The sequence below is a fragment of the Oryctolagus cuniculus genome, chromosome 1 (genome assembly GCF_964237555.1).
Source record: "Oryctolagus cuniculus chromosome 1, mOryCun1.1, whole genome shotgun sequence".
In the NCBI taxonomy this organism is placed as follows: domain Eukaryota; kingdom Metazoa; phylum Chordata; class Mammalia; order Lagomorpha; family Leporidae; genus Oryctolagus; species Oryctolagus cuniculus.
This window is the reverse complement of record NC_091432.1, coordinates 60,982,104-61,558,819: the sequence shown is the minus strand read 5'-3', so window position 1 is coordinate 61,558,819 and position 576,716 is coordinate 60,982,104. Positions and strand designations below refer to the sequence as shown.

General features: G+C 39.9%; 35 protein-coding genes, 1 long non-coding RNA gene and 1 pseudogene across 63 annotated transcripts; 19 read left to right on the top strand and 18 right to left on the bottom strand.

Annotated features, from left to right (window-relative positions):
- The first annotated feature begins 5,322 nt into the window (after positions 1–5,322).
- On the top strand, positions 5,323–6,261 carry OR51B6 (olfactory receptor family 51 subfamily B member 6). The gene has a single exon (NM_001171455.1). It carries the CDS (start codon positions 5,323–5,325, stop codon positions 6,259–6,261), a length of 939 nt encoding a protein of 312 aa, NP_001164926.1.
- A 24,213-nt stretch (positions 6,262–30,474) lies between these two features.
- OR51M1 (olfactory receptor, family 51, subfamily M, member 1) lies at positions 30,475–31,461 on the top strand. The gene is given in 1 exon segment (NM_001171456.1): positions 30,475–31,461. A coding segment is annotated over 1 exon segment (987 nt).
- An 18,508-nt stretch (positions 31,462–49,969) lies between these two features.
- Positions 49,970–50,923, top strand: OLR136 (olfactory receptor Olr136). The gene is given in 1 exon segment (NM_001171457.1): positions 49,970–50,923. A coding segment is annotated over 1 exon segment (954 nt).
- Positions 50,924–68,243: 17,320 nt separating this feature from the next.
- OR51Q1 (olfactory receptor family 51 subfamily Q member 1) lies at positions 68,244–69,191 on the top strand. Its single transcript, NM_001171458.1, is given in 1 exon segment — positions 68,244–69,191. A coding segment is annotated over 1 exon segment (948 nt).
- Positions 69,192–78,242: 9,051 nt separating this feature from the next.
- OLFR639 (olfactory receptor 639) lies at positions 78,243–79,193 on the bottom strand. Its single transcript, NM_001171459.1, is given in 1 exon segment — positions 78,243–79,193. A coding segment is annotated over 1 exon segment (951 nt).
- Positions 79,194–88,013: 8,820 nt separating this feature from the next.
- Positions 88,014–88,958, bottom strand: OR51I1 (olfactory receptor, family 51, subfamily I, member 1). The gene is given in 1 exon segment (NM_001171460.1): positions 88,014–88,958. A coding segment is annotated over 1 exon segment (945 nt).
- Positions 88,959–98,068: 9,110 nt separating this feature from the next.
- On the bottom strand, positions 98,069–211,845 carry LOC100352379 (ubiquilin-1). Of its 2 annotated transcripts, XM_008265039.3 has the most exons (3): positions 210,216–211,845; positions 117,040–117,095; positions 98,069–98,446 (listed from the first exon to the last, which is right to left on the bottom strand). In XM_008265039.3, the coding sequence occupies exons 1-2, from the start codon at positions 211,614–211,616 to the stop codon at positions 117,084–117,086; spliced, it is 1,413 nt and encodes a 470-aa protein (XP_008263261.3). In that variant the 5' UTR covers positions 211,617–211,845; the 3' UTR covers positions 98,069–98,446; positions 117,040–117,083. The 2 variants fall into 2 exon arrangements, with proteins under 2 accessions (XP_008263261.3, XP_017200349.3); XM_017344860.3 differs by lacking the exons at positions 98,069–98,446; positions 117,040–117,095 and having other exon boundaries at positions 209,860–211,844.
- Positions 103,198–104,136, top strand: OR51I2 (olfactory receptor, family 51, subfamily I, member 2). The gene is given in 1 exon segment (NM_001171461.1): positions 103,198–104,136. A coding segment is annotated over 1 exon segment (939 nt).
- Positions 113,471–114,415, bottom strand: OLFR642 (olfactory receptor S85). The gene has a single exon (NM_001171462.1). It carries the CDS (start codon positions 114,413–114,415, stop codon positions 113,471–113,473), a length of 945 nt encoding a protein of 314 aa, NP_001164933.1.
- Positions 127,116–128,060, bottom strand: OLFR643_1 (olfactory receptor MOR13-2). The gene is given in 1 exon segment (NM_001171463.1): positions 127,116–128,060. A coding segment is annotated over 1 exon segment (945 nt).
- OLFR644 (olfactory receptor 644) lies at positions 149,429–150,397 on the bottom strand. Its single transcript, NM_001171464.1, is given in 1 exon segment — positions 149,429–150,397. A coding segment is annotated over 1 exon segment (969 nt).
- On the bottom strand, positions 163,540–164,487 carry OLFR645 (olfactory receptor 645). Its single transcript, NM_001171465.1, is given in 1 exon segment — positions 163,540–164,487. A coding segment is annotated over 1 exon segment (948 nt).
- On the top strand, positions 178,772–179,728 carry OR52D1_1 (olfactory receptor 52D1). Its single transcript, NM_001171466.1, is given in 1 exon segment — positions 178,772–179,728. A coding segment is annotated over 1 exon segment (957 nt).
- OR52D1_2 (olfactory receptor, family 52, subfamily D, member 1) lies at positions 196,639–197,595 on the top strand. The gene is given in 1 exon segment (NM_001171467.1): positions 196,639–197,595. A coding segment is annotated over 1 exon segment (957 nt).
- Positions 211,846–220,528: 8,683 nt separating the features above from the next.
- UBQLN3 (ubiquilin 3) lies at positions 220,529–223,268 on the bottom strand. Of its 2 annotated transcripts, XM_008258925.4 has the most exons (2): positions 223,071–223,268; positions 220,529–222,823 (listed from the first exon to the last, which is right to left on the bottom strand). In XM_008258925.4, exon 2 carries the CDS (start codon positions 222,784–222,786, stop codon positions 220,816–220,818), a length of 1,971 nt encoding a protein of 656 aa, XP_008257147.3. In that variant the 5' UTR covers positions 222,787–222,823; positions 223,071–223,268; the 3' UTR covers positions 220,529–220,815. The 2 variants fall into 2 exon arrangements, with proteins under 2 accessions (XP_008257147.3, NP_001164939.1); NM_001171468.1 differs by lacking the exon at positions 223,071–223,268 and having other exon boundaries at positions 220,816–222,786.
- Positions 223,269–230,173: 6,905 nt separating this feature from the next.
- On the bottom strand, positions 230,174–232,021 carry UBQLNL (ubiquilin like). 2 transcript variants are annotated; one of them, XM_051848723.2, is made up of 2 exons: positions 230,522–231,991; positions 230,347–230,418 (listed from the first exon to the last, which is right to left on the bottom strand). In XM_051848723.2, exons 1-2 carry the CDS (start codon positions 231,989–231,991, stop codon positions 230,347–230,349), a joined length of 1,542 nt encoding a protein of 513 aa, XP_051704683.2. The 2 variants fall into 2 exon arrangements, with proteins under 2 accessions (NP_001164940.1, XP_051704683.2); NM_001171469.1 differs by having other exon boundaries at positions 230,174–232,021.
- A 1,685-nt stretch (positions 232,022–233,706) lies between these two features.
- Positions 233,707–241,632, bottom strand: LOC100352637 (olfactomedin-4). Its single transcript, XM_008267996.4, is given in 7 exon segments — positions 233,707–234,419; positions 234,422–234,690; positions 235,954–236,113; positions 236,849–237,014; positions 237,199–237,423; positions 238,320–238,469; positions 241,564–241,632. Coding segments are annotated over 7 exon segments (1,485 nt in total). The 3' UTR covers positions 233,707–233,973.
- Positions 233,733–326,538, top strand: TRIM6 (tripartite motif containing 6). Of its 10 annotated transcripts, XR_011390066.1 has the most exons (9): positions 280,852–281,304; positions 314,331–314,810; positions 315,609–315,704; positions 316,323–316,553; positions 321,382–321,467; positions 322,482–322,592; positions 323,471–323,493; positions 324,756–324,856; positions 325,115–325,130. XR_011390066.1 is itself a non-coding variant. In XM_051848997.2 (8 exons), the coding sequence occupies exons 2-8, from the start codon at positions 314,388–314,390 to the stop codon at positions 325,922–325,924; spliced, it is 1,467 nt and encodes a 488-aa protein (XP_051704957.2). In that variant the 5' UTR covers positions 233,733–233,987; positions 314,331–314,387; the 3' UTR covers positions 325,925–326,538.
- Positions 242,913–243,923, bottom strand: LOC100352893 (olfactory receptor 52D1-like). The gene has a single exon (XM_002708560.3). It carries the CDS (start codon positions 243,921–243,923, stop codon positions 242,913–242,915), a length of 1,011 nt encoding a protein of 336 aa, XP_002708606.3.
- Positions 265,540–266,486, bottom strand: LOC100353143 (olfactory receptor 52H1-like). The gene is given in 2 exon segments (XM_008268015.3): positions 265,540–265,613; positions 265,616–266,486. Coding segments are annotated over 2 exon segments (945 nt in total).
- OLFR649 (olfactory receptor MOR31-7) lies at positions 280,897–281,844 on the bottom strand. The gene has a single exon (NM_001171470.1). It carries the CDS (start codon positions 281,842–281,844, stop codon positions 280,897–280,899), a length of 948 nt encoding a protein of 315 aa, NP_001164941.1.
- Positions 298,799–299,806, top strand: OR52B6 (olfactory receptor family 52 subfamily B member 6). The gene has a single exon (NM_001171471.1). The coding sequence runs from the start codon at positions 298,799–298,801 to the stop codon at positions 299,804–299,806; it is 1,008 nt and encodes a 335-aa protein (NP_001164942.1).
- Positions 326,539–333,261: 6,723 nt separating the features above from the next.
- TRIM5 (tripartite motif containing 5) lies at positions 333,262–353,191 on the top strand. Of its 15 annotated transcripts, XR_011388241.1 has the most exons (10): positions 333,267–333,390; positions 336,526–337,006; positions 337,594–337,689; positions 337,984–338,214; positions 346,923–347,029; positions 348,252–348,352; positions 348,613–348,639; positions 350,283–350,361; positions 350,442–350,494; positions 352,455–353,191. XR_011388241.1 is itself a non-coding variant. In XM_070072926.1 (9 exons), the coding sequence occupies exons 2-8, from the start codon at positions 336,587–336,589 to the stop codon at positions 350,357–350,359; spliced, it is 1,059 nt and encodes a 352-aa protein (XP_069929027.1). In that variant the 5' UTR covers positions 333,267–333,390; positions 336,526–336,586; the 3' UTR covers positions 350,360–350,361; positions 352,455–353,191.
- On the top strand, positions 352,472–375,550 carry OLFR651_1 (olfactory receptor 651). 2 transcript variants are annotated; one of them, XM_070076884.1, is made up of 2 exons: positions 352,472–352,559; positions 374,018–375,550. In XM_070076884.1, the coding sequence occupies exon 2, from the start codon at positions 374,054–374,056 to the stop codon at positions 374,993–374,995; it is 942 nt and encodes a 313-aa protein (XP_069932985.1). In that variant the 5' UTR covers positions 352,472–352,559; positions 374,018–374,053; the 3' UTR covers positions 374,996–375,550.
- Positions 361,082–370,092, top strand: LOC138849716 (uncharacterized). The gene is made up of 2 exons (XR_011388808.1): positions 361,082–363,777; positions 365,768–370,092. It is a non-coding gene; the product is annotated as an uncharacterized lncRNA (long non-coding RNA).
- A 4,335-nt stretch (positions 375,551–379,885) lies between the features above and the next one.
- Positions 379,886–386,238, bottom strand: LOC100353648 (olfactory receptor 52D1-like). Its single transcript, XM_002708562.4, has 2 exons — positions 384,594–386,238; positions 379,886–379,937 (listed from the first exon to the last, which is right to left on the bottom strand). The coding sequence occupies exons 1-2, from the start codon at positions 385,514–385,516 to the stop codon at positions 379,886–379,888; spliced, it is 975 nt and encodes a 324-aa protein (XP_002708608.2). The 5' UTR covers positions 385,517–386,238.
- Positions 386,239–397,742: 11,504 nt separating this feature from the next.
- Positions 397,743–398,699, bottom strand: OLR153 (olfactory receptor Olr153). The gene is given in 1 exon segment (NM_001171474.1): positions 397,743–398,699. A coding segment is annotated over 1 exon segment (957 nt).
- Positions 398,700–412,758: 14,059 nt separating this feature from the next.
- LOC100353895 (olfactory receptor 52E4-like) lies at positions 412,759–415,430 on the top strand (annotated as a pseudogene).
- A 13,100-nt stretch (positions 415,431–428,530) lies between these two features.
- On the bottom strand, positions 428,531–429,466 carry LOC100354156 (olfactory receptor 52P1-like). Its single transcript, XM_002708563.2, has one exon. The coding sequence runs from the start codon at positions 429,464–429,466 to the stop codon at positions 428,531–428,533; it is 936 nt and encodes a 311-aa protein (XP_002708609.1).
- Positions 429,467–447,185: 17,719 nt separating this feature from the next.
- On the top strand, positions 447,186–448,127 carry OLFR656 (olfactory receptor 656). Its single transcript, NM_001171475.1, has one exon. It carries the CDS (start codon positions 447,186–447,188, stop codon positions 448,125–448,127), a length of 942 nt encoding a protein of 313 aa, NP_001164946.1.
- A 10,085-nt stretch (positions 448,128–458,212) lies between these two features.
- Positions 458,213–459,134, top strand: OR52N4 (olfactory receptor, family 52, subfamily N, member 4). The gene is given in 2 exon segments (NM_001171476.1): positions 458,213–459,129; positions 459,131–459,134. Coding segments are annotated over 2 exon segments (921 nt in total).
- Positions 459,135–466,440: 7,306 nt separating this feature from the next.
- On the top strand, positions 466,441–467,400 carry OLFR658 (olfactory receptor 658). The gene has a single exon (NM_001171477.1). The coding sequence runs from the start codon at positions 466,441–466,443 to the stop codon at positions 467,398–467,400; it is 960 nt and encodes a 319-aa protein (NP_001164948.1).
- Positions 467,401–480,777: 13,377 nt separating this feature from the next.
- On the top strand, positions 480,778–481,789 carry LOC100354404 (olfactory receptor 52N4-like). Its single transcript, XM_008265062.3, has one exon. It carries the CDS (start codon positions 480,786–480,788, stop codon positions 481,743–481,745), a length of 960 nt encoding a protein of 319 aa, XP_008263284.2. The 5' UTR covers positions 480,778–480,785; the 3' UTR covers positions 481,746–481,789.
- A 29,202-nt stretch (positions 481,790–510,991) lies between these two features.
- OR56B2 (olfactory receptor family 56 subfamily B member 2) lies at positions 510,992–513,890 on the top strand. The gene is made up of 2 exons (XM_002708748.4): positions 510,992–510,999; positions 512,930–513,890. The coding sequence occupies exons 1-2, from the start codon at positions 510,992–510,994 to the stop codon at positions 513,888–513,890; spliced, it is 969 nt and encodes a 322-aa protein (XP_002708794.3).
- Positions 513,891–527,643: 13,753 nt separating this feature from the next.
- On the bottom strand, positions 527,644–539,802 carry OR52N5 (olfactory receptor family 52 subfamily N member 5). Its single transcript, XM_051823105.2, has 3 exons — positions 539,720–539,802; positions 536,115–536,167; positions 527,644–528,806 (listed from the first exon to the last, which is right to left on the bottom strand). The coding sequence occupies exon 3, from the start codon at positions 528,760–528,762 to the stop codon at positions 527,794–527,796; it is 969 nt and encodes a 322-aa protein (XP_051679065.1). The 5' UTR covers positions 528,763–528,806; positions 536,115–536,167; positions 539,720–539,802; the 3' UTR covers positions 527,644–527,793.
- Positions 539,803–545,378: 5,576 nt separating this feature from the next.
- On the bottom strand, positions 545,379–546,347 carry LOC103350505 (olfactory receptor 52N1). The gene has a single exon (XM_008266784.4). It carries the CDS (start codon positions 546,345–546,347, stop codon positions 545,379–545,381), a length of 969 nt encoding a protein of 322 aa, XP_008265006.4.
- Positions 546,348–564,965: 18,618 nt separating this feature from the next.
- Positions 564,966–565,928, top strand: LOC100351635 (olfactory receptor 52N2-like). Its single transcript, XM_008265074.3, has one exon. The coding sequence runs from the start codon at positions 564,966–564,968 to the stop codon at positions 565,926–565,928; it is 963 nt and encodes a 320-aa protein (XP_008263296.3).
- The last annotated feature ends 10,788 nt before the right edge of the window (positions 565,929–576,716 follow it).

The window sequence follows — 576,716 nt, the reverse complement described above, 5'->3', positions numbered from 1 at the left end:
TTAATAAAATAAATCTTACAAATAAGTAGATAAAATAAAATTGCATAGAACACAAATGACTGAAAGTAAAACTGGTGAAATTAGAATAGTCTCTGTGGAACACACCAATATGAATTTGCTGGCTCACATATTGTACTTCAGTTATTGGAGATTTATTTTAGAGAGATCTTCCATCCATTTGCCCTTGTCCTAAAGGGCCACAATTGCTGGAGCTGGGGCAGTCCAAATCCAGTAGCTTAATCCACGTCTCCCATGTGGGTGCAGGGGCCCAAGCATTTGGGCCATCTTCCACTGCTTTCCCAGGAGCAACAACAGGGAGCTAGATTGGAAGTGGAGCAGCTGGGACTCAAACCAGTACACACGTGGGATGCTGGTATTGCAGGCAGTGGCTTAACCCACTGCACCACAATGCCAGCCCCTGGAGATGTTATCACTAGAAAAAAAAAAACTGGGATAAACATCCACAGGACCTTTTTGTATATATTTTTGGAACTTAGGATGCATAATTATTATCATATGAAGTTAAAAAAATCATTCAAATAATTTTATGTGCATACAAAAAGTGTAGTGAAACTCTATAAGCATAAGCTCTTATGAAATTTAGGAACCATGTGCTTTTGGTAACCAGTGAAACCCTGCAGATATTATCTGAGTATAAGTTCAAATTGCCTGCTGGTCTGAAATGGTAATAACTGAAATTACATTGCAACATGAATCTAAAAGTCCTTTGGAAATGACCTCTAAATATAGGTTATTTAGAGGGAAATTGTTGCAGACATCCAGATATAAAGACCAGATTTCCCCTCAAGGAGACTTCCTGCAAAACTCTTTTGAGTGTGGTCAGCAGATAGCTTTCTCTTCTCAGATGATATGGTAACTCCCACAGCTACAGTGATTCCCTTTGCCCAAGGTCATGCCATCCTTGAGGCAGCTCACAAATGGTGACTAAGTGAGGAAGGGTTCCAGAGAGCTGGTCCTTTCGTCCTTCTTTTTCTTTTTCCAGAGGTGTTGATCTCTAATGAAAACATTTCATCCCCAAATGTGATCTAGCATCTACTTCCATAGAACGTAACCTATGGCAAGAATGTTGTCAAAAGGTGGATATGTCATCTGTGAATGCATAAATCTGGCTATTTAAAAAGAGTATAAGCATGAAAAAGATGACAATAGCTGATGTTAACTAAGTGTTTATTAAATAAATGTTGAGCATCATTTTAAGTACTTAAACCTCACAACAACTTTATGCAATGTCAATTATCACATGCATTTTAGATTAGGAACATAAAGTATAATGAGACGAAAAAAGTTTCCCAAAGTGGCACAGTTGGAGCCAGAGCTACAGTGTAAACAAAGTACTCAAGTTCCAACATATGCTGATAACCAGATGTATGCTGTGTTTCCATTTTTCTACAGAAAAGAGAGTAAGATTTAGAACCACAATATCCAGGCCCTTGGCATTATGATTCCTACCCTCTGTATTTTACCTGTAACTTGATTTAAAATGACTCCTATCCTTTTCCTATCCACAGAGGTTGTAGGTAGAAGGATAATGGAGACAAAGGACTTAGAAGGATAGCCCCTCTTTCCCGTTACTAAGTTCAAAGAGACAGCATACTGGGTTCACATTGGCTGCGGTCAGACATGAAGACTTGGGGAAAGGCAGTGGGATGAGAGAAACTCTTCTACTTCACTAAAACTGATGCCCTGCTGCCCTTTCATTTTCACCCATTCCTCGTTTTAGGGACAAGGTTTGAGAGTTTTTAAAGACAGCTGAAAAGTTTTTCCCCAAGAACTCTGTTTCAGTCTAGATCTCTACATATTCTTTTTGTGCTTCCCTATTCTGATAGATACAAATCATACTCCAAGTAACAGCTTTCAAGTAAAAGCTAAGACAGACAAGTTTTAGAGATTCCTGTGAAAACTTCCAATCCCAAGGTTGAATGTGCAAAGAAGGAAGGGAAACAAGGAAGGAGGAAAGTAAAGGGAGGGGCAGTGAGTGGCTTACATCAAAAATGTTCCCTGGGGAGGAGCTCCTAAAATAAATGTTCCTCCCAGCCGGGCTTTTGTGCAGCAAAGATACTGATATGATCAAATCCTTCACAAGGTTAAAGATCCAAGACTCATGATATGACACTAAGAATGGAAGAGAAGAAAAGTTCAGGTCAGTGAGGATATCTAATAAGTCTCCCCTATGAGTCTGTCTATGGGCACTAGGACAGAGCAAGGCAGGGAGTAGGCAGCTGGTTCTCAGCGATAGATCAGTATTAGTATTATCTGCCAAGAGGAAGTGGATCTAACAGCCATAGATCCTAAAGACTCTGTGACTTCTCTAAAACATGGATTCTTAAAGGGGTCCCTTCTCGGATTTACAGAATAAGGCCAAGAATAGACTTTTAGAACAAACAAGGCAAAGAAAAGTATGGGAGCAAATAGGAGGGTGGATTAGGGGAATTATATGTATATACTTCTTTCTCTCTTCCTGTCTGAATTTTAAACCTTCTCTGACTGACTTCCATTTTCCCTGTGGTATTGTTTCCCTAAAAGACCAGATAAGCTCCACATATAGAATCTTTTTCAGCCTTACAAGGAAGTGTAACTCTGTTATCATTGACAGTTTCAAACATTTTCTGGGGAAAGTTGACTACCTGATCATGAGATCTATAAACTAAGTCAAAAGTAATCTTGGAAGAAACCTCAGATGTGTTTATTTCTAGAACAAGACTAGTGATTCAGAAATCTCGGCACCTTGAAATTTCACAGTGCATATTAGGCACCCAATGCCCCTAAATTAAAAATAGGATAGTTTCTTCTTTCCATATCTCTTATAACAGCCCTCAGGACCTTTCCATGCACTGGGGATTCACAGATATTATTCAGAGTCAATTGGTCACTAGATATGATGTATCAATCTATCTATGTACACCAGGATCTGAGAATTTTCTGAAAGCCAGAAATTTAAGATGGTCAGAGAATCAGTTTGTGTATGTATGCAAACTAATCAGTCTATGACTTTGAAAAGGAGTACAGGTTATGAGGTAAGCACTATATAAATAATAATTGAGAGTAGGGCCTTGAATGGAGTCTTGGGAAGCCATGAAGTAAGCAGAAGGATGAATTACAAGTTTGAGCTATCCAAAAGAAGGAGTAAGGAACAACATAGAAGGAAGAAAAAATGACTTGGGATGCAGGAGACAATATTGGTAAAAATGTGGGGTAGGGCCCAAGGGAAGGTGAAAGAAGGTGTGAAAGGCTGAGTAGGCTCTCTCTGGGGTGTCTGCAAGGAGCCCTCCGTTACATGGCAGCTCTTCAGTGATGAAAACCCAAGTCCACTCTAAGACAGAAAGCGAGGTAGATGAGTGACTGCAGAGATGAGGTAAAAGTCCTAGATTTTTACCCCTCCAGAATTCACTGATAATCACACGTACCGCAAAGGCAGCTTGGAGTGAACAAAGTAAAAATAATAGCTTTTTATTTATGAAAACAGAAGAGAGGCAGAACACTAGATTGTACTCTCAATACTACAAAAATTTCACCCATACCTGAAATCTTCATAATCTATAAAGTATCAAGACGACTTAATCCTTGATTTATGGATTGCCTTAGACATTCATAACCAGTATGAATATAAAATGAGAGAAATGGGCTACTACAAAGATTCTATTAAAAACAAGATGCTCGCAGTGCCCCACTCCAAAACACAAGGAAATGAAGAATATGCAGCAATTATGTATTCCTTACATCTATCTTTCAGTCCTACTTTCCTGGTCTAGACCTCCCACTCTACTTTTTTCTTTTTCTTTTCACTCATCCATTATATGTTTAAAATAATGCATTAGATTAAAACTATGTATTACCCTCCTTCCAGATTTATTAAGATTTGCCTGTTACTAATATTGAATAAAGTTTTCTCATTCAAAAAAAAGTAACTATGTGGGGTGATAAATGAATTAGTTAATTGGTTGTAGTAATAAATTTATTATATATTCTTCTTCATGATAGCATATTATAGACCTTAAGTAAAGACACACAATTTTTTTTTGCCATTCCTACTTTTTTAACACTGAATAAACTATGCATTTTCTGAGCCACTCACTAACAGGCAGAAGTAGAAGGTAGCAGAGCTAAAACTTCAATTCTTTTGAACATGAGAGTCCAAAAAATAATTTTGGAAATTTTTTTTCCCTTGGTAAAAACAGGCTCTGTTCATCATGTATAAATTCATGCCAAGTTATTCTTTTCACAGCATGTGAGATGTGTAGAACATATTAAACATAGTAGAAGGCAATCCCATTTTTCTTTGCTGATGTCATCAATACACATTTTATTCATTCCCAGAAGTTAACTGCTAGCACCAGAGAGTATCTTAGAACTCTAATGAATCACAGAGCCTTCCCAATTTTGTTAAATTCCATTTGACTCCATATTTGTAAGAAATGTTCTCCTTGAGTTTGCTTAAATAATCAATTTTTATCTTTGCTTCTGCAAATAGGTAACACGCAACAGCAGTTTGTTATCAAAGTACTATCAAGTAGCATCATTAAAATCTTAATAAAATCCATATTTTATGGCTCATTTTTGTATCTGTAGTGTGAAATTTTGAATTCTTATAATAAGGTTTTACAATGATACCTAGCATACAAGTTTATGTGTTTTAGAGATAGACACATCACTCATATTATATTGTCATCTACCAAATTCCTCTAGACATATATTCAGACATATTGAACATAACTCAATAACTTAAGTTAACTGAGTCCATTTTATTACTCTTTTGTGCTTGTATATTCACATCTGGCTTGCTTTGCCACAGGATGATTTGCCATATCTGCTCAATTTACACTGTTTAGAATTTGGTTTCTATGATCTGCCAAGTCTCACATACTCTGGGAAACTTTCACATTTACCCTCAGTACCACCAGTCATGATGAGGAGCAGCATGAGAAACACTCTGTGAGTCCCCAAACTACCAAACTGTTCAAATATAGTCATTTCTTCTTCAATTTTGTATTCATTTTCTGAGTTGTATGATTTACATAGACATTAACAAGCTCTATTCTGAATTCATTAGTGTATCACTAGTGTATTCTCCAATAACCTTATGAATAGTAAACTTGTAATAGTGTGTGGAAGTTGCTCCTTTTACATCCTATTCTCCTCTACCTAGAAGTCAAGAAGGAATGACTAAATTATTATCCTTGCTGTCACTGAACTCAAGACTGGTAAACATCTTCTGACCGGTACCATTCTCAAGAAGCAACATCTAAATAGCTCATCCCTATTACATTACCTGAAAGGAATATTTTACTTTTTTTAAGACTGGCAATGAGGTTGAACAACACTGCCTCCCCATTCATGCTTACTGGCTTTCCTGGCATGGAGAAGGCACATCACTGGATCTCTATCCCATTGGTGGTGGCTTACATTTCCATACTCCTTGGCAATGGCACCCTTCTCTACCTCATTAGGGATGATCACACTCTCCATGAACCCATGTACTATTTTTTAGCTATGTTGGCAGCTACAGATCTTGGAGTGACTCTGATTACAATGCCAACAGTGCTGGGTGTCCTGTGGTTAAATTACAGGGAGATTGGCCATGGGGCCTGCTTCTCTCAGGCCTACTTTATCCATACACTCTCTATTGTGGAGTCAGGTGTCTTATTGGCAATGGCTTATGATCGTTTCATTGCTATCCGCAGCCCTTTAAGATACACGTCCATCCTCACTGACACTCGGGTAATGAAGATTGGAGTGGGAGTATTAACAAGAGCTGGCCTATCAATTATGCCAATCATCATTCGCCTGCACTGGTTTCCCTATTGTCGATCCCATGTACTCTCCCATGCTTTCTGTCTACATCAAGATGTCATCAAGCTAGCTTGTGCTGACATCACCTTTAATCGTCTCTATCCAGTTGTGGTTGTATTTGCAATGGTTTTATTGGATTTCCTCATCATCTTTTTCTCCTATATTTTGATTCTCAAGACTGTCATGGGCATTGCTTCTGGAGAAGAAAGAGCCAAAGCCCTCAACACATGTGTTTCCCATATCTGTTGCATCTTGGTCTTCTACATCACTGTGGTTGGTCTGACATTTATTCATAGGTTTGGAAAGCATGCTCCTCACGTGGTCCACATTACAATGAGCTACATCTACTTTCTTTTCCCCCCTTTTATGAACCCTATCATCTATAGCATTAAAACCAAGCAAATCCAGAGTGGCATACTTCGCTTATTTTCTCTGCCTTTTTCTGAAGCATGACTTTGACTCACTGCCCTCTGAGGAACAACTCAAGGAACCTGGATGAACTGACACTTTTTTGGTAAGAACAAGTAGGAAAAGACATTTCAATGGAAACCCATCAATTCCTTTTTTACTTAAAATAACATCAACACTGCCCATATTGGCACCGGTTTGAGTCCCAGATGTTCTACTTCCATTTCAACTCCCTATTAATGTGCCTTGGAAAGCAGCAGATGTCCCAAGTACTTGTGCCCCTGAAGCCCACATAGGAGACCCAGAAGAAGCTCCTGACTCCTGGTTTCAGATTGGCCCATCTGTGGCCATTTCATTTGGGGAGTGAATCAGAAGATGGAAGATCTAGCTCTGTCTATTCTTCTCTCTCTCCATAGCTCTGCTTTTCCAATAAAATAAATAAATCATTAAAAAGCAAGAGCCTATACCCATAATTTGAGTGAACCCCAAAAAAAGATTAAGTTGACCCAAAAAAGAGATTCTTAGAGCAGAATATAGGATATGAAAGATTATGACTACCATGTGATCTCCTTTCGTATCAATTTAGCCTGTCCCTGGGCTCTGTCATAACTGATACTCAATGTGTTATATGGCTATCATACCTATTCTCAGCCACATAAAAGCATGAGAACTTTCCAGAACTCCTGGAATTTATTAGTAATCAAAATGAAACAGTATCTTCACAACAGTTTTTCAGGCTAGCAAATTATCCTTATCTGATACGCCCAATGCACTCTGTTTTTTTGTTGGCAGTGGTAATGCTGTTTTGTTTTGTTTTGTTTTGTTTTTGCTTGGTTGGTTATTTTGGATATTTAAAATTTATTCTTGATTCTGTTGTATGTGAAATTTATGTTTCTCCTTTCATAGCTTCTAGTGTGTGCCCCAGGAAGGTATGGATAACATAAGGCTTTTTCCCCACTGTATTATAGAATCTGCCAGCTAGCTTATTTTTATTAAAATGCAATTTTTGATGAAAATAAATGAATGGAATTTAAAGTGACCCATATCTTTGTGTGGGTGTTGATTCTTCTGTTTGTGCCTCTGTTACTGTGCCCTAAAATGCCAATTAAGATATGGGCTTCTTAAATTATATTCTAATTTAATACCCCAAAATACAATATCATGACACTTTAAGTCAGAATTTTTTTTTTCTTTTCCTGTTGTCTTGGGCATAAACTTTGTAAATCTTCCTTAATTCTCCCTTAGGTCCTGTGATCCTGAGGTCTGCTGTAGGTATGCTGTATGAGCATAGCAGTATCTTTCATAAAGTCCATAAATGAAAACATTTGATAGATGCCTTTCAAAGTTTCTTCCTTCTTATTCTATCCTCCTTTGTGTTGGAGAGATAAGACTGAGAGATAAGAGAGAAAGTTCAAGGAAAATCAAAGACTGCTAGCTATAGTTCTCTTCATGAAGTTGAATCCTATGAAACAGAGGAGAACTCTGGGCTCACACTGGTTCTGACAGAGTATCTCCTGGGGAGTGTCAGTGTGGATAGGATGGGACAACTTTTTTGATGGATAAATGTTATGCTTTTCTCTGACTCCATTATTACATATGTGTCAATGTAGAGGAAAAGCCCTGGGAGTTCTCCAAAAAAGCTGGGGCAAAAAAAAAAAAAAAAAAAAATGTCATCTTCTCCACCTTTACCCCACATGATGCATAAAATAATCACTTTTCTACTGACAATGCTAATTCGCAATCCAGGATGCAAGAAAAGACGAGGGGGCTACTGTTCCAAACCTCCAAATTCCCAAGACTTGAAGAATAAAGAGTTAGAGAGAAAGAAGAAATGGACTTCAAGTAGGACCTTCTAGCACAAATGCTCCTTTTAGTTTGAATTTTGGGTATAATTTAAGAGATGATGTTGGAACCAAGATCTTCACCAGATTCAGAATTCTATGGTCACATCTATTGCATGAATAAACAACTGACTGAAGACAAGAACAATAAGTGGTCTCAGTGTATCTTGGACTAGAGACTCAGTAAAGGCATTATGGCATAACAAGGCAGGGTAGATAATACAGAGTTGATTTATTGGATAATATAGATAGGGATAGTTGGTGATATGTCAGTCAAGATATTACAGAGCATAGGAATGCATCCTCCCAAGATCTCCCTAAAAATCTTTAGAATTTGGCTTCTAAATAACCTCTTCTTGTGGATGTTAAAAAATGACAAAAACCCAAATTATACTTTCCCCTTCCCTACTAAAGGGATATGTTTGAGAACCAAAATTGAAAATCCAAGGTGTGTGTCAGGGATCTTTTGTGGACATTATGCTTTAAAAACTGTTTTCTAAGTTGTTCTCTTCAGTTTATGAAGCAGCTTCTATACAAAAGTTGCACTTTGTAAATTCACATTTATTAAATAAAAAAAACTATATAACAAACAAACAAAAAAAAATAACTTAATGCTTTACCCTTTTAGTATTTTTTATGTTCTACTTAAAACTATTGGTTGAACTCTGTAATTAATACACAATTACTCTTAGGTGTTTAATTAATGCTATAACTAGTACTCAAATAGTATTTTACACTTTGTGTTTCTGTGTGGGTGTGAACTGTTGAAATCTTTACTTAATATATACTAAATTGATCTTCTGTATATAAAGATAATTGAAAATTAATCTTGATGTGAATGAAATAGGAGAGGGAGTGGGAGATGGGAGGATTGTGGGTGGGAGGTAAGTTATGGGGGGGGGGAAGCTATTGTAATCCATAAGCTGTACTTTGGAAATTTATGTTCATTAAATAAAATAAAAAAAATTGAAAAAAAATATGTGTGAGCAATCATTCTGAGATGACCTCTGCCTGTCCCTCAGGTTCTGAAAGGTCTGATTCTGACTGGAGAGAGAGGTTGACAGGGGAGCTTGAAAATCATCACCAGCACTGCAGTCACACAAAAGGAAGCACTTCTAAATGCTAATTAGTGGAGTACTTAGGATCAGCCAATTGTGCTGTGGAGCAGCCAGGTCATCAGCATGTTTGTGGGCTAATTACTAATCTAAGAGTTCTTAAGGATCATACACTACTGTTCAGCTTTCTGCTAAGCACTGAGTGATCTAGCGGGAGCCCAATGGGAAAGATAAAAAAGACAAGAAGATGGAGAGTTAAAAATCAAAGGAATGGAAGGTAAGAAAAATGAGTAAATGAGTGTAAGGCACAAAGAAAAGAGGGTCCGAGGGATGGAAGCAAGGATCAATGGAGGAGCCCAAGAGGTTCCTCCTGTAAGTAGGTGTTATAGAAACAGGGGAAATTAAGGTGATCCTCTTAGACTCTGGATATCTAGGACAAAACTTTAAATTCAGAAAAATAAATTTCCATTGGTATTGACTCCTGACTATCCCCAAGTATGAGCCTCTGCATATGCTGCCTTGGGAGAGTTGAGGCCTGTCTGCTATCTGAGCCATGAGACACCAGGCCCAAACTTTCAGCCCCTCCCAGGACTGGTATCTTATCTGTTGGACACAAGTGTTATGGTCTTATCCAATTCCCTCCCAAGGCTTGCAAATACTGTCACTACTCCCTGTAGTCAAAGATAGGATAATGGCCTTTAGGAATGGGCTAGGAGACAGTTTCACAAATTTCAATATAGTTCTGAAGGAAGAAAAACTTGATGACACACGCACAACCTTACAAAGTCAATTAGGACCATTGGATTTTTGTTATTTTAATACTAATTGTATTCAAAACATTCAAAACAAAGATTTTCCGTGACTTAAAATGAAAAGCAATGTTTCTAATGTGGTTGCCTCATCAGAATGGAGACAGTGACACAATATATACATTCAAAAATACCTTGCTTTGATGATTATACACTTTACCCGTGTAGGGAATTATCACATAATCTGTACAATTAAAAATAATTTTGAATGAAGAAAGATGGGTAGAGTTATTCAGATCTCACAGTGTTACAAGCATACACATATACACATAAGCATATATATATATATACATATATATACTTTCACTACATGTATGCTTGTATCTATTTTCATTACCTAGAACCTCAAGTCAAAATACTGATCAAGGCTAAGCGGCCCTTGTTCTTATTCAGAAGTCAGTGAGGATTCAATCACTCTTAAAATTTCATTTTATCAGGATAGAGTTAGTGCTCATACAATTATAACGTATACTCCACAAATTATACAAGCTTCACTTGGTTCTTTGTTCCTACAGAGCCCGTGCTCACTCAGTGCAATTTTTCTTTATTTTTTCCACTGCCATTGAGACTTGTTGCATCTTCAACCAACCACTTAAATATTAAGTAGCATAGGTAATCCAGTCATGTCTTTGTAGTCTTTTGAAAACCCATCATTTCAGGTTTCTCTATATCAGTTTTATGCACTAATTGTAAAATCAGTCAGGTGTAGAATCTCAGCTTCCATTTATTGGCTATATACTCTTTAGCCAGTCAGTTCATCATTCTGTGTTTTGATGTGCTCAGCTTTATAGTTTTTGAAGATTTATTTTATTTATTTGAAAGGCAGAGTTACAGGGGGAGGGAGCCTATCTGTACTAGGATGAAGCCAGGAGTCTGGAGCTTCTTCCAGGGAGCTGTATAGGAAGAGGAGCAGCCAGAACTTGAACCAGTGACCACAAGGGATCCCAGCATCGTAGGCAATGGCTTAACCCATTACGCCACAATGCCAGGCCCTGATCTATTCACATTTAAAGATTTTTTTTATTTATTTACTTGAAAGTCAGAGCTCCAGAGAGGCAGAGGCAAAGGCACAGGGTGGGGGTGGGGGGGAGAGAGAGAGAGAGAAAGTCTTCCATTCACTGGTTCACTCCCCGATTGGCCGCAACAGCTGGAACTGCTCTGATCTGAAGCCAGGATCCGGGAGCTTCTTCTGGGTCTCCCACGTGAGTGTAGGGATCCAAGGACTTGAACCATTTCCACTGCTTTCCCAGGCTGTAGCAGAGAGCTGGATTGGAAGTGGAGCAGCCAGGACTCAAACCATGCTGGTACTACAGGGAGCAGCTTTACCTGCTACACTACAGCGCTGGCCCCCTGCTCAACTTTAAATGCAAATGTTAATAATACCCACATTCTTGGATTGTTAAAATGATTAAATACATTAATATATATAATACATTAAAGAACTCCTAGCCCATAGTAAGAACTATAGAAGTTTTAGCTGCTGTTATGGTAATGATGCAAATCATCATCCTCATCAACAGAAATTTTGTGAATATGAGATCATTTGTGACTTTTGGGGTAAAATGAGATCCTATCTGGCTTTGACATAGAAAGTGAAGAAGTTGTACAATAAAACACTCTCCCCAGTATGGGACTTGACAGTATGCAATATAGTTTAACATGAACACTTGCATCATGCTCATAAGCACCATGAGAGAAAGCATGACATGGCAGAGGATTTTGCTATCAAGAGAGTATTTTGAGGTTCCTCAAGTTGCTCATGATGCCATGCTTAGAAACAGAGGAACAAAAACTTCAGCACAGGCCTCCTGAAAGTAAATGTATTAAGGTAACCTAGCTTTCTTATGCAGACCAAAGTATTCTTGAAATAATGTTAGAATTTACACCCTTCTCATGAGGATTCAGGGTAGTTTGTCTTCTGAGTATGTTGATAGTCTCTATATAGAACTTTAGCTAGTGGTCTTTGGAGATTTTACTAAACCTCCTAGAAGGTAAACTATGCATCAGTCACATGGATTAGAGGCTTTGGACTTTTTCAGAGACTAAACATTCACCCACTAAGGTTTACTGAGTACCTTTGAAGTGCACTACACATGAGGATGGTTGGTGTGGCCATATGACAAGGACCTAGGCCAAGATATTTAGGAAGAATAAATTCTTTTGAAAAGGCATTCATGTATTCATTCATTCATTTGCACATATAACCTTAGTACCTACTGATTACTTTGTGCTGAATTAGGCCAGAATGATAGGAGATAGCATATGCATGCACTGAATGGGGTGCTGGCACAAAGTGATGATCTAACGAATACTACTTGTGATTATTGTTTGTAGTCAGTGGAATACTACCAGTAGTATTTTAGATGTCACTAGGTGAAAATTGTGCTGCTGTTAGGAAAGTTATATCCCTGACACCTCAGGAAAAACATGAAACAGACTTTTAAAGAATTTTTATAGCTAAAAAATAAAATATAAAAATATGAACAAGTTTTCAAGATCATATAACACACAAATACTTAAATTTCCAAAATCTTCCATGAAATGTCTTAAATGTTTCTGTGATATAAATAAAAAATATTAGCTATGCTCCTCTGTAGCTTAAATATAAAGTGAAAAGACTCCTTACCAAGCCTTCCCTGGCTCTCCTAAAGATAGTCTTTCTTATTTGTTGTATATCTCTCTGACTTTTTTGTATGTATTTACATACACACACATGGAGATACACTAGTCTTAATGGCTGATGACAAGGACTGTGAGTGGCAATGTCATTGCCATCATTCTATACTAAGCTCAGTCTGCTTACCTACAGTCTTGGGTTTTGGTGAATACAGATGAAGATCCCAAAGAAGTCAACAGTTGTTACAAGTGATGACCACATTGGCTTTGCTATAAACAATAGTGAGAAAGAGGAAAAAGTTTTTTTAGAATTTTCACCCTAGAATTTTCATTCCAGAAAATGAAGCTGCTGGGTGTGTTTGTGTTGGTGAGGGGATGGACTTTGACTTCTTGGTCAACCCGTGCTAACAAGTTCTTTCATCAAACCCCGCTCTGGATGGCTCCAATGGAGTCAATTGCTCCATAAACAATGCCTGCCATCTTGTGGCTTGTACGGTATCTACAGGTTGCTTCTGGAAAAAGCTGTCAAGAAAATGAGAGTATATTAATGCCAAGGGCTACTAAAGAATGAACTAAAAAGTAATGACAACAAGAATTATTAAGGTGGCTTTTACATACTAATCCCATAATTGCCAGTCTAATTATTTTATAGTGAATTGTAAAGTTATGAGTTTGGATTTTAAATGTTATGAAACTTAAATAGGGGAAGATGGGACCTCTTAGGCTCACTGGCCAAGGTTGTAAAAGCTGCTTTAAAGTGAGACTGAAATATTATGTACAACATCCACTAAGGCCAGCGTAGCTGGGTTGTCAGATCAGAGCCATTTATAAGGAAAGCTAAACTTAAATCCCAGATTTTGACAGATGACAATGTTTGCAATGCCTTCTGGTATATACCTTTATAAAAGAATTTGCATAAAGGTATAGTCTATTGCTATTATGCTCTGAGTTGTCTGAGGTAAACTTTTATATCTTGATATTCTTTGTATCATGCCAACTTAGAATTTAGTTCTGTGATATTGAGCTACAACAATATATGTCTAATTCAATGTCTTCAAATTACACTTCCTTCAGTTAGGCTTTTAAGTGTTTATATCACCAAATTCAGGTGACATAATAGTAACTTCATCATATTATTACTAACTATTCTTTGACTTGATGTCTTTTTCTCCATTAGACATCTAATATAGTCAATATTCTTCTTAGTTTATTCAGTGTATAATCTCTATAAGATTATCTCATAATCTCCAAGAATTATCTGGTTTTGTAGCTAATATCCTCAGCCCCTGGAATAGAATCTGGACTGTGCTTATTGACTAAAACAATGAATGGAAGAGTTAATGAGTATATGAAAAAAATACACACAAGGGCTTTTCAAAAATTTCATGAAGATGTATGTTATGAAAAAGCATATGTTTCATTTTCTTCTTTTTTTAAAAAAATTATTTATTTATTTTGAAAATCAGAGTTACAGAGAGGGAGAATGAGATATCTTCCATCTGCTGGTTCACTCTCCAGATGGCTGCAAGGGCCAGTGTTGGGCCAGTACAAAGCTAGGAATCAGAAACTTCATCCAGATCACCCACAAGGATGACAAGGGCCCAGGGACTTGAGCCATCATCCACTGCTTTTCTCAGGCCATTAGCAGGAAGTTGAATTGTATACAGGAGCAGCTAAGACACAAACTGGTGCCCATATGCCCATATGCTGGTGTCACAGATGGCTACTTTACCTGCTACACCACAACACCTATGTATATACTTCAACATCTATTTGCACTGAAGTAAAATTACATTTTAATTCTATTTGGCCACAAACCTTTTGAAGTACTCTCGTATATTCAGACACAACCACATCAAAACACAGAGGGAAGCCCACCCTCAGGGGTAACTCCACATTGTACTCATACACACATTTTTACCCCCCTCCTTTCATTCTCCATAAGAATTACAATCCCCTCCTTCAAAAAGTGACCATTGCTACAGCAATCACTTTATAGAAATATTGTGGAGATTTAAATTAGATAGCCATTGAAAACTTATTAAAGTGCTTGGTATGTCCTAGAGTATGGCCTAATAAATGCTCATATAAGGGCATATCTATACTAGTTCACAATTCACTGAAGTCAAGGTTTTACTTATTTGGCTTGAATGAAGGATTAATGGATAAAAATTTCTTTCAAATAAAAGCACAAAATTTTTCTTAGATTGCTCAAAAATATCTTTTATTTGAGCAAATCTGGAGCCAGCAGCTGGCTGAATATCCAATTAAATCAGAAAATCTTAAAAATATATGTTTGAGAAGTATTTAATTATTTTATTTCATTTAAATGAATGTAATTTATATGGTTTCTGGAATATATAGAATCCTTTTCACACTCTAGCCTCTTAATTTTTGTTATTATAATTAAATAATGTTTTAATATAATGCAAAATTTTTAGGCTAATTATAGAATTGATTAGTTTAGTACACTGATCCCTTGTCAATTTTTTTTATTTTTTATTTTTATTTTTATTTTTTTTATTTTTTGACAGGCAGAGTGGACAGTGAGAGAGACAGAGAGAAAGGTCTTCCTTTGCCGTTGGTTCACCCTCCAATGGCTGCCGTGGCCAGCGTGCTGCGGCCAGTGCACCACGCTGATCCAATGGCAGGAGCCAGGTACTTATCCTGGTCTCCCATGGGGTGCAGGGCCCAAGCACTTGGGCCATCCTCCGCTGCACTCCCTGGCCACAGCAGAGAGCTGGCCTGGAAGAGGGGCAACCAGGACAGAATCCGGTGCCCCGACCAGGACTAGAACCCAGTGTGCCGGTGCCGCAAGGCAGAGGATTAGCCTAGTGAGCCGCGGTGCCGGTTGTCAATTATTTTTATATTAGATTCTGTGTTTACATTATATTAAATCTGTATATAATACAGATTATATAATATTTACATATCATAAACAGATCATTCATTCTTTCTAAAGTTTTTCTACCTTTAACCTATAATTATATAATTTTCTTTTGTGCAGTTAGAACCCACAAGTCACAAATACGGTCGTAAACTACAAGTAACAGTAAAAGTTGTTCAACATCAATTTGTCATTTTTTGTAAACTGTCAGCACCAGTAAGCTCCAGACACATGTCATGCTTTTTCTCTTTCATTTATGTTCCTTGTTGTCTGTCTTGAATAGACTTCTCTAATATTGCATCATTGAAGCTTTCCAGTTTAAATTGCCTCAGTATAGCATAGAATATTTAGATGGTTACAATATGAATCTGAAGCAGTTTTAGAATTGTATGCTTTTCTCTTCCTTAATATTTTTCAGCTCTCATGTTTATGACTAATTTAATAGCAATCATTTTAGCAATTCATTTACACATAGGCTTTTCAAAGCACTTTATTTAAAAAAAGCGTATTCTCAATATGATATGAAAATTTAGTAAATAAAAAATATTAATATTGGAGGAAGACGCAAGATCAATTATAATTTGATCTTGATAATAAAACATTTTCCAGTGGAAACTTGAAGAGCATAGACCATGCTAGAGAGTAGTCAGCCAGCTGGGAGGGTTCAGTCTGCAGATGTCTTTTGTAATGAGGGTGGAGAGTGCTGATTAACGACCTCAGTCATCTCAATTAGAGACATCTGTCTAACCAGCCGCCTCTGTTCCATGTGTGGTGAGGATGGAGATAAGGCAGGGTATGTCTTCCCCAGGCTACAATTTGGTGTCCACTGCTAATTGTCTTTATGACTGGGGAAGACTAAATATACAGAAACAATAAATCACCTAAATATTATAAAACTCTAACTCTGAGAACCAGCCCAAGCTAATTATTTTCCTCAGTCATGAAATGTTCCGGGTGGCATTGGATGCATTACTTCCCCTTGAGCTCCGTGGACATTCCTGCTGAGGCGTCTGTAGGGGTGCACTGCTCAGATCTCCATGAGAAAACCTGCTACAAAAAGTGGAGATAACTGTTAACCTCAAGTTGCCCCATGTTCAGGATCTGTCACAGCTATCAAGCCAAGGTAATGCTTTCTCTTGTTGGCCACTGTCAATGGCTATGCCATCACAGTAGCAGAACTGGGACATTTAAAAAAAAATATCTGTTTATTTGAAAGGCAGAGTTACAGAGAGAGAAGCAGAGACACAGAGAGAGAGAGAGTGAGAGAGAGAGAGAGAAATTTCAATCCCCAAATGGATGCAATGGTCGGGGCCAGGCCAGACCAGGCACAAGCTTCTTTTGGGTATCCCATATTGGTGCAAGGGCCAGAGTACTTGAGCCACCTTTTGCTGCTTTCCCAGACACAGTAGCAAAGAACTGAATTGGAAGTGAAGCAGCCAGGACCAAGCCAGAGCCCATATGGGATGCTAGTGTTACAGTGGCTTAAGCTGCTACACCACAACATTAGCCCTGGGGCCATTGCTATGGCTCTACATCAAACCAGAGAATCCCCTTGAAATCCCACTTCTTTGAGTCTTTCCAGCATGGAAGACCCACATGGATCTCACATCACACAGTGGAGTTCATCAGAGAAGGGTTTATCTGATAGGGATCGATCTTGGATCATGGAAGAGGTGCTGTTATGGCTACTTTCCATGAGAGAGATTTCCTGAATTTGCAGACCCCAAGAACCCTGAGAGAAGGATTTCGTTCATGCTCTGATTAGAATGGGAATCCATGGCTTGGTCGATAGGACTAAGAGTAAAAGACACACAGAGATTTGTATCTGATGAGGTTACATTTTTTAAACCTGTGAAAGTAGACAAACATATTCTCTCTCATCCTTGACCTGAAGGCTCCCTCTAGTGGCTATATTGGAAAACTACAGGATGTCTATGGATCCGACTGTTCCGTTTCTCCTTGAGGACCCTTATACACAATCTGATCATGGGCTAGGTATCAATTCTGCACAGAGGATCAATTATGTATAACTTATGGTGGGCCCATGGAACGCATTCCAGGGACTTCCTCCTCTCTCACTCCTTTCCTTACTCTCTTACTCATACGTATTGAGGCACATTGTAAAAAAAAAAAAAAAAAAAACATGAAAATTATTAGCATATTTATAAATCAGCACACTGTTATATTTATAATTTTAGTAGTAACTTAGATATTTTAGGAACATTTTCTAATACATTCAGTACTGAAGTCCAAATGACCCACACCACATTGAAATTCTAGCTCCCCAACTCTCAGGCACCCACATTCACTTAACTTAACGTTCACAAGATTCCAACATTGCACAAGTTGACAGGAATGGAACCAAGGATCCTTCCTTTGTCTTGCTGAGTACCTCACCCTCTCCCCAACCTTAAGGAGCCACTCTGCCTTCCAAGTCTAGGCTAGTAACAGCATTCCATAAATTCTGTTTGAAGATCTTCTTTACTAAATAGGAGCTTGATAAGCTTCACGTCATGTTTATCTAGTGTCTGCAAGGCCCTGCTTAGAGTTATTCACAGTAGGCAGTTAACAGATGCTCATGAATGAAATTGTTAAGACTATTAAATACAATGTCAACTGACACTCAAAGAGGACTGTCTTGTAATCTGATAGAATAAAGCTAAAGAACATTTAGGAAAATAAAGCAGTGTACGTTCTAAGACTGCTCTTTTTGGTTTGATTTTTAAATGACTATTGCTTGAGCGCTAGTCCTTCAATTATATATTTAAGAGAAGTTGTGTATAAAGTTGTTATATAGATGCTAGAAAAAATAATACAAATATTATAAGAATTTAGGTGAATGGCAAGTTTTCAATGGTATTATTTATTTACATAGAAATATATTGGTTAATGATGTTTCTTTTTTTTAACTTTTATTTAATGAATATAAATTTCCAAAGTACGACTTATGGATTACAATGGCTTCCCCCCAATAACGTCCCTCCCACCCGCAACCCTCCCCTCTCCCACTCCCTCTCCCCTTCCATTCACATCAAGATTCATTTTCGATTCTCTTTATATACAGAAGATCAGTTTAGCATACATTAAGTAAAGATTTCAACAGTTTGCTCCCACACAGAAACATAAAGTGAAAAATAATAGATGATTTTTTAAATGATGATGAAATCAGATCAGACTTATTGTCATGTTTAATCCCAGTGAGAGTCAAGTTGGGAATTGATAATTTCTTCTTCTTCTTCTTCTTTTTTTTTTTTTTTTTTTTTTTACAGAAGATCAATTTAGTATACATTAAGTAAAGCTTTCAACAGTTTGCACCCCCACAGAAACATAAAGTGACATATACTGTTTGAGTACTCGTTATAGCATTAAGTCTCAATGTACAGCACATTAAGGACAGAGATCCTACATGAGGAGTAAGTGCACAGTGACTCCTGTTGTTGACTTTACAATTTGACACTCTTGTTTATGGCCTCAGTAATCTCCCCATGCTCCAGTCATGAGTTTCCAAGGCTATGGAAGCCCCTTGAGTTGTCCGACTCTTATCTTGTTTAGACAAGGTCATAGTCAAAGTGGAGGTTCTCTCCTCCCTTCAGAGAAAGGTACCTCCTTCTTTGAAGACCTGTTCTTTCCACTGGGATCTCACTCACAGAGATCTTTCATTTAGGTTTTTTTTTTTTTATTTTTTTTATTTTTTTGCCAGAGTGTCTTGGCTTTCCATGCCTGAAATACTCTCATGGGCTTTTTAGCTGGATCCACATGCCTTAAGGGCTGATTCTGAGGCCAGAGTGCTGTTTAGGACATCCGCCATTCTATGAGTCTGCTGAGTATCTCGCTTCCCATGTTGGATCGCTCTCCCCTTTATTTATTCTATCGGTTAATATTAGCAGGTACTAGACTTGTTTATGTGATCCCTTTGACTCTTAGTCCTTTCATTATGATCAATTGTGAACTGAAATTGATCACTTGGACTAGTGAGATGGCATTGGTACATGCCACCTTGATGGGATTGAATTGGAATCCCCTGGTATGTTTCTAACTCTACCATTTGGGGCAAGTCAGCCTGAGCATGTCCCAAATTGTAAATCTCTTCCCTCTCTTATTGCCACTCTTATGTTTAACAGGGATCACATTTCAGTTAAATTTCAACACTTAAGAATAACTGTGTGATAATTAGAGAATTAAAACAGTCATATTAAGTAGAGCAGACAAAAAAAACTACTAAGAGGGATAAAGTATTAAGTTGTTCATTAACAGTCAGGGCTATGCTGATCAAGTCACCATTTCTCTTAGTGTCCATTTCACTTCAACAGGTTTCCTTTTTGGTGTTCAGTCAGTTGTCACCAATCAGGGCGAACATATGGTATTTGTCCCTTTGGGACTGGCTTATTTCACTCAGCAAGATGTGTTCCAGATTCCTCCATTTTGTTGCAAATGACTGGATTCCGTTGTTTCTTACTGCGGTATAGTATTCTAAAGAGTACATATCCCATAATTTCTTTATCCAGTCTACCGTTGATGGGCATTTAGGTTGGTTCCAGGTCTTGGCTATTGTGAATTGTGCTGCAATAAACATTAGGGTGCAGACCGCTTTTTGTTTGCCAATTTAATTTCCTTTGGGTAAATTCCAAGGAGTGGGATGGCTGGGTCGAAGTTAGGGTTATCTTCAGGTTTCTGAGGAATCTCCAGACTGACTTCCATAGTGGCTTGACCAGTTTGCATTCCCACCAACAGTGGGTTAGTGTCCCTTTTTCCCCACATCCTCGCCAGCATCTGTTGTTGGTAGATTTCTGCATGTAAGCCATTCTAACCGGGATGAGGTGAAACCTCATTGTGGTTTTGATTTGCATTTCCCTGATTGCTAGTGATCTTGAACATATTTTCATGTACCTGTTGGCCATTTGGATTTCCTCTTTTGAAAAATGTCTATTGAGGTCCTTGGCCCATCTCTTAAGTGGCTTGTTTGTTTTGTTTTTGTGGAGTTTCTTGATCTCTTTGTAGATTCTGGTTATTAACCCTTTATCTGTTGCATAGTTTGCAAATATTTTTTCCCATTCTGTCGGTTGTCTTTTCACTCTCCTGACTGTTTCTTTTGCAGTACAGAAACTTCTCAATTTGATGCAATCCCAATGGTTGATTTTGGCCTTGACTGCCTGTGCCTCCCGGGTCTTTTCCAGAAATTCTTTGCCTGTGCCAATATCTTGAAGGGTTTCTCCAATGTTCTCTAGTAACTTGATGGTGTCAGGTCATAGATTTAGGTCTTTAATCCATGTTGAGTGGATTTTTGTGTAAGGTGTAAGGTAGGAGTCTTGCTTTATGCTTCTTTGTGTGTAAATCCAGCTTTCCCAGCACCATTTATTGAATAGACTGTCCTTGCTCCAGGAATTGGTTTTAGATCCTTGGTCAAATATAAGTTGGCTGTAGATGTTTGGGTTGATTTCTGGTGTTTCAATTCTGTTCCATTGGTCTATCCATCTGTTTCTGTACCAGTACCATGCTGTTTTGATTACAACTGCCCTGTAGTATGTCCTGAAATCTGGTATTGTGATGCCTCCAGCTTTGTTTTTGTTGTACAAGATTGCTTTAGCTATTCGAGGTCTCTTGTGCCTCCATATGAATTTCAGCATCATTTTTTCTAGATCTGAGAAGAATGTCTTTGGTATCTTGATTGGGATTGCATTGAATCTATAAATTGCTTTTGGGAGAATGGACATTTTGATGATGTTGATTCTTCCAATCCATGAGCATGGAAGATTTTTCCATTTCTTGGTATCCTCTTCTATTTCTTTCTTTAAGGTTTTGTAATTTTCATCGTAGAGATCTTTAACGTCCTTGGTTAAGTTTATTCCAAGGTATTTATTGTTTTTGTAGCTATTGTGAATGGGATTGATCTTAGCAGTTCTTTCTCAGCCATGGCATTGCTTGTGTATACAAAGGCTGTTGATTTTTGTGCATTGATTTTATATCCTGCCACTTTGCCAAACTCCTCTATGAGTTCCAATAGTCTCTTAGTAGAGTTCTTTGGATCCCCTAAGTAAAGAATCATATCGTCTGCAAAGAGGGATAGTTTGACTTCTTCCTTCTCAATTTGTATCCCTTTAATTTCTTTTTCTTACCTAATAGCTCTGGCTAGAACCTCCAGAACTATATTGAATAGCAGTGGTGAGAGTGGGCATCCCTGTCTGGTACCAGATCTCAGTGGAAATGCTTCCAACTTTTCCCCATTCAATAGGATGCAGGCTGTGGGCTTTTCATAAATTGCTTTGATTATATTGAGGAATGTTCCTTCTATACCCAATTTGCTTAGAGTTTTCATCATGAAAGGGTGTTGAATCCTATTAAATGCTTTCTGTGCATCTATTGAGATAATCATATGTTTTTTCTTTTGCAGTCTGTTAATGTGGTGAATCACATTGATTGATTTGCGAATGTTGAACCATCCCTGCATACCAGGGATAAATCCCACTTGGTCTGGGTGGATGATTTTCCTGATGTGTTGTTGTACTCTATTGGCCAGAATTTTATTGAGGATTTTTCCGTCTATGTTCATCAGGGATATTGGTCTATAATTTTCTTTCAGTGCTGCATCTTTTTCCAGCTTAGGGATTAAGGTGATGCTGGCTTCATAGAAAGAATCTGGGAGGATTCCATCTTTTTCGATTGTTCTGAATAGTTTGAGAAGAAATGGGATTAGTTCTTCTTTAAATGTCTGGTAGAATTCAGCAGTGAATCCATCTGGTCCTGGGCTTTTCTTTGTTGGGAGGGCCTTTATTACGGTTTCAATTTCTGTTTCAGTTATGGGTCTATTTAGGTTTTCTATGTCTTCCTGGTTTGATTTAGGTAGCTTGCATGTGTCCAGGAATCTATCCATTTCTGATTGGTTTCCCTGTTTGCTGGCATACAAGTCTTTGTAGTAATTTCTGATGATTCCTTTTATTTCTGTGGTGTCTGTTGTTATGTTTCCTTTTTCATCTCTGATTTTATTGATTTGGGTCTTTTCTTTTTTTAGTTAGTTGGGCCAATGGGGTGTCAATTTGTTTATTTTTTCAAAAAACCAGCTCTTCGCTTGGAGGATTTTTTTAGTGTTTTTTTTTTTGGATTCAATCCTGTTAATTTCTTCTCTGATTTTAATTATTTCTCTTCTCCTACTAGATTTGGGTCTGGTTTGCTGCAAAATTTCTAGGTCCTTGAGATGTGCTGAAAGCTCATTTATTTGGTGCCTTTCCAATTTCTTGATATAGGCCCCTATTGCTATAAACTTGCCTCTCAATACTGCTTTTGCCATATCCCATAAGTTTTGATATGTTGTGTTGTTATCCTCATTTACTTCCAGAAAGTTTCTGATTTCTCTTTTGATTTCTTGATGACCCAGTGTTCATTCAGGAGCATGTTGTTCAATCTCCATGTGTTTGCATACTTTCTGGGGTTTCCTGAGTTGCTAATTTCCAGCTTCATTCCACTGTGGTCTGAGAAGCTGCGTGGTATGATTCTAATTCTTTCAAATTTGCTGAGACTTGCTTTATGACCTAGTATGTGATCAATCCTAGAGAAGGTTCCATGCAGTGCTGAGAAGAATGTAAAGTCTTTAGTTGTAGGACTGAAAGTTCTGTAGATATCTGTTAAATCCATTTGGGCAATAGTGTCGATTAAATCTGCTGTTTCCTTGTTGATCTTCTGTCCGGATGATCTGTCTATTTCTGAGAGTGGAGTATTGAAGTCCCCCAGTACTATTGTATTGGAATCTAAGTCTCCCTTTAAGTCCCTTAACATATCTTTTAAATAGACCGGTGCCCTGTAATTAGGTGCATATACATTTATAATAGTTAGATCTTCCTGTTGAATTGAACCCTTAATCATTATATAGTGCTCCTCTTTGTCTCTCTTAACAGTTTTTGTATTAAAGTTTATTTTGTCTGATATTAATATGGCTACACCTGCTTTTTTTTGGTTTTTGTTGGCATGGAATATCTTTTTCCAACCTTTCACTTTCAGTCTGCATGCCTCTTTGTTAGAGAGATGTGTTTCTTGTAGGCAACAAATAGTTGGGTGTTGTTCCTTAAGCCAGTCAGCCAGTCTGTGTCTTTTAACTGGACAGTTCAGGCCATTCACGTTTAATGTGACTATTGATACATAGTGACTTTGCCCTGCCATTTTCCCGGAAATATTTTCTAGTATATGCTTTGAACTTCCCATGCTCTTTTATTGGTAGGTGTTCTTCCTTTCCCTTCTTTCATATTGATGGCCGTGTTTCTGTGTTTCTGAGTGTAGCACATCTTTAAGTATCTTTTGCAGAGCCGGACTAGTGGCCACAAAGTCTTTCAATTTCTGTTTGCTATGAAAGGTCTTTATTTCACCTTCATTCACAAATGAGAGCTTGGCAGGATATAATATTCTGGGCTGGCAATTTTTCTCTCTTAGCACCTGTGCTATGTCTCGCCATTCCCTCCTAGCCTGTAGTGTTTCTGATGAGAAGTCTGCTGTGAGTCTGATTGGAGATCCTCTGAGAGTAATCTGACGTTTCTCTCTTGCACATTTTAGGATCTTTTCTTTATGTTTCACTGTGGTAAGTTTAATCACAACGTGTCGTGGTGAGCATCTCTTTTGGTCATGTTTACTGGGGTTCTATGAGCTTCCTGTACTAGGATGTCTCTGTCCTTCTCCAAACCCGGAAAGTTCTCTGCTAGTATCTCACTAAAAAGGCCTTCTAATCCTTTCTCTCTCTCCATGCCTTCAGAAACTCCTAGAATCCGAATGTTGGGTTTTTTAATAGTATCCTGTAGATTCCCAACAATATTTTTTAGATTTCTAATTTCCTCTTCTTTTCTTTGGTTTGACTGTATCCTTTCCTGTTCTCTGTCTTCTAAGTCCGATATTCTCTCTTCTGCTTCACCCATTCTGTTTGTAAGGCTCTCTAATGTGTTTGTCATTTGATCTATTGAGCTCTTCATTTCATTTTGATTTCTCGTCACTATCACACTTTCCTGTTCTACTAGTTTCTGCGTTTCATTTTGATTCTTCCTTAAAATTTCATTTTCACAAGAGAGATTTTCAATTCTGTCCAATAAGGATTTCTGTAGTTCAAGGATTTGCTTTTGAAAACTTCTAAATGTTCTTAACATAAATTTTTGAAATCCGTATCTTGCATTTCTTCTATCTCATCATCTTCATAATCTTGGCTTGGGGTGTTTTGTTTATTTGGAGGTGTCATAGTGTCATTGTTGATCTTGTTCCCTTGATTTCTGTGTTTATTGCTTGGCATGGTTAATTCTGTTTCCCTCACTGAGAGTTTTTTTTTCTTTTTTTTTATACTATGTCCGTGTTAAGTGGACTGCCTGCTGTTGGAGGAGCCTTGGAGGCTTGAGATGGGTGCGGCCTGAGAGCTCTGCTTGGTTCTTCAGGGTTACAGGTGTGCCAAGGTGACACCCTCAGGTTATGTGTGGTAAATCTCTATTTATTTATTCATTTATTTTTATTTATTTTATTTTATTTTATTTTTTATTCAGGAGGTAAGTAATATTGCAAGGCTGAGCAGAATGGATGGTATTTAGCTTCCGATCTCTGGCTTCTACCCAAAGAGTCTGTGCAGGCTCCATTTCTCCTGCGGACTCCCACTGGGTTGCCTAGGCTACTGAATTGTAGCCTTAACTCTCCCCTTTTATTATGTATATCCCAGCTCTTTGTCTCTTGCTCGCCTTTGCAAGGTTGGTGGAGAGTGGAACTTGTCTGTACCAGTACGCCCCCACCTTTTTATTTATTTATTTATTTATTAATTTTTCCTTCTCTCCGGTAGTCAGTCTGTTGAACTTTCCCGCTTCAATGCCAGCTTCCCTCTAAAATTCTGTCCTCTGTTTCCCCGCCAGTGTCTCCGGTTACTGAGTTCACCTCCGCCTCCAGCGCTGATGTGTGGACTCGGAGCCCTGGGCGTCCCTCCTCTCCCCGCTGGTGTCTCCTTTACATATCGGTTAATGATGTTTCATCATCACCTGGTTCCACATACAAAAAAAAGCATCCCTATCCACAGCAGACTTTGACTTCTACCTGCATATTGCTAATAAAGTTCTCTAAAAAACCTACCTAACCTCTACCATCAAAACATGCATTCTCTGACATGTCATGCAAATACTGTCAGGGTCTTTTCTCTGTCTATCCCTTCCAACTCATTTTAAGGCATTACCTCTCTTCTATTCTCTAAATGTCCATCTTACCTTGTCTTCATATCTCATTTTGGTTGCCATTCCTAGTCTTCCTCTGTAGTTCAACTACACAAACACATACATGGTATTGCCATATCCAACACTTTTTTTGCACTTAGAATAGTTGTTCTCATATGCAATAGATGTCCACAAATAATAGCAATATCATGCCACCAGCACCACCCCACCCCCCACCCCCACCCCAGTCATCCACACAGCCCCTCCAGCCTACCCCACCCCACCCTCACCCCTGCAGCCCCTTCCCAAGCAGCACTGTCCCGCGGGGTCCCCCTGGGAGCTGGGCCTCAGCCCCATATCTGCTTAGTTCCTGAATTTGCCCACGAGCGGTTTCCAGGGCCAGGCACCCAGGCCCTGCTGGTCCAGGAGCAGAGACAGCTGCTGGCGAGCCTCCTGGTAGGGCCCAGCCTTGGCGGCCTCGTAGGTCTTCAGCACCAGCAGGTGGGTTTGCCCAGCGCACAGGCCACCTGGCAGAAGGCCAGGAGGAAGGTCGCCTTGCAGAGGTGGGACGGCGGCCGGAGACTGCCATCTGCCTTCACACGCCCCGTGGTTGCATCCACGACCTCCACGTCAGGGTCCCCCAGGCTCCAGTTGAGGCTCAGGTTGTGGCAGGTGTTGGAGACGGAGTTGGAGGGGGCCACGGGGGGGGGGGGGCTGAAAACAGGTGACGGGTGGTGCGAACGTAGGGAAGCGGCAGGCACGGCCCCAAGGTGCTGTCCAGGCTGGGCCACATGTGCACAGCCCTGCTCATGGTGGGTGGGTCGTGGCAGGGGTCAGCCAGGACGAGGCTGGTGGCATAATAATAGCAATATCATCACTGGCACGGTTGATGTAGCTGGTTAAGCTGCAGCCACCTGCAGCACCAGCATCCCATATAGGTGACAGTTTGAGTCCCAGCTGCTCCTTTTCCAATCCAACTCTCTGCTAAAGTGCTTTAGAAAGCTGTGAAGGATGGCCCAAGTGCTTGGGACCCTGCACCCACATAGGAGACCCAGAAGAAGTTCCTGGATCCTGGCTTTGGCCTGGCCGAACCATAGCCATCTCAACCATTTGAGAAGTGAACCAGTGGGTGGAAGATCTCTCTCTCTCTCTCTCTCTCTCTCTCTCTCCTCTCTCTCTGTCTGTCTCCACCTCTGCCTCTTTCTAACTTAATCATTCAAATAAATAAATAAACCTTTTGAAAAATTATTGTGAATCTTATAATAGCATTGCTGCTGCTATGCTATCCAGACTAGGCTCTCTGGAAAAGCTCAAATGCAGAATTTTCTCACATTTCTCTGGTAAGGATTCTGTCTCCTATAAGCCCAACTGAAGATGCTCAGCTCCACTGTTCAGCACACTAGCTAGGACCCTCTTCATAGTACTGTTTGGTAGGACATTCTGCTGTCCGTATCCTGTGCCACACCCTGATTTGCCTCTTGTCCTCTGGCCATAACCTCTACTTATCTTGTATACAGTGGTGCCACTACTTGCGTGGATGTGTTCTGATCACACTTGCATGTCATAAACTGCGTGAGTCTCTGTGCTTACTTTGAATCTATATGCCCCATTTTGGAGTTCACCCTCCCAAAATTCTTATCAACCACCCCCTATGTGAATGACATAATACCTTGTTTGGTGATGCTATCCAAGTGAGTGTGTGTGTGTGTGTGTGTGTGTGTGTAAATGTGTCTATGTGTATGACTTTCTGTGTCTGTGCTGAAAGGGGAGAGAAACATGCGCATCACTGATAACATCCATTCAGGCTCTGTGAGATGGCCTGAGAGAAGATATGCTAACTGAGCTTTTCTAAAACATGATGGTATTTGTTAACAGATCAGGAAAGAAGGTAAAAAGTTTTTTTTAATGAATAAATGAATTTATTATCTTTATTTGAAAGGCAGAGTTCACCAGGGAACACCTATAGGCCCTTCTCTGTTGTTTGAAAAGGCAAGAAGTTTTAAAAAGCCTGTTTGTTTTTGGGCTTGTTGAAGGAGTGTCCTGGGCTTTCAAAGTTGAGTAGACAGCCTTGGGAAAGCCTAAGTCTGGACATGTTTTTTGAGGTGGGATCATATATGGAAGGTTTTAACCTGGCTGACTTCTAGGCTCAGAGATAAAAACAACTGGAAGAGATGAAGAACAATTGAGTCCAAATAAATACAGATAGACATGAAAATGAGTGCAGAGTGAGAGGAGCTTTGGGAGGTTATGGTTGTTTCAAAGCAGATGAGCAATTTAGAAGGTAATGTTGGCATCACATGCATAGTCCTCTTCATATATCAAGTCCAGCCTCTCTGGAAAATTATGTATCCATTCTAATGGAAAAAGGTAAGGAGTCTAGGAAGTGACAAGTGAGAGGGATTGGTTCCTTCATAAAGCAGAAGAGATAAGGCGTGACGGAACCACTTTTTCTATAGCAGATCTCTGTTGGTGGCCAGAGCCCAAGAACTGAGCTATCTATAGTTAGGGGCTCCTCAGTTTCAGATGAATTCACAGAAGTGGCTAGAGATATTGAACGTGCCCTACCAAGAGACCTCCAGGCCTACCAAGAGACCTCCAGCCCTGGAGACTTTGTTTGTTCTTGGCCTCTCCCAGCTGGAGTTGTGGTATTTCACATGCACCCGGGAGAGGGAGGATAAATCCTTCCCTGGTAGTCACCAGCTTAGTGCCGCTCACCGATGCTGGAGCCACCCCTGCACACCATCTTCCTTCTGCAGCACAGGCTGCCTGGGCTTCACTTTTTTAAATTTAACAACTGTTGGTAAGTGTCCACTACTATCCTAAGGTGCGGTTTAAGGGGGTGGGTATTAAGAATGCATGTAAGAAAATGCAGACATCAGGGGCTGTGTAGGTGTCCCAAAGAGCAGTGAACCTTTTCCGAGTTCTAATTTTGGCATCTTTTCTAATTACTTGAGTGACCTTAGGCAAATTTATCCTCCACACTTGAGCATTGTTTTGTTTTTGCTTTTTCACTTGAAACTGAAGTCTTGAAAAATCCAGATGCCCACAGAAACCCTTATGTTCTGTTACTCTCAATCTCTGCACTGAAGCTGAAGGAGAGAAAAGATCAGAGAACAAGACCAGGGCTCCCTGGAGAAAGGGAGACAACACCGTCAGTATTCTGTTATGAAAACTGGGAGAAGGTCCTCATTGCTCTTCTTGCCCAGCACCTGTGTAGCAGGCCAGGCCTTCTCCGGATCCTGGGAGTACATGAGCTTCCCACTGGCACCAGAAGCCCCATTGTTCCCAAAGATTCCCATAGTTCCCATAGATTCCCCATAGTTCCCATAGTTCCCATGGATTCCTCCAAGCTGTCTGGTACACTCAGCCTTCTACTTTCTCTAATCAACAAACCATCATTAATTTATGCAAATGTATATTAGGTCATTTTATGAGCAGAACCAGTAAGCATAGCAGGGAAGATCTTGCTCTTAATCTGCTCCCAGGCTAACAGACTTGTTTGTCCCCAGTTCTCCCCGCTGGAGTTGAGGTGTTTCTTACACACAGAGAAGGAAGGCAAACCCCTTCCCTGGCAGCCACCAGTCTGGCTGGTACATTTACTTCAGAAAAATCCCCTGCCATGCCCAAGCTACAGTAGGTTGTGTGCATAGGAGTTAGCTACATAAGGTGTAAAGGAAAGTTCTTATAGAAAGAACTGTTCTCAATCCAGAAAAATTTAAAAATAAATGTTTAGATATGAGGAAGAATACTAGAGAACCAGAATTGTTTATTATTAATTTTAAATTTTATTAATATAAACAACAGATTTCATGGGTACAATTCTAAGATAAGCATATTTCCCTCCCTCGCTCAATCCTCTTCTGTCCTTCCTTTTTTTCCCTTAATTTTGGCAAAAGCATAATTTCAAACCACTCTATAATCACAGGATTAATGAACCACTAACCATAATAGTCAACAAGTAAGAACAAGAAAGATCACAGTTCCATAGGACTTTAAACAAAAACTAAAAGCAACAGATAGTCATGTACCCCATAAGCATGAAGGAGAAAATTGGGGTAGACTGGAATATAGGGTATAAGCAGTTGTAATTCAGGAATTTGAATGTTATTTTTAAAAACTTGTACACATTATGTCAAAGCTGGTTTTAAAGCTATCTTTTGCCATAATGTAGTGAATGAGTAGAATAGTGCAAACTATTGTTTGTTGGAATAATCTAGGAAGACATAGTAAGGCAAAATTAATAAAGATGTTGGTGAATAAACATATTCAAAGCAGATAGAAATCCCAGGATTTAGCAATTAGTTGATTTAGATTAGAAAGACATGTGATATATGGGAGTGAAACATAAAGCTTAATTTTTTACTTAGGCTACTAAGATAACAAACAGGCAAACAAGAAGGTTATTAGGGGAAGAGATGGTAAGTTAAGGTTTTGAGGTAACTAAAATGTCACAGTACAGATACTCAGTATGTTGCTAGATTTATGGGTCTGGACATCAAAAGTAAAGAAGATAAGTTCCTCAAGTTTAGATTTACCACTTATCTATTATGGATGATAAAAGAAATTATGGGGTGGATGCCACTGTCTGAGGAGAAACAATAGATCATTATCCAGAAGTGACTAAGGATAGAAACATCTTTAATTAAGGAATGAACAACGAATATAAGCCAGCAAAGAAGACAGAGAAGGAGAAGGAATAGCAATAATAGAAATATGGAGTGAAAATTGGCAAAGATGTTATCAAAGAAAGTTTCAGTAAGTGTGATGGAGTTGACAATATTGGACCAGATGATACTGAAGGTGATGGTGATTGTGTTGCTGCCTATGATTGTGTGAATGCTGGTGAATCTGAATAATTAATAACCAGAAATATCCATTTATTTTCAGCGCAGACCCTGTGGAATGCCAGCCCAATACTCTTGCCATCCTCAGGTCATGTCCCTGTCCAACATTACTCAGTTTAGCCCCATATTCTACCTCACTGGCTTTCCAGGACTGGAAACCATTGAGCACTGGATTTTCATCCCCCTTTTCTTTATGTATCTTATGGCCATCTCAGGTAATTGTTTCATTCTAATAATTATTAAGAGCAACTCTCGTCTCCACACACCCATGTACTATCTACTGTCCTTGTTAGCCCTCACTGATCTGGGACTGTCAGTGTCCACCTTGCCTACCACAATGGGGATTTTTTGGTTCAAATCCCACAGGATCCACTTTGAAGCCTGTCAAATCCAGATGTTCTGTATCCACTCCTTTTCCTTCATGGAGTCCTCCGTGCTCTTGGTCATGTCCTTTGACCGCTTTGTGGCTATCTGCCACCCACTGCGGTACTCGGTCATTATCACTGGCCAGAGAGTAATCAGGGCAGGCTTGCTTGTCATCCTCCGGGGACCTCTGGCCCTTATCCCTATTGTTCTCCTCCTGAAAGTCTTTCCCTATTGTGGGCCTCTAGTTCTCTCCCACTCATTTTGCCTACACCAGGAAGTGATACATCTGGCCTGCACAGACACCACCTTCAACAACCTGTATGGGCTGACACTGGTGGTCTTCACTGTGATGCTGGACTTGGTGCTCATAGCACTCTCCTATGGACTCATCCTACACACAGTTGCAGGACTGGCTTCCCAAGAGGAGCAGCTCCGAGCCTTCCAAACATGCACCTCACACCTCTGTGCTGTGCTCGTATTCTTTGTGCCCATGATGGGGCTCTCCCTGGTACACCGCTTTGGGAAGAATGCCCCACCTGCTGTCCATCTTCTTATGGCCAACATCTACCTTTTTGTGCCTCCCATGCTCAACCCAATTATCTACAGTATTAAGACCAAAGAGATCCGCCGTGCCATCACCAGCTTCCTTGGTCTTAGAAAGGCCAGTGCTGAGTTCTAGGGTTAAACGTGCCACTGAAAGCTTATAAAAAAGCCCTAATCAGGGCAGATACTTTTAGCCCTGTGTATTTGTTATAATACTTCATGTTCCCCAAAACATTTTTGTTTTCACCATGAATAAAGTATGGATGAATTTATTTTTTGAGTTTTGCCTCAAAATTACTCATCTTCTCTTTGAGTTGTAATGCCTCATTCTACATCTGAGATCTTACCTTTTTGGTGATATCTAAAGTTGTCAAGAATAAGTCTATAACAAGAGTCATCATTAGGGGCAAGTACTGTAGTGTAGCAGGTTAAGCTGTCCCTGCAGGGCCTGCATCCCATATGGGTGCTGGTTCGAGTCACGACTGCTCCACTTCTTATCCAGCTCCCTGCTAATGTACCTGCGAAAGCAGCAGAAGATGACCCAAGTGCTTGGGCCTCCACATTCATGTGGGAGACCTCGAAGAAGCTCCTGGCTCCTGGCTTCAGTCTGGCAAGTGGCCATTTGGAGAGTGAACTAAAGGATGGCCTTTCAAATAAATAAATATATATGTATGTTTAAATAAGGAATAAAGAGTTGTCTTTACTATGCAAACGTTGAAACCAAAATAAAACTAAACAAACTTTATGATCATTAAAGTTTGATCATCTACTGAAAGTAGATCTTTGTAAAAATTAAGATTGGGAATAGCAGAGGGAGGAGGAAGAAGGGTTGGAACATGGGTGGGAGGGAGGATAAGGTGGGGAGTATCACTATGTTCCTAAATCCATATATATGAAATACATGAAACTCGTATAACAAATAAAATTTTAAAAAACTGAAAAGGGACAATAAAGAGCAAATCCCCCTAAATAGAACCAGGCAGAGAACAAGTAAGTGTCATTTGCTCTAATTCTCCGCAAGCAATATAACTCTTTCAAGGCTCCTTGGGCTTATTGCATCTTCTCTGCCTGGCCAAGGTCCTTCTCTTCTAGCTAAGCAGTATCTTCTTGACTCCAGAGTCTCATCAGAATTCATGTGCAGTTCCCCAATTCCTGGTTAAGACAAAACTTGCTCAGCGTTTTCTGAAGGAGATTCCATCTTACTCTGTTTCCCTGGTAGAAGCGCTTCACCTTACCCTAGACGTCTCATCTCTGATTTTACTTTTCCTGAAGACTCCCAGATAACACCTCAAGTCTCATATTACTCTAAACTCTGTTCACTTCCAGGCACTTTAGTTTTTAGATATTGCATAATGACATATAATATGACAAAACCTCAACCAACAAACTACCACAGAAGTGTCTAGGTGACAATCCCATGGCTCAAGAGGACATGAATCTAATCAGCTTATCCCTATTATTGACTAAATGCAATGCCTTTTGGAATCTCAGCTTTGAGATTGCTTTCCCAGGGACATTTTCACTCATAGGCCCCTTTTCCAGTGCTGGTGTAGCTAATGCTTCATTTGTTTGCTTCCACAGAACTCTGTATTTACCATTGTAACATTTATCATACAGTAATAATGCACTGTGTGTGTAGATAATGAACCTCTACAAATAAGAGAATATAAAAGATAATCCAATAAGAAATTCAGCAAATACGTGAACAGGCAATGCACAAAAGAGTGAAACTAATGTTCCAAAACACACAAGACAACATATTCATTTTCAGTAGAGATCAGGACAAAAAAAATAAAGACAAAATAAGACATTTCGCCAATAACTAAGAAAAAATTGAAAAAATCTGATAATACCAAATATTAATTAGGATGTGTCACTGCTAATTGTCTGGGGGTCAGTGTAGGCTAGTATATGCCTCGGAGAGCTACTTGGGATTACTTATTAGATGTGAGCTATGTACCCACTCTATGATGTAGCCATTAATTATTTTTTAAAAAAAATGCTCATACCTCTCATACAAGGATATCTCTATAATATTGTTCACTGCTGCACTGTTTCTAAGTGCAAAAATTGAAAACAACCTGGTTGTTCCTCAATAGAATTGACAAGCCAATTGTAATACTGTTGCCATATAATAGCACACACCATTAAAATAAATAAACTGTAGCAATATGGCACAGTGTAAATAAATTCTAACATAATATTGATTCCAAACAAGCTTTGTTTGTATCTTTATGGGATCACTTTTCTGTAATATTTAATCATAGATTGTCATACTATCTGTGGATTATGAATCGTGAGAAAGTATGTGCATATATACCTATGTAAGTATTTCATATATAGTTTTGAAAATCAAACCAAAAATTTTCATATATGTATGAGAAGTATTATAACTATGTTGAGAATAATATATAGAAAAATATAGAAAGCAGTTAGCTCTAGAGAGAGAGGTAAGTAAACAGGATATTTGTGCAATGTAAGTATGTGTGTGAGTGCATATGTATGTGGAGTATAGGGTACTCGTGGAGCCCCTGCAGGGCTAGAGTCACAGTGGATTAGTCCTGGGAGGCCCTACATAACCTGAGCATGCCTCCAGTCTTGGACATAGGCATTCCTCAGAAATAGGTTCCATTATAAACTTAAATTCAGTCCATGTTGTTGTTAATAACTTTTTTCATTTTTATTTTCATTTTAAATAATTTTTAACAGATCCAATGTGATTTGTTGACACAAATCAAAGAACATAATAATAATGATAAACTTTAAGTATAAAAACTGTCTAAGATGGTCAGGTAGGTATTTGTACTAGTGGACCAAATTGAGTTAAGATTCCTACTCATGAGCCTTCTTGGGGCAACATGATCACAAATACCTCCACAAGATGAGTATTTACATGCTAAATTTATAATGGCTTGGTTATATTTCAGAATATAGGAGCAATCAGCCAAGCAGCTGAAAATGAGTAAATCATCCTCACAACTCTGGCCTTGAAAACCTCCCAGGGGTCTGGCACTGTGGCACAGTGGGTTAAAGCCCTAGCCTGCAGTGCCAGTATCCCATATGGGCGCTGGTTTGAGTCCTGGCTGCTCCTCTTCTTATCCAGCTCTCTGCTAGTGTTCCTGGAAGGCAGTGGAAGATGGCCCAAATCCTTGGGCCCCTGCACCCATGTGGGAGATCTGGATCAGTTCAGCTCTGGCAGTTGTGGCCAGGTGGGGGAGTGAACCAGCAGATGGAAGACCTCTCTTTCTCTATCTCTACCTCTCTCTAACTCTGTCTTTCAAGTAAGTAATATAATTCTATAAAAAAAATTGGAAACTTCCCAGATCTAGATATGGAAGAGGCTGGGGAAATGACCTGGCCATCTGTGGGAAGTGCTGTTAGGATAGAACTCAGGATGAAGGCAGAGAGGCCACTAGCTCAATCACCCGATCCAAAACAAAACATCAGTGGGCATTCTCAGGGCCAAGGATAAGAGGAACAGGAAAACGAGAGAAAAGCAATGACTAATTCAAAAGGAAACTGCAGAAATGTGACTCTGTTTGGGATAAAGTACACTCATAATATTTTGAGTGCTTCCTATGTTTGAGAGTTTTTCCACTAAATTTTTTTTCATTAGATTTTCTTTTATACCCTCTAAAGAAAGTAAAATTATTCCTGTTTCAAAGAGGAGGAAATTGGGGTCCAGGGGTCATTTATACATTCACAATTAGAAACTAGAATCAGAGAGGTAAAATAGTGAAATCAAGTGCTTTGATTTCAGTTTCAGTGGGAACTCAATCCAGGTCTATTACATGGGTTAGCAGGGACACAACTACTTGAGCCATAAGTGGCTGCCTGTCAAGGTAGACATGAGCAGGAAGCTGGAATTTAAAGGAGTTGGGACTTGAACCTAGGCTCCTAGTTTCAACCTGGCCCAGTCTTGGCCACTGTGGGCATTTGGGGAGGGAGCTAGAGGATGAGAGCTCTTTCTGCCTGTCTATACCTGCCTCTGCTTCTCAAGAAATAAAATTTTAAAAAATTTAAAAATTTTATTTTGGTCTTAAAAAATGTAAAGCTACACATAGGAAGAATCTTCAAAAATTTGTGACAAATACACACTATGAGAAAACTATATAGGTTTCAAAAAGTTTTCACCAAACAAACTTATTTTTAATTCCATATGTTCCACAAAGTTTTTTGAAGTGCCCTCAAATAAGGGCGTGAATGTACACATATTCAGTCAGTACATGTGTGTATGCATGGATATTCATCCTCATGGATTCATGTAAACTTGAAAATAAAATTCAATTTGAAGAAGAATAGTGAGGCATATACTTGTATATATATGCATGTATTGTTCTGTGCATATGTTCACGTGTACATTTACACAAACTTACACACTTGCATACCCATAAAGAAAATCACACCACATTTTCTTCTATATTCTCTCAGAATTTGTCTTATGATTCCCCAAGAGCGTGTCCTTGTGGTCCTCTATTCTTGGCCTGGTATTCCTACACACCCAGAGGCAGCATATTCTCCTAAGGCTGGTTTGCTCATTTTCCCCAGTGGGTTGGCAGGCCACAGGAGAGAGACTAGTTCTGGAGTCATGATAGGTACAAAGGCCAGCCAATCCCTGCCTCTAGCCAGTGAGCTGGGGACCAGGCCCAGGACCAGCTATAGTGAGGGACAGGTGGGCCTTCACAGAGCAGGGGTTAGGCTCACCCTGCAGGTTCTGGTCATGAGATCAGAAGGATGAAAAATCTGTTCAGGTAAGTAGGAGCTGGAGTTTTTGTTCTGAAATGCAGCTCATTCCAGGTGCACACTTCATCTCCCCTGTTTTTGCATCATGGAGGACTCCTCTCTGAGGATACAAACTTCTATGTGGCAGAATGTCTCATGCTAACAGAGGAACACTTAGGGTCTGTATTATCTGTCTCTCCTGTCTTGATTTAGGGACTGGTGCAGGGGAGTTTCTATTTGGCTTCTAAATCTGATTTTTTAATGAGGTACTAGATTCTGTTTTTTAAATTTGTCCTCTACTTGGTCTTCTCAACCAAAGGCCTTGTCCCTTCCTCCAACCCATGCATCCAGTTGCAGAACCTGTAGGATCTGCTCTCAAACCAAATGCCTGATGCCCATTGCTTTTCACTCCTTCCTCGTTTTCCTATGTGGCTGATTCAGCCGCATCACCCCCTTCACCTCTCATCTACCTCTGCTTTCCCTCCAGGCTGTCTCCTAACTTTAGTTTTGCTACAGAGTAGTTCTGTGACTTTGGCAAATCAAATAAAATGCCAATTTCCCACCCTTCCAAGTTGGAAAATTGGTGTGATTATGTAGTTTTAAGGATCTGGAGAATCAACAAAATGACAAGTCTCTCTTGCTTCAGGGAACAGAGTCAAGTTCTTTCTGAGGGATGTTTCAGATACCTGAAATTTCTCCGTTTAATAAGGCTGGGTTAAAGATGCAAACATGATATCCTCAGTCTAGACATTTGAAATAACTAAGAAGATGTTTAATTTCAAAAACTGAACACTATCCACAAGTAAGAGGAAGAAGCATCTTCAATTAAAAAGAAAAAGTGCCTATAGGAAAAAAAAATAAATGCCTGACTTGCTTTGATGATATTTAGCATTATAAGTGCAGCAATAATACATTGAAAATGTGTTATATACTAACTACTCCCTATAATCAAGTGTTAATTTGTTCAGGGCTCAAGCAAATATGCAGGGCTAGATGTTATAATGATGCCTGTTTTACAGATGAAGAAACGTTGAACTGCAGAAAGAGTGATTGATCCACAATTCCACTGAGGCATGGTGAATCAGCCTGCAGTCCTACCTCTTAAGCATACTGGTGTGAAATCCAAAAATTGAAGGTATGGAATCTGCAAATAGTAAATAAGATATATCAGTGAAATCACTAGCAGTCTAAGCAGTCAAGGAAAGTTATTAAAATATATAATATATTAAGTAATATGAAAAAGATGTACATTATTTAGAGCACTGGTATGCTAAGTTGAGGAATGAGCAAGTTAAAATGAAAAGTAGTATGTATATGCCTCCTAATTATAATTAGAAGCAATGCAAAGAGTATCAGTGGTTCTGAGTCACAGAACTCTTTTTCTCTCCTCTGAAGTTTATCTGTTGGTGAGAAAACACTGATCCATCACCAAAACTAAATGTCTCACAATGGTCCATATTACTCTCTTGTAAATTGTTGATTATTGTATAGTATATGAGGTTCTTTTGTATATTTTGTTACATTAACTCCTCTTAATTTTTATGAGTATCCCACATTGACAGATTTAAAAGATCAGGCCTTAAGATTTAGGCCACTAGAAATTAAAATCAAGAGTTGTGAAACCATGTCTGCTCTATCCCACAGTTTAGTAACCCCAGCTTCCTCATCTCCTTAACATTTCTTCCATGTCCTCTTTTTCCATTGTTTTCATCAGGGAGTCAGGTCTGTTTTATTTATGTAATGAGAGAGTTATATATGAGTTTTTTGTGTTTAAATTTTCTTTCTAAACCAGGGACTTTGATTAATTTCCCAACCTAAGATATGGAGGTTTCTTCACAGATACATCTGGTATTCAGAGGTATCGTCCTCTTTCCTTGAGAGACATACACACATACAGACTGCTTTCCTAATCAGGCATTCAGAAGGCGTAAGTGCTTCTGCCATCATGGAGCAAAGTAGCAATGTGTATTAAAATTTTGAGGCCGCCATGAAAGAAAATTTTTGACAGCATTTCTGCAGCTTCAGAAACATAGGCTGGGAGGTTTAAGTTCTTGCTTGTTGTGCCCATATGCGGATTAAATATTGGTAAGTCATGCTCTAATACATAGATTGGCTATGGAACAGAAGTTTTCCATTATGCAGAACAGCCCTTTTATTAACAGGGATTCCAGTGGGCAACATACTTCTTTCAATCTATGTAACATAGATTATTTTCTCTACCTTTCTGCCTTCCCATACTTAAAAATTGAAGTGATCATCCAGGAGACTGTGGAATGGACACAAAGAATTGTGGACATGTTAGAGTTGTTTTACTCAGGAAAAGCCAGATGATCCTCAATCTCCAATGGAGGAATTTTGGTAGTGCTTGGAGTGGTAGGAATGGGTACTTGGAGTCTATATGCTGGACAATTCTGCATGAACATTGAAGTAATTTTTCTCAACTGTGTCCCCTCAGTCACTGAAAATTCAACATGCTGTCACAAGATTTTATAGACAAATGACAAATTACAACTTTATTTATATCATCGTACTTCAAAAAATGTCTTTAAAATTTTTTGTTTATATGAAGGGAACAGGTTTCATGTATTTCTTTTTTTTTTTTTTTTGAAATTTTTTTGACAGGCAGAGTGGACAGTGAGAGAGAGAGAGACAGAGAGAAAGGTCTTCCTTTTGCCGTTGGTTCACCCTCCAATGACCGCTGTGGCGGGTGCACTGCGGCCAGCGCATCACACTGATCCAAAACCAGGAGCCAGGTGCTTCTCCTGGTCTCCCATGTGGGTGTAGGGCCCAAGGACCTGGGCCATCCTCCACTGCACTCCCGGGCCACAGCAGAGAGCTGGCCTGGAAGAGGAGCAACCGGGACAGAATCCGGCGCCCCGACTGGGACTAGAACCTCGTGCGCCCTGACCAGGACTAGAACCTCGTATGCCTGCACTACAGGCTGAGGATTAGCCTATTGAGCCGCGGCGCTGGCCTCATGTATTTCATATATACAGTTTAAAGAACTCACAATCCCTCCTCCTTCTTTTCTTATTTTTTCTTTGATTTTTTACAATGACATACTTTCAATTTACCTTATAATCACCATGTATTTTCAAACCTCTCAATGCCAGCTAAAGAAATGGGAAACTTCAAACTATCACCAGTTATATATAGTGAAATCACTATGAGAATTAGCTCAAATTGTGAATAATATTATCTTATTCTAGATATATTCCTAATTTTAAGTCATGGCTACTTTCTATATTCTCTTAAGACCAAAAAGATTGAAAGGAGAGAAATGAATTGATAGATAGTACTAGGCAGGTCACTATCATCTAAAATCAATTAATTTTATATGCCTTGCCACAGGTTACATTGCTGCCATCTGCCTGAACAAAACTTCTCAGACTACAAACACTAAAACATGTTCAACAGCAGTCAGTGCACCCCAAAGTATTTTTTGTTGACTGGTCTTCCTGGACTGGAGACAGTGTACCCCTGGTTCATCTTCCCATTCTGCTCTACATATCTTGTGGCCATCATAGGAAATAGTCTGATCCTGACCGTGATCAAGAAAAACAGTTCTCTGCACCAACCGATGTACTTGTTCCTAGCCATGCTGGCCTTTGCAGAACTTGGTGTCTCTGCCTCCACGCTGCCCACCGTGCTGGGCCTCTTCCTTTTTGGTACCAATGAGATCCTCTTTGAAGCCTGCCTTTTGCAGATGTTCTCCATACAGTCCTTGTGTACTACGTGCCAATGATCAGTGTGGCTCTAGTGCACCATTTCATGAAGCACGCGGCACCTGCTGTCCGTCTCCTCTTGGCCAATGTCTGCCTTCTGGTACCACCTGTGCTCAATCCCATCATCTACAGTGTTAAGACCAAGCAGATTTGCCAGGGGTTGATCTAACTCTTTCTTCAAAGAAAATATTAAGGCATGTAGGGCTGTTGAGACCATGTCCCTCAGGTCAGTTTCATTACCAAAGGCATTCCAGGGAAGGAGGGAGTGCACACTACCTTGTCAACGTTAGAAAGCTTGAAAGTGATACGTGTTAATGAGTGTGTGGGAACACGCGTTTTCATATAACATGCGTTTCTTAGTATAGTACAGTTTTTGTGCACATGCTCTTCAATAAAATATTCTAATTATTAACACTGCTCTAGATTTATACTCCAATCTATTCATGGTCACAGAGACTTTAATAATTTTCACCTTACCAATGTTTAAAATGGGTTAAAAACAAAATAAGTGGCCATTAATAGGTAGTTAAATGAACTCAAGTTTGTGTACATGATGTAATATATTCCTTACGAGAAGGAAGGAAGGAAGGAAAGAAGGAAGGAAGGAAGAAAGGAAAGAAGGGAGGGAGAGAGGGAGGAAGAAAGAAAGGATTCCAGATCAATAGGTGTTCATGGCTTAAGCACAAAAAATAAAATTATTGAAATATATATGTGTGTATGTACATAATTCCAAAAGATAGCACTTTTTTAAAAAAATTTAAGCTCATAAATAATTTGTTTATGAGTACAAAACCACACTAAATTGATAAAGACTCTTGAAAAATTCTGTGATGGTGAAGAAAGGAACTAAAAATACTCTTATTTTATATTGTTTGAAATTTTTCCAAAATAGTACATTGAATATTTTCTTGTCACTAAAATTTTATATTTTACTCTTAAGGTACTATATATAATACATACACACACATACATATATATATATCATATCATGTATAATTTTTTCATAATATGCATAACCATGTATAATACACAAACATATATATTCTCTCCATACATAATTTTCCTAATTTGCATTTTCATGTACTTTTTGAAGACTTCTAGTATGCATGAATTTCCAAAAATTTTAACCCAGTCAGCACTGTGGCACTGTGGTATTGTGGCCACAGCTTGAAGCATCAGCATCCCATATAGGCTCCTATTCATGTCCCAGCTGTTCCAATTCTAATCCAGTTCCCTGCTAATGCTCCTGGGAAAGCAGCAGAGGATGGCCCAAGTCTGTGAGCCCCTAAACCCATGTGGGAGATCCAGAAGAAGCTCCTATGTCCTGGCTTTGGCCTGGTCAAGCTGTAATCATTGAGGACATTTGGGGAGTGAACAGCGGATGGAAGACACCTCTCTCTCTCTCTCCCTTTCTCTCTCTCTCTCTCTCTGTAACTCTACCTTTCAAATAAATAACATAACTTTTTAAAAAATGTTTATCCCAAAATAAATTTATATTTCTTGAAAGTTTTTAAAAGATTTATTTATTTATTTATTTGAAACTCAGAGTTACAGAGAAGGAGAGACAGAGTGAGAAGGCTTTTTTTTCCCCCAAAGGTATTTCCTAGGCATATTTATTTTTTTTAACTTTTATTCAATGAATATAAATTTCCCAAGTACAGCTTATGGATTACAATGGCTTCCCCCCCATAACATCCCTCCTACCCACAACCCTCCCCTTTCCCACTCCCTCTCCCTTCCATTCATATCAAGATTCATTTTCAATTCTCTTTATATACAGAAGATCAGTTTAGCATACATTAAGTAAAGATTTCAATAGTTTGCTCCCACACAGAAACATAAAGTGAAAAATACTGTTTGAGTACTAGTTATAACATTAAATCTCAATGTACAGCACACTAAGGACAGAGATCCTACATGAGGAGTAAGTGCACAGTGACTCCTGTTGTTGACTTAACAAATTGACACTCTTGTTTATGGCATCAGTAATCACCCTAGGCTCTTGTCATGAGCTGCCAAGGCTATGGAAGCCCCCTGAGTTCACCGACTCTGATCATAATTAGACAAGGCCATGGTCAAAGTGGAAGTTCTCTCCTCCCTTCAGAGAAAGATGCCTCCTTCCTTGATGACCCGTTCTTTCCACTGGGATCTCACTCACAGAGATCTTTCATTTAGGTTCCCTCCCCCCCAGAGTGTCTTGCCTTTCCATGCCTGAAATACTCTCATGGGCTTTTCAGCCAGATCCGCATGCCTGAAGGGCTGATTCTGAGGCCAGAGTGCTGTTTAGGACATCTGCCATTCTATGGGTCTGCTGTGTATCTCACTTCCCATGTTGGATCATTCTCTCCCTTTTTTATTCTAACAGCTAGTATTTGCAGACACTATTCTTGTATATGTGATCCCTTTGTTTCTTAGTCCTATCATTATGATCAATTGTGGACAGAAATTGATCACTGGGACTAGTGAGATGGCATTGGTACATGCCACCTCGATGGGATTGAATTCGAATCCCCTGGTATGTTTCTAACTCGACCGTTTAAGGTAAGTCAGCTTGAGCATGTCCCGAATTGCACATCTCTTCCCTCTCTTATTCCCACTCTTATATTTAACAGAGATCACTTTTCAGTTAAGTTTCAGCACTTAAGAAGAATTGTGTATTGATCACAGTATTCAACCAAAAGTATTAAGTAGAACAAACAGAAAAAAATACTAAAAGGGATAACTTATTAAGTTGTTCATCAACAGTCAGGGTGAGGGCTGATCAAGTCACCGTTTCTCATAGTGTTCATTTCACTTTAACAGGTTTCTTTTTTGGTGCTCAGTTAGTTGTCACTGATCAGGGAGAACATGTGGTATTTGTCCCTTTGGGATTGGCTATTTCACTCAGCATAATGTTTTCCAAATTCCTAACAGGGATCACTTTTCAGTTAAAATTTAAACCCCTAAGAATAATTGTGCGTTAATTACAGAGTTCAACCAATGTTACTAGAACAAAAAAAATACTAAAATGGATAAAGTATTACATGTGTTGGTTCGATCCCCAGATGGCCGCAAGGGCCAACACTGGTCCAAGTCTAATTCAGCAGCCAGGAACTTCACCCAGGTCTCCCATGTGGATAGCAGGGCCCCAAACACTTGAGTCATCTTCTGATGCTTTTCCTGGGCTTGATCAGAAGTGGAGCTGCTGGGACACAAGTCTGTTTTCATATAGGATGCCAGTGTCACAGGCAGCTGCTTTACCCGCTGTGCCACCCGGGTCCCCTTTCTAGAAAATTTGTACTTATATATTTGATAGGCAGATAGACAGAGACATAGAGTCAGACAGACAGACAGAGACATATCATATGCTGGTGCACTCCCAAATGCTCAAAAAAATCCAGGACTGGGTCAAGCAAAACTGGGAGTCATGAATTCCAAGGTGGTTGACAGGGACCCAACTTGAGTCACAACTTTTTGCTTCCCAGGCTACACGTTATCAGAAAGCTGGGATCAATGGTGGAACTGTGACTCAGACCCAGGCCCTCTGATGCAGGATATGGACATCTAATGGGACATCTTAACTGCTATGCCAAATGCCTCTCCCAAATTTATCTTTTCATTCAATTTTCCCAAAAATTTTTGAAGTACAGTCATAGAAACTGAAAATCTGTTCAGGCCTTGGAACAATTAAGAGCAAAGCCCCTTATTTGAGAATATATTCATATATTGAGTATAAGCCCTGAATGAAGAGTTTTGGGAATCAGGAATTTGTATACTTCCAGAAGAAAGCTGGTTTTGGGGAATACATTAATTCTTTCTGCTGAGACGTTGTTGAAAGCACTTGGTGAACATTGTCTCTGAGATGCTAAAGTGGAGATCACAGATGGTAAATTTGCTTGTGATAGAAAAGTGTTTCAGAAGAAGCTGTGTTGAGTTGAAGTCATTCCCATATAACCACCCAAATGCTAGTTGGATAAGAGGGAAGGGACAAATTATCTGAGAGCCTTGTTTTCTTTGGATTTGCAGGGGTCTTTCTTTACCAGTGTCCTTCTCCCTCACAACAGCCTTCCTGGATAGCAAGGCTTGCTTGTCCTACTCCACCATCTTTCCATTACACGTTCTAACATCACCTTTTGATTTTTATTGCTCTTCTCATTTCACACATCATAAGTGTAGCAAAATATTATCTGTGTACTATTTCTTCTTTAAATGTCTGTCCAAGTACATTTTAAACACCATAAGGGATGACTTGTGTGTTTTGTGTTCATGGTATACCCACTGATCCTTGTAGTGTCTGGAAGATAGTAGATATTTAATAAATACTTTATGAATGAGTAAATGAATTATAAATGAATAAGTATAGATCCACAAATGTTTCTTTGACCCTTATATTTATTTTGCTCCTCATTATATGTTTTAACCCCACATGATGAAACAGTATGCATTCCTTACTTTTTCTTTCACTTTTTTTTCTGTGTTGGCAACAAGCTTTTTTCACTCTCTTTTTCTCATTCACAATCTAAAGATTTTCTCAAAATCTAAGGATATTCTCTGAGAAAACAAGGAATCCCTCAGCTTCTCAATTAAACACTGACTCTCTTGAAGCAAATTACATCCTTACTGTCAGTGCAAGTGCTTAGGTAAAACACTCCCAGTGACACCTGGGAGACTTTTGAAAGAATTCACAAGCCTGTTTTAATCTTAACCATGTATGGAAAACTTTGGTACTATATTAGGTGTAATGAGTGAGTTAGAAGGATGAGAAGAAGTTTGGAAAAAGGAAGATGTGTAAGGTTGATGTCAAAGTAATATAAAGTCCTCAATAAAATATTTTATTCAATCTTATAGCCTTATGAAATACATTGTTCACATCCTACAGAGTTTAATAAGTCATGAAAATAGATTAGAATTCATATATACATAAGATTTTTAACTCACCAGCTTTAAATGTTGTGATAATCTGCCTCAAAAAATATTGAATATAATTCAAACTCAAGATTTGAATATAGTTTCCTTTTTTCTGACAGTTGTTTAAAATTATCATTTCAACCAGATTTATCCATGTAGTTCCTTCTTTTCCCATGAGAATATCTTTATGTTGATCAGAATTCCACCGTTCTTTGTGAATGTCCCCATACTGCTTCATCATTGTCCTCTCCATTGTGTCTCTGTCCCACCCCCCAGTACCAGACTTCAGATGCAGAATATCTGGGTCAAATCTAGATCATATAAACTATCATTTAAAGCATCCTCTTACCAATTATACAAATCCTCTTTCTCTCTTGTTAAATGAATGGCACAAAAATAATATTTTCAAAATAATTTTAGAAAGTTGTGTGCATGGGAATTTTTTTTTTTACAGGCAGAGTGGACAGTGAAAGAGAGAGAGACAGAGAGAAAGGTCTTCCTTTGCCATTGGTTCACTCTCCAATGGCCACCGCGGGTGGCGCGCTGCAGCTGGCGCAACGCGCCTATCCGAAGGCAGGAGCCAGGAGCCAGGTGCTTACCCTGGTCTCCCATGGGGTGCAGGGCCCAAGCACTTGGGCCATCCTCCACTGCACTCCCTGGCCACAGCAGAGAGCTGGCCTGGAAAAGAGGCAACCGGGACAGAATCCGGTGCCCTGACCAGGACTAGAACCCGGTGTGCCGGCGCCTCTAGGCAGAGGATTAGCCTATTGATCCACATCACCGGCTGCATGGGAATTTTTTAAGACAAAGCACCTTTTTCTTTCTCTTTTCCATCAGATAATTAGCCAATGAACCAGCATTTACAACCAATCAAAACCCAGTAGTTCGACACTTTAAATCCTCCTTAATGTTGAGTTCTGGAGAGACCCACTCTCTCTAGCCACTACATGTTGGGACAGCCTGGTCTTCTTAACTTTCTAATTAATCTTCACAAATCTTCACCCTAATCCAATCCGGAACTTTTTCTCTCATTAGCATAATCCTTTGGATGTTGTCATCTCCTGTTATGGAGAACCATTGAAATTCTTTGGATATCAACAATTCCATGCCTCAGTCCTTACTTGATAAATTCATGTCCATGCAAGTGGCTGTGGTTGGTCACATTAGGTTAATGTATTATTTCTCTTGGATATCATTATACAACAATAGTTTTATTAAATAATTTCTATATTATATTTTATGTAAGGCAGAGATTTTATAATAAATGTATGAATTTTATTTACTTATCATATTAGCTAAATACTATTATTATTCTAATTTCGCAGTATCCTTTCTTATTTCCCTTAGGGATTTCTGGGTATTGAGAAAGGATAATGTAACTATGTAGTTGATTGCTCCTCCAGGTAACTAACTCCACCCTCATTGCTCTATTCCCAGAGCTTCTGAACAACTTAAAAGGAGGGAGGCATCACTGCAGACATAGGACTAGGAAGATACAAATGCAACAGCAAGGACCTGCTGAAGGGAGCATCTCCCGTCCCACTTGATGCTCAGAGGTCAGTTCCACTTTTGGTGAGCACTTCAATCCCTTTGTCTTCCAGCCCTGCTTCCTGTAGCAGCTTCCAGAAAGACTCTGACACCCACTCCACAGCTTGAAACCCCTGGATGTTTCATTAGTGGGTAATCACCTTCCTACCTTCGTGATCCTGTGTGGTAGAATGATAGGAAGCATTTCCTAAACTTGATGACAGGTGAGGGATGAAACAAAAGCATCTGATAACACTTTGAATTATAGAAATAGTTCTGCCATCACACTGTCTTGGGTTACTCAGGACAGTGTATCTTATTTAGATGCTCATCTGTTAGGTGAGGCACCCCATCTCCTTCTTTCCCTCACAGAGGTGATCTGAGTGTCAATGAGACAGTGACAAGGGAAGAGCACTCCTTATAGGAAATTGGGGTTAAATTGAATGTGATTGATTCTTCAAAGAATACGTATGGGAGGAGCTTGAAATGGACGAATTCTAACATGCAAAGGTTGGTAAAGATTCACATTTCACATTATATGCTCAGAGCCATTCTCTAAAGCAGGTATTAACATCTCTATCCTCTATCTAATAAAATAAATGTGCACAAAAGTAAAGTAAATACAGTTACAGTGAGTGTGGGATTCACTTCCAATTCTGTCTAGCTCCAGTGGTATTCACCGACCCCTATTATCTTCTTTCTGCTGATTGGTTGTCCCCTATTACACAAGGATTGTACTAGATTAAATGCTAAATGGTCCCTTTTCCCTGCACCCAACTAAAAATGCTCTTGTTGAACAAATCTTAACCTCAGGAGAATATTCTAAGATCCCTTTCAAGGAGACCTGACCCCTGTATGGCTGGAGAAACTCTGGACATTGGAGAAGGATGGATGTAAAATTCAAGAAGAATTTTAAGAAAAGAGGGGAGGCAAAGAGACAGGAAGACAGGACAGGAGAAATATTGACTTGCAGTCTGAGATATCTTCCTTTCAGTATCAGGTCATTTGGGGCATGACAAGCAAGTCAATCCAGAGGCAGGCTAATATGTGGTCCATTTAAAGAATTAAAAAAACATGAGAGGTTTTGGAGGTGAAATAGGAACACAGAGCAACAAACAGGGAAGAAAAACATTTCCAAGTCTCTCAGCTTTTAGGTGTTCTGACCTCTGTAAGCATTTCTTTGTTTCTTGTTTGTTTGTTTGTTTGTTTGTTTTCCCTAAGATTTGTTTATCTGAAAGGCAAATAAACAGAGAGAGAGAGACAGAAAGACTGAAAGAGAGAGTGAAAGAAAGAGAGAAAGAGGTTTGGTTCACACCCTAAGTGGCCACAAGAACAAGCTTGGGCCAGGATGAAGCCAGGATCCAGGAACTTCATATAGGTCTCCCACATAAATGGCAGGGGCCCAACCACCTGGCCACTGCTTCCAGGAGCATTAACAGGGAGCTGGATAGGAAGCAGAGCAGCAGGGACTCAAATCTGCTGCTGCTGGCATCGCAAGCAGAGGCTTAACACAGGCACCACAAATTCTGGACTTGTAATCATTTTCTAAGGCAAATTACGCTATCCTCAATTTTAGCACAGGCCACAGAAAATCATTTTATATTTTCCTAAGATAATTCTCTGCTGACTAACATGCATCAGGATATGGTAAGTGCTCCAGGACCCTGAATATGGGCAAGAAATGATTCTTTTTTCCATTTTTTCCTATATTTTCTAGATGTAAAAAAATCAATTATTTTAATATCCTAACTCACTTAGTTCCCATTAGTTCTCATTTTCTCTAGATTTTATTTGTTTTTGTCAAAGAGTTGTCTTAAATCTCACCCCCTTTCATGGTAATTTTTTTCCTGACCACATAATACCCATCTTTTCCATTTAGCCTGGGAAATGTCCAGTAATTTCTAGCATGTCATTTTTCAAGGAAAGCTTTTCCAGATTTGCAAGAAAAAGTTAGGTTTTCCGCTCTGAGTTCCTCTCACTCTATCCTGAACTTGTATTTTGTAGCACTTCATATAACTGTAAGTAGCTTGGAGAGAAGACTTCAGGGTGGTGAGATGCTAGAGTATTTGTGAGAGAAGATATTCTCTTTGATCTATGGTTGGAAGTTGAAAAGATGGTTTTTTGAGTAGGGCCAGGACTTTGTCGCTCAATGCTGCATGATGTTTGACACAGGGAAGTGCTGATTGGTAATAGATCTTCAGGGCACAGAAGAGCTTAGCAATAACCAGCATGGAATAGTGAGGTCCCTATTGCTGAGAAAGCTGTGTTGTAGCTGAATGGAAAGTTCATACCAGGGTCAATGCAAACAGATTTTCAGCAAGCGGGAGAAGTATGTTTGTGCATATGTGAACAAATAAGCAGGTATGTGTGTGTGTGTACATGCATGTGTATGTTTTTGCGAGGTGGGGGCCAGGTGGGTAAGTTGAAAACTTCCTTTGGAAGTCCTTCCTGCCATGCCAGTCCAGGTTTTATTGCTTTTTTCCTTTTCTTTTTAGTTTTAAATTTATTTTTGAGGAAACATTTCATATTTATATTACAGTAAAAGGTTTAGTGCTCCACTAAATAAGGAGTTCAATGAATAAAAAGTAATAATACCATAGTTCAGCAGGAATATAGGCAAGAGCTTTGAACAATAACCAAATAAATAATGCTAATTTTCCTTATATACAGTAAATTTCAAAATGATCACTGATCATTTGCCATAAATCTGATACACACAGGAATTTCCTTCTTTTTTTGATTTTTTAAAAACATTTAGCTTCCACATGTAAGGCTGGACATGTGATATTTGTCTTTCTTTGTCTGGGTCACCTCACTCAACTTGATGTTACCATTCCTGTAACCATGCTGGCCTGAACAATGCTGCGGCTCAAAACACATTCAATCTAAGCAGGTGGTTTTCTCCTCCCCTCTGCAACTTCTCTCTCTTGCCCAGGAGAACATTCCTTGAAAATCTATTCACTTTGCTATGTTGTTGCAGCAGTATGTCCGAATCAGAAGCAAATCCCAGTGGATAAGGTAAGTTCTTTTGAGAACTGTGTTGAGAGATTGCAGATATCATCACAACAGAATATTTTCATGATCCTTTGTCTGCATGCAAATCACTATTCCAGGTTCCTGCCTCCTCCTGAATCATCCAGTCCTTTGCAGATAATCTTTCTAGTTGTTTTCTAGTCCTTGAGATTCTCAGAATACCCAGGATGCTCCATGCTTTTCTAGTCTATCTCTCCTTCCACCAGACTCACACCCTGGCCACTGCCACCATTTCAATCTTGCTTTGGACCTATTATTCACATACCTCTCCTCATTCACCATGTATTTTTTCTAGCTGTTTTTTATGTACCATGTGTTCTGAGCCATGCATACATATAATTCTCTAATAGAATCTATTCACTTGTTTCCAAGATTATCCAAACCTTATTCTGAAATTAGCTACACATGTTTTTTCTCTAATAACTTTCTGGAGTCAGGCTTCTCCTCACCAATACAAGGCAGTCATTTCTCCCTAAAGTTATACAAGATGCGCTGTAATTTATGGGCATGATTGTCCATCAGCCTAAACCTTTCCTAGGATGGAGACTAGAACCTCCCTCATTCTGGAAACTTCTGGATGTTCTTTCCGTTTTCAGAAATGAGGCCTTTGGCTACCTGAACTGGTGACTGTGTTTTCTTTTTCCTTTTTCTTATTACTCAGTGACCTTTCTCCATAATAGTATTATAGCACTGTTCTTATTTTCTCCTGATTTTCAAGGTGGTATCGGTACCATGGGATGAGATTTCAACATGAAGCATTCTAATAGCACTCTGGAGTCCTTACCTACAACATTTATTTTGGCTGGCATCCCAGGGATGGAGGCAGAACACTTCTGTATATCCATCCCCTTCTGCCTGATGTACATCATCATCTTCCTTGGCAATGGCACCATTCTGCACGTCATCAGAACAGACACTGCCCTGCATCAGCCCATGTATCTCTTTCTTGCCATGTTGGCATTGGCTGAAGTTGGTGTCTCTGCATCCACCTTGCCTACAGTGCTAGGTATATTCCTTTTTGGTACCACAGAGATTAGTTTTGAAGCATGCCTTTTCCAGATGTTCTCCATCCACTCTTTCTCAATTATGGAATCAGCTGTGCTGCTCGCCATGTCTGTGGACCGTTTTGTGGCCATCTACAGCCCACTGCACTACACAAAAATCCTGACATTGCCCCGCATTTTTAGCACAGGGGCAGTCATTGGGCTGAAAAGCATTATACTCATGGCCCCATTGCCCATTCTCTTACAACAGTTGCCCTTCTGTGGTCATAATGTCCTCTCGCACTCCTATTGCCTCCACCCCAACCTCATTCATTTACCTTGTGGGGACATTTCTATCAACAATATCTATGGACTTTTCATTGTTACCTCCACATTTGGGCTGGATTCACTGCTTATTGTTGTCTCCTATGGATTCATCCTCCATACTGTACTGGGTATCGCCACTGGAGAAGGGAGGAAGAAGGCACTCAACACATGTGGTTCACATGTCTGTGCTGTGCTTGCTTACTATGTGCCAATGATTGGCCTGTCTATGGTGCATCGCTTTGGACATGATGTGTCTCCTCTGCTGCAAATCATGATGGCCAATGCTTACCTCTTCTTTCCACCTGTTGTCAACCCCATTGTCTATAGCATTAAGACCAAGGAGATCCGTCGTGGCATTGTCCGAATGCTGTCAGAGAAGAGATTCAGAGTTTAAGCAATGGCCAAATTAGGAAAAGAGACTTTGGTTGGTTTATTGGTTGATTTCCTATAATCACAGCTGGTCTTAGTTTGCAAGTTTTGTGATTGATGCTACATTAGAACATGGTGTCTAACAGGAGGTCCTTTGTAAGCAGTGAATTGGAGTGTTTTGACAAATAGGAATTATGTACTCCAGAACTGTATGTAGGATTTATGTTATATTAAACCATGCTATGTGGCATGGGTTCAATACCTTTCACACAAGAAGCAAGAATTCAGGGAAAAAATTATTTATGAAAACACAACATTCCGCAAAAGAGAAAAGCAACTGAGTTGGAAGATAACTTGAGAAATCTATGATGCGTGAAATACTTCAGACATTCAACCATTATTCAGTGGAATATAGATTTGTTTCAAACCATTACCCTGCCAAAAAACTAATAGAGAAATACTTTTAAAAGACTTCAAAGAGCATCCAAGGCAATGAAGATATGAAGACCAGGACTCCAAAATAAAGGATTCCTAAAGAAGTAAGCCTGATGTTACCATTTTTCTTTTTTAATGAATTTATTTATTCAAAAGTAATAGTTGAAAAAATGAAAAATCTCAAATGGCTGACATGCAAAGGGGATAACTGTCACAACCACAAAAATAAGTAGACCAATCTATAATGATAGTGGTAGATTTTATTACACTTTTCCTGGTAACTAACATAAGAAAATAAGAAACAAAAATAAAAGATCACAAGGATTTAAAAAATTTGAAAACATTGTTAAATATAACATTCTAATTAACAATTAAACCAAGTCAGCAATAATTGCGCATCATACCTTTTTGTCAAATGCATGGTGAACACCTTCCAAAATTGACAATTAGGATATAATAGTGTTTTCTGTCTTTATCTGGACTGAGGGAACTGAATGATTCATTTTGTGATAAATATTCAGCTCTATGTCTATAAACTGGGTACTTCTATTCATGAACATTATATGCCAATTATAATAAGTGTTAACAATAATGCAATTTTTAATTTTCAGAGTGTACTAATTACCTACTTACATGGTAGGAGTGAATCTTGCCATCTAATTCATATTTATTTTCATGGTATCTTCAATTTGGGATCCCATAGACTATCACCCTCTCTTACAGATGTCTCAAATTCATGAAACTTTCTGAGTTAGCAGAGTTGCATGGTTTCTTGCTCTGTTCTTTCTTTGTAATCAGCTAGATTCTGTTTCTATAGTTTACAAAATCAGTTGCCCAATATTCACATGATTTTATTTTTTTATTTTTACTTTTTAAACATTATTTATTTGCTGATGCTTTCTCCCACATGTATTTGTCATCATTAGTTTATATTTGTATTATTATTAATATCTGAAAATATATTTATGTATGTAAATGTGCTTAACTTATCTGATTTATATATTCTAGTTATGTGGTTTTCCCCCCTCTTTTTCTGTGTTATATAACATTTAAAATAGTTTTTTTTTATTATTTCACTTGTTTGGGGGTTACAAACTATACTTTTTAAAAATATTTACCCATTTATTAAAGGCAGAGGTTCACTCCCCAAATGGCTGCAATGGCCACAGTTGGGCTGATTCAAAGCCAAGAGCCAGAAGCTTCTTCTGGGTCTCCCATAAGGGTGCAGGGGCCCAAGCACTTGGGTCATCTTCTACTGTTTTCCCAGGCCCGAGCAAAAAATTGGATCAGAAGTGCAGCAACCAGAACTGGAACCCAAATGGGATGCTGGCACTGCAGATGGCACCATGGTGCCAGCCCCTAAACTGTATTAGTAAAATTTTACCATACGTAGTTTACAAAGTTCAAAATTATTCAAAATGTTTTCCATTTTCTTCAAATAATGCAAAAATTTAATGTGTTTGAAATTATCATCTATTTCCTTCTCTTCTATTTTTCATATCAAAAATTACTAGCTTTGTGCCCACATTTTTTTTTTTTAACAGGCAGAGTGGACAGTGAGAGAGAGAGACAGAAAGTTCTTCCTTTGCCTTTGGTTCACCCTCCAATGGCCGCCACAGCCAGCACGCTGCGGCTGGCGCACCGTGCTGATCCGATGGCAGGAGCCAGGTGCTTCTCCTTGTCTCCCATGGGGTGCAGGGCCCAAGTACTTGGGCCATCCTCCACTGCACTCCCTGGCCACAGCAGAAAGCTGGCCTGGAAGAGGGGCAACTGGGACAGAATCCGGCACCCCGACCAGGACTAGAACCCGGTGTGCCGGCACCGCAAGGCGGAGGATTAGCCTAGTAAGCCACGGCGCCGGCCAGTGCCCACATTTTAATAAAATATTATTGTAAAGGTCAGACATTCATGTGATTCAAATTTCAAAATAGTTAATGGCATATATATTGAAAATATTCACTTTTAACCCATATTTCAACCATTCTGGTTTCCTTCCCCAATGCAAAAAAATATTTTAAACTTATTGTGTTTGGTTTTAAAAAAACATTTATGTATAAACAAGTAGTCAGGTTTATCATACTTTTTCATTGAATATTGTGTGCTATCCTCTCTTTGATTTTTGACATACACAGATGTGTTTAGATCATACATAATCAGTACATCTGATCATCATTTATTTTTACACCTACATATTTTATTGCATGAATTCAGATACATTTTTTAATTATCAAAATCTATTTACCAGTTTTCATTTGATGGACATCTGGTTTGTGTCCACTTTTTACTCTTACAGATAACACTTAATAAAAATCTTATATATTTGTCAGTTTGCACACATGTAACTGCACTTCTAAACTAAATTTCTAAAGCAACGACAGACAACATACACATTTATGAGCTTGACTGTATGCCAACAAAACTATAAAAGGACACTGAATTTTGAATTTAATATAATTTTCGTATGTCAAAAATGTCATTTTCTTTTGTTTTTTTTTTAATCACTTATAAATGTAAAAACAGGGGAGGGTGTTTGGCCTAGTGGTTGTTTGATGTTTGACTCCAGACCCCAGCTTCTGGGCAATGTGGGCTCTGAGAGGCAGCAGGTAATGGTTCACGTAGTTCTTTATCTGCCACTCAATTAGCAGATTGAATTCCTAGCTCCCAGCTTCAGCCTAACCCATACTTAGGCATCGGGGTCTTGAACCAGAGGATGAGAGTTCTCTCTTTGACTCTCACCCACTCTCAAAAAACAATAAAACCGGCCGGCGCCGCGGCTCACTAGGCTAATCCTCCGCCTAGCGGCGCCGGCACACCGGGTTCTAGTCCCGGTAGGGGCGCCGGATTCTGTCCCGGTTGCCCCTCTTCCAGGCCAGCCCTCTGCTGTGGCCAGGGAGTGCAGTGGAGGATGGCCCAGGTGCTTGGGCCCTGCACCCCATGGGAGACGAGGAAAAGCACCTGGCTCCTGGCTCCTGCCATCGGATCAGCGCGGTGCGCCGGCCGCAGCGCGCCGGCCGCGGCGGCCATTGGAGGGTGAACCAACGGCAAAGGAAGACCTTTCTCTCTGTCTCTCTCTCTCACTGTCCACTCTGCCTGTCAAAAAAAAAAAAAAAAACCAATAAAACCTTTAAAAATATTTTTAAGCAGCTGATATTGTGGCCCAGTGGGTGAAACTGCAGCCTGTGATGCCAGCATCCCATCTGGGCTCCAGTTTGTGTCCCGGTTGTTCCATTTCCAATCCAACTCCCTGTTAATGCACTTGGGAAAATGGTGGGAGATGGCCCAAGCAGGAGCCTCTGCATCCACGTGGGAGACCTGGGGGAAGCTCCTAGCTCCTGGCTTCAGTCTGATCCAGCCCCTGCTATTGCAACTATCTGGGGAATGAATCAGCAGATGGAAGATTCTTTCTCTCTCTCTCTCTCTCTCTCTCTCTCTCTATCTCTGTCTCTCTGTAACTCTGACTTTCAAAATAAATAAGTCTTTAAAAAACTTTTTGACAGATATACAAAAGTATATGTATTAAGGGATATTATGTGTCACTTTGGTACATGTACACATTGTATAATGTACAATCAGGGTAAGTATATTTATCTCTTCTAACACTTATCATTTATTTATGTTGTAACCATCCAAAATCCAATCTTCTGTGTTTTTTTTTAAGAACTATACAGGTCATTAACCTCATCTATAGTCATCTCACTGCACAATAAAATGCCAGATTTCCTTACTCTCATCTAGTTAAAATCTGGTACTTGTCAATCAACATTTATTTCCCTTCCTTCCCTCCCTAGCCTCTGATAACCACTCTTCAGTTAAACCTGAATCAGTGATTTTTTTCTCAGTAATTTGAAAACAAATTTTCAGTCCTTGCCAATGCCATTTATCTAAAGGAATGCATTCAACCCTTTCTTGCAAGGCACACTTCTTGAACATTACCTTTTGCCTATGTCCCCTAGGGGAACTCATCCCTACTAGAGAGGTTCTCAGAATTGATTTTCAAGAGAACCAACTTTCTATGCAGAACCAAGGCACATTCTCTCTAGGCTTTGGATCAGGACTTTACCAGGGCTTCCTATTTCCTGTTACAACGTAGATGCCTCTCCTGAAAACTGACTGCTTTCCTGGTTCTCTCCCCAAGGGCCTCAGATCCCAGAGCACAACCTTCATGTTCCCATAAGATCCTTCTAGAGGTTCTCTTACCCCTCCCCTCCTGCACTCTAGTCTCAGTTCTTCAGGAGCATTTAATCCCACCAACCACAGAGCATGGTACAGATGTTAACGGGAGCATTGCGGGAACACAGAGAACACACAGGTGAGCCTGGAATGCTCAGTGGGTGGTCGAAGTAAGAGGAGGGTGTACCTGGTGAGTGAGAACAGGAGACCTCCCCCAGTGACAGAGGAGAAGTGTAGCAAACTCATTTCAGATACACAGAGAGGAGTGGGGACTGCGGTGAAACCTATACAGCTCTATCACTGTGCCCCTACTATGTGCAAAGAGTAGCCTTGGGTCCATTATTCACTTTTTACCAAATCTGTAGCTGTCACAGTAAAAGTGTTATTGTGCGTGCCACCAGCACAAATTTTTTAACCCTGCCCTCCCTAAAAATTAGACTTTACCAGTGGTGTTCCCTATTGTTCTTATTTTTATCTGTCTGCCTTCTTTCCCTGCAATTGACTTATTGAATGTCTCAGAAAAAAGTGAGTTCAAGGGACACGTGAAAGCGTGAGTGTAGGAACAGAACAGAAGCCAGGATGAACCTGCTAGGGGCTTGCAAATTATAAGGTTAAGGTTCTGTGAGGTTAGAAGCCAATGTGAAAGTAAATAAATAATTTTCTCAATGTTTTTCCAGTCATAATTCAGACTTTACCACCCAAGGACGTGTCTAAGAAATAAAAAAGTGGGGTTAGACGAAATATAAAAATCTAAACTACCCTGCACCACGTCCACCCAGCATAGAGTCCCTAAGAATTTTATCTATTCAGAGTCACTTGAGAGGCTAGAAAACAAATGTTGTTTGCAGCAGAGTAAAATTATTAATAACATTTTACTGATACCAAGAAATTTCCTTCTTCCTTCCTTCCCTCCTTTTCATCACATGTCTATTGGCTTTAGGTCTGTCCCTCTGAGGTCAAAAAATATCAAGTGTAACTCCTGGATTCTCTACTTTCTGGTAGACTTTGGGGTGATGTGTGTTGTGTTCTAGCTTCACCCTGACCTGGGCACATGAATGCTCATGCATTCACGCGTGGTCATAAACATACACATTCTCACATTTTTCATCTGCTTGGCTTCTCAATTCTATCTTGTTTTGTGCCTGTCACAGCCTATCTCTCCCAGACTCACTCCTTTAGATGTCTCTGCTATTACCCTCCAGAGCCCTTTTTCAGTTCTCAGCACCAGTTTTCACTATCCTTGCAATCAGGCCCAACTGTCAAAAATACAGAGGATGTTATTTCCTTCACATGTGATCTACTGTCATCAAATATGCTCATTGTCTGCCATAGCCTCTTTTCCACCCTCTCAAATTTCTACCCATTCTGCAAACAGCTGATAGTCCACTTCATCTGTCAAGACTGTCCTGGATTAAAAAAAAAATCACTCCTCCATCAGTAGTACACATCCCTCATTGTATAAAATGATAGCCATCAGTTATGCAGTTATGCAATAACTTAAATGAGTGAAAACAGCTAAACATCCAGAAACTGTGTGAGGCACAGCTTAAATTCTCTCCAAACCTTGTTGATGCAATCGTTGTTTTGTCCTCAACTTTGGCATCCACAGAAATAAGCACACCACATCATCTGTCTTGGTTTTACTCAATTAGAACACTAGAAGAGATTTTGATTGTGGCGAACAATATTGAAGCTTAAAGTAAGTGCAATTGTCCTGCCACATCCATGGAGGATTGCTTCTAGCACCCTCTGCAGACACTCTCAATCGCTTATGTAAAATGATATAGTATTTTGAGTGCACATCCTCCTATATATTTTAAATCATCTCTAGATTACTTATACTGTGTAATACAATGTAAATGCTTATATTTACTTGTACATAAATAGCTGTTATACTTTATTGATTATGGAATAATTTTCAATGAAAAAAGTCTTTATGTTCAGTGCATACCAAACTGTAAATCTAATTACACAGTAAAAATCAGCAACAATATGATTTTTCTTTTCAAAATACTTTCCTTTTAAAAAAGATTTTATTTATTTATTTGAAAATCAGAGTTACAGAGAGAGAAGGAGAGACAGAGAGAGAGAGAGAGGTCTATCATCCACTGGTTCACTCCCCAATTGGCTGCACGCCAGAGCTGCACTGATTCGAAGCCAGGAGCCAGGTGCTTCCTCTGTCTCTCACAAGGGTGCAGGGGCCCAAGGACTTGGGCCATCTTCTACTGCTTTCCCAGGCCATAACAGAGTGCTGGATCAGAAGTGGAGAAGCCGGGACTCAAACTGGCGCCCATGTGGTATGCCACAACGCAGGCCCCCCAAATTTTTCTAACTGGTTGGTTGAATCCATGAAGGTGGAACCCATACATACAGATGATCAACAATATCTGGGCATCTCACAGATAGATATATCTTGTCCCTCAAGAATTCTCTGAAAATTACAGTTTACTCTTAGCTTTGTTAGTTTGTACAGTCGATTATTTGATAATCATACACACACACACATATATCACTATTAATATATACACTAACCAAATTAAAATAAACTGAAATACAAAAACAGAGAGAAATACCACATACATGAAGAAATATGTTAGTATCTAGAAAAAATTAAGGTATATGTTCAAATTGTGTGACTATGTCAAAGCCAGAATGCAGTCAATCATTAAATGTTGACTAGTACCAACATAAGTAGGTATTTTTGTTTTTATTTTTCTAATTAAACAAAAAACTTATCATATCCCGGTTTTATGAAAAGGTTCTGACTTGCATCGAGGTTGGATGGGAATCACATAGATTTTTCCTAGGATTTTCTTTCCTTTATTTCACTTCTTCAAACAAATAACTGTCTCTGATGAACATTTTCATTATTGAGAATATTTTATAAATTTCTAATGCTTCAGGTATTTAATGAAAGACCAGTTAGCTCAGTGCTAAGAGAATTTTTTTAACTTTTATTTAATGAATATAAATTTCCAAAGTACAGAATATTGATTACAATGGCTTCCCCCCCATAACGTCCCTCCAACCCGCAACCCTCCCCTTATCCACTCCCTCTCCCGTTCCATTCATGTCAAGATTCATTTTCATTTATCTTTATATACAGAAGATCAGTTTAGCATACATTAAGTAAAGATTTCAACAGTTTGCTCCCACACAGAAACATAAAGTGAAAAATACTGTTTGAGTACTAGTTATAGCATTAAATCTTAATGTACAGCACACTAAGGACAAAGATCCTACATGAGGAGTAAGTGCACAGTGACTCCTGTTGTTGACTTAACAAATTGACACTCTTGTTTATGGCATTAGTAATCACCCTAGGCTCTTGTCATGAGCTGCCAAGGCTATGGAAGCCCCCTGAGTTCACAGACTCTGATCATTTTTAGACAAGCCCATGGTCAAAGTGGAAGTTCTCTCCTCCCTTCAGAGAAAGGTACCTCCTTCTTTGATGACCCGTTCTTTCCACTGGGATCTCACTCGTGGAGATCCTTCATTTAGGGTTTTTTTTCCCCCAGAGTGTCTTGGCTTTCCATGCCTGAAATACTCTCATGGGCATTTCAGCCGGATCTGCATGCCTTAAGGGCTGATTCTGAGGCCAGAGTGCTGTTTAGGACATCTGCCATTCTATGGGTCTGCTGTGTATCTCACTTCCCATGTTGGATCATTCTCTCCCTTTTTGATTCTATCAGCTAGTATTTGCAGACACTATTCTTGTTTATGTGATCCCTTTGGTTCTTAGTCCTATCATTATGATCAATTGTGAACAGAAATTGATCACTGGGACTAGTGAGATGGCATTGGTACATGCCACCTCGATGGGATTGAATTCGAATCCCCTGGTATGTTTCTAACTCGACCGTTTAAGGTAAGTCAGCTTGAGCATGTCCCGAATTGCACATCTCTTCCCTCTCTTATTCCCACTCTTATATTTAACTGTGATCACTTTTCAGTTAAGTTTCAGCACTTAAGAAGAATTGTGTATTGATTACAGTATTCAACCAAAAGTATTAAGTAGAACAAACAAAAAATACTAAGAGGGATAACATATTAAGCTGCTCATCAACAGTCAGGGTGAGGGCTGATCAAGTCACCGTTTCTCATAGTGTTCATTTCACTTTAACAGGTTTCCTTTTTGGTGCTCAGTTAGTTGTCACCGATCAGGTAGAACAAGTGGTATTTGTCCCTTTGGGATTGGCTTATTTCACTCAACATAATGTTTTCCAAATTCCTAACAGGGATCACTTTTCAGTTAAAATTTAAACACCTAAGAATAATTGTGTGTTAATTACAGAGTTCAACCAATGGTACTAGAACAAAAAAAATACTAAAATGGATAAAGTATTACATTGTACATCAATCGTCAGGACAAGAGCTGATCAAGTCACTGTTTCTCATAGTGTCCATTTCACTTCAACAAGTTTCCCCTTTGGTGCTCAGTTAGTAGTCGCCGATCAGGGAGAACATATGATATTTGTCCCTTTGGGACTGGCTTAATTCACTCAGCATGATGTTTTCCAAATTCCTCCATCTTGTTGCAAATGACTGGGTTTCATTGTTTTTGACTGCTGTATAGTATTCTATAGAGTACATGTCCCATAATTTCTTTATCCAGTCTACTGTTGATGGACATTTGGGTTGGTTCCAGGTCTTAACTATTGTGAATTGAGCTGCAATAAACATTAATGTGCAGACTGCTTTTTTGTTTGCCAATTTAATTTCCTTTGGGTAAATTCCAAGGAGTGGGATGGCTGGGTTGAATGGTAGGGTTATATTCAGGTTTCTGAGGAATCTCCAGACTGACTTCCATAGTGGCTTAACCAGTTTGCATTCCCACCAACAGTGGGTTAGTGTCCCTTTTTCCCCACATCCTCTCCAGCATCTGTTGTTTGTAGATTTCTGCATGTGAGCCATTCTAACCGGGGTGAGGTGAAACCTCATTGTGGTTTTGATTTGCATTTCCCTGATTGCTAATGACCTTGAACATTTTTTCATGTGCCTGTTGGCCATTTGGATTTCCTCTTTTGAAAAATGTCTATTGAGGTCCTTGGCCCATCTCTTAAGTGGGTTGTTGGTTTTGATCTTGTGGAGTTTCTTGATTTCTTTGTAGATTCTGGTTATCAACCCTTTATCAGTTGCATAGTTTGCAAATATTTTTTCCCATTCTGTCGGTTGTCTCTTCACTTTCCTGACTGTTTCTTTTGCAGTACAGAAACTCCTCCTTTTTTTTGTAGCTTAAGCCTAAAGAATGTCCCAATTCCTATCATTTATTATTTTATTGGTGATCTCTTGCTGGCCTTTAAATTTCTCCACAGTTTTGGATAATTACATTTCATTTCTAAACACTTATCTGTAGTCCTTTCTTTTTAAAAAATATTTTATTTAATTGAAAGAGTTACAGAGAGAGAGAGAGAAAGAGAGAGAGAGCTAACATCTGCTGATTCACTCCTCAGATGGCCACAATGGTCAGGGCTGGGCCAAGCCAAATCTGGGAGCCTGGAGTTTCATCTGGGTCTCCCATATGGATGGCAGGGGCCCACACATATAAGCCATCATCCGCTGTTTTCCCAGAACATTAGCAAGGAATTGGAAGGGAAGGGGAACAGACTGGACACAAACCATTGCCCATATGGGCTGCTGGAATCACAAGTGGTGACTTTACCAGCTAAGCCACAATTCTGGCCATTGTTTTTCTTAATCAAATTTGCTAGGGGATTTGAAATTACAATGGCCATTTCAAAGAAATAATACTTGAATTTTTAATTATTTTTAATTATTCTAATAAAATATATCCATTTTATATTTATTCTGTTTGTTTCCATTTCCTTTAATTTTATTTCATTTTTTTTCCAAATACTGGAATTTAATGATTTTTCTAGTGATTCTTAGTTTAGCATTATGGACCCATTAGGGAGTCTGTGGTTAGACTTCAAATACTCTGAGAATCCAATAAGTATTGTATATTTCCTGATAAGAACATTCTCAGCTATCATCATTGGAATATTCCAAAAATTAGTAAACATTCATTTAGTCATCATATTCATTATTCTATGAATAATAATCTTTTAGCACAGCAGTTAGACTATACATATGAAAAGTTATTAACAATATACTGAAAATATCTATCACAAAAAATTAGCATGCATCATATAAAAGACTCATTACCATTTTGTTAAAAAATACAAAAAAAAGAAACTCCCTTAAGAATTTCATAAGAGAAGATATAGTTTGTTAACATGCATATGGAAAAATATCCAGCTAAACTATAAGGATATTAATTTTAAATTATTCATGATCTATTTTATTACATGATAAGATTCTTTAACATGTTCTGAGTACTTAACAAACACAAAAATGTATACCTATTCTGTGGGACTCAAGGTATGTTGGCTTATTTAAAAGTATCATGGAATTTTATTATTTACAGAGTTTGTGTTATTAATTCAATTAAGGCACAGATTGTTGACTTTTTTTTAAAGATTTTTTTTGGGGGGGGGGGGTGGCCAGCACTGTGGCACAGCTGGTAAAGCTGCTGCCTGCAGTGCCGGGATTGCATATGGGCGCCAGTTTGAGTCCCAGCTGCTCCACTTCCGATGCAGTTCTCTGCTGTGGCCTGGGAAAGCAGTAGAAGATGGCCCAATTTCTTGGGCCTCTGCATCTGTGTGCAGAAGAAACTCCTAGATTCTGGCTTCAGATCAGCACAGCTCAGACCATTGCAGACAACTGGGGAGTGAGCCAGCAGATGGAAGATCTCTCTTGCTCTGCCTCTCCTTCTCTTTCTGTGTAACTCTGCCTTTCAAATAAATAAATTTTAAAAGGTTTTTTTTTGTTTATTTGAAAGGCATATGGAGAGAGAGAGAGAGAGAGGATCTTCCATTTGCTGATTTATCCTCCAAAAGGGCTCGGTGAGACCAAAGCAAGGAGCCTGGAGCTCCTTCCAGATCGCCCACTTGAGTGCTGGAGTCCAAGGACTTGTACCATCTTCCATTGCTTTCCCAGACGCGCTAGCAGGAAGTTTTATCAGAAGTGGAACAGCTGGACCTCGAACCAGTGCCCATCTGGGATTCAGGCAACACAGACAGAAGCTTAACCTAATATGCCACAATGCTGACACCAACTTTTTTGTTTAAGTAAGAAATTGTGCAGTCATGGGTTTTTATATCGTCCTGCTTGAGGAGAAGAGCTGTGTCAATAATCCACTTTTGACTTTACAAGGAAAATCAGCATGCCCTGATATCATCCAGGACACAAGAGTGTCAGGGTGACTAACCTGCTGGGGTTACTTGAGCTGAGTATTTTCTCGAGATGTGGGACTTCCTGTGCTAAAACCGTGGAAGTCTTGAGCAAACAGGAAAGAGTTTGTGCAAATATTAACCAGGAAAACAAATTCTTAAGACAATAATCACAATTATAGATGTTTTAGATGTCAGAGATTACTTCTGTAGGACATGGCAACTATTTTTGAAGTGCAGTTTTACAAGATTAATTTGTTAGTAATTGCATTTTTTAACTTTTATTTAATGAATATAATTTCCAAAGTACAGCTTTTGGATTACAATGGCTTCCCCTCCCCATAACTTCCCTCCCACCCCCTGCTCTCTCTCCCATTCATTCACATAAAGATTCATTTTCAATTCTCTTTATATACAGAAGATCAGTTTAGTATATAGTAAGTAAAGATTTCAACAGTTTGCACCCACATAGAAACACAAAGGGAAAAATACTGTTTGAGTACTAGTCATAGCATTAAATCTCAATGTACAGCACAGTAAGGACAGAGATCTTACATGAGGAGTAAGTGCACAGTGACTCCTGTTGTTGACTTAACAAACTTGTCATGAGTTGCCAAGGCTATGGAAGCCTTTTGAGTTCGCTGACTCTGATCATATTTAGACAAGGTCATAGTCAAAGTGGAAGTTCTTGCCTCCCTTCAGAGAAAGGTACCTCCTTCTTTGATGACCTGTTCTTTCCACTGGGATCTCACTCACAGAGATCTTTCATTTATGTTTTGTTTTTTTTTGTTGTTGTTGTGGTGGTGGATTTTTTTTTTTTTTTTTTTTGCCAGAGTGTCTTGGCTTCCCATGCCTGAAATACTCTCATGGGCTTTTCAGCTGGATCCAAATGCCTTAAGGGCTGATTCTGAGGCCAGAGTGCTGTTTAGGACATCTGCCATTCTATGAGTCTGCTGTGTATCCCGCTTCCCATGTTGGATCGTTCTCTCCCTTTTTTATTCTATCAGTTAGTATTAGCAGACTAGTCTTGTTTATGTGATCCCTTTGACTCTTAGTCCTATCATTATGATCAATTGTGAACTGATACTGATCATTTGGACTAGTGAGATGGCATTGGTACCTGCCACCTTGATGGAATTGAATTGGAATCCCCTGGTATGTTTCTAACTCTACCGTTTGGGGCAAGTCCAATTGAGCATGTGCCGAACTGTACATCTCCTCCCTCTCTTATTCCCACTCTTATATTTAACAGGGATCACTTTTCAGTTAAGTTTCAACACTTAAGAATAACTGTGTATTAATTACAGAATTCAACCAATAGTATTAAGTAGAACAAACAGAAAAAAATACTAAAAGGGATAAAATATTAAGTTGTTCATCAACAGTCAGGGTGAGGGCTGATCAAGTCACCGTTTCTCCTAGTGTCCATTTCACTTCAACAGGTTTTCTTTTGGTGCTCGGTTAGTTGTCACCGATTAGGGAGAACATATGATATTTGTCCCTTTGGGACTGGCTTATTTCAATCAGCATGATGTTTTCCAGATTCCTCCCTTTTGTTACAAATGGAGTAATTGCATTTTTAAGTTCAGTATTACCTCATAAAACTAAATATAGTTTTCTGTAATGATAGATGAAGAAACAATAATATTTTCTTTTTATTATTTTTATGTTTTTAGAAATTCAAATGAGCTTTAGTTCAAGATAAAGTAAACATTAGTGGAATTTCCATACTATTTTCCATAATAGCTGTACTTGTTTTCACTCCTACCTACATTGAATGAGTTTATTTATCTGGATATCTTTGCCAACATTTGTTGTTTTTGTCTTTTTTTTATAACATCTGTTCTAACTGGAGTGAAGTGATAGCTCATTATGATTTTGATTTGCATTTCCCTGATGGTTAGAAGTGGTGTTTTTTCTTTTTTCATTTTTTAAGATTTATTTATTTATCTGAAAAACAGAGTTAGAGGGAGAGACAGAGAGAGAGATAGAGGTCTTTCATTTGCTGGTTCACTCTGCAAATGGCCAAAATGGTCAGGGCTGGGCCAGGCTAAAGCCAGGAGGTTCATCTGGGTCTCCTAAGTGGGTACAGGAGTCCAGGCACTTGGCTGTCTTCTGTTTCTTTCCCAGAGGCATTAACAGTGAACTGGATTGGAAGTGGAGCAGCCAGGACTTGAACCAGTGTTCATATGGGATGCTAGCTTCACAGAAGGTAGTTTTACTGACTAAGCCACATAGCCAACCCCATAGTAAGCATTTTTCATGTATCTATTGGCCATTTGCATATCATCTTTTGGGACACGTCCACCTAGCTTTTGTCCACTTTTAAGTTGGATTATTTGTGCTTATTATTTATTTTTTGTTTTTTGCTTATTGAACTTGCTTGAGTTTCTTATACTTTCTGAATTTTTTGTTGCTTATTTTCATTTTTAATATAAAGAGAGAACATTTCATGTATTTAATAGATGCAATTTTAAGAAGATAGCCATACTTTGCTCCATCCTTTTTTCCCTCCCTCAAGTCCCTGCTTTCCTTTCTATTTTTCTCTAATTTTTGCAAAAACAGAATTTCAATTTACTTGGTAATCACAGGCTTGATGCACCACTAACCATAACACTCAACAAGTAAAAAGTAGATAGACCACTGTTCCACAGGAGTATAGACAAGGATTTAATTTTAAAAGATATTAATTTTTATATTATTACTCATCTTAGTTTTCAATCATTTTAAATTTAACGCTTAAATTTTGTCTTTTTATTTTAAAATATTTCAAATTACACAAAACTTTACAAGGAGTTCAATGAGTTCACCAGATTTGATGTTTAACATTTTACCATATTTACTTCATAGTTAAACATTATGTAAACACATGCCATTTATTTTTTTAAATAGAAGCATGTATTCATCCCATAGGGGGCAGCATAGTCAACTTTTTGTCTTAACTTCTTAGATTTAATTTGGCTTCTCTTTATCTCTCTCTCTCTCTCTCTCTCCCCTAAAAGATTTATTTATTTTTATTTATTTATTTTTATTTATTGTTTGTTTGAAAGGTACAATTACAAAGAGAGAGAGAGAGAGAGAGAGATCTTCCATTCGCTGGTTCACTCCTCAAATGGCCACAATGGCTGGAGCTGGGTTCATATGAAGCCAGAAGCCTCTTCTAGGTCTCCCACATGTGTGCAGGGACTTTCGGCTATCCTCCACTGCTTTTCCAAGCACATTAGCAGGAAACTGTATCAGAAGTGGAGCAGCCAAGGCTGATGCTCATCTGGGATGCGGGAACACAGAGAGCAGCTTTACCTGCTACACCACAGCTTCAGCCGCCACCACCACCGCCACCACCACCACCACTACCCCCACCACCACCCCGCCCAATTTGGCTTCTGTTTTCATTACTCTGTTGAAATGTCTTTCCAAAATGTTTATGTGAGCATTCATGTCACTGAACTGAATAGGTGCTTTTTAAGATCCTTTTCAGTGACTGTCAGAGCAGCATTAAGTCATGGGCCCTTTAGTCCATGATTTTGATTTTGATTTCTGCTGCTTCTCTGATTTTGACTTAGTTTTCCTCCCTACTCTCTCCATAGTACTTTACAGTAGTCACTGTATTGTCTTCCACATCTCCTGAACTGCTGAATTTTACTCTTCCTTAGAGACCTGTCTTAGGCCTCTTTCCTTTCTCATCCTGATTTTTTGCCTAAGTTATCAATCCTAGGTTCTCAACAACCATCAGTTCGTCAAAGATACACATAACTCCTAGTTGGCCTCTTTGTCCTCTTGGACCTTATAAGCATTTTCTTAATCATTATTTGTCTTAGGCAGCTCCCATGAAGGTTAAACTCAACATACACAAACCAAACCTGTGATATTTCCCCCAGTGGTTCCTTCTCTAGCACTCTGTATGAAATCAGTAGTCACTATAATGCATGTAGTTGCTCAAATAAGAAACTGAGCATCATATAATTCCCCCCCCCTTTAATACTATTTCCATTCAACAGTCAGCAGTATGTTATTTTCTGTGATGTCAAGTATAATGTGGACTAAGGTAATGCTTTGGGTTTGGTTATTAAAAGTTATTTGAAATATTAATGAAATTGGTTTCAGTAAGTAAATGCATATATCTAAGTACATATCTATATATACACATATACAAGAATCAGGGCATGTATTACAAGTGGTTTGCAAGAAACATAAAGCTAAATTGTAGTGCACAGTAGAGTTTGAAATTTGAAAACTAACAAACTGATAGAATAAAAAAGGGAGAGAACGATCCAACATGGGAAGCGGGATACACAGCAGACTCATAGAATGGCAGATGTCCTAAACAGTACTCTGGCCTCAGAATCAGCCCTTAAGGCATTTGGATCCAGCTGAAAAGCCCATGAGAGTATTTCAGGCATGGGAAGCCAAGACACTCTGGCAAAAAAAAAAAAAAAAAAATGACCTAAATGAAAGATCTCTGTGAGTGAGATCCCAGTGGAAAGAACAGGTCATCAAAGAAGGAGGTACCTTTCTCTGAAGGGAGGAGAGAACTTCCACTTTGACTATGACCTTGTCTAAATATGATCAGAATCAGCAAACTCAAAAGGCTTCCACAGCTTTGGCAACTCATGACAAGAGCCTAGGGTGATTACTGACACCATAAACAAGAGTGTCAATTTGTTAAGTCAACAACAGGGGTCACTGTGCACTTACTCCTCATGTAGGATCTTTGGCCTTAGTGTGCTGTACATTGTGATTTAATGCTATAACTAGTACTCAAACAGTATTTTTCACTTTGTGTTTCTGTGTGAGTACAAACTGTTGAAAGCTTTATTAATACATGCTAAACTGATCTTCTGTATATAAAGAGAATTGAAAATGAATCTTGATGTGAATGGAAAGGGAGAGGGAGTGGGAGAAGGGAGGGTTGCGGGTGAGAGGGAAGTTGTGGGGGGGAGGGGGAGCCATTGTAATCCATAAGCTGTACTTTGGAAATTTATATTCATTTAATAAAGTTTAAAAAAAAAGAAAGATAAACTCATAGTTACTAGGTGTCTGGCTAGTATGTTGCTCAGTGGTGTTAGGTCAACCCAAACACATTTTGTGTCCTGGACTGAGTAGATAATGACCCTGTGGCTGGCGCCGCGGCTCACTAGGCTAATCCTCCGCCTAGCGGCGCCAGCACACCGGGTTCTAGTCCCGGTCGGGGCGCCGGATTCTGTCCCGGTTGTCCCTCTTCCAGGCCAGCCCTCTGCTGTGGCCAGGGAGTGCAGTGGAGGATGGCCCAGGTGCTTGGGCCCTGCACCCCATGGGAGACGAGGAAAAGCACCTGGCTCCTGGCTCCTGCCATCGGATCAGCGCGGTGCGCCGGCCGCAGCGCGCCGGCCGCGGCGGCCATTGGAGGGTCTCTCTCTCACAATGTCCACTCTGCCTGTCAAAAAAAAAAAGATAATGACCCTGTGACAGTAGCATACTGATGAAATTCTTAATACAGAGCACACAGATTCTGGTTTGTATTCACCAGGTATGTCTGAAGTGACTAACAACACTCAAGGTCCCTTCTACTTCATTCTCATGGGCATCCCTGGATTTGAGGCCTCCCACATCTGGATCTCCATCCCCTTCTTCTGTCTCTACACTGTCTCCATCGTGGGCAACACCACCATCCTCACGGCCATCCACACACCACCAGGCCTCCACCAGCCCATGTACCTGTTTCTCTCCATGTTGGCAGTGACTGACCTGGGCCTCACCCTCACCACCCTGCCCACGGTCATGCAACTCTTCTGGTTCAACATTCAGAAAGTTAGCTTTGAAGCCTGCTTTGCCCAGTTCTTCTTCCTCCATGGATTCTCCTTCATGGAATCATCTGTCCTATTGGCCATGTCCTTTGATCGCTATGTGGCTATCTGCCGTCCCCTACATTATGCCACCATCCTCACCAATGAAGTCATTGGTAGAATTGGGCTTGCCATCACTTGCCGCTGTGTTCTGGCTGTTCTTCCCTCCCTTTTTCTACTCAAGCGCCTGCCCTTCTGCCACTCCCACCTTCTGTCTCACTCCTATTGCCTCCACCAGGATATGATCCGCCTGGTCTGTGCTGACATCCGGGTCAACAGCTGGTACGGATTTGGTCTGGTCCTGCTCATTATTGTAATGGACCCTCTGCTAATCATAATCTCCTATACACTCATCTTGAAAAATATCCTGAGCACAGCCACCTGGACTGAAAGATTCCGTGCCCTCAATAACTGTCTATCCCACATTCTGGCTGTTCTGATCCTGTATGTCCCCATGGTTGGTGTATCAATGACTCATCGTTTTGCCAAACATGCCTCTCCACTGGTCCATGTTATCATGGCCAACGTCTACCTGTTGGCACCTCCCGTGATGAACCCTATCATTTACAGTGCAAAGACTAAGCAGATCCGCCAGCGGATTACCCACCTCCTGTTCAAGGGGAAAGCACACTAAAGACTGAAATTTAGATTTGCAGCAGTAATTTTATTTAAGTAACATGAATTCATGAATACAGACTGCTACCATCATTACCAAGTAGCAAAACGGGGAAAGAAATAGGTACTGTGTGAGAAGCCTCTGGTGTAGATAAAGAGACTTCATCAGTCCTTTACTGGCAATTAGAAGTGCAAAGATTTAAAAAAAATGAACTTTTCTCTTCATTAGCAATTTGAGATTGTGAAGAAAACCATTTAGAAATATAATTCAAAACACAATTCCTGTTCTTTGTTTTTTACAGTGTTCTTAAACATGTGATAAAATCAAAGATTCTGCATTTTAAACTCAAAATTCTGTTAAAATATGAAAATACTTATTGAAATAACATCCTCATGTACTTACAGTTAACCCCTAAAGTAAATGTTAGTGCTTAATTAAGCATGGATACTCATGTCATATCAATCTGTAATGAAAGACAACCTTCACAAGCTGGGGGCAAAACTGAAGAAAATCTATTACAGGATATTGGTGCTACATGGAAAGAAAACAGAACACTAAATCTCAAAAACCAAAATGGAAGTAGCCTGGAAAACTGTAGAACTAATTTTCAAGGCAGAATTCTCTTAAACTCAGTGGTGGGAGCAAGGATTCAGAAATGAAAAATACTGCTGAAAGAAAACAGTAGATCCAGGTGGGAATTGTTAGACAGACATCTCTGGAAGACTGACATACAAAGAGAGTGAATATTAAATGTGAATGTAAGGAAACAATTGAGAATTGCTAAAATTTAGACATGTCTCCTAAGCTGGCTTAAATTGTGCCCCCATTATATGAGTACCTTTGATTATCATAATTTGTTAAAAAATGAACTGAGGGTGTTTACCTTTTTGAGGAACAGTTTCTTAATCTATAAAAAATTTGCAGTTATACCTTAATAACTTTTAATTAATATTGAATAGAAAACATTTGTTAGCTGCCTTAAATTTTAAGGAATTCTTTCTATGTAAATTATTTAAAAAAGCACTATATAGATTGCAGTTGCTCTTAAAAGGGGTTATTGTCATCCTTTCACTAATCCCATTCGGTAATATTTTCCATCTCTATCCACGTGCATGGCTCTGTGTGTGTGTGTGTGTGTGTGTGTGTGTCTTGGGATTATTCACTAACCATCTGGGATATTTGAGATACCTCCTAGGCTATAATTCTCAACTCCCACCTTTCAAACACCATAAACAAGATTTTTCACATAATTGTCAATAATAGGGATAATCTAGTAGTAAAGACATTTGAGGTATCAGAACTGAATATAGATTAAGAGCTATTCTAGGAACTTTTTTTAAAAGTTTTTTTTAATTTTATTTATTTATACAAAAAGTATAAAAGAAGAATGGGTGAGAGAGAGAGCAAGAGATCTTTCATCTGCTGGTTCACTCCCCAAATGCTCACAATAGTTGGAATCAAGTCAGTCAGAAGAACTCCATACAGGTCTCCCAAGTGAGTGGCAGGGACCCAAGCATTTGAGCCATCATCTGCTGCCTCCCGGGGAGAGCATTAGCAGGAAGCCGGATTGGAAGCAGAGATGGAGCTTGATGCCAGGCAGTACAGTATGGGATTCAGTGGCTTAACTCACTCTCACTGCACAAAAATATCACATTTCCAGAATATTTTTAAGATGTACTGTTTATTTATTTGAAAGGAAGAGGAGTCACACACACACACACACACACACACAATCTTTTATCTTCTGGTTCATTCCTCAAATGGCCACAACAGTCTTCAGCTGTCCTGTTGACCATATCCTTGACCACAATGTGGCCTTCTACTCCCCTCTGTATCATGCCTCCATGCTAACCAATGAAGTCATTAGTAGAAAAGTTTTCAGCATCATTTGTAACTGTGTACTTGCTGACCACCCGCCCCTTACAGCACACGCCCAAACACACACACATTTTTTCTGCTCCAGTGTCTTCCATCACTCCCACATTTTTTCTCCCTACTATTGCCTTCACCAGGATACGATTTTCCTGGTCTGTGCAGACATCTGGGTTAGTAGCTGGTGTGAATTTGCTCTCAGCATGATCATTAGTGTAATGGGCCCTCTGCTCACTGTACTCTCCAATGCAGTGATTCTGAGAAGTCTCCTGAGAATAGTCTCCATGGTTCAGAGTATACTGTCAGTGATTCTTTGCCCCATATTCTTTCTGTTCTGATCCTCTGTGTCCCTGTGACTCATCACTTTGCTAAGTATGCCTCTCCATTGATCCGTAGTATCTGGATCCACAGACATCTGCTAGCATCTCCTATGCTGAAGCCTGTTGTTTACAGAACAAAGAGCAGGCATATCTGCCAGGAAAACTTCTATGTCCTCTCGCCCCCAAAATATGCATTCAAAATGAGGACATGAGCTTCCTAAATTACTGACGAATAAGTCATAGACACAAGAGGAGATTATAGACAGAATTGAATGTATTTAAAGGGAATATCTGTTAACACAGAATGACATGGTCCTAGATTTTAGCAGGAAATTTTGTCTAGTAGCAAGAATTCTATACAAAAGAGATGTAAACTCTGATTTATGAGCTTCTAGCTCATTTTAACAGCTATGCCAGTGGAATGAGCTTTATTGCTTGGAAATAAGATGAAGGTTAAGCAAGATATCTGCCCTGTTCTTTGTCTCATTTCCCTTGGTAAACTTTTGGTTATTCTCTCTCTCCCTTCTCTTTTCTCTCATTCTCTTTCTGAGTGTGTCTGTGAGTGTGTGTGTGTGTGTGCAGTTTATTATTTTAAAAATGTCATAATGTGTTTAGATTTCAAAATATATCTCATTTTTAGATACTTTATTAAATTGGGAAATGTTCCCCAGAATTTTATCTGTGCTTAGAATGTAAGTAACTATATTATTCAGATTGTATTTAAGAATGTATTTTAATTCATAATATTTGGATAAGAATGTAGCATTATTTGTAGCATAATGATCTGTAAAAAAGGATATATGTCACTCCCCGTCTTCATGGAGGAACGACACAGGACCCTGCGTTGTTCTTTCGTCTGCTCGGCCCTCCCCGGGTTTGCTGCTGGTTCTTCCCGGGTTGGCTACTGTCCCTTCCACCTCCGTGGAAGGGCGGGCCCCCTGCCACATTCCCCACTTCCCCGGGGGAGCGGCACACCGCCGGCCGGCTCTCTCGGGGGCTGCACAGGTGTTCCTTCAGATAGATGTTCCTCTTAGATGTTCCTGGTGCATGTTGTCTCTCTCCTCCTTTATAGTCCTCTTCCGCCAATCCCAACTCGGCTGCCCACACGCTGAGTACGCTGCTCTCCTCCAATCAGGAGCAGGATCAGCTCCTGGAGGTCAGCACTCAAGTTGGCAAGAGGCAGCTGCGTAGAAGCCATTTTCTCCTCTCCCAGCGCCATATTGTGGGAGAGCAGATGCATAGAATAAGTCTTAATTCCAGTAACTTAGTCCAGTCCGGGTTGCTCCCTGCAGATACAGGATTGGGGTTAATTTTTAGAAGAGCTATGTGGATTTCACTAGCTCAAATAGAAGACAGCTCAGATTGCATCTTTGGAAGAATACACTGAATGCCACCCTAAAAACTAAGAATCCTTTTTGCAAATAATAAGCATCAAAAGAGGAAACTTGATTCTGTCAAGATGTCTTTTAGTAGATGACTAGACAAGCAATTGCAGTACAACTATGCAATGGAATATCAATCAGTCATTAAATAATGAACTACGAAACTACACACAGACAAGGATTAATTCTAAATGGATATTGCTAAGTGAGAGAAGCCTGTCTTAAGCGGCTTAAAAAATGCATGAATCCATTTGTATAAAATTCTGAAAAAGGTAAAACTAGAGAGAGCTCTGATCGGTGGTGGCCAAGACTTTAAGGGCGGGGGATTGGAATGTTGAAAAGGCAAAGCACAGGGGATTATTTCTAGGGCAGTGAAATCAATCTGTAAAACTGTTATTGTGCACATATGACACTATGCACTTACCAAAATCCATAGAAATGTATAGTAGTACAGAGGGTACTTTAATTTGTGAACATTTTTTAAAAAACCTTTTAAGACTTTATAAGGTCCCAAAATGGAAAGCAGAATGTGACAAAGGAATCTAACTCCATTATGCTATATGAAATAACTGCTGAAAAAACTTGGAGGAAAAGCCGCTGACCTAAGTTATTTTGGAAATGAGTAGAATCTATAAGAAAAAGGCACAAAATATAGTCAGTGCCACTATATTCTACTTTACAGTGCAGTTTTCCTGGAGATTTAGTTTGATTACCAGTTCTGCAATTGCTACACACATTGGAATTGAAAAAGTATATGTGGACTGCAGAGAGTGTGAGCCAGGTTTCTTAGAAGCTGATAGAAGATGTAAGAGGTTGCCAATAGAAGGAAAAATCTTTGAATAATCCATGGGTTAGGAGTCAGAGGCATCAGTGTGAAGTCTTTTTAGCTTAATCTCAGATACAGATAATTAAATAAAAAGATACTAAAGTACAAGGTAAATGAGACATATTACTTTGCTTGATAAGCTAAGTGTCTGGAAATGATGACAACCCAATAATAACAAGTGCAGGTATTCACTGAAAGCCAAATATTTCTGAAAATGTTTTTTATTTATCTGAAAAATAAAACAGCATAAGAGTTTGAAATGATTAGATTTTATCCAAGAAAATAAACCTAAGGCTTTCACAATTAAAATTATTCTTGTAAACATTTCATACCGAAATCTATTTTACTTCTAATATATAAAAAGAATTGTACTATATATATATATTGTTTTGATCAATTTAAACACAAAACTATTTAAAGAGAAACTCAATTGTGAATACATTTTTAAACAATACTTTATGCCATCAATTTCTAAACATCAATTTTAAATATATAAACACATTTTTGTTACAAAGAACTATGCCAGTGTGATCATTAAAATTGTTTCAGAAATAAAAACATGATACATGATCAAATATCTTTGGTGGAAGTTAAAGAAAAATCTGTTTTATGGGGGAAAGATACTGATGTAAAAATATCTTAATGTTACGAGTATGTTCACGTATTTCAAAATTCATGATGTCAAGTATTAAAGCAATATGTATTAGATTTCATTGGATATTTTGACATGTGAAATAACAATTTATTGTGAACTAATTATATCTATAATATATCTCCAAATGCATGCCCAGCAACTAAGTTAATTTAGTATAAAATTCTAGATATTAACATAAAAATAATTGAAAATGTTTATTAATATTTTATCCAATATATTAGAGAGTACACAAATAAAAATTTGATAGCTAGTCTTCTAAACAGACAAAATAATACTGAAAAATCACTGTGTAAAATTGATCCTGGTGAGCTGGATGAGTCTGGGAGAATAAGATATAAGGTGAGGTCCCCGGTTAGAATGGCTCACATACAGAAATCTACCAACAGCAGGTGCTGATGAGGATGTGGGGAAAAGGGATACTAACACACTGTTGGTGGAAATGCAAACTGGTAAAACCACTATGGAAATCAGATTTCTCAGAAACCTGAATATAACCCTACCATACAATCCAGACATTCTACTCCTTGGAATTTACCCAAAGGAAATTAAATTGTCAAATAAAAGAGCTGTCTGCACCTAAGTGCTTATTGCAGCTCAATTCACAATAACTAAGACCTTGAATCAACCTAAATGCCCATCAACAGTAGACTGGATAAAGAAATTATGGGATACGTACTCTATAGAATACTACAGAGCAGTAAAAATCAATGAAATTCGTCATTTGCAACAAAATGGAGGAATCGGGAAAACATCATGCTGAGTGAATTAAGCCAGTCCCAAAGGGACAAATATCCTATGTTCTCCCTGATCAGTGACAACTAACCGAGCACCAAAAAGGAAACTTGTTGAGGTAAAATGGACACTATGAGAAATAGTGACTTGATCAGCCCTTGTCCTGACTGTTGATGAACAACTTAATACTTTATCCGTTTTAGTATTTTTTTGTTCTACTTAATACTATTGGTTGAACTCTTTAATTAACACACAATTATTCTTAGGTATTTAAATTTAACTAAAAAGTAATCCCTGTTAAATATAACAGTGAGAATAAGAGAGGGAGGAGATGTACAGTTCGGCACATGCTCAATTGGACTTGCCCCCAAACGGTAGAGGGGATTCCAATTCAATCCCATCAAGGTGGCATGTACCAATGCCATCTCACCAGTCCAAGTGATCAATTTCAGTTCACAATTGATCATTATGAAAGGACTAAGAGTCAAAGGGAACACATAAACAAGACTAGTGTCTGCTAGTACTAACTGATATACTTAAAAAGGAGAGAATGATCCAACATAGGAAGCAGGATACACAGCAGACTCATAGAATGGCAGATGTCCTAAACAGCACTCTGGCCTCAGAATCTCTGGCCTCAGAATCAGCCCTTAAGGTATTTGGATCTGGCTGAAAAGCTCATGAGAGTATTTCAGGCATGGGAAGCCAAGACACTCTGGCAAAAAAAAAAAAAAAAAAAAAAAAAAAAAAAAAAACACCTAAATGAAAGATCTCTGTGAGTGAGATCCCAGTGGAAAGAACAGGTCATCAAAGAAGGAAGTACCTTACTCTGAAGGGAGGCGAGAACTTCCACTTTGATTATGACCTTGTCTAAATATGATCAGAGTCAGCGAACTCAAAAGGCTTCCATAGCTTTGGAAACTCATGATAAGAGCCACCAGAAAAAAGAGTGTCAATTGTTAAGTCAACAACAGGAGTCACTGTGCACTTACTCCCCATGTAGGATCTCTGTCCTTAATGTGTTGTACTATGTGAATTAATGCTATAACTAGTACTCAAACAGTATTTTTCACTTTGTGTTTCTGTGTGAGTACAAACTGTTGAAAGCTTTACTTAATATATACTAAATTGATCTTCTGTATATAAAGAGAATTGAAAATTAATCTTGATGTGAATGTGATGGGAGAGGTACCGGGAGAAGGGAGTGTTGTGGGTGGGAGGGAAGTTATGGGGGAGAGAAAGCCACTGGAATCCAAAAGCTGTACTATGGAAATTTATATTTATTAAATAAAAGTTAAAAAAAAAGATAAGGTGAGGCAAACATTCTTGTAATTTAAGGCCAGGAAGTGAGTGAGACTGAAAAGCTGGTGTGTTTCTGATCAACCAGCACAACCCTGAATCAATTTACTCTACACAAAGAACCATGCTCTTGAGGGGAAACATTTGACCAATATTTCCAGGAAATCATAGACAGAAGCAGGCAGGACCAATAGACTCATGCTTAGGGGAAAAGGCGGAAAGGAGACAGCCAGGCATGGTGATTCCAAGGAAGGCAGGTGTAAGTCATGAGTATCTGTGTCACATCAGCAAATATCCCCACAGTACTCAGTGCATGCTCCTGGGATGATTTTTTGTGGGGAAGGTGTGTTGCTCTTCAGCTTTATCTCACAAAACTGGAAATTTGATTCACTTCAATTCAAATATCTTTAGGTCTTTCAATTATTTAATGGTAACTTATTATTTATCAAGCATTTTCCAGGAGTTTTGAAAAAAAAGAGGAAAGGGAAATTCCTTTTTTTTAAGATTTATTTTATTTATTTGAAAGACAGAGTTACAGAGAGAGGTAGAGACAGAGAGAGAGGTTTTCCATCCGCTGGTTCACTCCCCAGATGGCCGCAATGGCAGGAGCTGTGCCAATCCAAAGCCAAGAGCCAGGAGCTTCCTCTGGGTCTCCCACACAGGTGCAGGGACCCAAACACTTGGGCCATCTTGTACTGCTTTCCCAGGCCATAGGGGAGAGCTGGATCTGAAGAGGAGCAGCTGGGACTAGAACTGGCGCCCATGTGGGATGCCAGAGTGTCAGGCCAGGGCTTTAACCCGCTGCACCACAGCGCCAGCCCCGGAAAGGGAAATTCATTATTTCTTTTTTGGTTTTAAAATTTAATAATTTTTAACATTTTGCCACATTCACTCCATATGCAAACACTATATATATATGTATATATATATACACACACACACACACATATATGCTATTTTTTTCTCAGAAACACATATTATCACAAAGTGTGGGATAAATGACAGTGATCATGATGTGGGAAAAGAAGGTTATATTGTCATGTACATGGTATGATCCAGTGAAAAATATTTATAACTATATACCAAATGATATGACATCCAAACTATTTATATGCTCTTTGTATAAGAACTACCACAAATAAGGAAGAATATGTGATATTTGTCTTTCTGGGTCTAACTTATTTCACTTAGCAGAATGATCTCCAGTTCCATCCATGGAAAATATCAAGATTGCATTCTTTTTTATTGCTGAGTAATATTCTGTATCTTTCCTATTGTAAATTGAGGGGCTATAAACATAGGAGTGCAAATTATCTCTTTCATACGCTGATTTCACTTCCTTTAGGTACATTCACAGGAATGGGAAAATTGGCTCATATGGTAGGTCCATTTTTAGTGGAAACACATTCTTTCTTTCTTTTTTAAAAAAATCATTTATTTTCAAGGCAGATTTTCAGAGAGGGGGAGAGAGAGAGGTCTTCATCCACTGGCTTCACTCCCCAAATGACCGCAACGGCCAGAGCTGAGCTGATCCAAAGCAAGGAGCTTCTTCTGGGTCTCCCATGTGGGTGCAGGGGCCCAAGGACTTGGGACATCTTCTACTACTTTCTCAGGCCATAGCAGAGAGCTGGATCAGAAGTGGAGGAGCTGGGACTCAAATCAGCACCCATATGGGATGGTGGCACTGCAGGAAGTGGCTTTACTCACTACATCACAGTGTTGGCCCCAGAAATGCATTATTTCTGTCTTTAAATTATCATATCTGAGTTAAAGGAAAGGTATGTACATGTATACACACAGTGAACACATACAGTGATAGAATGTGAGATGGAAAGGCATGGTTACTTGACCCAGATTCAAGTCTTTGCATTCCTTCTTTCTATTCCTCTCCAATATGTCTGGTGAAGAGCACCGCCCATTGGAGAAACAGGATCAGAGCTTATGGATTGAATGAGAGTCTCCCCTCCCCCACATTGGAGTGATTCAGAACAATTCCCTCTTGCTGGAAAACAAGGTGACAATTCCCTCTCGGATTGGCTGAGTCTTAACACTGTAGATGATGGGGTTGAGCACAGGAGGCACAAAGAGATAGATGCTAGACATGAGCGTGTGGATGATAGGTGAAGCATGTTTAGCAGCACGATGCATCACAGACACACCAATCATAGGAACGTAGTACACAAGCACTGCACAGATGTGTGACACACATGTATTGAGAGCCTTCCACCGCCCCTCCCCAGAAGAAATGCTCAGCACTGTACAAAGAATCAGCACAAATGAGACCATGATGAGCAGTGAGTCCAGCCCAAAAGTGGCCAGGACAATAGCCAACCCCAGGATGCTGTTGAGTTTAGTATCAGCACAGGGCAGCTGGATCAAGTCTGAGTGGAGGCAGTAGGAATGGGAGAGGACATTAGTGTGACAATATGGCAGTTGCCTCAAAAGGACTGGAAGTGGGGCCATGAGTGCCACGCTCTTTACTGTAATGCTCAGACCCATGGAGATGATACGGGGCAGGGTCAGGATAGCTGTATAGCGCAGTGGGTTATAGATGGCTACAAACCGATCATAACTCATGGCAAACAGGACCCCTGACTCCATGCAGGAGAAGGTGTGAATGAAGAACATCTGGGCCAGGCAGCCATCAAAATCAATCCTGCGAGCATCAAACCAAAGAATGCCCAAGACAGTAGGCAGTGTAGACAGAGAGACTCCCACCTCAGTGACAGCCAACATGGAGAGGAACAGGTACATGGGCTCATGGAGGGCAGGGTTGGACTGCACTGCTGCCATGATTAGGCTGTTGCCCACAATGGCCACAATGTACATTATGAAGAAGGGGATGGACAGCCAGCCATGTTGGTCTTCCAGTCCTGGGATGCCAGTCAGGAAGATAGATAGGAGGTCAATACTTTCATTGCTCTTAGCTTCCATGTCATTAGCAGCAGAGATCAGTTTCACCTGCCATATAAAAAAAAAAAGAAAAGAAAAATGGAATTAGTACTCAAGTACTCAGTACCTCAAGGACTGAAGAAATAAACAGGCATTTGGCCTGCCAGTTAAGATGTTTCCTGGGAAGATGTAAACCATATCATAATGCCTGGGTTTGCATCCCAACTCCACTGTCAATTCACACTTCCTTTTAATACCCACCCTGGGAGGCAGCAGGTAAGACTTAACTGCTTAGGTCCTTGCCACCTACATGGGAAACCCAGATAAAGTTTCAGGCTCCCAGTGTTGGCCTAGCCCAGCCCAGGTTATTGCAGGTATTCTGGAAATAAATCAGTGGAAAAGACTCTCTCTCTCTCTCTCTCTCTCTCTCTCCCCCATATATAGATAGATAGATATAGATATAGATATAGATATAGATATAGATATAGTAAATAACTAAACTTTTAAATAATAAAGAATAAAGAAAGAAAGAATATGAGGGAAGGGAGGTATGGGGGCAGTTGGTGTCATCTATATCATTTTGAGTGAAAATGTGGCATGCTTTCTTTTCTCTACCTGGTCTCCTCTGGTTCCTAATCCTAAATGTTACAAATAAAGAAGATATTTCAGACAGCCTCATTTTATGAGACAGAATTATTTTTTAAAGATTTATTTATTTCCTTAAAAGTGAGTTACAGAAGTGGTGTGGGGCAGAGAGAGAGAGAGAGATCATCTACCTGCTGGTTCACTCCCCAGATGGCCACAATGGCCAGGGCTAAGCCAGGCCAAAGCCAGGAGCCAGGAGCTTCATGTGGACCTCCCACCTGGGTGGCATGGGTCCAAGCACTTGAGCCATCTTCCACTTCTTGTCCTGGGCCATTAGCAGGGTGCTGAATCAGAAGTGGAACAGCTGGGACTTGAACCAGTGCACATGTGGGATGCCACCATCACAGGTGGTGGTTTACCTGCTACACCACAATGCCAGCCCTGAGAAACAGAATTCTTAAAAATCAACAGTGGAAGCTTTAGAATAAATCAGATCTGGGTCGAAATCCACATGCAACCAATTACTATATGTGTGATGTGGACCACTTATTTATATTGTGATCTAAAGTTTTATTTTGTTTGTGTTTTTTTTTTAAATTGTAAAGTGAAGATAATGCTATTCTCTGCTCAGATATAAAGGAAAAATAAGAAAATTGATATCATTCTCAGCATTTTAGAGATTTGCACATTGATTTTAGAATACTTTGATTTGAATCTCAATTGATGGTTTACTCAGGATGAGTTAGATCAAAGAAAGTAAACTTCCTAATCCTCAGTGTTTCTATTTGTAAATTGTGTATAATTATGCACCACTTTATTGTATTTTGTAAGAGTAAATATGACACCTTGTGACAAATAACACGCAGAATAAATATATTAAGACCCAACAAAGGACAGTAACACACCAGCAATTTAACAGGCAATTTCTGCAGAGCCTGGATTACAGCTTAGATCCCTAGACTCTTCTTGTATTTATGTTCTCAATTTCATTATCATTATGGAAATGGAAGTAACCTTGGTTCTATTTATGTTGGAGTCATCAACAATAATGAGTTTTCACCTATCCAGTGTGGATCTGGGAAGACAAGGACACTTAGGAAAGTGTCCAGCTCCATGGGTCCTCAGTTCAGCCCAATAGGAGAAACATTTTGAATTAGAGACTGGTTTCAGAGAGCTGGAAAATGGAGAAATAGAAATACAGGTGATGAAGAACATGGAAATTACAAGTCAAAGTGTGATAGGGCTGGTGCTGTGGCATAGCGGGTGCCGACATCCCAAATGGCCAATGGTTCGAGTCCCGGCTGTTCCACTTCCGACCCAGCTCCCTGCTATGGCCTGGGAAAGCAGTAGAAGGTGGCCCAAGTCCTTGGGCCCCTGCACCCATGTGGGAGACCTAGAAGAAGCTCCTGGCTCCTGGCTTCAGATCGGCACAGCTCCAGCTGTTACAGCCAATTGGAGAGAGTACCAGCAGATGGAAGAACTCTCTCTCTCTTTTTCTCTCTCTCCCTCTCTCTGCCTCTCCTTCTCTCTCTGTGTAACTCTTTCAAATAAATAAATAAATCTTAAAAAAATGGTATGCTATGTCTTGAATATTGCTAATAGCACTGCTTTAAAAACTCAGTGGTGCAGGTGTCTCATTTATATAATTATTTCATTTCTTTTAGATATATACCCAGTGGTGGGACTGCTGGGTCAGATGGCAGTTATATTTCTAATATTTTAAGGAACTCTCAATATTTTGAACTCTGTTTGCAATTCAGAAGTCACTTGAGAATCAACATACTGAATTCCTTTATTGAATTCTTAAATTCCTTTATCTCTTTCTCAAATAACTTGTCTTAAAATTTTGTGCCACACAAGTCCTCTTATCAGGGTAACTGATGCATAGTAAATTTAAAATTAATCATCACTCATATGAGATATAGATGTACTCACGTGGGATATTGGATGCATTATCCCAAGCAGTGTTTTAACCCTTATGCCAAATGTCCATCCCTGCATATAATACTCTAGATAGGCTTTCAACTAGCAGCACCTGTGCAAAAGGAAAGGGGGCTTATTCGTATGAAGGTCATTGAAGGAATGAATGTTGCTTTGTTTTGACAAGAGGAGATGCAGTAGCAGTGGATGAAATGGGGATGAGCGGTGGCAAGCGATAGGAGATCACAGGGTAACAGTCTGGCATTTGTGCAAGCAATATTTTCCTAAGAATCAGAGGTATGTGGTGGAATTATAAGCTTCTTAAAAATGAATTATAGGTTTTTGACCAGTGGAGATGTTCAAAGACAAGATAACCCTTTATGGGAATGCTGGAGTGAGGATCCCAGGATCTACTGGGGTGAGAATAAAGTCTTTGCAATTCTCCCACTCTCAGCCTTAAGGTGCCAGACTACCAACGTGTCTCCTATTCTGTGGCAAAATAGCACAGCTGTGGGTCTGTGTGGAACAGAACACCAGCAAGTTCTCAACCCCTGTGTTGTGATCATCTATGTGTCTCTCACTGCTGAAGCAACCCAATCTGAAAAAACCTAGGTGACCAGGTGGCCATTTGAATTAACATCGTTGTTTCCATAGAAAACCTACATAAAATGAGACTTGAGGACTTTTTCCCTTGAATGTCTCCACCATAAGCCAAATAAATTGTAACAACTATGCAAACACACAGGCATTGACAGAAATTAATTCAAATACATAGAGATGACATGAGAGACTGAGAGAACCATACAGAAGCACAAACACAGTTGTAGACAGAAATATAACCTTTTCCCAATATGTAGAAGACATAGAAGATTCAAACTCACCTGAGAAATCTTTGTAAAGTGGCAGTTATAGTGATAGAGCCAGAGCTCACAATGGCTCCAGAATGGGCCACTAGGAAGCACTAGCTAAGACAGCAGGTAGACTTTATGTCTCTCAATGAGATTCTCAAAGGCCAAGGTCTCTGGGGTGCTGCTTTGCCTGAATGAAATGCTGTGCTGGTGATGTGGAAAGGGGAAGGGAAGCTAGATGTCACCTTGGGAATAAAAAGATATGAAGAAAAATATCTTTTGTTACCTCCCTGCCTCCACAGAGTATGAGATTCCATTCCTTCCTCATGGTGAAGAAGAAGATGAAGTCAAATTTCTCCAAACACCTTTGGAACTGTGTGCCCAGAACCCAAAGTCTAGATCCCTGAATTCTGAGCTTAAACCCAAGCCCCAGGCAGGACCTAAATCTTAGAACCTACTGGGAAATTTCCAGAGCCTCCATCTCAGACAACAGAGCTTGGCCCAGAATCAATTCCAGAATTTAACTAATAGAAGCTATAACCTGGACTGCCCTAATCCATTTATTCCTACTGTTCCCTATTCAATCTCCATTCCCATCACCTACTTTTCAACTTTCCACATGTTTGACAAGTTCAAGTTCTCTTCCAGCAGAGATAGGGCGATTCAGTGCTGGCGCCTTGGCTCACTTGGTTAATCCTCCGCCTGAGGAGCCAGAATCCCATATGGGTGCCAGTTCTAGTCTGGCTGCTCCTCTTTCAATCCAGCTCTCTGCTGTGGTCCAGGAGGGCAGTGGAGGATGGCCCAAGTGCTTGGGCCCCTGCACCCACATGGGAGACTAGGAAGAGGCATCTGACTCTTGACTTCAGATCGGCGCAGCTCCAGCCGTTGCAGCCATTTAGGGGGTGAACCAACAGAAGGAAGACCTTTCTCTCTCTGTCTCTCTCCCTCTCACTGTTTGTAACTCTACCTCTCAAATAAATAAATAAAATATAAAAAAAAAAAGAACCAGGAGATTCTAACTTTACAAAATCTATCTTTAAATCCCCACTTTTCCACCTATTAACTTCATGATATTAGAAGATTGACGTTCCTTCAACATGAAACCTAACCTATACAGAGACTAGCATCTACCTGCAGGAGAGACAAATTCAAATAAGAATTGGTTGTTTAATTTTGTTTGTTTTTATTTCTTTAGATTTAGAGACAGAGAGAGCATGCTCCCAACAGCAGATACATTTCCTCAATAACCTCAGTAACAGGAGCTGGGTTAGGGTGCACCCAGGTACCAAGAACCCAATTTGGGTATTCCAGGTGGGTGTCAGGGTCCCAACTACTTTAGACATCACTTGCTGCTTCCCAGGTTGCACATAAGCGGGAGTTGGAATCATAAATTAAACTAGGCCTCAAATCCAGGTACTCTGATATGGAATGAGGACATTCCAACTGGCATCTTAACCATTATGCCAAATGCCTAAACCATGTTTGCTTTTAATTGATGATGTTGGGTCCGGCGCTGTGGCATAGCAGGTAAAGCCGCCACCTGCAGTGCCGGCATCCCTATGGAAGTTCGAGTCCCAGCAGCTCCACTTCCAATCCAGCTCTCTGCTATGGCCTGGGAAAGCAGTAGAAGATGGCTCAAGTGGTTGGGCCCCCTGCACCCACGTGGGAGACCCAAAAGAAGCTGCTGGCTCCTGACTTTGGATCAGTGCAGCTCGGGCTGTTGCAGCCAATTGGTGAGTGAACCAGCAGATGGAAGACCTCTCTCTCTTTCTCTACCTCTCTCTTCGTGTAACTCTGATTTTCAAATAAATAAAAATAAATCTTTAAAAAAATAGACTATGTCGCACATAATAATTACCTTTCTTATAAATTTTACTTCAGGTTCTAGTTTCAGATGTCTTGTATAGTTTCCCAGTACCTGGGTTTCCAATTAAATATTTTTTTTAATTTATTTGACAGATAGAGATATAGACAGTGAGAGGGAAAGACAGAGAGAAAAGTCTTCCTTCCGTTGGTTCACTCCCCAAATGGCCGCAATGGCTGGAGCTGCGCCAATTTGAAGCCAGGAGCCAGGTGCTTTTTCCAGGTCTCCCATGTGGGTGCAGGGGCCCAAGCACTTGGGCCATCCTCTACTGCTTTCCCAGGCCATAGCAGAGAGCTGGGCTGGAAGAGGAGCAACCGGGACTAGAACCCAACGCCCATTTAGGATGCTGGCACCGCAGGCGGAGGATTAACAAAGTGAGCCACAGCACCGGCCCATTAAATATTTAATTTTCCCTTTTCCTCATTTCAGTTTCAAACTGAGTGAGGATTTATTGAGGAATGGAATGGCTAGAGAGCTCCCTTCTTTTTCTATAAAGGGCTGGGATTAGTGTGGGGAAGCAAACAGAAGATGGGCATGGAGAACATTCTCCTTTTCCCTTTGCAGAGTTCTGAAATAACAGAAGGGCAATTCGAGATGAGAACCCCTTCTGTTTCCCATTATTGTTACAGGATAGCTTAGGTCATAAATAAGTTGGGAGCCAGGATATGGGTTTCAGGAGAATGCAGACAGCATGCTGGTAAGAAAGGTATCAGAATCACAGGGAAAGAAGGAGACATAAGCATAACATTTTGAAGAGCTTTAATAGGTATGGAGTGAATGGGCTCTGATTCTGTCATTAGAAGCAACAAAAGCAGAATAAGCACTAGTCTGGGAACAGTACCCTCTTTCATTCAATTAGTTGTTTGATTGTTCATTTAATTTATGTGTAGTGGATATGACAAGCTTGAGCTAGATATAGAGCTTAAGCTTTGTCTGCCCATATCCTTTTCTTCTGACTTTTGAATAGTCCTTTTGCAGGACTTGGTTTCTGTCTTCATTAAATGAAGGAATAAGAAAAGAGACACCCAAATACTCACTCACTCTGTGTGTAATAAAGCTAAACAGAACATCTGTGTAAGTCTCATCACAAAGAGTGTATTGTAAAAGTTAAAGGTCACCTGTGAGGAAAATCTGTGGTTTGTTGTATCTCACACAATGTTTAAATATAGAAACAAATGCCCTGTGCAGTTAAATGGAACTTTCCACAATGGAGTAAAGAAAATACAGGCATAATATGCAGATTAGTGTTTTGGTACACAAGAATACAACCAGATTAAATATGTTCCATATTTTCTTTTTTTAAAAGACTTATTTGTTTAGAAGAAGAGAGGGAGAGCGAGGGAGAGAGAGGGAGAGAGAGGGAGAGAGGGAGAGAGGGAGAGAGGAGAAATTCCACAACATCCAGGATAGAGACAGGCTGAGTTCAGGTGCCAAGAAATCCATCCATGTGTCCTGCATTGGGGGCAGGAACTCAAGTACTTGAGCCATCACCTACTGCTTCCCAGTCACCTTAACAGAAAGCTGGGTGAATGCAGAGCAGGCATGACTCAAATTCGCACTACGATATAAAATGTGAATGTCCCAAGCAGTGCCTTAACCTGTTGCACCACAGCACCTATCCCATATTCTCTCTTAAGAAAGAAGATAATAGACATTGCAGAAAAGAAAAAAGTTAATAAATAAACTCACAGAAAAGCAAAAACATCTCAGAAGAGGTCCTGATTAAAAGAATTATATCTGTTGAAATGCCATTTATGAAGTCCTGTTGCCTGATCCCCCATCTCATTGTGACAACCATCTGATACAATTGTTTCTCCAGGTTTAATTTTCTTAGTTGCAGACATAAAATTAGAGTTTCCTTGAATTTGGGACATGGTGGGGGAATGGGGGAAAATGAGGGGAATGGCATCCTGGGGCAGAAATTAAGGAAAAACTGAGGATAGTGTATCAAATTCTCCTGAAATGATGTCTGTTCTCTGCTAGCACCACCCATGGAAATGATAAATCTTCATTTCCCTTCAACAGCAATAACATATCTTTACTTGTTACACACACAGTTTAATCCAACTTCAAAAATCATTCAACTTCTTTTTTTTAAATTTTTTATTTAGTAAATATAAATTTTCAAAGTACAGTTAATGGATTGCAGTGGCTCCCCCCCCCCATAATTTCCCTCCCACTCACACACCTCCCATCAAGACCTTATTCTTTGTTTTAGACAAAATTGTCCTTTGTTAAAAAGAAACCTATTTGTTGGGGCCAGCGCTATGCTATCGTGGGTAAAGCCACTGCCTGCCGTGCCAGCATCCCATATGGGTGCCAGTTCAAGTCCCAGCTGCTCCACTTCCTATCCAGCTCTCTGCTGTGGCCTGGGAAAGCAGTAGAAGATGGCCCAAGTCCTTGGGCCCCTGCACCTGCATGGGAGACCCAGAAGAAGCTCCTGGCTCCTGGCTTTGGATCTGCACAGCTCTGGTTGTTGTGACCATTTAGGGAGTGAACCAGCAGGTGGAATACCTTTCTCTCTCTCTCTGCCTCTGCCTCTCTGTAACTCTGCCTTTCAAATAAATAAATAAATCTTTAAAAATATATTTGAAAATTTTCCAAATAACCTAGTCTAATATTCTAGCTTAAAGGTTCTCAACCTTGAATATATATCAGTATGACCCAGACAACTAGCTAAAACACAAGAAACTGGCTCCCACTTCCCAGAGATTCTGGATCGGGGGGTTCTGAGAAAATCCTCAGAATTTCTATACCTCATCAGTGCTAAGCAATGCTAATGATGCTGGTCTGGCAATCATAGAATGAGAATCACTTTTTCAAACTTTTGTTATCCTTGCTGTACTTGTTGCACAGCAGACTGGCAACCAACCATGCAATTCCCAAGAGAAGTTAGAAAGGAGAAATAGGGTACTTCTCAAACTTTGGTCACCAAATATTCTTATTAAAGGCAATTCTCATTTAGTACATATTGCGTAGGCTGTAAGTTTCTCTAACATGCTACCAGGTACAGCAATGCTATTGTTTATGGGACCATATTTAGAGTAGTTATTTTCTGAACTTTTCTACCTACATATTTCTTTTCAAGCAGTTATGTTCACCAAGACCATTACATTCCCTTCTCCATGCCACCCTGTATTAAGTCTCTAACTACTCTCATCCATCAACAACTTCATAACCACCCTGCATAACCTCTTCTTATTTGCACAAACCAATACCTTCTCCCTCTTGCATGAAGCACCAAGCCTTGATAGAATTTAGTCTGTCTTTACTGTATTTTACCATATTTACTGTCATTTCTCTCACTTAGGGTAGTAGTACAATTATTTGTTTTCAAAATTAATTGCCAAATATACATTTTTCAAGAAAAGTGTTGCTCTGTCTTTATATACTTCCCTGCTGTCCGTTGACTAAAAATGTCATACTCACCATTGTAACATCCTCAGCAGCCAGTAGCAAACATTTTTAAACAGTAAATATCCAGTATGTATGTAATTTTATTGAGTGAGATATTCTTTTATTAGTTTCACATTCGCGACTGCCAAACTTCTGGATCTTCTTCCTCCTTGTTTTAGTATTCCTGAAGCTGGCACACAAGTTTTGGTCCTTCTCCCAAGGGAGTTCTCTGAGCATTTGAAGGTTTCCTCAGTCCTGAGATTTATGAAATACCCTAAGAATCCCTCTGCGGATCTCCTTCGTCTTCACACTGTAGATGATGGGATTGAGCATAGGGGGTACAAATAGGTAGACATTGGACATCATGACATGAACAACAGGTGGGGCACTTTTCCAGAAGCGGTGGATCATGGAAACAGCAATTATGGGCACATAAAAGGCTAGCACTGCACAGATATGTGGCATGCAGGTGTTGAGTGCCTTGAATCTCTGCTCCTGGGATGCAATGGCCAGCACAGCTCTCAGGATCAATGCATAGGAGAGTAGGATGAAAGTTGAATCCACACCATAGGTGAAAATGACCACAAAGAGCCCATAAATGTTGTTGACATGGACGTCACCACATGCCACTTTCATGAGATCTGGGTGGAGGCAATATGAATGATGCAGAACATTGCCCTTGCAGAAGGGAAGCCGTTTCACAAGAAACGGGAAAGGGAAGAGAGTGGTGAAACTCTTGGTAAGGATACCCAGTCCCATAGCCAAGATGCGGCTGTTGGTGAGCACAGTAGCATAACGTAGTGGGTCACAAATAGCCACAAAACGATCAAAGCTCATGGCCAGCAATATACCTGATTCCATGAAAGAGAAAGTATGGATGAAGAACATCTGTACCAGGCAGGCATCAAAACCAACATGACGGTAGTTGAAGCAGAAAGTGGCAAGTACAGTGGGAAGTGTGGAGAGGGACACTCCCAGATCATTGAGAGAGAGCATAGAGAGGAAGTAGTACATAGGCTGGTGCAGAGCAGACTCCTGAATCACCAAAGCAAGGATGCTGAGGTTGCCTATGATAGATATCAGGTAGAGGATGCAGAAAATCAGGGCAACCCAGGCTTGGCCTGTCTGCACCCCAGGAATGCCTGTCAGCTGGAGCGTGTCTGGTTGAAAGGAGGTGCCGTTGAGGCCCAGCATGACAAGCTGGTGGGCCCAAGAGGAGGTGTTGGGGGAGTTCTTCACTTCCTTTTTTTTTCAGATATCCTGTCTCCAAAAAAGGTCAGAAATTAAATAGATTCGTCTGTGTTCCTGCATTCTCCCACTAGATTCTGAGTACCTGGCTTCTACTAATGTCTGTACCACCAAGGCCCACATCTGTCTGGGCCATCATAAAAACTCTGAAGGTCTGATGATCAAATGGAAGCCCATAACATGGCAAGACAATAATTTCAGATAAAACACAAACAAAGTTCTACAATATTCTTTCACTTCTCCATCTTACCCCCAAAGTCATATTCTGTCCAGACCTTTGGGACCCTTCAGTAGATAGCATAGATGGAACACCTATAGCTATAAAATTACCTTTAATTACCTTGAAAATTATCTTTGATAACATTTACTTGGATTTTACTCAGTCTCCCAATCTCAATCAAGACCTGCCCCTGAACTTGTCATCAACAAAAGCAATTCTATCTCACTCTTCCAATGACGTTCCTCATTGGAATCTTAAATCTCAAGTTTTTCACATTGACTTCTACCTTCCAACTCTCCTACTTTCTTATGCCCATACACTTGCTCTTAAATCTCCATGATTCTTCAATTTTCTTCTGGTCTATTTGTCTATTAATTCTTCCACGTTTACTTTCTCCTGACTACACCCACAAAGATTGCTCTTTACCTCTTGTTCACATTCACATGATAAATCCCAATCTTTGATAAATTCTAGAATCAACCTGGGTGTACAGCTGATTAAACCAAAGAAGAAAATATTCTGTTGAGACGAAGAAAGTCAAGAGAAAATTATTACTTACTACTATCTAAGTTTTAAACTTATTCACACTTTTATTTATTCTTACTCCCCTTTTTCTGAGAAACAGATGCCTCTCATTCTCCCCAGGAAGGTCTCTGCCTTCAAGAATCCATTTCTTTCCACTTCATGTAGAGGACCTCATCCAGAAACTCATGGTATTGCATCTTCAGTTTCTTTCTCTTCCTGTCTTTTCACATCAGGCAATAAGAACATGCCAAATTATCCCGTAATAAATATACTGTAGTCTTCCCTCAAAAACTTTTTTCTTAGGAAAATTTCTTGAGACACTGTCTCTCTAGATACTGAGGACAATGAGCTTGTGCTTTGTGTTTATGTGTGTGCTTTTCCACTTGATTCAAATATCCTCAATGTCAGGGATTCAGTCTCAGTGACCTTACCTTCTATCACTGCTCATTTCATTGTATTGTGCCTTCCACACTCTCCCCACTCCAAATTGAAACAGATTTGTCTTTAGTGTTCAGTCACTTCTTGGTCCTTAAGTCTAATGATAATCTCTCTCCTATCCATTTAGTCCCTCTGACAGATTTCTGTTTTAGAACTGACTTCTTCCTTGAAGGGTACCATTTTCCCCAAGTTTTTTTCCTACCTTGGTTTCTCTCTAAAATTATCTTTCTTTCCATGCAGGTTTAAAGTCAAAGTCTCTAAGAAGTGCTTTTTGATTCAGCCTGTCCAAATGGGTATTTTTTTTGTATTATCTCTACTCCAATATTGTCTCTGAGACCTAAAGAAATCCAAAGAATTTTGGTAGCATTTAACAGATAGTTTGAACTCTTCCAAAAAGTATTTTTGCTCTGCTATCTATAAATATACTCTGGTGGGTAAATAGAGTTTGTCCAGGAAGGCAATATTTCATATTTGCTTGAGATTTCCCTTAGCCTAGAACAAATTTTGAAAATTTCTATCCTAAGAAGAACAAATTCCAATCACTACCCAATAGCCTCCATACTTTTTATTTTTGTTTTTTTTTTTTCGCTTTGTCCATGAGGATGTCAGTTAAACGTGCCTAAATGTGACCAATTTAGTAAGAAAAGTTAAGAAGATTGAAACAGCATATGTATGAACATGCATATGCATACAGTCATTGAGAGATACTAGAAATATACTTTTTTATACTTCCACACCAATGTGCCATGGTATTCAAAGGTAGTACCTCACACACATATTTTCCAAGGAACTGTATCACATCCTTGTTTATTCACATAACAGAATTTAGGAATATTCGCATCTACTAATCAACATTATATAATATGTTTCCAATCATCCCTCATGTCTTTAACATCCAGAAGGCAATTTACAAACACACACATGGTATCACAAATGCATCATCATTAACAAACTCACAGTAATAACCCCACCAATTGTATTCCCATGATATATCAATGCTGAAAACTCAGCTAAGGTTGAAGACCACATTGTTAAATGACCAGTTCACTTAATTCTGTGATTTTTCTCCAGTTGCACACCCAAGAGCTCAGTATAAGATTCAATAAATAATTTGAATTACAGAATTTTTAAAAAGAAATACAAAATACTCTCAAGAAAAAATCTAGATCTTATGCATCAAATCCTCACTAATTGGAATGTGGTTTGGTATTAGGTTTTTGAATCAGATAACGTGGCAGCAGGGTCTGTGATCCTGGCTTTGGAAAGGGACATATTTGGCTCACATTTAGAGTTGAGATTTAAGAATCAAAATTTGCCTGGAAATGTCAGGGAAAGGCAAAATTGAGACTATAGCTAGAGAAGGAGCCTAGTTGGGAAGTCTGAAGGAAGGAGCACTCACTGGGGTGGAAGGTCCTTCTCTTCCCAGTAACTGGATGTGTTGTGCTGTGCTGCTGATCCACCAGGCAAAGTGGCATCAATTCATCTCTCTATGACTCATAAATTTATGAATACCCCAGAATCCAAAGGCTCATTTGTATGTTGTGGGAGGAGGCAATGAATATAATTGGGAGTATGGTATCAGTGAACAGTGAGCTGAGTCTTAGGACAACTGCTCCTAGGAGAATTTTATTGTTGGCCCCATCATCCCTGATGTCATCATCCACATACACTAGTATGATAATCACATCTTGATCCAAGAGCACAAAGAACTTAGACATAGACATCCTGAGACCCCCACAGATATACCATTAGGAACATAGAGCTTTAAGTTTCTAACACCCACATTTCATTTTTATTTTTTTAATTACAGGGCACCTGGCTATTTAAAAGAAATGTTAGTAGATGTAAAGGGAGATATAGATTTCAATACAGTAATAATGGGGGACTTCAATACCCTACTTTCAGCAATGGACAGATCAACCAGACATAAAATCAGCAAGGAAACAACAGATTTAATTGACACTATAAACCAAATGGACCTAACTGATATGTACAGAATTTTTCATCTTACAGTTGCAGAATGTACATTCTTCTCAGCAGTGCAAGGAACTTTCTCTAGGATAATCCACATGCTAGGCCATAAAGCAAGTCTCAGCAAATTCAAAAAAATCAAAATCATACCATGTGTCTTTTCTGACCACAATGGAATGAAGCTGGAAATTAACAACTCAAGAATTTTAGAACATATACAAACACATGGAGACTGAACAACATGATACTGAATGAACAGAGAGGCATAAAAGAAATCAAAAGGGAGCCGGCACCACAGCTCACTAGGCTAATCCTCCACCTTGCAGCACCAGCACCCTGGGTTCTAGTCCCGGTCGGGGCACCGGATTCTGTCCCGGTTGCCCCTCTTCCAGGCCAGCTTCTGCTGTGGCCAGGGAGCGCAGTGGAGGATGGCCCAGGTGCTTTGGCCCTGCACCCCATGAGAGACCAGGAGAAGCACCTGGCTCCTGCCTTCGGATAGGTGGCGGTGCGCCGGCTGCAGCGGCCATTGGAGGGTGAATCAACGGCAAAGGAAGACCTGTCTCTCTCTCTCTTACTGTACACTCTGCCTGTAAAAAAAAAATCAAAAGGGAAATAACAAAATTGCTGGGAATGAATGAAGATAATACATTATGTCAAAACTTATGGGATACAGCAAAAAGCAGTGTTAAAATGCAAGCTTATAGCAGTTGGTGCCTACATCAAGAACCTAGAAAGGCACCAAATAAATGAGCTATCAATGCATCTCAAGGACCTAGAAAAACAAACCAAACCTAAAATTAGCAGAATAAAATAATTGACATTAGAGAAGAAATAAATATTGAAACAAAAAAGATCAATGAAATGACAAGCTTGTTTTTTTTTTTTTTGAAAAAATAAACAAAATTGACACATCATTAGCCCAATTAACCAAAAAAAAAGAGGGAGAAAACCCAAATCAATAAAATTAGAGATGAAAAAGGAAATTTAACAACAGATACCACAGGAATAAAAAGAATCACCAGGAATTACTATAAAGAGCTGTATGCCAACAAATCAGGAAACCCAGAAGAAATGGATACTTCTGGACACACATAACCTACCAAACTGAGCCACAAAGACACAGAAAACCTAAACAGATCAATAACCAAGATGAAAACTGAATCAGTAATAAAGACCCTCCCAATAAAGTAAAGCCCACGACTGGACAGCTTCACATTTCCTTTTTAAAATTTATATTCAATAAACACAAATATGGGTATGATCATGCACCTGCCCAATGTTCTAGTCTCTCATGTATCTTAACACATCAAACATACTACATAACCTGTGCATTCTTTTTTAAAAAGACTTACTTGTTTATTTTTTAAAGTCAGAGCTAGAGAAAGAGAGAGAGTTTCCATCCTCTGTTTCACTCCCCAGATGGCCACTATGGCCAGCATTGGCCCAGTCTGAAGCTAGGAACTAGGAGCTTCATCTGGGTGTTCCCTGATGGTAGCAGGAGCCCAAACACTTAAGCCATCTTCCAATACTTTTTTTCAGACCATTAACAGAGACCTGGATCAGAAGTGCTGCAGCCAGGACTGAACCAGAACCAATATGAGATGCAGTTGTCACGGGCATGGGGTGGTTTATCCACTACACAATGCTGGCCCCAATATGTGCATTCTTATGTTAATTGTAAAGTCTAATTTAGATTACAGATGTAATTTTAGAAATAAATAAAGACACAGACATATTTAAAGAAGTAATCAGGCCGGTGCCGTGGCTCAATAGGCTAATCCTCCGCATTGCGGCGCCGGCACACCGGGTTCTAATCCTGGTCGGGTCACTGGATTCTGTCCCGGTTGCCCCTCTTCCAGGCCAGCTCTCTGCTATGGCCCGGGAGTGCAGTGGAGGATGGCCCAAGTGCTTGGGCCCTGTACCTGCATGGGAGACCAGGAAAAGCACCTGGCTCCTGGCTTCGGATCAGCATGATGCGCCAGCCGCGGCGGCCATTGGAGGGTGAACCAATGGCAAAAAGGAAGACCTTTCTCTCTCTCTCTCACTGTCCACTCTGCCTGTCAAAAAAAAAAAAAAAAAGTAATTAAATATGTTTGCAATACATTCCCATTTTATTTTCACTTAACCAAAAGTATATATTTCGAACACACACTCATTAACAGATCAACCAAATATACAACAAACTTATATCTTCATATCTATTCACAGACTGACACATGGAATTTGTCAATCATGCACTTTGCTGTATAGAAACCAGCATCCATATAACATGTTTCTTCTGTAAGAACTCCTTTTATTCTACTACTGTACTGTAGAGGGCCTAAAAATTACAAACAGTTCATTTCTACTAAAACTAAACAAACCAATAGAAGAAGAATATTTTTTTGAGAAATATTTATTTTTTAAGGTTTTTTTGTTATTATATAAAAGGCAAAGAGACAGACAGAGTCAAAAATAGACAGACAAGAAGATCTTCCACCCACTGTTTGACTCCCAAAATGCCCCCAAGAGCCAAGGCCAGAAATCTGGAACTTAATCTAGGACTCCCAAGAGAAATGAAATCAGCATATGAAAGAGTTATCTGTACCCACCCTGTATATTGCATCTCAATTCACAATAGCTAAGATATGGAATCAACACAAATGTCCATCACTGAAGACTGGATAAAGAAATTATGAGATATGTACACCATGGAATACTACACAGTGGTTAAAAAAATGAAATCCTATCATTTGCAGAAAAATGGATAAAACTGGAAAACTTTAAACTTAGTGTCATAAGACATTCCCAAAGGACAAATACCATATGTTCTCCCTGATCTGTGGTAACTAAAAGAACACTGAAAAGGTTACCTACACAAGTGAGATTGACACTTTAAAATGCAATGGCTTTGAACAGCCCTTGTCTCAACTGTTGAGGAACAGTTTTTTTTTTTTTTTTCATACTGTTTGTTGAACTCTTTACTTATTAATCTTATGTGTATAAAGTTAATTGAAGGGGCCGGCACTGTGGTGCAGTGGGTTAACACCCTAAACTGAAGCGCTAGCATCCCATATGGTCACCAGTTTGAGACCTGGCTACTCCACTTCTGACCCAGCTCTCTGCTGTGGCCTGGGATGGCAGTAGAAGATGGACCAAATGGTTGGGCCCCTACACCTACGTGGGAGACCCGGAAGAAGCTCCTGGCTCCTGGTTTCAGATTAGCGCAGCTCCAGCCGTTGTGGCCAATTGGGGAGTGAGCCATCAAATGGAAGACCTCTCCCTCTCTCTCTCTACCTCCCCTCTCTCTGTGTAACTCTGGTTTTCAAGTAAATAAATAAATCTTTAAAAATAATAAAGTTAGGCCGGTGCCACAGCTCACTAGGCTAATCCTTCGCCTGCAGCGCCGGCGCTCCAGATTCTAGTCCTGGTTAGGGCACGGGTTCTGTCCCGGTTGCTCCTCTTCCAGTCCAGCTCTCTGCTGTGGCCCGGGAGTGCAGTGGAGGATGGCCCTAGTGCTTGGGCCCTGCACCCACATGGGAGACCAGGAGGAAGCACCTGGCTCCTGGCTTCAGATCGGTGCAGCGTGCCGGCCATAGTAGCCATTTCGGGGGTGAACCAACAGAAGGAAGACCTTTCTCTCTCTATCTCTCTCTCTCACTAACTCTGCCTGTCAAAAAAAAAAAAAAGTTAATTGAAAATAGATCTTAGTAAAAAATAAGAAGTGGGAATAGGAGAGAGAGGAGGAAGAAGAGTGGGAGCACAAGTGGGAGGGCAGGTAGGGTGGGAAGAATCATTATATCACTATGTTATTAATTTGTATTTATGAAATGCATGAAGTTTGTATACCTTAAATAAAAGATTTCTGGGTAAAAAAAACACTGGGTGTCCCATATAGGTAGCAGGGCCCAAAAAGTATGTTAGCCATTGTTTGCTCCCTCTGAAATCAGGGGCACAGAGGAAACTTGAATCCAAACTCTCCAATAGGAGATGCAGACATCCCAAATGGCGTCTTCACTGCTGTGCCCAGTGCCCATCCCAGCAATAATTTAGATATTATTCTCAGTACAGATGATTATGTAAAATAATAAATACATCGCGGCTAATATAACAAAGAAGTTAAATAGTGAAAAACCATCCTGTCCAAAAATTCAAATATACTTCCAGAGCTTACCTCGAAGTACGTCATAAACATATTTCACAATAAAACCAACGCATTTGTGAAAAATCATTTAATGTTCATGTAAGATTGAACTTTGCATGCTTGAAACAAATCTAAGAACCGCAAAAATGTGGAACTTCAATTGATGATAAGAATGTTAAAATATTTAGAGGGAATTGTATTGATGTTGCAGAATACTTGGAAATCCATAAAAGACAAAATGGGGATGAAGTTTGATGCAGTGGTTAAGCTGCTGCTTAGGATTCCTACAGCCCAAATCATAGTGCCTGGATTCAAGTCCTGGCTCTGCTCCTGATTCCCACTTCTTGCAGATGTACACCCTCCAAGGCAGCAGATAATAGCTCTAGTATTTGGCCTGTCAATCACATGGGACACCCAGATTGAGTTTGCAGCTCTCAGTTCAGCCTTGAATGTTACAGGCATTTGGGGATTGAAAAAGCAGATAGGAAATCTATCTTATTTTCTCTCTAATTAATTAAATAAATAAATATTTTTAAAAGATTAGATAGATTTATGGATGTTTAGAGGTATGGATACATGGGTGTATATGATAAATAAAGTTTAATAAAGTGTTAGTGATATAATATCAGTGGCAGATATACTATCACTGTAAAATTCAAGTTTTCTGTGTTTGATAATTTCATTATGAGATATGAGAAAATTTGTTTAATGAAAGTAAGAAAAAAAGATGAAGTAAGAGAATATTCTTCTTAAAATATAAACAAATAGCAATGAAAATTCAGCCTAATACAAGAAATCTCAAGTTCCAATTGAAGCCAAAACTGGGTATCTTTTTTTTTTTAATCTTTTATTTAATGAATATAAATTTCCAAAGTATGACTCATGGGTTACAATGGCTTCCCCCACATACCGTCCCTCCCACCCACAACCCTCCCCTTTCCCACTCCCTCTCCCCTTCCATTCACATCAAGATTCATTTTCGATTATCTTAATATACAGAAGATCAGCTTAGTATACCTTAAGTAAGGATTTCAACAGTTTGCTCCCACACAGAAACATAAAGTGAAAAATAATAGATGATTTTTTTAAAATGATGATGAAATCAGATCAGACCTATTGTCATGTTTAATCCCAGTGAGAGTCAAGTTGGGAATTGATAATTTCTTTTCTTTTTTTTTTTTTTTTTTTACAGAAGATCAGTTTAGTGTACATTAAGTAAAGATTTCAATCGCAAAACTGGGTATCTTTTTGCTTTATCTGTGTTAGGACATGTTATGGAATAAATTTAATGTATTTGGTATAATTGATGTATTTTCATATGATTAAGGGAAGGCATCAAATTTCTCAGTTGTAGCATGTTTTGTCCAAAATCAAATAATTATGTTCAACAAATTAGCACTCCTTGTCGCATTTATGTAACATTCTAGAGACATCTGTTTCTTCTCCAAGCTATCTCTAGTAGAGGTAACAGAGCAAACACAGCTATAATTAATTGTGATCATTGCTTTCATGGCAATAATAGAAGTATCAGGAAGAAAGAGAATTAGTTCTACTTGAGTGGATAAGGAGAATTTGATCATATGCCAGTCTGAAGTATTGCCTGGTGAAATCTGTCTACCAGTTTATACAAGAGAATCTCTATTCTTGAGAAGTTGATAGGTTCAATTATGCCTATCCTTATGGACTACAGTGAGCTGACAATTTGCCCTATAGTGACTAGGTAGATGAAAGCCAATGAGAGATCATGTATTTTACAATGTTGTTAATGATGTAGGAGTAAGGCAAATCGATTGGGCTTTATTTTACCAAGGTTTGCAAATCAACTGGTCACTCTTCTGAGGATTTCCTCCATATCACAGATCTCCAATGATTACCTGAAGAATGTTCCAAACTCCCAAGACAGTTGACTTTCAGAGTGATTCATCTATTGGGAAGCATGACAGTTATAGGGTATGTCTCTCATTCCAACTCTGCTACAGTCAGAGTCTCCACCACGGATTGCATCTTTTCCATGGCTTCGGCTCCCAGTGGGCAATGTCACCTTGGTGGTAGCTCTGGCAGTGCTTATTTGACTCTGTAGTCCATGGATGGTTGTGGTCTCCACTGCAGCAAATGCATAGACTGTATTACCATCTGCTGGTCAGTTCCAAAGTTCCTCTGAAATTTAAATAAGCAATGCCCATTATTAAATGAATATGTTTTGTTGTACTGGTCAGTTTATTATTGTCTCACATTCTCAATCCCACCTTCTAATCTATATTTTTCTTTGTGCAATGGGGCTGATTCAGTGAAAACCACCTTTCTGCTTTGCTAATTAGATCCTAAGATCTAAAAGTAGAGGGCCCTAGGAAGCTGAGATGGAAAAGGAGAACTCTCAGTCTCTCCTTTTTGTTACCTCAGCAACAATTCTTCACTTACACATGAAGGGTTAATTTCAGTGGCGTAGTTGGTTCTATTTTGCAACTTTCCAACACTCCCTGAATAAATCTTTCCCTGCCCTCTTAAATACCTCAGAACAAGCCAGAGGAGCCTCCCTCCAAACTCCTGTCTCAGGAGAGTAAGTCCAAATCATAGAGGGGTTCTGCCTGAGATCTCGTGACCCAAAACCGTCTAAGCAGTGCACGCTCCTTTCAGCTTGTAGGACTTACTGATTCTAGATCCTTCTCTTTGTTCCTTCAGCTCCATGACTAGAAGTTACTTCCTGAAGTTGCTACCTCTGATGACATGTTCATATTCCCTTTTTGTCTTGTGTGCTCTCTAATGGTTGCTGAACAATTCTTTACATTATTTTTTCTCAATTAAAGGAATTTCTGTGTCTCTTATATTCTGATTGGTCTATTACTGAGCAGTAGTTTTGTTTCTTGGATTATATTGTGACAGGTAAATGTGAATTCAACAGAGTGTAAAATATGATGAAACTCCATGTCAAAATTAAATAAATAAAACCTAAATTTGATAAAATTTTCCTTTTTGTTATGACAGCAGGATAGACCAAGAGACCATTCCTGCTTTAGGGTAGGGTATTAGTTGTGATCAAGGAAGCCTGACCATTTCCTGCATCAACTACATCCTGGAGAGACCTGGACTGGTGTTGTCTTAGATGCTGATCAATTGAATGTAGGATTCTACCAGGGGGAGCTGTGTTATACATAGTAAAAACAAGCTTACAGAGTAAAAATACATTTACTGAAATCAAACGAAAAATAATTGAAAGATGATGAGTCTTCCTTGAGTAATTTATGAAAATGCTAAATGTCAGAGAGTCAGGCTTAAACATTTAATAAGCCCGGAAAACATAATAGGAGCGAAGAGCAGTAATAACGAATTATGAACTTTCAGTTCCCCATGTCTCTGTTGCCTGGAGGGGAAAACCACAACCATGGTTAGCAATTGAGACATGGGAGAAAAGGAAAAGCTGTGACTGAATGCTGACCTGTTTGACAATTATGTGAGGCTGAGCATTCCAATTCTTCACCACAGCATATTTTATTCTGTGAATGCAACTGAAAACTTTAGTGAACTGAGTTTAATTCAGTAATAAAGAAAAAACTATCCCCAACATACTTAAGGGACAAGAAAGTCAAACAGTTATTTTCTTATTGCACTTTATTTGCGCTTATATATTACACATTACACAATAGTGGTACCACTTAGAACGTAATTAGCTCTGTCTTACAGCACTTACCCAACTATCACCACATGGTATCTTGTGTTGTATGGAGAATTGATCTGGCAGACTACTGAGCTCATATTCAGTTAAAAGAGTATATACCTTATTCCCAGTCTTCATTAAGGACTTTGGGAGATTAAAATCTCCCTGAAGAATTTTCAGGCACAAAGTCAGCATCACTTTTCTCTGTCCCTGAGGCTCAGAGTGAGACATAAAAGAGCCAAACAGGAATTCACTTTAGCAGACAGAGAGAAGGTGCTGCTTTGTGGGGGTCTCTTACTGGTCGCTCTTCTGGTGAGTTCTGAAGCCCTGGAGGGGTGAGCCAGGTGATGCTCATAAAGCCTGCACCTAGAACAGGCTAGACCATGCAAGGGTCAGGGTGAGTGAGAAGTGAGAAGCTGAGTAGGGATTTCTAAAAGCAGCATCCTGGTAGAGAGAACAGAACAGGTGGAAATCTTCCTGGATTTGGGGTTCTGGTTCTGGTGCTGCCACTGATTATTTAACTCTGAGTAATTCATTGTACTTCTCTAGATCACTTGCTTGTCACAATCTATTTCCCTGAGACACCAACCTTTAAAAGATGAAATTTATATAATTCAATAACATTGCTGCAAATTCAGGGAAGGAAACAGAAATCAGAACACAGAAACTTCCTAGAAATGCAGCACTAAAGTGGTCACAATTATTATTCAGTAACTCAAATCAACAGCTGAATCACACAGGGTCTAATTTAGTGTTGTTTTACAAACTCTGAGTTGTCAAAGCAAGAAAAAGGAATAGCAGAAATGAGCTAATCATAAACTGTGTGTTAACTGGCGTTTTACTCTCCAGGAGAACAAACGAATGTCAGAAATGGGCTAAACACTTTGCATGAATCATGAACAGCTGGATTTATAGTCTTTTCCTATCCAGTATATAGATTCAAAACTATTGTCTTTAGACATGCTACTCTGTAGATCCTTCCAATCTTGTCTCTTCTTTATTTCTGCCTTCTTTCAGTACCTTAGGAACATTCATGGCAGAATAAAATAAAAGTACACCAAAACTACAATGGATCTCAGAGAATATAATTTTTAAAAGCTGTAAATAAGATACTGGTCTAAAAAAAGAAATGTATTTTTCCCAATTTACATAGGCAGGAAATACCAGAACTGGGTTAAATCTCAGGATTCCTGACACCCAGCCCAGAGTCCTTTCCCCTAAATCACTCTGGTTCCTGTTAAGTCTTTGGTAACATAAATTTTCTGGGTCTCCAGAGCAGAATAGCTTGATTTCAGTTTGGAGACAGGTATTTTTCTGCTCCATTCTATTCACATATATCTGCCTTTAGCCATTTCCTTGTTAAAGGGTAGTTGAGAAATCTCTATACAGAAATTACAAAAATGTATGCTTCTATTTTCCTTCTTGACTTTCCTTCCAACACCCTAATTGATCCCTCAAAAACATAGGTAAGGGAATGGAATCTTGCAGATCTTCATTTAACTTGTGATTTTATCATCTATTTACTATGAGTTATTAGGCAAACTAATCTCACTTGCCTCAGTTTCCACATTTCTCAAGGATTAAATGATTAAACAATTATAAAGTGTTTTACAGAGTACCTGGTACACAGCTTGTGTTTAATAAGTATCATTTTTTCTCTCTGCATTCCATTCATAGCTATCCAGACAACCTGTAATGTCAGAGGCCTCAGGTCATGGGGAAAGGTGTGATCCTGAGATTATTGGACATCTTTCCCACAAACTCTAAAACTAAGGTCCCCAGATCCACAATGACTTTGCCCATGGCATGCACAGGACCCTGACTTCAACCCATTTTCTTTCCTCTTCTCTTTCTATTTCCTTTATTTTAGCTCAGTTCTATTCTGTGTTTTCTGATTATCTGCTATAAGACTCAATGTGAATAAGGGGAATATAAAGCTGTGTGATATGAGACAAACGAGGCAGGTTAGCCCTGGCTCCCAAGGAGTCACAGTTTCATGAGGGTCACAGGCATGCACAGGCTAAGATTTCAGACTATAAAGGAGTGATCATGTAACACAGAGTGATGGTCACTGGCTTGCTCAGAATGGCAATGCATGTGAGTTAGGAACCACTTGGGAAAACCCAGACATGCTTCCTGGAGTGACAATGTTCCATTGCAAACAGTTTCATCAATTCTGTAATTTTCAGATACCTAAGGATCCTAGTTCCACTTTGTTCTCCATTCCCATCAGAAAGGGCTTTGGAGTGACCTTGTTTTTTTTGTTTTGTTTTGTTTTTGTTTTTTTATGTTGGAGATGGAGGAGAAAGGAAAAACAGAGGTATGTATTTCTGGAATTCTTCTCCTAAACGAGAATGTCCTATAATATAAATCTGAAACATGCCTGCCATGTGGAAATCCTTCTGGCCTTCCTTATCCTCAGCCATCATGAGGCAATGAACATGAAAACATGTCCATAACGTCTGAATGATGACCTGAATTATGGCTATGGGAACTAAATAACATATGAGTGCCATGTGTTGGTATAAGAAAAACTGAGTAAACAAAAAATATGAAAGTTGGGCAATCTGGAAGCATGTGAGTAGACAAGTTCTGCAAATATACAAATCCATGTGTATGCCTGAGTGTGCATATGTAAATGCTACTTCTATATACATGTGGACTGAGAGTATGAATGAGAAAGATGTGCAGTTAAAGAGTATAAATATCAAGACAGTATGTACTGCTGCACCTGCTCTTCTCCATGCAAGCACACATCATACCTCAAGCTAGCTCTAGGAAATTCTCTCATTAGTTAGTGATATGTCTGAATTTAACATTTTCAAAGAACTATTTCAATACTTCCAGGAGCTACTGATGACTCAAATCCCATATCTCCCTCTGTAATGGCTATCTATTAATTGTAGTTAACACATTTCTATTGAATAATACTTCTAAAATGCATAAAAGTTATGGATAATGTGGTTAAAATGTTTTCTTTGTAACTGATTTTTTAATGAAATTGTCAATGTTTTCCTCCATCCATAGAACAGAAGGAAATATTAACCTGTCCTGTAGCCTGATGATCACAAAATAAGAAGTTTGCCTGAATCATCTCAAAATCAGTGACTACATGAACATGTTTCAATTGTGTAAATATCATCTTCTTTAATTGTGCCTCATAACCCATAATTGCTTATCCTCCAGTAAGTACAACTCTTAGAGTTCTCCAAGTGAAAAGATCTGAGCCTGAAGAGTACCCTGGGTTCTTCCTGTAATGGGAATGTATAATGTCACTCATCCTGCTTCCTTCCTCTTGACTGGCATCCCTGGTCTGGAGAGGTCTCACCCCTGGCTGGCAGGGCCTCTCTGTATGATGTATGCTATGGCCCTTTTAGGAAACACAGTGATCCTGCAGACTGTGCGAGGGGAGCCCAGCCTCCATGCACCCATGTACTACTTCCTGTCCATGTTGTCTTTCAGTGATGTGGCCATGTCTATGGCTACACTGCCAACCGTACTCAGAACCTTCTGCCTTGATGCCCGCAATATTGCATTTGATGCCTGCCTATTCCAAATGTTTTGCATTCACTCCTTCTCCATGATGGAATCAGGAATTCTTTTGGCCATGAGTTTTGATCGCTATGTGGCCATTTGCAATCCATTGCGCTATGCCACTATGCTTACCAATGAAGTCATTGCTGGGATGGGTTTCGCTGTGACTGCTAGGAGCTTTATCACTCTTTTCCCTCTTCCTTTCCTGATCAAGAGGCTGCCTATATGCAGATCCAACGTTCTTTCCCACTCCTACTGTTTGCACCCGGATATGATGAAGCTTGCCTGTGCTGATATCACTATCAACAGCATCTATGGACTCTTTGTACTTGTATCCACCTTTGGTATGGATCTACTGTTCATCTTCCTCTCCTACATGCTCATTCTTCGTTCTGTTTTGGCCATTGCTTCCCGTGAGGAACGCCTCAAAGCTCTGAACACATGTGTGTCACATATCCTGGCTGTACTGGCATTTTATGTACCAATGATTGGGGTCTCCACAGTGCACCGCTTTGGGAAGGATGCTCCACGCTACCTACATGTCCTCATGTCCAACATCTACCTCTTTGTCCCCCCTGTGCTCAACCCTCTCATTTATAGTGCCAAGACAAAAGAGATCCGCCGAGCCATTAAACGCATGTTTCAACGCATCAAAAAGTGACTTTCATAATGTGTCTTGCGGTCACAGGCTCTCATCAGTGAAATCATCACCATCATCATCATTATCAACGTTATCTGGTATAAGGTAGACGTGTATATTGGGGGGAAGTATAAGGCTAGGAACAAAGATGGAAAACATAACACAAAAGAAGAAGTTCCAAATGAATAGTACATTTAGTAAACACCGTTGATATTCAAAGAAAGATAAATATTGAAGGCCATCAAATGATTACACAATCTTACAGAGGGCCCAGCCCTGGCTGTTGTGGGCATTGCTGGAAGATCTCTCTCTGTATATCTCTCTTTCCCACTCCCTCCATCCTCTGCCTTTCAAATAAAATTAAAATAACCAAAAATTAAATACTATCTGAACTCTTTAAAAACTGATGATTTTTAATAGCTTGCAATTTTAGTTTCAAATGAATACATAGATGCCTTAAAGATAAGACTTAAAAAAGCTACAATACAAAAGTAAAGAGAACACTCTCTGATTGCCAGCTCATAGAAAGAAAAGGAGATATCTTTTTGACCATAATAATCCTGATTTTGAAACCCATTGGTATAAGGAGAAAGGACAAGGAGCAAGGGAATATGAGCTTCCAATGAGAGTTTCAGGCTCCTTTCCACTTTACTTCCTCCTTCTTTTCTACCTCACCAATTAAAAGAGCTACTGCTTCTCAGAGACTAAAGGAAAAGACATTTTTGGGTCTCTTTTCCTCTCTGTAAAAAACCTTAGATCACTCTGCAGCTCTAATCCCATGAAGACTTAATATAAGGTTTGTTTCTGAGCTTGAGTAGAATATTTTCCAACCTTTTTATTTGATATGTTTTTCTTTGAATTCAATGTTTTCCCTACAGAAATGGTAAAATTCCCAAATTTGCCTAAAAAAAAGAAATAAAAAGAAACTTCTACTTCATTTCCAGGGCACCCTTTAGTGCTGCTTCTAGCCCAGGCAAATGAAATATCAAACAGAATTCATCTAAGCTTGTGAAGGCACTAGCTTGAGATTAATAGAAAAACATCTCCATGATAATGGTCATCTCTTTGTTTCCTCTTTTCATGTAAGAGAGCACTTTTTTATCCTCCAGGGTCAGTGCTGGGTGGAGGGGTAGAAACTAGGAAAAAGAGTTACCGTAGGACAGGATACATTCTTGATCTCTGTGCCTCATAGATAAGAATCATAAAAGGACTAAGATAACTAGAATCTAATAAAGAATGAAAAAGTACAAATTCGTATTAGTTGAAGTTCTTTGAAATTTGTTTCTTTGCCAACTCAGTGAATGGAAAAATTTCCAAAAATGAGTACGTGGTAGAAGAGGGCCATGTCCAGGCTTCTATATATGGTTACCCATCAGTCCTACTATTTGAATACTTGTCCATTGAAGAGTTATTTGGCTTGGTTTGCATACATAAATTCAGGTGGCAGGTGACAACAACTAAACAGTTGATATTTCATTAAAATTGGCATACCCCACCAACATTCTTTAAATGTAAAGGGTAATCCACAGCGAAGATGTCCAATAAATTTCTAGAAGCATGTTTCATGCACCCAAAGCCTTGACACATAGCAGGTTTATTTAAAGATTAGATGACACACAAATTGAAGTTAATAGAAATGCAAAGGGTGGACCTGAATATCAAATAATCTTGATCTGACATCATTTATTTCCAGTCATATTGCTCAGAAATTCTCCCTAAAGTGTTTCTCAGCCTTTTTTTCCTCCTACCAGAGATATTTGCCCACTGTCTTTTACTCAACCCTAAGTCTAAACCAATGAGTTGCTTTTGGGAGTGGGGAAGGGAAGTTTTGCTCTTCATTTGCTTATAAGTAACATAACAGCCCACTAATTTATTTGTGCACTCTACAATATTGATTGAGACCTACCATATACCAAACATGGTGTTAGATGTGAGGACTCAGTGATTATGAGATTTGGTCATTAAGGATTGTAAGAGAAACCTACCTGAAGAGATATGGGAGGCACATGTCAGCCTGTCCTGGGATTTGTTTACCTACTGCATATACCTTTAAATACCCATTTATACAGCTTCACTGTGCTTGGAACACCTACAGTGTGATGGAAGAGTATGACTGGTGGATCAATAGGAAATGTTGGTGTGAATCATGTGAGTGCTGAACAAAGGCTGAGACCTAGCAGGCTGCATATTTAAGCCGAATAGCTCATAATTACAACATGGGAGAAATAAGCTTTCTGGGTGACAATTTATATTTTTATGGTGAAAAGCAGATATAAACAACTGGGCATGAGAGTCAACATTTTTATTAGTCTTAAGAGCCAACTTGAATATTTCTGATTGAAATAAATTTTCTGTAATTGTTGAACAGATTATATTGTCAAGTAGCTTTACTTGTCAAGTAGATTTTTCTACATTTGACATAAGATTAAAATTATATGATTTTGACACCAAAATCTGAGCTATCCATTTAATAAATAAATTTTTGACTAAATTAAAAGATAAGTAAAATAAATCAGAAATTCCTGCTAAATATATATATATATACAAAATCTCTTGTAACTGGGTTATATGCATTAGATTAGAACTATTTCACTTATCAGTTGTTTATAAAGCATAGAACTGATGATCACATTCATCAGAATATTCCACTCAACATTTATAAGCAAAATATCTAAAAGGGAGCATTTAGTACAACAGTTGAGTATCTGCTTGGGATATTTTAATTCAACATCAGAGTGCAGGGGTTGGAGTCCTGGCTCCACTCTTCATTCTAACTTTCTAATAATGTGTACTCTGGTTCAAGTATTTGGGTCCCTGCCATCCTTGTGGAATAACAAGATGGATTACTGGTTCCTGACATTAGCTTGGCCCAAACCTGGCTGTTGCAAGCATTTGTGGAGTGAATCAGTGGCTGAAAGAGTCTCTCTATCTTTCTGTCTCTCAAATAAATTATATATATTTAAATATATGTATTTAAATATTAATTAAAATATATTTACACTTAAAAATTTAAATTTAAAAGTTAGATTTAAAAATTATATATATTTAAGTATATATTTAAAATTAATTAAATAAATTTAAATTTAAAAACTTAAATTTGAAAATTAAAGATTTAAAAATTATATATATATATATATTTAAACATATATATTTAAAATTCAAACATCTGTAATAACATATTTAGAAATAAATTTTATGTATGTAAGTGAAGAAAAGAGGTAAATAAGAGGTATAAATTCAATAAATTGACACTTTTTTAAACAGATCCAGATCTAATTTTCAAAATGATTTATTTTTCTTACTCAAATATTCATAACAACTTTCCTCTTAATAGTCTGAAACTGAAAATATGCAAATGCCCATCAACAGGTAAATAAATCATATATACACATAAAATTGAATATTAAAAAACCACTGATACATATAACAACATAAAAGCGTTCATTATATTCTTCAAAATAATTTCATAATGAACCTCTCAAACTTTAATCCATTTAAATATTTTTAAAAAGTTTATAACCTATCATGTAACAGATGTTAGTACATTAAGTAGAATATTTACATTTTCAAATTGCACAAGTACAAAAAGCCTTGTTTCCTGAGTATATCCATTAAGAAATTGGTTAATATTAATCAGGCAGCAGTAAAACAGAACATACCCTTAATGATAGGAAATATAAAAATGTCCTTCATTATTATAGAAGTGCACAACCTTCCCTTCTCCATATCCTTTTTTTTTTTTTTTTTTTTGACAGGCGGAATGGACAGTGAGAGAGAGAGAGAGACAGAGAGAAAGGTCTTTCTTTTGCCATTGGTTCACCCTCCAATGGTCGCCGCAGCCTGCGCGCTGCAGCCAGCGCACCACGTTGATCCAAAGCCAGGAGCCAGGTGCTTCTCCTGGAACCCATGCGGGTGCAGGGCCCAAAGACCTGGGCCATCCACCACTGCACTCCCAGGCCACAGCAGAGAGCTGGCCTGGAAGAGGAGCAACTGGGACAGAATCCGGCGCCCTCACCAGGACTAGAACCGGGTGTGCCGGCGCCGCAAGGCGGAGGATTAGCCTAGTGAGCCACGGCGCCGGCCCATATCTTTTTTCTTTTTTTTTTTTTCTTTTTTTTAATTTTTTGACAGGCAGAGTGGACAGTGACAGAGAGAGAGACAGAAAGAAAGGTCTTCCTTTGCTGTTGGTTCACCCTCCAATGGCCGCCATGGCCAGCGCGCTGCGGCCAGCGCACCACGCTGATCTGATGTCAGGAGCCACGTACTTATCCTGGTCTCCCATGGGGTGCAGGGCCCAAGGACTTGGGCCATCCTCCACTGCACTCCCTGGCCACAGCAGAGAGCTGGCCTAGAAGAGGGGCAACCGGGACAGAATCCGGCGCCCTCACCAGGACTAGAAACCGGTGTGCCGGCGCCGCAAGGTGGAGGATTAGCCTAGTGAGCTGCAGCGCCGGGCCCCATATCCTTTTAATAACATCCTTTTTCTATTTAACAGTTTGTAGATCAAAAATCCATGTGGGCTCAGTAGAACCAAGACTCAGCTAGTCTGGGCTCCTTCGCACAGATCCTGGTAGGACCTACTTCCAACCTCATTCTAATTGCTGACAGAATTCAGTTCCTTGCAGTTGTAGGACTGAGGTTGCCATTTTCTTGTTAGTTATCAGTTGGAGGCCTCCCCTAGCTTCTAGAGATTGCTTGAATCTGCATTATACTGCCATCTCCAAGCCTAAGCTAGCAATGGAATGCCAAATCCTGCTCACTCTTAGAATCTTTCTCACTCCTCTCCTATAACCAGCCAGAGAAAACTCCTCTCTGCTTTTAAAGAACTTATGTGGTTACATTAGACTCACCTATATAATCCATCTCAAAATCAACTGATTAGTAATCTTATTATATCTGCAAACGGTTTTTTGGCATGTACTATGGTAAACTCACATGAGTTATACCAGGAATTGGAAACCACGAGGTTCATCTTTGAATTCTGTCTACCATAATTAAATTGTTGTTATTTAGCAATTGCGGGAATAGAAATTATTCCTTTTTATAACTTCATTGTAATCTGCCTGAAGATAGAATTCTACTTTCTACTTTGCTACAATTTAGTAGTTGAGATTAAAAATGCAATTTTAAAAGCCTAAAAAATGCCGAAATCACCAACATGGTTTCTAATATTCAGATACAGTTACTGACATGTCAAGGAATTGAAAATATATCATTAAAAAAATTAAAGGAAAGATAAGAAATCAAAGAAGGAGGGTGGGAAAGATGGAGGGAAGGAGGGTAGGATAGGAAGTATTATTATGCTCTTAAAATTGTATATATGAAATACATGAAATTTGTTAATTCATATAAATAAAAATATTTTTAAAAACTAAAAAATTATTCCCATTGTTAGTGTCACTACAATGGTCGTGGATTAATATTTTTCCTTGATGGTTTTTTCTTTCATTCTTCCTTGTAATTTCTTATAGATTTAGCTAATATCCCCTTTTTGTTCATATATAAGAATATGGATTTTTTTTGGTTTTCCAGGGTGACTAGGAGGAAGAAGATTGGCTAGAGTAGGCTTTCTAGCTTCTTTTTTTTTTATAATATAAATTTTTAACTAACATTTATTTATTTTAAAATTTTATTTAAGGTATACAATTTTCATGTAATTCATATATACAGATTTAGGAACATAGTGATACTTCCCATCCTAGCCTCCCTTCTGTTCATGCTCCAACCCTTCTTCCTACTCTCTCTTCTATTCCTACTCTTAAATTTTACAAAGATATATTTTCAATTTACTTTTTACTCATCAGGTTAACCCTACATTAAGTAAACAGTTCAACAAGTAGCATGAAGAAAAAAAAAAACCACTGTTCCTCAACAGTAGAGACAAGTAAACAATCATTAAATACCAAAATTTCCATTTCACTCCAATACATTATATTTTAGGTACTCTGTTAGTTACCCCAGATCAGGGAAACATGATATGTGTCTTCTTGGGACTGACTTATTTCACTAACTATAATGGCTTCCAGTTGCATCCAATTTGTTGTAAATGATAGGATTTCATTTTTTTTTACTGCTGAGTAGTACTTCATGTTGTATATATATAATTTATTTATCTAGTCATCAGTTGATGGACATCTGGGTTGATTCCATATCTTAGCTATTATGAATTGAGCTGCGATAAACATGGGGGTACAGATGACACTTTTATATGCTGATTTCTTTTTGTTTGGGTAGGTTCCCAGGTTTGGGATGGCTGGATCATATGGTGGGTATATGTCCAGATTTCTAAATATCTATCTCTGTATTGTCTTCCACATTGGTTGCACCAGTTTACCTTCCCACCAACAGTGAATTAGGATACCTATTTCCCCACATCTTTTCCAGCATTTTTATTTGTTGATTTCTGTGTGAGAGCCATTCCAATTGGAGTCAGGTGAAATCTCATTGTGGTTTTGATTTGCATTTCCCTGATGGTTAGTAATCCTGAGCATTTTTTTCAAGTGTCTGTTGACCATTTGAATTTCCTCTCTTAAAAAAATGCTTGTTCAAGTTCTTTGCACATTTCTTAACTAGACTGTTTGTTTTGTTGTTGTTGAATTTCTTGAGCTCTTTGTGGAGTCTCAATATTAAACCTTTAGCAGTTGCATAGGTTGAAAATATTTTCTCCCATTCTGTCAATTGCCTCTTTGCTTTGCTAAGTGTTTCTTCTGCAGTGCAGATGCTTCTCAGCTCAGTGTAATCCCATTTGTCTATTTTGACTTTGATTGCCTGTGCTTATGGGGTCTTTTCCAAGAACTCTTTGCCTATGAAAATGTCTTGCCAGGTTTTCCAATTATTCTCTAGTAATTTGATGGTATTGGTTTGTAAATTTAGGTCTTTCATCCATTCTGAGTGGATTTTTTTTTGTGTAGGGTGTAAGGTAAGGTTCTAGTTTCATACTTCTGCATGCAGAGATCCAGTTTTCCCAATACCATTTGTTGAAGAAACTGTCCTTGCTCCAGGGATTGATTTTTGCTCCTTTGTCAAAGATAGGTTGGTTATAGATGCATGGATTGATTTCTGGAGATTCTATTCTGTTTCATTTGTCTACATGTCTGTTTTTGTGCTAATACTAGGCTGTTTTGATTATAATTTCTCTGTAGTATGTCTTGAAATCTGGTATTGTGATGCCTCCAGCTTTGTTTTTGTTGTTAAGCTTGCTTTAGCTATTTGGGATCAGGCTTTCTAGCTTCTTAATTATAATGCTTCCTCTGCTATTGTCCAAAGACTCAAAATAACACCTTTCTATGAGGCCACTTCTGTATGTCAGAGATAAGGCTGGTTTTACAGGATGCCTCCTTTCCTTGCTCTCCAGCCCAGAACTCCACAGGCCTTTCTTCCACCTGATACATTGTAACACTTTTTTTTTTTTTGCATTTGCTTCCTCTCTTTCTTTCCCTTGCCATCAAAACCTTCTTTCAATCTTACTTAAGTGATTTTTACACAATTAACATGATTTCCATTGTGCTAAGGTTATAGAGTTTAGGAAGAGTTCATTTGGTACACTTTTCTGAATCTTTTTCTTTTTCTTTTTTTTTATTTATTTGACAGGTAGAGTTATAGACAGTGAGAGAGACAGAGAGAAAGGTCTTCCTTCTGTTGGTTCACTCCCCAAATGGCCGCCACAGCTGGCGCTGCGCCAATGCGAAGCCAGGAGGCAGGTGCTTCCTCCTGGTCTCCCATGCGGGTGCAGGGGCCCAAACACTTGGGCCATCCTCCACTGCCCTCCCGGGCCACAGCAGAGAGCTGGACTGGAAGAGGAACAACCAGGACTAGAACCCAGCGCCCATATGGGATGCCGGCGCCTGCAGGCAGAGGACTAACAAAGTGAGCCACAGCACCGGCCCCCTGAATCTTTCAAATGCTTGGGACCATAAGAGCACTAATTGATCCTCTCATGTTCACTAGGACTTGGAGCAGGTAAGGGTTACTTTCAATTTCACACACAGATCTAAAAGTCATTTACTGTTTCTACTCAGAATAGGATCCTTCCAATTGGGGCGGGGGTAAGTATTTCTAGGACCTTTGAGAGTTTTTGTCCTTATAGTCTGGTTGAAGATGACAATGGAGACATCATCTGTAGGTTATTATTTTGTTTTTTGTTGTAGTTGCTTGTTTTGTTTTAATTTTGTCCTGGCCACTTAATTCACCATTCAGGAAGTTTTTGTGGGCAAATTCAAATCTATACTTCTGTTACGTTTATGTCAGGATCAAGTTACTTGGTCCCTATGATTGTATCTTGTAAGATTTATTTCACGATCCTACAAGAAAAAAATGTTAAGGAACATTTTCTATAGTCACCCACCCAGGTGGAGTTACAACCTGGACTTTCACTGCCTGTGCATTGCCCAGTGAAAGTCTCCAGGTCACTCTGCTTGCTTCTGTTAAGTGCCCTCCTGCCTGTGTGGTCTGCGTTGTTTTCTTGGTTTCCTTTCACTCGGTGACTGCTGTTCTCTTTGAATTTCCTGACACATGTCAGCCACCCTTCCTGTGCTGTGGCATGTGCTGCAGTCTTAGGGTTGGGCTGCTGTCTGCAGCATATTTCATATTCCAGCAAACTATGAAGCCGAGTTACCCATGCTGCTGAAGTGCACCTGCCCATCCATCAACCATCAACACCCGTTAACCTTCCACTCTCTGGAAGAAATTTTATTGTCTCTTTATTTATTCCTGATGTATGACACCATATGACTGTTTCACAAAGCATTTTTCATTATTTTAAAATTCCAAATTTCACGTTAAATGGTTTGTATTGTATGATAATATGTGGCAAGAATTTATGTTCCATTGTAGATATTATGGCAGTATTTATACTTATTTTAAAAGTGTAAACACAAACAGCTATACTTTAATTTTTAAGGTCTAACAATAAAGTTTTATTCCATTAATAATACTTGAGTTATATATATGATGTTAAACACTAAGTAACATAATCCTGAATTATAGCATGGTATGTATGTATGCATTGCTTTTTGAGGATTACTTGAAAGCATAGATACTATAGAGGGACATGTTTTTACTACTATATAGGTCTAATTTAAGATTCTCTTCCTTGTTACCTCTTAGAGAAGTCATTTGTGGCAACCTATAACTTGGGTAATTATAACTCAGGGAAGCCTGATGGTTTTTTAGTTGCATTTTATAGTCAGGCTAGTCTATATAACTGATGGCAGGGACATGATATTAGGTCCATGTATTAAAGATGATTGAAAGGCTTCAAATGGTTACCTTCTACATCCAAATATTAGTAACAATCCAAAACTTGGGATTTTGGGCCTTTGTTTTGGTATGTGGCTTTTCAAAATTTCCTCCCTGGTCAAAGTTTAAGTTCCAGCAACATCTTGCGTAACCTCTTGCGAATCTCCTTAGTCTTGATGGAATAGATGATTGGGTTAAGCATTGGGGGCACAAAGAGATAGATCAAGGACATGAACCTGTGCACATACTCAGGGGCATGTTTCCCAAATCGATGCACCATGGACACGCTAACCATAGGCACATAGAAAATGAGCACAGCACATATATGTGACACACATGTGTTCAGAGTCTTAAGCCTCCCTTCTTGGGAGGTGATAGCCAACACAGAGTGTAGAATTAACACATAGGAGAGAAGGATGAGCACTGAATCTACACCAAAGGCAGATATGACAATGAACAAGCCATACATGCTGTTGATGGTAGTATCTCCACAGGGTAAGCGGATCAGGTCTGGATGTAGGCAGTAAGAATGGGTCAGCACATTGGCCTTACAAAAGGGCAATCTCTTCAGGAGGAAGGGAAGTGGGAAGACCATGCAGAAACTGCGGATGATGATGGATGTACCTATGTGGGCCACACGAGCATCAGTGAGCACGGTGGAATAGCGCAAGGGATTACAGATGGCCACATAGCGGTCAAAACTCATGGCCAGAAGGATCCCAGACTCCGTCCAGGAAAAGAAGTGGATGAAGAACATCTGGGCCAGGCAGGCCTCAAAAGCTGTCTCTGGTATGTGAAAATACATAGCAGCCAGCACAGTGGGCATTGTAGAAAAGGACACACCCAGGTCATTGACAGACAAAAGAGATAAAAAGTAGTACATTGGCTGGTGCAAGCTCTGCTCCACCTTTACCATGAAGAGAATTAAGGTGTTGCCTAAAATGGAGATAGCATAAAGCAGCAAGAAGAGAGCAGCCAGCCAGTGCTCCAGCCCCTCCAACTCTGGGAAGCCTGTCAGCGTGAAGCTGGATGTACTCGAGGTGTTGGTCCCAAGGTCTCTCATGAGGGCTTCTCAGTGGCTTTTAGGGCAATAAAACCAGAGTGAGATGAGGTCACAAGGGGGAAATTGTGCAGATCAGGAGCTTTCGGTGCCGTATGGTAGAGCTGACAATAATGCTTAGCTTCCAATTTTGAAGATCACAGAAAGATCTAGAAGGAAGAGATTACATTTCAGGGCTTCTGCAGTCTGGCAATATCCCCAAAACTGCCATGGGCTCTGGCTTCTTCCCACAGAAGTCCATTAATTTCCTTTTGAACATTCTTCCTTATTCTTCCAGTGTGTATGTTCTTCGTATAGGTACAATTTTTTCCTGATGGAAATTAATCTTGCCCTTTCCCTCTTCCAATTCTTAGCCACCACCTTCTTCAATAAGTGAGGTACAATATGTCCTCCATGACATCTTAGTATTCTCTTCCTCCTGATTTATGCCCTCTTGTACAGGTGGGATTTTCCCTTGTATTCCAGAATGTCCCTCCTCTCTTGCCCACACTCAAACATCACTCCAGTTCATTATTCTCTGTGTTAGTTGAGTACCTTATTATTTGCCAAGCATCTAAAATCTCACTCTTCCACACCTGCTTGCTACTAGTTCTTCTCTCTTACATGATCAAGTGCTCTTTCTCTTGTTAGATCAAGGAGTATCTAATAGTTCCGTATGTTAGATTCCCTTGAATAACTAGTAACCCACTTTGGATTGCCTGGGATCAAACTCTTGGCTGTGGCTCCCAATTCCAGCTTCTTGCTAATGCAACAGTGATGGTCCAAATAGTTAGGTTCCTGCCACTCACGTAGGAAACCTGGATTGAGTTCCTGGCAGAGGCCCCTTCAGCAGATGCCCCGTCCCAGGCATTTGGGGAGTAAACTAGTTGAAGACCTCTCTCTTTTTTGCTTCCCCCACTCTCTTTCTCTCTCTCTCTCCTGCTACCTTCTCTGACCCTCAAATAATTTTATTTTAAGAAACCATTATTCAGGCCAAATCAATATCAATTAAATTTCAGTCTCTATATCCACAACTCAGAAACCGGCATTTTAAAAAAATATTTATTTATTTGTTTGAAAGATAGTGTTAAAAACAGAGACAGAGAGACAGAGACAGAGACAGAGACAGAGAGACAGAGAGACAGAGAGAGAGATGGATCTTCTGCCTGCTGGTTTACTCCCTAAACAGCCACAATAGCCAGGTCTGGACCAGGCCAAAGAAAGGAGCCTGGAGTCTCATCCAGTTCTCCCACATAGATGCAGGAGTCCAAACACTTGGGCCATCTCTACTTGCTTTCCCAGCTGCATTAGCAGGGAGCTGAATTAGAAATGAACAATCAGGACTCAACCAGCCAATATCGGAATTTCAGACGGCAGTTTAACCTTCTGTGTCACAATGCAGTTTCCAGCAATTGGCATTTTTTAACTCTCAGGCAATTCAAATAATTGGCCAAGTCTGAGAATCGGGACTTTAAGTTACTCTTATGATGAGTCAAATATGTCCCACTTCCCACTAAGTTATTCCTCATGAGAGTCAATTTCAGGAGTTACTACATATGAAAAAAAAAAAAAACAACAAATCTTTTTATTATCCCCTCATATTATGCTAGCAATTCCTTATGTCTTTTCCCTTATTCACAACTAATGTTTTCAAAATTATTTTCTATTCATAATAGAATTTTCTCAGTCCAAACTGGCTTTTCTTCCAGTGGCTGTTTCATGCATGTAGTCCCTTTTTCATCATGAATTATAATAGCTCACTGGAATCTCAAACATAACATACACAAAGCTGAACTCTTTGTCACATCATACTTGACTGTCTTTAATAATTCTCATCTCATTAGAGTCCATTAAATCTATTCACATGCTCATGCCAAAAAAAAAAAAAAAACCTACAAGGCATCACAGATCTATTAATCATTTGTCGCATTTATAATACATAAGTAACTCTGGCTTATCCTCTCCATCTTGTTTCCAATGATAGGCCACTGCTTAGCATCTTGAACTAGGATACTTTCAGAACCTTCCTTTCTGATCATCTGGCTTAGTGTCTTTTCTCTTAAGAATACATTCCCCACAAAGCAGCTAGATTACTTGTGTATAATATACACAAAAAATTATATTACACTCCCACTTAAAATCTTTCACTGGCTTTGATTACCTTTTGAAAGAATTCAAATAGTAAGTTGAATATTTACCGTGGCATATAGTAGCAGCAGCACTATCCAAAAACTTGACTTGCCATTTTCCAATTATTCTATCATTCATTATTTCTCTGTTCCTATTTGTATGTCCTTAATATACCTCTTACATATATTGATCTTCTTGGCTATTACACACTTTAGAATTATAGTGCATTATTACATCTTTGGTTGGTTATTTGTTTAGTTTCTCTGTACCCCAATAAATTATAAGCTCCCATAATTTTCTCTGTTTTTTTTTCTTGTTTTACTCTCAGTGTTTAGGCAGGTGTTTATGCATATTCAGCCCTAGTCTGGGTCTCTTTTCCTATTTTATTTGTTCAAAATATTGATTAAATAGATAAATTTCCTTAGGAATAAGGTATTATGAGCTATATTTTTTAGTTTGAAGTAAATCATGTGAGTAAAATGACTTCCCTTCCGTCTAACATCTGAGTTTTGTCTCACCTTTGCCACATAGCAGCTGTGAATTCTGTTAACTTCTTCATACCTTACTTTCTCATCTATAGAATAGAAAAAACAACACAGAGTCAAACATTTAAATGATATATTCAGGACTGTGGTACATTTCATGTACTAAATAAATAGTAACCAATAATATAATTATTAAGAGAGATATTTAGTGGCTGAGATTCCTGGGTATTGTCTCCAAACTGTCTTCTCATTTCCAGTTTCCAAATCACTGACTCTTCTTTTGTTTCAGCATTTTATCCACAGTCTAATGAAAATATCAGAATATAAATTAACCATATTGAAGTTTTATATGATGCCTTCTGAGCAAGATCTACATACCATAGAGTATAGCTCTAAGTATGAGACCAGAATAGTGGGGCATTAGGAACCAACAGTTATAAATTTTTAGATTGTGAATGAGGGGGCAGATGTAGGATACAAGGAAAAATTCTAAATCACAGAGAGGCCCCTTCCCAACTTCAAAACACTGCACACTAATCACTCTAAGATTTTTGAAGCTGTGAATAAGATTCCCAAGTTCCTCTCTGAAAGAGGAGCTGAAGCCCCCTCTTACCTGCTCAGAGTCACCCTTGTGGATGGCAGGAAAGAAATAAGTGAAGTGTCCACTAAGGGGAGAAACATCAAAGACTGCATATTCTTCACATGGTCCTACTGCCAGCCTCCACCCATGCCCTGGTGTGAGCTCTATAAATTGCTTCTGAATGGTCCTCTGGGATTGATTAAGTCCTATGGTGCCAAGAAATGGCTGTGTTGTCAGGAAGTGTGAAAAATCAATAGTGGATGATTCCTCCATGTCCTGTCATTACTCCCCACTGAGAGGTGTCAAAGAAATTAAAGTGAGAACTGGGTTGTCCTGGCATGATTATCATAGTTAGTACTTCATTCTCTAGAACTGAGTCCCAGAAAGAGTCTTTTCAGTAAGTCATCAAAAGAAATGGATATTAAACAAGACACTGATTGATTATAGTTCCAGTAACCATGTTCCAACATAGGTAACCAGCATACTGTAAAATCATTTACAGTAAGCAAATAGAGTTATGATTATTTTCCTGGATGCTGTTGGGTTTAGCACTGTAAATTCTGCATCAGTGGAAACCATTCGGTCTCTGAATAGCGGACAATTTGTCATGCTATAGGTGAATCTAAATCCAAAACCATCTCTTTCCCTGTGTACATGAGCAACAGGAACATCTACATGACAGAACTATCATGTGATCTGAATACTCTTAACTATTATGCTATATGGCTATGACTGATTAGAAAAAAAAAGTCTTTCTGCTTTATTCTCTGAGGAGTTTCTTACTGCCCACTATAGAATGTGGAGACCCTGTGAGTGTTCAGCAGATGGCCACTGAATGAATGGATCTGATTTGGTATCGTTCAGGTCTCCACCCTAAACTAAGGCCATCAGTGCTAGTGGTAGACAGCAATAAGAGGAAAAACATGAGTTGAAGAGTTTTCACGGTCGAGTCATTAACTCAGAATCATACGTCTTCAATATGGGAATCAGATCATGGAATAGCCTCTGACTCCTTCATTAGCAATTGTGTCATCTTGGAAAAGTTACTCCTTCTATTCTAGTCTTAGGGCCTCAATATCTCTAATTTTAAAACAAAATAATTTTGAAACAAAAATAATAATTTTTACTTACATTGCAGTCTTGCTGATATGAGCTATAGATTTCAAATAATAACCTTTGCATTTTACATGGCATGTAAGTCAGCAAATGAGGAGCTGTTGGTCAAAGTTTCAGTTGTTCAGGATGAATAAATCCTGGGAGTCTACTGCACAGCACAGTGTGGAGTGAACAGTATAATATTGCATGCTTAAAATTTTATTAAGAGGGTAGATATTAGATTAAGTGTTCTTATCACAAAATCAATAGACAAGAATGATGAGAAGAAATTTCTGGAGTGTCTGGGTATTTTTTATGGCACAGATTGTGGTGAGGTTTTCATAGCTATACACTTATTTCCAAACTCAAGTTCTGTACATTTACATATACACATCCTTATGTATTTCAATCACACCTCAGTAAAATATTAAAAACAAGAAGAGAGAGAGAAAATATTATTAGTATTACATTGCAGCTGGCAAAGTGAACATTAGAAATTTTCAGTGACCGGTTTAGTTAATCCACATAAATGACGAGATCAAGTGAGGTTCACAGTACAAACACCCAGCCTGCCTTAGAACAAATGTTCTGTTGCTTCATTTCAAATTAATGAGCTTATGTTATCTTTTGATTACAGAGAAAATAGTCTGGTGAGCACAGGCCTCAGGTGAAGTGGTATGTGAAGACTGAAACTATGATGCGTTTCCCAAATGCACTGAACTCCCTGAGCATCACAGAAAATGGCACTCTTGGGGCCTGAAATGAGGCCCCCATGGGGAAGGATGGTGGGCTTTCCACAACCCAAAGTCACATAAAGCCAGTTGCTCTGGGGAAACACTAATCCCCTGAGAATGGCAGAGCTGTGCATTTGGAACACTCCTCAGTATTCAACTGTCACAAATACTCATTTATTGACTTTCAATTGCGAAAGTCAGGATGCCAAGAGAAATAATGCAATTCTTCCCTTACTGCCTAACAAATGTGCCTGACAAATGTGACAACTTCTGAAACCTTTCCTTATTCCAGTCCTGCTCTTTAAAGGTAGCAGAGGGCTAAGGGAGCAGAGCCCGACTTAAAACGGCACAATTTGGGTTGACAGTAATTTGTAACAATCACACATGCCTCGTCTTGTTGAAAACAAGATTGAATAAAGAGTCGTTTATAAAGAGGTCTATAACCCCAATTTTCTATGTTTCCTGTTATTATAAATATAGCATAAAGTATCCAGAGACATCCTAAATAAACTACTTCAGTGTGTTCGCAAAAAAAAAAAGACACTTGCACTGAAAATCAGTTTCCAAAATCATAAAGAAATATTTGAAAGTCACTCAGCCAATGTTCAGACACCACCTGCCCCACTTTGGGGCTTACCTCCTTAGAGTTCTCAATTGTACTCGGTGGCCTGAATTTCTCTCTTTTTCTCTTTCTCTCTCCTAATATCTATCTCCATCTATATCATTGACTTATCTATATCTATCAATCATCTTTCTCACAAACATAATGTGTATGTGTTATAGAAAAGTAGTAACACAGATAAATAGAAAAATGCATATTCTCAAACCTCACTATCCTGAGATTACTAACAGTTTCTCCCAATTATTTTTTCTAGACAAATTTATATAAATTATTAATATTTTTTACCAAAATGTCACCATTTTCAATACTATTTTAAATTTGTGTTGTATTTTAAGATACTCTTTACAAATGCATATATATTATTTTCAGCTACCCATGCTAGAAATCTGTTGTGACAGTGTCTTCTGTTTTCATAAGTATAGCTTCTTTGATTTTTTTAATTCACATTTTAGCATCTGAGAGGATACATTTCTCTCCTCATTTTTTCACATTTTCAAAACTTTTGTGGGAAGACAATTTTGCTTACATTTTTTTCTTCATACTATTTGTTGAATTCTTTACTTACTGTAGATAGAGTAGATCTTATGAGTATAAAATTAACTGAAAATAGAAAAATAGATCTTTGTAAAAAAAATAAGATTGAGAATAGAAGAGCGATGAGGAAGAAAGGAGGGAGTGTGGGCAGAAGAGAGGGTAGGATGGGAAGAAGCACTGTGTTCCTAAATTTGTACATATGAAATGCATGAAGTTTGTATACCTTTTTATTTTTTTAATTTTTAAAGCTTTTATTTAATGAATGCAGATTTCATAGGTACACTTTAGGAACACAGTGGTTCTTCCCCCATACCCACCCTCCCATGCCACCTCTTATTCCTTCTCCCATCCCATTCTTCATTAAGATACATTTTTAGTTATCTTTATATACAGAAGACCAGCTCTATACTAGGTAAAGATTTCAACAGTTTGTACCCACACAGACATACAAAGTATAAAGTACTGTTTGAAGACAAGTTGTACCATTAATTCTCATAGTACAACTCATTAAGGACAGAGGTCCTACATGGGGAGTAAGTGCACAGTGACTCTTGTTGTTGATTTAACAACTGACACTCTTATTTATGACGTCAGTGATCACCCGAGGCTCTTACCATGAGCTGCTGCCAAGGCTATGGAAACCTTTTGTGATCAGAAGTTTGTACACTTTAAATAAAAGGTTTCTAGTTTAAAAAATAAATTAACTTTGAAATCATTGTTTGTTACCAAAAATATTCATCATTGAATTAGGAAGAGCTTACACCTTCACAGCATGTTTAATCTTTCCATTTAGGTGTATTATGCTATATCCATTCATTCAAGTTTATTTGGAAATCTATCTATAGTATTTTAAAAGGTTCTCTGTAAATTTTCTTCTAAAACACTTTTGAGATAAATTAAATTCTTAAAATTTAAAAATTGAATCATTTATTAATATTTGTTAGTATTTTCAAAATTACTGTATATGTATTATGTTATGTAATCTTTCCAATTAATCTGACACACAAATTATATCATTTATTGATAAAAATACTATGGTCACACTCATTCACTTATTTAATTAGTAAGGATTTACAGAAATTCAGCATTTAATTCATAAAAATTTAATCACTGTAAAATTGAGAGTTTCGGCTGGCGCCACGGCTCAATAGGCTAATCCTCCGCCTGTAGCGCCAGCACACCAGGTTCTAGTCCTGGTCGGGGCGCCGGATTCTGTCCCAGTTGCCCCTCTTCCAGGCAAGCTCTCTGCTGTGGCCCAGGAGTGCAGTGGAGGATGGCCCAAGTACTTGGGCCCTGCACCCCATGGGAAACCAAGAGAAGCACCTGGCTCCTGACTTTGGATCAGCACGGTACGCCGGCCACAGTGTGCCGGCCGCGGCAGACATTGGAGGGTGAACCAACAGCAAAGGAAGACCTTTCTCTCTGTCTCTCTCTCTCACTGTCCACTCTGCCTGTCAAAAAAAAAAAAAAAAAAAAAGAGTTTCCCTCATCATATACCTATATTTCAACCAACATAACAGTCATCTTACATATATTACCTCTAATATAACAAGCTTTTTTATTTTTCAGATATTCTTAGAAGACACATAAAAATTTAAATACTTACGAGTACATATGATTTTTTACTTTTTTTTAAATTTAAGTGACACCCAGACAGAGAGAGAAACATACAGAGAGAGAGTTCTTCCACCTGCTGTTTCACCCCTCAAATACCCACTATAGCCAGGGTTGGGCCAGGTCAAAGCCAGGAGTCTAGAACAAGATGTGTGGCCAGGACCCAAGTACTTGAGCAATCGTCTGCTGCTCCTCAAGGTTAGCAAGTAGCCGAATGGGAAGAGGAAGACAAACTCAGAACCCAGGTACACTGATACAGGATGCAAGCATCTCAAGTTGCAATTGAACATGTTAAGCTACAGCGTCTATCCCAGTCATATGATGCTTTCATGTACATATTCATTAAATAATGTTCAATCAAGGTAAACATATCTATACACCAAAACATTTAACTTGCCTGTTTTAAGATTTATTTATTTATTTATTTGAAAGTCAGAGTTACAGAGAAGGACAGAGATCCTCAATCTGTTGGTTCACTCCCCAAATGGTTGCAACAGCAGGGCTTGGCCAATCAGAGCAAGGAACCACATGTGGCTTTAGGAACTCACATGTGGGTAGCAAGGGCCCAAACACTTGGGCCATCTTCCACTGCTTTTTGCAGGCTATTAGCAGGAAGCTGGATCAGAAGTAGAGCAGCCAGAACATGAACTGTCACCTTTATAGGATGGCGGCATCATAGGTGGAGGCTTTACTTGGCATGCTACAATGTTGGCCCCTCTCTTTTATTACATTTTGCAAATTAATAAATTGAAACTCAAAAAGCTTATGATTTTTCCAAGGCAATGCTATACTTTTGTATTACTTCTGGTGGTCACCAATGACCCATTCCTTGAAGAGCTTACAAGTCAAATAGGGAACCAAGTATAATGAACAGAGAAGGACAAAATGGTATCTAGGTGCTATGTTACAATCCCACACAAAATATGTTAGAAACATAAAAGCATTAGAATTTCTGTTGTATCACTGTTGGATGTGGGAAGATAGGAAGGTAGAGAATAGCTAGCAGAAGTGCTAGAAATGCTTTGTAAGGTAGATAACACACTGCTGAGTCAGTGTCTGGCACATTGTATAGATCAAATAAATATGGCTTTAATAAATAATAATGATAGGCAGTTTCCAGGTGCATGAGTGTGGCAAGATGTTCTATGTAGTGACTATTATAACAAAAATCAGAGGCACAGCCTGCTGTTTCTGTTACCACGTGTAGTTCTGTATAGTTGAAGAAAATAATTTCAGGATGGGAATGATGATTAAAGATAGACACAAAGATGGCTACTTGTAGTGATGATATAATTAAGACATAGCCTTCATAGTAGGGTTTCATGCTTCATCCTTGAGTGATAATAGAGTAGAAGGCTAGGAGATGTATAATCAGATAGACTCCAGGAAGATTATTATAGCTACAGCAAAGAAAATAAAATAATGGTAAACAGTAAGATTAGTTTGGAAAATTATATCAATTTAAAGGGATAAGTGATAATGAAGACTCCATGTAAGGTAGCGACAGTGATGATGTACAGGCAGAGACTGAATTCAAGCAAAGTGTAATTAGAGTTGTTAAAATTTAGTGTTATACTGCAGACAAAGTGACCAGGGAAATAGCTCATTTCTATTTCATGTTACCCTACATTTGTCAAAGATTCTTTTAAACATTAATGATTAATAATTATGATTAAAATATAAAACTGTTTTCCTATTATTTTAACAAGAAAGCATATTAACTAACAAGAAAACAGGAAGGAAGGAAGGAAAAAAGAGGGAGGGAAGAAACAAAGTATCATATTCCTAGAACTGTACCTAGGAACTACACTGAATAAGGTCTTTTTGTATTAATATCACATTAACATGACAATTGTATTGTAGTAATTATGATTCATTTGCTGTGATCCTAAGAATCTAATGTATTAAATAATTCATTTTAAAAGGGGGGGGGGTTGCTTCATGTAACTGCAGTATGGATTTTTTGTTTTACTTCACCTTTTCTGAAATTTACATTTTTCACTCATTATAATCACTTTTATTGAGAAATTTCTGGAAATAAGTAATTTTTTAACACTATGACATATACATATATATGTTTATATTGTTTAATTTTATTCACGTTTACTACTTGTTTTAGTTTGTGTACTGTGCAGGTGTTTTTGCTGGTGTAATTATGTTCTCAATGGCTCATCAGGATTATATTTACTCTTTTGTATAGCTTTCCAACATTTTGTATAATTTAAGAAAGAGAAGAATAATAAACCATTTCTTTTTATAAAAATATTTGTTTATTTATTTGAAATTCAGAGTTCCACAGAGAGAAGGAGAGGCAGAGAGATAGAGAGAGAGAGAGAGAGGTCTTCCATCCACTGGTTCATTCCCCAGTTGGCCACAACAGCTGAAGCTGTGCTGATCCGAAGCCAGGAGCCAGAAGCTTCTTTTTGGTCTCCCACATGGGTGCAGGGTCCCAAGGACTTGGGCCATCTTCTACTGCTTTCCCAGGCCAAAGCAGAGAGCTGGATCAGAAGTGGAGCAGCCGGGACTCGTACCAGCACCCATATGGGGTGCTGGCACTGTAGACAGTGGCTTAATCCGCTATGCCACAGTGCCAGCTCCACCATTTCTTAAATTTTGAGGAAGTTGGCCTATTTTGCAAATCTTTTAGAAAGCTTTTTTTTTTAACTTTTATTTAATAAATATAAATTTCCAAAGTACAGCTTTTGGATTACAATGGCTTCCCCCCCCATAACTTCCCTCCCACCCACAACCCTCCCATCTCCCACTCCCTCTCCCATTCCATTCACATCAAGATTCATTTTCAATTCTCTTTATATACAGAAGTCAATTTAGTATATATTAAGTAAAGATTTCAACAGTTTGCTTGCACCCACACAGAAATACAAAGTGAAAAATACTGTTTGAGTACTAGTTGTAGCATTAAATCACACTGTACAGCACATTAAGGACAGAGATCCTACATGAGGAATAAGTGCACAGTGACTCCTGTTGTTGACTTAACAAATTGGCACTCTTATTTATGACGTCAGTGATCACCCGAGGCTCTTACCATGAGCTGTCAAGGCTTTGGAAACCTTCTGAGTCCACAAACATTATTTAGACGGGGCTATAAGGAAAGTATAAGTTCTCCCATCCCTTAAGAGAAAGAGATCTCCCTTCCTTGATGGATCTCACTCACAGAGATCCTTCAGATAGGTTATTTTTTGCCACAGTGTCTTGGCTTTCCATAGAAAGCCATTTCCATTTCATTTTTCCTGAAATGCTCTGAAGGGCTTTTTAGTCATATCCTAATTCCTAAAGGGCTGATTCTGAGGCCATAGTGCTGTTTAGGGTCTGCTGTGTGGCCTGCTTCCCATGTCGGATCATTCTCTCCTTTTTAATTCTATATATTGTTATTAGAAGACACTTGGTCTTATTTATGTGATCACTTATTCCTATCTATATAATCAGTTACACAATTAAAACTTTAACTAGTAAGATGACATTAGTACCACCCTGCTTAATGGGATTTGAAGTCAAATGGCAAGTTTTTAGCTTTACCCTTAGCGGTAAGTCCGTGGGAACATGTGCCAAACTGTACATCTCCTACCTCTCTTATTCCCACTCTTTTCTTTTACTGGGCTCTATTTTCAATTGGATTTAAACACCTATAAATAATTCTGTGTTAAGTAAAGAGTTTAACAAATGGTATTAAATAGAAAAATAAAATAGTTAAAAAAAAATAAAACTGTTCCTTGACAATCAAGACAAGGGCTGTCCAAGTCATCGCTTCTCATAGTGTCAATTTCACTTCTACAGGTTTCCTTTTAGGTGCTTAGTTAGTTGTCATAGATCAGGGAGAACATATGATATTTGTCCCTTCATTACTGGCTTATTTCACTAAGTATGATGTTTTCCAGATTCATTCATTTTGTTGCAAATGAATGGACTTCATTTATTTTTACTGCTATGTAATATTTCATAGAGTACATATCCCATAATTTGTTTATCCAGTCTTCCATTACAGGCACTTAGGTTGATTCAATGTCAGCTGTTGTGAAGTTGGCCTATTTTGTAAATATACATTGGATTATGCTTTGGATTATTCTTCCTCTTTCAAATTACATTTACCATTATATTTATCATTTAAGTTACATTATTTTACTTTTAACAATCTGAATAACTTTGTAACATTTTTATTCTTGTACAATGTCTTAAATTGAATGCTTAAGTAATTCACTTTTAATTGTCATAATGGTATGCTCAAAATCTTACAACACTTTAGGCAGAATCCATCATTACATTCCATGCTTTGTACATAATTTTCCTAATTTATTACTACCTTTATTGTATGCATGATATACACACAAAAATACAATTCAAATTATACGCTTTATATACACACATACATACAACTTAAATTATAAGCTCTATCAATTTTAATTAATCGACAATCACATAATTTAATAAAATTCATCCATTACTAAATTTCATTTTAAAAGATGGCATATTATGTGTGTTACATGGAATAAATGCTGGGCTGCATAGCTTTAGTGTGTGTGTTTGTGTGATTTTTAGACACAGACTTTGGTAATAAAATCTCAACCTTATTTTCACTATGTTTCTATGGTGATACTAATTTACTGTGTTGATTTATTTTAATAAAAGATGACAAATTAGTATATTGTGACAATAAGGGACTAAATTTGAGGATATATATTTTATTTAAAATGAAGTAAAGTGAGAAAATATTTTTGGCAAATGACAAACTAGTTTCCTTTGGCAACTATGGTCACACTGTCATCAAATATCTGATGAGAGCAATCATAATGATGAACCAGTAGCCAAAAGAATAATAAAAATATCTCATCAAAACAGGTCTCAAAAACTCAAATTTGCACAGTTAGTGTAAAAAATCCTAGGAACCTTGACTTTTCGACATGTATCATGCTCAGAACTTGTTCCATAGTAGTAATTTACACAGCTTCCGACGAATCTCTTTGGTTTTGATAGAATATATGACAGGATTGAGCATCGGAGGTACAAAGAGATAGATCAGAGACATGAGAGTGTGTACATACTGTGGGGCACGCCTTCCAAAGCGAACAACCATGGAAACACCAACCATGGGCACATAGAAGATCAGCACAGCACACATGTGTGACACGCACGTGTTGAGCATCTTTAGCCTCTCCTCCCGAGAAGCAATGGCCAGTACAGAGCGAACTATGAGTACATAGGAGATGAGGATAAGTACAGAATCCAAGCCAAAGGTAGAGAGGACAATGAAGAGACCAACAACGCTATTGATGGTGACATCTCCACAAGGCAGGCGAATAAGGTCTGGATGTAGGCAGTAGGCATGGGAGAGAACATTGGCTTTGCAAAAAGGTAACCTCTTCAGAAGTAAAGGCAGTGGGAAGACGACACAGAAACTGCGAATAATAACAGACATGTACATATGCACCACATGGGCATCAGTGAGCACTGTAGCATAGTGCAGAGGGTTACAGATGGCCACATAGCGGTCAAAGCTCATGACCAACAGGATCCCAGACTCCATGACAGAGAAGAAATGGATAAAGAACATTTGGGTCATGCATGAGTTGAAACTGATCTCTTTTAAGTGGAAGCAAAAAGTGGCTAGAACTGTGGGCAGTGTGGAAAAAGACACACCGAGATCATTAACTGACAGCATGGACAGGAAGTAGTACATGGGCTGGTGTAAGCTCTGCTCCTCCTTGATAATGAAAAGGATAAGGGCATTGCCCACAATGGAGACAATGTAGAGAGGACCAAGGAGCAAAATCATCCAGTGTTGGGAGGTTTCCAGCCCTGGGAGTCCAGTCAAGGTGAAAGGAGGCAGCCCTGAACTGTTGTGGGGGCTTCCTCCCATGCTGGGATTCTTGCTTTGATTCCAGGGCCACTGTCCTGTAAAGAAAATAAATAGATGCTCTGATACATGGCCCTGCCTAGTATTTTGAGAATATTTTCCAGATCCTCACCTCAGGACATTCATCAGTTTTGTTCGCCAGGTCACTCATCCTTGCTTCTCATTGTTTCTAAAACTTGTGAAATGGTCTGTTATCTCATTTTATCCAGTTGGCAAAACAAGCCACTTTGCAATTCTTGCACCTCCCATCTTTAAATTTATGAGCTTATTTCTTGTCAGTCCATGAGTATGGCTTTGCTCAAGAATGAAGGGAAACATTCTCTTCATTACCACTTAACTATTCTGATGTCTTCCTAAGCAAAGATTTACTCAGTGAATCACAATTTCTTCCTCTTCCCACCCTTTAATGTGACTTAAACCCCACAACCTATCACTTCCACTTCCCATACTGCCATGTTGTCTCCATGTCTTCCCATAATGCCATGTTTTACATGCATTCATCTAACCAAAATTTAAATGGACAGAAAGACATACATCCACAGAAATAACCTTACACACATCATCAAGTTCACAATCTAAGTAATATTACTATGTTTAAAAGGAAAATCGGAAAGCATTATATTCTGATTAGAATTCTCATTATCAAATGATCAGATCCAAACTCATTTACCCAGGCCCCCTCTAACATCGTTATTTTTATAACACTGTTATAAAACAGTGTTATTTTATAATAGTCAATATTTCTGGTCACTACCAAAATTCTCTTGCTTATACCTCAAGTTACCCACATAAGTCTACTTATTGTCACACAATCTGTACCTGCAGTTCTTGGCTCCCATTGGTTGCTCAAACTCTCTGAACATAGCCATTCTATCAATCTTCCAGGACTGAGATCAAAAGACAGCCTCTCACTTGAACACTTGGCTCATCATTTTCAGCAGAGTTAACCCTCTTGATGTCTCAAAAACCTAAACTTGCATCTCATTTAATGCTCCCTTCTCTGCTGCCCTGTGTTATACCTTTGTGGATTTTATCTTCTCTCCTCCAACACCACCTCAAGGAATTCAGCTCTGTCTCCTAAGCGTTGTTTCAGTCCATGCTACACTGAGCTTAGTGCAAGTGATGTACATACTCAGTAATTCATACCATATTTTGGAATGTTGGTACATTTATTGCAAATTGTAAATGTAAAAAAAAAACTCATGATGATGATGATGTTGTAAAAAGACAAAAGCACACAGTTAAGAAATGTTCAGGAAGGAAGATTTTGTAGGTGAGTTCCAAAGCCTGCTCTATGACCTCAATTCCAGGCTTTCGTCTTCCTTTTGTACTCAGGACCCCTCTGACCCTGTTCTCAAGATGCAAACTTTTCTCCATTTCATAAATAGGGTCCAATTTTCCCCTTCACTTAAGTTCTCCTGTGCACTTTTGTGTCTGCATGCATTATTAGAGATGGCTTAATTGAGGATCTTTTACTATTATATAAGGTCATGCAAAGTGGTATACAAAACAATGTCATCATATGTACTCCCTGATGTCATTTTTCCTGAGAAAACCATAGTTATTTATTCACACCTGATATCAATATTATAGCATGATATAATAACTCTTCTGAGAAAGTAGTGTGAGAAGTAGAAAACTTTGTGACATGTGAAAGACCAAGAGCAAAAGGTAGAAATCATACACTTGGAAAATTATGAAGAACACATACAGGGGGAAAGAACCAACGCAGAGTAGGGGCAGCCTTTCCTCCTGCAGATGGCTTTATTTGCAGCATTCAGGATTTCTGGATTGCTAATGGAGTGCCCAAATGCCTGAATATCAAGGATCGGATGTTTCAATACCTACCTGTGAATCCTATGCATAGGAACTGCAGAAAAAGGAGTAGAATACTGGGGACCTTGCAGGAGCGGCCCATGGCCCCCAGTTACCTCTGCCAACTCCCTGACCTGAATAATATATAGTTGCATGCAGAAGTCCCTGAAGCTGTTACAGGCTCAGATGCACATAGACCTCTGGGAATATGAAGCATCCACAGTGCTCCGCACCTTGCTGATTGACTATTTCATCTCTCAGGGGATTATGCTAGAGTAGGAATGATCAGAACTAGAAGGGATCTGTAAGGATTGTATCAGACTCCCTCATTTTACAGAACTAGAGACGACAAAGTGGAGGAGACACCTCAAACTTATTTAGTGTTTTAGTTAAGAATGAAATTTAATCCTAGGCCTTCTAAGTCTATTAAATCCTTTCTAATTCATTCCTTTAAAGAGTGCTTAAGTCCCTGTAAATTAATTTCAGCACTTGAATTTAGTAGGTCGTGGGAAATTCTCACTTGGATCATCCACAAAATGGACCCCACGATCACAGCGAGCATGATGAGAAGCATTAACAAGCGTTTCTATAGTGAATATATTAGCATTCACTCCCTGCATCTCAGCCACAGTGGATGGCCTCTGGACTTACTTCCAACCCACAACTAGTAGCTGGCCCTAGCTTTACTTGAAGAGACCAAATACCAAGTGCAATTAATCATATTACTCTAGAAGAATGGAACATGAAACATTAAGATTGCCTGACCTAGCCACAGGAATAGGTGAAAAAAGCCAAGACCTAATATCATATGTGTATCACAACCAGCCACCTTTCATGGAGAGAACATCACTGTAGTAACAGTTCTCATCCGCAGGATGACATTCTGAAGTGCATTTCTAGATTGGCAAATAGGCACAATAGTTAACATGTCTGTTGGAACACACACACCCCATATCAGAGTTCCCTGATTCAAACTTCATATCTGCTTCCAGTTCTAGCTTCTTGCTATTACATACTCTGAAAGGCAGCCTGTGTACCTCAAGTACTTGGATGCTTGCCACCTACCTGGGAGACTCAGCTTGAGAACTGACTGGCTCTAATCTGGATAAGCATCAAAGTTGTGGGTATTTGGAGAGTGAACCAGTGGGTGAAAGTCAACTTTGTGTGTGTGTTTGTGTGTGTGTGTCTCACTCACACTCATTCTCACTATCTCCTCTTATCTACCTAGTCTGTCTATATTATCTATCTATTTATCCATGTATCTGTCTGTCCAGGTATCTATCATCTGTATATCACCTATCTACTTATCTCTCTTCTCTGTCTATGCCATTATTAAAAACATAATGCATATGTATTACTGAAAACTGGTAAAACAGATAAATAGACAATATATATTCTTAAATCTCACTATCAAGAAATGAATAAAATTTCTCCCAAATACTTTTTTTAGACAATTGTAAATCCGTGGTTGTATGTGAAATAATCCTTTACAATGGTTTATACATTGTTCTAAACTATCCATGCTATAAATCTGTTGTGGCAACATATCTTCTATTTTCATGAGTATAACTTCTTTGATGTTTTCCTTCATATTTAACAGTTGGGAGAATACATTCTACTCCTCATTTTCTCAACGTTTCAAAATGTTTATGGAGAGTCAGACTTGCTTGCATAAGAGTTCTAAATTAGCTTTAAAATCATATTTTGGCATACCAAATAAATTCATAATTAAATATGTTGAGTTAGGAAGAACTGGCATCTTATTTTTTTTAACTTTTATTTAATGAATATAGATTTCCAAAGTACAGCTTATGGACTACATTGGCTCCCCCCCCCCATGACTTCCCTCCCACACGCAACCCTCCCCTTTCCCGCTCTCTCTCCCCTTCCATTCATATCAAGATTCATTTTCAATTTTCTATATATGCAGAAGATCAGTAGGTATACATTAAGTAAAGATTTCAACAGTTTGCACCCACATAGAAACACAAAGTGAAAAATACTGTTTGAGTACTCATATAGCATTAAATCTCAATGTACAGCACATAAATGACAGAGATCCTATATGAGGAGTAAGTGCACAGTGACTCCTGTTGTTGACTTTACAAAATGACACTCCTGTTTATGGCATCAGTAATCTCCCTATGCTCCAGTCATGAGTTTCCAAGGCTATGGAAGCCTTTTGAGTTCTCCGACTCTTTATCTTATTTAGACAAGGTCATAATCAAAGTGGAAGTTCTCTCCTCCCTTCAGAGAAAGGTACCTCCTTCTTTGATGACCTGTTCTTTCCACTGGGATCTCACTCACAGAGATCTTTTTGCCAGAGTGTCTTGGCTTTCCATGCCTGAAATACTCTCATGGGCTTTTCAGCCAGATCCAAATGCCTTTAGGGCTGATTCTGAGGGCAGAGTGCTGTTTAGGACATCTGCCATTCTATGAGACTGCTGAGTATCTCACTTCCCATGTTGGATAACTCTCCCCTTTATTTATTCCATCGGTTAGTGTTAGCAGGTACTAAACTTGTTTATGTGCTCCCTTTGACTCTTAGCCCTTTCATTATGATCAATTGTGAACTGAAATTGATCACTTGGAATAGTGAGATGGCATTGGTACATGCCACCTTGATGGGATTAAATTGGAATCCCCTGGTATGTTTCTAACTCTACCATTTGGGGCAAGTCAGCTTGAGCATGTCCCAAATTGTACATCTCTTCCCTCTCTTATTCCCACTCTTATGTTTAACAGGGATCACATTTCAGTTAATTTTCAACACTTAAGAATAACTGTGTGATAATTACAGAATTAAACCAGTCATATTAAGTAGAACAGACAAAAAAAATACTAAGAGGGATAATGTATTAAGTTGTTCATTAACAGTCAGGGCTATGCTGATCAAGTCACCATTTCTCATAGTGTCCATTTCACTTCAGGAGGTTTCCTTTTTGGTGTTCAGTCAGTTGTCACCGGTCAGGGAGAACATATATTTGTCCCTTTGGAACTGGCTTATTTCACTCAGCATGATGTGTTCCAGATTCTTCCATTTTGTTGCAAATGACTGGATTTCATTGTTTTGTTTTTTTTTTTTTATTGCGGTATAGTATTCTAAAGAATACATATCCCATAATTTCTTTATCCAGTCTACCATTGATGAGCATTTAGGTTGGTTCCAGGTCTTTGCTATTGTGAATTGTGCTGCAATAAACATTAGGGTGCAGACCGCTTTTTTGCTTGCCAATTTAAATTCCTTTGGGTAAATTCCAAGGAGTGGGATGGCTGGGTCGAACGGTAGGGTTATCTTCAGGTTTCTGAGGAATCTCCAGACTGACTTCCATAGTGGCTTGACCAGTTTGCATTCTCACCAACAGTGGGTTAGTGTCCCTTTTTCCCTACATCCTCACCAGCATCTGTTGTTGGTAGATTTCTGTATGTGAGCCATTCTAACCCGGGTGAGGTGAAACATCATTTTGGTTTTGATTTGCTTTTCCCTGATTGCTAATGACCTTGAACATTTTTTCATGTGCCTGTTGGCCATCTGGATTTCCTCTTTTGAAAAATGTCTATTGAGGTCCTTGGCCCATCTCTTAAGTGGGTTGTTTGTTTTTTTGTTGTGGAGTTTCTTGATCTCTTTGTAGATTCTGGTTATTAACCCTTTATCTGTTGCATAGTTTGCAAATATTTTTTTCCCATTCTGTCGGTTGTCTCTTCACTCTCCTGACTGTTTCTTTTGCAGTACAAAAACTTCTCAATTTGATGCAATCCCAATAGTTGATTTTGGCCTTGACTGCCTGTGCCTCCCGGGTCTTTTCCAGAAACTCTTTGCCTGTGCCAATATCTTGAAGGGTTTCTCCAATGTTCTCTAATAACTTGATGGTGTCAGGTCATAGATTTAGGTCTTTAATCCATGTTGAGTGGATTTTTGTGTAAGGTGTAAGGTAGGGGTCTTGCTTCATGCTTCTTCACGTGGAAATCCAGTTTTCCCAGCACCATTTGTTGAATAGACTGTCCTTGCTCCAGGAATTGGTTTTAGATCCTTGATCAAATATAAATTGGCTGTAGATGTTTGGGTTGATTTCTGTTCCATTGGTCTATCCATCTGTTTCTGTACCAGTACCATGCTGTTTTGATAACTACTGCCCTGTAGTATGTCCTGAAATCTGGTATTGTGATGCCTCCAGCTTTGTTTTTCTTGTACAAGATTGCTTTAGCTATTCGAGGTCTCTTGTGCCTCCATATGAATTTCAGCATCATTTTTTCTAGATCTGAGAAGAATGTCTTTGGTATCTTGATTGGGATTGCATTGAATCTGTAAATTGCTTTTGGGAGAATGGACATTTTGATGATATTGATTCTTCCAATCCATGATCATTGAAGATTTTTCCATTTTTTGGTATCCTCTTCTATTTCTTTCTTTAAGATTTTGTAATTCTCATCCTAGAGATCTTTAACATCCTTGGTTAAGTTTATTCCAAGGTATTTGATTGTTTTTGTAGCTATTGTGAATGGGATTGATCTTAGCAGTTCTTTCTCAGCCATGGCATTGCTTGTGTATACAAAGGCTGTTGATTTTTGTGCATTGATTTTATATCCTGAGAACTGGCATCTTCAAATATTTGCTTAGTCTTTCCAGCTACGTTTATAGTGCTGTATCCATTCAATAAGGCTTCTTTTTAAATCTATCAATAATGCTTTAAAATGCTCTTGTATAAAATTTCTCCTTAAAATACTTCTGAGATAAACTAATTTTTAATATTTGAAAATTGAATCATGTTAATTAAATATTTGCTTGTATTTTCAAATTACTACATTTGTATTATTATATCTTATTGATGAGCTTTTTCAGTTTTTAGCAATCTTTCTAACAGCTTTTATCTTTCTTGATCCACAAATTATATCATTTGCTGATAATGATAATATTGTCACACTTATTCATTTATCTAATCATTAATGATTTATAAAAATTTAAATCTGTGACATAGCAGGTAAAGTTGCTCACTGCAGCACTGTTATCTTAATGGGTGCCAGTTTGTATCCTGGCTGCTCCATTTCCATTCCAGCTCCTTCCTAATGCACCTGGGAAAGCAGTGGAAGATAGCTCAACTGCTAGGGTCCCTGTGGCCATGTGGAAGACTTGCATGAAGTTCCTGGCTCCTGGCTTCAGCCTGGCTCAGGTCTGAAAGTTATGGCCACTTGGGGAGTGAACCGTTAGTTGGAAGACCTCTCTTTCTCTGTGCCTCTACTTCTTCTTCACTGTAACTCTGACATTCAAATGAACAAACAATTTTTTTTAAAAAAAAGAAATTGAGTATATAATATATACAATACTAATTTCTGAAGATAAAACTTTAGTTACTGAAAAAACAAATGTTTCCTTTATTGTATACCTATATATGCCAACCAATATAATAGTCATTGTATATACATTAACTCTAACATAAAGGGAATTTTTAGTTTTGAACATTCTAAACAGACACATGAAAATGACACATTTAGGGAGCATCATGTATTTTAATTTTCTTTTTTTAATTTAAAGAAGAGAGAGAAGAAAAGAGATAGAGAGATCTTCATCCACTGTTTCACTCTCCCAAATACCCATTACAACCAAGGCTGGAGCAGACCAAAGCCAGGAGTCTGGAACTTAATTCGAGTCCCCCGTATGTGTACCAAGGACCCAAACACTTGAGCAATCATCTGCTGCTTCCCAGGGTGTTAATTAGCAAGAAGCTAAATGGAAAGTGGAAGAGAGATTTGAACCCAGGTATGATCGTATAGGATGCAGACATACCAGCAGCAACTAAACCTTCTGAGCCATAGTGTCTGAACCAATCAAAAGATGTTTTGCTATACATATTCATTAAATAATATTCAATCAACATAAATTTATCCACATACTTAAAAAATTCACATGTGTTTGCTCTTTATAATACTTTAAAGAAATGAGTAAATTGAGCCTCAGAAAGTGTGAGATTTTTTTTCAAAGCCATAGTATACTTTTTACAAATTTCATAATTTTTTGGTGGTAACAAATGACCCATCCTTTCAAGAAGTTTACAATTCAAACAGGGTATCATGTGTACTGAACAGAGAAGAACAAAATGCCATCTAGGGGCTATGTTATAATTCAACATAAAATGTTAAAAGCATAAAAGCATTAGAATATATGTTCTATCACTCATACGGGAAGACATGAAGCTAGAGGAACTGTGGTAAAAGTGCTGGAAAACAGGGAAGGTAACCCAGAGCTGAGTCAGTGCTTAGCCCATGGTATAGCTGTAGTAAATATGGTTTTGATGAGTAATGTAATGGTAGGCAATTTCCAGGCATATGAGCGTGGCGAGATAGTCTACATAGTGCCTATTAGAACAAAAATACAAAGGTTTAAGGCAGCTTATTGATTTGGTTATCACATGTAATTCAGTAAAGCTGGAGAAAATAATTTCAGATGACACAAGCAGTTAAGGATAGTAAGACATAAAGACAGATCTTGCAGTAATGGCATTACTAAGAGATAGGCAAAGCATTTCAGATTTTACCCTTGGTTGATAAGAGATTATAAGGCTATAAGACCTTGTATAATCAGATAGACACTAGAGAGATTATTACAACTGCAGAATGAAAAAATAAGGGAATGGTAAACAATAAGATCAGTTTGGAAGACAATGTCAATGGAAAAGGTGAAATGATAGAGAAGGCCCCAAATAGGGTAGCAACTATGGTAATGTAGAGGCAAAGAGTGAATTAAGGAAAAGTATAATTGGAGTTACAGGATTTAGTGTCATATTACAGACCAAGTGATGAGGGAAATAGCTAATTTAAGCCAACTGTTTCCCTTCATTGGACAGAGATTCCATTAAACATTAATGACAAATATTCATGGCTTGAGAAAAATGAATACTGTTTTCTTATTATTATAACTAAAATAAATTAAACAAATATGCTAAAACTTGCTTTATGTATATGTAAGTTGGATTTTTTGTTTTGCTTCACCTTTTCAGATATTTATAATAGATTATATATATTTTCATTATGTCATTAATTAAGAACTAATTAAGAATTATGTCATTAATTAATATAATAAATTATATTGAGAGATTTCTAAAAATTCATAATTCTTTTAATCCTAAAATAAATATTGATTATATTGTTTAAATTTATTCAAACTTTCATAATTTTTACATGTTTTCATTATTGTGTGTAGTGTATAGGAATTTTTGTTGATATAATTATTTTCTCTAAAGCTCATTAGAATGATATTTGCTTTTTTGAACAACTTTCTGGCATTTTGCAATATTCAAGAGGAAGAAGAAAATTTATTGTTTGAATATTGGCAGTCAAACTAAAAGAAACAGTAATGATTTAGATGTGTGTAAAAATATAACTCTGATAACTTCCTATTTTTTCAATTATCACTTATTACTCATGATTTTACATATCATAATTTTAGCAAAATATCTTTTCAATTGGGATTGAAATTGACATAAAACATCTGACAGTAGTTTTTACAATATCTTCAAACTCAATATACAAGATTTCTACTTGCTACTTTCCATTTGATTACACATTCCAGAGGCTGGTCCATTTTTAAAAAAAAAATATTCAAGGTATGCAAGCTTCATGCATTTCATATATACAGGTTTAGGAATATATGGGTACTTCACATCCTATTCTCTCTCCCACCCATGCATCAATCCTTTTTTCTGCTCCCTCTCCTATTTCCACTCTTAATTTTCAAAAGATCTATTTTCAGTATACTTTATATTCATAATGTTAATCCTATATTAAGTAAAGAGTTCAACAAATAGTACGATGAAAAAACCACTCTTCCTCAACAGTAGAGACAAGGGTTGTAACATTCAAAATGTCCATTTCACTCTAATACATTACATTTTAGGTACTCTATTAGTTACCCCAGGTCAGGGAAAACATATGATACCAGTCTTTTGGGGGACTTGCTTATTTCACTAAGTGTAAAGGATTCCAGTTGCATCCATTTTGTCGCAAATGACAGCATTTAATTTTTTTACAGCTGAGTAGTACTCCATAGTGTATATGTATCATAACATCTTTATCCAGTCATCAGTTGATGAACATCTGGGTTGATTCCATGTCTCAGCTGTTGTACACTGCGCTACAATGATCATGGGGGTACCGTTAACTCCTTCATAAGCTGTTTTCTTTTCATTTGGGTAAATTCCCAGAAGTGGATTGTTAAGTCCTTTGGGAGGTCTATATTCAGGTTTTTAAAGTATCTCCATTCTGTCTTCCATGGTGGCTGCACCACTTTACAGTCCCACTAAGAGTGGATTTGAGTACCTTTTTCCTCACATCATCGCCAACACTTGTTGTTTGTTGATGGCTGTATTTGAGCCATTCTAACTGGGGTGAGATGAAACCTCATGTGGTTTTGATTTGCATTTCCCTGATGGCTAGTGACCCTGAACATTTTTTAAGAGTCAGGTCGCAATTTGAATTTCCTCTATTAAAATATGCCTTTTCAAGTCCTTTGACAGTTTCTTAACAGGATTGGTTCGTTTGTTGTTGTTGAATTTCTTGAGCTCTTTATAGATTCTGGATATTGATCCTTTAATAGTTGCAGTTTGCAAATATTTTCTCCCATTTTGTTGGTTGCCTCTTCACTTTGCTGAGTGTTTCTTTGGCAGTGTAGAGATCTTGGCTTGAGGTAATCCCATTTGTCAATTTTGGATTTGATTGCCTATGCCTCTGGGGTCTTTTCCAAGAAGTCTTTGCCTCTGCCAATGTGTTGCAGGGTATCCCCAATATTCTCTAGAAATTTGATGGTATCAGGTCTTAGAGTAAGGTTTTTGATACATTTTGAGTGGATTTTTGTGAGAGGTCTAAGATAGGGGTCTTATTTCATACTTCTGCATGCAGAGATTCAGTTTTCCTAGGACCATTTGATGATGAGATGGTCCTTGTTCCAGCGATTATTTTTGCTCTTGTGTCAAAGATAAGTTGTTGTAGATGCATGAATTGATTTCTATTCTGTCCCCTTTGTCAATATGTCTGTTTGTGCCAGTACAAGCCTATTTTAATTATAACTTCCCTGTAGTATGTCTTGAAATCTGATATTGTGATGCCTAAGGCTTCATTTTTTTTATTTAAGATTAGTTTAACTATTTAGGACCTCTTGTGTGTCCATATAATTTTAGCAACTTTTATCTGAGGAGATTGTCTCTGATACTTTGATTGGGATTGTATTGAATCTGTAAATTACTTTAAGTATTATGGACATTTTGATGACATTGATTCTTCCAATCAATGAACATGGAAGATTTTTCCATTATTTTGTGTCTTCTCTTTCTTTCTTTAATGTTTTGCAATTTTCACTGTAAAGATCTTTGCCATCCTTATTTAAATTTATTCCAAGATATTTAATTTTTTGTAGCTATTGTGAATGAGACTATTCTTAGAAGTCTTTCTCAGCCATAGCATTGTCTGTGTATACAGATATTTGTGTGTTAATTTTATTTCCTGCCAATTTACCAAACTCTTCTATGAGTTTCAATAGTCTCTCAGTGGAGTGTTTTGAATCTCCTGTACACAGAATCATGTCATCCACAAACAAGGATAATCCAACTTCCTCCTTCCCAATTTGCACCCTTTTGAAATATTTTTGTTTCTTAATGGCTCTGACTAAAACTTGCAGGACTATATTGAATAGCAATTGTGAGAGTGGGCAGCCTTGTCTGTTCCAGATCTTAGGGGGAATGCTTCCAACTTATCCCCATTCAATAAGATCTTGGCTGTGGATTTGACAAAAATTACCTTGATTGTTTTGAGGAAGGTTCTTCTATACCCAATTTGCTTAAAGTTTTCATCATGAAAGAAGGTTGTATTTTTTATCAAATACTTTCTCTGCATCTATTGAGATAACCATGTGGTTTCTGTTCCTCAGATTGCTAATGTGATGTATCACATTGATTGCTGTAAACATTGATCACATTCATTGCTTTAAACTTCCTTCTTAGCACTGTTTTTGTTGTATCCCGTAAGTTTTGATATAATCTCTTGTCATCTTTATTCATTTCTAGAAATGCTTTTATTTCTTATGTGACCCACTGTTCATTCAGCAACATGCCATTCAGTCTCCATATGTTTGCGTATGTTCTAGAGATTTTTGAGTTGTGATTTCCAACTTCAATCCATTGCAGTAAGAGAAGAGGCATGATATGGTTTCAATTTTTTTAAATTTGGCGAGACTTGCTTTATGCCCAGGCATATGGTCTATCCTAGAGAAAGTTCCATGCACTGATGAGAAGAATGTGTATTCTGGATTTATGGGATGAAAAGCTCTGTTGATATTCGTTTGGTACATCTGTTCCATAGAGTGGATTAACTCTGTTTTTCTTTGTTGATTTTCTGTCTGGTTGATTTGTCCATTGGTGAAAGTGGGATGTTGAAGACCAGGGTTAATGTTGTATTGGAGTCTATGTCTCCATTTAGATCAGTTAACATTTCTTTTAAATAGTCAAGTGCTCGGTTCCGGCAAGATGGCGGAATAGGAAGGGAGCACACTGATAGTCTGGGGAGAGATAGTTTAATAAAAGTGGAGATACTGCAGGTTCAAGGAAGAGTAGGGGAGGAAACAGCAGAAGAAACTCTTCCGAAACGCGTGACTCACAGCGGACCTGCGTGGAGAGCGTGGGAGCCCACAGTTCGGGACATCAGCGGCAGACTCAACACACCAGCGCTGGAACGCGAGGTGAGCCGAACCTCAATAGCCCGAGACACCGGCAGGCAAGCGGAGAGAGGAGACTAGAGGGAACGACACCCGGGGGGGGGGAGTTCACAAGGCTAACTGGAAGAGAGAGAGAGAGAGAAAAAAAAAAAAAAGGGTGACTAGTACGGACACGGGTTTCTCTCTCTCCGCTCACCTCTCAAGGGCGAGCAAGACAAAGAGCAGGCGCCATCTTGGACATACGCCATAAGCAGAGCGACCTCAGGTCTGCACCGGCCCTGAGCCTAGCAGAAAAACCTGACTCTGGGCGGGGCAAATCAACAGGAGATTAGGACCTAGTAAATTGGTGGTGCTACTGAACTGAGACTGTGAAAAAAGAGACGGTGGGGGAGAGAACTCACGGAATTCATGTGAGCACTCTCCAGAGACGCTACAATTCCGTAACTTTAGCAACCCAGTGGGAGGCTGAAGGAGAATTTGAGCCCACTCTGAGGGCCGAACAGCTTCTCTGTGGGGATCTTGGGAAAGAGCTTCCGATCTCTGGCTCCTGTGGGTATATCATTTGCCTGCTAACTACCTCCAACTTCGTTCAGCTGTGCGGAATTACTTCCCTTTTGAATCAAAAAAAAAAAAAAAAAAAGAAAGAGAGAGAGAGAGATTTACCACGCCTAACCTGGGAGTGTCACCTTTGGCACACCAAACAGAGCTCTCAGGCCACACCCATCTCAAGCCCTAAGGCTCCATCAAAAACAGATAGTCCACTTAATCTAGAGTCATAGTATAACAAGAAAAAGCACCACAGTGAAGAAACCAAATATCTCCAATATGCCAAATAACAAACGCAAAAACCGAGGTAATAAAAACAAGGAAGTCACCATGACGCCCCCAAATGAAAAAGACACCCCAATTCAAGACTATGAAGATGATGACATAGAAGAAATGCAAGAAGCAGATCTCAAAAAATTGATAAGAACATTAAGAAGTTCTCAAAAACAAATTCTGGAACTACACAAATCCTTAATGGACAAGATAGAAAATCTCTCTCGTGAAAATGAAATATAAAGGAGGAATCAAAATGAAACGAAACAACTAGTACAACAGGAAACTGTGATAGTGACTGAAGTGAAGAATTCAATAGATCAAATGAAAAACACAATAGAGAGCCTTACAAACAGAATGGGTGAAGCAGAAGAGAGAATATCGGACTTAGAAGACAGAGAACAGGAAAGGATACAGTCAGACCAAAGAAAAGAAGAGGAAATTAGAAATCTGAAACATATTGTCGGGAATCTTCAGGATACTATTAAAAAACCCAACATTCGGGTTCTAGGAGTTCCTGAAGGCATGGAGAGGGAGAAAGGATTAGAAGGCCTTTTTAGTGAGATATTAGCAGAAAATTTCCCAGGTTTGGAGAAGGACAGAGAAATCCTAGTACAGGAAGCCCACAGAACCCCTAATAAACACGACCAAAGGAGATCCTCACCACGACACGTTGTAATTAAACTCTCCACAGTGAAACATAAAGAAAAGATCCTAAAATGTGCAAGAGAGAAACGTCAGATTACTCTCAGAGGATCTCCAATCAGACTCACAGCTGACTTCTCATCAGAAACTCTAAAAGCTAGGAGGGAATGGCGAGATATAGCCCAGGTACTAAGAGAGAACAACTGCCAGCCCAGAATATTATATCCTGCAAAGCTATCATTTGTGAATGAAGGTGAAATAAAGACTTTTCATTGCAAACAGAAATTGAAAGAATTTGTTGCCACTCGTCCAGCCCTGCAAAAGATGCTTAAAGATGTGTTACACACAGAAACATAGAAACACGGTCATCAATATGAAAGAAGGTAAAGGAAGGAAACCAAGGAAGGAAAGCTCACAGCAAAAGATCACAGGGAATTCAAAGCATATATTAGAACTTATCTTTGGCAAATGGCAGGGCAAAGTTACCACTTATCATTAGTCACTTTGAACGTGAATGGCCTGAACTGTCCAGTTAAAAGACACCGATTGGCTGATTGGGTTAAGGAACAAAACCCATCTATTTGCTGCTTACAAGAAACACATCTTTCCAACAAAGATCCATACAGACTGAAAGTGAAAGGCTGGAAAAAGATATACCATGCCAACAGAAATGAAAAAAGAGCGGGCGTAGCGATCTTAATATCGGACAACATAAACTTTACCACAAAAACTGTTAAGAGAGACAAAGAGGGACACTATATCATGATTAAGGGATCAATTCAACAGGAAGATATAACAATTATCAATGTATATGCACCTAACTACAGGGCACCAGTTTATCTAAAAGATTTATTAACGGACTTAAAGGGAGACTTAGACCCCAATACAGTAGTACTGGGGGACTTCAATACTCCACTCTCAGAAATAGACAGATCATCCGGTCAGAAGATCAACAAGGATACAGTAGATTTAAACGACACTATAGCCCAAATGGATCTAACAGACATATACAGAACTTTCAATCCTACAGCTAAAGATTTTACATTCTTCTCAGCAGTACATGGAAGCTTCTCTAGGATTGACCACATATTAGGCCATAAAGCAAGCCTCAGCAAATTCAAAAGAATTAGAATCATACCATGCAGCTTCTCAGACCATAAAGGAATGAAGTTGGAAATTAGCAACTCAGGAATCCCTAGAGCATACGCAAACACATGGAGATTGAACAACATGCTCCTGAATGAACAATGGGTCATAGAAGAAATCAAAAGAGAAATCAAAAACTTTCTGGAAGTAAATGAGGATAACAGCACAACATACCAAAACTTATGGGACACAGCAAAAGCAGTGTTAAGAGGAAAGTTTATATCAATAGGTGCCTACATCAAGAAATTGGAAAGACACCAAATAGATGAGCTTTCAATTCACCTCAAGGATCTAGAAAACCTACAGCAAATCAGACCCAAATCTAGTAGAAGAAGAGAAATAATTAAAATCAGAGAAGAAATCAACAGGATTGAATCAAGAAAAACATTACAAAAAATCAGCCAAACGAAGAGCTGGTTTTTTGAAAAAATAAACAAAATTGACACCCCATTGGCCCAACTAACTAAAAAAAGAAGAGAAAAGACCCAAATCAATAAAATCAGAGATGAAAAAGGAAATGTAACAACAGACACCACAGAAATAAAAAGAATCATCAGAAATTACTACAAGGACTTGTATGCCAGCAAACAGGGAAACCTATCAGAAATGGATAGATTTCTGGACACATGCAACCTGCCTAAATTGAACCAGGAAGACATCGAAAACCTAAACAGACCCATAACTGAGACAGAAATTGAAACAGTAATAAAGGCCCTCCCAACAAAGAAAAGCCCAGGACCAGATGGATTCACTGCTGAATTCTACCAGACGTTTAAAGAAGAACTAACTCCAATTCTTCTCAAACTATTCAGAACAATCGAAGAAGAGGGAGTCCTCCCAAATTCTTTCTATGAAGCCAGCATCACCTTAATTCCTAAGCCAGAGAAAGATGCAGCACTGAAAGAGAATTACAGACCAATATCCCTGATGAACATAGATGCAAAAATCCTCAATAAAATTCTCGCCAATAGAATGCAACAACACATCAGAAAGATCATCCACCCAGACCAAGTGGGATTTATCCCTGGTATGCAGGGATGGTTTAATGTGCGCAAGACAATCAATGTGATACACCACATTAACAGACTGCAGAAGAAAAACCATATGATTATCTCAATAGATGCCGAGAAAGCATTTGATAAAATACAACACCCGTTCATGATGAAAACTCTAAGCAAACTGGGTTTGGAAGGAACATTCCTCAATACAATCAAAGCAATCTATGAAAAACCCACAGCCAATATCCTATTGAATGGGGAAAAGTTGGAAGCATTTCCACTGAGATCTGGAACCAGACAGTGATGCCCACTCTCACCACTGCTATTCAATATAGTTCTGGAGGTTCTAGCCAGAGCTATTAGGCAAGAAAAAGAAATTAAAGGGATACAAATTGGGAAGGAAGAACTCAAACTATCCCTCTTTGCAGATGACATGATTCTTTATTTAGGGGACCCAAAGAACTCTACTAAGAGACTATTGGAACTCATAGAGGAGTTTGGCAAAGTGGCAGGGTATAAAATCAATGCACAAAAATCAACAGCCTTTGTATACACAGACAATGCCATGGCTGAGGAAGAACTTCTAAGATCAGTCCCATTCACAATAGCTACAAAAACAATCAAATACCTTGGAATAAACTTAACCAAAGACGTTAAAGATCTCTACGATGAAAATTACAAAACCTTAAAGAAAGAAATAGAAGAGGATACCAAGAAATGGAAAAATCTTCCATGCTCATGGATTGGAAGAATCAATATCATCAAAATGTCCGTTCTCCCAAAAGCAATTTACAGATTCAATGCAATACCAATCAAGATACCGAAGACCTTCTTCTCAGATCTGGAAAAAATGGTGCTGAAATTTATATGGAGGCACAAGAGACCTCGAATAGCTAAAGCAATCTTGTACAACAAAAACAAAGCCGGAGGCATCACAATACCAGATTTCAGGACATACTACAGGGCAGTTGTAATCAAAACAGCATGGTACTGGTACAGAAACAGATGGATAGACCAATGGAACAGAATTGAAACACCAGAAATCAACCCAAACATCTACAGCCAACTTATATTTGATCAAGGATCTAAAACTAATTCCTGGAGCAAGGACAGTCTATTCAACAAATGGTGCTGGGAAAATTGGATTTCCATGTGCAGAATCATGAAGCAAGACCCCTACCTTACACCTTACACAAAAATCCACTCAACATGGATTAAAGACCTAAATCTACGACCTGACACCATCAAGTTACTAGAGAACATTGGAGAAACCCTTCAAGATATTGGCACAGGCAAAGAATTTCTGGGAAAGACCCGGGAGGCACAGGCAGTCAAGGCCAAAATCAACTATTGGGATTGCATCAAATTGAGAAGTTTCTGTACTGCAAAAGAAACAGTCAGGAGAGTGAAAAGACAACTGACAGAATGGGAAAAAATATTTGCAAACTATGCAACAGATAAAGGGTTAATAACCAGAATCTACAAAGAGATCAAGAAACTCCACAAAAACAAAACCAACAACCCACTTAAGAGATGGGCCAAGGACCTCAATAGACATTTTTCAAAAGAGGAAATCCAAATGGCCAACAGGAACATGAAAAAATGTTCAAGGTCACTAGCAATCAGGGAAATGCAAATCAAAACCACAATGAGGTTTCACCTCACCCCGGTTAGAATGGCTCACATGCAGAAATCTACCAACAACAGATGCTGGCGAGGATGTGGGGAAAAAGGGACACTAACCCACTGTTGGTGGGAATGCAAACTGGTCAAGCCACTATGGAAGTCAGTCTGGAGATTCCTCAGAAACCTGAAGATAACCCTACCGTTCGACCCAGCCATCCCACTCCTTGGAATTTACCCAAAAGAATTTAAATTGGCAAATAAAAAAGAGGTCTGCACCCTAATGTTTATTGCAGCTCAATTCACAATAGCTAAGACCTGGAACCAACCTAAATGCCCATCAACGATAGACTGGATAAAGAAATTATGGGATATGTACTCTTTAGAATACTATACCGCAGTAAGAAACAACGAAATCCAGTCATTTGCAACAAAATGGAGGAATCTGGAACACATCATGCTGAGTGAAATAAGCCAGTCCCAAAGGGACAAATACCATATGTTCTCCCTGATCGGTGACGACTGACTGAACACCAAAAAGGAAACCTGGTGGAGTGAGGTGGACACTATGGGAAATGGTGGCTTGATCAGCATAGCCCTGACTGTTAATGAACAACTTAATACATTATCCCTCTTAGTAGTTTTTTTATCTGTTCTACTTAATATGACTGGTTTAGATCTGTAATTGATGCACAGTTATTCTTAAGTGTTGAAAATTAACTGAAATGTGATCCCTGTTGAACATGGTGGTGGGAATGGGAGAGGGAAGAGATGTATAATTTAGGACATGCTCAGGCTGACTTGCCCCAAGTGGTGGAGTTGGAAGCATACCAGGGGATTCCAATTCAATCCCATCGAGGTGGCATGTACCAATGCCATCTCACTGTTCCAGGTGATCTATTTTAGTTCACAGTTGGTCATGGTGAAGGGACTGGGAGTCAAAGGGAGCACTTAGACAAGTCTAGTACCTGCTAACGCTAACTGATGGAGTAAATAAAGGGGAGAGTGATCCAACATGGGAAGTGAGATACTCAGCAGTCTCATAGAATGGCAGATGTCCTAAATAGCACTCTGGCCTCAGAATCAGCCCTAAAGGCATTCGGAGCTGGCTGAAGAGCTCATGAGAGTATTTCAGGCATGGAAAGCCAAGACACTCTGGCAAAAGATCTCTGCGAGTGAGATCCCAGTGGAAAGAACAGGTCATCAAAGAAGGAGGTACCTTTCTCTGAAGGGAGGAGAGAACTTCCACTTTGACTATGACCTTGTCTAAACAAGATAAGAGTCGGAGAACTCAGAGGGCTTCCATAACCTTGGAAACTCATGACTAGAGCATAGGGAGATTACTGATGCCATAGACAGGAGTGTCAATTGGTAAAGTCAACAACAGGAGTCACTGTGCACTTACTCCTCATGTAGGATCTCTATCCTTAATGTGCTGTACATCGAGATTTAATGCTATAACGAGTACTCAAACAATATATTTCACTTTGTGTTTCTATGGGGGTGCAAACTGTTGAAATCCTTACTTAATGCATACTAAACTGATCCTCTTTAAAAAAAAAAAATTATCAATTCCCAACTTGACTCTCACTGGGATTAAACATGACAATAGGTCTGCTCTGATTTCATCATCATTTAAAAAAATCATCTATTATTTTTCACTTTATGTTTCTGTGTGGGAGCAAACTGTTGAAATCCATACTTAATGTATACTAAGCTGATCTTCTGTATATTAAGATAATCGAAAATGAATCTTGATGTGAATGGAAGGGGAGAGGGAGTGGGAAAGGGGAGGGTTGTGGGTGGGAGGGACGGTATGGGGGGGAAGCCATTGTAATCCATAAGTCGTACTTTGGAAAATTATATGCATTAAATAAAAGTTAAAAAAAAATAGTCAAGTGCTCTTTAATTAGGCACTTACTTACTTATTATAGTCAAAAAGTCAAATCTTCCTGTTGCATTGATCCCTTAATCAATACATAATGTCCTCCTTTGTTTTTGTGTTAAAGTCTATTTTGTCTTACATTCAGATGGCTATTCAGGAATCCCTTTTTTGCTTTCCATTAGCATGGAATATCTGTTTTCATCCTTTCACTTTCAGTCTGCACGTATCTTTGCTGGTGAGATGTGTTTCTTGTAGGCAGCAAATAAATGAGTCTTTTTATTTCATTTAGCCAAACTGTATCTTTTAACTGGAGAGTTTAGGCATTTACATTCAAGGTTACCATTGATAAGTAACAACTTTGCCCTGCCATTTTTCCATAAATATTCCTGTTGTTTACTTTGCTTTTCCTTTGTGTTTTTACTTGGAATTTTTCTGCCTTCATTCTTTAAAAATATTGAGTATCTCTCTGTGTTTATAGGAATAGCACATCTTTAAGCATTTTTGTAAGGCTGGATATGTGGTGACAAATTCTTTCAATTTCTGTTTCTTGTGGAAGGTCTTTATTTCACCTTCATTCATAATGAGAGCTATGCAGGCTACATTATTTTTGATTGACAGTTTGTTTCTCTTAAGAACTGGACTATGTCTCTCAATTCTCTCCTAACCTGTAGAGTTTCTGATGACAAGTGAGCTCTGAGTCGAATTAGAGATCCTCTAAAAGTCACCTGGCATTTCTCTCAGGCATGTTTTAGAATATTCTATGTATATTTCACTGTGGAAAGTTTGACTACAATGTGTCATGTTGGTCATGTACTTTAGGAGTTCTATGTGCTTCTTGTACCTGAACATCCCTTTTTCCAAATTGGGGGATTCCCTGTAATTATTTCATTAAATAAGCCCTCTAATCCATTCTCTCTTTCCATGAGAGGTTGGTCCATTTTACCAGCTTGTTAAACAATGTTATCAGCTGTTCTCACTCTCTTCTGTTTACTTAATTTATTTTTAATTTTAACTATCTGAATTATGCCTAACATTTTATTCTTTTTAAAGTCTTAATTTGAATGCTTAATTCTGTTTTTTATTTGTTTTAAAAAGATAAGCTCAAAATCTCACAAGAATTTTTTCAGATTACATTATATGTCATATTTTGTTATGTCGTTTTCCTATTTTATTACAGCCTTCATTGTTTAGTATACACACATATACAATTTAAATTATAAGCATTATCAGATTTAATATTGCTTAAATATTAGATCATTTATAAAAGTTAATTATTTTATTCATATTCACTTTAAAAGCTATGTTTAAACTGTATCAGAGATAAATATTGAAATGCACAGATTTTGTGGGTGTGTATAATTTTTTAAATATCTTTTTGACATAATCTTTGAGAATAGAATATCTTCCCCATTATGTAAATTTTTCCATAACAGTATGAAATTTCCTGGAATGTGATTAATTTTAAACAAGGACAGTATGCTATATATTTTGCTTACCAGACTAATAATGAAGATCTTTTTTATTTAAAAGAAAATACATTGAGAAAATATTCTTTCACAAATTATATACTAGTTTCTCTTGGCAAAACCTGCAGTCTAGAATCTTAACCATTATCATGTTGTCATCAAATATCTTACAGAAGATGTCGTAAATATGAACTAATACTCAAAAGAATATTAAAATATCTTGTCAAAGCAGATCTTTAAACTCAAATGCACAGTAATGGTAACTATCCACAGAACCTTCACATTTCAACATGTCTTCTGCTAAGAACTTGGTTTCCCATTAGTATTTTGCACAGTTTCCGACGAATCTCCTTGGTTTTGATAGAATATATGACAGGATTGAGCATCGGAGGCAGGAAGAGATAGATCAGAGACATGAGAGTGTGTACATACTGTGGGGCATGCCTCACATAGCGAGCAACCATGGACACACCAACCATGGGCACATAGAAGATCAGCACAGCACACATGTGTGACACGCACGTGTTGAGCGTCTTTAACCTCTCCTCCCGAGAAGCAATGGCCAGTACAGAGCGAACTATGAGTACATAGGAGATGAGGATAAGTATAGAATCCAGGCCAAAGGTAGAGATAACAATGAAGAGACCAAAAACATTACTGATAGTGATGTCTCCACAAGGCAGGTGGATGAGGTCTGGATGCAGGCAATAAGCATGGGAGAGTACATTGGCCTTACAAAAAGGTAACCTCTTCAGAAGTAAAGGCAGTGGGAGGATGACACAGAAACTGCGGATAATAACAGATATGCACATTCGCACCACATGGGCATCACTGAGCACTGTGGCATAGCGCAGAGGGTTACAGATGGCCACATAGCGGTCAAAGCTCATGATCAGCAGGACCCCAGACTCCATGAAGGAGAAGAAATGGATAAAGAACATTTGGGTCATGCATGAGTTGAAACTGATCTCTTTTAAGTGGAAGCAAAAAGTGGCTAGAACTGTGGGCAGTGTGGAAAAAGACACACCGAGATCATTAACTGACAGCATGGACAGGAAGTAGTACATGGGCTGGTGTAAGCTCTGCTCCTCCTTGATAATGAAAAGGATAAGGGCATTGCCCACAATGGAGACAATGTAGAGAGGACCAAGGAGCAAAATCATCCAGTGTTGGGAGGTTTCCAGCCCTGGGAGTCCAGTCAAGGTGAAAGGTGGCAATCCTGAGATGTTATGGGGGCTTCCTCCCATGCTGGGATTCTTGCTTTGATTCCAGGGCCACTATTCTGTAAAGAAAATAGACACTTTTGATACATGGCCTCTGCCTACTATTTTTAGAATCTTGTGTATTATCCAGATCCTCACTTTGGAGCATCAATCAATTTTGCTCACCAAATCACTCATCATTGCCTCTCCTTGATACTGAAATTTCTTTAGTTGTCTCAATTTGCTCATTTTATCAACCTGGCAAGAGAGATTGCTTTGCACTCCTTATACTTGAATCTATTGTCTCTCTTCTTTAAAATTATGAACTTACTTCTTCATCAGCCATTTATATGTTTTAGTTCAAGACTTAATAGTAAACTTTATTGATTACTACTTTCTCTACTATTCTCTTCCTAGGCAAATAACTTATTCAGTGAATCATAATGTTTTCCCTTTCTGCCTTTTCATGCAACTTAAACTTCACTACCTGACTGTAACTACCCCTTCCCATGCTCCCTCTTGTTTCTTGGTTTCTCCATTCATTCATACAATCAAAATATAAACGGACAGAAAGAAGTATATCCACTTGTATTGAGATACACAAGACTTTCTTGTGTACACCCATGTTTACGTTCTTCTATCCGTTTTGTTTGAGGCATCCCTTATCTGTTCCAACTATTTAATGAGAATAATTTCTTAATAATTTATTTCAGTACGAAACATGCATACCTCCTGAAGGTCACCAGATTAGTAACCATTGTTCCACACCACAGATTATTTCCTTTTATTTTTAAATTTCATTTATTTTTATGTTTAAGAGTCTAAGAATTATATACAGATACAGAGATAGGCAAAGGCAGAGAATAAAACCCCCAAATGCTGGTTCACTTCCAATGCCAACAAAGGTCAGGAATGGGCTGGGCCAAAACGGAGAGCAGAAAATTCAATCCAGGTCTCCCAGATGAGTAGCAGGGACCCAACCACTTGAACCAGTACCTGTTATCTCCCTGGAGGTACACTGACAAGAAGCTAGAATTGAAAGCAAAGCCAGGATTGAAACCTAGGCCCACTAAAATAAAATGTGATGTCTCAAAAAATCTCTTAACTACTAAGCCAAATGCTCCCTCCAGAATTGTTCTTAGCTGAATTCTTTATCTACTTGACCAGTATTATTATTATTATGCCCTTGAGCCTCAAAATCCAAATAGCATTTTAATTTCATTCCCTTTGCCTACCACATTGAAGAAGTTACAAGATGAAAATACTAACCCCCAGGCCGACGCCACAGCTCAATAGGCTAATCCTCCGCCTGCAGCACCAGCACACCGGGTTCTAGTCCCGGTCGCTCCTCTTCCTGTCCAGCTCTCTGCTGTGGCCCAAGAGTCCAGTGGAGGATGGCCCAAGTCCTTGGGTCCTGCACCCACATGGGAGACCAGGAGAAGCACCTGGCTCCTGGCTTCAGATCAGCGTGGTGCACCTGCCACAGTGCGCCATTCGCAGCGGCCATTGGAGGGTGAACCAATGGCAAAGGAAGACCTTTCTCTCTGTCTCTCTCTCTTACTGTCCACTCTGCCTGTCAAAAAAAAAAATCAAAAAAAAAAAAAAATACTAACCCCAAAGAGCCTGTCGGCACCTTTGTCCAATTCATTTCACCTGCAGTTTCACACCTCAGAACTAAGATATCACACCAGTACACCATAAAAACAAAACATGGTATACCACTATAACAAAATTATAGCCACTTAGAAAATTTTTGGCATGTCTCTGATCCATCCAATATTAGTAAGACTATTACTTTTCAAAAAAAATGAAAATGCAATGTTTTGATTAGAAATCTCATTACCAAATGATCAAATCCAAACTCATTAACCTAAGCCCTCTAATATCAGTATTAAATCAATAGTTATGGTATCAAATATACTTGAAATTCTCTTCTTCACACCTCAGGGTATCCAAATTGGTCTATTTATTGTTACAAACTTAATCTGCAGCTCCCATCTCTCAGAGGTTGCTCAGACTGTATGAACATACCCATTCAATCCATCTCCCAAGACTAAGATCCAAGGAATTCACCCTATTAAAACGCTTGACTGATCATTATCAGCAGAGATAACCCCTCTTCATCACTCACAGTTGTATGCTTGCATCTCCTTTAGTGTCCCCTTCTCTGCTGCCCTGAATTATAGCTTTGTGGATTTTATCCTCCCCACTTTCACACCAGCTCCAAGAACTCAGCCCTCTGTCTTATGCAGAGTTTCAGTCCCTGCTACATTTTGCTTTGTGCAAGGGTTGGACAGGTAGAGGTACTCAGTAAATGACTCACCTTTTTGGGTTTTGGTCTCTATTGTAATTGTAGACATTTTAATGAAATTGTAAAAAGCCAAAAGTGCAGAGTCAGGAAAACTCTATGATCAGAGATTTTGAAGGTGAGTTCTTCAGACTGCTCTATACCCTCATCTCCTGCCTCTCGTGCTCTATTGCATTCTGGAATCCTCTGTCCTTTCTTCTCAAGATACAATTTTTTCTTCATTCCACATTTTTAGGGCCTTCGTTTTTCCCTACCTTTAATTCTTCCAAAACATTTTATTTTGCCTTGGCATAAAATGTACAGACACTCTTAACTTGAAGTCTCTCAACAATAAGTAGGGTCCTGAAAAATGACTTAGAAAACATCCAGTTTCTTGGTACATACTCCTTGACACCATACGTTTTGCAGGGGAAAGTGTAGGGCTGATTATTCATACCAAGTCATCTACTTAAAAAATACAGTGTGATGGGGCATCTCTTCTGAGAAAGTAATGTATGAAGTAGAAACCTTGGTGACATTTCAGAGAACAAGAGCAAAAGATAGAAATCATATAACTTGGAATGTGGTGAAGGGAAAAACATGCAGGGAGAAAGAACCAGCTCAGATTAGGGATGAACTTTTCCCTTTCAGATAGCCAAATTGCAGCACTCGAGATTTCTAGCATGCTATTGGAGTGATCTAGGGCCTGAATACAGAGCACCTGATGTTTCAATTTACCACCTGAGAATTCTATGCTTAGGAGTGCAAAGAAGAATAGAATACCAAGGTCCTTGCATGACCTGCCTATACCCTCAGTTACCTCTGTCAACTGCCTGGCTTGAGAAATATATGACTGCATCCAAGAAGTTCCTTAAGGTATAAGAACCTCAGGCGCACATGGACTATGGGGAATATGAAGCATTCACAGTGCTTGACACCTCCCTGGTGATCATTTCAGCTCTCATAGGGATAGCTGGAGTAGCAATGATCAGATGTGGAAGGGACCCTCAAGGATTGCATCTAGCCTCTTCTTATTTTACACAAGAACTGGAGCCTACAAAGTAAAGCAGAAATCTCAAGCTTATGTGACTTGTAAGTGGTAGAATGATATTTAATCCTAGGTCTTCTAATTAAGCTTACTGACATTCCACTGTATAACAATGGCCATTATCCACAAGAAATCTCAAAATCATCAAAAAGTGCTTAAATCCCTTGTTTAAAAAAAAAACTTTATAAATTAATGTTCACATTTGAATTTACTAGGACATGGAAACTTTTAACCTGGATAATCCCTGGGAATTTACCCCGTGGTCACAATAAGCAGGATAAGATATACTAGCATGCTGTTGCTGACCACACATATACTCTGATTATATATCACATTATTGAAAACAGTTGCCTTGATTAAGAAAATGTTGAAGGAGTTGAACTGTGCTGATATTTTCACAAATGCTTGTTGAAAAAGTTTGGTATTTGAGGTACCTAGGTTTGAGACTAGGTTTCAAGATTTGCCTGGACAAAATATATAACCGACTTATAACTTTTATTTTTTTAACTTGAAAAGTAGGTAATAATCATACATGCATCACATAATTATTGGGATGATTAGACAAGATAGTGCAGGAAATATATTTAGCTTTTTGGGTGAAGAATAACACTTATTGGAGGCCAATGATTATCCTCAAGTGTCAAACATTAGGTCCTGAAAATAAAAATATTGGAAATTGATATTCACCTAAGCATAATTACAAATACATCCAATAGCTTGAACAACTTACTTTTATGTAAACACTAACAGATACATTTGGAATGAATTAGAATGCTTAGTAAAGGAGACTAATACTAGAAGCAAATCAGGGGAGATAGTGAGAAATTCATCTTTAGAAAGAACAGCTCCATACCTAATGTCTGTGTGAGACTAACCATTTTCATGTACTAGCTTTTCAAGTATCCAGCTCATAGTAAAATAAACCAGCGGATTTAGTGCATCATCTGATATACTGACACATCTACTGGCAAAGCACACTGATTCTCAGGCAAAAAAGACCAGGAAATGAACTGAAGCCTGAGGAATAAATACATATTTATCAGCATTTTTCATCCATTGTTTGTTTGTCCTAAGTTGTTCTCTTTAAGGTTTCCATATTAAAAAAAAAAAAAAAGAAAAACCTGTTGATTTATGTCAAGGTCACAATCCCTACACTCAAATTCTATAGTAAAAAGCATATACTAATAAAAACAACTGTAATTTTAGACGTAATTTTTTTTCTTAGGAATGTATTGGTGAATAAGTATGTCAATTCCCTTAAGGAAGTATAACAGTCCCTTGAACACTATAAGAGATACAGGAAATAATATCAATTCCCAACTTGACTCTCACTGGGATTAAACATGACAATAGGTCTGATCTGATTTCATCATCATTAAAAAAAATCATCTATTATTTTTCACTTTATGTTTCTGTGTGGGAGCAAACTGTTAAAATCTTTACTTAATGTATACTAAGCTGATCTTCTGTATATTAAGATAATTGAAAATGAATCTTGATGTGAATGGAAGGGGAGAGGGAGTGGGAAAGGGGAGGGTTGTGGGTGGGAGGGACGGTATGGGGGGGAAGCCATTGTAATCCATAAGCTGTACTTTGGAAATTTATATTCATTAAATAAAAGTTTAAAAAAAAGAGAGATACAGGAAATAGTTCAGGACAGAACAATGGAGGAAGATTTGACATATTCTAGACCAATCTGGAAAGGTTCTCAGGTCTATGTGATAGCTCTCTTGACCCTCAAAAGATGAGCAAATATTATTGAGGCAAATATGATCAAAAGATGCCAATGTTTCAAAATCATGAGTATATTATGTTTTACAGCAAAAGAAATTTGCAGATGTAATTAGCACTATACACCTTAGGATAGGGATTTTTTTTTTTCCTTTTGGGTTATCTTAGTGGATCTTATTTACTCACAAGGGTCCTCAAAATCATAGAGATTTTTTCAGACTGCAGATAAAAAGATTAAAAAAATGGTAAGAGATTTAAAGCATGGGAAGCACTCAACCACCATTACCTGAAGGAACCAAGAAAGCATAAGAATCAAGGTGGGCAACTTTTAGGAACAAAGATCAACTACCAACTAATAACTAGCAAGGAAATGAAAATGCCAGTCCTTCAATCAGGGAGAACCAAACTGAACCAATAGCCTTAAATGAGTTTCAAGATAAATTCCTTCCCCAAATTCTGACCTATAGAAACTATAATGTAAGGTCTTTTACTTTTAAGCTGATAAATATCTGACAAGTTTCATGGCAACAATAGAAAACTAATACAGTGAATCCTAAGACACAGGAAGAGGTCAGGCAAAGAATGAAGAAGTATCATTACTGGCAGATACAACAATGCAAACACAGGCATGCAGGTATGAAAGGGAATACTGGAGGAAAAGAATGGGTGGCAGAACAAGGTGTAATGGTAAACCTTGAAGAGTAAATAGAAAAATGGGTAGATATTAACTTATAAATGCTTTGAATAGTGCCCACTGTGAGCCCCAGGAATTAAGAGAAAAGATTTTTCTGCCACTGCTATAAACAGGAGAAAGAAGACTCACACAGACTTAGTGAAAGGAATTTGAATGTCCCTGTCTGAGACCATCAGTATTCTTTTGAAATAAGAGGTAAGTTCATGAGATAGGAGTAAGAATTTTCAGTAATCCATATGAAGGGGGTGACAAGAAAGAAGGAGTAAAATGAGGAATAGGGAAGGCATTATAATCAGTATCTACAAGCCATTAACAATTTGACACAATTAGTGAACCCAATTTTTTTTAACTTTTATTTAATAAATATAAATTTCCAAAGTATAGCTTATGGATTACAATGGCTTTTTCCCCCCATAACCTCCCTCTCACCTGCAACCCTCCCATCTCCTGCTCCCTCTTCCATTCTAGTCGCATCAAGATTCATTTTCAGTTATCTTTATATACAGAAGATCAATTTAGTATATATTAAGTAAAGATTTCAACAGTTTGCCCCCACACAGAAACACAAAGTATAAAGTACTGTTCGAGTACTAGTTATAGCATTAATTCACATTGAACAACACATTAAGGACAGAGATCCTACATGAGGAGTAAGTGCACAGTGACTCCTGTTATTGACTTAACAATTTGACACTCTTGTTTATGGTGTCAGTAATCACCCTAGGCTCTTGTCATGAGTTGCCAAGGATATGGAAGCTTTCTGAGTTTGCCAACTCTGAACTTATATAGAAAAGGTCATAGTCAAAGTGGAAGTTCTCTCCTCCCTTCAGAGAAAGGTACCTCCTTCTTTGATGGCCTGTTCTTCCCACTGGGATTTCACTCACAGAGCTCTTTCATTTAGCTTTTTTGTTTTTGTTTTTTTTGCCAGTGTCTTGGATTTCCATGCCTAAAATACTCTCCTGGGCTTTTCAGCCGGATCCGAATGTCTTAAGTGCTGATTCTGAGGCCAGAGTGCTGTTTAGGACATCTGCCATTCTCTGAGTCTGCTGTGTTTCCCGCTTCCCATGTTGGATCATTCTCTCCTTTTTAACTCCACCAGTTAGTATTAGCAGACACTAGTCTTGTTTATGTGATCCCTTTGACTCTTAATCCTATCATTATGATCAATTATGAACTGAAACTGATCACTTGGACTAGTGAGATGGCATTGATACATGTCACTTTGATGGGATTGAATTGGAATCCCCTGGTATGTTTCTAACTCTACCATTTGGGGCAAGTCCGATTGAGTATGTCCCAAATTGTACATCTACTCCCTCTCTTATTCCCACTCATATTTAACAGGGATCACTTTTCAGTTAAATTTAAACACCTAAGAATAATTGTGTGTTAATTAAAGAGTTCAACCATTCTTATAATTTCTTCAAATATGTCTATCCTTTAATCACATTTATTTTCATTAAAAGTTTATTAATTGTCTTGATAGACAACATCCCCCTGGAGTCACTTTTCTCTTGCTTTAGGCTGGACAAGTTGAACCCCAGGCCTGTGTGCAGCTGTCCTCAAGGGATTTGCCCAATATTTCTCCTGGATCAGAATCCTGTTTTCTGAACACACATCTGCCTTTTCCTCACATTTCCATGGTTTTTTGCTCAGTCATTCTTCCTCATACTTTATTTTAGGATGTTATCCATTTCTTTTTCTTTTGGATTAATACATACTAATTTGGCATATTTTTTTGCTTTTTTTTTTTGACAGGCAGAGTGGACAAGTGGACAGTGAGGGAGAGAGACAGAGAGAAAGGTCTTCCTGTGTCGTTGGTTCACCCTCCATTGGCCACAGCAGCCACTGAACCGAAGGCAGGAGCCACGTGCTTCTCCTGGTCTTCCATGGGGTGCAGGGTCCAAGGACTTGAGCCATCCTCCACTGCACTCCCTGGCCACAGCAGAGAGCTGGCCTGGAAGAGGGGCAACCGGGACAGAATCCGGTGCCCCGACTGGGACTAGAACCCGGTGTGCTGGCACCGCAAGGCAGAGGATTAGCCTATTGAGCCACGGCACCGGCCCTAATTTGGCATATTTAATATGTGATTCTTTGATACATGCATACTTTGTGTAATGATCGAATCAGTGTAATTAACCATCACCTTTAACATTTATAGCTTCCTTTCTAATTAGATCATTCAAAAATCCTTTCTTCTTTCTGTTTTGAAATATGCAATGACTTATTTTTTTAAGATTTATTTATTTGCCCTAAAGGCAGAACTACTGAGAGGCAGAGAGGGTGAGAGGGAGAGAGGGGGAGAGAGAGAGAGAAAGAGAGAGAGAGAGAGAGAGAGAGGTCTTCCATCCACTGGTTCACTTCCCAGGTGGCCACAATGGCTGGGGCTGAACAGATCTGAAACCAGGAGCCAGGAGCTTCTTCTAGGTCTCGCCTGGGGTTCAGGGTCCCAAGCACTAGGACCACCTTCTACTGCTTTCCCAGGCCATAGCAGAGAGCTGGATCAGAAGTGGAGCAGCCAGGACTCGAACCAGGGCCAAAATGGGATGCTGGCACTGCAAGTGGCAGCTTTACCCACTACTCCACAGTGCCATCCCCATAATGATTTATTATTAACTATGGTTACCCTACTATTTCTCTTTTTAATTGCATCATAGTACCTAGTACTCAACCTCTTCCTATCCCCTCTCCCCTATTCTTGCCTAGTCCACATTCCATACATAAATGAGATTCTGTGATATTTATCTTTATGTGGCTGTCTTATTCACTTAACATCATTTTTTCCACAATAAGTGTGCCATATTTTTCATTGCTATGTAAAGATATTTCCTTCTCCTTTCTGTAACTGTTTGTAGAAAAATTTTCCTATACCACACACTGTGGTAGGCATATTCTATGGCTACATCTTTTATTTTAGAGTCCTTAACTATATACTATGCAACAATTTTGATCCTCTTTATGTCTTGGGGTGGAAATATAGTCAAATATTTATCAAGCAACTACTTATAGACATATTCATATCTATAAAACAGAACAAGTAGTTAAGAAAGTATATGTTATCTGGATTTTTTTCTGTTACTTTCAAGTCATTAATTCAGCTTGATCCATATTTTTCCATTTTCACCATTGAATATTTTAGAAGTAAGAGAATAAGGAAGAACCCATTAATGCATACCTTTAAGCATTTCTTAATAAGGAATAGGGTGCCAGTGCAACACCATATATCCTCAAGCTATAATATAAATATAGTAGGGGGGGTTGCCATGTAGAAATTGACACATGTGAAGAACAGCAGAATAGGACCTGAATTGAGGCTTCATGACTATATACAAATGTACCCAGAAGACAAAAGATTGAAAAAACAAAAAACCTTCACATAAGATGCACTCCAGTTCAGTGATACCTCCTAAACCCTATACTCTTCTAATCTTGTGAATAAGAAAAGTTTTCCATCAATATCAACTTGTAAAATGTTTGGCTGCTGTCCAGCAGCTCAAGCAGTGAGACTGGAAAGCCTGGGCTTATGTCCAACCCATAATAAGTAGGTGATGTTAGCCTCCGTTAAAGAGACCAAACACAACTCATTATATTTCTCTAGAAGAATAGAGAATATACCATTAAGACGACCTGTGTATAAGAATAAGTTAAAGAAACCAAAACCTCATATCAAATGTGTATCATAACCAGATACCTATGGTGGTGAAAACACTAACATAGTAATAGGTCTTGTCACCAGACAAGGATAACATTCTTTTTTTTAAAAGATTCATTTTATTTATTTGAAAGTCAGATGGGGCCAGCGCTGTGGTGCAGCAGGTTAATGCCCCGGCCTGAAGCGCCAGCAGCCCATATGGGCGCCAGTTCTAGTCCCGGCTGCTCCTCTTCCAATCCAGCTCTCTGCTGTAGCCTGGGATAGCAGTGAGAAGATGGCCCAAGTCCTTGGGCCCCTGCACCCTCGTGGGAGACCCGGAAGAAGCTCCTGGCTCCTGGCTTCAGATCTGCGCAGCTCCAGCTATTACAGCCAATTGGAGAGAGAACCATCAGATGGAAGACCTCTCTCTCTCTCTCTCTCTCTGCCTTTCCTCTCTCTGTATAACTTTGACTTTCAAATAAATAAATAAATATTTAACAGGAAGGAAGGAAGGAAGGAAGGAAGGAAGGAAGAAAGGGAAAAAAAGAAAGAGTTACAGAGAGAGGTAGAGACAGAGAGAGGTCTTTCATCTGTTGGTTCACTCCTCAGATAACCGCAACTGCTGGAGCTGCGCTGATCCGGAGGCAGGAGCCAGGAGCTTCTTCTGGGTCTCCCACATGGGTGCAGGCACACAAGGACATGGGCCATCTTCTACTGCTTTCCAGGCCACAGCAAAGAGCTGGATCAGAAGTGGAGCAGCCGGGACTAGAACTGGCACCCATATGGGATGCCAGCACCTCAGACCAGGGCTTTAACCCACTGCGCCACAGTGCCGGCCCCGAGGATAACATTCTTAAGTATATTTCTAGATTGGAAAATGAAAGATCCAGGGACAGATCTAGCACATTAGTGAAGATGCCCGTTAGGACACCTGCTTCTCATACCAGAGTACCTGCATTCAAATCTCATCTCTGTTTCCAATCCCAGCTTCTGACTAACACACCCTCTGGAAGGCAGCATGTATCAGCTCAAGTACTTGAATATTTGCCACACACATGGGAGACTCAGCTTGAGATTTGGCTCCTGGCTTCAGTCTGGTTCAGCATCAGATATTGTGGACATTTGGTGAGTGTACCAATGGATTGAAGATCTCTCTCTCTCTTTGTTTCTCTCTTCTTTCCGTTGGTTCACCCCCCAAATGGCCACTACAGCTGGCATGCTGCGCCAATCCAAAGCCAGGAGCCAAGTGCCTCCTCCTGGTCTCCCATGCAGGTGCAGGGCCCAAGCACTTGGGCCATCCTCCACTGCCTTCCCAAGCCACAGCAGAGAGAGCTGGACTGGAAAAGGAGCAACTGGGACAGAATCTGGTGCCTGGACAGGGACTAGAATCCGAGGTGCCAGGGCCACAGGCAGAGGATTAGCCTAGTAAGGCGTCTCTACATTTCAAGTAAATAAAAATAAATAAATAGATAAATAAATAATTTGCTAAAAGGCAGAGTGGTGTTACTCCATTAAAACGACATAATTTCTGAACAATGTACAAGGTGCATTTGAAACATGTTTGAAAATTTCAAGTACAATTTATTTTTGTTTTGGTCATATCCATAATGCATATGCTATTTAGACTATGATCAATAACAAAATCTTCACTTAAAGTTGTTCTTTAGTAAAATTATTAGCTATTTTATTTTATCTTTTTTGATATTTAGTTTTTTGAAAGAGTGGCATAGAGACAGGGAGAGACAGATAAAGAGAGATAGAGAAAGAGATATGTCTTCCATCTACAGGTTCACCACTGAAATGGACCCAACAGCTAAATCTGGGTAATGATGAAACCAGAAGCCAAGAACTCCACCCTGATTTCTCACAGAGATGGCAGAGGATCAAGTTCCTGGGCCAACTTCAGTGAAAATCCCAGACACATTAGCAGAAGCAGAGCAGCATGGACTAGAACTAGCACTCCAATATGGAAAGCTAATATTGCAAGCAACATTTTAACCTGTTGCACCACAATGTATCTGGTATATTTTAGAGTTAAACAGTTTTTAATATGATAATCCATAGAAGTATAACAGTGTTTCTCTTTTAAAGTTTTGTTTATTTTAAAGTCAGAGTTACAGAGAAAGAGCAACAGACAGAGATCTTCCATCTGCTGGTTCACTCCTCAAGTGGCTGTAATGGCTGTGGTTGTGCCAGGTTGAGGCCAGGAACCAGGAACTTCTGGGTCTCCCACTAGCATGGCAGGAGCCCAAGCACTTGGACCATCTTCTACTACCTTCTCGGGCCATTAGCAGGGAGCTGGGTTGAAAGTGGAGCAGCCAAGACTTGAACTGGCACCCATATGGGATGCCTATGTCCCAGGCAGTAGCTTTACCTGTGACACCACAACATTGCCCTAAGGGGTTTCTTATATACAAATGTATGCAAATAAAATAATTTATTAATTTATTCTTCAATGTCTGTGGTGGGGGAATACTTCAGGCCCAGTGTTAGAGGCTAAAGAACACAAAGATAAATGAAATATGGTCTCTATACATGAGGAGACAAACTAACCAAACTGACATAGTAAAGCACACTTGAGTATGGTGGGAGCACAAAGCAATTCTACATAACATAGAGAAAAACATTAGACAAAATGTTTAGACAAAAATTAGAAAATAAATTTCTTTTATGGCTTATGCATATGTTAGTATGATGCTACAAAGAGAATTTTATATTTATCCCTGTTTAATAAAAATTATATAAGAAAATAATCTACAAGTGCATTCTTTATAATTTTTAGAACAGTTTTTCTTCAAAGCACACCTATGAGGTAGATAAATAAAATATTTATATTTCATTTTGCAGGTTAAGACCAAGAAGGCTTTGTTCCACTCACTCAGGGTACAGAAGGAGTACAAAAAGTTCATGGTATGAAACTCTGAATTGAGGAAAGCCATATTAGTTAATATTCATGTTTGTTTATTCATTATTTTTGTCTCTTATTCATTCACTTATTTACCTCTTTTTTCACTTATTCTTTCATGATTACCACCAGTAAATGCCATACAACCAGAGGGGCCTTGATAATTCAGATGTGGACAAAGTAGAGAATGATACTCTAGCTACTTTAGAGAACTCAAATTCTCTCAAGTGCAAGCAAATAGTGATTAAGAGTGATGGAAAGGTCACAGGAGACATAAGCAAAAGACTGAGTTTAATGGGGGTGAACCAAGAGGTTATGAATCTACGGGTCTCCCAACTGGGAAAAAAATCTATACCAGGAATCTCAAAATCTAATCCTGCCTACTCGAATATCCTGGCTGTTAAACATCGAAATTTCAAAAACACAGTGACAGAGGCCCTGGCTCTTGGCAGCATCTGAAATCAACCACACACACTGAACTTCACTTTGGTAATGATGAATGCCAGTCCATGACCACCCTTATCTGCATATCTGTCCTCTTCACAGTCGCACAGGCCCATAACCACAAGTTCCAGCATGCAACCACATGTCCTGCAGTTTCTCTCAAGTTCATACAGAAATAATCCCACACTGAAGTGATGCTCAAAATTCTCCTGGTTATTCTTGGAGACCATCTCTCTGCCTCTAGAGGACATTATAGTTAATTTCCCAATAAGATCCAAGGTAGCTCTGCCAGGTGGCACTCCAATACACTAGACTAAAATGATTGATCATTGATCCTAGAAAGTTGAAATGTAGTAATAGCATCCCCTCAGTTTATCCATGTCTTCTCTAGTGTCTGGTTGTCCATCAACAACCCCAGATTATCCAGTGCTCTTAGATATGTCAGAGTCAGACCTTGACTCTGAAGAGCATTTTGAGAATTCTGTGTCGTATCTCCTTTGTCTTAATGGAGTAGATAATAGGATTTAGCATGGGAGGCACAAAGAGATAGAGAATAGACATAAGGATATGGACAGCATGGGGTAGACCAGCCCCAAATCGATGGACAATGGAAACACTAACCATAGGCACATAGAAGATAAGCACAGCTGAGATGTGGGACACACATGTGTTCAGTGTCTTGAGGCGCTCCTCCTGAGAGGCAATGGCTAACACAGATTGCAGGATGAGGACATAGGAGATGAGGATCAGGGCAGAGTCCAGGCCAAAGGTGAACAAAACAATGGACAGCCCATAGTGGCTATTGAGGGAGACATCAGTACATGACAATTTAATCATGTCCACATGAAGGCAGTAGGCATGGGAGAGAATGTTTTGTGGGTGGCAGAAGGGCAGTCTGTACAGCAGCAATGGAAAGACCAGGATGAGCACAAAACTGCGGAGAATGGCACTCAAGCCCATTGCCACCACGCGGGCATTGGTGAGCACTGCAGCATAGCGCAGTGGGTTACAGATGGCCACATAGCGATCGAAGCTCATAGCCAGAAGAATGCCTGATTCTGTCCAAGAGAAGAGATGGATGAAAAACATTTGGGCCAAACAGGCATTAAAGGAGATCACTCTGGCATGAAAGCACAGGGCAGCCAACACAGTTGGCAATGTGGAGAAGGACACACCCAAGTCATTGACTGAGAGCAGGGACAAGAAGTAGTACATGGGCTGGTGCAAGCTCTGCTCCTGCTTGACAATAAGGAGTATCAGGCTGTTGCCTACAATGGAGATGGCATAGAATAGAAGAAGAGGGAGGGATAACCAGAGCTCCATGGCCTCCATCCCTGGGAAACCCGTCAGTATAAAGCTGGGAGCATTAGAGCCATTGATCCTGAAGTTGCCCATGAGAGGTCAGAGACACTTATCATCAGCCCATTGGATCTTCAGAGAAACTGCACCTTGTGTCTAAGATGACTATTCTTCCTAGGGAGAAAAAAACAAAACCAGGTTTATAAAATGCAGTTACACATAGATTTTATCCTGAAGTTCACTGGGAGAGTGACAAGGAAGTTAAGAAATGCTATCCATTGAAAGAGAAGCTTCATTCTTAGACCTCTTTCAGAATTACAAAATACAATTCTTTCATGGGGGATTGTCTAGCTCATTCAATCTCCTTGGTAGCCCTCTTGATGCCTTCCTGTCATTATCAAATATCTCCTTTATATGCTTCATATTTCTTACCATGATCCTAGCCGATGTATTACAGATGATGACACTCACTCTAATGAAGAACCATGTGTCCAAGAAATGTAACAGAATTACTCCAGGACTCTAGTTTTTGTAGTAAGGATGTTACATGGCTAGAATTCAAACTGGATCTTGGTGGGAATGTAAACTTGTACAACTACTATGGAAGACAGTATGGAGATTCCTCAGAAATCTGAAGATAGATCTACTATAGACTCAGCCATCCTACTCCTGGGAATTTACCCAAAGTAAATGAAATCAGCATATGACACAGTTATCTGTACTCCCATGTATATTGAAGCTCAGTACACAACAGCTAAGATATGGACTTAACTCAGACGTCTATCAGCTGATAACTGGATGTGTGTACTATGGAATACCACTCAGCCATAAAAAAGAATAAATCTTATCTTTTGCAACAAAATGGATGCAACTGGAAACCATTATGCTTGGTGAAATAAGCCAGTCTCAAAAAGAAAAATATCATATTTTCCCTGATATGTGGTACTTAATATAAAATACAAAAAATGGGAATGAAATGGACATCCTATGATATGATAGTCATTTAGATTATACTCTGGTGAAACTGTCATTTTCCTACTGAATATTGTGATTAGTGGAGAATTAAGCCTGTGATTAAAGAGTGGATTAAAATTATGTCTTCTCAAAAATTAATGAAAAGAAAAGAAGGGAGGAAAGGAGTGAGATTGAGGAGGGAGAAGGGGAGGGAGGGAAGTATAGCTATCTTTTTAGAACCGTACCTATGAAATACATCAAATCTGTTCCCTTTATATTAACAAAAATTTAAAAAGAATTAAAACTTTATAGTCCAATTTCCATCTCAAGGCATTTACACAGTCTAACACAGCACACTTAATACTGAAAGTTCTCCTAGGAAAGCTGGAAAATCAGTAGCTCATGAAAAACATCATAATGTAGTATAGTTATGGGTTTGAGCCCAGTACTACCCCCAAAACAGCCATGTGGTATTAGGCAAATATACTAACCTCTGTGTTCCCTTTACTTTTAAGATAAGACCAAAAGAGAGTTGCCCTATGGATACACATAGAAGGAAAGAGAGACAAAGAGAAAGGGAGAGTTTGGGTCTTAGAACAATCCTGCTGAGTAGGAAGTATTATGGATATATTGGTGATATAATTGTTGTTTTGTTTAAAAGCATATTTAGATGAGATGGCAAATTGGTTTCACAATGTTCTTTCTTTGGCAAAAACCATATCATATATTTATAGAAAACTCATATTTAATTTTCAAGAACATATCATCACTTTAAAACATTGTGTTACAGGCAAGCAAAACCAAAATCGAAAAGATCCAGACAAAGCAGAAAAAAACATTAGAATTACTCTACCTTATTTTTCTCATGAATTACTAAAGAATATCATTCTTTGATTTCCAAAGCAGATCATGGTTTTTCTGCTCACAGAAAGACAAATTTCCACAGGGATATAAGATGAGAAACACCTTACTTCAGGTGAAACAATATTGTGGGAAGAGTGATAAAGATGTTAACAGTGCATTTTACATCCTTGCCCTTGCTCTCCTGCACTGAAGAATTTCAGAAACTGATATCTGTGGAAGGAGCTGCACTCAAAAATATTTCGATAATACTTCTGGGGCTTGTCCAGGAACCTTGCAGACACTTTGATAAGTGGCTTCACCTATAATTTTCATAATTTAAATGTTATGTCCTCTTCTACCTTTCATGGATAAATCCTAAACGTGAGTGCAGTTATCCTGATTGATTAATTTATTTATATCACTGTTGTATTTTATTATTTTATACATCCTTAAGGGAAAAATTATTTTTCACTTGCATGAGCTAAGTTTTGTTTCAACAAAGAATCAGATTAGACATCAGGTAGAAATTCTCCATCAAAAGGGTAAAGTCTGAGACAAAGTTGCAAGGACCTGCAAAGGATGGATTTTCTCAGCAGCAGTACTGGATTTGAAGATGGTCAGGAGAATGAAGCACATAAGCACTGGCAAATCAAGACAGCATAATGAGTCACCATCAGTGTTTCACAAAAATTGACACTGAGGATCTTAGAGGAGATTATATCAAGGTCACCAGCCTCTGAAACAACCCACCATTAAGTCTCATACCACTGTCACATGTCTCACTGTACATGTGGATAATATACTATATATTTTTCTAACTTTTTTAAAAGCTAGAAGATACTTTGAATGTTTTACCTTAAGAAAATAATAAATGTTCGAGAGGACAGATTGTTTACCCTAATTAGACATTATATAATGTATACATATAACAATATATCATATGGTACCCCTTAATATATGTACAGTTTTTGTGTTTCAGATAAAAACATAAATACAAATGAAATAATCTTAACAAAAATCCAGTTGTAGTACCTCTTTCCTGTCCTAATTGGATACATTGAAGTTCAGCTGAGTGGCCCATGTCACTACTAGCATCTTGTCTCTTCTGTTATATTTTTCCCAGGCTCACACCAAGCAAAAACTAGGGGTAGAAGTTAAAGAAAGAAGTTATAAAGAGTCTGAGAGAGAGAGAGGAGAAGACTAGAAGGATGGGGAAAGGCAAGGATGGAGAAAGACAGAAAACGATTAAAAATATAGGGGAAATAATACAGGAAGAATGAAGACCAAAGAATTTTAGGGAGAAGGACCTGGAGCACTGAACATGGAGAAGTGTGAAGGGGACCCAGATAAGACTGACAAGACAAAGCAATGACCTCCTGTCCTAGACACGCTAGGAGAATGGGCTGTGCTTTCTCCAGGTCAGGTTAAGGCTGTAGGGCACCCCATCCTCACACCACATTTCACAGGTGCCATCTCTCTCAAGTTCTGAGCCATGGAAGCACTATTGCTAGTCACAATATTCTCCAGGTCAAACCCAGTTGAGAATAGGCTTCTCACAGAGGGATCCCAATGTTTACCTCTTGTTTTTTATTCCTTTGGGCGGTTCAGGATGTCTATGCAAAGGATAAGGCAATATCCTCTCTTCTCCCAACTGAGCAGGGTTCATCTGCTCCCATACCACCTCCTCATGGCTTATAAGATTCTGTGAGGGATGGGCCCTAGGGTCTCTGGCAAATAAGAAGTCTGAGTACCAATGTGCCTTGTATTAGTAAATGAGAAAGCAAGAATATGACTTATGTTTCCTGACCTTTAACTATAGGGCTTCTTTCCCCAAGCCAAGTCCCATACCTGAACCCTGTTCTCATGGTACCAGCAGCATCAGGCTACAGGGTTGACTGAAACTACAATTTGCTTCTGGAGTCATGATGATAGAAATGTAACATAATACTCAGTATTTTCAATGTTTCCTGATCTTTGACAAGAGCTTTGAGTACTATCTTTTTTGAACCTAACAACCAAATTCAGAGAAAGGGAATCCTTTCTCATTTCACAGATTCAGGAGGTTGAATTATGCTCAAATTATAATACTAATTAGTGGCAAAGCTGCATTCATATATAGATAGTTAATTTATTCACTTAGCATTTTCAAAGTACACAAGAATTTTTATCCCGTTAATCATTGGCATCTTTTTCTATTTGTACTATTTCTTTCCTACTTAGCAGATTATCTTTGCCTTTGCTTCTCTCTGTGTAACCTTCTTCAAAACTAGAGAAAATTGTGAAAGAAAATGATTAAAGAAGCTAAAATCAACTTCTCTCACCCTCTGCAAGCTTCTGACTTTCCCATAAGGATGGCTACTAGCTAACACCTGGCGGACAAATTTGATCTCTTCCTGTCTAGGTCCAGGGTTTGTAAATATTTTTAACAGAAACACACTGATTCTAGGAAGTTGAATTTTTAAGTCATAATGATTACATGATTTTCTCTTTTTTTATTAAGTTCTAATACACATACCACAAAATTCAATTTTTAATTTTTTTAAATTCAACGGTATTTACAATGTTAAGCAACCATCCCCTAAAAATTAACTTCATAACCAATAGCAGGTACTTCCAATTCCAAAATCCAGCCCAGTCCATGACAGTGACTAATCTTCTTTCTGTATCTTTGGATTTGCTTATTTTGAGCATTTCATATAAATGTAATAATACATTAAGCATTATTTTATGTCTGGCTTCTTTATTTAATGTTTTAAAGGTTCACTTATGCTAATATGTATATCAATACTTCATTCCTAATATAATATCCCATTGTATGGATAAAACACATTTTATTTGCCCATTAATCAGGGATATCTCTCTTTTTGGGGATTATGAATAGTGCCTCTGAATATTTTTATACAAGATTTTTTTATGAAGCATGTTTGTAGTCCTTATTGTATATACTTAGAACTGAAATTGATGGTTTATTTGGTAACTCTGTTCAAGTGTTTGAATAAAAGTCAAAAAAAAGATTTAAAAAAAATCTTGCAAAAGAAGAGCAAAGATTAAGACTCAAATTTCCTATTTCCAAACATACAACAAAACTTCCATTATCAAAACAGTGTTGTACTAGCCTAAGGATAAACATTAGCTCAAAGAAATAGCACTGGGATACCAACACATACATCTTTGGTTAACTGATTGATTTCCATAAATACCAAGCCTGAACAATGATAAAACAATGAATTCCTTTCACAAATGGATGTTGGGACAACTGGATATCTATATACAACAAAATGAAGTTGAAGTTGGGTCCTTATACTATATACAAAAATTAGCTTGAAATTGAACTAAATATAAGAACTAAAACCACTGAAATCTTTTAGTTTTCCTTTGAGAACAAGTATTACTGTTAGCTCTCATAATACAGATCTTTGAGGACAGAGGTCCTACATGGGAAGTTAGTGCACAGTGACTCCTGTTGTTAATTGAACAATTAAGACTCATGTATGATGTCAGTGATGACCTGAGGCTCTTGATATGAGCTGTCTAAGCTATGGAAGCCTTTTGAATCCACAAACTCCATCAATATTTAAACAAGGCCATAGCAAAGTGGAAGTTCTCTCCTCCCTACAGAGAAAATTGCATCCTTCTTTGATGTCCACTTCTTTCCCATGGGGTCTCATCCACAGAGGTCCTTCATGTAGGACACTTTTTGCCATAGAAACCTCCAAAGTCTTAAAAGAAAGCATAGAGGTAAATTCTCAAACCCTTGTATTTGATAAAGGATTCTGGTATGATATCAATAATGAGTGAAAAATATAATTAAAGTAGATAAATTTTCCTTGAGTAAAATTAAGTATGTTTGTGTATCCAAGGACACTATCAAGAGAGTAAAAAAATAATCCATATAAATCCTGATTCTGATCATTTTTCCAGTTCTTTCATTGATTTTGGTATATTTTTGCTCTACAATTTCCTCTGACACCACCTGTTCCTTTGTAGACACTGAAACCAGGAAATCCATTTGGGAAAAGGGGAGGAAGTGTGCTGTATTTGCTTAAACTGTTTTTGGATCAGACTTGGAGTGAAAAGAAAATCAATCACTTACCAATTAGATGACCTTAAATCATAGTAAAACCTGTTTTTTCATCTTTTAAGTAGAGATGATATGATAATAGTTTACATTCTCTTAAAAAATGTATTTATTAGAGAGAGAGAGAGAGAGATCTTCCATCCATTGGTTTATTCCCCAGTTGGCCACAAGGCAAACTCTAGGCCAGGCTGATGTCAAGGAGCCAGGAGCTTCATCAGGGTCTCCTCGTGGGTAGTGTTACAGTCTGAAAAAGCCCACCACCCGAGGAACGACTCCAAGAGACTTTTCTCTCATGCAACCAGCAAAGGGTTAAAGATTTATTGATTATCCAGCATGCTGGGGCTGTCTGATCATACATGAACAGAGCAGCCCCAAATAACCAAAGGTTAGGGTTTATAAAGGCAAAAACCGCAAAACCGGGAAGGGGGGAATACATGGTTGCTATGCACGGTTGCTATGCACGGTTGCTAAAATCAAAAGAGAGTACATAAAATCAAAAGAGAGTATATGGTTACTGGGGTCAACATAACCTAAAACCTAAGTGAAATTAATATTCATCATAATCTTGACAATACCAGTTACAATATTACAATTAGCAATTAGGACTTGACATTAATGTAAGACACAGACAAATCACATCTTTATTATTAGCCCAGGTAACCCAAGTGCAACCTTTCTACTTTTAAGCTTGAACAATCATGCTAGGGGGTTTTTGTGCTCTGCCAAGGGTGATGTAGTGCACTGCTATTGTCCGACTATTTGAGATCATAGTTGCAAACCAGAGTCTCACGGTGGGGGGGTGCTTTCCCAGAATGGAGTCTCAAGTGCTCCAAAATGGAGTCCCTACTGTCAAGGTGCTACTTCACTCTGTCTTATTTTTATAGCTGTACCAGGAAGGTTTAAACCTGTAAGCTTAAGCTTAACTTTTTACACCTGCACATATACAATTTTAACTCTTCAGTAGCAGGGGCCACTGGGCCATCTTCTGATGCTTTTTCCAGGCCATTAGCAGTGAGCTAGATCAGAAGTAGAGCATCCAGGAATCAAACCAGCATCCATATGGGATGCTGGCATCCAAGGCAGCAGCTTTACCAGCTAAGTCACAATGCTGGCCCCTACATTTACCACTTCCTTAGCCTGATACATGGCAGGAATGCTGTAAATGTTGTTTCCCTTCCTTCACCATCAGTGATGAGGTTGGTGAGCACGCTCAGCCATGGACTCTTGGGGTCAGAAATGGTCTTCTGATTTCACCAAGGAAAGGCAAGCAAAGGGCCACTGTTCTCTCCATATTTCTTATTCCATTGTCAGCTCTATTCCATTGTCAGTCTATTCCAATGTCTCCTCATCTTTATTGTCTCTCAACCTTTTATTGTCTCTCAACCCTGATGCCCAACAGTTGACATATCTTAAAGCATTGTCTCAAAAGGTTTTATCACTACACTAATACCCTATCAGCCTAAATTTAGACATTTATCATCTAATTATCAAGCAGACTCCCAATTGATCTTTGCCCCAAATCTGCCAGCATCCAGTCATCCCCTAGGTCAGTGATTTTTTTCTTAAAATGCAGATCGTCCTGCTGAACCTTTACAAAGTGAACAGATGGGCCTTTATTTAAAATCTAAGTAATGACCAAGTCAAAAACCATTCTTCAGGAGTCAGTCTTAACCCATCTCTCTACTTCTTACATCCTACCAAGTTTTTAATTGACATACCAAATCCCTCTATTCCTCAAGTCTTATTGGGAGAGGAGCCTTTTTAGTCTGTAGTGCTTCAGTGCACAATGACCTACTCATGGATATGTTAATGATCTGTCCTTTTACAACCACTGTCTCATTCTTGTTTTGCATTTACTCCATAATAGATGGAATGTAAGTAAGTTTGTTATTTGCTCTATGAGAGATGGTGGCAGGGTAGTAAAATTAATCCAGCGTGGATATCAAGACCTAACTTGATGGAGAAATAAACCCTAAACTGCCAGATAAGCCATCTCTTGTACAAAGGAGATGACAGTTCAAGTGCTTGGGCCCCTGCAATCCATGTGGGAGACCTGGATGGAGCTCCTAGATCCTGACTGTGGTCTGGCCTAGATCTGGCTACTGCAGACATGTAGGGAGTGAAACAACAGATGGAAGATCTTTTTGCATCTCTCTCTCTCTCTCTCTCTCTCTTTCTTTCCCTTCCTCCCTCCCTTCCTCCCTCTCTTCCTCCCTCCCTTCCTTCCTCCCTCCCTTCCTTCAAAATAAATAAATTTTAAATAAAAAGAAACAAAATTTCTTTTTTTAAGATTTATTTATTTATCAGAAAGGCAGAGTTGCAGAGAGGCAGAGAGAGAGAGAGTCTTCTATCCAATGGTTCACTCCCCAAATGGCCATAATGGTTGGAGCTGGGCCGATCAGATCTGATGCCAGGAGCCAGGAGCTTCTTCCAGATCTCCCACGTGGGTGCATGGGGCCAAGGACTTGGGTCATCTTCTGCTGCTTTCCTGGGCCATAACAGAGAACTGGATTGGAAATGGAGCAGCCGGGACTCGAACCAGAGGAATATGGGATGCTGGCACCACAGGTGGTGGCTTTACCTGCTGTGCCACAGCACCAGCCCAAAAAGAAAAAAAAATCCGATTTCATTCTTCTAATTATTACCTAGTACATTTCCTTCGCCCCTCAAGGCAACAAGTGAAGAGACAATTTCAATTATTGATGTAGAGTAATCTGGTTTTATTATTAATTAAGTCAACATATGCTCACAGAGGGCTTGCTTTTCTTGTCTTACAAATTTATTTTAAGAATAAGATGTGGCTTTAGACAAAAGTATTTTAGCAATGCTTTGGAGTTCAGAAAATAAATGCATTGTTAAGGTCTGCTCATAGAAAACATTCAAGGAAGACTGGGAAGCTGGAAGAAGGGATTTGCTTTCTGTTTTTATCATTCTCACCCGAGCAAGTGTTTTATCCTGCACAACATTAACTGATTCTAACGGAAGCAGTTTGGGGTAATTCTATTCTGTTCTGCCCTTTGAACCATTCTCTTCTATTAGCCTACAAATACCAACACTGGTTCTCTAGGGTTGATCCTTAGAAATCTGGCTTCCAATTTGGTGAGCACCCTATTTTAAGGTTCTGGTAACTAGAACCTCTTCCATTAGGGCAGAGGTTGATTACAATAGTACCTGTTTTATGATAGCGTCCCCTGCATGGCAAACACCTTCTACACTTTGTATAAAAACAAGTGTTCTCAGGCATTATATTTTATAAAACCTAGGAATAACTGGGAGTAAAACCTGCCTAATTCCATTAATATTGATTTTTGAATGCATAAGCTGACTGAAGAAAAATAAGAATATCTCATCAGTTCCATTAAAAAAAAAAATGTGTTTCTCCTCCTTCCCAAATTAGGTTTGCACTTAATTTATGAAGTTTAAAATATCATATTTTGCTTTTATGAATGTCATGTCCAAGGATATAAGGAGACCTGGACAGAGGACTGATATTCGCTCCCAGGGTTTGCGTGTTTTAAGGACATGAATCCTGGGCAAAAGCACAATGATTCATGTCCAGAAGATCCTTGTTCTAATATGCTGATGCCATGTTCTGGAAATTTTCAATCATTTCTTGGTGAGGTGGTAATTTCTTATGGTGGTTAAAGATATTCCTTGAAACACCCATATACTCTATGAGGGTGCCTGGGCTCCAGTCCCCTTTCTGCTGTTCATCCCAGTTTCCTGCTTAAGTGCACCCTGAAAGGCAGCAGATGATGGCTTAATCACCTGGGCTTCTGCCACTTGCATTGAAGGTCAGGATTGATTTCCTCACTCACAGCTTCAGCCCAACCAGCCCCACCCCAGCTATGGTGGGCATTTGGGGAGTAATCAGTTGATGGACGATCTCTGTCTATCTCTGCCTCTGACTCTGTCTCTTTGTCTCTCCACTTCAAAGAAATAAAAACAAATTAAAAAGTTTAAAGTAGTAATAAAAATGTTTTGAATATGCATTTTGTGAAATGAAGGAATTAAAAACTTTTGAAAGCAGAAGTCCTCTGAAACAGAAGAGTTTTATTGAACTGTTATAAATGGTAACCAGAAAAGGACCAAATGAAGCAAGTTCTGCAAACACCAGTTGAAAATATGTTCACTGCACCTAAGAGCTAAGAGCATTTTACAATGAAACTACCTCTATTGTTATTGACAAAAGAGGGCAAGATAACATAAAAGTGGATCATTTGGGGACAGAAGGACACTCCTTAAGGAGAAGTACTGGTTGCTTCTGGATTGGTTGGGGTTAATAATCTGTTAAATTTACACACAAGCAGGATGCTGGCCCTGGTAGACAGCCTCTGGGGACTTAAGTCAATGTCAAGCAATCTGTTGTTGGTTTTTGGTCCGTGGTTGTTAAGTTTGACCCTAAGAACAAAACTTAGGAGATCTCAGAACCTTTTATCAAAAACAATAAATATAAATATATATGTATGTCCATGGCTATTTTTCTTTTCTCTTAAATGGAGGAATTTTATTTTTTTTAACTTTTATTTAGTAAATATAATTTTCCAAAGTACAGTTTATGGATTACAATGGCGTTTTCCCCCCATAACCTCCCTCCCACTCACACCCCTCCCATCTCCTTCTCCCATTCCATTCACATCAAGATTCATTTTCAATTATCTTTATATACAGAAGATCAATTTAGTATATATTAAGTAAAGATTGCATCAGTTTGCACCCACACAGAAACACAAAGTGTAAAATATTGTTTCAGTACTAGTTATAGCATTACTTCACATTGGACAACACATTAAGGACAGATCCCACCTAAGAAGTAAGTATACAGTGACTCCTGTTTTTGACTTAACAATTTGACACTCTTGTTTATGGCGTCAGTAATCTCCCTAGGCTCTAGTCATGAGTTGCCAAGGCTATGGAAGCCTTTTGAGTTCGCTGACTTTGTCTTATTCCAACAGGGTCATAGTCAAAGTGGAAGTTCTCTCCTCCCTTCAGAGAAAGGTACCTCCTTCTTTGATGGCCCCGTTCTTTCCACTGGGATCTCACTCGTGGAGATCTTTCATGTAGGTCATCTTTTTTTTAATTTTAATTTTTAATAATTATTTTAAAGAATTATTAATTAATTATCTATCTATTTGAAAGGTAGAGTATCAAAGAAAGGCAACAGAGGAAAAAGAGATCTTTCATCCATTAGTTCACTCCCCAAGTAGCTGTGACAACTAGGGTTAGGCCAAGGGTCAAAGATAGGAGGTAGGAATCCATCTAGGTTTCCCACATGGGTAGCAGGGAACCCAAGCATAACTCAATGCCTTCCTAGGCACATTAGTAGGAAGTCTGATTAGCAGTAGAGCAGCTGGGACTTGAACTGGTGCTCCAAAATAGAATGCCAGTGTCAAAAGCAGCAACTAACCTGCTGCACCACAACGTTCCCAATCCATTGGTTTATAGAATTAGCAATGTCCTATGCACACAGGATGACTTGGCTCATGATGAATGGGAATTCAGTGAAGTACACAGTATTAAAGGAAAAAGAAGAGAAAAATAAGAGAGGTTACGAGAAGTTGAACATAAGAATTAGTAAACATTTATTTCCATTTTCCTTGAAAATTCCCTACAGAAAATTTTCCTTACTCATTTAGTCCTCCCACTTTCAACCCTTACTTCTAAAATAAACCCACAGATGAAATCCCCAGATAGAGTAGGCCCTCTGAGTTTTTACACATGAGTGTCAGAGTCAATAAATAGTGATATTTAGTCCTTTAATGAAGGCAGCTAGAACTGAAGTCACTTACTGGGCCTTCAAAATTGAGAAAGAATCAGGTATTTCCACCAAGATTACACACTCAGATCCCATCTATCCCCAAAAAGCACACTGATCCAACCTGCACAAAAACACAGCTTTCACTTCCCTCAGCAAATTATTGCATTCAGGTATGCATCACCTGCACAATCTGTGGTTCCACCACCCTCCCACCAGCCTCACACCCACACATGACAGCCACCACAGAGCAACAACTTGAGCATGCTCACACCTGGACTTCACTCTCATAGATAAATTCTTGAAATGAGATCTCCCCAAGAAACGGTGTCCAAAGAAAAATCTCAGGATTCAATCACTAAGGTCTTGGTAGGTATAAGAAGGAGACCTCAAAAACTCAGCTATGATAGTGATACAGAGCCAAGCCTGAGTGGGACAATTTAAGGAGAATGTCTCCACTCTAACCAGAGTGGTACTCCAGTTCTTTTTCTTTTATTTTCCCTAGAATGCAACCTTATTTACATCACATTTTTCTAGTACTCACATACGCAAATGCTCACAGAGTAACAATCTCCTTATAATAACCACTTGAAGTAATCCTTTGGGACCAAGGATAGGATAAGAAGAGAGGAGAAGAAAATACAGCAGTGAGTATGGCTCTTGAGCCTCTGGCACCCAAGATTCTCTCCCCCTAACCACTGGGATCAGCAAATTTTTTCATGCAAACAAGAATTCTCCACCTGTATCTGCATCTTTGGACCCTACATACTCTTATTAGATTGCACAATTAAGAATTGATATTAAGCAAAGTGCCTTGCAAGAAAAATGAAAATTCAAGTATTAGCCATAAAAACAGGCAATTGAAGTGAAAGCACCAAGCTTCAATCAGGAGGTCTAACTGATAATTTCAGTTCTTACAGTAACCTGCTTTGTGATCTGGATGGTCCCAGTTTAGGTGTGAAACTGGACTTTTCATTGATAAGACAGAGGTAAGATGAATGTTATATGCTGTACCACTTTCATATGCTGTTATGAGACAAAACATTTGTAAATGGGGGCAAAACTGTTTTTGTTGTTTCAACTTTGAATCTCAGATATTTACTCTTTTGTGGGCTACAAAAGTTACGTGAAATAAGAAGCTCAGTTGTCATTTTTAATTTAGAAGTGAGAAATAGTTTCACAAAGGTTGTGAGATTTATCTGATGCCAAAATTGAAGAAGCAGGAAAGCTTAGACAGGGATTCCAGCATCACTGGGTTGCTACCCAGAGAGCTGAAATATTTGTTCAAAATCACACAACAACCTTGAGACAAAAACAGGGCTAAGGTTCAGAATCCTTAGCACTTTACAAATGAGATACCCACTACATAATTGAGGGAAGATAAAAATAATATAAGCATTCTCTTTACAGAAAAAAAAAATCACTCTTTCAGGACACTGACATCTTTATTGCTAACAACATCAGAACACTCCACTCTCTCCCCATCCATCTACCTCTATCAGCCCTTGGCGTTCTGAGCTGGTTGTCACACTCAGCCATTCTGCTGGCTGGCTGGCAAAACAGTGGAATGGCATCCGCGTAGCTGGGAGTGCTGGTTCCCTAGCCAGAATACCTGCCACATCTCATGATTCTTTCCTTAGAACCAATGAACCGTGAAGCATATGAGTATGTTCAGGTTGTTTAATCACCTTCTGGCCACTTCAAGAGAGATATAAAACCAAAGCTGCTTGGTGAGTAACTGAGCAGATCCTTTACACAGAGAGGAAATTAAATAAATAGTGTTTCAGCACTAAGACAAAAACACAATGGAATATTACTAAAAATGATCAAAATTGATCTTTTTAGGCAATATTTGTCAAAATGTCTGGGTACAAACACAATCATGGACACAGTGTGTGGAAACTGAAATTTCATAAAGGCATTGTACCTATGTAATATGTATTTTCCACACACTAAACAAAACAAAAAGTGACTTTAAATTGAAACAATTTCAGGAATTCAGAGAAATCTGCATGAAATTCAAAACTAATGAGGGATGATGTGAAGAAAGATGATGTGGAATGGCATGAACTAGAAAAGGCATCAAATTTTCCATAATTGAGGAATACATTTGGTCTAACAGCTAAGATGACAGTGGGACATCTGTATCTGTTATGAGAGTGTCTGGGTTCTTGTCTTGCTCCTGAATCCAGCATATTTATAATGCAAACCAAGGGAGAGAGCAGTGATGGCTTAAGCAACTGGATTTTTGGCCCTGGAAAATATGGATTGAGTTCTTGTATCCCAGCTTCTGCCCTCACCCAACCCCAGCCATTAAGGGCTTTTGAAGAAGGAATTGCAGATGGAGCTCTTTCATTGTCCATCTGCCTGTCTCTCTCAGCTACTCATGTACATAAATACATACATAATTTTTAAAGAAATGTGGACAAAACACATGATGTTCATGAAGTAATAAGAGGAGTCTATAAGGGTTGGTTTTGGTAGATAAATAAATATTTAACTTGAGCTTTGAATACAGAACCCAAAATGTTGTTGAATATAAGAAGTTGTGGAAGATCAAAAACAAAAGGATTGTATGTGATAAAGTCTTTCCAGTTTCCTGAACAAGTAAGGAGGAATAAATCTTTTTCTCAATCTAAAAAAAGATTATTCACAGAAAGCTGGTCATTTTATATAACTCAAACACATACTTGACTTTACAGGCCAGGCATCCATCACCCCTGGGATAGAGTCCTTCCTCTGCAACAAGGATGTCTGTTTCCAACATCAGTGACAACAGTCTTCCATCTACTCTCTTCCTGACAGGGTTCCCAGGACTGGAGCCCTTCCACATTTGGATTGCCATCCCCTTTTGTGCTATGTATCTCACAGCACTGGTTGGGAATGCTGCCCTCATTCTTGTCATTGTGACAGATAGAGCTCTTCATGCACCCATGTATCTCTTCCTTTGCATTCTGTCACTCACTGACCTGGCTCTCAGCTCTACCACTGTGCCCAAGACGCTAGCCATCTTGTGGTTCCACAAAGGTGAGATTTCCTTCAGTGGGTGCCTGGCCCAGATGTTTTGTGTCCATTCTATCTATGCTCTGGAGTCCTCAGTTCTTCTTGCCATGGCCTTTGATCGATATGTGGCTATCTGCAACCCCCTGAGATACACAGCAATTCTCAACCATACCGTCATAGGAAGAATTGGGTTTGTTGGGATGTTCCGTAGTATAGCTTTTGTTTCCCCCTTCATCTTCTTGCTGAGGCGACTGCCCTACTGTAGGCACCGTGTCATGGCACACACATACTGTGAGCATATGGGCATTGCCCGACTGGCTTGTGCTAACATCACTGTCAATATTGTCTATGGATTGACCATGGCCCTTCTGGCTGTGGGTCTGGATTCCATCCTCATTGCCATCTCCTATGGTTTTATCCTCCGTACTGTCTTCTGCCTTCCTTCTCAAGATGCCAGGCACAAAGCTCTGAGTACCTGTGGTTCCCACTTGGGTGTCATCCTGGTTTTCTACATCCCTGCCTTCTTCTCCTTCCTCACCCACCGCTTTGGTCACAACAGAGTTCCCAAGCATGTGCACATCTTTCTGGCAAATCTCTATGTGCTGGTGCCTCCTGTGCTCAATCCTATTATCTATGGAGCTAGAACCAAGGAAATTCAGAGACGACTTCTGAAACTGCTTCTTTTGAGGAGGTTCTCGGGATAAATTCTGAGCAGAAATTGAGGAAAAGAAAAATAAACAGGTAGAGTAGCTGCCTAGATCAATATACATGGATGTAGATCTGTGATGTGAGAGGGAGGATATGAAAAGGCGGTGAGCAAATAAAAGGAAGAAAAGCAGTCAAATGAAATGTATTTGTCAATGATCACACAGAGCATGCTTGAGCAGTTATGGATTACACAGAGAAGGGTTACATTTTCTCTGTTATCTCAGAGGGGATTATAAATTGCCAAAGAGGAAAGCAGTTTTGGTCTATAAGACTACCTCACACATGGTAATATCATATTGGGACATCAACTGCAAAACAATGATTTTTTTTAAAAAACCATTTGAAATGAATTTGAATCTGAACTTCAAAATTCTAGGTAATGGTTAATATACAAGCTCTAAATTTAAACAGACTTCCTGGGTTTGAATCTTGGCCCCTCTGCTTAGAAGTTTTCCACTTGATCTTGTTGCTAAATCTTGCTGTGTTTAGCAAGGTCAGCCATAAAACAGAGACGGAGATGATAATAATGTCTAATTTTTGATATTGTGATACAAATGTAATAAACTTATCTCAAAAACTTAGAGGAGTGCTTGCAATGTAAAATTCTCAATAAATAAAAAGTGTAAAATTTTACAACCTCTTAAAACATTATTAGTCCAGTTTTATAACTTAGCTAGGACTTTTTGGGTATAATCACATCATAGAATTATTACAACTATAATTATTACAACTAGGTTATGAAAGCTAGACAGTACTTTATTTATGATTATTAACTAATAAAATTATATTTTCTCTCATTTCTCCTCCACTCTTAAACTTTTCATTTTCATTTCCTTTTATTTGTAAATTAATGCCTTATATACATTTGGAGGAACATTTTTAGATTTCAATTGCCTTACCGAATAGTCTCTTACTCACTTCAGTTACTACATTTAGCTTTTTATGTTTATTCTACTTCAAATTTGTTGTATTTCTTGGATGTGGACACTCTTGTTTTTCATCAAACTTGAAAATTGTTCAGATCAAATATTATTTCCTCCCCTTTGTCTCTGTTCTCCTTGCAGAACTTCCAGTATATATTCATATTTTGCTATTATTTTCAAGATTATTTATTTATTTGTTTGAAAGGCAGAGTTAAAGAGAGAGTGAGATATCTTTAATCCACTGATTCATTCTTCAACTGGTGGCATTGGCTGGGCTGCGCCAGGCTGAAGCCAGGAGCCAGGAGATTCATCCAGGTCTCCCACGTGAGGCAGGGGCCCTAACACTTGATCCATCTTCTACTGCTTTCCCAGGCACATGAGCAGGAGGCTGTATCAGAAGTGAAGCAACTGGGACTTGAACCACTGCTCATGGAGATTTCACAGGCAGCAGCCCAACCCACAATGCCACAACACTGGCCCACTGTTGACATTATTTGTCATGCTTCACAGGTCTCTGAGGTTTTGTCCGTTTCTTTTCATTCTTTTTATGCTCAGTTTCTCAGACTACATAACTTCCATTGACTTACCATGAAGTTTGTTGTTTCTTCTTACTTTCTAGTCTTCTGCCTATAGTGAATTTTTATACTAGTTATTTTACTTTTTTAAAAAATATATTTATTTATTTATTTTAAAGGTGGAGTTATAGAGAGGCAGAGGCAGAGAGAGAGAAAGTTCATCCATCCACTGGTTCACTCCCCAAAGGTCACAACAGGCAGAGCTGGGCTAATCTGAAGTCAGGAGCTTCTTCTGGGTCTCCCACCAAGGTTCATGGGCCCAAGAACTTGGGCCACCTTCTGCTGCTTTCCTAGGCCATAACAGAGAGCTGGATCAGAAGTGGAGCAGCCAAGACTCGAACCAGTGGCCATATGTGATGCTGGCACTGCAGGAAGTGACTTTACCCCCTATGCTACAACGCCAGCCTCTATTTATTGTACTTATCACCTCCATGATTTCTTGAGGTGGGTGTTGTGGCACAGCAGGTTAAGCTGTTACCTGCAATGCTGGTGTCCTGTCTGAGCACCATTCAAGTCCTGGCTGCTCCACCTCCTATAACGCTCCCTGCTAATGCTCTGGGGAAAGCAGAAGAGGATAGCTCTAGTGCTTGCTTCCCTGCACCCATGTCAGCGATCCAGATGGGTTTATGGGTTCCTGCATTTTGCCTAGTCAAGCTCTGACCATTTGTGGCCATTTGGGGAGTGAACCAGCAGATGGAAAATTTCTCTCTCACCCTCTCACTCTAATTCTGCCTTTCAAAGAAATAAATGAACAATTAAGAAAGGAAAATCCATGATTTCTATGTGTGGATACATAGATAGACAGTGGATAATAGGCAGACAGAAATAATATCTGATTATTAATATTGTACATTTGGTGAGAAAATTAGCTTATGCATTTCTTCTGTACTTTAGACACATCTTCCTTTTATTCTTTGAACGTATTATATAGCTAGTGTAAAGTCTTTGCTTAGTAAGTGCAATATTTGCTGTTCCTCAAGGACTGTTTCTACTATTTTTTTTCTTGTGTATGGGCCAGACTTCCTTGTTTCTTCACATTTCTAATAATTTTCTGTTAAATATTGTGTATTTTATATTATATAACATGCAACTGTGGAAAATAGATCATTTTCTCTCCCCTGGACTTGTTTTATCATTGTTTGATGTCGTCATTATTGTTTGCATTGTGTTTATTGATTTTCTGAATTATGGAACATCAACTTTTATTATACATAGTCACTGAGATCTCTGCTGTGTTAGCTCAGTAGTCAGTTTATAATTAGAAAAAAATTTCTTAAAAGTCTGGAAATTGTAAGCCTTTCTCCTTTTGCTAAGGACTCTGCCTATTGTAGCATAACCTCAGCACTCCAATATTCAGTTTGAAACTCTGCTTTCTCTTTCAATTTTTGCTTGAGCAGAGCCTCAAGGTGAATAGTAAGTGAGAGCTTAGGCATTTCTCAGAACTTTTCTGGGACTATGTAGCACCCTGGACATGTGTAGAATTCAGGACATGTACATGGTCTTCTATATTCCCAAGGAGATGTCTCCTTGCCCCTGTCAGAATAGCTATTTTCCAAAGGACAAGAGAATAACAAATGCTGATGATGCTATGGAAAAGGGAGGACTCTTTTACACTGTTGGGAGAAATGTAAATTAGTGTAGCCTCTGTGGAAAACACTATGTCATGAAATTTGTACTCATTAAATAAATAGATTATTTGGGGGGAAAAGTCACCAATGATTTATCCCTGGAGGAATATTTTTTAATGAACTTAATTTCTTAAATACGTACAAGCTATTCAAAAATTTTTTCTTTGCAGGGACCAGTGTTGTGTGTAGCAGGCTAAGCCTCCACCCGCAGTGCCAGCATCCCATTAGGGTACGAGTTCGGGTACTGGCTGTTTGCTCTCCCATCCAGCTGTCTGGTATGGTATGGGAAAGCAGTGGAAGATGGCCCAAGTGCTTGGGCCCCTGAATCCTCATTGGAGACCTAGAAGAAGCTCCTGGATCTTGGCTTTGGATAGGCCCAGCTCCAACCTTTGCATGCATTTGGGGAGTGAACCAGCGGTAGAAGACCATTCTCTCTGTTTCTCCCTCTGTATGTTACTTTGCCCTTCAAATAAATAAATTTTACAAAAATAAAAAAAAACACTATGGAAATTTCTTTAAAAACTAGAAGTAGACTTATCATATGATCCATCAATCCCACCACTGGGTGTTTACCAAAAATACTTGAATACAACATATCAAAGAGATATCTGCACCACCATGTTTATAACAATGCTACTCAAAATAGCCAAAATATGGAATTAATCAAGGTGTCAATCATCACATAAAGGATTAAGAAAATATGATACACACACGAAATATTATTCAGAGCTATACAAAAGAATTAAATTCCATCATTTGCATCAAAATAGTTGCAACTGGACAACAAGTTAAATGAAATAAGTTGGAGTCAGAAAGACAAATTTCTCACTTATATATGGGGCTAAATTTTTAAAAAATCAAAAACCAAAAAAGAATGCTTGTTGTATCAGTTTTGCAGCAACTATAGAATCCATCTATTGCTTCCCTGGACTGACAGAGAAATCACTCTAAAATCTAAATATTCCTGTTTATGTTCTTCAAAACATACACATTGCCCTTTGTTTAAGACCTAGTAGCAGCAGGCATTCTGGTGCAGACTAAGGCACAGCTTGATGGAATCCCACATTCCATCTCACAGTGTCTGAGATCAAGACCCTCTTCCACTTTTGATCCACTTTCCTGCTAATGAACTTCCTGAGAGGTAGCAGATGATGACTCAAGTGCTTAGGTCTCTATTATACACATGGGAGACCTAGACTGAGTTCCTGGATTCATCTTGACCCAGCCCTGTCTGTTGTGGCATTTGTTGGAGTGAACCAGCAGATGGAAGATGTCTCTGTATCTGTCTAACTGTCTCTGTCTCTCAATATTTCCAATAAAATAATAATAGATAAATAAAAGGTAAGTAAACAAATATTATTGTTTAAAATCTAAGTAATTACCCAGGAATGTATTATCCTTCAGGAATTGGTCCAAACTCATCTCTCTGCTTCCTTAATCCACTGACTTTAAAATTGGCCAAAATACTTAAATTTCTTCCACCGCTCAAGCAAGAAAAGAGGTGCATCTATCACAGTTTGGTGTTATTCACAAGATACTCAAGGACATACTCACTAGCTATCTGATTCCATTATGTCTTCCTTGTTTATCGTTCATTCCTAGATGGAGCCTCTTTTGGTCTTATCCCATCACAGAACTGCCTTCATTGTCATTATTGAACTCACTATTACTAAATGCAATGAACTCTCCATAGAGAGATTGATAATATTGTTTCTTATTTTTGCATTATTTCCCCTTTCTTCTTCAATTAGTAACATCATACATTCCTGTTCTCCTATCATTTCCATATCTACATTTCTTTAATGTCTTTTACAAATGATTCTCTCTTCTTAATACCTGAATGCTAACATTCTCCATGGCCCTTTTCTAAACCTGCTTAAATTTCACCTCTATATACTCCCTTTGATGATATGTACAAGTCAGACTTCTACTACCTGTAACACACTGATGACTCTCAAATCTGTATCTTTAATTCTAATGAGTCTCTTCTTTTCCAACAACCTGCTTGACACCTGTAACTACTCTGAATCCAAATCAGCACAACCAAAGTCCAAAATATGGATGAAAACTTGTTCTTCCTTCTAGTTTCCTTCTCTCAATGAAGGGAATGATATTTGCAGTGTACCAAACAAAAACTTTAGGAGTCACACTGCACATATTTCTTTCATTAATTACTTATATAAATTTCAGTAGCAATCAATTCCTAAATATTATTCACACTGAATTTAAAAGAGAGGAAAGCTCCAAAGGAACAATGAATATTTGAAAAGTATACTGACGATAGAGAAAATTAACTAAATCAAGGAGAGTGATCCTTGGGTAAAGCTAAGGTTTGAAGCCCTGGACTTATTTTATGCTAATTTGTGGATATTTATGATTTTCCATAGTACCTGGCTAAAGACTAAATCATGGCCTTCTACCTGAAAAACTTTTCAGATTTCAGAGCACTAAACTCCTCAGTATTTGGAGATAGACTCATTTTTGAGCAATTGACGTTAAATGAGGTCATAAAGGTTAACCCCTGGTTGAAAAAGGTTAGCATGCTTTAAAGAAGAGACATCAGAACACTCCTTCCCTACTCTCCCATAGAGAAAAGGCCATGTGAGGACAAAACAGAACTGGAAAAGCCAGGATGGCAGTCCTTGCCACCCTACCCCGCTGGGCCTTGATTTGAGATTTTCAACCTCCAGAATTATGAGAGAGCAATTTCTGTCGTTTAAGCCGCATGGTCTGTGATATTTTGTTTGGCAGCCCTACCAGAATAATATGGTGTACAATGGTACCAGTCATAGGGGTATAGAAGGTGGATAGTGAGATTTATACAGGCTGAGAATGAAAGTACTACAAAGGGGCCGGCGCCGTGGCTCAATAGGCTAATCCTCCACCTTGCGGCGCCGGCACACCGGGTTCTAGTCCCGGTCGGGGCGCCGGATTCTGTCCCGGTTGCCCCTCTTCCAGGCCAGCTCTCTGCTATGGCCAGGGAGTGCAGTGGAGGATGGCCCAGGTGCTTGGGCCCTGCACCCCATGGGAGACCAGGAAAAGCACCTGGATCCTGGCTCCTGCCATCGGATCAGCGCGGTGCGCCGGCTGCAGCGGTGGCCATTGGAGGGTGAACCAACGGCAAAGGAAGACCTTTCTCTCTCTGTCTCTCTCTCACTGTCCACTCTGCCTGTCAAAAAAAAAAAAAAAAAAAAAAAAAAAAAAGTACTACAAAGGAAGAAAAACACCTAAACTGCCAGATAACCATCTCTGGGTAGAAAGACATTTATCTGATTCTTTCTCCTTGTTATGGTTATGCTTACAAATAGCTGCAAACACCATTTATATTTCATGCACCTTGATTTTCTCATCTAGTTCATTTTCCATCTTAGGCAATGAAAAGGGGGACAACTCCAATTCTTGATTTAGAGCAAATGTATTTAATGATTAATAACATCAGTTAATACCTGTCTAGTGCTTGCTTTGTCTTTCACATAAATATTTTAATAATAATGCATAAACGACCTGAATGAAAGATCTCGGAGAATGAGATCCCAGCAGAAAGGATGGACCATCAAAGAAGGAGGCACCTTTCTCTGAAGGGAGGAGGGAACCTCCACTATGATATGGCCTTGACTAAATAAGTTCAGAGTAGGTGAACTCAAGAGGCTTCCATAACCTTGACAGCTCATGGCAAGAGCCTCGGGTGATTAATGATGTCATAAATAAGAGTGTCAATTGTTAAATCAACAACAGGAGTCACTGTGCACTTACTCCCCATGTAGGATCTCTGTCCTTAATGTGTTGTATTATGAGAATTAGCGGTAAAACTACTAGTCAAACAGTACTCTATATCTTGTGCGGTTGTGTGGGTGCAGTCTGTTGAAATCTTTGCTTAGTATATACTAAGTTGGTCTTCTGTATATAAAGATAATTGAAAATGAATCCTGATGAAGAGTGGGATGGGAGAGGGAGTGGGAGATGGCATGGCTGTGGGTGGGAGGGAGGTTATGGGGGGAAAAAAACACAACAATGCAAAAGTTGTAATTTGTAAATTTACATTTATGAAATTTAAAAAAAATAAAAATAAAAAAGAATAATGCAAGGGGTCTGCCATTGTGGTGTCCCTGCTTAAGCCACCATCTGCAATGTTATCATCCCATATAGGTGCTGGTTTGAAATCTGACAGCTCCACTTCCAATCCAGCTTCCCGCTAAAGCATCCCGTAAAGCAGTGGAAACTGGCCACAGTCCTTAGTTCCCTGCACCCACATGGGAGACATGGATGAAATTTCAGGATCCTGGCTTCAGCCTGGCTCAATCCCAGCCATTGCAGCCATTTAAGGAGTGAATCAGCAGATGGAAGATCTCTCTCTCTCTCTCTCTCTCCTCCCTCCTCAACCTTTCTTTCCATAACTCTGTGTTTCAAATAAATAAATATATCTTTAAAAAGAGATTAATGCTTTGTTTTAGGCCAGAGTATTTCAGCAGTGTCTGAAAGTTTTGAATTCAAATATATTACAAAAAAGACAGAGGAGTGGGAGCGTTTTGTTCCTCACATCCTAAATAAGTTAAAAATAAATAAGTTAAGACTATCAAAATTAAAACTAACAAAACTAAAAAATGATTGCTTTTATTCACTTTTTTAAAAGATGTATTTATTTATTTGAAAGACAGAGAAACAGAGGTCTTCCACCCACTGGTTCATTTCCCAAATGGTCACAACGGCTGGAGCTGAGCTGATCCAAAGCCAGGAGCCATGAGTCTCTCCCGAGTCTCCCACATGGGTGCAGAGGCCCAAGGACTTGGGCCATCTTCCACTGCTTTCCCAGGCACATTAGCAGGGAGCTGGATTAGAAGTGGAGCAGCTGGGACTCAAACCAGTGCCCATATATGATGCCAGCACTTAAGGCAAATGTTTTACCCACTATGCCACAATGCTGGCCCCTTTTAAGTTAAATTCACATTTAACTTAAGAAATTTTATTATTATGATATGTCATTACTATAAAAATATCTCCAAAGGGTTTAGTATCACATTTAGTAATTATGAATATAACTGAAATTTTTTTAAAGATTTATTTATTTATTTAAAACTCAGAGTTGCACAAAGAGAGAAGAGATAGAGAATGAGAGAGAAGGGTCTTCCATCTGCTGGGTCATTCCCCAGAAGACTGCAATGGCCAGAGCTGCACCAATCTGAAGCCAGGAGCCAGGAGCTTCTTCTGGGTCTCCCACGTGGATGCAGGGGCCCAAGGACTTGGGCCTTCTTCTACTACTTTCCCAGGCCATAGCAGAGAGCTGAATTGGAAGTGGAACAGCCAGGTCTTGAACTGGAACCCATATGGGATGCTGGCGCTTCAGGCCAGGGCATTAACCCACTGTACCACAGCGCCGGCGCCCTGAATTTTTTTTTAAACTATCATATCTTGGGGCTGGCATTGAGGCATAGCAGGTAAGCTGCCACCTGTAATGCGGACATCCCATATTGGTGCCTGTTCATGTCCCAGCTGCCCCACTTCCAATCCAGCTCCCTGATAATGGCCTGGGAAAAGTAGCAGAAGATGATGCAAATATTTGGTCCCTTCCACCCACTTGAGATACCTGGATAAAGTTCCTGACTCCTGGCTTCAGCCTTGCCCAGCACTGGCCATTGTGGCAATCTGAGAAGTAAACCAGCTGATGGAAGATTCTCTCTCTCTCTTTCTCTATCTCTATCTCTGTATCTCTCTGTGTAACTCAAGCTTTTAAAATAAAGAAAACTTTAGGGGCTGGTGCTGTGGCATAGCTGGTAAAACTACTGCCTGCAGTGCTGGCATCCCAGCTGCTCCACTTTCAATCCAGCTCTCTACTGTGGCCTGGGAAAGCGGTATAGAGGATGCCCCAAGTCCTTGGGCCCCTGCATTAGCGTGGGAAGACCCAGAAGAAGTTCCTGGCTTCTGGCTTCAGCTCAGTGCAGCTCTGGCCATTGCAGTCTTCTGGGGAGTGAACTAGCAGATGGAAGACCCTTCTCTCTCTCTCTTTCTCTGTGTAACTCTGACTTTCAAGTTAAATAAATAAATCTTTTTTTAAAAAAGGAAAAGAAACCTTTAAAAATTATCATAACTTTCAAAATATATCTTAGGGGAAAATGTATGTCATGCACATGTATGCATATTTATTTATTTATTTATTTATTTTCTTTTTTATGTATTTGAGAGATAGAAAGAGATGGACAAAGAGATCTCCCTTCTGCTCGCTCAGTCTCAAAATGCTCATAACAGCTGGGGCAGTGCTAGGCTGGGCTGAAACCACGTGCCAGGAGCTAAATCTAAGCTTACCAAGTACAGAGATCCAAGTACCTGAGCCAATACCTGTTGTCTCAGGGTGCACATTTAGCACAAAGTTAGAATTGGGGAGAAAGTCAGGTCTCAAATCCAGTCACACTAATATGGGACGTGACATCTTAACCACTGCACACAATGTTCGCTTTTTATGTATATTTATATAAGCTATTTTTTAAAAGAAAGATGTATATGGGGCAGGTGTTGTGACTCAACAGCTCAAGCTGCCCTTTATGCCTGCATCCCATGTCAGAATGCATGCTCAAGTACTGGCTCCTCTATTTCTGATCCAGTTTCCTGCTGATACACCCTGGGAAGCAACAGATCATGCCCCAAATAGCTGTGTTTCCACCACCAATGTGGGAATCATGGATTCATGGATGATTCCCACCAATGTGGGAATTTCTGGCTTCTGGATTCAGCTTGGTCCACCTCCAGCTGCTGTAGGTGTTTGAGGTGTGAACCAGCAGATGGAAGATCTCTCTCTCTCTCTCTCTCTCTCTCTCTCCCTCCCTCCCTTCCTCCCTCTGCCATTCTCTTGCTCCTTCAGCCTTTCAGACAAGTAAACAAACCTTTTACAAAACATATCCTTAATAAGTAAAAAATAAAAGCACATGTATATTAAAGGCAAGAACTTAGCAGTTATGATCCACTTGGGATGTCTGCATACCATGTGGATATGCTTCAGTTTTTGTCTTACTTCCACTTCCTGCCAACATGCATTGTGGGAGGTAGCAGCTGATGTCTCAAGTACTTGGGTCCTTGCCACCTATGAGGAAGAACCTCATTGAATTTTGACTTCTGGCTTCAGCCTGGCCCAGTCTTGATGATTGTTGGCATTTGGAAAGTGAACCCTCAGATGTGAGATTCATCTTTCTCTCATTCTCAGATTCTTTGCCTCTCAAATAAAATAACTAAATTTTATGAGAAAAAAATGTGCATTAGAATACACATGTATTGTTTAATTGTATTTTTGTCAAAAATATAAAATATTTTCAAATCATATTTAAATTAATAATTAATCATATCAATTGTGTCCTATTTTCTTAGCAAAATATAATTTCCCTTACATTAACTAATAAAGTAAAATTTTATGTGTGGCCTAGCAAAAGAAATCGATTTCTGATTTTTAAAGATGAATCATATTTATACAATCCCAGAATGCCAGACAGGTTATTATACACACATGTATACATATGCACTAAAGGATTACTGTGCTGAATGTTAGACTACTGCCTCTCAGCTTCAAAATCACCCTTCTATGCTCTGCTGCATGATGCCTAGGCTGGGTCTACATTTTTCCTTTGCCGGGCAGCTGTCTGTAGGAGCCATTAGAAGCAGACTAGAAAATTGAGATAGAGATAAGAGTTGTGCTTTTCCTAGTCACATTTTATTTCTGTGTCACCCAAGAACTTGGTTTCCAAAGCAACAGCAGAGTTAGTTCTAAGAGAAGTTGGTGTTAGGTTGCATTTTTTATTTGTCCCTTGTCACCAATTTCATCACATCCCTCAGAAAGACCAGCCTCCCCTGGCTGACATCCCCTAGAGGTCTGGGGCCCAACTATGTGAGTATATGCCCCTGATACTTTTATCTTTGTGCATTTTGAGAGTGCAGTCTTACAATACAATGATGCAGATACATGACCACCATCTTTACTTTTTGTACTGGTCACATAAATATTTCACCCCTAGAAGCACATAATTCAGATAGTCTCCTGATAAATGTGAATTCAATGAGACTCACAGAGGTGTGAAGGGAGAAAAAGGAGACAAGGAAAGAAAGACAATATGGGATCAGAATAGAGGATAAAACATGTATACTTAATATTTCATCATCACTTTCCTTTAAAAAAATCAATGGAAATTTTTCTTTGCTCATTTAGCAATTGCCACTGTTTATCTCCTTCCACAGACACGTCTTAAATCAATCCCTAGAGGAGGTCACTTGAGTTTTCACAGCTGAGCCACAACAGCATCGATAAATAAGCTCACTTACCACGCCCTTGACCAGAGAAGGTTGGAACGCAGTGCTGGAAGAAGACGTTCAGTGAGTCCAGAAAGCCGAGAAAGAACATTTCAACACAGATCACACACCCACATCCTCTATTCCTTCACACCACACTCACCTGGACATATAGGAAAACATATTTTTTCTATCCTAAACAAAACTTTGTATCCACATACACACTTCCTGCCTAAGTTACTGCACTCCCACACTCTTCCCCACACATCTTCAAACTCAATACAATACACCTTTACACAGAACTCCAACTTCAGCCTGTTCCACCTGCAAATGCATGTCTCCCACACAGGTAAGTTCCTTTTTTTTTTTTTAATATGCATTGACAGTTAATCACTGTCAATCTTAATTTCCATTCATGTAAAATCCAGAAGTAATAAGTGTTAGAGTTTTCAACCATGACCCAGAACGACAACCAAGACCACACTGAGCAAAGAAAGAGTTTTATTAGGGTGAAGAACTGCCAGGAGCAGCCTCAGAGTGAGAGGAGCTCGGGGCTCCTGTGTTCCATTGGGGCTTTAGAGGGAGCTTGTGTCAGGAAGGAGGGAGATAGGTGGGAGATGAGTTGGAGTAGCCAAACAAAGGGATGTGGGATGCTGGCTGGAGCAGCTGGAGAGGATAACAGATACCGTGAGACAGGGTGTCCTGATGCAGGGAGTCTCCGAGGCTGCCTGATTCATAACTGGAGCAGTGACAGGGACCGGGAGGCATAGGATGTTTCCCTGATTTGCAGCTGGAACAAATTGTGGGAACAGTGAGGCTCTCCAGGTGCATGGCACCTCGGTGTTTTTGTTTTCCTGATGCCAGGAAAGAGTGGGGGAGATGTCTCGGACCTGTGTGGATTCAGGACTTTCACAATATGTGTCAACTAAAGGGAAAATTTATATATGAAAATGGATTTTTTTGACAGGCAGAGTGGACAGTAAGAGAGAGAGAGAGACAGAGAGAAAGGTCTTCCTTTGCCGTTGGTTCACCCTCCAATGGCCGTCGCTGCCGGCGCGCTGCGGCCAGCGCACCGCGCTGATCCGATGGCAGGAGCCAGATGCTTCTCCTGGTCTCCCATGGGGTGCAGGGCCAAGGACTTGGGCCATCCTCTACTGCACTCCCTGGCCACAGCAGAGAGCTGGCCTGGAAAAGGGGCAACCGGGACAGAATTCGGCGCCCCGACCGGGACTAGAACCCGGTGTGCCACCGCCGCAAGGCGGAGGATTAGCCTAGTGAGCCGCGGCGTCGGCCCGTTTTTTAGAAAAATTAACAACTTTAATGTTTACAATATTTTCCACTTCAATATTCTTTTTTTAAAAGATTGATTTATATATTTGAAAGATAGAGTTACAGAGAGGCAGAGGCAGGGAGAGAGAGGCCTTCTATCCACTGATTAACTCCCCAAATGGCCACAACGGCCGGAGCTGGACCACCTGAAGCCAGGAGCCTGAAGCTTCTTCCAGGTCCCCCACATGGGTGCAGATGGCCCAAGGACTTGGGCAGGACATCTGCTGCTGCTTTCCCAGGCACATTAACAGTGAGTTGGATCAGAAGTGGAGCAGTCAGAATTCAAACTGGCACCTATTCGGGATGCCAGCCCCGCAGGCAGTGGCTTTACCTGCTATACCATAGCACTGGCCCCTCAATATTCTTTTAGAAAAAGCAGATATGGTGTATAGTTCAAAGATATCTGATTTATAAAATCTTATTTAGTCCTATTTTGTAAAACAAATGCAAAAATACAAATGGTGAAACAGTGGACTATTAATAACTATTAAGGGGGCCAGTGCTGTGACGTGGCAGGTGGAGCTGCCGCCTGCAGTGCTGGCATCCCATATGGGTGCCAGTTCATATCCCGGCTGCTCCACTTCCGATCTAGCTCTCTGCTATGGCCTGGGAAAGCAGTGGAGGATAGCTCAAGTCCTTGGGTCACTGCACTTGCATGAGAGACCCAGAAGAAGTTCCTGGCTCCTGGCTTCGGATTGGCTCAGCTCCAGCTATTGCAGCCATTTGGGGAAAGAACTAGTGGATGGTCTCTCTCCCTCTCTCTCTCTCTCTCTCTCTCTCTCTCTCTCTCTGCCTCTCCTCTCTCTCTGTAACTCTGACATTCAAATAAATAAATAAATAAATAGTTAGAAAGTAACTATTAATAAATCCAATGTAAAAAGTTTCCCCAAATGATCACTTGTCACAGATCCTAAAACAGCAATATTTACTGTAAAGTGTATCAAACAGCTTTCATTGAAATTTATCATTCTGGCATGCCACCAAGATCAACACTATCATATTAAAATCCAAGTAGTGTAATCTAAGTCTTCTTTTCCAAAAACTTTATCAGGTAGACAAAGGACCAGTGAACTTTTTCTTAGGGCCAGATCATTACTGTCTTAGGGTTGTAGACCTGAGGGCTTACCACTCACCTTTGCCTTCGCAGGGAGAGGGCAGTCACAGGCAACACATTGGAGAGCCTACACCTGAGGGCTGTTTTATCCAGTGCCCAGCTACAGGTGGACTTGGTCTAAGGGACAGATTACTTCAGGCATCACATTTAGGAGTAGAAGAAACAATACTCATGAATATACAAGTTAAAATTTTCAGTTATTTCCCAATTATAATTGGATGTATGTGTATATATGTCTACATGAAGCAAATTATAAAATGAGCTCTTTTAATTTTTTTTTCTTCTTGGTGTGACAATAATGCTATCAAATCAAAGTCAGATAAGCAGCAAAAAAAATAAGTTGTGAGTGACTGAGTACTCAGCAGATAATCAATAACCAGGAAATTTGCTTTTGACATCTAAGTATTTCTACACAATGAAAAAAACTAATTTATTCACTGTGTCCCTAAAGAAAATATTAGCTGTATATTTTCAGATGTCATTTTAACATTTAATTGAATGTTACAATTTGAAGATAAATGCAATCTGCTTTGTCTTATTAGGAAAAAAGCAAGGTCTAGAATCATCAGTCAATTAAGAATGACTTACAAGAACATGAGATAATGAAATAAAAATACAGGTACAAACTATATATCTGAAACAGTATGTTCAGTGAATGAACTCAGAGTTAACTTATTGAGATTCAAGTCTGAGAAAGGATCTCCTGGCAACCCAGGGATAAGACACAGACAAATTTAGAAGAGTGCCTCTGTCGTGAACCACAGTGGGGCTCCAGCGCAACATCCTTTCTCATTGTTCCCCCAAAACAAACAGCAGCAGCAGCAAAAGCCCTTCTCTTGTCCCAGACTTCCTGATGCCTCTCTCCATGCATGCTTGTAGAGTAGCAGCCATATGACGAAACTAATTTGAAATATTGCCTTGGGGCAAAAATTTATCAAGAAGAGAAGGGAAGAGAAAGCAAGAGAAGATGCAAGCTCTCCAGACTCCACCACCCAAACTTCTTTCCACTAGTGTCACAGAGCAGTGTCAAAGATTAGCACCAAACAATTGGGTGTCATCTCTGAACCCCTCACTACAAATAGGAGGGGGAGTCCCTAATTCTCTTTACCTCTTTGGACTTCAGATTATAAAAACATTATTACAGCATTAGAGATTGGCATTAAATAAAATTCCTTGGTGAAAGAGATACAAATTCAGGTATTGGCTACATGAGTGGACAATAGGGGAAGTGAAAGCACCAAACCGAATCAGGAGAAATGAAATGTCACTCAGTTCTGCAGAAAACATGCCTTGCAATCTCAATTACATGATTTCATCTTTTAGGTCTTGGTCTTCTCCTTGGTAAGAGATGTGAACAATACTTATACTCTATATTCCCCCAGAATATAGATTGTTAAGAGATACAGATCTGGTTGAATACAAAAGGAGGGGGAATTAATTTTCAATATCCAAACTTTTATTCCCATGAATATTTATCTTTGCTCAAGCACAAAATCTTGTGAAGTTAGTAGTCCAGACGATGCTGTTCCTAATATAGAGATGACGAACTGAGGTATAAAAGATTTTGGAATTTTTCCAATGCTCTGTAACAAGCATATAGAAAAATAGAAACTAAATAACAGTCACTTTTTTAAAAAAAGATTTATTTATTTATATGAAAGGCAGCATTACAGAGAGGCAGAGTCAGAGGCAGAGAGAGAGAAGTTTCCTAAGTGTCTGCAGGGGCCCAGGCACCTGGGACATCTATTGCTTTCCCAAGCCATAACAGAGAGCTAGATCGGAAGAGGAGCAAGTGGGACTTGAACCAGCACCCATATAGGATGTCGGCACAGCAGACAGCAGCTTTACCTACTATGCCACAGTGTTGGCCCCACTGTCCTTTCTAAATTGAGATCTCCCAGAGAAGTGAGAGACTGTTTTCAATATCATTCATCTGTCATATGACAGAACCAAGATTAAAATTTAGGTTTCCCAACATCTTACTCAGGATTCTTTTAAGTACACAATATGTCACTGAAAGAATATATATAATGCTAGCTTTACCTCAGCTGGCAGAACAGACACCTTTTCCAGGATGCTTAATGGTTTTGTCAACTCCAGGACACTCCAGTCTCTCCCTTCACCAAGCCAGCACATCTAGCCTTTACACTGGTGGGCTTGCAGGGCTATGAACTGGCTTTGTCAGAGCTGGGAGTGGTATCTGGTTGATATCTGAGTTGATATCTGAAGCATGTCTGATTGATCTTATCCTGTCTTCTTTTATACTCATCTGAATGCTCAAATCATTATAGAAATTCAATTATTAGCTATATAAGCATATTCAGGTTGCCTAGCCCCTAGGCATTTCAGATAAATATAAAAAGAACCTATTTGTGATATGTCTAGGAAGTTACATTAAAAACTTGGAAGAAAAAGTGAACCTATTATTATATTATGAAATTAAAAAGTAAATAGTTATGTTACTAAGGGTTATCAGAATTGAGTTTGTAGTGAAATTGAGCAAAAGGTCTAGATACAGACATAGTTATGCTTAGTGTGGAAGTTAGAGTGGCTACCAATAGGATTTTATAAGATAGAAGAAGAAAAAAGGAAAAAAAAAATTAAAGGTCACCAAAGACAAGATTAGTAGGGGAACACCTCAGTGTGGAAGGCAGAATATTTGCTGAAAATCTGAAACAAAATTAGAGAAGAAAATAAAGATTTTTCTAAGCATTGAGAAAATTAAGTATGAAAGACAAGAAATATCCCTAGATGGTAACAGACTATGTGGTAGGAGATATGTCTGTAAGGGTCGATTTCAACAATTAGCTTGGTGCTTTGAATGTAGAACCCAAAACACCATGGTTGAATACTGTAGGATATAGCAGAAGGTATTAACAATTGGTCAGAGTTTTCAAAATGTGGTAGCATCTTTGCAGATTCTCAAGGGTGAGATAAACAATGAATATTCTTCTCAGTCTAAAATAAATTATTTCACAGAAAGTTCATCATTTTTCATGAATCAACCATCTGATTTTACAAGGCAGGCATACATACCATCACCACTTGGGTAGAGTCCTTCCTCTGAAAACAAGAATGTCTGTTTCCAACATCAGTGACAACAGTCTCCCAGCTACTCTCTTCCTGACAGGGATCCCAGGACTGGAGCCCTTCCACATTTGGATTGCCATCCCCTTTTGTGCTATGTATCTCACAGCACTGGCTGGGAATGCTGCCCTCATTCTTGTCATTGTGACAGATAGAGCTCTTCATGCACCCATGTATCTCTTCCTTTGCATTCTGTCACTCACTGACCTGGCTCTCAGCTCTACCACTGTGCCCAAGATGCTGGCCATTTTATGGATGCACGCTGGTAAGATTTCCTTCAGTGGGTGCCTGGCCCAGATGTTTTGTGTCCATTCTATCTATGCTCTGGAGTCCTCAGTTCTTCTTGCCATGGCCTTTGATCGATATGTGGCTATCTGCAACCCCCTGAGATACACAGCAATTCTCAACCATACCGTCATAGGAAGAATTGGGTTTGTTGGGATATTCCGTAGTGTGGCTATTGTTTCCCCCTTCATCTTCTTGCTCAGACGACTGCCCTACTGTAGGCACCGTGTCATGGCACACACATACTGTGAGCATATGGGCATTGCCCGACTGGCTTGTGCTAACATCACTGTCAATATTGTCTATGGATTGACTGTGGCTCTGCTAGCCATGGGTCTGGATTCCATCCTCATTGCTGTCTCCTATGGTTTTATCCTCCGTGCTGTCTTTCGTCTTCCATCCCGTGATGCCCAGAACAAGGCTCTGAGTACCTGTGGTTCCCACTTGGGTGTCATCCTGGTTTTCTACATCCCTGCCTTCTTCTCCTTCCTCACCCACCGCTTTGGTCACAACAGAGTTCCCAAGCATGTGCACATCTTTCTGGCAAATCTCTATGTGCTGGTGCCTCCTGTGCTCAATCCTATTATCTATGGAGCTAGAACCAAGGAAATTCAGAGACGACTTCTGAAACTGTTTCATATGGGGAAGATCTCAATATAAACTCTTCAGTTGAAGCTGGAGATAAGGAAAGTATAGAGTATCTCTGTGGTATAGTAAGATAAGCCTCCACCTGTGGCACTGGCACCCATATGGGCACCAGTTTGTGTCCTAGCTGCTCCTCTTCTGATCCAGGTCTCTGCCATGGCCTTGGAAAACAGTGGAAGATGGCACACTCAAGTTCTTGGATCCCTGCACCCACATAGGAGACCCAGAAGAAGGTCCTGGCTCCTGCTTTGGGTCAGCTCGGCTCCAGCTGTTGTGGTCATTTGGAGAGTATACCAGCAGATGAAAGACATTTCTCTCTCTTACTCTGTCTGTAACTCTGTCTCTCAAATAAATAAATATTTTTTAAAAAAGACAATTATAGGGGTAGCAGAGCCATCTACACTGGCATGAATGGAAACCTCTAATACTAGAGGAATGGATTTACATGGTGGAAGGGAGCTTGGACTGGATACACCAGTGATGTCCTTGAACACTCTGGATAGCCTAGAAAGGTGTTAGTATTTTCACTCTTGCCTCAAAAGTGGCTACAACCCCTATGGAAAAAGTCTATTCCTAGACTTTAGTAGAGAAAGAACTTCTTGATAAGAATATTTTTCCCGTGAGTTCAAGCAAAAAAGAAAAAGAACATTTAGTTAAGTCTGAAACCCATTACTTTGGATTACAGTTAAGAGCAAAAAATGTGAGATTATAGTGCTTTGGTGTGAATCCTTACTCCTCTGCTTACTGGCTTTGTGTCCTTGAACAGGATGCTAAATGTTTCAATGCCTCAATTTGGCCAACTATTAAATGGGGATAATGATCATCTCTAACTATTAGTGTTGTGATAAACAAGAAGTTAATAAATGTTGAAAACATAAAACAATGCCTATGGCAAGCCAAGACATGTGCAAATAAAAAATGCCCAAATGAAGGATCTTGGTAAGTGAGACCCCAGGGGAAAGAAGTGGTCATCAAAGAAGGAGGTACTTTTCTCTGAAGGGAGGAGAGAACTTCCACTTTGCTATGGCTTTGTCTAAATATTGACGGTGTTTGTGGATTCAAAAGACTTCCATAAAGTAGGCCACACAGCAAATTCATAGAATGATAAACACCCTAAACAGCACTGTGGCCTCAGAATCAGTCCTTAAGGTATTTGAATCTGGCTAAAAAGCCCACGAGAGGGCGCTTGCGCTGTGGCGTAGCAGGAAAAGCCACCGCTTGCAGAGCCAACATCCAATATGGGTGCCAGTTGGACTCCCAGCTGCTCCACATCCTATCAAGCTCTCTGCGTTGGCCTGGGAAGGCAGTGGATAACCCAAGTCCTTGGACCCTACACCCTTGTGGGAGACCTGGAAGAGGATCCTGGGTCCTATCTTCAGATAGGCACAGCTCCAGCCATTGCAGCCATCTGGGGAGTGAAACAGCAGATGGAAGATCTCTTTCTCTTTGCTTCCACCTTTCTGTAACTCTGCCTTTTCAAATAAATAAATGAATCTTTAAAAAAATAAAAGAAAAATCTTGGCAGCTCATGGCAAGTGCCTTGGGTGGTAACTGACATCAAAAATAAGAGTGTTAATTGTTAAATCAACAACAGGAGTCACTGTGTACTTACTCTCCATGTAGGACCTCTGTCCTTAATGTGTTGTACTATGAGAATTAATGCTAAAACTTGTCTTCAAGCAGTACTTTATACTTTGTATGTCTGTTTGGGTACAGACTGTTGAAATCTTTACTTAGTATAGAGTTGGTCTTCTGTGTATAAAGATAATTAAAATTGAATCTTAATGAAGAATGGGATGGGAGAGAGAGTAGGAGGTGGGGTGGGAGTGAGGGTGGGAGGGTGGGTATGGGGGGGAAGAACTGCTATATTCCAAAAAAGTGTACCTATAAAATTCATATTTATTAGATAAAAATTTTCTTAAAAAATAAATAAAATAAAAAAGACTTCCATAGCCTAGGTAGCTCATGTCAAGAGCCTCGGGTGATCACTGACATCATACATAAGCGTGCTAATTAACAACAGGAGTCACTGTGTACTTACTTCCCATGCAGGACTTCTATCCTCAATGAGTTGTATTATGAGAATTAACTGTAAAGCTTGGTCTCAAACAGTTTGTGCATAGAGTTGGTCTTCTGTGTATAAAGTTAATTGAAAATAGATTTTAATGGAGAACAAGACTGGGAATGGGAGAGGGAGGAGGAAAAGAGGTGGGAATGTGGGTGGGAGGGTGGGAATTCTGGGAAGAATTACTATAATCCTAAAGTTGTATTTATGAAATTCATCAAGTTTGTATTCCATAAATAAAAAGTTTCTTTTTGGAAAAAAAATCAAGGAACTAAAGAAAAAAAAAGATAATGCCTAACATGTAAGTTTTTAATAAATATATAAGATGGGAAAGTTATGTAACTATTAGTGGTTATTTTACTTATCTAATAGTTTTTAGGTTATCTCATCTCACACAGTTATTGCCATAATTATATGACATAACTGTACAATACTTGAGATATGATTAATGCTTAATTATTTTCTCTCATTTTTCTTCTCATTCTGAAACTTCATCACAGCAACTATTTCATCTGTGTCTTGTACACAATTAATAAGCATTCAATAAACATCACAGAAAATGAGATGGAGCCTCCTTGTGTATATTATCTTCTTTGTTGAATAATGAACAAATGAATGATGTCTTCATTATGTATTTTGATGAGTAATGGCACTATACATGTAACACACAACAGAGACTGAGCAATTTGGTTCTTGTTTATTTATATCATATCGGGGCTGTTCAGAAGGAGTTACATCTACAGGGATAAGGAATTAAGGGAGAGGTTTTTTCTCAGGAAAGCAATCAAAGGAAAAATTATCACCAAGTCCACAGGTGAAACAGGCAGAGAAGAGTCAGCCTCTGGCCATGGAGAGTTCCAACTTCAGTTGCAGAGGCAAATTCATGCACAAGGAGCTGTCATGGGACAGAGTCAGTCATGTCATAGCAGAGGAGCTAAGAGGAGAAAGATCAGTGAAAGGTGGAGCTGAGATTGGAAGAGGAGGAATAGTAGGAAACTGTGCAGGAAGGAGACAGCACCGAGGGCCTCAAAATCCAGGCCAAGATCAGAATAATGTAGAGTCTTTAGAAGTTTTATGACTCACTCTATATTGATACAATAACTTAATACATTAAAAGAAAGTAAATCCGGGGCTGGCCCCATGGTTCCCTTGGTTAATCTTTTGCCTGTGGCGCCGGCATCCCATATGGGCGCCAGTTCTAGTCCCAGCTGCTCCTCTTCCAGTCCAGTTCTCTGTTGTGGCCCCGGAAGGCAGTGGAGGAGGGCCTGGGTGCCTGGGCCCCTGTACCCGCATGAGATACTAGGAGGAAGCACCTGACTCCTGGCTTCGGATCAGCGCATTTCCGGCCGTTGTGGCCATTTTGGGGGTGAACCAATGGAAGGAAGACCTTTCTCTCTGTCTCTCTCTCTCTCACTGTCTATAACTCTGTCCAATAAATTTTTTAAAAAAAGAAAGTAAACCCTTGAGAATGAGTTTAATCATTAAATAATAAAGTAACTAAGAAAACAAGTGATGGAGTTGGACACTTAGACACAGCTGAAACTTATGAGACATAAGAATATCCTCTACTTAATACACTAAAATGAAATAAATCTTTTTTTTTTTTTTTTGACAGGCAGAGTGGACAGTGAGAGAGAGAGAGAGACAGAGAGAAAGGTCTTCCTTTGCCGTTGGTTCACCCTCCAATGGCCGCCACGGCAGGCGCACCGCGCCTATCCAAAGGCAGGAGCCAGGTACTTATCCTGGTCTCCCATGGGGTGCAGGGCCCAAGCACTTGGGCCATCCTCCACTGCACTCCCTGGCCACAGCAGAGAGCTGGCCTGGAAGAGGGGCAACCGGGACAGAATCCGGTGCCCGGACCAGGACTGGAACCCGGTGTGCTGGTGCCGCAAGGCAGAGGATTAGCCTACTGAGCCGTGGCGCCAGCCATGAAATAAATCTTTGAGAACAAGTTTTATTTAAAGTTGTCAGCATCACAGTGGGCATTTCATTGAGGAGTTAAGTCACAACTTGGGATGCCTACACCCCATATCAGAGTGTCTGGTTCAAGTTTTGGCTGCTTTGTTTTTGAGTCAGCTTCCTGTTAATACACACCCTGGGAGACAGCAGATAATGGCTCAGGTATTTGGGTCACTGCCATGCATGTGGGAGACTCAGATGGAGTTCTGGACTCCTGGCTTCAGCCTGGCCCAGACCCAAATATTGAGGGCACTTGAGGAGTGAACCAGTGAATGGAAGATCTCAAACTGTCTTTTTCTGCCTTTCCCACTTTCAAAAAAAAAAAAAAAAAAAGTCAGTATCCAGATGGAGTCACTTGTGTTAAACCAAAACAAATAGAGTGAGAAAGTTAAGAAAGAAGGGCATATGCACACATGCCTACAGTAAGAACTATTAAAAGGCTCTCTGAAGGATCCTTGTGCACATATGCCTAAAATCAAAACTTTTGCCAAGGTCTTCTCGAACGGCAGCTAGTTACATGAGTTACATGAGTAGCTAGTGAAATGCACAAGAACATTTACCTAACACACTGTCTCAGCTAACAAACTTATGTCAGCTTTTGCAATAATTCCCTATAACCAATATTGTCTTTGTCCCAAACCATTTATTTATCTCTCTTCATTTTATTTTTAAAAGCCCCTATCTTCCTTTACCTCTGAATATGCCCTTACTTCACTATGAAACAGGCATTCACATTTAAGTGCTACACTAGTCTCAGTTGAACTCATTATCTTTGTAGAATCTCTAGGTTTGCTAATTAGTTTGACAATAGTGATTTGAAAAAAATTGGTAGCAATGTAAATTGGTAAAACGTGGTCAGTTTCTAGGTATAGTTTGAAATACCAGAAGGGTTTTATAACAGACTGACCGTTAAGATGGGGAGAAGTCAAAGATACCTATAAGGGTTTTGGTTAGAATAACTGCAAATGTGGATTTGCCTTTTTTTTTCCCCAAGACAAAGGAGACTGGAACAGGGACAGGTTTTTAAGAGGAAATGAGTTCATCCTCTCAGGTATTATGAGAAAGATCTTTTAAGTTTGCCTATACAAGTCAGAGATTCAGGGGAGGTGCCTAGACTAGAAATATGAATTTGAAGCTTGTCAACATGTACATGGTATAAGAAGCAATACAACCAGGTGAAAACACCAAGAAAAGAAAGCAACCAAAGACTCAGAAGTAAAGAGGTCAAGAAGATAAGGAAGAACCAGCAAAAAAAACTGAGAAGGAAAGGTCTTAAAAACTAATTTTAATGCATGGTGTCAATGCACAAGAGGAAAAGTATTTCAAGGAGGAGGGGATGATCAACTGCATCAGACAAGAATCACTCCAATTTGATGAATAGGCAATAATGATGAAGACTGAAAGTTGACAATAGGATTCAGTAATACAGAGATCTTTTGGCTACTCTGATAAAGCAGTACATTTGTTCAAGAGACCAAGAAAAGATAAACCAACATCAGTGATTAGTTAGTCACCTTTGAGGTGGAAATGAGTAACTCAGACTATGCCACTCCCAACTTAAGACCTTCAGCGGTCTCTTCTGCCCACGGAGTGCATTCGCAAGTCTCAGAGAGGGAAAGCATATCCTTGGTCATTAAATTCTAGCCATACTAACAGTACTGTTCTCCAACATACATCCAAATCTCCATGCTTTTGTGAGTACTGTTTCCTCTAGCTGGGATGTCTTTCTGACTTGTTCCCCTGTACCTTCCTACCCATCTTTTAAGACATTGCATGAACATCAACTTCTCTAAGAAACCTTTTCTGGTGCTCTCAAGTAAATTTTTTTTCATCCCTTCCTTTGCAATTTTACTATACTTGGGATTAAGGCTAGAACATAACAGGTGTTATTTGTTGATTACATTAGTGATGGCTGAGAAAAAAAATGCATGCATTTTTATGAGGATGCCAGTTTGCAAGAACATGCAGTGACAAAAGCGAAGATATTTGTCTTTTGAAGGTCTAATACTAAAGTAGTATAATGCTTTCAAGAAGAGAGAAAAATATGCTAAGAAGGTAGAGGTAGGAGCTGAGATTACTGCTCAGTGCCTTTGCATCTGCTGCTCTGCTCCTGAAATGCACCTCACGGGCTCCGTGCCTGCTCCTTTAAGATTCTGGTATTGTTTAGCCAAAAAGCCCATCTCATAACACAGCCGCTCACCAAGCATGTTTACACTACAAACTTCTTGCTATGAACCTCACATTATTTCTCTAAGAAACTGAGATTTGCGACCCAAGAAATTACTGGGAGAAGCAGAGCCAGGATGGAAGATGTGCAATATAAAATGGACCCATCTGTGTACTATATTTACCAGATCATACAGCTATAAGAAGCTTGAGGTTGGGGCCAGCACTGTGACATAGTAAGCTAAGCCTCAGCATCCCCTATGGGCACCAGTTCATACCTGTCTGCTTTTCTTCATATCTAGCTCTCTGCTGATAGTCTCAGAAAGCAGCAAAAGATGGCCCAAATGCTCGGGCCCCTGCACTGGTGTGGGAGACCTGGAAGAAGCTCCTGGCTCCTGGTTTCTGATTGGTTCAGCTACAGCTGTTGCAGCCATTTGGGGAGTAAATTAGCATATGGAAGACCTTTCTCTGTCTAGCCTTCTCTCTGTCTGTAACTCTGTGCCTTGAATAAATACATAAATCTTTAAAAAGAAAAAGCTTGAAGTACTAGCACAGAAATTTTAGTTCATGAGTAGCCAATGTTATGTCCAGTATTAGAACCCAAGTACCACAACAGTTTGTGATCTCATTATCTTCCATTACATTCACATATCTATGAATTGTCCACCATAACTTTTTTAAAAAGGTCATTTATTTATTTATTTGGAATGCAGAGTGAGAGAGAGAAGGAAGGAGAGAGAATCTTCCATCTGCTGGTTCATTCCACAAATGCCTGCATAGCCAGATATGGGCCAACCTAAAGCCTGGGGCCAAGGAACTCCATCCTGGTCTCCTACATGGGTAGCAGGGGTGCAAGTATTTGGGTCATCTTCTGATGCCTTCCTAGTCACATTAGCAGGAAGCTGGATCAGAAGCAGTAAAGCCAGGACTTGAACCATTACTTTACTAGGAGATGCCAACATTACAAGTGGCAGCTTAACCTGCTTCTCCACAATGTTGGCCCCTCAACCATAACTTTCATAATGTCCTCAGATTCTAGCTCAGAATGATGGAACATACCATTCACTTCTCCAAGTAAAGCAGTCTCAGGAGGAGGTCTATCCCCACATCCCTGTGGTTCCATTCTGATGGCAGTAGATCCAGCCTGCATAGAATTCCACCCTATGTGCAGAAGTTTAAGGCTTCCATCACCCTGTTGTACATCCACGCCTTCCCAATCAGACTGGCCCCTAGTCCCTTAACAATCACTCTGAATCCAACACACTTACAGTCTGAATGTACAATGGTGCAATGCTACAAGGAAGATTCTGGGATCAGAAGAAGACGTTAAAATTACATATGTGTGGGACACGTCACTGAACCTCTCTTAGCCTGTCTCTACATCTCAGACGAAAATAACTCTGCATAACTTGCAGGCATTTCAAAGGAATGACTATGCTATCTCAAAATGAATGGCTCCTGATTTATTTATGTATTTGAAAGTCAGAGTTACAGAGAGAGAGGGAGGAAGCCAGGGTTGGGGGGGCAGAGAATATGAATGAGAATCTCCCATCTGCTTGTTCACTCTCCAGATGGCTGCAATGGCCAGGACTAGAGCAGGCCAAAGTGAGGAACTGGGAGCTGCATCCAGATCACCTACATGCGTGGCAGGGATCCAATCACTTGGGCCATATTCTGCTTTTTTTCCTATGCCATTAGCATTTTATCAGAAGTGGATCAGAAATGGAGTAGCCAGTGGAAAGAAGGGGCCATCAAAGAAGGATGTACTTTTCTCTGAAGGGAGGCGAGAACATCTACTTTGCTTATGGCCGTGTTCAAATACTGATGGAGTCTATAGTTACAGAAGGCTTCCATAGCCTTGGCAGCCCATGGCAAGAGCCTCGGGTTATCACTGACGTCATAAATAAGAGTGTTAATTGTTAAAGGAACAACAGAAGTCACTGTGCACTTACTCCCCATGTAGGACCTCCGTCCTTAATGAGTTGTACTATGAGAATCGACTGCAAATCTTGTTCTCAAACTGTACTCTATATGTTGTGTATATGTGTGGGTGCAAACTGTTGAAATCTGTGCTTAACATGGAGTTGGTTCTCTGTATATAAAATCAAACTAAAAATGAACCATAATGAAGAAGGGGATGGGAGAGGGAGAGGGAGAGGCAGAGGCAGAGGCAGAGGCAGAGGGAGGCGGGATGGGAGTCGTGATGGATGGGTGAGTCTGGAGGAAAGAACCACTATATTCCTAAAGTTGTACCTATGAAAAATGTATTCATTAAATAAAAACTTAAAAAAAAAGAAGTGGAGCAGCTGGAATATGAACCAGTGCCCATATGGCATAATAGTGTTCCAGGTGATGGCTTTAACCACTACACCACAACTCCAGCCCCTACAAAATGATTTCTAAGAGTGTTCCTACTCCCCAGATCTCTGGTTTTCCCTCAAGTGTCCCATCTTGGAAGATATATCAAAAAGTCACTTTCTGAGTTTCTCATCTTTTTATTGTCAATAATAGCTAACACTGACATTCAAGGTTTCTAAATGTTTTATACAGCGCATACAATCAAGTATTTTAGTTTTATTTCCTATAAAAATTGTGCAATCCTTTTATGATAATTTTTTTTATTTTTCCCTTTTACATTTCTGTGTGTGAACAGATATTTGTGTCCTGACTGTAGGCCTACAGTCTACATTGCGTATGATTTTGTGTTACATATCTAACAGTAAACATTCAATAAATATTGACATCATTTAATTTTTGTAAAGATTCATTTTATCCATTTGAAAGACAGAGTTACAGAGAGAGGTGGAGACAGAGAGAGAGGTCTTCCATCTGCTGGTTCACTCCCCAGATGGCCGCAACGGCTGGAGCTGCGCCAATCCAAAGCCAGGAGCCAGGATCTTCCTCCAGGTCTCCCACGCTGGTGCAGGGGCCCAAGGACCCAGGCCGTCCCCCACTGCCATCCCAGGCCACAGCAGAAGGCTGGATTGGAAGAGGAGCAGCCAGGACCAGAACCAGCATATGGGATGCTGGCACCTCAGGCCAGGGTGTTAACCCACTGCGCCACAGCACCGGCCCCTTATTATTTATTGATTGATTGATTTTGATGGGCAGAGTGGACAGTGAGAGAAGGAGACAGAGAGAAAGGTCTTCCTTTTACGTTAGTTCACCCCGCAATGGTTGCTGCAGCCAGCGCGCTGCGCTGATCCGAAGCCAGGAGCCAGGTGCTTCCTCCTGGTCTCTCATGCAGGTGCAGGGCCCAAGGACTTGGGCCATCCTCCACTGCATTCCTGGGCCACAGCAGAGAGCTGGACTAGAAGAGCAACAACCGGGACAGAATCCAGCACCCCACCCAGGACTAGAACCCGGGGTGCCGGCGCCACAGGTGGAGGATTAGCCTATTGAGCCACGGCACCGGCCCCCTTATCATTTAATCTCTTTCTCTGATAATGTGTGCTTGTGGTAATTTATGCACATGGCTATCAAAGTTTATTTTCTACTACATTATAATTGTTTCTAGGCCTCATTGATATCCTTTATGTTGTCTAATCTTGACTTGTGTATGATTCGACTAACATTGCAAGACACATGTTTTTGATGTGGATGCTAAGTATTGTGGGATTCATATTCTTTCTGCTTTCCTAAACTATTTATTTATTTTTTGCTTTTTAAGTTTGTATCAGATTCAATATAGTTCGTAGATACAATTCTAAGAGTATAATATCCCCTTCCTTCCTTTCTTCATTCCTTCCTTCCTTACTTGAGCTATTAATACTGTTCCAGCACTGGTACTGCAGAAAAGGATTGTTTCATCAGGGACTCCTGTCTTCCCCAATTCTGGTTTTCTATGAAATCCTTACCTCCATTGATCCTTCCTAGAGAAGTAATCTGGGATGCAGGAAACACACAGTTTCTAATTTCCTGAGGGCTCTAGCTACAGCCTCTACTCTGAACTGATAGCCTCTGGGTATGACACAGGGCTGATATTCCCCATGGCTTCACATTGCTGAACAAAACCAAAGCTGGCACTCATCATTGATAACAAACTGTTAGAGTCTGCAACTCTTCCAACAAGCTCTATTCCTTACCTTCTGTTTTGGGCTCTTTTAACCTTCTAAAATTAAAATGCAGTAAGTCCTGGAGTAGTGGCAAGGGGTGATTTGAGGAGGCCTATAGGCTGTTTTCAGACCAAGTGTAGGTGAATGTGGCCCTCAGAATGAACATCAACAATAATCTCAAAGCTGTATCTTACCTTTCTCAGAATTCTGGCCAATAGGGCCTACATGAGGGAAGAGGGGAAGCATACTTGGAGGATTTCAGAATATTGCCCTTCCCATTATTCCCAGTTTACCCCAGGGACGCTCACTCCAGTCTGGGAACAAACACAGGTCTCCAATGTCAAAAATTTTGGTGCTCTGGGAAAATTAACAATAAACTGCCTATCAGGCTCATTGCAGGGAACTGAGCCCGCAGAGAAGTCTGATCCACAGTCCCTGACATACACAACCTTCAGGTCTCTCTAGGCTCATGGAATATCACAATACAATTAAGTACAAATCTCTGCTTTAGAGATGTCACTGCCTGTCCCCCTACCCTTCCCAATCCCAGGAAGAATGAGACTCAACTGATCTCTGAGGCTGGCTCTGAATTTTTATTTCTTAGCTTCCCCTTAAGTAACTATTCCAATGTGTTCCTCTCCATTTTTACATCTGTTCTTATCCTTCTGCATAGTTACATTTAGTCAGTGGAATCTGGAGCATGCATGCTGTATGTGCCTACTCTGAGTCACATAACAAACAGTTCAGAAATTTTCAGAGCAATGCCTGAGTGGGTTGGGAAAATATTGATGATTTTTAGTGAGACATACAGAACAGAGAATTTAGAGTAGGAATGGGACAGGGGAAAGATGCTGAACTATATTTCAACTTGCTGAATCAAAGGTTCTGCTAGGACACCCAAAGAGAAGGCCAGAGGATTGTAGAAAGATGTAAGAACAGTGAAAGAAGATCTAGAGCTTTGACCATGAAAATGGCCAAGCTCTCTAAGACTTAAAGAATTACCATATTGGGGCTGAAGTTATGGTACCATGGGTTAAGCTGCTGAGATACTGTCATCCTATAGGAACATTGGTTCAAGTCCCAGGTGCCCCACTTTCATTCTGGTTCCATTCTAATACATCTAAGAAGGCAACAGAAGATGTCCCAAGAGATCTGGATGGGGTTACTGGCTTCCAGTTTCAGCATGGCCCAGTCACTAGGGAAGTAAATCAGCAGACAGAAGATCAATATTTCTGTCTCCCTTTCCCCTCTCCCTGTAACTCTGACCTTTAAATTTATAAAATAAATCTTTAAAAAATGGTAAAACATAATTTCAGTTTGTACTATTCTAAAAGAAGAAAGACAAGAGAGTAAAGGATGCGGTTTTAAGAAACAGAGATCTTCAGACCAAATTTTGTAGAAACTTTCCAATATACAAGGAATGAGGAAGTTTTAAGTAAGCTTACTTGGGGTAAGCTCCTGACTGCAGAAGATAGTGAAATGTTACTTCTGCAATGGGAGAAACTCTCAAGAAATTCAGAGACAAATGGAGACACAGTAGTTTATAGGCAACAGAATTGAGCATTTGCAAAAGAAAAATCCTAAATAGTAGGAGAGAATGATGTTTCAGAGAAGTAGTGTCACAGATAAGGATCCTGGCACAGAAAAATGCTGAAAATCCATAGCTGAGAGAAAGAAATTGAGCATCTGTTCTAGAACTGGATATATAGACAAAAATTGAACTAAGTGATTTCAAGAGGTCTTTTGGAAATTCATGACTTCTTAGGGAATTCTTAAAAGTTTGGAGTTGCAATAGAAGAGACTCACAGTGTTGGTAATGATGTTAGTGGGAGACTGGATTGTTAATTGAACACAAGATTCAAATGCAAAATCCCTCAATATTTCTCTACCTCATGGTTAAAATTTTGAAAGACTCTGATGTTAGAGGCATAAGAATAGGTGAATTCTAGTCCCTAAATCATTTCACATCATCAGTCATTCTCCAAGTAGCATTTCCTTTGCTTACCCATCCCCAAAGTTACATAACACGTAAGATCCAAGCAATTTTTTAATGAAGAACAGGCTTGGACAGTGACATAGGGGCTGTCCAAATGTGCACATGATCCACGTAGGAGGAATTCCCAAAATAAGCTACTTCCCTTCCCTTCCCTTTTTCCCTTTCTTTTTCCTTCCTCTCTACGGGATGGTGTATTGTGAGCATCAGCTGGAAGGACCTAGACCTGTGGCACCCCTAGCAGCCTCTCAATCGCAGCATAGATGTCTCCATCCGTGGCTATCAGGGCCTGGAGATTAGCATCATGGTTAGCAAAACCCAGGGCCTTCAACTGCTCTAGTTCTTGCTGGTAGAGATCTGCAGTGAGCAGGGATGAAGATAGTGAGGACTGGATTACCTGGGAATAGGAATTGGCCAGTGCATGGAGGAGCTGAAGAATGACCAAGGTGGACTGCACAGGGTCTTCTCTATGACCTTGTCTTCCAGCCCCAGTTTCAAGGATGCCTATAGCACGCCGTGATCTAGCTGGGTCCCCTAGAATAGCTGGATTCCATAAGAATGGTCTCAGCCCAGGCACCTCCCTGGAGAGTATCTGTAGGCCTTGTTCTATCTGCATCAGTGCCTGCAGTGCTCGAGGGTTGGTGAGGATGGGAAGTAGTGGCATATGATGTCTCAGAGGGCTGACAGCTGCTAGCTGGTGTAACAGAGCTGGACTGTGCTCCAGGGTATTTAAGACTTGACACAAAACAGAGGGTGAGAGCTTTAGCTGACTGGTGGGAGTGACTTTCTCCATCTGCTGACTGTCCTGGGTGGGAAGATCCTGGCTTGAGTTTAAGTCCTGAGCTCCAGTCCTACACCCTGAATTGGGCTGATTTGAGGCCATCTCCCTGACCTGGGCATCCACTCTTGCACTGACCTCTCTTACCAACGTCTTGGCATGTGCAGAAGCAGTGGGCATGGTTGTGTTACTGTCAGCACTGTTCTTAGTACTGGCTTCCCCTCTGCAAGATTCTGAGCCTAGACTATGGCCCTTGGAGGCAGACAATAGGGCCAGCGTGGAGAGCATGAGTTGCTGGATGTCAGAGCAGACTGGACGCATAGCATTGTCACCCCCTGGCACTGCCTTCAAGGCCTCTAGCCTCTGCCTGTCTGCTTGTAGGAATGCTTGTTGCTGGACTGGGTTCTGCAAGGTTTCCAGAGCCTTAAAAGCAGACTCATGTTTCTGTTTGGGCTTTGAGGATTCTGGAACATGGCTGGCATTGACTGGTTTCTCACTTGCCAAGCTTTGAACTAGAGGATCTTCCAAGAACTGCACCACAGACCCAGGTGCAGCCATCAGGAGTTGAGTCAATTGACCAAATAAGTCAGCTAGATCAGGCGAACTCCGGGCCAGCTGGCCCAGCATAGCTAGTGCCCCAGTACCTTCAGAGGCTGATGGCTCAGGACGATGGATGGGACCTGTGGGACCTGTGGGACCTGACAGAGTTCTAGGGCCCGTTAATCCTTTCAAATGGGTCCTCACCACCAAGTGGACTGTAGTGCCATCAAGGATGCCACGCTGGCTCAGTATATCTTGATCACGGAGTATCTTTCCAGTGAAGATGAGTGCCAGTCGATCAATGTCACAATGAAGGCGTTTGGAGATCTCCTTCTTGAAGTGGTAGACGCTGCTATTTTCTGCCAACATAAATTCCTGGCAGTCCTGTGGGGTCTTGACAAACACTCTGATGATGCGTGATGATGGCTCCCCACCAGATACCAGCTGGCTGTCCCCTGCTTCTTCCCTAGCCCGTGCCATATTTTCTTGAGAGCAGGAAGCAGGGCCACTTGAGGACACAGTGGCTCACAGACTTGTAGAAGCCTAGATGTGGCACTGAGCACACCTGGATACAGGTACCTGTAGGTGTCCAGTGATGTCCTGTCACCCACCTCCTGTGGATGCTACCTCCCAGTGTAGCCCTGAGGCCACCTGGCTCCCATAGAAGGGAGAGCTGCTCTTCTCCTGGGCCAGTCTTGGGGGACATGATGTCAGTGATGAAGTCACAGTTGAAAGGTAGCTGGAATGCGGGGAGGGTAGGGGCCCCAACCACTTGCTTGAGATTGGACTTTCTTTATGAATTTATTTTAAAAGCAATGGGGGGGGGTGTCCCTGTCTAGAAACACTTCACAATAGCCTGTTCCATTGTTGAAAATCCTACAGTTTAAATTTGATAAACAAATATGGATGCTTGAAAAAGGCTCAAGTCTAATACATAGCTAAAGAAGTATAGATTCTGGCCAGCACTGTGGCACAACGGGTTAAAGCCCTGGCCTGAAGCACCGGCATCCCATATAGGCTCCAGTTCTAGTCCCGGCTGCTCCTCTTCCGATCCAGCTCTCTGGTATGGCCTGGGATAGCAGTGAAAGATGGCCCAAGTCCTTGGGCCCCTGCACCCATGTGGGAGACCCAGAAGAAGCTCCTAGCTCCTGGCTTCAGATCCATGCAGCTCCGGCCATTGTGGCCATCTGGGGAGTGACCTAGCAGATGGAAGACCTCTCTCTCTGTCTCTACCTCTTCCTGTAACTTTCAAATAAATAAAATAAATTTTTTTAAGAAAAGTACAGTTTCTTGTCACCTGTCCTCTGCTAAATTACTGCACACTGACTAGAGCCCACCCAAGGTCTCCAAGTTCCTGTTTGTGTACAGAAAGAATGAAGATTATATATAATTAGTCCAGCCAGTCTCACTGGGGTATACAGGCAGCATGCACTTTGGATGCCTTCCAGGCTGAGTAATTCACACACTTGGTTCTAAAAAAGACATCATCTATTCCTTAAATAGAAGGTTTCTTTGGGGGAAAAAAATACACCATCATGTATCCCCAAGAACCTATAAACAAAGTGAATATGACGGAAACTCTGACAATCAGAACTGAGACAAGATAAAGAAGTATTAGAGTCTAGCACTGTGTGACTTAACAGTAACAGATGTAAGATATCAGCATATTTGAAGATAAATGTTAAGCTGTATTTCAGCTGTAAAATCAAGTAATAGTGAGTTCCTAAGGCACTGTTTCAGCCACTACAGGCAGATGGGAGCCTAGGGTAAAGACTAACCCTACAGCAATTTCTTTTTGCTGAAAAGATGAATGCATCAGGCTATCACAGGTTTATATCATCAACTGTTGCCATTATATACTTGAATCTTCTTTCTGATTCTAGAATTTTTTGCAGTCCAAAGGACCAACATGCCTGAAATAGAGCAGATATTATTTAATTACTGAGTATTGTTTCAATACAAAAGTCACTGGCAATATTCATTGCATCCTGTGGTCAGGTCGGCATTGGAAAACAGATTACAGATAAGTCCATCAAAGATGAACAAATGTCTAGGAAGATACAGTTGGTAGAGGCAACTCCATACTTGATCTTAGCCAAAAGGCTGAGAAGCGATAGAGTCAACTCCATATGGACTTGTGGAGGAAGTACAGTATCCAGAAATATGTGTCAGAAGTAATGTCAGCAAGATGATACGAGTTTCCAGCCCTTCGTCCCCACTTCCTCCACAAAGAAACACAAACTTTGGCAGCTACTCAAGGAGAATAATGCCTTTGTGGGAGCTTTGGAAAACAGAGGAGCAAAAAACCTAGGAGTGGGTACAGTGAAGAAAGAAAGAATAGCAGTACCACTTTACTTGTGTCACCCCTTCCCCAGGACAACACAGCTTTATTCTGAAAGATCCCATCCTCGGATCATGACTTCTCCCACAAGGGAGAGAATAAGGGCAAAGTGAGGGCTCAGTTTCTCTGGCTTAGCAGGACCCTCCCCAGAAGCATACTCCTGTCTTGCCCAACCCAGAACACTGAAGGGTGACTGAATAGCGAGAGAATGGAAGGAGAGAAAGAAGAGGTGGGGGTTTCAGGTCTTAGCCTTCTTAGTTAAAAGGCCACTATCTTCCTAAATGCTCAAGCCAAAAACCCTCTACCCTGTGTGAATTCCATCAGCAAGTCCTGTCCAGAAAGCCTAAAAACAAGTTCTTTGCTCTATCACTCTCTCTGTACTGTTACTATACTAGTTTAGACAATCTGTTGCCTGGCCTTCTGCAAATTCCTGTACTAGTTAGTCAGCTTCTACTCTTAGGTCTACTTAGCTTCTACTCTTTCATCATAAACTGCCAACTTAACAGACAAGGAGATCAGTTTGTGTCATTCTGGTTAAATTCCTTTTGTGTGGGGGGTTGTAATGGCCCTAATGATAAAATATTGAAAATATAGAATATATAACCTATCATGCATAGAATTTGTTTTAATTTTGGTGAGTAGATTCTTGAATACCAATGTGGTCCCTGCCCATCCTGGTAATATTAAAAAAAAAAAAAAAAGCAATGAGTCCTCTACTCTGAGTCCCTTTGAATGAATACACTGCTTGATTTGCAAAGAATGCACTGACAAACTCATGTGTACAATATGCATGTTTGCAAAAACTATGGAGTCTACCCAATCTTCTATGCCTTTGATTTCACATATCTCTTGCCTCTTGGCTCATTCAGTGGTAAGCCTAAATTAAAGCCTCTTGAACCAGTTCTAAACCATTATACTCACTAATGCTTATCCCAGATCCCAGTACCTTATGTAGTCTGAAGCACATGGGTAAAAAAGTTTTTAACAAGTCTTTTATTCCATTGCAAGAGAATCTAATTTTCAGTTAAATTTAACTGGCTCTGTTACCTTGACAAACAGATGACTGCAAAACCTCAACCATACAATTATTGCAAGACAGCAAAATAACCAGTGGCTGGTAAACTAACTCTGAACTCAAAGAATCGTAAATATCTGCTGGGAATTCCATGCTTTGGGCTTTCCCGAATATGGACAAATTGTAGCAGGGCATGTCCTTTGCTCCATAGAAGCTTGAGGATCCTCTTAACACACAGTGTCTCTCTGACTTCCTGATGAGGACTTTGTCTCCTTCCACCCAGAGTTGTCACTGGGGAGAAAACTCCAGGATGACTATACCACAAGCATCACCTGCTGTAGAACTTCTGCTGAATGAAAAATACCTGATTCTGTCCTGCTGCTTAGCTATGCTCTCCTTGTATCAGATGAGGACATTCCAGCCAATGATGGCTTATGATAGTCTCATAGGTTTATTTCACTGAATTAGATCCCCTGGTGGGAATAGTAAAGGCTATCTCCTTACCACTTTCAGAATGAAATCTAAATTCCTTGACAAATAAAAACCTTCCATAATTGGATTCCTGCCTGGCCCTTTACTTCCTAATGGTGGTTTTCTACCTGCCTACAAAGCTTGGCCGTTCACAGCCTGTCTTCTACTCCTAGAGCACATTAAGTGCCCAACATATTCTTTAAAGCCACTGCAGTAACTTCTCCCTAAGCCTTTAATATTTTACGGTACCTAATCTTCTCAAAATTGTCCCTTTTTATCATTTGGATCACCAAGGTCTTCTCAGCCATTCACTACTTTAATTTTATGGGTAAAACACATCATCGAGTGATATTTTCTTCTTTGTTTACTAATTTTATTTTATATATCTCTTGTCTAGAATACAAACCCCCATGAAAACAGGGACCTCATCTTTGCTACTGTAACTCCATTGCCTAGTAGGTACTAAATGAATATTTACATATGTAAATTAGAATAATGGAGGCTGTACAACCACTTATGGAAGATGCATCCATTTGATTACATAAGAATCAGCAAAATAAATGGAGGTAGGCATTTAGCCTAGTGGTTGAGGCATCCATTAAGACTCCCACATACCACATTGGAGTATCTGGGGTTAGCTCCCTGACTCCAACTTTCTGATTATGTGGACCCTGGGAGGCAGAAGTGATGGCTCAACTTACTCAGTTCTTGCCATCCATGTGGGAGACCTATTTTGACTTCCTCGCTCCCGGGTTTGACCGTTTTGATAAATTGGGAAGTGAAACAGCACATAGGGACTTTCTCTGTCTCTCTATCTTTCAAATACTGTAACTGGTGGCAGCACAGTTTCATCACCGCAATATCCATTCAGAAAATACAACAATCAAAATAACAACCAAACAATTGTAATGCTTAAGCAAACTCACATACATAGGACTCATGCAAAACTACAATTCTTTTTTTTTTATTTTTTATTTTTTGACAGGCAGAGTGGACAGTGAGAGAGAGAGACAGAGAGAAAGGTCTTCCTTTACCGTTGGTTCACCCTCCAATGGCCGCTGCAGCTGGCATGCTGCGGCCGGCACACCACGCTGATCCGAAGCCAGGAGCCAGGTGTTTCTCCTGGTCTCCCATGGGGTGCAGGGCCCAAGCACTTGGGCCATCCTCCACTACACTCCCGGGCCATAGCAGAGAGCTGGCCTGGAAGAGGGGCAACCGGGACAGAATCCAGTACCCCGACCGGGACTAGAACCCTGTGTGCAGGTGCCACAGGCGGAGGATTAGCCTATTGAGCTGTGGCACCAGCCAAAACTACAATTCTTTCTAGAGAAAAAAAATGAATCTTGAATAACTGGCAACATTACCTATGATAAAAGGGAAAACTACCATAAAGTTCCCAGTTCTCCTCTAATTTTTAAGTGTAATGGAAAGTCAATCAAAACCTTGTTTGAACTTTCTGAAATTTGACATCTTCTATAAAGTACATTTGGAAATTTTAAAAGACACATTTAACCAAGGTATTTTGCAAAGAAATAATGAATGAAGCATTGTACTTTTTGTCACTAGATATTTACAAGTTAAAATAATTGAATAAATTAGTACTAGGAGATAAAACTTTAATTTTTTTTATTTTTATATTTGACAGGCAGAGTAGACAGTGAGAGAGAGACAGAGAGAAAGGTCTTCCTTTTGCCATTGGTTCACCCTCCAATGGCCGCCGTGGCCGGCGTGCTGTGGCTGGCACATTGCGCTGATCCGATGGCAGGAGCCAGGTACTTCTCCTAGTCTCCCATGCAGGTGCAGGGCCCAAGGACCTGGGCCATCCTCCACTGCATTCCCGGGCCATAGCAGAGAGCTGGCCTGGAAGAGGGGCAACCGGGACAGAATCCAGCGCCCCGACCAGGACTAGAACCTGGTGTGCCGGAGCCGCAGGCGGAGGATTAGCCTATTGAGCCATGGCGCTGGCCTAGGAAATAAAACTTTAAAAAAGAGAAATATAAATGCACATATATAGGCTATGGTAAAGAAGGTATTTCAATCCAGTGTAGATATTTGCAGGATTAAAAGCTACAACAATTTCCATTAAATAACTACAAATTCTACCCTGCCCTGCTTTTTGGGGGGTAAAGAACAAAACAGAAATTCAGTGAATTTGATTTAGCACCATGGTTAAGAGTATGGATTACGGACTTCAAATCTTGGCTATAATGTGAAGAGTTCTAACTTTAAGCTCTATTTCCCATCTGGGTACTCCTTAGCTTTCCTCATATAAAAAATAGGGATAATATTACCCACACTAAAGAACTCAAACAAGAATCAAATGTAGGAGCTTAGAACAGGGCCTTGCATTTAGTAAAGCCTCAATAATTGTTGGATATTATTAAAATTAAATGTAACTAGTGAAATCCTAAAATACCTAAAAAATATATGGCACATGACTATGATAGAGGTATTAGAATATTTAGAACAGAGATCTGTATAAACACATTTAGCTGTTTTGATAATATTCTCTTGAACTGCCATCTACCCTCCTAGGTGTTTGTGACAAAAATCAGCACTACAGACTTTATCAGTGTTTTTTGGTTTTTTTTGTTGTTGTTGTTTGTTTTACTTTTCTCACAAACTCTTGGTCTGAAGAAAGGGTACAATTTTTTTAAAAGGAATCAAATAGTAGAGCTAGAATGATCAAAGGACCATGGCTTCTTCCTTCTCTTCTCCATCCACACACCCCTTTGCCCTATCCTTCCAAGGCCTGGATGTCTGATCATGGGCGATCTGATAGCGTAAGCCTCAAAGCAAGGAAGTCTCAGGAGAATGCCCTTTCTGTAACATCAACCGGGGGGGCTCTCTTCTCCCCAAAACCCCAATGGCATACAGCATGCCATTGTGTCTTCTGTTGGGTTTTCTATCTACCCAGTCTGCCCATTCACTTTCTCATTTGGTCACTCATTTACTCAGTCCTCATTCAACAGTCATTCAATAATCTTGAGTGTGTTGTATGGCCCGGGCACTCAGTTGCTAAGTGGAAGGCAGTGAACCTCCTCATCCCATCCCAGAAACTTTTTTTTTAAATTGCATGCACCAACAGGGAGCTGAGCAAGAAGATGCGGAAGCCGGCACCGCAGCAGCGCCGGCACACCAGGTTCTAGTCCCGGTCGAGGCGCCAGATTCTCTCCCGGTTGCCCCTCTTCCAGGCCAGCTCTCTGCTGTGGCCCGGGAGTGCAGTGGAGGATGGCCCAAGTGCTTGGGCCCTGCACCCTATGGGAGACCAGGAGAAGCACCTGGCTCCTGCCGGATCAGCGTGGTGGGCCGGCCACAGTGCGCCAGCCGCGGCAGCCATTGGAGGGTGAACCAACAGCAAAAGGAAGACCTTTCTCTCTCTCTCTCGCCTCTCTCTCTCTCTCACTGTCCACTCTGCCTGTCAAAAAAAAAAAAAAAAAAAAAAAAAAGATGAATTCAGTCTCTGATGAAGCTACAGAACTAGGCTTCCAAGAACCCTGTCCCTGTGAATGGCTCTCAAAAGAATATCATAGTCCCACCCTTCTTCCTCCTCCCTCTCCTATCCCCATTCTTATTTTTATAAAGAACTATTTTCAATTAATATTATAGGGTAGGGTAGGAAGAATCACCAAGTTCCTAAATTTGTATATAAGAAATACATTTAGTTTGAATACCTTAAATTAAAAAAAAAAGATGAAAAAGATAATAAAGTTTCTAAAGCCAAAGAAAAAAATGGATATGTCAGGAGAACAAAAAGAACACTCATCTCACTAGCCGGGAGCTTTAGACTGAGCCACCAGCTGTGTGCCCTGGTGAGCTGGGCTTACCTTCATTTGAGCCTTCAGGCTTCTTCTGGGCCAGATGGCAGACAGACAAAGCAGCAACATTTCTTTCTGTGAGACTTGTATTCCCTACCTGGTCTTCCAAAAATGGAAACTATAGGTTGTATTATTTATCTTCCTTTTAGAGGGAGCCATGATGTACTCACATTATGAATTGCAGGAAAGGAGGGATACAAAGTCTTTCTTCTTCCTTTTCCTCCAGCACTACCACTAACAAGAGTTTCTTTGACCTGGACAAGAACTTCCCTGAGAGGGAGTAAAATGGAGAGTTCTTGAAGATTAGTGCTCCTCCTGGCCTGGACATTGGCCTAAATTCCTGGAATAAGATTATTCCCCAAAGCTGGTTTTCTCTTCTTTATTTTGTAAACAGGTGGTTCAAAGGTAGACGGTCAGGCCCAGGTATTCTGGGGCACAGGCAGAGGATTGGTTTCTCCTAGACTGAGTCTCTGACATTTAAATACTCATCACAGTCACTTCCACCATGGCGGTCCTCCCATCAGGGCCCTTTCCCTTCCTTGTCAGGAATGTAGCATGAAGTATTCTTGTGCTTACACTCCCATTCCGTGATAAAACTCTGACTTAACAGAGTATGTTTTGAATGTGTGCTTGTGCATGCACATGTAAGACATACCCACAGGAAGTTGTATTTAAGTGCAAGTGTATTTTGTACATTGTGTATTTATGCTCATGCCCAGTGTATTTACCAGTGTGATTCCTTGAACACGTTTATGCATTGTTCTCTTGCTGGATTTGTGAACTTTTACTCCTTTATCCTGGAAATTCATGTGCAATGGAAAGCAACCTTGCAACCTTGATTACAAACAAGAAATTAGTCTGAGGGCCTAAGTCACCTCCCAAGGGCTTGGCACTACCTAACTCGGTGCTTTTGTACACCATGACTCTTCTCCAAGAATATTCTCCTCCTGTCTCAAAGTTTTTTACCCATTTCATTCTTATCACTTTTCAAGTTTTAACTTGGAGCACACACTGATAGAAACCTTTTCTGTCTCACTGAAGAAAGTCCTGTTCATTTTATTTCACAGGTCCTCATCTTTTCTTTGTAGTCTTTATCATAGTTCGTAATTATACATAGTAAACATTCTTTGATGTACTCACGGTTTGAACAGTTGCTACTATCAGATAATAATACATATGAGTAAGATAATGTCTTTTTTACTCATATTAAATTCCTAATAACTTTAAGAATGTTGAGTACATAATAAGTACTCAATTTTTGAGTCAAAAGTTGTGAGCAATAAACTCTCTGAACCTGGCTACAAGGGACTTTTTATAAACTTGGTGAGATACAGCAATCTTAGAATTCAATCTGAATATTTGCATCTCTGTCTATCCACCCAAGAATCAGCATCAAATCCTGAAGTGACAGCCACCTATGTGATAGTTTCAGGCGCGTGCGCACACACACACACACACACACACAAGAAATGGTGCTCTCTCTTCAGTCAGGCTGGTAATAGGGAACTGAAAATGATGCAGGACAAAGAATGTGAAGGGTCTTTGGAAGGACATCAGGAAAGCCACAGGCCTCAACCTTGAAAGAGTTGCAGCAACATTCCCTCCTCTGTTCTCTGGGACTCAGAGCCCTCTAACATCAAACTGTGTGTTCCCCATCCTAGCCTTTTCATCCATGTAAGACACGATCCTGATCACCACCCATTTCCCCCTTGCTCATAAACCACAATAATCAGACTCAGACAGTGGCTGACACTGAAGAGTAGATGTAATTGCATCTCAAGATAGTCATACACAGACCCAGACTGGGGCCTTACGGGGGTACAGTGGAGGGAGTGGTTGAGTCATTCAGCATCCCCACCCTGTTTCCAGCTCTTAGTCTTCCTCGGTGACTCTGGAACAACATTGTCTCCAAGTAAAGGGCATCATAGTAAATTTGGTTTATAGTGCAGCTGTATTCAAGAATAGGAGAACTAGGGTAATAGGATATGGGGAAAAGGCACAGAGGAAAAGATATGGTCTGAATAATTAGGGCTCCTATGACTGCCTCAGCTTCTCCACTGCAGCATCCACATCACCGCCCGTAGCGATGAGAGCCTGAAGATTGGCTTCAGGATTCAGAAACCCCATAGCCCGCAGTTGTTCCAGCTGCACTCGAAAGTGAGCCTCTGGTTGCAGTTGCTGGGTATTGGCACCCACTAAGGCTTGCAATGTCTGGAGGAAGGGAGTAGAATGGAAGCCCAGCTCTTCTGTAGAGCACTGTGCTGGGGAAACCTCAGGAGCTGGGGGTGGGGGGGCATCCTCAGTCATAAGGGCACCTTCTCTAGACTCTGAACTTCCTGCTACATTGCCCAGCCCTCCTGGGCAAGGCATGAACCAAAGTAGGAGGCGAGGGGCTTCAGCAGCCAGGATCTGCAGGCCCTGCTCAATCTGCAGCAGGGCTTGCATGGCACGGGGGTTTGCCATGGCCGACTGAAGATGCAGAAGCAGTGGCAGCTGCTGGTGCGTCTCATCCTGCAACTGCGAGACCTGATTCATGCCATTTGGCCTCAGAGGTATTGGATGTGCCTGTGGTGGCAGCCAGGGAGGTTCAGGGACCCCAGGAGTGGCTGTCATGGGAGAAGATGGCGAAGGAGTAAATGGGGCCCTGTTGGCAGAATCCCCGACCCCAGAGACAAGATCAGGCAAGCTGGTGTTATGGCCAGTAGAGCCCTTCCCTGAACCATCATGGCCTCCATCTTTTCCAGTGCTGCTCCCTGGTGGGTATTTCAGAAAGGCTGGGCAGGAAGACTTTCCCTTGATTGATACTGACTCCTTGGGGAGGGCCTGACCTGATCCCAGTTCCTGGGATGAGGGTGAAGCTGGAGGAACTCTATTTCCTGGTGATGGTGGTTCCAGGTTTGTGTTGAGGGTAGATCCAGTCCCTTGCAGATAGTTTCCTAGGGAACGGGGATTCTCATGCAATTGCTGGAGGTAGTCATAGAGCCCTAAACTACCCAGAAAGTTTGGAACCCTATTTCTAATTTCTGATGCATCCTGGTCCCCAGGCCTCCTTCCTTGTCTGCCATTCGAGCTTCCATACGTGGCAGTCCAGGGGTTGGGGAGGGGATCACAATTCTCTGTCCTTGAAGGTTGGCTGCTGGTGGTGGTGGCATTAGAAGTAGTGGAAGTAGCAAAAGGATTTCCACCAAACTGCTCCTGTACAGCATTGAGCATTGGGTCCATAATATCTGTATACATGGTACGAAGCACATTGTAGCCCCCAGGGATGCTCTCCAGGTTACTGAGCGCCCGATCCTGGCTACGCATCATCTCCTGCATCATGGCGGGATTACGTAGAAACTCCAGCGTCTGCCGCATGATTTCAGGGTTGTTGAGAATATGCCCAATCTCAGGGTTATGTTGGATCAACTGCTGCATGTGGGGGTTGTCAAGAACCAGCTGGCGCACCAGACCCGTGTTAGACAGCAAACCCTGGATGAAAGGGTCGTCAATCAGCTGAGCCACAAACTCAGGCACAGATACATGCTGCCACATCAATGAGTTTGCCTGGTCAGAATAGCTCCCAGAGCTGAGGCCCAGTCCATTGAGACCTGTAAGTTCACCTAAGTTGAAAGTAGGAGGCCCATCAGCTGTGTAAATTGAGCTTGGTGATGGGAGTAATCTGGGACTTGGGCCTGGGGTAGGGACTGAAGTAGCTGAGCCCTCATTGCCCATGGTGCGGCGCTGCATCTTGATGACCAGGTGGACAGTGAGGCCATCTCGCACTCCACACTGTGCCAGTGAGTCAGGGTCCTTGAGGATTTTGCCAGCAAAAATGAGGACCAGCTGATCAGGGTGGGCCTTAAAGCGCTGAGATATCTCTTCCTTCAGCTGCTGGATGGTACATGTGTCTGTAACTGAGAAATCCTCTTTGTCCTTGGGCGTCTTCACTGTCACCTTGATGAGGTGGGGATCCTGGACTGGTGCTGGGTTGCCCTGTGGCAGGGCCTCTCCACTTTTGGCCATGGTAGGCAGCAGGAGACCCAGGTCTATGGGGACACAGCTGGGGGATGGGGATAGAATAAGATCACTTTTTCAGGCAATGGCGAAAGTCAGAAAGGTGAGCATGATAGGGTCTTGAGCTTGGGTTAGGGGACAATGGAACATTCCAGACGGAATGAGGCTTGAGGTCCCTGGGAGAGGGAGAGGTCAGGAGAGGGAAATTTTGGGCCCTGGGAAAAAGTTCTGTAGTTAGTTTACGGTTGAGGGGTGAAAGAGAGAAAGAAAGGCCCATTCTGGGGAATACACACCAATCAGCTGTGGCCCCGTCCTTCCTCTTATGCAGGGCTCCAAATCACCCTCATCTTGCTGCACAGTCACCCCTGAGGCTTTCTGGGCCGGAACCCACTTCATCGGGTCACCTCTGTGACCTCAGTACTGACATCACAACCTCACACAGTGGAATCCTGAGAATTCTCTAAGGTTCTCTGGATTCATGGGCACTCCTGCACTTCCTCTCTCCCACCCCCAGCCCACACGTACTCTTTAGCCCTTCTATTTCCTGTACCTGAATTGCCTTTCTCATAACGAGGGTCCTGGGATGACTACATCGCAAGTCAAAAGCCTTTCCATACAACCTCTTATGAGGTATGAGGATACTCAGGCTGGGCTTGGCCAATTGTGAAAAGCTCCTTAATTCTTTGTGTCCCTGTAAATACCTGAATTCATCTGCTTCCTAGTTGAGAATCTTTTTTGGGGAATCCCATTTTCCTTTCTTTTTCTGACTCAACATTAACCATAATTCTACAAGTATTTGCAAAGTATGAATTTGCTGACAGGATTTGAGTATAAGAGAGGAGTCAATTACGTCCAAAGGAACCCCCCAAAAATGAACTTACTGGAATAAAATTAAAAGACCAGGGAGTAAGCAGGGTGTTAAACACAATTAACAGATTTTTAAACAGATGTATATATGTTTGCCTATTTTACATCCAAATTGCAGATGTAGAAAAGTAGTTGAATATTATGAGTACAAACTTCTTTAGTATTTAGAGAGTATTTAAAACCTTGGAGTCATAAGATTATTTAACAAGAATAAAGAAAAAGCATAAAGATTTTTTTAAAAAAAATTCTTAGTCTTGTGGCTCTTTAAATATTTAGTAGTCAAGGAGACCAGAAAAAAAATCAGAAAGCTGAAAGGAAGTAAAACAGAAGGAACAGAGAGAAAGGAAGAAACAGAGGCAAAGACAAAGAGACAGAGAACATAAAGGAAGAGTTCCGAAACAAAGAGAGTAGGGTGGCACTTGGCACAACAATTAAGACACCAGTTGGGACTCCTGCAGAGTACCTGGGTTCAAGTCCTAACTCTGCTCCCAATTTCTGTTTTCTGTTGATGTGCACCCTTCGATGCAGCAGGTGATGGTTCAAGTTCTTGAGCCCATGCCATCCAAATGGAAGAGCTAAATAGAACTCCTAGCCCCTTGACTTCAGGCTGGTCCAGCTCCGGCTATAGTGGATATTTGGAGAGTGAACCCCCCCTCTTTTTCTCCTTCAAATAAAATACATAAATAAAAAAAAATTTTAAAAAGGTGACAGGAACCAGCTGTGTCAAATGATGTTGTTGTGTCAGTAAGATGAGGACTAAAAATTAGTCACTGGATTTGACAAAAGAATAATTGGAGATCATGATGAAGCCAACTTTGTGTGTGTTGTAGAGGCAGAAAGCCTAATTTAGAGTGTATTTAAGAGCCAACAGGGGGGCAAGTGCTGAGCGGGTTAAAGCCCCAGCCTACAGTGCTGGTATCCCATATGGGCACAGGTTCAAGTCCCGGGCGCTCTTCTTCCAGTCTAGCTCTCTGCTATGGCCCGGGAGGGCAGTGAAGGATGGCCCAGGTGCTTGGGCCCCTGCACCCGTGTGGGAGACCAGGAGGAAGCATCTGGCTCCTGGCTTTGGATCAGTGAAGTGCCGGCCGTTGCGGCCATTTGGGGAGTGAACCAGCAGAAGGAGACCTTTCGCTCTATCTCTCTCTCTGTCTGTAACTCTACCCGTCAAAAAAAAAAAAAAAAAAGGCAAATAGGTTGATAAGGAAGTGGATGTAGTAAATCCTGTAAATGAAAGCAGGGAAATGATGACTACATGGGAATATGAGGCAAAGGGTTTTTAGTTTAGATTTCAGATGAAACTAGTATCATAATTTTATTCTGTTGGAAATAATTCAATGAGAAGGAAAATGCAATACAGGAGAATCTTAAGAGTAAATCCCAATCGCTTCTCGGCCCTTTGGCTAAGATCAAGTGTAAGAATAAATCCTGGGGCCGGCGCTGTGGTGTAGAGGGTAAAAAGCCACCTCCTTGCAGTGCCAGAATCCCATATGGGTGCCGGATTGAGTCCCGGCTGCCCCACTTCTGACCCAGCTAATGTGCTAATGTGCCTGGGAAAGCAGTGGAAGATGGCCCAAGTGCTTTGGCCCCTGCACCATGTGGGAGACTTCCTGGAAGAAGCTCCTGGTTCTTGGCTTTGGATCAATGCAACTGCAGCCATTGCAGCCATTTGGGGAGTGAACCAGAGGATGGAAGACCTCACTCTCGCTCTCGCTCTCGCTCTCTCTCTTTGCCTCTGCCTCACTGTAACTCTGCCTTTCAAATAAATAAATCTTTTTTTAAAATAATGCCATGGACTGGCGCCATGGCTCAATAGACTAATATTCCGCCTGCAGCGCCGGCACACCGGGTTCTAGTCCTGGTCGGGGCGCCGGATTCTCTCCTGGTTGCCCCTTTTCCAGGCCAGCTCTCTGCTGTGGCCCGGGAGTGCAGTGGAGGATGGCCCAAGTGCTTGGGCCCTGCACCCCATGGGAGACCAAGAGAAGCACCTGGCTCCTGGCTTCGGATCAGCACGATGCGCCGGCCGCAGTGCACCAGCCGCGGCGGTCATTGGAGGGTGAACCAGTGCTAAAAGGAAGACCTTTCTCTCTGTCTCTCTCTCACTGTCCTCTCTGCCTGTCAAAAAAATTAAAAAAATAAAAAATAAAAAAATAAGAATAATGCCAGAACTAAGCAGACAGTTAGTGTACAAATTGAAATGTGTTGTGTTCTTTTGACTACCTTGGTTTAATACCCACTCTGCTGCTGACTCCAGCTTCCTGCTAAAGTAGACACTGGAGGCAGCAGTGATGGTTAAGTAATTGGGTCCCTGCTACCCACATAGGAGACTTGGCTCCTGGCTTCAGTCTGGTCCAACCTTTGTTGTTGTGGGCATTATGAGTGAACTAGTAGATAGAAATTTTCTGTCTCTCTCACTCTCTGTCTCTCAAATGAATGAAAGATTAAATAATTTAATTTTTAAGAAAAGAAATTCAGAAAGCATAAACAATTTTTTACAAAATAATTATGCCTGAATGGATGACAAAGTTGTCTTTTTTTAAAGATTTATTTATTTATTTGAATAGCAGAGCAGAATATTACTTATTTGAATAGCAGAGCAGAAAAGAGGAAGAGACAAAGAGAACTCCTCCATCCAAATTCACTCCCAAAATGGTTTCAACAGCCAGGTCTGGGCCAGGCAGAAGTCAAGATCCGGGAAATTTATCCAGGTCTCCCACACGGATGGCAAGGCTCACATACACTTGAGCCATCTTCCACTGCCTTCCCAGGTGCATTAGCAGGAAGCTGGTTCAGAAGCAGAGCAGCAAGGACTCAAACTGATGCTCCAACGTGGGATGCAAGTATAGCAAGTGGTAGCTTAACCTGCAGCTGTTTGACAATGCCCAACCCTATGGAGTGGTCTTGAAGCTAGAATACTAGCACAAGGAAGCATCAGAAAAATGCAAGGATGATACTTACCCATATCTACTTCCACAGTGAATAAAAGAAGCAGTCGCCTGTGCTGGAGAAGCACTGTTCTCAGTGGAAAAATTTCCATTATATTAAAAACTAAGAATTATTAGAAAAAAGGTTATAGATATGAGGCTTTTTTTTTTGACAGGCAGAGAGGACAGTGAGAGAGAGACAGAGAGAAAGGTCTTCTTTTGCCGTCGGTTCACCCTCCAATGGCCGCCACAGCCGGCGCGCTGCGGCTGGCGCATCGCGCTGATCCGAAGCCAGGAGCCAGGTGCTTCTCCTGGTCTCCCATGGGGTGCAGGGCCCAAGCACTTGGGCCATCCTCCACTGCACTCCCAGGCCACAGCAGAGAGCTGGCCTGGAAAAGGGGCAACCAGGAGAGAATCCGGCGCCCCAACCAGGACTAGAACCCGGTGTGCCGGCACCGCAGGAGGAGGATTAGCCTATTTGAGCCGCAGCGCCGGCCCTAGATTAGAGGGTTTTATTGTTGATAAATTTTGATTTATAAATAGTGGGATAGAAAAGTTTGCAGAATTGAAAAAAAGTCTTTTTTAAAAGACTTTTGGCCGGGAAGAGAGCCAGCGCTGTGGTGTAGTGGGTAAAGCTGCCGCCTGCAATGCTGGCATTCCATATGGGCGCTGGCTCGAGACCCAGCTGCTCCACTTCTGATCCAGCAGTAGAAGATGGCCCAAGTATTTGGACCTCTGCACCTGCATGAGAGACCCGAAGGAGGATCCTTGCTCCTGGCTTCAGATCGGCGCAGTTACAGCCGTTGTGGCCAATTGGGGAATGAGCCACCAAATGGAAGACCGCTCTTCCTCTCTCTGCCTCTCCTCTCTCTGTGTAACTCTGACTTTCAAATAAATAAATAAATCTTAAAAATTTTTTTTTTTGCTTGAAAGCAGAATGACAGCAAGAGATGTTCCATCTGCTGGCTCACTCCCCAAATGGCTGCAACAGCCAGAGCTGGGCCAGGCTAAAGTCAGGAGCCAGCAATTCATCAGGGTCTCCCATGTGGGTAGCAAGGAATATTTCAGCCATCTTCCACTGCTTTCCCAGTTGCATTAACAGGGCTCTAGATCAGAAGTTAAGCATCCAGGACTCTAACTGGTGCTCCAACATGGGCTGCAGATATTGCAAGAAGCAACTTAACCCACTGTGCCACAATGCCAGTCTCTGAGACTTTTATAATTGGTTGTGATGCTGATGTAGGGGTCTCTGGAAGAAAGCTTGCTAGAAGCACTTGGAGCTTTGGGGGTCCTTCACTCTTGCAGATGGCAATGTGAAAGCTAGGAAGGGGTGGCTGATATGGAGCGCATAATTCTTTGTGGGCCCTTTTTAGAATGCAGAATCTGACTATTAGTCACCACCACTAAGACAATACTATCTCTCATCTACCCTACAGCAAAACCTCCACCTGGCTTTGTTGCTTCCATGATTTCTGTTTACTATATTCTGTTCTCCCTTCATAATCAGACTGATAATTGCATTACTCCATTCTTTTGTTGAAAAGCCCAATGAGTTTCTTTTTATTATTTGGCATGTGCTTGATGTCCTTTTCTGTTTTAATTAAAACAGAAAAACAGCTATTTATAAAATTACTTAAGAAGTAAACTCTATAGTTACATTAAAATTTAATTCAATGAGATATTTGGAGCACAATGAAGGAAGCATATCAAAGAGAAACACAGATGGGTGTTGGGTATAACAGTTAATGTGCTGCTTGGGATACCCACATCTCATATAAGAGTGCCTCAGTTTAATTCTCACCTCTGCTTCTAATCCAGCTTCCTGCTAATGCACACTATGGGTGGCAACAGGTCAAGTAATTGGATCTTTACCACCCATGTGGGAGACCTCGATTGAGCTCTTGGCTCCAGGCTTCAGCCTGGCTCAGGCTTAGCTATAGCAGGCATTTGGAAAGTGAATCAACAGAAGGGAGATGTTTCTCTCTATGCCCGCCTCATCTTTCAAATAAATAAAATTTAATTTTTAAAAAGACACTGATTTCTATGAAGATAATGATGCAAAGGGAGAAATATCAAGCATGACTATAAAGAAAGTTCAAGGAAACAGGAAGAGAATAGAGAACTCTTGTGTTTCACTTGTAGCTTTTTGGATCTTCTAATGTATTAAAGTGTCTGCAGTGTGCCCGCCAGTGACTTTCTATTACATCCCTAATAAAATCCAAGCTACTCACCAGACCTACAAAGCTCTTCTCAGTCTGATTTCTCTGCTGCATCACCTCCTTCCTCAAACAGAGAAAGAACACCCGTACCTCAGAGTTGCCACTCTCATTCAGACTCCTGTGCCTGCATCGTCCTTCTCCAGGGGAATTGCACGTTCACCTCCTCCATTTCCTTCTAATTTCTGCTCATACAACACATATTCAGAGAGGCTTTTCCTGATTTCCTGATTTAGAATAGCTTATCCTGATTCATTTATCTTCATCACATTTATTAAAACTTAATATACTTATAAGTTAACTTGAATACTGTTTCTACAAAAGAGAGTAAATTCCACAAAAAAATGGATCCTTGCTTTGCAGTATAATTTATCCATTGTCTAAAGCATTGTTGATGTATTAAATTACATCAAGAACTTATTATTTATTTAATAACTGAACACTTGAATCCCAATTGATTGCCTATGCTACCCAGTTAGGATACTTTAGGTGAGGCAGGAAGAAAAGACAGGGCCTTAGCACCTGGGGAAAGAAGAGCTGCATAATGTATGCTGAAGAATGTGATGCCTTTTAAGGAGCTGTGTCCCATGGGTTGGTGGAATATGCAGTGAGGGTGGCTACAGCTTTCTCTGTACGCTAAAGACATAATAACAGTGACAGCTCATCGAAATCCTAATAATTGAGGCAATGGCAAATAAGAGACTCTAATGGTGAAAGTACTCACTAGGACCTGGTTGGCATGTGGATTATTTTTATTCTGGTACATCCCAGGTCATTCTTCCACTTTCTTTCAAGCTTGAACAATGTGAGCTTGAGAAATCAAGATAGTTTTTAGGACTGAATACCTGGATCTATCTATGTAGTATGTTTCCCTTTCTGTATGGCTGTGTTATAAAATTCTTCCCTTATATATATGGGTCTGTTTAGGTATCTCTAGGTCTTTGTGTATATTTGTGAATGCACATGGTTTTGTGCACATGTGGGTTGACTCTGTGTGCTTATATATGTGAATCCTTGACTATGTGAATGTCTGTTTATAAGAGCATAGTGTGTGCAACCATGATAATTCTGGTCTTGGCATTCATGTGAGCGTGTGTTGTGTCTCTGTGTGTATTCATGTATGTGTGGTAGATAACACAAGAATATCATTCAGTTACTTGCATTTTTAAAAAATAATCAAAGCCAAACCTTAGATGGGAGCAAGCAGTTGTAGCCATTTTATTGACAGATCTTCCAGCAATGGCCAATGATTCGTTACTCAGCAGTGAAAGCACTGGTTGAGTTCTTCTACTCCAGGACTTTTCCTGAATGGAAGCAGGAGAGGCAGAAACGCAGGTGAAGTGACCAAATGTGTCAGTGGCAGTTATGAAGCAGACAGGTAGGCATGGTGGGTTACAATCCCCGGGATCTCTTGAGCTTGCGGATAGCAGCATTGGTATCCCCCTCAGTAGCAATGAGTGCCTGTAGGTTGGCATGGTGATTCCCAAATCCCATGGCCTGGAGAGATTCCATCTGCTTGCTAAATCTAATCTCAGGGGCTTGAAGAGGGTGGGAAAGGTCTCCAGCTAGGGACTGTAGCCTCTGTAGGACTGCTCCAGATTTGTGACAGCACTCAGGTGCTTTGGGATCAGCCATTTCTGGAACATTTCCATTCCAGGGAACTGTGTCAGGGTAATTGCAGTTGGGGGCAGGAAGCCAACCCAGGCCCCATAGGTAGGGTGCAACCCAAGGCAGAAGAACAGGAGCTTCTGTAGCCAACAGCTGGAGACCCTGCTCAATCTGCAATATTGCTTGTGATGCTTTAGGGTTGGCTAGGGCTAGAAGTAGGTCAGAAACCTGAGTCTGCTGCAGGAATGTGGGTAGCTGTTGCCTCCACTGTTCACTCAGCTGGGGCATACTCATGAACAACATCATCTGAGCTGCCAGGCATGGGTTGCTCATAAGCAACTGCATCATGCCTCCTGTGATCTGGGAGTTAGTCTGCTCCTCTGACAGCTGGAGGTCATCCTCTAATCTCTGGTCAGAACTATCTAGTGAGATGGTGCCATCCCTGTCTTCTTCCTGAGGCTGCTGGTTGAGCTCTATACTAGGTAAAGCTGGTATTCCTACTGCCTGTTGAATGGTACAGATATGGCTCCGGTCCTTGGTGGAGATTGTGGCAGTACTTTCCCTGGAAGTATAGTTGACCCCATTGATGGTGGCATTGGCTGAAGTGACTGAGGATAAGCCACAGGAACTAGTATAGATGACCCGAGTTGTGGAGAGCTGTGGAAGCTGTTCTTGCCATTCCTGGGAAGGTGGTGGAGGTGGGGATGAAGGTTGATCTTGTCCTTCTTCTGGCACTTGCCCTGCCAGGAGGGCTGTGAAAGGGTTGCCCCCAAAAGGGTCTTGCAAACTGTTGATTTGGTCAATAGAATCAGCATAGCTCTGACCCACTGCATTGCTCCCACCTGGAACTGTCTCTAAGCCCAGGTAGTGTGGTGGGTTTTGTGGATGCTCAAGGTTCTGTGCAGGTTGCTGCATCTGCATTACCTCTTGGATCATGGCAAGGCTTCTGGCAAGCTCTAAAGTTTGCCATAGAATCTCAGAATTGTCAAGGAGATGAGAGACTTCTGGGTTCTGCTGCATCAATTGTTGCATGTCTGGGTGTTCTGAGATGAACTGCCGCATGAACTCTGTGTTGCACAGAAGTCGCTGGATATTAGGATTCTCTAGCATCTGTGCTATGCGTTCTGAATGACCTATGTCCAGATCCTGGGTATGCACCTTGGGCACAGCAGACTCCACCAAATGGGCTGGTTCCACTGGGGTTTGACTCATACCAGCAGGCTGGTATACCCCACTGCTGTTTTCTTTGGTGTTCCTGTCCTGGAGACAGGACTCATTTGTTGGCAGTTTCCTAGAGGAATGGGCTAGGGATCTGGAGCCATGCTTGGACTTGATGACCAGATGGATGGTGTGTCCATCCACTATGCCCCACTGGCTCAGTGTGTCATGGTCTTTGAGAAGGCGGCCCATGAAGACCAGCACTAGTTGGTCCATTTGGCATTTGAAATGAGCTGATAGCTTCTGCTTGAACTGCCTTACCGAGGTATCATCACCTACAACAAAGTCTTTCTGGTTGCCTGGTGTCTTCACTATTACTCGAGTGACCCTGGAGGAGATTTTTCTGTCTTCAGGGAGATCTGAAGGATGCCTGCTGTGGGACATCCTAGGTGTTCGAGAGACGACATGTGGCATGGACCTCAGTGTGTAGGCAGATGTGAGCAGGTAGAAGTAGGGGCAGAAGGGGTGAGGGCAGGAAAATGCTTCTGTTGTCCTTCGTCTCAGATGTTTTTTTCTCAGGCCACAGGCTGGCTTCGTTGTTGCCCAAAAAGTGAAGAGTGACTAGTCGAGGGCCAGTATTTTGTGATGTTACACCCTCACCCCAGTTCTCCAGATGTGGCCCAGCTGAGGTCTGTTGTGGCTACTGTTTCATACTTGGCACAAGGTGGACTAAATCCTCTTGGGGCTGCCTTCCTCCTGCCCCACCCACCAAGGACATGACCTCTTCAGCAGAGGGATATTATGATGTCAATTTTAGCCTCATACACTACCAAGACCAGGCAGGAAATATGGACATATTTGGGAGTCCAATTCTCTATAATAAAATTTTACAGAAAACTGAGAACAAAGCTCCTTGATGAACAATGTGTTCTTCACAGTGCTATGTGTAGTTCCCTTAAAGGGAAGTCAAGCTTTTTATATGAAACATTGAGTTTAGTGAAGCACATTTCTGTGAGTAAAAATAGCATCTTCCCTAAAGGAAGGACTTTAATAATTTTTCTAGTGAGCTGGATAAGGTGGGCCTTAAGCATGAAAATGGAACAAGTTGAAGGTCTTAGGTGGAAAAGGAGGCCATGTTTTTTTCTGGCATCTAGATTTTGAAATTCTAAACTTAATTGAATGTGTTCTCATATGATAGGGAAAAAAAATCTCCTCTCCTTTAGGCAAACATAGGGGTACCCAAGAATGTTTCCTTTAAATGTTTATTTATTTGAAAGGGAGGGAAGGAGGAAAGGGGGCGGGGGGAGAGAGAGATACAGAGGCAGAGACAGAGACAGAGAGACAGAGATTCTATCTTCTAGTTCTCTCCACAAATGCCTACAACAGCCGACGCTTGGCCAGGCAAAAGCCAGGAGGAGCTGGGAACTCATTCTGTGTTTCCTTCATGGATTTCAGAGGTGCAAGTACTTAAACCATCATCTTCAGCCTCTCAGAGTGTGCATTTATAGGAAACTATATCAAAGCAGATCTGGGATTTGAAACCGGAGACCTCTATATGGGATTCAGTCATCCCAAGTGACATCTTAACTCTTTTACCAAATATCTATCATTTATGTCTATGCTGATATTTGGATGTAGATGGAAGTATTGTACATGTGAGTGTAAATGTATATATTTATTGAATGTATATTTGAGACGATATGTATGAGTGTGAGAGTGTATGCATCCTTTGGTGACAGGAAAGATTTTGGAGTTTGAATCCTTATGCATTCCATATGCTTACCTGGAGAGGGAGGAGTATCATGCAGACAGATAAGGGGCATGCAGAGAATTCAAACCCAAGTCCAATCCATGTCAGGTCATCTTGATGCTGTTATCATTTGTAAACTCCACAGAGCTGGACTCAAGACTAACTCATCCTCTCCCTCTCTAAATTTACTCAAAAATTATATTGACACAGGTCTGTGAAAATTGTTTTTCAGACCAAGACCCTATGTCTTGTCTCTCTAGGGACCCCATAGGAGGATTCCGGTAGAAGGAGAATGTCTATATTCAGTTCCCCTGTATCTTCTGCCTTGGTACCAGATGCTCTCAACCTAAGACTGACAATTCTGAGTCACAGAAGCCTAGAATTTTAGGACCTGGATTCACAGTTTTTGAATATGGAATATGAGATGCCAAAACATCAGGAAGAAGGATTAACACTTTCCTAGATAATACTTTATTTTGTTTCCCAATCAAGCTCACCTAGATCATTTTAAAAGGCATCTTTTGTGTTTTGATTTTGATACTAATTACACGAAGAACTAATTATATATCCTCAATGTCTCCCAATATTTAGATTGAATAATCATTATGGTGATTGGTCCTCCTGGTAGTAAGAAAGAAGACACACATCTACCAATGCCCTACCCAACCCTGGGATGTCAGAGTATGGAAGGTATGTTGGGCTTGACAAGTTTTGGTGGAGCACAAGTCCCAGAGGGTCTTTTGGCTAGTGGGCTTAGTAGCTTGCATTTCAGGAAGGTGAGGTCATAATTAATAAGGTAACCATCATTGAAAACATAAAGCTTTCAGTCCAAGGGACAGTAATTGATGCCATGCAGTGTTTCAAGCATCTTGTCCAGTATGATGCTGAGGTTCTGTTCCTGACCAGTGGTGGTATCAAAAGCATAGAAGATCTCCTCTTGGCAGGTGCTCAGTGAGCGTAAAGTGTAAAGCACCCCACAGGCCATGAAGGCCCCTGACAGGGCTGGCTTGTACTGGCTGGTCTGCCAAGTTTTCTCCACTTCTAGGGTACTGGCATTGAGACGACTTACAACCAGGTTGCCCTTGCTTCCCTCAGTGGCATAGAGCACCCACAGCCCCTTTCATCACCAGCAAAATCTAAGTCCTTCCAGGGCACACCAGCATAAGAGAAGCGGTTATTATAGGTGGCACCAGACAATGGGTGCCGCAAAACTAGGGTGTTGGAGGCAAGATCCACCTTGGCCATCTCATTTGAGCCATAGTAGTTAAAGTACATGAAGTTCTTGTATACAGTATTTCCATTGCCATCCCCATAGCCCATCTTCTGCTCCTCATAGTTCTTCAGCAGCACCAGGTCATCATAGGACTTGTACAGCTGATAGTAGTCAAAGTACCTAGGCCAAACCCCCCACATCATGATCATTAGTAGAAGTAATAAGCAAAGTGGAAAAAAGGACTATAAAATAAGCAAGTTAGTGTGTTAATTAACAGTAGGGACTTTGGAATCAAGCAGAATCTATTTATAATCCAATATCACTTACTTAAAACCTATGATGAAATAAATAATTACAAAAAAACTGTAAGAGTAATAATAAAAGCATCAACACAGGTCATGCCTATTGGGCACTGTATTTGCATGAGTTCATTTAATTCTAATAAAACATGTTCACTAGGTTTTATCCTATAGATTAGGAGGCTAGGCATTAGAAATATTAATTGATCTGATCAAGATCATACAGTTTATAAGTAAAATCTGTGAGAGGAATAACACAATAATGTACTTGGTTAATTGTCAGAATTGACTAATATAAGGCAAAGAAAACAATTATACAATAATTTTATCAAAGTAAACAATTCAAAATGATAGTTATTAGTTTTTCATTTTTGTGGACTACTGTTCTGCACCTAGACTCCACTACCTTCCACCTGCCCTTAAGATACAGATGTCCTGTAGCAAGATATCATACTGGAGCTGCATTTGGGATATTAATCCTCATGAGTTTTGGAAAGTCCCTTAAATGAGTACTCTTATCTATTGATATTGGGAATAAATCCTGACTTAACTACAAGGATTGTGAGAGAATTCCAAAAACATAATCATATAAATGTATCTCATATGCTGCAAAACATCTGTAAGGATTGGAGAGCATGGTTAATTGATAATACTAATCTTTCTTAGATGAATTTCAACTGGGGCTCTTCAGTGACTGGATCAATGCATATTCATCCCTCCCTCTCAGGACCTTCTACTCCCTTGTGTCTATAAAATACTTTCATAGGTATTGACTTTAAACACTCTGTGAGTTGTGTCTACTTTCCTAGTCTAGCTGATGATCTAATGAAAGCTTATTCATCTAGTCATTGATTCATTTAGCCACTCCTTTGTCTATTAACTATTTAACAACACCTGATATATTGTCTATACCTTTATGTAATCACATGTAATCATCTTAAATATTTAATTACCCTCATTTTACAGATGGTTAAGAATGGGCTTGAAATGTTAATTCATTTATCCAGTGTCACTGAACTTAAGTGATAGTATTGAGCTTCACAATCAGATCACCTTGACTTCAAGTTTCAAGCTCAGCTAGAGCTTAATCTAAGCAGGAAGTTAGAATTCTGAGTCCCAGGTGTAGAAGTCACTCAGGACTTACCTGCCATTTGCACGCAAAGGGGCCACCCAGTAGAGGGAAGAGGTCAGATTTGGTGCTGAGTCTCGGCCCCAAGCACCTGCTTTGTATGAGAATCCTCTCCAATTGAGCTGTACCACAAAGGGTCTGCTGACTTTCTGGAGGATTCCACCAGTGCAAGAACCTAGAGAAAAGAGCAGACAAAGTAAGAGCCAGGTTTAAGGCATACAACCCACAGAAAATGTGTGTGTGTTATAATAACTATATGTGTATTTCATTGTATGTCCATGCACTGAGTGCATATGCAAGTATATGAGTACATGAGCAGGTTAATTTTTGCCGCAATAGAGAGTGTGTGTGTGTGTGTGTGTGTGTGGTCTGTATATGGGTATGCCCATATATGAGAATTTACTACTCTTGTACTGCATCCCTAAGTAACACACAAATCAAAAGTTTGGAAAGAGGGGCCAGCGCTGTGGCGCAATGGGTTAAGCTTCCGCCTGTGGTGCCAGCATCCCATATGGGCACTGGTTCTAGTCCAAGCTGCTCCTCTTCCAATCCAGCTCTCTGCTTATGGCCTGAGAAAGCAGTAGAAGATGACCCAGGCACTTGGGCCCCTGCACCTATGTGGGAGACCCAGAGGAAGCTCCTGGGTCCTGGCTTCGGATCAGCACAGCTCCAGCCATTGCAGACATTTGGGGAGTGAACCAGCGTATAGAATACCTTTCTCTCTGTCTCTCCCTCTCACTGTCTATAATTCTACCTCTCAAATAAATAAATAAAATCTTAAAAAAAAATGAGTGATTAAATATCCCTCAAGATTTTTACTTACCTCCCCACAGTACATCATAGCCAATTTTGCACTCATAACCCAGTTCTGGGGAAAGAAGATCTTAGGAAATTCAGTCTGTGAACTCACCAGGGGGCAAAGATGGTCCAGGCTGTCTGGAGGCCTCATCTCGCCCTCTTTCCCTTTCACACTTACTTATCTGGGCCTCAAGGACATCCACCTGCTGTTGGAGAGCACGATTGTTGCTCTGGTCAGTGTCAACGAGAAGTCTGAGCATGAGACTGGCATTGTTCACCTGAGGAGATGAGATGCCAGGGATGTGAGCCATAGAATGTTCTTAGGAGCTGAGCTCCAGCTCTTGTATTTCTTAGCTCTGTTCTTCCCCAGAAAGAACTGATTTTGGAAATTGCCAAATACATGAGGACAGACAAGATATAAAACTGTGAAGAGGAAAAGGGTTCTTTAATCCATCCACTTACCTGGCCCTGGAGTTGGTGGAGGAGATCCCCAGCCCCACTAACTTCTCCATTGACTTTAAGCTGGGTCACTGACTTCTGCACCCTCTGCAGCTCCAGCTGCAGCTTGTTGAAGGATGGGGCCTCAGAGGGGAGAGTGAAGGCACTGGGATTCTTGGACTTCAGTGTGTAGCTCATTTCCAGGACCTGATTTTCTTGGTCGTCGATGGCAGGTGCATATTCACTGACCTGGGCATAAGGGGTGAGAGAAGCATTTCTCCCAAACACCAACCCCTGTGGCTCTTCTCATCCATTCACATCTTCAGAGGACCACTTAGCCTATCAAGCACTCCTATATCTGCCATTTTGTTTGCTTCTATTATCAGTCCTTGATGTGGGCATCAGTGTTATCCCCCTCATACAACTGAGGACAGGAATAGCCTTTCTGCTTCAAGAAAAAAATCTTACCCCCACAATCCTGTTTTTTTTTCTCCTTTTCTGATTAGAGCCATCCCATGAGTGGCTTGGTAAGTGCCTGAATGAACGGGCAGATCCCTGGCTTCCATACTGGCCACATCTCAACAAATTTCCCCAGGAGATCCACAAGTTTGATTATTCTAAGCCACTAACCACATCACATTTCTGATGCAGCACTTCTAGCCACTCGTCCTTACTTACAGGATAATTCTAAATTTTCCAGACTTCTTCACAAGCCCCTCTCCACACTGCCCCTATTTTAACTCTTCCGTTTAAACTTTCACTTAAACTCTTCCGCTTAAACTCTTCCATTTAAACTTGTTCATGCTTCTGTGCACTGATCACTCAATTTCCAAGACTTCAATTATTCTACGCCTATGTCCAAATTTTCTTCCTCATCTTGTAGTGGATTCATACCTATTAATTCACCCATTAATGTAGGAAACACTTCCTACATAAGCCTCTCTAAATTCTGTTATTATCACTGAGGATCCAAAGAATCAGTGCCTAATTTCCCCTTCATGTACATTATTCATCTTAAAGATGAGATTATTCTTCTTTCATCAACTTCTTTGACAGTACTCATCCTCATGCTAGGTCCAGTAGAGGCTGAACTTGGATAATACCCAACCCCAGCCATAGCCTCAGCCCACAGCTTCAGCACTCACCCTGGACAGCGCCTGCTCACACTTGTTAATGAGCTCTTGTGTTGTACTTTGTAGCGGTTCTAGCTGCTGCAGCAGAATGGATTTGGGCAAGTGAAACACACAACTGCATGTTTCACCCTTATCAACAGATCTTGAAACATTTCTCACCATCTGCAAAAGCATGGCCACAGGCATATTAAACATAATTACGCATATCCAGGCATGACAGGCTATTTGCTAACAAGAGACAAGAGAAGAAACTGATCCAACTCTAGAGTGATAGAGAATTTTTTTTTCTACATGGGAGTTCTCCTTGATTGCCTGGGCATCATTTTGTCAGGATTTTGAGTCACCCTTCCCTTAATTTCCCACAACTGAGGCTGCAGTCCCCTTATAGCACCTATGATGAGTCCAACCTCACCCTACCTCATTCATTGGCTTCTCTGTCTGGAGTTCACATAGCTGGAAGCTAAGTGTTCCTTAAGGTTCTGTGAAGGGAAGCAAAACTTGTCTAAGTTGTGTTTGGCTACAGGCTTGGAGAGTTTCAGTTCCCTACAATATCTCCCATTCTAGATATATGGCAGATTCCCACAATTTCCCTTGTCTTAAAGCATGGGGAGGGAGGGCAGTGCTATGGTGTAGCGGATAAAGTCACTGACTGCAGTTCTGACATTCCATATGAGTGCAGGTTCGATCCCAGCTGCTCCACTTCCAATCCATCTCTCTACTATGGCCGTGGGAAGCAGTAGAAGATACGCACTCAAGTGCTTGGGTCCCTGCACCCATGTGTGAGACCCAGAAGAAGCTCCTGGCTCCTGGTTTGGGATCTACCCAGTTCTGGCCATTATGGCCATCTGGGGAGTGAGCCAGCAGATGGAAGACCTCTCTCTCTGTTTCTTCCTCTCTGTAACTCCGCCTTTCAAATAAATCTTTCAAAAAAAAAAAAATCAGGGACAGGGGCCAGTGCTGTGGTGTAGTAGGCTAAGCCTTTGGCTGCAGCGTTGGCATCCCATAAGGGCTCCAGTTCCTATCCTGGCTGCCCCTCTTCTGATCCAACTCTCTTCTATGGCCTGGGAAAGCAGTAGAAAGATGGCTCAAGGGCTTGGTCTCCTGCACCCACTTGTTCTGGATATCCAGAACAAGATCCTGGCTCCTCTTTTCAGATTAGTTCAGCTCTGGCCATGGCAGCCATTTGGGGGAGTGAACCAGCAGACAGAAGACCTTTTTCTCTCTCCCTCTCTCTGTCTATAACTCTACCTCTCAAATTAAATAAATAAATAAATAAATCTTTTTTAAAAATCAGGGACAGAGGTCGGCACCGCGGCTCACTAGGCTAATTCTCCACCTGCGGCGCCGGTACCCGGGGTTCTAATCCTGGTTGGGGCACCGAATTCTGTCCCGGTTGCTCCTCTTCCAGTCCAGCTCTCTGCTGTGGCCTAGGAGAGCAGTGGAGGATGGCCCAAGTCCTTGGGCTGTGCACCCGCATGGGAGACCATGAGGAAGCACCTGGCTCCTGGCTTTGGATCGGCCCAGCACACCGGCTGTAGAGGCCATTTGGGGGGTGAACCAACAGAAGGAAGACCTTTCTCTCTGTCTCTCTCTCTCTTTCACTGTCTAACTAAGCCTGTCAAAAAAAAAATTCAAGGACAGAGATTTCTAAATCATTAAACAATAAAAATTAACAATAAGAATACCATGAGGCAACAGAATTTGGGCTGATATTTTGCATTAACGAAAACAATGCAAAGGATGAAATGTAATAAATATTTTATCATTAAAAAAAAAAAAACAGGGCCAGTGCTGTGGCATAGTGAGTAAAGCCGCTGCCTGCAGTGCCAGCATCCCATACGGGCACCGGTTTGAGTCCTGGCTCCCCACTTCTGATCCAGCTCTGTACTATGGCCTGTGAAAGCAGTAGAAGATGGCCCAAATGCTTGGACCCATGCACCCACGTTGAAGACCCGCAAGAAGCTCCTGGCTCCTGGCTTCGGATCGGAGCAGCTCCGTCCATTGTGGCCAATTGGGGAATGAACCAGCAGATGGAAGACCTTCCTCTCTCTCTCTCTCTCCCCTTCTCTCTGCCTCTCCTTCTCTATGTAATTCTGACTTTCAAATAAATAAATAAATCATAAAAAGCAAGAGGTCCTGAAATTTAAATTCTTACTAAGTTGCATGATTAATGAGTGACAAGGTTGCAGGTCACCTTTGGGTCTCATGCTTGCTCACATTTTAAAGCTCTTATTCCTAAGATTGTTTCAGACTTCAAGCTGTATCAGGATTGATGTGCAGCACAAGCCAAAATGATGAAGGTAGCCCTCTTGCATCAGTTAAAGTTTCTAGGGCAGAGAAATACATAATTTTGAGTCTTCTCCATCTTGCCTATCATTATTACTTGTATACTTTCTTAGAGCCCAAACCTACAGATACTAAATTCCGGTTAGCTGAGTTCTATTTTTAGCTCTGTGGCATTGGATAAATCACTTAATCTTTCTGTTCCCTAGTGCCTTCAAATGTAAAATGAGGGAAATTTTGATGTTGGCTTTATTGCTTTACATTAACAATTTATAAGATAGATGCATAGAGTATAGATAGGCATAAAGAGAGAAACAATATTTGTAAAATATTTAGAATAGGAGCTGCCTTCCCATGATAGAGTTATTTATATTTAGTTACCACAATTTTCTAATTCCATCTCTCCACTACCATTTTGAAGCTGGATGATCCTGCATTAGATTTAAGACTGTTACCTATTTTTTTTTAATTAGGCCTATAGCATTGGCTGAAGTTTTACATAATCTTCAAATTAAGATACATGGCCCCTATTATCTCTATGTCCCACCCATAGCTTTTCTGCTCCTGGAACTCATAGTGTAATCCAACAGTTTGTTCAGCCTGCAACTTCAGCCCAGTAGTTTAGCCTTTTTGGGGACAATGAATAAAAGATAGCATAGTCTATAATATCGTGAACTTGCCACCATTAACTCTAGTATCAACACTGGAAGAAAGCAGTGCAGAAAATAAAACCTTGTAACTGAACAGTATATATGGCCCAGAGTTCCTGCTGCTGTGGTCTTTATCGTGTATTCCCTTCCTTTTTGTCTTTACGAGGCAAAAGAAAAATAGATAAAAGTATGTGTCCCATCCTCCTTCTCTTCCTCCCTAGTCATCTCTTTCTTCACTCTCTCCCATACCTCAGATGGTAAAAGAAGTCAGGTAAAGCACAAAACCTTGTCCCCCACCTTCTTAAACCCTCTACCGTGTGTACCTGAGGCTGTCCTGGGAGCACCAGGGGCAGCAGCAGGAGGGCAGGCAGAAGAGCTGGGACAGGCTGCATCTTGCACCAGCTTACAGGACTGAAGTCCTCAGTGCTTCCCTGGGCCTTTGTCTCTAGTCCACATGAATAGTCTTGGTGGGAGGGGTATGTATTTCGACATCTCGGAGGATTGGGAGCATAACAACATGTGAAGAGGGTGGAAAGAGCTTTACCACAGAATGGTACCTAAAGACATGGCATGGAATTGCATCTCCCATTACAAACAGGGTCTTCCTCATCCATCTCGAAGCCGAGATCTGCCTTTGCCCTTCTGGGCCTCACGTCCAAATGGATTAAGGTAGACCTGAGACATCCTAGGGGGGCCTTGGGATGGCCTTTCCTTGGACTTTGAGAGAGGAAAGGTTCTAAAAGGAAATGCAACACTGCCTGTTCAGCCTCAGCTAGGTTTGCCCTTGGATGAGGGCCAAAGTACACATTTGAAGCAGACTATTTCAGCAACACCGTACTGCATTGCGCTGTTGTATTTCATCCTTCACCACTAGAAATTTGCCTCCTCCACTATGCTAGGTACTCTAAACTTATGCATCCCACTACACTATTCAAATGCTTCCCTTAATTTCCCTAGTCTTAATGCCAGCATCCTCCAAGAAAGCCACCTCCCAACATTGTCCAATAGGAGGCTGTCGAAGCTCATATCCTTGGGCCTCTCAACTGGAGAAAAAGAAGAGTTTGGTTCTAGAGACCTGGACACTGAGCCACAGTTTCATGTTCTTAGTGCTAGGAACCCTAAAGCACTCTCTCTCTCTTCTCTATCATCTGCCTCAAGTACTTCTCAAGCAATGGACAATCCCACAATAAAACAATGTCAGTGTCCAGAGTTTCATTCTAGTTTATTCACATTGCACAATTTCCCCTGCCTCTCATTCCTTTAGCAAACGTGGAGTTTTTACTGAGTATGTCAGACATTGGACAAAAGGCCCCACTCAGAGCCACCCATCATTATCTGGCTCTATCTGGTAGAGTGTTGGGAAAAGACATGATCCCGGTCCTCGGGCTGTGTCTTGGACCTCCTTGTCTGTCAGAGTACAAGTCTAATTCCTTCTACATGTGTATGGCCCATGTGTGAAAATCAATACAAAGTTAAAAAGAGTAAATAAATTAGTGCAGTAAAACCAGGCCAATAGAAATGAGTTCATAGTTCTCTGCCTATATGATGGGAATAGAATTTGGGTGAGCATAGGACCACCCAGTGACAGACGATGGCAATGCCTTGGTTAGAGTTCTGCCCAAAAGGATCTTGGCTATCTGAGGGCACATGTAGGAGGAAATAAAGAGTGCATTCATCTCTGTGGGGAGAACCCCTCAGGACCCACCTTCCTCACTGCACCTGCCCTGAAGAGTTGAAGCAAGTGCCTAAGCCTCTGAGCAATCTGCTGGGTACGCACTCCATAGACCACAGGGTTAAGAGCTGGGGGAACCACCACATAGAGGTTAGCCAGTAGGATGTGGATATGGCGGGGCACTGTGTGCTGGCCAAAACGATGAGCCAGGAAGGAGAAGAGGGCAGGTGTGTAGAAGAGAACGATGACACTGGCATGGGCCCCACAGGTTCCCAGGGTCTTGCGGCGGGCACCATGGGATGGCAGGCGGCAGACAGCTCTCAGGATGAGGATGTAGGAAGCACCTATGAGCCCTAGGTCCAGAGCTGGGGACAGCAACGTGGTAGCCAATCCATACCAGATGTTGGGACGTGTGTCTCCACATGCCAGCCGGGCCACACCCATATGCTCACAGTAGGTGTGGGGCAGCACCCGCCGCCCACAGTAACGTAGTCTCTGTAGCAAGACCACAGGGGGTGCCATTACGCAGACACCACGAGTCACAGCAGCTACAGCCACTATACCTACTACACGCTGGGTCAGCAATGCCCCATAGCGCAAAGGCTGGCAAATGGCCACATAGCGGTCCACGGCCATGGCCAGCAGCACTGAGGACTCAGCGATGAAGGCCACGTGGGCGACAAAGAGCTGAGCTAGACAGGCCCCAAAGGGGATCTCACTGGATAAGCCCCAGAGCACAGCCAGAGCTTTGGGCACTGTGGATGTGGCCAGAATCAAGTCTGTGATTGCCAGAAGCCCCAGTAGCTGGTACATGGGTGCCTGAAGTGCCTTGTCAGTTGCCACCAGCCAGAGTAGAAGGGCATTCCCTGCCAAAGCTGCCATATACAGTAGGCAGACAGGCACAGAAATCCAAGTGTGCAAGGCTTCCAGTCCCGGCACCCCTAGCAAGACAAAGGGTCCAGGTACAGAGATCAGCACAGTCTGATTGCCAGCAGGCAGTGCGGAATCCATCTCCATATCCTGGTTCCTCTGGGTTCTGTTCCTGCAGAGCATAAATGCAGCCAGTCAGAGGCAGCCACATGTCTACAGAAATTTTAGAGAAATAGAGCTTAAGATAGCATTTGTCAAGCACCTCCTTTGTGTCAGTGTGCTGTTGTGAAATTTTGCATATACTGAACTGTGGAGTTTCTATCAGTCTTGTGCCTTTGCTGACACTCCTATATGATGGATCAAGGAATTTATTTTCTGCGAGGTTGACAAGCTACACAGCTTGGAAAATAGAAGAACCAGGATTTGAACCAAAGCTCACCTGACTGAAGACCATGCTCTTCAGATTATTCTCTCATCTATGTGGAATGTCCCTTCTTCAGTTCAGGCTATGTTTTTCCTAATTACCTTCCCAAAGGAAGTTGTTTGTGTTAACTAAGCCTGATCCTACCAACTGTACTGCCTCTATGATCCCTCCACTCAAGGAGAGATGTAGAGAGCCAGAGAAAGGAAATACAGAGTAGTTGCTTTCAATGCATGGACTAACAAACGCTCTGATAAAGCTCCTAATCCATTATATATTTCAGAATCCACTTTCTTAGCTCAGACGCACTCTCCCAAACATTATGTTCCTTTAAATCTGTGCATTATACTGCCCCAGCTGCCAATGGCATCCTTCCCACCATTTCTGTTCACTATAGCTCTAGGCATCTGGCTCGTGGAACTTAGCTCCTTCTTTGACCAGTGTAGAAATCTAAGCCTTGATCAAGTCTGTGGTTCCTCTTTCCTCTGTCCTTTGTCCATGGGTAGACATTGTTGGTTCTATTGAAGTCAGTTTGGGAAAATTTGATGCCCACTAGGGACATGCAAGAGCAAGACTCAGTGAATGGACTGAGATCTGATCTGAGTGTGACAGTATATTGGTTGGCTTATAATGGTTGTGGCATCAGGGAAATGCAAATCAAAACTACAATCAGTTTTCACTGCACCCCAGTTAGATTGTCTTTCATACACAAATCAACAAACAACAAATGCTGGCAAGGAGGTAGCGGAAAAGGTACCCTAATCCACTGTTGGTGGGAATGTAAACTGGTACAGCCACTGTGGAAGATAGTATGGAGATACCCCAGAAATCTGAATATACATCTACCATATGACCCAGCCATCCCACTCCTGGGAATTGACCCAAAAGAAATGAAATCAGCATATGAAAGAGTTCTCTGTACCCCCATGTTTATTCCTACTCAATTCGCAATAGCAAAGATATGGAATCAGCACAAATGACTGTCAACTGAAGACTGGATAAAGAAATTATGGGATATATATACCATGTAATACTACATAGCTGTAAAAAAATGAAATACCATCATTTGCAACAAAATGAAACTGGAAAACATCGTATTTAGTGAAATCAATCACTCCCAAAAGGACAAATACCATATGTTCTCTCTAATCTGTAATAATTAATAGAGCAACTAAAAGGTAATCTATAGAAGGAAATTGACACTTTGAAATGCAATGACTTCAATCAGCCCTTGTCTCAACTATTGAAGAATACGTTTTAATACTATTTGTTGAACTCTTTACTTAGTATAGAGTTAATTATATGTGCTATAACGTTAATTGAAAATAGACCTTAGTAAAAAAAAAAAAATAAGAATGTGAAGAGCCACTCCTCTCCGTCCCAGATGATGTAACCTTTGTCCTACTTAGTGAGTTAGTTCTTAGAAGTAACCTTTGCCCTACTTAGTGTGCTAGTTCCTAGAAAGAGCCCTAGGCACCAGCTGTCACTTGAGATGTGGTTCCCAGCAGGAACCCCGCCTCCAGGCTTTGTGATAACTCCTAGTTGCAGAGCACCTTTTGGGGAGCAGCAGATATCCCACCCTAAAGTCTTAAAGTGACTCCTGCGACAGCCAGAAAAATTTTCCCTCCACTAACCCCTTCATTTAAATCCTCCAATCAGTGTGTGAATCGTGTGTGTATCATTTAAACCCTCCAATTAGCGTGTAAATTGTGTGTATTAAGTAAATTATATGGTTTTTCCCTTTAAAAATGCTCGTTAACAACTGTTCGGGGCTTCTTCTTTGGATGGCTTTGTGCTGTCGAGAGGCCCGTCTGCGCAGACATTGAATAAATTCTCTTGCGTGTTGCATCTACTGGTTTGGAATCTGAGTCTTTGGGGTGCGCATCTCGACGTGTCGGGGTCCTAGTTCAGGAACCCAACAGAATGGGAATAGGAATGGAAGATGGGAGTGTGGGTGGGAGGGCAGGTAGGTAGGAAGAATCACTACGTCCCTAAAGCTGTATTCATGAAATGCATGAGGTTTGTATTCCTGAAATAAAAGGTTTCTGGTGGGGAACTGGTGGTGGTACTGGTGAGGGGGGCATAATTATTTAGGTTTAGGAGGATGAAGAATAGCCTGGAAGAAGGATATAAGGTAAGGTAGATTTGCCACTAAAGACCACCATTACACAGTTGTATCCTGTGTATCCTGACCTGATCCTGGAGACTAAGAAACCTGGGGCAGTTGAGCAAAGAATAGGATCTCTTGCCTTAGGTGAGGCAATCACACTTTGCTTGCGGCCCTCTCTGTAGCACTGCCTCCCGGGCCTTCCTTCACGTCCTCACGTGCTGACTTATGCAGTAAATATGGGTAGCAACCCAGACTAGACTTTCCCACATGAGAGTTGTTGGTTTAGGAACCAGAGCTCCCTTCTGAAGGAAGAGCCTTTGCTGAGTCATGGGACCTGGCCCTCATCCCTGCAAAATGGAAGCCCTCCCAGCCCATTATCTGGACCCTGGGAACATCCACCACAGGTGGCCCATCCTTCACAAAGGAAGAAAGATATCAGTGCCCTCAGGGGCTGAGAAAGCCCCTCCCAAAACCACAGGGCAAGCAGGTCCCATACCCACACAGGGGCCTCTTGAGAATGGTCTGTTCGCAAGGTGTGGGCTCAAGGAGCACAATTCCTCTTGGCAAAACCCCAGGGACATCTTCCTCAGATCCCCAGGTCCACAGTGCACACTTCTTTCTTTCCTTCCCCAAAGGCTAAGTAAAGGGAAAAAGGAGAAACCAGGGCCCCTCTGGCACTCTCCAGCCTCAATCTCTGCCCTGTGTTCAGGTCTGTATAGGCATAGCTGCACCCTTCTTATCTCCCACCTGCCTGCTTTGCAATTCTGCCTCCCTGGCTCCTTATCCAATACAGGCTTCACCAGCTAATTGTCCTCTAAAAGTCAAAAGTTCAGCAAGGAATGTGCACAGGGATGAGTAAAACAGCACCTCTGGCCAGAGCTGCTGCCAGGAATATGACTGGCTCTAGGCTGTGGTTCAGTGTCCTGGAGCCTCTCCTTGGTGGGAATGCTACCAGAGGTGTTACCACTGTCTTGGCTTCTCATTCAGAAATCCATGTACAAAAGCAGAGGTTCACACAGAGCCAGAACTGAGACCAAGATCTCCCAGGTCTCAATATAGAACTAGACCTCCATCTGGTTTCTTAGCCTTTTTCTTCACTTGACAACAGTTTTATTATTAGCAGAAGAAGTTGTCTGTGCTACTTTTGCAGATTCTAAAGCTCTATTTGACTCTAGATTACCTGCTCCAACCATGTCTGACCCCATTTACACCTACGTTTTGCCCATGCATGTTCTTGGAGTATCAGTGGCACAGTGGTCGGCTTGACCCAGTTGCAGACTGACTTCTCTCTCACCATCTGCCACCTCCTCCCCTTTGGGGTTCCAAGCCGGAGCTCACAGCACAGCCATCATCCCCATATTTTTTGTTTGGATCATTCTCAGGATGACCTTGGTTTCTCAGAGCTATTCTACTCAGAGTGGCTTACATACATAGTGTGCCCTACCCATGAGACTTGATGGGCACAGTGTTCCCTTCAGGTCAGAATTGACATTGAGGCACATTTAAGAGCATTCGGGTGCTCTGGGGGTTAGGGGAAGAAGGCATAATGAAAAAAGTTCAAGAACTGAATTTGGACAACCAGTGTTCAGTCAATAATTTAGGGTGAATTGTGGGGACCCATGAGCCGGCCATGGGCCCACATGCTAAGGCTTAGCTCGCTGACCGTTTGCAATAGTTACTGCTGTGTGGATGTTTATGGTTTCTGTTGAGCTGCAATATCGGGACCGTTTCATAACCCCAGGCTAGAGTCAAAACAACTATGGCCTTGGGGCTTCCCGTACTTCTTTTCCCACTGACCAAGGCTGAGAAAACACCAGGTGGAAGCTTGTTGTTAGCACCCTAGTCACCTGCTACGTGACCAGGAGCTTGATTGGATGAAGGCGCGTGATCACCTTTATGGTTGGACAAGGAGCGCATGGACTATGCGTGATCAGGCACCCGATTGGAGCGCCGCCGCATGGACTGTAGCATGGACTAAGCTTGTTTACATGCTTCAACAATGTTATACTACATAAGCTGTTTGTGATATGGGACGGGAGCTTCCCCTTTCTTTCGGAGCTCCCCATGCTCAAGGGTTTCTTTTTCTATCCTGTTTAAATAAAAGTCTACTGAAGACCGATCAGCTGGGAGAAGTGTCGTTCCTTTGCGGGCAAGGGAGCGACAGTGAATCAATTTTACAACTTAGAACTCTGGTTTAATCAGAATACACATTTCTTACCTTGATTTTGGAGGATTAGAGGTGGGATGGAACCATGCCACAATGTAACATTTTCTTCTTCTGGTTTATTCCAATTTCAGCACAATGGTAAAATCCATATTGGGCTTTGAGGCCAGATCACTGAGGTTCAGATCCCAGGTGTGCCATATATAAGTTGTGTGACTTTGAATAAAAAGCTCAACCTCTCTGTGCCCCAGTTTCTTCATCTCTAAATTGTGGCTAATAATAAATGCATGTACTTTATATAAAACTTTGTAAGATTAGACACAATTACACATATAAAACCGTGCCTGCAACATGATAAATCTGAAACACATGCTAAATGTTATTGTTATTCCTGTCTGCACCTTTATGTGAATCCATACTTCTTGAGTCCTTTTCTGCTGTTTACTTAGTTCTCAGTTTCACAATCTGATTAGTTTTCCTTTCAAATACTTAAACTTGGGGAAAAAAATAGAAACTGAACCCAGGATGTTGGGAAGCAGAACGGATTCGAGTTTAAAAACAAATGGCTGGGATGCAGGATGAAAGATTCGGATTAGATCAAATTAGATCAAAGAGAGACTTTCTTTACCAACAAAGACAAAGGAATTAGGCTGTTTGCAAGTTTGTTTCTAAATAAAATGGGAAATGTAGTATCCTGGTCTCCAAGCTCCACTTTCCACATCATTTTAACTCAGGACAACAAGACAGAGGAAGGGAGAGGTATTAGACCACATTCTCAAACTCAGGTGGCTGCACTGGCTCACCACTACTTGCTCCCTTGGCACCTCAAAGTTGTAGGCTGGAGGAAAGCCGAGCACTTAATATAATCAACTGTTGAAAGAGGATCCCTATGGCAATTCCTGGGGAATTGGTACTTTCGAGCTTTGAAGTTTGGCTCAGTATAGAATAAAACCAGGTAAGGGTGAGGTCAAGAGACATTTGCAGGAACCCCCAAACTGTGTCTAGGATGTGACTTATGCTGCCTGAAGAATTGCTACTGTTGGTGGCACAGGGGCCTCTCACCTTTCTGCAGTCTTTAAAGGCTTAAACACAAGGAATAGGCATCGCTTCTCTATCCAATTCTGCTTCCATCCCTGCAGCTGCACCTTGTCCATTCAGTTGATAACACATCCGCGGCTTAGGAGACTTCAAGTAGTGACAAGAATTTATGGATCTCTTCTGTGAGTGCCTTGGGGGCCATGAACACTGAGCCCCTAGTGGGATTGAAAATCTACTAGTCTCAGCTGTGAACAGATAATGAGGAATTAGCAGAGATCCAAAGTTATCTCTGTGGACTTTACTAGGCCCCAGGTTTGCATGCCTGTCATACTGTGGACCTGGGGAAAAGCAGACATTGAGCAGGGGGAACTCTGGAGAGCCACTAGACTGGGCAGCAGCAAACTCAGATGGACACTAGCTTCACTCTTCACGAATGACAACTGCAGTCGTCATCTGGGCAAGGACAGTTATCCTTCTTTGGTATTGCATTCACATCCTTAGTCCTTTGAAGAAGTAAAGCAGCTTGGTGGAAAGAGCCTGGGTGTTTGACTTCTTGGCTTTTTGAATAAGGCTCCATCACTGAATAGCCTTAAGCACTCTCCTTAATCTTTCTGAGCTTAGATTTTTCTATACAGTATGATTAATTTTATTTCTCAAAAAATGTGATAAGGTTAGTGTAACATATATAAGCAGCTGGCAGGGACTTGAAATCAGAAGAATGAACACAACATTACACATGGTTGTTTAATTCGATGACAGTTAGCTTGAAGACAAACTATCTGAGATTCCTGCTGGAGCCACATGGAGAAATGGTTGTTCCCTAATAATGAATATGATTTGTTTTACATCACTTCCACTACTCGAAAATCTTTCATAACGCTTCACCCAAGATTTATGGTTGTCTTTCTTCCCTAGTTTGTATGAAATTTTGTTTGTATATACATCACAGAACATGTTCACAACTTACTAACAAAAAACAACAGCAAATATATTATTTCACAATTAGGGTCATGTGTTTTGACATGCCAGAATTGTCTGATAACATACTCTGATATGTGTCTTCTCCTGGTGGATAGTATGTGTATCTGTGTGTGTGTGTGCATGTGTGTATACACATTAAAACCCAGAATGTACAGAAATAGATATTGTAGCATTACCCAGAAATCACAAACAATCAGCCTCCTGTGCTAATATGTTGAATTGGTCTTGAGGATCTGCACTGCTTCTTGGTAGCCTCTGCTCTAAGAATATTGCCTATTTTCCAATGACAAGATGAGTTTACACACTTAGGAACCAGTTCTTAATATAGAAGACTGGGCTGGCACCGCGACTCACTTGGCTAATCCTCCACCTGCGGTGCCGGCACCCTGAGTTCTAGTCCCAGTCGGGGCACCGGATTCTGTCCCGGTTGCTCCTCTTCCAGCCCAGCTCTCTGCTGTGGCCCAGGAGTGCAGTGGAGGATGGCCCAAGTCCTTGGGCCCTGCACCCATGTGGGAAACCAGGAGGAGGCACCTGGCTCCTGGCTTCGGATCGGCGCATAGCACAGGCAGCAACGCGCCAAACGTAGCGGCCACTTGGGGGGTGAACCAACGGAAAAGGAAGACCTTTCTCTCTGTCTCTCTCTCACTATCTAACTCTGCCTGTAAAATATATATATATATATATATATATATATATATATATATATGACCAACTCACAGAGCAAATAAAGCTTGCAAATTTCTCATGGAAGTTTGATGAACACACAAATATTGCTTACGTGGTAATTATTTTTATTGTATGTATGATTTCACCATGACAGTGACGTGAAGGAAGAATTCTTTTTTCAGTTGTCTTGCTGACAAAGCTATCTAGCTGTGGACGGTAAATAAAACAATGAGGTATACAATGTCAACAAGTATAGATCAGGATTTAAACATTTAGTGTAATTGTATATTGTGATGAAACAGTAATAGGTATAAATAAATATTCTCCCACAGTTACCTAGCAAAATTAAAGAGCTTAAAATAAAGCTCAGACATTTATCTTAGTGGCTATGAAACTACTTAAGACATGTATATCTGGCCGGCGCCACGACTCACTTAGATAATCCTCCGCCTGCGGTGCAAGCACCCCGGGTTCTAGTCACGGTTGGGGCGCCAGATTCTGTCCCGGTTGCTCCTCTTCCAGTCCAGCTCTCTGCTGTGGCCCAGGAAGGCAGTAAAGGATGGCCAAGGTCCTTGGGCCCTGCACCCGCATGGGAGACCAGGAGGAAGCACCTGGCTCCTGGCTTCGGATGGGCTCAGCGCACCTGCCGTAGCAGCCATTTTGGGGTGAACCAACGGAAGGAAGACCTTTCTCTCTGTCTGTCTCTCTCTCACTCTCACTGTCTAACTCTGCCTGTCAAAAAAAAAAAAAAAAAAGACATCCATATCTCACCTTGTAGTACCTGGGTTAGATGGCTGACTCCTAACTCCAGCTTCCTGCTGATGAAAACCCTGGGAGGCAACAGTAATGACTCAAATAATTGGGTTCCTGCCACTCAGAGTCCTGGATTGTGTTCCTGGCACCTGACTCTAGCAACAGCCCGGTCCCAGTCCCAGCTATTGTGGACACTTGGGAGCTGAAATAATTTTTTCTCTTTCTCTGTCTTTCTCTCTATTTCTCTCTATATATCTCTATCTCTGTCTCTCTCTCCTACACATACACACACACATTTTAAAAAACCTTACAGGGGCCGGCACTGTGACTCACTTAGTTAATCCTCTGCCTGTGGCTCCGGCATCCCATATGGGTGCGAGTTCTAGTCCTGGTTGCTCCTCTTCCATTCCAGCTCTCTGCTGTGGCCTGGGAGGGCAGTGGAAGATGGCCCAAGTGCTTGGGCGCCTGCACCCGCATGGAAGACCAGGAGGAAGCACCTGGCTCCTGGCTTCGGATCAGCGCAACGCAGGTCATGGCAGCCATTTGGGGAATGAACCAACTGAAGAAAGACCTCTCTCTCTCTCTTTCTTTCTCTGTCTCTCTCACTGTCTATAACTCTACCTGTCAAATAAATAAAAAAATTTAAATCTTACAATAAAATATGAATCAAAAATCTTACTATAAATCATATTCAGCTAAACAAAGGTTTTCAATATTATAATAATGGACAATCAGGTAAAGTTTAATATAATACATCCAAGATCATTCTTTGTACTTTATGCTAACATGGAATAATCAAAAACAAGGAGAAAATGCCTGATGAAGAATGATAATTATTTTTATTAAAGATGTAGTTATTTTATTTGAAAGGCAGAGTTACAGAGTGCAGAAGCAGAGAGAGAAAGAGAAAGAGAGAGGTCTTCCATCTGCTGGCTCACTCCCCAGATGGCTGCAGTGGTCAGAGCTGTGCCGATCTGAAGCCAGGAGCCAGGAGCTCTTCCAGGTCTCCCACGTGGGTGCAGGAGCCCAAGGACTTGGGCCTTCTTCTACTACTTTCCCAGACCATAGCAAAGTGCTGGATTGGAAGTGGAGCCCCTGGGACTCAAACCGGTGCCCATATGGGATGCTGGCACTGCAGACAGCAGCTTTACCCACTATGCCACAGCACTGGCCCCAAGAGTGATTTTTTTAGGGGGAAATTTTTATTGACATGCTTGAACTGTGTTAAGAACTTTCAGTGTTTCTACAAAAGAAGATACTTACTCGTCCCAACTTTAAATTTTTTTATGTAATTGAAAGAGAGAGAGAGAGAATCTTCCATCTGCTGGTTCACTTCCCAAAAGGGTGCAATATCCAGGACTGGGCTAGGCTGAAGCCAGGAGCCAGGAGCTTCTTCCTGGTCTCACCTGGAGGGTAGGAACCCAAACACTCGGACCACAATCTGCTGCTTTCCCATGCCATTAGAAGAGACCTGGATCAGAAATGGAGCAGCAGAGACTTGAACAAGCACCCATATGTGATGCCAGCATCGCAGGTGGTGGTCTTATCCACTATGCCACAACACTGGTACCATGGTCCCAGTTTTTTAAGGATGTAAATTAGACAGCTGTACTTTTTATTTTGCTAACTTTGTTCCTCTCAGTATTCCTTATACAGTTTTACAGCATGTTTCTCAATGGTAATAACTTTTACAGGCAAATATTGAAATGATAAGATTCTAAAACCCAAATATCTACATATCCCACAAAATTATTTTCAATAAAAAATGATACACTATTGCATATCTGCAAACAGTTATCACTGAACACATCAGAGATTTGTTAGAGTATGTTGTTTTATATTCCTCTAGAAAAAGTGACACATAAGAAATTTAAGAATTCAGAATTTAGTTTTTTTTTTAACTTTTATTTAATGAATATTATTTCCAAAGTACGACTTATGGATTACAATGGCTTCCCCCCCATACCGTCTCTCCCACCCACAACCCTCCCCTTTCCCACTCCCTCTCCCCTTCCATTCACATCAAGATTCATTTTCGATTATCTTAATATACAGAAGATCAGCTTAGTATACATTAAGTAAGGATTTCAACAGTTTTCTCCCTCACAGAAACATAAAGTGAAAAATAATAGATGATTTTTTAAATGATGATGAAATCAGATCAGACCTATTGTCATGTTTAATCCCAGTGAGAGTCAAGTTGGGAGTTGATAATTTTTTTTTTTTTTACAGAAGATCAGTTTAGTATGCATTAAGTAAAGATTTCAACAGTTTGCACCCCCATAGAAACACAAAGTGAAATATATTGTTTGAGTACTCGTTATAGCATTAAATCTCAATGCACAGCACATTAAGGACAGAGATCCTACATGAGGAGTAAGTGCACAGTGACTCCTGTTGTTGACTTTACCAATTGACATTCCTGTCTATGGCATCAGTAATCTCCCTATGCTCCAGTCATGAGTTTCCAAGGCTATGGAAGCCCCTTGAGTTTTCCGACTCTTATCTTGTTTAGACAAGGTCATAGTCAAAGTGGAGGTTCTCTCCTCCCTTCAGAGAAAGGTACCTTCTTCTTTGATGACCTGTTCTTTCCACTGGGATCTCACTCACAGAGATCTTTTTGCCAGAGTGTCTTGGCTTTCCATGCCTGAAATACTCTCATGGGCTTTTCAGCCAGATCCGAATGCCTTTAGGGCTGATTCTGAGGCCAGAGTGCTATTTAGGACATCTGCCATTCTATGAGTCTGTTGAGTATCTCACTTCCCATGTTGGATCACTCTCCCCTTTATTTATTCTATCGGTTAGTGTTAGCAGATACTAGAATTGTTTATGTGATCCCTTTGACTCTTAGTCCTTTCATTATGATCAATTGTGAACTGAAATTGATCACTTGGACTAGTGAGATGGCATTGGTACATGCCACCTTGATGGGATTGAATTGGAATCCCCTGGTATGTTTCTAACTCTACCATTTGGGGCAAGTCAGCTTGAGCATGGCCCAAAGTATACATCTCTTCCCTCTCTTATTCCCACTCTTATATTTAACAGGGATCACATTTCGGTTAATTTTCAACACTTAAGAATAACTGTGTATTAATTACAGAATTAAACCAGTAGTATTAAGTAGAACAGACAAAAAAACTACTAAGAGGGATAATGTATTAAGTTGTTCATTAACAGTCAGGGCTATGCTGATCAAGGCACCGTTTCCCATAGTGTCCATTTCACTTCAACAGGTTTCCTTTTTGGTGTTCAGTCAGTTGTCACCGATCAGGGAGAACATATGGTATTTGTCCCTTTGGGACTGGCTTATTTCACTCAGCATGATGTGTTCCAGATTCCTCCATTTTGTTGCAAATGACTGGATTTCGTTGTTTCTTACTGCGGTATAGTATTCTAAAGAGTACATATCCCATAATTTCTTTATCCAGTCTACCGTTGATGGGCATTCAGGTTGGTTCCAGGTCTTAGCTATTGTGAATTGAGCTGCAATAAACATTAGGCTGCAGACCGCTTTATTGTTTACCAATTTAAATTCCTTTGGGTAAATTCCAAGGAGTGGGATGGCTGGGTCGAACGGTAGGGTTATCTTCAGGTTTCTGAGGAATCTCCAGACTGACTTCCATAGTGGCTTGACCAGTTTGCATTCCCATCAACAGTGGGTTAGTGTCCCTTTTTCCCCACATCCTCGCCAGCATCTGTTGTTGGTAGATTTCTGCATGTGAGCCATTCTAACCGGAGTGAGGTGAAACCTCATTGTGGTTTTGATTTGCATTTCTGATTGCTAATGACCTTGAACATTTTTTCATGTGCCTGTTGGCCATTTGGATTTCCTCTTTTGAAAAATGTCTATTGAGGTCCTTGGCCCATCTCTTAAGTGGGTTGTTGGTTTTGATCTTGTGGAGTTTCTTGATCTCTTTGTAGATTCTGGTTATTAACCCTTTATCTGTTGCATAGTTTGCAAATATTTTTTCCCATTCTGTCGGTTGTCTCTTCACTCTACTGACCGTTTCTTTTGCAGTACAGAAACTTCTCAATTTGATGCAATCCCAATAGTTGATTTTGGCTTTGACTGCCTGTGCCTCCCAGGTCTTTTCCAGAAATTCTTTGCCTGTGCCAATATCTTGAAGGATTTCTCCAATGTTCTCTAGTAACTTGATGGTGTCAGGTTGTAGATTTAGGTCTTTAATCCATGTTGAGTGGATTTTTGTGTAAGGTGTAAGCTAGGGGTCTTGCTTCATGATTCTGCACGTGGAAATCCAGTTTTCCCAGCACCATTTATTGAATAGACTGTCCTTGCTCCAGGAATTAGTTTTAGATCCTTGATCAAATATAAGTTGGCTGTAGATGTTTGGGTTGATTTCTGGTGTTTCAGTTCTGTTCCATTGGTCTATCCATCTGTTTCTGTACCAGTACCATGCTGTTTTGATTACAACTGCCCTGTAGTATGTCCTGAAATCTGGTATTGTGATGCCTCCAGCTTTGTTTTTGTTGTACAAGATTGCTTTAGCTATTCAAGGTCTCTTGTGCCTCCATATAAATTTCAGCACCATTTTTTCCAGATCTGAGAAGAAGGTCTTCGGTATCTTGATTGGGATTGCATTGAATCTATAAATTGCTTTTGGGAGAATGGACATTTTGATGATGTTGATTCTTCCAATCCATGAGCATGGAAGATTTTTCCATTTCTTGGTATCCTCTTCTATTTCTTTCTTTAAGGTTTTGTAATTTTCATCGTAGAGATCTTTAACGTCCTTGGTTAAGTTTATTCCAAGGTATTTGATTGTTTTTGTAGCTATTGTGAATGGGATTGATGTTAGAAGTTCTTCCTCAGCCATGGCATTGTCTGTGTATACAAAGGCTGTTGATTTTTGTGCATTGATTTTATACCCTGCTACTTTGCCAAACTCTTCTATGAGTTCCAATAGTCTCTTAGTAGAGTCCTTTGGGTTCCCTAAATAAAGAATCATGTCATCTGCAAAGAGGGATAGTTTGAGTTCTTCCTTCCCAATTTGTATCCCTTTAATTTCTTTTCCTTGCCTAATAACTCTGGCTAGAACCTCCAGAACTATATTGAATAGCAGTGGTGAGAGTGGGCATCCCTGTCTGGTACCAGATCTCAGTGGAAATGCTTCCAACTTTTCCCCATTCAATAGGATGTTGGCTGTGGGTTTTTCATAGATTGCTTTGATTGTATTGAGGAATGTTCCTTCCAAACCCAGTTTGCTTAGAGTTTTCATCATGAACGGGTGTTGTATTTTATCAAATGCTTTCTCGGCATCTATTGAGATAACCATATGGTTTTTCTTCTGCAGTCTGTTAATGTGGTGTATCACATTGATTGTCTTGCGCACATTAAACCATCCCTGCATACCAGGGATAAATCCCACTTGGTCTGGGTGGATGATCTTTCTGATGTGTTGTTGCATTCTATTGGCGAGAATTTTATTGAGGATTTTTGCATCTATGTTCATCAGGGATATTGGTCTGTAATTCTCTTTCAGTGCTGCATCTTTTTCCGGCTTAGGAATTAAGGTGATGCTGGCTTCATAGAAAGAATTTGGGAGGATTCCCTCTTCTTAGATTGTTCTGAATAGTTTCAGAAGAATTGGAGTTAGTTCTTCTTTAAATGTCTGGTAGAATTCAGCAGTGAATCCATCTGGTCCTGGGCTTTTCTTTGTTGGGAGGGCCTTTATTACTGTTTCAATTTCTGTCTCAGTTATGGGTCTGTTTAGGTTTTCGATGTCTTCCTGGTTCAATGTAGGTAGGTTGCATGTGTCCAGGAATCTATCCATTTCTGATAGGTTTCCCTGTTTGCTGGCATACAAGTCCTTGTAGTAATTTCTGATGATTCTTTTTATTTCTGTGGTGTCTGTTGTTACGTTTCCTTTTTCATCTCTGATTTTATTGATTTGGGTCTTTTCTCTTCTTTTTTTAGTCAGTTGGGCCAATGGGGTGTCAATTTTCTTTATTTTTTCAAAAAACCAGCTCCTCGTTTGGCTGATTTTTTGCAATGTTTTTCTTGATTCAATCCTGTTGATTTCTTCTCTGATTTTAATTATTTCTCTTCTCCTACTAGAGTTGGGTCTGGTTTGCTGTAGGTTTTCTAGATCCTTGAGGTGAATTGAAAGCTCATCTATTTGGTGCCTTTCCAATTTCTTGATGTAGGCACCTATTAATATGAACTTTCCTCTTAACACTGCTTTTGCTGCGTCCCATAAGTTTTGGTATGTTGTGCTGTTATCCTCATTTACTTCCAGAAAACTTTTGATTTCTCTTTTGATTTCTTCTATGACCCATTGTTCATTCAGGAGCATGTTGTTCAATCTCCATGTGTTTGCGTATGCTCTAGGGATTCCTGAGTTGCTAATTTCCAACTTCATTCCTTTATGGTCTGAGAAGCTGCATGGTATGATTCTAATTCTTTTGAATTTGCTGAGACTTGCTTTATGGCCTAGTATGTGGTCAGTCCTAGAGAAGGTTCTATGTACTGCTGAGAAGAATGTAAAATCTTTAGCTGTAGGATTGAAAGTTCTGTATATATCTGTTAGATCCATTTGGGCTATAGTGTCGTTTAAATCTACTGTATCCTTGTTGGTCTTCTGTCCTATTGATCTGTCTATTTCTGAGAGTGGAGTATTGAAGTCCCCCAGTACTATTGTATTGGGGTCTAAGTCTCCCTTTAAGTCCGTTAATAAATCTTTTAGATAAACCGGTGCCCTGTAGTTAGGTGCATATACAATGATAATTGTTATATCTTCTTGTTGTATTGATCCCTTAATCATTATATAGTGCCCCTCTTTGTCTCTCTTAACAGTTTTTGTGGTAAAGTTTATGTTGTCCGATATTAAGATGGCTACGCCTGCTCTTTTTTCATTTCTGTTGGCATGGTATATCTTTTTCCAGCCTTTCACTTTCAGTCTGTATGGATCTTTGTTGGAAAGATGTGTTTCTTGTAAGCAGCAAATAGATGGGTTTTGTTCCTTAACCCAATCAGCCAATCGGTGTCTTTTAACTGGACAGTTCAGGCCATTCACGTTCAATGTGACTAATGATAAGTGGTAACTTTGCCCTGCCATTTGCCAAAGATAAGTTCTAATATATGCTTTGAATTCCCTGTGATCTTTTGCTGTGAGGTTTCCTTCCTTGGTTTCCTTCCTTTACCTTCTTTCATATTGATGATCGTGTTTCTGTGTTTCTATGTGTAACACATCTTTAAGCATCTTTTGCAGGGCTGGACGAGTGGCAACAAATTCTTTCAATTTCTGTTTGCTATGAAAAGTCTTTATTTCACCTTCATTCACAAATGGTAGCTTGGCAGGATATAATATTCTGGGCTGGCAGTTTTTCTCTCTTAGTACCTGGGCTATATCTCACCATTCCCTCCTAGCTTGTAGAGTTTCTGATGAGAAGTCAGCTGTGAGTCTGATTGGAGATCCTCTGAGAGTAATCTGACGTTTCTCTCTTGCACATTTTAGGATCTTTTCTTTATGTTTCACTGTGGAGAGTTTAATTACAACGTGTCGTGGTGAGGATCTCTTTTGGTCGTGTTTATTAGGGGTTCTGTGAGCTTCCTGTACTAGGATTTCTCTGTCCTTCTCCAAACCTGGGAAATTTTCTGCTAATATCTCACTAAAAAGGCCTTCTAATCCTTTCTCCCTCTCCATGCCTTCAGGAACTCCTAGAACCCGAATGTTGGGGTTTTTAATAGTATCCTGAAGATTCCTGACAATATGTTTTAGATTTCTAATTTCCTCTTCTTTTCTTTGGTCTGACTGTATCCTTTGCTGTTCTCTGTCTTTTAAGTCTGATATTCTCTCTTCTGCTTCACCCATTCTGTTTGTAAGGCTCTCTATTGTGTTTTTCATTTTATCTATTGAATTCTTCACTTCAGTCACTATCACAGTTTCCTGTTGTACTAGTTGTTTCGTTTCATTTTGATTCCTCCTTAATATTTCATTTTCACGAGAGAGATTTTCTATCTTGTCCCTTAAGGATTTCTGTAGTTCAAGAATTTGTTTTTGAGAACTTCTTAATGTTCTTATCAATTTTTTGAGATCTGCTTCTTGCATTTCTTCTAACTCATCATCTTCATAATCTTGAATTGGGGTGTCTTTTTCATTTGAGGGCGTCATGGTGACTTCCTTGTTTTTATTACCTCAGTTTTTGCGTTTGTTATTTGTCATATTGGAGATATTTGGTTTCTTCACTGTGGTGCTTTTTCTTGTTATACTATGACTCTAGATTAAGTGGACTATCTGTTTTTGATGGAGCCTTAGGGCTTGAGATGGGTGTGGCCTGTGAGCTCTTTTTGGTGTGCCAAAGGTGACACTCCCAGGTTAGGCGTGGTAAGTCTCTCTCTCTTTCTTTTTTTTTTGATTCAAAAGGGAAGTAATTCTGCACAGCTGAACGAAGTTGGAGGTAGTTAGCAGGCAAATGATATACCCACAGGAGCCAGAGATCGGAAGCTCTTTCCCAAGGACCACACAGGGAATCTGTTCGGCTCTCAGAGTGGGCTCAAATTCTCCTTCAGTCTCCCACTGGGTTGCCAAAGTTACAGAATTGTAGCGTCTCTGGAGAGTGCTCACGTGAATTCCGTGAGTTCTCTCCCCCACCGTCTCTTTTTTCACAGTCTCCGTTCAGTAGCACCACAAATTTACTAGGTCCTAATCTCCTGTTAATTCACCCCTCCCAGAGTCAGGTTTTTCTGCTAGGCTCAGGGCTGGTGCAGACCTGAGGTCGCTCTGCTTATGACGTATGTCCAAGATGGCGCCTGCTCTTTGTCTTGCTCGCCCTTGAGAGATGAGCGGAGAGAGAGAAACCCGTGTCCGTACCAGTCACCTTTTTTTTTGTTTCTCTCTCTCTCTCTTCCAGTTAGCCTGGTGAACTCCCCCCCCCGGGGGGGTCGTTCCCTCTAGTCTCCTCTCTCTGCTTGCCTGCTGGTGTCTCGGGCTATTGAGGTTCGGCTCACCTTGCGTTCCAGCGCTGGTGTGTTGAGTCTGCCGCTGGTGTCCCGAACTGTGAATCACGCGTTTCGGAAGAGTTTCTTCTGCTGTTTCCTCCCCTACTCTTCCTTGAACCTGCAGTATCTCCACTTTTGTTAAACTATCTCTCCCCGGACTATCAGTGTGCTCCCTTCCTATTCCACCATCTTGCCACAACTCCAGAATTTAGTTTTTAATTAAATGGTCAATAATTTTAATTGAATTTTTAAAACAAATTTTTGTAACTGGCAACTAATAAAGCATTGACAATAAATAATAATATAGCACTGCATGAATAATTTGGAAAAATTTAAATATGATGATAATAACGAAACTTATTTACATTTCATGTCTTTCATTCCTACTAATGTACCTTAGTGAGACAGGTTTCCCTAATAAGAACATTAGCAAAGCAAACTCTAAGCACAAGAAGTAGTTTTATAATAAATTATTGCTTTTCACTTTGTGTTTCTATGTGGGTGCAAACTGTTGAAATTTTTACTTAATATATGCTACACTGATCTTCCGTATATAAAGAGAATTGAAAATTAATCTTGATGTGAATGGAAGGGGAGAGGGAGTGGGAAAGGGGAGGGTTGAGGTGTGAGGGAAGTTATGGGGGGGGAAGCCATTGTAATACATACGCTGTACTTTGGAAATTTATATTCATTAAATAAAAGTTAAAAAAAAAAGAAATTAAGGTAAACCTGAAAAAAAAAGAAAATGATGTATACATATTATCTTTTATTACCTCTGTATAATCTTTCTGTTTCTTAGAAATCAGTTACTCATGTGTTACTATGTGTGTCAGTATAAAAATATTTTTAAATGAAAAATATATATATAAATTATTGCATGCAAATTGCATTGTCATCAATCCGTCTTGGATTAGATAAATTAGCAAGCAAGATATGAGTTCATTTGACACATGCAAACTTCAAATTCCAATACATGTGACATTCCTGGGAAGGATGCCTTGTCTTCTGATATGGAATTTCTCTATTTCACTTTTAACTCGTTTAACTGTAAGTGCAGAACAAAAAAAAATCACAAATCTAAATTAAGTTCTCTGCATTAATTATGTATATGCATACTTTTGAGAAACAATATATGTAATTTCTCTAACTCCTTTTAAAATTTTTACTTATATAAAGAGAACAAATATCATTTATTTCATATATACAGTTTTAAGAACATAATGATACTCCCTCCCTCCCTTGCTCTCACTTGTTCCCTATGTATGTTCATTCTGGTCATACTTATGGAATGCATTTTATGTCTTTTGAATACAATAGTAAAAATGAAACTTGTATGTGCTGCATTTACTTTTTAAGTTTTATTTTTCTAGTAATTTATTTTATTATGTTTTACAAAGTCTTAACCCACAATTTTTGGGTTAAACTTTCTTCACCTACATCCACATTTGTGTATGTTCACACTGGTGATTTAATGGTTTCCATTTGCAGATGGATAAGCTAGCATGGTTGCTCTGCAAAACCACCACTTATCTTTGAGTGTCTCCTCAGTGAAACTTGAAAATAAAGCAGTAGGGAAACAATCTGATCATAGAATCATATCACATTCCTGAATTCAACAGAAATAAACTCATTTTTATATGCATCTGTGTGACCCATATCCCTATCTCATAATTAGTCTGTAAGAGGGAGTAGGAAGAGAAACGTGTGACTAATCATCAGCTTTCAAATGCCAGCGAAAGTATCAAACACTGAGATAGTTTACAAATTTCTTCCTCCAATATTCCAGTCAGCTCCCTACATTCACAGACAAGCTTGGCTTGTGAGCTCCAAATACCTCACCAGCCAATTTCCCCAAGCAACGCCATTATCAGTGTGGATTGCCTCTCCATCAACCTATGTGTACAAAACTTCGAAACACACGGTTTACCACATAAGCCTAGACAATCCCTTCTGGCTGGCAGATCCTGTTCCCCTTATTCTTGAGATTCACATCTTTTGTTTCTTCAAGATACATCACAGACGTGAGCTCCTCCAGGAAACCTTCCAGGGAGTGGTCGAGTGTGCTTCCTTTTCACTTCTCTAACACTCATCTCTAACCATTAAATGATGTAACATTAAAATTGTTGGTATCCATTATCCATATATGTGGTTTACTCCTCTTGTTAAAGCTACAGACAACTTGATTGTGTACATGCTCCAAATCTTAATTTTAACTTAAATGCATTTATCTATAAACCAGATGTTTTATGAATGTTATCAGGAAGAAATCATGATAGGTAAAACACATATAAATTTATTTTAACAATCTGCATTTAAAATAGCAGGTACAAAGCAAACATTACAAATTTATTCCATTACTCATTTTCATATACCCTATATTGTTTCTCTTTAAAATTTTATTTTTTCTTTTTATTCATTTTTTACATTTTAATTAGTTTTTACAGATTCAATATAACTCATAGATACAGTTCTAAGAATATGATATTCCCTCCCTGCCTCTCCTATTAGTTTTCTGAACAAAGAAATAACATCAAACAGTAATTGATATATGGTATATAACATGCTATATGACATAAAGCAGCAATACAACATTTGGCATAGGCTAAAGCTGCAACTATTGGGGTTAGTGTATGGACAAATGGGGTGAAGAGGTAAGTGGGACCAAAATCTACATAGAAGCAGAAAAGGAATAATAAAGACCTAAAGAATGATTAGGTTCAAAAAATCTGGAAGAGAAGGTGTTAAGGACATATTTGCAGAACAGTGTACTAGATTCTGAGGGTGGGAAGATAAAACAAGTCACAATTCCCCTATTGACTATCTTTAGTATAAGAAATGAAGAATTTTCACAAAAATAAAATACATGGAATTAGACAACTTATGTGTAGAAAAGTTATTCCTTGTTTGTATTTTAAAATTTTTTTGTAATCCAAACCAGAACAAGCAATCTCACTCCAGATCTAATAGTGTCACCTGCTTCACTTGACAAAGACTCTGGCAGCTCAGGCTATAAATCTGAACATGAGAAAGAGAAAATAGGCATAATCTGTTTTCTCTTCCCATAAACAGTAAAGAGGGATGATTTAAAATAAAAAACAAATGATGAGCTCCAGTTTAAAGCTGGTGAGCCTAAAGTGAGACTGCGAATAGTAATCCTGAAGATTATCAAATAACATAACAGCTAACATAGAATAACATTTTGCAATCCGAAAAGCACAGTCACAACTCCTGACCCTATGAGATCTGAAAGCAAGCATTGAAATGATCAGAAAGATCACACATAAAAATTAAGATATAGAGTTACCAACAAAGAGGCCATATAGCTACAGACGTAAGTGAACTCTCCTGAGAAGACTGCAGGAAAAAGAAATAGGAGACAGTTGCACCAGAGACAGATTAGGAGGAGGAAAAGGAGATGGCACTGGCAAGGATCCCTTCCTTTGTTGTTTCTCTGTGCCATTTATTCTTTCTTTGGAGCCATTCATGGGTGTGGGTGAATGATCTTGGGTTTGAGTTGCTTCCAGGATGAAAGGAGTATATACAGTAAACAACTAAAACTTCTACAAGTCATTGTTCAATGTGTCTGCTAGATGAAACTTACCAGGAAAGAATAATAAAACACAAGAAAATATTCTGTTACCTGTGAGTGTTTTTAGCAAGCTGGCACTGAAAGCAGAATCTTCATATAGTTAAATGTGGTTTAATTTACAACTAAAGTTCACTTAGAGAGTGGAAGTATGGTTGCCAGAGGCTGAGGGAGAATGGATGTGAAAAAAGAGATGTTAGTGAATGGGTGTGGAATTTCATTTAGACAGTAAGAATCAGTTCTAGAAATCTACTAGACTGCATGGAAACTACAGTTAAAAATAATATACTGTATGCCACCAAACTGCTAAAGAAATAGGTTTTAAATGTTCTTACTGGGAAAAAACCTAAATATGTAAGTTGCAACATACGTTAATTAGCCTGATTTAGTAATTCTACCATGTAGCATCCATAAATATATACAATTGGTATTGATCAATTTAAAATTTTGGTAAAATAATTCAAAAATGTAGCTAAGAGTTCACAATAATAATAAACACAGGCTCTTTTAATTTTGCTATATTTATTTGCACAAGGATCTTATTGTGGGGAGCAACTGAAACTAGACTAAGTTACTGGAATTAAGACTTATTCTATGCATCTGCTCTCCCACAATATGGTGCTGAGAGAGAGAGCAAACAACCTCTACGCAGCTGCCTCATCAGTCTGATAAGATGCAGGAGCTGATCCTGCTCCTGATTGGAGGAGAGCAGCATGCTCAGCGTGTAGGCAGCAGAGTTGGGATTGGTGGAAGAGGACTATAAAGGAGGAGAGAGACAACATGCACCAGGAACATCTGAGGGAACATTTGAGGAACATCTGAGCAGCCCCCGAGAGAGCCGGCCGGCGGTGTGCCGCTCCTCCACAGAAGCGGGGAAAGCAGTGGGGGGTGCCGCCCCTCCACGGAGGTGGAGGGGCCGACAGCTAACCAGGGAAGGCGTCGTTCCTCCATGAGTGAGGGACCGGCAGCTAACCTGGGAAGAGCCAGGCAAAAAGAACAGCGCAGGGTCCAGTGTCGTTCCTCCGCGAATGCGGGAGCGACATCTTATCCTGACTTTTCCATTGCCCCATGGACCATCACGCTGTACCCTTGGTAGAAAACAAAAGTATGACCTTATCTCTGATCTGCTTGGTCTTCACTCCATAGACAATGGGTTGAGCGCAGGTGGGATAACAATGTAGAGGTTGGCAAACATGATGTGGAAAGTGTGGGAGACATTCTGTCCAAAGCGATGGGCAAGGATAGAGAAAAGGGCAGGAGTGTAGAACACGAGGATGACACAGACATGGGAGACACAGGTGCCAAGGGCCTTCTGGCAGACATCTTGAGAGGGCAGATGAAAGACAGCACAGAGGATGAGAGTGTAGGAGACAGCAATGAGAACCACATCTGAGATCACTGTCATGATGGGAACACAAAAGCCATACCAGATGTTGATGGAGATATCAGCGCACGCGAGCCGGGCGACACCTATGTGCTCACACTATGTGTGGGGTATGATGCGTGTCCTGCAGAAAGGCAAGCGTGTCAGCAAGAGTATAGCTGGCAGTACGACGCAGAAACTTCGAAAGGGGATGCCCACAGCAATCTTGAGGATGGTCTTGGGAGTCAGAATGGTGGTGTATCTCAAGGGAGAACAGATGGCCACGTAGCGATCAAATGCCATGGCCATCAGAATGGCTGAATCCAGAACAAAGCTATAGTGGAGGAAGAACATTTGTGTAAGGCACCCTGTAAATGTGATTTCTCGAGCCCCAAGCCAAAAGATACTGAGCGTTCTAGGCACACCAGCTGTGGACAAAATGAGGTCAGTCATGGCCAGCATGGAGAGAAAGAAGAACATGGGTTCATGAAGGCTGCACTCCACTGCAATGAGGTAAAGAAGGATGAAGTTTCCCATAACAGCTACAATGTAGACAATGCAGAAGGGAATCCCAATCCACACATGGAATTGTTCCAGGCCTGGGATACCCACAAGAGTGAACAGTCCTTGGTTGTTACTGCTCAAGTTGAAAATCAACATAGCAAACTAGGACGGCCCAAATCCCAGGTCCTGAGGATTGAGGAGGATATAAAAGATAGTTAGTCTCTTAGTCACCCTTACTTTCAACCAGTGATCATTACTGACTCCCAGAGAATGACCACTCAATATTTTTTAATAATTCAAAGTGTAATATCAACTTTTGGAAGCATAAAAAGTTTGAGATTCATAATAAAGGCAGTAGCACGTGGAAACTAGCATTGCCCAAGCAAGACACATTGAGATGTATGGCTGTTCTACTCAGAAAATCTCTTCTTTCTCCTGGCTATCCCTGCTGGTCTATGCTTCTCCAGGAAACATTACAGACTGGTTATACCTACTTCATCATGCACTGTCCTATAGTACAAGTAAATAAATGATATTTTCCTTGGGCTAGTGGATTATCACTTACGTGACTTCATGGACATAATTGTTTAAGATCTGCTTGCTCTATCATTGTGGAATATTGATCTCTTACCAGAAGCAACCACGTGCTCCTTTCAAGGCTACCTGATTATTATGGCTCTTAGATTTGTGTAGTCAGCACCCCTTTATTGCCAGCCTAAAACCTAATTCAGTTTCACAAATAAGCTGAATCCTTACACTAGTTTGGATTACATGGGTAGCTCAAATTTGAATTAAAAAATTCTCCTATAGCTGAGGCTCATGGACCCTTTCTCCTCCAAAAAGAAAATAAAAACTAGTTTTCCAGCATCTACACACTTAAACACATGTATAATATTCTAATACTTTATATAGACAATATTTCTGTCCAAAATAGGGAGTGTTTCTTTGTGAATGTACATTCTGTTGGACACATACTCTTAAATACACAGTAACACATAAAACTTGCACACTCAGGCATGTACTGATCTATACTTACACTATTGCACACTTTGATGGTCAAGTATTTACCCACAAATAGCCTTGCACAGTTAGAAACACCGCTTCACACTCTCTTTTATACATACACACTTGCCAAAGAGAACATGAACAAAGCATTTCAGGATCGTTTTCTGTATCTGCCACATATTGTCTGGGAATTGATCTTTCTAAGAGTAGGTCCTACCCAGGCAACTAACCGTGCAGCAAGGCCAGGACTCCCAAGACCAGCACTAAGATGAGACTTATGGTAGGCATACATCTAATATCCATTTCCTGACAAAGCCAAATTCATATTGAATATTATCACTAATTCTTCATTATCTAATTTTTTAAAAAAAGATTTATTTATGTGAAAGGTAGTGTCAGAGAGAGAGAGAGAGAGAGAGAGAGAGAGAGAGAGAGAGACAGGGAGACCTTTTATCTGCTGGTTCACTCTCCAAATGGCAACAACGGCCAGAGCTGGGCCAATCCAAAGCCTGGAGGTTCCTCTGGGCCCCACATGTGGGTGCAAGAGCCCAAACACCTGGGCCATCTTCTGCTGCTTTCCCAGACACGTTAGCAGAGAGCTGGATGAGAAGTAGAGCAGCCCGGGTCTTGAACCAGCATCCACATGCAATGCCAGCACCTTAAGCAGCAGTTTTATTTGCTATGCCATAGTGCCGACCCCTGTTGTCTCATTCTTAGATCCAGCTCACAATACCCAGGACAAGGCTGCATTTTCCAGACTTCTGCTTTGGGCAGAAGAGAAACAAGATGCTATTTTCCGCTCTTCCTGACTCTTCCTTGTCTAGAAGTAAAAACACCTTTCTTGTGCCAATCCAAACCCTCCTCTACAATGTCTCCACATTATATATGTGTAGGTTCTCAAAACATGGCCCAGACTTTAGCTAGGGGCCACAGTCTTGCTCTCCATCCCCACTCCCATTTTCTGAGTATCTGCATGTGTCTTCTCTTGTTAAGCCACTTTGATTTCTTTTGCTTGGTCACCACCTTCTTGGTTCTCTTATCCAGTGGGCCATAAAACTTATACTGATTGCTAATTGGAAGTGACATATGGCATCAGCATCTTGGAATCGTATTATCTAAATCACAGTTTTCCCAGATTGTCCAAGGTCATCGTTTACTTAGACAAATGTGGGTGGAAGATCTTCTGTATATTTTATTTTTCCATGCATTCAAATACAACAGATGTTCATAATCCAAAAGCATTCACAGGTACACATGGGTGCACAAACAGAAAGTTAGTTCTCAGCCTTGTCATTCTACAGACAAATCCACAATGTAAGACCATCTACAATCTGTTTTGTGCTTTTTTTTTAACAAGTCAATGCCATTAAGTGTGTGGGGGGTACAGAGTCACGTCAGATGAGGAAAATACATTTCTAGACTAAAATGTAAATGAACAACAAAATACAGTATGGTTCCTGGTTGGGTTCTGCTAAAACAAACCAGGAACAGAACTAAATAAATCAGGGAAATTTATGATTTTAATTTTATATTAAAGTGACATATAATAAATTTTATATTGATGTGATATGATGTAATAGTTTATGTTTACAATGGAGAATGGTTGAATGGGGATAATTAATAGACATATCACCTCATATTTATCTAATGGTGAAAGCATTTAAAATCTACTCTTTAAAATTTTGAAATATGCAATTAATTGTTTATTATAGTAAACATTCTTTTCAATAGATCATTGAAATTTATTTCACCTATCTAAATGATAATCTAAACCCCTTTTTAAAAAAGAGTCAATTTATATTCATTTTATTTCAAAGGCAGAAAGGCAGTTGGATAGAGACCTTCCATCTGTTGGTCCACTCCCCAAATGCTTACAATAGCTGGGGCTTGGATAAGTCAAAGCCAGGAGCTTTGATTTCAAGGACCCAATACTGAGCCATCACCTGCTGGTTCCAAGGATGTGCATGAACAGGAAGCTGGAATCAGAAACAGAACTAGGATTTGAATGTAACCATTGTGATATGGGATGTGGGTACCCTAGCAGCACGTTAACCACTGCCCCAATTACTCACCTCAATTTAGTGCTCTTTAATCAATGTCTCCCCTTTCCCAAGCACCCTCTTCCCCAGACTCTGATAACAATTATTCTATTCATATACACACAATAGAATTTCTTGAAAAATGGGGATATGCTATTATTTTCAAAACCATGAATGCAAGCAGAAGATACTATCATAAATGAAACAAGCCAGGCACAGAAAGACAAGTACTGTGTGATTTGACTTACATGTAGAATCTAAAATATTTGAACTCTTTGAAGAAGAGAGTAATTAGTATATAAAATATAGAGTAGATATTTGATGATATAAAGAAATTAGCATTAACCTTATAGATATTATTTTGGTATTGTAATAGATATATACTTGTACACACAGGTGACCATAGTATTTTTAATAAAATATTGATACCAGTATGTAATTGGTTTTTTTTTTTTTTTTTTGACATGCAGAATGAACAGTGAGAGAGAGAGACAGAGAGAAAGGTCTTCCTTTGCTGTTGGTTCACCCTCCAATGGCTGCCACGGCCAGCACACCGCGCTGATCCGAAGGCAGGAGCCAGGTGCTTCTCCTGGTCTCCCATGGGGTGCAGGGCCCAAGGACTTGAGCCATCCTCCACTGCACTCCCGGGCCACAGCAGAGAGCTGGCCTGGAAGAGGGGCAACCAGGACAGAATCCGGTGCCCCAACCAGGACTAGAACCCGATGTGCCAGTGCCGCAAGGCGGAGGATTAGCCTATTGAGCCACGGCACTGGCCACCAGTATGTAATTTGGAGCCAGAAACTTAGGCTCTACAATGTAATTTAATCATGGTCCCATAATTTACTAGCTGTGTGGATATGGGGAAGCTATTTCAAATATAGATTCCCCCTGGTTCCTCATTTTTAGAATAACTTAATATTTCTAATTCTTATAGCTATCATTATGATCAAATAAGACATATTCAAAAAATACTCTTTAGTGCTATATCCAGATCATAGGAAGCATGTAACAGATTTTCCTCTTTTATTATATTATATTTTATATCATTAGTATTATCCTTACCAGTCAGACAACACAGTGAAGAAGGTAACAGAAATAGTTGCATAAAAACTGACAAAAACCCTTCTAGGAACACCTACACACTCGATTCTACCCTTTTTGTTAGGGTTATGAATTCTTGTTCCATGTCTAACACCAAAACGACACTAATGGCACCCATACTTAACCCAGGTGTATAAATATCTGTTCTAATCTTCTACTGCCAATTCAGTAGAGCATTGTACTACTAATGGAAGCCATGCCTTTCTTTATAAACCTGAGTTACTCAGGAAACCAATTTACAGTGCCAAGTTGTTCCTAAGGATATGGAGCCCCAAGCTTTTCCTTCACTGTTTCTTTTCCTCCAATCCCATTCCCAATAAATCCTTTCAAACAGCCAATACGCACCTAATCCTGGGAATCAGATGAAAGGGAAAGAACGAAGAATATGCTGACAGACACACAGAAAATCTGCAAGAGAGCAGACACACCAACCAAGGAAACGAGTGAAAGGGAAAAAAGAGACTGGTGAGGTTGATTCCCTGTGCATTATTTTCTTTGGTCCCTGCTTGATGCCAGAAGAGGCAGGTAAAGACCTGAGGGACAATGATACCCTCACTTCTCACCCTCTAGGGAAGAAAATGAAGCTCCTATTAACCCTGCCCATCCTTTGGGATACTGATTATTTTCATTTGCTGGTGACCTAACTGTATATGGATGGACATCCATGTTGGTGTGCATCTATCATATCACCTAGGTTTCAAGCTCATTCCCTCCCTTACCAGATAAAGGACTTTGAACAAATGACTCTATAAAAAGCTGAAATATTAATACCTTCTCAAGATTATATAAGAACTGACAAATAAAACTGGGTAGTGTTCAGAAAATGCCATGGTTTCATACTCATGGCATAAATTGATAACCTAGAACATTTGTTAGAATTAAGATGAAAAAGACTGTACCCTTAGAAGTACAGTTTAAAAATATGCCATGGGACCCCAAATCCCATTAAGCTGAGGGTAAAAATGCCATCTTAAATGTAAAACTGACAATATTAAGTGTTAAAGTGATCGTATAGATAGGATTAAGTGCTAAAGGGATCATATAATTAAGATCAAGTGTCTGGTAATAATAATAGATAGAATTAAAAAGGAAAGAATGTTCCAACATGAGAAGCAGTCCACACAGCAGACTCATAGAATGACAACCGCTTTAAATAGCAGTCTAACCCCAGAATCAGCTCTTAAGGCATTCTGGTGTGGCTGAAAAGCCCATGAGAGCATGGAAAGCCAAGACACTACAGCAAAAAAATTTCCTGTGTGAAGGATCTCTGTGAGTGAGACCCCAATGGAAAGAAGCAGCCATCAAAGAAGGATATACTTTTCTCTGAAGGGAGGAGAGAACTTTGCTTATGACTTTGTGGATTCAACAGGCTTCCATAGCTTCAGCAGCTCATGTCAAAAGCCTCAGGTGATCACTGATGTCATACATAAGAGTGTTAATTGTTAAATTAACAATAGGGGTCACTGTGTACTTACTTCCCATGCAAGACTTTCTATCCTCAATGAGTTGTATTATAAAAATTAACTATTTTTTTTAACAGGCAGAGTGGACAGTGAGAGAGAGAGACAGAGAGAAAGGTCTTCCTTTGCCATTGGTTCACCCTCCAATGGCTGCCGCGTCCGGCGCCGGCGCGCTACGGCCACACACCGTGCTGATCCGATGGCAGGAGCCAGGTGCTTACCCTGGTCTCCCATGGGGTGCAGGGCCCAAGCACTTGGGCCATCCTCCACTGCACTCCCGGGCCACAGCAGAGAGCTGGCCTGGAAGAGGGGCAACCGGGACAGAATCTCGCACCCCGACCGGGACTAGAACCCAGTGTGCCGGCACCGCAAGGTGGAGGATTAGCCTAGTGAGCCGCGGCACAGGCCTATAAAAATTAACTGTAAAACTTGTTCTCAGTTTGTGTGTGTGCAAATTATTGAAATCTTTACTTAGTAGAGAGTTGGTCTTCTGTGTATAATGTTAATTTGAAAATAAATCTTAATGGAGAATGGGACTAGGAATGGAAAAGGGAGGAGGAGATGGGGTGAGAGTCGGGGTGGGAGGGTGGCTATGGTGGGAAGAATCACAACTATTGGTCATACTTATGCAATTTGTACTCATTAAATAAAAGGTTTCTTTGGGGAAAAAAAGATTAAAAAGACTGAAGGCTGGCTTGTAGCTCAGTGGGTTAAGTGACACACCGACATCCCATATTGGTGTCTGAGTACCAGCCACTCCACTTACCATCCAGTTCTATGCTAATGAGCCTGGGAAAGATGAGGAAGATGGCCCAAATTCTTGGGCCCATGCCACCCACATGGGATAACTGCAAGAAGCTCCTGACTCTGGCTTCTTCCCAGTCTAGCCCCAGCCTGTGAGGCCGTTTGAGGAGTGAACCAGCGGGTAGAAAAATATCTCTCTCGCTCTCTCTCTTTCTGTCTCTCCCTCTGTCTCTCTGTAACTCTGTGTTTCAGACAAATAAATGTTTTAAAAAAGATTACATGACTCATTCAAAGTATAAAGTATAATAATATTATTTTACAGAATGGGATGGGAGTGGTCCCTGAATCTGTCTTGATAAGTTCTGCAGTAAATTTGTACACTTCTTATTTTTCACTGGTGGTCTGATATGATTAGGAGTGTCAACAGAAAAACTGGAAAGCAGGAAAGTTTGTTGGAACTGTATCTTTAGGGCAGATATGGAACAAGTCTTGGATGCGATTTCCTTTGAAGAACTAAGGATGTTCTGGTGGGCACCAAATGACCACTTTCTTTGAAGTTTCTTAGCTAAATACCCCACTATGGATCCAAAACCATCCTGTATCAAACTGTATCCACTCTGCTTCTAAACATGCACCTGTTTCAGTGCTCCTAAGCTCAGTAAACATCATCTCACTACTCAAATTGATTTTTTTTCTTTTCCTAAATTTGTATTCCTGTTCTCAAATATCTCCTATGCACATTCTGTTTCCTGCCTCTATTCTATTTTCTCTTGCCTAAGTTACTCTAATAACTTCTTAAAAGGTATTTTTTATTTCTATTTCTGTCTTCCTCACACATGTACCTCGGATGGTGTCATATTTTTAGCCTGAATCTCATTTTGTTTCTTTTTCAGGGACTTGGCACTTCCTATTTCCTCTGCTTTTTGTATCTTCATCCAGATCTTTCTGTGACTGCCACGTTTTCATTACGGGGGACTCAAATCAAAACTTCATTATTAATGTTTTTAATTAGTGAAAACAATGTAAATAAAGCATAATCCTAAGGGAAGACTGGTAGGCCATCAGGAATCTCTGAAAGTCCAGATCTGAATTTTTACCTACAAGATTCTTATCAAACAATTCTAAAAGTTAAGTCAATTTCCCTGAGTTTGTTAATTCTAGTCTTTCTTCTATATTATAGCTACAAAGATATTCAACAATAATCCTGAATGGTGGGCTCCTAAAATATTAATTTCTTTGTCTCATCCATAAACATTTTTAATTTCTGGTTTCACACAGAAATACATTTTTTTTAACTTTTATTTAATGAATATAAATTTCCAAAGTACAGCTTATGGATTACAATGGATTCCCCCCATAACGTCCCTCCCACCCGCAACCCTCCCCTTTCCCACTCCCTCTCCCCTTCCATTCACATCATGATTCATTTTTGATTCTCTTTATATACAGAAGATCAGATTAGCATAAATTAAGTAAAGGTTTCAACAGTTTGCTCCCACACAGAAACATAAAGTGAAAAATACTGTTTGAGTACTAGTTATAGCATAAAATCTCAATGTACATCACACTAAGGACAAAGATCCTACATGAGGAGTAAGTGCACAGTGACTCCTGTTGTTGACTTAACAAATTGACACTCTTGTTTATGGCCTCAGTAATCACCCTAGGCTCTTGTTATGAGCTGCCAAGGCTATGGAAGCCCCCTGAGTTCACTGACTCTGATCATATTTAGACAAGGCCATGGTCAAAGTGGAAGTTCTCTCCTCCCTTCAGAGAAAGGTACCTCCTTCTTTGATGACCCGTTCTTTCCACTGGGATCTCACTCACAGAGATCTTTCATTTAGGTTTTTGGTGTTGTTGTTTTTGTTTTTGTTTTTGTTTTTGTTTTGTTTTGTTTTGTTTTTTTTTTGCCAGAGTGTCTTGGCTTTCCATGCCTGAAACACTCTCATGGGCCTTTCAGCTGGATCCACATGCCTTAAGGGCTGATTCTGAAGCCAGAGTGCTGTTTAGAACATCTGCCATTCTATAGGTCTGCTGTGTATCTCACTTCCCATTTTGGATCGTTCTCTCCCTTTTTTATTCTATCAGCTAGTATTTGCAGACACTATTCTTGTTTATGTGATCCCTTTGCTTCTTAGTCCTATCATTATGATCAATTGTGAACAGAAATTGATCACTGGGACTAGTGAGATGGCATTGGTACCTGCCACCTTGATGGGATTGAATTGGAATCCCCTGGTATTTTTCTAACTCTACCGTTTGAGGTAAGACAGCTTGAGCATGTCCTGAATTGTACATCTCTTCCCTCTCTTATTCCCACTCTTATATTTAACAGCAATCACTTTTCAGTTAAGTTTCAGCACTTAAGAATAATTGTGTATTGATTACAGTATTCAACCACAAGTATTAAGTAGAACAAGCAAACAAAAAAAATACTATCCATTTCCTTTTTTTTTTCCCACAGGCAAAGTGGACAGTAAGAGAGAGACAGAGAGAAAGGTCTTCCTTTGCCGTTGGTTCACCCTCCAATGGCCGCCGCTGATCCAATGGCAAGAGCCAGGTGCTTCTCCTGGTCTCCCATGGGGTGCAGGGCCCAAGCACTTGGGCCATCCTCCACTGCACTCCCTGGCCACAGCAGAGAGCTGGCCTGGAAAAGGGGCAACCGGGACAGAATCCGGTGCCCCGACCGGGACTAGAACCTGGTGTGCCGGCGCCGCAAGGTGGAGGATTAGCCTAGTGAGCTGCGGAGCCAGCCCAGAAATCCATTTTCAATGATTTTTTGAAGCAGAGAAACAGAGCAGGATCAAGAATATAAGAAAGAGAGAGAGAAAGAGATCTCATCTGCTGGTTCATTCCCCAAACTCCCACATGACAGGAACTAATTCAGGTCTTCCACCTGAGTGCTGGGATCCAAGTACTTGAGTTATCCCTTGCTGCCTCCCCAGGTGCACATTAGCAGGAGCTGGGAAGCAGAAGCAGACCTCGGACTTGAACCAAGACACTCTGATGTGAGATGCTGGCATCCCAACAGAGATCTTATTTTTTTTTTTACAATGAATATTGATTTTTGCCTTTTTTGTTTTTTATTTTTATTAACATCTGCCCCTCAAAAGTTGTCACTTTAACTTCAATATTGTAAGACGTGATTTATTCAAAATACCAGTTAACTGCATACTGTTTTGTTTGCTACACTACAAGTAGTTTTCTTGGGCCATTTTTTTTTAAGATTTATTTATATATTTGAAAGGCAGAGTTATAGAGAGGCAGACACACACACACACACACACACACACACACACAGATCTTCCATTGCTAGTTCATTCCCCAAATGGCTGCAATGGTGGAGCTGGGTCGATTTGAAACCAGGAGCCAGAAGCCTCCTATGGGTCTCCCACGCAGGTGCAGAGGCCCAAGGACTTGGGCCATCTTCTACTGCTTTCCCAGGCCATAGCAGAGAGCTGAATTAGAATTGGAGCAGCCAGGTCTCAAACTAGCGTCCATATGGGATGCCAGCACTGCAGAGCACAATGCCACAGTGCCGACCCCAGGCCATTATTTTTATAGGAAGAGCAAGTAGGCTTATGACATAGAAATTTCCAATTCTCATCTTTGGTGTACTCTTCACTGTCTTATGAGAAAATCTCTCTCTCTTTTGTTTTAAAGATTTATTTATTTATTTATCTGAAAGTCAGTGTTACACAGAGAGAGGAGAGGCAGAGAGAGAGAGAGAGAGAGAAAGAGAGTGAGAGAGAGAGACGTCCTCCATCTGATGATTCACTCCCCAACTGACCACAATGTCCAGAGCTGTGCTGATCGGAAGCCAGGAGCCAGGAGATTCTTTCAAGTCTCCCACACAGGTACAGGGCCCAAGGACTTGGGCCATCTTTACTGCTCTCCTAGGCCACAGCAGATAGCTGGATTGGAAGTGGAACAGCTGGGACTCGAACCAGTTCCCATATGGGATGCTGACACTGCAGACTGTGGCTTTACCCACTACTCCACTGTGCTGGCCCCCTAACTATTGATTGTATAGAAAGGAGATGGTTATGGATAATCTGAATGAGTTTTCTATGAACACCTGGTACATAATACATAAGTTTACATAGAACTTAAATCTTAATGCTGTCGTAAGAAGCTGGCCTAATAAAGGTTTTCTGATAAATTGACTAATGATTTCAACTGGACTAACATTGGAATATGCACTAGTTTTCACTCCTTTTTATTTATAATTCTCATCTTAAATTCTGAACTATTCCCCCCCATCTTTTACTCCCACTTAAACAACAGCAGCAAACAACTATTAACTTGCTCACAAATGTCCTGGTTTTATTAGCATAATATGGGAGATGTACCTTAGGAGACAGTTGATCCTGCTATCTCATGTTATAAAGTAGTACACATGAAATCTGTTAAAATGGGAGTTCCCACAACACAATGATCATTATATTTATAATTATTTATTTAATTTGAAACATTGTTACTTTTTAGGTGATTGATTGAATTAAGATGGGAATTTGCTTGTGTCTGCTTTTTTAAGATTTGTTTCATTCATTTAAAAGGCAGAATTACAGAGAGAAAGAGATGTACATATATACACATATATATGTGTGTGTATGTATATATCTATATCTATATCTATATCTATATATATGTATATATATATATATAGAGAGAGAGAGAGAGTCCTCCATCTACTGGTTCATTCCCTAAATGGCTGCATTGCCAGGGATGGACCAGGCTGAAGCCAGGAGCCAGGAACTTATAGGTATCCCAAGTGAATGCAAAGGTCCAAGCACTTGGGCCATCTTCCACTGCTTTCCCAAGCATATTGGAAGGGAGCTGGACCAGAAGAGGAGCACCTGGGACCTGAACATGTGCCAATATGGGATGCAGGTGCTGCAGGCTGTGGCTTAACTCATTATGTCACAACTCTGGACACCACCCCCCTTTATGTCTGTTTTAACATCTTATACTTGTAAGTTTTGCTCTCCATCTAATTACTTAAATTCCAATCTAGCTAGTTTATACAACTAAAGTCAAAGTTGTTTTACAGGAGCAACTTAGTCTCACAGAAAAAGTATTTGATTGTATCTTTTCTGATCAAAGTTAAGTTTGTCTTTAATCAGGAAGTTGGAAAGGGTAAGGCTGCTCACCCTCAATTATGAAAGTGTGTGTGAGTGGGCACTACAGCGCGGCTGCCTAATCCAAGAAACCACTACTCCATTTCCAATAATAACAGAAACAGTAGATTTATGAGTAATGTTTGAAAGTATGATTTGGACTTTGTTGACACTTTGCTTAAAATCTCCATGACTTCCCAGTATTTTCAGAATATAAACAACTCTTTAGGATGATCTGGATTTTTTTCCATCTTCTGCAATCACACCTTTTGCTATTCCCTCTGCCTGAATCCACCCCAGCTTCTCACTGCTTCCAGCTATTGATAGACCTTGCCCTTTCATTCCCTCTGCCTGGGGCATGTCCCTCCCATCTCCCACTTTAATAACTTCTCAAAGTTCCCTTCTTTCTCAGTGAAAACGTGATTTCTTTTAGAAAGACCTTCTACATACACGCCTAATTTAAAGCTGATTTATCTGAAATTCTCTCTGAGATCATTGTTTTTCATCTCTGCTTGCTTATTTCTGCCTGTAATAAAATCTAACACAATCTGAAGTTCTATTTTCATTTGAACATCTATATGATTGAGGTCTGCCTAGCCCTCTGCACTAAAAACTCTGCAAGGATCAGCAGCATCTCTGTTGCATCCCCGTGTAGTACCTGGAGTACCTGACACAGTGTTGGTGGTCAAATATTTACTAAATGTAGCTGAATGGCTGAGTGAATAAAGATTGCTTGGTGCCCAGTCAATACTCTTCATGTTCTAGAATATCTGTTAGATGAGAAATGAAGAGATTAGCATCCTATTAGCAGCCCAAAGGAATGTTAGCTTCTATTGAATAGAAATTGATGTTCTCCAGTGAATGATGAGAGACTGAAGAGTCCCATGGAACTGTGTATCATTGAAGAGTGTGCTTAATTATACCACTTTAACTTTTTCTCTAAGAGCACTCTGAATATATCACTTGTTATTCTTCATATCAATAGTTATGCTTTGAACAATTAACTGCCTTCTATAAGAGTACTTTAAAAAGTTTGTGGGAAAATGGAATTGAAAGGGAAGTTAATCTTGTTGCAAACAAATTTTGAAACACAGTCATAGTTTTTTCATAGTGCACATTTCAGAAACCTTTTGAAGACCCCATATACGCACATATTTTAAGTATCTTGCACTAAAATAAACTTACCTTTGAACTCTATCTCTCCATGATCTTTTTGAAGTGCCCTTGTAAGCCATAGGCACCAGGAATTATATAACAAAAGATGCTTGACTCTCACAGACAGACTGGTAGAAAAATTACAACTGAATTTCTGGATTTCTGACCCATATTTAATAAGAAGAAATATGTCCATCCTATTTCTTGTCTTAATTTTTCAAGTTTTTATCTCTTCCATTTGCCTTTACTTTTCTATTCATATTCATTATATTTTTACTTATGACATTCAAAATACATGAAATAATTTTGGAAACAAAATATAGAGCTGTTGCTACACAGTAAAAGAATATAAACTCAAATATAATTTTCTGAGTCCAAAGGACATATCTTTCTAATTAAAACTATAAGTTCAGGGCCGGGGTTGTAGCACAGTGGGATTGAGCTGGCATCCCTTATGGGCACCGGTTCTAGTCCCAGTTGTTCCTCTTCTGATCCAGATATCTGGTGTGGCCTGAGAAAGCAGTACAAGATAGCCCAAGTCTTTGGGCCCCTGCACCCACATGGGAGACCTGGAAGAAGCTCCTGGCTCCTGGCCAGTGCAGCTCTGGCCATTGTGGCCAGCTGGGGAGTGAACCAGCAGATGGAAAATCACTCTGTCTCTACCTCTCTCTGTAAATCCATCTTTAAAATAAATAAAATAAATCTTTATAAAAATTTTAAAAATAAAATATATCTTGAAAAAATAAAACTATATATTCAGAGTTATTATAGAAATATAATTCACTTGATATGTGAATAAAAAAGTAGTATGGGGCTGACAATGCAGTTTAAAGACAGAGAGACTACATAGAACTGTGCTATCTTAAGTCAAGTAAAAAAGTAATGAGTGTTTGGACCATTGGATAAAGGGATAGGGGTGCTGACACTTGACTAGTAAATCCAAGAGGTGGTTTAGAGAGAAACAATAGGCTTAAAGACGTATTAGATATGAGGCAGAAATCAGAGTCAACTACCACTGGTACCTCAAAAACACCTAAAAATAGTTATTCACTGAGTGAATGAATGACCAACTTAGACATATTAGAATTGAAGAGATATGGAATCCTATAAACACAGACACAATTTTGGCTTGGGACGATATCTCTGATCAAATACAAACATGAAGATCAGATTTGGGACCACCAGTGCTTCAAGTTGGTCAAGTTTCAAGCCCACTTAGACTGTACATGCTATTCCATTTTATTGGTCAAAGAAATTAAGCTTCCTCTTTTCATTCCTTGGGAACTCTACCCACTCACAACTCATTTGACCTCAGGAATGAGTGAAAAGTGAGTTTTGTATCTTAGCAATGCCTTTATCCTTTTCCTGAGAAAAACACTTGCAATCATAATTGAATAATTTCATGATTATTTTCTAATCAGTTATTTGCTAAACATTGCCTCTGTACTTACTATATACCTAGACCTGTACTTGATGTTGCCTAGAAATGGATAGGGGCTGCCAAAAGAAAACCCTAAAACCTTACTGAGCCATCATAGCAGTAATCCCCTGCCCCACAACAAGGTATAAATAAGCTTCTCTGATGTATAAATCTGAAAAAAGTAATTTAGACTACTTAGAGCAGCTTTATAAGGAAAGTGAGATATCGATTTATTTTATTCTATTCATTAGCAGTTTTGTGATCACTTTAGAGCAATGACAAGTAATTCTAAATATTTTTGGTTTTAGGAGTAAAATAAGTATTTATTATTTCCTAGACTCAGAATTTATTTGCCTGTACCTGGAATGGCAGAGTAGACTTCTGCCTCAAATAAGAAGGCAAAATCTTAATTATTATTAATATGGAAATTTTTTCTAATTTGCCTTTCCTCTGAGGCTACTGACTATAGATTCAGTCTTTGAGGTAGGAAATTTCCTCCCCATCATTGACCTCAGAAATATATCACTGGGACCCTTTGGGAAAGAGTAGAATAATGACTTTGTCCCGGATCTGCTTGGTCTTTACTCCATAGACAATAGGGTTGAGTGCTGGTGGGATGATTACATAGAGGTTGGCAAACATAATGTGAAAGGTACGAGGGACATTATGCCCAAAGCGATGGGCAAGTATGGAGAAGAATGCTGGAATATAGAACATGATGATGACACAGATGTGGGAACCACAAGTGCCCAGGGCCTTCTGACGGGCATCTCGGGAGGGCAGGCGAAACACGGCACAGAGGATGAGAGTGTAGGAGATGGCAATTAAGACCACATCTGTAATCACTGTCATGATGGGAACACAGAAACCATACCAGATGTTAATGGAGATATCAGCACAAGCAAGCCGGGCAACACCTATGTGTTCACAGTATGTATGAGAGATGATATGTGTCTTGCAGAAGGGTAGACGATTCACAAGGAAAACACATGGGACGAAAACAAAGAAACTTCGTAAAGAGATTCCCACAGCAATTTTGGCAATGGTTTTGGGGGTTAGAATAGTGGTGTACCTCAATGGTGAACAGATGGCCACGTAGCGGTCAAATGCCATGGCAAGCAGTATAGCTGAGTCCAGGACAAAACTGTAGTGCAGAAAGAATAACTGGGTGAGACAGCCAGGAAAACTGATTTTCTGGGGACCTAACCAGAAGATGGTAAGGGTTTTGGGGATACATGTGGTAGACAATATGAGGTCAGTGATGGCCAACATAGAAAGAAAAAAGAACATGGGTGTATGAAGACTGTGTTCCACTGCAATGAGATAGAGAAGGATGCTATTGCCCGCAATGGCAACCATATAGATGAAACAGAAGGGGATGCTTATCCAGACATGGTACTGCTCAAGTCCAGGGATGCCTGAAAGAGTGAAGGGGCCTGTGTTGTAGCCAGTGAGGTTGTATGTAGCCATTGAGATCTGATGAACAGCTTCCGTGTCCTAGAAACAAATCATGTATGATGAACATGAGCCAATTGCATGGTGAATTTTCTTCCATCCTTCCTCCCTTTTCTCATTTTTGAAAAAAGAAACCTCTCATCACTACTGTGATCAATGCTCATCACTTCAAGAAGGACTCCCCAGACCCAGTATTCCCAGTCCTATTCATTTTATTACTCTGGAATCTTCCTCAAACCACATAAAACGTTATTCCCATTTCAGTGACTGGGTTCTCCTGCATCAACGTGATTTGCTGTTGAATGTATGTGAGTACAGATAAAATAGTCTAGCTATAGACAAGAAAAACAAACTGAGAAACGTGGGTCACAACTGAGAAAAATGAGATAATTAACTATTACAGACTACTATAACACACCCGGGTATTATGACGTCTTACTTAGACTAATCTTCTGAAATAAGTATTTTTATCTCCCTCTTTTTTCTTTTAAAGCAACAGAGACTCTGAGAAGTAATCTTACCTAAGAGTTCACGTTTAGTAACTGGCAGAGGGAAGGTCATTAAATTCCATAGCCAACAGTCTTTTTTGCTGCTGTCCCACACCAGGGGTCGTCTCAATACTCAGGTAGATTTCAGAAGCAACATGGGCCCTGCACCCCCAGGGCACCTGGCCTTCAGGCCACCTGCCCCATGCTTTCCTGGCCTGCATGCTACTCCATGTGGCTGGCTCCTGGTACTCGGTATGAAACCAGATTTATCTTTCTTTTAGAAAGACTCCCCATTCTCCTATGCATTTCTCTCACTGAATAAAAATCTTAAAACTTAAAAAAAAGAAGCAGCAGCAGCATGGAGGTGTAAAGAAAGATGTAAAGGAGCAGTCACTGGAACTGTAGTTTGCCTAGAACAACCCTGCCCCAATTCCAATGACTGACCTGAGATCCTTGCGCTGTATGTAGAACCTCAGGATGTATAGACCAGAAATTTCTGTGACTGATTTTTCAAACCTCACACAGTCAGATGATATGAGAAAGAACATGAGGCTCAGGCTTCAGTTCATCCTTAGGAATAAATGAGGAAATCTCACTTAAGAATTAGAAAAATACTGTTTCAGGTGTGTTATTTATAAGTACAGAAGAGACCTCTAGTGGAAAAAATGCAATTTATATATTTTAAATCCTGGATCAAGATAAAAGCAAATAAGTTAATTTTATAACTAGAGTTCATATTTTTTGACAAATTCATTATTGTACAAAAAATAAGATCTTTACATAGGGTCACATTTTTAACTTTCTTCATAATCCTAGGAGATACATAAAATTATTACTCACATTTTGAAGATGCAAAACTGAAGCAGACATAAATTAAATAAGCTGTCAAAAAATGATGCAATGAGGAAATAGTAGAGCTAAGAATCAAACCCAAAAGTCTTTCCTTAGACTTCTGTGTACATAATCAAAATTATTTATGCAGTTAATAGACTATATGGCGGCCGGCGCTGCAGCTCACTAGGCTAATCCTCCGCCTGTGGTGCCAGCACCCCGGTTCTAGTCCCAGTTGGGGCGCCGGATTCTGTCCCAGTTGCTCCTCTTCAGTCCAGCTCTCTGCTGTGGCCTGGGAGTGCAGTGGAGGATGGCCCAGGTCCTTGGGCCCTGCACCTACATGGGAAGCCTGGAGGAAGCTCCTGGCTCCTGGCTTCAGATCCATGCAGCGCGCGGCCATGGCGGCCATTTTGGGGGTGAACCAACAGAAGGAAGACCTTTCTCTCTCTCTCTCTTTCACTGTCTAACTCTGCTTGTCAAAAAAAAATAGACTATATGGCAAATAGCACACATATGAAATCTGTGTAACAAAAGACACAAAATTAAACCAAGTAAAGAAAAATTTAAAGAACTTAACTAGTTGAAAGCATGATACCAAACATGTCACTTAAGATAATAAATGTTGCCGGCACTGTGGCTCAGCGGGTTGACGCAGTGCCAGCATCCCATATGGGCGCCGGTTCTAGTCCCGGCTGCTCCACTTCCCATCCAGCTCTGGGATAACAGTAGAAGATGGCTCAGGTCCTGGGGCCCCTGCACCCACGTGGGAGACCCGGAAGAAGCTCCTGGCTCCTGGCTTTGGATCGGCACAGCTCCGGGTGTTACAGCCATCTGGAGAGTGAACCAGCGGATGGAAGACCTCTCTCTCTCTCCCTCTCCTCTTTCTGTGTAACTCTGACTTTCAAATAAATAAATATTTTTTAAAAATTAAAAAATAAAAAAGATAATAAACATAGATTATTTCAACTCTGGTATTAACAAGCTAAGATATCAATAAAATTTTAAAGATAAAATCTAATTTTATATTGCTCATTTTAAAAAGGCCTAGCTAAGGCCGGCGCCGCGGCTCACTAGGCTAATCCTCCGCCTAGCGGCGCCAGCACACCGGGTTCTAGTCCCGGTCGGGGCGCCGGATTCTGTCCCGGTTGCCCCTCTTCCAGGCCAGCTCTCTGCTGTGGCCAGGGAGTGCAGTGGAGGATGGCCCAGGTGCTTGGGCCCTGCACCCCATGGGAGACCAGGAAAAGCACCTGGCTCCTGGCTCCTGCCATCGGATCAGCGCGGTGTGCCGGCCGCAGCGCGCCAGCCGCGGCGGCCATTGGAGGGTGAACCAACGGCAAAGGAAGACCTTTCTCTCTGTCTCTCTCTCTCACTGTCCACTCTGCCTGTCAAAAAAAAAAAAAAAAAAAAAAAAAAAGGCCTAGCTAAAATCACCCAGAAAGCATAAAATAAAGGAATAAATAAGAATACTTCAGACAAATTTAAATGCAATGGAAGTAGGCCCAGTAAAATGGAAATCAGAAAAAATAAAATTTGGGGCAGGTGCTGTGGCACAATGGGTTAATACCCTGGACTGAAGTGCAAGCATCCCGTATAGGCACCTGTTCTAGTCCCGGCTGCTCCTCTTCCGATCCAGTTCTCTGCTATGGCCTGGGATAGCAATGGAAGATGGCCCAAGTCCTTGGGCCCCTGCACCCACATGGAAGACCCGGAAGAAGCTCCTGGCTCCTGGCTTCGGATCGGCACAGCTCCAGGTGTTGCAGCCATCTGGGGAGTGACCCAGCGTATGGAAGACCGACTTTTCTCTTTCTCTCTCTCTCTCTCTCTCTCTCTCTCTCTCTCTCTGTAACTCTACCTCTCAAATAAATAAAAATAAAAAATCTTTAAACAAAAGAAAAATTAAAATTTATTTTAGTAGTCTTTAACCAGAGCAAAATTTACCTTGCACTGTTAAAAGGTACACTCCTCAATGAAGGTTTAAGTCATGACACTTGCCAACATTTCTTCTTAGCAATCTAGTGTTTAAAATAAGTAGGTAAACCATGTTCTTTAGTAACAATCTATTCATTCACCACTCTGTGTCTGTTTCCTTGCTATATCCCACAGTTCTTCTTGTAATTTTTCATCATTCTTTTAAGATAGATGTCTCACTATTAACTACAAGAAGTTTCACATTCTTGTGACTCACCAATCCAAAACTTTATCCTCAAAGGATAACTTTATATTGTTACTGAAGCACAAGCACCCAATTCTAGGGCCCTATCATTTAAAAAAATTATTTACTATTTATTTACTTCAAAGGGAGAGCAAAAGGGTATATGGTAGGAGGTAGACACACACACACACACACAGAGCAAGAGTGAGAGTGATAGCGAGTGAGCAAGTGAGCAAGTGAGTGAGAGAGACTCTTCCCTCCTTTGATTCACTCTCTAAATGGTCACAACAGTCATGGCTGGGTCACCCTGAAGCCAGGACCTATAAACTTCATCCAGGTCTCCCTAATGGGTGGCAGGATCCCAAGTACTTGGGGCATCTTCTACTACTTTCCTAGGCACATTAGCAGGGAGCTGGACAGGAAGCAGACTAGTCAGTCAAATCAGCACTCCAACACGGAATGCCAATGTGACAAGTGGAGGCTAAACCCACTGCACCACAATACTGGTCCCCAGGGCTCTATCTTTGAAGCACTGTAATCCAAAATTAGTTGATCCCATAAATCACAAATTTAGGCATTCCACTTGTATCTGTTTGGTTATATGACTCAGTTATTATCAATTTACTCTTCAGAACACTTGAAACTTCTACCAGAGTAATTGTCTCTTACCATTCATGCAGTGTCCAGATATCTTTTCATTCTCCTCTATGGAGTCTGAATTCTGAAATTCATCATTCCAACCATTCTCTTATCAGTATTTTGTTTACCATCACTTCATTGACCCCCAAATTGAATTCCTAGATTAATCAGTCTAATTAGTACTCAGTCATGGGAAAAAGAAAAATTTTTGACTTTTTACTTCATGATCTTATAAAAAACTTTCCATATTCTCCTCCCCTCATTTTCCCTATTAACATTTCAGGTGAGTGTCTTTATATTTTCATATTTTCATGATCATCAGCCTTAAACTTAACCATAGACACTATCAAATGATCCAACTGTGTGATCTTGTTCAGCCAAACTTGCTGCCTCCTCAGGATTTTTGGCAGACTCCAGGAATGTTTGATAGTAGACATTCTGCTTTTTCTGAAAATGAGTATGTTATAAAACAATTTTCATAATAAGCCCCCTCATCATTTCCAGATTCCAACTATGGTATCCAACTATGGTATTCCAACTATGGTATCTAGTTAATAAGTTTTTACATAAGCATTCATTGAAATTCATCTCTTTCCTCCGAGCTGAGCAAAACTAATGAGACAGAGATAGTGGAGACCCTTTTGATAAAGAAGAATAAAGCCACTGCCATTCCTTGAGATGGAACTCTCATGCTGCAAGATGTCACCAAGTAGAATAAACTGAACTGTTTGCATTGAATACTGAACTGTTTACAACAGATGCAGAAAAATAAAATCCAAATAAATAATGTGTGCTATTCTAAATATAGGTGACCCAGGCATACGTTCCTCCAATGCACATACTTCTCCTTGATTTAAAGCAATCATTCCCATTCTTATCCTACCTGTAAGCTAAGTTCTGTTTATCATCTAAGGCTCAATTAAACCCCCCTCATTTAACTTATACTTTCCTTGCCTGGGAACAGTTTCCTGAGCTTTATTTATGAGAAAATTATATTTCTTCTTTTATGAAATTCCTTGTAGTTATTGAATATTTATTCTCCCTGATAGATTAGAATTTCTGTAAAGGCCAAGGTAACAGCAATTTTGCTCATTTTGTTTTGTTTTGATAATACTCTTCATGTCCTCACAACAGTGACACTTGAAACCTGCTCAATGATTTTTGAATTGAATAACAACATTAATGAGTCTAGAATAAAAGTATACTCATACTGTTGCTAAAATTTTAACTCATCAAATATGTATTACTACATAAGAAAAGCAAAATAAATTCATGCAAATAGGCCAACAGTAACATTCCAAACCAGGAAGATGCTAAAAGAGTTTCACTTAAAGATAAAAATGGATCAAAATTATCATTTTTATTGACATTATTCAACAAATTCTCACCAGTTATATAACATATTTTTAGGCCTGCCTACTTTTGCCAACCTCTTGGCTTAGGTGAAAATTCTTCCAGGAAACACTTTCTGAGCTCCCAAGACTAAATTAATTGTTCTGCTTATACATACTCACAGAACTATGTGCTATGGTTCCACTTATCACAGGTCATTGCGAAATTTGCCTATCTTATATTCTTCTTCAGATTAAGACATTTTCATATTTCTAATTTTATTTATCTCTTGATTATTTTTTTTACAGATTTATTTTATTTATTTGAAAGACAGAGTTTCAGAGAGAGGTAGAGACAGAGAGATAGGTCTTCCATCCACTGGTTTACTCCCCAGATGGCCACAACAGCCAGAGTTGCACCAACCCGAAGCCAGAAGCCAGGAGCTTCCTCCAGGCTTCCCATGTAGGTGCAGGGGCCCAAGGACTTGGGCCATCTTCTACTGCTTTCCCAGGCCATAGAAGAGAGCTGGATGGAAAGTGGAGCAGCCAGGACTCGAGCCGGCACCCATATGGGATGTGGCACTTCAGGTCAGGGCTTTAACCCACTGTACCACAGCGCCAGCCCCTATCTCCTGATTCTACTTCACTTTCTTTAAGACAATAGGTTTAACTGAATAAATGTAATTTGAGTACACTTATTAGATTTTACTGAACAAATGAATAATAACTTAGAATAATTAAAGTTTTATACACAAGTTCCTTTTTGATGCATTTGGGATCTACTTAGTTTTTCTACCATATCCCTCCCACTCCATTTCTATTCTCTTCATTCCACTGAAGTTCAATTTAATCAACAAATCATTCAAATAATATTAAATAAGTGAAGAGTGAAAAAGTACAACTAGACATATACCAGGCACATGTGTATTCACAAAGTCTACAAACTTACATAATACCTTAACAGTTTAAAAGCCAGATTTTAAAGTCAAATGTCTTTAATTTGCATTTGATCTGTGTCTCTTACTTATATGTATACTATACTAAAGAAATTATTTGATCTCACTAAAATGAATATTTTCTCATCGACTTTATGTATATGTTACATGGAAAGGTTGTCAACTCAGTGTCTGGAAAACATAAGGCTCTCAATTAGAGCTATTGTGAGATGTCCTTATTACTATAAACACATGCAACTATATGAACAGTCTTCAAAAAATTCATGGAAAACACATATGGGGGGTAAGCTATGCATGGATTTCAAAATTGTCTGGCACCAAAATAAACATAACTTTTAATTCCACTTTTCTACAGGCTTTGAGAAGTACCCTTCTACATGGATGGCCAGAACACCAAGATGCCAGAAAGTCACAAGTCATATCGAAACCAGAGTCAGACTATTATTCTTGATCCTGTAGTTGGGGCTGTCAAATTGCAGCCTCCATAAACCCCAGTCCCACTTGTTCCCCGTGCTCCACTTATCCATAGCCCTTCCAACCTCTAAGACAATATTCCAAGGGGAAACTAGACTGAGCTCAACCCAGTCTTAACTGCCGCTCCTTGCTCTTCCAGGTCTTTATGTGCCCATCAGTTAAACTTCTCTAGAATCTGAACTCTGCTGTTGACTTCCCAATCCTGCCTGTCTCACCCACCTGCCAGCACTCACCAAACCCCAGGCCCAAGATAGGGACTGAGGATGAAGAGAAACAGCATTGTCAAGAGGCTGGTCCTCTTATTCCTCACTCTGGCCCTTCAGAGAGGGCACTCAGAGGGATCACACACACACAGCCCCAATCAGTGAGCTATGAATGGCACAGTGAGGCACTTCCCCAGGGTCTAGCTTCTGAAGTTCTGGGGTCCCAAAGGCTAGGGTGAATCTCACAGGCTCAGATATTCCAAGACAGGCGGTATCCTGAGAGAGAAGAATCCTCCGAGGATTTCAAAATAGAATGTGCTCTCTGCTACTAGAATAACCCACAGGGAAATCTCTGTGTTTGTTGTGTGAGCATGAGTTTGAGGAAATTTGTACTCTCTGAGTGCTACATTCTTATTGATATAAACGTTTATTTATGTAAATATATATAATGGTTACTTGAGTTACAGAATGAGTAGATGAGAGGAACGATACAGGTTCTTTCTGATTCAAGCCTAAAACAGGTTGGAGAACGCCATGGTTATCACAAAGCAAGTAATATTGATCAAACAGTTCAATTTTCACATAAAACCCTTCCATGGACACTTGCCAGTCCTGTCACTTCAGATTTCAGATATTCACCTTCAGCTTCCCCTCTAGTCACCACTGCTGAGTCCCTTGTTGCTTCTGTTATTGGGCCCTGATTGATTTAATGACTCAATCCTAGGGGTGGGCGTTTGGTGCACATCCCATATGACTGCGTTCCAGTTCTGGCCTAGCTGTCAATGGCAGATTCCTGCTGATGTGTACCCTGTAGGTCATCAGGTGATGGCTCAAGTAGTCAGATTCCCTCGACCCACTTGGGAGACCTGGATTGAATTGTGGACTTCTGGTTTCAGCCCCGCAGCCCCAGCCACTGGGGACACTTGGGGAGTGAACCTGCAGATCAGAACTTCCTCTGCCTTTCAAATAAAAATATGTTGTAAAAGGGTTTCATATTTGATTATTGTCTATAGCCCTTGTCTATACTCTTGAGGAACAGTGATTTTTCTACTTACTACTTGTGGAATTCTTTATTTAGTAGAATGTTAAGCTTGTGATTGTAAAGAAAATTTTAAGTATGTCATTGTAAAAATTTTTTAAAAAATAAGAAAAGGAGGTAGGGTGGGAGTGAGGAAGGGACACTCCTAATTTGCCATTAAGCAGCCCGTTAATAAACTTAAAACCTATTTATTGAGGCCGGCACTGTGGCATAGCCAGGAAGGCCGCCACCTACTGTGGCGGATTCCCAAGTAGGAGCCAGTCACAGCTGCTCCACTTCCAATCCAGCTCTCTGCTATGGCCTGGGAAAGCAGTAGAAGATAGTCCAAGTGCATGGGCCCCTGAACCGGCTCGGAAGACCTGGAGGAAGCTCCTGGCTCCTGGCTCCTGGCTCCTGGCTCCTGGCTCCTGGCTTTGGATTGGCCCAGATCCAGCCGTTGTGGTCATCTGGGGAGTGAACCAGAGGATGGAAGACCTCTCTCTCTTTCTCTCCCTCTCCTTCTCTCTGTGTGACTCTTTCAAATAAATAATATTTGAAAAAGAACTATTTACAGGGTCCCTGGGGTGAAAATCTAGTGATAAGGCCAGTGTTAAAGCCTTTAGAGGGGCTGGCACTGTGGCATAGTGGATAAAGTCGACCAATGCAGTGCCAGAATCCCATGTGGGATCTGGTTCGAGTCCCGGCTGCTCTACTTCCAACCCAGCTCTCTGCTGTGGCCTGAAAGGGCAGTGGAGGATGGCCCAGGGGGTTGGGCCCTTGCACGTGCATGGGAGACCTGGAGGAAACTCCTGGCTCCTGACTTTGGATCAGTGCAGCTCTGGCCTTTGCAGCCAATTGGGGACTGAACCAGTGGATGGAAGACCTCTCTCTCTCTCTCTCTCTCTCTCTGCCTCTCCTTCTCTCTCTGTATAACTCTGACTTTCAAATAAATAAATTTTTAAAGAAAAAAATCCTTTAGATATTATAAAATTCTATACAACAATGTGCCATTGTCATTATATTTCCTGATATGAAGTTTCTTCCCCCTTTTGGTCAAAGGTTAAAAGCAAAGAAAAGCAGAAATCTCATCCTTCGTCTATAACAAAGTCCCTCTATCTCCCTGCTTCTTTCTTTTTCCACAAGGGATTGCTTAGCTACAAGAAGCATCTTCCCACAGAGTTTCCCCATTAGAATGAGCCTCCCGCTTTGGATGGAAGATGACCCGCAGCACTGTGTGTGCCATCTGCACTTGCTGTCCATAGCCCAGGCAGTGGGAGCTCCCCATGCTCACTCACCCTGTTTCAGATGCCCCTGTGATGATTTTCAAGGAAATTTTTACCATGTTCCATAACCATGGGCCTTTCTTCTCAGTTGTCTGCCTAAATTCTTGATATATTATGAAATACAGAATATAGATATATAGAAATACATAGAAAATACATAGAAAATGTATTTCATAATAAATGTATTATGGTTTCCTGAGATAGGACTTTCTGAATTGATTTTTTCAAGAACTTAGGGTGTGGGGCTAAGAGCAAGACTTGGGAAATTAATTTATGACACAATACTGAGATTTACAGAGAGATTTACTTCTGGAGATATCATTTGGTGGTAAAGTAGGTAACAATGGTCTTACCTTTCCCCCGAAAAATTCATATTCCATTAGTCTCTAAAAAAGATTTATCAAAAGGAAGGAAACTGTGTTGGTTGGGAGAGGCACTATTTTGGCTTCTATAAGTAGAGACAATATTTTTTTTTTGTTCTTTGCCTATGATACATATTTCTACAAAGAGCACTTGACCTGACTTTACTTACATAATCCCAGCAGTAAGAATCAGGTGTAAGGAACCACATGGTTATTGTTTGATTTTTAAGTAAATTATTATAATAGTTCTCTGGTCCAGAATACGGTGTGTGTGCATTCAGGATAAAATATTGAAAACCCAGCAAAGCTCAGTGCAAATTTCCAATGTAAACAGTCTTCTACTTTTATGAAATTCAAGCCTGTAAGTCTTGGGCAACTATTTCCCTATGTCTATCCCTGTCTCTATTTTTTATTCTCTGTAGCTACACAAATCCCTGGGATTTAAAAGATTTACCTAAATCATAATCAAATAATGTGCAATGACATCCTCCTCAATAATATTACCAAGCTTAGAAATATGAGGGGACAGGGCCAGCACTGTGGTGTACTAGGATAAACTTCCATCTATAGCATGGGCATCTGATATGCGCATTGTTTGGTGCCCTGGCTGCTCCTCTTCTGATCTAGCTCTGTGCTGCGGTCTGGGAAAGCAGTAGAAGATGACCCAAGTGCTTGGGCCCCTGCACCCATGTGGGAGACCTGGAAGAAGCTCCTGGCTCTTGACTTCATCCTGGCCCTGTACCGGTCATTACGACCATTTGGGGAGTGAACCAGAAGATGGAAGACCTCTCTCTTTCTCCACCTCTCTCTATAACTCTACCTTTCAAATAAATAAAATAAATATTTAAAAATTAATAATAGCAGACTTTCTATAAGTTTTTAAATTAACCTACACATCCAAGAAGCTCAACAAACTAATCAGGATAAACTCAAAAATTCACAGCATAATAATGAAAATATTGAAAGACAAAGACAAAAGGAGAACTTTGGAAACATCAAGAGAGAGGGACTATAAGTTCCAGGGATACTGAAAGAGATTAGTAGCCATGCAGGTGAAAACGTTGTGGGATTATATTTCTAAAATGCTGAAAGACAATTCAGTGAACTAAGAAAAATATCTAGCATACACCCTTTGAAAATGAAAGAGACATTCAACAAACTGGTATAGAATGGAACTCCCTTAATCTGATAAAGGGCATCAGTGAAAATTAAACTGCCCAATAATAGCAAATAACACTACCCAGATGGGGCCGGCGCTATGGCATAGTGGGTAAAGCATGCAGTGCCAGCATCCCATATAGGCACTGGTTCAAGACCCAGCTGCTCCACTTCCTATCCATCTCTCTGCTATGGCCTAGGAAAGCAGTAGAAGATGGCCCAAGTCCTTGGGCGCCTGCACCTGCATGGGAGACCTGGAAGAAGCTCCTGGCTCCTGGCTTCAGATTGGCACAGCTCTGGCCATTATGGTCATCTGGGAGTGAACCAGCAAATGGAAGACCTCTCTCTCTCTCTCTCTCTCTCTCTCTGTATAACTCTTTCAAATAAATAAATAAATATTAAAAAAAAACACTACCCAGAATAAAAGGAGTAAGTAACAGTACTTCTATTCACAGATGACATGAACATATATATATATATATATATATTTAAAACCCTGATAAATAAACCCAGAAAGATTGCAAATCAACATATAATACTGACAATCAATACAAAAATCAGAGAACAAAATTATAGAGCTCCCAGAAGAAAACTTAAGGAAAGATATTCATGATGTTGAATTGGGCAAAGTCTCCTTAGATATAACACCAAAAGCATGAACAACAAAAGAAAACATAGGTAAACCGAGCTACATCAAACTTAAAAATAAAAATTTCATGTTTATTTAAAGGACATCATCGGGCTGGCGCCGCGGCTCAATAGGCTAATCCTCCACCTAGCGGCGCTGGCACCCTAGGTTCTAGTCCCAGTCGGGGCACCAGATTCTGTCCCAGTTGCCCCTCTTCCAGGCCAGCTCTCTGCTGTGGCCCGGGAGTGCAGTGGAGGATGGCCCAAGTGCTTGGGCCCTGCACCCCATGGGAGACCAGGAGAAGCACCTGGCTCCTGGCTTCGGATCAGCGCAATGCGCAAGCCACAGCGCGCTGGCCGTGGCGGCCATTGGAGGGTGAACCAACGGCAAAAGGAAGACCTTTCTCTCTCTCTCTCTCTCTCTCTCTCTCTCACTGTCCACTCTGCCTGTCAAAAAATTAAAAAATAAATAAATAAATAAAGGACATCAAGAAAATAAAAAAACTCTTAAAATGAAAAGAGATACTTTTAAATTATATAAAGATCTAGTATGTAGAATAAAGAATCCTTACAATTCAATAAAAAGTTAAATATTCAAATAACAATATGGGCAAAAAAAACTTAATAGACAGCTCTCCAAAGCAGATAAGATAAAATGACCAGTAAGCACATGAACAAGCCATTGACATCATTAATCTTCAGGGAGATGTAAATCAAAACCACAATGAACTATCCTTCCACATTTGCTAAAATGTACACGTTCAAAATTTCACATTAACAGTAAGTGTTGGTGAGGATATGGGGAACAGTAAGTGTTGGTGAGGATGTGAAATAGCACAGCCACTCTGAAAAACTGACTGGCAAATCCTTAAACAATTAAACAGATAGTGAATATGTAATCCAGTCATTCCATTCTTAAATATATACCCAAGTGATATAAAAATATTTTAACACAGAAACTTGTACATAAATACTTTTATCAGCACTATTCATAATAGCAAGCAAAGGAAGATAACCCAAATGTCCATCAATAGATGAATTTATAAATAAAATACATTATATATGTGCAATAAAATATTATTTGGTCATACTAAGAAATGAAGTACTGAGTTAATGAAAGAGATGCAAGGTGAAAAAGAAGCGTTGTTTTGAATACAGACACTAGGAAGGTGAAGAATGAAAAAAGTCCCACGAAGAAAATGTTTTGGCAAAACAATGAGAAGACAAGGGGCAGACAGAGTAAGATTGAGAGCATAGAAAAGAGCTAGTTTTGGAACAGTAAATGAAAATTTCCAGGCCAAAAACCTTTAAATTGGGGTTGAATATCCCCCAGTTGTCACCCTGGATGTTCAGGATATCTTTCAGTAGATCATGTCCATCTGGCTGCATACCAAAGCACACACTTCTGTGCCTTAGATCCTTGTGTTGAATAGGGTGGGGGACCAGAGCTGAGAAAGGAAAAGGTGCACAAGGGATAAGAACTCCCATTCCCAAAGGAAAAGGGGGAATAAACAGTGGATGAGGCAAGAGTTGAGATTCAATTCTGTATATTAAGGAAGACTGAGCTATGCATGAAACCTGGGAATGAGAAACAATCTGAGAAGCTGACATTAGGGAGGTAAGTCTGGGTCTGATATTTTCAGGATGGTGAGAAGACACTAATGTGGAAGAGAGGGCAGGAAATGAGTCACAGATAAGTACACAGCACTGTAGTAAAGTTCAAGGAGGGGCAAGCAAGTTCAAGTGAAGTGAATTTTGCTTTCCTGGGGAGTAAGATGGGAGAGGGCAGTTTAGAGAATTCCTTTCCAGGTGATGATGGAGAGACTTGTGAAGAACTGACCCTTGGCTTCCAAGGAGGAAGCAGGAATCGTAAATGACACATAGATTTTATTCTCAGACATTGAGGTAGAATGGCACTGCAAATTAAACACTGCATATGAGGAACGATGTATAAAAAGTGCATAGGTTATGTTCCTCAACAGAATAGTCAGGAAGAGGATTAAATAACAGGTATTAGGAATTCACCAGAATGATAGAAGGGATATTGTCTCCTGCAGAAAGAAAAGAATTAAAGGATAGAGTAGGATATCTAGAATAGAGAGAAAAGAAGATAAAGAAAATTATTCTTATTGTCATCATTTATCTACTATTGCATAGATAAGTCCATTGTTGTAACAGGGCTGGGAGGAGAGGAGAGGTTTGGAGACAGCATTTATTCATTAGGAAAGCAATAAGGAGTGAATTGAAGGATGACAGAGATGTTCCGGTGGAAATTGCCTAGATTTGTAAATGACCAGATATATGAATTTGTCAAACAAAAACTACTGCCTAAGAATAGAAACCAGGAATGATCCAGAATGAGTAACTGCTGATGATTAAAAGAAAGAGATGTGGTAAGATGTGATCAGCATCACTCAGGTTTATGACTGAGGAACTCAAGCTGGCAGAGGTGAGGCCTGAAGACAGGAGAAAGTGAATAAAATCTGTTTCTGTTCTTGTACTTAACTTTGTATGCAATGTTGAATATCCTACCTCTGCCCTGCCTGTACTCTGAAAATGTAAATTTCCTTGGCAGACAAGAGTTGTTTCAGATATACACTGCAGGGGAGAAATGTTTTCAAAGAGAGGAAAAGAGGAAATTCATGGAATGGTGTTGGGTATATAATATAAGGAATGCGTGAATCAGAAAAAGAAGCTGCCAGGCAGACAGCTTGCAGAGGATTTACTGGATTTGCTGACTGGTTTGGGGGTGTGGAATTGCCAAAATGTTCCTGCACTGAACTGAAAGTGGGAAACACCAAGATGGATGTGAGGAAGACACTGTGAGGGCAGGATGCCTTGGAGCTCGCTATTTAGAGAGAGCTGACACCATGCTGGAGAAGGAAGGTTAGTGCATGTGCTGATGTCACCGCCTAAGGTGGGAACGTTCAGTGGAGGATGACCATGAGTGATGCTGTGGGAAGAATGAGCACAACAAACGGTGCAAACAAGACACAAGAAAAGATCTATGATGATACACCTGCAATTTTTCTGGTGTGGATATGTTCGGTGTCAATGTAAGCTTACATGGCTGGCTATGTGGTTTACTTATTCTCTAATCTTTTGAACAATTCACTAAGTAAACAAACCCTACCCAGACACAATTCTGGCTCCTGGGAAATTGACAATATATTGGGGATGAAGGTATTCAGTCTAAGAGGAACACAAGGAAACAGAAGGAGAACAGAGAAACAGAGGGTGAACAGGAGTACATAGGTGGCATCTACCTCAGCCCTCTTAAAGGATGAGAAAAATCTTACTAGATCTCTAAACAGTTTACATTAAATGGGACAAAGGAGGTAGAGGAAGCAGAACATATAAAAGACAAAAGAGAAAGAAGAGCAGGTTCAGTGATCTACATGTTTGAGTAGAGAAACCAAGGAGGGTAGGGGGGAAAATGATTATTATCCATAATTGAGAAAGAATCATGTTCAAAATTACCTTTTAGAAATGGAAAATTTATTCCTGGAGGATGACTTAGAGAATAGGAGGAGTACAGTTAGGAGAATAGTTAAGAGGTCTTTGAATAAGTGAATCTGGAGCCTGGAAAGCAATATAGATGGCAGATATAGTTATGGGAAGTATTAGAACATGTGGGCTAAATGAAGCCAACACAGCAGACAAGACTGGCCACAGAAAGTGAAGAGTGAAGAGAACATCGACAGACCCATTGGCAATGACAGGAGTAGTCCATCCTGCAGCGACGCAGCTGATGTTAGTGAGGACTGGGAGCACGGCCAGGGGAAGAGAAGAACTAGTGGAAGGTGGAAAAATCATAGCAAAACAGAGTGCATCATGGGAAGGAGTGATTTTTAAAGGGAAGAGAGACAATGTGATAACTAGTGAGAGATGTTGCAAGAATATTGTTTTATTATTATCTGTTATATATGTTAGCATATCTGGTATTTTTTATTATTGCTATTTTTTGTCTTATAAGTTAAAAAGAAACAAATGCTTTCAAATAATAAAGATCCAAAAATTTGGAAGAAACTGAAGCTGTCGAAAAAAGAAGTTAGTGGATGAGACAAAGTCTCTAAAGTAAGAGGAAAGAAGGGAATTCAGAGAGCAGATGGGGAAATCATCCTTGAAGACATACATACAGACACACATATAAACACATATATACACAGGTGAATTCATGCATGCAAGTATACATCTGTATTTGTATGTGTACATGTATGTTTATTTTTTTATTTTTTTATTTTTTGACAGGCAGAGTTGGAAAGCAAGAGAGAGAGAGAGAGAGAGAAAGGCCCTCCCCACTCCATTGGTTCACCCCTCAATGGCCGCTGAGGCCGGCGCACTGCGCTGATCCAAAGCCAGGAGCCAGGTGTTTCTCCTGGTCTCCCATGCGGGTGCAAGGCCCAAGCACTTGGGCCATCCTCCACTGCACTCCCGGGCCAGAGCAGAGAGCTGGACTGAAAGAGAAGCAACCGGGACAGAATCCGGCACCCCAACCGGGACTAGAACCCGGGGTGCCAGTGCCGCAGGCAGAGGATTAGCCTATTGAGCCGTGGCGCCGGCCCATGTATGTTTATTTTTAAAACAAGGAATCTTTCTTTAAGATAAGTAAAGTAAAATATATTACAACTATGATGAAGGAAACATTACAAAGCAGAATGGACATTGGTGCCCTTTTCTCTCAGAATAGAAGAAGTGAGGGAGAAACAGTACCAAGATAACATAAATTTATGGGAGGGAAGTAATCATGTTAGGATGGAGTTCATGGTCATCTTAAATTATCAGCCATGTAGGAGCCAAGTTCAGCTGAGAGGGAGAAAGAGGATTTGAATGGTGATAAAAGTTGTATCTTTACTGTGAAAATAATTTATTAGTACTGAAGAGAGGTCAAGTGTCTTAATATGCAGTAAAGGCTGCCTGTAGGAGTGCATTGTTTTTTTTTCATATCCTGACTAGTAAGCTAAAGATAACACTACTTAGATTTAGTTTCAGAGTGAATGTGACAGAAACCAGTGGAAAGTTACTGGTCCTGGCAAAAGGAATGATGGACATCTAGGTTAGATACAGAAAAAGATCAAACAAGTGCTTAAATCAGTGGTTCACAACCTTTAGCATGAATTAGAATCACCTCTTGCTAAAATACACATTGCTATTCCCAAGCCCAATATGCTTGCAATAGGGCCCAATAATTTACAACGCCACACTTCAGAAACATAGCTCCCTAGCTTCCTTCCTTCTCTGGATGGTAACACCACATTTCTCATGATAGACATGATTCTGGAAGTATTGCCCAATGTAATGACTTCAAAGAAAAAACTTAATTTAATATACCAATAGGAAAACAAGTATGTTCATTTTAAAAATTGGAAAATTTTTGCTCAGAGAAAGCAGTGACTTGTCTACAAGCCTCAATGTGCACTCTGCTAGGCTGAAGTTCTTTTTCTCCTATGGCACAGGTGAGAACATTGCAGAAAGCCATGGCCCTATCTACTAACAACATAGCTTCTCTAAATGACTCAGATACTCGCCTGGCAGGCTGCTTGCTCACAGGCATCCCTGGGCTGGAGTACCTACACATGTGGCTCTCCATACCCTTTTTCACCATGTACATAGCTGCACTGGCAGGCAACGGCACCCTGATCTGCATCATTGTCTCCCAACCAAGCCTTCATGAGCCCATGTACATCTTCCTGTCCATGCTGGCCAGTGCTGACATCCTGCTCTCCACCTCCACCATGCCCAAGACACTGGCCAATTTCTGGTTTGGTTCCAGCCATATTTCCTTTGATGGCTGCCTCACACAGATGTTCTTCATCCACTTCCTCTTCGTGGCTGATTCTGCAGTCCTGCTGGCCATGGCCTTTGACCGCTATGTGGCCATCTGCTCCCCTCTGCGGTACTCCACAATCCTCACAAGCAAGGCCATTGGGAAGATCGCGACCACCACCCTGACCCGCAGCTTCATCATCATGTTTCCATCCATCTTTCTCCTCAAGCGCCTGCACTATTGCAGGAACAACATCATTGCACACACATTTTGTGAACACATGGGCATTGCCCGTCTGTCCTGTTCTGATATCTCCATAAATGTCTGGTATGGGTTGGCAGCTGCTCTCCTCTCCACAGGCCTGGACATCATCCTTATTGCTGTTTCCTATGTCCACATCCTCCAAGCTGTCTTCCGCCTCTCTTCCAGAGAAGCCCGGTCCAAAGCCTTCAGCACCTGTGGATCCCACGTCTGTGTCATTCTACTATTCTATGTCCCTGCCCTCTTTTCCGTCTTTGCCTACAGGTTTGGTGGGAGATTCATACCAGGCTATGTCCATATCCTCCTGGCCAATCTCTATGTGGTCATCCCACCTATGCTTAACCCCATTATTTATGGAATAAGAACCAAACAAATTTGGGAAGGGGCTAAGCAGATGTGTTTAAATCTTGCCAAGGAATCTACATAAATCTCCCAACTTGGCCTCTACTAAATCCATTTCTATACCTATTAACTGTCCTACATTTAACCCATTATGATAGTTCCATTTATGTCTCAATTTATCTAAGATTGTCAGGGCAAGCATTGTTGTATAGCAGGTTGGGTCACCACCTTCGACAGCAGCATTCCATATGAGGTCGAGTCCCAGACGCTCCACTTCCAATCTAGCTCCCTACAAATGGGCCTGGGAAAGCAGCAGAAGATTCCCCAAGTTCTTGGGCCCCTAGACCTATGCAGGAAACACAGATGAAGCTCTAGGCTCCTGGCTTCAGCTTGGCCCAGCCCTGGCCATTGCAGTCATTTAGGGAGTGAACCAGCAGATGGAAGATCACTTGTTCTCTGTCTCTCTCTTTCTCTCTATAACTCTGCCTTTCAAATAAATAAACAAAACTTAAAAAAAGTCAACTATACAAATCCACCTCATTTCTTTTCTTAGAAAGAAACTATAGTAATATCTGTAGTAATATCTCTTCATTTTCTACCTATTAGTCAAATACAATCTCATCCCTCATTAGTTCAAGAAGAACTAATTTGATGAAATAACATAAATTATCCTAAATTTGCCATTGAAACCAGACTTTTTTTCACCCTCCACTTGTATTTGCTCCCTAATGTGTTCTAAATTACCTGCATTTAACTTTCACACTAATATCTTTCTCATGATGGGAACCCCTGAGATCTTTCATGTCTAAAAATTTATAATCCCATAGGATGATACTTAATTTTCCTACCAGCTACACAAATTCATGATCATACATGTGTCTATACTCAAGGTCATAGATACTAACACAGAACAGCAATTGTAGGTTGATACATCAATCTTTCAGTTTAAATATGAGCATTTAATTTCAAAAACTTTTTATCAGTAACCTGAACTACCATTACCTGTTTTGGACAGAATTTTTCTCAAAATACAAATAATTGCATAAGGATAGAAAACTCTTCTTTCCAAATATGCTTTGTATTGAAAGTTTATATCCATCATTAAAATTAGAAGTCAAAATACTATTCATATCTAATAGCTATGGATCTATGTGAACTTTAAAGAAACAAATATAAATACCTATATGTTATTTCATAATGCATTCACTTACCATTAATTATTAACATCAAGCATTAGCCTAGGTTAATGTTCCTTGAGATTAAGAAGAACAACACAACCTGAATTCAATTTTTTTTCCCCTTTGGAGGAACACAAAGAGAAAGAGAGGCAAGCAGACAAAGAGAAGTGCTTCCACTCCCCAAACGCCCAAAACAGCTGGAGCTGGACCTGACACGAAGTCAAGATCTGGGAACTTAATATAGTCACTTATGGGTGACAGGAGTGTAACCACTTGAGCCATCACTGTTACCTCTCAGGGTCTGTATTAGCAGGAAGCTGCAGTTAGGAGTGGGAACCAGACATCGAGTCCAATGAGGAATGCAGGCATCTTACTGGGTTCTTACCCACAAAGCCAATGTCTGCCTCTCAGCCTGAGTTTTAGCCCAAGATCTACACATTCCTGAAAATATCCACATCTCAACCCTGCCCACTCCCATACTTAGCTTACAGCAGCAGGTCCATCTTCTCAGAGTCTCTACCACTTTTCGCTGTTTTGTTGGATCATGAACATATTCCTTCTTGTTTTATTAGAAATCATCTTATGTTTATGCTTGAACTCCCTGTCTAGATTCTGCATTCCTTGAAGAAAATGACTAATTTGCAAGTCTTTATTTCTGTCATTCCAGCGTATGAGAATCTGCTAGCTGTATACAACGCTCACTAAAATTTAACATCACTTTTCTATGCTTCATTCATTCTTTGAGGGAGTTCTTCTCATGCCTGAGATTCAATCTCATGTAGGAAAAAGAACTATGCAGATGCCAAGAGATGTGGATTTAAAGCCCATAGGAACTTCTCACTTGTTCAATAAGCTTAGGAGCTTGCATAACATCAACATACTTAATTGTGTCCCTGTCTACAAGGAAGAGAATGATACACAATACATCTATTGCATAGGAGCATTCAGAGAATGTTCATTTCATTTCATTTCTCCTTTCCTTATAAATTCTAAATTGTCCAGTAAAGGATTTCAAAAGTTGGAGAAAGGTTTCATTTGGAATCAAAAATAGGGATATCTAGAACAGCATGGAGTATCTGAATAATGATCTTGAATTTTGGGTTCGTAGTCTCTGACATAACAGGGATACTGTGTAATCACAGTTCTTGATGGTCTCAAAGAGTGAGTGAATAGTGGTGAACACTGTCAGAAGGGAAGTGTGAAAAGTCATTCCAAAAGAATTCACTGCTGTCTGCTCCAGCTCATGGACAAAAAAGGAGAAGAGATAGAACTGGTGTTCTCTCTCTTTCTCTCCCTTTTTTTTTTTTTTTTTTTATAGGCAGAGTGGACAGTGAGAGAGAGAGACAGAGAGAAAGGTCTTCCTTTTGCCGTTGGTTCACCCTCCAATGGCCACCGCAGCTGGCGTGCTGTGGCCTGCGCATCACGCTGATCCAAAGCCAGAAGCCAGGTGCTTATCCTGGTCTCCCAAGCGGGTGCAGGGCCCAAGCACTTGGGCCATCCTCCACTGTACTCCCTGGCCACAGCAGAGAGCTGGCCTGGAAGAGGGGCAACCGGGACAGAATCCGGTGCCCCAACCGGGACTAGAACCCGGTGTGCCGGCGTTGCAAGGCGGAGGATTAGCCTAGTGAGCCGCGGCGCCGGCAGAACTGGTGTTCTCTGGAGCAGGGGAACACTCTCTTGATCCCTAGGGCATCACCCCACCATTCTTTCCCCCGTGTATATGACATGGGACCCACCTCGTGCCTGCACTGTGTCATGGCAACTTAAGCTGCAGATTGCCATGCCAGCATCCCATATTAGGAGTGCCTGTTTGAGTCTCAGCTGCTGTACTTTTGATCCAGCTTCTTGCTAACACACCTGGGAAGACAGCAGAAGATACCTGGACCCCTGCCACCCACGTGGGAGACACAGATGGAGTTCCTGGCTCCATGCTTCAGCTTGGCTTAGTCATGGCTGTTGTAGCCATTTGAGGGAGTGAACAAGCAGATAAAAGATAGCTCTCCATCTGTTTCTCTCTCTCTCTCTCTCTCTCTCTCTCTCTCTCTCTCTTCTTTCCTCTCTCCTCTCTCCTTCTCTCTGCATTTCAAATAAACAAATATAAATCCTTTTTTTTAAAATGAGCCTCACCTGTTCTCCACAGCCCAAGCCAGCTATTTCTTGGCTCTCTCTACCTTAAGTACATATTAGTAGTACTCTAGGATTTTTTAAGTGATCTCAAAATTATTTAGATCCTTAAACAGTGATTTATTAACTCCATATTGTGGAGTAAGGAAAACGTATAAAGCCAAAATTAATCAATGATTAATTTACTGTCTAGTTAGCACACTGTTGTTCTCTAACTCAACTCTTTAGTTTTTTTAAACATGAAACACATGAATACACACACACACATATATATACACACACGTGTATGTGTTTCATGTGTGTGTATATATATACACATGTGTGTATATATATATATGTGTGTGTGTATATATATATATATATATACACTTAGTGCTCAAAATCTTGGCATAGTTCTCTCTTGCTCCGTAAAATACATTTGTTTTACTTCCCATCGCTCTGGGACTGACGTCTTATCTTTTCTGAACAAAGCACAGACTGGGAATGATTGCATACTTTGACTCTGATACTCTCAGCAGGCTTTTCTGGACCCTCCTGTCCCTTCCAGACACTTTGTCCTTTCCTCTCCTCCGCTCTGAGGCACTTTCCTTGTGCTGTCCACATCTGCACATGTAAGCAGACAGTATGAAGTCAGGGGGCCTACAGCTTCCCTATTGAGGGTATCACCTCCTCTACCAGACTTATTTTGGCATTGGGTAAAGAAACATAGAGCATTTTGCTCCTTTAAAGTGTCACCCCAGCTTGGAGAAACAGCACAGAAAAGTAGATCTTCCACCAGCTTGTTTTCTCCTCAAATGCCTGCCACAGCCAGGGCTGTTGTTATTACCAATCCTTGCCCTGTGTCCTAAGCAATAATCCTGATATGTTAAGTGTTCAATGCATTCAGCGTTGTTGTAATGCCATGCTGAATCCATTCTAGACTACATGGAGCCTAGAAGTGCAAGTGCTTAGAGTACCCTTGGACCTACAGATGTCAAAAAATCTGTGCCCCCATAATCTTCACACCTCTTGACCTACATGGTTCAGATCACCCCACCACGCCTCAGAACCCCATGCACTTCTTTCCCTTTTAATGCCAATAATATTTAATGCTATTGAATATTTTACTTTTAAAAAATCTATTCAACACTTGATGAGCATTTGGATTAACTCTAGTTTTATAAATGCTAATGAGTAAAAACTGCTATGCACATTTGTGTACACATCTTTCTGTAAACTTGTTTTCATTTCTCTTGAGTAGAATCCTAAGAGTGGATTTGCTGGGTCATATGATAAGCTTATAACTAATTTTAAGATCCCTTGAATTATTACCAAGTATATTCAAATATTTTCTTTTTTAAGATTTATTTATTTATTTGAAAGTCAGAATTATAGAGAGAGACACAGAGACCTTCCATCTGCTTGTTCATTCCCCAGATGACCTCAATAGCCAGGGCTGGGCCAGACAAAGCCAGAAGCCAGGAGCTTCTTCCAGGTCTCCCACAGGGGTGGCAGAGGCCTGAGAACTTGGGCCATCTTCCACTGCTTTTTCCAGGATATTAGCAGGGAGTTGGATCAGAAGTGGAGCAGCTGGGACACTAACTGGCAGCTATATGAGATGCTGTCATTGCAGCATTTACCTGCTATTGCATTTACCTGCTAAGTCACAATGCCAGCACTTCATTCATAACTTTTCCATTCCAGAATTCCCAGTTTCCCAGCTCAAGATGAGAAATTGGCAACTGAGAAAATAGGAATGGCCTTAGTTATCAAACAAAATGGAAAAAGGTCTGCCCACTGAGAAAGATTTTCTTTTTTAAATGAGCCTCTGGCCCCAGAAATGAAGCTGTCTGCTGACAAGGGGGGAGCTTAAAAGGTGTCAGCCAGGGGATTTATAAGGATGCTAGGCCACTGGTAGACATAACCATTCCTGGGACCCAGGAGAAGCTCTGGGCACAAGCAGGCTTCAACAGGCAGCATCATTCACAGGCCAGGATAAGGTGGCTCTCCCTAAAATCTCATGATGAGAGGTGATCTGAAGTACACTGTATGCAGCCTCTTAGTCCTGGGGACATGAGGGACTCACTGGAGCAGGGACACTGTCTGCCTGTCTTGTTTGGCCTGAGGAATGTACAGGACAGTCTCTTGATGCTTAATGCCATTCCTTCCATGTTACAACAGGACTCTCGCCCTACCCTTGACCTGGATTCCCTCCTTCCTTCTCTTTCTTGGATACCCTCCCGCTCCACCTTTCTAAACCCCAAGCCACTCACCTAATTAGTATCCTTGGGCAGGAGGTTTGGCATTCTTTTTCTTCTGCTTAGAGTTGCTGTGTCATTGAAACTCTTCTGTTACATTTCCCAGGCTCTACAGGCTTTGAATGTATTGATTAATAACCTGAAAACAAACCTTAATGTTCTCTCAGATATGTAGGTTGAAATTACAGATACACACAGATATATATTTACACATACATAATTTAAAAATATATAGTACAAGTCTTACTAGATCAACTACATATATAAATTTATATAAACATATATAAATATAGATATATATGTAATTCTATTATTTATTTTTAAATTTTATTTCAGGTATACAAAGTTCACATATTTCATATATACAAATTTAGGAACACAGTGATATATATATATAATTCAAATATGTAAATTTTAATGTGCTGTTTGCAAAATATGCCAGTATGCTGAGCGGTCATCTTTTACTCACTTTACAACTTCAGCTATTTGTGTCTGTCTGTAAATTATAATTCATCAATATGAGTACAGGTGTATTATCAATGTTACTAAACTCTGATACCCTGTTGGAAAGCTAAAGCCAACTGAAGGCAGCTTACAAATGTCATCTCTAGCCTTCAGGTGATCCCAAAGGCCTCAGAACTCCTGTTCCCCGGCTTTGCAAGTCTGCCTTCAGAAACTATCTTAGTCTACCTTACTGCCTCGGGGGTCAAATGCTGACCACACCCTTGCGTTCCAAGGTCTCAGCGCACAGGCCCAGTCGGCCCAGTCGGCCCTAGAGGCGGTGCCTCCTCTTCCCCGGCCCCACCCCTTTCCTCTGAGTCTGGGCTCTGGTGGTGGAGGTGCCGGCTGCGAATCCCGGGCCCTGATCCGGGCTGCAGATTCCAGGTTAGTGAGCAAATCTATTTTCTGGCCAACTTATGCTGTCCCTACTGGTACAATGCCTGCCCCGCCCCACTGGTTGGGTAGGGGGTTCAAGGGTGGAGGAAAACTGAGGGCCCGTTTTTGCAGGTTTGAGTTGACTCAAGTTTGGCAGGGGATCGCTGAAGAGGCACCTTTGCACCTGTGAGTGGGCACTGCCAGGGGCAGTGAGAGTGAAGGCCTAACTCCGGAAGCTGAAGGATGTAGGGGAGGCAGGTGTGGAGGTCTTGCGTTAGGAAATGAGGACGAACTACAGGGTGCGGCCCAGCGTGGTCTGAGGTCAGAATCCCCTCCCCCCACCTCCAGCCCCGCCGCTGCAGGAAGTGAGCACCGCTTATCCTACCCCCAAGCAGGCCTGACTGCTCCCTGAGGGAGCGGGGAGCCCGGCCTTCTTCCCACACCGCCCCACCTGGGGGTCTGTTCAAAGGCCAGAGGCTGGCCCAGGGCTGGGCCTTGAGTTTCTCAGAAGGGGGCCGAGCTTTGCATGGTTTCCTTTGGCTAAGACACCTGAATGAGAATTCTGAGAATTCGTGAGAATGAGTTTTCGAGTCCCAGGTCTGCTGCGAAGAACTCAGACCACCGGATGCTGCTCCTATCTGGAGCTTCTGTGGCTTTTCATTCCCGGGATCTGCAGCCGGGGGCGCCGAGGGGGTTGGCTGCGGTTCTGTGACTGAGGAGACACGCCATGATGTAGATGAATTCCGATTTGGAATTCATGATACAATTCCATCTCTATTTACTTATTGCAAAATGAGCTCGCTGTCGTTGGGACATTCTTCTCATCAGCCAGCGGTGAGAGAGGCGGGTGCTTGTGATCACAGGTGCTGCACCCCAACTGCTTTTGTGACCCTGGTTCTCTCTCTGGCCTGGTTGACTCTGGCCGTGGGTGCTGGCCTGTTACTTGGCCACCCTGAACTTCAGTTTCTTCTGTCTGTGAAATGGACAGGGTGGTGTGTATAGACCAGTGTATAGGTGAGGATTAAATGAGGCAGAAGTTTAAAGACATAAGACTGTTTGATAAACAGTAAATACTTAAATTTTTGATAGACTCTGTGCTTGATATTTTTTAAATCAGATTTTTTTCCCTCATTTTCTTAAAGATATATTTATTTACTTGAGAGGCAGAGAGAAAGGTCTTCCATCCACTGGTTCACTCCCCAAATGGCTACAATGGCAGGAGCTGGGCTGATCGGAAGACAGCAGCCACTTCCAGCTCTCCTACTCCAGTGCAGGGCCATCTGCAGGGAGCCGGATAGGAAGTGGAGCAGCCTGGACTCAAACTGGCTTTACCGGCTGTGCCACAGCACCAGCCCTGTTCTTGACTTTTAAAAATGCACAAGCACCCCGGGTTATAGTCCCAGTCGGGGCGCCGGATTCTTTCCCAATTGCTTCTCTTCCAGTCCAGCTCTCTGCTGTGGCCCAGGAGTGCAGTGGAGGATGGCCCAAGTGCTTCTGCCCTGCACCCGCATGGGAGATTAGGAGAAGCACCTGGCTCCTGGCTTCGGATCAGTGCGGTGTGCTGGCCGCAGCGCGCCGGCCACAGCAGCCATTTGCCGGTGAACCAACGGAAAAAAGAAGACCTTTCTCTCTCTCTCTCACTGTCCACTCTGCCTGTCAAAAAGGAAAAAAAAAAAAGAATAAAAAATGCACAATAAAAATGATTTTGAAGTAGGCAACAAAATATGTCAAAATGCATTATGATAAAGGGGAATATCATTTCTACTTGTTAACAAGTCAACATATAACAGTAATTTCTTAAAGTTAGGGATTACAAATGAAATGCAGAAAAATACAAAAATTTTGTACTCTAGACTTTAAAAGAGATAGCCTTGCTGGACTTTTTTTTTTTTTTAAGAGTTGCAAATTTGTTAAGTTATCAGGTTCTGAAATGCAGGGAGGAAGAGAGATTTTTTTGAGATGATGCTTAAAAATATTTTTTTTAACTTTTATTTAATGAATATAAATTTCCAAAGTACGATTTATGCATTACAATGGCTAAAAATATTTTTAAGCTGATTATGTTGCAACTCATAGTTTTATTGAACACTGTTAGATGATCAATTCAAGATAATAGGTGAAAGTAGAATATACCAGTACACAAATCTCAGCAATGTTATTCCCAAAGAACAAGAATTCTAGCTTATAAACGTTGTTGAGATTTGTAGCTCTACTTTGTTTAGTAGCAGCCCTGCCCTTCCCATTCCTAGCTCATTCTGACCCCCAGCCTTCCCTGCTCAGCCACTCATTTTTACTCTAAAGCCATGTTGACACTTAGATTGTGGACATCTATTCTAGTAGATGATTCAGATCTAAATATCAGTTTATGCCCTGTCCCTCGTCCCCATTGAGCTATGTTACACTAATGGTTACACTATAACCATTTGGTAAAGAGGATTCCTTTAGCTAAGGCAGTGCTTCTGAGCCTTAATATACTTAAAAATCATGGAGATCTTATTAAAAGTGCAGATTCTGGGGCCAGTGTTGTGGTGTAGCAGATAAAACCACTGCCTGCAACACCTACATCCCTATGGGAGCCGGTTCATGTCCTGGCTGCTCTGGTTCCCATCCTGCTCCCTGCTAATGTGGGAGACGGTGGAAGATGGCCCAGCTGCTTAGGACTCCACCACCCACATGGGAGATCCAGAAGAAGCTTTTGGCTCTTGTCTTCAGCCTGGCCCAGTCCCAGCTATTGCAGCCATCAGAGGAGTGAACCAGTGTCTTTTTCCCTCTCTAATTAACTTTGACTTTCAAGTAAATACAAATAGATCTTTTTAAAAAGTGCAGATTCTGAATTATTACTTTGACAGGCAGAGTGACAGAGAGAGGGAGAGACAGAGAGAGAGAAGGATCTTCCATCCACTGGTTTCTCCCCCAGAAGGCCACAATGGCCAGGGCTGGGCCAGGATGAAGTCAGAAGCCTGAAATTTTATCCAGGTATTCCAAGTAAGTGGCAGGGACCCAAGTACTTGGGCTATCTTCAACTGCCTTCCCAGGCACTTTAGCGGAGAAACAGGGAGCTGAATTGGATGTGAAGAAGCCCAGATTCCAACCAGCGCCCCATGGGATAGAGCAACTCACCCATTGCTACAACCCTGGCCTCCACAGGGCCTTTTCCAGGAGAAAGCTTTTGATTGAACTGGTCCCGCCTAGTCACAAATACAGCCTCTTTGATCTGCTAATTTAATCCACTGGGCTGTAGGACTTCAGCCTCTCCTACCAGGTCCACACACCTCAAGGCCAGACCGCCTTTTCTGAATCTCCCCATGCTGCTCTTTTAAAAAAAATTTTTAAATTTGCTTTATTTTATTTATTTGAAAGGTAGAGAGATACAGCAGGGAGAGCAAGCTCTCTTATCCACTAGTTTACTCCCCAAATGCCCTGTGGCCAAAGCCTGAACCAGGCACTCAATCAGGACCTCCCCTGTGGATGATAGGTCAAGTACTTGAACCATTATCTGTTGCCTCCCAGGGTGCACATTAGCAAGAAGTTGGAAGGAAAGCCAATCAGGCACTCCAGCATAGGATGCAGGCTTCCCAAGAGAAAAGTTAGCTATACTGCTCTTGAGGGAGGTCAAGACAGTCAGCTTCTCTGGTCTTCAGTCTGTGCTTAGCTGTAGCAGTTAATCAAAGGTATGCTGATATGTGGTCAAGGGTCATACAAGCCTATGCTAACAGTAAAGTCACCTCTTTCATAGTTTTTTCTTGCCAGCTACAACCCATTAACAAGAGACTTCAGCTCTTAGGCCATATCTTCAACAGTTTTTCTTTGTCTTGAATGTCTAAAGTAGCACAATAAATGGGAAATAATGAAATACAATGGAGCCACATATTTAATTTTAAATTCACTAAAATGCAAGAAGAAATAGGTGAAATTGATTTTAATATATTTTAACTAAATATAAAATAATTCCAGGATACATGATCAATATAAAAATTATTGAGGTACTTTAGATTATTTTTTCTTAACAGATCTTCAAAATTCAACATAGATTTATAATTAAAGCATCTCATTTCAGAGTAGCCATACTTCAAGTACTTTATCCAGGCCTCTCATGTGGTGACAGGGATCCAAGCACTTACACTTGAATTTGCTGCCTTCCATGGTGTATGCATTAGCAGGAAGATGGATGGCAAATAGAGAAGCTGGGACATGAACCAGGCACTTTGATATGGAATATGGGTGTCCCAAATGGCAACTTAATGACTGTGCCACACACCTGCCCCATGGCATCTTTCACTTTGCATAATGCTTTTGAGATTTATCGTATGCATATCAGCAATTTCATGAAGTTTTTGATAACTTGCCATGGTATGTGTGTATCACATTTTGTTGACTTGTCAGTTTGTGTTCTTTTGGATTCTCTGTAGTTTGAGGTTATTGTGATGTTGCATTTATAGAGCAAAAGTTCTCCCTTGTCTGTATCAAGGATAATCTTTGCAGACATGAAAATGTTTATGTACATCTTGAGGAGATGTAATGGACCTTCCATTAAAATAGTAAATATAATGCCACCACAATTATTTCTGGACATTACCAAGTTAATAACATAGCACATGTGTTTCCATATTCCAATTTCAACTGTAACTTCGGCAGTATGTCATAATTTTAAATCTATTTTAATGTTAATTGCTCATTTCTCATGTCAGACACTGTGCTAGGCTCTAGCATACATGGAAGATCAAGAGAATTTGGGTCTCTGCCTACATAATCCTAATTTGAAAAAATAATTGTATATTTATGTATTTGAGAGGAAGAGAGACAGAGATAGAGAGAGAAAAAGCTCTCATCTGCTAGTTCACTCCTCCAAATGCCCATAACAGCCAGGGCTGGGCTAGCCTGAAGTTATGGGCTGGGAACTCAAAACAAGTCTCCCAGGTGGGTGCCAGAGACCCATCCACTTGAGCTATCATCACTGCCTTTCAGGGTGCACATTAGCAGGAAGCTGGAGTCAGGAGCAGAGCTGGGACTTGAACCAAAAAGGCACTCTGATATGAGAGGCAGCACCCCAAGTGGTGCTTAACCATTATGCCAAACATTCAACCCCATGATACTAATTTAATAAAGGAAATTAGGCCCTCATAGTGTTGTGTGCTAAGTGAGGTGATATGTCTATGATAAGAGATGCTAAACTGACTAAACACTGTCTCAGATAATTAGTAAATACTTCTGTAATACAAATTTGATGTCCAGAATTTTTAAATTTGTTAACAGTTATATTCTGCACCCTCTATGGAGAGGAAAAAGATAAAGGAGCTTCAGTGGCCTTTATTCAAATGGCAGCTCCACGTTTGAGCTAGCTACTTAACTTCAGTTTATACAACTTGAAATGGGGTCCAAAAGGACATACATAATATTGTTATAATGAGTTACTGAGTTATTACATACAAAAGGACGCTTGCCTAGTACAGAATGGAATTTCAATATTTACTGTTGACTTTCTTATTACTAAGCTTGACAAAGCTGATGACCCTGTGCTGTACTTGCAATAGCATCACTGAACACTAGGTGGTAGCAGGGAGGCCCTGATCTCAGCACAGTGGTTCAGTCACCCTACTCAGCTGTGCTTCTTTCTATAGTCTTTTCTTTCTTGTCTAGATGCTTTCGCAGGCCTCTTCTTTTAATGGGAGTGTTGTTACTTGCAGGCGATTTAATTAGTTTTTAATCTCTCAGGCCCTCAAGATGGGAAATTTGAACAGATTACAGGGCCTTGTGGTCTTGTTGCACACATTGAACCTACAATTTACTTTTTGCTGGAGGATTATCCAAAGACAAATTATGACCTTCCACCTATTCCAGCTGCCATACAACCTGTCTAGCACAATGAAGTCATGCCTAGAATTGGAGCCAGTACCCCTTCAAACAGGGGATGTGGGCTGGCTCTTTGGTAACCCAAAGCCATTGCCAACCAGGCAAACAGAGTAGACAGCTTCCAATGAGAATGATTCAATGCTAAGCAGTAGGAAAACAAAACCATAATTGAACAACTGAAAGCTTAGAAGAAAAAAAATAAACTGAGAATAAAGATAGCATTTGTCAAGATGAATGTAAGGCCTCAACTTGCCTACCTCCTCACATACATGTCCCCTTGGGATCCTGTCAGGCCCCAGCAAAATCCCATCACCAAATGGGTTTTCTCTTATTTGCACTTTGAAAGCACTGGATCTCTCTAGTTAAAGTTATGAGGTTGAAGACAGATCTTTGCACTTGGACTCTGGATGGGTTAAGTTGTGCCAGCTCTTTTATTAAGTCATGATTTTATTAAGTCACTTAATGGATCTATCTTCTTATCAAATAGCTACAAATATTCTCTCTTTTTAAAAAATTTATTTGAAAAGCAGGGCTACAGAGAGAGAAAAAAAGAATTTTTCCATCCACTGGTTCACTCCCCAAATGGCCACAACATTCAGGCTGGGCCAGGCCAGACCCAGGAGCTGCTTCTAGGTCTCCCATGTGGGCACAGGGTCCCCAAGGACTTGGGCTATCTTCTGCTGCTATCCCAGGCGCATGAGCAGGGAGCTGGATTGGAACTGGAGGAGCCGGGACTTGAACTGGTACCTATGGGATGCTGGCATTGTAGGTGGTAGCTTAACCCACTAGGCCACAGCACTAGCCCCAACAAGTATTCTTATGAATATACATAGCTGCTCTATCAGGGCAAGACAGCAAAGGAATGTGATTTCTAAGTTATAACTGGTTACAGATGTTTTTGTTGTAAAACTACTACCTCCCCTATTGAGGTCGTTGCTGTTACTTTGAGCTTTTCTGGGAAAATGAACGTAGGAGGTAAAAGGCATTTGTAGGGAGAAATCACCAGTACTACCTTCTTTATTTATCAAAGGTTTTGTTTGTCAAGCACTATGCTAGATGTCAAGGTTATAGCCGTGAACAACAAGAACAAAATAGTCTCTCAGGGAGAGTGTTGTGGCACAGCAGGTTAAGGCATTGCTTGCTTTATCCACATCCCAGATCAGAGTGCCTGGGATGGACTTACACCTCCCCTTCCATTCCACCTTTCTGTTCACGTGCCCCCTTGGAGGCAAGGGGTGATGGTTTAAGTACTTGGGTCCCTGCCACCCGTGAGGAAAACCTGGATAGAATTCCTGGCTCCTGGCTTCAGCCTGCTCCAGCCTTAGCCCTGGCTGTTAGGGGCATTTAGGGAGTAAACCAACAGATGGAAGATTTCTCCTGTCCCTCTGCCTTTTTTTTTGACAGGTAGAGTTATACAGTGAGTGAGAGAGAGAGACAGAGAGACAGAGAGAAAAGTCTTCCTTCTGTTGGTTCACTCCCCAAATGGCCGCCACAGCCTGTGCTGTGCCAATTCAATGCCAGGAGCCAGGTGCTTCTTACTGGTCTCGCATGAGAGTGCAGGGGCCCAAGCACTTGGGCCATCCTTCACTGCCCTCCCAGGCCACAGCAGAGAGTTGGACTGGAAGAGGAGCAACCGGGACTAGAACCTAGTGCCCATATGGGTTGCCAGCGCCGCAGACGGAGGATTAACCAAGTGAGCCACCGCGCCAGCCACCGTCCCTCTGCCTTTTAAATAAGTACCTTTTTTTTTTTTTTTTTCAAAGTCTCTGACCTCATGGAACATACATTCCAGTGGAAGGATTCAGACAATTAAAGATATATATCAGGGATGATAAGAAGAAAACCAAAGCAGATAAGTAGCCCAGATTGATTGTATGGTTGTCACGCCTTAGATAGGCCAGACAGAGTAGACTTTTCTGATAACATGTAAGGAGTGAGTAGGTCATGCAGAAGTCCAAGTGAATGGTTGTCCTTGCAAAACAAAATGCTAAAATCCTCAGGCAGCAGTGGGTTTTGGTACTGTTGATAGAGAGGTTGTGATTTGGTGGGTTGAGAAAAGGTCAGACCGATGGTGGCTCGCACAAGGCCTCTCGTGTCCTGGTCCTCCATTTGTCCCTCTATCCACTAGGAGTAAAAGGAAATCATAAACATTGCTCTAATAAGGGTAGAAACCCTTGTCAACTGGGCTGGGGCAAAGCAAACCTTAGGAATTAGAATGAGAAGCCCTTGCTACTCCAGTATCTCGCTCTTTATTTAGAATAGGACAGTTGGCATCCCTTTATTCTCACTCCCTTCTTACTCTGTCCTTTTTTATTTGCTCATCTACCTTGATTCCTGCAAGCAGGACACGTCTGAGAAGCCAGAGCTTGGGTGGGCAGGAGCCAGAAGAGTTGTAGCTGCAATGACTTCAGCAGTACTGGTGGACATCCAAGAGGAGGTGACCTGCCCCATCTGCCTGGAGCTCCTGACAGAACCCCTGAGCATAGACTGTGGCCACAGCTTCTGCCAAGCCTGCATCGCAGAGGACAGAGAGGAATCTGTGATCAACCAAGAATGGGAGAGCTGCTGTCCTGTGTGCCAGACCAGCTACCAGCCTGGAAGCTTGCGGCCCAATCGGCACTTAGCCAGTATAGTGGGGAGGGTCAGGGACGTGGTGTTGGGCCCAGGGAAGGAGCTGAAGGTGACTCTTTGTGCACACCATGGAGAGAAACTCCAGCTCTTCTGTAAGGACGATGGGAAGCTCATTTGCTGGCTTTGTGAGCGTTCTCAGGAGCATCGTGGTCACCACACATTCCTCATGGAGGAGGTCGCCCAGGAGTACCAGGTGGGAGCCCCAGGTGGAGAGAAGACCAAGGAACGGAGTTCTTGGCTGCAGATTTTAACTTTTCACCATGCTCTCATCTAATTTCTTTGTAGTCCTCCCATCTAGATGGAGGATAAATCTAGAAAATGCTCCAAAATCAAGAGTAGAGACTTTCTTTTTGTTGTTGTTTTTTTGACAGGCAGAGTAGACAGATAGACAGACAGAAAGGTCTTCCTTCTGTTGGTTCACCCTCCCAAATGGCCACTACAGCTGGCGCTGTGCTGATCCAAAGCCAGGAGCCAGGTGCTTCCTCCTGGTCTCCCATGTGGGTGCAGGGCCCAAGTACTTGGGCCATCCTCCACTGCACTCCCAGGCCACAGCAGAGAGCTGGACTGGAAGAGGGGCAACCCGGACAGAATCCGACGCCCCAACCGGGACTAGAACCCGGAGTACTGGTGCCGCAGGCAGAGGATTAGCCTAGTGAGCCGCGGCACTGGCCGAGACTTTATTTCTTACTTGATGCCCAGGATTGAGTACAGGGAGCTACTGGGTGCAAAGAAAGGGCTTGGTGGGTTGTGTGTGAGAGAGGGGATAGCATTGTGAGCACAGGAACAAAGTGCTTTGTGGGCAGTTCCCGCCGCCCCACCCCGAGGAAAGAGAATCATCCTGTTCCTGCAGGTTTCCATCCATCCCCTGTGCGTAAAAGATACTTCAGCATTCTCAGATTTTCATCTCAGAACAGGACAGACTTCTTCTGAGGTCAGCTTCTTCTCTGCTTCGTTCATTCAGGTCCTGCTTGACCTGTTGTGTTTCTTCCAGGAGATGTTCCAGGAGTCTCTGAAGAAGTTAAGGAAAGAACAGCAGGAAGCTGAGAAGCTGAAAGCTGTTCTCAAAGAGAAGAGGGCATCCTGGAAGGCAAGAGGAATTCCTCCTGAGGGTGCCCTGGGGCAGGATTCAGAGCAGGTCATGGACCCAAGGAGCCCTTATGCTCTCTGACCCTTCATATTATGACCAACAGAGCAGCCTTTTGTCTGTTCTTTCACGGTATCCCTTCCAAACACAAGAATTGCTAGTGTGTGGGACCTGAGTGGCAGATGGGAGGAAGGGGAAATTGCATTACAAATATATCAAAAATAAATCTTGATCTTTGTTGACAATTACATAGGAGAGGAACCATGTCAGGGGTACCCCTTAACCCATAATTCTGATTATTTCCTGTAGTTTTTGTCTTTGATTTCCAAGGACAGGTTAGGTAGAGGGCAATACTTCCTATCTCAATACTCAAAAATGGAAGGGGAAGTGATACAGATGCCTGAGGCAAGGGAGACTGCCTGAAATCAGAACCTCACCCCAGCATCTAGATACAGCCTAGATAGGAGGCCTGGATACGGCAGCCTGGGCTAAGGGAAGAACGGGTTCCACAAGCCTGCACCTGCAGACATTTTTCCCCTCCTCTGCCAGTGCTGCCCTGCTCCCTGTGGAGACCCTCAGCCTGACAAAGTAGCAACTTCTTTCTCTTCCCTGTTGCTGAAGAATCAAATGGAGCCTGAGAGACAGCGGATCCAGACAGAGTTTAATCAGCTACGAAGAATCCTGGACAAAGAGGAGCAGCGGGAGCTTAAAAAGCTGGAAGAGGAAGAGAGGAAGGGACTGAGTGTGATAGCAGAGGCTGAAGGTCAGCTGGTCCAGCAGAGCCAGTCTCTGAGAGAGCTTATCTTGGATCTGGAGCGGCGATGTCAGGGGTCAACCGTGGACCTGTTGCAGGTAAGACTTCTGGAACAGCCCCAATCTGGTCAAGGAAAAGAGAAACTAACTTTTCTTCCTTTATTCCTGGTGGAATAAGGAAAAAACAATTTCTTTGGCCATATACTGCCTCATTCTTTAAGTTATACAGAGTTTATGGGGTAAAGCATGAGATAATTCAGAGTATAAAATAAGGTACTTTAGAAAGTTCATAGAAAATGGAATTAAAGGTACATTTATTTTAAGGCAAAGAAATGAAATCCATGTATGTACAAGGAGTCTTCAAAAAGTTTTGTAGACAATATAATGAAAATGCATGGATTTAAAAAAAATTGTACTAAAATAAATGCTACCTTTTAATTCCATTTTCCACAAACTTTTTGATGTGTATCATAAGGAAGTCCCACTTTTATTTATTGTTTATAAAGGGTGACCCAAAACTGTTGGTACTGTGGAGGTCTGTTGTATCCAATGATTGATAGAAAAAGGTTTCTCATTCTCAGCACTGTTATTTCTTTGCTCTGAGGGGCTCTGTTTTACATTGTAGAATAGTAAACAGAATCCCTGGCCTCTGCCCTGAGATTTAGATGCCAAGCAGCGCCACCCCAAACGTGATGACCAAAAACACCTCCAGACATTGCCATGTATTCCCACAATATCTCCTTCCACTCCCGAATTGAGAGCCACTGTTCACTGGGCACCTTTTTTTTCTCTGGGGCTGTGCTGGGGGTTCCTCAGGTGCTTTTTACTCAGCTTAGTCACAGGCAGATGCATGACAAACCCAACTCAGATTCTTTATCTCATTGCCACCCCTTCTTTACCTTCATTCTCCTTAAGGCAGAATGACTTGACATGTTGTAGTTACAGATGTTTGAACAGGCTGGGTTTAGGGGCTGGGCTGTGCTCACTGTGTGAAGGTTGGAGGGCCGTAGGTATCAAGTCTAGAGAGACTTGTTGGAGGAACTTAACTTGAGGTAGCAATTGGAGCTGCTGTCTCTTACACAGAACAGTGTAACAGTGAAGTTGAGGCACAGTATACGCTGTACTATTCTGGAATCTTTAGGCTGTTTCCTGTTGCTATTCCTTTGCTGGTAGAATAATTACATCTTTATTCTTGGATCTTAATATCGGGATTATGGAGTAGTTTCTTTTCACTTATTAGAGCTCTTCCCAATCATTGCTTCCTACTTCACATAATTTTATTCCCACCATTTTGTCCTCATCTTTCACATTAGGTTGCAACACTTTTTCCTTCACCCCTTTTTTTTTCTTGCTTCTCCACAGACCCCCTCAAACTGTAAAAATTCATCCTTATATGCAAAGAAGTCACGAATTTATTTTGCTATTCCTGGCACTTTCACATCAATTAGTATGACCGTCCAATGAACATTTGAACTCCAGTATTATCCAACAGTCAAGGTTCTGGAATTCTTTCTGCTCCATATCTGTTTGACATTGTTGACCAATACAATTCGATAGCCAATGTATAAGCTTCAAAATGTGAACATAGACAACCAAACCAACATAAGAACAATAGCCATGAAGTGGCACACTGACTTGATCACTGAGTTTCTCAGTGCAGCCGTGATTGAAGATAATAAAATCTGGGGCCAGTATTGTGGTATAGCAGGTTAGGCTGCCATCCCTTATAGGCACTGGTTTGAGTACTGGCTGCTTTACTTCTGATCTAGCTACCTGTTGACGTGCCTGGGAAAGCAGTGAAAGATGGCCCAAGTATGTGGGCCCCTGCTCCCATGTGGGAGACACAGATGAAGCTCCTGGTTCCTGGCTTTGGCCTTGTCCAGCCCCAGCCATTGTGACCATTTGGGGAGTGAATCAGTAGACAGAAGATCTCATTCTCTCTGTCTCCCCATACTCCCCTTCCATAACACTTCCTTTCAAATAAATATATAAATATATATTTTCTAAAAAATGATAAAATTCTGGGTATTTGGTCTAAATTGACACACCAGTATCTCTTAGGCTTTCTGTGTTCAAGTCAGTTCCAGTTGTATTTCTGTGAAATAAAACCAAAAATAGCCCCATTGAACAAAAATTGTTATTCCTGTGTGTATATGTGTAAACTGTTGACCTTTTTATTTTTATTGGTCACTGAGGTATAAAGAGCAGCAGTTAGAATAAATAGTAGGCATTTGGGAAGTTCTATTAAAATAAGATAGGCAGGGGCTAGCGCTGTGGTGTAGCAGGTAAAGCCACCGCCTGCAGTGCCGGCATCCCATATGGGTGCCGATTCGGGTCCCGGCTGCTCCACTTCCAATTTAGCTCTCAGCTATGGTCTGGGAAAGCAGTGGAGGATGGCCCAAATCCTTGGGCTCCTGTACCCGTGTGGGAGACCTGAAAGAAGCTCCTGGCTCCTGGCTTCGAATCGGTGCAGCTCCAGCTGTTGCAGCCAGTTGGAGAGTGAACCAGCGGATGGAAGAACTCTCTCCCTCTCTCTTTCTCCCCTTCTCTCTCTGTGTAACTCTGACTTTCCAATAAATAACAATAAATCTCAAAAAAAAAAAAAAAAAAGATAGGCAGTGGTTGGTAAAGGTGAATAGAAAGAGGCTAAAAGAAGGGTATGGAAAAAAATTGAAAATAAAAGAAGGGTATGAAATGGACTGCCTTGGTTAAAGATGGGATGTGAAGATAAATCTATATATACGATGAAACTATATATATTTATATACATGAAAGTATATATATATATGATGAATTTGATATATATATATATAGTTTTCACATTCATATTTTGTGGGTTTTTAATTAATTCCCCCCCAAAGAAGCGTTTTCTTTGAGGAATACAGACTTAATGCATTTCATAAGTACAGCTTTAAGAATCTAGTGCTTCTTCACACCATATCAGCCTTCCCACCCACTCTCCCAACCCTCCTCCTCCTCCTTCTCCCATTCCCAGTCCCATTCTCCACTAAGATCATTTTCAATTAACTTTATACACAGAAGACCAACTCTATACTAAGTAAAGAGTTCAACAATTTGCATGGTAAAAAAAAAAAAAATACAAAACAACAAAAAAGCTGTTCCTCAGCAGTTGAGACATGGGCTGTTCAAAGTCATTGCATCTTGAAGTGCATTTCACTTCTTTTTTTCTTAATTAACTTTATTAAAACTTAATTAACTTTAATGAAGCACCAAGGATAATACATCTTTTGGGAGAACTTAGATATAGTTATAATACAACTCTTTGAGGACAGAGGTCATGCATGGGAAGTTAGTGCACAGTGACTCTTGTTGTTCATTTAACAATTAACACTCTTATGCATAAAATCAGTGATCACCAGAGGCTCTTGACATGAGCTGCCTAGGTTATGGAAGCCTTTTAAATCCACAAACTCTGTCAGTATTTAGACAAGGCCATAAGCAAATGGAAGTTCTCTCCTCTCTTCAGAGAAAAGTACCTCCTCTGATGACCACGTCTTTGCAATGGGGTCTCACCCACCGAGATCCTTCATCTAGTATGTTTTTTTGCCACAATATTTTGGCTTTCTGTGCTGGAAATGCTCTCATGGACTTTTCAGCCAGACTAGAATGCCTTAAAAGCAGATTCTGAGGTCAGAGTGCTACTTAAAGCAGTTGCACTCTATGAGTCAGCTATGTGGACTGCTTCCTATGTTGCAGCATTCTCTCCTTTTTAATTCTATCTATTATCATTACCAGACCCTTAATCTTATCCGTACGATCACTTTAACACATAAGATGGTAATTTTTACTACCCAGGTTAAGGGGATTTGGGGCCCCATGGCAAGTTTTTAAATTGTGCCCTTAGAAGTAAGTCTATAGGAATGTATGCAGAACTATACAGCTTTACAATTACAAACTTCATACATTTCATAATTAAAACTTTAGGAACATGGTGATTCTTCCCACTGCGCCCACCCTCCCACCCATACTCCCAGCCCCTCTTCTTCCTCCCTCTCTTATTCTCACTTTTATTTTTTACTGAGATTTATTTTCAGTTGACTTCATACACATATGTTTAACTCTATGTTAATTAAAGAGTTCAACAAAGTATAAAAAAAATTGTTCCTCAACAGTCGTTATCTCTCAAAGTGTCAATTTCACTTCTAAGATTGCCTTTTAGGTGCTCTGTTAGTTATCACAGGTCAGGCAAAACATAGTTGTCCCTTTGGGACTGGCTTATTTCACTAAGTATGATGTTTTCCAGATTCATCCATCTTTTTTTAAATGACCAGATTTCATTTTTTTTACTGCTATGTAGTATTTCATAGAGTAAATATCCCATAATTTCTTTATCCAGTCTTCAGGTGATGGGCATTTGCATTGATTTCAACTTAGCTATTGTGAATTGAGCTGAAATAAATGTGGTGCAGATAACACTTTCACATGCTGACTTCATTTCCCTTTGGTAAATTTCCAGGAGTGGGATGACTGGGTCATATGGTAGGTCTATATTCAGATTTCTGAGGTATCTCCATACTGTCTTCCATAGTGGCTTTACCAGTTTACATTCCCACCAACAGTAGATTAGGGTACCTTTTTCCCCACATCCTTGCCAGCATTTGTTGTTTGTTGATTTGTGTATGAAAGACCAGGGTGAGGTGAAACCTCATTGTAGTTTCGATTTGCATGTCCCTGATAGCTAGCATCCTGAGCATTTTTTCATGTGTCTTTTGGCCATTTGGACTTCTGCTTTTGAAAAATGTCTATTTAAGTCTTTTGCCTTCTTCACTGGGTTGTTTGTTTTGTTGTTTTTGAGTTTCTTGATCTCTTTATATATTCTGAGTATTAATCCTAGTTGCATAGTTTGCAAATCATTTCTCCCATTTTGTCGGTTGCCTCTTCACTTTCCTGAGTGTTTCTTTTGCAGTACAGAAGCTTATCAACTTGATATACTCTGAAGCTGGACTGATCCAAAGCCAGGAGCCAGGAGCTTCTTCCAAGTCTCCCACGCAGGTGCAGGGGCCCAAGGACTTGGGCCATCTTCCACTGCTTTCTCACGCTACAACAGAGAGCTGAATCAGAAGAGGAGCAGCTGGGACATGAACTGGCGCCCCTTTAGGATACCGGTGCCACAGGCAGAAGCTTAGCCTACTATGCCACAGCACCAGCCCCTATTCTTGTTTATTGAATTGGTGCATTTATTATTCAGAATTTGTGGAGATACTCATTGGTTTTTTCTTTTTTTTTTTTCTTTTTTTTTTTGCTGTGGTAGCTTTTATCTTTGGACTGTGTATGGCTTAGTGGATTGTCTGCTTTCAGGGAATACCTATAGGCCTGTGGTGTGTGTGGCCAGGGAGCTCTGTCCAGTGCTCCAGGTGAAGGGAGTGTTAAGGTGACACTCAGGTTGGGCATGATACATCCCCTCTTCTTTTTTTTAATTAGAGGGGAGGTTTTTCTTCTATTGGCATAGACTCAAATCATTTCCTCTCCTCAAAGAAGACCATTGCCTGTGCTAGCCCCAGTGGGTATAATATTCATCTTCCACAAGGACCACACAAAGGATCTGTGCAGTCCTCGGTGTAAGCAGATTCCCCAGCAGTGTCCCTCACCAGGAAACCAGGTTACCCTGGGAATATGCAGCCTCCCACAGTGACTGCCCAAAGTCCCAGCCACACCCTGAGCCTTTCCACACAGCCTCAGTGTTTTCAAAGCCCTGCAATCTCAGTGTTTTCACAGTCCTGGCACATAAGCCTCCCACAGTCACAAGCACCCAGCCCCCCATCAGTTCTCCCCACAAGACTCAGGAGTCTGCTCAGCTGGTTGCTGGGCGTGGATAGAGGTTGGCGCAGCTGTTATATATGTACGAAATGGCGCCCACTCTGTATTGGCCTGCTACAGCATGCCATTGCAGGATGATCAGGGAGAGTGAAATGTGCCCCCTCCCTTTTTTTTTCCCCTTTTTTTTTCGGTAGGTCCACTATCCGCCACAGGGTTCCAAATCTGATTCTTTCCCACCTCTTCCTGCAGCTTTATCACCAGTGGTTTGGGTTGCTACAGTCTGGTCTCACCTCTCTCCAAAGCTGGTGTGGAGGCTCTCAGCTGCTGGGGTCCTGAGTTGTGCACATCCACACCCTCCATGTAGGTCTGCTGTGTCCCTCTAATTTGCGTGCTGTTTCCTCTGGTGTTTTCTCCCTAACTCCTCCCTGAGACTACACTCTCTTCACTTTTTTAAAACTATCTTCCCTAGACAAGAGCTGTAAGCTCCCTCCCTACTTCACCATCCTAATCCCTATTCCACTATAATATTTTGTGTACATGGATGTACACATGACTACATGGATGTTAGTATCATTCAGGAGCATGAAAGTCAAGAAACAAAATGGTCATAGGAATGAGAAGTTTTCCTTTCAGCACCCTGAGTTTGCGTCTCAGAGAGCTCAATCTTGGATCTGGAGGCACTGAATCTCATTTGTGGGGGTATACATTAATCTGAATTGTAAAGGACAGAAGACTAATAGATATAGATTTGAGAAAATGTGTGTGTTGAAATCAAGGGACTGGATGAAGTCAGCAAGGTCAGGGTAAGGTGTTAGAGGAGATGATGCCTGAAAGCAACCATAATTAAGGCCTTTGAGCTGTATCTTCAGCAGTCAGAATGGAATGATGAAAATTAAGGCTTTATCATCTGAGAGCCTCTAAGACCCGGTACAATGTCTGATAAATAGTGGATGCTGCACCATGCATAACATACACACATACACACATACACACACAAACACACTCATACATACTGTTGTGAAAATAAAGGAACTCATACATTGATTGAAATATTTCCTGATGTCTTCATGGTGTTTGTAGGGACAGTCTTCCCTCAGTCTTTAAGCTCTGTGTTTTGGTCTTCACATTGGCACTAACTTTATTCCTGTTGTATCATGGGGTGACAGAGATGGGATATGAAGCATGTATAAGATCATGACCTGTTACTCCTTGACTTAACTTGTCTTTTTCATCCCTAGGATGTGAGTGATGTCACGAAAAGGTATGTATGGCAGAATATGAAATAATCTCTTTGATTGACAAAAGATTCCTGTACCCATAGAGTTTTCACAGAGCAAGGAAGGTTCGAGATTGTGTGTTTTAAATTGCTCAGGCTACGAACATTTTAGGTTCCCAAAATAAAGTGAATGGACTGACTTTCATGGTAGGAGAATTTGGGTGGGGAAAGTCATAGACTTGGGAATGTACTAGCATTAAGAATAAAGAGCTGTCGTGAGGGTGACTCAGCCAGTACCGTCATGCTACTCCTTTGCCACAAACCACTGCATGTGCTTTCATCCCTGAGTATCATTTATAACTACAGGGTTTTCTTTGCCCATACATTTTATCAGAGGGAGTTTCCTGAAAGCCACGTTTCCCGAGATCCAAGCATTTGCTCTTGCAACATCTGCCTTAAATTTCCCGTCTTCCCATAGCTTTGGAATGGTCTAGGCCATGTTACCTCCTCAGATTTCCATTTGTCCCAATTCCAGTAAAAATGTAGACTTGAGATCTCGAGAAGAGTATTTTGGCCGTGGACAGACATTCTTCACCACATGGCCTAGAATCTCATCTAGTACCATGGTGTTTAAAGGTCCTCACAGATACGTTTAACAGGGAGCCCTTTGTTCCTTCTGAGGTCTTCACTCTGAGTTTGCAAATAAGGACGTCTCCTCTTTCTGGCTGGCATAATGTTCCTGCAACAGAATCCTAAATGCTGCTCTAAATGTCTTTTCCCTGGGCTTCTGGCTGAACCTAGGGCCTGAGACTATGATCCCAAGAAGAAAAGAAGCTGTTTTTTCACTTGATCTTCAAAGCCTCCACTGCGGATTCCTGGTGTTCTGTCGACATAGCCAACTGCAGTGCCTCCCAGTAGACCCTCTAATAAGGCACATTTTATGTCTTTTTTTTAAGGGTAGCAAAGTATTTCCCAGCAATTATTTTACTTTATTTGATATTATAGCTAGGACATAGAGAAAGAATGGAGAGTTACTAGATCTTAGGAAAACAACAACAGCAAAATGAAACACAAAATGAGTCTTTCAAGAGTTCGATCTTACTGAAGTTTATACAAGGCATGAGAAACTATAATTTCTAGTCTAGGTCTTTTAGCTTTAGTGCCATGACTCTTTGCAGAATGATGTCAACTTTCCTCAGGACTGAGAGCTGAGGTTCACCCATAGGCCTGACAGTGAGAGAGACAGGTATTGGAGGAACCCTTGCGTGGTCAGCTGTGTGGGGACTCACCAGACCTGTCCTCTCCAGGAGTGAGTTCTGCACCCTGAGGAAGCCCCAAGCTCTCCCCACCAAGCTGAGAAGTATGTTTCGAGCCCCAAATCTGAAAAAGATGCTGCGAGTGTTTAGAGGTGAGGATTCCAGGAAAAGGGTTTCGATGGGGAATTTCTGCTGTGGTAAGAAAAAGACAGGAGAGGGGGTGTTGGTATTTGATAGTAGTGGCGATGGAGAAGGTCCCAGAGGGAGAGACAGAGTGTGCTAGAGATGTGATTACTATTTAAAGGGGAATGAAACTCCCCACCACCACTCCTGTTTGCCTGGTTGGGGCAGAGACATCAGGCCTGAGGCTGCTGGTTCTGTTCAACATTCCTGACTTTTTATCATTGCAGAGCTGACAGATGTCCAGAGCTACTGGGGTAAGTAGAAGCCACGGCCTCTGAGCTGACGCGTCTGATCCCCTGTCACACACTCCCTCCAGCCGTGCCCACACAGACTCTCAGGTCTGAGTTGGTGATGCCCTGACCCCCATCACATAGCCCTAGATCCTCCCAACCCTGCCCAGCGTCCACCCTTCTCAGTGTCACAACACTTACATACCCATTCTCATCTACTGCCCTTGTACCTTTTCTGCAGTGGACGTGACCCTGGATCCTCACACAGCTAATTTAAATCTCATCCTGTCTAAAAACAGGAGACAGATGAGGTTTGTGGGCAGCACACTGTCTGGGCCTTCGTGTCTGGAAGAACAGTATGACTGTAGTGTCCTGGGCTCCCAGCACTTCTCCTCAGGAAAATATTACTGGGAGGTGGATGTGACCAAGAAGACTGCCTGGATCCTGGGGGTGTGCAGTCACTCAGTGGAACCTGCATGCTCTTTCCACCCAGCCATGAGCCAGCACCACACCTACTCCAGATACCAACCTCAGAATGGATACTGGGTGATTGGGTTACAGCATAAGCGTGAATACAGAGCCTACGAAGATTCGTCTCCCTCCCTGCTCCTCTCCATCACAGTGCCCCCTCGCCGTATCGGGGTTTTCTTAGACTATGAGGCTGGCACTGTCTCATTTTATAATGTCACGAACCATGGTTTCCCCATCTATACCTTCTCTAAATACTACTTTCCCACCAACGTTTGTCCATATTTTAATCCTTGCAACTGTGTAGTCCCAATGACCTTGCGGCGCCCAAACTCTTAATCCTGTTTGTTCTTCCCACCTGTCTCTAAGTAGTGCTCTTCACCCTGGGATTCCTCCACACGTGATTTACTCTGCTTCAGTATTGTCTTTATTCAATGCAAGCATGTGACACACAGTGGTGATCATGAACATCTTTGATTAATTACAGATCTTGGGAGGGGTAAAGGGAGGGTTCAGCATAAAGAATTTGGTGCAGATTTTTAGTTGATGTAATGAGATCAAATTTAGGAAATGCTCTTCTGTTAATTTGCTATGAGGTCTTGTACTTAATGAAAAACTAAATTCTACAGATTCTTTTTCTGTTATTCAGATAATTAATGCCATGTTTATTCTGTTGTAGCCAAGTACATTGGTTTATTTCAATTGTTTTATCTACCACAAATTCCTTAAACAGACTCTTACTATTCGTTTATGCAACACTTGATTTGTTTTTGCTAACACATTGCTTAGGTTTTGTTTTCATCCGTGCCTTTGAAAACACATTTGTCTATAACTTTACATTCCTGTAATATCTTTGTCAGGTTTTATAAAATGCCATAATGAGCAAAGAGATTGATGTGTTTTTGTGTAAATGTATAATTCTGAGTATTAAAAACAATCCCCTTCACTGTTAATTCTGGTGGCTTTAAATTCAGATTAAAGGAAGATATTATGTAAGTCTTGAACAGCCTTCAACTTTTATCTTAAAAATTTAGAGCTAGCAATGAAAAATAAAACATTATTTTCCAAATGAAGTGAAGTTTTAAAAAAGTAGGGGAGAAGAGGAAAATATTCTATCCAATACAGATCTTTCTCTGAGTGTGAGGAAGATGCAAACAGAAAATATGAAGAATCAAAAATACTTTGGAAGAGGATGATGTCTTTCATCTTCTCCACACCCCTGTTCTTAATGCTCAAATACACAAGCAGCTAATGAATAAGCTCCTATAGTGTTCCTTGTTCAGTCTGGTAGCTGGGAGCCAGAGGCTCTTGAGCACTTTTAATGTGACTTGTTGGAATTGAGCTGTGGTTGAGTACAAAATAGACACTGGAATTTGAAGACTTTGTTAGAAAAGTAAAGTATCTCTTTGTTTTAGAGCCTATTGTGGAATTTGTGTCCCTTGGGGAACCCTTCTGTAACAGCCTTTGGCCCCAGGATGCAGAGGGGGCTTCAGGGTCCATAGATTTTCTCCACAAGAACCCTTCCCCCCAGTTGCCTGAGGCATTGTTATGGAAGAAGGGGATGGCAGAGAAAGGATCTCAACCTATCTGGAAGCATGGAATTTTGAAGATCACAGGAAGGAATCATGGCCCCAGAACGTGATTCTGCCTGGTCTCGTCTCTGCCTTTAGTCTTGTTGGGTGCTTGTGGTTTAAGAAAATATTGAGTCATGCTCAGGGCTCAGCTCTAGCTTCTGGTGAGAGGAAAAAGTGCAGATTACAGTAGGTGCCCAATACTGATTTGTTCTAGGGTAATTTCATTTGGGAGGTCAGATCTGTGGGAGTCCAGAGGCCAGATGCACATTCTTCATCCTGATCTGAACTTTGGAAAAACTATGAGAAGGCAACCTGGGGCCCTGAGGATGGTGGAGGTAAGATATCAGAGGTTGGCCCGAGTAACAGTCTCCTCACTTACTTTCCCATGCAGTGTTCTAGGCCAAAGGGGTTAGTCCAGGTCCCTTTCACCCGGCTAAATCTTAACAAGAATCGGAAGAAGTATCCAGGTGACAAAGGCCAAAGTACTCTCTGGACCTTTGTGAGACTTGGAGATGGTTACCCAAACCGTTTCCCTTTGGGACAATTATTAGGTTAAATTTGCAGCTCTGATCTTTTCCTCAGAGTCCTGGACAGAGGCCATTTTGACCTTGACATTTTTAGTGTGACAAAATGAACTATTGAAAATGAAAATTGAAGAACATGCATACAATCAATCAAATACTAAAACACTTATTACTCATGTAAAAAAAAATCCAGTGTGAGTGTAACTTGTGGATGAGTGGCACCATTTCATTTGGGATTCATGGAACATACTTTCTTTCGTCTTAGTACTGCCATAACCTAAAACATTGTTTTCAGCATCAAGCCACAGAAAGGTTAAAAACTGGGGGAAGGCAACTAGCTTTTTAAAATCCTTAGTTCACAGATGGAATTCAATATTTTTGCACATAATTCCTGTTGCTGAGAAAAGGACAATTCAGATTTGGGTGGAGACAGAGTAGTCTGTGAATAGGGGACACTTAATAAGTACCTGGAACCCCAAGAAATTTTCTCATTACAGAGGATTCAAGATCCCAGTTTTTTCTGGGGCTGTGTTTATTCCACCCCATAGTACAAGCCTTATAAGTGAGAAGTGCATGACACCGCGAGTTGTAAGCTTAGGGTATGTTTTCCTAATATTTTCCAACAAATGAGTGCTTGCTAAAGCTGACTTTTTTTATTACAGGCTTTCTTAATATCTTTATTGTCAGATCATTGACATATAATATATTTCACATAAAGTGTATAGTTTGGTAGGATAGTTTGTGAATTCTTCATTAAGAGAGAGATGCTGTCCTCAAGTTTCCCCTTTTCCTTGTAATCCCTCCCCTTTTTTTCACAATACATATGAAACTATATGTACTATATTTTCTTTATCCATGCATTCATTTAAAGATATTTAGGTGATTTCCATACCCTGGCTATTGTTAATAATACTACAGGGAGCATGTATTTCAGTATTCCTGACAGCATTTGTTGACAAAACTATCCTTTCTCTATTTTGTCTATTTTGTTTAACCTTTGCAATTTCATTTTATTTTTTAATTTAAAAACAATTCATAGAAACATAAAAATGTACATATTTATGGGATACATGTGGCGTTAAAAAGCTACCTTAGATGTGATCTCACAATTTACCAGGGCTGAACCATGGGTAACAAAGCGTTCTGGACAGAGATAGAATAGTCAGAAATTTATTTACAATTAAAGAGAAAGGGAAAGAAAGAAACCATGAAGACTAGAACATCATCAGTCAAGGGAAAAACTCCAATGCCTGAAGTGTCATAATGGGAATCCCAAACAGCTTCTTCGGGGTCTTGATGGGGAGGTCCTGGGTGGAGTGTTCTCTCTGCAAGCCAGATTCCAGTCCCTCCTTCCCAAGGGCCTTTAAAGTTGTTCTGAACGAAGGTGGCATAATTCCAAAAGTCCTTGTGGGAGTAGATAGATTATCCATTCTCCCAGGAACTGGCTAGGGACACTGGGAACACACGTCTCCTTGCTTCATATCTCAAATTAAAACAAAATGTGTTTTTCTCAGTAGGCAAGCCAAGCCCACAAGAAAAACAGCACAGCAGCACAAACAAGGATATGGAAGATCTTTATTTTAAAATTAATCCGTCAGTACCACAGAACTTCTTAATCCTACCTAGCTATAACATGCTATCAGTCATTCAACCCTTCCCTCTCCCTCCCTACCTTTTTCCCTCACCAGCCTCTAGTAAAGACTAGAGGTCTTTTTTAAAGATTCCACATATGAGTGTGATCATGTGATATTTGCTTGACTGCTTGGCGTATTTTAGTCACCAGGAATTCCAGTTCCCTTCAAATTGTTGCAAATGACAGGATTTCATTCCTTTTTATGGCTGAGTAGTATTCCATTGTATAAGTACCACATTTTCTTTATCCATGCATCAGTTGATGGACATGTAGAATTCTTCCATTTTTTAGCTATTTTTTAAAAAGATGTATTTATTTATCTTGAAAGATAATTATCTTTCATACATCATATAAATAAAATCTTGAAAGACAGACAGAGGGGAAGAGAGAGAGAGAACTTCCATGTACTCATTCACTCCCTATATGGCCTCAACAGCCAGTGCTGGGCTAGCCTGAAGCCAGGAACTTCAATCAGGTCTTCTACATGGGAGGCAGGGGGCCCAAAAACTAGAGCCTTCTTCCATTGCCTTTGCCAGGCCGTGAGCAGGGATCTGGATCCAAAGTAGAGCAGCTGGGACTTGAACTGGTGCCCATAGGAGATGCCAGGATCACAGGCTGCAGCTTAACCATTACGCCACAATGCCAGCCTTCATTTCTTGGCAATTATGAATACTGCTGCAATAAACATGGGAGTGCAGATTTTTTTTGACAGATGTATATAATTTCCCTTAGATATATACCCAGCAGTGTGATTTTTGGGTCATATGGTAGTTCCATTTTTAGATTTTTGTGGTATTTTATGGTGTTTTTAAACAATAACTGTACTAATTTACATTGCCACTAACAGTGTGCAAGGGTTGCATATTCTCCACATCTTTACAAAAATGTGTTTGTTTTGTCTTTTTGATAATATTCAATTCAACTGCAGTGAGATGGTTTCTGGTTTCCCTGATGATTAGTGGTATTGAGCATTCTTTCATGTGCCTGTTGACCAGTTAGTGTATATTTTCTTTAGAGAAACATCTGTTTAATTATTAGTACCAGAAGAACAACTGAATTGCCTCTATGATACAGCAACTGTGTTCACATTACAGAACAGAACAGAAACATGGTATCAGCAAGATGTTCAGTTTAATTAAAACTAAACTTGTAGCTATGTATCTATATATCTAATTATTGGTGCAGGCACACTGAGCTCTAACTGTTCAGATTTATTGTCTCATGCTGGATGAAGAATGAACACATGGACACAGAGGGGTAAGCAAAGGATAAAGCCAAGTTTTATTGAAGTGAACAGAGACAGCACTCACAGCCAAGTGGCACAGCAAGAGAGACCTTGTAAATCAGAAAGACCTTATTGAAAGGAACACACAGGGGCCCACGCTGTGGCATAGCAGGTAAAGCTGCTGCCTGCAGCACCAGCATCCATATGGGTGCCAGTTCCAGTCCTGGCTGCTCCACTTCCGTTCCAGCTCTCTGCTATGGCCTGGGAAAGCAGTAGAAGATGGCCCAAGTCCTTGGGCCCCTGCACCCATATGGGAAGACCAGGAGGAAGCCCAGGAGGAAGCTCCTGGCTCCTGGCTTCAGGTAGGTGCAGCACTGCCCATTTGTGGCCAATTGGGGAATGAACCAGCAGATGGAAGACCTCTCTTTCTCTCTCTCTCTTTCTCTCTGCTTCTCCTCTTTCTGTGTAACTCTGACTTCCAAATAAATAAGTAAATCTTAAAAAAAAAAAAAAAAAAGGAAGGAATACACAGAAGACCCCTGGGAAAGGCAGCTGGAAGGGACCTCTTCAACAGAAAAAAACAGTTGAAAGGAAGAAATCAGGGGGTTTTATACCCTCTGGAAATTTGTGCAGGGCCCTTTAAGAAAAGTGTTCATCCCTCTGTGACCTCATCCTGCTTTTTTAACTCCTATTCGGTCCCATTTGGTAAGTTTCTGGTCCTAGATGTTGCCATCCCCAATTATCTTTGGCTTGCTAACTCAAGGTTCTGGGCCTTCATCCTTCACATTGTTACAATCCCAGAACTTTATCCTCATCCTCCCTCTATCAATCTCTCTGGTTTGTCTTTGCAAGACCTGTCTCTCTGTCCACATAGGCACTTTGTTGCTGGCTAGTACCCTCCCTCAAAAAAAAAAAAAAAAAATTCAATTAACTGTTTCCTGTCTTCATCTTTAACACCCCTTATAAAGATCAATTTCTTCTTTTTTTTTTGGATAGGCAAAGTTAGACAGTGAGAGAGAGAGACAGAGAGAAAAGTCTTCCTTTCTCCGTTGGTTCACCCCCCCAAGTGGCTGCTACGGCCGGCTGGCCGGCGGAAAGCCAGGAGCCAGGTGCTTCCTCCTGGTCTCCCATGCGGGTGCAGGGCTCAAGGACCTGGGCCATCTTCCACTGCACTCCCGGGCCACAGCAGAGAGCTGGACCGGAAGAGGAGCAACTGGGACAGAATCCAGCACCCCAACCGGGACTAGAACCTGGAGTGTCGGCACCACAGGCAGAAGATTAGCCTAGCAAGCCGCGGCGCAGGTCCAAGATCACTTTCTAATATATTCTGAGACAATAAGGAACAAAAGGGAAAAGATCTTCACCTGACCTCATGAAACTTCAGTTTTGAGGGGCTGGTGCTATGGCGTAGTGGATGAAGCCACAGCCTGCAGTGCCAGCATCCCATGTGGGTGCCAGTTCGAGACCCTGCTGCTCCAATTCCAATCTAGCTCTCTGCTATTCTTATGGGAAACTGCATTGTTACAGGAGAAATTATTGCTACCTTGGTTCTTTGTCTCCCACAGAAGAATTTCTAAGCGGACAGCCAAGAGGTTTAAAAGTATTTATTAGAGTCAAAGGCTTCCAGCCAGAGGGGGTTTCCGAGACAGGAATAAGCCCAAAAGGACCGGTGGTAGTGTGTTTTTTAAGTACAACCTCAAAGGAAAAAAAAAAAAAACTTGACAATCAGTGCAAGGTAGGGTCAAAAACCATCAAAAGATATCATTTACAGTTCTCCATCCTGTCTGTCCTAAGGGTGGGATAGGTAACTTGTTTTTACAATAAGCTGTGAGCTCCCTTGCTAGTCTCATGGTAAATTTGGAGATTCAGAAGGAAGGAGTGTGGCCTGTCCTTGCTAAAGATAAGGTTTTGAGGACAGAGCAAATATTTTACACCCCAAATTCCATAGTAATCCCCTGACTACCTATTAACCATCTGACTTCTCACACTATGACCTGGGAAAGCAGTACAAGATGATCCAAGTTCTTGGGCCCCTGCACCTGCGTGGAGACCTGGAAGAAGCTCCTGGATCCTGGCTTCGGATCAGTCCAGCTCCAGCTGTTGCGGCCATCTGGGGAGTGAACCAGTGGATGGAAGACCTCTCTGTAACTCTGCCTTTCAAACAAATAAATGAATCTTAAAACAAGCAAACAAACAAAACCCTTCAGTTTTGGGGGTACCATGTGGAGTAGGAGATGAAACTACTTAGGAGATGAAACTACTTATTATAGTATAAGTGGCAGCAGCAGCCTAACTGGTTCTCCCAATGGGTTTCTCATGCATTCTGTTTCAAACTCAGGGACTACTATTGTCTCCATATGAATGATCCTAATTCCAAGGGAGACTTTCTGAATATATCGTGCAATGTTCAAATCAGGGGAACAATATCTCCTTAAACATATTCATCATTCTGTGTGAAAACATCAAAATCCACTCTAGCTTTTTAAAAATATATACAGCCTGATATTGTTATCCACAGTTATCACCCTATTTGCAACAGAATAGTAGAACTTCGTTCTTCTAATTATAACCTTGGTTAATACGGGGAGATGCCAGGAGAAGCAGCATAGTAATGACACTGAGGCCCATGACAAAAAAGGGTTAAGTGGGGGCGCCTTTGTTTTTCTACCTCTCTTCCTGTGAAAGGCACAGCTGCAGCCGGCTGCCTGGCTCTCTCAAGGACCCACGGAGACAACCCATTGGTCTGTAGTTTCGCTTCCCTTCCTGCCCCTCCCCCAAGGGTTTTAGTTTCATTTCTTGGGGTTCCTGGGTTCCTCGGTGGGAGCTCCTCTGGGGAGACTAGGCCTCTGGTGAGTAAATCCTGACCACACTGCCCCGGCCTGCCTTCCACCCTTCTCCACAGAATCCCAGCTTCTCCACTGGTGTCTGAGGGTGTGTTGAGGGCAGAGGTTGGGAAACTGGGTTTGCCTGGGTGAGTTTGATTTCCCGAGAGCTACTCTGAAGGGAGGAAGGGACATTCACTTGGCGGCTTCCGGTTGTGAGCCCTGACTGATCCTCAGAAGAGCAGAGAGGCAGCCTTAAAAGAGGTTCGAATCTCAGGCTGAGCCTCTCCCACACATCCTTCCCGTTCGGTAACTTTGAATTGCACCTTGCCAGAGAGTCAGAATCCTCTTCCAGAGGCAGGCAGCCCCTCCCCCAAACAGGGGCAAGGGAGAGGTCTTCGAAAAACTTAACAGTTTAATGCCTGTCAGGATAATCGGGTAGTATTTCTGCATGACTCAACAGATCAATTTCAGACCCTTGGCCCCTGTTCAGGCTTGGTGTCGCCTGGCTACCTCGCAGGCTACCCTGTGAGAGCCAGAGAGAATGGGGGGCGGAGGGGCGCCGCCCTATGCCTGAGGTGATAGGGCGAGGTGCAGGGGACCCCGGAGGCGCGCTCTGGCCTCTCACGCTCTTGCTTGGGGTGCTCCAGTATTAGCTACATATAATTTACAGTTGTTTTATCTTCTTAAGGAATTACGTAATGATTTTCTTTGTTTCTCATATGGGGGAACTAGGCAGGAAGATTCAGTAGGAATAGGTGAGCTAGAATCAGAATTTCTGCCAGCCCTGTGTTGTAAATCTGCCCCATTACCTATCCAGTATGCCCAGTTTCCCATAATACACCTTTGTTTCATCTGGGATCAGGGATGAGGAGACACGGTGATAGCCATGTGGAAATAAACTAATTATTTGCCTGACATAACCCTTAACAAATTACTGTAGTTATTACTTTTGTTGCAGCACAACTTCGAAAATTTAGTTAGCAGTGTTGCTAAATGCATCCCCAAACCTGAGTCTGCTCACTGTATGTGCAGGAAGTCAATCACCCACATCTGGTTGGTGAAAGAAAGTAGATATTTATTTGCAAAGCTCAGAGCAAGGAGCCAGGTAGCTTAATTCATGTTTTTTTGTTTCAGTTTGAAAACTAGTCAACATTTCTTGGAAGAAAAGTCTGGTGGTGATGAACTGCCTCAGCATTTGTCTGGGAAAGAGTTTGTTTCTCCCTTGTTGGAGGAACAGATTGCTCATTGTTTCCCTGATCTTGCTGAATTGTCTCTTGGTATTCTTTGCAGCTTGTTAAGCTTCCTTCAAATCATTATTTTGAATTTCTTCTCAGGAAATTAGTTGACTGCCATTTCTTTGGGTCAGACGCTGGAGAATTACTGTATCCCTTTCGGGCTTTTTCATATTTCTTATGTCTCTATGTTGATGTTTGGCGCGATCTACACCGTGACACCATCCTAGGCTCTAGCCCCCGCCGCCATTGCTGGAAGCCAGGTGGCCACATGGCCCAACCACCTTTGTCAAGCTCTACCCCCATCCTGATGAGATTCCCTGCTGCTGCTTCCCTGCCCGCCCTTTGGCAAAGTTTTAAAAGGACCTGCTCCTGAACAGGGGGCTCTCTCCTCTCTTACACTCTCTCTCGGCTCGCGCTTGCTCGGTCTCTTCTCTCTCTTCTCTCCTCGCTAGCTCCTCTCCTCTCTCTCTCTCCTCTCTTAGGCTCTCCTTCTCTCTTTTTTTCCTTCCTCACCCTTTCCCTCCGGCCTGCTGGGTTTTCCCCAATAAGCCCTTTCCCTTATTCGGGTGTTTGGTGTGTTTTCTGGCGACCTTACATTGGTGCCGAAACCCGGACCTTACAATGTCTGCACGTTTGACAGAAAACTCACTTCTTCCATTCCTTTTTTCTTTTTTTTAAGATTTACTTATTTATGTGGAAGAGATGAAAGAAATGAGAAAGAGATGGCACTGTATTGCAGAACTTGCAATGATTTCAGCTCACTTAGACCTAACTAACTGCCTGCTTATTCACTATGTATCATTTAGGCTCACCTTTATGGTTTTGGATATTAGTGTAGTTGCTGGTGTATGAATCCATCATATATGTGTCAAATGAGCACATCTAATATTTTAAGACTTGCTAAAGACTGCTATCCATTTCTTCTGGGATTATATTTTTCAAATTTCTGACTAATGTGATCACATGAGTATATCTGTGTCATCTCCTTCCCCAGCTACCACATCTATACATACTTTTAGGGTGCTGTCAATGTCTGGCAAATTTCCAGGCCAAGGTGAAACCCCCATATATACAAACACAAGAATCTCCCAAATCTCCTAAAACACTTCCCGGAATCTAGAAAAATACTTCCATACTCCTGTTTTTCGGAGTACTGATTGTGTATATGTATGAGCACATGCAGTTTTCCCTAATTGTCTGATTAACTCTGTGGGATAGAGGAGCAGCTTCTGAAGGAGGACCATGAATGTATTAAATTTATCTCAGTTCGGTATATTAAAGATAAATGATTTTTGGAAGTTGCTTAGTATCTAAATTTACCCAACTGGTAAAAGGATTTGCTCTCACCATGTATACAAAAATGTATATATAGTGCTATTTATAGTGTGATAATAAAATAAATTATTGTAAATGTATGTAACCAAAACATATACTGTAGACAAGGTGCCCAGAGTAGCTCTTTCTAATAAGAGAACATGAATGATTTTGCCAGTGTATAAGAATGAGTCAGACTGATACCAAAGAGAGTATTCCATGATGAGAGAAGAGCAAGTTTAAAAGCTCTGAAGTATAAGTGGTTTAATGCTTTTAATACTGAGAAGGTGTTTTTGGCTTGGGGAAGAAAAGGCAAGGATAGATGACAGATCACTCAAAGTCTGGGTAGGAAAAGCCTCAGTGTCTCTCCCTTTCAGTAAAAATAAGGGACAATTACAATCACTACATGGATGGACTTTGTCATGTGACATGAGCTAAGAGTAAGTGCTTTTAATTGTTTGAAAATCCCTATTTACCAAGTCACCACATTGCTTTCCTTATTTCTTTTCTTTCAGTAATTTGGTCTTGGCCCATCCTTGATTTTTACATAATCAGTGTCCCTTCCAGCTTCCTTTCTTATTCTTCTCTTTTAATCTTCCTTGTCTTGCAGAAATCTGTGAGCAAAAGGAACCTCTGAAACCAGAACAGGTAGGAGCAGAGAGCTGATTTCTATGGCTTCAGCAATCTTAGCGAATATGAAGGAGGAGGTGACCTGCCCCATCTGCCTGGAGCTCCTAGTAGAACCCCTGAGCATAGACTGTGGCCACAGCTTCTGCCAAGCCTGCATTACTGCAAACTATGAATCCATGATAGCCAAGGAAATGGAGAGCAGGTGTCCTGTGTGCCGAATCGGTTACCAACTTGAGAACCTGCGTCCTAATCGACATGTGGCCAACATAGTAGAGAAGATCAATGAGATCAAGTTGAGCTCAGAAGAGGGGCAAAAGCAAGAGCATTGTGCACGCCATGGAGAGAAACTCCTACTGTTTTGCAAGGAGGATGGAAAGGTCATCTGCTGGCTTTGTGAGCGTTCTCAGGAGCATCGTGGTCACCACACATTCCTCATGGAGGAGGTCGCCCAGGAGTACCAGGTAAGAGATTAGCAAGGAGGGAACACAGGGCAGGAGATGATACTTCATGGGAAATGTCTACTCTGCATTTTGCTTATTCTGTCAACGCAGAACTGAGGCCTACACAAATTTCTCTTTATCATGTGCTTACCTTCCAAGGCCTAATGGCCATTTTGTGCACTCCATGCAGTTATAGGAGATAAGCCTAGAACTCAGACTCTCGGACAGGAGTAAATATTTTTATACCTTATGCTTTTTGTGCAGAGATTTGGTTCTTGAGAAAAGCTTTGCCTGTTCTTTTTAGCAGGAGAGTAATGGGTGAGCTGAGATATAAGGTCATTCTTTGTTACAAGATCAATTTTTTCTTCTATGAAAAAAAAAATAGTCAGAGAAGTCTTGGGAAGGGGATGGTGACTTCTGTTGCCTGAGCCTTAAAGAACACATTTACCACCTCGAGTTTTCTTCCAGCTCAGAGATTCTGACTGCCGCTCTCACAGTCACGGTAAACTCCAGGCTTTTCTGACATGAGCTTGATTTCTTCCATGTTTATCCTCCAGCCAGGCGCTGAGAAAGCTCCTAGCCTGACTGCTCTGATTCCTTTCTCACAGGAGAAGCTGCAGAGCGCTCTGAACAACCTGATGACAAAGCAGGAAGAAGCTGAGAAGTTGAAAGCTGGCATCCAACAGGAGATAACTTCCTGGAAGGCAAGAGGAGATACTTTTCAGGGAGTTAGCCAGAAATTACGGACCTCTCTAACTTTATTTTCTTGATAGTTGATAAGTCAAGAAGTTATTTTATTAGTCCCTGTGAGTGTCCTGGAAAACTGTCTTAAAGCTAAGCCACATGCAGACATCCCATTTTGGGTTAGGGTTGGCCTTGGTAATACTACCAAAAGGACATTACAAAAGGGAAGTAATAGGAAAAATAGGCTTTTATAAGAATTGTTCCTCTGCTTCTGTATCCCTTCTGAATGCCTCTCTCTATTCCCATTCCTGAAGAATCAACTGCAGAAAGAGAGACAGAATATTCAAGCAGAGTTTAAACATCTGAAAGACATTCTGGATTCTGAGGAGCAGGATGAACTGCAGAAGCTGGAGGAAGAGAAGGGGCATATTCTGAAGAGTATGGAAGAGTCCAAGCATGAGCTGATCCAGCAGAGCCAGGTTATACAAAATCACATCTCAGACTTGGAGAATTGCTTGCAGAGACCAACAATTGAGATGCTGCAGGTAAGACTTGTAAAGTCTCAATATCCAGCATTCAGGGAAAATGAAGATATTTGCTTTTTTTCTGTGTTTCTGTGTTCCTTCTGTTAGTAGCATTAAAGTTTTAGGGTTCTAAAGTACTGCACAGAATGAACTTCAGAGGCTATAGGAATAATTGCATTATGAATAGCAAGGGAAATTACATTTTTATGAATGTATCAAATACAGTGAAAAATTTGACATTGGAGAGAAAAATCCACTGTATCCAGTGATTTTTCAAAAAATTTTAAAGTTTTGGGACCGGTGCCATAGCATAGTGGAGAAAGCCGCTGCGTGCAGTGCTGGCAGCTGGTACCCGGCTGCTCCACTTCCAATCCAGCTCTCTGCTATGGCTTGTGAAAGCAGTGGAGGATGGCCCAAGTCCTTGGGCCTCTGCACCCATGTGGGAGACCTGTAAGAAGCTCCTGGCTCCTCGCATCGGATCAGCCAGCTCTGGCTGTTGCGGTCATTTGGGGAGTGAACCAGCAGGTGGACGATCTCTCTGTCTCTTTCTCTGTCTCTGCCTCTCTGTAACTCTGCCTTTAAAATAATAAATAAATAAATCTTTTAAAAAATTTTAACGTTTTACTTAGTTGAGAGGCAAAGAATAAGAAAGAGAAATTGAGAAAGCCCCTATCCATTGGTTCACTCCCCCAACATCCACAAAGCTCAGAACTTGGTCAGGACAAAGACAAGACTGGGAATTCAATTTAGTTCTCTTACAAGGGTGGCAGGAACCCAATTACTTGAGCCATTTCTGCTGCATCTCAGGGTCTACATTGATAGGAAGCTGGAGTTAGTGTTTGGAACTAGGAATCAAAATGTCTTAACTACCATACTAAACACCTGTTCCTGTTCAGTGATATTTTAAAGGCACCTATGCTCTGTGATCTACCATTAGGCACCTTTTCAGCATTCAGCTTAGTCACTGGTAAGATAAATTACACTCTGAATTTTAAGAAGGATTTTTATTTTTTGACCTTGTAGAATGAGTACAGACTTTTCCCCACTTTCTTGGTTTCCTAAAAAAAAATTGCAAACTGGCTTTATTTCTTCTGTAAATATTTAGTGGAATTCACTAGTAAAACCTTCTCTGTTTGCCTTTTTTCTTCTTTTTGGAATGGTATAAAATTTAAATTGTTTTCTACTAGCATTAGATTTATTTGAATTTTCTATACTTCTTAAGTCAATTTTTGGCAAAATATACCTCTGGAATTTGTTCATTTCATCTAAGTTTTCAAATTTATAGGTCTAAAGTGATAAAAATTCTTTATGATCTCTTTCATTTAAAAAAAGTTATTTATTGATATGAAAGGCAGAGTGACAGAGAGAGAGGTAAAGACAGAGAGAGAGAGAGTCTTCCATCATCTGCTGGTTGACCCTAAAAATGTCCAAACAGCCAAATCTGGGCCTGGTTGAAGCCAGAAACCAGGAACTCCATTGGGGTTTCCCATAGGGATGGCAGGGTCCCAAGTACTTGGATCATCTTCTGCTGCCTTCCAGGCACATAAGCAGGCAGCTAGATGGGAATTGGAGTATCTAAGATTAGAACAGGCACTGCAGTATGGGATGCTGATGTAGCAAGCGTCAGTTGAACCCACCATGCCAGCCTGTAATTTTTATTTTTTATTTTGTTAACTATTCATTTTAATAAATAAATACACATACTGATAAAATATCGATCACGTAGAAAATGCTAGTTTCTAAAATTTATTTGAGAGACAGAGAGAAAGAGACAAAAAGAGACAGTACCCGTCCACTGATTCAGTACTCAAATGCCCACAACTTGGTTAGGGCAAAAGCAGGAGCCAACATCTCAATCGAAATCTCCAGTGGTGTCAGGAACCCAATTACTAGAGTCATATTGCTGCTCCCTAAGGTCCAATTAGAAAGACATTTCACTCAGGATAGAGTACTGGGTGTGGAACTCAGGCACTCCAGTGTGGGATGTGAGCATCATCACCAATGCCTTAACCTTTAGGCCAGATAGCCACTCCCAAAATATTTACAATTATTTACATTGTGAAACGGCTAAAGAGAGCTAATTAACATATGTATTGCATCACAATCTTATAATTTTTTTGTGTGGTGAGAACACTTAAAATCTACTCTGCAATTTTCTAAAATACAAAATGTTTTAACTGTAGACATCATTTTGTGTAATAGTTCTCTTGAAGACTGTCCCTCTATCTAATTGAAATTGTGTACCTTTTGACAATATCTGCCTGGTTCACCCTGTTCTACAGCCCCAGGAAACCCTTCTTTCTCTCTCTACTTCTAGGATATCATCTTTTTTTACATTTTAAATAGTTAAGTGATTGACTATTTTATGTTCTACATATGAGAAAGGTCATGTAATATTTGCCTTTATATGCCTGGCTTTTTCACTTAACATGAAGTCTCCCAAGTTCATTCACACTGTTACAAGTGATAATATTTCCTTCCTTTTTATCTTTTTAATTAACATTTTTAACTAATTAATTTTAATTTTATTTGAAAGGCCAAGAGACAGAGAAATAGAGATCTTCCATACAATGGTCCACTTCCCAAATGTCTGCCACAGCTGGGGCTGGGCCAAGCCAAAGTTAATGAGCTTGAAACTCCATTCAGATCTCTCATGTGGATGGCAGGGAACCTGGGAGTTGAACCATCATCTGTTTTGTTATCTCCCAAGACACATTAGCAGGAAGCAGAATCAGAAAAAGAAGAGCCAGAACCTCAACCAGCGACTCCAATACGGGATGTAGGTGTTCTAAGAGGCAACTGAATCACTGTGCCAAATACCCACCACCATCCTTCCTTTTAAAAGGCAGAATAGTTTTCCATTTTTGCACATATACCATATTTTCTTTATCCTTTCATCCATCAATATATACTCATCTTAATTCCTTATCTGGACTACTGTGAATAATGCTGCATAAATAATAGCACTTGGACATGGCTTATTTCATAGCCTTTCAATATATCCATAAGAGTAGATCAAATGGTAATTTCCATATTGTTTTCTAGAATGGCTGTACTAATCTATTTTGCCACCAACAGTGAGCAAGTGTTCCTTTTTCTCTATATCTTCAACTACCATATCCTGTCCGTGTACTTCAGATTAATACCAACTTCATTCCTGTAAAATACTGAAACTTGCCTTTGATATTATTTTTCTTCTTTCCTTACCCTTTGTGTTTTTCTTGTCATATATTTATATGGATCATAAACAAATGTCATAAACCTATCAATACTGTATTTAAATCTTGTGTTAGTTTGTCTTTTAAATTTATTAGGAAAATAAATTAGAAAATAAAGAGGCTTTTATATTAAAATACTTTATAGTTTTTAATTCTATGAATTGGAATCACTCTTTGGAGAAATTTTCTTCCTGATGGAATAACCTTTAGAAAATATCATTTTAAGATACACATGCTAGGCCGGCACTGTGGCGCAGCAGGTTAAAGCCCTGGCTTGAAGCGCCGGTATCCCATATGGGCGCCGGTTTGAGTCCCAGCTGCTTCACTTCCCATCCAGCTCTCTGCTATGGCCTGGGAAAGCAGTAGAAGATGGCCTAAGTCCTTGGGGCCCCTGCATCTGTGTGGGAGACCTGGAAGAAGCTCCTGGCTCCTGGCTTCGGATTGGCACAGCTCCGGCCCTTGCGGCCAGTTGGGGAGACCTCTCTTCTCACTGCTTCTCCTCTCTGTGAAACTCTGACTTTCAAATAAATGAATAAATCTTAAAAAAAAAAAAAAAGATTCACATGCTAGCAGCAAATTCAGTGTTTATCTTACAATAAATATGTACTTTTTCTGCATTTCTGAACAGGCTTATTGCTTTATATGGAATTCTGGATTGATGATTTTTTTCTTTCCATCCTTTCAATGTGTCAATCTAGTCCTTTCTGATCTCTAGTGTTTCAAATGAGAAGTCAGCCATTCATAATTTCAATAGCATTCTTTAAGAGATGATTGGTTTTACTCTTACTGCTTTAAGAAAATTCTTTTATTTTAGCTGTTAAAAGTTTATATATTAGCTGGCGCCGTGGCTCACTAGGCTAATCCTCTGCCTGAGGCACTGGGACTCTGGGTTCTAGTCCTGGTTGGGGCACCAGTTCTGTCCCAGTTGCTCCTCTTCCAGTCCAGCTCTCTGCTGTGGCCCAGGAAGGCAGTGGAAGATGGCCCAAGTGCTTGGGCCCTGCACCTGCGTGGGAGACCAGGAGGAAGTACCTGGCTCCTGGCTTCGGATGGGTGCGGCGCCCTGGCTGTGGCGGCCATTTGGGGGTGAACCAACGGAAGGAAGACCTTTCTCTCTGTCTCTCTCACTGTCTAACTCTGCCTGTCAAAAAAAAAAGTTTATATATATTGTATTTGCATGTGGATTTCCTATTTGACTTGGGACTCATGGAGCTTAAGTGAGTGTATTATTGTTTTTACAGAAGTTTTAAAGTCTGTTCCTAGTTTTTTTTTTTTTTTTCCATCTCTTCTGGACCACCTACTACAGGTGTGTTGGTACATTTGATGTCATCTCACATGTCTCAAATTCTTGTCAATTTTTTAAATCTTTCTTTCCTCTGTTCTTCAAAATGTGTTTATTGATGCAGCTTAAAGTTCAATGATTTTTTTGTCTGCTATTGAGCTATTCTAGGCAGTGTTTCATATTTGTTATTTTACTTAAAATTTCAGGATTTTTGATTTTTAATCATTTTTACCTCCCTACTGTGATTCTCTATTTTTTAAAAGATTTATTTACTTATTTACCAAAAGGCAGAGTGACAGTGTGTGTGGAGGTGGGAGAGAAACACAGAGAGAGAGAGAGAGAGATTTCCATCCACTGATTCACTCTGCAAATGGTCACAGCAACAGATGCTGAGCCAGACTGAAGCCAGGAGCTAGAAATTCCATCTGGGTCTCTCCTGTGTGTGACAGAGGCCCAAGTACTTGGACCATCTTTCACTTCCACTGCAGGCAGCTAGCAGGCAGCTGGATTGAAAGCCAAGCAGCCAGGACTCGAGCTGGGACTTCAGTGTGGGATGCCAGTGCCTGAAACAGCAGCTTAACCTGCTGCACCACAACGCTGGCACTCAGGATTGTCTCTGTCTCTGAATCATTGTTTTCATGCTTTATGCCTCAATCTGAATTCTCTTATTTTAACCTAATTACAATAGTTCCTTTGAAATCTTGATGTCCTAACTTTGACATCTGTGGTCACTTGGAGATATTTTGTAGGTTTTTTTTTTTTTTTTTTTTTTTTTTTTTTTTTTTAAAGATTTATTTATTTGAAAGTCAGAGTGAAACAGAGAGAGAGAGAAGTCTTCCATCTGCTGGTTCATTCCCCAACTGGCTGCAGTGGCTGGAGCTGCACCGATCCGAAACTAGGAGCCAGGAGCTTCTTCCGGGTCTCCCACACAGGTGCAAGGCCCAAGGCCTTGAACCATCTTCTACTGCTGTCTGAGGCCATAGCAGAGAGCTAGACAGGAAGTGGAGCAGCCAGGACTCTAACCCATGTGGGATGCCAGCACTGCAGGCAGCAGCTTTACCCACTACACCACAGCACGGCCCCGATATTTTGTACTTTTGTTTGGTATTTTTCCCATAAGTATAGGCCTTATTTTCTTGTTTCTTTGTATGTTTCATAAATTTTAGTTGTTAAACACATTTTTATGGTATTATGTTCTTTCTCTGTATTTTTTTAAAGATTTATTTTACTTATTTGAAAGACAAAGTTACAGAGAGAGATAGAGACAGAGAGATAGGTTTTCCATCTTCTGGTTCACTCCCCAGATGGCCGCAACGGCTGGAACTGTGCCGATCTGAAGCCAGGAGCCAGGAGTTTCTTCTGGGTCTCCCACACGGGTGCAGGGGCCCAAGGACCTGGGCCATCTTCTACTGCTTTCCCAGGCCATAGCAGAGAGCTGGATGGGAAGTGAAGTAGCCAGGACTCGAACTGGCGCCCACATGGGATACCGGCGCTTCAGGCCAGGGCTTTAACCTGCTGCGCCACAGCGACGGCCCCTTTCTCTATATTCTTATTTGTTCCTTCCAAGAAGTTTGTTTTTATTTTTACATTTAGTTACCTTTTTTTTTTAAAAGATTTATTTATTTATTTGAAAGGCAGAATTACAGAAAGGCAGAGGCTGAGAAAAAGAGAGAGAGAGGTCTTCCATCTGCTGGTTCACTCCCCAGATTGCCACAATGGCCGGAGCTGTGCTGATCCGAAGCCAGGGGCCAGGAGCTTTCTTGGGGTCTTCTACACGGGCACAGGGACCCAAGGACTTGGACCATCTTCTACTGCTGTCCCAGGCCACAGCCACAGCATAGAGTTGGATCAGAAATGGAACAGCTGTGATTTGAACCGGCATCCATATGAGATGCCGGCACTACAGGTGGCAGCCTTATGCCCTATGCCACAGTACCGGCCTCCACATTTAGTTAATTTTTTTCCAGGGCTGCAGGTGTCACTGCTGAGTTTAAATAAACATGAAGTGTAATTTTAAAGAATAGTATCTTATATTTCCCAGGTGTGCCAGTGTATCTCTGATTAAATTCTAGGCTGAAGAGAAATGATACAAATACTCAGGCCCTTCAACATAGGAAGACTTCTGCCCTCTACCATTGCATCAGTGTTTGGACACAGGAGTGAATTCAAAGTTCAAGTCATTTTCAGATCTGTTGTGTTCTTTCAGCTTTCCTATTCATGTGTGTCCATCTTTAGCCTGGCCAGGACTATATGTCATTTAGCCCAACTTAAATTGGTATATGTTATTCTTTTTTTTACAGCAATAACACAGTGATGCTTTTAGGATGGACATCTGAGTTAATACAGAAAAATAGGAAAGCTCAGAACTTTTTGTCAAAACTTAGAAGTTCTGTGATGGGTTTATATAAGAAGAATTCATTCTTGCATGTCCTTCAGGTATTGTGAATAAAGTAAATAAATAGAATTTGCAGTAGAATGTAGACCAAATCTGGATGACAAGTTTTGAGCTGAAAAATTGAAGTATAGCTAAAGTTACAATTACCCTCTCCAAAGTTCTTTTTGCCATTTAATTTAGTCTTTTTTGGTTTATGTGAAGGCAACATAATAGAAAAACCATATGTTTTTAGGTGTGTGTGTGTGTGTTTATGTGTATGTGTAGGCCTGGGTTTTGCCTTAGTTTTTAGAGAAAACTTTTAATTGGAGGAAAAGATCAATTATATTGACACATGTCTTTCCAAACAGGTAAAACAGGATGTGCAATGGTAAAGAAGAGTAAGTGGCTGAAAAACATTAAGAATATAGACTCATCTGACCTGTCCTTTTTAGGACACTGACAAAGTGATATTGGCAAAATTCTAGACAGTGGGGTAGAAGAGAAGACTTATGACTGGTGTTACATATCCTGAGTTGTTGGACCTTATGGCTTCTTTATTAGTAAATATATCAATTGTATTTAAGTGGCAAATCTGAGTAAAAACAGAGAATTGGAAATTGAGTGCACATATGTATATTTGAATTTAAGGAGGTGGGTAAGATCAATTATGGTTAGTTTATAATATAGGAAGAGAGAAGCTCAAGACAAACCTGTACCTGTTTGATTTGAGAACTATTATTTACTCATTGATGACTCTCTAAAGCCTAGCATGGTGCATCAGTTTTCATGTATGTTGAATAAATGAAAGAACTATAGATTATTTAAATAATTACATGGGTAGTCACACATTTGTGAGGGAAAATGTGGATTTCTTCTTTGCTTTTTCCAATCCTCAGATAACAGAAGCCACTTGCTGAACACAAGGGTCAAAGCGGTTTCTATTTTTTTTTAAATGTTTATTACTTATTTGAAAGGCAGAGTGACAGAGAGAAGGAGGGAGAGACAAACAGAAAAATAGATTTTCCATGTTCTGGAACACTCTCCAAATGGTTGCAATGGCTGGAGTTGAGCCAGACCAAAGTCAGAAGTTGGAACTTCATCTGGGTCTTCCACATGGATCACAGGAGTCCAAGGTTTGGGTCATCACCCTCTGCACTCCAAGGCACTTTTACAGGGAGCTGAATTGGAAGCAGAACAACTGGGACTTAGGAACTGAGTCTCCAGTATCAGTTGTCATTGTCTCAAGGGGCAGCTTAACCTGCTGTACCACAACTTCAGTTTATAATCTGATTCTACCACGTATTAAAACAACAACAACAACAAAAAAAAACATTTATTTGAAAGAGTTAGGAGAGACAGAGAGTTAGATCTTCCATATGCTGGGTCACTCCTCAGATGGCTGCAATGGCCAGGGCTGGACCAGGCTGAAGCCAGGAGGTCCGTCCTGGTCTCCCACAGGGTTGGCAGAGGCCAAGACACTTGGGCCATTTTCCATTTCTTTTCTCAGGCCACTATTAGGGATCTGAATGGGAAACTGAGCAGCCCAGACATGAACTGGCACCCATACTGGATGCCAGCTTCACAGGTGGTGGCTTTGCCCACTACAGCACAATGCTGCCCCCTGCTACAGATATTTAAAGAGTTAGATCAAGTGTGTGACTGTCCTGAGGAGAGAGGCTAAGGGAAGAACCTGCGATTTCTAAGTATGGGTAGCAGACACAGACGGGCAGATATTATGTGTTGATATGTAGTTTTTCTATATTTTGGGAAACTGACAACCTTACATGAACCTGCTGAGGTGATTATCTTGAGTCTTATAATTACTTCTCTTTCACACTGGGACCATGTCCATTTTCAGCACATCAAGGGCTATTGGGATGTGATGAAGCATTGCAAGCAAGGGATGCCTATTATTACTCATGTTTTTTTCTGTTCTCCTCAGGATGTGAATGACATCATTTACAGGTACGTGTTGTGTGAATCCAGGGATGGTCCTGTGATGCTGTGAGAAGAGATTTGTAGCCATTAGAATTATTTAATATTCATATAGAAAAAAAAGACCCAGGGTGGGGAAATTTATATGTCATGATATCCCAAATTTCTGATGATAATTCTCAGATTGACTGTTCTGCAACTACATGGAACAGACAAGATTCTATGGTCGAGAATTTGAGTTGTGGAAGTCACAGGTTTGCTGTCAGTATTGATATTAGGGATAAGATATATTAGTGTCAGACCCCTGTGATATCACTATGGAATTTACCCTCTGTTCCTTCAACTAGATCTGTTTATGTACATAAAAATAATATTCTGGAGGGCGTGTATCGTTTTTGTCTGCTAAGTACCCATAATGTCCAGTGAGACAGTTCTTGCATATTTTTTCCCCTCTGGCAATAGAAATGATCAGGTCCTTCTTCGTGGTTCTATTTAGATATTCAAAAACAGATTTGAATCTCTTGGAACAATGCTTTCGTTCCCTCATACAAACACTTGATCCATCTTAGTTGTCAGATACTTTCAAAGAGTGTGGAAAGGTGTCATTTTGATGTCTAAACCTTTGTAAAATCAAACTCCTTCCAAACACATGGAACTCAGACTAGTATTACTTTGCTGTTTGTAATATGTCCTTTGTGAGGTGTTTGTAATTTTCACCCAGATAGTCTGGGATCTCAGGTGTTGTCTGAGGGCCAGGCTGTTTTTTGAACAGTCTTTGAAGATCTTCGGAATCCCCAGATAGGAAGCCACATTTGATATGTCTCAAACTTCCAGGAATCAGTTTCTACAACCTCACTTTCTATCTCCCTTGGAACCTCTACCCAAGGCATTGATTCTACCACATATTAAATACTTTATAAGGTAACAAAGTTTGACTTCATTTTCATTTTCAGGTCTATAATTGCATCTTCCTCTATGAGTCTAGGATATGCAGAGGGTGAATTTAATTATTTCATTTTAGAAAGAAGAAATTGCTTCTGAGAGGTCCAGATCTGTTCAGGTTCACACAGGCAAAATAGATGGAAAAGTGAACATCAGAAAATTCCTTCTGGCAGGATTCTACCCTCTCCCTTCTCAAGAACCCCCTTAGAGAGGATTCCAGTGCATTAGTGGAGTAAAATGATAAGAAGCTGATGTTAGGGGAACACAGGGTCAGAGGTGTGGAGGTCAATTTTGTCTTTTTGCATTTTAGGACTGAGACCTTCACCTTGAAGAAGCCAAAAACTTTTCCTGAGAAAGAAAGGAAATCATTTCAAATTCATGAGCTGAAAAGGACAATGCAGATGTTTCAAGGTTAGGAGAGCTAGATCCAGTGTCTGGCTGTGGATGAGGAGATACTAAGTGGGAAAGCGGGTACAGTTCGTAGATATGTATTGAAGAGACAAGGGAGGATGCACGTTGTGTGGTAATGTGGTCCTATTTAATGGGGAACCACAAGGTCCTGGTTCACTGTCCTACCGTTGTCCTCTCTCCTTCCCCTAATCTGGTGAAGAAATAGATTTCAGTGCTGTCTTATTTGCTTATATTCAGTACTATGATTTTTATCATTTCAGACCTGAGACATGCCCAGCGCTATTGGGGTAAGTGTACATCACAATATTACAAGCCATCCTGTTGCCATCTTTCAGAATTTTGTTCTCTAGTAAGTCTCATGTTGATCACTCATGTTTCTCTTTTCAACACACATGGAGTTTCTGCAGTGTTCTGCCTCTGCCGATGACCAAAGTTCCACCAAGTTCCAAACTCTCAAGTTCTTCTCAAGATTATTCTCATAACATACAAATAACTACATCATGTCCCTAACCTAACCCTCTATTTTTCTACAGTTCACGTGACATTGACTCCAAGCAACAATCAAAATATTGTCATTTCTGAGAATAAGAGACAAGTGATGTATGTGCATTACCATCAACGTCTCAATTTATTTTCTCTTAGTGATGATCATGGCTTTCGATATGGGACTAGGCAGAATTATTTTGATGGCATCCTGGGTTGCCCAAGTATCACATCAGGGAAACATTACTGGGAGGTAGATGTGTCTGGGAAAAGTGCCTGGATCCTAGGTGTATATGGCCCACCCTTATTGCAAACCACAACATCGTTTGCTTATGAACAAGTTTCAAAGTATCGGCCTATAAATGGCTACTGGGTAATAGGGTTGCAAATTCAATATATTTCTTTTGAGGAAAATGCCATTTCCTTAACACCCATTGTTCCTCCTTCTCGTATTGGAGTTTTCATAGACTATGAGGCTGGCATTGTCTCATTTTTCAGTGTTACACAGCACAAGTTTCTCATATATAAGTTCTCTGCGTGTTCTTTTTCTAAGGAAGTTTTTCCATATTTCAATCCTATGCATTGTCCAAAGCCCATGACAATCTGCGAGTTGAGCTGTTGAGCCTCCTTATACCCTCCACTTCAGTGTGGTATCTCTTACCCTGGGGTACATCTCTTGTGTCTAAGCCCATCTGTACCATTTTAACTATTTTTTCCTTTTGAGTGTTTCCATCCTTTCCATTTGAATGTTTTTCATTCACTGTAAATAAATGGTTTCTAATAATATGTATCAGTTTACTTTCAAAATTGTTTCCTCCACCATGTTTTAAGAAATAGAATAACTTGATTAAAGAATCACAAATTATTTATTTTTAGCAAATTGTAAATAATTGTCTCTGTATAATTAAAAAAATTGTTCCTATCAAGTGCATAGCTGTGTCATCTTTTATTTTTTATTTCTGCAATAATTCTGCTTCATTGGAAATCTTTTACTGTGTTTATTTAAAGTGTTGTTTAAAGACTTGTTTGCGGGGGCCGGCGCCGTGACTCACTTGGTTAATACTCCACCTGCAGTGCCGGCATCCCATATGGGTGCTGGGTTCTAGTCCCGGTTGCTCCTCTTCCAGTCCAGCTCTCTGCTGTGGCCTGGGAAGGCAGTGGAGGATGGCCCATGTCCTTGGGCCCCTGCACCCACGTGAGAGACCAGGAAGAAGCACCTGGCTTCTAGCTTCAGATAGGCATAGCTCCGGCCTTAGTGGCCATTTGGGGGGTGAAGCAACGGAAGGAAGACCTGTCTCTCTGTCTCTCTCTCTCTCACTGTCTATCAAATAAAATTTAAAAAAAGACTGATTTGCCAGGCCAAAGCTAGGAGCCTGGAATTCTATCCAGGTCTCCCATGTTTGTGCAAGTGCCCAGGGACTTGAACCATCATCCTCTGTTTTTCTAGATGCATTAGCCTGGAGCTGGATTAGAAGTGGAGCAGCTGGGACTCAAACTGCTGCACATTTTGGATGCCAGTGTTGAAGGTAGCAGTTTAACTCACTGTATCACAATGGCAGTCCCTCTGTTTATTTTTTAAATGAATTTTAAAATATATTTTGCACAGTGGTACAAGGAGAGGCAGAAGTTGAATTCTGAAAATTCTTGATTATAATGTAGGTAAGTTTTGCTGATTACCTTCAGTCTTTTTTTTAAAACTTTTATTTAATGAATATAAATTTCCAAAGTACAGCTTATGGATTACAATGGCTTCCTCCCCATAATGTCCCTCCCACCCACACCCACAACCCTCCCCTTTCCCACTCCCTCTCCCCTTCCATTCACATCAAGATTCATTTTCGATTCTCTTTATATACAGAAGATCAGTTTAGCATACATTATGTAAAGATTTCAACAGTTTGCTCACACACAGAAACATAAAGTGAAAAATACTGTTTGAGTACTAATTATAGCATTAAATCTCAATGTATAGCACGTTAAGGACAGAGATCCTACATGAGGACACACAGTGCACAGTGACTCCTGTTGTTGAATTAACAATTTGACACTCTTGTTTATGGCCTCAGTAATCACCCTAGGCTCTTGTCATGAGCTGCCAAGGCTATGGAAGCCCCCTGAGTTCACCGACTCTGATCATATTTAGACAAGGCCATAGTCAAAGTGGAAGTTCTCTCCTCCCTTCAGAGAAAGGTACCCCCTTCTTTGAAGACCTGTTCTTTCCACTGGGATCTCACTTGCGGAGATCTTTCATTTAGTTTTTTTTTTTTTTCCCCCCCGGAGTGTCTTGGTTTTCCATGCCTGAAATAATCTCATGGGCTTTTCAGCCGGATCCACATGCCTTAAGGGCTGATTCTGAGGCCAGAGTGCTGTTTAGGACATCTGCCATTCTATGGGTCTGCTGTGTATCTCACTTCCCATGTTGGATCGTTCTCTCCCTTTTTTATTCTATCAGCTAGTATTAGCAGACACTATTCTTGTTTATGTGATCCATTTGGTTCTTAGTCCTATCATTATGATCAATTGTGAACAGAAATTGATCACTGGGACTAGTGAGATGGCATTGGTACATGCCACCTTGATGGGATTGAATTGGAATCCCCTGGTATGTTTCTAACTCTACCGATTGAGGTAAGTCAACTTGAGCATGTCCTGAATTGTACATCTCTTTTTTTTCTTTTAAGATTTATTTTATTTTCTTTTAGATGTACCATTACAGAGAGAGGGAGAGAAAAAAAAAGAGGTCTTCTATCCACTAGTTCCCCTCCCAAATGGCCACAACAGCAAGAGCTAGGCTGATTGGAAGCCACGAGCTTTTTCTGGGTCTCCCACATGGATGCAGGGGCTCAAAGACTTGGGCCATGTTCTATTGCATTCCCAGGTCATAGCAGAGAGCTGGATCAGAAGTGGAGCAGCCAGGATTTGAACCAGTGTCCATATGGCATGTCAACACTGCAGATAGCAGCCTTACCCACTATGCCACAGCACCAGCCCTGAGATAGGGCCTTTAAGGAGGCAGTTAGGTGCAGGGGCCCAAGCACTTAGACCCTCTTCATTGATTTCCTGGGCCATTAGCAGAGAGCTGGATCAGCCCACATGGGATGCTGGCACCACAGGCAGAAGCTTAATCTACTATGCCACAGCACTGGCCCTGACCTCAGTCTTCATTGAGGTGAAAGGAACGAAGGAAAAATCCTGTTCCACTTCAGTGAGATAGGAGGGGAAATGTTTCTGCAGTGGGTGTTCATGTAGAGATCAGTGGGTTCCCCATGTCTTTTGATATTTTTATTCCCATCTCTTACTTGAGTTCTGGGCTAGAAAAATTGTAGACTTTTTGATCAAGCAGTATCTGTTCTCAACCACACCTGGCCATAGGAATTCCAAATTTCTTCATCTTTGGGTGAACTTTGTTGAGAGAAATATTTGAAGATGAATATATCCAGTATCTCTGTGTGTACACCCCTTTACCTGAGCACTCATACATGGAAACTGGGGCAAATCCTGTAAATTTCCCCTTACACCTTACCTTCTGATCTCCTGTTGCTATGATGATGGAATACCTCAATTATTAGGAACACTATTTATTTAACTACTTGTACTATCTTTTTTTTTTTTTTAACAGAGTGAACAGTGAGAGAGACAGAGAAAGGTCTTCCTTTTTCCGTTGGTTCACCCCCCAATGGCTGCTGCCACCAGCGCATCGTGCTGATCCGAAGCCCAGAGCCAGGTACTTCTGGTCTCCCATGCGGGTGCAGGGCCCAAGCACTTGGGCCATCCTCCACTGCACTCCCAGGCCACAGCAGAGAGCTGGACTGGAAGAGGGGCAACCGGGACAGAATCTGGCACTAGAACCTGGGGTGCCAGTGCCACAGGCGGAGGATTAGCCTATTGAGCTGCAGCACCAGCTTACTTGTACTATCTTAAGTTGCTGACGGGTCACTCTCCATGGACATTTATTCTGTCTTTTCATTTACTGTACTGCTCAGTCCCTCACTTCAGAAAGAAGTAATTACAAGGAAATAAAGACCTGAATTTGTAAATACAACAGAAAAAATTACACAGTGAGGGTATTCACTTTTTAACAGAGGATCCTAGACCCAGAAATTAATACCTTTGCTAAAAAGAATATGAAACCTATAGATGTCCCAGCTGTTTTGTGTCTTGTCAATAAAAGGCTGCAGAAGATATCTTGGAATCTAAAGTCCACTGGACAAAAACTATAAATTGCTGTTTCCCTGTGTATTAGTTCCATGACTTTCTCCTCTTTATCACTGAACCTCAAAGTAGCAATAATGCTAGCTTGTATTCTGGTACCTTAGTTCTGTGCTGGGCTAATAATTACATAGATGTGTGAACACCGTGGAGTATTTGAGTGTTCTTAGGAGACTCAAGGCATAAGGGACCTTCAGTCTACAGGGTAATTCATGGGCAAGATGCAAACAGTGGTCCTAAAAGCCATCATCAGATAGTGATCATTCTGGGAACCTGAAATCTTTACTAGAATGGACACAAGATCTACACCCATTGATATAGTACGCCAGTGAACACCTTCCATTTTTCCCAAGGATATTGCTGTGTAGTGTCTTCATCCTAATGCCTAATCTTACCATGCTGTCCAATGCCAGGTCATGTTTAATGTCAGTATCAACAATCACTGCTCCCCTTTTCCATGCCTCTTCTGAACTGTGTGCCCTTCCAGTTCAGATGACTCTTATGTATGTCTTCATGGGATAGGAAGTGAGGCATTGTTTTTATACTTAGTGTTGCTTTGCCACCACTGAGACCCTCCAGGTGCATTCCTAGGTAAACAGACAGGATTTTAAGGAGTTAGTTATTTCACATATCTCATATAAATGTGGAATCTGAGGAACCAGAGACTTGAGTAGAGTCAGAAAAGTTGACCTTTCAGATCTAATCCAAAGGCAACCTGGGAGCTGAATTTTTTCCTTATGGAGAAGATACCTGTCTTTTCTCTTAAGGCTTTCAACTGATTGAACGAGGCCCTCCCCTTTGGGGAAGCAGATTTGTTTTACTCAAAGTTGACTGTTTTAAATGTTAATGTTATCTAAAATAACTACATAGTAACATCTGGCCTAGTGTTTATCCAAAAATTCTGGCATCCCATCGCTCAGCTAAGTTGACATGAAAATAGGCATTGCAGGTTCATTAATTTTCAACTTTGTACCCATAAACATCATAAATCACACTTAATCTTTAAATGAAGATAATAACAAGGCCATGCTTAACCACCCAATGTGATCCACTGTCCTTTGTACTACCAACTCACATTAGCTCTTTCTTCAGGTGAGGATGAAGGTCTTTGAGTAGTGTTAACTCTTTTCCTTGATATATTATAATGTAACTACTAGACTGTTAAGTTATAGTAATGCTTAAATTCTGTGATAAAAGTGAATATATTTTGTGTTACTTATGAGATGGAGGTGAAAGCATTTCATATACATGCCCAGAAAAAAAAAAAAAAACAGAGTAAGAAAGACTCTTAATAATTGTAGTCTTCATTTCTGTAACTGGCTGTGTATTCACAGCTGGTCTTTGTAACTACTCATTCTTTTTTTTTTTTTTTTTTTTTTTTTTTGACAGGCAGAGTGGACAGTGAGAGAGAGAGACAGAGAGAAAGGTCTTCCTTTGCCGTTGGTTCACCCTCCAATGGCCGCCGCGGCCAGCGCGCTGCGGCCGGTGCACCGCGCTGATCCGATGGCAGGAGCCAGGAGCCAGGTGCTTTTCCTGGTCTCCCATGGGGTGCAGGGCCCAAGCACTTGGGCCATCCTCCACTGCATTCCTTGGCCACAGCAGAGGGCTGGCCTGGAAGAGGGGTAACCGGGACAGAATCTGGCGCCCCGACCGGGACTAGAACCCAGTGTGCCGGCGCCGCTAGGCGGAGGATTGGCCTAGTGAGCCGCGGCGCCGGCTGTAACTACTCATTCTAATATTAATCATTTTGTATTCCCTTTGCTGTCAGCAAGCAGCTCACCTTTTTCTTGTTCTTTCACTGGTGAGATAACCCAGACTTCTGAAGGGTCTTTGCAATGAGTAGTACTGCCTGAATTGGGTTTGCATTAGACTGTTTAGGTGACCATAATAAAAAAACCATTGACTAAGTGGCTTAAATAATATAAAAACAATTTTTTAACAGTTATGGGGATTAGAATTACATGATCAAGTTGCCAGCAAGATTTATGCTGAGTTTAGTTTCTCCCATTAAATTGTCTTTTTTATGTGCTCACATGACCTCCTCCTTAAGTACATGTGGAAAGTCAGGGAGAACATTTAGTATTTTTGTGAAAGTACTAGTCATTTTGGCCACCTTTATGATTTCATGTAACTACTTCCTTAGAGGGTCCATCTTCAAATACAGCCACTGTACATTTCAGCATATAAATTTGTGGTATTGGGGATACATTCAGTACTTAAAAGGGGTATTGAAGTTTTCCGATGACATTTAACACAGGGCATGGTAATATTAAGAAACATTCTATATGACTGCTTGTATTCCAGACATATTATTCCTTACCTCCATTGGAATAAAAGTTCCATTTCCCCTGCAGAGATGAGATCAGTCACCACCCCCACCCCACACCACCCTCAATCAGTATAGTATCTCTCTCTGCCTATTAATTTGGAGGCATGAGGGACCTAAGCTGGTCAGTGTCAGTGTTAACTTCCAGTTCAGTGGAATCACTATATATCTACTGGTGGAAGCATTTCTTCCTTTGGAGCTAAGACCTCTATACCATCAGAAGGAAGAAATCTGTTGCACATGATAAGAGAGATCCAATGTGATTAATAGACAACCAGGGTATTAGCTTACTAGAGTTGTATAAGAAAATGCCATAGATGGGGGTTAAACAACAAAACTAGAAACTAGAAGGCAAAGATCAGATTGTTAGCAGATCTGTTTTTAAGAGGCCTCTCCTTGACTTGCAGATGGTTGCTTCCTTGTCTTCTCATCTCATAGTCTTTACATTGTGCTCCTGTATTTCCTGGTATCTCTTACAAAGACGTCAGTGATATTAGATTAAGGAACAACAGTTATGGACTCACTTAACCTTAATTACCTCCTTAAGGGCCCCATCTCAGGGCCAGCACTGTGGCATAGTAGGTAAGGCTGCTGCTTGCAGTGCCGGCATCCCATATGGACACTGGTTCAAATCCTGGCTGCTCCACTTCCGATCCAGCTCTCTGCTATGACCTGGAAATACAGTAGAAGATGGCCCAAGTCCTTGGGCCCCTGCACCTGCATGGGAGACCCAGAAGAAGCTCCTGGCTCCTGGCTTCAGATCGGGCTGGCTGCAGCAGTTGCGACTATTTGGAGTGAACCAGTGGATGGAAGTCCTCCCTCTCTGTTCCTCTCTGCCTCTGCCTCTCTGTAACTCTTCTTTTCAAATAAATAAATAAATCTTTAAGATGTGCACATTAGGGGTTAGGGATTAACTTGTGAATTTGAGGAGACATAAATCAACCCATAATAATCCATCATCTAGGCTACAAAAACTTGCTTTCTTATATGCAAAATATATTCACCCCCATTCCAAAAGCCCCAAAGCCTTAGTACATTTCAGCATCAACCCAAAGTCCATAATTATATATACATATATATGATTTATATATGCATATACATATATTTGTATACATATACGATTTATATATATATATATATAAATAGGGTAGGAGTGAGACTTGGGCATGATTCTTTCTGAGGCAAAATTCTTCACCAGCTATGAATCTGTAAGACAAGATATACTATGTGCTTCCAATAGACAATGGTAAGACAGTTATAGAATGAACATTCTCATTCCAAAGTGAATAATGTGGGGGAAAAGACGTGACAGTTGCCAAGAAAGTTCAAAACTTCTCAAGGCAAACTCTACTTAAAGTCGTGAGAATCATCTCTGACTTGATCACTTCCCTTTAAGTCATCTCTGGTGATGGCTGGAAATACTGATATGATAATCCTGGTTGCAAATCTGCTTGGGAATTAGGCTCATCCCTTCCAGCCCTGGACAGCAGCCTTGTTTCTGAGGCACTGAACATGGCAGCCTAGCTCTCTGAAATTGAAGAGATAGCCTCATCTTTCAGATCCATGCCCTCTCAGCGGCTCATGATAGTCACGGCATCCCTACCGATTCTGAGTCACTTAGAGGATAATCCTGTTCCTGAAGGAAATTGCATATTTGCAGCTATATAGATCTTGTATACTATTCTGTAGAACCTAAGAAGTCTAATATCCTTTCATTTGCTTTTGATTTCTTTTTGTCCACTTTCATCCTAGCTGGCAATGGTCCTGCTGGTATAGCCTCTTCTCAATTCCTAACTTCAGCTTAGATGGTTCATAAAATGTGTAACCCATACCAGTGATATTTGTATCCAACGATTTTTCCACTCACTTCCTTGCTATTTTTACGTGAACACACTTTCTCATTTTTCTTACAATATAAATAGGCTGAGAATTTTCTAAATTTTTAAGTTCTGATTTCTTTTTTCTTGATAATGACTCCAATTTATATATACTGCCTTCATTTTACTGTAAACAGCAAGGAGAAGCCAGGTACCTTCAACACTTCCTTTAAGGGGCTAGTGTTTGACTAGTGGCACAGCAGGGGGCCTGGGTTTGACTCCCAACTCTGGCACCTGATTCCAGTTTCTTGCTAACTAAGACCCTGTGACAGTGGTGATGGATCAAGTAACTAGGTTCCTGCCACCAGAGAACTGGATTGAGTTCATGACTCCTGGCTTTGGGGCAACCAACCGTCTCAGCTATATGTGGGTATCTGAGGAGTGCACAAGCAGACAAGAGCTCTCCAACTTTCTGTAAGTCTGTTTCTGTTTCCTTCTCTCTCTGAAATTACATAGTGATGAAAGGGTCAACTTAATATAATAGAGTTACTACAGTTAAATATATATACAAACACCCTCAAACCTATCTGAATATATATACATGTATTTACAGATTTGAAGAGATAAATTGACAGCAATGTAATCAAAACAGACATTCAACATCTCAAAATGTACCAGGAAATTCAGGCAGAAAATCAATAAATAACTGGAACAACATTATAAACCAAATGAACCTCATAGACATATTTAGAACTTTCCACCCAAAAGAATATATGTTCTTAAATGCAAATAGAACACATTACATGTTATAGTACATGTATAGTACATGCATAGTACACATAACATGTTAAATTACATGTTATAGTCACAAAACAAATATTAACAAATTTAAGATAATTAAAATTGTCCAAGTAAGTTTTCTGAACACAATCACATCAAATCAGAAATCAATAATGTAGGAAAATGGGAAAATTAACAAAAGTGTAGAAACTAAACACATTCTTAAGTAATCATTGAGTTAAAGAGAACAACAAAAGGACTAGAAAAAAGTAGTAGTAAGAGTCTCTGCTTCGGGTCTCCCACATGGGTTCAGGGGCCCAAAGACTTGGGCCATCTTCTCCTGCTATCCCAGGCCAAAGCAGAGAGCTGTGGACTAGAACCGGTGCCTATGTGGGATGGCAGTGCTTCAGGCCAGCGCTTTAACCCCCTGTGCCATAGCGCCGGCCCCTTCCCTGGCATTTATTTTCATAAACTTTACTCTTACTACTACTTTTGCTGTAATCCATAATGTTTGTTGTGTGATTTCATTTAGCTTTGTCCCAAAATATTTTAAAATTTCCTTTTGGGACTAGAATCCGGTGTGCCAGCGCCGCTAGGTGGAGGATTAGCCTAGTGAGCTGCGGCGCCGGCCTCCGTAATGTCTTTTACTTGCTTTATTTCTTCCCCTATTCATCTCAGATTACATAGAACTTCTTATATTTAGAACTGGTTTTCTTCAATTTTCAGCTCCAAGAACTATCCAAACTTGGTTTTTCATAATGCTTAGCCTATGTTTTATAAGTGTTAACATATGTAATGCAAAAATAATTATGAAAATTTGATGTTAGTTAATTAGATTTACAAATAAGGAAGCAGATATAAATATTGAAGAAAGGTAATTAATAGATCTTGAATTTAATCTTAGATCTTTATGATTTTGTACTCTGAACTCTTTAACTTGGTATATCTTCTTTCTCAAATGGCTCACAAACTCCTCAGACTTAATTTCTCCACAGCTGATTTTGAAACTCACTACCTTACCGTGTAAAAACACTTTCTTTTTTGTCTTCTTTTGTGTTAAGTAGAAACAGAAAAAAAATATTAATTCCAAAGCCAGAAACCTGTGCCTGTCCTTTCTTTCTCCAATGCTGACAACTTCCAACAAAATTAACTCAACACCTGTGCTGCATATTTGAGTTTTAGGTACTTATAAGTCATTCAAGTGGAAATACTCCTCATATTCTCACCTTTATTATCATGGTTGAATTTGGCTTGCCCATAATTTTATTTGCCTCTTTTTGATAAACATGATACAGATAAAATATCTTTCTGAGAGTTTTTCAAAGTCTTGTTTTATATAAAAAATTTAAGTCTTCTCTTTGAAAGTCTTCCAGCCTTACTCCTTTCTGTTTACTCTCTCTGAAAAAGCCATGATAATCACTCTATAAAATATAATCCATGTATGAATGTGTCATTTTGCGCCTTTCAGCTCTGCCATGACCCCAGTGTCCTCAGGTTAAACATAAATATTGTCCTTCCTTAGGATCATTGCAGGAAACAGAAGACTTAAACAAAAAGAGAAACTACCCATGAAACTCTTTATTTCTATTTATTTACACTAGTATAGGTATGTTTTCATGTCATTTACATTTCCTGGTTCTTTGAGCAAGTAATCCCAGAGTTTTGATTTTCTTTTGTGTTGTCACACTCGGTATTCTGTTGTTATACAAAAATAAAACTTGGCTAGAGTTGGTTAGGAGATATCCTTTCTCATGTTTAGAAATTGCCCCAAAGTAATACCACCTCTTTCCTAAAACTGTCACTGAAAAGAAGCTATATATTACATCAAGATGAACATATGAAATTAGAGCACTATCACAAATTCATTTATTTACTCGTATATCTGTCCACACCTATGCCATGAACTACTATGAAGAAAGAAATTCAACCTTAGGCGTCTCTCCAAGAAAATTATTGACATATTATATGTTCTCAGTAAATGTTTAATGTACCTTCAAACTACATAAGAAATTTCTTCCTCCAAGCTATTTTCTCCAACTTTTCCTTAACCCTTTCTCTAACAGGCCTAAATTACACAGAAAATTATTTCAGCCATTGTCTTATCCCTAGGTTTGCCTGTTTCTCCTACATTTCCAGTTGAAACTGTATGTACAGGCCGGCGCCGCTGCTCAATAGGCTAATCCTCCGCCTTGCGGTGCCAGCACACGGGGTTCAAGTCCCTGTTGGGGCGCCGGATTCTGTCCCGGTTGCCCCTCTTCCAGGGCAGCTCTCTGCTGTGGCCTGGGAAGGCAGTGGAGGATGGCCCAAGTCCTTAGGCCCTGCACCCGCATGGGAGACTAGGAGAAGCACCTGGCTCCTGGCTTCAGATCAGTGAGGTGCGCCAGTCACAGCACGCCGGCTGCAGTGGCCATTGGGGGGTGAACTACCCGAAAAAGGAGGACCTTTCTCTCTGTGTCTCTCTCTTACTGTCCACTCTGTCAATCCAAGAAAAAAAATCTGTATGTACAAACATTATAGAAGACAGTATGGAGATCTTCAGAAATATGAAAATAAATCTACCATTTGATCCAAAATCCCATTCCTGTGAATTTACCCAAAGGAAATGAAACCTGCATATGTAAGATTTATTTCTATCCCAATGCTTATAGTAGCTCAATTCACAATTTCTAAAATATGGAATCAAACCACATGTCAGAAAAAAAGATGGAATATAGGAGTGGGTATTGAGGGAGTGAGGAAGGAAGGGGAGGGGAGTATGGTTATCTTGTTAGAATTGTGTCTATGGGGGCCAGCGCCGTGGCTCAATTGGTTAATCCTCCACCTGCGGTGCCGGCACTCCGGGCCCTAGTCCCAGTTGTGGCGCCGGTTCTGTCCCAATTGCTCCTCTTCCAGTCCAAATCTTTGCTGGGAGGGCAGTAGAGGATGGTCCAAGTGCTTGGGCCCCTGCACCTGCATGGGAGACCAGGAAGAAGCACCTGGCTCCCGGCTTCGGATAGGTGCAGTGCCAGCTGTAACAGCCATTTGGGGAGTGAACCAAGGGAAGGAAGACCTTTCTCTCTGTCTCTCTCACTGTCTACAACTCTACCTGTCAAAAAAATTAATTAATTAAAAAAAGTTTGTTACCTATAGGGAATTTTGTAGATCTTTAATCGAGTTGAAAAAATTTCCCTCAGGTCTATATTGCTGAAATTTTTGTCATTAATGGTTGTTACATCTGTCAAATGGGTTTTATGTACTAATACTATAGTCATAATTTTTCTCCTTTGGATGAGATAGACTACATGAATTTATTTTTAACATTGAACCAGCTTTGCATACCCTGAATAAATATAATTTATTTGTGGGATATAGTTATTTTTACATTTTGTTTGACTTGATCTGTTAATATGATGTGGAAAAATTTGCATCTATGCTCATGATAGTTATTGGCTCTTGCTCCTCTTTTTTTTTTTTTATTTGACAGGCAGAGTTAGACAGTGAGAGAGACAGAGAGAAAGGTCTTCCTTCCATTGGTTCACCCCCAAATGGCTGCCACGGCTGGCGCACTGTGCTGATCCAAAGCTAGGAGCCAGGTGCTTCTCCTGGTCTCCCATGCAGGTTCAGGACTCAAGCACTTGGGCCATCCTCCACTGCCTTCCCAGGCCACAGCAGAGTTGTTCCTCTTTCTTTCAATGTATTTACCTAATTTTTGTATTATGGTAATTCTGGCCTCATAGAATATATTACAAATCACTTTTTTCTGCAATAAATTGGGAAAGAATTGGCATAATTTATTCTTTGAGTGTTTTGTACAATTCACGAATTTATCAGTGAAATTAAATGTCATTTAAAAATTTGAGAGACTAGGGAGACAGAGAGAGAGAGAGAGAGGGAGAGAGAGAGATACCAATTGCCCATTCACTCCTCAAATGTCCACAATGTCTGAGGTTTAAGCTAGGAGTAAGGAACTCAGCCAGGTTTTCTGTGTGCATGGCAGGAATCCATTACTTAAACCACCACTGCTACCTCTCAGTGACAGCACTAGCAGGAAGCTGGATTCTGGAGTTATCAAACCCAGGCACTCTGGAATATGAGTGTCCTAACTGGTAGATTAAATGTTAGGCCAAATTTTGCCCCAATAGGTCTTTAAAAAAAAGAAATATGTTACTTAGACGTATGTTACTTAATCTAGATATTTTGAAATATTAAGATCCACCTGTTATTGATTTCTAGTAAAGTAATATGGTGATCTGAGGACGTAATTGCATGGTTTCAATTACTTTAATTTGTTAATGTTCATTTTATGGTATAGAATGTGGTCTATTGGTTAATTTCTCATGTAGTCTTGAGAAGAATATATATTTGCCTATTAGATGGAGTATTATTTATTTTTTTTAAATTTTTTTAATTTACTAAATATAAATTTCCAAAGTACAGTTTATGGATTACAACGGCTCCCCCCCCCATAATTTACCTCCCACTCGCACCCCTCCCATCTCCCGCTCCCTCTCCCATTCCATTCACATCAAGATTCATTTTCAATTATCTTTATATACAGAAGATCGATTTAGTATATATTAAGTAAAGATTGCATCAGTTTGCACCCACACAGAAACACAAAGTGTAAAATATTGTTTCAGTACTAATTATAGCATTACTTCACATTGGACAACACATTAAGGACAGATCCCACCTAAGAAGTAAGTACACAGTGACTCCTGTTTTTGACTTAACAATTTGACACTCTTGTTTATGGCGTCAGTAATCTCCCTAGGCTCGAGTCATGAGTTGCCAAGGCTATGGAAGCCTTTTGAGTTTGCCGACTTCCATCTTATTCTGACAGGGTCATAGTCAAAGTGGAAGTTCTCGCCTCCCTTCAGAGAAAGGCACCTGCTTCTTTGAAGGTCCCGTTCTTTCCACCGGGATCTCACTTGCAGAGACCTTTCATTTAGGTCTTCTTTTTTTTTCCAGGGTGTCTTGGCTTTCCATGCCTAAAATACTCTCATGGGCTCTTAAGCCAGATGTGAATGCCTTAGGGGCTGATTCTGAGGCCAGAGTGCTATTTAGGACATCTGCCATTCTATGAGTCTGCTGTGTATCCCGCTTCCCATAATGGATCGTTCTCTCTCCATTTTTGATTCTATCAGTTAGTATTAGCAGAAACTAGTCTTGTTTGTGTGATCCCTTTGACTCTTAGACTTATCAGTGTGATCAATTGTGAACTGAAATTGATCACTTGGACTAGTGAGATGGCATTGGTACATGCCACCTTGATGGGATTGTATGGAATCCCCTGGCACGTTTCTAACTCCACCATTTGGGGCAAGTCCGATTGAGCATGTCCCAAATTGTACATCTCCTCCCTCTCTTATTCCCACTCTTATATTTAACAGGGATAACTTTTCAGTTCAAATTGAAACACCTAAGAATAATTGTGTGTTAATTACAGAGTTCAACCAATAGTACTAGAAGAAAACAAAACAAAATACTAAAATGGATAAAGTATTACATTGTACATCAACAGTCAGGACAAGAGCTGATCAAGTCACTGTTTCTCATTGCTGATATTATTTCTTTTTTTTTTTTAATTTATTTGACAGGTAGAGTTACAGACAGTGAGAGAGAGAGGACAGAAAGAAAGGTCTTCCTTCTGCTGGTTCACTCCCTAAATGGCTGCTACGGCCGGTGCTGCACCGATCCGAAGCCAGGAGGCAGGTACTTCTTCCTGGTCTCCCAGGCCACAGCAGAGAGCTGGACTGGAAGAGGAGCAACTGGTACTAGAACCCAGCACCCATATGGGATGCCGGTGCCGCAGGCGGAGGATTAACCAAGTGAGCCACTGAGCCAGCCCCCGATATTATTTCTTTAAACAGCTATCTTGTAGATATTTGAGAATAACAAAACAATATATTCTATTTCACCTTCATTTATTCATTTTCCAGTGTTCCACCTTTATTTATAGAGATCTGAATTTCTCATATCAGGGTACTGCAAAATGTTCATAAGAAATGGAATTGAGTAGTTTATTTTGGTGCAACAGGTATTTAAAATCCATGCTTCTGTGGGAGTCTTTGTGAACTTCCTGGAAAATACATACTATGAAGAAACTATGCTTGGATTTCAAAAAATTGTTGCACCAAAATAGATTCATCTTTTAATTCCATGACCCAAAAACTTCAATGTGTAATTTTTCCTGTAGTGGACATAAAGCTGAATCCACTCAAGATTCTTTCAAGTGTTATTATTTCAGGAAATAAAATAACTTGAACAAAGTTTTATCCAGGAGCCAGTGTTGGGGTATAGCAGGTAAAGCAGCTTCCTGTGATGCCAACGTCCCATATACATGTGGGTTCGAGACCCATCTGCTCTACTTCCAATGCGGCTCTGTGCTAATGTGTTAGGAAAGCAGCAGATGGGCCAAATGCTTGGGTCTCTGCATGCATGTGGGAGACCCGGAAGAAGCTCCTGACTCCTGGCTTCAGCCTGGGCCAGCAATGGACATTGTAGCCATTTGAGGAGTGAACCACTGAATGGAAGATCTCTTTCTCACTTTGTCTCTTCCTCTCTCTGTGTAACTTGACTTTCAAATAAATAAATAAATAAATATTTTTAAAATGCTTTATCCAATTATAAAGTAAATATTACATCATTGTAAATTATCTTTGTTTTCATAATATCCATAGCCAGGTAGTCTTAATATTGTTGTGTTTTAAATCTTTTTTTAAAGATTTATTTTATTTATTTGAAAGAGAATTACAGATAGATGTAAAGACAGAGAGAAGTCTTCTACCTGCTGGTTCACTCCCCAGATGGCTGCAACAGCCGGAGCTGTGCAGATCAAAGCCAGGAGCCAGGAGCTTCTTTCAAGTCTCCCACGCGGGTGCAGGGGCCCAAGGACTTGGGCCATCTTGTACTGCTTTCCCAGGCCATAGCAGAGAGCTGGATCAGATGAGGAACATCCGGGACTAGAACTGGCTCCCATGTGGGATGCCGGCGCTTCAAACCAGGGCTTTAACCTGCTGCGCCACAATGCCAGCTCCTGTCTTTTAAATCTAATTCAAAATAATAGGTAACGTTACATTAGTTTTCTTTTTTTTTCTTTCTTTTTTATTTGACAGATAGAGTTAGACAGTGAGAAAGAGAGACAGAGAGAAAGGTCTTCCTGCCGTTGGTTCACCCCACAAATGGCCTCTGTGGTCGGCACGCTGCACCAATCCGAAGCCAGGAGCCAAGTGCTTCTTCCTGGTCTCCCATGCAGGTGCAGGTGCCCAAGCACTTGGGTCATCCTCCACTGCCCTCCTGGGCCACAGCAGTTAGCTGGACTGGAAGAGGAGAAACCGGGACTAGAACCCGGCGCCCATATGGGATGCCGGCGCCGTAGGTGGAGGATAAACCAAGTGAGCCATGGCGCTGGCCCGTTACATTCATTTTCTATCACTTCATGACATTCTATCACAAGCCTAATGACTTAAAGTAGCATTTGTATCTCAGCGTTTCTGCTGGTCAGGAAGCTGAGACTTCCTTTAGATGGATTCTCTCTTTTAGACTCTTACTAGGATGTACTCAAGGTGTCAGCTGGAATAAATTTTCATACAATACACAAAGGTCTGGTCCAAAGCTAACTTAGATTGTTGTCAGAGTTCAGTTCCTTGCATTTGTGAGGCTGAGAACCTCAGCTCCTAATGACTGATGCAAAGTTTTTTGCTGCATAGGCTTCTCGGTATTTCACACTATGGCTGTTGCTTCTTAGTGTCAACAAGGGAAGCAGAGATACTCTAATGAGACTGTTTTCTGTAATGCAACATTTCATCACCTTTGCAGAACAGTATTGACTGTAAGGAATGAGAAGTTCCACCCACTGTCAACGAGAAGGAATTGCACAAAGGCTTGAACACCAGAAGGTCAGATCAGTGGAAGTTCATTCTGGACAAAGCCAGGACAGAGCGCTTAGCGTCCTCTGCCAATGAGAATGGCCAAGAGGCTTCTGAAAGCTGAGTAACTCTACACAGGTCCCTGGCCCTGATAAACAACTTGTACTTAACAAGCTCTGGAAACTGCAGAAGAGATTTTTTTAAAAAGTCAGCTCTTCAGGATCACTTTGCCCAGCAGCCCTAAAAAGACCTTGGAGACTTAGGTTTCCCTTTGCACAGAGACAATCTTGATACAATGAGTAAATACGAGTATCACAGTGTGGGGTGCCTTACTTCAAATTTCCTTCTTCAGAGTGCTCTGACAGCAGCCATTGCTGTAATGGAATGCAAGCAGAAGCAATAGTAGCAACAGTAGTAGCAGCAGTCACATACTTCAGGGCATGGCCAGTCAGGCCAGGGGAAACCTAGGCTCAACTCAATTGTCCTGCCCTGCACAAAACTGACAGGTCCTGGCTATGATGTAGACCACAGCTCCTCCTAACTCTCAAATTCCTCCCTCCATCCCAGAAGATATGTGTCCAAATGTTACAGGATGGTGAGAGTGATCTTGGTTCTTGCCTCAAGCCAATGAAGAATTTCAACATGGACAGGGATAATGAGCAAAGCAAAGTTTATTGCATGTAAAAACCTGTTCACATAGCAGTTAAGAGGTAAAATCCAAGGGAAGAGTTGTCCAAGGAGTCTGCAAGTGCTGGCTGTTTTATGCACAAAATGGCTCCCTCTGGCCACTTTTTGAGAAGTGAGTACATATTTAACCAATCAGGAGGCCAGAATAACAGCTAGTCAGGAGGCAGGGATTAGTAACTATGTCCAGCCTGTTTTCATTCACTCCTCCAGTCTCCAAATACATTGTGGAGGTTCTGGTGCTGGTGCCACAGGAGTAGTGGCAGGAAGAGTAGGCGGCTCTAGTCACTTGGGTCTGTGTCTCACCCCAAGAGATGTGGAAGATGCTTGTTTTTGCTGGATTTTTCAGGGACACACAGCGTCTTGTAACAGCTCTTCTTGTTGCAGCTCTCTCTGGTGCAGCTCTCTCCCCTGCTAGGTCTATCACGTGCTGCCATCTTCTGGGTTATAGCTTCTCTTCTCAGCTGGCACCATTGAGACTGGACTTCAGCAGCCCGAAGGGCTGCTTACTCTGGGCTGTCCATCAAGAATACCAGGCTCAGACTTTTATGCATTTCTGGAGCAGGAACTTGCTTTAGATTGCTCAATGTGTATGCTAAGGAGGGATGCTGCATGAACCAATCAGGAAATTGACACTGGAGTAACTTGTTTTACACAGAAGTATGCAGAATTCTCAATGAGGTCTGTTCAGCAGACTCAACAACATTTGAAGAATATATTGTATATGCTCCTTTTGTCTCTAGTCTCCCTCTCCTTCAAGGGTCCTGAAGAGTGTTTTTGCTTTGTTATGTATTTTCTGTCACTTGCAGGACAGTCTCCTTTGTGCTGTAAGTTCCATCAAGATGTTCGCCCCACCTCTCCATTTGTATACCTTTCTTATAAGATTCTTGGCATCTTAGACTCATGGAGGATTTGGCTGAGACCCTCAATGTCCCTGCATCCCTTTCTAAGGACAGAATTTAATGATCTTTTTTTCTCAGAACTGCTTGTCAAAGCTTTGTAAAATATCCTGAACAAAAACCTGGTGCTGCCTTTCTAAGTTGCTGTGAGTGCTTTGGTTTCAGGTTCATGCCAAGCCTGTAAGTAATGACAGCTGAGATAACAGAGGATGCCCTTGGCTCCAGTTCTTCCCATACTGAAATCTACAGATGTCATCCACATGTGTGAGGCTGATAAACTATCAAGGACAAACAAAGTTATTTGAAATATCACATCTAACAGTTCCCCTGAAACCAAAAGCTAAACTGAAATACTTAAATTGAACTGGGAATCAGGTAGGAGGTCCTATGAAGAGAGATCACACTAGGAGATCTGTAAACCTGCTACCTGACTAGTACAGTCCAGCTTCGGATGCCCTAACCTTGTAACCCCTTTTTTCTCAGGGGGCTGGTTGAGTCCCTTGCATTATACATCTTGTGTGTGTACCCTGACATCATGAAACTGCCTCAGCCCAGGAAAGCATTCCATTTAGCTTCAAATTACTGGCTAGAGCTCTTCTGCCCAAGTGATGCTTTTGGTGAATGCTTCTTGGCTCTGGAGGAGATCCCACAGGCTATGTAAACCTTTTTGTGGACTGGTAACCATTGAGTATCATAGTTCTATTCAGCCCTTCAGATTCAGCCTGATCTTGACCATGACCTTGATCCAGCGTTGCCTCAAGCTAATTTTTCAGTTCTTGTCAAGGCCCCACAAAGTATAACTCATTGGAATGCATAATGATGGAACCTACGTTAACAGCACAGGTTTTGAAAAATCAGGAGGTAGAGGTGAGTCTGACTCTAGACAAAAATCTTATGTGTGATATTTTAAAAATATTTATAAAAATCTCATTTATTAGAATGGAGGAAAAAGAGAAAGGGAGAAAGAGAGAGAGGAAGGGAGAGAGGAAGAGAGAGGGAGGGAGAGAGAGGAAGGGAGAGGGAGAAAGGGATGGGAGAGGGGAAAGAGAGAGGGACAGAGAGGGGAGGGAAGAAAGGAGAGAATGGGGGAGAGGGTTAGGAGAGGAGAGAGGGCAAGAACGGAAGAGAGAGAGGGGAGGAGAAAGGGAGAGAAAGGAAGAGAAGAGGAGAGAAAGAGGGGAGAGGAAGGGGGAGGAGGGACAGAGAGTAAGCGTGTCGGGGGAGAGATATTCCATCCGCTGTTTTACTCTACCAATACCTATAACAGCAAGCCCAGAAACCCAGACTTCCATGTGAGTAGCCCATGTGGGTGACAAGGACTCACCTTCTTAAGCCACTACTGCTTCTTCCCAGGATGTGCCTTAGCAGGAAGCTGGAATCAGAAACACAGCTGGGATTCAAACCCAGGCACTCCAATATGGGATGTGGATGTCCCAAGTGGTGTGGTGTCTTAACTGCTGCACCAAATGCTTATCTTCTGTTGTTTTAGACACTAAGACTGACAATTTCAAAGATCAGAGGGATAACGGGGCAAAAGTGCCTTCCTCACACCAGACTAGCTGCACAGCCAGTGCACTGCATTCCTTATGGGAGTTGCAGTTAAGAACTCAGCCCTCACCTCAAGCTGTGTGTTAGGTATGTTTACATTGTCAGCCCAGGTTCTTTCACTGGATAAATACCTGGTTTTTATGGCTTTTTTTTTTTCAGCTAAGAGGAAACAAAATAAGCACAAAATAAGACAATTAATAGTTGCGTAGGTTATTCAAACTTACTAGTTAGAAAGAAAGAGTACATGTCTACCATATGTGCTAGAAAGTAAAGGAAAATGCCCTTAAGAAAAGAGTTTCAGAATTGCGACAAATATAGTTTTGTCAAGCTTAGTTTTATTGTTTAAAGTCCATGCCTTTATTCCTGTTAATCTAAGTCTTTTCACTTGTTGAACTCTGTATTTAGTGGAGCATTAATCCTTGACTGTAGTGTAAATTAAAGATATGTTATCTCAAAAAAAGAGTCCTAGAGGGTGAACCCCAAATCCTATTCCTGACAACTCAGGTCTTACCCACCTCTCTGCCCTCCCCTCTGAAGTACACATGTCTGAGGAATCTCCCACTCAAAACCATCCAGCAAACCACCATGGTGCAAGAAAACGGGCAGTATGTATCCATGTAGCAGCATAACCTCAAAATGTAGAAAGCTAATAAAAGAAGGACACAGATTGCTTTCTTTTAGAGTTCCTAAAAGGCAACTCAGCCTTCTCATTTCCTTGATTTTAGTCTTGTGAGACTTCTATCAGACTTCTCAAATGCAGAAGTATAAGATAATATACATTTGTATTCTTTTAAGCCATGAAGCTTGTGGGAATTTAAAAAATATTTTTAGGTGCATATGGAGCATATGAACACTTGAATCCATTACTGAGGAAATTGGAAGAAGCTACATTTGTGAGGGGCTGTAAATATCACATTTATATTTATAGTATGAGTATAGATATAAAACATATCAAGTATTTCCATATTAATATATAGTTGCAATACAATCAAATAAAGACTTCATGTGTTTAAGTGTGTATAAGATTACTTTAAAATGTTAATAGAAAAATAGATTTAATATAAGCTTGTTTTTGTGTAAATTATTTTAAAATATTTTATTAAAATAAAATGTCTATAGAGAGAAATGCTCTTAAGTGTTTTGATCAATGAGGTTTTTATTTTTTGTGTGATTTGATCACCCTTATAATAAGCACCCAAATTAAAAACAAAACATTGCTAATACTCCAGGAGTCCTCACTATTCCTCCTCTGTGTTAAAAGATTTATTTATTTGAAAGTCTGAGTTACAGCAAGAGGAAGAGAGATCTTCCATCCTCTGGTTCACTCCCCAAATGCTGTCAACGGCCAAGGGCTGGGCCAGAATAAAGCCAGGAGTCAGGAGCTTCCTCCATTTATCCCACCTAGGTGCAAGAGCACAGGCACTTGGACCATCCTCCACTGCCTGCCCAAGCACATTAGCAGTCAACCGGGTCTTAAACCAGCACCCATATGGGACTCCAAAATCACAAGGTGGCATCATCCATTATATCACAATGCTGGTCTATCCATTGCTTTTATTTCCATATGTGAAACATGTTGATTTAGTGAAACAATGGTAAAATCCAGCGAAGCAACCTGATAACCACATACAAAACATTCTAACATGCATAACATTTTTTATCCTCTCTATGTATTAACTACAACAAAATTGAGAAAATGTGATTTTTTTCTTTTCTGATTCTGGCTTATTTCATTTAGCATTATGATCTCAAGTTGCAGCCATGTTGGTGCAAAAAAATCGAAGTCTGTGTATAATTTTTCATAGTGCTCGTTTCCCATCTTTTGGAGACTGTGTACATGTGTATAAGCATATGTGTGTGTGTGTGTGTGTATCTGTGTGCTTGTAAATTAAGAAACTTCTTATAAAACTTCCATGTCAATGCACAGTGCCAAGAGCGTTAAGAAAATTTTGAAGAAAAATATTGGAGGACTTACATGCTAATACCAATAACAAAGAAAACTTTTATTTTGTTTGCACCATATCAGTACAGTTTATACAAATAGACTAATTATAGATGGTACAGGGACATTCTTAGCCTTCTGAGAGTTCTGCCTCAACAGACTGAGTCTGATTTGCTTTAGGATAAATCTCCTAGGGAGCTAATTTCCACAGGCTGCTAAAACTCCACGCTGCATTCCATCTCAAGGGAAGGACGTTAATAGCATAGTTTCTATATCTTATGTGGGAATGCAAATGGAGGGGCCCACAGTACCCGAGTTATCTACTGAGAATACTGGGAAAAGCATAAATATAATAATTTTTCCTCTTGCTAGAACCATTCCTGACAAAACTTTTCTTGCCTTCTTTTAAGTAAATACTTCCCACTGATTCTGTAAACTAAAAGTTGGAAGACAAATTCTGGTGAGTTGAAAGCTTCAGTCTATCAGTGAGAAAGAAAACCCTACCCTGGCTCTACTATTTTATCAATAAGGATATTCTCTAGTTTGCTCAATATCTGAGTAGGGCTTCTGCTATGACATTGGGAGAAATGACTTTCATAAGGAGATGAACCCTGGCTGGCGACTGCTGATCCCAATTAATGTGACCAGTGACACAGCCAATAACTGAGAAGGAAAGAGTTCTTTGGGTAAAAGAAATGAGATCAAAATAGGTTTTGAATGAAAAAACAGACCTTGGTTTGTATGTTTTCCTTTGACTTCCCTTAGTAGTTTTAATGACTGGTGGTCAGTTTCTTTCCCCCATTAAATATATTTCTTGTGACCCTGAGGAAGTGTCCTTCTTATTAGAGAGTGAATCTGTGTTCTGAGGCTGAACTACAACATGGCCTAAATTATAAAAATACCATGGGGCTTTCTCAGTCCACCTGCTTTTGAGGCCACAGATCGTTTGACCTTCATTTTAGAGAGGACTTTTTGAGGACTTTGTTGCTCTACACTACTCACAGAAGCTCAGTGCCTGTAGGAGTTGAGTCTGCGTCAAATTCAGGAATGTAACTTTGGAGTGTTATATTCATATGGGGGACTGTTTTTGGACAGTGCAGACTAGTTATTTTTTTCTTAGGTAGATGTGATGTCTTCATTTTGCCTTATCAGGCACTGTTCAGTGACTCCCTGAAATTTTGACTGAGGACCTGGCAGAGATGTCACAAATCCTACATGAATCCATCTCACTCTTCTTATGCACAAAACACAGTATTACAGAGTGGTTGGGAGTTGATCACAAAATATATTTCTATTCTTTTTAAAAGAAAGCTTTTTATTAGAGGGGGAGAGAGGGAGAGAGAGACTGAGGGAAAAGGGAGAGATGGAGAGCAGAGGAAGAGAGGGAGAGAGAGGGGAGAATGAATCACTCCTTTCTGCTGATTCTTTCCCCTGAGGCCTGCTGCTGGGAACTCAATCCAAATTTCTCACTGCTGCCCCCCAGTGTCTGCATCAGCAGGAAGCCACAATCACAGCTGGAGCCAGGAATTGAACCTAAAGACTATAATATGAGGCTGGGGAATCTTAATCATCAGCCTAAACATTCACTCTTGAATTTATTTTCTTTCTTTTTTTAAAATTATTTATTTATTTGAAAGGCAGAGTTACAGAGAGGGGGTGGGTGTGGGGGGAGAAAGAGAGAAAGAGAGACAGAGAAAGAGAGAAAGAGAGAAAGAGAGAGAGAGAGAGAGAGAAAGTCTTCCATCTGCTGGTTCACTCCCCAGATGGCCGCAAAGGCTAGAGCTAAGCAGATCCAAATCCAGGAGCCAGGAGCTTCTTCCAATCTCCCATGTGGGTGCAGGGGCCCAAGGACTTGGGCCATCTTCTGCTTTCCCAGGTCATAGCAGAGAGCTGGATCAGAGGTGGAACAGTCAGGACTCAAAGCGGTGACATATGGGATGCTGACATTGCAGGTGGTGGCTTTATCTGCTAAGTCCCATTTTTTTTCTTTAAAATCTTTTTGAAAGACTTTACAATTGTTGGGGCCCCAAATTGATCTGAAAATGGCTCATATTTTGCAGAGCCTCTTGGTTGCTGTGCTCCCTGGTACCAAGTTTCTTGATTCCCTCTCTATCCCCTCTCAAATGCACTCTATGATATATAACACAGAAATGGAGTTACAATTGAAGAGCATTTTCAATGCAAAAGCCACCCTCAAAGGTGGGCTCCATTTGGTGTAAACTGCAGATTTCCACAGATGAGATCCAAGCACTGTTAACAAAAATGTAAATTTGGGGGCAAAACTTTTTTTTATTATTCTTTATTTCACCTCTAAGAGGTGAGAATTTGCTTTTCTAAACTTTGTGTAGGGTACGTGCCCTGAGTGTTTTCTGTTATGGAGCCTTTGTCAGGCTCCATAACATGAAGAAGCAGGGGTTTTCCAGAGTCTACAACATTGTGCCTGAAGTCCTAACTCATCTTCTGGGCTCACAGTCCTCTGTGTGAGTCAGGTAAATGCTGTGGACTTGTCCTGGTGTGCTTCCTAGTGGATGCAGTCTTTTATATTCACATCCCAGTGAGCACACATTCTAATCTGAGCTGTTCAATCACTGTGAAACAAGTTTCTGTATCACCCATAGCACAAAAACCTGTGCTTTCCTTGTCTTTCACCCAAACTCTTCAGTTTATTTTTATTTCCAAACTCGTGTCTGAAGACGTAATATTTACTCTTTAAAGTACTTTCTCTCATTTCATCTTGATTGGTCTCATTCAGTATAATATTTTAACAATTTTGTTATCACTCCCTACCACCTTTCTCTTCATCCCTGATTCTTTTGTTCATTTTGAGCCTGAGCCTAAAATAATCTACGGAGATGGGAAACTTGACTATTTATGTTTAGTTACATAAGATTTACCTACAAAAACAGTATTTTGCATGATTTATTTGTAAATATGGAAAGAAATAGAATGAGACTAGTGGCAAAGAGGGGTTAATAATTCTTGAGTTCTAGGTGACAGCACATTCACGGGACTGGGGTTAATTAGGTTGTAAAAATCCTGAATGTCACAGTTGCAACCCTGACAATGTTCAGCTTCAGACTGAATTTGCTAGATTTTGTAGCCCATTCTGACAATGGTTTTTCCTCAGGGCTCAGCAGCTGCTGGATTCCAGGCTGAAGAGACCATGTATAACTTGAGCTGTTACAACCCCAGTTCCTTCATCCTCCTTGGAATACCTGGCCTGGAAAAGCTTCACATCTGGATTGGGATTCCCTTTTGTGCCATCTATGTAGTGGCTCTTGTGGGCAACTGCATCCTCATCTACCTCATTGTGGTTGAGCACAGCCTCCATGAGCCCATGTTTCTCTTCCTGTCTTTGCTGGCCACCACGGATCTCATCTTGTCCACCGCCGCTGTGCCTAAACTGCTCAATATCCTCTGGCTTGGCTTGCGAGAAATAACCTTCTCTGGCTGTCTCACTCAGATGTTCTTCCTGCACTTCAGCTTTGTGGTAGACTCAGCCATCCTGTTGGCCATGGCATTTGATCGCTATGTGGCCATTTGTTTCCCCTTGAGATACACCACCATCCTCACTCCACAGCTGATTGTCAAGCTGATGGTGACCATTGTGGTGAGGAGCTTCCTGGTTATCCTGCCAGTAGTTTTTCTGGTGAAACGGCTACCCTTTTGCAGGACTCGCATCATTCCACACACGTACTGTGAGCACATAGGTGTAGCTCGGCTTTCCTCTGCCGACATCTCCATCAACATCTGGTACGGATTTGCTGTGCCTCTCATGATGGTCATCACAGATGTGATATTTATTGCTGTTTCCTACATCTTCATCCTCCGTGCTGTTTTTCAACTCTCATCCCAGGGTGCCCGCCAGAAGGCCCTGAGCACCTGTGGCTCCCACGTCTGTGTTATCCTCATGTTCTACACTCCCGCCTTTTTCTCCATCCTTGCTCATCGTTTTGGGCATGGTGTCCCTCGGAATGTGCTCATCCTGTTTGCCAACTTCTATGTGGTCATCCCTCCTGCTCTGAATCCTGTTGTTTATGGAGTAAAGACCAAACAGATCCAGGAAAAATTTCTTCTACTCGTCTCATTTCAGAAGACACAATGATTGGAAACTGAAGAAGACATTTAGGTAAAATTGATTGAGTGTAATTTTATGTAACTTGGGAATAAGTAAAAATAAAGTTGTGACACCTACTTTTTTTTTAACGGATGACAGATACAGAATACCAAAATGAGGCTTCAGTCATTTCTATGGCTAATGTTGAGATATTTGAAGGATAGATGTTTCCTCACAGGTAACTCTCCATGGTATGTTGCTATTCTTTTGTAGTACAGTCAGTCTCCCACCTTTATTTGCTGAGTAGTTATCCTCTCTCTCTACTATAATTATCAAACAGTATCAATGCTCCTCTTATGTCTTTTACAAGTTTTATTTCTTCTTGTACTCATCTCCGATTACGTAAAACTGCTTATGTTTTAGACTGGTTTTCTTCAATTGCAAACTCCAGTAAAATCTGAACTTTGTTACAATGCTTATCTTATATTTTGGAAGTGTTGATATATGTCATATAATTAATATAATAATAATATAATATAATAATAATAATTGAGTGTGATATTAGTAAATTTGATTTACAATAAAGAATCATGTTTATTAATAGATCTGGACCTAAACCTAAATCCCTATGATTCTGAACTCCGTACACTTTTGTTGGGTATCTACTTGTTCAAATTGCTTACAAACTCCTCAAACTTAATTTCTTCAAACTGACTTGGAAACTCACTACCTAACCCTATAAAATACACTCTTTTCTGTTTTCCTTTATGATAAATGGCAACACTAAAAGTATAAATTCCAAAGCCAGAAACCTATGTCTTGTCTTTTGTTCTCCTATGTTGTTAACTTCCAAAAAAATTAACTCAAAACCTGAGCTGCATATTTGAGTTTGAGGTGCTTATAAGTCATTCAGGTGAAAATATCCATCATATTCTCACCTTTATTATGATGGTTTAACTTGACTGGTCCTTATTTATTATATCTCTCTCTTTGAGAATGATGATACAGATAATAAAATCTGTCTGAAAGTTTTCCAAGTCTCCTTTAAAAAATTTTTTTGTCTTCTCTGAAATTTTCCAATCTTACTTTTCCTGTATAATCTCTTTACAAAAGCCACAGCGATCATTTTATAAAAGTACAATTCATGTTTGGCTGTGTCACTTTGCACATTTCAGCTATGATCCCAGTGATCCCAGCTATGATCTCAGTCAGGAGCAACATAAATACTGTACTTCCCTAGGATCATTGCAGAAAATAAAAGACTTAGACAAAAAGAGAAACCTCTTGAAACTGTTTACACATAGTGTATGTATGTGTCTTATTATTTTACATAAAATAAAACTTTGTATGAATGGAATGTATACTAGGTAGAGTTGAGTGAGTGCCATCCATTCTTCTTTTTAGAAACTGTCCCAGGGTATTACCACCTGTCTCCTAAAATCTCCACTGAAACAAAAGTGTAAATTTCATCAAGATGAACATATAAATTACTTGGGAATTAGTAACAAGTAAAGTTAGCATTCTGTGGTGAGACCTTCCGTGTGTGTGTGTGTGTATCTCTGTGTGCTTTTGTGTGTGCTGACATATGCCCATTGGTTCAGAAGAGCAACAGGTAGGGGCTGCTTTATTTTGGTCACTATTAAAAATTCATATTTATTTCTTTGTATATTTATTCATGCTTATGTCATGAGCTATTTAAAGACAGAAACTCAGTCTTAGGTATCTTTCCAAAAAATACCTGATATACCATATATTCTTAATAAATATTTCATGCACATTCAAACTACAGAAGAAATTTCTTCTTCCAAATAATTTCCTCAATTTCCCTTTCAACTCTCTCTAACAGGCTTAAACTACACAGAAAATTATTTCAGTCATTGTCCTATGTCCTAAAGCTGCCTGTCTCTCACACACACTCAGTTGAAAGATTATTTACAATTATTATGGAAGATAATGTGGGGATTCCTCAGAAATCTGACAATAGATCTACCATATAACCCAGCCATCCCAGTCCTGGAAAGGAAATGAAATCAGCATATTAAAGAATTATTTATACCCCTGTGTTTGTAGCAGCTTAATCCACAATATCTAAAATAAGGAATCAACCTTTATCAACTTATGGATGGATGGATAAAGAAAATTTTGTATGTCTACATTATGGAATACTATTCAGTCACACAAATGAATGAAATCCTGTTTTTTTTTTTTTTTGAAAAAAAAAAATGGATACAACTGGAGACCATTATGCTTGGTGAACTAAGCCAGTCCCAAAAAGACAAATATTTTATGTTTCTGTGATATGTGGTAGTTAATATAGAATACTAAAATAAGCATTTTAAGTTATTATTAACTTTTTATATATGTGGAAACTGATATGCAGAACACTTATTTATTTTGGTAGAGCAGAAAGCAAAGGGTGGTGGGAACAAGGACTACATTCCAGATTTTTTGCATTAGACCTTAGAACTAAATATTCCCTGTTGGAAGGACTAGAATAAGTACCAGGATGAATGTCCACAATTTTCAGATTTCGTCTAATTTGTGTTAGAGATATAGCCCTCACAAAAAAGGTCAGTAGCCTGTATTTTTCAATAACGCACTGAACATAAAGTTAATGATAATTCATCACTAAGGGAAGTGGAAGACAATTGCCAAGCAAGACCGGCCACTGAGGAAAGGGTCAGACAAGGGAGGTCTCACGTCTGGACAGGAGACACCCACAGTGAGAAACAACTCCAGGGTTTTTGTCTTTAAAGTTAGAAGATGAATCATTTCAGTTAAACAGGCATTTATTGATCACCCACAATGAAGTAGTCTCTGCCAGGATTCAGAAGATGAAATAGCCCATGCAGAAGTAGTTTTTGGAGTTCTAGGCTTGGGTTGGGCAGATTTAACTCTTGCATGATAGATGTAACTCTTGTAGAGTTTCTTTATCAAGTTGCTACTCAAGCCAAATCAAGACTGTTGAGACTCAGGTATGCTACTTGTGAGGTTCACAACCTGATATCCCAAATAATGGATTGTTTTTACATGCTTAGATCTTTGAAGGGGAATAAAGAGGAAGGGTCTTGAGGGCTAGCATCATAGCACAGCAAGTTAAACCACTATTTGTTACTCTAGCATCCCATATCTGAGTGCTGAGTGCTGGTTCAATTCCTAGCTATTTCACTTCTTTTTTTTTTTTTTTCAGGCAGAGTGGACAGTGAGAGAGAGAGACAGAGAGAAAGGTCTTCCTTTGCCGTTGGTTCACCCTCCAATGGCCGCTGCGGCTGGCGCGCCGCCACAGCTGGCGCACCGCGCTGATCCGATGGCAGGAGCCAGGTACTTATCCTGGTCTCCCATGGGGTGCAGGGCCCAAGCACTTGGACCATCCTCCACTGCACTCCCTGGCCACATCAGAGAGCTGGCCTGGAAGAGGGGCAACCGGGACAGAATCCGGCGCCCTGACCGGGACTAGAACCCGGTGTGCCGACACCGCAAGGCGGAGGATTAGCCTAGTGAGCCGCGGCGCCGGCCCGCTATTTCACTTCTGATCCAGCTCTCTGTTAAAATACCTGGGAAGATAGAGGAAGATGTCTCAATTACTTGGGACACTGGTACTTACTAGGAGACCCAAATGGACATCTTGGCTCCTGGCTTCAGCTTGCCCTGCCCCTGCTGTTGCAACCATTTGGGATATGAACCAATGGATGGGAAATCTCTTTCCCTCCCTGTCTCTCCCTCTCAGTTGCTCTCCCTTTCAAATAAATTAAACAAATATTTTTTAAAAAAGAAATGGTCTCAGAATCAAGATATTCTCACTGAACTTCTCCATCCCTCCCTTCTCCATTCATTTTCCCTGCAAAGCAGTCAGATAAACTACAACTGTATCCCAAAGCAAGACAAAATGTAGAGGTTGGTCCCTGATCCACTTTCTTTGGAATTAGGTCATCAGATGTATTCCAGAAGGATCTTGCCTCATATCTGAGGAAGGGGTTGGGGATGGGGAGAATGTTTCACAGAGAGGCAAGAAGAATCTGAAGAAAAAGGCCTTCCTGGCTGGCGCTGTGGCATAGTAGGTAAAGCCGCCACCTGCAGTGCCAGCATCCCTTATGGGCATCAGTTGGAGTCCTGGCTGCTCCACTTCCTATCCAGCTCTCTGCTAGGGCCTGGGAAAGCAGTAGAAGATGGCCCAAGTCCTTTGGCCCCTGCACCTGTGTGGGAGACTTGGAGGAAGCGCCTGGATCCTGGATTCTTCTGGGTTTCCCACATGGGTACAGGGGCCCAAGTGCTTGGGCCATCTTTTACTACTTTCCCGGGCCATAGCAGAAAGCTGGATTGGAAGAGAAGCATCCAGGACTAGAACCGGTGCCCATATGGGATAGTGGTGCCACAGTGCCTGCTCCGAGGTACAAGTCATTAAGATGGGAAAGTGTTAATATGTTTGAGTCCATGTTTCTATCCCGGACTGACTTGGGGCCTTGGGCTCTGAGACTGATGGGTCCCACCTGGCTCAATGGCACTGCATTCTAATCTCTAATCTCCATTCTCCTCTAATCCCAGGAGAAGACAAGGGAGGTATATTAATCCTCTTCCTCTGGCTTCTGTTTGCTTTTCCCTACTGTAATCATGATTCTATGTCTGTCCCTCGGTACCTGTGTTTGTCCTTCCTGACCTTGGGACTGCTTCTTCTCTTCTTTGGTTTGTCTTTCGCCTTCTGTACTTCTGCACTGTCTGTTGATAGCTCTGCTTTTGCAAAAACAGTTTCAGGACCAGGACCTCCAAGGTATGACCTGGTATAGAACTACTAGGGAATAAGTTGATGGGGAGTAGAATTAATGAGAAATAGAGCTGGTAAATGAGAAAAGGATGGATTCCAGTAAGTGGGAATGCCAAGATTAGAACTTCATGGCACAAAAGAGGAGAGTCTAATAGGAGCTTAGTTCTGAGTCATTCTCACTACTCTTCCCAAAATGTTTCTAGGTTTTTCTTGAGATAAAAAATTTTAATGCTCATAATTTGGGAAAATCAAAGAAAATAAGCTGTTGTAATAGTTTTGGGACTGGTGTACCAGATTAGAGCCAGTCATTTAGAGGTTAAAGCTTGATAGACCATCTCTGAAACTTTTAGGTTATCTTATATTTGCAAGTATAATTTTGTATATGTATGAGCATTTGTGGGAGAGTGTACCATTCCACACAGTGGGGTATGGGGGCATGCAGAATGGAGTAGAGCAGTTGCTTTCTTTTCTTTTCTTTTCTTTTCTTTTCTTTTCTTTTCTTTTCTTTTCTTTTCTTTTCTTTTTTTTCTTTTCTTTTCAGATTTACTAATTTATTTGAGAGGCTGAGTTACAGACAGAAAGAGGGAGAGATGGAGAGAGAGGTCTTCCATCTGCTGGTTTGTTCACCTAATAGCCACAAAGGTCAGAGCTGGGCGGATCAGAAGCCAAGTTTTTTCCGGGTATCCCTCGTGGGTGCGGGAGCCCAGGAACTTGGGCCATCTTCCACTGCTATCCCAGGTCATAAGCAGAGAGCTGGATCGGAAGAATAGCCAGGACACAAACTGGTGCCCACATGGGATGCTGGAATCGCAGACAGAGGCTTAGCTTACTATACCACAGCCCCAGCCCCAGCAGTTGCTTTCTGAAATGAGTCTTAAAGTAGTCTTCTGTGATCTATGGACCCAGGGGAAGAGATAAGATTCGCAAATGGTTACATTGAGGATAAACAAAGAAACTGGGGCAAACCCTAAATTACTACACTTCGTGATCAAGATATTGTTGAAATACCTGTTTTGTGTTTAGCTTATTACTGAGGAAGGTGGGGAGATGTGTCATGTCTATTCCTGGCCTTAGGAGAAAGGAGAAAATTTCTTAGCAATCATTTAGAAATTAGTAAATAAGGTGGGAGTAGAACATTCGCTAGAGACAAAATCCTCCCCATTTTGTGTTTAAAAGGATTGTGATCAAAGACAGAGGTAATAATGATAGAATAAAGAAAATATTTAGTTTGTGACAACTGAGAAGAGTCCATAAAAATGAAAATGTAAGGCACAGACTTTTCTCTAGTACTTAGAATTTTGACGGTGAGAGGTATCTTCTATCCTTTGGTTCACTCCCCAAAAGCTTGCAACTGCCGGGATGAGCCAGACTGAAGCCAAGAGCCTGGAACTATACTTGGGTCTCTCACATGGGTGGCAGGGGCCCAAGCACTTGCATCATCATCTGATCCATCTCAATATGTGCATTAAGAGAAACTGGATTGAAAGCAGAGGAGGCCAGGAGTTGAACTGACCCTCTGATTTGGATTTCAGGCATCTCAAGAGGCAGTTTAATATGCTGTACCACATTGCTTACCATGAACTCAGGAATACTTAAGAATGGAAGCAAATTTTCAGGTTATTCTGGATCTTCCATTTCTCAGAGTTGAAGTAGAAGCCTGTCTCATTCTATTATGGTAGAGTGCGAGGGTACAGGATTAAAGAAGATGGAGAAGAATGGCAAGATATGGACCATAGGTAGACTGTATTTACAATATCACTAAGCATCATTGAATGGTAAAATTGATTAGTATGACTTTCTAATTAATTAGTTTTGGTCCAGTATTCATTTATTCAAGTAGTGTTTATGGAACACTCTGTACCAGATGCTGTTCTGGGCAAGAACAATGAAAAAAAAAAAACAGATGTGATTTCTGTCCTCCTAATGTTTACAGTTTATTAAATGGGAAATAAAAGTAAAGTAAATTGAAATACTTTAGTGAATGCTCTGACTGGATATTGCAGACTGCCTCATCAGAACAATATGTGGGAACATTATCTAATTTGGATACTGGTCAGGAGAGCTTGTTGGGGACAGTACATGTGTGGGAGTTAACCAGAATAAGAGAGGAAATGGACTAAGCTGACGAAATAGTTGAAGCCAAACATGAGTAGAATTTCAGACAGAATTGGAAGTTAACTTAGGAGTGACACATGTTGTGGACAATGTTGTTTTGTTTTGATGTGGATAAAAGCTACATATACTTTTTCACTTTGATGTTCTCATTTGAGGTCTGGTGTTAGTTAATATAATATTTAAGGCTGGGTAAGAGAAATCACTGAAACTCTTTAAAGTATCACCGAGGAACTACTTGTACACAACGGTGTCAATATCCCACAGGCACTAGCGACTCAGGATTTGTATGCACATTCTTTAGCTGGAAATATGTATTACTGACAGGATGCCAGCCAAAGACCAAACCACGAGGATGCTATTCAAACATCCACCTAATGTGTCTTCAAGTTAATGTCCATTTGCTTATTTTGGCAATTATAACTAATTGGTCATATTTTGAATAATCCTTAAAATTGTTTTCTAAAATCGTTTTCTAAAATCAGGAGACAAAGTAGAAGCCAGGAAAAAATAAATGGCAAACACATACTTTATTTAAAGTTCATGGAGATGGATGTATTTACTGATATTCCAAACCTTTGACTACTTTTTACAAGATTCCTCTATCAACTGACATGTTATCATTCCTGTATTCTGATGTCTTAGAAATCAATTTATTGACATCTTCTATTACATTAATTCAGGCTGCCTTTATCTACTTTGCTATAACAATTAATATACCCTGTTGCTTATCTTTAGAACAACCTGTTCTCATTTCATCTAGGCACATATCAGGATGCTAAAAATGATTAAGTGAATGAATAAATCTATTTAGGCTTTCATGAAACCATTATAATAGCCTTTTAAATTAATCTAGGGGCCAGCTTTGTTGGGTAGCAGCTTAAACCACCATTTGTGATGCTGGCATTCTCTATTGGTGCTGATTGGTGTCTTAACTGCTCCACTTTGATCCAGCTCCCTGGTAATGTGCCTGGGAAAGCAGCAGAAGATGGACGAAGTACTCGGGCTCTTGCCACCCACATGGGTGACTTCAGCCTGGCCCAGCTCTGGAGTTGCAGTTATTTGGGGAGTGAAACAACAGATGGAAGATCTCTCTGTTTCTCCCTCTCTCTCTGTAATTGCCTTTCAAAGAAATACCTAAATTGTTTAAAAAATAAATCTAGAAGAATTTCAGACTTATTTGTAAAATCAGATAAATTATAAACACATGAAGCTAAAACTCAATAGAAGTATTAAAGTTAAAAGGAAATTTTCAAATTTCCTTTCCCAGCTCACCCTATAAAAATTCTCCCATAAATATGTCTCTTAGAATAGTTGACACATATTCTTCTAAGCTTTTAAATGTTAATGCCAACATGAAAACCAAATCAACATTAATAACATATACTAACACTGTACTATGATTTTCTGTATTTACTTAACAATCTATATTGGCGTCTTTTGATTTTCATTTACACAGCTTAACTTTATTCTTCCATTAAATGGATACATCAAAAATTTTAAATTTTTTAAAAAACCACTCCCCTGTTAAAATTTAAATGGATGCCAGCTTTTCAATGTTCCTTTTCCATATTACATTAAATTTTATATTGTAAATGTTGCAACAGTGACTATCTTTATGTATTTTTGCTTGCATAACTATATCTCTATGCTTAAAACTTTCCAGGCCGGCGCCACGGCTCACTAGGCTAATCCTCTGCCTGCAGCGCCGGCACACAGGGTTCTAGTCTTGGTTGGGGTGCCGGATTCTGTCCTGGTTGCTCCTCTTCCAGTCCAGCTCTCTGCTGTGGCCCGGGAGTGCAGTGGAGGATGGCCCAAGTCCTTGAGCCCTGCACCCGCATGGGAGACCAGGAGGAAGCACCTGGCTCCTGGCTTCGGATCGGCACAGCGTGCCGGCTGTAGCACACCGGCCATAGTGGCCATTTACAGGGTGAACCAATGGAAAAGGAAGACCTTTCTCTCTCTCTCTCTCTCTCTCTCACTGTCTAACTCTGCCTGTCAAAAAAAAAAAGACTTTCCTAATCTGATAAATAATGCACTTCATCCATCTTTTACATTGAATTCAATTATTAAAGAGATTGATATTGCTTTATGCACTTATTAAACATTAATATTTCTTTTTATATAATTTAATTCTTCATATCATTTAATTTTTTTGGATCAAAGGGCTTTGCCTTAGTATATTTTTAATTTGGATTAGTCTCTAGTTATGCTGCATTTTGTCATGAGATTTATTATCTCTTATTTAACTAACTCTGTTGAATAATCTGTTTTTTTCTATTGTTGTTTTGTTCTTCTTTCTTTTTTTTTTTTTTAACTTTTATTTAATGAATATACGTTTCCAAAGTACGAATAATGGATTACTATGGCTTCCCCCCCATACCGTCCCTCCCACCCACAACCCTCCCCTTTCCCACTCCCTCTCCCCTTCCATTCACATCAAGATTCATTTTCGATTATCTTAATATACAGAAGATCAGCTTAGTATACATTAAGTAAGGATTTCAACTCAGGACCTATAGGCCTATTAACAGATCACATAATAATTTTATAAGAAATGGTATTCTGAAGATTTAGCTGACACAGATAAGTTATAAATATTTTAAAAACTCTCAGATAATGCATGATACTGATTTGCAACGATTACTGGAAGAAGCAACCTGTAGTCCAAGGATAAGATATGTTGAAGAAGATAAAAGCTTCATTATAATTTTATCATTGGTTCTTGAGGTACGTAGAGAATATTGTTACATCCTCCCCACAAAAAAGCCAAACATTTTCAGGCGGATCTGTTTGGTATTAATGCCATAGACCATGGGGTTGAGAACGGGAGGCACCAGGAGATAAAGATTTGCAAGTACAATGTGGACCTGAGGAGGTACTTGGTGACCAAAGCGGTGGGTGAAAAAAGAAAAAAAGGCAGGAATATAGAAGACAAGAATTACACAAATATGGGCTCCACAAGTGCTAAATGCTCGGAATTGGGCATCCTTGGAGGGCAGTCGTAGCACAGCCTGCAGGATCAGGACGTAGGAGGAGGCTATGAGGACCACATCCATTCCAGTGATTGAAAGTGCCACAGTGAGACCGTAAATGGTGTTGGGCTTGATGCTGGCACAGGCCAGCTTGGCTATACCCATGTGCTCACAGTAGGTGTGGGGGATGATATGACGTCCACAGAAGGGTAAGCGTTCAATGAGGATGACAAAAGGGAAAACGAAAAGAAGGCCACGAATCACACACGCCAGACCAATCTTTCCAATCATGGCGGCATTGAGGATGGATGTATAATGAAGTGGACGGCAGATAGCCACATAGCGATCAAAAGCCATAGCCAGTAGAACAGCTGACTCTGTTGCAAAGACTGCATGCACAAAAAACATCTGGGTGAGACAGCCATGGAAGGAAATTACATGGTATTTGAGCCAGAAGATTGTTAGCATTTTGGGCAATGTGGTAGAACAGAGTATCACGTCAGTGATGGAAAGTAAGCACAGGAAGAGGTACATCGGCTCGTGCAGAGCTCTGTCCATCATGACAATGTAGAGGATGGTGCCATTGCCCACCAGAGCAAGGATATACAGGGAGCAGAAGGGGATGGCGATCCAAATGTGCTTGTCTTGCATCCCAGGGATTCCAAGTAAAATAAATGTGGAGGGGTGAAAGGCAGTGTCATTGTGGACAGTTGCTGAGTGCATAATGATACAGAAAACAGAGGCTTGATTTTCCTAAAATAATGAGAAAATGAAATGATGTAATCCTATATGCCATTTGTCCCTTCTAAATATCTATTCAAATTCTTTTATTTCTTCCCCATCAATTCCCTCACTTCTTGAATGGATACTAAAAATAATTTTGTGTCTACAGTGCCTACTTGCAGCACTTCCATCTTCCAATGAGGTTTCTACCTTATGTCTAAATATTCTAAAACGCAGAATGCAATAAACTATAATGCATATATAACTTTTCTTTTTCTGTGTTGTGCAGAATGTCTGCATTAACCTTATCTAGTCTATGCTTCACCAATTTCCATTACATTCTGGCTCCTGGAATCCTGATTGACATGGAATGTATGAATGAACTCCTTTATCCTCTCACTTGTGGCTGTATCTGGCATGAGGAAACATCAACAGGAGATTGGAAGTAGTGAGAAAAGTGAGGTCAGGTGATTATCGCTTCAGCTCTCTCTCAGCAGGGCTACTGCAAGCTTGAAGCAACCCTGTCTAAATCACGTTTCTGCCTCTGTTTTGGTCAGGTAAACATATTTCTTCTTGTCCCTTCAGTTAAAGGACTGTAATGGTGCCTGCTGTCACTTACTCAGGGAACTTCCGAGCATTTATGACTTCCTATGTCTGTTAATGGTCTCTGTATTATATTCTCCCCCATGATATCTAATTTCATTGTTTCACTTGGATTCTAATATAATTACATGCAATGCTCTTCTTGAGCTTGCTCTTGCCTACCTGTCTAGAACCACATTCCACTGTGCACCTCATGTTCCAGCCATATATTGGAGCTGAAGCATGTCTATAAGCACGGTTTCTTGCACCAGCATGCTTTTTCACATGGTCTTCTTAACTGCACAGAAAAGTTGATTCCATTTGGTCAACTGTCAAGCTCCTAAAAATAATTTAAAAATCTTCTGAATATGTCTTTTTCTTTGAAGACCTTCTCTAAGGTCTTTCTCCATGGAAAGAGTATCTTCAATATGCCCCCCTTTAGAAATATAAAACTGCTTAATCATTATGTGTATGTCCATCTCCCCATTATACTGTGAAATTTCTGAGTATTATTTTCACTGTAGCCAGCACCTCTGCCTTACATACACCTCTGCCTTACATTAAGCCAACAAATAATATTTAATGAATAATTAATGAAAGATTGAATTCAGTAATTGATTATTTAACAGACTTAGGTAAGTGGCCATGTTTGAAAAATGATATTTCCTCTTGGGAGTGCTCCTTATGAATCAGGCAAGACAGTCTCTTGTTGGATCTGTGATGTGATTCCTATCATTCTTTTCACTGTATACATTTCAAGAAATGTTCCTCCTCATCATCACGTTTTAAATACATTTATAATATAATCCAATATATAGAGTAAATTTCTGTTTTCTTGATTAGTCATATACATCAGTTTGATTTAAAAAAAAAAAAAAAAACAGATCTAGCAGTGTGTGTGTGGTGCAGCAGGTTAAGCACTACTTGGAACACCATCTCGTTTCTGACTGCCTGGAATCAAGTCCTGCCTCTCCTTCTGATCCAACTTCCTACTAACGTGCACCCTGGGAGGCAGCAGGTGGTGGGCCAAGTGCTTAATCCCAACTCAGATTGAGTTCCTGGTTCCTGGCTTTGGCCTGTCCAGCCCCAGCTATTGTGGGCATTTGAAGGAGTTAACCAGAAGATGGGCGATCTTGCTCGCTCACTCGCTCTCTCTTTCTGCCACTCTGCCTTTCAAATAAACAAAGAAAATGTATAAATGAACTTTAAAATGTATCTTCTCTTGTCTTCTTTAACAGCTTTAGAGTGTGGTCACTTTAGGACCATGATCTCAAACAATGAGATCATGCCAAAAGGAACAGAGAAAAGAGAGAAAAAGCCTGAGGCCAGCCCTGCCTTGGGAGACCCTGAAAGTGAAATCAATCTCATCATTCTTACCTTGCTGAAGTCCAGTCTTTGGAGGTCAAATATTCTCGTTTTTGGAAAATGTACTAACATTAACTTCATCCACTCATTCTCTCCTAAAAAGAATTTTAGAATGTGGTAGAACCTAAGATAGAATTAAACAGTTGTATAATGATTCTACAGAATATTCTTCCTTCAATCCTCTGCTCAGCTAAAACTGCATTATTAAAAGACCAACTATAATGCATTGAATTTTATTTATTTAGTAATTAGAATATGCATTTCTCATATACATTGCAAGTTTATATTAACATTGAAAATTGTGTAAGTTATAAAGTTTTTTGAGTTTTAATTTTAATATCTGTATTCTAAGGTCATGACAGTAGAGTTTCCTGTCAGTTTTACTATAATTGCATATCTCCTTACATATGCAAAATTCATTATAATTTTTTTCAGCAAAGTGAATTAAGTTTTTAATATTTAGTTTAAAATGAAACATTTTATTCATCCTGTTAAACTGCCAGATATATCTTTATTTTTTTATTTATTTTATTTTATTTTTTAAATTTTTTGACAGGCAGAGTGGACAGTGAGAGAGAGAGACAGAGAGAAGGGTCTTCCTTTTGCCGTTGGTTCACCCTCCAATGGCCGCCGCGGCCGGCGCGCTGCAGCCGGTGCTCTGTGGCCAGTGCACCACGCTGATCCGATGGCAGGAACCAGGTACTTCTCCTGGTCTCCCATGGGGTGCAGGGCCCAAGCACTTGGGCCATCCTCCACTGCCTTCTCGGGCCACAGCAGAGAGCTGGCCTGGAAGAGGGGCAACTGGGACAGAATCCGGCGCCCCGACCAGGACTAGAACCCGGATTAGCCTAGTGAGCCGCGGCGCCAGCCCAGATATATCTTTAAATAGAAATTCTGCGTCTCGGGGGCCGGCGCTGTTGCGCAGCGGGTTAACGCCCAGGCCTGAAGCACCAGCATCCCATTGGGTGCCGGTTCGAAACCCGGCTGCTCTACTTCCCATCCAGCTCTCTGCTATGGCCAGGGAAAGCAGTAGAAGATGGCCCAAGTCCTTGGGCCCCTGCACCCACGTGGGAGACCCAAAGAGGCTCCTGGCTCCTGGCTTCAGATTGGCGTAGCTCCAGCCATTGCGGCCAATTGGGGAGTGAACCATCAGATGGAAGACCTCTCTCTCTCTCTCTCTCTCTGCCTCTCCTCTCTCTGTGTAACTCTGACTTTCAAATAAATAAATCTTTAAAAAAAAAAAGAAATTCTCATCATAAAACTATAATATAACATCCAGATTCTTTTTATATCCTGTAAATAGCACATGATTATCTTTTTCTCTCATCCTCACATTGTCAATTATAATTTCTAAAGTAAGTAATTGTAAATAACCATCACATTATAGACATTTTGGATAAGTAAATATTTTTGGCTACTATCTTAGTAATATAAGATGTTTTAAATTTAAATTTTAATTTTTTATAATTTTTATTCATATAAGCCAAACAAATTTCATGTATTTCATATATACAGATTTAGGAGCATAGTGATACTTCCTACTTTACCCTCCCTCCCACACTCTAACTCTCCTCCTTCCTTTCTTATTTTTTCTTTTAATTTTTACAATAACATATTTTCCATTTATTTTTGGACAAGCCAATGTGATATAATCTTACCATTTAGTTAGGAAATAAGTTATGAAGCACCTGTAATTCAATAATTCTATGATGCTTGACTTCCAAATGAGATGCCCTGAAAATTACTATGTGGCAGTTACTTGTACATTCCTAGTGAGAGGGAATTTATGCTTGCTTGAAGCAACCATTATCAACTTCACACCCTCTAATTCTGAGAAGCTTGCTGTTTTCACTGAGCCAGCATTGATGATCAAAACACATTGAATGATTATTTCTTTCAGTTTTACAAACACTTGTATTCTTTATAAGGTTGGTCTTTCATTTTATTCCTTTATCAGAAAATTTTTCAATGTTCTATTATGTACTATATTATTCTTTGAGGGATTTCATATACATAAAAGTGTAAGACCATTGATTCTCAATGATATGGTAACCTTATAAATAAGAAGATAAAATTAATAAACTACTATGCATAAAATGCTATAATGATGTATGCCAGGAAGAAAAGTTACTTGAGCCAGTTCCTGCCCAGGGAAAGCTTCCTTGAGGGAGTGAAATGAATCTCCAAATCTAAGTTTCCTTCAGGAGCTTTAAACATTTCTTGTATGACTTGACTCCCAATGTTGTCACTTCCTGAAGCTCTCCTGCTATGGCCCAATCTGAAAAATAACAGATGAGAATCTAGATGTAGACTACCTGGGTTAAAAAGATGGCTCTCTTCCAGTTGTAAACTAGCCATTTTACCTTGACCAATTTTCTTATTACCCTCTCTCCTCAGTTTCCTAATATAACAGATAACAATATTTCACAGAATATTTGAAAAATTCACTGAGAAAAAACTCATAATGCATATAATCTAGTCTCTGTAGCAGAATGCATGTTAGTTATAATACTCATTTTTCTCATGATTTTGAAATCTCTAAATCCATTTCTCTATGTATTCATCTGTTAAAAGGAGGCAACTTCATTTAGTTCTTCAGGTGGAAAGCTATATTGATCTTTTTTCAGTCCATAATCTGAGGACAAGGACACTGTGGTCTCACCCTTTTCTTAATCAAGTACTCTCTTCACAGATATCCAAGACTAGTCCTCAATTTACTGTTGAGTGAATTCTCACAAGATGTGAAATAGGATGGTTCTCCAACAATCCTAATGTTATTGAATTCGTCTCATTAATTTCCCTGTGATCAAAGAACCATTGTGGCATTTGGGGACCTTCAACTCTAAATGGCAAGTTTGTACTATGTTGCCACTAAGGTAAGAGTAAGAGTGAAACAATACTTACCTTATTTCTATTAAAGGAACACCTTCTATTAAGGTGTTTAGTGAGGCAGTGACTTGATGTTGCCATGGATAAAACAAAACTTGAGGATTATGTAGCAAGGATTTCTAGTTTTATGTAGATAAATTTCTAGGACTGCTTATACTAAGAAAATTAGGTGTGAGTCGGGGGAGAGGTGATTACCAGCTGTGCTCAGACATCAGTGAGATGGAATGTCAAATGGGTTGCTGATCTTCCAAGCTCTCTGGAAATACTGTGAGGGTCCTAGATTGCTCATTACTGAACAAATATGGCTTCATTCCAGTCTTGCTAGTCTGACTGATATGAGAGCAAGAATTAACTATTCTGCTTCCCTAAAGTGACGATTCCACTGACTCTGTATCAACATCATACTGCATAACTTATTTATATACAGAAAAGATTATTTTAAAAAGAGCAAAGAAACTCTTATCTCATCATCGTTTCATGAAAGACTGATCCTAGAGATCCATCTGACTGCCTTATGCCCACAGGAAAATAGTAGGAGACTGAAACCTCTACAGCAGAAAAGATTCAGGTGCAAAGCAAACAACTTACTGATGATAATTTTAGGTACACATTAAGGTTACTCAAATACCTGCAGTATTCAAGGAATTATAGTTTGTGTAATAAAATTAGGGGGCAGTACTAAATGGCCTGTAGAGTAGCCAAGGACACCAATATCTTCGTACGATATGATCTCTTTCTTTCGTTTCCTACCACTGTCCCTGGCTTTGTAGACTGCCTTCAGCTTTGTTTTTTTGTTTTCTGTCCATCTCAATCATGTAACACTCACCCAGCTTCAGTGCTCTGCAGCCCTACAGAAGACTTGATCCAGCACAAGTAGTATAGTTCCTGAATCTGAAATCTGGTCTCATTTATCTCCATCCTGTGAAGGTGTTTGTAGACCAGGGAGACTGTGCTGTAACTCAGAGCACCAGTGGTCCCAGATGTCAAATGCAAAGGTGAATTTACAAATAAGATCTCTGGAGAGATGCACTAGTCATGTCAGGGTCTTCTTCTAAAGGCTGAACATTTTTTAAATGTTCAAGCAGAAGAGGTCACTGTGGTCCTGCACAAAGAGATCTCATCTTTAGACAAGAAGTGTGGTCAGATCTTGTCATACTGAGAGAAGGGGGAAGACAGTACATGAAGATGGAATGGGAAGAGCTATATCCTGAGTTGGAATTTGCACAGCTCCTTTGGTTGCCTAATCTAGCATCAGATCATCATCTGTTTGAAAGAACAGAATCTAATCTGAGTTTCTCTAGGTTGGCCTTAAGTTTAATATTCTCTTTTCCTTTAACATTCTGTATCTTTATTAAGGCCATTCTTTGTCTTTTCTGCTTCAACTAATTATACCAGATGATAAGCTGCTCAGTCAAAAGGGCTGCTAATTATGGTTCATGGTAAAGAGGCACATTTTCCTCATAATTCACAGAGAAAAATGACATATTGAAAGTTTCTGATACACAAGGCAGTAGTGTAGAGAAAGGGTGGTCATCACTGAAGATATATACTTGTTATTCATCATCATAATGAAAATATGCAATTTTTATCTATTTTATTAATTTCTGAGAGGGAAAGCAAGAGGGAAAGAGAGATGGGCAGAGAGAGAGAGAGAGATTGAGAGAGAGAGAGAGAGAGTCCAAACCTCTAGTTTATTCCCCAAATGCCCAGTACTCAAACCAGGCTTCTTGTGTGGGTGGCAGGAACCTGACTACTTGAACCACCACCTGCTGCTTTCCAAGATGCACATCAACAGGAAACTGGAATCACTCCAATGTGGAATACATGTATCCTAAGTGGCATTTTATCCACTGTGGCAGACATTTGCTCCATCTTAATGGCAATATTTAAAGCTATGTGTCTAATGAGATCCAAATAAAGTGGGTATATAGAAAGGAAGTCTAAACCCTAGTATGTAGAGGTTATATGAAGAAGAGGAACCAGTGAAGGAGATGAATAAGGATAGCTGTTAGGAGGAAAATGTTGAAGTCAAGTGAATACAATAAAAGGAGGAAATGTGCATAAAATATTTAAAAGTATACAAAATACTGCTGATAGAGCAAGGAATAAGAGGACAGAGATCACTGTTGTAACAACTGGAGTTATTATTAACTTAGACAAGAATGGAATTATGCAATAATAATATGGAATTTGGTAGAGAAAATGGGTGAGAAGAATTAGAAAACTTAAATGATTCGGCCAAGGAGTTACACAGCATAAGAAATTAGAGAATTAGGGGTATAGCTAGAAGGGAACTGGAGTCAAGTGATAATGTCAAAAGAAATATTATTAAGTGTTTATGTTCCTGGAGAAAGATCCAATAAAAAGTGAACACTGATCATTCAAAAAGTTAGGCCCATAGTTTCAGCAACAAAGTGGGTGGGGAGTAAGAATTAGTTAGGGTTGCTGTGTTGCTGAAAACCACAATGAACTGTGGGGGTTGCTGAGAGGGAGATATGTTTGGGTGGGGGAGAAAGACACATTTGGAATACAAGGAAAAGTGAGCTCTGCCTGTCCACCTTTCAAATAAATAAATAAATAAAATTTTAGGATGTCTGAATTTTAGATTAAATGTCTGAAACTTAGGCTATTAATAATTTTCACCCATTGTATAAATACAAATTCTAAGGTATTTCCAAGAAGTTAACTAGATGAGGTAGAGAGATCAAGATCTTTGGAGGAAAGATCAGAGTGATGACAATCAAATTGTCCGAGTTATCTTTTGTTGTATTACAAACTAAACAGAAGGAAAGTAATTTTAAAATAATTTATTATTATTATCTCATTATTCTGTGGATTTACTGGAGTCAGCTGAGCATTTCTCACTTTGGGGCAACTCTCTCATGTAGCAATAATAATATTTTTATTGCAGTCATAGTCATCTCCAAACTTGACTAGAACTGGTGTAGCTGATGCTAGCTGTTAAGTAGGAGCTCAGTCAAGGCTGCAGACCACACAACCTCTCCGTTTGGTTTGGAATTCTTGGCTGACTGTATACTAGAGAGTGTGCAGAAAATAAATGTTCAATGACACCAATGAGGAAGTTGTAAGATTTCTTTTTTAAAATGAGTTCTTTATTTGACAGACAGAGTGACACAAACATTTAAATAGCAAGCGAGCAAGAGAATCTTGCATCTGATTCACAAATGGTCACATAAGCTGGGGCTGGGCTAAGTGGCAGCCAGGAGCCCAGAAAGCTGGAACTTCATCTAAGTCTCCCGGGTGGAAGGCAGGGACCCAATACATGGGCCATTTTCCACTACTTTCCCAGGCACAGTAGGAGGGAGTTAGAACATAAACAGAGTAGCATGGACTTCAATTTGCACTCTGATATGGGATTCCAGGGTGACAAGTTGGGGCTTAGTTTGCTACACCACACTGCTGGTTCCTGTTGTTTCTTATAACTTGCCTCAAATATCTTGAAATGTCACATTTATTTTTCAAAGAAGTCACTAAGGCCATCCCAGAAAAAAAAAAGGAGAGGAATTAGACTGTGTCTCTTGGGAGAGCAGCAAGGTCATATGGCAGCAAACCACATGGGATGCAAAATATCATTTCTAGTCTCTTTGGTAAACAAAACCTGTACTAGTCTACCCTTTTTTTAAAAAACTTTTATTTAATGAATATAAATTTCCAAAGTACGACTTATGGATTACAATGGCTTCCCCCCCATACCGTCCTTCCCACCCACAACCCTCCCCTTTCCCACTCCCTCTCCCCTTCCATTCACATCAAGATTCATTTTCGATTATCTTAATATACAGAAGATCAGCTTAGTATACATCAAGTATGGATTTCAACAGTTTGCTCCCACACAGAAACATAAAGTGAAAAATAATAGATGATTTTTTTTAAATGATGATGAAATCAGAGCAGACCTATTGTCATGTTTAATCCCAGTGAGAGTCAAGTTGGGAATTGAAATTTCTTTTTTTTTTTTTTTAACAGAGGATCAGTTTAGTATGCATTAAGTAAGGATTTCAACAGTTTGCACCCCCATAGAAACACAAAGTGAAATATACTGTTTGAGTACTCGTTATAGCATTAAATCTCAATGTACAGCACATTAAGGATAGAGATCCTACATGAGGAGTAAGTGCACAGTGACTCCTGTTGTTGACTTTACCAATTGACACTCCTGTCTATGGCATCAGTAATCTCCCTATGCTCCAGTCGTGAGTTTCCAAGGCTATGGAAGCCCTCTGAGTTCTCCGACTCTTATCTTGTTTAGACAAGGTCATAGTCAAAGTGGAGGTTCTCGCCTCCCTTCAGAGAAAGGTACCTCCTTCTTTGATGACCTGTTCTTTCCACTGGGATCTCACTCGTAGAGATCTTTTGCCAGAGTGTCTTGGCTTTCCATGCCTGAAATACTCTCATGAGCTTTTCAGCCAGCTCCGAATGCCTTTAGGGCTGATTCTGAGGCCAGAGTGCTATTTAGGACATCTGCCATTCTATGAGTCTGCTGAGTATCTCACTTCCCATGTTGGATCACTCTCCCCTTTATTTACTCCATTGGTTAGCGTTAGCAGGTACTAGACTTGTCTATGTGCTCCCTTTGACTAGTCTACCCTTGAATCATAATAATACATACCACCTCCTGCATCAAAAATACACTCACCTTTTCTCTAAGATGTCAAAATCTCCTTTGCACTATGGAATTAATTCAAAACCCATTTATCTCATTCTCTAAATCAGGACAAAGTAAGAATATTCTCTTTTAGTTCAGTTTCTTGTACATAGCTCTTTGAATATTATTCCTCTCAACTTGAAGACCTGTGAAGTAAATAAATGAATTATCTACACTTAGAGAACATATAATGGTGATGCAGAAGCAGGATAAATACAATAGATACTAAACTATAAAATAGTGAGAGAGTCATATAAGAGTCACACTTTCATTATAATTCTAAAATACAGCCAGAAGTACATCATCAGTGTCTTAATAAGGACCCATTCCTGCTTCATGGGAATGAATGTCTAAGATGGCTTACTGATATGTCTGATAGTTTGGCATTTATTATTGGCTCTTGGCTGAGATCTCAGTTGGGAACATCTACTAGAATATTTAGAGATGAATCTTCCATGTTACCAGGGATGCTTACATCATAGCAGTTGGGCTCCAAAAGGAGCCTACTAAAATCAAATATTTTAAAAGACATGTAAGGCCGGCGCCGCGGCTCAGTAGGCTAATCCTCCACCTAGTGGCGCCGGCACACCGGGTGCTAGTCCCGGTCAGGACGCCGGATTCTGTCCCGGTTGCCCCTCTTCCAGGCCAGCTCTCTGCTGTGGCCCAAGAAGGCAGTGGAGGATGGCCCAAGTGCTTGGGCCCTGCACCCCATGGGAGACCAGGAGAAGCACCTAGCTCCTGCCATTGGATCAGCGTGGTGCGCCGGCCGTGGTGGCCATTGGAGGGTGAACCGATGCAAAAGGAAGACCTTTCTCTCTGTCTCTCTTTCACTGTCCACTTGCCTGTCAAAAAAAATAAAATAAAATAAAAATAAAAGACATGTAAAAGTTACAAAGATTTTTATGACCTAATCTCTGGGGTTCCAAGATTAGGAATGCTACTCCCACTGAATGCTATTTACCAAGAAATCCTTAGGCCAAGTTCCTGTTCAAGAAATGGAGGAAACTGGATTCAAACTATCATGGGAATGACAAAAAGTTCAAACTACATAAAAACAGAGGAAATAGAAGATATTGTGTTGGCCATGTTTTAAAATAAAATCTGCTACATCAAGTTACTAAATAATCATTTATACAACTAAAATCACTAAGAAACATGACAAAATTTTGTTTTTTCAGAAAATTACATTGTGTCAGAAGCCAAAAATTTTTTAAAGAAGCTAGAGTAACCCAGGCTAAGAAGATAATTGCAACAAGGAGATAATTGATCTTGTTTTTTATGATAGCAGATTTAAAGTTGGGACAAGTATGGATGAATACTATCATTCAAGAAGCAGTTGTGTAGAGGACAAAAGAAAGTTGTTATTTCTGGACCCAGAAAGTCAATTAAAAACCATGTCTAGGACAAAGGACCACACTTGTCTGATCGAGAAGAAACCAAGATTCCTTAATATCAGAATCATCTACAGAATTATTAAAGAATGAAGAGAACATCTGAAGCAGAACACAGTCTGGGAATTGGCATTATTCTTAAGTTCTCCAGGTGACTCTTACACTTATTAAAGTTTGAGGACTACTGCCTCAGATAATTAATTTTTTTGGAGTATTCTTTAAGAAAGGGTAATCTTGGCCGGCGCCGTGGCTCACTAGGCTAATCCTCCGCCTTGCAGCGCTGGCACACCAGGTTCTAGTCCCGTTCAGGGCGCCAGATTCTGTCCCGGTTGCCCCTCTTCCAGGCCAGCTCTCTGCTGGGGCCCGGGAGTGCAGTGGAGGATGGCCTAGGTCTTTGGGCCCTGCACCCCATGGGAGACCAGGAGAAGTACCTGGCTCCTTCCATTGGATCAGCGCGGTGCGCCGGCCACAGAGCGCCAGCCGTGGAGGCCCTTGGAGGGTGAACCAACGGCAAAAGGAAGACCTTTCTCTCTGTCTCTCTCTCTCTCACTGTCCACTCTGCCTGTCAAAAAATAAAAAAAAAATTAAAAAAAAGAAAGGGTAATCTTTTGCTATTATCTTTATCAGTTCTCCCCCTGGAAATTTCCCTACAAATTTTCCCAAATTGTGAAGTCTTACCTTACCTTTTTAAAGCCTGTTATAAGAAAAATCTGCCTACATTATTTATGATTAAAGCTATTTCATATATCTTGGAAATCATATCTCAAAATTATATAAACATCTCATTCCAGTAGCCAGCATTGTGGAGTAGTGGGTTGGGCCACTATCTGCATTGCCAGCATTCCATGTGGACACCAATTTGTGTCCTGGCTGCTCTGCTTCCGGTCCAGCTCCCTGTTAATGCACCTGGGAAGGCAGCAGAAGATGGCACAAGTGCTTGAGCTCCTGCATCCATGTGGAAGACCCAGATGGAGCTCCTCACTCCTGACTTTAGCCTGGCCCAACCCTGGCTGTCGTGATCATTTGAGGAGTGAACCATGGGATGGAAGATTTCTCTCCTTGCTTCTGCCTCTGCCTCTCCCTCTTTGTAACTCTACTTTTCAAATAAATCTTTTTTTAAAAAATCTTCTAAATATCTTTTCAGGTAAATATGTATTCTTCCACTTTTATTTTTTATCTCTTGACATCTACCTGCTCATCTTGGTTCATCTCTTGCTACAACCCATAGTAGATTTTGGGTTTTATATAAATTAGAGATTCCAGCTTTTAAAAAATTGGAAGCACTGCAAAATCAATACAATTACCTGTTTTTTTCCAAGCTCTTAGCCTCGTGTCACTGATTCCCCTTAGGGAAGAAGAGAACAAAGATTCTGTCACGAATCTTCTTGGTCTTTACTCCATAGATGATTGGATTGAGTGCACAAGGGATGGCTACATAGAGGTTGGCAAACAGTATATGGAAAGAGTGAGGAATATTGTGACCAAAACGGTGGGCAAGGACAGAGAATATGGCTGGTGTGTAGAATATAAGAATGACACACACATGGGAACCACATGTGCTTAGGGCCTTCTGGCGAGCATCCCAGGATGGAAGGTTGAAGACTGCACGAAGGATGAGAGTGTAGGAGACACCAATGAGGATCAGGTCTGACGTGACAGTCATGATAGGCACAGCAAAGCCATACCAGATGTTGATGGAGATGTCTGCACAGGCAAGCCGGGCAATGCCTATGTGCTCACAATATGTGTGGGGGATAATGAGGGTTCTACAAAAAGGTAATCGCTTTAATAGGAACACACAGGGGAAGATGATACAAAAGCTCCTGCTGATAATGCCCATTGTTATTTTAGTAACAATCTGACGAGTGAGAATCATGTTATATTGTAGGGGGAAGCAAATAGCCACATAGCGATCAAATGCCATAGCCAACAGGATGGCAGAATCCACGGCAAAACTAAAGTGGAGGAAAAACATCTGAGTAAGACATCCAGCAAAGGCGATTTCTTGGGGACCCAGCCAGAAGATGCTCAATGTTTTGGGTACACACGTATTAGACAGGGTGAGATCTGTAGCAGCCAGCATGGCAAGGAAAAAGAACATGGGCTCATGGAGCCTGTGCTCCATGGAAATAAGGTAGAGAAGGATACTGTTGCCTGCAAAGCCCACGAGGTAGATAATAAAGAAGGGAATCCCAATCCACACATGCAACTTCTGCAGTCCTGGGATTCCCAGGAGGATGAATGGGCCTGGATCAAAGCTACTTAAGTTGGATGTGGCCATTAAGTTCATGGATTGAACGTGGTTCATGAACTGGAAATAAAAATTTTACAACTATCATTATAATTATCTACAGTCATCTGCATTAAAGCCTCTCCCTCACTGTCACTTCTAGGAAATAATAAACTAACTCTCTTCTGTTTCCTTTGTCAATAAATATCTGCCAAACTGTCAGTCTCAATTTTAAGTTATAATAGAAGTGGCATTAAAACAATATTTTCTCAGAGATACCAGTCATATAGCTAAATCCAGTTCTGCCTACCTATCAGCAACTGATGAGTTTTCTAAGAAAATGTGGGAACAAAATAATTGCTAAGTCAAAGACTTTTTAATAAAATTCAATGTGGAATCCCTGCCCTGGGGAGCTTGTCTGACTGCTGTATAAGATCACAAGGGGAGGCTCAAAGTATAAAACCTAAGCAAGGCCAGCACCACGGCTCACTTGGCTAATCCTCTGCCTGCAGCGCCGGCACACAGGGTTCTAGTCTCGATTGGGGCGCCAGATTCTGTCCTGGTTGCTCCTCTTCCAGTCCAGCTCTCTGCTGTGGCCCGGGAAGGCAGTGGAAGATGGTCCAAGTCCTTGGGCCCTGCACCCGCATGGGAGACCAGGAGGAAGCACCTGGCTCCTGGCTTCGGATCGGCACAGCACTGGTGCCGGCCGTGGCAGCCATTTGGGGGGTGAACCAACGGAGTGGGGAGCACCTTTCTCTCTGTCTCTCTCTCTCTCTTGCTGTCCAACTCTGCCTGTCAAAAAAAAAAAAAAAAAAAACTAAGCAAATCCTTGCTTTCCCCCAATATCTACCCTGATTCTCATAACTGTAAAACGGAAGTCCACCCATGTAAATAGGAGCTAAAGAAATTTCCTCCTTAAATTGCTTAAACTGTAAGGCTTAGGGGGCTGGCATATGTATAGTGGGTCAAGCTGTTGCCTACAGCACAAGCATCACAAGCAGTAGAAGATGGCTCAAGTCCTTGGGCCCCTGCACCCACGTGGGAGACCCAGAAGAAGCTCCTGACTCCTGGTTTGGGATCCAAATGGGGAGTGAACCAGCGGATGGAAGACCTCTCTCTCTTTCTCTGTCTCTCCTTCTTGCTCTGTGTAACTCTGACTTTTAAGTAAATAAATAAATCTTTAAAAAATTAATGTTTAAGGAATTAATATTTAAGGTTTAGTTGATTTAATCTGCCTCTTCAGATGTTTGTAGGTTGGTGACCTTTCCAAGAAAAGATAGTCCCCAATAACTTAATAGATTGACCCCTGTTGCCAACACTCATAGAAGGTAAATCCTGAGAGGGGGAGCCCCACATAATCAATGGCATTGGTGCCTCTGTCTAATCCATTTAATAATCTGCTCTTGTGGAATTTAATTGAAGAAGTTCAGCCTTTCTTCCAAAACTCTTTTGTGGCATGATACACAACTCATTTATTCCATTCTTCAGGGCGTCTCTCTCCTTTCTCTCTCTCTCTCTCTCTCTCTCTCTCTCTCTCTCTCTCTTTCCCTCCTCCCAGTAGCCGGGCAGTGTCTGTTGTACTTGCTAAGTGCCTCATGCACTTCTCTGTGTCTCTCATCCTGACTGCCCTTTCCCTGGTCCAAGTCAGGCTTTCTAAAAATATCTGATAGCAGCAGCGGATTTCATCTATGCTCAAATCTACGTTAAGTTCATTGCATTATCAATAGACTCAGTTAAAAAAGAGGGAAATTCAGAGAAGCCTCAACTAGAATTCTAGGTTTTGGATCCAAAGTTTACTTTGGATTTATCAAGTACCACAAAGTTGTGTGTAAGCTACCTTCTTCACATCCTACAGCCCTTACCAAATATGTACCCAGATGGTATCTAAGAGGAGAAAGAAGAACAAGAGGGGCGGAGCCAAGATGGCGGAATAGTGAGGGCGCGCACCGATAGTCCGGGAAAATTTAGTTTAATAAAAGGGGAGTTACGGTAGCCTCAGAAAAAAGAACCAGGAAAATATTGCAGACAAAACTCTTCTGGATCCAGTGGGCGTGAATCGGAGGACCTACTGGGAGAACAAGGTCGCCCACCTCGCGCGAAAGCCGAGCCGCGGGACTGAGCCGCAGAAGCCGAGCCGCGGGACTGAGCTGCGCAAGCTGCAGGGTCTGCGCGTAAGTGCTCTAAGGGGAGTGCAACAGCGGGGAGACTTGGGACGTCCAGGGCTCTGAGTCCACACATCGGCGCTGGAAGGGGAGCAGACCTGCGTGGAGAGCGTGGGAGCCCACAGTTCGGGACACCAGCGGCAGACTCAACACACCAGCGCTGGAACGCGAGGTGAGCCGAACCTCAATAACCCGAGACACCGGCAGGCAAGCAGAGAGAGGAGACTAGAGGGAACGACCCCCGGGGCGGGGGGGACTTCACCAAGCTAACTGGAAGAGAGAGAGAGGGAAAAAAAAAAAAAGGTGACTGGTACGGACACGGGTTTCTCTCTCTCCGCTCACCTCTCAAGGGCGAGCAAGACAAAGAGCAGGCGCCATCTTGGACATACGTCATAAGCAGAGCGACCTCAGGTCTGCACCGGCCCTGAGCCTAGCAGTAAAACCTGACTCTGGGTGGGGCGAATTAACAGGAGATTAGGACCTAGTAAATTTATGGTGCTACTGAACTGAGACTGTGAAAAAAGAGACGGTGGGGGAGAGAACTCACGGAATTCACGTGAGCACTCTCCAGAGACGCTACAATTCCGTAACTTTGGCAACCCAGTGGGAGACTGAAGGAGAATTTGAGCCCACTCTAAGGGCCGAACAGATTCCCTGTGTGGTCCTTGGGAAAGAGCTTCTGATCTCTGGCTCCTGTGGGTATATCATTTGCCTGCTAACTACCTCCAACTTCGTTCAGCTGTGCAGAATAACTTCCCTCTTGAATCAAAAAAAAAGAGAGAGAGAGAGAGAGAGAGGTTTACCACGCCTAACCTGGGAGTGTCACCTTTGGCACACCAAACAGAGCTCTCAGGCCACACCCATCTCAAGCCCTAAGGCTCCATCAAAAACAGATAGTCCACTTAATCTAGAGTCATAGTATAACAAGAAAAAGCACCACAGTGAAGAAACCAAATATCTCCAATATGACAAATAACAAACGCAAAAACCAAGGTAATAAAAACAAGGAAGTCACCATGAAGCCCTCAAATGAAAAAGACACCCCAATTCAAGATTATGAGGATGATGACATAGAAGAAATGCAAGAAGCAGATCTCAAAAAATTGATAAGAACATTAAGAAGTTCTCAAAAACAAATTCTTGAACTACAGAAATCCTTAATGGACAAGATAGAAAATCTCTCTCGTGAAAATGAAATATTAAGGAGGAATCAAAATGAAACGAAACAACTAGTACAACAGGAAACTGGGATAGTGACTGAAGTGAAGAATTCAATAGATCAAATGAAAAACACAATAGAGAGCCTTACAAACAGAATGGGAGAAGCAGAAGAGAGAATATCGGACTTAGAAGACAGAGAACAGGAAAGGATACAGTCAGACCAAAGAAAAGACGAGGAAATTAGAAATCTAAAACATATTGTCGGGAATCTTCAGGATACTATTAAAAAACCCAACATTCGGGTTCTAGGAGTTCCTGAAGGCATGGAGAGGGAGAAAGGATTAGAAGGCCTTTTTAGTGAGATATTAGCAGAAAATTTCCCAGGTTTGGAGAAGGACAGAGAAATCCTAGTACAGGAAGCTCACAGAACCCCTAATAAACACGACCAAAAGAGACCCTCACCACGACACGTTGTAATTAAACTCTCCACAGTGAAACATAAAGAAAAGATCCTAAAATGTGCAAGAGAGAAACGTCAGATTACTCTCAGAGGATCTCCAATCAGACTCACAGCTGACTTCTCATCAGAAACTCTACAAGCTAGGAGGGAATGGCGAGATATAGCCCAGGTACTAAGAGAGAACAACTGCCAGCCCAGAATATTATATCCTGCAAAGCTATCATTTGTGAATGAAGGTGAAATAAAGACTTTTCATAACAAACAGAAATTGAAAGAATTTGTTGCCACTCGTCCAGCCCTGCAAAAGATGCTTAAAGATGTGTTACACACAGAAACAAAGAAACACGGTCATCAATATGAAAGAAGGTAAAGGAAGGAAACCAAGGAAGGAAAGCTCACAGCAAAAGATCACAGGGAATTCAAAGCATATATTAGAACTTATCTTTGGCAAATGGCAGGGCAAAGTTACCACTTATCATTAGTCACATTGAACGTGAATGGCCTGAACTGTCCAGTTAAAAGACACCGTTTGGCTGATTGGGTTAAAAAACAAAACCCATCTATTTGCTGCTTACAAGAAACACATCTTTCCAACAAAGATCCATACAGACTGAAAGTGAAAGGCTGGAAAAAGATATACCATGCCAACAGAAACGAAAAAAGAGCAGGCGTAGCCATCTTAATATCAGACACCATAAACTTTACCACAAAAACCGTTAAGAGAGACAAAGAGGGACACTACATAATGATTAAGGGATCAATTCAACAGGAAGATATAACAATTATCAATGTATATGCACCTAACTACAGGGCACCGGTTTATCTAAAAGATTTGTTAACGGACTTAAAGGGAGACTTAGACCCCAATACAATAGTACTGGGGGACTTCAATACTCCACTCTCAGAAATAGACAGATCAATAGGACAGAAGATCAACAAGGATACAGTAGATTTAAACGACACTATAGCCCAAATGGATCTAACAGATATATACAGAACTTTCAATCCTACAGCTAAAGATTATACATTCTTCTCAGCAGTACATGGAACCTTCTCTAGGATTGACCACATACTAGGCCATAAAGCAAGTCTCAGCAAATTCAAAAGAATTAGAATCATACCATGCAGCTTCTCAGACCATAAAGGAATGAAGTTGGAAATGAACAAGTCAGGAATCCCTAGAGCATACGCAAACACATGGAGATTGAACAACATGCTCCTGAATGAACAATGGGTCATAGAAGAAATCAAAAGAGAAATCAAAAACTTTCTGGAAGTAAATGAGGATAACAGCACAACATACCAAAACTTATGGGACGCAGCAAAAGCAGTGTTAAGAGGAAAGTTTATATCAATAGGTGCCTACATCAAGAAATTGGAAAGGCACCAAATAGATGAGCTTTCTATTCACCTCAAGGATCTAGAAAACCTACAGCAAACCAGACCCAACTCTAGTAGGAGAAGAGAAATAATTAAAATCAGAGAAGAAATCAACAGGATTGAATCAAGAAAAACATTACAAAAAATCAGCCAAACGAGGAGCTGGTTTTTTGAAAAAATAAACAAAATTGACACCCCTTTGGCCCAACTAACTAAAAAAAGAAGAGAAAAGACCCAAATCAATAAAATCAGAGACGAAAAAGGAAACGTAACAACAGACACCACAGAAATAAAAAGAATCATCAGAAATTACTACAAGGACTTGTATGCCAGCAAACAGGGAAACCTATCAGAAATGGATAGATTCCTGGACACAAGCAACCTACCTAAATTGAACCAGGAAGACATCGAAAACCTAAACAGACCCATAACTGAGACAGAAATTGAAACAGTAATAAAGGCCCTCCCAACAAAGAAAAGCCCAGGACCAGATGGATTCACTGCTGAATTCTACCAGACATTTAAAGAAGAACTAACTCCAATTCTTCTCAAACTATTCAGAACAATTGAAGAAGAGGGAATCCTCCCAAATTCTTTCTATGAAGCCAGCATCACCTTAATTCCTAAGCCGGGAAAAGATGCAGCACTAAAAGAGAATTACAGACCAATATCCCTGATGAACATAGATGCAAAAATCCTCAATAAAATTCTCGCCAATAGAATGCAACAACACATCAGAAAGATCATCCACCCAGACCAAGTGGGATTTATCCCTGGTATGCAGGGATGGTTTAATGTGCGCAAGACAATCAATGTGATACACCACATTAACAGACTGCAGAAGAAAAACCATATGATTCTCTCAATAGATGCCGAGAAAGCATTTGATAAAATACAACACCCGTTCATGATGAAAACTCTAAGCAAACTGGGTTTGGAAGGAACATTCCTCAATACAATCAAAGCAATCTATGAAAAACCCACAGCCAACATCCTATTGAATGGGGAAAAGTTGGAAGCATTTCCACTGAGATCTGGGACCAGACAGGGATGTCCACTCTCACCACTGCTATTCAATATAGTTCTGGAGGTTCTAGCCAGAGCTATTAGGCAAGAAAAAGAAATTAAAGGGATACAAATTGGGAAGGAAGAACTCAAACTATCCCTCTTTGCAGATGACATGATTCTTTATTTAGGGGACCCAAAGAACTCTACCAAGAGACTATTGGAACTCATAGAAGAGTTTGGCAAAGTAGCAGGGTATAAAATCAATGCACAAAAATCAACAGCCTTTGTATACACAGACAATGCCATGGCTGAGGAAGAACTTCTAAGATCAATCCCATTCACAATAGCTACAAAAACAATCAAATACCTTGGAATAAACTTAACCAAGGACGTTAAAGATCTCTACGATGAAAATTACAAAACCTTAAAGAAAGAAATAGAAGAGGATACCAAGAAATGGAAAAATCTTCCATGCTCATGGATTGGAAGAATCAATATCATCAAAATGTCCATTCTCCCAAAAGCAATTTATAGATTCAATGCAATACCAATCAAGATACCGAAGACCTTCTTCTCAGATCTGGAAAAAATGGTGCTGAAATTTATATGGAGGCACAAGAGACCTCGAATAGCTAAAGCAATCTTGTACAACAAAAACAAAGCCGGAGGCATCACAATACCAGATTTCAGGACATACTACAGGGCAGTTGTAATCAAAACAGCATGGTACTGGTACAGAAACAGATGGATAGACCAATGGAACAGAATTGAAATACCAGAAATCAACCCAAACATCTACAGCCAACTTATATTTGATCAAGGATCTAAAACTAATTCCTGGAGCAAGGACAGTCTATTCAATAAATGGTGCTGGGAAAATTGGATTTCCACGTGCAGAATCATGAAGCAAGACCCCTACCTTACACCTTACACAAAAATCCACTCAACATGGATTAAAGACCTAAATCTACGACCTGACACCATCAAGTTACTAGAGAACATTGGAGAAACCCTTCAAGATATTGGCACAGGCAAAGAGTTTCTGGAAAAGACCCGGGAGGCACAGGCAGTCAAAGCCAAAATTAACTATTGGGATTGCATCAAATTGAGAAGTTTCTGTACTGCAAAAGAAACAGTCAGGAGAGTGAAGAGACAACCGTCAGAATGGGAAAAAATATTTGCAAACTATGCAACAGATAAAGGGTTAATAACCAGAATCTACAAAGAGATCAAGAAACTCCACAAAAACAAAACCAACAACCCACTTAAGAGATGGGCCAAGGACCTCAATAGACATTTTTCAAAAGAGGAAATCCAAATGGCCAACAGGCACATGAAAAAATGTTCAAGGTCATTAGCAATCAGAGAAATGCAAATCAAAACCACAATGAGGTTCCACCTCACCCCGGTTAGAATGGCTCACATTCAGAAATCTACCAACAACAGATGCTGGCGAGGATGTGGGGAAAAAGGGACACTAACCCACTGTTGGTGGGAATGCAAACTGGTCAAGCCACTATGGAAGTCAGTCTGGAGATTCCTCAGAAACCTGAAGATAACCCTACCGTTCGACCCAGCCATCCCACTCCTTGGAATTTACCCAAAGGAATTTAAATTGGCAAACAAAAAAGCGGTCTGCACCCTAATGTTTATTGCAGCTCAATTCACAATAGCTAAGACCTGGAACCAACCTAAATGCCCATCAACGGTAGACTGGATAAAGAAATTATGGGATATGTACTCTTTAGAATACTATACCGCAGTAAGAAACAACGAAATCCAGTCATTTGCAACAAAATGGAGGAATCTGGAACACATCATGCTAAGTGAAATAAGCCAGTCCCAAAAGGACAAATACCATATGTTCTCCCTGATCGGTGACAACTGACTGAACACCAAAAAGTAAACCTGTTGAAGTGGAATGGACACTATGGGAAACGGTGACTTGATCAGCATAGCCCTGACTGTTAATGAACAACTTAATACATTATCCCTCTTAGTAGTTTTTTTGTCTGTTCTACTTAATATGACTGGTTTAATTCTGTAATTAATACACAGTTATTCTTAAGTGTTGAAATTTAACTGAAATGTGATCCCTGTTAAACATAAGAGTAGGAATAAGAGAGGGAAGAGATATATAATTTGGGACATGCTCAAGCTGACTTGCCCCAAATGGTAGAGTTAGAAACATACCAGGGGACTCCAATTTAATCCCATCAAGGTGGCATGTACCAATGCCATCTCACTAGTCCAAGTGATCAATTTCAGTTCGCAACTGATCATAATGAAAGGACTAAGAGTCAAAGGGAGCACATAAGCAAGTCTAGTACCTGCTAACACTAACCGATAGAATAAATAAAGGGGAGAGTGATCCAACATGGGCCGGTGCTGTGGCATAGTGGGTAAAGCTGCCACTTGCAGTGCCAGCATCCCATATGGGTGCCAATTCTAGTCCAGGCTGCTCTACTTCCTATCCAACTCTCTGCTATGGCCTGGGAAAGCAGTAGAGGTGGCTCAAGTGCATGGACCCCTGAACCCACCTGGGAGACCAGGAAGAAGCTCCTGGCTCCTGGCTTCAGATCAGCACAGCTCTGGCTGTTGTGGCCATCTGGAGAATGAACCAGCAGATGGAAGATTTCTCTCTCTGCCTTTCTGTAAAATCTGCCTTTCAAATAAATAAATAAATAAATATTTTTATTTAAAAAAAAGAAAGAGTTGATGAGAAGTATTCTTTCCATGTATAGAAATACCATGTGCCAGAGGTAGGAGAAAACACTCATAAGAGGAACTGAGAATATGCACAAACACTACAGAGTAATTGAATAGATTACTGCCAGCACTGTCTTAGACCAAGAGCATCTTCAGTGAGAGCATCAGTCCTTGGCTAGAGATGGCTGCAAGAGTATGAGAGCCTCTGGATCTTTAATTAGGTTTGAAACAGATGAGAATGACTGCTGCATGCTGTAATATGAGAAACTTGGATACACATAATTACGTGCGAAAACCACAGCACAAGTTTCTCAAAGAATTATTACAAAGGTAAGCATTTTGTAGCTACTCTGACAACTCACAACTGAGAACATTCGTGTGTTTCCTGATACTACAAGTGTGATGGGTTTTACATGCAAATTAGTCTCATGGTTACTGTGGGCCAGGTCTGACTTTTTGCTTATTTTAGTCATCAGCTTTGGATATACCAGAGTTTCCAGGACACAAAGTTACCTGCTAATGCTATGCAGGCTGATAGGTTGACAAGAACCCTACTCCAAACAGCTGACCTTCATACTTTAGCATAGGCTTACCTCCTGTGAGAGCTGATGTTTTTGGCTTTTTGGGTTTATTTCTTCTTTGGAAGAAATAAATGCAAGTAGCCAAGTTACACAATACAATCATATTCTGCAGAGTCAGTTATGCATCATGCCTTATTAATTACCAGAAACTCATGACATCAGAGATTCATTCAACTTTTCAATTTTGGTATCTATATGTATCTATATGTGTTTTTTTTTCCTAAGGTTTGAGATTCAGTCTACCCAGAGCTGACTTTTGAATTAATTTTTAAAGATTTATTTATTTATTTTAAAGTCAGAGTTACACCCAGAGAGAGGAGAGTCAGACAGAGAGAGAGAGAGGTCTTCCATCTGCTGGGTCACTTTACAATTGGCCACAATGGCCGGGGCTGTGCTGATCTGAACCAGGAGCCAGAAGCTTCTTCCAGGTATCCTACGTGGGTGTAGGGTCCCAAGGACTTGGGCCATCTTCTACTGCTTTCCCGGGCCATAGCAGAGAGCTGGATGGGAAGTGGAGCAGCCAGGACTGGAACTGGCACCCATTTGTGATGCTGGCACTGTAGGCCGCGTCTTTACCCGCTGAGCTGCAGCACCAGCCCCTCATTATTTTATGATTATTCTTCATCCTAGGTCCTCCTTTCATTAGGCTAAGACAAAAAGGTTCAAGTTGTTCATAATTTGAGAGTTTACATTTTTTAAAAAATGTATTTATTTGAGGAGAGAGAGAGAGAGGAGAGAACTCTCATCTTCTGCTTCACTACTCAAATTCCTACAATAGGCCCAGACTAGGCCAGAGGGCAGGGAGGTGGTGGTGAAATCAGAAGCCAGAAATGCAATCCAAATCTTTCACATGGACGGCAGGAACCCAATTACTTGAGCCATCATCACTGTTTCCCAGAGTTTGCATTAGCAGGAAGCTAGATTTTGGAGCAGGAGCAGAGAATCAAATCCAGGCACTCAGATATGGGACACAGGTGTCTGAACCAATGTCTTAATCACTAGGCTAAATGCCTACCCCAAGAGCACATGGTTTTCATCTTCTCATGGTTTGTATGTTAAATAACTAAGCCATTTCAATGGAAAAATTCTATCAAAAATTAAATGTAAGAAGATTCTTGTATATTTCTTAAACAAGTAGGAAGACTATCTTCTCTGCTGAAAGTTGTTAAAGCTCACCAATCTAAGAGCACAAGGACCATATCTGTACTGAGCTTTGGGGTTGTGAATCCTGCCGCAGAAGTGAAGAAAGTGTCCAGCAGAGCCGCTAGGCAATGCTGAGAGTTAGGATGGGGTTCTTACACAATGTGAACTCATGCTTGATGACTTTAAGGAGGGATATTGAAAGTTGGGGGTGGGGAGGTTCTAGATTGGATATGGTCAAAATGGTGGGTAATTTGGTATTGTATCCTAATACATTCTATTAAGAAAATATGAGGATACAAGCAGACTATAGTTAACATCAATAAAAAAAGTTACTCATGTTAGCCATAAGAATTAAGAATGATTGGTCTTCTTCTGTCTTTCTTGCTCTGGAATTTCATGTAGAATGACTTATTAATATATTATATATATTTTCATGAGGTGAAAGCTGTCGGCATATGTGCTTGTCTATTTAGGCATCTTTAAATTGAAGTATTAATTATCCCAGGCTATTTAATTTAACATACACTTTTCTTTGCTCTTTCTTTCCTCTCTCCTCTCACTGACAACTCACTCCCACTAAGGTCTTTTTAGGGGACCTGTTCTGTAGGTAGAACTTGCACCACATTAATATTTAAAATCTGGCTTGAAGATAACAATACCTAGAATTGTACCTATGAAATGTATGAAATATGCTCTTTTTATATTAATAAAAACTTTTGTTTGGTGCCTTTCTAATTTCTTGATGTGGGTACCAATTACTATAAACTTTCCTCTTAACACTGCTTTTGCTGTATCCCATAAGTTTTGATATGTTGTATTGTCATCTTCATTTGTTTCCAGATTTCTTTTATCTTTTGATGTTTTCAGTGACCTCATTGTTCATTCTGGAGTATGTTGTTCAGTCTCCATGTGTTTGCATATGTTCTAGAGATTCCTGAGTTGCTGATTTCCAGCTTCATTCCATTGTAGTCTGAGATGATGCATGTTATGATTTGGAATTTTTTGAATTTGCTGAGACTTGCTTTATGGCCTAGTATGTGGTCAATGCTAGAGAAAGTTCCATGCACTGGTGATAAGAATGTGTATTCTGCAACTGTAGGATGGAAAGTTCTGTAGATATCTGTTAGGTCCATTTGTTCTATAGTGTCGGTTAACTCTGTTGTTTCCTTGCTGATTTTCTGTCTGGTTGATCTGTCCATTGCTGAAAGTGTTGAACTCTTTACTTACCATAGAGTTAAATATATGTGTAAAGTCAATTGAAAATACATCTCAGTAAAAAATAAGAGTGGGAATAAGAGAGGGAGGAGAAAGAGGGGCTGGGAGTATGGGTAGAAGGGTGGGCACAGTGGGAAGAATCACCATGTTCCTAAAGTTGTAATTATGAAGTGCATGAACTTTGTAACTGTAAAGCTGTATAGTTCTTCTTACATTCCCACAGGCTTACTTCTAAGGGTACAGTTTAAAAATTTGTCAAAGGACCCCAACTCCCCTTAAGCTGGGTGGGAAAAAATATCATCTAAAGTGTTAAAGTGATGTAGATAGAATTAAAAAGGAGTGAATGCTCCAACTTGGGAAGCAGTCCACACATCAGACTCATGGAATGACAATTGCTTTAAGTAGCAGTCTGACCTCAGATTCTGCTTTAAAGGCATTCTGGTCTGGCTGAAAAGCTCACGAGAGCAAGCCAAGACATTGTGCCAAAAAATGTCCTACATGAAAGACCTCGGTGGATGAGACCCCAGTGGAAAGAATGGTCAACAAAGAAGCTACTTTTCTTTGAAGGGAGGAGAGACCTTTCACTTTGCATATGACCTTGTCTAAATATTGATGGGGTTTGTGGATTCAAAAGTCTTCTATAGCCTAGGCAGCTCATGTCAAGAGCCTCAGGTGATCAATGACATCATACATAACAGTGTTAATTGTTAAATGAACAACAAGAGTCACTGTGCACTAACTTCCCATGCACGACCTCCATCCTCAATGAATTGTATTATAATTACGTCTAAGTGCTCACAAAAGATGTATCATTCTCAGGTGCTTTTTTAAAGTTAATTAAGTTTTAAATTTAAAAAATATTTGTTTGACAGGCAGAGTTAGAGAGAGAGAGAGACAGAGAGAAAGGTCTTCCTTTTCCGTTGGTTCACCCCACAAATGGCTTCTATAGCCGGCGCACTGCGCCGATGCGAAGTCAGGAGCCAGGAGTCAGGTGCTTCCTCCTGTAGGTTCAGGGCCCAAAGACTTGGGCCATCCTCTACTGCCTGCCCGGGGCCACAGAGGAGAGCTGGACTGGAAGAGGGGCAACCAGGACAGAATCCGGCACCCCAACCGGGACTAGAACCTGGAGTGCTGGTGCCGCAAGCGGAGGATTAGTCTAGTGAGCCGCGGTGCCGGCCATAAAGTTAATTAAGTTTTTTTTTTTTAAAGTAAAATTAATTTCAAGATGCAAAGACTTTCAACAGCCCTTGTCTCAACTGTTGAGGAACAGGCTTTATTTGTTTGTTGTTTGTTTTCTATGCAAATTGTTGACCTCTTTACTTAGTATAGAGTTGGTCTCCTGTGCATAAATTTAATTGAAAATGGGTCTTAGTGAAGAATGAGACTGGGAATGAGAGAGGGAGGATGAGGAGGGGTGGGAGAGTGGGTGAGAGGGCAGGCAGAATCACTATATTCCAAAAGTTGTACTTATGAAATGCATGAAGTCTGTATTCCTTAAATAAAAGTTTTCTTTGGGGGAAATCAATCAATACATAAAAAAATAAAAAGCATTTTTAAAAATTGGCGCAAGTCTCAATTTTGTTGTTTTGTATGATTTTGTGACTGTTGTTTTTTTTTTGCATTTTGCAGTGGTGTTGGCAAAGTACTTTTTGACAAACTTTAATAAATTTCTTCTTCTGAGTTAATGAGAAAAAAAATGTGGCTATATCTGGAACCAAAAACTGGACAGAGGTTGGGCCCAAAGAGGCTCTGAGAATGGAGGGCAATGGATAACAGAAAAGGCTCTGGGAAATGTGTAGGCCAATGCCACTGACCTCAGACAAAGGTGAGAGTATGAAAATTAGAAAGACTCTAGGCAGGAAAAGAATTTGAGGCTAACACCATTTTAACCAAGATATCCATCAGTAGATTGTACCTCTGCTACCTTCATGGACATGATGCCTCCAGACGTGGAGAAGTCCCCCTTTAGTTCTTAAACCTACGCATGTTTGGGAGAGAATCTTTGGGATGCTCAACTTTCTAGTCCTTAATCTGGTCCAGATTCTGCTTAACTTTCAGCTTCTCTTCTCAAGCTCTTCCAGGACTGGCAACAATTAGAAGGTCCCCAGAACTCCTATCTCCTGGGGGCTCAGGGCAACCTCCAGGGGCAATTATGCACATTAACAGCAGTGTTGAGCTGTGTGTGAAGAGGACGGGTAGAAAGTAGCTAATTCTGGGCATCCTAAAGGGTTTTGCCCAGGTTACTTAAAGCACACCCAACCCCACAATGGATTTGCAGTGCCTGAAAGTAGAGACTGGAGATGCAGGGTGGTGAGCGTGCTCTCCAAGAGTTAAGTGGAAGTTTTCTAAGAGATATATACACACATGTGCATGCACTCACATACATATTTGCAAAAGGTGTGGATCAGCTGCACACTCCTTCATTGCCTCACTTTCAGGTAAGTGTTAAATGGAAGGTGGGCTCTGTTCACACTCTAGGAATCTACTCTGAGTTCCAGCTGTCCAGCACCCTACTACCTGCCTCATCCTTCATCATAAAGGCCCTCATTCCCTCAGATCCCATATCTGCTGAAAGTGTAGATTGTTTAAATTGTATGAAGATTTCCTTTTTTTAAAAAAAAAAGATTTATTTATTTATTTGAAAGAGTTACACAGAGAGAGGAGAGGCAGAGAGAGAGAGAGAGAGAGAGAGAGAGAGTCTTCCATCCAATGGTTCACTCCCCAATTGGCCGCAATGGCTGGAGCTGCGCCGATCCGAAACCAGGAGCCAGGAGCTTCCTCCGGGTCTCCCACACGGTTGCAGGGGCCTAAGGACTTGGGCCATTTTCCACTGCTTTCCCAGTACATAGTAGAGAGCTGGATTGGAAGTGGAGCAGCTGGGTCTCGAACCAGCGCCCATGTGGGATATTGGCGCTTCAGGCCAGGGCGTTAACCCGCTGAGCCACAGTACTGACCCCTCTATACAGATTTCTATTATAAACTTTTAAGTTAATTTAAATCAACTATTTTGATGATGTATTTCATCTTTTGATTTTTTGAGGGAGTATACAAGGATACTTCAAATGTTTATGGAAAAAAGATAAATCCATGCATAATTTTTCATAATATAGATTTCCGTAAACTTTTTGAAAACCTTTCTTAGTGTATTTTTTTGAGTTTCTTAGTTTTCCGCTCAGTTTCTTTCACATCCTTCAAATTATGTTCTTCAAGCAGAGATGCTGTTATTGTTACAAATGCTATTAAAATATATTACTTCTGTATTATGACAGTATACTACTATACTATATAATATATATTATCATGATTCAGAATCATGTTTGTGTATGGTAACATTCTAAGCTTTTTAATTCACATAAAAAGAACAGATTTCATTTATTTCAAAGATATAATTCTAGGAACATAAACATACTTCCTTCTCTGTTTCCCTCCCTCCCTCATTCCTCTTTCCTTCCTTTCTTTTTATTTTTTAAATATTTATTTATTTATTTTCAAGTCAGAGTTACACAGAGAGAGAAGAGAGTCAGAGAGAGAGAGAAAGAGAGAGAGGTCTTCCATCCGATGGTTCACTCCACAGATGGCCGCAATGGTTAGAGCTGCGCCGATCCGAAGCCAGGAGCCAGGAGCTTCTTCTGGGTCTCCCATGCGGGTAAAGGGGCCCAAGGACCTGGGCTCTCTTCCACTGCTTTCCCAGGCCATAGCAGAGAACTGGCTCGGAAGTGGAGCAACCGGGTCTCGAACCAGCACTCATATGGGATGCCGGCGCATCAGGTCAGGGCATTAACCCGCTGCGCCACAGCACCGGCCCCTTTCCTTCCTTTCTTTTTTTCCTTTTAATTTTCTGATATGCTTTCAACTTACTTGCAATCACAGGCTAAATACTTCACTAAATAGAGTGCTCAGCAAGTAAAAAGTAGAATCTTTGTTTTCATTTTAGTTGTCACTCAGGTAGTCTCTTTATTGCTTTCCTCAGGTACTTTACAAGGGTGCTGCTATGAAGGCTTGCAATGCCACACAAGGCCGCCCTTCCTTCTTCATTCTCCAAGGCATTCCTGGAATGGAGGACAAACATAGGTGGATATCTATCCCCTTCTCCTCCATGTACTTCATCACTGTGCTTGGGAACTGTACCATCCTCTTCACCATCTCCACAGAGCGCTCGCTGCACAAGCCCATGTTCCTGCTCCTCTACCTTTTGGCCCTCACTGATCTGGGTATGTCCACAACCACCATCCCTAAGGTGCTATGCATCTTCTGGTTTGGGCAGAGTGAGATCAGCTATGAGGGCTGCCTGGTACAGCTGTTCTTCATCCACTCCATCTCTGTCATGCAATCAGCTATCCTGATGACCATGGCCTTTGACCGCTATGTGGCCATCTGTGAGCCCCTGCGTTATGCCACCATCCTTTCCAATAGTCGTGTTGGGCTCATCAGCCTAGTGAGTTTGCTGAGAGCCATCCTGTTTATTCTCCCCATGCCCATTCTCCTCCAGCAGATGCCCTTTCATGCCAATCGTGTCATCCCCACCACCTACTGCGAACACATGGCTGTGGTGAAGATGGTGTGTGCAGACACCACCGTCAACCGGATATATGGTCTGGTTGTGGCCTTGCTAGTGGTTGGGCTGGACATCTCAGCTATTGCCTCATCTTACGTGTTAATCATCCGGGCTATCATGCGTCTGTCTTCTAAGGAAGCCCACCACAAAGCAGTCAACACCTGCACCACACACATCAGCGTCATGCTTGTCTCTTACACCCCTGCACTTTTCTCTTTTCTCTCTCATCGATTTGGTCAAGGCATTCCATCCCATGCCCATACCATTCTAGGCAACCTCTACTTCCTTATACCTCCAATGCTCAATCCTATTATTTATGGAGTGAAAACCAAGGAATTTCGAGACAAAGTGATCAAATATAGTTGCTGGAAGAAGGAACCTATCACCATTGCCCATGGTCAGAAATGTGTTCGATAATCCAGCAGTTGTGAGTATGAAAAAGAAATACTAAGTGGATGTAATTCCTGGGGGAATTGGATAGTGGTAGAAATATGTCATATGGACAGATTAGTTGTCAGAATGTTTGTCCTTGGATAGAGAAACTATGACAGAGGACAACTTCTTGTTCTCACTAATTCCAAAGCAAGGCAGTATTTCCTGTGAAATGAAAATGATATATGATTTCCAAACCTGACATAATGTTTGGGCAAATTATATGTGACAGCTTATGTTAAAACATTTTAAACAATTTCACACACTGGACCTATGTAAGATGAGTTAGAATGATTCAATATGAGTAGAAGATGGAAGCAAACAAATAGCTTGTCCATCATCAATGAATGGCAGAACACCAGTTTCTTCTCCAAGGAAAAACCAAGTGTGTGGTTGTGTATATATACCTGTGTGTTCAAGGAGAGAGTGAAGGTGAAGAAGATTGTTTAGAGAAAATGAGAACAGATAAAGAAAGTTTAAAACTGAAAAAATTCATTATTTTATTATTACGGCTGCACTAGGCTTGCATTTGGCCAATAGGATTTGCTTCTTTGTAGGCATAGGGAATATATAGGGGAAACATAATTTTCAATTTCCAGAGAAACTTCAAAGGAAAAGGGAAAAATGAGAAATTCCCAGGATTAGCTAAATTCATACTTAAAAAACTTAGAGTAAACTTTTGTGCTTGTCTCAACTTATTCCAGCATCTGACAAAATTCTCTTATACACACAATTATGAGAATGTCCTGTTAAGTGTCCTGGTTATAAAAAGACATTTGTATGCTGAAAATCTTTGGTCCTGGCAATTTTGCTGGAACCCCAGGAAGAAACTGCAAACAAGTAGTTGGGATGGCATCTGTAGTTCATATCCTGTAAGTCACCACAAATGTACAGGAAGAAACAAACCCTGAATAAAATGCTATGGTTAATAATTTGTGACAAATCAATAGCTTATTGTGAAAGATTCAAGGCAATCATCCCATTGATCAGTTGTAGCAGAAAGCTTACCTTTCTTAGAAACATGAATTGTTTTCTGATTCAAACGGGATTGAGGTACAAAAGTAGAGAGTCCAAATACTTTGAAATGTTATCATTCTAGTTCATTTTACTTTCTTTTTTACCCTCTGGTGAGGTTTTTAAATAAAAACTAGAAGAATTTTAGCTGAAATTACAGGCAAAAGATATATTTACAACAGAGCACAGTATATATCAACAGAAATGTGCCATGAAAGCTGACAGCAACAGCTGATTTTGGAAAAACTCAGAGAACTGGAGAAAAATCAGAAAGCATAGGAAGGGAAGCTCAATTAAGTCTGCTCTTTCTTGCTTGGGCTTTTTTCCCTTTCCTTTAAAGTTTCATTATTCTATTACATTTATAATTTGTCAGGAATGGGTGTTAGCCTAGCAGTTAAGATGCCTGCCTCCTACTAAAACTGTGACATGACACTAATATTAGTTGACTTACTTTTGTGTTGATATAATTTTTCCTAATTACGCAAAAATGAAACATTATTCATGTGATTCTATATCTTGGTCAAGTTCAAATCACTTTATTTTTGCTAAGTATTTAGAAGTTGAATTAGTACAGGGTCTATTTCTTTCATCACTGTCTCCTTTTATAGAAAATTTAAGCCTTGAAATGGTTCCAAGAACCAAATAAAAATATTAAGAAATAAGTATGCATAATTACATTAGTTGCTATACAAATCAATGATATCCAATAAATTATCAGGGAGGCATCACCTCCGACTAGAGAGATGATAGAGTGTAGTGGCAAAAGAGTTTTCAGCATGGGAGAATCTAAGTCTTGAGTTCCCCAGAAAGGAGGGCCTAACCTCAAATCTTGTGTATGAGTGGCTTATTTGGAAATGTGATGAACGGAGTGAGTATGCAAAACAAGAACGGAGAAAAAGCAAGTAAAAGGACTCATTTATCATCACTACTAGTGGAGGCTGCAGTCCAGCCCTGCCAGGATCACCTGAGGAGCCATATAAAACTATGTCTCAGAGTCATCTTACCCATGGATTAAAGGATTTTACCAATTGGATTTATGGAATTCATGGGAAGTCTGACTGGTGCTAACTAACCCATATTTCTGGATTATGAATGCAAGAAGACAGAGCTGGTTGGTGGAGGTGTCCTACACCATGGATTTAGGAAAGTCCCATATCAAGAAATTATAGGTAATAGGTCTGACCTGAGGCCAGCTTTCTGAATATACCTACATAGATCTGTCATAGCAGCAGAGGCTGTTAAGAGGTAAGGCCAACAGCGTTATGATATGTAAAGATTGAGTAACAGAACAATCTGTGTGACTGACTATAGTGCCAACAGATTTTGGGATTAATAGAGAGCTCACACTTTCAGCTAAGATCATGAATCCACACCACAGAAGCTTTTCCTAAAGTTTTTCTATTTTTAGTACCCAAATCTTCAAAATTATGAAACTCAATTTCTCCAAACATTATAGCTAATTGATGTTACCTTAAAAGATGTTCTTCAAAGAAGATTTAAAAGGCTCCTAGAAAGAAGAGATTCTGTAAATGTGCACAGTTCTCCTCAGTCTTTGTTTCTGAGTCTTATTTTTCACACAGAGCTAAGAAAGATGCTATTATCATTAGTTTTTTGCTATCCGTTATTTGAGTCATTGTTGTTAAGGGTACTTAAAGGTTCTTGGTAAAGTGATCAAATGTGTAAGATTTATAACGTGATCTAAAAGTCTTTCTATTCCCACATTGCTGTATTTTATAGTTCTATGGATAGCGGTACTAATTTGATTATTCATAAAATAGGAGCAGGTAAGAGGAGAGAAACTGAGCAGATACACATTAGCCCAAATAGTTAATATCAGACGAATGAGCACTGCAATTAAGTAGGTCGTGCACTGTAGGGGAAGAAAACGTCATCAGAGTTTAGATGATTTCAATATAAACTATGGATACAGCCGTCAGTTGTAATACAGCATAGCTATCTCAAAATCAGTCTGATTTCATGGAAGTCCCATTCTGGTACTGAAATGTGGCTATAATATAATCAGAGAAAATGTAAGCAGTGGTTGACAAGTGATCAATTTAAAATATTTTAGTTTATATTATTTTCTTCTATCCTATTGTGTTTTAGATGGCTACATTTTACCTATTTGCTATAATGCTGATAAAATCAATAAATTTTAGTTTTATATATTTTAGAAAGGATACTCTATTTTTTAATAAACACAAAGCATCACAACAGTTTTCCCCACTCTATATTAATGAGACATTACATCTTGTTTAGATAACTTAAAATCCTAAAATCTAGGAATGAGCAACTAACAAGTGAATACATGTTACAACTTGGAGACCACTATATATCTGGTGGTGGAATATTTCAAATTTCAACAATTTACTAAGTATGAACTTAAGAAAAAAAGAACAAGGTTTTTACATGTCTTTGATAGTTCAGAATACATGATGACGGTTAATTTCTAGGCAAAATTGAGTTATAGTTTACAATTAACACAAATGCAAGAACATTATTTTGAATTGTTTTGTTTATCCATGTGTTTACTCAATAATATTTCTTAGTGACTATTTCAAAGCAGCAGGAATTGACCTATTTTATTTTATTTTTTTAGCATTATAGCATTTCTTTGTGTGTTTGGTCAATGTTTACTTAACTAATCACCCATTAATGGACAGATATTTGCTTCTAACCTTCTACTGTTTAGAAAGCTATATGAACATCATATTATACTGACTATATTTTTTTACACTAAGTAAGTATTATTACAAATAAATATGTCACAAACCATATGTTCGCTTTTTACTTTCTTATTGTAGTACTTCTTGCCTAGGCATCAAAATACACAGCATGTAAAAATTAAAATTTAAAGTACATAATATAAAAATCCTGTAATATGATCCCTGGCAATATTGAAAAATTATATTTATTCATTTATTTTCATTTTATTTGAAAGACAGAGAGATAGAGACAGAGAGGCAGAGAGATCTCCTACCTGCTCACTTACTTCCCAAATGCCTGCATATAAATGGCCCTGGACTGGGCCATGCCTCAGCAAGGAGCTCAGAACTTCATTTGGGACCTGGTTTTGAGTGGCAGAAGTCTGAGCTATCTCCTGCTGCTTCCAAGAGTGTGCATTAGCAGGAACCTGGGTCAGAAATGGAGCAGCTAGAACTTGAATCAGACTTTCCAATATGAGATGCAGGCACCCTAAGTAGAAATCTCTCCGCTGTGTCCAACACCCTCCCCTGACTGGTAATATTTTGACATGTGTACTAATTTCTCAGGACTGATGTAACAAATTACCATAAACTCGGTGGCTTAAAACATCAGATTTTTTTTTCTCTTATACTTCTGTAGGGTACAATTCCAAAATTAAATTGTCAGAAGAGCCATACTGTCTCTGAGGCAGTAGGGGAGAATTTTTCCTTGCCTCTCTCTTAGCTTTTGATGGTTGGGGGCAATTCTTGGAATTCCTTGTCTTAGAGACATACTACTCAAATCTCTTCCTCTCTCATCACACGCGTCCTCCTTGTAGATCTCTTTACAACATCTTCTCTTTGTGCCCAAATTTCCCTTGTCTTATATGCATATCAGTCAGCAGATTTAGGGCCCACCTTGATCCGCTAGAAATTTCATATTTAACTTGATTATATCTGCAAAGAACTTATTTGCAAATCGGGTCACATTGTAGGTGGATGTGAATTTTGTTGTTGTTGTTAGGGGGCTGTTCGTTACTCAACCCAGTACAACATGTGTCTGGACCTATTCCATGTTATATGTAAACAAATTCTACAAATATTATCATTATAAAGTGGAATCATATTTTTTATTACATAGTTTTATTTTTTTAACTTTTATATAATAAATATAAATTTCCAAAGTACAGCTTTTGGATCACAGTGGCTTTTTCCCCCCCATAATTTCCCTCCCACCCGCAACCCTCCCATCTCCCACTCATATTTGAACATACTAACTGGCAGTTAATTTTTTAACAAAATTTATTGGAGAGGTAGAATTAAAAACAGAGAGAGGGAGAGACAGAAAGGTCTTCCATCTGCTGAATCACTCTCCAAATGGCCACCATGGAAGATCTGGGCCGATCTGAAGCTAGAAGCCAGGAGCTTCATCCAGGTCTCCCACATGGGAGCTGCAACTCAAGTACTTGAGCCACCTTCTACTGCTTTCCCAGGCCATAAGCAGAGAGCTGGAATGGAAGAGGAGCACCTAGAACATGAACTGGAGCCCATATTGGATGCCGGCACCACATAGAAGCTTAGCTTTGTACACTACAGAGCTTCCCCCTAGCAACCTATTACTTGACTTAATATTATTTGACATCAGTCAAGGACAGTACTTACACAATAATCATTTTCATAAAAATTGTTCCATTGTAATCTTTAATCAGTTTTGTGTTAGCAGACTTTAGAGTGATCCCAATTATTAATTTTTTGGTAAAAGTTTGTGCTTTTAGAATGGAGATCGGAAAACTATGTTCTGAAGACTAAATTTGACCTGTTTCCATTTTTGACAATAAGCATGTATTGAAACACAGCTAGACTCACTGGCTTACACATCATCTATGGCTGCTTATATTTTGGATTACAGTGACTGAGTTGAACAGTTGTGACAGGGATCATATCACTTACAAAACCAAATACCAACCTTCCCCAGACAAACTCTCCATAAAATAGATCTACATAGATAAGAGTGAAATAAAAAGTTATTTACTAAGAAACAGGAGAACAGGAGACAATAGTTTATCCACTCTTTTATATGTATAATATGTTTTTTTTTTTCTATTTACAGGTATCTACTCACTCTAAAGGCTAGGCAGGACAGCTAAAACCCAAGGGAAAGTAGTCTTCAGAGTTTTCTGGTCCTCTCGATTGTAGGTCACAAGAATTAAAGATGTTCTTAGAGTTTACAGTTAGAAAGTTTACAGCTCAGAGAAGTGATCAGTAATGGTCAGAAGTTGTGGCTGGGAAAAAGGAGTACATTCATGAATTTTATTCTCAATGTCATTTTCCTTCCAAGAATCTCAAGCACAGTGATATAGATTTAAAGTGATTTTTTTTTTTTTGACAGGCAGAGTGGACAGTGAGAGAGAGAGACAGAGAGAAAGGTCTTCCTTTTGCCGTTGGTTCACCCTCCAATGGCCGCCGCGGCCGGCGCGCTGCGGCCGGCGCACCGCGCCGATCCGGTGGCAGGAGCCAGGAACCAGGTGCTTTTCCTGGTCTCCCATGGGGTGCAGGGCCCAAGCACCTGGGCCATCCTCCACTGCACTCCCGGGCCACAGCAGAGGGCTGGCCTGGAAGAGGGGCAACCGGGACAGAATCCGGCGCCCCGACCGGGACTAGAACCCGGTGTGCCGGCGCCGCTAGGCGGAGGATTAGCCTAGTGAGCCGCGGCGCCGGCCTAAAGTGATTTTTAAAATATAGAGTCCTTTATCCTGCCTCTCAGTTCAATAATAACATATGATTAAATATAAATTATGCCAGAACTGTGGTTATCCTATTTCCCAATAGTATTATACTGGGGCCGATGCTGCGGTGTAGCCTGCCTCCTGCAGTGCCAGCATCCCATATGGGCTACAGTTTGGGTCCCGGCTACTCTGCTTCCCATCCATCTCTCTGCTATGATCTAGGAAAGCAGTGGCAGATGGCTCAAGTCCTTGGGCCCCTGCACCTGCATGGGAGACCCAGAGGAGGCTCCTGGCTCTTGGCTTCTCACTGGTGCAGCTTCAGACTTTGCAGCCATTTTTTTAATAGAAAATTTTATTTAACAAATAAAAATTTTGAAAATACAACTTTTGGATTATAGCAGTTCTTCCCCCATAACCACCCTCCCACCTGCAAACCATCCCATCTCCTACTCCCTCTCCCATCCCATTTTTCATTAAGATTCATTTTAACTATTTTTATATACAGAAGATCAACTCTATACTAAGTAAAGATTTTAACAGTTTGTACCCACACAGACACACAAAGTATAAAGTACTGTTTGAAGACTAGTTTTACTGTTAATTCTGATAGTACAATGCATTAAGGACAGATGTCCTACATGGGGAGTAAGTGCACAGTGACTCTTGTTGTTGATTTAACAATTGACACTCTTATTTATGATATCAGTAATCACCGTAGGCTCTTATCATGAGCTGCCAAGGCTATGGAAGCCTCTTGAGTCCACACACTCTGACCTTATTTAGACAAGGCCATAATCAAAGTGGAAGTTCTCTCCTCCCTTCAGAGAAAGGTACCTCTTTCTTTGATGGCCAGTTCTTTCCGCTGGGATCTCACTCACAAAGATCTTTCATTTAGGTCATTTTTTTGCCACAGTGTCTTGGCTTTCCATGTCTGAAATACTCTCATGGGCTTTTTAGCCAGATACGAATGACTTAAGGGCTGATTCTGAGGCCAGAGTGCTGCTTAGGGCATTTCTCATTCTATGACTCTGCTGTGTATCCCATTGCAGTCATTTTGGGAGTGAACCAGCAGATGGAAGACCTCTCTCTCTCTCTCTCTCTCTCTTTCTCTCTCTCTGCCTTTGCCTCTGCCTTTCAAATAAATAAATAAATCTTTAAAAGAATAGTTTTATACTTCATAATTTAATTTTCTTTAACTTTTAAAAAATGGAGCCTTTTCTGCCTTACAACTCTATTTTGTCTGTCACAATACATTGTGTAATCTGTCTTAGATAACTATGTATTTAATGATCAGATAGAAATGTCACACATTATAATTTTAAATGTATATCAGTATCCCTTTTCCCCCACATCCTCGCCAGCATCTGTTGTTGGTGGATTTCTGAATGTAAGCCATTCTCACTGGGGTGAGGTGAAACCTCATTATGGTTTTGATTTGCATTTCCCTGATTGCTAGTGATCTTGAACATTTTTTAATGTGCCTGTTGGCCATTTGGATTTCCTCTTTTGAAAAATGTCTATTGAGGTCCTTGGCCCATCTCTTAAGTGGGTTGTTTGTTTTGATGTTGTGGAGTTTCTTGATCTCTTTGTTGATTCTGGTTATTAATCCTTTATCTGTAGCATAGTTTGCAAATATTTTTTCCCATTCTGTTGGTTGCCTCTTCACTCTCCTGACTGTTTCTTTTGCAGTACAGAAACTTCTCAATTTGATGCAATCCCAAATGTTAATTTTGGCTTTGCCTTCCTGCGCCTCCAGGGTCTTTTCCAGAAAGTCTTTGCCAGTGCCAATATCTTGCAGGGTTTCTCCAATGTCCTCTAATAATTTGATGGTGTCAGGTCATAGATTTAGGTCTTTAATCCATGTTGAGTGGATTTTTGTGTAAGGTGTAAGGTAGGGGTCTTGCTTCATGCTTCTGCACGTGGAAATCCAATTTTCCCAGCACCATTTATTGAATAGACTGTCCTTACTCCAGGGATTGGCTTTGGACCCTTGATCAAATATGAGTTGGCTGTAGATGTTTGGGTTGATTTCTGGTGTTTCAATTCTGTTCCATTGGTCTATCCATCTGTTTCTGTACCAGTACCATGCTGTTTTGATTACAACTGCCCAGTAGTATTTCCTGAAATCTGGTATTGTGATGCCTCTGGCTTTGTTTTTGTTGTACAAAATTGCTTTAGCTATTCGAGGTCTCCTGTGTCTCCATATGAATTTCAGCATCATTTTTTCAAGATCTGCGAAGAACGTCTTCAGTATCTTGATTGGGATTGCATTGAATCTATAAATTGCTTTTGGGAGAATGGACATTTTGATGATGTTGATTCTTCCAATCCATGAGCATGGAAGATTTTTCCATTTCTTGGTATCCTCTTCTATTTCTTTCTTTAAGGTTTTGTCATTTTTATCATAGAGATCTTTGACATCCTTCGTTAAGTTTATTCCAAGGTACTTGATTATTTTTGTAGCTATTGTGAATGGGATTGATCTTAGCAGTTCTTTCTCAACCGTGGCATTGCCTGTGTATACAAAGGCTGTTGATTTTTGTGCATTGATTTTATATCCTGTTACTTTGCCAAACTCTTCTATGAGTTCCAATAGTCTCTTAGTAGAGTTCTTTGGATCCCCTAAATAAAGAATCTTGTTGTCTGCAAAGAGGGATAGCTTGACTTCTTCCTTCCCAATTTGTATCCCTTTAATTTCTTTTTCTTGCCTGATGGCTCTGGCTAGAACTTCCAGAACTATGTTGAATAGCAGTGGTGAGAGTGGGCATCCCTGTCTGGCACCAGATCTCAGTGGAAAAAGGGACACTAACCCACTGTTGGTGGGAATGCAAACTGGTAAAGCCACTATGGAAGTCAGTCTGGAAATTCCTCAGAAACCTGAATATAAACCTACCATACAACCCAAGCCATCCTACTCCTTGGAATTTACCCAAATGAAATTGAATTGGCAAACAAAAAAGCGGTCTGCACCTTAATGTTTATTGCTGCTCAATTCACAATAGCTAAGACCTGGAATCAACCTAATTGCCCATCAACAGTAGACTGAATAAAGAAATTATGGGATATGTACTCTATAGAATACTATACAGCAGTCAAAAACAATGAAATCTGGTCATTTGCAACAAAATGGAGGAATCTGGAAAACATTATGCTGGGTGAAATAAGCCAGTCCCAAATGGATAAATATCATATGTTCTCCCTGATCAGTGACAACTAACCGAGCACCAAAAAAGAAACCTGTTAAAGTGAAATGGACACTATGAGAAACGGTGACTTAATCAGCCCTTGCCCTGACTGTTAATGAACAACTTAATACGTTATCCCTCTTAGTATTTTTTTTGTCTGTTCTACTTAATACTATTGGTTGAATTCTGTTATTAATACACAGTTATTCTTAAGTGTTGAAACTTAACTGAAAAGTGATCCCTGTTAAATATAAGAGTGGGAATAAGAGAGGGAAGAGATGCACAATTTGGGACATGCTCGACATGCTCAAGCTGACTTGCCCCAAACAGTAGAGTTAGAAACATACCAGGGGATTCCAGTTCAATCCCATCAAGGTTGCATGTACCAATGCCAGCTCACTAGTCCATTTGATCAATTTCTGTTCACAATTGATCATAATGATAGGACTAAGAATCAAAGGGATCACATAAACAAGACTAGTGTCTGCAAATACTAACCGATAGAACAAAAAAGGGAGAGAATGATCCAACATGGGAAGCAGGATACACAGCAGACTCATAGAATGGTGGATGTCCTAAACAGCACTCTGGCCTCAGAATCAGCCCTTAAGACATGCGGATCTGGCTGAAAAGCCCATGAGAGTATTTCAGACATGGAAAGCCAAGACACTCTGGCAAAAAAAAAATATGACCTAAATGAAAGATCTCCGCAAGTGAGATCCCAGTGGAAAGAACAGGTCATCAAAGAAGGAGGTACCTTTCTCTGAAGGGAGGAGAGAACTTCCACTTTGACTATGACCTTGTCTAAATACAATAAGAGTCGGTGAACTCAAAAGGCTTCCATAGCTTTGGCAACTCATGACAAAAGCCTAGGGTCATTACTGATGCCATAAACAAGAGTATCATTTTGTTAAGTCAACAACAGGAGTCACTGTGCACTTACTCCTCATGTAGGATCTCTGTCCTTAATGTGCTGTACATTGTGATTTAATGCTATAACTAGTACTCAAACAGTAATTTTCACTTTGTGTTTCTGTGTGGGTGCAAATTGTTGAAATCTCTACTTAATGTATGCTAAACTGATCTTCTGTATATAAAGAGAATCAAAAATGAATCTTGATGTGAATGGAAGGGGAGAGGGAGTGGGAAAGGGGAGGGTATCAGGTAGGAGGGAAGTTATGTGGGGGGAAGCCATTGTAATCCATAAGCTGTACTTTGGAAATTTATATTCATTAAATAAATGTTAAAAAAATGTATATCAGTAAAGCAGTTCTTCATCACAGCAATATATGATGTTCCTTATGCATGATCTAATCACCCTAGATCTCTCAAAGTGGAGGAATATCATTGCAGGAACTGGTGGCTTCCTTATCACACAAACTTAAGCTGGAGTTCCTGGTCACAGATGTCTGAATTAGCTCTCTAGGTCTATGTTTTTACTTTCAGTGTACTATTTTTAGTATGTATCCAATAGTTCCTGAATCCTACCAAATATGTTTTCCTGCATTCTGACATAAGCATGCACATAACTGTGATCATCTTTTCAGTATTGCAAACATGTCACATTGTCCTTAAATTTTTAAAAATCATGGTGAATAAATGAACTACCTGTGGCATTATTAAATGAAAAAGTGGTTTTCAAAGACAATGAGTATGCCAGATTCCTTTCAGCAAGAAGATGCTAGTCAAAAACAGATACAGAGGGGCTGGTGTTCTGATGCAGCAGGTTAGGCTGCTGCCTGGGGTGCTGGCATCCCACAAGAGCACCTGTTCCAGTACTGACTTATCCAGTTCTGATCCAGCTCCCTGCTAATATGCCTGGGAAATCTGTGGAAGATGGCCCTTTTGACTAAGTCCTTCCACCCATATGAATAATTTGGAGTTCCAGTTTCCTGGCTTTAGCAAAGCCAAACCCTGACAGTTAAAGCCATTTGTTAGTGAACTAGTGGATGGAAGAATTCTCTATGTCTCCAATGCTCCCTCTCTCTGCAGATTGGTCTTTCTTTTTTATAAAGAAAGTAATCATTATTTAAAGAAAAACAAAGAGTGACTGGCATTGTGGTATTGTGTGTAAAGCCACTGCCTGCAACACCGGCATCCCATGTTGGTGCTAGTTCCTGTCCCAGGTGATCCCCCTCTTATCTAGCTCCCTGATAATGCCTTGGAAAAAGCAGCAGAAGATGACCTAAGCATTTGGGTCCCAGCCACCTATTCCTGGCTCCTGACTTTGGCCTGGCCCAATGCTGGCTGTTGTGATTGGGGAGTGAACCAGAGGTTGGAATCTCTTTCTCTTTCTCTGTCTCTCTGCCTACCTCCCTCTCTGTCTGTAACTCTGACTTGCAAATAAATAAATAAATCTTTAAAAAAACAAATACAACAAATTTGAAAAAGTAAATATGGGGCCAGCACCGTGACACAGGCTAATCCTCCGCCTGCGGCACCGGCATCCCATATGGGCACCAGTTGTAGCCCCAGCTGCTCCTCTTCCAATCCAGCTCTTTGCTGTGGCCTGGAAAGCAGTAGAAGATGGCCCAGGTGCTTGGGCCCCTGCACCCACGTGGGAGACCTGGAAGAAGCACTTGGCTCCTGGTTTCGGATCGGTGCAGCTCCGACCATTGCGGCCATTGGGGAGTGAACCAACGGATGGAAGACCTTTCTCTCTGTCTCTCTCTCTCACTGTCTGTAACTCTACCTCTCAAATAAGTAAAATATTTAAATAAAAAAAGAAAAAGTAAATATTAAGAAAACTTGGCCGGCGCTGCAGCTCAATAGGCTAATCCTTCGCCTGCGGCGCCGGCACATTGGGTTCTAGTCCCGGTCACGGTGCTGGATTCTTTCCCGGTTTCTCCTCTTCCAGACCAGCTCTCTGCTATGGCCTGGGAGTGCAGTGGAGGATGGCCCAAGTGTTTGGGCCCTGCACCCTCAAGGGAGACCAGGAGAAGCACCTGGCTCCTGGCTTCAGATCAGCGCCATGCACCAGCCACAGCAGCCATTGGAGGGTGAACCAATGGAAAAAGGAAGACCTTTCTCTCTGTCTCTCTCTCTCACTGTCCACTCTGCCTGTCAAAAAAAAAATTAAAAAAATTAAAAAGAAAACTGAAGCACATATTAACTCTACACTAGGCAAGGAAAGATAATCTTGGATTATTTACAAAACAATTTTGTGCATATGAACATGAACACAGACGTGAGAGCAATCAGGAGACCCATGCCAATAGTATCCTTGCTAAATGCACATATAAAGCAAAATCTTAGGTTCCTCTCTTCTGGTACTTTAATTTCACTGAAATTTCAAACATACTGACCCTTCATATAAGCCAAAGAAACAAGAAGAAAGTAAAGGAAATCACTGCCCCGTGATATATTCTTTCCACAGTTCATCTGGAGAAACAACTGGTTTTGGATGGCTTGGCAAAGGCATTGTCAGTGGTACTTATTGCTCATTAGCTCACATGTTTCTTGCTGGGTCTCCCAGCCTATGGAGTTCCTCTGCACATATACTTGGTCACTTTGTCACGTATTTCCTTCGTCTTTATACCGTAGATAATGGGGTTCAGCAATGAAGGTAGGAGAAGGTAAAGATTGGCAAGAAGAATATGGGCATGAGGCGGGATATTGCGACCAATGCGGTGAGTGATAGAGGAAAAGAGTGCGGGCACATAAGTGACAAGGATGACAAAGAGGTGGGCTGAGCAGGTGTTGAGAGCTTTCCAGGTAGCATCTTGGGAGTTGAGGCGCAACACAGACTGCAGAATGAGAATGTAAGAGAGGCCAATGAGTAGTAAGTCAAGTCCCACTACGAGCAAGATCACAAAGAGTCCATAGATTCGATTGGGTCTGGTGCAGTGACAGGCCATTTTCACCACAGCCATGTGATCACAGTAGGTGTGAGGAATGGCCATGTGACAGAAAGTCAGCCTTTGAAGCAGGAGGGGCATAGGCAGGATGAGAAGTGCACCTTTGGCTAGAGTGGCCAGTCCCAGGCGTCTGACGAGCGCATGGCTCAGAATTGTGTTGTAGCGTAATGGCTCACACACAGCCACGTAGCGGTCAAAGGCCATTGCAACGAGAAGAGCTGATCGTACCACGGATGCTCCATGGATGAAAAACATCTGGGTGAAACAGGCACCAGCAGCTATGTCTCGATCATTGAACCAGAAGAGGCAGAGCATCTTGGGCACCAGAGTCAGAGTAGATACGAGATCAACCACCATCAGCAGGGCCAGAAGCTGGTACATTGGTGTGTGAAGTGTGGGCTGTGTGGCCACCAGGAAGAGGATAGTACCATTGCCAATGAGGATAACCAAAAACATGGAGGAGAAAGGGACAGATAGCCACAAGTGCTGTGACTCTAAGCCAGGTATTCCCATCAGAGTGAAGGTCACAAAGCTGGAATGATTGAAGATTAGCATGGCAGAGATTGTTGGTGGTTGTTAAAGAAAGTTTAAGCCTGCCAATGAGACATGGGTGATGGTTGCTTTTACTGCTTTGTGTTCTAATGACTTGCTGAGATGTAACCCAGAGAAAGAAAACAGAATGCCTCTTTGGGATTCTTAAAAGTCACCATTAGGTTTCAGGTGAATATAAGCACTTACGTTGTTTTCACCGCCACTTCATTGCAGGGCTTAGGTTCTTTTCCATATATGGGATGTTGTAGTGGACCTTTATTCGTACCCCTTCCAGGTCAGTAATTCTGTAATTCAAAATATTTTTCTGTGATTTTGAATAAGAAAAAGATAATTTTTTTTTAATCTCTGATGGAAGTATGGAAGGACCTGATACAAACATGCATTTCAGATTAGGAAACCTCCAATATTTACAGAGAGAAAATATTCATTCTCTCTTGTTCCAGAAATGCTGAGTTATTTGGGAAATTTTCCTTAGGATTTTTTCAGTTTTCCTTGCTGAGATTTTTTGAGGATTCTCTCTTGAGTGGTCTGGGGGAGATACCTTTTTTTCTCCATGGGGCCTTTTGTTATGTTGGTTTTTGTTGTTCTTTGCACAGAATATGGAAGACACTTGCTTAATGTTCACCTAAGAACGCTACCAGACAGCTGCCTACAAGATACATACATATGCACTTGCTGAACAGTCTTTTGAGGTTTTTGACCTGATTTGCTTATTCATTTGAGAGTCAGAGTTACAGACAGAGGGAAAGACAGAGAGAGGTTTTCCACCCACAGGTTCTCCCCAAACTGTCACAATGGCTAGAGCTGGGCCAATCCAAAGCCAGGAGTCATGAGCTTCTTCTTAGTCTCCCATGTGGGTACAGGGGCCCAAGCACTTGGACCATCTTCCACTGTGTTCCCAGGCCATTAGTAGGGAGCTGAATCTGAAGTGGAGCAGCCAGGACTTGAACCAGCACCCATATGGGATGCTGGCATTGCAGGCAGAGGTCTAACTTACTAAACCACAGTGCCATCTCTTTCTTCCACTGCCACTACCTTTTAAATGTAGATTGTACTATCTAAACTTGAGGATTTTATTTATTTATTTATTTACTTACTTTTAAAAATATATTATTTATTTATTTGACAGGTAGAGTTACAGACAGTGAGAGAGAGAGACAGAGAGAAAGGTCTTCCTTTCATTGGTTCACTCCCCAAATGGCCACTATGGTCGGCACTGCGCTGATCCGAAGCCAGGAGCCAGGTGCTTCTTCCTGGTCTCTCATGCGGGTGCAGGGGCCCAAGCACTTGGGCCATCTTCTACTGCTATCCCAGGCCGGCGCCGCAGCTCACTAGGCTAATCCTCCGCCTTGTGGCACCGGCACACCAGGTTCTAGTCCCGGTCGGGGCGCCGGATTCTGTCCCGGTTGCCCCTCTTCCAGGCCAGCTCTCTGCTGTGGCCAGGGAGTGCAGTGGAGGATGGCCCAAGTGCTTGGGCCCTGCACCCCATGGGAGACCAGGATAAGCACCTGGCTCCTGCCATCGGATCAGTGCGGTGCACCGGCCGCAGAGTGACGGCTGCAGCGGCTATTGGAGGGTGATCCAACGGCAAAAGGAAGACCTTTCTCTCTGTCTCTCTCTCTCACTGTCCACTCTGCCTGTCAAACAAACAAACAAACAAACAAAAAACAAACTGCTATCCCAGGCCACAGCAGAGAGCTAGAGTGGAAGAGGAGCAGCCGGGACTAGAACCCGGCCTGCATATGGGATACCGATGCCACAGGCAGAGGATTAACCTAGTGTGCCACGGTGCCGGCCCCTCTTGAAGAATTTAATTCAAATTAGTCCAATGGGATACCTAAGAGTATTCATTTATTTTTTATTTTCTATCACAATTTAGGTAGAATTTCTCTTTCCTTCCAGGGTTCCAAGGATACTCAACAGTGATTAAACCAAGAACACTTTCACTAATACCTACCTCTATGGTGCCTGTTCCTCCATTTTCTAGGTATAGTCCATTCTATTTTTAGGTCATGGACTTTCATTGGAAGCCTATATACTCTGGTCCATATGTTAGGGAACTTAATCTTCTGACATACACTGATATTTATAAATTAAATGAGCTGTTGCAGTAATGAGGATGATGAATGTTGTTACAGGGAGTAGTTGCATGTACTGCATAATATGGTTAGGTATATATTAAACTTGAGCTTTTAGTAAGAAGCTCTGTTTATAACAATAAAGTATTTAGTGCAGAGGGAAAGACCAACAACACAGAGAGGCCAATTCTTGCCTGAATACATAAAATAACACTCTCACTGACACTGTGAACGATATATGTGGGGTATTAAAAAAGTTCATGGAAAACTATGCATGGATTTCAACGTCAAAATATATTTATCTAGGGGTCAACATTTGATGTAGCAGTTAAGATGTCCCTTAAAACTACCACATCCCATATCAGAGTGCCTGGGTCCCAGCCCTAATCTCAATTCTAGAGTTTGTTGAAGAGAATCTATAGCTCTTGTGTAACAGAAGTAGAAGAGCTGAAGATGAAAGAGACATTCATCTAATCACATGGATAGGCACTCCATATTTATATTAGAAGTCCACTGTCGGGGCCGGCACTGTGGCATAGCAGGTAAAGCTGCTGCCTGCAGTGCCAGCATCCCACATGGGTGCCAGTTCAAATCTTGGCTGCTCCACTTCTGATTCAGCTCTCTGCTATGGCCTGTGAAAGCAGTAGAAGATGGCCCATGTGCTTGGGTCCCTGCATCCACATGAGAGACCTGGAAGAATCTCCCAGCTCCTGGCTTTGGATTGGCAGAGCCCCAGCTGTTGCAGCCATCTGGGGAGTGAACCAGCGAATGGAAGACCTTTATTTCTCTCCCTGCCTCTGCCTCTCTGCAGCTCTGCCTTTCAAATAAATAAATAAATCTTCTTTTTTAAAAGAAGAAGTCCACTGTAGAGAACATGCATGGCATTTTTATGACTGAGGCATTACTTTGTGAGTCATAAAGTGCATCAATACTGTCATGGGATATACTTTACACCATAAAATGCAAAAATGATGAATATTTAAATTACTTCTTCAGAACCTAAAGTTTCCATAATTATTTGCTTCAGATTATCTGTAGTGCTATTAAAATGAAATCTGCACTTAAACAAACTGTACTATATACCAGGATCTATGATACTTTCTTACATGTAGTAGAAATAAACATGCTTATACTAAATATTTTATGAATAGTCATTTTTTCTTTATAAAAGTCACACTCACTTGAGTTTTCATTTTAGAATCCTGAGTTCATTATGCTTATTAATACTCTTATTTTTCATACAGTTATCTAAAGATTCCCTTTGCTTTTCTTGTAGGTATCTGACTCTATTAATATCAGATTTCTCAGTGAGCAGCACTCTTTCCATATTACTCTCTTAGCTATGCATGTATCAATTAAATCTGACACTGATAAAATCATTGCTTTTGTTAAAGTTACTACACAAGATTATACAGAACTTAAGGTGCAATGCCTCTGCATTTAAGAGCATCTGGAGTAGGTTTAGACTAAACATTCAAAGAAGAAAACAGATAGAGCATTAAGTAGTCTATTGATTCTGGAGCTAATGGGACATAAGAACACAGTGGAACTACAGAATTTAAAATTCCCAAATAGGGAGTATGTGAGGAAAATGAGGGAGGACTTTTATACCTAGGGTTTTAGGAAGTTAGAATATGGATGATAGTAAAGGCTCATTTATCAACAAAAAGTTGGGATGTTTCCAAAAAAAAAAAAAAAACCGCTGGTACAGAAAGCAGGAATGGTAAATCCTAGGAAGCCTGTAATAATTGATAATTGGTCCAAGTTAAAAACAAAACTGTCTAAACAACATTTAAAATCTATAAGTATGTTGAAAACCAGTTGATGCATTTTTTGCTCCTGTAAAAATTTATGAAATGTTGATTTTGGTCACTTTTGTAATTTTCATATTGTACTCATTTTTAACATGAAGAAAGTATTGGAGTTTTCTCTCCAATGATGTTCTTCTAGTACAACAGATCAGCAGTGTTCTATTTTGGCTATTTTTAGAAGTACCTCTTAATCAGCACAGTAAACCTGGGGCTAAGCCACATACATACATCCCATACTCATAAATGGAAAATTTTAGGATGTGAATATATGATACTATATAAGCAACTGTTCCCCTACCTGAAAACTTGTTTCCAAGTAAGTTCTTTTTCAAATATTCCTTTCAGTGTAACAGAACATTACCTAGTAAAATATCAATAGTTATGACAACTTATTTTTCTTTTCAAGGAAAATCACAAAACAGGTGAATAACCAGAACAATTATAGATCATTTTCTCCTACTCTTTCCTCATGTCTGCATCACTTCTGGATAGAATGAATATTTATAAAGATGAACTAATTCCAGAGTTCATACTCAATGTTTTTCCCATCATTTAACTCTGTCCCACTAAATCTACCTTGTTTTGTAGCAACAATATCTCTATTTTCTCATGTTTCACAAACTTATCTCTAAATAATTACACTGACTATTGTAACGATTCTAATAATTCTATCTGTTTATAGTTTATCTATCTCCATTTGGCTTGCCAATATCAATTATTATTTTTGTCCACTTTCCAGGGCTGGTATTGTGGTGTACTAGGTAAAGCTACCACCTGCGATGTTGGCATCTCATATAGATGCCAGTTTGAGCCCTGCTTGCTCCACTTCTAATCCATATCTCTGCTACTGCACCTGAGAAAGCAGCAGAAGATGGTCCATGTGCTTGGGCCCCTGCACCCATGTGGGAGACCAGGAAGAAGCTCCTGGCTCCTGGCTTTGGTATGCCCTGCCCTGACCCTTGTGGCCTTAGAGGAAGTGAACCAGGGGGTAGAAGATCTCTCTCTTTGTCTCCATCTGTAACCCTGACTCTCATTAAAAAAGTCACTACTTTCCAAGAGGCCAGTACCTATCAACTCATATGTAATCTGCCAATGTTCTCATTCAACAGCATTTCCATTCATCAAAGTTTTTTTAATGCCAAACCTTGAATCTTGAATTGTTGCTGAGATTGAAGTGACAAAATATATTCTTTACAAACAAGACTTCGCCTTGACGCCAACATCTGTAACACTAAGGGGTGGCAGACCCTTAATAAGACTGATTGTTCTCTTGAATTAAACCTAGTCCCTGACCAGAGTTAGGGGTGACCCACAGTTCTTATGCTTTTGGTAAACCAGCTATTATCCTCCAATCTGTTCACCCTCAATCCTCAAAGCAAAACATCCTCTGTCCTCTTTGCTAGCACAATCTACCTATTGAATGGTACCACAAAAGGATCTAATTTAGATCTGAACAGAAGATCTAAGTTAGATCTGAACATCCACCTCCCCATCACATACCTGTAGAACCAACCCCATCACATCTCAGATCCCTGTTTGCTGTTGTCATTTTGAGAAAATATAACCTCCCCTGTTGGGCTTTATCACCAATTTTCATATCACTAGAAAGTTAAGGAGTCTCCTGAGTATATTCCATTCCTTTTCTACTTATTTCTTCCAAAAACGTTTACATTTTGCTCTTTGGAAATCATAGGTTGTTGTCAAAAAATTAGTTTTATTTGAAAATTCATTTTACCATCTTCATCTAACAGAAACCAGGCTATACTCTGACCAGGCTGCTTTCTGTACAACCAACCTGAAGCTGCTTTTATAAATTTCACTGCTCATGGGCCGTAGCTCTTCAAAGTGAGGTACACATTAGATCCTCTTGCTCCCTATTGTGCTTTCCAGACCTATATCTTTTTCAACTTTAAGAGCCCAAGCCTCAAAAGCACAAGCTGTCAAACATTTCATCCTTTTCCCACTCTGTTTGCAGTTATCCATTATACCCTCAGTCCTCTTCTTCATCAGGTTATATTCTTGGTATCTTCCTTACATATGAAGTAATGTTTTTGTTGCCCTTCTCTCTATTACAACTCCCATCCCAATTGTTGCTTCAACCACAGTGACACTATTTCAGACACTCACAATACATAAATAATACTTTAGAATAACTGCATTACAATTTTGTTTGTAGGGATCAATTCTCTTGCATACAAGAGATGTTTTGTTTCCTAGTACCTCTACTTAGAATTCTTTGCCATGCTATGATTTTCCAATCTATCCATGCTGCAGTGTTTTCCTGCCCATTACTATCTTACCTTCCCATTAGTTTAGAAAATATGTTTTATCATTATAATCATTTGTCTTTACACTCCTATTCCTTGTTTCCCTCTCCCTTAACCATATTAATAGAGTAGAGCTGCAATCCTTGTTAAACCCAAACTCTGCCTGAACAATTAAACAGAACTTGCAAGAAACACACAGCCATGATCACTAGTTCTTATTTAATCACAATCCTCAAGTAAGTTCCCAGCGTATCCTGTGAATCAAAGTTCTTGTCACATATTTATTTTGTTATTGTCTTTTCTTCTTAAACACATAGCCTTTCATCACAGAATATGTTCTTTCTTTTTATTTCATGAGAAAGCAGAAGAAATTAAAACAGAATTTCTCCATTTATCCATGTCAAAAATGGCACCCACCGCATTGGTATCCGTATACTCTCTTCCTATTACATTGGTTGACCAGCCATATTTTTCTCCTTCTGACTAAATCACATTTCTTTTTTCTTACACAAAAACTTGTTTCTGTAATTATACCCCTTCCCATACCTCCATTGGCTTTTTTTCTTGTTTCCCCTTTCTTATCTTCCCCACCCCTATTCTAACCAGGACAGCCTTAGTTTTCACTAGACCACTGATGTATCTCCTCACTGATCTTTCTGCTTCTGCCTTGCCTACAAACTATGTATTATAGTCAGATTATTTTTAAAATTTATAAAAACATAAATAACTTGATATTATTTTTCTCACAAGATTCTTATTTTATTTTTTTTGATAGGCAGAGTTAGACAGTGAGAAAGAGAGAGAGACAGAGAGAAAGGTCTTCTGGTTCACCCTCAAAGTTGCCGCTATGGGGCGTGCTGTGGCCGGCATGTTGCGCCGATCCGAAGCCAGGAGCCAGGTGCTTCCTCTTGATCTCCCATGCGGGTGCAGGGCCCAAGGACCTGGATCATCCTCCACTGCACTCCCAGGCCACAGCAGAGAGCTGGACTGGAAGAGGAGCAACCGGGACAGAATCAGGTGCCCTAACTTGGACTAGAACCCGGTGTACTGACGCCATAGGTGGAGGATTAGCCTAGTGAGCCGTGGCGCCGGTCCACAAGATTCTTATATAAAGAATAAAATTGGAAGTCTGTACTAGGATGTGTGGGTTACTTTGATGTACACTTATTGTGAATACTCATGATACTCATGATGTACAAGTTAACAGACTTCAGCTTCATTCAGCTTCATTGTCTCCCACTCTTCCCCTTGCTCATTTAGTCCTAGGCTATTTTGCACTTTAACAGTTGTAAGTTTGTCCCTGCCTCAGCTTGCATGTCTTTGCTATTCTAACTCCACAAAACCTTCAGGTAACTCATAATTCTTGTGTGGATCTGTGAAAATACCATTGCTTCTTAAATTTCCATATTAGTGAGACTAAATCTCATATTGTCTTTTAAGACAAGCTTACTAAAAACAATACCTCTATACTTCATGAAGTCACAAAGTGATTCATCCTAGCAACATTTTAGAAGCACTAAGGAATTAGACAATCACTGAGACCTGGACTCCATTAACTAAAACAGAACGTATGAAACAGGAGCCTAGGAACTAGTGTTCTTTGGACCTTGTGGAGGTATCTCCATGTGCAGCCCCATGAAAAATGACTGGCCCAAGAAATGAGTCGGAAGCTGTAGATACAAGGGTTTAAACCAAGGCATCCCTTCCTTTCATTGTCCTTTTCTTTTATCCATTTGTTCCTCATGCTCCTTCATTATTCTTTGTCTAGTAGATAGATTTACATAAAAATAGGTAGTAAATGCTACAACTGAGAAGTAGAAAAGAATTTTAAAGGGTAAACTTTGCCACAGTCAGAAATAACAATGTTTTAGTCAAATGGAAAAGGGAGAATTTCCTGGGTAGAGGAAACAAAGAAAAGACACGTATTAGAAAATTTATGTAGAGGATAATGAGAAATTTCATGTGATCTTGTTGCCAAATATCTGGATATAAGGTCAGAAATTCATTCATGACAGGAAGTTCCTTCTGTCTATAATGCTCTCCACATTCCGTTTCTTGACACTTATATTCAGTTTAATGTTATTTTCACTTTTCCTCTCTGTCCCACATTATGGCTTTTCCCATATCTAAGATTCATTATTTTAGCTAAATTTCTTCTATTTAAGCCATTCTTCTCATTTAACTATATTTATTTTGTACTCACTATATTTCAGGAGTTGTTAATTCCACCTTGTCATAACTGATATGACATTATTTTAAAACCTCTGGATTCTTGAATCACTTACTAAATCCACTATAAACCTGCTCAGCTTTCAGAATGAAGATAGTTCTTGCAGGTATCCAGGAAACAGTTTGCTGAGTGGCTATGGAGTAAACATCAGTTAAGGAGAATCAACGGAGGCTACAGACAGTAAGAGGTTAGGAAAAATAGCCTGATTAAAAGAAAGGGAGACAGGGGTAGCTGTTCTTAATTATTTCAATCAAAACTTACCTGGAGATGTTCCATTATATTCTTCCTATTGTGCTCTTTTCTTCTGGTAAGCAGAGCATTGCCATTTAGAAGGTACAACTTAGCTGCCTATCTCATGTAACACTTTTTTCTCTTTTTTGTTGGTCTGGGAAGGAGCTACCTGTCCACCCTGACTTTCTTACTATGTTTCTTTCCTGCAACACAATATATAACTTCTTGTTAAAGGCAGGCTGAAGCTCTCCATCTATATAAGAGAAACTTTGAACTTCATTGTTTTATCTTCCAAGAACCCTGGGCCCTCCATGACTCTCCAGAGGTCAAGGATAATGGGAGGGTGGAATAAATAGTTCATTATGAAATCCCACTGGACCGTTTAAATAAAGACAACAAAATATGAAAAGCAGTTTCCAGGGGATATTTTTGAACATTTGTAGTTTTCATTAAATGATATAATGAGGCTGTTATGTGACTTCTCACATTTGATCTAAAGTTTGATGAAGCAGAAAGTATTTTTCAATATCATGTTGGAATATCCTATAATATAATATATATGAATAAATGATTGTTTTTACTCAAGGTAATATACACATCTCTCTTTATTGCATATTGTTAAATTTCTGCCTTAACTTTTTAAAAAATTAAATACATTCCACACATTCTAACACACAATTTGTGTGAATTATTTTTAGAAACATGATATGACATATCATTATTGTTCACAGTTCCATTTTTTCTACTAAACTTATCAACAAATCAAATGAATTTTCTTTCCATAGATTTTTGCTTACATTAAGTTAAAAGTCCTTGTGCCTCTGCACCCATGTGGAAGATCCAGGTGAAGTTCCTGGCTTTTGCTGCCATTTGGGGAGTGAACCAGTAGATGGAAGATCTCTCTTTGTCATTCTGTAACTCTGCCTTTCAAATTAACAAAATAAATCTTTTTAAAAAATATGCAGGAGTAGCTATTTTATGTCAGATGAAACAGGATTTAAATAAAAAATGGTGAAAAGAGACAAAGAAAGACATGATATTTTTTAAAAGTTGATTCAGCAAGAAGACATAACACTAATAAATATATATGCGTCCAACACAGACCACCCAGATACATACAGCAAATACTATTAGACCTAAATATAATAATAGTGGATTACTCCAACACCCTACTCTCATCAATGGACAGATCATCCAAACAGAACATCAATACAGATACAGTGATGTTGAACCATACTATTGAGCAAATGCATCTAACAGACATTTACAGAATATTTCATCCAAAGGCAACAGAACACACATTCTTCTCATCAGCACATGGAACATTATCCATGATAGATCGTATATAGGCCACAAGTCAAGTCTCAGTAAATGTAAAAAAGTTGCATATTCTTAGACCATAAAGAAATAAAACTAGAAGTCAACAAAAAGAACAATAAAATACTCATAAATACATGGAAATTAAACATGCTACTGAATGATCAATGGGTCACTGAAAAATTAAAAAGGAAATCAAAGCTTTCTTGAAATAAAGGAAATGAAAGGGTAGCATATAAAAACCTGTAGGATATAGCAAAGCAATATTAATAGGTAAGCTTAAAGCATTCACTGCTTACATCAAAAAGAGAGATATGTTTCAAATTAATGATCTAATGATGCATCTGAAAAACAGAAAACAAGAACAAATCGAACCACAAATCAGTAGGAAGTTAAAAATAATAAGAATCAGAGCATAAATAAATGAAAATGAAATTAAAAACACAATGCAAAAGATCAACAAAATAAAAAGTTGGGTTTTTTGAGAAGATAAACAAAATAAACCAACCTTTAGCAAGACTAACAAAGAAAAAAGAGAAACAACTCAAGTAAATGAAATTAGAGATGAAAAATGAAATATTAAAACAGACACCACTGAAATACAAAGAATCGTGAGAAACTAATATAAAAACTAAATGCTGGGGCTGGCGCTGTGTTGTAGTAGGTAAAGCCGCTGCCTGCAGTTCTGGCATCCCATATGGGTGCTGGTTCGAGTCCTGGCTGCTCTACTTCTGATCCAGCTCTCTGTTATGACCTAGGAAAGCAGTGGAAAATGGCCAAGTTCTTGGGCCCCTGCACTCTCATGGGAGACCCAGAAGAAGCTCCTGGCTCCTGGATTTGGATCAGTGCAGCTCCAGTCATTGCAGCCATTTGAGGAGTGAACCAGCAGATGGAAGACCTCTCTCTCTCTCTCTCTCTCTCTCTGGCTCTATCCCTCTCTGTAACTCTGTCTTTCAAATAAATAAAATAAATCTTAAAAAAAAAACAATAACAGTAAAAACTGTATGCTAACAAACTGGAAAATCATGAAAAATGGATAAACTCCTGGATACATAAAGCCATGCAAGATTAAATAAAGAAGATATAGACAGTCTAAACAGAACCATAGCAAGCACTGAGAATGAAGCAGAAATTACAATTTTCCATCAAGTAAAAATCCAGGACCTGATGACTTTGTGACTACCTTGACAAAACCTTTGAAGAAGAAATAATTCCAATACTGTTCAAACTATTCCAAAATATTAAACAGGCTGGAGCTCCTCCCCCGATTCAGCTCTCTGCTATGGCCTGGAAAAGCAGTAGAAGATGGCCCAAGTCCTTGGGCCCCTGCACCCACGTGGGAGACCCGGAAGAAGCTCCTGGTTCCTGGCTTTGGATCATCTGGGGAGTGAACCAGTGGATGGAAGACCTTTCTGATTCTACCTCTCTCTGTTACTCTGTCTTTCAAATAAATAAAATAAATCTAAAAAAAAAAAAAAGATGTTGGTGGAGGTGATGACTTCTTGGATAAGACCTCCTAAAGCACAGGCAACAAAAGTAAAACTAAACAAATAGAATTATATAAAACACAGAAGTTTCTGCACATCAAAGAATCAATAGAATGAAGAGACATCCAGCAGAAAGGGAAAAAATGTTCCTGAGCTATCAGACAAAGGATTAACATTTGGAATGTATCAGCAACTTGAAAAATCAATAACATAAAAACAATAAACTCTGAAAAAATTGGTAAAGGACCTCAACAGAGTGTTCTCAAAAGAAGAAATATAAATAACCAACAAATAAGTAAAAAAATCCTCAGCATCATTGGCCATCAGGGAAATTCAAATCAAAACCACAATGAGATGTCAACTCACCCCTGTCTATCCACTATTATCCAAAATGCAAAGTGACAAATACTGGCAGGGATGTGGAGAATGTGAAGCACTTATACACTGTTGGTGGGAGTGTAAATTAGTGCAGCCACTATGGAAAACAGTATGGAGATTTCTTTAAAAACTAGAAATAGATCTGCCATATGATCCAGCAATCCTGCTCTGGGTGTATATACACAAAAGTCACGAATATGTTGCATCAAAGAGATACCAGCACAGCCATGTTTAGAGCAGCACTGTTCACTATAGTCAAAATATGGAATCAATTAAGGTGTCCAGCATCAGATGATTCGGTTAAGAAAATGTGATATACATTACACACACACACACACACACATTCACACATACACACATATACACACACATAGTACAATATTATGGGCACCGACTTGAAGCCCAGCTGCTCCATCTCCAATTCACTCCCTGCTAATGCACCTGATAAGGCAGCTGAAGATGGTCCAAATGATTGGGCCCCTGTGCCCACATAGGAGATCTGAAATAAGTTCCTGGCTCCTGACTTCAGATCGGCCGAGCACTGGCCATTGCAACCACTTGGGGAGTGAATCATCGGATGGAAGATTTCTGTCTCCATCTCCCCCTCTGTGACTCTGCCTTTCAAATAAATAAATAAATCTTTAAAAAGAACGTTATGCCACCACAGTTGTAACATTCTGTGATTATTTTAGAATATATTGTATATAGGTAAAATGTTTATCTTTTCTTTTGATTATTATTTATAGCTCTTGCATATATTCCTGCTGAACTAGGATCTTTTTTACCTCTTGAACTGTTTATTCTGTGGAGAATTAAGCCCTTGACTATAATGTAAATTAAAAATACATTATCTCAGAAGTTAAAACTGGGGAAAGGGGAGAGAGAAAAGAAAGAAGGAAGGAAAGGAGAGGTCTGTAGGGATGAAGGGAATACCATATTATTACAATTGCATATACAATGAAGTTATTCTCTTTGTATTAACACCATAATATGAAAAACTAAAGAAAATACTTAAAAAAAAGATTAAAAGAAAGAGCATTTTGCTTACCAGAACTCAGACCTATTACAGGTTTGAGGAATGCTCTTTAGATAGAGTGATGTTGGAGAAGAAAATGATCAGAGCAGCATTTGGAAAGATAATGAAGAAGTCAACTACAGTAGTATAGAAAATGACTATAATTCAACATTGACAACTTTTAGAAGTCTCCCAGTGCAATGTGGAGTTCTAGATAATAGCAAGAGCTGTTCGTTTTTCTGGGAGTATGAGTTTAAGGCACCTGTTCCTGTTCTGAGGAAGGCTTCGTGTGCATGATGGAGTAAATCATGTTAGTGATGGGACTATACTAACTGAACTCTGTATATAGGAGTAATATATCAACAGTTCACTAGTCCTATAGAAAACTGGATTGTGTGTTTAATACACAGAAATTCCTTGAAAATACAGTTTCCTGAGATAAGCACAATGGATAGAGTCTCAGTGAAGAATGCCAGGAGACAGATTTGGTAATGTTTGACATATAAGCCTTTTATACACTACTCATTTCCTAAAATAATTACCTTAGATGGCAAAAATCCACCTGTAACTAGTCCTAGCTCCTCCTACATATGGAAACAATTTCATAGTGAGTTCTATTACCATCTTGTTACATCTTGCATACGTAACCCTGAAATTATGAAACTATGGCTAATGTGGGAACACAAGCAGTAAATTCTTTATAAAAGCAGAGTCACAGAATGGAGTAAACATGGCAGAACTAATCACAGAGGAGACTCGGAGGAAGAGTGTGCCGTAGGGTCCTTGGGGAATGAATTATATTGGAAACGGAGAGAAATTCAAGCTAGAGAATCAGTACTTGCAGATTACATGGCCCTAAAACATTTGGTGTCCCTGGGTAAATATTGCCAGTGCTGAGATGTGGAGAATTAAAACCAAACAAAACAAAAACAAAGAAAAAGTTCCAAGGAAGTAGATTACAAATATGCCATTTTTGACTCTTTAACAAAAGTTTCAGCTTCATTTTCACATTTTGATTTGATCAAGTAAAAGAGGAAAATGTTAGATGCCTAGTTTTCAAGAGAGCATAGAAGCTCCCTAGGTGGCTCCAGTTTTTAATCCATCTATACAATCAAATTCCCAGGAGATTCCTGTGATAGATAGGAGTCATCAGTATAACAACCTCTTGCGCATTGCTGGGTTTTGGTAATGCTCTTGCAATCTTCTGAGGATATCTCTACAGCACTGTACCTTCTCATTTCTGCTCTCCTTGTGAGTTGGGGGTAAAAAAAATATCTAACCTAGTCATTTATTAACCTTCAAGAGATGTCTATATGTGCAACTGATTGTGAGAAGTTTGCTTCGAAGCAGGTAAATGAGATTTAATGACCAGGAAAGGAAATTTTGCTAAACAATACCTCTGTGCAGTCTAATTTGGAGTTTTAATTAGCAGACATTTTTTAAAAAGATTCATTTATTTATTTATTTGAAAGAGTTACACAGAGAGAGGAGAGGCAGAGAGAGAGGTCTTCCATCCGATGGTTCACTCCCCAATGGCCGCAACGGCAATCCGAAGCCAGGAGCCAGGAGCTTCTTCCTGGTCCCTCATGTGGGTACAGGGGCCCAAGGACTTGAGCCATCTTCTACTGCTTTCCCGGGCCATAGCAGAGAGCTGGACAGGAAGCGGAGCAGCCGGGTCTCAAACCGGCACCCATATGGGATGCTGACGCTTCAGGCCAGGGCATTAATCCACTGCGCCACAGCGCCAGTCCCAAGAGTTGGATTAATGATTGGGTTCAAAGCAAGTATGAGTGAGAACAGTTTCCAAAGTTTATTCATATTACTAGGTATTTTACACAAGCAATGGTGTGAGACTATAGACTTTTGAGTTTGATGGAAAAAGTGATGGAAGAGCGCAAGGGGATAAGAGTGTGTGACCCTATTAAAGGTTGATGTGTGTAATGCTAGGGCTCCATATAAAGAAAAGACCACAGGAAGTGCAGGTAATGTTCATTTGAGTCAAAGTCAGCACCTTTCTACCCTGGTAACAGGTAGTAATTCATGCTCAGTCAAGCTCCTAAAGGGAACAATTGCCTCAAAGCATAGTGTAAGAAACCAAAAGACCAGGAAGGGACTGCCAAGAAGAATCTCAAGTTAAGCCTCCTGAGTATGTAGGAGTGACTTTGGGAGGAAAGTGGAAGTGGAGATATTTCCTAAGTGGTTGGAGTGGTGTGGTGAGTAGGGTTTCTCTGCTTCTGCATTATGATTACAGACCATTATCTGTGCTGAGACATTCAGTTGAACAGAGCTCTGCAAAAGCCTAGTGAGCAAATCTGCATCATAAAACTAGAGCTGAGCACATAAATTGTTACTGAGACAACTCAGAGAAACTGCTTTCCCATTTCCTAAAAAGTTTTATATGACCATAAAGGGTACACAGAAATGTGCTATAAAGAAGACATATTTCTCAACAAGCTTGCCCTACAATGGAACAAACTGTGGTGAGTCTAAACTAAAGTTAATTCATTATATAAATGACATGTAGCATCATATGAAAATTAAGTCATTATATAAATCTTTGCAGTAAGACCAGATTCTGGTTTGTCCAGAAACTACAATGAGGATCCTGTATTGGATTTCAGATTAGTTTCTTATTAAAATAAAGATGATAATAAAGATAAATGACATTTGCTGTATACATTCTGTGCACTAAAACCTTAAGTATGTACTGTTCTTTAAATTTCCAAAACTATCATTCCAATATTGCAGTTTTAAACCCACAGAGCCATATTAAGGTCAGAACATGACATGTACCAAGTATGGATTTTTGAATTTAATTCCTTTGTAGCCCTTGTAATACATTATTGATATTTATGACTTCTCAAATGGACATTAATCTTTATTTCCTAATTGTCACTTGATTAGTATTCTCTAAACCTCCACCTGATATTCAGGCAAGAGTGTATGTTAAATCTCTTGTTTGCCTTCAAATATTCCTTGAAGAGGCAGTGTATTTTGGAGGTCTAGGGTCTCGGAAGTTTTAAATCATGTAAGTGTGATCATTTAAAAATTTAAATATGTTGAGACCCATAAAACTGAGAGAGAATCTTTATATTAACTTGTTATTTATAGGCAGTGCTTCTTTCAGCAATCCAATTTTCCTATAGACTCCTATAGTTTTCTTCTCTGTAATATATTTAGTCTCTGAAACCTATGTGCATTGAGAGAAGGGGACTTCTGTGCCGTCCAAAAATAGAGAAACTTCTTTTTTTTAAAATTTTGATATATATTTGATATATTTATGATATATATCAAATATATCAATCAAATATATATAGAATATTTGATATTTATATATATCAAATATATATCTAGAATATCTCTATCTATATATTCTATATATCTATAGATATTCTATATATAGAAAGTTGATTTCCCCTTTGACTGCTGTTTTCTCTCTGAATTTCCTGGCCATTTCATATTAATCTTTACATCCTCTCCCTTCTGGAAAAGGGCTAGTGATATAAAGAACACAATTAATATTTGTTGTTGACTAAATGAATATGAACTTCCAGGTAGTGAATTTCTCATTCCTATTTGAAAAATCCCAGCTAAAGCAATTCATGTTTATTCTAATAGTTCCTCCTCTGTTTTTCCACTTTACCATGGTTCCACATAGTCTGCATACTTCCATTTAGGTTACATATTCCTAGCTGTGAATTGTATCTGCTTAGATGCTAGAGACGTGGTAAAGACAGGATAAATGAGAGAATATTCTAAAGTTTCCCACAAGGAATGTTGATTCATCACTGTCCAGGTACAAGATAAGTTAATCTTATATAATTGTTTCTTGTTACTGTGAAAGTGTGAAATTGAGGTGGATTTGACTCAACCTTTTCTTTGAAATCACCAAGCACCAGTGACAGGGTGTGAATAAAAGAGTGATCCAGAAATAGGCTGAAAAAGCATGGAATTTCTGTTTTAGAAATAGAATTAAGTCCAGAAAGGGTAAACATCCCACATTTTGGGAAAAAGAAACTTGATATGTAAGGGTAAGTGAAGCACCTCATGGAATTTTAGATGAAAAACTTTAAACAAGTATATGTGAACAAAATCCATTGACTAATGAAAAGAGTGGAAACTGCTAGTGTAATACTAGAGGAAAAAATAGTCCTTAAGCACCAATACCCAAATCAGAGTGTATTCTGAATTAAAGGACACGTAAAAGGATGTCCAGATTTAGCCAGTGAACTGTACTTGCAGCTTGTATTCTCGACTGTTGGTCCCACCATACTCTTCCCATACTTCATAAGAGAGGATGTGATGAAATCCTTACTTAATATATACTAAATCGATCTTCTGTATATAAAGGTAATTGAATATGAATCTTGATGTGAATGGAATGGGAGAGGGAGTGGGAGATGGGAGGGGTGCGAGTGGGAGGGAAATTATGGGGGGGAAGCCATTGTAATCCATAAACTGTACTTTGGAAATTTATATTTACTAAATAAAAAAAGGAAAAAAAATAAACAAGCTGAGATAAAAAAAAAAAACAAAAGAGAGGATGTGTATGAGTATTCAGTCCCAAGAAAAATGAATGGTGTGTGTTCCTTTCTTTAAGAACAATGAGCTTTATCTTGTAGACAATTCCAGTTTATATTTGAATCCTTTCTCTCATTCATTTATTTTGTTTACAAGAATTCTGTCAGATATTATTCAGATTCCTTCATCAATACAAACCCATGTGATTCTCCTAACTCTGAGGCTAGGTACTACGATTATTGCAATTTTAGAGATGATGAAGCTTGCCAAACATTATATAGCTAGTAAGTGTCTCATTCATATCCATGTTCTGTGTTTTCTCCAGGTGATGTGATACTGTGTGGTGGTTTATGACCAGACAAGATGCCCAGCACTTATGGACATAACATGGGGTCTCCCAATTACACTAACCAGGATCCTCCTATCTTCTTCCTCCTGGGCATCCCAGGTCTGGAACAATTTCACTTGTGGCTCTCATTCCCTGTGTGCTGCCTGGGTACAGCCACAGTTGTGGGAAATATAACCATCCTTGTTGTTGTTGCCACTGAACCAACCTTGCACAAGCCCATGTATCTTTTCCTGTGCATGCTCTCAGTCACTGACTTGGCTGCTTCCCTCTCCACAGTTCCCAAGCTACTGGCCATCCTCTGGTATGGAGCTGGAAATATATCTGCTTCTGCTTGCCTAACTCAGATGTTCTTCATTCATGCCTTCTGCATGATGGAATCCACTGTGCTGCTGGCCATGGCCTTTGATCGCTATGTGGCCATCTGCCACCCTCTGCGCTATGCCACTCTCCTCACTGACACTGTCATTGCCCGCATTGGTGTAGCAGCTCTAATGCGAGGCTCTCTGCTCATGCTCCCGTGCCCCTTCCTCATTAGACGTTTGAGCTTCTGCCGAAGCCATGTGATCCCACATACATACTGCGAGCACATGGCTGTGGTAAAGCTGGCCTGTGGAGACACCAGGCCTAACCGTGTATATGGGCTGACAGCTGCACTGTTGGTTATTGGAGTTGACTTGTTTTTTATTGGTCTCTCCTATGCCTTCATTACACAAGCTGTCCTTCGCCTCTCATCCCATGAAGCTCAGTCCAAGGCCCTTGGGACCTGTGGTTCTCATGTCTGTGTCATCCTCATCTCTTATACACCAGCCCTCTTCTCTTTCTTTACACATCGTTTTGGCCACCATGTTCCACTCCATATTCACATTCTTTTGGCCAATGTCTATCTGCTTTTCCCACCTGCTCTTAACCCTGTGGTATATGGAGTTAAGACCAAGGAGATTCACCAAAGGGTTGTCAGGGCGTTTCAAAGGGGACATTGAACTGGGGCCAGGGTGTTTGAGGGATACTGGACTATAAAAGAGACATAGCCTCAAGTAAAAGAAACTTTTCAAGATTAAGAAATCAATCCCCAGCATTTGAGACTGGAATGAGGTTTAATGGGAGATAATGTCATCTGCAAAATCTTCTAGATCTTGTCTGAGAACTGTAAATCACAGTGAATTTCAAGGGGGTTCAGAATTCTTCCTGTCCATCCAGAGAAATGGAAACACAAAATTATTTTAACAGAGAACACACAGACATTGAAAGCATCCAACTGTACCCTGGAAAATGTCTGCCATGCTTCTCTTTTCAATAGAAATTATGGAAGCCAAAAGACAATGAAATGACTATTCAGTGTGTTGAAACCTAAATTCTGTCCACTTAGTATTCTGCATCGAGTTAAAGCATCCCTCAGAGAATATAAAATAAATATTCATATAAATAAAAGCTGAAATGAAATATTAAAGAAAATATATTGATCAGGATGCAGAATAATAGTTACTAATGGGAGCACAGAAGTACAGAAATGAATGAAATCATCAGAAAGAAGAAAAATATTGGAGTAATTATGAAAAAATATTTTTCTTTGACACGGAGAAAACATCTTACAAAGTTTAAACATACATAGAGGTAAAATACATATGTAAAGCAACAATAACAAGGTGAGGAATGATGTTTAGCCTGGCATCTAAGAGATCTGTGTCTCCCATTGGATTCCCAGGTTCAATGTGGAGGCTGGCTGCTCAGTCCAGTTTCCTGCTAAAGTAGACCCTGGGAAGCAGCAGTGATGGCTCCATCCACTTGGGCAACCTGGATTGAGCTCCCCGCTCCTGTTTTGGGCATTTGAGATATGAACCAGTGGATGGGACTCTGTCTCTCTCTCTCTCTCTCTCTCACTCTGCTTCTAAAAATACTACTACTAGTAATACTACTACTAATAATAATGATGGAGAAGGAGGCTTAATAAAGTTAAAGTCATAAGCTTCTTGCATTGCTAAAGTGATAAATATACTATTTTAAATAGATTTTGGTAGCAAAGAATACATATTGTATTATCTATGTTAGCTTTTGCCATAAAATAAAAGACTGGATAACAAAAACTAATACTGGAGAAAAATGCAATAATAATAATGATAACTGTTTTATTGGTTCAAAAAAGATAAGAGGGGGCAAAAATGGACATTGAAAAAAGTATTGGATGCTTAGTGTCCAGAGACTAGTACCAGAAAGTCTTTATCCCTCATTCTCTTGAAGAGGAAATGGGTAGTGTCACTGAATGGCCCTAAGTGACGTAGCTGTAAGCACATTGGCTTCCTGTAAGCACGAAGAACATCATTAGAACTCAGATGAAAGCTGTCTGGGAGTAAACGAGAACTTAGCCCCATCTACTGCTCACTTAATAACAGCTTCATTGAATTCTCTTTTGACTCACATTTGTGTGTGCATTTTGTTCCTTGCTGAGACCTTCATTGACTCATTAGCCTAATTTATACCACTACGACCTCTACTTGACCACTACTGTGCTACTGCTACACAAGGATATAGGGAGCTGGGATAGGTGAGCTCTTTAGATGAGCAGAAATAAAGAAACAGTTATGCTTTTTATGAATTACAGCACATATTTCAGCACAATGTATACAACATACATTAATCAAATCAGATAACTTTCATAATTAGCATCTCCATTTCCTTATCTTTATGTTTGGAGACTAGGAGTTCCCAGTGCAAAACCAAGCTGTGAAAATTTTCTTCCTTTTTTATCATCTTAAAATCAATGAACAAAATAAATCAATCTTAACAGAATATTATTGTCATGCATTTCAATCCATGCTGCTCTCCATTGGTTCTATGCTCACGGTGTGTGTGTGTGAGAGAGAGAGAGAGAGTGTGTGTGTGTGAGAGAGAAAGAGACAAAGACAGAGACAGAGAGAGAGAAAAATGGGCCCCATTTTCTCCTCACATGAGCCAGTTTTCCCTATTCTCTATTCATGGTCCAAGTTCAGATTCAGGTTTTACTAGAGTCTGAAACAATCAGATTGAAAGGCTCTCTTAAAAAAAAATACACACCTGACTACAAAATAAACATTTATTTAAACTGAAAAAATAATATAATTTTAAAAGTTGAAAAATTACACAGACATCATGAAGTCCTAAAAAAATACATTTTAAAAACTTACTGCCTGATAAATACCTGTAATAAAATTCAAAGTAATGTTTATTATGATGCAATTTAGGCTTATAGAAATATTGAAAGACTAGATAACAATTGTTTATTTTCATATGAAACTTTTCTTTATACTTCTTTGATCTTGATTTTCTTCCAAATTCATTGGTATGCTTGGAATATTGCCTATTTTTAAGATTTATAATGTGATGTTTCAATATGTATATACATAGTAAAATGGTTGCCATAATCAAGTCAGTTAACAATTTATCATTTCATACATAACATTCATTCTTTTCAAGCAAATGTAAAACAATAACAAAACCAGATCTCATTCTTGTCAAGATAACACAATACCATCAAATCTCATAAAAAGCAAACATGAGCAATTTTCATAACAATCCATTGGACTTAGCAACATAAAATTTTAAACATAGCATTTATTATAAATAAGCAACAACATAGCTAATTAGCAGTTATACAAATTAGCAAAAAATTATTGGAATGAAAGAATGGGAACTCTAAAACACAGTAGGAATTTCTTGTGAGGATGAGGAAAAATCAGATCAGAGGTGTCATAAAAGTCTCATACTCGTATTTATTTATCAATATATTTCTTTTTAAAAATCTGTATATATAGTGACAGACTATCTTTAAATAAATCATACACAGACATCATAAACTTTTGTTCTATCACAATTATACTGATTTGGAGTGATCTAATTTAGAAATCTTAAAATAACAATATGTAGTATGACAATGTTTTGAAACATAATAAATTTATAATACATTTACCTATATATTTTAATCATGATAGGAATATATCAGAAAATCACTTTAGGTTGTAGAACCATGGATACTTTTAAAAATATTTATTTGAGAATCAAAGAACGAGCGAATGCATATATTTCCACACACTGGTTCAGTCTCCAAATCCCTGTAGTGTTTGGGAGAGCTGAAGCTGAGAGCAGATAACCAGATCCAGGTCTTCTATGTGAATGGCAGAAACTCAATTATTTGAATCATGTCTACTGCTTCCCAAGTTCTACATTAGTAGGAAATGGAATGAGGAGTTGGAGTCAGGAATTAAACCCACGTATTCTGATGTGGGATGGGCACATCTTAACTATTAGGTTAAATGTTCACCCCTGAAGGTATTTTTTAAATCTCCTTTAAAATACTTTTCTGTTTTTCCAATATTTCCTTTATAATTATTGCTATTTTTATTATCTTGTAAAACAGATATGAAATTAGAGTCAGAGTTTTTTGGTCCTTATCATGCTGATCATTGTTTCAAGGTTTGGATACCCACAAAAATTTTCTTAATTTAATGTGTAAGTGTAATAAACCTAAAACCTCTGATGTTTTAGGCACTATATTATTCATCATTCATTTTCCTCATTTGAAAGTAATCTTTTTGAATCAGAGGCTGTGTTTATTTAGTTCCTAGCCTCGAGTGGAGAATAGGAAGTTCTCAATGACCGTTAACTAAATGGAGAGATAAAATGATACATTAATAAAAGAAGAAATTTTAAAATGAATCAGTACATGAAAAAAATGATATACTCGCTACACTGTGCTGTTTATCTCTTTCCCACAGGGCTGAGGAAAAGGAGGAAATAAAGCTGCACTAAGTATTTAAATCTAGTTTTCATTAAAATAACGTGTTTATTTTCATCATTACCTCCCCCACATACATACTAACACACACACACACAGAGAGAGAGAGAGAGAGAGAGAGAGAGAGAGAGTGAAACATTGTTCTCTTATTTATGTGCCATTAATGGGCATTAAATTCTTGCTCTCTTTCCACAGAGGTTAACTTGATTTCCATACCAGCATTAGTGTGATTTTCTAAAGTATCCCCTTGGGACACGCAACATACATCTGCCTTTAAAGGCTCTGTTCAATGGTACAGGTATCAAGGAATTTAGAGGTTTATGGCTGTGGTGTATTTTTCCCAGGATTGTGATTTTTTTTTTTTTTTTTGACCAAGACCCTAACTGCTATACTAGATAGCAATAACTACCCAGAGCTCAGGTATTGAAAACACATACAAGAAGGAATAGTGGAAAGATAGATTATTTTTCTTTTTCAGATAGTATGGTAAAGTGGTGAAGGATTTGGGGGTATATTTTAATTATTTATTATCTTACAGAATTAAAAGTAATTTCTTCCAAGTAGGTTGAAGGCAGAAGTGCTGTGTGAGGTTGAATTCTCTTGGAAAGTATTTATTTCCCAAAATCAGGCTTAAAATGTAATTGACTTGATCATGAATTTCCATGCTATTTCTCTACCCAAAGAAAAATCCTTATTTCAGCAGTGGTAGAAGTCAGGTGTGGTTCACTCCATGACAAGGAACAGTGGAAGAATAGCTGAAAAATTATCTGACTCCCTCCCCTTACCTGTTCTCCTACCTGTTCTCTCCAAAGCCATCATCTAATTTTCTTAGTTTATTTATTTTCTGAGAAGAATTAGCTAAGATTTTGTTTCATCCATAATGGTGGAAAAATCTACCTGGGGCAAACAAAAAACGCACGAAAAGATGAACCTGGGTCTAAAGGATTGAAAGTGATGTGATTACTCAGAGGATGATGAACCAGGTTAAATAACAGGTAATGTCAAAATGTATTTTATAAATGATCATAGTCATTCATTAATAATTTTGTTGCAATTACTCTGCTCATGTTTCAGCAAAGTTAAGCCAAATTTCTTGCAGAAGAAATTACATTGTGATGGGTTGAAATGGTTTTCTTGAAAAAGAAAACTGCTTACTTTTGTAGTTAATTTTAGATCTTAACTTAGATCTTGCACAGCTTTGCAAATGTATTGAAGATGAGACTAAATTGGATGAGCAGAGAGCCAGTTTCAGTGACTTAAGCTATACCTATAATAAAGAGGTGTATGAGGTGTATAAATAACATCACTATCTTGAATAAAAAACTATACTTTTCAAAAAAGAGCACATGTAATCCTATAAAAATATCATCTATTCTATTTTCAATTTTCGGGGTACTTATATTTTCCTTAATTTCTCTCCCTGTATGATACATAGATAAGCTCTTGAAAAAAATGAAAATAAAAATACATTTTTGTTGCAAAGTTTTTAAATGCAGTCATAGTTACTTTCAAAATATATGTTTTCCATGAAATTTTAGAAGACCTGTTATATATCCACAGTATCTTCCTCTGCCAGAAGTACTTAATCATTTCTGTACAGAATTAGAGCACTGAACTAACACTGTCCACACTTTATGTAAAAAACTTTAACTCCAAGAAAAGTTGTGAAATTTTATTGTGCACTATTTATAATGCAATGTTTAGCTTGAATCAGGAATTAGATAATACAATTGGCAGGTAATGTTCAATGTATTATATAGAGGGAGAAAATAGAAAATAATAGTATCACTATTGACTAGTTAATATAAAATTGCTATACATTATAAATTGTTAATTGTTATAGAAATTATAAATTATCGAAAAATAATTTTATAAATCTTATTGCAGCCATAATTGTGCTATGTATATATACATATCTACACAGTTTTAAATGTATATCTTAATGATATATGTAATAAACTTGAAAAACAAAACTGAAAATTAGCTTGACTACAAATATAAATTATACATTTATCACATCTGAAAGACAGAAACTTGTTTGTAATTTTGGTTTTAAGGAATAATGTTTTTAACATTGAAAAAATCTGGTTCTATGTTTTTTTTTTCCAAAAATACAAAGGAATACACTCCTTGAAATGCCAAAGCTGAAATACTCATATATAAATAGTGCACTTTCCTTAAGTGGAGACTTGAAGGTCAGTTTATAAGATGTTATAAAATTTAAATGTTGAAAAGCCCTCATTTTAACTTTTTCTTTGTATTAACAAAATGAAAATTCAAGTTTGAAAGTTTTTGATGATTTATGTTACAGAAAAACTTTATGGAACCTGGCAGTGAACATTTTGATACAATCAGCTTTAATTGCATATAACCGAGCATTTTACTTCTCAGTCCTGCAGTTTAGCAATAACATATCCAAAAGACACTTGACTCTTTCTGGTGAGGTTTTTACTTGAAGTATGAGCAGAAATGAGCTACATTTGAGTGAGATGGGCAAAGGCAGCATCAAAGCCACAAGTATCAGAGTGAGGAACACAAGGAAAAACAAACAGGAGAGACTGCGTGCTTCCCCTTTTAGTCTGCCAGAATCCAGATCCTGCTTCAGGTCTGAGAACACTCGTCCTCACATCTAGAAGCTTCTCCTGAAACTCAGATGCAAAAGTGCTCCCACGCCACCCAGTATAACGTCGAGTTTTGTAACGACATACAACCTGGAAGAGCTCACCTGTTTTAATGCTCTTTATTATTTCCAAACCAAGCTACCTTTTGAGAAATCTGATCTTTTCTCTTGATATTATTATATCAAGCAAAATTTCATGGGACTAAATTCTCTATCTGATAGTGATTTAAACAAGTGTGCTTTATTAATGGAGGGCAGGAAGAAAACTTCATCTGATGGAGGAAGAGTTCGTTTGGTAGCACTCAATTCATTTCTCTCTTGTTTTAAAGATTTATTTATTTATTTGAAAGTCAGAGTTACAGAGAGGCAGAGGCAGAGAGGGAGAGGGAGGCAGAGACAGAGAAAGAGAGAGAGAGAGAGAGAGAGAGAGAGAGACAGACAGACAGACAGAGAGAGATTTTCCATCCGCTGGTTCACTCTCCAGATGGCTACAATGGCCAGGAGCCAGAGGCTTATTCCTGGTCTCCCACATGGGTGCAGGGCCCTAAGGACTTAGGCCATCTTCCACTGTTTTCCCAGGCTATAGCTGAGAGCTGGATCAGAAGTGGAGCAACCGGGACTTGCACCGGCGCACATATGGGATGCTGGCACTGCAAGCGGCAGCTTCACCTGCTACTGCATAGTGCTGGCCCCTCAATTCATTTCTATGGCACTATTTTTTGTAAGTATTTACAAAATGACTCTCAGTCTGAGGGGAACATACAAATATATACATTGAACATTTAAAATGTGATAGTGTGTCTTAAACATACTATCTCCTTTGATCCATTCAATAATATGGTTTTTAAAATAAATTATACAAATGCAATTTTCACAATTAATCAAATTGCATCTTTATGGTTTTTTTATACAGTTCCTTCTGTTCCTTTCAAATTTGTTTAAAATTTGTTTATTTGAAAGGGAAAGAGGTTGGAGGTGGAGAGAGAATACTTCCATCTGCAGTTCATTCTCCAAATGCCTGCAATAGCCAGGAGTGGGCCAGGTCAAAGCCAAGAAGTAGGAACACAATCCAGGTACCCCATATGGGTAACAGGCTCCAATTACTTGAGACGTCACCCCTGCCTCATAGGTGAGAATTACCAGGAAACTGGCCTCAGGAGCCAGAGCCAGGAATTGAATCCAGGTATGGCATATGGTACCTGGTCATCTTAACCACTAAACTGAATGCCCATCCCCAAAATAACACTTTTTCTCTCCACAGTCTGCAGTGGTTTCTTTGTTATAAATTAGTTGACACTTGGGCTCTATTTCTTAAAATGATATTTTAGTTATATTTAAAATTATGGGTAATTTGTGTTTTAAAAAAGTTACATAAAATGTTCACATTCAGAACATTAAGAATTAAAAATATGGGATTAAAATCCAAATCGAAAAATTGATTTTTGTCATACTACTTTTGCTTTGTTATCTTTAGAGAAATTGAGAGGTAAACATAGACTCAAAGTGTAAATGAATCCATAAAAATCAACTCTAGAATTCAAGAGTTCTGTCTCACAGTTTGGTAGCATTTCTACCCACATTAGTTGACATGTCAAATCAGATCTACTATTTCCTAATTCTAGTAATTGTAGGGCTATAAGCAAAGGAAGTTAATTGAAGCCAGTTGGGTTATTTAGGAAATTGGGTTACAAGTTCCTTTTTATGGTTGGTAGGAAGCTCACATAAATCTCTCTTTGCTTTGGAGCCTGCTAAGTAAATAATAATCTGCTGTTGTTCTCAGCCTCACTTCCTGTCTCTTGTTGATTCTTACTTACCTTACCTACCTATTAGGGAAATACTAAGATATTTCATTCCCTTCCTTCTTCTGCCCTCATTCCAAGGGGAGCCTTTTCCTTGAAATTAGGGAAAGGATCATGACCTCTTCCCCACCTGCTAAATTTTCCACACACCATAACGTTAATTCATGACCCTCAGGAGCCTTGTGAATTCTTTCTCATTTATTCTCCAATTTCAAGGAAATTCCTGTTATGTGATACGTGTAAGATTCCTTGGCTTTGGCTACTGCCTCAGTGCTTACCTTTGTGACCTGTCCCCTCACATGCATAAATTCCTGTTAATTCTCACAGACTTGGTTGTACTAGTTTCCATATTTTTGCAAGTTCATTCTTCTACCTGGTTTTATACTCACAAATGTGTCTCCTTGACAACATGTCTTCATTCATAACAGATGTTAAATACCTTCTCTTTAACATAGTCCTTAATAATCACCAATCTCACCCCAAACACCCATCACCAACAATCCCTATTCATTTTAATAGTCTAATGTTCATTTAGGATCCTGCACAAATATTATTTTAGTTCCTGTTAAATTTGTTGACATTTGTATGCAATTTGTCTATTAAACTCTGAGTTTATTGAAGAATGGAACGTCGTGTTCTCCATATTGCCACTTTGTAGATACACAATAAATGCTGATGACAAATAGAGACTGATGAAAGAAACAGAGCCTCTTTCTCCAACCTAGAAGTTATTCAACTTTAAAATGAAGTTTAAATGCAAGTATGGAATTTCATATTGATTAATATTACCCTAGGATGAGAGATAAATCTGAGGTATGGTTGGAAATATCAAGCATAAATTTGCATTTATACCATTTCCCCACTGAAATCCAAATAAAATGGGTTCCATTACTTTGCTATAAGAATATAAATCAAAAGGTCAGGAAGAACAGATGAGAAAACAACAAACATTGGAGGTATAAAGATATTACTAAATGATAAATATTAAATGAAGAAATTATCCTGAAGCAAGTCTATAAATACCTCTAGTAAGGTAAATGAAAATGAAACTAGGTATTTATCCATTTATCATTTTGCCAAAGACCAACAAAAATCCCAGAGGGCAATGATTGAAGGTAAAACAGGGAGATTGATAGAAAGAATAAAAGAAATGATTTGCTACTGCTGATAAATTTGCCATCCTTAGCTGATCTCCAATTGTGATGAGACGTTAATTATGTTAAAAATTTTAAAAGTGTTCCTAAAATGCGTATTGGTCAGACACAGTGAAGGACAAGAATGAGACACCTTAAAATGAAAAGACTATCAAAAACTTCATTAACTTTAGAGACTTCAAGCCCTATTGAGAATAAATCATTTCATATTTCCAAAATACTTTGCACAATGCCTCCATAACCAAGAATAAATATCAATAATTAAGAATGAGAATTTAAAAAAATGCATCATGTTTATTGGGTCATCAGAGAAGTAATCAAAGGTATCTTCTATAAGATCACATTCATAGCGAGATGTGTGTCTTAAGTAAAACACTCTAAAAAACACTTTTAGAATAAAAGTGACAATTATACTTAATAATTATAATGATAATCCTGGGAGAATGAGTATCTTTTTAGAAAATCAACATAGAATAAATGTCTGTGATGATAACTTAGGTTGCTGAAGAAGAAATCAAGAAATGAAGCAATAAATTAGTCATAAACAAAAATTAAACAATCAAAATTATTCCTGAGCAATCAGAAAACTTGATTATTTGATCATTAAAATGTATTGTTATTTTTAAAATTTGGGGAAGCATGAAACAACAACCATAAATTAGACTTTTTATTGTTTTTTCTTATTGTAGGAAATCCCACACAAATTTTAAGTCACAACTGATTGACCATGGTAATCCCGAATAAAACAGTCTTGACCCCAGTTTCATTTATTTTGAATGGAGTTCCAGGACTGGAGGACATGCATGTCTGGATTTCCTTCCCGTTTTGCTCCATGTATGTTGTGGCTGTAGTAGGGAATTGTGGACTGCTCTACCTCATCCGCTATGAGGACTCCCTGCACAGGCCCATGTACTACTTCTTGGCTATGCTTTCCCTTACTGATCTTGTCATGTGCTCCAGTACAATCCCGAAAGCCCTCTGCATCTTCTGGTTTCATCTCAAGGAAATTGGATTTAATGACTGCCTGGTCCAGATGTTCTTCACCCACACGTTCACAGGCATGGAGTCTGGGGTGCTCATGCTCATGGCCCTGGATCGCTATGTGGCCATCTGCTACCCTCTGCGCTACTCAACCATCCTCACCAATCCTGTCATTGCCAAGGTTGGACTCGCCACCTTCCTGAGAGGAGTGCTGCTCATTATTCCCTTCACCTTCCTCACCAAGCGCCTGCCCTTCTGCAGAGGCAATACAATTCCCCACACCTACTGCGACCACATGTCTGTGGCCAAGTTATCCTGTGGTAACATCAAGGTCAATGTTATCTATGGGCTGATGGTTGCCCTCCTGATTGGGGGCTTTGACATCCTGTGCATTACAGTCTCCTACACCATGATCCTGCGGGCAGTGGTCAGCCTTTCCTCGGCAGATGCTCGGCAGAAGGCCTTCGGCACCTGCACTGCCCACATCTGTGCCATTGTGTTCTCCTACAGTCCGGCCTTCTTCTCTTTCTTTTCCCATTGCTTTGGGGGCCACACAATCCCTCCTTCTTGCCACATCCTTGTGGCCAATATTTACCTGCTCCTGCCTCCTACTATGAACCCTATTGTCTATGGCGTGAAAACCAAGCAGATACGAGACTGTGTTGTAAGGATCCTTTCAGTTTCTAAGGATACAAAATCCCATGGTGTATAAAATTAGTTTTTTTTTTAACTTTTATTTAATGAATATAAATTTCCAAAGTACAGCTTATGGATTACATTGGCTTCTCCCCCACGATGTCCCTCCCACCCACCACCCTCCCCTTTCCCACTCCCTCTCCCCTTCCATTCACATCAAGATTCATTTTCAATTCTCTTTATATACAGAAGATCAGTTTAGCATACATTATGTAAAGATTTCAACAGCTTGCTCCCACACAGAAACATAAAGTGAAAAATACTGTTTGAGTACTAGTTATAGCATTAAATCTCAATGTACAGCACAGTAAGGACAGAGATCCTACATGAGGAGTAAGTGCACAGTGACTCCTGTTGTTGACTTAACAAATTGATACTCTTGTTTATGGCCTCAGTAATCATCCTAGGCTCTTGTCATGAGCTGCCAAGGCTATGGAAGCCCCCTGAGTTCACCAACTCTGATCATATTTAGACAAGGCCATGGTCAAAGTGGAAGTTCTCTCCTCCCTTCAGAGAAAGGTACCTCCTTCTTTGATGACCTGTTCTTTCCCCTGGGATCTTACTCGCGGAGATCTTTCATATAGGTTTTTTTTTTTTTTTTTTTTTTTTGTGCCAGAGTGTCTTTGCTTTCCATGCCTGAAATACTCTCATGGGCTTTTCAGCCGGATCCGCATGCCTAAAGGGCTGATTATGAGGCCAGAGTGCTGTTTAGGACATCTGCCATTCTATGGGTCTGCTGTGTATCTCACTTCCCATGTTGTTTTTCCATGAGCAATGGGAAACCAGGAGGAAGAGACTGGCTCCTGGCTTTGGATTGGTGCAGCGCACCGGCAGTAGCTGCTATTTGGGGTGAACCAACGTAAGCAAGAGTTTTCTCTCTCTCTCTCTCACTAACTCTGCCTGCCCCCCCTAAAAATTGTGCTAAGCAAAATAAGTCCAACACAAAAGGGTACATATTGTATGATTTTATTTACATAAAATACCCAGACTAAGTATATTCATAGAAAAGAAAGCAAATTAATGTTCACCAGGGGGTGGAAAAAAGAATAGAAATTGATGACTTAATGGGTCTGAGGTTTCCTTTGAAGTTATGTTTCTTTTGAAGAAACATTATGAAATTAGAAAGTAGTGATAGTTGTACTTCACTGAGAATGTACTAAAAGTCACTGAAATTTAGACTTTAATATTGCTGAGATGGTTCATTTTATGTTGCTTATATGACTTGCATCTTAATAAAAAGTTAAAAGTAAACAAAGTACCAAATAGTTTTCTACATGCATATCTATTAATATTAATTAATATCAGTTCCTGTAAAAGAAATTAGATTAGAAAATAGTAGTATTGGAGCCTGCACTGTGGTAGTGGGTAAAGTCACTGCCTGTGGAAGCAGCATCCCATATGGTCACCAGTTCAAGTCCTGGCAGCTCCACTTCCAATCCAGCTCTCTGCTATGGTCTGGGAAAGCAGTAGAAGATGGCCCAAGTCCTTGAGCCCCTGCACCCTCATAGGAGACCCGGAAGAAGCTCCTGGCTTCTGGCTTTGGATAGGCCCAGTTCTGGCTGTTGCGGCCATTTGGGGAGTGAACCAGCAATGGAAATCCTCCTTCTCTCTGTCTCTGCCTCTCTGTAACTCTGCCTTTCAAATAAATAAATAAATCATCTTAAAAAATAATAATAGTATACATCTTTTAATATAGTTTCATAGGGTTTTCCAATTCAATCCCATCAACGTGGCAAGTACCAAGGCCATCTCACTAGTCCAAGTGATCAATTTCTATTTACAATTGATCATAATGATAGGACTAAGAGTCAAAGGGATCACATAAACAAGACTAGTGTCTGCAAATAATAACTGATAGAATAAAAAAGGGAGCAAATGATCCAACATGGGAAGCGGGATGCACATTAGACTCATAGAATGGCACAGATATCCCAAACATCACTCTGGCCTCAGAATCAGCCCTTAAAGCATTTAGATCCAGCTAAAAAGTCCAAGAGAGTATTTTAGGCTTGGAAAGCCAAGACACTCTGGCAAATAAAAAAAACGCTATATGAAAGATCTCTGTGAGTAAGATCCCAGTAGAAAGAATGGGTCATCATAGGATGTATCGTTCTCTGAAGGGAAGAGAGAACTTCCACTTTGACCATGGCCTTGTCTAAATATGATCAGAGTCGGTGAACTCAGGGGGCTTCCATAGCCTTGGCAGCTCATGACAAGAGCCTAGGGTGATTACTGAGGCCATAAACAAGAGTGTCAATTTGTTAAGTCAACAACAGGAGTCACTGTGCACTTACTCCTCATGTAGGATCTCTGTCCTTAGTGTGTTGTACAATCTGAATTAATGCTATAACGAGTACTCAAACAGTATTTTACACTGTATTTCTAATGGGTGCAAACTGCAGATATCTTTATTTACATATGCGAAATTGATCTTCTGTACATAAAGAAAATTGAAAATGAATCTTGATACAAATGGAATGGAAGAGGGAGTGGGAGAGGGGAGGGTTGTGGGTAGGAGGGAAGTTATGGGGCGGAAAAAGCCACTGTAACCCATAAGCTGTAATTTGGAAATTTATATTCATTAAATAAAAGTTAAAAAATAATAGTATAGATGTTTTAATATAGTTTCACTAGAGTTTTGGAACAAAACATGTATATCTTATGTATATTGTTAATTGATATAGGTGGCCAGTTGATTTATATATTACAGAAATGAAATATATCTTAAATTACACCTATATTATGGAATTTAAGGGTGTTATTTAACTTTCTAAATTAATTTTTACTGTGGAAATTAATAAACATATGGAAATACTCATATACATTAAATAAATATTCTATATTCAGTTAACTTAGTAATCGCATTTTAATGTGGCTATTCTCACCACCATCATTAGATAGTCAAAATTTAGGCATATAATTATTTCTAATTCAATACGTTTGCATAGTAAGCCAAAAGTTTTCATGAGTTTCTACATTGCCATAATATCCCATCATTAACCTCACCTGAATATAAACTTATGAAAAACCAGAGCTCATGGTATCTGATCCTTTTTTTCATAGTTCTTAGCTTGCCTTGGGGAGGACTAAGTACTCCGTGATGTGATTTGAATACATACATGCAAAATTCTATGAACAAAAGAATAAATGAATGTATGTGAGTGCTGGAAACATTCTGTGCTTAAGTTTTCAAGTTGTGTCTCACAGAGCATCACAAAGCAACAAACAGAACTCTGTAATAAATGCTAAATTTACTAATTTTATTAAAATTGAATTGCACATTCTCATCTGCTTCCAATTTATGCAGAGTAACACATAAGCACCCAGAGATGGATACACACATATGAAGATGCAGCCTTATTTATGCACCACTGGACATAAGATTGTCTAAGAATGGAGAGCCTGCACTCTGCCCTCCTGCCATGGGGATAAGCTGCTTTCCCACACCAGGACCTGCATTTCTAATGCTCTGAAATGGACCCCTGGGGTATAGGACGCATATTTTTCCTTTAAAGGCTTGGTACGATGGTACAATTATCAAGATGTCCCTAAGTTGAGCGTCATGCATGTACATATACAACTCGATTCTTTTAATGAAGATGAATACCTGCACCAGGTTGCTTTCAGCCCAGTGTTTTGCTGTCCAGAAAGTAGGTACTGAAGTGCACCAAAGAGATGGGGGGCTAGTGGCAGGAAATTTTAAAGACAGAAAAGCTTTGAATGTGCATGAATTGTTTATGATAGTCTGAGAAATACACATTCAACTATATTAAGTACGTCTGAAGGCCGAATTGTTGAGAAATTTGATTTATTTGCAGAATGTTTTTTAAAACAAATTCTATAACATTTTATGATGATTCCAAATATCCATGTTATTTTCTTAACCAAACGGGAATTATGCATTCTGTTGTGATAGAAGTCAGGTCTAAATCATTCCCATGAAGAAGGGAGAAGTGGGTGATTTGTAGGGAACAGTCTTTGACTATGGTCAGAACACCGATGCAGCTTATTGGTCCTCCCAGGATTCATCAGAACGAGAGTAGAGTTTTCTTTGTTCTTTTCTGAAAACAGTTGTCCCTATGTGTCATCAATGTTAGATAGCAGCCCCTAGTTGAGGAGCCCACTGTCATGGGAAGAGAAGCTTAAACATTAATAGTCCAGTGAGGGAACAAATGTACTAACCAGCGTATTTGGGAATGATGAGAGACTACAGATGTTATTAAGTTATACTGTACAGATTATGAAATTCTCATGTTAATGCTACCATTTTAATAGAGTTTTCCTTAGCCAAGCATTATATGACTTTTCTTTGCAAGAACAATTACATTATGATGTAGTGAAATACTTTTAAACTCGTTTTGGGAAAAATTCTAATTTACTTTGTGATTAATATTGTGTTATTTTAGTGTATGTGTGGACCCCCTACTGACCATTTTTAATGTCTTGAACTTTACTGTGTATAATAATAAAATGAGTTTTAATAATTAAAGCTAGATTGATAAAACACAAAGTATCCAAATACAATATTTATTCTTCAGAATATATTACATGGAATCTCAGGAATATATTTTCTACTTTTAATCAAGGAATATCTATGTTTTCCCTAATTTCCCTCTTTGTTTCTGTTGTATAAATGGCTACATAAAAGCTAACTATTTGAATGTACTGAAGAAAAATGGGTATGAAAATTTGGTATATACTGGCAAAATATCAAAACAAATTTAAAAGTTCTACTTGTTTCCTTGGTAATCAATTATATTATATATATATATATATACATATATATGTGTGTGCATGCAGTGTGTGTGCATTTGTGTACAAAAAGGCATCAAAATTTCATGGGAGATGCACATTTTACTTAAATTCCATTCTCCATGAACTTTCTGAATTATCTCTATATAGACAGCAACATGCATATATATATATATATGTGTGTGTGTGTGTGTGATGGAAATATACATATACTTGTATAAATTATTATAGATTTTATGTCTTATAAATATCTATAAATGTTGTGTGAAAAATACATTTTATGCACACTTATCAGGCACATTTACGAGCCTGACAAAAAAAATACTTGGTGACAATGTTGGCATTTTAGATATACAACTCATGGTTTAAGCCCATGAGATTTTTCCACAATGCAAGTTTTCAAGGCTTTTATTAGCCTTGTGATTATTCGTTTAGGGCCAACCATTGATGCTAAAGATAAAATTGAGCATCAACTAATAAGCTGCTCTACAGTTTCAGTAACTGTCCTGTTTCTAAAACTTCTGTGTTTGAACAAAGTGAGGAAGAGAATTATTTCATTGTTTCCTGATACTTGCTGTGAAGAAATTTTACCAAATCTAAAAATGAAACAATTTGATCTATTAGTTTAAATTGCACTACATAAAACCTCTTGAAAACTGTTTCAGAGAAATGATCCTGACCCAACGCTTTCTTGCTTTTCTTTCTAAGTAATATATTCTCCTGAGTTTGATATGTGTTTGCTGTGTTAGCATGTTTTCTTTTGCCCAGAAAATCTTTTAGTATACTCCAGTATGATTTTCTTTTTATATACCTCTTTGTTACTTCAACACATACTCTGTGTTTTTTTTTTTTTAAATCACTGTGAATCATGACAAAGTTATAATTTATTTCCCAAGTCAACGCATTGTTTCTATTGTTTTCTACAATTTATAATGAGTATACTAGAAATTTTTGCTTTCTTGTCATTTATGAAGTAGATATTTATAGTTTTATTTCTTGTAGTGGTGATTTTTATGTTTTCCAAGTAACATTTAGAGAAATGCTTTTAACATTGTGTGAAAAATAATATGTAACTAGAATTCTAAAACCATCAAAATGATAAAAAAAAGACTATATTCAGACATTTACCCTTTCCCAAAACATGTGTTCTATGCACAATGAAAATATACGTGTATATATATATATATATTTAGATACACAGATAGTTCTATCACATATAATAGAGGAGAGGAAGTTTCCAGGTGGGAACTATTTAGAAAAATGGGGAAGGACTCCAATTCAGAGAGGCAAGAGGACAAAAACTTCCCTATAAGACCTAGATGGGTGGGGAAGGACAAGAATTGATCGTTTCTAACTGTCATAAAAATGTTTTACAGTTCTCATAGAGTTAAAAAAACCTTGAGATATTTACATAAAATACTAAGTGAAAATAATTAATATAAAATATTGAATGAAGAATAAATGCAACTGTGTTACCTGGTTACTTAGCAAGAAGGGATAATACCTAAATTAAAAGAATGAACCAACACCAAATAATTTAAACAAAAATTATTTCAAAAAAAAGAGATGGTAAATAAGAAAGTATATAAGATTTAGAAATCTAGAAGTCAGAGCAAATAAGGAGCTAAAACGTGCAAGAGTAAACACTTGTGCATGTGTGGGCAACAATCAGAATGACACAGCAAAATTTTTAAATTTTGTACATCTTCTTGTGGTACTAATTTTTTTAAAATGAGCATATTTATATGACATGATTTAGAAGAAATAATTTTTAAAAATAACTCAAAAATCAGTTTTGGTGTTGAAGGTACAGCAACAACCCAGACATTAAGAATCCTCCTCTTCATAGTTCCTTTTTACTCAATTATAAAGTGCAGAGGGCTAAAAATATCTCTCAGGTTGTAGTTAGGATGAAATGAATTAATACATAAAAGATTCTCAAGTCATGAACTGGTATATAGTAAGCATATATAAATATGACCGATTAGTTAAGAAAAAGAACAACAATAAATACATCCCCTCATATCTGTTGTGGCATGATAGCTGCTGTGCGAATGAATTTTCCATAAGGAAATACCCAAATGGTAGTGTTTAGATTTATGAGCACATAAACAAAGTGTAACAAAAATGTCATCAGAAAGAATATAGCAATAATTACACTTGACTAAGTCTTCACTAGGACTGCATCTGTATTTTTCCTTAAAGATAATGTAGATGCCATGGATTGATAGAACTTGACACATAGCATCTGCCAAATAGGTTTAAGTTGAATGAATTAAACAGCCATGTTTGACTTAAATTACATTTAAGTAAACGTTAGCTGGAAATTTAAATTTAATTGTTTGATATTATTGTGTACTATTTAACAGAGAGAAGATAGAGGGGGGATAGAGACATCACAATTGAAATTTTTATTTTTCTATATTTCCTAATCAAGTAGAGTGAAGAACCAAAAACAAACAAACAAACAAACAAAAAGTAAAATCACAAGAGCTTATTGAAGATTTTGCCACCCTAATCTCACTGATGCTGAACCAAACAGACCTTACCCCAAGCTCATTCACTCTTAATGGGATCCCAGGACTGGAGGACATGCATGTCTGGATTTCCTTCCCGTTTTGCTCCATGTATGTTGTGGCTGTAGTAGGGAATTGTGGACTGCTTTACCTCATTTGCTATGAGGACTCCCTGCACAGGCCCATGTACTACTTCTTGGCTATGCTTTCCCTTACTGATCTTGTCATATGTTCCAGTACAATCCCGAAAGCCCTTTGCATCTTCTGGTTTCATCTCAAGGAAATTGGATTTAATGACTGCCTGGTCCAGATGTTCTTCACCCACACGTTCACAGGCATGGAGTCTGGGGTGCTCATGCTCATGGCCCTGGATCGCTATGTGGCCATCTGCTACCCTCTGCGCTACTCAACCATCCTCACCAATCCTGTCATTGCCAAGGTTGGACTCGCCACCTTCCTGAGAGGAGTGCTGCTCATTATTCCCTTCACCTTCCTCACCAAGCGCCTGCCCTTCTGCAGAGGCAATACAATTCCCCACACCTACTGCGACCACATGTCTGTGGCCAAGTTATCCTGTGGTAACATCAAGGTCAATGTTATCTATGGGCTGATGGTTGCCCTCCTGATTGGGGGCTTTGACATCCTGTGCATTACAGTCTCCTACACCATGATCCTGCGGGCAGTGGTCAGCCTTTCCTCGGCAGATGCTCGGCAGAAGGCCTTCGGCACCTGCACTGCCCACATCTGTGCCATTGTGTTCTCCTACAGTCCGGCCTTCTTCTCTTTCTTTTCCCATCGCTTTGGGGGCCACACAATCCCTCCTTCTTGCCACATCCTTGTGGCCAATATTTACCTGCTCCTGCCTCCTACTATGAACCCTATTGTCTATGGCGTGAAAACCAAGCAGATACGAGACTGTGTTGTAAGGATCCTTTCAGTTTCTAAGGATACAGAACCCCATGGTGTATAAAATTAGTTTTTCCGTGAGCACGAAGAGAATGAAATAGTTAATTCTTGTGATCCCTGTTAAATATAAGAGTGGGAATAAGAGAGGGAAGAGATGTGCAATTCGGGACATGCTCAAGCTGACTTGCCCCAAATGGTAGAGTTAGAAACATACCAGGGGATTCCAATTCAATCCCATCAAGGTGGCATGTACCAATGCCATCTCACTAGTCCCAGTGATCAATTTCAGTTCACAATTGATCATAATGAAAGGACTAAGAGTCAAAGGGATCACATAAACAAGTCTAGTGCCTGCTAATACTAACTGATAGAATAAATAAAGGGGCGATCGATCCAACATGGGAAGCGAGATACACAGCATACTCATAGAATGGCAGATGTCCTAAACAGCACTCTGGCCTCAGAATCAGCCCTTAAGGCATGTGGACCTGGCTGAAAAGCCCCTGAGAGTATTTCAGGCATGGAAAGCCAAGACACTCTGGCACAAAAAAAAAAAAAAAAAAAGAAAAAAAAAAAGAACAACAACAAAAAAACACAACAACAACCTAAATGAAAGATCTCTGTGAGTGAGATCCCAGTGGAAAGAACAGGTCTTCAAAGAAGGAGGTACCTTTCTCTGAAAGGAGGAGAGAGCCTCCACTTTGACTATGACCTTGTCTAAACAAGATAAGAGTCGGAGAACTCAAAAGGCTTCATAGCCTTGGAAACTCATGACTGGAGCATATGGAGATTACTGATGCCATAAACAAGAGTGTCAATTTGTAAAGTCAAAAACAGGAGTCACTGTGCACTTACTCCTCATGTAGGATCTTTGTCCTTAGTTAGCTGTACATTGAGATTTAATGCTATAACGAGTACTCAAACAGTATTTTTCACTTTGTGTTTCTATGTGGGTGCAAACTGTTGAAATCTTTACTTAATGTATACTAAACTGATCTTCTGTATGTATAGAAATTGAAAATGAATCGTGATATGAATGGAAGGGGAGAGAGAGCGGGAAAGGGGAGGGTTGCGCGTAGGAGGGAAGTCATCGGGGGGTGGGAGGAAGCCAATGTAGTCCATAAGCTGTACTTATATTCATTAAATAAAAGTTACAAAAAAAACAAATAATGACTTCAGGTAGTGCTATAAAAAACTTGTTCTAAAAAAAAAAAAAAAAGAAATAGTTTTTTCTGCTTGTATGCCTAGGCAGCAGCTAATAAAATGTTTCTGTAAGCTCTGTTGCGGTTAACTGCAGGAAAAAAAGAGATTGTTGATAATTTTCTATGAATATCTTACTTTCTCATATCTCTGAAGAACTAGTATAATAATTAAACCAAGTTTCCTTAAACCAACCCTAAGGAAAAGTGATTAAAATTGAGGCAGGCATTTGACCCAGAAGCTAAGACATGGTTGGGAGGTCCATGTCTCACACCAGAGTGAGTATTTGCCTAGGTTTGGGTCCCTGTTCTGATCTCATTCCAGCTTCCTGATAACATGCATCCTGGGATGTAGGTCAGATTGAAGTAGTTGTGTCCCTGCAATATGGGAGACTTGGATTTCGTTTTGGCTGTTGCAGACTTTTTTGGGTGAGATTGGGAATGAGGGGAGGGTGAATCTGTAAATGAGAATTCTCTCTCTCTTGCCTTTCTTTTAATCTCAAATAAATAATTTTTTAAAGGATCAGGATTATCCTAGTCCCTTTTTGAAACAGTGGTTACAATTTTCGGTTTGATAGCAGTTCTCATTTTTCCCTGGAAAATATATCATAGTATTTTTCATCATTACCAAAGCAGTTATTTCATCAATGATATCATCTTAACAACAAACATAGCTCATAAAATCATAAATATAATGGCTTTTAAGTATTTCAGCATCAGATTTCTCCTAGCCAGAACACACACACAAAATTCTGGTAAACATAGCTAATTATCTCTCTCAAAACAGCATTTAAAACACAGTTTTGGGAAGAGAGATGGTTCCCTTCACAACATGTTAGAAGCAATATAAGCTTTCTTTATGAACCATACAGTAAGGAGTCAAAACCTACTTTTTCAACTTCTCTCCAATGGTGAATGTAATAAAGAAAATTAAATATCCCTTTCTAATATTTAAGCTTCTACATTAATAGACAAGAGATTAGAAAAAAATAGTACTTTTGTATGAATGTGGCATGAACTAAGCAAATATGAAAGAAATATACAGAAAATTGAATTTAAAAAATGTCACTTATTTGGAAGACAGGGAGGCAGGGGAGACACACACACACACAGAGAAAGAGAGGAGAGAGAGAGAGAGAGAGAGAGAGAGAGAGAGAGAGAGAGAGAGAAATAGTGTGCTGGGCCAGGTCAAAGTCAGGAGCAAAGAACTCTGCCCAGATCTCCCATGTGGGTGGTAAGGACGCAAGTGCTCCAGCCATTCTGCCACATAGGACACCTTAACAGGAAACTGGAATTGGAAGTGAGCCAGGACTGGGATCTGAGTACTGCAATATGGAATATGAGCATCCCAAGCTGAGCCTTAATCACTGTGCCAGTACCCACCTCTAAACTGAATTCTCATTCTTATTTCTCTTTCCAACGGAGAATGTACATTATCACTCCAGAATTTAACTGACTAAACTCACAAAGCTGCATTTAATGACTGATTAATCCTTCATGCTGGTACATTTAAAAAACCTTCATAAAACAGCACTTTTGAAATATAATTACCCTCCAGGTGTCACCATCTCTCTCTCTTAAAACATAAACTTTTAACTAGAATAAGTTCTTAATATTCTCTCCCTCTGATTTCTCAATCTGACATCACCCCTGGCACGCTTCCTTCTCTCTCTTTCTTTCTTTCTTTCTTTCTTGGACAGTCAGAGTGGACAGTGAGAGAGAGAGACAGAGAGGAAGGTCTTCCTTTTCTGTTGGTTCGCCCCTCAATGGCTGCTGCGGCCTGTGCGCTGCAGGCGGCGCACCACACTGATCTGAAGCCAGGAGCCAGGTACTTCTCCTGGTCTCCCACGTGGGTGCAGGGCCCAAGGACTTGGGCCATCCTACACTGCACACCCGGGCCACAGCAGAGAACTGGACTGAAAGAAGAGCAACCGGGACAGAATCTGGTGCCCCGACCGGGACTAAAACCCTGTGTGCCGGCACTGCAGGCGGAGGGTTAGCTTATTGAGCTGTGGCGCCGACCTGTACTCTTTCATTTTTCTTTGTTCCCATCTAACAGATGAAATTGTGCCTACCAATTACAAAGTATCCTACTAACACACCACTCAGAAATAATTAATTGTATTCATTTTCCAGATCTGTAGGAAATTATTACTTTCTTTTGGAAAATATGTTCTATATTTTTCTTATCTGTATAAAACATTTATTTCTTCAGTGACTCAATATACTGGCTACAATACAATGTTTCCAATATCTTGGAACACATCCCCCCCCCCAAACACAATTCCTAATTCCCACTTCCTCTAGTTTATCTCTGGCTATTCCTCCAGACACCAGCTTCCTGCTAGTGATCCTGGGAGGCAGTCATATTGGTTCAGGAGACCTAGACTTAGTCTCTTGCTCTTGACCTCTGCCTGACTGAATCCCAATGATTGCAGACACTTAGGGAGCATACCAGTAAGATCCATCTCGCTCTCTTTCTCTGCCTCTCAAATGAATAATAATTTAAAAAGAGAATAGGTATTATTATTTAATGATCTCAATATTTCTCTTACCCTCTTTCTTAATACTTTCAAATATGCTTATCATGGTTTTGTATTCGTTGGTTTGACTGATTTATATCATTCCCAAATTTGTAAGGCTAGATATAATTTTGACTAAAAACTTCCATTTCTTAATTCTAAAACGCACAAATATAAGCTGTGTTTTTTACAATAACAATGTGTGCTCTAAAAAGGAAATTTAAAGAACTAACTTATTACAGTATGAAAAGCAATAGAATTCTTAAGAAAAAATTTAGCCAAGGAAGCAAAAGATTTGTACCCTGAAGACTACAAAGGCACAGCTGAAGAAAATTTAAGACATAAATAAATTAAAAGATGCTCCAAGTTCATGACATGGAATATTTACTGTTCTTATAATGTCCACACTGACCAAGGTGATCTATGGTATCAATGCAAATACTAAGCCCCAATGATTTGTTTATAAATATAACAGTCATGCTATTCATATGGAATCACAAAGGATTCTAAATAGCAAAAACATTTTTGAAAAAGAGGAACAAATTTGGAACCCTCACACTTGATTATTTCAAAAATCATTTAAAAACCATAGTAGATAAACTATAATGGTAAATTAGAAGTGCGTGGTATGAGGACAGAGACCAATGGTGGGAGACTCCAGAAAAGAATCACCCATTCATGGCCTACTTATCTTCAACAAGGATGTCAAAAATACACGATGGAGAAAATCTCTTTAGTAAATTATTTTGGGAAAACTGGATATTTACATACAAGACAATAAAATTAGATCCTTATACTGCACACAAAAATCAACTCAAGATGGATTAAAGACTTAATTAGATGTACAACCATAAACCTCCTACAGGCACATACGATGGAAAGGTTACATGATAGTAATCTTGGATGCGATTTCTTAGATATGACACCAAAATCACAGTCAATAAAAGTAAAATTAGAAAAGTAAAAATTAATCACACAAAAATTTGTTCACAGAAAAGCAAATAATCAACAGAGTAAAAGAAAAAGTAAAGAATGCAAGGAAAGATTTATAAACTATATATCTGATTCAGTATTCATATCCATAAAATAAGGAATATCTAAAACTCAGTAGCAAAAAAAACTGACTAAAAATGAGTAAAGGACTTGAATAGACATTTCTCCACTAAAGACATATATGTAGAAAACAAATATTTGATCAGGTACTCAAAATCACTAATCATGAGGGAACGGCAACTCAAAACCACATTGAGATAATACCACATACCCACTAGAATATATTATCAAATTTATATATGTATATTTGTGGTGGAATGAGAAGGCCATGCCAAGGTGGCCACTGGCAAGCGAGTGTCAGTTACTCTGGAATGGCTTTGAAACCCACCTGGCAACGGAGCCTGCCTGTCAATAGGCTGTAATTGGATGGCTTTGGAAACTGCCTGGCAACAGGCTGTGATTGGATGGATTTGAAACTGCCTGGCAGCAGGCTGTGATTGGATGGCTTTTTAAACTGCCTGGCAACAGGCTGTGATTGGTTGGGCCATAGACCGCCCCTTGACCAGATTGGCTGGTCTTGGCTATATAAGATGTAGTTTCAACTGAAATAAACGAGTCTGCGGGCTGCTCGCCTCAAGCCTGCTTTCACCCGACTCCCGGGGTCTGTGTGGTGACTCCGCGCCTCTTCCCCCCACCATGCTCCTCCTCTCAGAAACGAATCCACTGCAACATTGTTGAGAAATCAACGGCAACATATATTTATACATATATATGCATATATACAAGTATTGGTAAGGATTTGAAAAAAACTGCAAGCAATGAACTCTTGATGAGAATGTAAAATGATGAAGCTTCTATGGAAGGATTTTCCCCCTCTGAAAATTAAAAATAGAACTACTGTATGACCCAGCAACTCCATCTCTAACTATTTACACAAAAGAATTGAAATTAGAATCTCAGTTAGATATTTCACTTCCAAGATAATTACCACCTTATTCACAGTAGACAAGATGTAGAAGTAATCTAAATGTTCATTGATGTACATGTGGATTTAAAAAATGTGGTTTACATATTAAAAGAAGCACTATCTTCTCATAAAAACACATTTTCACATGCTATAAAATGTATGATTTCTGTTGACATTATGCTCAGTAAAAGAAAGCACTCACTGAAGGAAAAATACTTTACAATTCTAGTAAAGAACCATAAGTCCCGAACTCATAAAAATCAGAGGTAAATGGTAGTTACAAGAGTGTAAAATGAATCTCATTGTGATATTTATTTGCATGTTCCTAATGATTAATATTGTTGACTGTCTTTTCATATGTTGCTGCCCATGTGAATACCTACTTTGGAGAATAGCTATTCAATAATTTGTCCAATGGTTAATTGGGTCATTTTTTTGCTTCTGAGTTTACTTTTCTTATTTTCTCTGATGCTCATACTTTGGTATCCTATCAAAAAAAGACATTACATTATATAAACAGAGGTCTTGAAATTTACTGCCATTTTTTCTCATGAGAGTTTTATGGTTGTAGATTTTTAAAACCATACACTTCTGTTCTTCTTCAAGTTTATTTCTAGAAATAGTATGAGATACACTTTCAGACAATGCTGAATATAACTGTTTATGTTATAAATCTGTCAAAAATAGTTTTGTTTTTCATTTGGAATGTTTAATCCATTAATATTCAAGATTAATACCTCAAGGGAGGATTTAGTTCTGCCATTTTGATATTTGTAGTATAATGTAACGATTCTTTTCAAATGGACAAAGAACTTGAATAGAAACTTTGCCAAAGAAGATTTGCCAATGACCAGGAACCCATAAAAATATGTTAGATATTGCTAACTCTTAGGGAGGTGCAAATCTTTCCCAAGAAGATGCCATTTCACAAAATACGATGGCTACAACAAAAGGAAGACAAACAGAAAACATGTATTTAGAAGCCTCTTGGAGCCATTGGAATACTTGTACATTGCTGGGAAAAGTTTAACACTTGTACACTGTGGAAAACACTTTGACAGTATCTTGAAAGTTAGGTATAAAATAATCATACAAACCAATGATTTCAATCTTACATCTATATCAAAAAGAATGGAAAATAAGTTTTCCAACAAAGCAAAGTGTCCATCAACTGCTTAAAGGATAAACAAAATGAGGGATATCCATAAATTGGATTATTACTCAAACTTAAACAAAAAAGAAAAAAAACAATTCATATGACAATAGGAATAACTTTTAAAAATTGTGCTAGGCAAAATAAGTCAAATACAAAGGGTACATATTATATGATTCTATTTACATAAAATGCCCAGACTAAGTATATTCATAGAAAAGAAAGCAAATTAATGTTCACCAGGGGGTGGAAAAAAGAATAGAAATTGATGACTTAATGGGTCTGAGGTTTCCTTTGAAGTTATGTTTCTTTTGAAGAAACATTATGAAATTAGAAAGTAGTGATAGTTGTACTTCACTGAGAATGTACTAAAAGTCACTGAAATTTAGACTTCAATATTGCTGAGATGGTTCATTTTATGTTGCTTATATGACTTGCATCTTAATAAAAAGTTAAAAGTAAACAAAGTACCAAATAGTTTTCTACATGCATATCTATTAATATTAATTAATATCAGTTCCTGTAAAAGAAATTAGATTAGAAAATAGTAGTATTGGAGCCTGCACTGTGGTAGTGGGTAAAGTCACTGCCTGTGGAAGCAGCATCCCATATGGTCACCAGTTCAAGTCCTGGCAGCTCCACTTCCAATCCAGCTCTCTGCTATGGTCTGGGAAAGCAGTAGAAGATGGCCCAAGTCCTTGAGCCCCTGCACCCTCATAGGAGACCCGGAAGAAGCTCCTGGCTTCTGGCTTTGGATAGGCCCAGTTCTGGCTGTTGCGGCCATTTGGGGAGTGAACCAGCAATGGAAATCCTCCTTCTCTCTGTCTCTGCCTCTCTGTAACTCTGCCTTTCAAATAAATAAATAAATCATCTTAAAAAATAATAATAGTATACATCTTTTAATATAGTTTCATAGGGTTTTCCAATTCAATCCCATCAACGTGGCAAGTACCAAGGCCATCTCACTAGTCCAAGTGATCAATTTCTATTTACAATTGATCATAATGATAGGACTAAGAGTCAAAGGGATCACATAAACAAGACTAGTGTCTGAAAATAACAACTGATAGAATAAAAAAGGGAGCAAATGATCCAACATGGGAAGCGGGATGCACATTAGACTCATAGAATGGCAGATGTCCTAAACAGCACTCTGGCCTCAGAATCAGCCCTTAAAGCATTTGGATCCATCTAAAAAGTCCAAGAGAGTATTTTAGGCATGGAAAGCCAAGACACTCTGATTAAAAAAAATTAAAAAAAAAAAAAGACCTAAATGAAATATCTCTGTGAGTGAGATCCCAGTGGAAAGAACGGGTCATCAAAGAAGGATGTACCTTTCTCTGAAGGGAAGAGAGAACTTCCACTTTGACTATGACCTTGTCTAAATAAGATCAGAGTCGGTGAACTCAGGGGGCTTCCATAGCCTTGGAAACTCATGTCAAGAGCCTAGGGTGTTTACTGAGGCCATAAACAAGAGTGTCAATTTGTTAAGTCAACAACAGGAGTCACTGTGCACTTACTCCTCATGTAGGATCTCTGTCCTTAATGTGTTTTCCAATGTGAAGTAATGCTATAACTAGTACTGAAACAGTATTTTACACTTTGTGTTTCTGTGTGGGTGCAAACTTTTGAAATCTTTACTTACATATGCAAAATTGATCTTCTGTATATAAAGATAATTGACAACGAATCTTGGCCGGCACCGCAGCACAGTAGGCTAATCCTCCGCCTGTGGCACCAGCACACCAGGTTCTAGTCCCGGTCGGGGTGCCGGATTCTGTCCCGGTTGCTCCTCTTCCAGGCCAGCTCTCTGCTGTGGCCCAGGAGTGCAGTGGAGGATGGCCCAAGTGCTTGGGTCCTGCACCCACATGGGAGACCAGAATAAGCACCTGGCTCTGCACTTCAGATTAGCGAGGTGCACCGGCTGCAGCAGCCATTACAAGTTGAACCAAAGGCAAAGGAAGACCTTTCCCTCTGTCTCTCTCTCACTGTCCACTCAGCGGGAAAAAAAAAAAGAAAGAAAGAAAATGAATCTTGATGTGAATGGAATGGGAGAGGCAGCGGGAGAGGGGAGAGTTGTGGGTAGGAGGGAAGTTATGGGGTGAAAAAAGCCACTGTAAACCATAAGCTGTAATTTGGAAATTTATATTCATTAAATAAAAGTTAAAAAAATAAGAGTATAGATGTTTTAATATAGTTTCACTAGGGTTTTGGAACAAAACATGTATATCTTATGTATATTGTTAATTGATATAGGTGGCCAGTTGATTTATATATTACAGAAATGAAATATATCTTAAATTACACCTATATTATGGAATTTAAGGGTGTTATTTAACTTTCTAAATTAATTTTTACTGTGGAAATTAATAAACATATGGAAATACTCATATACATTAAATAAATATTCTATATTCAGTTAACTTAGTAATCGCATTTTAATGTGGCTATTCTCACCACCATCATTAGATAGTCAAAATTTAGGCATATAATTATTTCTAATTCAATACGTTTGCATAGTAAGCCAAAAGTTTTCATGAGTTTCTACATTGCCATAATATCCCATCATTAACCTCACCTGAATATAAACTTATGAAAAACCAGAGCTCATGGTATCTGATCCTTTTTTTCATAGTTCTTAGCTTGCCTTGGGGAGGACTAAGTACTCTGTGATGTGATTTGAATACATACATGCAAAATTCTATGAACAAAAGAATAAATGAATGTATGTGAGTGCTGGAAACATTCTGTGCTTAAGTTTTCAAGTTGTGTCTCACAGAGCATCACAAAGCAACAAACAGAACTCTGTAATAAATGCTAAATTTACTAATTTTATTAAAATTGAATTGCACATTCTCATCTGCTTCCAATTTATGCAGAGTAACACATAAGCACCCAGAGATGGATACACACATATGAAGATGCAGCCTTATTTATGCACCACTGGACATAAGATTGTCTAAGAATGGAGAGCCTGCACTCTGCCCTCCTGCCATGGGGATAAGCTGCTTTCCCACACCAGGACCTGCATTTCTAATGCTCTGAAATGGACCCCTGGGGTATAGGACGCATATTTTTCCTTTAAAGGCTTGGTACGATGGTACAATTATCAAGATGTCCCTAAGTTGAGCGTCATGCATGTACATATACAACTCGATTCTTTTAATGAAGATGAATACCTGCACCAGGTTGCTTTCAGCCCAGTGTTTTGCTGTCCAGAAAGTAGGTACTGACGTGCACACAAAGAGATGGGGGGCTAGTGGCAGGAAATTTTAAAGACAGAAAAGCTTTGAATGTGCATGAATTGTTTATGATAGTCTGAGAAATACACATTCAACTACATTAAGTACGTCTGAAGGCCGAATTGTTGAGAAATTTGATTTATTTGCAGAATGTTTTTTAAAACAAATTCTATAACATTTTATGATGATTCCAAATATCCATGTTATTTTCTTAACCAAACGGGAATTATGCATTCTGTTGTGATAGAAGTCAGGTCTAAATCATTCCCATGAAGAAGGGAGAAGTGGGTGATTTGTAGGGAACAGTCTTTGACTATGGTCAGAACACCGATGCAGCTTATTGGTCCTCCCAGGATTCATCAGAACGAGAGTAGAGTTTTCTTTGTTCTTTTCTGAAAACAGTTGTCCCTATGTGTCATCAATGTTAGATAGCAGCCCCTAGTTGAGGAGCCCACTGTCATGGGAAGAGAAGCTTAAACATTAATAGTCCAGTGAGGGAACAAATGTACTAACCAGCGTATTTGGGAATGATGAGAGACTACAGATGTTATTAAGTTATACTGTACAGATTATGAAATTCTCATGTTAATGCTACCATTTTAATAGAGTTTTCCTTAGCCAAGCATTATATGACTTTTCTTTGCAAGAACAATTACATTATGATGTAGTGAAATACTTTTAAACTCGTTTTGGGAAAAATTCTAATTTACTTTGTGATTAATATTGTGTTATTTTAGTGTATGTGTGGACCCCCTACTGACCATTTTTAATGTCTTGAACTTTACTGTGTATAATAATAAAATGAGTTTTAATAATTAAAGCTAGATTGATAAAACACAAAGTATCCAAATACAATATTTATTCTTCAGAATATATTACATGGAATCTCAGGAATATATTTTCTACTTTTAATCAAGGAATATCTATGTTTTCCCTAATTTCCCTCTTTGTTTCTGTTGTATAAATGGCTACATAAAAGCTAACTATTTGAATGTACTGAAGAAAAATGGGTATGAAAATTTGGTATATACTGGCAAAATATCAAAACAAATTTAAAAGTTCTACTTGTTTCCTTGGTAATCAATTATATTATATATATATATATATACATATATATGTGTGTGCATGCAGTGTGTGTGCATTTGTGTACAAAAAGGCATCAAAATTTCATGGGAGATGCACATTTTACTTAAATTCCATTCTCCATGAACTTTCTGAATTATCTCTATATAGACAGCAACATGCATATATATATATGTGTGTGTGTGTGTGTGTGTGTGTGTGATGGAAATATACATATACTTGTATAAATTATTATAGATTTTATGTCTTATAAATATCTATAAATGTTGTGTGAAAAATACATTTTATGCACACTTATCAGGCACATTTACGAGCCTGACAAAAAAAATACTTGGTGACAATGTTGGCATTTTAGATATACAACTCATGGTTTAAGCCCATGAGATTTTTCCACAATGCAAGTTTTCAAGGCTTTTATTAGCCTTGTGATTATTCGTTTAGGGCCAACCATTGATGCTAAAGATAAAATTGAGCATCAACTAATAAGCTGCTCTACAGTTTCAGTAACTGTCCTGTTTCTAAAACTTCTGTGTTTGAACAAAGTGAGGAAGAGAATTATTTCATTGTTTCCTGATACTTGCTGTGAAGAAATTTTACCAAATCTAAAAATGAAACAATTTGATCTATTAGTTTAAATTGCACTACATAAAACCTCTTGAAAACTGTTTCAGAGAAATGATCCTGACCCAACGCTTTCTTGCTTTTCTTTCTAAGTAATATATTCTCCTGAGTTTGATATGTGTTTGCTGTGTTAGCATGTTTTCTTTTGCCCAGAAAATCTTTTAGTATACTCCAGTATGATTTTCTTTTTATATACCTCTTTGTTACTTCAACACATACTCTGTGTTTTTTTTTTTTAAATCACTGTGAATCATGACAAAGTTATAATTTATTTCCCAAGTCAACGCATTGTTTCTATTGTTTTCTACAATTTATAATGAGTATACTAGAAATTTTTGCTTTCTTGTCATTTATGAAGTAGATATTTATAGTTTTATTTCTTGTAGTGGTGATTTTTATGTTTTCCAAGTAACATTTAGAGAAATGCTTTTAACATTGTGTGAAAAATAATATGTAACTAGAATTCTAAAACCATCAAAATGATAAAAAAAAGACTATATTCAGACATTTACCCTTTCCCAAAACATGTGTTCTATGCACAATGAAAATATACGTGTATATATATATATATATTTAGATACACAGATAGTTCTATCACATATAATAGAGGAGAGGAAGTTTCCAGGTGGGAACTATTTAGAAAAATGGGGAAGGACTCCAATTCAGAGAGGCAAGAGGACAAAAACTTCCCTATAAGACCTAGATGGGTGGGGAAGGACAAGAATTGATCGTTTCTAACTGTCATAAAAATGTTTTACAGTTCTCAAAGAGTTAAAAAAATCTTGAGATATTTACATAAAATACTAAGTGAAAATAATTAATATAAAATATTGAATGAAGAAAAAATGCAACTGTGATACCTGTTTACTTAGCAAGAAGGGATAATACCTAAATTAAAAGAATGAACCAGCACAAATAATTTAAACAACAATTATTTCAAAGAAAAAGAGATGGTAAATAAGATTGGATATGGCCAGTGGCGCGGCTCATTAGGCTAATCCTCTGCCTACGGCACCGGCACACCTGGTTCTAGTCCCGGTCAGAGCGCTGGATTCTTCCCGATTGCCCCTCTTTCACGCCAGCTCTCTGCTGTGGCCAAGGAGTGCAGTGGAGGAACGCCCAAGTCCTTGGGCCCTGCACCCGCATGGGAGATCTGGAGAAGCACCTGGCTCCTGGCTTCAGATTAGTGTGGTGCGCCGGCCTCAGCAGCCTTTGGAGGGTGAACCAATGGTAAAGGAAGACCTTTCTCTCTGTCTCTATCTCTCTCTCACTGTCCACTCTGCCAGTCAAAAAAAAAATTACTCTTGACTAAGTCTTCACTAGGACTGCATCTGTATTTTTCCTTAAAGATAATGTAGATGCCATGGATTGATAGAACTTGACACATAGCATCTGCCAAATAGGTTTAAGTTGAATGAATTAAACAGCCATGTTTGACTTAAATTACATTTAAGTAAACGTTAGCTGGAAATTTAAATTTAATTGTTTGATATTATTGTATACTATTTAACAGAGAGAAGATAGAGGGGGGATAGAGACATCACAATTGAAATTTTTATTTTTCTATATTTCCTAATCAAGTAGAGTGAAGAACCAAAAACAAACAAACAAACAAACAAAAAGTAAAATCACAAGAGCTTATGATGATTTTGTCACCCTAATCTCACTGATGCTGAACCAAACAGACCTTACCCCAAGCTCATTCACTCTTAATGGGATCCCAGGACTGGAGGACATGCATGTCTGGATTTCCTTCCCGTTTTGCTCCATGTATGTTGTGGCTGTAGTAGGGAATTGTGGACTGCTTTACCTCATTTGCTATGAGGACTCCCTGCACAGGCCCATGTACTACTTCTTGGCTATGCTTTCCCTTACTGATCTTGTCATGTGCTCCAGTACAATCCCTAAATCTCTTTCTATCTTCTGGTTTCATCTTAAGAAAATCAACTTTGATGACTGCCTGGTCCAGATGTTCTTCATCCACACCTTCACAGTCATGGAGTCTGGGGTGCTCATGCTCATGGCCCTGGATCGCTATGTGGCCATCTGCTACCCTCTGCGCTACTCAACCATCCTCACTAATCCTGTCATTGTCAAAGCTGGGCTTGCTACTTTCCTTAGAGCAGTCCTGCTCATCCTTCCCTTGATTTTCATCACCAAGCAGCTACCCTATTGCAGAGGCAACATAATACACCATACATATTGTGACCAGCTATCAGTAGCCAAGTTATCCTGTGGAAATATTAAGGTCAATGTTATCTATGGGCTGATGGTTGCCCTCCTGATTGGGGGCTTTGACATCCTGTGCATTACAGTCTCCTACACCATGATCCTGCGGGCAGTGGTCAGCCTTTCCTCGGCAGATGCTCGGCAGAAGGCCTTCGGCACCTGCACTGCCCACATCTGTGCCATTGTGTTCTCCTACAGTCCGGCCTTCTTCTGTTTCTTTTTTAACCGCTTCGGGAGCCACACAATCCCTCCTTCTTGCCACATCATTGTGGCCAATCTTTACTTGCTCCTGCCTCCCACTATGAACCCTATTGTCTATGGGGTTAAAACCAAGCAGATAAGAGACTGTATCATAAAGATTTTTTCAGATTCTAAGGATATCAAATCCCATTACATATGAAAAGGACATTTGTCAAGAAAGGAGAAGAAAGGGAAGAGACGGGAAATGAAGAAGAGGAAGTGCATCTAGGGGAGAAGAGGAAGAAAGATACTTTTGTCAGCTGTTTAAAAAAATCTAATGATGAGTTTTTAGGAGTCTTGTTTGAGTTGAGTGGTGCATTCCCATTAAATGTCTTTCTAATGACAGGATCACTTGCATGCCCTCTCTATGAGATTTTCCTTTTCTCAAACTTGTGAACAACTGTTCTTATTCTTCATCATAATTTCCATGATTAAACTCAGAGGACATGAAATCAATTAGCAAAAGAAATAAATCCAGATGCTAATTTGTCTGATTTCATAGTGATGGGAATGTCCAGTTTGAAAACTATTACTTCCCTTTAGAAAGTATGTGCTATCATTACCAAATTTCTTCTATTTTCATCATACTTTCTCGTTTTTAAGTTTAATGTTATTTATTTGAAGGGCCTGCACTGTGGGTTAAAGCCCTGTCCTGAGGCACTGCATCCCATTGTGGGCGCCAGTTCTAGTTCTGGCTGCTCCTCTTCCAATCCAGCTCTCTGCTATGACCTGGGAAAGCAGTATAAGATAGCCCAAGTCCTTGGGCTCCTGTACCCACATGGGAGACCCAGAGGAAGCTCCTGGCTCCTGGCTTCAGTTTTGCGCAGCTCTGGCTGTTGTGGACTTCTGGGGAAAAAACCAGCAGATGGAAGACCTCTCTCTCTGTCTCTATCTCTCTCTATAACTATGTCATTCAAATAAACAAAATAAATCTTTAAAAAAATTTATTTACTTGAAAGAGAGAGAAACATGAGCCAACATTGTGGCATAGAAAATTAACTTGCTGCCTGCAATGCTGGCATCCTCTATGGGTGCTGGTTCAAATCCAGCTACTCCACTTCTGATCCAGCTCCCTGATATTGGCTTGAGGAAAGCAGCAGAAGATGGTCCAAGTGTGTGGACCCTTAAGCCCACATGGGAGTACAGGATGAAGCCTCTGTATCCTGGCTTCTGCTTGGTTGTGACCATCTGGGGAGTGAACCAGTGAATAGAAGATCTCTCTCTCTCTCTCTCTCTCTCTCTCTCTCTCTCTCTGTCTCTCTTTGTCTCTGTCTCTCTCTCTCTCTCTGTGGCTTTCAAATAAATAAATGAATCATTTAAAAAGTTGAGATACAGAGAAAGACATAGATATCCCATTTACTACTTCACTTTCCAAATGCCTACCACAGTGAGGACTGGCCCAAACTGAAGCCAGGATCTGGGAATTCATCTGGGTCTCCAAGGGTGGCACTTAAGGTGTGCATTAGCAGGAAGCTGGATTAGAAATGGAGCTGGGACTTGAGCCCACGCACTCCAACATACAACACCAGAATCACAGGTAGTATCCTAATTGCTAAGCCAAATCACACTTAAATGCATGCTGTCTTCTTGATGAAGAAGCTAAGCCTATCTATGAGATCATAAGCATGAGGATTCAGCATCTGGATTTTTAATTTGGACATGGATTAGTCATCTGAACACTTTTCTCCTAGGAAAATACTACCCAAACAAAATGCCACCAGACCAGCAAGATTAGCAGTTCTGTTAAAAAATGGCTCTCAAACCATAGTTTGGAGAGAGAGAAAAAGAAATCGTATTTTAAAAATAATAGTAAATGTTTGAGAATGCATCTGAGGAAATAAATTCTACATTATCATTTGTTTTTAAAGTTCTTACAAATAAATAGACAGGAGACCAAAGAAAACCATCATTTGATATCAATTTCACAAAAGTAATGTCAATTTTATGGGACTATATAGTGAACTCAATTATTTAAGCCCTCTGTATTCAACTGACAGGAATATGTATTTTCCTCCTAATTCATTTCCTATGTACTCATGAATTTCAACTTAATTATGTCAAGTTTTGCTTTACTACTTTCATTTTAAAATCATGTAAAATAGTCATCCTATTCCTCAAAATATAACTACTTGCTGTATTCCAACCCCTTTTCTATTCACATTAAAGGCAAACAAATTGTCCAACACTCTTTTTCTCCAATTATCTGCACAAAATCACTTTTCATGAAGTTGTCTTTCCCACTCATCACCTGGAAATGCTTCTGTAAATTTCACCAGTGCCTTTACAGTTAAGTCAGATGGATCATTTCCTGTTCCCACTAACACTACTTCCCAGGAACACTGAATGAGATTCTTTTATTCCCACTGTCTTGAAATAGATTTTTGTTACTTCAGAAACATTAAACATTTCATGATTTTCACCATCTTTGACAAACACTCTTTACAAACATCAGTATTATGTAGAGACATTACTTACCTTTTCCTTGCTCTTGAAATTAATGTAGTCTTAGTTGAATGTGATTCATGCTGTTTTTAATAACAAAATTTAAAAAGCAAGGACTGTAGGGATTTGGGTACGTTAGTTTCATTTTTCTAGTTCTTTTGTGTTATATTCTCACCAAATTTGTCAGCATACATTGTTTATAGCAAAGAGCATTTTAAATTGAACGCATGCTGTTTATTTCTTGAAGGGAGCTTTTGGGACATGTTCAAAATTTGGTATATTTTTACTTTATTTCCCATTTTTTAAAATTTCTTTAAAAAGATTTACTTATTTATTTGAAAGGCAGCATGAGAGAGAGATAGAGATGGAGAGAGAGAGAGAGCAAGAGAAAGAGAGAGAGAGAGTGAGAGAGAGAAAGACCATCCTCTGGTTCACTTCCCAATTGGCTGCAACAACCAAGGCTAGACCAGCCAAAACTAGAGATAGGAGCTTCATCTGTGTCTCTCACATGGGTGCAGGGACACAAACACTTGGGCTATGTTCCACTGTTTTTCCAGTATCATTGACAGAGAGCTGAATTGGAAGTGGAATTCCTGGGATTTGAACTGAGGCTCCTATGCGATGCCAGCATTTCAGCCAGCGGCTTATCCTGCTGTGGAGCAACATTGGCCCCTTCCTTAACCAACTTACCAGAAGTATAACTATATTCATATTTTCAAAAAGTTAGGTTTTGTTTTCACTAATATTTCATGTTCATATTTTGCCAGTTCCATTACACTAATTTTTGCCCTTGTCCTTTAGTGTGTCTTTTTTGAGTTCATTCACTTGTTTCTGTCTGATTTCTCTAAAATGTTTGCTTTACTGTTATGAATCCACATTATTCATTTGATTGAAGTTGTAAAGTTCAAAGAAGTAGGACAAATTATTTTGACATGTATTTTAGATATGCCACCCAAATTTTAATCATGTAATTCTTTAATTATAGTTTATTTTTATGGATTGCTTTTTTTCCCCCTCAAGTTACTTGGTAGCCTATATCTTAAATTCTGACATAACTGTTCTTATATTATCAAGTTCTAATTTTATTGTATCATAGTCAAATAAAATGATTTGTTGATGTTGATTTTGGGGAGGGAATGAGACTTTCTTTAAGTCAGTGTGTATTTGATTTACATGTAAACATTGTGTGAGTTGGCTAATAAATGTGTGTTCTCTTCCTGTTGTGAAATTCTGTGCCCCTGTCTTTATTCATGCTTGTTATTTATGTTATTCATGATTTTCCAACCCTCCAAAATATAAAATTCCTGAAGGCAGAAACATTTTCTTTCTTGTGCAGCATAGCAGCTATAACATCCACCATAAGACATGATGTATGTGTGTGCACACACATTAAACTCAAACACACACAAACATGGATACAACATTAAAGACATATTTTTCGAGTAAATAAATGACTATATTGAGGAAATTATCAAGTTAGTAAAAGTGTAGATCAGGTAAGATGAGTAAAAAGGGACCCAGTAAAGGGTATATTGAGGCTGAATTGTGAAATAATAGTTGCAAATATTCTATGATTCTATTTATTTTTTTATTTGAGTGGCATAGATAAAAAGAAGCAGAGACAGACTGAAAGAGACAGAGAGTTCACATCTGTGGGTTCACCCCCCAGATTTCCCCATAGTCAGGACCTCAGTCAAGGTCCTCAATCAGAAACCCAACTGCTTGATGCATCACCTGCTGCCTCCCTGAGTGTGTACTTGCAGGAATCTGGAATCAAGAGCACCGCTGGAACTTGAACTATAGCACTCCAGTCTGGGAAGCAAGAATCTCTGCCATCTTAACAGCTATGCCACATATCACCCATGGGTTCCAAGTCTATAAGACATATAAAGTAGCTAAATTCATAGAAACAAAAAATAGAACAGCTGTTATCAGGTGCTGTTTTGGGGGGTGGTAGTGAAAGAAATTTAGGTTTGTCGTTTAAAGTCTCCATTTTACAAAATGAAAAAGTTTCAGACATGCGGCACACAACACTGTGAATATAATTACTACTGAAATGTGCACTTAAAATGGTCAAGATAGTGAATTTCATGTTGTGTAATTTGGAACCACAATGTGAGGGTTTAGAATAAATACATAAAATGACTATGTAAAACAAAACATCAGGCATAATAAGCATAAAAGAAAATCCAAAGTTCTTAAAAATGTGAACAGAGGCATGATAGGAACTCCAGTATATAACGTCTCTGGATACAAAAGAAGGTGATGTTTTCTATGAAGAATTAAGTTATATTTTGCAGTCATAATTTTGTTTGCCAAAAAAGTACAAGATTTCAGTGGCATATCATGAGTATGTATTTGATTCATGAATTGGAATCAGCCGGCAGCTCTGTTAATCTAGATAAAATTATCTTGCTGAATTCATTAGGGGTTGGTCAGTGAGTAGTCGATTGACTGGTTAACTTGAGTTGGTTAGAGTAGAACGACCACTGTTGGAGTATAATGTACTTTTGCTATAGCTGACCTTGTATCCTCAGTGGAAAGCCCAAGCTTCTTGATGATATTATTGACTAGGTTCCAAGAGAAGAGGCAAAGTGCATGTACTTTTGCAAGCTTATGCTTATATCAACTTTGTTACTTCTGATTGACCAAACCAAGTCACACAGTCAAGCTCAACATAGTAAACACAAGGACTGCAAATTTGTAGGATAAATGTTATAAAATACAGAGAAAATAATTGAGGACTTAGATGGGTAAAAGTAAAGTCTTCTTTATCTGAGCACAATTTCAACAAGGCTCACCAATCCAATTCTCTAATACTACTAAATTTTGAATGTTTTCCTCCTTGTCTTCACCAGTCTTTATAGTTGTAAAATATACAGAAACAAGAGTTTGCCTTACTGGAATATGTGTCTTGAGTGTCTGGAAGATGCTTGGTGCTTCATGAATGTCAGCTAATGTATGTTTTTGAACAATGCAAAGCATGCTGTTTAAAAACACTGGATTTCCTTTCTTAATCGTGAGTAGCTTCACTCATGTATTAAAGATATTTTATGACTCACAAAATTAATAAATATTTATTGAACTTTATCCATGTTTAACATCTTCATTTCCAAATTAAATCCCTCAGCAAATTTTAAAATGAATTTAATGTCTGGACTGAAAAAAAATAAAAATTGAAAAAAAGTGTTGTCAAATTTGAAAACGTTATTACTCATTGATGGTAAAAAGACACATTATTGATATATGATATAATAGAACATGAAATCTGGTTGTATAAAATGGCGTATGGAAGCAAAAGTTACATAAGATGAATAAGAAGAAGAGTTCCAGAAGGTATAAAATTTGAGATGGTGAGCAGCCGATTTCCAAAGAGACACAGTGGGCAGCCAAGTGCATTTCATGCACTCAGAATCACAGTATGAGCAGGAATGGGGTAGCAGGACAGGAGGATGAGGCAGTTTTGGGGTGCACAGGGGAACTTCCAAATTAAATCTTGCAGCAAGATAAGAGTTTTTTTCTTTTATGACGACACCAGTTAAGAGCCTCGTCTTCCCTTTTCTTCATGTAATGGAGTTCAAACTACCTAATTAAAATAAATCAGAAGTCAAGAATGCCAAGTTGCCTTTGGTGGCTTCTCAAACTAACTCATTATTATTTGATCTTTAGAATTTACCAACCCTACTGAGAGCTTTTCATTTCTGATATGTGGACAAATCCTAGAAACACAAGGTGAGTGAAAAATCCCTCTGAAATTTCTGGATTAACAAAATTTAAAAATACACAAAGTGGTTTTATATTCTAGTTTTCCTTTAAAGAGACTTCCCAAAAGTTTCTGTGAAGAGAAATCTTTTAAAATCTTTTTATGCCTATGCTTAATAAATCGATATGGGGCCAGCCTGTGGCATAGCATGTTAAGCCACTACCATCCCATATGGCTTCCAGTTCGAGTCCCGGATGCTCCACTTCTGATTCAGTTCCTTGCTAATGGCCTGGGAAGGCAGCAGAGGAACACCCAAGTGCTTGGACCCCTACATCCACCTGGGAGACCAGAGGAAGCTCCTGGCTCCTGGAGCAGCCCTGGCTGTTGTGGACATTTGGGAAGTGAACCAGCCAATGGAAGACTCCCCCCCCCCAACTCTACCTTTGTTTTTTTTTAACTTTTATTTAGTAAATATAAATTTCCAAAGTACTGTTTATGCATTACAATGGTTTCCCCCCATAACTTCCCTCCCACTTGAATCCTCCCATCTGCTGCTCCCTCTCCCAATCCATTCACATCAAGATTCATTTTCAATTGTTATTTACAGAAGATCAATCTAATATATATTAAGTAAAGATTTCATCAGTTTGCACCCACACAGAACATAAAGTGTAAATACTGTTTCAGTACTAGTTATAGCATTAATTCATATTGTACAACACATTAAGGACAGAGATCCTACATGAGGAGTAAGTGCACAGTGACTCCTGTTGTTGACTGAACAATTTGACACTCTTGTTTATGGCATCAGAAATCTCCCTAGGCTCTTGTCATGTGTTGCCAAGGCTATGGAAGCCTTTTGAGTTTGCTGACTTCGATGTTATTCCGACAGGGTCATGGTCAAAGTGGAAGTTCTCTCTTCCCTTCAGAGAAAGTACCTCCTTCTCTGATGGCCCCGTTCTTTCCACTGGGATCTCACTCACAGAGATCTTTCATTTAGTTTTTGTTTGTTTGTTTATTTGTTTGTTTTGCCAGAGTGTCTTGGCTTTCCATGCCTAAAATACTCTCTTGGATATTTTAGCTGGATCTAAATGCCTTAAGGGCTGATTCTGAGGCCAGATTGCTGTTTAGGACATCTGCCATTCTATGAGTCTAATGTGCATCCCGCTTCCCATGTTAGATCGTTCTCTCCATTTTTGATTTTATCAGTTACTATTAGCAGACACTAGTTTTGTTTGTGTGATCCCTTTGACTCTTAGAACTATCAGTATGATCAACTGTGAACTGAAATTGATCACTTGGACTAGTGAGATGGCATTTGTACATGCAACCTTCATGGGATTGCATTGGAATCCCCTGGTACATTTCTAACTCCATCATATGGGGCAAGTCTGATAGAGCATGTCCCAAATTTTACATCTCCTCCCTCTCTTATTCACACTCTTATATTTAACAGGATCACTTTTCAGTTAAATTTAAACACCTAAGAATAATTGTGTGTTAATTATAGAGTTCAACCAATAGTATTAACTAGAACAAAAAAAATACTAAAAGGAATAAAGTATTAAATTGCACATCAACACTCAGGACAAGGGCTGATCAAGTCACTGTTTCTCATAGTGTCCCTTTGTAGAAATAAAATCACTTTAAAAAATTCCTGCACTGGAGACAAAAGAAACACATTTTCTAGAATAAATAAATAAATAAATAAATTCTAGATCCATCAAACCCAAATTAACATCATGGCTACATGATGTGATTTCAGTACTTTCCCTTAATTGCATTCTTCCCTTGAGTTTGACTGCTTTTAGAATGTCTAAACAAGATAAGAGTCGGTGAACTCAAAAGGCTTCCATAGCCTTGGAAACTCATGACTGGTGCATAGGGAGATTACTGATGCCATAAACAGGAGTGTCAATTGGTAAAGTCAACAACAGGAGTCACTGTGCACTTACTCCTCATGTAGGATCTCTGTCCTTAATGTGCTGTACATTGAGACTTAATGCTATAATGAGTACTCAAACAGTATATTTCACTTTGTGTTTCTATGGGGGTGCAAACTATTGAAATCTTTACTTAATGTATACTAAACTCATCTTCTGTAAAAAAAAAAAAAAAAAGAAAAAAAGAAATTATCAATTCCCAACTTGACTCTCACTGGGATTAAACATGACAATAGGTCTGATCTGATTTCATCAGCATTTAAAAAATCATCTATTATTTTTCACTTTATGTTTGTGTGGGAGCAAACTGTTGAAATCTTTACTTAATGTATGCTAAACTGATCTTCTGTATATAAAGAGAATCGAAAATGAATCCTCATGTGAATGGAAGGGGAGAGGGAGTGGGAAAGAGGAGGGATGCGGGTGGGAGAGACGATATGGTGGGGAAGCCATTGCAATCCATAAGCCGTACTTTGGAAATTTATATTCATTAAATAAAAGTTAAAAAAAAAAGAATACTTGGGATTTATAGCTCTGGGGAATTTGCTGTTCTTCTACTTCAGTAGGCCCCTGAGTTTCTCTGCATTGCCCATAAAATCCTAGAATCCATCTGCAGCAGTGTAAACAAGCTCTGAACATACTGAGGTTAATTTACATAACATGAGTCCCATACAGTACCTAAACAGTAAGTACATGGTGGGGGCAAGAGCCAGGGTTATCTTTATCTTTCACAGAAATTTGGGGATATCTCATAAAAGCTGTGATAGGAGCCTCTATGTCAAATGCTTATTGACTGCACTTCAAGCTAATTAACCTGAGTATTGAAAATTTCATAGAATTTAATGTTATATGATAGTCCGGGAAAATTTAGTTTAATAAAAGGGGAGTTACGGTAGCCGCAGAAAAAAGAACCAGGAAAAAATTGCACGGGAATCGTGAATCGGAGGACCTACTGGGAGAACAAGGTCGCCCACCGCGCGGAAGCCAAGTCGCGGGACCGAGCCGCAGAAGCCCCAGTGCTCCAAGGGGAGTGCATGCCACACAGACAACAGCGGGGAGACTTGGGACGCTCAGGGCTCTGAGTCCACACATCGGTGCTGGAAGGGGAGGTGAGCTCAATAACCCGAGACATTGGTGGGGAAACGGGGGTCAGAATCTAGAGGGGGGCCGGAAAGTGCAGCAAACTCACTACCGGAAAGAAGGAAAAAAAAAAAAAAGCTTCGGGGTTTCTCTTCCCCCTAACCTTGCAAAGGTTACAAGGCTGCAAGGCTAGAATTCCCAAGAGACAAAGAGCAGGCCTGCTCTCTGGATTTACATATCAATGGGGGAGAGCTAAGGAACTGAGTCACTACAATTCAGTAGCCTAGGCAACCCAGTGGGAGTCCAGAGGAGCCAAAGACTGGAAGCTAAATACCATCAATTCTGCACAGCCCTGCCCTGCGGTGTTACTTACCCCCTGAATAAATAAAATAAATAAATAAATAAAAAGAGAGATTTACCACGCATAACCTGAGGGTGTCACCTTTGCACACCCTTAACCTGGAAGAACCAGGCAGAGCTCTCAGGCCGCACCCATCTCAAGCCTCCAAGGCTCCTCCAACAGCAGGCAGTCCACTTAACACGGACACAGTATAAAAAAAAAAAAACGCACAGTGACGCAAGAAGAATTAACTATGCCGAGTAACAAACACAGAAATAGAGGGAGCAAGATCAACGATGACACTATGATGCCTCCAAATAAGCAAAACACCCCAAGCCAAGAGTATGAAGATGATGAGATAGAAGAAATGCAAGATACGGATTTCAAAAAATTTATGATAAGAACATTTAGAAGTTTTCAAAAGCAAATCCTTGAACTACAGAAATCCTTAATGGACAAGATTGAAAATCTCTCTCGTGAAAACGAAATTTTAAGGAAGAGTCAAAATGAAACTCAGAAACTAGTAGAACAAGGAAAGTGTTATAGTGAAGAGAAATCAAAATGAAATGAAGAGCTCAATAGATCAAATGACAAACACATTAGAAAGCCTTAAAAACAGAATGGGTGAAGCAGAAGAGAGAATATCGGACTTAGAAGATAGAGCACAGGAAAACATACAGTCAAACCAAAGAAAAGAAGAGGAAATTAGAAACCTAAAAAATATTGTTGGGAATCTACAGGATACTATTAAAAAAACCAACATTCGAGTTCTAGGAGTTCCTGAAGGCATGGAGAGAGAGAAAGGATTGGAAGGCCTTTTTAGTGAGATACTAGCAGAGAACTTTCCAGGTTTGGAGAAGGACAGAGATATCCTAGTACAGGAAGCTCATAGAACCCCCAATAAACATGACCAAAAGAGATCCTCACCACGACACGTGGTAATTAAACTTACCACAGTGAAACATAAAGAAAAGATCCTAAAATGTGCAAGAGAGAAACGTCAGATTACTCTCAGAGGATCTCCAATCAGACTCACAGCTGACTTCTCATCAGAAACCCTACAAGCTAGGAGGGAATGGCGAGACATAGCACAGGTGCTAAGAGAGAAAAATTGCCAGCCCAGAATATTATATCCTGCCAAGCTCTCATTTGTGAATGAAGGTGAAATAAAGACCTTTCATAGCAAACAGAAATTGAAAGACTTTGTGGCCACTCGTCCGGCCCTGCAAAAGATACTTAAAGATGTGCTACACTCAGAAACACAGAAACACGGCCATCAATATGAAAGAAGGGAAAGGAAGAACACCTACCAGTAAAAGAGCATGGGAAGCTCAAAGCATATACTAGAAAATATTTCCGGGAAAATGGCAGGGCAAAGTCACTACGTATCAATAGTCACATTGAACATTAATGGTCTGAATTCTTCAGTTAAAAGACACCGTTTAGCTGACTGGCTCACAGAACACAACCCAACTATTTGTTGCCTACAAGAAACACATCTCTCTAACAAAGAGGCATGCAGAATGAAAGTGAAAGGTTGGAAAAAGATATTCCATGCCAACAGAAACCAAAAAAAAGCAGGTGTAGCCATATTAATATCAGACAAAATAAACTTTAATACAAAAACTGTTAAGAGAGACAAAGAGGGACACTATATAATGATTAAGGGTTCAATTCAACAGGAAGATGTAACTATTATAAATGTATATGCACCTAATTACAGGGCACCGGTCTATTTAAAAGATATGTTAAGGGACTTAAAGGGAGATTTAGATTCCAATACAATAGTACTGGGGGACTTCAATACTCCACTCTCAGAAATAGACAGATCATCCGGACAGAAGATCAACAAGGAAACAGCAGATTTAATTGACACTATTGCCCAAATGGATCTAACAGATATCTACAGAACTTTCAACCCTACATCTACAGACTTCACATTCTTCTCAGCAGCGCATGGAACCTTCTCTAGGATTGACCACATACTAGGCCATAAAGCAAGTCTCAGCAAATTTAAAAGAATTAGAATCATACCATGCAGCTTCTCAGACCACAGCGGGATGAAGCTGGAAATTAGCAACTCAGGAAACCCCAGACAGTATGCAAACACATGGAGACTGAACAACATGCTCCTGAATGAACACTGGGTCATTCAAGAAATCAAAAGAGAAATCAAAAACTTTCTGGAAGTAAATGAAGACAACAACACATCATATCAAAACTTATGGGATACAGCAAAAGCAGTATTGAGAGGCAAATTTATAGCAATAGGTGCCTATACCAAGAAATTGGAAAGGTACCAAATAAATGAGCTTTCAGCGCACCTCAAGGACCTAGAAAAACTGCAGCAAACCAAACCCAAATCTAGTAGGAGAAGAGAAATAATTAAAACCAGAGAAGAAATTAACAGGATTGAATCCAAAAAAACATTACAAAAAATCAGCCAAGCGAGAAGCTGGTTTTTTGAAAAAATAAACAAAATTGACACCCCATTGGCCCAACTAACTAAAAAAAGAAGAGAAAAGACCCAAATCAATAAAATCAGAGATGAAAAAGGAAACGTAACAACAGACACCACAGAAATAAAAAGAATCATCAGAAATTACTACAAGGACCTGTATGCCAGCAAACAGGAAAACCTATCAGAAATGGATAGATTCCTGGACACATGCAACCTATGTAATTGAACCAGGAAGACATCGAAAACCTAAACAGACCCATAACTGAGACAGAAATTGAAACAGTAATTAAGGCCCGCCCAACAAAGAAAAGCCCAGGACCAGATGGATTCACTGCTGAATTCCACCAGACATTTAAAGAAGAACTAATCCCATTTCTTCTCAAACTATTCAGAACAATCGAAAAAGAGGGAATCCTCCCAAATTCTTTCTATGAAGCCAGCATCACCTTAATCCCTAAGCCAGAGAAAGATGCAGCACTGAAAGAAAATTACAGACCAATATCCCTGATGAACATAGACGCAAAAATCCTCAATAAAATTCTGGCCAATAGAATACAACAACACATCAGGAAAATCATCCACCCAGACCAAGTGGGATTCATCCCTGGTATGCAGGGATGGTTCAACATTCGCAAATCAATCAATGTGATTCACCACATTAACAGACTGCAGAAGAAAAACCATATGATTATCTCAATTGATGCAGAGAAAGCATTTGATAAAATTCAACACCCTTTCATGATGAAAACTCTAAGCAAATTGGGTATAGAAGGAACATTCCTCAATATAATCAAAGCAATTTATAAAAAACCCACAGCCAGCATCCTATTGAATGGGGAAAAGTTGGAAGCATTTCCACTGAAATCTGGCACCAGGCAGGGATGCCCACTCTCACCACTGCTATTTAACATAGTTCTGGAAGTTTTAGCCAGAGCCATCAGACAAGAAAAAGAAATCAAAGGAATACAAATCAAGAAGGAAGAAGTCAAACTATCCCTCTTTGCAGACGATATGATTCTGTACTTAGAGGATACAAAGAACTCTACTAAGAGACTATTGGAACTCATAGAGGAGTTTGGCAAAGTGGCAGGATATAAAATCAATGCACAAAAATCAACAGCCTTTGTATACACAAGCAATGCCATGACTGAGAAAGAGCTGCTAAGATCAATCCCATTCACAATAGCTACAAAAACAATCAAATACCTTGGAATAAACTTAACCAAGGACGTTAAAGATCTCTACGATGAAAATTACAAAACCTTAAAGAAAGAAATAGAAGAGGATACCAAAAAATGGAAAAATCTTCCATGCTCATGGATTGGAAGAATCAACATCATCAAAATGTCCATTCTCCCAAAAGCAATTTATAGATTCAATGCAATCCCAATCAAGATACCAAAGACATTCTTCGCAGATCTAGAAAAAATGATGCTGAAATTCATATGGAGGCACAAGAGACCTTGAATAGCTAAAGCAATCTTGTACAACAAAAACAAAGCCGGAGGCATCACAATACCAGACTTCAGGACATACTACAGGGCAGTTGTAATCAAAACAGCATGGTACTGGTACAGAAACAGATGGATAGACCAATGGAACAGAATTGAAACACCAGAAATCAACCCAAACATCTACAGCCAACTTATATTTGATCAAGGATCTAAAACTAATTCCTGGAGCAAGGACAGTCTATTCAATAAATGGTGCTGGGAAAACTGGATTTCCACGTGCAGAAGCATGAAGCAAGACCCCTACCTTACACCTTACACAAAAATCCACTCAACGTGGATTAAAGACCTAAATCTACGTCTTGACACCATTAAGTTATTAGAGAAAATTGGAGAAACCCTTCAAGATATTGGCACAGGCAAAGAGTTTCTGGAAAAGACCCGGGAGGCACAGGCAGTCAAAGCCAAAATCAACTATTGGGATTGCATCAAATTGAGAAGTTTCTGTACTGCAAAAGAAACAGTCAGGAGAGTGAAGAGACAACCGACAGAATGGGAAAAAAATATTTGCAAACTATGCAACAGATAAAGGGTTAATAACCAGAATCTACAAAGAGATCAAGAAACTCCACAAAAACAAAACCAACAACCCACTTAAGAGATGGGCCAAGGACTTCAATAGACATTTTTCAAAAGAGGAAATCCAAATGGCCAACAGGCACATGAAAAAATGTTCAAGGTCACTAGCAATCAGGGAAATGCAAATCAAAACCACAATGAGGTTTCACCTCACCCCGGTTAGAATGGCTCACATTCAGAAATCTACCAACAAAAGATATTGGAGAGGATCTGGGGTAAAAGGGACACTAACCCACTGTTGGTGGGAATGCAAACTGGTCAAGCCACTATGGAAATCAGTCTGGAGATTCCTCAGAAACCTGAATATAACCCTACCATTCGACCCAGCCATCCCACTCCTTGGAATTTACCCAAAGGAGTTTAAATTGATAAACAAAAAAGCGGTCTGCACCCTAATGTTTATTGCAGCACAATTCACAATAGCCAAGACCTGGAACCAACCTAAATGCCCATCAACGGTAGACTGGATAAAGAAATTATGGGATATGTATTCTTTAGAGTACTATACCGCAGTAAGAAACAACGAAATCCAGTCATTTGCAACAAAATGGAGGAATCTGGAACACATCATGCTGAGTGAAGTAAGCCAGTCCCAAAGGGACAAATACCATATGTTCTCCCTGATCGGTGACAACTGACTCAACACCAAAAAGGAAACCTCCTGAAGTGAAATGGACACTATGAGAAATGGTGACTTGATCAGCATAGCCCTGACTGCTAATGGACAACTTAATACATTATCCCTCATAGTATTTTTTTTGTCTGTTCTACTTAATATGACTGGTTTAATTCTGTAATTATCACACAGTTATTCTTAAGTGTTGAAAATTAACTGAAATGTGATCCCTGTTAAACATAAGAGTGGGAATAAGAGAGGGAAGAGATGTATAATTTGGGGCATGCTCGGGCTGACTTGTCCCAATTGGTAGAGTTGGAAACATACCAGGGGATTCCAATTCAATCCCATCAAGGTGGCATGTGCCAATGCCATCTCACTACTCCAAGTGATCAATTTCAGTTCACAATTGATCATAATGAAAGGACTAAGAGTCAAAGGGAGCACATAAACAAGTCTAGTATCTGCTAACACCAACCGATAGAATAAATAAAGGGGAGAGTGATCCAACATGGGAAGTGAGATACTCAGCAGACTCATAGAATGGCGGATGTCCTAAATAGCACTCTGGCCTCAGAATCAGCCCTAAAGGCACTCGGATCTGGCTGAAAAGCCCATGAGAGTATTTCAGGCATGGAAAGCCAAGACACTCTGGCAAAAAGATCTCTGTGAGTGAGATCCCAGTGGAAAGAACAGGTCTTCAAAGAGGGAGGTGCCTTTCTCTGAAGGGAGGAGAGAACCTCCACTTTGACTATGACTGTGTCTAAACAAGATAAGAGTCGGAGAACTCAAGGGGCTTCCATAGCCTTGGAAACTCATAACTGGTGCATAGGGAGATTACTGATGCCATAAACAGGAGTGTCAATTGGTAAAGTCAACAACAGGAGTCACTGTGCACTTACTCCTCATGTGGGATCTCTGTCCTTAACGTGCTGTACACTGAGGCTTAATGCTATAATGAGTACTCAAACAGTATATTTCACTTTGTGTTTCTATGGGGGTGCAAACGACTGAAATCTTTACTTAATGTACACTAAACTGATCTGAAAAAAAAAAAAAAAAGAAAGAAAGAAATTATCAATTCCCAACTTGACTCTCACTGGGATTAAACATGACAATAGGTCTGATCTGATTTCATCATCATTTAAAAAAAATCATCTATTATTTTTCACTTTATGTTTCTGTGTGGGAGCAAATACTTACTTAAGGTATACTAAGCTGATCTTCTGTATATTAAGATAATCGAAAATGAATCTTGATGTGAATGGAAGGGGAGAGGGAGTGGGAAAGGGGAGGGTTGTGGGTGGGAGGGACGGTATGGGGGGGGAAGCCATTGTAACACATGAGTCGTACTTTGGAAATTTATATTCATTAAATAAAAGATAAAAAAAATAATAATGTTATATTTTCCATAACCTTTATATCCTAATATATAATATTAAATTACAGTAAAGTATCAGCACCAATTTTCTTTAGAGTCATATTCATTATTTTTCATAGTGTTTTATTATATATGTTGGATCTTTAGGGTTCTTCATAAGATTTTCCAAGCCCCATATTTAGCTGGCTATATTTAAAATCAGAATTTTCCAGCTCCATGGAATTCCTAAGCATATTCATTAGTATCATGAGTATTTTATAATACAATGTATTCCCTACAAAGTACTCATGCATTTAACATAATGACCTCCAATTTCATCCATGTTTTGATGAATTACAAGATTTCTTTCAAATATTATCCCATAAATATGCTCAATTTATATTTGCCTGTTAAAAATTTTAAATAAAAGCATTTTAGACTACACATGCACAAAAATCTCTAGCACTTAATCTACACATTACGTGTCTAAAAGTCAATCCATTAAAAAAAATTAACTTAAGATCCCAAGTGGTGATATCAGAATATTTACATCTCATCCTACTTCCATGAATACTACCTGGAATATCATAAAAAAGTTCCTGTTTTCCCTTAAAGCTCTATTCCTGTTCAGAGAGGTGAAAATAAGATTGTAATTTGTCTATTGTCAAGATTGCATTTAATATTAATTTTGTATATGCCTTAGGTCAGCTTAATGCTAGTAATCATGTCTTCCCTCTCATCGTAGCAACCATGTAGTCCCCCTCTGCTTCTTGTGGTTAATGCCTTTATAAACCCTGCTGCTTTGAGCTTTGTTATTGAGAGTTCTTTAGGGCATGGGCCCACTCTCCACCTCCAGCAATAAAGGACCATCACATTTTATCAATGTGTGGCGCTCCTCTGTTTGCACTTGCTCAGACACTACATTTGGGAGACCCCAGCGAGATACTGAGACCATGCCCAGGAAGATCTCATTCCAATCTTTCCAGGTTGGTGCTCTGGCCAAAGTGGAGGTATCCCCTGATGATGCTCCAGGGCTCTGTTCCTGATTCACTGACCTGGAAGGCTCAGCTTGACCTCTTCACCGAACAATTAGCCTTGGGTCCTCTACTAAGTTGACTGCTATTTTCTGGTATTGCCTTCTGGGTACTGGAGGTTTGATGAGACACCAGTACAGTCTCCACTCCAATTGAGCACAACGGCATTAGAATGAGATACTCTGGTCTCGTTAAAGAAAGGCCTTTCCTGGATATAATTTGTTTTCTGTCATTGTGCTATTTGTAGTTACTGTTAATTTTTTTAAAGATTTATTTATGTATTTGAAAATCAGAGTTCCACAGAGAAAGAAGGAAAGGCAGAGAGAGAGAGAGAGAGAGAGAGAGAGAGAGAGAAAGAGGTTTTCCATTCGTTGGTTTACTTCCCAATTGGCCGCAATGGTCAGAGCTGTGCCAGTCCAAAGCCAGGAGTGAGGAGCTTCTTCCAGGTCGCCCATGCAGGTGCAGGGGCCCATGGACTCAGGACATCTTCTACTGCCTTCCCAGGCCATAGCAGAGAGCTGGATCAGAAGTGGAGCAGCCAGGACCTGAACTGGCACCCATATGGGATGCTGACTCTACAGGTGGTGGCTTTACCCACCACTCCACAGTGTCGGACCCCATTACTGTTATTCTTGTCTCTTTCTCCTACCTGAAACATTAGGACAGTAGACTCTGGTCAGGTTGAAGAAAGACTTATTAACCTTTCCTGGATATAACTGGTTTCTGTTCCTGTTTTGTGGCCACTTTCTGATATACTGTCTGCATCCATAATACTGGGAGGTAAGTTAATTTCCCTGTCCTGCCTGTCTGTCTCTTTTATTCCCTTGTCTCCGAAGTCTCTCCGTCTCTTCCATTGTACATGAGTTCTGCTCAGTCTAATGAGACACTCATTAAATGAATATTCAAAAATTTCTCTTTGAATCTAGAAAGATCACTGTCTTAAAAATTGCCTTGTAATTTGCCAAATTTTGTGGGTTGGTTTTTACAGTCCTGGATGAAAAATAACAATGGGTAATCAGCCCTAATGTGGATTTTGCAATCTCTGGTTTATATCAGTGATTTCCAGCTAGACTTTTATAAAAAAAATAAAATTTCATGCAAATGTAACTTTGTCCTTAATTCAGATAAAAGTACTATATAATATCAACATCCTAAGTTATCTAGGTGTAACTGGTAAATGTAAATTGGGTAAAGGTAAATGAAATAAATGTGCCTCACAAAAATGTTTTCATAAGCAGTCTATACAAAAGAATAATTCAAGACTGCTTAAAAGTAACTAAGGAGCCGGTGCCGCGGCTCACTAGGCTAATCCTCCGCCTTGTGGTGCCGGCACACCAGGTTCTAGTCCCGGTCGGGGCGCCGGATTCTGTCCCGGTTGCCCCTCTTCCAGGCCAGCTCTCTGCTGTGGCCAGGGAGTGCAGTGGAGGATGGCCCAGGTGCTTGGGGCCTGCACCCCATGGGAGACCAGGATAAGTATCTGGCTCCTGCCATCAGATCAGCGCGGTGAGCCGGCTGCAGCGCGCCGGCCGTGGCGGCCATTGGAGGGTGAACCAACGGCAAAAGGAAGACCTTTCTCACTGTCCACTCTGCCTGTAAAAAAAAAAAAAAAAAAAAAAAAAAAAAAAAAAAAAAAAAAGTAAGTAAGGGTAAAATTCGATGTGTTTTCTTATTTTAAAAATGTGGCCAAGGAGTGCAGTGGAGGATGGCCCAAGTCCTTGGGCCCTGCACCCACAAGGGAGACCAGGAGAAGCACCTGGCTCCTGCCTTCGGATCAGCGCAATGCACCAGCCGCAGCGCACCGGCTGTGGCGGCCATTGGAGGGTGAACCAACGGCAAAGGAAGACCTTTCTCTCTGTCTCTCTCTCTCACTGTCCACTCTGCCTGTCAAAAAAAAAAAATGTTGTCTTAATTTAAAGTTTTTTAAAGGATTATTTCCATATAAATCAAGAAATCAGTAGATAAAAAAGGGTCACAAGTATAAAAATGTAAAGTGTGTTCTTGTTAAGGAAGGTTAGGAAGGGAAGAGATTTTGAAAAGTTTTAAATTGCAGAAGGTGTTAAAAAGTCACAAAAGTTTACAAAATTTTCTGAATATAAAAACAATTAATTAAAATCTGATCCTTTGTTAAAAAATGAAGTTTTTATAATACATATATGTTAGTTAATATTTTAAAATATTCTTTATCTTAATAGAAAAAAGGGCCCAGAAACTAAAGAGGATAACTGTTCTAAGAAATCTTACAGGTACTTTCTAAAATATTTCAGGGAGTAAACAAGTGTCTCTTCTTGTTGGTTAATGAGTTTTATAATTTTAACCATGGCAATTTAAAGTCTTATGTCATTCACAGTTTTGAATTTTCCTCTAAACACTAAAAATCATAGTTATTACTCACAAAATTTAAAGCACTCGTGGTTCTATGTATAAATGTGTCCTCTTTTAGGTTCCAAAGGACTTCTTTTTCCTGACCTTTATTGTATTGAGCATTTTGAAACGGCTTTACAAATGGCTTTACAGACAGCTTTATAAATGGCTTACAAATGGCTTTACTAATCTAAGGTTTAACAGGTCCCAACTACAAAAGTATGGTTAATTCAGGTTACTAAGTAATTCTAATCAATTGGTAATTAAAAAAAACAGTTAAAAAGTTTAAAGAGATATTACTAAAACTACTTTATTATTCTATTATTATTTATTATTCATGATTTAATGTTATGTGTTATATGTGGGTACATAATGTATGCCTACATGAAAAAAATTTATTAAGAGCTCTGTTTTAATTGGCTTATAGATAAAAGATTGCTTATAAATTTAAACTGCTAAGTTAACCCAAAATGCATTTTTGGTTCATGTGACCTAAGTAAATCTCTGTATCAGATGTTTTAAACTTCTTGATACAGAGAAACCAAAAAATTTTGTTTAAGTCATTGACATATTTATGCTTGGATTTGCTAGTCAAATAAGTTACACTTGTGTTAGATATTCAAAAAATATCCCCAACTACAGGTGATCTTATAATTTATAAAAGACATTGGACCTTTTGATAAATACTTTCTTTTCTTAAAATATTTATTTATTTGAAAGGCAGAGTTATAGAGAGCCAGAGGCAGAGAGAGAGAGAGAGGTCTTCCATCTGTTGATTTACTCCCCAGATGGCCACAATAGTCGGAGCTGTACCGATCTGAAACTAGGATCTAAGAGCTTCTTCCTGGTCTCCTATGTGGGTGCAAGGGCCCAAGGACCTGGGTCATCTTCTACTGCTTTCCCATGTTATAGCAGAGAGCTGGATTGGAAGTGGAGCAGCTGGGACTCGAACCGGCACCCATGTGGGTTGCTGGCACTGCAGGTAGCAGCTTTACCTGCTATGCCATGGCGCTGGCCCTAATAAATGCTTTCATAAACTGTTATTTGACAGTTAACATTGCTTGCTCAGTTTTCATTTTATATTGTTACTGACAGTAAAACAATCTAAAAAGCCTATATTCTCTTCAACATGAAAAAACTGATTCTATTCAAAACTCTCCATCAGGATGTGCAATTTAAACTTCAGACCTTACAAAAAAGATGGCTAACAATTTCATGTAAAAGTGTGTGGTCACATATGAAAAAAAATAGCACAGACAACTAGATTTATTTTGTCATGGACACAATAAACAGACAAAATGTCACTTTTCAAACCAGACTAAGGGATAGATACAAAGCTTTACTAATTACTTCAAAACTTATAGACAGTTTGGATAAGGTGGACTTCATGTTTTATCTTACCTCATGGGCATGGTCTTATCTCACATGGAAAGCACTGTTACAACATGCCTGTGACCACAGATTTCTAGTTTAAACCATAAAAGATTAGGAATGGGATTAAGCACCCCCTTGGCTGACAGTCTAAAGACCTCCTTGGTGGTCTACTCTAACAAAGACCAGGAGAAAGAGGAGCGAGCTAGACAATAGGAGCAATGTAAGGATAGGTGACAGGTCAATTAATAATAGCTTTACACAGTGATCTGCCACTAAGGAGATCTAACAAGGCCAGTCCATCCAAATGGCATTGGTTTTCAATGTGGAAAGCCAGGGCTTCAAACAGACAACAGTCATGACTGAAGCCAGTCTCTGAAGAGCCCTGTTGGCTCTACCAGCCACCAGCTGGGCCACTGAAAATGGAACTGCCCTAGAGGCAAAGGATTCCTAGGTCAGAGCCACAGACCTTGCTGGCTCTAAGCTGAAAAGCCCTTCATTCTGCCCAGCTTCCAAAATAACCACTGCCATCAGGGGACAGCCTACGGTCAGCAACATTGCAGACAGAGCTGTATATTTGCTCTTAGAGATCCTGCCTTTTCTATACTGACCTCCTGTTCAGTCCTGCTCTGCTCCAAGCCAGGTAGGAAATGGGAGTCAACAGGGTGCCTGCCCTAAGGAGGTTCACACCTCCTTTATGATGTCTCTTCTAGTATCAAGCCCCTCCTGTCAGTTTCTGTTTGCCTCTAAATTAAAAAAAAAATAACTAAAAAACAAACAAAAAACACCCCACTACTCCTTCTTGGTTTAGGCCGTATCTTTCCTAGATCCTCTAATCATGACTTTGTCCTTTATTTTAAACCCTGTGTATTTAATCTGCCTGTTAGATTTTTTTTTTCCCAGACTTAAAGCACTATAATTCTAGATGCCCGTGCACATAAAACCCTGGATGAAAGCAGTTTCTACAAGCTAACACTGCAGTCCCCTCAAGAGGCCACCTCCTGTCAAACCCTATTTTGATCGCCATTCCCCACTCCACCTCCTAAGGGGCCCCCAGGACAATGACCCCCTGTCAGCAGGAAGTAGCCAATATGAGCTCCACACCCTGGGTCCCCACAATAGTAGGGTGTGGATTAAAAGAGGGGGGCTGACGCCATCCAGTTGGGCTAAGTGTCTGTGGGGCCCTCAGGCTTCGGCAAAATGTCTTGTGTGTGCAGGCTGGAAGCTACAACAGAAAGGTTTGCTGAGACCCGATCCCACCTCTCCCCACTGGGATATCCTGTTTGCTAGTCACAAACCTTTCACCGGAACACTAGCAGCAGGCGGGGCTGGGTCCACCAAAGAATAAAACTAGCTCTTAACACCTCCCATTTGGCAGTCACCAAAAGGCATCAGCCTTTTTATTACTGTACATGTCCTTCCTCAGGTCTATGCTTACAGGGGGCCTGAGGGACATCATTTGACCTCCCCCAGCCTTAAATATCACCAACGTCTCACTGCGCTCTTGTTAATTCTGGTCCTAGCTGGGTTTAGTGTGACAGGCACCGCTGCCCACAGCACAGCAGCCTTGGTTTGGGGTGAGCTAAGTATTTCCCATATTCCAGCATCAGTCACCTCCAATCTTCTAATGATCTGTACATAGTTGGGTAGTGTCTCTTGCTAGGGTTCTCCGACAAAATAGCCTCCTCCTCCTGGGACTGACTGTAGGCCCCTACATTCTTAAGCAGCTCCTAAATCTCATTAGACAAAGTACATATTACTCTATTCTAAATAACATTCCTGACAATGCGATGATGCAGTTGAATCAAGGATTGTATTATTGTCAACACACATAGCAGAGAATGAAGTAACATCTTGACAGTAGATACTCCATTTTAGGCACCTGAGATTCCATTTTGAGAAAGCATCCCCCACCGTGAGTCTCTGGTCTGAATCTATGATCTAATACTCAGACTACTCCCCTCTACTCCCAGCTGTCAGGCTTCCCCCACCCAACAATAAACCTTTCCTCTAAAAAATATTTAAAAAAAAGAAAACTCAGACAGTGACAGTCACTGCATCCCACTTGGCAGAGCATAGAAACTTCTTAGCATAATCACTGAAGCTTAAAACAGATACGCTACACCTGGATTAATGTTAAGATTGTAATTTGTCTATTGTCAAGATTGCAACTGATAGTGGTTTCCCATAGGCATTAGGTCAGCTTAATACTAGTAACCATGTATTCCACTCCATCCTAGCCACTATGTGTTCACCCTCCCCTCCTTGTGGATTTTGCCTTTATAAAACCTGTTGCTTCTTCTGCTTTTTCCCAGGCCATTGATATGGAGCTTGATCAGAAATGGAACAGCCAAGACACAAAACAGTACCCATGTGGGATGCCAGCATTACAGGCGGTAGCTTTGCCTACTTTGCCAAATGCTAGCCCCTCAAATTTTTTTGCATGAAAATAAACTTTTCTTTTAATTCCATTTCCACGGTTTTTGAAGTTTATTGTTACATCCATCAGCTGCTGAATGGATAAGCAAAAATATTTATAAAAGGTATTACTATTCTCTCTCAAAAAGAAATGAAATACTGAACAACCTGCAACATTCAAAAACTTTGAAAACTTTATACTAAAGAAAGAAAGCCAAGCACAAAGGCAAGCTATCTTGTGATTTTATTTATATGAATATGCAGAAGTTTTGACCATAGACACACAGAACATATTAGTCATTTCCATGAGCTGAGCATAGAAGGGAATGTTGATGCTGATTGTCACGAAGTTTCCTTTGGCTGTGGTAGACATGTTTTGGAATTATACAACTCAAATACATTATTTAAATATATACATTAAGTCACAGAATTGTGAATACACTGAAGGTCAACTATACATTTTAAAATGAATACAGTGATCATTTCACGAAATAATATTTTCCTCTCAAAAAAAAAAACAGGTTAGAGGTGCTAAAAATGTTCTGTATGCATATATTGGATATATCATTATGGATAATATGAAAGTATTTATATCTAGGGATAAGAAAATGGCTAAAAAGTATGTATAAGTGCGTACTATCATTCAATAATAATACTATTGAGGAATACATATTTGAATGTGCTTAATATATAGTGGCCATATTAAATGACAGAATTAATAGTTTAATGTGTTATGGTCTCAAATTTTGTCCAAAATATATATAAATGCTGTATATTAAGTGTATAACAATTCACCTGTATATTTTATAACTTAAAAATTCTACTAATATCTTTTCAAACTCATTTTTATTTCTGATTTAAATTTTTATATTTACAGGTTATGTTATTGAATTAAAGGAATATAAAATCACAGTCAGTTTTTGTGTTTTATTATTGTCATTAATGTCATTATCATTACTATCTCAAAACTGCATGATTATACCTAATTTCATAGGTATTCACACAAAACTTGAAACTTGAATTTTATGAATTTCTTTTTTTTTTAAATCTTTTTTAAAATTTTTTTTCATTTTTGACAGGCAGAGTGGACAGTGAGAAAGAGAGACAGAGAGAAAGGTTTTCCTTTTGCCATTGGTTCACCCTCCAATGACTGCTGCAGCCAGCGTGCTGCGGCCGGTGCACCCCACTGATCCGAAGCCAGGAGCCAGGTGCTTCTCCTTGTCTCCCATGGGGTGCAGGGCCCAAGCACTTGGGCCATCCTCCACTGCCTTCCCGGGCCACAGCAGAGAGCTGGACTGGAAGAGGAGCAACCAGGACAGAATCCGGCGCCCCAACTGGGACTAGAACCTGGTGTACCGGCGCCGCAGGCAGAGGATTAGCCTGTTGAGCAGTGGTGCCGGCCTATATTTGTTTCTTTAAAGTTCACATAGATCCATAGCTATTAGATATGAATAGTATTTTGACTTCTAATTTTAATGATGAATATAAACTTTAAATAAAAACATATTTGGAAAGAAGAGTTAATAAATCACTGTTTTAAGGATCTAAATAATTTTGAGATCATTTAAAACGTCTTAGAGTCCTACTAATATGTACTTAAGGCAGAGAGAGGCAAGAAATAGCTGGCTTGGGCTGTGGAGAACAGGTGAGGCTCATTTAAAAAAAAAGGATTTATATTTGTTTATTTGAAATGCAGAGAGAAGAGAGGAAGGAGGGAGGGACGGAGGAAGGGAGGGAGAGAGAGAAAGAGAGAGAGATGGAGAGCTATCTTTTATCTGCTTGTTCACTCCCTCCAATGGCTACAACAGCCATGACTAAGCCAAGCTGAAGCATGGAGCCAGGAACTCCATCTGTGTCTCCCACGTGTGTGGCAGGGGTCCAGGTATCTTCTGCTGTCTTCCCAGGTGTGTTAGCAAGAAGCTGGATCAAAAGTACAGCAGCTGAGACTCAAACAGGCACTCCTAATATGGGATGCTGGCATGGCAACCTGCAGCTTAAGTTGCCATGACACAGTGCAGGCACCAGGTGGGTCCCATGTCATATACACGGGGGAAAGAATGGTGGGGTGATGCCCTAGGGATCAAGAGAGTGTTCCCCTGCTCCAGAGAACACCAGTTCTAGCTCTTCTCCTTTTTTGTCCATGACTGGAGCAGACAGCAGTGAATTCTTTTGGACTGACTTTTCACACTTCCCTTCTGACAGTGTTCACCACTACTCACTCACTCTTTGAGACCATCAAGAACTGTGATTACACAGTATCCCTGTTATGTCAGAGACTACAAACCTAAAATTCAAGATCATTATTCAGATACTCCATGCTGTTCTAGATATCCCTATTTTTGATTCCAAATGTAACCTTTCTCCAACTTTTGAAATCCTTTACTGGACAATTTAGAATTCATAAGGAAAGGAGAAATGAAATGAAATGAAATGAACATTCTCTGAATGCTCCTATGCAATAGATGTATTGTACATCATTCTCTTCCTTGTAGACAGGGACACAATTAAGTATGTTGATGTTATGCAAGCTCCTAAGCTTATTGAACAAGTGAGAAGTTCCTATGGGCTTTAAATCCACATCTCTGGCATCTGCATAGTTCTTTTTCCTACATGAGATTGAATCTCAGGCCTGAGAAGAACTCCCTCAAAGAATGAAATAAGTGTAGAAAAGTGATGTTAAATTTTAGTGAGCGTTGTATACAACTAGCAGATTCTCATACGCTGGAATGACAGAAATAAAGACTTGCAAATTAGTCATTTTCTTCAAGGAATGCAGAATCTAGACAGGGAGTTCAAGCATAAACTTAAGATGGTTTCTAATAAAACAAGAAGGAATATGTTCATGATCCAACAAAACAGTGAAAAGTGGTAGAGACTCTGAGAAGATGGACCCGCTGCTGTAAGCTAAGTATGGGGGTGGGCAGGGTTGAGATGTGGATATTTTCAGGAATGTGTAGATCTTGGGCTAAAACTCAGGCTGAGAGGCAGACATTGGCTTTGTGGGTAAGAACCCAGTAAGATGCCTGCATCCCTCATTGGACTCGATGTCTGGTTCCCACTCCTAACTGCAGCTTCCTGCTAATACAGACCCTGAGAGGTAACAGTGATGGCTCAAGTGGTTACACTCCTGTCACCCATAAGTGACTATATTAAGTTCCCAGATCTTGACTTTGTGTCAGGTCCAGCTCTAGCTGTTTTGGGCGTTTGGGGAGTGGAAGCACTTCTCTTTGTCTGCTTGCCTCTCTTCCTCTCTGTGTCCCTCCAAAGGGGAAAAAAAAATGAATTCAGGTTGTGTTGTTCTTCTTAATCTCAAGGAACATTAACCTAGGCTAATTCTTGATGTTAATAATTAATGGTAAGTAAGTGAATGCATTATGAAATAACATATAGGTATTTATATTTTTTTATTTTTTATTTTTATTTTTTGACAGGCAGAGTGGACAGTGAGAGAGAGAGACAGAGAGAAAGGTCTTCCTTTACCGTTGGTTCACCCTCCAATGGCCGCTGCGGCCGGTGCACCACGCTGATCCGAAGCCAGGAGCCAGGTGCTTCTCCTGGTCTCCCATGCGGGTGCAGGGCGCAAGGATCTGGGCCATCCTCCACTGCACTCCTGGACCACAGCACAGAGCTGGCCTGGAAGAGGGGCAGCCGGGACAGAATCCAGCGCCCCAACTGGGACTAGAACCCGGTATGCCGGCGCCACAGGCAGAGGATTAGCCTATTGAGCTGCGGCGCTGGCCATAGCTCACTAATTTTTAAAGATGCTTTTTATATAGAAAGAAAAAAAAAAGCAAACATGGGCCCTGGCTTTACCTGCTATGTCACAGCGCTGGCCCCACTCACTTGTTTTTACATTTCCATTTACCTGCTGAGAAGGGAATTTTTCATTCTTTTTCCTTCTCCCATAAGGATACTCTTGATAACCATACCAGGGACTGCGTCTCTAAAGCTCTGATACACCCCCTTGGGATGTGCAACACATTTTCTTTCACAGGCTCAGTTCAGGTGTCAGGGAATTTAAATGGTGAGGGCAATGAATGTACACATATTGCAGGGTTCTGATGTTTCTTCACCAGGATCTTGAACTCCTGAATCCAATTGCTTTCAACTGCCCATTTTGCCATCCAGAAACCGGTGTTAAAGGTATACAGAGCAGGAATTGTGATGAGACATCTCTTTGTTGATGATAGTAGGTAAGTTGGATAGAGGCTTTATTAAAGTGCTCAGAGGTTTTCAGTGCATATCAATTGGCTATTATATTCTCAGATATACAGGTAAGGTTCATAAACATATTTTTTCTCAGAAAAATGTTTATTCCCCCAAATTCTCCTACTTTAATTCAGTGCAATTTTTCATGAACATCTGTGCTTTCCCTAGACAAATAAGAACCAGTGGAAATCATATATGATTAAGTCATGACAACAAGAAATAGCTATACAATTTTTTAGATTTATTTATTAGGAAGGCAGAGTTACAGAGAGAGGAAAGAGAGAGAGAGAAAAAGAGAGAGAGAGAGCAATCTTCCATCCCGTTTACTCCCCAAATGGCTGCAACAATCTGGGCTGTGCCAGGCAGAAGCCAGGAGCCAGGAGCTTCTTTTGAGTCTCCCACATAGGTGCAGGGGCCCAAACACTTGATGCTTTCGTGGGCGAATTAGCAGGGAGATTAATTGGAAGTGAAGCAGCTGGGACTTGAACTGGCCCCCATATGGGATGTTGGCATCACAGGTGACCAAATGCCAGCCCCTAGACAAATGTTCTTGATCATGGTTGGAGCACTGCTGCTTCTTACCTGCCCTTTCTGTGTTCCTCAGTAGGGGAGTCTGATTAACATACATTTCCACACAGTCTTAGTTATGATTGTGTTTCACTCAGTCTAGATAGCAAAACTTCCTTGCATAAGCCCATTACTATGCTCAGAAAAGAACAAAAGATAGTAATATTACAGGTTGTAGATATTGAGGATTATTGGGTGAAGAAACAAAATATTGCCTCTCAAATTTGGAATGAGAACAGACCACAGATGATTAAAAGGTATACCTTATAGAGTGGTACTCGGGGCCGGCATTGTGGTGCAGCAGGTTAACACCCTGGCCTGAGGTGTGGACGTCCCATATAGGTGCCAATTTGAGCCCCGGCTGCGCCTCTTCTGATCCAGCTCTCTGCTATGGCCTGGGAAAGTAGTAGAAGATGGCCCAGGTCCTTGGGCCCCTGCACCCATATGGGAGACCCGGAGGAAGCTCCTGGCTCCTGGTTCGGATCGGCACAGTTTCAGCTGTTGTGGCCAATTGGGGAGTGAACCAGCGATGGAAGACCTCTCTCTGCCTCTCCTCTCTCTGTGACTCTGTCTTTGAAATAAAATAAAATAAATCTTTTTTTAAAAAAAAAGTGGTACTCATACCTAATGTTCTATTTCAGTGGATTTCCTCACTTACAGGATAAGTCCATGTTCTTTGCAGAGGAGTGAGGTTTTATTATACTAGAGACATTTTATTTCATTTCGTTTTATTTTATTTTTATTTTTTTTAATTTTTTTAATTTTTTATTTTTTGACAGGCAGAGTGGACAGTGAGAGAGAGAGACAGAGAGAAAGGTCTTCCTTTGCTGGTGGTTCACCCTCCAATGGCCGCCTTGGCCGGCGCGCTGCGGCCGGCACACCGCGCTGATCCGATGGCAGGAGCCAGGAGCCAGGTGCTTTTCCTGGTCTCCCGTGGGGTGCAGGGCCCAAGCACCTGGGCCATCCTCCACTGCACTCCCTGGCCACAGCAGAGAGCTGGCCTGGAAGAGGGGCAACCGGGACAGAATCCGGCGTCCCAATCGGGACTAGAACCTGGTGTGCCGGCGCCGCTAGGCGGAGGATTAGCCTAGTGAGCCGCGGCGCCGGCCTCATTTCGTTTTATTTTAAAGATTTATTTATTTTACTTCAAAGTCATCACAGTTACACAGAGAGAGAAGGAGAGGCAGAGAGAGAGAGAGAGAGAGGTCTTCCATCTGCTGGTTCACTCCCCAATTGGCCACAATGGCCGGAGCTGTTCCGATCCAAAGCCAGGAGTCAGGAGCTTCTTCTCGGTCTCCCACATGGGTGCAGAGGCCCAGGCACTTGGGCCACTTCCACTGCTTTCTTAGGCCATCAGCAAGGAGCTGTTTCAGAAGTGGAGCAGCTGGGACTTGAATCAGCACCCCATGGGATGCTGGTGTTGCAGGTGGCGTTTACTCACTATGCCACAAGGTCGGTCCACTTAAGCTTTTTATTTTGTAGAGTTTTTGTTTATTTATTTTCATGTTTTTGAAAAAACAGAAGGACAGAGATGAGAAAGAAAGGGAAAGAGAAAAATCTTCCATCCATTGATTCATACCTATATGCTCGCAACAGATAGGTCTGAACCAGGCTGAATCTAGGAGCCCAGAATTCAATCTATGTCTCCCAATGTGGCAGGGACCCAAGTACTTGCACCATCACCTGCTTTCTCCCAGTGTGTCCAATAGTAGGAAGCTGGAAGCAAGGACTCCAACCCAGGCACACGGAAAAGGCATGCTCGAGTCCCACTTAGAGGCTTACCTGTTACAACAAATGCTGATACCTCAAAAGTCTTCTTCTGAATTTAAGTCTGAACCAGTAGTTAAAAATGAGCAGACATTTAGTGATCATTTCAAGACAATAGATACAAAAACAAATTTATAAAAAAGAAGTGAACCTAGAAATTATGGAAATAATATATATGAGGAAAAAGAAGTGCTTATCTAAATAAATATTTTCATTTATTTATCTTGATTTATTATGCTAAGGACAGTGGAGGTCATTATTGGCATTAAGATGAACACACCCACCAGATCTATGTCAACACTGGCTACTTTGTGGGTTCTACTATTTTAATTCACAATGCTTTTAAATATCTGGCTATCTTTATATTATATTCTTAATATTTGAAATCTTCAATAGTAAAAAGCATAAATTAGGAACAACATATTATGATACATGTTTTTAATTTCTAGACCAAAATATTAATAGATGGCTACATCAGAGAAGTGTCTCAGATATAATTTGACTCTAGTAGATAATTTATCAAGTAATTTTCTCAAATGCATGTTTTAATGTTTTCCATTTTGATTTTTTTCTCTTCTGCTGCATTTATTATTGTGTGATGATTTGGACTGCTCCAAAAAACCAAAAACATGTCCAGGTAGGGCTAAGTTACTCTAAATCATGATCTATGGGGTTTAGGCAACACTGAATTTCTGAAAAATATTATTCTGACTTAAATTTGCTTGGCTTTAGAAAAGTCATAGCCTTTTTGTACATCAGTTTCCTTACTAAAAAATGGGTATACTAATTTCCCACAAATCATTCAATAGACAAACTTAAATGCACAACAGTCCTTTACAAATTCTCAAACTCTTTAATAAGAGTTTCTTAGAGCCAGTGAAATGAGATATCAGTTTGATCTGAGGCTCTTGAAGTCAGATTGCATTAGTGGTGCCTTTTAAAGTCCTGACTACACCACTTAAGATCTGGCTTCCCAATAATATGTGAGAGAAGGCAGTAAAAGATGACCCAAATTCTTGGACCCTTGCCACTCCTAAGGGAGACAAGGACAGAGTTCTTGGCTACTGGCTTTGGCCTGGTCTAGAATGGTGTGCTGGGGTCATTTGGGAGATGTTTTATTCTCTCTCTCTCTCTCCCTTCTTTTTAAATAAGCACCTATTTACATAAATGCTAAATGCAATGTCTTACATAAGAAATCACCAAGCAAAAACTTTCTGAGTCTAGATATAAGTTTTCCAAGGAAACTACTCTATTGCAAAACAAGGCTGTGGTAATGCTCACGTTCATTATGTCCTGCTTCTGTGAATTACTACATAGAACCTGAGCAAGATTGCAATTCCTATGATGTTCTATTGCTCAGTTACAAAAGGATGGAGAAATTACCCACATTGTGGAATTTTAGGTATAACCTCCTGAGTTAACAAATAGAATGTGTTACCTACTAGAGTGTTAGTGGTAAAATTAAAATAATGAAGATGCTGAATACCTCATTAATACCATGATAGTTAATAAGTCAATCTCTAGTACTGTATTAAAAAGAATTAGGAATTATAAAATAAAATGTTTTCCCTTTAGAGTGAAGAATGTTCCAGAATCTCAGAGTTTCCAACAGCTCTAAATTTCAGGTCTCTGAGTTCATCCTGATGGGATTCCCAGGAATTCACAGCTGGCAGCACTGGCTCTCCCTGCCCTTGGCTCTGCTCTACCTCTTAGCTCTCAGTGCCAACATCCTCATCCTGACCATCATCAACAAAGAGGCAGCACTGCACCAGCCTATGTACCATTTCCTGGGCAGCCTGGCTGTGGTGGACATGGGCCTGGCTACCACCATCATGCCTAAGATTTTGGCCATACTCTGGTTTAATGCCAAAACCATCAGTCTGCCTGAGTGCTTTGCTCAGATGTATGCCATCCACTGTTTTGTGGCCATGGAGTCAGGCATTTTTGTGTGCATGGCCGTAGATAGATATGTAGCCATTTGTCTACCACTGCGGTACCCATCAATAGTTAATGACTTTTTTGTCATCAAAGCAACCATTTTCATGGCTCTCAGAAGCAGCCTGTCTCCCATCTCAGTGCCTGTCTTGGCTGCTCAGAGACACTACTGCTCCCAGAATCAAATTGAGCACTGTCTGTGTTCTAACCTTGGTGTTACTAGCCTAGCCTGTGATGACAGGAAAATCAACAGTATCAACCAGCTTTTTCTGGCCTGGACAATCATGGGAAGTGACCTGGGTTTGATTATTTTATCATATGCTTTGATCCTTCACTCTGTGTTGAAGCTAAAGTCAGCAGAAGCTGCATCTAAGGCTATCAGTACCTGCATATCCCATCTCATCCTAAACTTTTCCTTTTACACTGTCATCATTGTCATTTCCATCACTCATAGTGCAACAATGACAGTTCCTCTTGTCCCAGTTCTACTCAACGTGCTACACAATGTCATTCCCCCTGCCCTCAATCCCATGGTGTATGCACTCAAGAATAAGGAGCTCAGGCAGGGCTTGTACAAGGTACTTAGGCTGGACAGTAAAGGTCACTAACATGGAGAAAACACTGACATCTGGTATTTTTCTCCTCATATTTACACATTGCAGTCTCCAACGTTTGCAAATGGTGCGAAATTAGGAAACTGAGATTCTGTGGCAGTTGGAACTGTTATTTGAACTTTTAGGTTACAAACAAAAATTTTCAGAACCAAGAGTAGCATAGTGATGCTGTTTATCTCAAAGAATCTGTGGGAATGGCAAGTGGACATACATTGCAACTTCGTCCCTATTTGCTCTGAATAGAACCTCCACACAATGTTGAATAGAAGTGGTTAGAACCAATATTCTCCCATTCTCTTTCTTTCAATTTGAGAATTTACTCTTTTGACATTTGACTTCTGATAGGGTAAGAGTTATATCTACAATTTTATGATTTTCTTTATGAAGTTTGACATCTTTTAATGGCCAATTGATTTATATAGATTTTTTTCTAAGAAGATGTGCACATGAAACAAATACATGGAACCAGCCTCAACATCATTATTCTTTTTTTTTAAAGATTTATTTATTTATTTATTTGAAAGAGTTACATGGAGAGAGAAGCGGGTGGGGGAGACAGGTCTTCCACCCAGATTCATTCTCCAAATGACTGCAATGACCAGAGCTAAACTGATCCAAAGCCAGGAGCCAGGAGCTTATTCTGGGTCTCCCACATGGGTGCAGGGGCAAAAGGACTTGAGCCACCTTCCACTGCTTTCCCAGGCGATAGCAGAAAACTGGATCAGAAGTGGAGCAGCCAAGTCTCGAACCAGTGCCCATATGGATGCTGGCACTGCAGGCAGCGGCTTAACCCTCTACACCACAGCACCCGACCCAACATCATTATTCTTTATTTGCCTGGCAAATTCCAATCATAAACCACTAAAAGCTCTATACCTCCTAAAATGACCAGAATTCTTTTCATATGAGGATATGGCATTTTTGTTTGGAACCTATTAGTACGAGTAGGAGTACCTTAAGGGAAGGATATTGAGAGCAAAAGCAGTTTTAATTTAAATAAAAACTTAAATGTATATTTAAGTAAAAAGTATATGGATAAGAAAAATATATAGAGACACCAGAAAAAACTATTTGGTACTATTGGAATATAAAATGATACAGTGGCTGTGGCAAAGCAGTTAGGAAATCACCCAGAAATTTAAACAGATTTACTCGTGATGCAGCATTCAAATCCTAAGTAGATGCACAACATAATGTTTAAAACAAGAGCTTCTATACTAATGTTATCAGTCACCTTATTAGCCAAAAAAGATAAATATGCATAATAAGGACCATTATTATTTCAAAATGGTAACTATATGATGATAGATATGTTAATAAGCTTCACTTTAGTAATTGTTTTACTCCCTATATATATCCTATAGCATCATTGTGAATCTCAATTATAAACAAATATTTTAAAAGATTTATTCATTTATTTGAGAGTCAGAGATAGAAAGAAAGCAGAGAGAGAGTCTTCCATCTGCTGGTTCACTCCCCAGCTGGGCGCAATTGCCAGAGCTGGACCGATCCGAGGCCAGGAGCCAGGAGCTTCTTCTGGGTCTCCCACGTGGGTATGGAGGCCCAAGTGCTTGGGCCATCTTCTACTGCTTTCCCAGGCCATAGCAGAGAGCTAGTTAGCTGGTACTGCAGGCAGCGTGGCTTTATTCACCATGTCCCTAAACAAATTTTTTTCAAAGTTAAATTTTATTAAGAAATTAAAGAAATGCTAAATTTGACAGTTTGATGTAAATTTTTGTATAGTAAAGAAGTAATAGTAAATTTTTAAAAATTGCAACAAAAAATAAACAAAAAGAAATGAAGTATGGTACATGCTTGTAACATACATGAACTTTTTTTTTTTTTTTTTTGACAGGCAGAGTGGACAGTGAGAGAGAGAGAGACAGAGAGAAAGGTCTTCCTTTGCCGTTGGTTCACCCTCCAATGGCCGCCGCGGCCAGCGCTTTGCTGCCAGTGCTTTGCGGCCGGCACACCGTGCTGATCCGATGGCAGGAGCCAGGTACTTGTCCTGGTCTCCCATGGGGTGCAGGGCCCAAGGACTTGGGCCATCCTCCACTGCACTCCCTGGCCACAGCAGAGAGCTGGCCTGGAAGAGGGGCAACCAGGACAGAATCCGGAGCCCTGATTGGGACTAGAACCCGGTGTGCTGGCGCCGCAAGGCGGAGGATTAGCCTAGTGAGCCGCGGTGCGGCCCACATACATGAAATTTGCAAACAATAAATAGAGTTGATAGACACAAAAGACTGTTTCTTGCAGGATTCTATTTATATGACTATCTAAAATAGGTTAAGTCCACAGAAAAAGAAACCAAATTATTTATCGCCAAGGAATGTAGCCAACTAGTAGTTTATGGAGTTTCATTTTATGGTCATGGAAATATTCTGCCATTATATAGTGATGATAGTCACACAGCCTCATGTAAGTTACACAATTTTACTCTTTAAAATTACTTAAATGACTACTTTTATAGAAAGCAAGCAACTTCCATCTCAGTTAAAACATGTGAAAACCCCATGAAAATTGTTCTCTACATATTTACTTGTCATATTGTTTCCTGTACAATAAAATATATGCCCAAGAATAAAAAAATGAATATATATTATTTAATCACAGTAATGCCAAATAATCTTTTTGAATATGATTAATATATCACATCACTTGAAAATGATGGAATATGTTTTAAAATGGTGCATCCAATACTTTTGTCATACTTAGCAATTATATATTAAGAAATATATCAGGAGGTGGAAGAAGAAAGCAGCTGAACTCTGGCCTCAGAATCAGCCCTTAAGGCATGCGGATCCGGCTGAAAAGCCCATGAGAGTATTTCAGGCATGGAAAGCCAAGACACTCTGGCGAAAAAAAAAAAAAAGCCTAAATGAAAGATCTCCGCAAGTGAGATCCCAGTGGAAAGAACAGGTCATCAAAGAAGGAGGTACCTTTCTCTGAAGGGAGAAGAGAACTTCCACTTTGACTATGACCTTGTCTAAATATGATCAGAGTTGGTGAACTCAAAAGGCTTCCATAGCCTTGGAAACTCCTGACAAGAGCCTCGGGTGATTACAGACGCCATAAACAAGAGTGTCAATTTGTTAAGTCAACAACAGGAGTCACTGTGCACTTACTCCTCATGTAGGATCTCTGTCCTTAATGTGCTGTACAGTGTGATTTAATGCTATAACTAGTACTCAAACAGTATTTTGAGTACTAGTTTTCTGTGTGGGTGCAAACTGTTGAAATCTTTACTTAGTGTGTGCTAAACTGATCTTCTGTATATAAAGAGAATCGAAAATGAATCTTGATGTGAATGGAAGGGGAGAGGGAGTGGGAAAGGGGAAGGTTGTGGGTGGGAGGGAAGTTATGGGTGGGGGAAGCCATTGTAATCCATAAGCTGTACTTTGGAAATTTATATTCCTTAAATAAAAGTTAAAAAAAAAGAAAGCAGCTGAAAAGATGCTCCAGCACTGGGCCCCTGCTGTGTCATAGCAGGCAAGGCTGCCACCTGCAGTGCATCCCATGTAGATGCCAGTTAGAGTCCTGACTGCTCCACTTCCGATCCAGCTCTCTGCTATGGCCTGGGAAAGCAGTAGAGGATGGCCCAGGTCCTTGTGCCCCTGCACATACATGGGGGACCCAAAAAAGCACCTGGCTCCTGGTTTCAGATCAGCACAGCTCTAGCTGTTGCCGCCAACTGGGGGGTGAACCAGCGGATGGAAGACCTGTCTCTCTCTCTCTCTCTCTCTCTTGCTCTCTCTCTCTCTCTCTCTATCTATCTCTCTCTCTATCTGCCTCTCCTTCTCTCTCTGTGTAACTCTGACTTTCATATAAATAAATAAATCTTTTTTTTAAATGCTCCAGCATTCATCTCCCTCAGAGAGACATCAATTTGGAAACCTATTCATATTCCAAACACCTTTCACAAGAGTTGAGTAAGCCAATAAGTGATGTAGTCCACTGTGATATCCAACTAAAATTGTTGAGAGCCAACATTTAAATAACTTTAACTTCACAATAAAATAAAATAACTTCACAGAGTGAAACATGGATACTTTGATTTTTAAGCAATATTTTAATGGAGACATAAAAACACAAAAGAGAACACCAGCAATGAGTTTTGAGGCAGTGGATATACCCAGGTGATCTCAAATTAGGGCAAGAAAAATATTTTTTCCCAGCTTCTGCACTGGTCCACTCATGCCCCCTCCCAGTCAAAACCTCAAAGCAACCACTCTCTTCACTTTTAGAAAAATTTATTAGTTTTGTCTGTTTTTGAACTTCCTCTTGTTATTAACTAAGCATCCATAGATAGAGTTTGCTTGATTTTGCTAGCATTTTGTTATCCATGATTCCTAAAATCACCATATGACTCCTAGGTTTCATGGTTCTATCGTTTGTATTCTTTCTTCAACAGCAACTAAAAGAAAAGGTGATGCCTGAATCAATCTTTCCCAAATATTATTTAAACAATACCTTTTTTCTATTGTAAAATTTTCAAATTTTAATTGGCAAATAGCATTGTATGTATTTATGGTGTATACTGTGATATTCCAATGTGTGTATATAATGCATAATAATCAGATCAGGGTGTTTGATATACCCATCATCTCAAATGTTATCATTTGATTGTGCTGGGAACACTGAAAATTTTCTCTACTATTTTGAAATATATAATAAATTGCTTTTTCAATCTAGTGATTCTGTGCTATATGGAGCATTAAAATTCTTCCTTTATACTCATTATTCTTTTTCTCTCCCCTTTTCCTCCAAAAAACTTTCCAAACTCTACAGAATATTGTTTTACTATTTCTATAAGACCAACTTTTTTTTAGCTTTTACATATAAGTGATGATGTACTTGACTTATTTCATTTAACATGATATCCTCTAGTTCTATCTAGGTTTCTTCCAATGATAGGATTTCATTCTTTAATATTAAAGACTGAATAATGTTCCATTTGTATATATACCACATTGTCTTTACACACCCGTTTGTATATGGATGCCTGGGTTGATGTCATATCTTGGTTATTGTGAACAGGGTAGCATAATCATGTGAGTGCAGCTGTGTCTTTGACAGATTTCATTTCCTTTGAATCTACCAGTATACTTTCTTCCCCCATAATGGCTGTACTAACCTGCAGTATCAACAGACTATGAGAGTTTATATATGCTTATATATATTGAAACTGTTAAAATAACCCAAAATATCTTTTAGTTCACATGGAAATACGTTGTTTTAAGTTGTTTTAAAAAAACATATTTGTTCTTGGGTTTGCTGGTCAAATGACCTTCAAAATGCCAACCAGAGCCTAAAAATGAAAGCTCATTTTATGGGGCCGTTGCTGTAGTGTAATGGATAAAACTGCCACCTGCAATGCCAGCATCCCATATGGCCACCGGTTCAAGTCCTGGTTGCTCCTCTTCCAATTCAGTTCTCTGCTGTGGCCTGGGAAAGGAGTGGAGGATGGCCCAAGTCCTTGGGCCCTTGCACCTGTGTGGGAGACCAGGAGGAAGCACCTGGTTCCTGGCTTCGGATCGGCGCAGCTCCATCCATTGCGGCCATTTGGGGAGTGAACCAACAGAAGAAAGACCTTTCTCTCTCTCTCTCTCTCTCTCTCTCTCTCTCTCTCTCTCTCTATGTAATTCTACCTGTCAAGTAAATAAATAAAAAAAAGTATGTATATCCTATGTTAACAATTACCAAAAAGTAGTCTAAACTTAATATGTTATCCCTCTTAGTATCTCTTTTGTTTGTTCTACTTAATACTTTTGGTTGAATACTGTAATGAATACACAATTCTTCTTAAGTGCTGAAACTTAACTGAAAAGTGATCACTGTTAAATATAAGAGTGGGAATAAGAGAGGGAAGAGATGTGCAATTCGGGACATGCTCAAGTTGACTTACCTCAAACGGTAGAGTTAGAAACATACCAGGGGATTCGAATTCAATCCCATCGAGGTGGCATGTACCAATGCCATCTCACTAGTCCCAGTGATCAATTTCTGTTCACAATTGATCATAATGAAAGGGCTAAGAACCAAAGGGATCACATAAACAAATAGTGTCTGCAAATACTAGCTGATAGAATCAAAAAGGGAGAGAATGATCCAACATGGGAAGTGAGATACAGAGCAGACCCATAGAATGGCATATGTCCTAACAGCACTCTGGCATCATAATCAGCCCTAAGGCATGCGGATCCGGCTGAAATGCCCATGAGAGTATTTCAGGCATGGAAAGCCAAGACACTCGGGGGGAAAAAAAAACCTAAATGAAAGATCTCCACGAATGAGATCCCAGTGGAAAGAATGGGTCATCAAAGAAGGAGGTACCTTTCTCTGAAGGGAGGAGAGAACTTCCACTTTGACCATGGCCTTGTCTAAAAATGATCAGAGTTGGTGAACTCAAAAGGCTTCCATAGCCTTGGCAGCTCACGACAAGAGCCTAGGGTGATTACTGAGGCCATAAACAAGAGTGTCAATTTGTTAAGTCAACAACAGGAGTCACTGTGCACTTACTCCTCATGTAGGATCTTTGTCCTTAGTGTGCTGTACAGTGTGATTTAATGCTATAACTAGTACTCAAACAGTATTTTTCACTTTATGTTTCTGTGTGGGAGCAAACTGTTGAAATCTTTACTTAATGTATGCTAAACTGATCTTCTGTATATAAAGAGAAACGAAAATGAATCTTGATGTGAATGGAAGGGGAGAGGGAGTGGGAAAGGGGAGGGTTGCGGGTGGGAGGGACGTTATGGGGGGAAGCCATTGTAATCCATATTCTGTACTTTGGAAATTTATATTCATTAAATAAAAGTTAAAAAAAATTTTAAATGTGTTTTGGCAAACAATTGCAATATCTCCTTTTAATAACTTTCTTCTTAATTGGTTTCTTTGTCAATTTGTTAGTCAGGTCCTGAAAGCTTTTCAGGTTCTGACTCTGTTAAATGGTCCCAGATTATGGGGTGATTTCATGTGCTAATTCTTACACTCAAGGTTTTCATTTTCCCTTTTGGTGACAGATCAAAAAAGACATAGATCTGGTATACTATTGAGATGATCTTTTGTGTTCTCTGTTGCTTGCTAAAGTTATGATTGTGTAAAACAACTAAGTTTTAAAATAATTATAGTTTGTGGTTGCCGGTGCTTTGGTATAGCAGGTTAATGCCCTGGCCTGAAGCGTCGGCATTCCATAGGGGCGCCGGTTCTAGTCCTGGCTGCTCCTCTTCTGATCCAGCTCTCTGCTATGGCCTGGGAAAGCAGTAGAAGATGGCCCAAGTCCTCGGGACCCTGCACCCATGTGGGAGACCAGGAAGAAGTTCCTAGCTCCTGGCTTCAGATCAGCACAGCTCCGGCCATTACGGCTAATTGGGGAGTGAACCAGCAGATGGAAGACCTCTCTCTCTCTCTCTGCCTCTCCTTTCTCTGTTTAACTCTGACTTGCAAATAAATAAATCTTTAAAAAAATAATTTGTTTATGCACTTATTTTAAAGTTTTTAAAGGTGCATTTTATAACAATAATTTATATTAGTCTAGTCTGTATTATATCATGATGTTAGGAGATCACATTCCAACCAGATATTTTATTTTTTATTTATATTTTTAAAGATTTTATTTATTTATTTATTTGAGAAGTAGAGTTATAGACAGCGAGAGGGAGAGACAGAGAGAAGGGTCTTCCATCCACTGATTCACTCCCCAAATGGCCACAATGGTTGGAGCTGTGCCGATCTGAAGTCAGGAGCTAGGAACTTCTTCCTGGTATCCCACATGAGTGCAGGGACCCATGGACTTGGGCCATCTTCTACTGCTTTCCCAGGCCATAGCAGAGAGCTGGATGAGAAGAGGAGCACCGGCACCCAGAATGCTGGAACTGCAGGCAGAAGATTAACACATTGATCCCCTGCACCGGCACCTCAATCAGATATTTTAAACCTTCTTGACATTTTGACAGACATTCAAAAAATAATACAAAACAAGCCACTCATAAAAGTTAAAACACTGCTGGTTTTGTGTTTAAATATTTCCTCTTCTAGATTCCTAAGGACTTTTCCCATGATTTCCATGTATTCAGTACATTGAAATAGCTCTGTTAAACAAATAAAACTGAAATCTAACAATGAACTACAGGTTCCAAATGAAGAAGTATGGTTAATTCAGGTTTTTAAGAGCAAAAAGTAATTCTAATTACTTGATAGTAATTTAAGAAAAACAGTTTGAGACCGGCGCTGTGGTATAGCGAGTAAAACCTTCGTCTGCAGTGCCGGTATCCCATATGGGCGCCGGTTCAAGTCCCGGCTGCTTCGCTTCCTATCCAGCTCTCTGCTATGGCCTGGGAAAGCAGTTGAAGATGGTCTTAATCCTTGGGCCCCTACACCTGCATGGAAGACCTGGAGGAAGCTCCTGGCTCCTGGCTTCGGATTGATGCAGCTCTGGCCGTTTCAGCCAATTGGGGAGTGAATCAGCAGATGGAAGACTTCTCTCTCTCTGCGTCTCCTTCTCTCTCTGTGTAACTCTGACTTTCAAATAAATAAAATAAATCTTTAAAAATAAAAAAAGAAAGAAAAACAGTTCAAGATTTATGAAAGCTGTTACTAAAACCACTTTATTGTTTTGCCCTATAATGTTCTGTTAAATATTTACAATCATAAAAATATTAGCAATCCATATTACTCCCTATAAAGTCCAATTAACCTTTTCTAGGGTTGTTCTTCAATAAGATCATAGCATAAGATAATAACCATGTTTATCTAATATTTAGCATCTTAGGTAATTTAAGTGTAGTTGTTTAAAAAATAAATTAGTACATGTAAAAGATCAATGTTTTCAAATACATGTACTCTAGTCTTAAAATTCACAAAGAAATTTTCACCTACTGGTAAATGTTTTCATAAGTTGTAGTATTTGACAGTTATCATTGCTTGCTAAGCTTTCACTTGATAATAAATTATTAAGGGTAAACAATCTGGGAGGCCTAACTTGTGGCCTCATTTCTCCTGTATTCTTTTCAAGATAAAAAACTATTCTGGAAGACTCGCCATCTGGCTGTACAGTTTAATTTCCCAGATCTTATGAAAGGGATGGCTACCCTTTTTCTGTAATAATGCCTGATATATACAAAATAAAAGCTTAATCATGATATGATTTTGCAGTTAGATTTACCAGACAAAGCCCCACTTTTGAGCAAAACAAAACTAAATTGGAAATACAGAAGTTTTACTAATGAATTAAAAACTTATTAAAGTTTGGGTAAGGTGATCACCAAGTATTTATTTATTTATTTATTTTTGACAAGCAGAGTGGACAGTGAGAGAGAGAGACAGAGAGAAAGGTCTTCCTTTGCTGGTGGTTCACCCTCCAATGGCCACCGTGGCCAGCGCGCTGCGGCCGGCGCACCGCGCTGATCCAATGGCAGGAGCCAGGAGCCAGGTGCTTCTCCTGGTCTCCCATGGGGTGCAGGGCCCAAGCACTTGGGCCATCCTCCACTGCACTCCCTGGCCACAGCAGAGAGCTGGCCTGGAAGAGGGGCTACCGGGACAGAATCCGGCGCCCCGACCGGGACTAGAACCTGGTGTGCCGGCGCCGCTAGGTAGAGGATTAGCCTAGTGAGCCACGGCACCGGCCTTTTTTTTTTTTTTTTTTGATCACCAAGTTTTGATCTTACCTAAAGGACACAACTCTCCTCATGGGCATTGTCTTATCTCACAAGAAAAACACAGCCAAAACATACCTGTGACTACACATTTCCAGCTCAGCCCACCTAAATTTAGGGATGGGACTGACGTCATCCCCTTGGCTGATGTTCTGAAGGCTGCCTCTGTGGTCTATTTTAACTGAGGCCAGGAGGAAGAGGAGCAAGCTAGGCAACAGAAACAATATAGGGGTGAGTGTCATTAATAACAGCTTTATACGCACTGACCTGCCATCAGGAGTCCCAACAAGGCCAGTCCACCCAAATGGCATGGATTTTCGATATGGAAAACCAAGGCTTTGGGCAAACAGCAGTCAATAAAAAAAAATCCAGCCACTAAAGAGTCCTGTCAGCTCACCCACGAGTTTGGCCTTGAAGACAGAACTGCCCTTGGGGGCCCGTGCTGTGGCGTAGCAGGTAAAGCCACTGCCTGCAGTGTTGGTGTCCCATATGGATGCCAGTTCGAGTCCTGGCTACTCCACTTCTGATCCAGCTCTCTGCTATGGCCTGGGAAAGCAGTAAAAGATGGCACAAGTCCTTGGGCCCCTGCACCCATGTGGGAGACCTGGAAGAAGCTCTTGGCTCCTGGCTTCAGATTGGTGCAGCTCCAGCCATTGCTGCCAAGTGGGGAGTGAACCAGCGGATGGAAGACCTCTCTCTCTCTCTCTCTGCCTCTCCTTCTCTCTCTGTATAACTGACTTTTAAATAAATAAATAAATAAAACTTTAAAAGAAAAAAATAAGAAAAGAAAACAGAACTTCCTCGAAGTTGAAAGGCTCCCAAGTCAGGACCGCAGACCCTGCTCCTCTCCACAACACAACACCAGGCTGAAAAGGCCATTCAGTCTGCCTGCCTAACAAAGTAACCACTACTATTGAAGGACAGCCTAGAGTCAATAATGTCACAGACAGGAATGCACATTTTCTTTTAAAGATGCTGCTTATTCTATGCTAACCTTTTTTCAGGCCAACTCTCTTCCCAGGCCAGCCAGATGTTGAGAGTCAACAGTGTCTTCCCTAAGGAGGTTCACACTCTGTTCTCAGTTACACAAAATTTCTACCTGCTGCTATAATCTTTGGTCAATGACCTCAAAATAAAGTTGTGATTATTAAGTATTGTGCTTAAACAACAAGAAAAAAGTAACTCTTTGTTTAAAAAAAGATGCTCTCATTTACAAAAATAAAGGCCTAGATTATAAACTTTCATGGCAGTCACATCTGTTTCTAAGATTTGGTTGTTAATTCTAAATTCCAGGGTGCCTTACTACCTGATAGCCTCCTGGAACTATGGGTCCATCAAACATGAAAAACTTGAAGTTAGAGTCCCTTGGCTCTGGACATGCTAAAAGACCGGTATTTATTATGACTCCACACAGCAGCTGCTAAAAAGGCAGCCAGAGGTTGTCACCTGGATCCACAAAGTCAAGCCGATATCAAAAGACAACTGGGACAATACCTCTGCTCCATCAATGCCATAGAAGTCAACCAAGCTGTATCTGAAACAAACAAGCTGCATCTCAAGAGACTCCCAAAGACAACAGCCCTGCTTTAGTCATTCAGAAGCTGACCGATCTAGACACGGCAGAAACTTGAGGAACTAACTGCCTGACAAAACAAGTAGACTGTTCTTATTCTCTACATCAGTCCCCTGACTGTAATGTACTCCTAGTTTCTAGCTAATGTTTTGATTTTTGCCCTAATTGTTTGCCCTAACTGCTTAAAGTAACTAGACTTGGGGGAAAGGTTGATACCAACACCCTTTCCCTCTTTTGGGCATGATGCTTAGCTATTATAAATTGGTGTAAAGGCAAGGTCATAAAAAAGTAAAAATATGCCTTTAAACTAAGGTGATGCTCTATGAGCCTAAGAGAGTTTGAGCATCAAAATGTGCTACAGACCCCTACAAAAACCATATAAAACAAATAGTTAAGCTGTAAATGGAAACTGGCTAGGGGCAGATATGGTAGGGACTTTCCAAGAACAAGAGGCCAAATAGGACTTTCAAAAAAAAGCTATCTCCCAACTTAAACAGTTTTAGTGTATGCATGAACAACATTGTAACAATTATGTAAACAGTGCTACAGCTCTAAAATATCCAATCATAAGATGTTTAGTCAAATATGTAAAGGGAAACTTATAGTTATTTGTGTCAGGGTATATAAGACAATACCCTGCTTTGTTTGGGGCCAGTACTCTGGATACAAATCCTCTGGGACTGCTGGTATAGGAAACAAAATCTGTTTCCTGCTAAAAGCCTTGGTGTCCTGTCTCCCGCTACAAGGGGATATGTGAGGATTTACAGCTATAGCCTATCACTGGCAAGATCACACTCAATTGCATCTTATATTCACTTTAGACTTTCATTTTTTTTAAATTAGTGGTCAATCACAATTTCTTAAAAAACAGAATGAAGAACACAATCTAAACAAAGAGGACTAATGAGACAAGTTACAGACCAACTACTATAGTTGGTCGAGAAGCCATAATTGTTATCCATGATCTCTTATTCTATGTCTTATTATAGATTCAAGTCTCCCAGAGCCAGAGCTTCTGCTGGTTTAGGTTCCTTTCGCAGTAAGTGTCCAATGCCTTTATCCCTGAAGGAACTGACATCCTGGTTTCTATGCTGTTTTTGGTATTTAAAAGCTACACTTAGCCACTGGTATTTACCAAGCACGGGAGCATGGAGAGGTATCTCACTGAAGCTCTTTGATTCCAAACATTTTCTCTCCATCATCATTATGTAGCAGCAACATATCTCCAAATAATGATATAGGTTAAGCACCTCTGTCAGTGAAATCATTGATTCCTCTGCCTCTTAGTCTCTAAGCATAGTGTGCCACAAATGATCAAGTGGAAATCCTAGTTTTAAGAATCATATCCCATGAAGAAGACAGTCCCTACCCTTGACAATTAAAACCCATTTCCAGAAGACCCTACAATGAGAAAAACACTCACATACAGGTTACTTTCTAGTTTGAATTGATTACTTGATCCTTTCCTGCCCTCTATAAAGACTACTAACACAGTAATCTATTTAACATGATTTTACTGATAATTTCAACTAGACTGCAAATTTTTTTCTAATAGGAAGAATGTCTACATTTTTCCAATTGATAGTACTTAGCATAATGCCTAACAAATGTAGACTAATTAGTTTATTCATTTCATGAAAGTTTGCTTCATTCATAACTTTTATACATCATATTAGAGCCTGAAATATAAATACAGTGACATCCGGTGAGTTCATGGACCATATCTTCTAGCTTTAAATAGACAAAATCATAAACAAAAAATTTATTGTAAGTGTGTTATGATAACACAGTATATTTGGCAATCAGAAAAAGGTAATTAAGTTCAATTCTAGGCTTTAGTTGAGTTGATAAAAATATTCACTAATATGTAAAATGAAGCAAGGTATAAGTAAAGCATAAATGAATGAATGCATAAATGAACAAATCAGCCAATCATTTTACCAATTAGTTGGCATCCAACTACAAAATAGCTTCTGCATGTGACTTCTGGAGCACCCACTCCTTCAAATAAGTAAGTCTTGGGTTCTAGTAACTGTGATGACATTAGGTACTTTCTGGATTTGATATACAGAGAAATTTTAGCTTCGAAGACTGCCAAGACCTGAAAAGCCATTTCATTTCTTATTTTATAAAAGATTAGCAATGTAGAAAAGACAATTGAGGACTCCTTCAAAAGGTTAAGCAAATAACTTAGATGGATAAGTTGAAAAATTGTTGTGAACCCACACTAATGACTTTATTAAAACTATTGAGGGAAATCATTATTCCAGGCTCTGTTTCTGTGAGATCAACCAGAGTTATCCATTTCTCAAGAGAGAGAGATATCTATATATCTATATCTATATCTATCTTTCTATATATATATAGAGAGAGAGATAACACACACACACATATATATATTCCAAAACATCACGTGTTACACAATAAAGATATATAATTGTATCTCAATTTTTAAGGAATAAGTTACATTAAAATTGTAAAGGATTTGGATGGAGAAAAGTTGGGAAAGGCAATGAGACACAAAAGCAAGATTAGTTGTTTATTTCTCCAATATAGTTTCAGAAAACACAATTTATGAGAGTTAATGGAAAATGTATATCACACATGTGTGAACATAGGATTAAGGTGAGTTCTTTCTTTTTAATTTTCCTTCATCTTTTTTCTGTTTCATTTAAGTTGTTTTTGAAGAACTTGCACCTTTATTACCCTGCAAGAACTTTATGACACTGTCTCGGATTTGCTTTGTCTTTACCCCATAAACAATAGGGTTCAATGTTGGGGGAAGCAGAAGATAAAGATTAGCAACAATGATATGAATAGAAGGGGGAATGGTGTGTCCCCCAAAACGGTGAGTAAACAAAGTAAATAATGCTGGAACATAGGTGATGATGATGGCAGATATATGAGCAGTGCACGTGCTAAAGGCTTTCTGTCGAGCATCTGATGATGAGAGACTGACCACTGCCCGGAGGATCATAGTGTAAGAAACAGATATACAGCAAATGTCGAACACCCCAATCAGGAGGGCAACCATCAGACCATAGATGATATTGACTTTGATGCTAGCACAGGATAACTTTACCACAGACATGTGGTCACAATAGGTATGGGAGATGATATTGCTTTGGCAGAATGGCAGACGTTTGACCAAGAATGGGAAAGGCATCATCAGCAACACACCCCTCAAGAAGGTGGCAAGCCCAGCCTTGACAATGATAGGGTTAGTCAGTATGGCAGCATAACGCAGTGGGTAGCAAATGGCCACATAGCGATCCAGAGCCATGAGCATGAGCACGCCAGACTCCACACCTGTGAACCCATGGACAAAGAACATCTGTACTAAGCAAGCATGGAAGTTAATCTCCTTGAGATTGAACCAGAAGATGCAGAGTGCCTTGGGTAGAGTGGTGGTGCAGGTAAGGAGGTCAATGAGGGAGAGCATGGCCAAAAAGAAATACATTGGACGATGCAAAGACTCTTCACAAAAAATGAGATACACAAGGCCAAGGTTTCCCACGAGGGAGATGATATACATCGTGCAGAGTGGGAGGGAGATCCACACATGTACTCTCTCCAGACCAGGAATTCCATTAAGAATAAAATATTGGGGGGCTACATACGTATTGTTGGATACCAGCATAATTAATTCAAAACAGGTGCTCAATTTTCCCCGAAGTCTTTATCCTGGGGAGAAAGAATCAAGAATTAGAACTTTTATTCCTATCTTCTTTGCAAATGAAACTTAAATTAGAAATAAAATTACATTTATGAATAGTATTGGAAAATGTAATAATAATTTATATGTTAATACAATAATACTATATTTCAGATAATATTAAAAGATGTTTATAAAGAGTCTAATGTGATTTTAAAGTCATAGTTACAAAGTTGTAATTGTCATTTACCATCAAAGAGAACTAGTACCTCAGACACAGAGTAGTTAATAATGTTGAATGTCACACAAGTTGATTCATCAATAGAAATAATATTCACATTTGTCTCTAACACTCAAGTAGCCTTATTTTGTGGAGTCTGGTTTGACAGAGTACATACCCTGTGATGGCAAGCTAAAATTAAATGTGAAACAGACCTGCAATTTGATTATTAATTTTGCATAACAATATGTATTGGAAAGATTATGGTTAGTTCCAAGAAGAGCAACTTGTTCCCATCTCAGCTATTTTGATACCTATTGATTGGTGACGTTTCCTTCAACCTCAAAGCTTCCATTGCTCAAGGATAGTATGAGACTGAAGATACTGACCCCGAAGAATTTTGAAAATAATGAGAAGTTTAGTTTACTTATAGGTTGGTATTTTGATGGATCAGGTATGCCAATCATTTCAAATACAGCTGTAAATGTTGTATGGATATAATATCAAGCATAATGGCTATGAAGGTCAATCTAATTTAACTGTTTCAAAAAAGAAAAGAAACATTCCCTGTTCAAATACCCTGTAGTCCTCTAATGAGATTGAGATTATCTATTTCCTGAAGAAGACCTGTCTTCTGATTTCCATGTGCAGAAGCATGAAGCAAGACCCCTACATTCCACCTTACACAAAAATCCACTCAACATGGATTAAAGACTTAAATCTACGACCCGACACCATCAAATTATTAGAGGACATTGGAGAAACCCTGCAAGATATAGGTACCGTCAAAAACTTCTTGGAAAAAAACCCAGAAACACCGACAGTCAAAGCCAAAATTAACATTTGGGATTGCATCAAATTGAGAAGTTTCTGTACTGCAAAAGAAACAGTCAGGAAAGTAAAGAGGCAACCAACAGAATGGGAAAAAATATTTGCAAACTATGCAACCGATAAATGGTTGATAACCAGAATCTACAAAGAAATCAAGAAACTCCACAACATCAAAACAAACAAACCACTTAAGAGATGGGCCAAGGACCTCAATAGACATTTTTCAAAAGAGGAAATCCAAATGGCCACAGGCACATGAAAAAATGTTCAAGATCACTAGCAATCAGGAAAATGCAAATCAAAACCACAATGAGGTTTCACCTCACCCAGGTTAGAATGGCTCACATTCAGAAATCTACCAACAAAAGATATTGTAGAGGATCTGGGGTAAAAGGGACACTAACCCACTGTTGGTGGGAATGCAAACTGGTCAAGCCAGTATGGAAGTCAGTCTGGAAATTCCTCAGAAACCTGAATATAACCCTACCATACAACCCAGCCATACCATTCCTTGGAATTTACCCAAAGGAATTTAAATTGGCAAACAAGAAAGCTGTCTGCACATTAATGTTTATTGCAGCTCAATTCACAATAGCTACGACCTGGAACCAACCCAAATGCCCATCAACAGTAGACTGGATAAAGAAATTATGGGACATGTACTATAGGAATACTATATAGCATTCAAAAACAATGAAATCCAGTCATTTGCAACAAGATGGAGGAATTTGGAAAACATTATGCTGAGTGAATTAAGCCAGTCCCAAAGGGACAAATATCATATGTTCTCCCTGATTGGGAACAACTACCTGAGCACCAAAGGGGAAACCTGTTGAAGTGAAATGGACACTATGAGAAACAGTGACTTGATCAGCTCTTGTCCTGACTGTTGATGTACAATGTAATACTTTATCCATTTTAGTATTTTTTTTTTGTTCTAGTACTATTGGTTGAACTCTGTTATTAACACACAATTATTCTTAGGTGTTTAAATTTTAACTGAAAAGTGATCCCTGTTAAATATAAGAGTGGGAATAAGAGAGGGAGGAGATGTACCATTTGGGACATGCTCAATCAGACATGCCCCAAATGGTGTAGTTAGAAACGTGCCAGGGGATTCCAATACAATCCCATCAAGGTGGCTTGTACCAATGCCATCTCACTAGTCCAAGTGATCAATTTCTGTTCACAATTGATGACACTGATATGTCTAAGAGTCAAAGGGATCACACAAACAAGACTAGTGTCTGCTAATACTAACTGATAGAATCAAAAAGGGAGAGAATGATCCAGCATTCTACAGGATACACAGCAGACTTATAGAATGGCAGATGTCCTAAACAGCACTCTGGCCTCAGAATCAGCCCTTAAAGCATTCGGATCTGGCTGAAGAGCCCATGAGATTATTTTAGGGATGGAAAGCCAAGACACTCTGACAAAAAAATAAAAAAAAAGAAAAAGAAAAAGAAAAAAAGAAGACCTAAATGAAAGATCTCTGTGAGTGAGGTCCCAGTGGAAAGAACGCGGCCATCAAAGAAGGAGGTACCTTTTTCTGAAGGAAGGAGAGAACTTCCACTTTGACTATGACCCTGCCAGAATAAGATCAAAGTTGGCAAACTCAAAAGGCTTCCATAGCCTTGGCAACTCCAGAGCCTAGGGAGATTACTGACATCATAAACAAGAGTGTCAAATTGTTAAGTCAACAACAGGAGTCACTGTGTACTTACTTCTCATGTGGGATCTGTCCTTAATGTGTTGTCCAATGTGAAGTAATGCTATAACTAGTACTCAAACAGTATTTTGCACTTTGTGTTTCTGTGTAGGTGCACACTGATGAAATCTTTACTTAATATATACTAAATCGATCTTCTGTATATAAAGATAATTGAAAATGAATCTTGAAGTGAATGGAATGGGAGAGGGAGCAGGAGATGGGAGGGGTGTGAGTGGGAGGGAAGTTATGGGGGGGGAGCCACTGTAATCCATAAACTGTACTTTGGAAATTTATATTTACTAAATCAAAGTTAAAAAAAAGTTTTTATTTAAGTTGTAGAGTTTCATGTATTTCATAAATGAAGTTAGGAACATAGTGATAACTTCACAACCTACCCTCCCTCCTGCACATGCTAAAACCCTTCTTCCCCTTCTCTCTCACATTCCCACTCTTAATTTTTTAGAAACATGTTCTTTCAGTTTACTTAATGATCATAAGTTTAACCCTACACTAAGTCAGAGTTCAACAGATAATAATAAGAAAAAAACACTGTTACTCAACAGAATAGGAATCTCAATCATCAAATCTTAAAATGTGCATTATACTCCAATACATTACATTTCAGGATTCTATTAGTTAAATCAGATCAGGGAAAACATATGGTAACTGTCTTTTGGGATTGGCTTTTTTCACTAAGTATAATGGATTCTAGTTGCATCCATTTAGTTGTAAAAGATAGGATTTCATTTTTTCTATATCTTAATAGTAACCATAGTATGTATATACCAGAATTTCTTTATCCAGTCAACAGTTGATGGACATCTGGATTGATTCCATACCTTAGCTATTGTGAGTTGAGCTGCAATGAACACTGGGCTACAGATAACTCTTTCATATGCTGATTTCTTTGGATTTGGGTAATATCCTAAGAGTGGGATGACTGGGTATATGGTAGGTCTATATTCTGATTTCTGAGGTATCTCCACACTGTATTTCCACAGTGGCTACACCAGTTTACAGTCCCACCAACTGTGGATTAGGGTACCTTTTTCCTCACATCCTCTCCAGCATTTGTTATTTGTTGATTTCTGTATGAGAGCCTTCTAACTGGGGTGAGGTGAAACCTCTTTGTGGTTTTGATTTGCATTTCCCTGACGGCTAGTGATGCTGAGCAGTTTCTCAAGCCTCTATTGATCATTTGAATTTCCTCTCTTCAAAATGTCCTTTGCCCATTTGTTAATTGGATTGTTTATTTTGTTGTTGTTGAATTCCTTAAGCTCTTCATAGATTCTGGATGTTTACCCATTATCAGTTGCATAGTTTGCAATCATTTCTGCCATTCTGTCACTTGCTTCTTCATTGATGATTTTTTTTTACACTGCAGATTCTTCTCATCTTGAAGTAATCCCATTAGCCAATTTATATTTTGACCATCTGTGCTTTGGGGTCTTTTAAAGAAGGCTTTGCTTATGGCAATGTCTTACAGAGTTTTCCCAATGTTCTCTAGTAATTTGTTGATATAGAGGAGTAGATTTAGGCCTTTGATTCATTTTCAATGGATTTTTGTGTAAGGTGTAAGGTTGGGGTCTAGTTTCATACTTCTGCATGTGCAGACCCAGTTTTCCCAGCCCCATTTGGGGAAGAGAGAGAGAAAGAGAGAGAGAGAGAGAAAGAGAGAAAGAGGCTTTCATCTGCTGATTCACTTCCCCAAATGGTCACAACATTCAAGGATGAAACAAGAAACCAGGAACTCCAGCCTGGCCTCCCACATGAGTAAAAAGATACTAGTTTTTGCACATTAGCAGGAATCTGGATTGGAAGCAGAGTAGCCAAGTCCCAAACCAGCACTCCAATATGGGGTCCTGGCATCATAAACAGCAGCCTAAGCCACTTGTGCCATAATTCTGGCCCTTGTTTTCTTAAAATTATTATTTTTTTTTAACTTTTATTTAATGAATATACGTTTCCAAAGTACGAATAATGGATTACTATGGCTTCCCCCCCATACCGTCCCTCCCACCCACAACCCTCCCCTTTCCCACTCCCTCTCCCCTTCCATTCACATCAAGATTCATTTTCGATTATCTTAATATACAGAAGATCAGCTTAGTATACATTAAGTAAGGATTTCAACAGTTTGCTCCCACACAGAAACATAAAGTGAAAAATAATAGATGATTTTTTTTAATGATGATGAAATCAGATCAGACCTATTGTCATGTTTAATCCCAGTGAGAGTCAAGTTGGGAGTTGATAGTTTCTTTTCTTTTCTTTTCTTTTCTTTTTTTTTTTTTTTTTTTTTACAGAGGATCAGTTTAGTATGCATTAAGTAAAGATTTCAACAGTTTGCACCCCCATAGAAACACAAAGTGAAATATATTATTTGAGTACTCGTTATAGCATTAAATCTCAATGCACAGCACATTAAGGACAGAGATCCTACATGAGGAGTAAGTGCACAGTGACTCCTGTTGTTGACTTTACCAATTGACACTCCTGTCTATGGCATCAGTAATCTCCCTATGCTCCAGTCATGAGTTTCCAAGGCTATGGAAGCCCTCTGAGTTCTCCGACTCTTATCTTGTTTAGACAAGGTCATAGTCAAAGTGGAGGTTCTCTCCTCCCTTCAGAGAAAGGTACCTCCTTCTTTGAAGACCTGTTCTTTCCACTGAGATCTCACTCACAGAGATCTTTTGCCAGAGTGTCTTGGCTTTCCATGCCTGAAATACTCTCATGGGCTTTTCAGCCAGATCTGAATGCCTTTAGGGCTGATTCTGAGGCCAGAGTGCTATTTAGGGCATCTGCCATTCTATGAGTCTGCTGAGTATCTCACTTCCCATGTTGGATCACTCTCCCCTTTATTTATTCTATCGGTTAGTGTTAGCAGGTACTAGACTTGCTTATAAAATTATTTTTGAAAAGCATATTTTTGGACATTGTCATCTCTCTGGTACTGTTTTGATTCTTATGACTCAAGTATAATCAAAATGATAATTTTCAGAAAATTTTTTGACTAGGCCATTTAACCACTATTGAATCCTTTTACTTACATATTGGATATTTCCACTGTAAATTTCCATACACTCTTTAAATCCACCACATCTAAAACTAAACTCATCACCTCAACCTGTATCCTGGCCAAAAATAAGGCTTATCTGTGAGGTTTTTTTTTTGGTTGTTGTTTTGAATTACATTAGCTAAACTGGTATCTTTACATTGTTTTCTGGCATTCTTCTATATCTCTTGACTATTATTTCTTTATAGCTTAATGTGTTCCAACTTGTGTTCCATCTATGTACCTCAAAATGATTATTTTCTCTAGCCTATCCCTAAAGAAAAACTTTTACTTTTAATATAGTATCATTTGTGATGTCAGTTCTTCGTTTCTTCCACCACTCTCACTCTTTGCTTTAAAGAATATCTAGACAGGTCCATCTATTTGTTTACTTTGTCTTATATTTTTCAAGTCAATCGGTCTTCCAGCATGTTTTGGAAGATATTTTAATCTGCTGCTTAATAATCTTCAATGTCTTTCCATCATTTTGAAGGTAGAATTAAAATTTCTTGGAACAACATTAAAACAAGTACAATTAACCCTTACCATCCCTTTTCTATTGTATTTCTTTCTACTCTAACTATTCAGAAATGTCCTCTACTAGACTACACTTAGTATCTCATGTTTAAATCTTGCTGGACTATTTACTAACCCCATACAATACATAAACTTTAATGCTGTGTTGACTTTGCTCATTTTCTTTCATTACTCACTTATCTCTGTAAAGTTAATGGAAGGAAGGAAGCAATAAAGATCCATGTAGTTTTAGATGAAATAGAGACTGCAAATAATAAGAGTGACCACAAAACTAAAAACTGATTCTTTTGAAAGGATATAGAAAATTAGCAAACTTTTAGCTGAACTAAGTAAAAAGGAGAAGAGATTTAAATGAATAAAATCAGAAATGAAAGGAGGGACATTAAAATTGATATAAATACAAAGGACCATAAGAGACTATTCTCAACAATTACATGCCAACAAATAGGGTAAATTAGAAGAAAGGATTAATTTTCTAGATGTGTAAATCCTACCAAGAGCAGGTTATTAAGAAATGGAAGATTTTAACAGATCAACGGTGAGTAAGAAAATTAAAACAGAAATACACAGATGGAACTGCCTGAAGCACTCAACAGTATTGATTTAGAACAATAATGGAAGTCTAATGGAGTTAACCAGTTCCTCATAGAGCTATAAAAGACACAAAAAAGTGTTGAATATATAAAAAAAAAGTCTCCCATAACAGAAAATCCTAGTAGCTCATGGCTTCATGACTGAATTCTATGAAACATTTTAAGGACTACTAGCATCAATTCTTTTGAATCACTTATAAACAACTACAGAGAAGAGAATACTTCTAAACTCATTTTACAATGCCTGATCCCAAAACCATACCAGTCCAAGTGCTGCACACCAATATGCCTGATGAACATAGATGCAAAAATCTTCAAGAAGTTACCAACAAGCTATATTAGACAACACTCTAGAAACATTATTCAATATAATCAAGTAGAACTTACCTGAGAGATGGTTCAATATTCATAAATCAATAAACATGACATAATACATTAACCTAAGGAAGAACAGAAAATGATCAATAGATTTAAAAAAAGCACTTGAAAAATCAACGTCCTTTCTTGGTAAAATCTCAACAGATATAGAAAGAATGTATTTAGCTTAATAGAGTTCATATATGACAACCCCATAGTAAAGATTATACTTAACTGAGCAAAGTTGAAAGCTTTTCACAAAAACCAGGAACAGTGCAGGGATGTTACTCCCATCACTTCTACTCAATATAGTACTGGAGATTCTAGTCTAAGCAATTAGACAAGAGAAAGAAAGAAACTGAATCCAACATGCAAAGTAAGAAGCTATATTGTCCCTGCTATGTATTAAAACAACAACAAAACAAACCTCCAACAAAAATCTGTTAGAGCTAATCAATGACTAGTAAAGTGGCAGGGTACACAATCAACATCCAAAAATCAATTGTATTTTTATGCATTAACAGCAAACTATCTGAAGAAGAAGTCAAGAAACACAATTCTTACAATAACTACAAAAAATACTTAGAAATAAGTTTAGAGCCGGCGCCGTGGCTCAATAGGCTAATCCTCCACCTTGCGGCGCCGGCACACCGGGTTCTAGTCCCGGTCGGGGCGCCGGATTCTGTCCCGGTTGCCCCTCTTCCAGGCCAGCTCTCTGCTATGGCCAGGGAGTGCAGTGGAGGATGGCCCAGGTGCTTGGGCCCTGCACCCCATGGGAGACCAGGAAAAGTACCTGGATCCTGGCTCCTGCCATCGGATCAGCGCGGTGCGCCGGCTGCAGCGGCGGCCATTGGAGGGTGAACCAACGGCAAAGGAAGACCTTTCTCTCTGTCTCTCTCTCACTGTCCACTCTGCCTGTCAAGAAATAAAAAAAAAAAAAAAAAAAAAAAAAAAAAAAAAAAAAAAAGAAATAAGTTTAACCGTGAAGCTGAAAAACTTCTATAGCAGAAAAAATATAAAAAGCTGATGAAAGGAAGACACAAATAAATGGAGCAATGATTACTTCTTCACTGGTTTAGGAATTAATATTATTAAAATGTCCACAGCAGTCAAAGAAATCTACAGCTTTAACATAATCTCTATCAAAATACTAATGACATTTTTCACAAAAATAGAAGGAATCCTAAACTTCATACAGAATCAAAAAGATCCTGAATAACCAAAGCGATCTTGATAAAAAGAAGAGTTGGAGACATCACAATAACTGACTTCAAAATATACTACAAAGCCTTAGTCTCCAAAAAAGCACAGTGCAGCCTAAGAACAACATATGGGCCAACAGAACAGAATAGAGACTACAGAAATCAATCCATGCATTTACAACTGACTGGCTTTTGACAAAGGCTCAAGAGCACACAACGGGGGAAAAAAAGTCTCCTCAAAACATAGTACTGGGAAAACTTAATATTCTCATGCAGAAGAATGAAGTTAGACCTGTCTCTCACTTACCAGCACAAAAATCATCTTAAATACCATATACTTATACTGGTAAGTCTTTGAACAGTAAGACTTTTAAAAAATTTTATTGAAAAAATTTAGCAAGCATGTTTGTCCCTATTTATTGGATACTAGGTAATGTTTCTTTTTTTTTAATTTGCTTTAACCACTTCATTTTTTTTTTAAGATTTATTTACTTATTTGAAAGTTAGAGTTACACAGAGGAGAGTCAAAGAGAGAGAGAGGTCCTCCATCTGCTGGCCGCAACGGCCGGAACTGTGCTGATCTGCAGCCAGGAGCCAGGAGCTTCTTTTGGGTCTTCCACGAGGGTGCAGGAGCCCAAGGACTTGAGCCATCTTCTACTGCTTCCCCAGGCCATAGCAGAGAGCTGAATTAGAAGTGGAGCAGCCAAGACTCGAAATGGTGCCCATATGAGATGCCAGCACTGGAGGCACTGGAGGCGGCAGCTTTACCCGATACGCCACAACGCCAGCTAGATAATGTTTCAAAACCTGTATGCATTTGCTATGGCTGGTCAATTTAAATATATTTATCACCTCAAATATTTAACATTTCTTTATGGTGAAAAGACCCAAAAGGTTACTTCTAGTTTTACTTTCTTTTTGTAGAGAAGCATACGATATATAAGCATTAGTTAGAATGCCACTTTTTTAAGGATTGTGCTTTCTAGAGCACTTAATTTCCTGAATTGGATATAGATGTTTAATTTGTTTGTCCAAAGTAATTGGTGATTAATTCATAGTGAAATTTAGATTTTCGTAGATCAGATTTCCACTTAGCAAAATTCCTTGTAAAGGCAATTAATCAAGGAGTTGTGGACTAACAAATAGGTCATGAGTAATTCATTTTCTCATTTATTTGATTTTCTGTTTATTTGTTTTCTCTGAGAGAAGTTAAGGCCTCTAATGTGATAACATTAAAGCACCTGCTTCTTAAAATTATTTGAAGTCCTGGATTTAAATCATCCTCCAAGTAAGCAGCAAGAGGATCATAAGGAGTGATTTATGCATATTTTCTTTCAAAGGTAAAGGTAATTTAATTACAAGTACCATTCAGACTGTCCTACATCCTTATCTTTGCCTGTGTTTCTGGGTAAGTAAAAAAGAAAAAGAATATATGCATGTATTTCAATATAAAGGAGAAAGAATTTAAGGACAGAAGTCCCACATGGGGAGCAAGTGCACAGTGACTCTTGTTGTTGATTTAACAATTAGCATTCTTATTTTTGACTTCAGTGACCACCTGAGGCTCTTGACAAGAACTACCAAGACTATGGAAGCCTTCTGAGTCCACAAACTCTGTTGGTTTTTAGACAGGGCCATATGCAAAGTGGAAGTTCTCTCCTCCCTTTGGAGAAAAATACATTCTTTTTTGATGACCCCTTCTTTCCACGGTGGTCTCACCCACAGAGATCGTTCATGCAGAATTGTCTTTGCGACTATGTCTTGGCTTTCCATGTTGAAATTTCTACTTAGTATAGAGTTGGTCTTCTGTATATTAAGTCGAATAAAAATGAATCTTAATGGAAAATGGAATGGGAGAGGGAATAGGAGGTAGGATGGGAGTGGGGGTGGGAGGGTAGGAATGGGTGGAAGAAACATTATATTCCTAAAATCTACATATGAAATTTGTATTAATTAAATAAACATCTTCAAAACAAAAGAATATAAGACCATGTTGGAAGTAAAATAATGATAACAAAACAGCATGTCGGGGCTGGCACTGTGGCAAAGCATGTAAAGCCATGGCTGCAGCACTGGCATCCCTTTTGTGCACCGCTTTGAGGCCCAGCTGCTTCGTTTCTGATCCAGGTTTATGCTGTGGCCTGGAAAAGCAGTGGACAATGGCCCAAGTCCTTGGGCCCCTGCACCGTGTAGGAGACCTGGAAGAAGCTCCTGAATCCTGGCTTTGGATTGGCCCAGCTCACGGAGTGATCCAGTGGATGGAAGACCTCTCTCCCACTCTCTCTCTTTCTCTGCCTCTTATTAACTCTGCTTTTCAAATAAAATAAATAAATCTTTAAAAATAAAAACGGCATGTACAAAATATGTCACACCATAGCACATCATGTCAATTACAATTTCCTTTCCCTCCTGTGATGGTAATAGGTCAATTACCTGATCTTCACGGTCTAGTGAAAGTACAGTGATCCATGTCCTCACTGGTGCTTCTTCTGTTCTTCCCTTATCCCACGCCAGCCAGCCATTTGACACAATGTGCAGGTGGCACCCATGGTTGCCTCTGACTATTTAAAACAGAAAACAGGGTCCTTTGGATTATTACTTGATCCTACTCTCTAGAAAAATCTTCACTTTTTAAAAGTTAGGAAAAAGTTAGAAAAGTTGCTTCTTTACTATTTTTATTTTACTTCCCTCTTACATGCTTCAGGCAACAACTTAGCACTGCACCACTCTTTTCAAAGGAACTTAGGTGCTAGGACACAGAGCTCATCAGGTGTTTGTACAACCCTTTCTGTAATGTCTTTGAGAGGAAGTCAGCCAAAATTTGGATGCAGAAAACAAACTCCTAGTTTCTTTCTTTGATACCATTTGTTCTTCGCTGCTGCTGTTGTCTGGAATGAAATGTCCAGAAACATCAAACCCAAACTTTAAGTGATACAAAGTCCTATGACTGACCCTGAATACCTTAAGTATTTGACTAGTATTTCATTTTTAAAAGGACTTTATTGATATATTAGATTGGTAGAATCACAGAATCACATTAAAGTGATAATTAATGCAACACAACTAAATTAAATAAATTTCACTAGCTAAAATTCTAAAAATCCTTTAAGCTCCAAGCTTGTGTGTGCCAAGCACATATCCCTTGACACTTAGCAGGGCTTTCTGTATGTATGGTCAGGTGTTTTAAGGATTATCTTGCATATAAGTGCAAGATAGTCAACAGTAACATATATAAGATAAATATGTTGCATAAGATACATGTCTCAGATATATAAGATATATGTCTCATATAACACATTTGCATCCCAACTCAAATATTCATTCATGTGCCTATCGGAAAAAAAAAACAGCAGAAGTACTATTTGTTTCTCTCTACAAGAAGTCTTCAAAAGTTCATGGAAAATGCATGTTATGAAAAAGCTATGCATGTACTTCAATTTTTTTCCACCAAAATGAATTTGTCTTTTAATTGCATCCCATGAAATTTTTGAGGTGCCCTCATATTTACCTAGCTAATATACTTACTTATTCATTAATTTTTGAATTACAATCACATTCTTACAGTGAGTCTACCAACTCAGCATTATCATGGCCTCTCATTCTAAACAAGACAGTACTATAAAAACTTGCCAAAAGACACACAATTTGGTGCTTTCTATGCTAAATACTGCTGAATCAAGCACATGCTAACCTTTCTTAAGCCAAATGAGATTTTCCTTTCTTCCTCTCTGCTGCCCTCATATTTTCTCCATTTTCATAATGATTATAAACATTACGTTATATAATCATTATTTCATAAAGATTATAAACAAGAGATCTGTGTTGGAACCTTTTACGTTTACAGTATTCCTTTGCGAACTTGTGAGCTCTTTTAATATATGGACCAAATCTGCCACCTACCCTGTGGATGTGGACAGTACCTGGGCCAAAAATGAAACAGCTTTTAAACTGGACTTGTATTGGCTGATTGCCAAGTTGTATGACTGAATTAAAGAAAGGGAAGAGAATGCAGAGGTGTAGCCTAGTGACTTGGAGGGAAAGAATGTACCTACTTATCTTTTCTGTCTCATGGGTATTAGGGTTGTTGTTTTCTAACCTGCTATTTCTGGCATTGCAGCATATATCTGACAAAATGAGTAAATATAAGGAGAGTGTTCTATAAGCTGAAGGAGCTTCTCACCTGTACCTTGGCCACCAGGAACACATCTACCTTACGAGTACTACTATTTCCGCCTTGAATAAGCATGAACACATTCTTACTAGTTTTCCTGAACAAATAAATCACAAATATCTTCTGTAGATCACTACTTTTAATCCCTGTGGTGACACAAAGTGCAATAAGATGAAGCTTTGATGTTCAATAAGCCTGGGACAAGATCTTGAAGACAGAAAATTCCCCTCACCCACAATACAGATCCAGATCAGAAGAAACGTGAACGGTGCTCATGCCAGGAATGTACATGATGGCAGCTGTCAGCGTCACCTTATAATCATTGGATCCGATGTGTTTCGTCCATCTGAGTTCCCACAGGAAACAGGTGTAATTTCTCACGTGGTCAGGAGACTCATGTCTCAGTGTAAAACAAGGTGTGAAAGCACGAGAGACCACAGAGCCCCAAGGGAAAGCAGATATTTGGGGGGGGTGGGTTCTGGTGGTGGGACTTCTCAAACATAGCTGGTCTCCAAAGAAGAGTAATTTAGGATGTGGCTTCATGCCAAAAGTAGCCAATTGTTAGGACCAGACATTGGATATTCTTGTTTAAGGCAATCACAAATTTAAATATATGTGTGATTTCATGAGTGTTCAAATGTTTATTATTGTGATTCTCAATCACTAAATGTTGTTCATAAGCTATTATATCACTGATACCTGCAGTTAAACATATAATATGTGTATTTCTCTTCACTTCACTAGTACTCAAACAGTATTTTTCACTTTATGTTTCTGTGTGGGAGCAAACTGTTGAAATTTTTACTTAATGTATGCTAAACTGATCTTCTGTATATAAAGAGAATCGAAAATGAATCTTGATGTGAATGGAAGGGGAGAGGGAGTGGGAAAGGGGAGGGTTGAGGGTAGGAGGGACGTTATGTGGGGGAAGCCATTGTAATCCAAAAGCTGTACTTTGGAAATTTATATTCATTAAATAAAAGTTAAAAAAATTATTGAATTTGAGAAATATATATGTATATTCAATTTGTTCCATTAAAATTTTTTAAATTAATTGTTAAAATTTTTTCAAGTGAACAAATTATTGTACACAGATTTAGGAACATAGTGATACTTGCCACCCTACCCTCATTCCCACATATGCATCTAGACTATCACCTCCTTCTTCCTCTCTTATTCCCTCTCTTGATTTTTTACAGTGATCTACTTACAGTTTATTTTATACTCATAAGATTAACCTGACACTAAATAAAAAGTTCAACAAATAGTAAGAAGAAAAAAAAAACACTGTTTCACAATTATTGACAAAGGGCTGTTAACAATCACTGGTTCTCAAAATGTCCATTTCAGTCCTACATATTACACTTTTGGTGCTCTATTCCTTACTGCAGATCACGGAAAACATATTGTATTTACATAAAAACTTCTAAATTATGTCCAACCTGTTATTAATTACATTAAAAATGTATACATAACAATAAATGTTGAGGCAAGAAGTCCTGATTTTAAAGCACTTCTATTGCCCAATTTCCCCTAGAAAGTTACAACAAAACTCTATACTGTCTCCCTTGAAAACAATGTCAAATATTGCAGGCTGCTCAGTGCTGTTCTCTCTGAGTAACTGGTCTCCTCCAAAGTCAGGTGCCTGGTGATGGGAGGTCTAACGGAGCAGGCTGTAAGTGTGGTAGGAACAATCATACCTACAGTCAGAATGCACTGAATTTCTTGGAGTAGTGAAATTACTACTTCACCTTTCAGGGAATTACCTAGCCTGACGGTTTTCATCTTAAATTTTATTATTCTTGTCGACTTTGTAACTCACTGGCTTCCATTTTTCAAACAAAAATACATTTTCAATAATACCTTAGTTTAAGTGGGCTTATTTGGGGAGAACACTGTGGTGTAGTGGTAACGGTGGGGCATTTCATATGGGCACGTAATTGAATCATGGCTGTTCCACTTCAGATCCATTTTCCTGCTAATGGCCTGGGAAAGCAGTGGAGGATGGCCCAATGCTGGGGCACCTGCATCCACATGGGAGACCCGAGTGAAGCACCTGACTCCTGGCTTTGTATCAGTCCAGCGCTGGCTATTGTGGCAATTAGGGAGTAAATCATTGGTTGAGAGAGATCCCTCTCTCTCTCTCTCTTTGTAGCTCTGCCCTCCAAATAAATAAATAATTCCTTAAAATACTAGTGGGTTTATTTAATTAAATAACTAATTATTAAGGTGTTCAATTTGATAGATTTAAGATGATTAAGTTTTAAAAAGCTAATATTCAGCTTCGTGAATATAGCTAATTAAAGTGCATTATATATTGAAATTTGCTGAGACTGGATCATATATTTTCACACTGGTGTGTTTAGATTTGAATCTGTAAGTAATTTTTCTAAGCATTTTTGAATATTTTTAAAACACATATTTTGAATTTGATTATGGAAAATATTGTTATGTAATTGTTCACATAAAATCTTACCTTTGTTTTAACAGTTTTTAAGTCACGATTCTAAAAGTTAGAGATCTGGCCTTCTGGACAGAGGATCTAACCTTGTTACTTTCATGGAGAATGGAGTATTTTTTAATAGAAAGCTTTTATTTAATAAATAAAAATTTCATAAGTACAACTTTTAGATTATAGCAGTTCTTTCCCCATACTATCTCCTACTCCCTCTCACATCCCATAATTCATTAAATTAATTTTAAATTATCTTTGTACGCAGAAGACTAACTCTATACTAAGTAAATATTTCAACAGTTTGCGCCCACACAGGCACACAAAGTATAAAGTACTGTTTGAAGACTAGTTTTATCATTAATTCTCATAGTAAAACACATTAAAAACAGAGATCCTACATGGTAAGCAAGTATACAGTGACACCTGTTGTTGAATAAACTATTAACACTCTTATTTATGACATCAGTGATCACCCGAGGCTCTTGTCATGAGCTACCAAGGGTATGGAAGCCTCTTGAGTCCACAAACTCCGACATTATTTAGACAAGGCCATAATCCAAGTGGAAGTTCTCTGCTTCAATCACAGAAAAGTAACTGAGAATGGAGTTAAAAATAATGCAAATTTCCTATAAATTTTTAAAAATTCACTTTGTGTGTATCTATGTGGGGGGATTGTGGAGAAGGCAGGTGACATATAGAATGCAGCTAAATCCTCATTATGAACAGCAGAACAGTTAATATTCTAAAGTCCAAGCGTAGCTTGAAGTAAAGAAGTAACCATCATCAAAGTCAATCAATGGCTGTACCTCAGAAGCTCCTCTCATTACCTGGCCCCTCATTATTAAAAGCAAAGATCCTCATTTCTAAAATAACATAATAGCTTTGACTGCTCCTGAATTTTGCACAAACAAAAAAAATATAATGTTGACCCTTTTCCTCTTTCACTCACCAGTGTATTTGACTAGACCACAATTATCTATTAATGTGATAGGCATCAGTGGAATCTTCCATTTCTGCGTATTATTAGTGTGCTGAAACACATATCTTTCACAAGCTTTCAGGTGAACATATGTGTAAATAGTCCCTGGATTTACAGCTGGCAATTTTGAGACAGAAAATAGGACATGAGAACTTGGGATATAAGAATAAACTCCAAACTCAGGAGAATGCTGAGATAAGTAAATTTGCACAGACATGAATGAACAAGGTTCATATTTTCATAGGGCTTTAAAATTTAGTACAATAAACAATCAAGTCCACTGTGAGTAAACAGGCTTTGAAACATGGAATTTCATGACAGGGCCTTTACATGCCTGAGCACAGTGACAGTCTTCCAAAAGATGTAGAAAAATATAAGTCACATGGAAAATCTTTCCTATGACCACAAATATTATTTTTATTTGAAGGTTCCTCTACTGACTGGTGATCTCAGCCTGGTTAAGAGAACTCTAACTTCTCAGAGGTCTCTATTTAAATCTTTGAGGATTCTTTTCTTTTCCCTTAAGCAGGACCCTAATGACACCTTCTCGTATCTGCTTGGTTTTCACCCCATACACAATAGGATTCATTGTGGGAGGCATGAGTAGATAGAGATTAGCCATAATAATGTGTATGTGGGGAGGGATGGTGTGTCCACCGAAGCGGTGTGTAAAGAAGGTGAAGAAAGCTGGGACATAGGTGATGACAATGGCACAGATGTGGGCCGTGCAGGTGCTGAAGGCCTTCTGTCGAGCTTCTGCCGATGACAGACTCACAACGGCTCTAAGAATCATAGTATAGGAGATGGTGATGCACAAGATGTCGAAGCCCCCAATCAGGAGGGCAACCATCAGACCATAGATGGCATTGACCTTGACATTACCACAGGATATCTTGGCAACAGACATGTGGTCACAGTAGGTGTGGGGTATGACATTACCCCTGCAGTATGGCAGGCGCTTGGTGAGGAAAGTGAAAGGGATAACAAGCATCACACCTCTAAGAAAAGTGAGGAGTCCAGCCTTGGCAATGACTGAGTTAGTGAGGATAGTGGCATAGCGCAAGGGGTAGCAGATGGCCACATAGCGATCCAGGGCCATGAGCATGAGTACCCCAGACTCCATGCCTGTGAAGGTGTGGACAAAGAACATCTGGGCCAGGCAGGCCTTAAAATCAATCTCCTTGAGGTTGAACCACAATATGCAGAGGGTGTTGGGAAGAGTGCTGGTGCACATGAGCACATCTGTGAAGGAAAGCAGGGCTAAGAAGATGTACATAGGTCTGTGTAGGGCCTCTTCAGAGTGGATGAGGTATATAAGGCCAAAGTTACCTGTGATAGCAATTCCATACATAGTGCACAGCGGGAAGGATATCCACAAATGCACTTCTTCCAGACCAGGAATGCCATTTAGGATGAATGAAGCTGGAGTTAGGATGGTGCCATTTAGAAATGGCATCATTACTCTTGGGAACTCAAGGCATAGCAGTTAAAGAATCATCTCTATAAACAGAAAAGAAAGTTCAGAGAGTAACTGACAAGGAGGGTTTATTCCCCACCATGGCTAATTCATCTTTTTTATTAGATCATTAAGCATATGTGCTTTGCTCTCTGATATACAAGTGCACTTCGTTTGGATCTGTATCTGGAAGTCTCTAGGGACTTTTTTATGAGGTAATCCATTATACAGGCTTCAGTTGGCCACTAGCCCAACAAAAGGATTTTCAAGAACTGATTAAATAGTTGCTATGTTTTATGTGCTTATTGTTTTTCAGAGATACTTATTATATCCTGAAATTTTAACAAATCTCATTGGTCCTTGTGGACTCACCTTTCAAAATTAACCAGTTTTACCCAACAATTATTTCAGTATCTTTTATTTTTCGAAACTATCCACCTTTGGATTCAGGAAACTTTACTGCAGAAAAATACAAATCATTACCTTTGCCAGTAGCTTTATTTAACCTAAAATCAAACAAATGTTCTCAAAAGTGAAAAATAACCAAAATCTCCTTCCTAAAATCATCAAAAGGCCACCTACTTGATCAGTGTGAAAATAAAATAACTCAGGAGAAGCTGATTTTTTTCTTAGAGTCTAGTCTAACGGACTGTGTAGTCCAGTTCAATGGGATAACGATGCTTATCACCTTAAACTTCATGAGTGAGAAGGCCCTTTAGTACATGGTGTTTTACTTTCTATTATTATCATGACTTCAGAGAGTGAATTACCTACTTCTCAGCAAGTGTTGTCTCCAAAGATAAGTTTTTCTAGTATGAAGGAAATACACAATACAATTTTTAAGTCCATAGGAAAAGGGACTCTGAGAAAATAGACTGACAAAGATATTTACGAATGGTAAGGGGACACTATGTGGTGTGATAGTGTGTTACAAGGAAAAAGAAGAAAGTTGTGACAATAGGATAGATGCAGATAAGAAGCCACAAGTCTGAAGAAGAAGGCCATGTTGAAGCAGAATGTGCTGATCAAAAGAAAGAAAAAGAACAAATAATGTGATGGTGGGCAGTCCTACACAGGGGATATTGGATAAAAAAGATCAATAAGCTCTTTGCTTCAGAAATATCTGTGCTAAAATGTATAGTACCCCCTGGACATATGAGAAGTAAACCACCTGACACTTTACAGATATCTAGTGCACGTTTCAGCTTGCATAAAATTGATCTCCTTTCTTCATATGTGCATTTTATGAAACTTCATATCCTAGTTTTTAAAATATAAGGGCTCAATATATGAACTTCAGAGCTCTTATAATTCAAATGTCATGACTGTAACATGAAATGGAGGCAGTTCTCTGAAGGAAGAGAAGACGAGAATCAAAATTATGAAACAATGCTGTCATCACGACTTCCCACCCACCACAGGACAAATTCTTCTCTTTCGAAATGTTATTTTTAGCTTTCACAGTTAATGAGACTGAATGCTTTTTTAAAAATGATTTTATTTATTTATTTGAGAGGTAGAGTTACAGACAGTGAGAGGGAGAGACAGAGGGAAATGTCTTCCATCCTCCAGTTCACTCCCCAAATGGTTGCAACGGCCGGAACTGTGGAGCTCTGGAGCCAGGAGTCAGGAGCTTCTTTTGGGTCTCCCACATGGGTGCAGGGGCCCAAGTTCTCAGGCCATCTTCTACTGCTGTCCCAGAGGAGGAGCAGCCGAGACACTAATCGACACCCATATAGGATGCTGGTGCCACAGAAGGAGGGTGAACCCACTGTGCCACCGTGTAGGACCTTGAATGCTTCTACTTTAAAACACTCCTGACCAGAGATATGATTCAATAGTTGAAATGTGAATGCTGGGGCTGGCGCTGTGGCAGAGCAGGTAAAGCTGCTGCCTGCATCCCATATGGGCATTGGCTTGAGTCCTTGTTGCTGACTTCTGATCCAGCTCTCTGCTGTGGCCTTGGGAAGCAGTAGGAAATGGCCCAAGTCTTTGGGCCCCTGCACCAGCATAGGAGACCGGGAAGAAGCTCCTGACTCCCAGCTTCAGATCGGCGCAGCTCCAGCTGTTGTAGCCATCTGGGGAGTGAACCAGCAGATGGAAGACCTCTCTCTCTCTTTGTCTCTGTAACTCTGACTTTCAAATAAATAAACAAATCTTTAACAACAACAACAAAAAAAGAAATGTGAATGTTTTATCATAAGAAAAAATGATGAAGACAAGCCAGTATGTGCAAACAGCCTTGTAGCCTAGGGTGCATTGTGCCTTTTTAAAAGGAGAATTGTGACTGGCACTGTGGCTAAACAGGTCAAGCACAGCCTGAAGCACCTGTATCCTAATGTGTATCTGTTCAGATCCCGGCTGCTCCCCTCCCCTGTTGCTCCTGGGAAAGCAGTAGAGGATGGCCCGAGTGCTTGGGTCCCTGCACCCACGTGGGAGACCCAGAGAAAGCTTCTGGGTTCTGGCTCTAGGCTGGCCTAGCCCCAGCCTTTGCAACCACTCGAGGTTTGAACCAGCAGATGAATGATTCTCTCTCTGCCTCTCCCTCTCTCTATCTCTATGTAACTCTGCCTTTCAAATAAGCAAATAAATAAATCTTTAAAAAAAAAGCTAGGAGAATAACCATATTTGGCAACTCTGTTATTCTCCCCTCCTACTCAGCTAATGTAATCTGCTCCATGCCTTTGACAAGAAGAATGCAACGCAGATTCAGAAATCACTCACCTTGAAGGCTGCTAGAATTCCTCAAGGAACTGAAGACAGTCACAGATTAAGTTACATTCATGTTTGTATGGTGATCTTAACTCAGCTGGAGAAATACATGAATTATTGAGATTTTGGGAGACAAGTGAAAGAAGAAACATTTCTACTCTGTGTGTGTTTGTGTTATGTGTGTATTTTATATTCTGAAGTTCTGGAGTTGAGAAAATTATTTATTACGGTCTCTTTCTACTGTAGTCTCAGAAGAGAAGTGATTCCCCATGTGAGTGTGAATGTAAGTGTGTGTTTGTGTATGTTTACCATATGAAAAAGGGATACTTAAAGATCAGACATGTCTGGGTCCTAAGGACACTACCTGAACCACTGAGAATTGTTTTAGGAACTATTTTGCCCTTCATTATAATTTAGGATTCCCAAAGGCATAATCTTATAGGTACAACAGAGACTATGTAGATCTGAAACCCTGAACTTTTAAGAATTAAATCCTTGCCAGCAGGCACATGAAAAAATGCTCAGGATCACTAGCTATCAGGGAAATGCAGGTCAAGACCACGATGAGGTTTCACCTCACCCCACTTAGAATGGCTCTCACACAAAAATATAAAAACAATAAATGCTCACGAGGATGTAGGGGGAAAGGTACCCTAATCAACTGTTGGTGGGAATGTAAACTGGTGCAGCCACTGCAGCCACTCTGAAAGACAGTGAGGAGATACCTCAGAAATCTGAATATAGACCTAGGATATGATCCAGCCATCCCACTTCTGGCTATTTACCCAAACAAAATGAAATCAGCATATGAAAGAGTGATCCAGGGGTCTGTGCTGTGACATAGCTGGTAAAACCCCCACCTGCAGCACTGGCATCCCATATGGGCTCCAGTGGGGGTCCCGGCCGCTCCACTTCTGATCCAGCTCTCTGCTATGGCCTGGAAAAGCAGTGGAAGATGGTCCAAAAACTTGTGCCCAGTACTCGTATGGGAGACCTGGAAGAAGCTATTGGCTCCTGGCTTCGGATTGGCACAGCTCCAGCCAATGTGGCTATTTGGGAAATGAACCACAGATGGAAGACCTCTCTCTCTCTCTCTCTCTCTGCTTTTGCCTCTCTGTAACTCTGCCTTCAAATAATAAAATAAATAAATCTTAAAAAAAGAAAGAAAGAATGATCTGTACCCTAATGGTTATTGTAGCTAAAGTCACAATTGCAAAGATATGGAATCGACCCAGATGTCCATCAAATGAAGACTAGATAAAGAAATTATATATATATATATATATATATATATATATATATATATATTAGAGAGAGAGAGACAGAGAGAGAATGGAATTCTACTCAGCTGTAAAGAAAAGAATGAAATCCTGTCTTTTGCAACAAAATAGATGCAACTGGAAACCATTATACTTAGTGAAATAAACCAGGCCCCAAAAGACAAATACTTTTTTTCCCCTGATCTGTGGTAACTCAATACCAAAAAGTGTATTGTAGAGAAGTGTAATTGACATTTTGACAAACATTGATTTTTACAGCCCTTGTCTTAACTATTGAGGAACAATGTTTTTTCTTATTATTATTTATTGAACTCTTTACATAGTGTAGGGTTAATATTATGAATATAAAATAAACTGAAAATAGAACGTTGTAAAAATTAAGAAAGGGAATAAGAGAGGAAGGAGGAGGAAGGGTGGGTTCACGGCGGGGAGGGAGGGTAGGGTGGGAAGTATCACTGTGTTCCTAAATCTGTATAGATGAAATACATGAATTTGTTCACCATAAAACATAATTTTTAAAAAAGAATTAAATCCTTTTGAGAGATAGACCTCTCTTTTATCTTTTTCAAAACTTAGCACAATACATATATTATTAGTACTGGGAAAATATTTTTGAAGAACAATGAATTAATTCTGGAATGAAAATAATTGAGTTGTATGTATGATCTTATATTTGATTTCATCAAGAAATTTGCTTATAAATCATGACAATTTTGTATATATTATTTTGGATCATCATAATATCACATTGACTGCCAAATATTTCACTTCTTGATTTTCTATTTTATTCATTGTTTCATTAGTAGTTATTGGGTATAATGAAGACTACTTAAGAATGAAGAAACCTTGTTCAAAATGATCATATGACGACATGGACTTGTAGTACAGTGCAGAAGCATACACTTATTCAGAATGAATTGGATCCCTTATTTAGAATGAATCGGACTTGGCTAAATGCTGATAGTAACATACTGGGATGTATAAAAACATGTATGTGTCTGATGGTTGTTAAAACTCACTTAGACTTTCTTTTTTAAAAAAAAAAAAAAACTTTTATTTAATGAATATAAATTTCCAAAGTACGGCTTATGGATTACAATGGCTTCCCCCCATAACGTCCCTCCCACCCGCAACCCTCCCCTTTCCCACTCCCTCTCCCCTTCCATTCACATTAAGATTCATTTTCGATTCTCTTTATATACAGAAGATCAGTTTAGCTTACAGTAAGTAAAGATTTCAACAGTTTGCTCCCACACAGAAACATAAATTGAAAAATAATAGATGATTTTTTAAATGATGATGAAATCAGATCAGGCCTATTGTCATGTTTAATCCCAGTGAGAGTCAAGTTGGGAAATGATAATTTCTTTTTTCTTTCTTTTTTTTTTTTTACAGAAGATCAGTTTAGTATACATTAAGTAAAGATTTCAACAGTTTGCACCCCGATAGAAACACAAAGTGAAATATACTGTTTGAGTACTCGTTATAACATTAAATCTCAATGTACAGCACATTAAGGACAGAGATCCTACATGAGGAGTAAGTGCACAGTGACTCCTGTTGTTGACTTTACAAATTGACACTCTTGTTTATGGCATCAGTAATCTCCCTATGCTCCAGTCATGAGTTTCCAAGGCTATGGAAGCCCTTTGAGTTCTCTGTTTCTTATCTTGTTTAGCCAAGGTCATAGTCAAAGTAGAGGTTCTCTCCTCCCTTCAGAGGAAGGTACCTCCTTCTTTGAAGACCTGTTCTTTCCACTGGGATCTCACTCACAGAGATCTTTCATTTAGGTTTTGGTTTTTTTGTTTTGTTTTTTGTTTTTTTTTCCAGAGTGTCTTGGCTTTCCATGCCTGAAATACTCTCATGGGCTTTTCAGTCAGATCCGAATGCCTTTAGGGCTGATTCTGAGGCCAGAGTGCTGTTTAGGACATTTGCCATTCTATGGGTCTGCTGAGTATCTCGCTTCCCATGTTGGATCACTCTCCCCTTTATTTATTCTATCGGTTAGTATTAGCAGGTACTAGACTTGTTTATGTGCTCCCTTTGACTCTTAGTCCTTTCATTATGATCAATTGTGAACTGAAATTGATCACTTGGACTAGTGAGATGGCATTGGTACAAGCCACCTTGATGGGATTGAATTGGAATCCCCTGGTATGTTTCTAACTCTACTGTTTGGGGCAAGTCACCTTGAGTAAGTCCCAAATTGTACATCTCTTCCCTCTCTTATTCCCACTCTTATGTTTAACAGGGATCACATTTCAGTTAATTGTAAACACTTAAGAATAACTGTGTATTAATTACAGAATTAAACCAGTCATATTAAGTAGGCAGACAAAAAAACTACTAAGAGGGATAATGTATTAAGTTGTTCATTAACAGTCAGGGCTATGCTGATCAAGTCACCATTTCTCATAGTGTCCATTTCACTTCAGGAGGTTTCCTTTTTGGTGTTCAGTCAGTTGTCACCGATCAGGGAGAACATATGGTATTTGTCCCTTTGGGACTGGCTTACTTCACTCAGCATGATGTGTTCCAGATTCCTCCATTTTGTTGCAAATGACTGGATTTCATTGTTTCTTACTGCAGTATAGTATTCTAAAGAGTACATATCCCATAATTTCTTTATCCAGTCTACCGTTGATGGGCATTTAGGTTGGTTCCAGGTCTTGGCTATTGTGAATTGTGCTGCGATAAACATTAGGGTGCAGACAGCTTGTTTGTTTGCCAATTTAAATTCCTTTGGGTAAATTCCAAGGAGTGGGATGGCTGGGTTGTATGGTATGGTTATATTCAGGTTTCTGAGGAATTTCCAGACTGACTTCCATACTGACTTGACCAGTTTGCATTCCCACCAACAGTGGGTTAGTGTCCCTTTTTCCCCACATCCTCGCCAGCATCTGTTGTTGGTAGATTTCTGAATGTGAGCCATTCTAACCAGGGTGAGGTGAAACCTCATTGTGGTTTTGATTTGCATTTCCCTGATTGCTAGTGATCTTGAACATTTTTTCATGTGCCTGTTGGCCATTTGGATTTCCTCTTTTGAAAAATGTCTATTGAGTTCCTTGGCCCATCTCTTAAGTGGGTTCTTTGTTTTGTTTTTGTGGAGTTTCTTGATTTCTTTGTAGATTCTGGTTATTAACCCTTTATCTGTTGCATAGTTTGCAAATATTCTTTCCCATTCTGTCAGTTGTCTCTTCACTCTCCTGACTGTTTCTTTTGCAGTACAGAAACTTCTCAATTTGATGCAATCCCAATAGTTGATTTTGGCTTTGACTGCCTGTGCCTCCCGGGTCTTTTCCAGAAACTCTTTGCCTGTGCCAATATCTTGAAGGGTTTCTCCAATGTTCTCTAATAACTTGATGGTGTTAGGTCGTAGATTTAGGTCTTTAATCCATGTTGAGTGGATTTTTGTGTAAGGTGTAAGGTAGGGGTCTTGCTTCATGCTTGTGCACGTGGAAATCCAGTTTTCCCAGCACCATTTATTGAATAGACTGTCCTTGCTCCAGGAATTAGTTTTAGATCCTTGATCAAATATAAGTTGGCTGTAGATGTTTGGGTTGATTTCTGGTGTTTCAATTCTGTTCCATTGGTCTATCCATCTGTTTCTGTACCAGTACCATGCTGTTTTGATTACAACTGCCCTGTGTTATGTCTTGAAATCTGGTATTGTGATGCCTCCGGTTTTGTTTTTGTTGTACAAGATTGCTTTAGCTATTCGAGGTCTCTTTTGCCTCCATATGAATTTCAGCATCATTTTTTCCAGATCTGAGAAGAATGTCTTTGGTAACCTGATTGGAATTGCATTGAATCTATAAATTGCTTTTGGGAGAATGGACATTTTGATGATGTTGATTCTTCCAATCCATGAGCATGGAAGATTTTTCCATTTTTGGGATCCTCTTCTATTTCTTCCTTTAAGATTTTGTAATTCTCATCATAGAGATCTTTAACGTCCTTGGTTAAGTTTATTCCAAGGTGTTTTTGTAGCTATTGTGAATGGGATTGATCTTAGCAGTTCTTTCTCAGCCGTGGCATTGCTTGTGTATACAAAGGCTGTTGATTTTTGTGCATTGATTTTATATCCTGCCACTTTGCCAAACTCCTCTATGAGTTCCAATAGTCTCTTAGTAGAGTTCTTTGGATCCTCTAGGTAAAGAATCATGTCGTCTGCAAAGAGGGATAGTTTGACTTCTTCCTTCTCAATTTGTATTCCTTTAATTTCTTTTTCTTGTCTGATGGCTCTGGCTAAAACTTCCAGAACTATGTTAAATAGCAGTGGTGAGAGTGGGCATCCCTGTCTGGTGCCAGATCTCAGTGGAAATTCCAACTTTTCCCCATTCAATAGGATGCTGGCCGTGGGTTTTTCATAAATTGCTTTGATTATATTTAGGAATGTTCCTTCTATACCCAATTTGCTTAGAGTTTTCATCATGAAAGGGTGTTGAATTTTATAGAATGCTTTCTCTGCATCAATTGAGATAATCATATGGTTTTTCTTTTGCAGTCTGTTAATGTGGTGAATCACATTGATTGATTTGCGAATGTTGAACCATCCCTGCATACCAGGGATGAATCCCACTTTACACATTCATCAGTTGTATATGAAAGTTACATATATGTGGAGTGCCAGCCCCTGTAATAATATTATTGAAATGTTCTTTACATATTTTGGATAAAAATCACTAGTAAGGTGTACTTACTACAAATTATTTTTCTCCCTTTTCATAACCTGTCTTCATACTGCATATAATTAAGAAAGTCTATCTGGGGCCAGCACTGTGGTGTAGCAGGTAAAGCCGCCACCTGCAGTGCCGGCATTCAATATGGGTGCCTGTTCTGAGTCCCAGCTGCTCCACTTCCAATCCAGCTCCCTACTATGGCCTGCGAAAGCAGCAGAAGACGGCCCAAGTCCTTGTGCCACTGCACTCATGTGGGAGACCTGGAGGAAGCTCCTGGCTCCTGGCTTCAGATTGGTGCAGTTCCAGCCATTGCGGCTAATTGGGAAGTAAACCAGCTGATGGAAGACCTCTCTCTCTCTCTCTCTCTCTCTCTCTCTCTGCCTCTCCTTCTCTCTCTGTGTAACTCTGACTTTCAAATAAATAAATAAATATTAAAAAAAAAGAATGTCTTTCAAGGTACAGGGTTTTTTAATTTTAATGTATCACTGAATAAATTATGTTATGGTTAGTACTTTTTGTTTCCCAAGATATATGTGCCTTTACCAAACTAATGAAGACATCTTAAGTTTCCATTTAGAGGTTCTCTGACTTTAGCGTCTAATTTAATTATAGGTTCCATGTTCACATAATTTTTATGTATGACATAAGGTAAGGACTGTGATTCTTGATCCCTGTTGTTCAATTGTGCCAGCACCACTTGTTGAAAGGGTTATAGACAGGACCAGACTAATGATGGTTTGACCATGGTTTTTGACTACAATAGTGTAAAAGCAATGCATATTCAGTAGAAACTATACTTTTTTATTTTTTTTATTTTTTTAACTTTTATTTAATGAATATAGATTTCCAAAGTACAGCTTATGGACTCCAGTGGCTTCCCCCCAACCCCGATGACTTCCCTCCCACCCGCAACCTTCCCCTTTCCTGCTCTCTCTCCCCTTCCATTCATACCACGATCCATTTTCAATTTTCTATATATACAGAAGATCAGAGAAACTATAGTTAGAACTTAAATATTTGAATTTTACCTGTACTTTATCTTTTCCTAGGCTAGTAATATGCAATAAGATAGTCTCTTGTGAAGCTGGACATCATAAGATATGATTGACATGTGATCAGGAAGGCAAACAGTTGAGACTGTGTTGCTAAGCTATGAGTTTTGTGTATTTTTTTAAAGATCTATTTATTTATTTGAGAGACAGAGTTACAGACAGAGAGAGAGAGAGACAGCAACAGAGGTCTTCCATCCACTGGTTCATTCCCCAATTGGCTTCAATGTCTGGAACTGCGCCGATCTGAAGCCAGGAGTCGAGATTCTTCCAGATCTCCCACATAAGTGCAGTGGCCCAAGGACTTGGGCCATCTTCTACTGCTTTCCCAGGCCATAGCAGAGAGCTAGATCAGAAATGGAGCAGCTGGACCTCAAACTGACACCCATATGGGATGTCAGCACTGTGGGCGGTGGCTTTACCTGCTACGCCACAGCACTGGACATCTTGTGATTTGATTGTGATTTCTGTTCCCTGTTTATATATGCCTGCGGAACTGGTGTCTCTTTTTTTTAAGATTTGTTTATTTATTTGAGAGGCAGAGTTACAGACATGGAGAGGGAGAGACAAAGAGAGAGGTCTTCCATCTGTTGGTTCACTCCCAGATGGCTGCAACTGCCGGGGCTGTGCCGATCTGAAGCCAAGAGCAAGGAGTTTCTTCTGGGTCTCCCACGTGGTGCAGGGGCCCAAGCACATGGGCCATCTTCCACTGTTTTCCCAGGACATAGCAGAGAGCTGGATTGGAAGAGTGGCAGGCAGGACAAGAACCATTGGGATGTCAGCACCACAGACGATGGCTTAGCCCACTACACCACAGAGCCAGCCCCAGAATTGTGGTCTTTCTACTTTTTACTTGTTGAGTGTTATGGATAGTGGCACATTAAGCCTGTGATTATAGAGTGGATTGAAATAACATTTTTGCAAAAATTTAAATAAAAATGAAGGAGGCAGATTGAGGAAAGAGGAAGGAAGGACACAATGGTTATCTTCTCAGAAATAAACCTATGTTAATAAAAATTTTAAAAAGATTAATTTTAGTTTTATTATTCACTTCACTTATTTGGGATTTTGTTTATCCTCTTTTTTTCTAGATTTAAGGTGGAGTTTCAGATAATCATAAGTATTTCAATCTGCAAAAATCTATATGGTATTTTTGTAATGCAAATTTTTATTGATTGTAGTATGCTAACTTTCTATGCGTTTTTTTGAGCCATGGTCATTTAGAAGTTTATTATGTATATCTTAGAACTATTTGGACATTGCATTCTTATTTCCCTACATTATCATGCATACATTATAATATACTATATACACATGACATAGTAATGCATAGGTACAAAAGATAAAAGTGAAGTCTGTTTTACTACACATACATCGGTGAGGAGAGTATGACAACTTGTGCTGAGACAGCTAGTCTATCTGTGGGTAAATATAGAAAGTAGGAAATGGATGAGAGATTCAATTGATGAGAGATTAGATTAGAAAGATCTTTTTTTCCCATTGTGTAACTGCCAACAGATTCAGTACAAAGCAAATGAAACAAAATGGGTGTGAGAGAACTGAGCTAAAGTACAGAGCTTGTTATATTTTTGTTCCAATAAGTGGCTTGCTTTACTGCAAAAGAAAAGTCTAGATTTTCTGCCTTTCTAGATATTGATCCTGCTTGTTCCAGAAGACAAACCACTATGCCAGATTCCTTTTTTTTTTTAAGGCTTATTTATTTATTTGAAAGGCAGAGTTACAGAGAGAGGAAGGAGAGAGAAAGAGAGAGAGAGTCTTCCATCTGCTGGTTCACTTCCCAAATAGCCGCAACAGCAGGAACTGGGCTGATCTGAAGCCAGGAACCAAGAGATTCTTCCAGGTCTCCCATACTGGTACAGGGGCCCAAGGACTTGGGCCATCTTCCACTGCTTTCCCAGGCCATAGCAGAGAGCTGGATCTAGGTGGAACAGCCGGAACTCGAACAGTGTCCATACAGGATGCTGGCACTGCACGCGGCAGCTTTACGCACTATGCCGCAGTGCCAGCCCCAACCAAATCCCTTCTTACTGTTTCTGTCTCTTTCCCATAATCTTCACTTATTCTACAAATTCAAGGAATAATATTGAATTGTGGGCATATAGTTTTCACTTTCTTACCAGAAATCTGTTCACTTTTGATAAAATTTCAATCCAACATATGTTTCCTTAAATTTTATCAAAATATCCAAAATGGAATTAGAATTTTCAAGAATGCTGTGTTCAGACCGCCATTTTGGCATATCAGATAAAGCCACCCCCTGCAGTGCCATCATCCCATATGGGCACTTGTTCGAGTCCTGGTTGCTCCACTTCCGATCCAACTCTCTGCTATGGCCTGGGAAAGCAGTAGAAGATGAGCCAACTGCACCCATGCGGGAGACCTGGAAAGAAGCTCCAGGCTCCTGACTTTGTCCAGCTGGCCATCTTTAGCCATCTGGGGTTGAACCAGCAGATGGAAGACCTCTCTCTCTCTCTCTCTCTCTCTCTCTCTTTTCTCTGCCTCTGACTCTCTGTAACTGCCTTTCAAATAAATAAATAAATCTTAAAAAATGCTATCTTTCTGACAAGACAGAGATGATAAAGGATAGATAAAAAGTGTATTTTATTTTAAAAAGTATTAATATAAAGAGAACAGATTTAGTGTCTTTCATAGATAAAATCTAAGAATACAATGATACTTCCCTCTGTTCTTCCCCCTCTCACCCTTCCTTTATTTTTTTCTTTTAATTTTTGTAACAACAAACTTTCAATTTACTTTATAATCACAGGCTTAATGGTCTACTAAATAAAGACTTCAGCAAGTAAATAGTAGAAAGACCACTGTTCCACAGGAATATAGACAACGGCTATATACATTAATCAAATCAGAATATGTCAATTTCACTTAAATATATTTAGTTTTTTCTTGTACTCTATATAATGGCTACCACAAATCAGAGAAAATATATGAAAATTGCCTTTCTGGGTCTGGCTTATTTCACTAAGCATAACAGTCTCCAATGCACCAATTGTGTTGCAAAAGATGGATAAGATGTTGCAAAAAATGGGCAAGACATTGGCTTACTAAAGATTGCGTTTTTTTGTTTGTTTGTTTGTTTTTTGACAGGCAGAGTGGACAGTGAGAGAGACAGAGAGAAAGGTCTTCCTTTGCCATTAGTTCACCCTCCAATGGCCGCCGCGGCCGGCGTGCTGCGGCTGGTGCACCGCGCTGATCCGATGGCAGGAGCCAGGTACTTCTCCTGGTCTCCCATGGGGTGCAGGGCCAAGCACCTGGGCCATCCTCCACTGCACTCCCTGGCCACAGCAGAGAGCTGGCCTGGAAGAGGGGCAACCGGGACAGAATCCGGCACCCCGACCGGGACTAGAACCCGGTGTGCCGGCGCCGCAAGGCGGAGGATTAGCCTAGTGAGCCGCGGCGTCGGCTCAAGATTGCGTTTTAAAAGCATACGGTCAGGGCGCTGGTTCTGTCCCAGTTGCTCCTCTTCCAGTCCAGCTCTCTGCTGTGGCCCAGGAGTGCAGTGGAGGATGGCCCAAGTGCTTGGGCCCTGCACCCACATGGGAGACCAGGAGAAGCACCTGACTCCTGGCTTCAGATCAGTGCGGTGCGCCAGCCGCAGTGCGCCAGTCGCAGCGGCCATTGGGGGGTGAACCAACGGAAAAAAGAAGACCTTTCTCTCTGTCTCTCTCACTGTCCACTCTGCCTGTCAATAATAATAATAATAATAATAATAATAATAAGCATACTAGTGGCACTGTGGTATAGTGGGTAAAGCCACCACTTCCAATGCCGGCATCCCATATGGGAGCCAGTTGCAGACCTGGCTGCCCCACTTCTAATCCAGCTCTGCTATGGTCTGGGAAAGCAGCAGAAGACAGGCCAAGTTCTTGGGCTCCTGCACCTATGTGGGAGACCCAGAAGAAAATAAATAAATCCTTAAAAATGCAATGTTGAAAATCAACATATAATCTGACCTTAATAGAGAAAATACATTTCAGCAAATCTTAAGTATAAAATTTGCTCATTGTTTTTTGGAAAATTCTTTGAAATTCATTCATACTGTGTGGATGGTGCTATGACAGAAACTTTAAAACTGAAATTGGGCCGGTGCCGCGGCTCATTAGGCTAATCCTCCGCCTAGCGGCGCCGGCACACCGGGTTCTAGTCCCGGTCGGGGCGCCGGATTCTGTCCCGGTTGCCCCTCTTCCAGGCCAGCTCTCTGCTGTGGCCAGGGAGTGCAGTGGAGGATGGCCCAGGTGCTTGGCCCTGCACCCCATGGGAGACCAGGAAAAGCACCTGGCTCCTGGCTCCTGCCATCGGATCAGCGCGTTGCGCCGGCCGCAGCGCGCCGGCCGCAGCGGCCATTGGAGGGTGAACCAACGGCAAAGGAAGACCTTTCTCTCTGTCTCTCTCTCTCACTGTCCACTCTGCCTGTTAAAAAAAAAAAAAAAAAAAAAAAAAAAACCTGAAATTGAAGAACCTTGAGGACTCAGATATAATTCCAATATTATAATCCAATGCATGCCAAACACATCCTTCATACTCTATCAAGGGAAAAGCTGTTAATATTTGAAAGTCTTAACTCCCATTTTCAAACGTGTTCTAAACATAGATCTAGTTTCAACAAAGCTAAATTTACCTCTCCTCCAGTAGAAACCCATGGGATATCTATTTGTGAAGTTCCCAACAAATTTGGTCCTTTAGATGGAAAATCCCCTGAGAAGATACTGTGTTTGTTATATAAGACTCCTAATCAATATAGTGCAATTGTTTCTGAGCAACATCAGTCATGAGTGGATAGTTTAACACATCTACCACCAGTGTGAGTTTGGATGATTCAGAAGAAAGCATACAGAATTTGCACAGAAAATTTAATGCTAAATAGGAAGAGTTTGATAAGGATGACTCTGGATTATCTCTAGAATTCTGAAACCAAGGTGCATTCTTAATTTCCAATGTTTGCTTTAACACTTATTAAGGTATTTATCTACAAGCAGGAAGACAAATGAAAAAAAGAGATTTTGTAATTTGCTAATCCACACATTCATTATACAAGGTTAAACCTGTGCTCAGATATAGCAGTAAAAACATTAAATAAATTCCTATGCATAGAGATTTTACATTCTAGTGAAACACAACAGGTAAGACTAACTGCTGTGGAATAAGGAAAAGTTGGAAAGGAAGAAGATGGATCAAGGTTAGTGGGGATCTAGGAGCAAGACTTTCACACTTCAGAGGTTAAAAAATGTTTACTTTAGGGTAGACACTGAGGAGAGATCTGAAATTGCTGAAGGTCTGTGCCATGGTACTATCTTGGGAAAATCATATCAGGTGGTGAAAATGTCCTGAGTTGTCCATATTTGTTGAATTACAAAATCCTACAGTAGATGTGGACAGGCTAGATCGTCAGAGTTGGGATAGGGCAGATATATTTGAAGCTTTAAAAGGGTCTAATTTTGTCAGGTATTTGCTTTTGCTCTGAATGAGATGGAAGGATATAGGAGGTTGGAAAGGAAGGGTAAATCACGTCTCAGCTTTTGGTTAAGATCAAGTGCAGAAAGGAAGTACAGACGCGATTTTGCTCACACTCATTGTATAGAAAAAATAGCGGTAATGAAACTAATAATTACCATAGTGCTAAATACTTTCCTTAATATGTTCCAGCTTCTACTGAAAATTTTCATGATTTGCTATTTGCTGAAAGTATTTTATGTATTAAAAATGCTTTAAAAATTACCAATTTTCATCTTTTTCTGTTTTTAGAAGAATTTGCTTTTTTTTAATACCTTGAGAATATGCATTTGCCCATATTTGAAAAGATTTCCATTGATTAATTATAAACTGGGAAATAACCTGTTTGGGAATTTATAGGAAAAATTCCAAGAAACAGAGAGAAATAATTGAAATTGAAACAGTGTAAAAGGGTCTTATATTAAGGAAAAAGAAATATAACAAAATGGTTAAAATAATTTGTGAAAATGCAGCAAAATATACAACTTTATAGAAAAATGAACAAGTTGATAATCTAAGACAAGCAATAACTAAGGAAAGATATTCTTAAAGGTAAGATAAAGAATAATATTCTCAAAAAAAGACCCTAGAGTGTTAAGATTTCAATAAGGACTCCTGTTGTTGACTTTACCAATTGACACTCCTGTCTATGGCATCAGTAATCTCCCTATGCTCCAGTCATGAGTTTCCAAGGCTATGGAAGCCCTCTGAGTTCTCCGACTCTTATCTTGTTTAGACAAGGTCATAGTCAAAGTGGAGGTTCTCATAGACAGGAGTGTCAATTGGTAAAGTCAACAACAGGAGTCACTGTGCACTTACTCCTCATGTAGGATCTCTATCCTTAATGTGCTGTACATTGAGATTTAATGCTATAACGAGTACTCAAACAATATATTTCACTTTGTGTTTCTATGGGGGTGCAAACTGTTGAAATCCTTACTTAATGCATACTAAACTGATCCTCTGTAAAAAAAAAAAAAAAAAAAAAAAAAAAGAAATTATCAATTCCCAACTTGACTCTCACTGGGATTAAACATGACAATAGGTCTGCTCTGATTTCATCATCATTTAAAAAAATCATCTATTATTTTTCACTTTATGTTTCTGTGTGGGAGCAAACTGTTGAAATCCATACTTAATGTATACTAAGCTGATCTTCTGTATATTAAGATAATCGAAAATGAATCTTGATGTGAATGGAAGGGGAGAGGGAGTGGGAAAGGGGAGGGTTGTGGGTGGGAGGGACGGTATGGGGGGGAAGCCATTGTAATCCATAAGTCGTACTTTGGAAATTTATATGCATTAAATAAAAGTTTAAAAAAAAAAGACTCAGTGAAGTAGAAGAATGAATATTCAAGTTAGAAGATAGATCTTTGTAGATATTTAAGTCAGACAGAATAAATCAGGAAAATCAACAAGAGTGTTTGGAAGTTATATGACACCTTAAAACAACCAAACATATGTGTCTTAGTTAACAAAACCAAAAACAAGCAGGAGAAGCCATCCTGAATCAGATGAAATAGAATTCAAGACCAGAACAGGCACAGGATTCCCAGTCATGGGGAGCAGGGGATCCATTCTCAGCCCTGTGAGCCTCCCCATCCACAGCCTTTCTGGAGCCAACTGCCTTCCTGACAAGTGTTGGTCAGTGCTCTGCCTGTTCAAGTTGAATTTAGCGTTTTGATGGAGTGAGGGGAGCAGAGCAACATGCCTTTGTTTCATGAATGTAAGTGGTCACCCACTCCCTTTCAGCCCTTCAGGACAAACTCAAAATCAGTGGGGACTGTGGATTTATCCTTCCAATAAAATCTCCCAGTGGTTTGGGGGGCTTCAGTGCCCTTCACTTGCCTTATTAAGATGGTGCTTCCTCCCTGCTAGTCTCTGGGTGCCTTGGTGTGGGTATGGGAGGTAATAAATGTGCTCTTGGTTCCCAGGATAAGGTGGACACCCTACCTTGGCTAGCACTTCAGGCTAAAAAAAAAAAAAAAAAAAAAAAAAGATTTCAATAAGGAGAAATGTTTCCCAACATAGAAGAAACATGGAAAATAACCTATTCTTTGAAAACAGACTAATAACTTAATGAGGATTCTGCACTACTTTATATAATTGTCTATAATTATTTGGAGGCTGAAATAAAACACCAAAAGACAAAAGTTATGATTATATATATCCACAAGCAGGATATATATATATATATATATATTTAGAGCATTATATATAAGTATACTTGTATATAAGCATACATTTATATATCATTCTGAATGACATAGATATATGAAGAGAGTTAATAGAAAGTATGAGAATTATTTAGAGCTTGACAACATCATTGGACAAATATAAATATTATTAAAACTTGTTATGTTTTCCAGCAATAAACAGATTTCATGAAAAATGAGTAGGGCCATGCTTTTTAAATTGTAACTTCTGTAACATTCTGACCTCTCACATCTTTCCTGGATTATTTCGACCTGAAAAGCCACACACGAGAAGTTTAGATTTGTATGTGGTTGAAATTGAACCCCACAATAGATTGTGCAATAAGTAGGTGCACTGGGGCCGGTGCTGTGGGCAAAACCACCTCCTGCAGTGCCAGCATCCCATAAGGGCACTGGTTCAAGTTCTGGCTGCTCCTCTTTCAATCCAGCTCCCTGCTATGGCTTGAGAAAGCAGTAAAAGATGGCTCAAGTCCTTGGGCCCCTACACCTGCATGGGAGACCTGGAGGAAACTCCTGACTCCTGGCTTCGGATCGGTGCAGCTTTGGCAGTTGCAGCTATCTAGGGAGTGAACCAAGGGATGGAAGACTTTCTCTCTCTCTTTCTTTCTCTCTCTCTCTCTCTCTCTCTCTCATTCTCTCTCTCTCCCTCTCTGTAACTCTGCCTTTCAAATAAATAAATAAGTCTTAAAAATAAGTAGATGTACACATAATTTAATTGGCTATAATATAATGGACACAATTGAAAAAACTTCTTAAGTACAGAGAAATTTTGTGCGGAGTTGAGAGAACAAATGATATTTAACAAAGTCCATAATCTGGAAATTGATTGAAAGGATAGGATCACACATTAGTGAATGGCCTGGGCATATGTGCAGATATGTAACAGTAGTGCTTATGGCATAAAACCAAGTCAGGACAGAGCCTGCGTACCATATTTGCCTTGTGTTTGCATATGTTTCATTCAGAACAGGTTTAGGACCATTCAGTAGGATTGCAGAACATAGGCTGGATACAAAGTGATATATTTCCATTTATTTGATGCAAAATACTTGTTCAGCTTTTGTGCCTGGATGAAAATAATCTCAATATTCTCTTCTTGTACAGAACATTTTACTGGTACAGAAAATAGCATGTTTTCTAATTGACAATCATGCATGAAACAAACAGCTCCAGTCTGACACCAAGATATTTTATCCTTAATGGGATTCCTGGTCTAGAAGCTGCACATATCTGGATCTCCTTGCCATTCTGTTTCATGTACATTATTGCTGTCACAGGGAACTGTGTGCTTCTCTACCTCATCAGCCATGAAGAGGCCCTGCACCGCCCCATGTACTACTTCCTAGCCTTGCTGTCCCTTACAGATGTTACCGGGTGTACTACATTTGTTCCCAGTATGTTATGTATCTTTTGGTTCAATTTCAAGGAGATTGACTTTAATGCTTGTCTTGCACAGATGTTTTTCATCCACACGCTAACAGGCATGGAGTCTGGGGTGCTCATGCTCATGGCTCTGGACCGCTATGTGGCCATCTGCTACCCTCTTCACTATTCTACCATCCTCACCAATACTGTAATTACTAAAGCTGGGCTCGTCACCTTCATGCGAAGTGTGTTGCTCATGATTCCATTTACTTTCCTCATTAAGCGTCTTCCCTACTGCAGAGGCAACCTCATCCACCACACCTATTGTGACCATATGTCTGTGGCCAAACTATCTTGCGGCAATGTCAAGATGAATGCTATCTATGGTCTCATAGCTGCCGTGTTGATCGGGGGATTTGATATGTTCTGTATTTCCATGTCTTACACCATGATTGCTCGTGCTGTAGTGAAACTTTCATCTGCAGACGCTCGCCACAAAGCTTTCAGTACCTGCACATCACACATATGTGCCATCATCATCACTTATGTCCCAGCCTTCTTCAACTTCTTCACTCACCGCTTTGGGGGACACACCATACCTCACCATGTCCACATTTTTATAGCTAACTTGTACCTGTTGCTGCCTCCCACATTGAATCCAATTGTCTATGGAGTGAAGACCAAGCAGATCCGTGAAAAGGTGATAAAATTGTTTTTTAGAGAGAAAAAGATGTTGAGTATGAGATAAATCAATGATATATTATTCTGCATTTAATATAAAAATAGATAAACTTAGAGGAGACTCAATACAAAACACAAAAACCATGATCTCAAGAGAAAATATTTGTGAATAATCTGACATAAAATTCAAGAGACAATAATCCAAATGTTTAATTCCACTAATTTGATAGAAAGTTAATTTCTCTACTTTGATAGAAAAATAAAAGAGACAGGAAACTATTAAACTCATTACATAATATAACATTAGTCGGACCTTCAGGAATGTACACACAAAATTGGATATTTAGGTTATACAATTTCAAAGAAACTATTCATGCTTATTTCACTTTGGACTATGCATTGTGAGGAATACACACATAAGAACAGAGTGTCAGATAGCCTAGAGAGACTCCAGAAGAGTGCACATAAGCAAATTGTCTCAGTGTTACAGAAAAGCATGAAACACTTCCCCAGAATGTCAGTGCTGAATTTAAGGGCCCTACCATCCTCTTGTTCTCAGTTTATGTGTAACTACTATAGCTTTGCCTGCTCATTTATCTTTGATACTGTGCTGCCTGAGTAATCATTTGGATTCATATGAACATATCCATGCTTACACGAAAGATGAGGTAAATATGATTACTAGAATTCATCACAATCTGGGACATATGATTTGGAGTTAATAACAACAAGAATTTTGAACAACTTATTGGATATTGTTTGCTGTTAGAGGAGAGGATTTATAAGTAGAAGAAAGGATATGTGAAGAAAATCTATATATTTTTCCAAGCATGGATGCCACTTCTTGACTGCTTTATTTGACTTTAATGTAGAGAGAGAAACACTACAGTGCTCAGGAATAATTAGATTTCTGGAAATAACAGAGAAAAAAGAAAGGGATGTGAAATGTTGAATGTGATGTTAAGAAATAGTAAGATTAAATAAAAAGTGAGAAAAAAGAACATAACTTAAGAGATATTTGTAGCAGTATATAGAATATGATGAGGAAATGGATATAAATGCATAAGTAGGAATGCATATTAATGATATTGCTGAAAATTGTATTCTTGGCTGGCGCCACGGCTCAATAGGCTAATCCTCCACCTGCGGTGCCGGCACACCGGGTTCTAGTCTCGGTCGCTCCTCTTCCTATCCAGCTCTCTGCTGTGGCCCAGGAGTGCAGCGGAGGATGGCCCAAGTCCTTGGGCCCTGCACCCGCATGGGAGACCAAGAGAAGCACCTGGCTCCTGCCTTCGGATCAGCGCGGTGCACCGGCCGCAGCGGCCATTTGGGGGGTGAAACAATGGAAGGAAGACCTTTCTCTCTGTCTCTCTCTCTCACTGTCCACTCTGCCTATCAAAAAAAAAAAAAAAAAAAAAAAAAAAAAGAAAATTGTATTCTTATCTTCTAATATGGAGGATATATTTTCATATCATGTTATATATGGTTCAGTGGCTCTGAAATACATTAATCATGTATTTGCTATGTAATTTCAACTTCGTTAGAAGGAAAGAAGATTTTTTACCAAAACGTTTTAACATTGTAAAAGTGCCTCTATGTAATGTGAATTAAAGCTTACATCATTCAAGTTGATGCATGTCTTGGAATAATATATATTTTTGTATTTAATAAATTTTGTTTACTAAGTAATTTTACATAAACCATACAGTATTACTATCAAGCAGATCAATGAATTAGTCTTGTAACCTTTCACTTTTAACATATACATTTTGTTGAGCATTATAAAGTGTTTCATATATATTTCATTGAACTTTTATTTCAAAACTATGATGTAAGAATAATTATTTGTATTTTATAAATGATAAATATGAGCTACACAACAGTGAGACTAGATAAGTCTTAAAATATTAAGGTTAAAATGCAAAAATAGAAGTAACACTAATGGCAGAAAAATAAAACTAGAATATAAGCTTAAAATCTGATTAAATAAGACACAACAAAGACAAGATGTTTGAGATATGCTAGTAACAATCTCCAATTTTTCCAACTTCCTTACTACAAACTTGAAAAATGGGTTTAATGGAGAAAATAACATAGCTTTAAAATTAAAAACTTACAACTGAAATAAAGCCAGCAGGTCAAAATCTTTGTGAAATTTTAAAATAATTATGTTAGATGCTGACAGGAAAAAAAAACTCTACTCAGCTTTCATGGAGCTAGCATGAGAGGGAGAAAGGAGAAGAAGGAAGGAAAGTATAGGGGAGCAGCTATAGAGGCGGGGAGCATTGGGGGGAAAAATGGCAGGAGGCACTTCATTTCAAATTCCATATCAAGTGCCAGATACCAGAGTTTGTGAGGCCAAGATCAGTGGGCTTGGTGGAAAAGACAAAGTATTCCTCCTTCAAATTAATACAATTTGATTAAAACCAAGTTATTGGATACAAAGAACTCACACCACAATTTTAATTTAATTAAACCATATTTCCTTTCAAACTAAAAGAGATGTTAGTATCAAGAGGAGGAAGAAAATGAACAAAGTGATTCAAAATGTAGCAAAAAAAAAAAAAATCATCTTGCTCCTATGGAATCTCCAGAACAATTTAGCCACAGTTTCAGAATGGTCATGACCCTGGATGTATAGAGATAAAGGATGTAGGACAACAAAGCAGTTCAAACAAGGGAAACAAAATAGAGCAAGCTTTCCACAGGACTGGTTTCCTCTCACAAGTCTCTAGACAGCTGTGTTTTGTGTTTTATTGATCTTACAAAATTAAGCCAAAAACAAATGGAATCTTAGTTCATTCTTTCCCTGGTTCTATCTCTTATTACCAATGAAGGATAATTTACTTTTCCTTGCAGTGAAAAATACCACTGATACAATAGTCCTTCAAAAAAACTTAAAGCTATTTCCAAATAAGCTTTATAGAAATGCTAAAAAATGAATAAGATTGTGCAAGCATGGTTGAACTATTTTATGTACTGTTTAGAGATTATGATTTTGAATTTGATTTGAAAAATGGTTTCATGGAAAAAATAACATAGCTTTGAAAACTAAAGACTTACAGCTAAAATAAAACCAAAAGGCCAAAATCTTTGTTAAATTTTAAAATTATAAGATAGATGCTGACAGAAAGAAAAACTCTACTCAGTTTTCATGGAGCTAGCATGAGAGAGAGAAAAGAGAAGAAAGCAGAAGAGAGGGAGATATCTATATCCAGGATACAGAGTCAAATGCATTTAAATCAGCAGTTCCCCTGAAGTTTTTGGAGTGATCAATATCTATAGAGAACTGGGCAGACATATCTATCTGTGCTGTAGTGTGTAGGTGGTTAAAACACAGCACTTTCTTTCCAACCAATATTCATGCAGCAAACATATGCTAATCTCAAGATAAAAATAGGGCACAAAAGCTTTATAGACAAATGGGTTTGGTGGTACTGGGGAGCAAAAGCTGTGCATTTGGAGTGATACATTTTACTAAATATAAATCACATGTGTGAAGTAATACATCTTGGGATAGTGATAAGAAAACCTTTGGTTAAGATCAAAATGTGCACTTTATGGTAATAATTGAGGAAAGTCAAGAAGAAAAAAGGAAAGAAAAAAGAAGAGTATATGAGAAGAAGAGAAGGAAAAAAAAAAAACGAAATTCAAGAGAGGCTACTACAATCTGATATTGTACCAGAAAGCATGGCATGATGAGAAAGAACAAGCAGCAGTAAGTCCAAGAAAAGGGAGAAAGAAGATTTGGAGGAATGGCATTACTATTCTATATCTCTTATGCTTCAAGTATGGGAATCCTATTTAGCTTAACTTCTTATTGTGCTAACTCCATTGCTCTGACTAGGAGAAGCATTGGTTATCAGTGAGTTATAGGTATGCTATACATTCAGTCCTGATCCCTTACATCAGTCAAACCCTCCCTCTGAACAGAGCACGAATTCTCAGCTGTCCATACCAACAAAGTCAGTGGTCAATCCTTTCCAAAGAGACCTGAATGAGTCTGTGCCACAGACTGAGTATAAATAAAAATATTTTTAAAAATATTATCATAAAGTAAAAAGGTAGCTTATAGGTTAGGAAAAGTATATACAAATCATATCTCTGATAGGATATTAGTATTCAGAATATACATATAGAACTCCTAAATTTAACAATGATAGAGACAAGAAGCCTGGTTAAAAAAAATGGGCAAAGAACTTCAAGAGATATTTCTCCAAATGAAATATACCAACAGTTAATAAGCATACAGAAAGATTCTCAACATCATTAATCATTAAGGCAGTGCAAATCAAAACCATAATGAGATACCACCTAATACTCATTGGAATGGCTACTATCAAAGATAAAAACAGAAAATAATTGTTGGTGAGAATATGGAGTAATTAGAACCCTTTTCACTCTTGGTGGAAATGTAAAATTGTACAGCCATTGTAAAAAAATATGGTACTCCTCAAAAAATTAAAAATAGTTATCATTTGATGCAGAAATTCCACTTCTGTGTTTCTAAAATAGTTGAAATTGAAGTCTTAAAGACATGTTTATACATCCATGTTCATATCAGCATTATTCATGAATACTAAAAAGTGGAAGCAACGCACTTGACCATTAACAGGTGAATGGAGAAGCAAAATGTGAGAGAACTTCAGAAAGTGTGTGGGAAATGGAATTAAATGAAAATTGTTTTGGTGTAAAAATTTTAAAATTCATAGTTTTTTTCATAATTTCTATGAACATTTTGAGGACTATTCAAACACATGAATTTCAAAAAATTTTTGAACCAGAATAAACTTATATTTTAATTACATTTTTCAAAACCATTTGAAGTTTGCTCAGAGAGTGGAATATTATGCACTCTAAAAGGAAGGAAATTCTTACAAAGATTACAACATAAATGAAACAAGGTCATTCTGCTACGTAAAACAAGTTAATCACAAATTGAAAAATGTGTGTCATCACACTTATATGAGGTACTTATAGCAGTCAAAATCATAGATACAGGAAGTAGAATAGTGCTTCTAAGAGACTGAGGTTAGAGGGAATGGGAATTGTTTACTAGGTATACAGAGATTCAAGTTCACAAAATCAAAAGAGTCTGGAGTCCTGGCATTGTGGCGTAATGGGTAAAGCCGCTGTCTGCAAAGTCAACATCCTATCTGGGCACCAGTTTGTGTCCCTGCAGCTCCACTTCCAGTCCAGCTCCCTGCTAATGCATCTGGGAAAGCAGCAGAAGATGGCCCATGTGATTGGTCCCCTGCACCCACATGTGAGAATCAGAAGCTCCCGACTTCAGTCTGGCCCAGCCCTGGCTGTTGCAGCCATTTGGAGAATGAAACAGCATATTGAAGATTTCTCTCTGTGTTTCCTTCTCTGTCTCTATAATTGTACCTTTTAAATAAATAAAATAAATCTTTTTAAAAAGAGTGCTATCCTCATTAATCAAATGACAATAAGAGAAAAATTTCTTAAAAAATAAGAGTTCTGGAGGTGGATGGTGATGACAGTTGCACAATAACATGGGTATTTAATAATGTATACTTAAAAACTGCATACTTAAAAACATATAAAGTGGTAAATTTTGTTACGCATATTTTATCACATTATAAAAATTGATTGCATGAGGTGGTCTGCATGTTTGATATTAAAGTGAGGACATAGCTTTCCTCATGGGCACTATCAACCTCAGAGAAAAACCACTATCATGGGGCTGACACTGTGGCATAGTGGGCTAAGCTTCTGTCTGCAGTGCCAGAATCCCATATGGGTACCTGTTTGTGTCTCAGTTTCCCCTTTTCCGATCCAGCTCTCTGCTGTGGCCTGGGAAAGCAGAAGATGGCTCAAGTGTTTGGGCCCCTCTATCCAGGTGGGAGACTCAGAAGAAGTTCCTGGCTCCTGACTTTGGGTTGACTCAGCTCCAGCCATAGGGGCCATCTATGGAGTGAACCAGCAGATGGAAGGCTTCTCTCTCTCTCTCTCTACTTCTGCCTCTCTGTGTAAGTCTACCTCTCAAATAAATAAATAAAATCTTTTAAAAAAAAATGAAAGAAGAAAGAAAAAGAAAAACCACTATCAGAACATGCCTGTGACTATAGATTTCTAGATTAGGCCACCAAAGCTTAGGGATGGGACTGAGCACCCTCTTGGCTTATATCCTCCTAAAGGTTTCCTCTGGTTTACTTTAAGAAAGACCAAAAGGGAGAGGAGTAAGCCGGACAGCAGGAGAAATGTAAAGATAGGTGGCAGGCCAATTAATGGCTGCTTTTTACAGTAATCTCCCATAAAGGAGACCCAAAAGGCCAGTCCACTGCAAATGGCATTGGTTTTTGATATGGAAATCCAGGCCTTCAGATGGACACAGAAGTTAGGTTATGAAGAGCCCCGCCAGCCCTGACAGCCAAGAGCTGGGTCACTGGAAGTGGAACTGCCTAGGGGGTTGAAGGGACTCTGGGTTAGAACCACAGACCCTGTCGGCTCTAAGCTGAAAAAGCCCTTCACTCGGCCCAGCTTCCAAAGTAACCACCACTGTTGAGGGGATTGCCAAGTAGGGTCAGTAACATTGCAGGCAGAACTGTAAATTTTCTTTTAGAGATGCCATCTGCCTTCTATTCAGGACAACTCTCCTCCCAGGCCTGATAATGGAAGTCAACAGGGTACCTTCCCTAAGGAGGTTCACACTTCCATTATGAAGTCTCTTCTGGTACCCGATGTGAAGACACAGATAGATTTGGGCCTCATATCTGGCCAGGCCTTAGCCCACCTGATTGTTATCAGGTCCCTCCTGGTGGCTTCTATTTGCCTGTCAATGGGAAAACTTCTTCATGTTTTACAGTGCCTTTCTTAGGTCTTCCAATAATGACTCTCTCCTTTGTTTTAGACCCTGTGTACTTCACCTGCTTGTTAGATTTATTTTCTCCAGAGTTGAAACAATGAAATTCTAGATGGCTTGCACATGAAACCTTGGATGGAAGCAGTTTCTGCAAGCTGGCACTGCATCTCCCACCTGCTGCTGGAACTCTTTTTTTTTTTTTTTTTTTTTTTTTTTTTTTTTTTTTTTTTAATCTTTTATTTAATGAATATAAATTTCCAAAGTACGTCTCATGGGTTACAATGGCTTTCCCCCCCATACCGTCCCTCCCACCCACCACCCTCCCCTTTCCCACTCCCTCTCCCCTTCCATTCACATCAAGATTCATTTTCGATTATCTTAGTATACAGAAGATCAGCTTAGTATACCTTAAGTAAGGATTTCAACAGTTTGTTCCCACACAGAAACATAAAGTGAAAAATAATAGATGATTTTTTTTTAAATGATGATGAAATCAGATCAGACCTATTGTCATGTTTAATCCCAGTGAGAGTCAAGTTGGGAATTGATAGTTTCTTTTCTTTTTTTTTTTTTTTTAACAGAAGATCGGTTTAGTGTACATTAAGTAAAGATTTCAACAGTTTGCACCCCCATAGAAACACAAAGTGAAATATACTGTTTGAGTACTCGTTATAGCATTAAGCCTCAGTGTACAGCACATTAAGGACAGAGATCCTACATGAGGAGTAAGTGCACAGTGACTCCTGTTGTTGACTTTACAAATTGACACTCCTGTTTATGGCATCAGTAATCTCCCTATGCACCAGTCATGAGTTTCCAAGGCTATGGAAGCCCCTTGAGTTCTCCGACTCTTATCTTGTTTAGACAAGGTCATAGTCAAAGTGGAGGTTCTCTCCTCCCTTCAGAGAAAGGTACCTCCTTCTTTGAAGACCTGTTCTTTCCACTGGGATCTCACTCACAGAGATCTTTTTGCCAGAGTGTCTTGGCTTTCCATGCCTGAAATACTCTCATGGGCTTTTCAGCCAGATCCGAGTGCCTTTAGGGCTGATTCTGAGGCCAGAGTGCTATTTAGGACATCTGCCATTCTATGAGTCTGCTGAGTATCTCACTTCCCATGTTGGATCACTCTCCCCTTTATTTATTCTATCGGTTAGTGTTAGCAGATACTAGACTTGTTTATGTGCTCCCTTTGACTCTTAGTCCTTTCATTATGATCAATTGTGAACTGAAATTGATCACTTGGAATAGTGAGATGGCATTGGCACATGCCACCTTGATGGGATTGAATTGGAATCCCCTTGTATGTTTCCAACTCTACCAATTGGGGCAAGTCAGCCCGAGCATGCCCCAAATTATACATCTCTTCCCTCTCTTATTCCCACTTTTATGTTTAACAGGGATCACATTTCAGTTAATTTTCAACACTTAAGAATAACTGTGTGATAATTACAGAATTAAACCAGTCATATTAAGTAGAACAGACAAAAAAAAAATACTATGAGGGATAATGTATTAAGTTGTCCATTAGCAGTCAGGGCTATGCTGATCAAGTCACCATTTCTCATAGTGTCCATTTCACTTCAGGAGGTTTCCTTTTTGGTGTTCAGTCAGTTGTCACCGATCAGGGAGAGCATATGGTATTTGTCCCTTTGGGACTGGCTTACTTCACTCAGCATGATGTGTTCCAGATTCCTCCATTTTGTTGCAAATGACTGGATTTCGTTGTTTCTTACTGCGGTATAGTATTCTAAAGAATACATATCCCATAATTTCTTTATCCAGTCTACCACTGATGGACATTTAGGTTGGTTCCAGGTCTTGGCTATTGTGAATTGTGCTGCAATAAACATTAGGGTGCAGACCGCTTTTTTCTTTATCAATTTAAACTCCTTTGGGTAAATTCCAAGGAGTGGGATGGCTGGGTCGAACGGTAGGGTTATATTCAGGTTTCTGAGGAATCTCCAGACTGATTTCCATAGTGGCTTAACCAGTTTGCATTCCCACCAACAGTGGGTTAGTGTCCCTTTTTCCCCACATCCTCGCCAGCATCTGTTGTTGGTAGATTTCTGTATGTGAGCCATTCTAACCGGGGTGAGGTGAAACCTCATTGTGGTTTTGATTTGCATTTCCCTGATTGCTAGTGACCTTGAACATTCTTTCATGTGCCTGTTGGCCATTTGGATTTCCTCTTTTGAAAAATGTCTATTGAAGTCCTTGGCCCATCTCTTAAGTGGGTTGTTGGTTTTGTTTTTGTGGAGTTTCTTGATCTCTTTGTAGATTCTGGTTATTAACCCTTTATCTGTTGCATAGTTTGCAAATATTTTTTCCCATTCTGTCGGTTGTCTCTTCACTCTCCTGACTGTTTCTTTTGCAGTAAAGAAACTTCTCAATTTGATGCAATCCCAATAGTTGATTTTGGCTTTGACTGTCTGTGCCTCCCGGGTCTTTTCCAGAAATTCTTTGCCTGTGCCAATATCTTGAAGGGTTTCTCCAATGTTCTCTAATAACTTAATGGTGTCAGGACGTAGATTTAGGTCTTTAATCCACGTTGAGTGGATTTTTGTGTAAGGTGTAAGGTAGGGGTCTTGCTTCATGCTTCTGCACGTGGAAATCCAGTTTTCCCAGCACCATTTATTGAATAGACTGTCCTTGCTCCAGGAATTAGTTTTAGATCCTTGATCAAATATAAGTTGGCTGTAGATGTTTGGGTTGATTTCTGGTGTTTCAATTCTGTTCCATTGGTCTATCCATCTGTTTCTGTACCAGTACCATGCTGTTTTGATTACAACTGCCCTGTAGTATGTCCTGAAGTCTGGTATTGTGATGCCTCCGGCTTTGTTTTTGTTGTACAAGATTGCTTTAGCTATTCGAGGTCTCTTGTGCCTCCATATGAATTTCAGCATCATTTTTTCTAGATCTGCGAAGAATGTCTTTGGTATCTTGATTGGGATTGCATTGAATCTATAAATTGCTTTTGGGAGAATGGACATTTTGATGATGTTGATTCTTCCAATCCATGAGCATGGAAGATTTTTCCATTTTTTGGTATCCTCTTCTATTTCTTTCTTTAAGGTTTTGTAATTTTCATCGTAGAGATCTTTAACGTCCTTGGTTAAGTTTATTCCAAGGTATTTGATTGTTTTTGTAGCTATTGTGAATGGGATTGATCTTAGCAGTTCTTTCTCAGTCATGGCATTACTTGTGTATACAAAGGCTGTTGATTTTTGTGCATTGATTTTATATCCTGCCACTTTGCCAAACTCCTCTATGAGTTCCAATAGTCTCTTAGTAGAGTTCTTTGGATCCTCTAAGTACAGAATCATATCGTCTGCAAAGAGGGATAGTTTGACTTCTTCCTTCTTGATTTGTATTCCTTTGATTTCTTTTTCTTGTCTGATGGCTCTGGCTAAAACTTCCAGAACTATGTTAAATAGCAGTGGTGAGAGTGGGCATCCCTGCCTGGTGCCAGATTTCAGTGGAAATGCTTCCAACTTTTCCCCATTCAATAAGATGCTGGCTGTGGGTTTTTTATAAATTGCTTTGATTATATTGAGGAATGTTCCTTCTATACCCAATTTGCTTAGAGTTTTCATCATGAAAGGGTGTTGAATTTTATCAAATGCTTTCTCTGCATCAATTGAGATAATCATATGGTTTTTCTTCTGCAGTCTGTTAATGTGGTGAATCACATTGATTGATTTGCGAATGTTGAACCATCCCTGCATACCAGGGATGAATCCCACTTGGTCTGGGTGGATGATTTTCCTGATGTGTTGTTGTATTCTGTTGGCCAGAATTTTATTGAGGATTTTTGCATCTATGTTCGTCAGGGATATTGGTCTGTAATTTTCTTTCAGTGCTGCATCTTTCTCTGGCTTAGGGATTAAGGTGATGCTGGCTTCATAGAAAGAATTTGGGAGGATTCCCTCTTCTTCGATTGTTCTGAATAGTTTGAGAAGAAATGGGATTAGTTCTTCTTTAAATGTCTGGTAGAATTCAGCAGTGAATCCATCTGGTCCTGGGCTTTTC

What these genes read in the sequence shown, in the direction of transcription:
- OR51B6 (NM_001171455.1), top strand. Translation starts at nt 5,323, where the DNA reads ATGAGGTTGAACAACACTGCCTCCCCATTCATGCTTACTGGCTTTCCT.
- OLFR642 (NM_001171462.1), bottom strand. Translation starts at nt 114,415, where the DNA reads ATGAGAGACCTTGGGACCAACACCTCGAGTACATCCAGCTTCACGCTG.
- LOC100352379 (XM_017344860.3), bottom strand. Translation starts at nt 211,616, where the DNA reads ATGGCACGGGCTAGGGAAGAAGCAGGGGACAGCCAGCTGGTATCTGGT.
- UBQLN3 (XM_008258925.4), bottom strand. Translation starts at nt 222,786, where the DNA reads ATGGCCAAAAGTGGAGAGGCCCTGCCACAGGGCAACCCAGCACCAGTC.
- UBQLNL (NM_001171469.1), bottom strand. Translation starts at nt 232,021, where the DNA reads ATGCCACATGTCGTCTCTCGAACACCTAGGATGTCCCACAGCAGGCAT.
- LOC100352893 (XM_002708560.3), bottom strand. Translation starts at nt 243,923, where the DNA reads ATGGATTCCGCACTGCCTGCTGGCAATCAGACTGTGCTGATCTCTGTA.
- OLFR649 (NM_001171470.1), bottom strand. Translation starts at nt 281,844, where the DNA reads ATGGCTACATACAACCTCACTGGCTACAACACAGGCCCCTTCACTCTT.
- OR52B6 (NM_001171471.1), top strand. Translation starts at nt 298,799, where the DNA reads ATGGCACAGGTGAGAACATTGCAGAAAGCCATGGCCCTATCTACTAAC.
- TRIM6 (XM_051848997.2), top strand. Translation starts at nt 314,388, where the DNA reads ATGACTTCAGCAGTACTGGTGGACATCCAAGAGGAGGTGACCTGCCCC. An exon ending in CAACCGTGGACCTGTTGCAG is followed by an intron (nt 316,554 to 323,470) that starts GTAAGACTTCTG and finishes TTTCATCCCTAG; the next exon opens with GATGTGAGTGATGTCACGAA. An exon ending in GATGCTGCGAGTGTTTAGAG is followed by an intron (nt 324,857 to 325,114) that starts GTGAGGATTCCA and finishes TTATCATTGCAG; the next exon opens with AGCTGACAGATGTCCAGAGC.
- TRIM5 (XM_070072814.1), top strand. Translation starts at nt 336,587, where the DNA reads ATGGCTTCAGCAATCTTAGCGAATATGAAGGAGGAGGTGACCTGCCCC. An exon ending in AGGAGATAACTTCCTGGAAG is followed by an intron (nt 337,690 to 337,983) that starts GCAAGAGGAGAT and finishes CCATTCCTGAAG; the next exon opens with AATCAACTGCAGAAAGAGAG. An exon ending in GTGAATGACATCATTTACAG is followed by an intron (nt 347,030 to 348,251) that starts GTACGTGTTGTG and finishes TTTGCATTTTAG; the next exon opens with GACTGAGACCTTCACCTTGA.
- OLFR651_1 (XM_070076884.1), top strand. Translation starts at nt 374,054, where the DNA reads ATGTATAACTTGAGCTGTTACAACCCCAGTTCCTTCATCCTCCTTGGA.
- LOC100353648 (XM_002708562.4), bottom strand. Translation starts at nt 385,516, where the DNA reads ATGCACTCAGCAACTGTCCACAATGACACTGCCTTTCACCCCTCCACA. An exon ending in AAACAGATCCGCCTGAAAAT is followed by an intron (nt 379,938 to 384,593) that starts GTTTGGCTTTTT and finishes CCAAATTATGAG; the next exon opens with CATTAAAATTTTTTATCTCA.
- LOC100354156 (XM_002708563.2), bottom strand. Translation starts at nt 429,466, where the DNA reads ATGCTAATCTTCAATCATTCCAGCTTTGTGACCTTCACTCTGATGGGA.
- OLFR656 (NM_001171475.1), top strand. Translation starts at nt 447,186, where the DNA reads ATGGGGTCTCCCAATTACACTAACCAGGATCCTCCTATCTTCTTCCTC.
- OLFR658 (NM_001171477.1), top strand. Translation starts at nt 466,441, where the DNA reads ATGCTGAACCAAACAGACCTTACCCCAAGCTCATTCACTCTTAATGGG.
- LOC100354404 (XM_008265062.3), top strand. Translation starts at nt 480,786, where the DNA reads ATGCTGAACCAAACAGACCTTACCCCAAGCTCATTCACTCTTAATGGG.
- OR52N5 (XM_051823105.2), bottom strand. Translation starts at nt 528,762, where the DNA reads ATGCTGGTATCCAACAATACGTATGTAGCCCCCCAATATTTTATTCTT.
- LOC103350505 (XM_008266784.4), bottom strand. Translation starts at nt 546,347, where the DNA reads ATGCCATTTCTAAATGGCACCATCCTAACTCCAGCTTCATTCATCCTA.
- LOC100351635 (XM_008265074.3), top strand. Translation starts at nt 564,966, where the DNA reads ATGCATGAAACAAACAGCTCCAGTCTGACACCAAGATATTTTATCCTT.